At 48.0% G+C, this 447,128-nt stretch overlaps 1 protein-coding gene across 1 annotated transcript; it reads right to left on the bottom strand.

Annotated features, from left to right (window-relative positions):
- Window positions 1-37,434: 37,434 nt before the first annotated feature.
- Window positions 37,435-324,423, bottom strand: LOC142803189 (testis-specific serine/threonine-protein kinase 3-like). Its single transcript, XM_075888282.1, has 11 exons — window positions 324,338-324,423; window positions 323,579-323,624; window positions 323,244-323,443; window positions 266,882-267,101; window positions 190,703-190,877; window positions 142,493-142,680; window positions 89,311-89,441; window positions 78,968-79,062; window positions 71,202-71,254; window positions 65,307-65,393; window positions 37,435-38,163 (listed from the first exon to the last, which is right to left on the bottom strand). The coding sequence occupies exons 1-11, from the start codon at window positions 324,421-324,423 to the stop codon at window positions 37,984-37,986; spliced, it is 1,461 nt and encodes a 486-aa protein (XP_075744397.1). The 3' UTR covers window positions 37,435-37,983.
- Between the last annotated feature and the right edge of the window lie 122,705 nt (window positions 324,424-447,128).

Genomic DNA, 447,128 nt, shown 5'->3' with positions numbered 1-447,128 from the left:
GTGCCTTTTGTAGTAGAGTACCGGCTTTCAACTACGGAGCCATTATGATAATCACATATTTTGGCGCTCATTGCCAATGAACTCTTGTGCCACGCATTATTACTGCAATATTTCATATTGCATTGCGAAGCATGTATACAGGACGCTGTGTTTGTGAAGCATTAAAGCAGATTTCCCTGCATTTCAAACGAGAGGAAGTTATCTTTACTGCTTTCTCAAACGGAAGCGTGGCCGTGTGGTAGAACACGCGATTTCAACGCGGATGACCCGTGTTCGATCACCACTTGAACCCAAGCAACCCTTGTTTAGCCACACTCAGCTCCTGGATTCTATCATTTATTAATTTCACTTGCATCGTTCTTGATTCTTTAGTTACGTGTGAGATGATGCTTTTTAGCTTACAACCAATGAGGCCAACGGCTGAATTTTCGCAGAACGAGCTCTTTGACGCTACCGCATTAAAAGGTGAGGCATAAACAAAAACGAGGCAAGGCTGAAGCATGTAGAAAACGGTGCCTGAGCTACACTAACATGAAACCTGCAGGAAGAGGCGAAGCGTATAGTGTTTGGAAAGAGATTGCCTTCATGAAGCACTAGTGGTGCCAAGTCTGGCTTGTAAGAAAGGCTACTCTACCACTCTGTTGGGCCAACTGCTGCCTTCTTCATTCTTAATTGACCGGTAGCGAGTATTGCAATTCACCCATTGTGTCGCATACCTGCATCAATGATGGACCGTGACTACATGACACATCCTGATGACAGGAGATCCCGGCAAGCCGACGAGGTGTTTAGTACCTGATAACACAAGGTAGCCCCTCCACGGTGGTCTAGTGGCTAAGGTACTCGGCTGCTGACCCGCAGGTCGCGGGTTCGAATCCTGGCTGTGGCGGCTGCATTTCCGATGGAGGTGGAAATGTTGTAGGCCCGTTTGCTCAGATTTGGGTGCATGTTAAAGAACCCCAGGTGGTCGAAATTTCCGGAGCCCTCCACTACGGTGTCTCTTATAATCATGTAGTGGTTTTGGGACGTTAAACCCTACATATCTATTTATCTAACACAAGGTAAGACAGGAAGGTTCACAAAGTGGTACCTCGTGTCTCGCCCAACTACGACAACCTTCTTATGAAGCAGTCCGTGGAAAAATAAAAGCATAGCAAACGCAAGACATTAAGTTACCCTATTGTTTTCGCCCTTTGTCTTGTCGAATGCGCGTCTTCACGCACATGCTATGATTATTTATCACTGGCTTGCAGAGCTATGGAGTTTGCTGAACTTGCAACCCGACACTAAGGAAGCCCGTCAATTGCAGTGTATACCGTTACGTCTCACTCTGTCTGGCGCTGGTTATGAAGCTCTATCTCCATACCTTACAGCCACTAATTTTTTTCTGCCTTTACTACACACCGTCCTCGTCTGCCACAACCACAGGGGCTCGTCACAGCTATTGAGCAGAATGAGAAAAGAAAAAATAATGAAAGAAATAGTGCTGAAGAGGCTACTTAGCCAAGGCACTGTGCGTGGCAGACGAGTATTCTTCTCCTGAGCAGCGTCAGAGCTTCAAACGTTTTGGCAAACAGACCATAAACAATCCTCATGTACGGTGAAGACTCATGTTAACAGATTTCATATATATTGCGTAGCACAAGAGTTAAATAACACCAGGTCTCACACAATGTAAATCGTCTAACGAGTGGGTCCTTCGAAGCCTCGCTCCCATTACAGAGGCTCAGCCATATTCTTTCTTTTCTATTTTCATCACCTTAATCCGTCAATGAAAGGTGCAGCTGCGTAGTTTCACGTGCTGCCTAAACACACGTAGTGGCTACCGCGCTACGTAAAGCGATGGGTTATAAAATAGTACTTCACAGCATTGTTAAATATTGATTATAGAGCAGTGGTGCCCTCACAACGATAGGTGCATTGATTGATTGATTGATTGATTTGTGGGGTTTAACGTCCCGAATCCACCATATGATTATGAGAGACGCCGTAGTGGAGGGCTCCGAAAATTTTGACCACCTGGGGTTCTTTAACGTGCACCCAAATCTGAGCACACGGGCCTACAACATTTCCGCCTCCATCGGAAATGCAGCCGCCACAGCTGAGATTTGAACCCGCGTCCTGAGGGTCAGCAGCCGAGTACCTTAGCCACTAGACCACCGTGGCGGGGCCACAACGATAGGTGCAGTATGCGCCCTATATTACTAAGCTTAAAAATGCCATCAGACGCCATGACTGCTCCGTGTGTTGTACGAAGACCTACCTTTTTTTTTCTCTGTTTTAGGTGCCAATCACCTCAGGTCTCAGCTTGTTAACGTGTAATGTCGTCATGGCATGTAGTCCCAGCCCGTCGTAAAGCGTCTTTCGCTACGAAAATTGAGGAAATTTCATTACTCGCCACTGGTACACTAAAAATAAAAGTTTGACAATTCCCAACAAATAGCCAGCAACGCCAACGGAGCTGGAAAATTCTTCTTTACATAATCGGTTTTAAGCTTAGCAGGACTATTGCCTCATGATGGAAATTTATGTCTAAACACTGCAGGCTTCACCCCTTCTTCTTAGTTTTCTTGATTCAAGAAGTTTCTTTGCGGAAGGCCAACGTCATTTTATTTGCAGTCTATATATGGTTAAAAAAATAGCAAGAGCTCCCCATTATTTGTTTGTGAACATCTAGGTATGTCCTCCTGCAGACTGACGTAATTACGTCAGTCTGCAGGGGATTTTTAGTATACTGTGTATGTACATATGTGTACCTATTGTGGTATGCCGGATCGATGAAAGGACGCATCACAACACGAAACATGACTGTTTATTAGCGTAAAAGAACCAGCTGGGTGAGCATGCCGACGTTGCGCAAAAAGGGTTAGAGAAGAAATGGAGTTTTCCGAGCTTGGCAGATTCAGTTTATTCTCTACGTTCCCCGTGACTCATTCGGGCCACAGCTTAGAGCAAGTGTAGTTAACGTTGAGGCAGATGTTTTTTTTTCCGCCTTCAACCGAAATTTCTCACGTGCAAGGCACAAGATTACTTACGCACAATGAGATGGCGCTCCATGACTGGCATCTGCGACGCAAGGCGCGTTTGAAAATTGCAATTTCCAGAAATATGCCGTTTTTATTTATTTATTTATTTATTTATTGACAGGTTCTGCAGGCCTATACTTAGGCCCTAACAGGAGAGGTAACAACAACAAAAAGTATAAAGTTGTACACTGCCACAGCACATAATTAGACAACTTATAGAGCTCTAAGCCAGCAGAGTTACGGCTCATAAACAATGAACTAAACAGTCATACGCAGCAAAAGTCTATAAATATTCACTGGGATACTGCCAACACGCCACATTCGTACATCATCCAAAACTACACTAGACAAAAACTTTCAAGGTGTGTTTCAATAGCTTTGGATTGAAAAGCACTCATTATAAGCAGTTCCAGTCGGCAATAGTCCTGGTGAAAAAACGATTCTCGAAAGCAGTAATACGAGCAAAACCAGGCCCCAGTGAATAATTATTGTTACGGTTGCTTTTTCTAAATGATAGATGATTCACAGAGTTAGGCAAAATTGTGGTAACATTACCGGAAAAAACTTTGTGTAGAAACGTTAGCGTAATAATTTTGCTGCGAGATTCAAGTGTTTGGATCTCGTTAAGTTGCATAAGTTGTGTTGGCGAATCATGTCTTTTATTTTCGCTTAAAATGAATCTGACCGCCTTCCGCTGAACTTTTTAAAGCAAGACATTATCTTTTTTTACATTGAGTGCCTCAAACAACCCAGGCGTCTTTAAGCTTTGATCTAAACCAACGTTGTATGCCAATAACCTGGTCTCGTTCATAGAGGACTTAAGTTTACCTTTAGGAAACCACACTTTCGAAAGTGCAGCCGTGCATATACTTGCAATAGGATCGGACCATGCAATTGTTTTAGTAAAAGTGAATCCTAGGTACTTGTATTTGTCTACATCTTCGAGTGGGTTATGGCGGAGACGATAAATGTAAAGCCTGGAAGCTTTCTTGTAATCCTCAGGTGAATACTTTTGTCACTTTAAGTTTCATGCCCAAGTCTTGGCACCATTCAACTATACATGTAAAATGGCTAAAGTAACAGATGGTCATATACATATTTCTAGAAAACACATTTCTTTAAAAGAAACACAATCGTGTTCGAATAATTAAATAGATGTTTCCTTATGTACAACATCACCTAAATCATTAACAAGAATCAAGTATAATAGAGGGCCTCACACACTACTTAGTGGATCACCGGAAGAAACACGTAGCACGTAGAGAAGAAGAAGCGCAACATCTGACCTCAACAATATATATATATATATATATATATATATATATATATATATATATATATATATATATATATATATATATATATATATATATATATATATATATATATATATATATATATATATATATATAATTATCATTCATTTTAGACCCACCATTACCTCTGTCTGAAATCGCATCTGATAGCCTGCATCGCTATCTGCTCAAATATACTGCTTTTTCGATTTTTGGCTTTTCTTTCTATATAAGTTTTTTTTCAGTTTAAAATTACTTTGTGTTTGAAAAACCATAAGCATTTTACTTAAGATCCTGCCGCCCGGTTCTTGGCCGATCTCCCTTTTTGGGTGTGCGCCAGAGTATCAAGGCTCATCATCATCATCCTCATCAAATGGACGTCGGTTTTTTAAATACTTATAAATCCACCTGACAATTCCCGAAAGAAGCCCAATATTTTCGAGCCTAAACAAAAGTTTTTCATGAAGCACCTTGTCAAAGGCCTTACTAAAATCTAAAAAAAGCACATCAGTCTGCAAAGATATATATAGAACCCGTGCGAATTCATGCACTGCAGACACAAACACAGTTACCTTAGACATATTTTTTGGAAACCATGGTGATATGACGACAAAATATTATATTCTGATAAAGTTGTGTTAACATAATTGACCACAACATGCTTTCACATTTAAGAGCAGCTGCTAGTGAGAGAAACAGGGCGGTTGTTTGAGAAAGAATGCCGTTCATCTTTTTTTTTTGAACATCGGCACTACACAAGCTATACGCCAAACGGCTTGTATCTCACCACATTTGAGTGATGCATTAAAAAGGACAGTAGGGAAGTAAGTAATTTGTTTTGCATATTGACGCCCCGCCACGGTGGTCTAGTGGCTAAGGTACTCGGCTGCTGACCCGCAGGTCGCGGGATCAAATCCCGGCTGTGGCGGCTGCATTTCCGATGGAGGCGGAAATGTTGTAGGCCCGTGTACTCATATTTGGGTGCACGTTAAAGAACCCCATGTGGTCGAAATTTCCGGAGCCCTCCACTACGGCGTCTCTCATAATCATATAGTGGTTTTGGGACGTTAAACCCCACAAATCAATCAATCAATCAACCAATTTTGCATATTGACGTAGAAAAAAATTACCAATGCCGCCAGGCCCTGACAATTTTTTAGAAGTAACAATAAGTAACATTTGCAGAATATCCTCACGAGTTATGAGAACATCATATGGAATTATAGATATCGGGTCGCTCCGTTCATAGTACTGCGGTCCGGAACGGACACTTTGAAAGTGTTTAGCAGCAATTAGGGCCAGAAAAGTTATCAAGACCTCCTCTATTGGTACTTTAGAAACTTCTTTATTACTTTGTTTAGGCTAGCGCCAGAATTTATTAGGATCTGACTGGATAAACTCCGGTAGCGTGTCATCAAAAAATTGATGCCTAGCATTACTAGCACTCTGTAACTCGTACACGCAGCGCGTAAATAAAATATACCGTAGTTTATTTTTACCCAGTATGAATAACACTCCTTTGGAATACTCTCCAATGATTATTCCAGAAAAGCAACAATATATAGCAACATCGCTTTTCCATCTTCGTGATCTCACGCACTCTGCCAATTCAGATGTCTTTACGTAGATATATGCTCACACCTTACACGAAAGGACGATCAATGGTTTATAAACACAGTTATCTCTCAGCCTATCAATCATTTCATGCTCGATTATTTCGCGGGTGAGCTGACCTCTCCCGGTATTGACAATTGACCACTCATCGAAAATGGGAACGCATATGGTACGGAGATCGTCACTTGCACGTTCACTTAAGTTACTGCAATGCTTACAGAGGGAATCGAGAAACGCACCCCTTTTCAGGGGCGAAGTTCCTTGAGCCGTGGGTTTGTCCCTCCTAGCTAGTCGTGGTTCGTGACCATCTAGTTCGATGACTCCCTCTGCAGATGCGGACGGGCGGATGGACGGACGGACAGCCGCGCGGACGGACGGAAGCAGCAAAAATTAACGGACGAATGGAAGCACAGAAGCAAAGACGGATGGACAGACAGACACACGAACGAACGGACGCACGGACGAACGTTTCGCCCCACTTATCATCATTCACTGCGGGAATATGATGATGTTGATGAACACGCTTTATTTATTTGCAGAAGGATCCTCCTCCCCTTTTAAATGAGGGAGGAGAAGGACCAAACCTAGACGACGGCCATGATTCGTGGGCCTTGGCGGAGTCTTCGGCCTGCCGTATTAAGCGTGCTTGTAATGCGAGTCAGAGCTGAGGAGTGCCGTCTTCCATCCACTGCCGTATGGGAATTCGCCTTTCATGGGAGCCTGCGGGCATGCCCATAAAATGTGGCTCAAGTCCGCCCTGTTGTTGCAAAACTCACACCTATCCAAATGAAGTTCTGGCGCACAGCGGTTTACTGTTACCGGACTAAGGAAGGTATTGGTCTGAAGTAGATGCCACGCTACTTCCTGTCCTTTGTTCAATGACGAGTATAAGGGAGGATAAATTTTTCTGCTTATTTTGTAATACTGCGTAATATCTCTGTAAGTGGTCATCCGCTCAAATCTCTCGTTGTCCTACCAGTTCGACCAGGGTGATCCAGAGGTTCGGTCTGTGAGACCTCGAGCTGTCTGGTGTGCAGCCTCATTACCGGGTAAGGAGTGAGTGGGTGCCAAAACTATAACAATTCGTTGGTCTTTGTGTCCAGCCAATATTGTTAAAACTATTCCTAAATAGTTTAATCGGGTTATCAAACTTAAGATAAGACAGCATGCGAACGTAAAACTAGTGTTTCCTGCTCCCGCAATACTGCATACCTGCCTCATCCAACAAACCGCAATCCAAAACTAAGCATAACAATAAGTTTATAGAGCGCAATGACGCAGTTGCGTACAGGCTTCCGTATACATAGGGCAAGAATTATGTGGATGGAAGCGGGTGGTGTGTGAAGGACCTATAAAGAAACACCGCTACAACGTTTACTTTTCTTTTGCGATGCGTTCAGCCTTCTGCAGATTACAAGCGCGCATCCGGCACATTAAGGAAGCAGTACCTCCACCAGATGTCACGGGGTCGTGACGTGGATGGAAGCAGCAGACTCAATGTTCAGATGAAACTTTTTCGGTCGAACTTGTGGCCAGGAATCTGGAGGTCAGATAACAGCTACACGGGGGCACTGATATTGGCGAACTGAGTGTCGGCTGGCGATGAACTGACTAGCCGTGAAGCTCGTTGGCATTATAGACCTTCCGTCGAATATTCTAGCGTTATCGCTTGCGGCCACGCAGGTTCCAGAATAATCTCTAATGTTCCCGAAGTGGGCATGATTTTAACTAAACGTTCTACTACAACATGGAAGCTTTTTGAACACCGTAGGCGTGGTTGGCGCTGAACATAGGGTATCGGGGTGATAACAAATTTGAGGAAGGAATGTGGCAATATGAGCAATAAATATTTTAGAATATTAAAAAACAGCCAGGCGTCACTCAATGCGAATGGCGTAACGAAAGGGTGGTCGAACGCTCCAACCTAATAGAAAACTTATTCTTGCTCACGTACTTACTAACAGTGGCGCGTACCCACTTCAGGCATAATTCTTTGTCGTCGTCAGCTACTGCATGAAAAAAATTACACAGAGCTCCTAACAAGCACTCATCTTGAAGTGTGTAGCGGATATCACGCTTCTTCAAAGAATAACGAAGGTTAGAGATGACGAAGGACAAAAAGGTGTTCAGAAAACGCTCCGAAAGGCCGCTCTTCTAGCTTTAGCTGTGACGGTGCTGCGCGTTCAGCACAAGCCTGCCCCTTTTTTTTTATTTAGTGCTGAAATGCAGAGTGCCAGTGAGAATGATGTAGCTAATTTCAACGAACTTTTTCACTCCTCTTTCTTCATGAACGGTTTCAGCAAGTGGGGTGAAAAAGTTCGAGACAACCTTATTTCCGCAAAACGACCGAAGAACATATCACACAGTTTTTGCCGCAAGAAGAAAATTTTCTCTATTTTTAGGAATTTGTAGTAGGCACCCGAAAGCAGAGCGATTGGACGCAGTCAAAAATCGTAATTAGAGTTATGGTTTCTTATTGCACGAAGCATCACTTGCTTCCTGTGGCATGTAGGCTGGCTTTGTTTACTTCTATATGCGAAACAATTCCTTGCGCACTGTAGCCATTTTGAGCGTATCTATCTATCTATCTATCTATCTATCTATCTATCTATCTATCTATCTATCTATCTATCTATCTATCTATCTATCTATCTATCTGTCTATCTGTCTGTCTGTCTGTCTGTCTGTCTGTCTGTCTGTCTGTCTGTCTGTCTATCTATCTATCTATCTATCTATCTATCTATCTATCTATCTATCTATCTATCTATCTCTCTATCTATCTATCTATCTATCTATCTATCTATCTATCTATCTATCTATCTATCTATCTATCTATCTATCTATCTATCTATCTATCTATCTATTTATCTATCTTTCTATCTATCTTTCTATCTGTCTATCTATCTATCTATCTATCTATCTATCTATCTATCTATCTATCTATCTATCTATCTATCTATCTATCTATCTGTCTATCTGTCTGTCTGTCTGTCTGTCTGTCTGTCTGTCTGTCTGTCTGTCTGTCTGTCTGTCTATCTATCTATCTATCTATCTATCTATCTATCTATCTATCTATCTATCTATCTATCTATCTATCTATCTATCTATCTATCTATCTATCTATCTATCTATCTATCTGGCTGTCTGCGTCTTGCTGCTCTAATGGTGACTCCCTCAACTTGGGGTGAGGTCAGGCTTGAGGAGCAGTACGCGCGTAGTCTCTTACTGCCCGTGCACCCAAAGAGGGAACTAGGGCAGATTCCTCACAGCTCGTTGCATGTAGGGGTGCTTCGAGCCAACTCACTACCCTCTCCCTTCTCCCTTTTCTCAGTCGACGCCTCGCTGCTGACCAGCCACACGTGTTTGGATTTGAATTGAGAAGAAAACCCGAGCATGGGGATCAAAATAAAAAAAACAGCTGTTTCTGATAAAAGAAGCTACAGAGACGAGCTCTAAATTAGAGGCTTACTAATTAAAACCAATTTCAAAAGGACGCACTTTGAGCACTACCTGACCAGAAAAGGTTGCCACGTTAAATTCGCAGGGCGTGTGAGGAAAACGCTCCTTCTCAATCAGCGAATTCTGCCAATCTGGTGAACTGCGAAACCGTTCAGTAGTTCATGAAAAAGCTTAAACACCAGCAACCCATTTGACTTTGATCTTTCTTTGCGCTTCGCCCTCTATTATTCCACCGCGCATCCTGAACAGGCTTCCATTTATGTTCCACTTTCTAAGACTTTTTTCATATCAGTGCGTTGTATTTTTGAAATGTTGCCGATTTTTGAACCGGTATATGATGTTTGTTTCTTAGTTCTGTATGAGGAGATGTTTGTCATCATAGTTTGTTTTGTACGTGTACGCGTAAACCACTACAATTGTGTAAGTACTGGCGTTTTACTTTGATGCACTAGTTCTTGAGTGTGTAGCTCTATGTGACGTGTCCACTTTCCTGTTGTATCTTCATATTTGTTTCCTTTTTTGTATCACCCACTCCTGCCTAAGGCCTCATGTGTGAGGCTGACAGTACTTCTGAAATAAATAAATAAATTAACGCCAACAGCTCATCGTGCCCCCGAGTAAAATGGCTCCCATGGCCTCCGTCTTACGGTGGGTATGGCTTGACTCGTGGGCAATAATTTCCACTCAAGCGATTTTTTTAAACCTCCTTGGTTTAAGCAAGGTTTAGCGAGGGTTGGGCCGATGTGCCATGAAAACCCGTTCTCCGTTATGTGCCACTGGTTACAAGTATGTGCCAGAGGTGTAGAACAGTTTCTACACCTGTGGAACGGCAAGAACACACATGGGTGATTTTAACACGTGAGCATTCAAAAAATGTAGACATGCGCAGCGTTGACCGGATGAGTGCAAAAAATAAATGTCCCAGTACTAATCGAACCCTGGCAGTATGCGGGGCAGTCAAGTATTCTACCACAGAGCCATGCCTGGTCTTGAAACTACTTTTCAAAGTGACCCGAATGATTGGGAAACAGCAATTGTGCTTTCAGTGCTGGCTTTCCAATTTTATAAACATTACATACGTACTCGTACGGTACAGCCATCGCGTCGGGAGGACATGAATTGTAGTCCGATGTCATCCGCTCAAGTTTATTATGAAGGAGTGTCCAGAGCTGCGATCCTCGCGAACAACAGCACTTTATATCACCTTACCGGTTTTGGTGTTGCTAATATCCATGTTACCCCGCCGTGGTGGTCTAGTGGCTAAGGTACTCGGCTGTAGACCTGCAGGTCGCGGGATCGAATTATGGCTGCGGCGGCTGCATTTTCGATGACGGCGAAAATTCTGTAGACCCGTGTGCTCAGATTTGGGTGCACGTTAAGAACCCCAGGTGGTCGAAATTTTCGGAGCCCTCCACTGAGACGTGTCTGTTAATCATATGGTGGTTTTGGGACGTTATACCCCACATATCTATCAATAAATATCAATGTTGCTGTTGGAATCATCCCGCAACTGTTAACAACTGGTATATAAAACGTATTCGGCTGTTTAATGTGTGTCTGCGCATGCATTTGTGCATATCTGCAGCGCAACTTTGTAACGCGTCTCTCTATTAATAATTACAACATAGTCACCTTCCAAGTGCATGCTTCATATAGAAACGATTCTCAAGGAACGTGGGATATGCCGAGTTCTTCTTAACACAAGGCATGCTTCCAACGTCCTAGCTTGGCGCTGTTACACGCGACATTGTGAAACACATGTCGATATGCCTATATGGGTTGTGATGATATATAGCATTATCTGGAAAGCCAAGCATTGATATCTGACATGCAACATTCTGCCCACTGGTCATCAAAGGTAAGCAAAACGCCACTGCGTCCAGCAAGATCTTACGCGGCGAATATGTTGCGCTTGTACGGCTAGCGCTGTCTGCGAATCTGGGAATGACACAGATGACGCTACACTGTTTCCACGTCACGTTCCACGTCACGTGCCACGTCACGTGCCATTACATAGCAGCCAAAGCATGCGTCTTGAATGTGCAAGAACGCGAGCTGCGCAAACACAGACATGTATGAACCAGACGACGTGGTGTCTTTAGTGTTTTTCGTTTGGCGCATTTTCTTATTTCGCAATCAAATCCCGCAGTTTTCCGCATCTTCACCCTTTACAACAGATAAATTCCCGCAGCTTCGCGCCGTTCGTCGTCTCTACATTCTCTCGTTGCTGGATTCTGATCGCATTCCTTCGTCCACATCGTCAGTTGCACTGCGCGTAGCTTATGGCCTTTGGTTTGTTCCTGTGGGAAAATAATAGCTTGCTGACTCGCAGTCGGATGGGTCCGTGCTTGCATAAGTTGTCTTAAAACGGCGTTGACTTATTATCGGTGCCACAAGAAGCCTTTGTGAGTTTCGTCACTGAAGATACCTTTCAATGTCACACCGCCTGTTGTTGCTATGTACTGGCGTCCACAATTGTTGTCTTCTCAGCGCACCCTTGTCCGAGCCCAGCTTCTACTTGCTATGCTGACAGTATGGGCGCGCATTTATGGCTATGTAGACCACAGCTGTCGCGGTCGTTCTCGAGCCGACATGAATGCGGTAGTTTGAAAAACACAGACGTACATTCAATTTGTTTATTTTTACCAGCGCATATACTAGCACGTACGCATGCAAAACTAAAATAAGCCATGAAAACGATCGTCTTCCTTTTTATTAAAGACACCACAATAAATGTTTGCAGATTGTTTGCACCAATGAAATTGTCCGTCAAGTGAACGTAGCCATAAATGCAGGCTGAAGAGCTTTAGAGACAAATAGGACGATTTCGACAACCCGTAAGCACAGGGACGACGCAACAATGACCACGCAAAAAGTTATGAGATATGGAAAAATTGAATTTTTCATGATTTTTTGTTAGCCTGGTTCATCAGCCTTGTACTCTTGGTACTGGGTGATTAGTGTGGTATATACATTGCTTACAGATATGGGCAAAGGTGCAGTTATTTATGTAACGAATCGTGTGGTCTAGTAGATATGGTGTTGGACATGACTCAAACATTACTGGATTGAATCCCGGTCGTGACAGCCACATTTTGACGAAAAAAATGTTAGAAGCCTGTGTACGTAGGATTGGATGCACATTAAAGAAAATGTATTATTTATTGGGTTTTACGTCCTAAAACTACTTTAAATAACAAGTGACGCATATTTCGGACCATATCGTGTTTTTGAAGAACCGAAGTACACAGGTCTTTAGCATTTCGCCTCCACCGAAATGTGGCTAACGCTGCGGTGATTCCACACTGCGACCCTCGCCCACAGTCGAATACCAAAGCACCGCCGCGGTGGTCTAGTGGCTAAGGTACTCGGCTGCTGACCCGCAGGTCGCGGGTTCAAATCCCGGCTGCGGCGGCTGCATTTCCGATGGAGGCGGAAATGTTGTAGGCCCGTGTACTCAGATTTGGGTACACGTTAAAGAACCCCAGGTGGTCGAAATTTCCGGAGACCTCCACTACGGCGTCTCTCATAATCATATGGTGGTTTTGGGACGTTAAACCCCACATATCAATCAGTCGAATACCAAAACCACTATACCATCATGGCGGGACCCAAGTCGAAGACCACTAAAAGATCAAAATCTGCAGAGACCTTAGATTCGTATCGTGCGTTTAGGAAGCTAAATCACAGCAGGTATTGTTACACACAGGCATTATTCTTACTGTTTCGTGAAGCCCCGCCGCGGTGGTCTAGTGGCTCAGGTACTCGGCTGCTGACCCGCAGTTCGCGGGTTCGAATCCTGGCTGCGGCGGCTGCATTTGTGGTGGAGGCGGAAATGCTGTAGTCCCGTGTGCTCAGATTTGGGTGGACGTTAAAGAACCGCAGGTGGTCAAAATTTCTGGAGCCCTCTACTAAGGCGTCTCTCACAATCATATGGTGGTTTTGGAACGTTAAACCCCACGTATCATCATCAATGTTTCGTGAAAGCCTGGTGCCCTTAACAACACCAGCAGAGTTTTGTATTGCATAGCACACGTGAGGTATTTTGCCAAGGACTAGGAATCACCTACGCTTAAAGCCGAGCCGGTGTTGCGAACACATCTTTTATTTCAATTATTTTTTATTATATTTCTTTGAGACATACTCCAGGCCCAGGCAAGGATCCTAGCAGGAGTGGCATGGGAAATACAGAAATATATTAACCACAGGGAAACAACATTGTAGCTATGTAACGAAAAAAGAAAAAAATAATGCAAAACTTGGCATATGAACTAATCATATACGAAGAGTAAGAAACAAACTAAAAAAACTGAACATCTTCATTGTGCAATAGCGTAAATATTGCACAATTGTGCAAAAGGCAAGTAGTTCAAGCCTGATATTGTACGCGGAAAAAATAAATACTTCAATAGGCTAGTTTTAGTGTTAAAGGCCTTAGGATTTCAGCATGGCGATGCCTTGTCCGGCGTGTTTCGAGCGCAGTTATGAGATGCTGCGGGTTAAGGAATAAACGATTATTTAGCCGCAAAAACACAAATTTTAGTCGGAAAATTTTACGCCAGAGTTGCAATGTTAGAATGCTATTATTTAGCATTAAAGTTATTGGAGAATCACTGAACGGTGTCTGAAGAAAATGAATTTTACTGCTTTTCATTGTATCATTTCTAATGCGTCAGTGTTTCGTTTGGTGTAAGGGTCTCACACAGTGCACCGATACTCCAATTTTGGACTGATTAGCTAGTAATAAGCTGTTGGATGAGTGTTGTTGGGAACCTATTTTGATTTGTGCCTTAAAAGCACAGCTTAGGAAAAGCCAAGGCCCACATGTTAGAAACATGCGTATTCCAGGATAAAAATATTAGTTATAGTAACACTAAGGTACTTATACTGATCAACTTCTATTAGAGGTTTAAAAGCGATAATATAGAGAAAGGGTAACTTTTGAACGTTTTTGTGATTTTCATATAGACAGAGGTTTCTGGATTTATTTCCATATTGCATTTGTCACACCAGGATACGAAGTTTTGAAGGGTAGAATAAGTGCAACTTGATCGTCTCTGCAAGCTGTTTCAGTGGCACCACAGAATCATCGGTGAACAATCTGATTTGTACTGGCTCTGTAATTGTGCTAGTGATGTCAATATTATAAATTAAAAATAACAAAGGTTTAAAATACTGCCCAGTGGCACTCCTGAAGTAACCAGAAGTTCACCGCAAAAATTGTCGTCGAGAAAAACAAACTGCATATGGTTAGTCAGATAGGCAGAAATCCAATCAAATAAATACGCTGGTAGTTTATAATTCTGAATTTCTCATAAGGTTACACTGTGAAACATAGTCGAATGCTTTCCTATATAAAAGAAAAAAGCTAAATCAACTTGGGCTGATTTCTCAAGGACGAACGCAAAGTTGTGAACGATGGAAGTGAGTTGGCTAACCGCAGAAAAGCCTTTACGAAATCCATGCTGGCGGTTAGTGAAAATATTTCTCCCAGAAAGGAATTTGTTAATATCGTTTGCTAAGATATTTTCAAGCAGCTTGTAAGAAGATTACATAAATAAAAGTGCACGATAGTTAGTTAAAAGTGTTGCATCTCCATTCTTTGGCACAAGTGCGACACGTGCCCTCGACCAATCGCTAAGAAGAACTGCTATTGATCAAGATGCAAGAAAAATGAGAACTAGAAACTGGGATAACCTTTTTGCACGTCTGCGCAGAAAAGCAAAGCAAAGGATCCGGGCCAGGTGATGACTTAGTTTTCAGATTGAGCAGCATAGAAACTACCTCTGGTTGCGATACTATTGGGTGGTATAATGTGAGACATATGTTTTATTAACGGCAGATCACAACAGGAAAAACAATATGACAATATTTGCTAAAATGTTCCTCAAGGCTTTGCTTTTCGACGACTAGGTATCCCTCGTGTACGTTTAGCGAGGGTTGGGCTGCAGTGCCATAAACTAGCGGCGGAAAAGGGGCGAACTAGACAAGAAGTGCAGGTCCTAAGAAAGTGCGTGCGTGCCGCTCCTCAAGTCCGGCCATAGAGGAAGGAAAAAAAATGGCCTGAATCTTCATGTTACACTGTAAATGACGTCGAAAGTCTTGCGTCTGTAGAGAGTTACGAAAACGTTTATTTGATGTTCTGCGCCAGAAAATTGGTCAATGGAATTCTGCAGGCGCTGCGTTAGAATGCTTTGAGCGTGTGGCGGAGGCGAACGAGCGCATCTAGGCACGTTAGGCACAAGTGCCATCTGGTGGTTATCTTTGAAAATGAAGGCGTGCAGCCCGCGGAGAAAGATGCGCGCCAGTCTTGGAGGTGATAAAGTGTAGAATGCAAAGCGACGGGCAGGTGCCACCACCGTGTCGTCGTAGCAAAGCGTTGGAAACACCTTTTTGAGCATTGCGTTGCACCGTCCGCGCAGCGCGATGAAACGCTACATTCCTTAGAGTTACTTGTGTGTGCCTCTTCTAGTATAAAGGCAGAGAAAACATAGATGCGTTGTTGTGGCGCCTCAAATATGCTCAATAATTGCTTTTCAATTGACAATCGCTCAACTATGAACGCTATACCTTGAGCAATAATGGCGGGTGCTGCGGATGAGGTTGGCCGTTTGGTGCCATTTAGGGTATCGTTAGGGCGGACAGACAATTGTACAGACAAACAGACTAAATTTTTTTCGTCGAAGGTCCCCAAGAAAGACTATCGTCTTTAAAACTGATGTGCCATAACGTCATAATCTTGAAGCCGTGGCATCGCAAACACCCGCACTGCCTCCTAGCGGAGAAGCAGACAAACGCTTCGCGATTTCCGGTGACAGCCGCTGCAGCGTCCTCGGAAGCGACACCGGCAAATTGGTAGGTGTTCTCTGCCAGAAGCGAGTCAATTCACGAGTGCTGCTTCTTTTACGTGTTTTTTAGGAAAGCTGTGCGATGCCCCCCTGTAGTGTATACTCGGTGCGGATCGCGTGCACTGCCCGATGTACCTTGTGGTTCTGCTGCTTTGCTTGTCCCATACCGGTTTGTTTGTTTGTTCTGTTATGTTCATATTTGTGTTATGAACGTATGTTCGCTTCACTGTTGATCAATAATGCATTATTTACAAGCGGGGCTCTCAGCTGTCCGCTCCGCTGGTTCTTACTTATTGTGTCAACTGAGAACACCCGTGAATTCTCGTTTGTAGTGTTGTAGGCATCGTGTCGCGTTTTTAGAAGTTACATATTGAAGTACAACAAACTTTTCTTGTTATCAGACTAATGAAGTGTGTATGTATTGTACGTCGTGCGCTCGCTGCGTTGCGTGTTAGTTGTGGGTGCGCTATCATTACACACTTTACGTGCTCGATCGCGTATACAATACTGTGGTGCCTTCTTATCGACGTGAAGTACGTCAAGTACTAGGCTGGCGTTGCACGGAATAGCTACGAAGCAAGCTCTCAAAATTGTGCATTGCCACACTGACACTATATACGAGCACAGAAAATTGAAATCAAGCCCGTAGATTGGAAAATCTGGCTACGAGAAAAAAAGGCCTTACGGCGAGCAAAACGCGTAATTCACTGCCGGGTGAGGTAGAATACGATAATGCAGAGGCTGAATGATTTTGATTACGGCACGTACCGGTGCTTTCTGTGCTGTTGCACAAAAACACCACGAGAAGTATTTCAGCACGTGGCGCGCGGACCTGCCACCCAAGAACACAGTCTGGAAAGGGTGTGCTCGCAACATTTTACTGCATGCCAACCGCACAGTACGCGTTAAGTTTACGCCGGGATACTAAGTCCGCCCAGAAGCGAACCAGTGCTGAACACGCCGCGGAGCGTCTGCTGCTTTGCTTGTCCCATACCGGTTTGTTTGCCCCATAAGTTTGATGTAACTTCCAGGACACTTCTCGCAATGCATTGGAATACGACGGGGCCTCTTCTCAGTTTGGCCTCCCTCTATGAGTACGGCCGTGTCACCTCTAGTTTATTCCTTAGAATAACCGTTGGATGGTGGTGCTTTTAATAGATGAATATATGATGAAAAGATGTGACATTGCGGTACTTGGAGTGTTCGCTAGATGAACAGACAGATGGACAGACGCACGGATGAACAGACAGACGTATGGACGGCCGAACGGGTGCATGGACGGATGCACAGACGGACGGATGGATGCACAGACGAACGGGACACAGATGGACGCATGGACAGACGGAAACAAGGACAGACGGACGCTTCGCCCCACTAATCATGATGCACTCCGTGGATATGCTGTAATTTTATTAGGTACCTCCAAAACTTTTCCGGGGTATTACGCATAAAACCAGGCAGCGTATGCTGGAAGTAGCTTTCTTTTGCGTTTTCAACTATTCTATTTAATTTAGATTGGATATTTAGAATAGTATTACTAGAGGCACCTTATCATCTTGAGCGTTCATTCCTTCTTTTTAGCTGCAGCACTTCTCGAGTCATCAAGAAGTTTTTTTTTGCTATTTTCCTCGTTCTCTCAGGAATAAAATAATAATGCAGTACATGCACATGTTTGTAAACCTTTTTTTAATTTATTTAACAATTCTGTAGGTCTTCTGTGGACCCATACAGGAAACGGGCATACATCATCACAGGTAACCAATTAGATACAAAGCTCAGGAAATACAATATTTTGAGGGACGATACGCGCAACAGTGAAACACTTACAATAGCGGATACAACAATACTACATTGGTGCTCTTCCCATACACGAGAAGACGAGAAAAAAAGAAAAAAATGATAAAAACTACGTGAAACCGTGATAAAAACAATATATGTGTACAAAGATTACAATGCACCACTGCAAAACATGTTTTTCGTTATCGCAACAACAAGAACAGCAAAATGTAATTATACTGGCTACGTTAGCTGCTCCACAAAAGAACAAAATTCATCAATGTTTGTAACATTAACAGCTTCACCTGGTGTCACCAAGTAGTGACAGCGCGAGGGAAAAAGAAATATTTAAACACATGTCGTCACAATAAAATATCGTCACAATGAAAACTGTCGAGACAAAATCAAGAACATTCAACATGCTTTCGTCCCTGTCGTGCGATAAGTATTTAACGATCACCTTTTTGCATCAATGGTGCTACAAGACTGTAATAGACAGGAAAATACACCATGTATTGATCAGATACACGTGGTTTGACTGACAATGACAAGATCAAGCACCGTTATTGACCTGACTTGAACACGTGTCGCTTGATTGACAACCTGCTTCAAGCTGTAGAACGACATGATATTACTTAGGTAATTGAAATTTGAGCTTTAGTCGGGACCAAGGTATTCATTCAGCCAATTTATATCTGACAGGTTGAAATATCGAACAAGAAACATTTTGTCATGAGAAAATGAAGACATATGTTCACAGAGGTCATGTAAAAACAGGATGACTCAGGAGGGCGGTACGAGACAAGCAACAACAGTGACATATTCCAGCTTGTAATTTTTAAAATAACGCATTCTAAGTCTCCAGGCTCACTTAAAGGCACGACTGGACTATCTTCTTAGTTTTTCTTGCTCTAGCTGTAACTGTGGCAATCACGAAGGACGGGTTTCTCATAATCCCGAGAATCACATGTAGACGAGAGTCACCGCAACTCACAGGCGAAGACTTTTCAATCGATGGATAGTTTAATCTTCACGCTTTTCATTGCGAAAAGTGGGGGAACCTTAAGCTTCACCTTTAAGAGTTGAACGCGATAACGAAATTTGGCCTCTAGTGCGCCCTTCAATCGCTAAGTGCATACTTATTAATATTTTTGTCACACAAACACACACACACACACGCGCGCACACACACGCACAGTAGATTGTACTAGCGCGTGTGCGCAAATGGTACATACAAGTTTTCAATCTAAAGCGACAGTCGCACGGCCTCCAAGATACGCGCCACGCGCTCGCTATCTCTGAGGCAATAAAGAGTCTCACAATGCGTCACAGATAGCAGCAAGTTATCTAGCATTTGCTGTTTGCTTGATGAATGGTTCTGGAAAGGAATGAAACGTTTTCCGCGAGATGGACATAGTTGTTCATTTTTAAAGCTGTTTGAAAGTTCCTGTTTGTTTTTAGCGGTGATGGCTGCACTATCTAGGCATTTTTAGACTTAGTTAGATGGCCTCCCAAATTCGCCTACAAATCGCCAAACGGGCTCGTTTTCGTCGTGACACCTGTCGAACAGAATACGTTAAGGAGTCTCGTTTCACTACATGGCATTTGTGTAGTGTTAGCAACTGCAAGTAACACTATGGCTTTGTGGTCATTCTTTCGTCGGCACTCACGCGCGTCGGACGCAAGAATCATGTGCTCCGTAGGAGCGGCGTTTGCGGCACATACTAGCCGCGGTAACAGGATGACCGAAGACCAAGACGCAGGATATGAGATTATTTTGCCACCACTGCCCAAGGGACGCGTCGCGCAAAACACCGTGTTTTTACACGGTGATGTGCGCGGCAGACCGTATCGAGTCCAAGATTTCCGAGACGCGCTCGGACCTACAGGACTGCTGCCGGAGGTGTTGGCACTGGGGGCCTACCAGATAAATCATGTCTGGGCAGTCACCATGAACAACGCGGACGCTACGAAACGCTTGCTGGATGTGAAGGAGTTGAAAGTCAAGGGCCGACGCTGCATCATCGTAGACCCCCAGGATCAGCAGGTGCGGCTGCGTCTTCATTGGCTGCTGTACGGCGTCAACGATGAAGACGTGCGAACGGCGTTGGCGGCTTATGGGAAGGTCGTACAAGTCACAAGGGAGCATTGGCGTGTTCAAGGTGTCAGCGACAAGGGTTCAACCACGCGGACTGTGCTTCTTAAGCTCAAGAGTGGCGTGAAGGTTGAAGATCTCCCCCATCAAATCAGGGTGGCTGGTGAACTGGCACTTGTGGTTGCACCTGGTCGGCCAATGCAGTGTCTGCGCTGCCAAGGTACCGGCCATGTTAGAAGAGAGTGTAAGGTACCCCGATGCTCGCGTTGTCGGCGGTTCGGCCACAGCGAAGATGCGTGCATGCGCACGTACGCATCGGCTATCGGATCAGCCGAAGGTGACGACACAGCAGAGTTGGTGATGGACGTGACCGAGGCTGAAGACGCGGCGAAAGGCGCAGGCGACGCGGTGAACCCTGAACCTTCAACAGGTACAGTTACACCGACTGGTGGTGATGAACCAACAGCCAAAGCAGACATAGCATCTGGGGAGGTGGTTACTCAAAAGCCAGCCGGCCAAACCGAAGAAGGCTTCACAAGCACCTCATCGAAGGAGCCTGAGCCGGTGGAATTAACCGAACTTCCAGTGTCGTGCGAGAGTATCAGTGGTGGGGCGCCAAGCAAAAGACCCCGCGAGCAGTCTGCAGGACGGCGTGAGGCGTCCAGCGAAAAGCAAGAAGAGGGGCCACCTGCGAAGGCGACTTCGTTCAGACGCAGCAGCACAAGGCTGCGTCCCAACTCGATATCGAACAATCACTGGCCACCTTTGTCCTCCAGTGGCACGGGTCCACCTGGAGGCTCCGAAGATGTCTAGCTCTCTGCTAGACGCCGAAGGTAAGCACCATGCCCCGGGCTAACTTCTTCACTGTGTAGACATGGCTGCTGCACCGAAACTTAGAGTGGCAACGTTAAATGTTCGAGGTCTCGCCGCCAAGCGGAAACAGAGCCAAGTCTACAGGTTACTTGTGGATCATGATCTGGATGTACTTGCTGTACAAGAAACAAAAGTAGACGGTGAGGAGGAGACCCGGGGCATGGTGCTGAGGTTTACGGCGCGTTACCACGCAGTTGTAAGTCAAGCAATAGGCACGTCTGCAGGCTGCGTTTTGTTCATTAAGAAGTTACCGGGTCTGATAGTGCAAGATACCTTCGCTTGCCCGTCTGGTAGATTGGTTTCCTGTGATTTTGTATTCAATGAATGTCAGTGGCGTATAGTGTGTATTTATGCACCAACCATTTGTGAGGAGCGATCACTTTTTTTTTCAAGCCTAAAGCAGCACTTCACTTTGGAAAGGAAATCTGTATTACTTGGTGATTTTAACTGCGTCCTCAATGGGCGAGATCGAGCAAATGGACGCGCCAACTACGATAAAAGTAGTAGGACGCTAGCGGACGTAGTTACTCAATTCGAGTTAGAAGACGTGGGCAGCTGTATGGAGGGAACGCGGGAGGTGCGTTTCACACATTTTCAGGGGAATAGCCATGCGCGCCTTGATCGCATTTACGTGTCGCTTGAATTATTAGCCCACTGCAAGACATATGCTGTTTACCCAATACACTTTAGCGATCATTGTTTAGTTAAATGTGATATGGGAGAGAAAACACAAGGTGGAACTTTCTCATGGGAGCTGTGGAAGATGAATTCCGCTTTGATCACTGACGAATATTTCTTAGATCAGGTTATGAACTGCATCAATGAAATAAAAATGGATGATGGAGCTAAACTTGCAGAACAATGGGAAGAGTTCAAGCAGCAAATAAAAATAAAAGCTATTGATCGTTCTTGCGCATTGAGTTATGAAAGGAAAAAGAAAGAAAAAGAACTCCGAAAGACTTTGGAAAGACTAGTAGACTTGGAGTGCAGACAACCGGGAGAGTACAAAATTGACATACGCAATATTAAGCAGAAGCTTGCACTGCATGACGAGGAACGCTACCGCGGTGCACTTGTCCGTGCTAGGGCCGAGGCTTTAGCGGCTGGAGAGACGCCAACCAAAAGAGCGTTAGGGGTGGAGAAAACGAACGCTCGACGGAATCATATCGAGAAAATAGAGAAGGATGGTCACGAAGTAACTGATACGGACAGCATTTTATCCGTATTTTCAAGTCATTTTGAAAACCTTTTTGCGTGTAGACAGGCAAACCTAGAAAGATTTAAAGATGAATATTTAGGACTCATGCCGCAAGTGAGTGAGGAAGTGAAAAACGCTTTGGAATTATCTATATCTGCATCTGAAGTTGAACGGGCGATTGATAAGTTAAATCCTGGAAAATCTCCAGGACCAGATGGCCTTTGTGCCAAGTGGTACAAATGTTTTAAAAGCGAATTGTCTTCAATACTTGCGGGCGTTTTTAATGAGGCATATGAGGAAAAGAAATTACCACCATCCTTTGGTGAATCGCGTACCGTTCTGATTCCGAAAACAGACGAGGTTGAAAAGCTCAGGCACGTCACATCGTACAGGCCAATCGCACTGACAAACGTAGACTACAAAATATTAATGAAAATTTTGGCGGCCAGACTTCAGTCAGTAATAAAAGATATCGTCGGTCCACACCAAACGTGTGGAATAAAAGGTCGGTCCATAGTTACAAACGTTCATAAAATGCGATCCGTGCTCGAATGTGTTGACACCTGTCATGCTCGTGTGGCCATACTCCAGCTGGATCTGGAGAAAGCGTTTGATTGCGTTTCCCACGCTCTTTTGTTTGCAGTATTGAAGCACATTAATGTTGGTAAGATAATTATTGACGGAGTAGCCATGGCATATCGGAACGGTAGTACGAGACTAATTATCAACAAGACATTGGGCCCCCCCATAAGAATCGAGCGCTCAGTGCGTCAAGGTTGCCCTGTTAGTCCACTTTTGTTTTGCATCTATATTGAAACTTTATGTCAGTCGATATTGCAGAATGACATCATTAATGGGTTTAGAGTACAATCTTCAGAGGTCAAACTACTCGCATACGCTGATGATGTTGCGATTTGTGGCACTACCTATGTCGGTATTAAAAAATCAATCAGAGTTTCTAAATCTTTCGCCGAAGTTACAGGAAGCCACATAAACTGGGGTAAATGCCTCGGCTTCTGGCATGGATATTGGCCTTCAACACCAGAATTTTTCGCAGCCATTAAATGGACAAGAACGCCAGTTAAATATCTTGGAGTACCGCTCGAGTCATACAAAAGTACTGACGAATATTGGACACAGCAAACGAAAGAAATTAAAGAAAAAGCGAATAGGTGGAATGCAACTTATCTGTCCATGTTTGCTAGGGCTACTGCATGCAACTGGTTTTTTGTGTCTAAGCTGTCGTATGTGATGCAAGTGCTGTACTGTTCCCGGGTCAATGTGCAAAAATTACATCGGGTGTTTGCAATATTTGTGTGGGGGTCTAACTGGGAAAGGTGCAGTCGCACGAATTTGTTTAGACGGGTGAAGTGTGGAGGCCTTGGGCTAGGACATCTGTTTATCAAGCAGTTAGTAAATAGGTTTTTCTTTTTTCGTGAGACAAGAGATCCTTTCCTACTAACAGTGTGTCAAACAAGACTAAGTAGACTGTTGCCCGAGTTTGTTGTGAGCACCCATGTTACCCCAGGGGCTGTGCAAGGATACATGAAAGAAGTAGTGGCCAGCGTGCGGTTTTTGTGTGTTCGCTTTTCAACTGACTACCTGTGGTCTGTTGGAAAGAAAAAACTGTACAAAGATTTATGTGACACGATGCTCCCCGTCCCACTGTACAGAGCGCTATATACAGCACGCAAGGGTCAGAACGTACTTAAACGAGTAAAAAAAAATGCCAGCAGCTCCAAGTGCGAAAACGTTCTTTTTCAAATTACACACCGGAACGCTTCCTGTAAGAACCTTCCTAGAGGAGCGTGGGTTTTATATGCCTTGGGGATCTCACTGTCTAATCTGTAAGAAACCGGAAACTATCGACCATGTTTTCCTGCACTGTTGGGAAGGAGTTTATTTTTGGGACGTATTACAAAGGACAATCAAAAAAGAGTTTCCGTTAGACCCTCATGGTATCAGGTATTTGGCAATAGAGAACGAGGATGGATTACCTTTCGATTTTATTATGATGACTGCCTTGCACAGTATATGGCGCTCTAGAATGGCTGGATTTCATTGTGACCCAGACAGAAGACCAGCAAGAGAGTATTTTAAGGAAAGCATCTCAAGATTACTTATGGTGGTAAGAACAGACGAATGTGTACCTTTGTGGGTAGAAAGGGTAGAAGCCCTACTGACCATGAAGGAATTCTAGGATGCGATGTGTTATAGTTATGTTTTAAGTTTTTTTTTGTATTGTATGTAGTGAATTGTAATATATCTTAGTAACCCGTTTGTGAAGTTTACCGGAAATAAAGAAAAAAAAACTATGGCTTTGTGGTAGGACACCTGCTTACCACGCGAACGGCCCTGGTTCAATCCTGAATGGGCTCGAAAATTTTATTCTTCATTTTATTTGCATACTTTTTCTTTTTCGCTCACGGATGATTTTTCGCTCACAACTGACGGGGCCGATGCCAACGGCATATTTTCTGCGACACAAGCTTTTTAACCCTATCGGAGTAATATGTCGTTTTCTGCGAGACCCTGAAGAACGCATTCATTGGTTGTACCTGACAAAAACATTGTTGTAATATTTAAGAGCAAAGCTCTTTAAGCTATTGGTCGTGCATACTTGATGCATGGATTAGTAGTAGGTCGCCACCTCAGTTTAGTCCTTGGAATGTCCGCTGGATGGTGGTACTTGTATATGATGAACATATAATTAAGATATGCGAGATGGCGGGACTTGGAGTATTCAATAGATGGACGAACGGACAAAAATACAGACAGACGAACAGACAAACAGACGGACGGACAGACAGATAGATATACGAAAAGATAGACAGACGCCCGAACGGACGGACGGACAGACAGACAGGCGTACGGATGGACGCATGAGCAGACAGATGAATGGACAGACAGTCGGACGGACTGACGGATGGACAGACATAGAGACAGATGGACGAATGGAAGATTGAACGAACACAAGGATTGACAGACAGACGCACAAATGGACGGACGGGCAGACAGAGAGACAGACGCGGCTAGCGGATGGACGATTCACGGTTTACCAATGAAACCCTCCGAAACTTCGCCCCACTGAAACTCGGCTAACGTACGAAGATGGACGGATGGTCAAACTTTATTTGAGATACCAAGAGGACTTAAGGGTGAAGCTCTTTATAGTGGCACCTGTTCGGCCCCCGTAGCCGTTGTAGTATGTAACAAGTATAACATTTTGATCTCCGAGGTGGTGCTGGTGAGAGATTTCTTCTGTGCGTTGTTGAACAAGAAAAAGTAGTGCTCAATGTACATGCCAATGGCTGCTAATGGGGAATAAGAGACAGCAGCATTCGGCTTTTAGTTAACGCGCAAACTGCGATTCCCCTTAGCAGCCATTGGCATGTACATTGAGCCCTATCTGGCAAGAAAGGGTTGCTACGTTATACTCGCTGGGTGTAACCTTCTTAGCTTTAGAAAGGTTTAGCGAGCGTTGAGCCGCAGTGCCATCAATACAATGAACTAGTATATACCATGGATGATTTCGAGATGGTTAAAGGTGGGAAGTGGATACGAAGTGCAAGCCGTAAGAAAGTAAAAGCCAAATTCTCCCGTCTCTCATTTCTCATTATCACCCATTGGCATGTACATTGAGCACTATCTGACAGGAAAAGGTAGCTACGTTATACTCGCTGGGCGTAACCTCCCAGGTTTTAGAAAGGTTTAGCGAGCGTTGGGCCGCAGTGCCATGAATACAGTGAACTAGTATATACCATGAACTCGAGGTGGTTAAAAGTGGGAAGTAGACCCGAAGCGCAAGCCATAAGAAAGTGTGCGTGTACCACCTCTCATTTAGTCCTTGGAATGTCAGCTGGATGGTGGTGCCTAAATATGGGGAATATATGATGAAAAGATGTGAGATGGTGGTACTTGGAGTGTTGAATAGATGGACGAACGGACACACAGACAGATGCATGGATGGACGCATGAGCGGACGCAGGGGCGGATGCATGGACGAACGCAGGGATGGACGCGCGAACAGACACACGCACGGACGGGAGGATGGACGCATGGATGGTCACACAGACGGACGCATGGACGGACGGAAGCAAGAAAGAATGGACGGATGAATGCTTCGCCCCACTCTCTATCATTCACTCCGTGGATATGCTGCCAATTTTTTTTCTAATCCACTATTATAGTGTATATCATGCAGTGCTATCAAGCTTTGGAAAACGCCAAAGGCGCCAAAACAGAAGTTGTGGGGAATTTTTTAAAGTCTATCCTGCAGCGTTTTTCTCATGCGCAGCCAACCAGCATGCCCACCAAGCCAATCGTGCAGAGTCTGCATTCTTTATTTACACGTGAATAAATGCATATTGAGAATGCCATGAAAATACAGTAACAGTTTTATCTATTTTTGTGCTCTAGATAGATTAGTGATCATGATGTCAATGACCAAAGTCAAGATCTTACGCACCTGGTCTAGCGCAACACTCCACTGTGCAGGACAGAACTTTACTTTCCCCGAGCACATCAGTATTTCTTAAGCTAAAGTTTTGGCTGCTCCCTCTTCAAAAGTTACAGCCGACCCTTTTAAAGCCGACTGGTTCTAGCTGCTCGTCTTTGGCAGTGAAGCGTCCTTGTAAACGTAAAATCGCATCTTCTGCATTTAAATCCGCTGACCCACCATCACCGAGGCCATGATAAACCATGCCTCTTGGGGCACCGTATACACCTTTTCACAGGAAGGAAAAAAACACCGCCATGATGGGCTGTGCGCGGGGGTACAAAGGCTAAGGGCGCAGCGTTGCCAGTGAATTTTCGAGGGGACGCGCCAATTTGCGCAGCCCAAGGAGGGCTGTGGCGGTGCCCAGGGAGGCCTTTATGGAAAGGTGAATAGTGGCACGGAATGCGTTCGCAGAACTGAAATGCCCTATATTCTAATTTATCTCAACAAAAGTGCATTTGCATTGCGTCCCCGGGAAATTCAAAAGATGGAATTGAGTTTACTTGCAAAATGTTTGCGAGGATAACCAAGCAAAAAATCTACATTGAGCAGCGCGAAGGATCCTGGCTACCTTTTACAGTGGGCAGCTTTACAGCAGTAAAACTGCTTTGACGCTGCCCATGAAGCTGTACATGGCAGCTGTGTGCACGTTAGTTTACAACAGAAACGAAGGCGCGTTCCTTGCTTCTTCCCGATTTTGAAACGAGTTGCCGTTACAAGTTCTTGTAATGGAAAAGAAACGCATTACAGTTGAATTTCATAAATTGAAACGTGCCATTACATTAGCGTTATATTTGAATTTTTATATAAAAGTATAGTGTCGGCTAATCCTTGACTATAAAGCTCACATAAGCATACATACATTATACCGATTTGACATCACCGAGAACAGTTTATACGTAGTTAAGAGACATCCAAATAAACGCTCCGAGTCCAATTATTTAGACTCTTCCGGCTGTTATACAAGCATGTCGAACTGCAACTTGCGTTCTCGTCACTTTGAAGTTTTCCCACATGCGGAACTTTCCAAGTCAGTCTGCAAAGGTGCACTCAAGGTAGTGCCTTTCAAATATTCAAATATAAATCTTAATCGGTCATAACGAAATCTCTTTCCCCGGAAACGCATCGAGAGAGAGAATACGCAGCAGTGCTGATGAGATGTTTCATTGTCAGCGAAAAATTGTTTAAGCAGCAGATTTTCAACTTGGTAAAGTCTCATGTTCGCAGTCATCCAACATATTTTACACTATATATCTTTGTTTTTCTGTCTTCTTTTTCTTTCTCTCTACCTTTCTGTCACTTTCTTTAAACATCTTTCTTTCTATCTCTTTGTTCTTTTTTATTCCTTTTTTTCTTTCTCACTCCACGTGTCTCTCTATTTGGTCATTTCTCCCGCTTTCCTCCTGCTCATCCTGCTACCCTTTTCCAACCTATGCTATTCAATGCTCAGCTACGCTCTGCTAGAGTGCGCAGAGATACGAATAGCCAATGGTTTCCTTGACAACGCACTTAGTTGAAGTGTTCACTCAGCTAAGACATGGGAAGTCACCCAGATAGGTATTTGGAATAATAAAGTGCTTATAAATCTTTTCCATCGATGTATTGTATGAATACAAAATGTCTTAAATTCATATCATCGCTCTGGAGGCGAAGGCTGGTTCTTGAGTGCCACGTGTTCATCGTTAGGCCTCAAAGTGAGTCGACTGAACATAATAGTTCTTTTGCTGAATACAAATTCTTTGAATAATAAACACCATGAAAAATGAAAAAACTGACTATCAAAGTGATTATGACTCTCGCCTTTGAATGTACTGTACTTTAGCTTTCGAATAGGTGGTTTCTCTAACATCGCCTTGCTGATCATTTTTAAATGTGAGGCATTTCTCAGCGAACTTCGAAGACTATCTATCTATCTATCTATCTATCTATCTATCTATCTATCTATCTATCTATCTATCTATCTATCTATCTATCTATCTATCTATCTATCTATCTATCTATCTATCTATCTATCTATCTATCTATCTATCTATCTATCTATCTATCTATCTATCTATCTATCTATCTATCTATCTATCTATCTATCTAATTATCTATCTATCTATCTATCTATCTATCTGTCTGTCTGTCTGTCTGTCTGTCTGTCTGTCTGTCTGTCTGTCTGTCTGTCTGTCTATCTATCTATCTATCTATCTATCTATCTATCTATCTATCTATCTATCTATCTATCTATCTATCTATCTATCTATCTATCTATCTATCTATCTATCTATCTATCTATCTATCTGTCTGTCTGTCTATCTGTCTATCTGTCTGTCTGTCTGTCTGTCTGTCTGTCTGTCTATCTATCTATCTATCTATCTATCTATCTATCTATCTATCTATCTATCTATCTATCTATCTATCTATCTATCTATCTATCTATCTATCTATCTATCTTTCTGTCTGTCTGTCTGTCTATCTATCTATCTATCTATCTATCTATCTATCTATCTATCTATCTATCTATCTATCTATCTATCTATCTATCTATCTATCTATCTAGTGGCCCAAGATTTTTACAGCGAAAGCTGTTATGAGACCACAATTCGAGTCTCGCGCAGCGCCGTAGCGGTCCGCTGCCGCCGACATCCTCGGTGCCCGTAACCACATCGCGCGAAATCAGAAAAAAAGAAAATTCCGCTATATCCACGAAGTGAATGATGATGAGTGGGCGAAGCTCCGGAGGTAAACCTGGTAAACCATGAATCCTCTGTACATTTTGCCCACTCGATTTTATTACATCGCTCCCCCTAGCGTACGTCGCCGCACTAAATCGAACGATTGCCTTCAACCAATGACACGCGCCATATGTGACATCATTCCTATTTTATAAGATCTCGCGTCTTTCATCAACTACAAGTACCGCTTTCTAGTTTATAACATCTTGCATCTTTTCATCATCAGCTACAAGTACCATCATCTAGTAAACACTACATGAACTAAACGAGAGGTGGCTACATACAGGAGACGGTACCGCCATCTAGTGAACACTGCAAGAACTAAACTAGAGGTGGCTACATGGATGGATGGATGGATATGGCTGTACCCTTTAGATCGGGCGGTGGCTAGCGCCACCAAGCCGTAATATATAATGAACCAAAAACTATATTTATTTTTTTCCTTAAGAAGAGTTTGAGGATTCGTACTTTGCAGTTAAGAGTTTAATTTTCACTCGCGCCTTGACTTTAGCCACCAATCAGACAACCTCCTTCTAGTGAAGTCTACCCGCTTAAAGTTTATTTTGCCCTCCCGGTCCCTAAACCCCAGTGCTTTGAAAAACTCTGTGCCATCATCCTGAACTATAGGGTGAAGCCCTTTACAGAACATTATCAAGTGTTCGGCAGTTTCTTCTTCTTCCTCTCCACACGCACTGCATACTGTGTCTACCCCTTCGTATTTGGCCCGATATGTCTTGGTTCACAGTACTCCCGTTCTGGCCTCAAACAGTAGAGAACTACCCCGAGTATTATCATAGATCCTTTCCTTGGCAATTTCCTGCTTAAACGTTCGATAGACCTCTAGTGCGGACTTCTTAATCATGCCCATTCTCCACATGTCAGTCTCCGTTTCCTTCACTTTCTTCTTAACCGATAGTTCTTTTTGGTTTGGCCACCTGCTGTTTTCTAAGTATTTACCAGTCAACTTCCTGGTTCGCTTCCTCCATTTTGTATCGACATTCTTCATGTACAAGTAGCTGAAAACCTTCCTAGCCCAACGCTCTTCCCCCATTTCTCTCAATCGCTTCTCAAATTTTATCTTGCTGCTAGCTTCCCTGCCCTCAAATGATGTCCATCCCATATCACCTTGTACTCCCTGATTTGGTGTATTCCCGTGAGCTCCTAAAGCAAGCCTACCTATTCCACGTTGCTTAATTTCTAATCTTGCTTGAACTTCTGATCTCATGCACAAGACCGCATTGCCGAACGTCAGCCCAGGAACCATGACCCCTTTCCATATTCCTCTCACAACATCATACCTATTCTAGTTCCACAGTGCCCTATTTTTCATGACTGTTGCATTCCTGTTACCTTTAGTCGTCACGTATATTTCGTGTTCCCTCAGATACTCGGTCCCATTGCTTATCCATACGCCCAGATATTTGTATTTATCTGTTATCTCTAGCGTGACCTCCTGTATTCCAAGCTCACTACCTTTGTTGTCATTGAAAATCATGACTGCTGATTTTTCCTTACTGAAGCTGAAATCTAACCTATCTCCCTCATTACCGCAGATGTCCATCAATCTCTGCAAATCTTCCTTGTTGTTGGCCATTAGCACTATATCATCTGCGTACATTAATGCTGGTAGTGCCTGATCAATAGGTTTTCCTTGTTTGACTAAAGAGAGGTTGAAGCCCAGTCCACTTCCCTCTAATTTTGCCTCTAATCCTTGTAGGCAGATCACGAATAATGAGGGTGACAGGGGACACCTATGTCTAAGCCCCCGTTTCACCTCTGTGGGCTTGGATACCTGTTTTTCCCACTTTATAACTACCATGTTACTTTTATAGATTTCCTTCAAAAGATTAGTGACTGCATCTTTCACACCTAGTGTGTCCAGTATTCCCCACAAGTCCTCTAGAACTTCACTATCGTACGCTCCCTTGACATCCAAAAATGCTAGCCACAGGGGCCTGAGTTCCTTTCCTGCTATTTCGATGCACTGCGTCAGTGAGAACAGATTGTCTTACAACTTCCTGCGTTTCTGAAACCCATTCTGCAGTTCCCCCAGCACCCCCTCATCCTCTATCCATGCCTGCAGTCTTTCCTTTATAATCTGCATCGCGAGCCTGTAGATTACTGATGTCACTGTTATAGGACGGTAGTTGTTTATGTCAGCTTTGTCCCCCTTTCCTTTACAGATCATGCTCATCCTGCTAAGTTTCCATCCATCGGGAACTTCACCATCGATTATTATTTTGCTCACTGCCTCTCTCAAAGCCTGCTTAGACTTCGGACCTAATGTCTTTATCAGCCTAATTGGAATGCCATCTGGGCCTGTTGATGTACTACTAGGAACCGTTTTCTCAGGCCTTACCCACTCTTGTTGTGAAAATGGAGCCATTGCACCACTTGATTCGTCCTTGTCTATTGTGGTGCATAAAGTACTTCTTTGTCGAAAGTTTTCTGTCACTTTTGTTCTTATATATTCAATAGCTTCGTCCCCTTCTAGCCTAGCACCTCGGGCTGTAGTTATAAATCTCTGCTCTAGGCTCGTCTCATTTCTTAGGGAGTTTAGATGATTCCAAAATTTTGCAGCTGCCTTTCTATCTTTTTTATGTACTTCTGCCAGCCACTGAGCTCCCTTCCTTTTAATCTTTTCATTGATCAGAAGGGATGCATCTCTTTTACAGCTTAGAAAGGTTGCCCATTTTCTTTCAACATCATCTGTCGGTTCACCCCGCTGCTTAGCATGTCTGTGTTCCCTAGAGGCTTCCTGACGTTTTGCTATGGCTCTCTTAACTTCCTCATCCCACCAACTTTTGGGTTTGTGTCTTCCTTTCCGGGGTGACTTGTCACGCGTCTTAGCAAGCTCTAGCTCAAAGAGTCTAATTAGATTCGTGTATGTCCATACTGTCTTATTATCCTCCGTGATTACTTTCTCAATTTGTTTAGTGGTTATTTCAATTTGCCTTTCCGGATAAAAATTTTCCTGTAGTTGCTCATCTTGTCTCCTTCCCACTTTCACTGCTCTTCCAAAACTTAGCTTGATACGTTTGTGATCGCTACCCAGACTTCTGGAGCCACCTTCATCTATGTGCATTCCCCTGAGCTTATCATACATCCTATGTGACATCAGTGCATAATCTATCGTCGACTGAAGCCTTCCTACCTCCCATGTTATTTGCCCTTCACACTTCTCGGTACTGTTGCAAATGATCAAATCGAGCCTTTCACACATATCCATGATCATTTTGCCTGTCGGGTCGGTATACCCATCTATATCTTCTATGTGCGCATTCATGTCTCCTAGTATAATTATCTCGCACTCTCTTCCTAATTCTTGAATGTCCTTTGATATACACTCTACCATTGTCTGGTTTTCCTCTCTGGCCTTTGCTCCCGTCCACAAGTACACGAAACCTAGGAGTGTCATTTGACCTGCCACTTTCCCTTTTAGCCATAAATGTTCCTTGCACTCCTGCTTGACCCTTTGCCAGTCTGTACTTTTACGAATGAATGCCCCAATACCACCCCCCTTTCTGCTGCCTTCTGTTCTATTACAATATTCCCACGCGTAGTCCGGATTGTTCGGAGGTTGTTCCATGTCCCTGAGATGTGTTTCTACAAAACCGTATACCATCGGCCTCTCTTCCCTTAGCTGTTCTTCTATCTTTTCCCACTTCAGCCTGTTCCTACCACCCTGCATGTTAATATACCCTATGTCTGAATTGGCTCGGCGCTCGTGGCTACGTCTATTTATGCCCCGGACTCTACCTATCTTAGATATTGGTGCCACTTTGGAATCGACTCTGTCCATACCACCTGTCGAAGAATCTCCCTGGTTGTTTTCCTCGTTACTAGCTATCCTGCACCCCGAAGGGCTCGCTTGCCCCCCAAAAAAGCTACTGCGCGTCCTGCAAGTCGCCAACCCGCCTTATGACCTAGCCGCCCATTGAAGTGAATTCTGTCTCGTTGAAAACCCCCCCACCTATGCACCTCTCTGTTTATTTCCACCACCTCAACGCCTTTCTCTCGACTCATCCGCCATATCTCTTGGTTTGCGTTGACCACCGCTCTTTGCAGGTTGCTATCACGCACCGGTACCTCCGGTATCGTGCATATCACTACTTGTACCTTAGGAGAAGTGGTGCGCATGTCATCGACGCCTTTCGCCAGTGTGGCTGCTAGTCCTGCTGCATCTCTATTTAAGACATCGTTTAAACCGCCTGAAATTATCACTAGGTTTCGTCTATCAGCTGTCGTTTTGAGCTTTGCGCTCGCTTGCCTCATGACTGCTTCCAGCCTGCGTCCGGGGAACGCCCCTACTGCAACCCTCTTGTCACCTCTTACCCTCTCTTTGATGGCTTCTGTGCATCGATTTAAATTCGAGTCCCCGGCGATTATCACATGCTGCGACTTTTCAGCTGGAGCGTTCTGCACCTGGGGGCTACTTGCACCTGTGACGCCGGCTGCTTTGTTCCCTCCCCGCCCCACCACTACCTCGCTGAAGCTGGGCCTTGCGACAGTTGAACCGGCTAAACCTGTTTTTCCAAACTTGCCTGCTTTTCCTTCTCCACCGTTCTGGTTGCCGGTTCCCTACTGTTCTCTCGGTAGGTCGCTTCTTTGTTCCGCTTTGCTAGCGCTTCCTCGGCGGACTTCAGTCTTTCTCCCATTGCCCTCGTTTTCTCTTGCTCTGTCGCCAACTCAGTCTCGAGCTTGGCGATTCTCACCAGCAGTTCACTCTGGACAACCATCATTTTCTCCATTTTTTCCTCGACCTCACATTGTCTACACTTCGCGTCAGCCTCTTCTCCATCCGCTTCTACGCTTGGGTCCACTTTCAAACCCACTCCACATCCTGAACACTTTACAGTCTTTTTAACCATGCCTTTCTGACACCAATTGTCCCTATACTCGATAATTACTAAACTCGAACCCTGCACTACGAGAAAAAAAAAGTCTAAGCTCTACTACAAAAATGTGTGTGTTCAATGTACGCGCACCTCCCCCACGGGGTGGCAAAAGAAAAAAAACAACAACAAAGAAATTCAAACACACACACCCGCACTAACTAATAAATACCTGGTGACTGGCCCCCGAAAAAGCCGTACCATAAAATAAGTGCTACGAAGATTTCAACCGCTGCCTTATAATTACAAAGACAAGCTCAAAACATGCAAAAACACTTATCTGCGCAGTCGATCCGGAGCGCTCGAAAAACACGTCCATCCACCTTGACAGCCTGAACTGACAGCCTGAACTGAACACAAAACACCTATGCCAACGCCTCCTAGATCTAGGAGCTCCTAGATCTAGATCACGGGCTACATACAGGGGACGGTACCGCCATCTAGTGAACACTGCAAGAACTAAACTAGAGGTGGCTACATACAGGCTACAGGGGACGCACAGCCCACGCCCTAAGGAGCTTCGCCCCTAAAAAACGGTGTCAATGACACAGTGGCGCTCGTCCTTGGGTCCACTGGGTACCAGCCCAGTATTCCATTACTGAGCCACACCACTGCTTGGGATTTGTTGGCAAACTTGCCTTAGGTAGGCTTGTTTTCGGAAAGCAATAGCGTTAATACGACTTACAAAGTATTTTAAAACAGCGAAACAACTACCAGTTGTCACCCAATGCGAATAGCGTAACGAGGGTGTCATCCAATGCTCCAACCTATTACAAAAGCTTGTTTTTTTGTTCAGCTATTAGCTGTTGCGCAGACCCGCTTCAGGCATAATTCCTCATCGTCGTTAGGCACTGCATGAACAATTGGCAGAAAATTTCTCGCAACAGTTTAGCAGATTCCATGCTTCTCAGAAGAATGACAAAAAATAGCATAGCGAATGCCAGCCTACTACCCTAAAAGTTTTAATGATAATGCCGTGGTGGGCATCAAGCAAGTGTGTGGGCAGCAGTTACCGAATGAGTGTTTAGAAAAGGCTCTGAAAGGCCGCGCTATACCTTTCGCTATGACTGTGCTGCGCTTTCCGCGCAGGCCTGGCGTATTTTGTCCTTTTTTCGCTCTCTTGGCCGTTTCAATAACGGTATCGATACGAAAATTGGCATAACATAACATGACTGCATGCCGAACATAACTGACTAGCCATAACTTGAGAATCGTGATATGTATGCCATGATAGATATGTAAATAGATATGTGGGGTTTAACGTCCCAAAACCACCATATGATTATGGGAGACGCCGTAGTGGAGGGCTCCGGAAATTTCGACCACCTGGGGTTCTTTAACGTGCACCCAAATCTGAGCACATGGGCCTACAACATTTCCGCCTCCATCGGAAATGCAGCCGCTGCAGCCGGGATACGAACCCGCGACCTGCGGGTCAGCAGCCGAGTACCTTAGCCACTAGACCACCACGGCGGGGCAAATATGTATGCCATGAATATCTTGATTTACATTTCATGCATAGTACTTTAGCTGTGGTTTCGTTCTCATGGCATATATTATAAAATTGGTATGATATGACAAGAATCCTTGGCGATCACAAGTGAAAGACCCCAACGTGGAAATTATGGCATGCTTGTCATCAAGATCATGACTACATGCCACGGTCATGAGGCTCTCGTGGCTATTTCGCTGGTTTCACATACACGAAATTTCGTATTACGTGACGCGAACTGACGACAAAGGTGAATGACGCGTCCAAACATGATAATGATGACATGCGTGTCATGAAAAACATGACCAGATGCTACGCTCATAGTGAGCTCACTGTCGTTCCGCTAGCTTTAGGTATACCAAATTTGGTGTTACGCAACGTTAATACATGATGATGATAAAATTTTTTGCTAAAAAAAGGGAGGACCTAAAGTCACTGAAGGTAGAATAGTGGATGACGAAATTATATGAGTGGTTTAAACATGATAATCATGATATGAGTGTCATGTAGGAATATGACAACGTACCACGTTCCTGATGCGCTCACGGCCGTTTCGCTAGTTTCACATATACCAAATTTAGTACTAGGTGGCGCGAACGGACGGCGAAAGTAAATGACACTTCCGAGCAAAATAATCTTCATATGCTTCTCGTGTAAAACATGTCTAAATGCTGCGCTCATAGTGGGCTCACGGCCGTTTTTCTTGCTTCAGATATTTAAAATTTGGTAATACTGGACGTGACTGGCCGAAGAAGGTAAATGACACGTCCAAATATAATTATGATAAGCGTGTCATATAAAGCATGACTACACGCTACGTTCACTGCTTCCTCGCGGCCGTTTCGCTACTTCGACATATACTAAGTTTCGTAAAGTTGGTATCGCGTGACGTAAGTAGACTACGAATGTAAATGACACTTCCAAACATGATAGTCATGGCATGAAAGTCATGTGCAGCGTAATTTACATTGGTCTCGTAACGGTATGCTGATTTTAAAGTGACATATCAAGCTTCTTTTCTTGTGCTTCGCATAACACAGATTCCCACTGTACGTGGCATCTGCGAATTTTTTTTTCTCGCTAAGTTCTTTCTTTGCTCTTATCTACATCCCATGCTTTTTATCCCTCTCTCGGCCATTTGGAGTTACTGCGACACACGCCAAACAAATCAGTGCCCGTGTTCGGAGAGGGCTTTTTGTCTACGACAGAATTTTCTGTCTACGAAAGACGGCAAACCTCGAGCCCGTCAGATCTGCTGTGAAACATGAGCTGTACTTTCCGCACGGGGTAAGTCTGGACGCTACGCACTTACGTAAGCCTCATGTGGGCGCGTTGAAGTGTATACCAGTATGCAGCATAGTCACGTGCCTCATGCGGTCGGCCTTCCCTGTTCTCTGCATGTGCTGCGTGCGTGCGCGCGTCTGTTGAATGCCGTAGAACGTTTACAAAAGAAATGCTGTTCTCCCTGACGTTCCGTAGTAGATGTAACGCCTAAGCGTTACAGTTCCACCGATGCTGAATAGAATGGTTCCGTTCCTCGCAAAACAAACTAGTCGATTCTTGAACGTCGTTGTTTGTAACGCCGTTCGGTACAACATCGGTACATCGTATAAGCAGTGTACAAAAAGGGTCTTCAACCTCGGTCTTTAAACAGAATATCTCGTTTATTGTTGACAATCATTCTAATATTCCATTTGCTGCATACAGAAAGTCGTAACGCAGGCTTCTCTAGCTGCGTTGAAAATCTTCAGAGAACATCTTTTATTGCCCTGTGTATCCTAAATCATGCGATGAAGGTTGTCTATATGCAATGGACAGATATATTCAGGGTGCCTGTTCTACGTGCTCTACAAAAAGCTCATTAATATCGAAAGTAATCTTTTATGTGCTCTGCACGTCAAACGTTTTTTTGAAAATGGGGTAGCTAATATTTTAGTACCGAAAGAATCAATCAACGGCTTTGTGACAACAATTGATTATATTATTGACAACGTATCACAAATGATTATAGCACATTCGGAACTGAACATTGTTTTTCGCACTCTCATTAGTACTTTTGCGAGAACATATGATTGTGCAACTCCATATTACGAAAGCACTTTTGCTTGAATCCCCGAGAGAATTGTCCTTATTTCAGTAAAGCTTTGTGTGGAATGCGGGAGAGCACGCATATGCGGCGCTCTCGCAACAGCAGTCACATTTTGCTTTCTTTTGAGCTGCCGGCCTGGCTGACCTGCTCCCCACGTGGGGCCTTGCTGCTGCCTTTTTTCTTGCTCGAACCCCGCGCCTTGCTGGCTTTATTGTCCTTGCTCTTCTTGCTCGAGGTGCTGGAGCTGCTTCCCTCGTTCTTGGCGATGGCGTCTTCGCCTTCAGGCTGCAGGGCAATCCGCATACGTGTCAGGTTTTCCAAGATATCCCCATACCAGCCGTACACCCACCACCAAAAACGACAAAAACAATAATAGTGCTAATGTTTAGGCGTAAGAGACGTATACAAAGATGCTGACACAGACATACATACACTCAGCGCACACTATAAACATTTTATTTGCAGACTGACGAGGCCCTTTATACCTGGATACCACATTGTGCATATCAGCACCAACATCTCAACAAGATTCACTTAATTAGCGCGTGATTTGCCACTCAAATACGTGATTTCCTTGTCAGATAGAGATAGCCCACGCATTTCTCTTTTAAACCTGAGATATTATAAACGTCGATATTGAGCTGTAATTTCTTTTGCATTTTTTCATATTATTATGAATTTGTTAAACTCAGGTGAGCAGCCACAACTGCTTTACTAAAGTGAGTCATACCCCCATCTTAGTTTTTGTGTTGTTGGCATGCTCGCGAAGCCTGTCCTCCACGCAATGATGGCTTCATCCTGCGTAAAATTAGTGACGTAATAGAGGAATTTCGTAGACAAAGTAGAAGCTTGGCGATGCCTGTCCTTTACTAAATGACCACTTCGTCTTAGGTGAGATTGGTGCCATATAAGAGGAATTCATAAGCAAGGCAGAAGCTTGACAAACCCTGTCTTTTAGGCAATGACCACTTCGCCCTACGTAAGTTTGGTGACATATTGGAGGAATTTTGTAGACAAAGCTTGGCGAAGCTTGGCCTTTATGCAATGACCAGTTCGTCCTACTTAAGATTGGTGACATATTAGAGGAATTCGTAAACAAGGCAGAAGCTTGGCGAAGCCTATTCTGTAGGCAATAACCGATTCGTTCTGTACGAAATTAGTGACATATATTAGATTAATTTCGTAAAGTAGACGCTTGGCAAAGCCTGTATTTTACGCAATGACTCTTCGTCTTACATGAGATTGGTGACATATTAGAGGAATTCGAAAGCAGGACAAAAGCCTGACAAAGTCTGTCCTTAACGCAATGAGACCACTTTTTCTACGTAAAATAGGTAACATATTCAAAAAATTTCATAGACAAGGTAGAAGCTTGGCGAAGCTAGTTTTTTACGCAATGACCACTTCGTCCTATGTCAGATTGGTGACATGTCAAAGGAATTTCGTAGACAAGGTAGAAGCTTGGTCAAGCCGGTCCTTCAGACAATGACCACTTCGTCCTACATAAGATTGGTCAAATATTAGAGGAATTTTGTATATAACGTTGAACATTACCAAGATGTACAAAATCATCAAACCTAATAGTAAAAAAATAGAAACATGTACAAAGGTTCATGAAACAAAATATGTTAAGTGAAATGAAGGCCTCGTCTACGAAATTTCCTTAACACGTATGCGGTCTTTCTTCTGGCCCTTGCTCGCCTACAACACGTTAAACAGCCGTGAATTAAACCTATCCCTCCCCTCCGGTGAGCCGGAAATCGTGGATTGAATTCCTAAATACCATCAGCCCCTCTAGTGCCTGCGTCACTGAGTTACGTGCAAATTGCAGCCAGGCCGCACCAACCGTTCCTTGTGGCACTCAGTTATGCCGAAGCTGTTGCCGTACCTCAGGCTTATGAAGCAAATTTGCCGTCTACATACGCCTACGTCATCTATAAGCCCCTACTGCAGCCCACATGCATCAGCACCCGTCCTGCGACATGAATGGGACCAGCGTACCACTGGCACACTTGCGACAACCACCCATCCGCTATGCGTGTGCCTTCACTGATCATATTGAACGCTATTTCTACAATGTGCAGTCGCCATGAGTCGTATTCGTCGTCACCAGCCACTCAAGCCACCCATATTATGACCCACTGCCGTGTACTTCCACGGTGCGGCCTCATCTGGTCGCGCGAAACCAGTAAAACGAGCCGCCACTGTTCATGAGGCAAGAGTTCCGACGCTGTCGAATTACGAAAACTCACAATTAAGCCTACCGAACAGAACACACGTGATTGTAGACGATGTTCATGCATCTGCCCACTCGAAACTGAAGCTACCACGCACGTTATGGAGTCAAAACTTTGCTGAAAGTGAAGGCGCCACTTTGCGGACTCTGCCTCAGTAGAACCAGCACCCAAAAATTGTTAGATGAAAGCTTGCAAGAAAACGAGGCAAATTTGCAATATAAAGTATTTTTACTTCATGCTTCTCTTGCTTCACGTGCGTAAAATAGTGATATACCATCGCCCCCGGGAGCTCAATTACCGTCTCGGTGCTCTCAGTGGTGTCTCAGAGTGGTAGAACCTTAAGGCGAGAGACACAAATAGTGTCTTAAGACATTGAAATGAAGACAGTGAAACGAACGTGAAACCAGTAAGGCAATCTCTTCGCTGATGTCCGTCACTTGAACAATACACATTATAATCCTGAGTATCGGCAAAGAAATTTTTTCAGAGAGCTCAACATGCCTATTCAGGATCCACAACAGCACAAGGGAACCGCTCGTGATGAAAACGTCGCAATGATGTACGTCGCAACGCTTTTTCCGGTGCTCTTGCGACGCTAAAAGGCGCTTGCGGAAGACTTCTCATGCTTCGCAAGCTCTGGCGTATTCAGTCGCCGAATCGACGGCTACTGGAACGATGGTGCCGAAAGGTAAAGTTAGAATGTGTCCAAATGAAATATAGAAACGTGAAAAACCTGCGGCATTTTGGCGCGAGGAGCTGTATACAAATGTAACATTTGGCAATCCAACGTCTCAGTTTAAATAGTCAGATGAGATGTACGGAGATCATATCAGATGGAGTCTCGTTGAATCGTTTAGTAAGTACATAAATTTGTGGGTGATAGGGCGTCGTAAATTTATGTTTGGTCTCACAGAAGTGAAGCAGGTACCGAATAACTCTGGACAGAAAATAGCGTCTGTCATCTGTGAGGAGTTGGTGTGGGGCACCATGATTGAGGATGATGTCGCGTAGAAGAATATCGGTATTATCAATGGGGCAGCTGGTTGGCAAAGCCCGTTTGATGGCACCTGTGAGTTACGTCGCGAAACATATCCATGTGTTGAAGTAGACTCAAGGAAAAGACCTAGAAGGTTATGGCCAGTACGAAAGAAAAGGTCACCGGGAACATAAGGGGCTGGAGCAGCCCTGCAGGACTCATAGGGGCTTTTGTAGGGTGGTGGCAGTGGTTTCATTTGGCGACGTAGCGGCAGGTAGAGTGATAAACAGTGCGCCAATAAAATCGGCGCTACACATGGGCGACATTCTGAAGTCCAAGCCTACTGGCAGTGGGGGCGTCATGCAGCTACCCGATGACACTCGAAGCAGGAGGGAAAGTGCCACAAACAGTTGTTCGCGTTCATTTGCGCTCAGGGTGTAATGATACATGGTACCGTCTTTAAGCACAAACAGTCGTGTAGACAGATGGGGCGTTGAAGAATTTAGCTCTCAATAATATCGCGTAATAGAGATCTGCTACGCGGCATTTTCACGGATGTTGCTCAAAGCGAAAAGAGCACACAATGCGGCGTTTCATTCAAAGTCTCAGAGAGCCCCACTGGATAGTGAGACAAGCAGTTATTGCCATTGTGTAAACGGCCAGATTTGTAAGACGCCGATCAGCCGTATTGTTAAAGCCATAGTGTCCACTGACCAAGACGCCCAGAGGGATCCTTTAAAAACAGAGCCAGCAGAGGGCATGGTTATCTGTTGTGATGATGGAAAATTTTCAACAAAGAAGTGGTATATGCACCACAATAGACAAGAATGAATCAAGTGGTGCAATGGCTCCATTTTCACAAGGAGAGTGGGAAAGGACTGAGAAGAGGGCTCCTAGTAATACATCCACAGTTCAGATGGCATTCCAATCATGCTAATAAACACACTAGGTCGAAGTCTAAGCAGGCTTTGAGAGAGGCAGTGAGCAAAATAATAATCGATGGTGAAGTGCCCGATGGATCGAAACTTAGCAGGATGAGCATGATCTATAAAGGAAAGGGGGACAAACCTGACATAAACATCTACCGCTCTATAACAGCGACATTAGTGGTGTAGAGGCTGGCGATGCCGATTATAAAGGAAAGACTGCAGGCATGAATAGAGGATGATGGGGTGCTAGGGGAACTGCAGAATGTGTTTCGGAAACACAGGAGGTTGGAAGACAATCTGTTGTCACAGACGCAGTGCATCGAAATAGCAGGAGAGGAACGTAGGCCCCTGTGGCTAGCATTTTTGGATATCAAGAGAGCGTAAGATAGCGTGGTTCAAGAGGACTTGTGGGGAATACTGGACACACTGGGTGTGGATGATGGAGACACTAATCTTTTAAAGGATATCTATAAAAGTAACAAGGCGTTTATAAAGTGGGAAAAACAGGTATAAAAGCCCGCAGAGGTAAAACGGAAGCTTAGACAGGGTTGTCCTCTGTCTCTCTTGTTATTAATGATGTACTTACAAAGATTAGAGGCCAAATTAGAGGGAAGTGAACTGGGCTTCAACCTCTCTTTCATCAAACAAGGAAAACTCATTGAACAGGCACTGCCAGCATTGATGTACGCAGATTATATAGTGCTAGTGGCTGACAACAAGGAAGATTTGCAGAAATTGATGGACATTTGCGGAAATGAGGGAGATAGGTTAGATTTCAGATTCAGTAAGAAAAATATTAGCAGTCATGATTCTTAATGATAATGAAGGTAGTGAGCTTAGAAAACAGGAGGTCACCCTAGAGATAACAGATAAATGCAAATATGTGGGCGTATGGATAAGCAATGGGACAGAGTACCTGAAGGAACACGAAATATACGTGACGACTAAAGGTAAAAGGAATGCAGCGGTGATGAATACCAGGGCACTGTGGAATTACAATAGGTATGATGTTGTGAGAGGAATATGAAAAGATGTTATGGTTTCTGTTCTGACGTTCGGCAATGCGGTCTTGTGCATGAGATCAGAAGTTCAAGCAAGATTAGAAATTAAGCAACGTGGAATAGGTAGGCTTGCCTTAGGAGCTCACGGGAATACACCAAATCAGGAAGTACAAGGTGATATGGGATGGACATCATTTGAGTGCAGGGAAGCCAGCAGGAAAATAAAATTTGAAATGCGAATGAGAGAAATGGGGGAGAAGCGTTGGGCTAGGAAGGTATTCAGCTATTGTACATGAACAATGTCGATACGAAACGGAGGAAGCGAACCGGGAAATTGACTGGTAAATACTTAGAAAACAGCAGGGGATCAAACCAAAAAGAATTATCGGTTAAGAAGAAAGTGAAGGAAGCTGAGACCTATATGTGGAGAATCGGCATGATTAAGAAGTCCACACTATATATCTATCAAACATTTAAGCAGGAAATTCCCAAGGAAAGGATATATGATAATACTCGGGGTAGTTCTCTACTGTTTGAGGCCGGGACGGGAGTATTGTGAACCAAGACATATCGGGCCAAATACATAGGGGTAGACACAATATGCAGTGCGTGTGGAGAGGAGAAGAAACTGCCGAACACTTGATAATGTTCTGTAAAGGGCTTCACCCTATAATTCAGGATGATGGCGCAGAGATTTTCAAAGCACTGGGGTTTAGGGACAGGGAGGGAAAAATAGACTTTAAGCGGGTAGAATTAATTAGAAGGAGGTTATCTGATTGGTGGCCAAAGTCAAGGCACGAGTGAAAAGTAAACCCTTCACTGCAAAGTGCGAATCCTGAACCTCACTATTTAAAAAAATAAATCGAGTTTTTGGTTCATTAAGTATTACGGCTTGGTGGCGTTAGCCACCACCCGATCTCAAGGGTGCAGCCATGTCAATTCATCCATCCATCCATGGTGAAATGTCGAAAATGTAAGTAGGACCGAAGTTTGCTAACGACCCAATTGAGAACAAAGCATTCTCATTCGGTGATTAAGTAGTTCTGCTCGGCTGCAGAGAGGAGACGGCAGGCATAGATAATAACGCGAGCCCACTCACTTTGATGCTAGAGAAGAACAGCAGTGACTCAATGGTCACTGGTATAGGAGCAGAGTTTTGGTGGGGCGAAAATGTCGAACTACAGTCTTTAACACTCTTATCAGGCCTAAATTAGAGTACGCCTGCATTATTTGAAATCCCTGTATGAAAACCAGCACTAATGTTTTCGGAAGAAATGAGAGAGAAGTCTTACGATTATTTTTTCTATATATAGTCGCACTGATTCTGTTACCAATAGTTTATGCTCGAAGAGGTTTCAAATACCTTAGTTTAGGCGTAAAATATTTCGATTGAAGAAGTTCCATCATTCTTCACCTAGTCGTAAACATTTTATATATCCGACACCTTGCATAGCGATTTTTGAGATTAGGAAAACCTTTCATTCTCACTCGCACACTCTCCCTTATGTCAGCAGGAGTGAACCCTGTAAATATTCTTTTCCTCGCACTATTGAAGAATGAAACATTGTAACCATTTATCGTCTTGGCTCACCCGAATAAACATGCAAATACTTCCTTTCTTTACCCTAATCATACTCAATTTACATTCGTTTGTTTAATTTCGCTTCTTCAAATATTCATTTTACGTTTACTTATTTTCTACCTTCCCACCCTTGCTTACACCACATGCCCTATAGACTGTTAAAGAAAACAAATCGACCCAAATAGGTGGTGTTGTGGGCAACGCGATGAGATTAGAGAACGCCGTAGCCTTTAGAGCGTCCCAAGAGAATAGAACATCCTTCTTCAGTAAGACGAGTGGCGTTCGCTCGGAAGTACACTCTCGGCTGACTTTTGGCGTTATTCGGTTATATATATATATATATATATATATATATATATATATATATATATATATATATATATATATATATATATATATACATTGCAATGCAATAAATTGACACAACGCCTGATCGTTGGAACGTTAATCGCATATGCGCCCGTGCCTGAGCCCCAGCAACGATGCCATCCTTACGCACGGCTATGACCGCAATGTTTATGAACAGCTGCAGAAATATTCTCTGGTGGGCGACGCTGACTCTGCCGACGTGGTTTATGTTGCTTACGCTGGAAGTTGCCTTGCCGAGCTGCCTAACTTCCTCGGGGGTGGCACTGGTTTCGTCGGGGTGGTCGCTGAAAGTCTTCATTGCGCTGTGACTTTTTTTTTGCATCGCTGCCAAACATTCTTGGCGGCTACATTGGCTATGTGGCGGCGATTGACCTAGGCCACGCAGCCACATCATGTGAACTGGCAAAAATGGGTCTTCCAGCAGGCATTGACTCGGATGCAAAAAAAAAACGGGGCTCGTGGCATATAAAATTGAGGATGCCAGGACAGCACCTGAGGGACTAGCGACATCGGCCCGTTACCTCAGTGTGTCTATTTAGCCATCAACGAGCCGAGTTCAGGTAGTAGCTATAAGGCAACTAGCGCTGTTGCAGCAAAGTCTTTGTCGAGCTGACGTTCATGCTGCTGATTACTATAGCTTCACTTGCAAAAGAGCCTTCTTTGTCGAATGCCATGTCAATAACTGGATATATTACCTGCACTGGCAGGTCCTGACAGTGACTTCATCCAGAGTAGGCGACTCAGCTTCTTTGAAGGAGGCGACGCTTAACGCATGACAAACGTACGCACACTCGGTCAATAACTTCCGTGGCTTCCGGGGATGTGGCTTCGTAGTGAGGGTCGGAACTGCAGTGGTGCTTGTTTCTTCGTTCGCAACTTGTAAGGAAACTGACGCCGTCACAAAGCCGGCCGGCGCTTCCATACACTTTTGCGTTGACCACCCTGGAGATCGCGTCGGCGGCTGCAGCGATTACGATGTGGGCTCAGCGTCTGTCCGGAATGTTAAGGTGTGACATGCTGACGCAATGTCTGTGACCTGAAGTGGTGAACGTGGCCTCTGAGGTATGTTGGTACAAGAGCATGTGGTTTCACTGGCTGCCGGGAAGTAGCAATGTAGAGTTGCAGCCTCGAGGTGCTCCTCCCGAGCGCCATGCTAGGTAACGGCCATGTTCACTGGGTGGTCGGGAAAAGGGGATAGTCACTCCATCCAAAAGCACTTATAAGCATGGCGTTCCAGTCCACCCAGGACTGCTGCCGCATGCCTTCATATCGGTGCCAAGCCCCAGGAGCGTTCCGGAGGTGATCTATAGCCATGCCCCACTTCTGCTCTTCAGTCCATGTATTGCGAGCTCCGAGAGCGTTGACGGTGCCGACTCAGTCATCCTGCAAGCCGCGAAAGTATTGTAGTTCAAATCCAGGCAGCGATGGTTGTACGGCTGTGATGGTTAAGGACGTTCGTCACGATGTTTGTTGATAGCGGACGAGAAAGGATTAACATCAACAATGGATGCGAACAAAAGAAGCGTTATATTGTACACTAGAGAACGAAGTGGCAGGTGAAAATAAAACTATATGTCCAACCCTACCGCCAAGCATCACGCAACATGTACGAGAGTCCGACCTCTATTATGCGGAGAGCTCGCGGCTACGCTTACTCCGAGTCCAGCGCGTATAGTTCTCGGTTCGCAAGAGGAAACCGCTGCCTCACAGTTTGGGTCCCCGTCTTCCCGACATGATATGGTCGTCGACGTGCGCGAGGGCAAAGGTGGCACGGCTGAAACGGCTGGAACGGCTGACGGCACACGGATGCGCTACCGTGTGCAGCGCCGTTTAGTCGGACGTCACGGCCTGCCCAGCAGTCAGGGTCACAACTCCTGAGGTCCAGGGTCAGGCCCCGGCTCACGAGGACCACGCCCGGTAGGCCTCGCCCACGAACCTGCTCCCGGCCACTGCACCCGGGCAGGAGCCGTTCAGCAGGCCCCGTCCTTGCACCTTGTACAGGCCGGCGGAGTCGACCCCGAACGAACACGCCGGAGCTCGACCTGGCCGACACGTACGGGTCTCACGTCCGGCTCAGGAACGCTGCCAGGAACTCGTCCTCTCGAGCGGCGTACCGCTTCCTCTGCCTTCGTGGTCTCAACCCTCGAGCTCTTTATCACCACCCGGGCGTAGCGGTTCCACGTGCGGGTTCGGGCCAGCACAGCACCGTCTGTGCCGTACTGAAATGCTGCTCGCCCCAGCTGCGGTGCGGAAGCTCACTCACCGGCGTTCCTCGCCTTGGCCAGGGCACAGCCAGGTACCCTCGGGTGCACAGCTCGTGAGCTCGCGGCCCACTTCCGAGGCTGGCGCGTCGCTCGGTACGGCTCGGCACCACTCGGCGATCCTCGATTCAGCCAGCACCCCTGGCACCTGGATCCTCGGCCACCCTGAACCTCGACCAGCTCCGTGGTCCTCCGAACACACGCCCGCGTCTCGCCCGGCAGAACGTCTCGCTCGTCCCTTGCCGATGTGCGACGCTTGATGTGCGACGCTTGAGACTGGCGCTTGATGGCATGGGTGCGGCCACGGAGCAGTCAACCCGCATCGGAGACGCGATGCTCCATGCGGGGCATGGCCAGCCCGTCCAGCGAAGAGCGTGTGCCGAGACGCGATGCTCGACGCAACCGTGACCATTAGCCAGGCCACGTTCATCGCTGTGTCGAACGGCTGACCGTGGAGACGCCTCGCCGAGATCCGCGATGCCCTCGGCAAGGAAGAGAACAGCAGCCCAGGCCGCGCCCCGAGATGCAGTACTCGTGCCGGCAACGCCGCCCCAGCTGGTGGTTGGACGGCAGCAGCGTGGACGGCCGTGTTCCCTGGCCGGAACCTCGATTGCCTGCGTCTGACGCTTCGGCCCGCTGTCTCCCGTCTGCCGCTGCTCCGGCTCGTCCCCAGCCACAAAGCCCACTGCCACGTGATGGTCGCCCGAGGCCCAATTGTGGCACGCCACCTCTATGGGCCACCACAGGTCATCAGCTGATTTGCTGACACTCACGCGCACATTACACGCGCCTTGCCCCGCACTTCCGTCGTTGTCGTTTTCTTCACTCATCACAACGGCCAATGCAACTCTGGAGAATGTTGACGTGAGCTACCCTAGTTGGTAGGAAAGCCCTGTTAAAAGTATGCCACAGCTTTCTGCGGCTCTCTGGTGAGTTCCGTTCATTGGCTTGGGAGGCAGCTGTGGTCAATGCGGCATCAGTCACTTGTAGCCCTGGTAAGGCGATGGTGGTAGACGGTGTCAAGGCATTCAGCACTGAAGTAGACGGTGTCAAGGCGTTGACCACGACTCGGAGTCGCGCGATGGCCCGAGAAAACTAGGTGGGGCTTGCAGGTGAATAGCATGCAGAGCCAGGGGTGGCTGCCGAAGATATGAAGTACTCCTTTATTTCCGTACCCACTGCGGTGGTATACTTGGCCGAGAGTGCTCGGACAGCCCCGCTGAGCCGACAGATTACGGAGCGGGAAGTTGTCAGCACAGGAAATGTCGGAACCGGTGCCTATCAATGGGAACCCGAAAAGTAGCACATCAATGGGAACCCGAAAAGGCCCTACTTATGCGGAGCGTGTCGTTTTATCCTTCGCGATATACGCCAAAAGCCTGAATGACATCTGTTGAAAGCTCACTGTTTGGAAGAGCCTTGCGACCGAGATCTGCATCAGGGGGAGTATACGTGACGTTCCCGAACGATTGGAGCACGTAAGCCTTCTCAGACGCAGGTGATAGCGAGGTTTCTGTCAAGTAGTGTCCTGGAACCACCGAAGAGGCATTGACACCGTGCCCGGATGGTTTGATTCGGAGGTGCTGCAGTGGTAGGGCCGTGGAGTCTATAATTAAGAAAGCGGGGACGGGGTTCCCGTTTGGAGAGACCCGCTCTGCCGACGACCCCCGAAGGCACGAACAGGTGGCTTCAGCTGCAAGTTTTAGTTGTCGAACTGCGCCATTGTAATGAGACAAAAAGACACAACGCCTGATCGCTGGCAGGTTGTTCTATTATCTGTTTTTTTCTTCCGCCTCTTATAGCGTATGCGCCCGTGCCCAAAAGGCACTGTCAGCCTTATATATATATATATATATATATATATATATATATATATATATATATATATATATATATATATATATATATATATATATATATATATATATATATATATTATTGAAATACGACGGTTCAGCTGACGCTTTATTCAAGCAACAGCAAGATGGCACCAATGACGAAGAAGAACGGAACGAAGACTGATGATGTTTATCGACAGATGATGAAGATGACGTGCAATGAATTCTTACAGTAATTTCCCCCGTCGGCGGAAGCGGCCAGCCTGGCCGCGAATTACGCTGTGGAACGCATACGATAGAGCTTCAGACACGAAACGTGCACAATCTCTGTCCCGCGGCAGCGTTGGTCAGTGGGGCATGAACAGGTGTGACACGGTGGTTCACCGGTGAGGTCTGTTCGACAACTTTGTAGGAGCCAAGATAGCGTGACTCAAGCTTCTAGCATAAGCCAGGCGTTCGCGCAGGAGTCCACAGAAGTACATCGTCACCAGGGCGATAGAGAATGACGCAGTGAGTGGCATCAGAACGATGTTTGCGATCTTCTTGGATAGCTTCGGTGTTTACACGGACAATACGACGGCATTGAGCAACACGGTACAGAAACTGGTCGCAAACGAATGGTGAAGAGTTGACGGGGCCAAAAAAGAATGAAACGTCGAGTGGTGATGTCGGTTGGAGTCCGTATACGAGGAAAAATAGAGAATAGCCTGTGGTTCATTGAACTGACGTATTATATGCATACGTGACAAAGGGGAGCATGACATTCCAATTGCGATGGTCCGGTCGGTTATACATGGACAGCATGTCACACAGCGTGTGATGAAACCTTTCCGTTAAGCCATTTATTTGTGGGTGATAGCTAGATGTTGTTTTGTGAACTGTTTTGGATGCTTGAAGAACTTCACTGAGCGTGCTTGAAAGAAATGCCTTGCCCTGTTCGCTCAGATGAACACGAGGGGCTCCGTAATGTTGGTGAATAGCATTCAAGAAGAAAGTTGTAACTTCCGAAGCAGTTTCTTAAGGGATCGAGGCCGTCTCAGCGTACCGGGTCAAGTGATCAACCGTGGTGACGATCCATCTCTTGTCGTCTGATGTAGTTGGTAGGCGCCCGAAGAGGTCAATTCTGACGACAGAGGACGGCTCTGATGGACAAGGAAGTGGTTGTAGGGTCCCGACTGGGGCAGTAGTGGGCCGCTTGCGGTGTTGGCAAAGTGCGCACGAGGCAATATTGTTAGCTACCGTCTTGGAAAGACCTGGCCAGAAGAATCGACTGCAGATGCGCTCGTATGTTTTGTAGTAACCCAAGTGTCCTGATCTCGGGTCGTCGTGGGAAGCGCGCAGAACTTCAGTGCGTAGTGCGCGTGGTATGACGGGAACCCATCGGTGGCCTTCCGGGTGGAAAATGTATCGATATAGCACATCGTCCTCCAATTTGAATAGTCGGAGTTGTTTCCGGAGCCTGGCATTTGGGGAAGATGAAGCGCCGGTAAGCCGACCGATGATGTCAGTGCAATGCTGCTGTCATCATTGCTGCTGCCGTCATCAATGCTGCTGTGAAATACTGACATCATCAATGCACTGATGATGTGAGTGCAATGATGATGTCAGTACAATGCAGATTTGTGAGCACAAGAGCTCAAATAGCTGCATTTGAGCTCAATAGCTTCATTGTCGAAAGCTCTTTCTTTTTGCCCAGCCTCAGGTAGATTTAATGCATTCCAGCTTTTAAAAGATTTAGATAACTTTGCACGTAACGTGCGCCTTAGAGAATACTTTCATGACCGTGAAAATTCTAATAACAATACAATACCAGTGCCGTCACACAAGAGGTGGACACCACCACCACAAAGTAATCAATGCCTCGATATGTACATCAGGGCTGTACAGCATGACGTCCTTGAGGCGTACAAGACCCGTGTTCATTACCAACAAACTTTAACAAAGAAGAAAAAGGCAGCGCTCGAAGAACTATCCAATAACTCTGGCATTGTCATCAAACCTGCCGATAAGAGAGAAGCAATCGTCATTCTTGATAAAAAGGATTACATAGCGGAAGCTACCCGACAACTCTCCGACGACAGTTTTCATGGAGCTCTCCCAACTGACCCAACAGATAGTTTTGAGTCCATCTTGCAAGATAAACTAATGACTCTATCAGGAGAAAGAAAACTAGAGGAAATAATTGTTTGGTTACTTATTCCGCCCAGCCCTGTAGCCGGCAGATTTTACATACTCCCGAAGATTCATAAACAAGGTAATCCGGGCCGTCCAATCATCTCCGGTATCAACACTACAACCGATAACTTGTCGCGCTATGTTGATTTCGTTATTAAACATATTCCCGAGACATTTCCATCATTCGTCAAGGTCACAAATAATTTTCTTCAAGACATATTAAGTCTTAAAATTCCCCAAAATTCAATACTTGTAACACTGGATGTCGCTTCACTCTATACTAACATACTGCATGCCGATGGAATTGCTGCAGTGCTTAATGCATACGAGGATTCTTGCCTCGATAAACCAGTCGATAAAGAAGCCCTACAATTGCTATTGAAGCTTATCCTTGAACTCATTAACTTTGAATTTAATAACTGTCATTACGTTCAGATTAGTAGCACATCAATGGGAACCCGAAAAGGCCCTACTTATGCTAACATTTTTATGGGCATTGTAGAGAATAGTTATCTGTCCAGTACTGACCTACAGCCTTTGTTTTACAGACGGTTTATAGATGATATATTCTTAATTTGGACACATGGGAAGGACACGCTCTTAAAATTTATAGATGTATTTAATAATTTCCATCCGTCAATCAAGCTTTCGCACAGTTATTGGACAAATTCTGTTAACTTTTTGGATCTCACCGTTGCGCTTTCCAAAGGAAAATTGCTCACAAAATTATACCCCAAACCTACTGATAGAAACCAGCTTCTTCATTTTCAGAGCATTCATGTGCGATATTGTAAGACAGGTATACCTTATAGTCAGACTCACCGTTTTAAGCGATTGTGTTCCGATCGTGACGACTTCCTATGTAACTGCGAGCAACTTAAAAGCGCTCTCATTAAACGACGGTATCCAGCGGACTTGGTCGATGACGCTATAGACCAAGCAGACGAATTGAACAGAGCCGACATTCTTAGCGCAAACAGTTTGCCTGAACAACGTGCTGGCACCAATCTCGTATTAACTTATTAGGCATGAGTGCCAAAGGTTCTTTCTATACTCAAACTCCACCACAACATCCTTAACCAAAGTGACCATCTGAAAAATTTCTTTCCTGAACCACCTCGCGTAGTTTACCGGCGCTCTAAGAATCTCCACGATATGCTAACATCGTCAAAATTAAACAGACCCACAAAATCTGGCTGTGCAGCTTGCAACAAACCACGCTGCAAGGCTTGCCTACATATGCAAGCCACCCAGGGAGCCGTTAGTACGTCGTCTAACTTCACCCTTAAAAATCACGGCCCCTTTAATTGCGATAGCTCTAACGTCATATACATGCTCGAGTGCGCCGTCTGCCAAGAACAGTATATTGGCCATACAGAAACATCATTCCGAATACGCATCAACAACCATAAATCACATACCAATACGCAACCTAACCTCCCGCTCGCAAAACATATTCGCTTACCAGGGCACTTGTTCGAAAAAATTAGGGTCACTATACTTGAATCGGGCTTTCATTCTCAACACAATCGGGAAATCCGCGAATTGTACCTCATTTACAAGTTCAACACTGCCATCAGGCATAAACTAAAGTACAGGCACGCTTTCTAGTGAGCCCACCAAGCATTATCAGCCTTAACCCATGGCCCGTAGCGTGATCGGTCAAGCTTGCTGGATACCGTCTCTAATGCGTCTGTTATTGTGTATATTTGTGTGTCCAATGTTTGCAGTCACTTGAGTTCATTAATCCCCGCCGCTATCACAGTTGTGGATGCAAGACTGTATTTGAACGCGCACGCACAGTAAAACTACTCATCTTATTTATATCACAATGACTGAGCTGTGTATACGACGCGCAATCTGCTGTACTATCACGTGGTCTCCTGATATTTTGATATCCATGCTTTCATTGTTGCTTCATCATTATTTTTCTCCGGTTCTTACAGAGTTATGCAGTGTGCACGAAGTGATTTCTGCTATTTCGTGTTGTACATCTCTATATATGTACATATATTTATTTATGTTTTTGCCTGATATCTAACTGTACCTTCATGAACACTTCACGCTATGAGTTGTCTAATCGCTAATATACGTCGTCAATCTTTATTATCCCATGTGGGCTCGGTGACTGTGCAACAGTGCAGTTCACTAATCCGTTTGCCTTTGCCATGCAGACCTACGCCCTCATCGCCGCAGTCATGCTTTCTGGACCTGTGCTGCCCCAATCTGCAGCCTCTCTGATCCTAGCGACTCACAGTTGCGGGACCGGCGCAGGCAACTGGACACGCCACTTCGTTCACGCTTCAGCGTGCATGGAAGCGCCACCCCTCAACCTTTCCTGTCCTCCCAAATAGCTGGTTTCATCGCGGAAAACAGCATCGCCACCGACATCAGCCACTGCCTCGCCTATAAAAGACCAACACCGTCCGCCTGCGCTCTGTGGGCTCGGTGACTGTGCAACAGCGCAGTTCACTAATCCGTTTGCCTTTGCCATGCAGGTCAGTAATTCACACAGTCTATTCGCTGAAAAATCTAGTAATTACTTCTTGGTACAGTCTCCGAGCCCACAGTGTTGCAATTGCCATTGCCGCTGAATGCGCGAGTGTCATTTATTCCTTGTTGCTGCAAGCCGGTGACGTTGAAACAAACCCCGGACCTAGTACCATTCAAGAAGTTGCCACCGAATTAAAAAAATTATCCGCTGGTCAATTCACCGTTCTCACCGAACTAAAAGAGTTGAAGAATCAGTTGCGATCAACTGATAAAGTAATAACAGACTTAGGTAAACGAATAACAGATCTTGAGAATCACTTCAAGTCCCTTTCATCTCTTAAAGTTGAAATGGACAGCCTGAAGGCTACCACACTTCAGATGTCCCACCAGATAGACAGCTTATCAGCCCGAGTGGACGACTCTGAAAATCACTCCCGTAGAAACAACTTAATAATCTATGGCATTCCCGACACTAACCCTTCTGAACATTTCACTGAACCGGAAAAATTAGTCATTGCTCTTTTTGCTGATCACATGGAACTGAATATTGAATCAAAAGATATAGACAGAGCACATCGTCTTGGCCGTCACGCTGCGGGCAAAGTAAGGCTGATAATTGTAAAATTCAATACTTTTAAAACAAAGGACAAGATTCTTTCAAACGGCCGCAAACTTAAAAACACCGGTTACAGCGTTGGCGAAGACTTTTCCGCAACAGTTCGAACTGCTCGCAGGCATCTTATCGCTTTCGCTAGGTCCCAGTCATGTCCATTTATGTTGACCTTCAAAACACTACGCATGGGCAAGAAACGCTACATATTTGAGGAATCGTCACAAACCGTTAAAGAATTACTATAGCTAGTTCCTCGCAATCCAAACGCGCGTCATGGCCCCAGATCCACCCCCCGCCCACTACTTTCGCTATCAGTTATTTTTACTGTAGCGAAGCCTCCGAACTATGAAATGGGCCGAACTCTTGAGTACCTTCTAGTGGGGCTACCCAACAAGGACGCCGCTCGCGCCGAGAGCCCGTGCTTGGCCGTTACTGTCGCCATTGTGCTTGCTCGCTGTGGGCCGGCTAATAAACGCCTTAACATTTTGGTGGAGAGTGCTGTGCCCTTCAAACATCTTCGGTTCACATTCGATGCCCTTGGAGCTTAGATCCCGTACCGTGCCTTCAACCATGCAACAAGACGCCGCCCAGCAAACGCTTCCTCCTGCGCCGACGCCATGTTCCGGTGTCCCCCGCATCCGCGACCCACCTGTCTTCACCGGCGCGGATGGCACCGACGTCGAGGACTGGCTCGCCATGTACGAACGCGTCAGCGTCCCCAATCATTGGGACGAGGCAGGTAAACTCGGCAACCTGGTTTTCTACCTCGCGGGTGTGGCCGGCATGTGGTATAACAACCACGCGTCTGATTTCGCAACCTGGTTCGATTTTAAGACCGCTATCACCAACGTTTTTGGCCGCCCTGCCGTTCGTAAGCTGCAAGCCGAGCAGCGCTTACGCGAACGCGCTCAGCAGGCCGGTGAATCATTCACCAGTTACATTGAAGACGTCCTGGACCTATGCGAGAAATCCAACGACAGCATGTCCGAATCAGACAAGATCCGGAACGTCATGAAGGGCATTGACGATGATGCCTTCACGATGCTGCTTGCCAAAAACCCAGGCACAGTAGCTGAGGTCATCACGCTGTGCCAGAGCTACGAGGAGCTCCGCCGGCAGCGTTCGATGACCCGTCGCTCCACACCACGAGATGCAGGGCTTGCAGGCTTGGAGGCGAGCTGTGACCAGGTGGCACTGCTGGCAGACCTCAAGTCCTTCATACGCGAGGAAATCGCACGGCAGTTCTTTCTCCTGCCCTTTGCCCACCCACCGGCTGCTCAACAATCGGCAACTACCGTTCCCCCCCCCCATCCGCCGAGCGATTGAGCAGGAAATAGCGGAGGTCATGCCTGCGTACCACCCACAACAGCTTCCTGCTCCTGTACCCCCAAGCTACGCCCAAGTGGTCGCCAGGCCGCCTCCAGTCGTTCAAGCGCCCGCCCCACTGACTTACGCCGAAGCTACCGCACGACCTCCATCCTTTGCAGCGGGTATGCCGGCTACGTATGTTGACGTGACCTCTCAGACTCAGCTCCAGCACCCCCTGCAGCCTTTCCAGCCACCGTTCCGTCCATCGGCTCTTGCGTCATGGACAAGACCTACCCCGGCGAACCGATGGCGCACATCCGACAACCGGCCCATTTGCTTTGCCTGCGGTTACGCCGGCCACGTAGCACGTTATTGCACTCGCGTACAGACGCCCCATATCTCGTCGCCTGTTGCTGGCCAGATCAGACGTACCTATCACGAGGAAACGCCGTTTATGCCACCGCCAACTCACATAGCTTCATCTTCTCGTAGGTCACAGTCTCCACGACGTCGTTCCCCGTCCCCCATGCGGCCAAGTTCAGCTGCTCACGAGCGGGAAAACTAGTCGTCGCAGTCCCCGAGGCAAGGACTGCGATGCTATCGCATTGTGAAAGCCCTCAGAGCCGCCCATCTAATGTCATTGACGTGCTTGTGGACGGTGTTCACGCATCTGCTTTTATTGACACAGGAGCTGCAGTATCCGTTATGGACGAAAAATTTTGCCGCTTGCTTCGTAAAGTGACGACGCCAATTTCTGGATTGTCCCTTCGTACCGCCGGTTTGCATCGTATCCATCCTACAGCAGGGTGCACAGCTCGCGTTGTCGTTCAGGACGTTCTGTATGTCTCCCAACTCATCATCATTCCCGCATGCTCTCATGACGTCATCCTGGGGCGGGATTTTCTCTCCCGCAACGACGCCGTCATCCATTGTGCCGCCGCCGAAATTGAACTCTCCCCCTTCTCGCATTTGACGCCGGAAGACAGTTCTTCGAAAGTGAGCAAGATTCTCGTGAAAGACGATACCATAGTGCCTCCAAGCTCCACGATGGGTGTATCTGTCTACTGCGCTAGACTCTCCGACACAATTGCACTCGTTTCGCCATCCGACCGTGCTTGCCGAAGGAAAGGGTTGCTAGTACCTTTCGCGACCGTGCAAATCACCCAGGGCAACGCCTCTATTTTCGTGACCAACCCATCCCCGTACACTGTTACCTTGGTTCGAGGGGAATGTCTCGGCAGAGTGGAACCAGTGGATAACGCACAAGTCCTGGACGTACCTGATGACTCGCGTTGTCCCAATTTGCGTACCATCAGTGCTGTTTCCACTTCTGATTCATCATCTCCTGATGTATTTGGCCCTTACATTGATGACAACCTCACGTCGGTACAGCGTTCCCAGCTTCTGAACTTGTTGCGAGAATATCGTTCTTCTTTCGATGTCGGGCGAAGTTCTCTCGGTCGTGCGTCCGCTGTTAGGCATCGTATTGACACTGGTGCCCATCCACCATTACGGCAACGTCCCTACCGCGTGTCGCCTGCTGAACATCGGGAAATTAACGAGCAGGTTGATGATATGCTCAGACGCGACGTTATTCGGCCCTCGGACAGTCCATGGGCGTCTCCTGTTGTTCTTGTTGCGAAGAAAGATGGTTCTGCGCGGTTCTGTGTGGACTACAGACGGTTCAATAAGATCACTCGCAAGGATGTTTACCCACTGCCCCGCATCGATGACGCAATTGACAGCCTTCACGGAGCCGAATTTTTTTCTTCTCTCGATCTGCGCTCGGGGTACTGGCAAGTACCCATGGCTGATGACGCTCGACCGAAGACTGCGTTCATCACACCCGACGGCTTGTACGAATTCAACGTCATGCCGTTTGGTCTATGTAATGCACCTGCGACCTTTGAGCGCTTGATGGACACCGTTCTGCGCAACCTGAAATGGCACACGTGCTTGTGTTACCTCGATGACATTGATGTGTTCGCTCCAGATTTCTCTACGCACCTCCAACGTCTGAAAGAAGTTTTTGCACGTGTCAGCAATGCCGGCTTGCAACTAAATCTGAAGAAGTGCCGATTTGCAGCACGGCAACTCACCATCCTTGGGTACGTCGTGTCCAAGGATGGCATTCTTCCTGACCCAGCCAAGCTTCGGGCCGTGGCCGAATTCCCCAAACCTGCGTCCGTCAAAGAACTGCGTAGTTTCGTGGGCCTGTTCTCGTACTTCCGACGCTTCATACGAAACTTTGCCACGATCATATCACCGCTGACGAAGCTCCTTGGAAGTAACGGGTCCCTCAATTCATGGTCGTCTGAGTGCGACGACGCGTTCGCGAAGCTCCGCCATGTGTTGACGTCTCCTCCCATTTTACGCCACTACGACCCTACGGCCCCGACGGAGGTGCACACAGACGCCAGCGGTGTAGGCCTCGGCGCTGTCCTGGCGCAGCGCAAACCCGGATTCCCTGAATATGTCGTAGCATATGCAAGCCGTACGCTCACGAGAGCTGAGACAAACTACACCGTCACGGAGAAAGAGTGCCTGGCGATCGTCTGGGCTCTTACAAAGTTTCGACCGTATTAGTATGGTCGCCCATTCGATGTCGCCACCGACCATCATGCACTATGCTGGCTTTCATCATTGAAGGATCCCTCAGGCCGTCTCGCCCATTGGGCTCTTCGTTTACAAGACTACGACATCCGCGTGCTGTACCGCAGCGGACGCCAGCATGCTGACGCCGACGCCCTCTCGCGCTCCCCTCTGCCTGAAGGTGATGTGCTCTGCTCAGTATCCTCGGCTGCTGTTTCTGCCATTGACGTTGACATAATCGCTACCGAACAGCGAAAGGATAATTGGATCGGCCCGCTGATCGACTTGCTCCCTGATCCATCCGCAACGCCCTCCACGCGTGCATTGCGTCGTCAAGCTCGCCATTTCGCCATTCGTGACGGCCTTCTACACCGACGCAATTACGACGCCGACGGCCGGCAGTGGTTACTCGTGATACCCCGCAGTCTGCGGTCAGAGATATGTGAATCCTTCCATTCTGATCCGCAATGCGCGCACTCTGGGGTATTCAAAACCTACCATCGCATTCGACAACGCTACTTCTGGCGCGGGATGTACCGCTATGTGCAGCAGTTCGTTCGCTCTTGCCTCACTTGCCAACGCCGTAAACCGTCAGCTCACATGTCGCACGCCAGTCTACAACCGTTACCTCGCCCTGACCGTCCCTTTGGGCGCGTAGGTATCGATTTGTATGGACCACTTCCTCTGACGTCGGCTGGTAACCGCTGGGCCATTGTTGCCGTTGACCATTTAACGCGATACGCCAAAACCGCCGCTCTCCCTGCGGCTGCTGCGCGTGATGTTGCGTCCTTCCTGCTGCATCGATTTATACTGCGCCACGGACCACCCCAAGAGCTTCTCAGCGATCGAGGCCGTGTCTTCTTGTCGGAAGTCGTCGAAGCCATTCTGACGGAGTGCCATTCTGTCCACCGCAAAACTACTGCTTACCACCCACAGACGAATGGCCTCACCGAACGCTTTAACCGCACCCTCGGCGACATGCTTTCTATGTACGTCGCTGCCAACCACACTAATTGGCATAATATACTGCCCTTCGTCACCTACGCCTACAACACCGCCCCTCAGAGCACGACTGGTTTTTCACCTTTCTACTTGCTGTACGGAAGGCACCCGTCGCACACCATGGACACGATACTCCCGTACACGCCGGATCCATCTGAGTGTACACCTATTTCCGAGACAGCCAGACTTGCTGAAGAGTGTCGCGAGCTTGCCAAGTCTTTTACGACGCAAGAGCAAGAGCGGCAGAAGAGTATCCGTGATGGCTCCACCACTTCTGAGCCCACGTTCCTTCCTGGTGCGCTTGTATGGCTCTCGATCCCGACCTTTGCCGCTGGCCTCTTTTCCAAACTACGTCCCAAATACGAAGGCCCCTACCGTGTCATCGAGCTCACCTCACCCGTCAACTATCTGATCGAACCCGTTGAACAATCTTCGGACATGCGCCGCCATGGGCGAGACATCGTCAACGTGGAGCGCCTGAAGGCTTATTATGACCCGCTCATAATAACAAGCTGTTAGGTCGCCAGGCGGCTCCCTCTTCGACCCCGGGGTAATTGTAGCGAAGCCTCCGAACTATGAAATGGGCCGAACTCTTGAGTACCTTCTATTGGGGCTACCCAACAAGGACGCCGCTCGCGCTGAGAGCCCGTGCTTGGCCGTTACTGTCGCCATTGTGCTTGCTCGCTGTGGGCCGGCTAATAAACGCCTTAACATTACTAATATACGCAATTTTCTTCCAAAGCGAGACGTCATTTCTAATCTTGTTTCCTCGTCGAGCAGCAACATACTAGTTTTATCAGAAACATGGCTATTCAGTGACATTAGCGACCATGAAGTTCTTACAGACCTTCCAAATTTTACAGTGTTTCGCAAGGACCGTATAGACAGGCGAGGCGGGGGCGTGGCTATTGCAATCAGCAAAGATATTTCTTGTACTGCGCTTAACATTCAGACTGACCTCGAAATTATATGGCTTCTTTGCGCAAACATGCCACTCCTGAAACTGTTTTAATTGGTGCCTGTTATAGACCTCCCCACAGCACTCCCGACTTTGCTAGTAAGCTTAACGACACGTTAAATGATTTAACTACTGCATACCCTAACGCCCGCATTCTTCTTTTTGGGGATTTAGATCATCCTCTCATTGACTGGGTAAACCAAGTTACTTTGACGTCAGGAGAACCCGAAGCGCACGACTTTCTTGATGTGTGCCTCAACTTTAACTTAACCCAACTTGTAACTGAACCAACTCGCGTAACTCAAACGTGCGCCAATACCCTTGACCTAATACTAACAAATCACCCTGACAGCCTTTCGTCCATTACATATCTTCCAGAAATTAGCGATCACAAGGTAGTTCATGCTGAGTTTACGTTCAATCCGGTGTCTCGTCAGAAAAGTAAAAAAACTATACGTCTTTATGACAAAGAAAATTACACAGCTATCATTGATGAACTCCGCTCTTTCTTTCTATCTTTCGAATCATTTTTCCAAAATAGATCAGTGCAAGATAGCTGGAAATTATTTGCGGACAAAGTGGATTATCTTGTGAGAAAACATATACCCACATTCAATTTCCAGACCGACACTCAAAAGCCCTGGTTCACCAAAACATTAAAACGCCTAGAAAACAAAAAGAAACGCCTCTTTCGTTCAGCCAAACAGAAGGGAAGCCAATGCGCATGGGAAAAATACTATGTAGCCGAACATGACTACCTAGGAAAGATATGCGAAGCAAAACACTCTTTCTATAACTATAACTTGCCGACCATTCTAAAAAGTGATCCACGCAAGTTTTTTGAAATAATCAACCCTCACCCCACGCAGTCTACTAACTTCACCAACGATGCCGGCAGACCTGTAAGTGACGTTGATTGTACAAACATCTTTAATAGCGCATTTGGATCAGTGTTCACAAAAGAAACAGACATTTCATTTTACATGCCGACTTCCACTATCGAACTCTTGATGCCACCCATCACATTTTCCGTGTCTGGTATAATATCTATAATTAACAACCTAAAGCTGTCGTCCTCCGCGGGTGTAGACAATATTAACTCCAAGTTCCTCAAAAACACTGTAGATGTCTGCGCCGAATATTTATGTTTATTGTTTTCGCAGTCACTTGTCACAGGCCAACTGCCCGACGATTGGAAAAAAGGGAAGGTCATTCCAGTCTTCAAAGCTGGTAACAAAAATTCACCTCTAAATTATCGTCCCATCTCATTAACTTCAGTGCCTTGCAAAATCATGGAACACGTCATATTCACTCACATTATCAGTTTTCTTGACAAGGTTAATTTTTTTCATCCTGCACAACATGGCTTCCGAAAAGGGTTTTCATGCGAAACTCAACTAGCACTTTTTGTTCATGACCTTCATTCCAATCTCGATAATAACCTTCAAACCGACGCCATATTTCTAGATTTCACCAAAGCATTTAATAAGGTACCTCACAAACGCCTGTTACTGAAACTCTCCCACTTAAACTTACATCCCGCAGTCTTAATCTGGATCCAAGAATTCTTACATAACCGTTCCCAATCTGTCCTTGTAAATGATCAGCTCTCCAACTTTATTCCAGTTACATCAGGTGTCCCTCAGGGTTCCGTCCTTGGCCCCTTGTTATTTCTAATATATATTAATGACCTACCAATGAACTTAACTTGTAACATACGCATGTTTGCTGATGACTGCGTTTTGTACCACACAGTAACGAATGTATCTGATCAAATTAGCCTCCAAAGTGACATTAACCAAGTGTAGCGTTGGTGTGAACGGTGGCAAACGGAACTTAATCCTAACAAATGTAAACTTGTGTCGTTTCAGCGTCGCCATAACCCGCTCACCACTTCCTACGTAATCTCTAACACTCCTGTTCAACTTGTGCAATCCTACAAATACCTTGGCCTAACTTTGTGCAGTGACCTAACTTGGGCTGAGCACATCCGGACTATCATCGCAGCTGCTAATCGTACTCTCGGCTTTCTAAAACGTCATCTGCGCAACACACCCCGCCATGTAAAATTATTAGCATATCAGTCCCTCGTAAGAAGCAAGCTTGAATATGCATCGTCAATTTGGAGCCCACAACACGCGTATCTCATTGCTGCACTCGAATCACTTCAAAATCGTGCTACTAGATTCATTCATTCCTCATATGCCTATCACATTAGCGTGTCATCTTTAAAAGAAGAAATTGGCCTGTCCCCTCTATCTTCCCGCTGCCGCATTGCCACCCTTTGCTTGTTTCATAAACTTTTTCACAGTCCACTTGCAATCGAACCTTACATTCCCCCCCCCCCCCCATTTCGCAGGTCATATCGCATTGGCCATGTCTTTCAAGTTGCCCGTCAACGTTCCCACACCGTTACTTTTGCTGCCTCATTTTTTCTTCGTGCAGCAAAAGACTGGAATGACCTCCCCCACCATATTGCAGCAATCACCTGTCCATCAACATTTATGCATAGCGTCACAAGCCATTTTTCAAGCTAATTCATGGCTTTTTTGTACGTTTTTTGTAACCCCACCCCTTATGTAATGTCCCCCTAGGGACCTTTAAGGTAATAAAATGAAATGAAATGAAATGAATTGTATTTATAAGCAAGCGCATTGACATGTACTTGTTACTTTGACAAAGGCTGGTCCACCAACCGAAACGTCAGTCAGAATATACCGTGCAAAACCAACGTGCGTCGTACTCTATTTTTCGTTATATATATATATATATATATATATATATATATATATATATATATATATATATATATATATATATATATTATTTATTTATTCAGAGTTTAAAAAAAATATGCCTACACGCGCCATTACTTTCAACTTTCCAGCGAATGATGGACAGTGTACTATTGGGCTGAAATATGCAAACTTGTCTCGTGTACCTCTATGATGTAGTCGTCTTTTCTGACACGTTTGAACACCTTATTCACCGCCTACGGAGTGTGCTAAAGGCTATTCGATCGGCATATCTCACACTGAAACTAGAAGGGTGCCACTCTGGGTATAAGGAGCTCAGGTTCTTGGGCCATGTGCTGAGTGCGAGAGGTGCCCGACCCCATCCTGACAAACCTACCGCTGCGGGCGCTTTTCCAGCACCTACTGACAAAAGGGCTGTCTGACGTTTCCTGGGCTTGTGCGCTTATTATAGGCGCTTTCATGAAAGTTTTTTTTCTAAACTAGCGGAACCCTTGACGACACACCATTTGTCTGGGACAACGAGCAACAGGCTGCTTTTGCCAAGCTACGACAGCGCATGCAGTCAGCACCCGTTCTTGCACATTTTGACGACGATCCTGAGACAGAAGTGCATACTGACGCCGTAACATCGGCCTCGGCGCATTGCTCGTTTATCATCAACACCGAAAGGGAAGAGTTATAGCTTATGCTAGCCGCTCACTATGTTGTGCCGAGGCGAATTACTCGACCACGAAAAATGAGTGTCTCGCTGTGCTATGGAAGTTCACGAAGTTTTCCTTTTACTTCTATGTCGTCCCTTCAAAGTTGTGACGCACCATCATGCCTCTGTTGGTTGGCGAACATACGTGATCGCTCAAGACTGGCCTGGTGGAGCTTGCGCCTAAAGAAATATGTATGACATAGCTATCGTCTATAAGTCGAACTGGAAGCACGAAGACGTAGACACGCTGTCACGTGCACCAATTCCACCCGTCAGTCGAGAAGCAAAAGACGATGGCGGTTTCCTAGGTGCCCTCAGCTCATCGGACTTGAGCAGACGGCAGCGAGACAATGACGACATTCGACCGGTCATGAATTATTTAGCAGGTCGTACCGAAGTCATACTATGCCATCCATCTCGTGTGTTGTTATGTTTTTGTCTTCGGGACAACGTCTTGTACAAGAAAAACACCCGCTCTACGAGCCGCGCCTACATTCTCGTGGTTCCTAGAAACATTCGGGATGACGTCCTCTTCGTTGCTGTTACGAGCCTACATCTGGTCACCTAGGCTACTCACGAACACTCGCCAGAGTAGCCGAGGTGTACTATTGGCCGCGCCTATCGGCAGACGTCAAGCAGTACGTAAAAGGCATTCGTGAATGTCAGCGTCACAAGTCACCACCAAGCAGGCCGGTTGGATCACTTCAACTAATTGACCCGCCTCAAAAGCCCTTTGACCAAGCCGGCATGGACCTTCTCGGACCTTTTTCACTATCGACCAACGGCAACAAATGGGTGATTGTCGCCACTGACTATTTGACACGCTATGCTGAGGCAGAGGCCATACCCTGAGCCACGGCTGTTGGAAAATGGTAATGATGACCAGCACAAACGAAACATGAACATAGAAGAAAATGAGGACACAGGCACTCTCTATCAACTAATAAAAATCTATCAACATATCTCTACAGGCACTCTCTATCAACAAAAAATAATTGACACTGAAATGTGCGCAGTTGCGTTTTTGCGCAAGAGTTCTTTGTTGACCATCTCTGGGGTGTGTCCTGTGTTAATTTTTGCCCGAGCTATACATATCTGTTTTTTTTCATTAAAGGTCCCGTTGATAGACAAATCCAGTTTATCGGGCCCTGTCATTGCACTGCTTCTATAATAGGCATACAATTCACCAAGTGACAATATGATGTGATGGCTCATCACATGGGGTCATGATGGCTCTACTAACTGTTGCAATCTGTGACGTTATGATGGTGTCATATGGTGACGAACATTTATTTGCACCACTTGAATCAGCGCCAATGCACCGATTGAGGACGCTCGTAAATTTTCGCGTTTTGTCACCTTAGTACGTGGTTTTTTCAGTCATCCGGCTGCTACACGCTTGTTGTGATGCTATCCCACACAGACGTGAACAGTTTGTGTTGATACGCACCAATTCTATTTTGCATCTCATCTTAGTCAATGCTAGAGGCTATATACAGGGAACCTGCAGCTACCAAGCCATGTTCGTAAATCAGTTGGGCACCTGAGCAATCCCCGAGGAAAAAAAACTTTTCGTAAGTGTGAGCAGAATATGCAACAAATAACGCAGGGGCGTGTAGTGTGGACAACCATACACACCTGCTCAGCGTCAGCCTCATCCTTCAAAGACACGTCTTCCTTGGCAGCCTGGCGCTCTGGTTCACGCAGGCTGCTCTCGTCCGAACTCTGCCACGATAAAAAAATATTTAGCGTGCAGTAATATGCAAAACACTTGTAAGGTCAGAGCTAGAATTTCATTTATCTTGTCTAACAAATTATCGTGAGAGTGCTCTTTCTTGGGCGAGTAAGAAAGTCTTAGCTGAACATAATATTTATGAGCCATTCAGACAAGCAAAGACAATGAAGCAGGCAGAATAGAGCGCCAGCCTAGCAACTAGGTTGTCGTTGCAAATCCACCTTTTATTAGTACATCCTTGGCCACGTGGCCAAAGATGTATAGAATTCAACGTGATAGAGTTTATGCTGACATCCCTCATAAATGTGCCTGCTAATTTAATTACGGCGAAAACAGCAAAGGAATGCAACCACCTGCCCACCTTCATCGTCATTATTCCAAAGGCCTCTTTATTCAAATGAGCTGTTTGCAGTTTTAACTCTACACACCAGTCGCTCACAAGCACTAACGATCGCAGTCATCAGTACAGCACTGTCACGAATTTATCTCGGGAGCGCTTGCGGAGGACAGAATTGATAGAGAGACGCAAGAGACGGACGTCGCAAGACAAACACGCTTTATACCCCGAGCAGGAAAAACCAATTAACTGAATTGACAATACAGCACTCAATGCCAATAACTCTCAAAACTTGAATAACACTCAATAATTCAAAAACACCCAATCAGTCAAAATCATCAATAACCGTTCCCGTACATGGGCAAACCCAAATTGACTGAGGCTCAGTCCCAATTCATTGCTAGCGCTAAAACGTATGGCGTTCACAGCGTCAACACTAGAATGTTCTCACAGCTTGTCGCGTTGCGAATCATTGCCCGTCGCTGTGTCAACGTTTCGTCGAGCCCTCCATCGTTGACCGGCTGCTTACTTCTTACGGTCACCGTCGGTTGCTCCCGCAGTATAAACCACTCGTCCCAATCACCGGTGTCCCGCTCCTTGTCTCAATTTTCGGCCTTGCTAGGCCCCACTCGTCAGGCACACTCCCGATGACGTGTCCACTCGGCTGACCTTGCTGGTGTCCTGGTCATATTCGTCATCTTCGGCCCCGCTTGGCCAAGCTAAACTCGTCCTTGGCCTCAATGAAGACGCACTCCGATGGCTGACGTGGGCTGCCTTCTTACTATCACGATGTGCAGCAGCCGCAAGTCCACAATGAACTGCTAGGCAGGGCGTGGCAAGTCCGGGCAGCCTCACTTGGAAACACCTCCGAGGTCGAAGGCTACTTCCCGGGCCTGTTCACGCCGACATCTTTTAGACCGAAACTGCCATGCTGCTCCCGTCGCCATAGCGACGCTCGTTTCACACGTCTTCGCAGCGCGGCGTACCAACACATAGTGCCAGCTTCTTTGAGGACTTTTCTTCTGGGCTTGGGTCGCGTGCCACGACCTTTTCTCTGACCAATCTGCTGCGACTACATGGCTAGTGCGCGTGCCCTCGGGTGACTCTTTCTCCTCGTGCACAATCGCCGCGCTTCCGCGTTTGGCACACGCCTCTTGTTTCTCCTTTACGAATCACAAGCACCCAGTCAGAAAGACTGGTAATAACGACGTGAAGCAGGCACCGCGCTGCGCCGTGTCAGCTTTTCTTCTTACTGTGCGCTACCTGCCTCGAGTGCTGGTAGTGCATTGCTCGGCTGTCTTTGTGACTAATGATGAGCAAGGTGATTGCATCCTCTCGCAACGCCCATGACATCCCATGTGTTCTGGACAATATATGCTCTTCCATTGCGCAAAAACAAACTAGTGCGATCTTTCTACAGCTCAGTACACACAGCACATCATCTTGCTTCTCCCCCCTTTGCCCTGCCCTCAGTGTTCTACTTTCACCTGTTTCATTTTTATTTTTACTGCCACAGAAGCTCGTATTGTGGAGACGACAGCATGCCCGACAAGACCAGCTGTGTCCATCGTCTTCGACGTGTGTTCTATCTTGAAAGTTACAGCGTTAAAATTGGCTAGGAGTGGTTACCACAAATCGGAAAATGCACCACATTATCGCCGAGCCACCATTATACCAATGGCAATTATTAAGCCTCCTCAATTGTTTGATTTTGCTCGTTAGCAATGGGACAAGGTGTCCTCCTACAAAACTGCGTTTTTCCTCACAACCCGGCAATGTCGGCGTCGCAGCATTTTAATTACGCTTGGAGGGGTACTGGTGCTACGTCGTGGAGTTCAGCCCCACCGTGGTGGTCTAGTGGCTAAGGTACTCGGCAGCTGACCCGCACGTCGCGAGATCAAATCCCGGCTGCGGCAGCCACATTTTCGATTGAGGCGAAAATGCTGTTGGCCCGTGTGCTGATTTGGATGCACGTTAAAGAACCCCAGGTGGTCGAAATTCGCGGGTCCCTTTTCTACAGCCTTTCTCATAATCATATGGTAGTTTCAGAATGTTAAACCTCACATATATATCATATGAATCAATCGTGGAGTCCGCTGAAATGATCCCGGGCTGCGACGGTGCGCTAGAACATTCTAGCGAGCTGGATGCTTAGGACTTGGCAACGCTTACGCGATTAGGCTCACCTGCAAACTTGCTATTCCTATGTGGTAACAAGTGCTGTATTGTTGCGTCGGTTAAGATTGAATTGAATTTGAAACACTGTTTTACATAGGTGAGTAAAGCTGTAAATCGTTACCGCTTTATCCGTAGAGTCTTCTAAATATACACGAAAGGGCATATGCACTAAAGGGCATATGCACGAAAGTGCATATGAGAGCGGCAACGCCTGGCGCTTCAGCGAGTGTGAAAAATATGGGTATTACGCGTATTTTTTTATTTTTATGCTTCTGGCTCTGTTTGTGTTCGTGTCGCTGGAAGCTGCTTTCTCGCGAAACGAAAATGTGCAATTCTTGAGCGGCTACACTTCCCCACCTCATTCCTTTAGACTCACCATTTCAAATCGGCTCACGAAGTTCAAGACGGTTTGTTATTTTTTCCGAAACAAAACCGAAACACAGCAATAAACGAAGCCACAAGTGTGATTCGCCGCCCGGAAGCATGCAGACTAGGCAAATCCGTGTACTACCCATCATTCTCATGATCGCTGAACGATCGCAGTGCCAGAGCCCCTTCTGGGTTACTTAAAAAAACTGTATGGCTTTATCTGTACACTAACCATCTTTATCATGATCATGAGCTTACAACATGCACTGCAGGAGAAGGCCTCTCCCATGTTCCGCCAGTGAACTCCGTCCTGTGCTTGCTGCTGCTACTTTATACCTGCAAACTTCCTAATCTCATTGGCCCACCTAACCTTCTGTCTTCTCCACGCCCGTTTGCCTCCTCTGGTAAGTCAGTCAATTACCTTTGATAACCAGCGGTTATCATACCTACCTACTACGTGCCAGACCCATGTTGAACGTTCTGCATTCATCTTCACCCTCAAAGCTACAATCAGCTCCAACCTGACTTCTTTGCAAACACAACAGCTGCTTGCCTTGCTGACTGAGTGCCTGGCCGAATTGGCTGGCCGAAGGGGAGAAGAGTGGCGCATCGGTGACCGAGAACCGTGACGCGGGAAACGGGAACCACCGGATTCATCGAGGCTCTGCAGAGATGGCGAGCGGTGTTCGTAGCGTTGATAGGATGGACCATGTTGAGCAACCGCAGCACGAAACTCCTCCTTTGCGTAGTAGTCGTAACCGCGTCTCTCATCCTGTTGACATCAACAAAACTTGGATATAGGGCCACGGATTTCACAACAGCAGCAGATTGGACGAGGTGGGTGCCAGGCGTTGGGGGGCGGATGTGACGTTCCTGGGGCCACGACTTTCACCAACCCATGCATTGTGGGCGTGTGGCGTGGTTGCTGTTTAGGTGATGTGAGGGCAGCAACCTGAGCGTAGGTTGGCGTTGGTACAGGGTCACATCTGGCAATTTCGAAACACGTCATAGCAAGAAATTTTTCCGTAACGATGTTGCAGAGGCTGCTGCCAGGAGATGTCGTGCGGAACTCAAATAGGCTGGAAGTATATTGCGCTTGAAGTTCCTCGCGTACAAACGATCAAATCAGCGCTCGCAGGTCACTGTCATTGGTTACGTCAAGAAGAGATGTGTCAGGCTGCAAACGAAAGCGATGGAATTCTTCGAGGCACTGATACGTGGCGATGACTTATTTAACTGTAGCAAGGCTTCGCAGTGCAAGAGCGTTGAATGCCGCAGCTCCATTGCCTCAGGAGTTGGCTTACCCTCTCAGTCTCTGTCACTGAGTTGTCCGTGTGTCTAAAAGGGCGAAAACATCTTCAATCTAGAATTGTGGCAGTCGCTTGGCTAAGTTCTTTTTTGCAATGTCAAAATGAATAGAAGGGTTCAAGAAAATCCGTCGTAGCTGGTGTTTAAATGAGATATGAAGTACAAAATCGAGCTGGTGGTTGAAAAACCAAGTCTTCGCTACTGCAATCAGGTATAATGCCACACGACCAAAGCTTCGCGAAATCGCCCCTTTGATTGAGGGCACTCATGCGGCCGTACTGCTCAAACCAGTCCTCAATGCCGTCTTCACGAAGTCCAGCGAACACAGGTGGATCTTTCTGAAAAGTGGTTACCAAGTAGGGAGCGATTCCCATAGATGCCAGCGTCGAAGATGCTCCATCATTGGAGTTCTCGCTTTGAGACATTGCCGAGGTCGTTTGGCGCAAACGGTGGCCTGAATGGAACTCCAGGGATGTATTGAAGTGGAAGTCATAAAGGCACCCTTAGAGCGAAAGGACGGGGGGCCAGGAAAGCACGGCTCCCCACTTAGGAGACGACGTTCAGCCGGCAAGTCACTTCATTGACACACGAGCCTAAGATCCGCTACTGAGACCCAAACGGTGATAATGGTTATCCACAGTGGATAAGATGAAGCGTACAAATCATTCCAATATAATTGATTGATTGATTTGTGGGGTTTAATGTCCCAAAACCACCATATGATTATGAGAGACGCCGTAGTGGAGGGCTCCGGAAATTTTCACCACCTGGGGTTCTTTAACGTGCACCCAAATCTGCGCACACGGGCCTACGACATTTCCGCCTCCATCGGAAATGCAGCCGCCGCAGCCGGGATTTGAACCCGCGACCTGAGGGTCAGCAGCCGAGTACCTTAGCCACATAACCACCGCGGCGGGGCAAATTTCAATATATATATATATATATATATATATATATATATATATATATATATATATACATATATATATATATATATATATATATATATAAATATATGCTCTACCACTGAGCTACCACGAGAGCTATCCCCCCAGCCACTTTATAGGGTTTATGTGTGAATTTAAACGTGGGAGTGTCAGTCTGGGCCACCAGTAGTCATGCTGGCGAGTGTGACACACTCTTTTTGAGCCGGTTTGGCGTCACGTAGCATGTGAACTTGTTACTTATTACGAACCGGAAGCTGACCAACAGTCGCTCGAATACAACCTAAAGGCACTAAGTCTCCCAGTACGAGACCCTCGTTAATGAATTAAGGAAAAAAGTGTACACTTAAGGGCTCGTTTTCCCGTGTTTTAATCAATAATAAAGAGATCTAACAGACAATAATGCCAAGGAAATCATAGGAGAAGATATTAGACCGAATCGTAATGTGACTATGAAGAAAGAAAAGTGGCTGAAAAGTTAACTTGCCATGGGTAGAATCCAAACCTGCGACCTTCGAATGACGCGTTCGATGCTCTACCACTGTGTTACGACGGCAGCTATCCTCCCGCCACTATGTATATATATATATTATATATATATATATATATATATATATATATATATATATATATACGTGAATCGTGAAATCGTGAATGCATACCTGATTGCTGATGTCTCCGCCGGTTGGCTCATGCGTGCCATGGGCGTGTACAGCTGGAAAATGTTTGGATAACTAGTTAAGTGTTAAGTGATTTGGCAGGTGCTTGCTCGAATAAGAATTGGTTATAGGCTAAACATATATGGTTCGACTATGTGCAGAAGATTTCTTACGTAAACTGAATGCGCAAGTGACGTCAGCCGCGTAAGGGAACGTTCTGTCTATTAGCGTTTAGTATGTATTACATGCTGCATTACGCAAGGGTCTGTAGTACTAATTAAAGGTACAACTTACACAGGCGTGCTATTCTGTGAAAAGGCGAAGATCAGAATGTCGCGCCTCGTGTTCTCTGAATGCGCAAGAAAACGTGATACGAGAACTATCGCGCTTCTGGAAAAAATAGCGAGACTTGCAGTCAGGTTCATATGTTCAAGATACAAAAAAAAAACGGACACAGTTACCGAGATGATAAACACATGTAAAGTGGACCTGCTTGTAATTAGGCCAAATAGGGACAAAACAAATTATTATTTCAGATTCTCAAGGGTAGAATAATTATTGTCACGGGATCGTGACGTGGGCGAAAGGAGCAGACTGCAGGTTGACTACCAAACTGTGTACTTGGGCAGAATTTCTGACGCCGTACAATGAAAATCAAAGTGTTGATTGATTGATATGTGAGGTTTAACGTCCCAAAACCACTATATGATTATGAGAGACGCCGTAGTGGAGGGCTCCGGAAATTTAGACCACGTGGGGTTCTTTAACGTGCACCCAAATCTGAGCACACGGGCCTACAACATTTCCGCCTCCATCGGAAATGCAGCCGCCGCGGCTGGGATTTGAACCCGCGCCCTGCGGGAAAATCAAAGTAGAGTAAGACACTGGCACTGACAGTGGCGAACAGATCGTCGGCCGTCGATCAACTGACAAGCGGTGAAGCGTGTCGGCATTTATACACGTGTCGTCGAAGGTTCTACCATTATCGCTAGTGGCCGCGTAGGTTCTATAATAACCTGTACTGTTAGCGAAGTGGACGTAATCTTAACGAAACGACCTACTATAATCGTGAACCTTCTAGAACAACGAGGCGCAGTTTGCGCTTAGCATTCCAGACTGGTTTTGTGGCCTAAAAGCGCATGAAAAATAAGTGTAAATAAGAAACGCGGGAGGCAATATTGATAAATTATGTACAGTGTCAATTTTTATGAAAGAGAACACGGCAACGCTTCGCCTGCGTGCTGGCAATTTCTGCAAGCACCTTCAAGCGGCAGCGAGAGCAACCACAGTCTCTTTTCGCGTCATTTAGCGGTGAGGAAAACAACCAATCGTTGCTGATATGAAACCAGCGGCAAGATTGCGACCCACACCCTCTTCAAGGTGATTACGTGATAGCCGGTAATCGCCTTGAAGGGGGAGGGGTTGTAATCTTGCTGTTCTATACCAGGAAAAAGTGGTTGTTTTCCTCGCCGCGAGATGACACGAAAAGAGACTGTGGTTGCTCTCGCTCCCGCTTGAACGCGCTGCCAGAAACTGCCAGCGCGCAGGCCACGCGTTCGCGTCTTCCCTTTCATAAACATTTACACTGTACATACGACAACCTAGTAGAAGTAGCAGAAAAATAAATCACAGCGCAGCAGTTAGAACATATGTCACCTGCACAAACGGCTTTCAGTATTCGTTTTGTCCGCGATGGTATTGAGAACTGGAATGCACTACCTGCAGTATTGCTCAGTGCACGAATGCAAAGGCATTTGAATATTTGCTTGACAACTGTGTTATCTGAAAATTGTTGGATGGTGCGTTCATCTTTTGGTCTTTTAGTCAAGGCAATGTCGATGATTTTTTTCTTTGTTATTGTTGACAGTTGACATTGCTTGAGTTTTTTTTAAACACTCTTCCCCTGGTTATGATTCGATTAATAGTAAATTTTTAGGAAATACTGTAGAAATTAGTTCCATCATATTAGCCAAGATATTCCAACAATCACTCGACACTTCTACTCTCCCATCTGAATGCGAAATTGGGAAAGTAGTTCCTATTCATAAATCTGGTAGTAAAAGTTCCCCTGCTAATTATCGTCCCATTTCCCTTACCAGTACGTGCTGTAAGCTATTAGAGCACATCATATTCAAAAACCTTGTAAATTTTCTTGAAAGTAATTCCTTCTTCATGTCATCTCAGCGCGGCTTTCGTAAATCATACTCCTGTGATACACAACTGGTATCATTTACTAACAGATTACACCGCATTTTGGACAACTCATCACAAGCTGATTGCATCTTTTTGGATTTTTCCAAAGCATTTGATAAGGTATGTCAAAAACTTTTACTTCACAAACTAAGCTAACTGAAACTTGATCATAACGTGTTTAAATGGATTGAATGTTTTCTCTCAAATCGCTCACAATTTGTTTACGCTAACGGGTATCATTCTTGTTTTACTGAAGTACACTCCGGCGTTCCTCAGGGATCGGTAATTGGGCCTCTCTTGTTTCTAATTTATATTAATGACCTCCCCTGCCACACTAAATCCAGAATTTATTTATTTGCTGATGATTGCGTTATTTTTCGTGAGGTAAATAACATAATTGATTCGTGTACTCTTCAATCAGACCTTAACACTGTTGATAACTGGTGCCATACGTGGTTAATGGAATTGAACATAAACAAATGTAGAGTCATGCGCGTGTCCCGCAGTGTTTGCAGTCAATTTAGTTCCTACTTAAACGACATACCTCTTGAATCTACTAACTCGTACAAGTACTTAGGCGTCCAGATAACATCCAATCTCTCTTGGGCAATGCACGTCGAACAAAATAATCAACAAAGCTAACCGTACGCTTGGGTACCTACGCCGTAACTTTTCCAAAGCTCCATCTTCATTGAAATTAGCCCTGTACAAAACATTAATACGACCTAAACTAGAATATGCTTCTTCGATTTGGGATCCCAGCCACATTAATTTAATTACATCGCTTGAGCTAGTTCAGAATAATTCCACACGCTTCATATTATCGAACTACAATCGCACTGCCAGTATATCTGCAATGAAAAATAATCTGTTCCTGCCTACCCTGTCACTTCGAAGAAAAGTTTCCCGCCTATCAACTTTTCATAAATTGTATCACCACCCCATCTTGCGCGACGAACTTCTTTTGCAACCCCAGTATTTTTCCAACCGTGTCGATCACTGTCACAAGGTTGGAATTATCACCTATCGTACTAACTCAGCTGCGCAGTCGTTCCTGCCTCGTTCTTCTCGCGAGTGAAACCACCTTCCCCTGAAATTGTTGCTATTAATGACAACCATCTTTTTCGTGATACCGTAGCTAACATTGTATACGCAGGACCTATTTATTGTATTTTTGTTTGTACGCTGACTTTTGCCTATATTCGTACTAACGCTGTATTTTTCCCTCCCCACCATGTACCATGTGTTATTCAATGTAATCCACTCCCCTCTGTAATGCCATTTGGCCCTGAGGGTAATATAAATAAATAAATAAATAAATAAATAAATAAATAAATAAATAAATAAATAAATACCAAGGGTTTATTTTATGTACTCTCTCCCTGTAATGACCCACAAATGTGGGTCAACAGTATGCTCGAGAAACTAAATAAATAAATGGTGTACTGATACGTGCAATCTATATGAGTGCTTGCAAGTTGCATCAGTGGGTTAAGAGAAGAGCACTCTGTAATAACAGGAGGCGCGGTGCACGTGAGCCCGCATTGCCATGAGTGTGCAGGAAAGGGACACAACCGTACGCTGCCTTGAAACCCCCAACCATGCTGGAGCTGATGTGACGCGTTTTCAAGGGTTCCAATCCCTCTTTCTGCCGGGCACCCATCAGTATCATTGTGATAGCAATTGTATAGGGCACTCGAGGCGAATTTTTATCATGACGCTTCGCATTACGTGCAGGGGTGACATATTTCTGCGCGTCGTACATTTTATGCGCGTGAAAAAGCTCGCGAGGCAGCCGCACCTGCCGTCTTCAATCGAGTGAGGGGAGGCGCGAAAAAGCTGGGATCGAACTTCACGTGACAATTTATAAGTAACGCGGGAGGAGCACAGCAGCGAGAAAGAAAATAAAAAAAAGGCAGATCTCACTTACAGTGAGAATCGATGATATGCGAAGCACGAATGAAAAATGTTGATATGTAACATTAAAATCAGCACAAGTTACGAGGTGGAGCTAAATGATGCCGTACATGACTTGCACCTCATGATTATCATGTTGGCATGTGTCATTTACCTTCATCATCTATTCACGTCACGTGATATCAAATTTAGTATATGCGGAGCTAGTGAAACGGCCACGAGCGCGCTACGAGCATGGAATATTTTCATGTTCCTATGTGACACGCATGTCAGGGTTATCATGATTGCACCAGTCGTATACTTTCGTCATCCATTGACGTCACGTAACACCAAATTTGGTGTATGCGGAGCTAGCAAAACAGCCGCGAGCGCATCATGAAGGGCCCAATATACTCCAGTGTAGCGTTGACGTGCGCGTACGCTAGGCACAGCCACGCAAAGTTAGCAAAACACGAATGCTCTATAGCCTGACGCCAGGCGCGACTAGCGTCCGTCGGCACGGCCCGACGGCAATGACACGAAATGCGACATGCTGCATTTTGCTCCGATACGTTTTCTAGAAAACACTGCGTTTCTCTCTTTTCGTGACGGAGGGACGCTGGACGCTCTGAAACGCGCATGCGTCAAAGCAACGCAGCGCGGCGCGCGCCTGCGAGTATATGGCAGTACTGGCGTCTGGCGTGGCAACGTTGGCGTGACGCGACGAAATGAACGCCGGCGAGCACGCACACCGCGTCACGTCGAAATGTATTGACGCCTTGACTGTGGCACATAGTCATGTTCTCAAGTGACACGCATTTAATAATTATCATGTTTCAACCAGTCACATACCTTCGTAATCCCTTGGCGTCAGGTTATACCAAATTTCGCATATGTGAAGCTAGCGAAACGGCCGCGAGCGCATCATCAGTGTGGCGTGTAGTCATGTTGTTACATGACATGCATGTAGTGATTATCATGTTTGGGTATGTCATTTACCTATTTCGTCCGTTCGCATCACGTAATACCGAGCTTGGTACATGTGAAGCTAGCGAAACGGCCGTGAGCGCATCAAGAGCGTAACATGTAGTCATGTTGTTACATGACACGCATCTCATGTTTATCTTGTTTGAGCCAGTATCGTACCTTTGTCATCCATTGACGTCCCGTAGTACCAAATTTGGTATAAGTGAAGCTAGCAAAACGGCCGCCAGCGCATTATGAGCGTGGCATGTAGTCATGTTGTTACATGACACGTATCTCATGATGATCATGTTTTCACCAGTCACATATCTTCGTCATCTATTCACGTACTGTAATACCAAATTCGCTGCATGTGACGCTAGCAAAACGGCCGTGAGCGTATCAAGAGAATGGCATGCAGTCATGTTGTTACAGGACATGCATGTCATGATATTTAGGTTAGGGTCTGTCGCTTGTGTTCGCCATGCAATTATGCCATACCATACGAGTTTTGGAACATGTCATGTGAACAAAACCACCGCAAGAGCTGCGAGACTTTGAAATGTAAATTATGACACTCATGATATACAAGTCATGATTTTCATGTTATGAATAGTGAATATGTTCTTCATACAGTCATGATATGCTATACCTAGTTTGATATAGATACCATTATTGAAATTGCCAGGAGAGCCAAAAGTCGTAGGCGGCTAGACAGACAGACAGACAGACAGACAGACAGACAGACAGACAGACAGACAGACAGACAGACAGACAGACAGATAGATAGATAGATAGATAGATAGATAGATAGATAGATAGATAGATAGATAGATAGATAGATAGATAGATAGATAGATAGATAGATACGCTCAAAGTCGCCGAAGTTCGCTAAGAATTGCTTCGCATTTAAAAACGCGTTTCAAACGCACTGCATTGAGTCGGTGGGAAGTCACGTTCAAGTCAAGGAGGTTGGGGCTCCGGTTGCTAGGGGCGAGGATAAGCGCGCGCGCGACCGCAGTTGTTGCTGACAGCTACCGACGCCGAAGCGTGACATGGTGGGGGCTCCAGTGGCTAGGGTCGCACGCACCCGCAGCTGTTACTATTGGAAAGGTTGGTTGAAAGATCCCGGCTGACGGCTCACATAGTCTTATTAAGAAATGCATTCGCATTAAAAAAAAAAACTTCAGTCGGCGCTATTGTTCAGTTTTATCTCTTTCTGTCGCGATTCACAAAACTATGATGCCTATGTCGCGAGTCACTATGAAGGCACATTATTAAAAATGTCGTCAATCAACCACTTTTAGTAAAATTACTTACATTCGTTGTTTGCAAGAGATTGGTTTTCAAGGAGCCCCATAAATATATTCGCATAGTTTGGTTCCATTCTTGTAAACATAAACTTCATGGATATCATAATCACTCCACGTAATAGAAAGCTGATAACTTATCGTTACAGAAAACCCACATATCGGCAGCAGTATCTTCATTTTAGTGGTAGTCAAGTTAAACACAGTAAAACTAAAGTATTCCTTACAGCCAAGCAGTTCGTTTTAAAAGTTATGCTCTTATAGACGCTAATTTTCTCGCAACTGTGAGCAACTTCGAAGCGCACTTGCAAAACAAAGTTAATTATTCAGCATAATCACAGACGCTCTCAAAAGCGCAGAAGAGCTCGATCGGTAAGATGTTCTGGAGACTAACGAAAAATCCGAAGAAACTTCACGTACTAACCAAATTTTGACACATGCGGCCTCAGCTCTGAATGTCAATCATATTTAAAATTAGCACTTCAGCATTTTAATGCAGAGGGAGCGGCTGAAAGAAGTTTTCACGGAAAAACCACGCGTGGTTTATCGGCAATCGCGGAAACTTCGCGATTTACTAACTTCATCTAACACCACACGTGATTAAAGACTGATGTCATCCTTGAAAAAAAAAACACGTTGCAAAGTGTGCACGCACATGACCAAATCTGAAACGGTATCAAATAACTCATCCAACGTCTTATTACCAATCAATGCTGACTACACATGTGGCAGTACCGATTTCGTCTATGTCTTAAAGTGTACAACTTGTCAAGCTTAATACATAGATAAAATGGAGACTAATTTCAGAATTCCTTTCAATAATCATCGTGCACATGCCGTAAGACTCCCTGATATACCGTTGTCCAAGCATGTCAGTACGCCTAGCCACAGTTTCTCTAAAATTATGGCTACCATTATCCCGTTCACTCTCGAAACGAACCATAATAGCGAAGCAAGGGAATCCTTCTTGATTCGTAAGTTTAATGCTATTTGTTGTGGTATCAATGATAACGTAGTAAAAGTTTGCTGTCTTGCAATAAAGTAAGATGCCTTTCAAATAATTGATTTGTTAATTTGTGCTGGTGTTTCTCTTTGCACTGTGTTTTTCCTTCTTTTTTTTTCATTCCGACATGTCCTGCCACCCACAAAGAATATTTCAAACTTGTATATTCATTGTACCTATCATGCTTGTCATCTGAACAGTCTTTTTCAACCGATATCATTTGGTATTTTATTTCGAATGTACTAGCTGCTGTACTGTTAGTTTGACACGTGAGCCCATAAAAGTGGCTTCAGTGTAATAGATCTACTTACTCTGATGAAGTCCGTGCCTCGGATAGCAGGTAACACTGCAGATTGCTGTGACGAGCAAGCATTCATAGAATGGGCGTCACCGAAGAGACTCACCTGGCCCTCCTGGTGGAGCATTCCGTGACACGGACTGTTCTTCAAGGCGGATCCTGTGTTGCGAAGCCTCGTACGCGTAGATCTTGCGATTAATCCTGCGTTCGCGGTCGGTACAGTAAACGCGGGGCATGCAAGTATCTTATTCGATTCCGCGCATTTTTCACTAGCTTGATTCAAAGGCGCCCGGATTGTTGGGAAGTCTCGATAATATACTTTACAGGTTTATCTTTTGTTATTTTTACTTGCATCAACGCCTTTAAATACCCGCCCTACGGGTAAACGCGCATCAATATTGCAGTGACACTGCTAATGACAATAACAATTCAAGAAAGTGGGTAGAGAACACAGACGTTAATTCCAAAGACATTAATTGATGCTCTATTTATACACACGTAGAATACAACTTTCCTAGTTGGCATTTCAGGCTCAATAATTTCAGTGCAAATGACCTTAGTGCCCTACAGTACAAAGTTTAGCCAGCGGTACGTTCACCTAATGTTCGTTTCGAGTTTTTCAAAATCAAGCCAGGTGCTCAGTCTAACTCATTGTTATTATTGGCTTCCCTGGCTTGGCACTGCTTGGACGTGTGAGACATTGCGGCTGAGCCTACCGTGGGACTCAGCTGCAACATTTGATACGGTGCATCCCTACTCCGTAAAAAATGGGGTGACCACAGGGGTACACGAGTGCACACGGCAAGTAGCTCAGAGGAAAAGTGCATTTGTCGTTAACTCGCGGTGAAAGAGGGATCGCTCAGATTGCTCGCAAAGAAAACTGTGGTGTCCCAAGCCTGCCCGAGCATTCTCACTCTCAGAATGATGCAGACATGCTTTTGGAGAGAAAGGGCCTTCGTTCTGGTGATATGGTGGTAGCTCTGACGCGTCTGATTGACTGTGAGTCCACTCGTGAGATTCAGGCAGCAGGAAGCACCAACGAGAGGCAAGTACACTGTGAAAGTGTAGGTGATGAGGCGCTTAGCTTAACACGAGAGGGAGAGGCGCTTAGCATAGCGCGAAAAGATGAGGCCCTTGTCATAGCGCGAGGTGACGAGTTTTATCAAGGAGAGACGTCTGAAGGCTAGCAGGCTGACTTAGCAAGTGTTGATTCTACCGTTGTTTCAAAAGCACCATTACCTATAAATGACGCTGAGGGCAAGCCTCGGCGTTATTCGTATTATAATATGTATTACGCTAGCCGCATTGAGTTTTGGAAGTCAATGCCCAAAGCACCGTACGTCATTGTACAAAGAGCCGAGGTTTTGAGCACTCCGTGTCACCCCGAAATAAAAAAAAAAAGGCGCCGGTGAAGACGTAAAGCGAGCGCGAAATCCTCAAGTTGCCAAAGGCGGACAGAAGTAGCTAAACGCAATGCATTACGCTCTCAGAATGCCAAGCAAATGGTTTGGCCACAGGGGCCGCTGAAAAAAGAATGATGTTCACGCCAGAGATCCGGGAAAGGCAAAGTGGAAATCAAACGTTTTAGAGTCCCGCAGAACGCGAGATTAGGCATGAAGCGTGTTGCGAAGGCCAAGAAATTAAGACGTGAAAGGGGCCGCCTCATTTCATTTTCTTTAGTGCAGGCTAGACGAAGGAGCTAAGGGAGAAGGCTTTTACGCGCTTCTAATGACAAAATCCCTCCCTCACCTTCACGAAATGGTAACGAACTGACCGGGAGGCATACAATGGAGAAGTGAAAGTGTCAGTATGACTGTTTGTAAGAGTTCATGACCGCAGAGCAAAGGTCACCGGCACTGAGTGCTCCAGTAGCTTCTGAGAGCTCCGCTCTTTGTGCCTGCGTCAGGATCTGTCACCTCGAAAACTGCCCTATGTGCGTTCCCCAAGAACTCGCCTAAAAGGGTGCCTGATAAAGTTTTGTACATTGTAAGGATGCTACGAACTTCTTTTGTGTCAAGTTTTCACGATTGTAATGAATTCAAATATTTGCATGTCATAAGCAAGGAGTGTCGATTTTTGTAAGTTTCGTTTATCTCATCATAAGTGCAGACATTGAAATAAATATTAAACTGTTTGTTTGCTTAAATTTAGCAAAAACTTGCTCTCGAGAACAGGGCTTTTGCACCGAATTTACCGCAGAAGTAGGTTGAATATGCTAGCTTCTGCTTAAATCTCCTGTTCTATGCAGTATGTTTGTTAGTATGCGCATCAGTGTAGAGCAGGTTTTCTTTTCTCTGTTGTGTGTTATCCATGCAAGCTGATGGTTAACAGAGACGTTGACTCAATATAAAAGCCTCTGTTAAACCTGCTGTTTTTTTTTATTTTGCAGTATATTTGTTGGTATGAGCCTCAGTGTAGAGTAGGCTTTCGTTTCGCTGTTTGTTTTGTGCGCAAGTTGATTTTATAAACAGAAGTAGGCTGAATGTAAAAGCCTACGCTTAAACTTAGTTTCTTTTTTTTTTGCAGTATACTTGTTAGTATGCCCATCAGTGTAGTGTACGTTTTTGTTTCTCCGTTCGTTTTACGTATTACGCGAAAGTTCAATTTTTAGTTTTACTTATGTGGTGAGAAGCGTAATTCCTTAATTACCTTCTTTTGGTCTGCCACAGCCCCTGTGAGTCCTAAAAGCTTTGAATCTCTCTGGTAAATGATACAAAACGTTAGGCTATCGATTTGCTTCGCACGTAGTAGGTATGCGTTTCTTATGGCTTTGTTAGCTGGTTCATGACTTTTACGAGCGAAAGCACCAAGTTTAAATTTCGGCGAGTTTTTACCAGAACTGTGACGCGGCATTTCTTGAGGTCAGTTCAGTGCTCTCTGTTTGTTTTGCCTCGGGTTGTGTGTGGTTAGTCTTCGACGTTTACTAGCCATGGCTCAGGTCCAGTTGATGGGTTCAGCCTACGTCATTGTCTACAAGGTAGCAGATCTGCGGTCTCCGTGCAGTGTTTTGTGCTGCAACCCTCTTCGAGACTTCCAGTGGCGGTAGACAGGCTAATATTTTATTTTTGTTTTATTTGTTTATTTGCACATACTGTAGCCTCAATGAGACTATTGCAGGAGTGGGAAAAAACACAAACAACAGGAACAAATAAACATTCATAAGCAGGCTTCCAAAAATTCTAAAGTGATAGGGAACGAACACTTCCGGGCAGCATATTCCAGGCTTCTTGAAAGAAAGTTGAAGAAAAAACGCTGCATTTCAACATGTCAGTGTGGGTGAAAAAAGGTGCAATGTTAAGAGCATGGTCACTCCTCGTACACAAAGGTCTGGAAAATTTGAGATATGATTCCAGAGTGCTTAAGCGAAAAGAATTATTTTGTTGAGCAAAAATTTTAGGCATTCGACATGGTGACGCTTCGCAGGTGTAGCGAGACCTTGCTGTTAAAGAAAATTTGTTGGAGTAAAATGCCTGTCATATCTCTTGCATAGAAAGCGCACAGCTTTTTTGAACAGATTCAAGTTTTTTGATAACACATTTCTTATGGGGGTTCCAAACCACACTACCATATTCAAGAATGGGGCGTATAAGAGTTTTGTAAGTAAGCAGCTTGGTTTTCTTAAGATGGAGCGTAAAATGTAAATAAACTTAACTCTTGAGGGCTTTGTTGCATGTGAAATCTATATGTTTGGATCATAATATATATGTTTCATGGGAATATCAAGATACTTATATTCGGATACCCTACACAGACTAACATTGTTAAACCCATTGTCAAAAGTCAACGGGCATGAACGCCTGGTAATTGACAAGATGACTGTCTTGAAGAAGTTAGTATTCATTTGCCAAGATTCGGACCAGCTACAAAAATGGGAAAATATTTGTTGAGAACGGCATGATCCAGTGGCGATTTAACAGCATGATAGAGGACGCAGTCATCTGCGAAAACGCGTATTCTCACGAAAGTGTGCAAAGGGGGGTCAATGATGTAAAGTAGAAATAAGAGGGGTCCTAACAAAAAACTCTGGCGAACTCCTCATAAAACCGGCATTGAAGGCCAGTTAGCAGAACTGAAGCACGAATATTGTGAACGCTGCAAAAGAAAGTCGGATATCCTGCCAACCAATGATACATTCTTCAGTATGACCCACAATTTGTGCAATAGTTTAGGATGAGATAAGAGTCAAATTCCTTGACGAAATCGATGAACATGGTATCAACCTGGTCACCTATGTCTAAAGAGCTGCTGATGTCATAAACAAATCCTGTCAATTGAGTATTGGTGCTGAAACCATGCTGGAAAGTGCTCAAAATATTGTCCGTTTCAAAGAATTTTATTATATGTTTGAAAATAATATGTGCTGGCATTTTACAAGGATGTGCTTTAAAGAGATGGGTCTATATTTGCTTAATCGTTGAGCAGTACCTGATTTAAATAACGGAAGGAAGAAATCACGTTTCCACGAGGATGGAAGTGTCGCTGACGAAAGGACTTTATTCAAAAAGTGTGAGATAACTGCTACATCAAAGAGCGTATCTAGCTAGGAAAGCTGTGGGGATGCCATCCTGACCGCATGATTTTTTGGTGTCCAAGTTTAAAATGACATTGAGTATGCCGTCAAGTGACACTGACGCATTGTAGATTCCAGGATGAAATTGGGAATGAAAAGCAGGAATTCCCGAGTTGTCGGTCGTAAAGACTAAGTGGAAGTAGATGTTCAATGCTGAAGCGATTATCTCTAGATCAGAAACTACAGCAATGTCAATTGTTATTATGTACGATGAAGAACTAGATGGTGGGATAGACTTCAAGAACTTACGGGGATTCGCTTTTATTAGCACCGGTAGAGTAACCCTGTAACAATGTGCTTTAGCAGCCTTCATTTTAGCAGAAAGTTCTTTCTTTAGCGCTAAAAAACTGTTGAAGCTTTGCTGAGACACCAGATGATTTTGATCGACGTAGCCTGGCCATACTACGTGACAAATGTAAGATATGCCTAGTCATCCATGGTAGGTCAGTTTACTCTGTTTTCAGAAAAATGAAACGATCAATACACTTACTGACAAGGCTTTCGAAAAAAATAGATAAGGAATTGACATCACTGGTATATTGCTTTCCAGCTCAAATTCTTGAAAAGAATCGCAAAGAGCGTCGGTAATTTCTTGATCATCAGCGTGGTAAAAATCACAAAACGTGCAGTAAGTGTAACGGCACTTTAGAACAATACCAGGAGCTGAAAACAATACAGCATTATGATCGGATATGCCATCATTAATATCACAATCAAAACCAAACATAGCTAAGGATGTAGTTAGGAAAACCACATCAAGGACACTCCCATTACGAGTTGATTGCTTAACGAATTGTTAACGCCGCATGACAACGAAATATGGAGTAGCTCTATTCCCATGGATACTTCGTGTCCAGTTACTGCCATAGATGGCCAGTTTATAGCAGGGGCATTAAAATCACCATTGTAAATAATGGTAGATGTTAAAGTAACATAGCTTCGGATAAATCGGTTGATGTTAGTTAAATGTTCGATATCAGAACCAGGTGGGTGGTAAACGATCCCGATAATCAAGGACATGTTTTTTAAGTGAACCTTGCACCACAATGGCTTAGTATTTGGTGGGGTAGAAAGCACAGAAAAGTTTAGCCGAGACCGTAGGAATAGGGCAACATCACCCCCTCTCCCCACCTCTCTGTCTCTATGAACCACCTAGTCGCCAGGGAGAGCTATTTCAGTATCATGGACTTCATCGTGCAGCCAATTCTCAGTAACGCAGATAATGTGTGTGGCGTAACAGGGGACCAGAGAAATAAACTTTGAATGATTACTGACAACACTTCTGGCATTTATATGTATTAGAGAAAGTTTATTGTGAGTGCCACTTGGCCAAGAAGATGTTGGCCCAGAGGTTCATTCAACAATTTAAGTTCCATCAGAGGAAGATCTTACAAGAGAACTAGATGAATTGTCCCAGTAATATCGCACTTTATCAATGAATAAAAGATCATAGCGGCGTTGTACGGATGAGTCATTATATTACGAGCGGCCTCCCCGACTTGGTGCCACTTGGACGCGTGAAACGTTGCGGCTGAGCCTGCCCTGAGTTCTTCTTGGTGAGCCCTCCCAGTGATGCGCCAAAAACAGCCATGACACGATAGCAGTACTTGTAATTTTTCAGTGCAGTCGGCTGCACTCGTCCAAGACGCTTTGAGCACGCCCGACGGACTGACTTCCTAGGAAGAGCTGTTGGCAGACGAGGCTGCTTGCTTTGTTCAACGTAACGCGCCGGGAATTTAGCCAATAGCTTGGGACTTATCGTCGGGTATATTTTTCACGCACTCCGTGGTGCTTTCATGGAGATCGTTTTTCACAAGCCGTGGCCCGACCGGCTTCACAGGCCCTATCGATGAGTCACCACTGTATCTGATCGCACAATTGATCTGCACGTACGACCCAATGACTTTGCACTGTTCTGTATTGTGCATAGTGTTTTTCCCTCGCCATGGGATTAACAGGCACGCCTCTTCCCTCTCTGCTGTGTTGGGAATGAGGCGGTGTTCCACCTTCCCCTCTTGGGGGTGGAAATGAAGGCGAGAAGTTAACTGCATGAACTGTTCTTGCCTTAATTTTTTCCCTGCAGAGGGAATCCTGGGAAGATCATGGCATAGAACGCGAGATCCAAGACGCTCCGAACAAGCTCCCAGGCGCTCCCATAAAACTTTAATCGAGAGCTTAAATGATGTCAACATCATCATAAAGCATGTTACCTGTGACGCACGTTACCAAAGCACGTTAGCACGTTACCAAAGCTGTGGACGAAACGGTCAAAGTACGAGCACAAGCCGATAAAGCTCCTAAGTTATTTGAGTGAATTCGGCTTCGGAAAGTCGGCCATGGCTCGAAGTTTGTCCGGGTTGGGGCAAATTCCAGCCTTTGACGCAACGTGACCAAGTATAGTAAGTTGGTGAGCCCCGAAGCGGCACATCTTCAGGTTGAGCTAGAGGTTTGGCTTAGTAAGACACTAAAAATTTGTGCGCAGACGGTCGACGTGGGTAGGGAAATCAGGAGACAATACGATAACGTCATCTAGGTAACATAAGCGTATCTGCCAGTTAAGGCCATGCTGTCCTTTATTCGTTCGAACGTTGCCAGTGCATCGCACCGACCAAATGGCATAACCGTGAATTCGATAAGGAAATCTGGCGTAACGAACACTGTTTTGGAATGGTCACACTCTGCCATCGCAACCTGCCAGTAACCTGAACGTAAGCCCAGCGAAGAAAAGAATTCGGCACCTAGTAGGCAATCAATAGCGTCGGCGATGCGGGGAAGAGGGCACGCATCTTTCCGTGTAATTTTGTTCAGTCGCCGGTAGTCGACACAAAATCTAATTGAACCGTCTTTTTCTTCACTAGCACAACAGGGGAAGACCAGGGGCTAGAAGATGGCTTGATGACACCGCGCTGAAACATATTGTCCTCCTGCTCGGCAACTACACTTCGTTCCTTGGGTGATACGCGCTAGGGGAGTTGCCGCAAAGGAGCCTGCGTTCCAGTGTAGATTGTGTGAGTGACTGTGTTAGTTTGACTCAGTGCCTTTTGAGAAGTTCAAATGAATCTCAGAATTTATGCAGAAGGGGTATTAACTGATCCCTTTGATCCGAAGGAAGCTCGCTGTCGATGGAAAGTTTGAAGATATACGAGGAGTGGTCATTCCGCGTAAAAAGAGTAGTAACAGGGTTCAGTTGAAGTTGCTGGCAAGAGTCGTGGGACTCAATAGGCATAATGACGTTGTCATCAACAGAAATGAAATAGCCCAGTGTTTCGTGAGCTCTTAAGGTGAGGGGGCATGAGCTAGGATTGCAAACGACAATTCTGGAAGTATCTTGGTGAGCTGGCAGAACGGCGTATAGCAGAGACGTACCATGGCGGCGACTGAAAACGTCAGATGGGGAGAACACAACGGTAGAGTCGGACAATGCAATGCAATTGAAGGGGACAACGATGGCGCTAAGAGAAGGAACACCATGTCGGAACCAGCGAGAAGCTTGCCAAGGTCAGTGCGCTCTTTGTCGGTAGATGACGCGTCAGAAAACACGAAAAATTCCACCTGCGCGCGAGCGCAGTCAATTACGGCGTGGGGGCACGACAAAAGATTCCATCCAAGTATCACGCAGTGGAAACAAGTAATCAACACGATAAACTCGATGTGGTACAGAACGTCCTGAACGATTACTCTCGCCGTACATGCTCCGACTGGTCGGATTGGTTGCGCACTCGCGGTATTCAGCAAAATGTCGGAAGGCGGCGTAGTTACTTTTCGTATCGAACGGCAGAGTTTTTGACTCATCACAGATACGGCGGCAACCGTGTCAACAAACGCAAGGGTTCGTAGACCTTCAACAAACACATCCAGAACGTTCGTGGGGGACGGGAGAGGACTTCTACAATGCGACGCTTTCGCAGCTCGTGCCTCCGGAGCTGCGACAGTCAGTTTTCCGTCTCTACGGGATTAGGTCGGTCACGCAGAGGGGACAGAGAACGGTAGCGGCCTGGTGAGGATGAGCGACGGGGACCGAATGGTCGGCAGTCGGCCGGAGGGCGGTGGTCTAGTTCTGTTGGTGAGGGGTCGCGTTCCACTGATTGTCGGTCGCATTGACGGTGCAGTTCTGGTGTCGCGTTGTACGGGGCCGGGAAAGAGTTTCAGAGTACCTCGGAGCTGCAGCTGGGCCCGTTGTGAAGCGCTGGCGACAGAAGCGCGCCACGTGACCTGGATATCCGCATGCGTAACTGATTGGTCGTTTGTGAAGTGTGCGCCAAGAGGTTTCGTTAGAGCACTGCTATATTGCTGGAAATGGCGTCGTTGGTACTCGTACATGCTAGGGAGTCGGCCCAAGTGGTCGTGGCGGAGTAACAGCAAAAGCAGCGTAAGTAAATGGCGCGGTGGCGGGTGCTGTCTCAGAGACGGACGGCAGTGCCTCAGAGACCTGCGCCTGTATTACCTGCCTGATGGTGGGCGCGAGACGCTCAGAAGAGGGTTCTGTTGCCGGTAGGTGCGACAGGCACGAAAGTAGTCGGGCCACCTTTTCGCGCACATATCGTTTTATTTCCGACATTATTGTGCTGTGGTCTCCACCCAGGGTCGATGCCGCGAGAGTTTCCTCGGTAGCCGCTGGCCGCCGTGTCATGACCCGTTGTTTGTGCAACTCCTCGAAGCTCTGGCAAAGAGTGGCGAGTTCAGACACGGTACGTGGGCCCTTGGCCAGCAGCATCTGGAAGGCTTCGTCGTCTATCTTCTTCAAGATGTGTTTGATCTTGTCTGCTTCGATCATTGAAGGGTCAAGGTGCTTGCACGAGTCAAGCAAATTCTCGATGTAGCTTGTGAAGCCTTCTCCCTGAAGCTGTGCGCGTAGGCGCTGTTCGGCACGAAGCATGCGTACTTAGAGGCGACCGAACACATCGGTAATGCGTAGCTTAAAAGCACCCCAAGTGGCGAATTTTGAGTGGTGGTTGTTAAACAAGAGACTCGCTACCTCTTTCCGGTAGAAGGGTACATATTGCAGCTTCGAAGGGTCGTTCCACTTGTTGCTTGCGCCTACCTTTTCAAATGTCGACAGCCAATCTTCTACGTCTTGCTCATCAGTAACGTCGAAAAAAGGTGGATCACGCACGAGTAGCGCAGTGGGCACGATGCCCATCGGAGGCTGGGTCGTACCTAGCTGGGTGTTTTCTTCAGCCATTTCTTGGATGGCAGGTAGTTTCCTGTTGCGGAGTTCTAGGTTGAGTTATCCCGCGCCTCCACCCCTCTGAAACGGTTTTAATTGGCGTAAGTAGTACTTGCACAGAAGGTCTATTGATGCGAAAAGCGGGCGGCAGCAACCGACCCAAACATCAAAGCGCTCGGGGCAACATCTCGCACTCGGCTCCACTCGCTAAAAGCTTTCCCCACTGTGGCATATAATCTTCTTCCTCTCTACACCTGTAAATAAAGTTCTTAATATCAGCCCGGCTACTCTCTTCGACATCTCCCCAAGACATCGGCCAGCTTCGGTCCTATGGGCAGACTTTTGACTACATCAAGGGGTGACCGCGGTGGGATGCCATTAAACCGTCGTATACATCACACACGCTTTAAAAATAGGATGCAGTGGGAATATGAACCTGTTCATTACATTCTGTCATTTGAGTTGCTGCTGATGTTTAAAGCCGATCTGGTGTCCTTTAACGTGCACTAAAATCGCAAGTACACACGAGCCTGTAGCATTTGACCTCCATCGAAACGTCGCAGCTACAGAAGGGATCGAACCCGTGACCTTCAGTTATGCTGCTGGGCGCTAAAACCACTACAACACCACAGCCGACGAGGAGGCGATTTCGACAGCTCCGGTATTGCAGTTAAGATAAATGGCAGCCGCTTTGGATGTATTGTTTACTCACTCCTTGAATGGGCTAGGATATCTCTTGATCCAGGGGTGGCGTATGACGCGTCCCATCGAAGCACGCAGTGTCACTACAGGTTCCAACATTCCACGTATTAGATTCTTCAGCTCTTGACTCAGCGGCAACACCTGCGTCATTGTGCGCAATTCTTCAAAAACAAGTCTTTTACTAGAACAAAAAACTGCCTTGATAAGACTTTCTAAACGCAAGCCAATACGCCAGACAAGATACAACATCGAATGTGCACCCCGGGATATTGAGGAAAAAGCATTTGGTTGATGTGTTGGCTCTGCTGTTTGCGAGATATTGCTATACATGCAGTTTGCTTTCGGACTCGCAAAGCTTCGTGAAAAATCCATGAAGCCTTCTTCAAGCGAGTGATGACGCCACGCAATGACAGCATCATGCGACGTCATATACCTCTAGCATTTATGACGTCATCGCGTTACACCACGACTTTACTACATTGTTTCATCGTAGAACAGTCAAAAGTGCGCTTTTGCAGGAGGCAGTGCAACACCACCCGAGGCGCACCAGCAAAGAGGAATGGAACACATCCCACTCGATCAGTAACATTCCCACAGTAGTTTACTAAGCTGCGTCTCTCGCACAGCAGCTGGTTATCTCTTGCGCGAAGTGTGGTCATCGATTGTAAAACTCACATGTCTTACCAACTGTGTGGCGAGCTGTTCCTTTTAAATGCCAATTAAATTACTACATGCTGCCAGCATTTTCAGTTCATCAACTAACACGTGAAACTTGCGCCCCAATGCCGACAACTTGCTGAATTTGGTAGAGTGAGATCAGCCAAATTAGCCAGATAACATGGCAGGAAGCTGTGGGAACTTCTCTGATCCTAAATTCACATGTATTAGAGACTGGCCTCGGAATTACACCTGACCACAACGTTTTGACTTTTCTGCTAACCGGTCTGGTCACAGTGAAGTTCGGCTTCCTTCTCCTGTGGTGCAAACCGAGAAAGCCGGCTTTCCTATGTCGCTGCTGTGAGTGTTGTAGTGGGTAAATACCGCACGTTTGTTCACGATGGGCACTCTGCACATTTCTAAATTGATCTCCCTGCAGCTCGTGAGCTTTGCGTGCCCCTTTCTCCGAAGCACTTCAATTACTATATGTATTGCATGCGTTTGAAATGAGAGAATTTTTTAAATTTTCTTTTGTAGTCGTTTTCAAAATCATTTCACCGTAGGGCAGGGTAGACAAAAATAAAACACTTCATCATATATTCTAAAGCGAAATAGGCTTCCGATGTGTTAAACTCGACGATCAACAATATTATCCTACAAAAATCAAGTTGCAATATATACCTCAGAGGTAAGCGCTCCCGAATCTCGGTGGGTTTCAAAGACAGGGAAACAGTCTAAGATATTCTGTGGCCTTGACAATGTATTTTTTCAGTTCAAGTGTTTTCAATGGTTTTTGGCACCTGTATGCACCCTGTGAATCAGACAAAGTGTTGTTCGTGTGTTCCTTTCGCCAGGTATTGTCCCGATGAGCACAGCCACAGTATTTGTGGATACCGAAAAAATGTGATTTGGTCGAACAGCCTTCGCAGAAATAGCGAGGACTGTCGGCGTTAAAACTGGCCTCTTGACACTGGTTGAAACGTACACAAAAAAGGAGCCACAGTTTACACAACGGTATTTACCAATCTAGGAACACCATTGCGCAGAAATTTGAGCTGGTACACCGCGTCACCAGCGTCAATATCTATATTACGCCAACTCCGAGTTGTCTGGCCAGCATGCGCACTTCATAATTCTTTTTGTGCTGGCAATACTGTTGAAAAAAACAAAGATGGATACGCCTAACAGGATCAACGAAAGACTTTGGCTTGGTGCAGTGCTGAAGTTTCTTGATTTTTGCGTCGGATAACGTTGCTTCGTCGAAAGCGGAAGAGAGCTGGCCGCGCACCACATCAATCTCGTCGGCATAAATGAGTTCATTCGCGAAACAGCGCAAATAGTAGCGCTGTCTGTGGAAACACCGATCCTCTTCGGTGAAGCGCATCAGATTTACTTTAAGTTCAAGAACCTGTTTGAAGAGCCCGATGTTGAAGAAGGCTGTTCACGAGTTGTTGGTCTTTCTGAAAGGTCCAAACAGTTGTGCGCTTCGTCGCTTCACTGCAGCAGACAGGCCTTAAAGGGGCACTGACATCAAATTTCAAGATCGAGACGTGCCCATCATTCGATCACTTCGTATGCATAGGTCTCGTTCGCCAAATTTCAATGGCGTCCGTCGCGTCGAAGTTGTTTTATTTCGACGTGGAACAGCGCAAAAAAGCTAAGGAGAAAAAGCCAAAAATTGAGTGCCCTGCGACATCGACACTAGTGCTACGTGTTCGGTATGATACATTCCACAGTTACCATCTTGTGTGACGATTCTCTAGTAACGATGACGTCGACGTTCTCTGAGTGTTTTGGAGCCGACTCCCAGCCATGCTCTCTCTAGTGGCTCTCCCTGCTGTGTTGAAGCGTGCGTGTGATTCATCGTGTCACATCGACTGATTTGCGTTGTGCTCCACTGCCTGTGAATACAATCATTCAGAGCGACAATATGTGCCAGAATGTCGGGAACCACTGCGTAGTGAGAACCTGTACGTCGAGGCGTGGAAAAAGTGGGAAGTGCGCGGCGTTTCATGCCTTTCCAAGCCACGAACCTCAACGCATCCAGTGGGTTGACTTCGTACGTGCCGTTGGACCGAGGGACTAGATGCCTGTGAAGAGCAGCCACATTTGCTCCCTTCACTTTGTGGCAAGCTGCTACAGGGTAAATCCTGTGTTGGCGAACCAGTTGGGCAGAACCAGTTAAGCAGGGAGGCCTCTTCTCGAGGCCGGGGCTATTCATACTATGTGCCCTGCTGGAGCTGCAAGCCGCGATTCACTCGCCAAACATCCGCGACATGAGGTGCGTAGTTGGTGTTCCTGAGCTCCGACAGTACGGCCGGGACTGATAAATACATTGCATTTAACGCGGTGCTTGAAAAGCAAGGATTGTCGCGAATCGTGGCAATATCCAATTCAAGGTCGATGTCATCATCACTTGCCGATATTGACGGCGACGAAGGCGAGGACGACGATGTTGGCGACAGAGGCATGTCTACGCCTTCATAGACACAGCTGGACTGGCTGCACGTGCGCTGGAATGCCAGTGTGACGTCACCATTTTTGTGAGAGCGGCATCAGCTGTGCAGCGGCCACGACGTGGCCGCGAGGTAGCGCTGTCAGCACTACAATTTGGCGGGCTTTCCACCCGTTTTGAACTGCGTTAGATAGCGAATACATTAATCAATAATACAGATACTCATTCGTCTCTGAAATGTGTTTTAGGTCGCGCATCGCTACTTCAGGGTCAATAGCTACTCGTTTACGCAAAAATCTTGACATGAGTAAATTTCATATCATTGCACCTTTACTAGTTTTCGAGGTAAGTCTGTGCTGCAACATGTGCTGCCAATCGCAAGTATCCCATTGAATTCCATTGTCCCGTGAGAAGCTGACTACGCATGCCATTCACTTTATTGCAGAATGAAGCTATATTGGTTCAGTGTATTCTGAGACAAGGCTAATTGTAGATTCGATTGTAATGTGGCATAAGTTTGCTGCTTTCATTTTTTTCAATTGTCCATGTTATTAGGTTTCTAATAAAACTATGGAACATCTGCCCGAAGGAAACCGTGATGGGATGCGAAGCAGCAGCGATGCGCACGGCGTTCACCCTGTTGAAACCGGCGTCAACGCGAGTGTTGGAAAAACGGTTTAGAGTGAAACTCGGTGTAGCGCTTACTGGAGTAAACGTTTGTTTGAAACTCCACGACAAGGGAAGCGCGACCCGTTAAAGACGCTTGCACTCGTCTACCTTGGGTCGCATCTCGTCGGTGTTACCCGCGCGCCCTCTGTATTCTCAAACGCAACCTGTGTTCTTGACTCGCACCTCGTCTGTGTCGCTGGTCTTCCACTGCCGACGCTTGCGTTCCGCTTCCCTGGCTCACGCCTTGTCGATGTTGACGTCGCCGTTCGCTAACGCGATTGCTTTCACTAACCCTCGCAACGCCGGCGACAGCAGGGAAAAGTACGGGTACACCAGCGGGAAGGATGCCGCGAGGGCGAACCGCCCGCCGGCGCGATAACGCGGCAAGCAGCGGAGCGCTGTCCACATTGTCGGCGCCGTGACATTCCCTTGCCCGCGGCTTCCTTTCGCTCATAGATGGAGTGAGGTAGCGCGGGAGAGACGATGTATACGTGAGGAATGGGCTCGAGCATTGCGAGCGGTGGAGATGGTGAAGCGAGAGAAAGCTGACACACTTCGAGCGCGCGGCAGCCGAGCGAGAGAGACGTCAGTGCGTACTGCTGGGATGGCGTGAGCTCCTGTGTAAATCGATTTACAAAGCTGAAATGCTGTGCAAAATGTTGGTTGAAGCTACAATTTTGGTGGAACAGACAGGACAGTTCGAAAATTTTATTACACGTGACGGGGCGTCATGGAATAAAAGAATGTGGACGCTAACAGATATTCAGGTAACTGAAAACATAACTGTCTAAAAGGCACCACCCTGTTGATAAAAATAGGAGTCTTCGTTTTCTGTCACGCTTTCCTCTCTTGATGAATTGCCTCTCCTCCTGAAAGGTGAATCTGACACACCAAACGGCCGGGTACAAATTTTTGCATTGTTTGTTTATATGTGAGTGCGTAACTTCACAAACAACTTCTTTTTGCTTTTTTTTTAATACTGCTGGTGCCCATGTACATCCTCTGTGAGGCGTTCAACCTTAACAGAGAGAATGTCACTCTGAAAAGCCCAAGTTGTCAACTAGTGACCTGAATGCTAGCAGTTTTGAGAAAATGCGAGTTGCACTCGCTTAACAGCTTTCGGCTGACGAAATGGAAGGCGAGAGAGATAGCTAAAAGCAGAAAACGGCAACTTTATTTGTCTGGGTCGCATTCCTGAACAACCACTTTTGGAAGACGACTGTTCTAGTGCTCAACCGCTGAAGGCAGAAATGAGTCTTGCGTTCGCAACACAACCGAAGGAAGACGCGACAGCAGGCCTAGTGTGACGCCTGCAACGTCCGTTTTGTACAGCGACTTTAACAAGACGACAGCGAACTTTAACAAGACGACAGCCAAGATAGCCGCCCCGCCTCGGTGGTCTAGTGGCTAAGGTACTCGGCTGCTGACTAGCAGGTCGCGGGTTCAAATCCCGGCTGCGGCGGCTGCATTTCCGATGGAGGCGGAAATGTTGTAGGCCCATGTACTCAGGTTTGGGTGCACGTTAAAGAACCCCAGGTGGTTGAAATTTCCGGAGCCCTCCACTACGGTGTCTCTCATAATCATATGGTGGTTTTGGGACGTTAAACCCCACATATCAATCAAGCAAGATAGCATCACTGCCACAAATGAGACAGCCCAGAGCATCGCACAGTGAAAAGGCTGGTGGTTCAAGGGTTAATCAAGCGAAGTCAAAGAAAACAAGCAAAATTCTTGAAAAGGAGCTGCTCGAAAACATCGTGGAAGATTCGCATATCGAATGTTTGAGACAAAAGAAACCAATCAACGAAAACATCATTTCACCGAAGGTGATGTGTTCAGAAGCATGGGCTTGAAACAAGCGTGGAAAGCACCGACAGAAGAGCAGGCGCAGGTGGAAACCCGGATCGTACGACACTGATTGCCCTGGACTTGGTAAAAGTACTCGTGCACAAACAGCATGGGATTAAACGTGGGCGCATTAAAAATTTTCATCACCGCAGGTCACTTTCTAAAGATGGCGTAGTCCATTGATGTAAATCCTGAATACCCAATGGCTCAGAGCTATTGAGGCCTGTACGAAAGTTTTACCAATCAGAACTTGCCACCTGAGGTCCTGGGGTGTGTTAAATAGTAGAAAAAAGGAACAATGAAGTGAGGAGTGCATGGAACGTTCGGCGCGTGTATCGGATTTAAATAATTTAGGACAGACAACAATGGGCGCGTGTAACGGTTCTCTGGGCAATAAAGTCGCCCAATTTCTCATCTTTAAAACGAGGAGGTTTCCTTTTTGCACAAAATGAGCACTAGTTCAATATTTCAGCGTTAGTAGAAAATCTAGTCCACGAAACAGATTTGCAACTCGAAGGGACTGCCAACTGATTTTTCCGACCCAGTTTTTCCTGGCGCCACCAATGTCTTACCTTTCGCAGTGTTAGTAGCTGTCGTAGTTACTCCTAAAAGCACGTAGTTCTTTTATAAGCAGCATGTTTCGATTTGAAAGGCTCTGAACACCGACTTGCATTTTTGTTCAGCAACGCTGGAAATTGATAGCAAGGCCGATAGCCCTTCTAGCAACTTGTGCATGCCATCATGGTTCTGCTTTTCAGGAGTTCGTATAACTACGCTTAACCACGTTCATTCTAAGCTTTAAAACTATTTATTAAATTAACAAACTGTTTCAATAAGACGTTGTTCCTTTATGCAGTTTCCCTGTATTTGTACCGCGTTGCGTGCGCCTGCACCCAAGTTGTGTGCGCCTCTGTCGTAGATGGATTGTCCCGTCATCGTTACTTTATCGACACACGAGCCAAACCAAGTCACCAGAACGTCACTGCGCGTCATTTTTGAGACAAAGTGTAGGTAAAAAAAAACCACGTCACCCTAAAATCTTAGCGACGTGGAAACTACGCGCACGCTTTCATTAGCACGTAGAAAAGTTTCTCCAGGCACGCTGAGGAGCACAAAATCATTACGTCATGGGAAGGCAGCGCCACTTTGGTACGAATTCTGGTATATTCAATTGAAAAGAAGTGCATGGCACCGCATACAAAAAGGTTCAGCCAGTGCCGACACCTGGTGCGGCAGGTGTAGCTAGGTGTCTCGGCACCCGATTCGGGGTGCAAATGCAACGCATCAGCAGCGCCACCGCTTAGTGTAAATCCACTACTGAGGTGCAAACAGAGAACACCTATCATCTGCTGCTCGGCTACGTAAGTCGTCGTGAGTATTGTGCGCCAACACATTTGCAGCTCCTGATTTGTCAGCATAGAAGGACTCCCAGATTGCCATGTAAACAGCTGAATCCGACCGCGAAGACGAGAAAGGGCGCGGTGTTATGCCAAATCGGTGCTCAACTGGTGTGCAGCGATCGTAACCGCACACCTTAGTACTACGAGGAAGTTGTGGTTCGTTAATTTGACCACGACTTCAAGCTCCTTTTTGCCGATGTTTCCGAAATTCTTTTTATCTTTATCAATAAAAAAAACCTCGTCTTTTTTTCGTTCCATAGCACTTCGTTAGAGTCGTCACGACGTGCAGGACCTTGCTAAGCGCTCTGAGGTCGCACGAGGCAGCTGCTGCAGGGGCCGCTTGCGTCGTCGCATCGCGTGATCTTGCGACGTTTTCGGTGTATCACGCCCGTTTGTCGAGTCAGTGATGGCAAGTTGGCCCGACGCACATACAACCCGCAATGTTCTGCCATCTCAAAAAAAAGATGAAAACGATGGATAACGAAGAAATGTTGCGGTCGTGAATCTGAGTGAACTTCTCAAGATTGCTATCAATTCGGCACAATTACCCGCTGTAGCGTCGAGCTCGCCGTCGCCGGCCAGGATTATCACGCCAAGATTGTCCACAATCGGAAAAATTTCCGTCGGTATACCGTCAATGTCTGCGACGTCCCACAGGTGCGTCTCAAGGTGTTGTCTGCTAGCGCGCGACATAAAATGTACAAGGCTGCACCAAAAAGCTGCACCATGGCTACACCCTCGCGCTAGAAGGTGCAAGGGTTTGCGGCACCACGGCGACACCTAACCAACACTCTGTACAATCGAGGATGCAGGTGCAGGATGCGGCGCTGCACCTTGGAGAATCGAGGAACGAGGTGCAGCGCACCATGAAAAGGTGCAGAAGGTGCAGAGTACCTAGGGTGAATCAAATAGACCTTACTATAACGCTGGCCTATATGTAAATTTTTATGGAGTAATATCTTTTACTATAAAGGAGCAAACGATATTTCAATACTAACAGAAATATTGTTGACCACGTGCACTATGTTACGGTCACGTCACAGAACAACTCAAATTAGTGAAGTTTCCGTCACCAGGTGGCGCCGCTGGCTGTTTTCACGATCTTCAATGCAGAAACTCCACTTCTCGCAGCAAAAAAATGGCAGATCCCACGTACTGTGGGAACCTAGGATATGCGAAGCACAAATGAAGAAGGTTGATATGTCACTGTCACGGACGGCTATTTTTAGCGGCACTGCGTCACGGCAATTAACGGGCGCCGTACTCCCCGACTAACCGTGAGAACGGCGGCGCATGAAAGGGAACCGAGAAGTGCAAAATGGGGTGCTCTTCTTAGAACGTGGCCGCCGACGGTTAATCCTTTTGTAACTGTGGCGGCGTCTGCAAGGTCGTAGAAGGCCGCAGTATACCCCGAACAAGGATTAGACTCCAAGACGCACCGGCTGAGAGCCAAACGGTTTGACCGTTCCCACAGGGAAAAGCGTGGAAACGCTCTGGTGGCCAAGCCGTATGACAGCAACCCGACAGGTTGTCACTCTCGCTAGTTGCGGGCCCTCTCTCAATTAAAAAGGGGTGGGGTCAAAATATTTTTGGGGCGGAGTTTCCGTCAACTAAATGCACATGATTGGACCCATGTAGAGGTCTCTTTTCCCCAAGGAAGAGAGCGAGGAGACACGAGGGGGATTTAAGCGCAGGATTTTGCCCTGCTAGGCAGACTAGTCGCTGACCAAGATGGTGTAGAAACAGATCAAGAAGCATCTCTTCTAGAAGTTTTTAGTGTGGCTCTGTATCGGCTGGCCACCTAAACTCAGCCGTTCGTCGAATTGTGACGCGATATTAACGTCTGCAACGTAGACATCGGGACTTCGCCTCGAGTTAGCTCAACCTGCTCGAAGTCACCTGCAAGCACTAGCCTCCCGGAGCCACCAGCGTTGCAACACCACCGACATCGCAGTCGTGCCAGAACTCTCTTCGACTTCTCGCATCCGATCGTCGGGGACACAACGCTGCCGGTCATCACACGTATGCCTTCACCTGTTTATATCTTCGAACTTTCTCCTCCGTCGTTCTATTCTTGTTAGTTTGTGTAATTTGTAATAGTTCTCTCTCTAAGCTGATCTATTGTTTCTGGTATATATTTCTTTAGTTGTATCCAGTGTTGATGTATTTTGTTAGTTGTATTGAAGTGTTGTATTAGATTCCGTGTGCTGCAATATTACTAGAGTAAAGTTGTTTTGTTTTCTCACGTCTCTGATCTCTTCACTGCCTCTGCTTGCGTACGGAACGAACCAACCTGTTGTCATTCCCGTCGCCGACTTCGCGCTGGCGACGCTAGAGTGGCAGCTTGTAACAAAACTGGCGTCCGCGAGACAGGACGTTCCGTACAAGAGTAAGACGGTGAGGGGTGAACGAGAACCGTGCGGACAGCGTGGTGATAGAGCCGCACAGTTGAAGCGGTTGCACCCTGCATATGATTGCGCTGGTTTTATAGGGGCATTATAGTGACAATTTGCAATATAGAGTGTATGGATTTTGATAAGTGGATCGCACACGGTAAACAGTTAGGCCTCGAGGGCGCCGAACTGAGACAATGGGTTAAGGAGCAACAGGCGCAGGCGTTAGCCAGAGAAGAGCGGACACTGGCCCGGGAGGAAAAGGAAAAAGAAAGGGAGAGAGAACGCGAAGAAAAGGAGAGAGAACGCGAAGAAAAGGAAAGAGAACGCGAAGAAAAGGAGAGAGAGCGCCAAGAAAAGGAGAGAGAACGCGTTGAAAGGGAGAAAGAACGAGAAGTGGCAAGGGAAGCGGCTAGGGAAGCCGGAGAACGGGAAGTGCAGTTACTGCAATTAAAGATTCACCTCAATGAGAGTAGCAGTGTGAGCTGATCCAGCAGTGAGCACGGCGATGCCGGGGAGGAGCCGAGTTTGAGAATACACGCAGGTAGACTGCTCGTCACCTTTGACGAAGGAAGGGACGACTTAGATGCGTTTATACACCGGTTTGAGGGCATCGCCAGAGGGCAAAAGTGGCCTGAAAGCCAATGGGTGACGGCGCTTTCGACATGCCTTACAGGAGAGGCGCTAAGTGTTTATGGCAGGCTACCGCCTGCAGATGCAGCGGATTACACCAAGGTTAAAACCGCCCTCCTGAAGCGCTTTCGCTTCACGGCGGATGGGTTCCAAGACAAGTTTAATAAGGAGAGGTCAGTAGGGGGTGAAACAGCAACACAGTACACGGCTAGCTTAAGACACTACTTCGATAGATGGGTTCAGCTGTCCAAAACTAAACAGAATTCGAGTCCTTCCGAGCATTGTTGATTAGAGAGAGGTTTTTGCATGGATGTGGTTCGAACCTGGCATTATATTTGAAAGAAAGGAGGGCGGAATCTCTGGAAGACATGCTTGAGCTGGCAGACCAGTTTTTCGAAGCTCAGGGTGGAGCAAGCCTAGCGAAAACAAAGAAAGATGGTCCCATAACGGACGAAAAGAGGAAATACGAAAAAGGAGGCAACAGCCACTCACCACTACCACGGTGCTAAATTTGCAATCGTGGGAATCACCCACCGCACTTGTGTCGCAACAGACCTGCCGCTAATGTAGCCATCATCTGCTTCAAGTGTGGGAAAAAAGGACATAGGGCAAACGACTGCCGGTCAGGAGCAAATAACTCCCTCCAGGCGTCCTGCCTCTACGCACCGAGGGAAACGCGTGAGGATCCCATATGCGACGGGTATGTCAAGCTGGAAGACATGCTTGAGCTGGCAGACCAGTTTTTCGAAGCTCAGGGTGGAGCTTCGAAAAACTGGTCTGCCAGCTTTTTCGCCATTAGCGAAAAAGTCCCCGTCGTCAACGCCGTAAGGGTGACACCGCCGAAAAATCTGGCCGAGAACCTACCTGTGGCAACAGGGACCCTCCGAGGCACAGACATATCAGTGTTGCGGGATACGGGGTGCAACACAGTAATCGTGCGGAGGAAATTGGTGAAGGAAGACGAGCTCACAGGTACAAGCAGACTCGTATACTTGGTTGACGGAACAGCGAGGATGCTGCCCGAAGCACAAATTGAGGTTGACACCCCCTACTTTACTGGCAATCTGACAGCACTATGTCTGCAAGATCCACTGTATGACCTCATTCTGGGAAATATCGAGGGCGTAAGACCTCCTAATGATCCCAGAAAGCAGACTGAAAAACCAGTTGCGACAAAGGAGTTAAGAGAAGAGCCTGTGGCAGCAGCTATAACCCGTTCCCAAGCGCACGCACAGCCGGGAAAATTTGCCAAGCTTCGTACGCCTGGGACCACGGCGAGTTTGCCGGGAGATAACTATGGCTGCGAGCAGAGGGGAGATGCGATACTCAAACAGTGTTTTGAGAAGATCGGCAGGAAGCAAACATGCCGAAAAGAGAAGGGAATCATCGAGTACAAACAAGAACAGGGACTGCTGTACCGACAGTACACAGAGGCCAACGGACGGCTTGTACGCCAATTAGTCGTTCCGCGCTGCCACCGAGAAGCTGTGCTTAAAGCGGCACACGATGGTATAATGGCAGGACACTTGGGCACGCAGAAAACCAAGGACCAGATCTCGGAGGAGTTCTTTTGGCCAGGCATCACAGCTGACGTAAAAAGGTTCGTCGCCTCATGTGACATTTGTCAGCGCACCGTACCAAAGGGCAGTGTACCACATGTTCCACTGGGGAGGGCACCCATAATCGACACCCCGTTCAAGCGAGTGGCGATCGATATAGTGGGACCGATTCACCCGCCCTCAAAGCATGGGAACCGATACATTTTGACTTTGATGGATTATGCCACCCGGTATCCAGACGCAGTGGCGCTCCCGAGTATCGAAACTGAGCGAGTGGCCGAAGCCCTGGTCGAGATGTTCTCCCGATTTGGCGTCCCCCGCGAGGTACTGAGCGACCGTGGCACGAACTTCACATCGGACCTGATGAAGGAAGTAGCGCGGCTCCTTTCCGCGCACCAGCTCCACACCACCCCATATCACCCCATGGCGAATGGCTTGGTGGAAAAATTCAACGGCACCTTAAAATTAATGTTGAAGCGCATGTGCGCCGAAAAACCGAGAGATTGGGACCGCTACCTGGCACCTCTCCTCTTTGCCTATATGGAGGTTCCGCAGGCCAGTATGGGGTTTTCACCCTTCGAGCTTCTCTACGGCCGCCATGTGTGGGGACCCTTGGCGATACTCAAGGAGCTGTGGACGAACGCCGACTTGACCGAAGAAGCTAAGACGACGTACCAGCATGTCTTCGACCTTCGGAACCGTTTGGAGGAAACGTGCCGCCTGGTACACGAGGAGTTGGAAAAAGCTGGAGCACGGTACACGAAGCTGTACTATCGAAAGGCGAAGGAGCGGAGTTTCAACCCAGGAGACAAGGTACTGATTTTACTTCCAACCGACACGAATAAGCTGCTGCTGCAGTGGAAGGGCCCTTTTGAAGTCCGGGAAAAGAAAGGTGAAGCTGACTACGTCGTAGACACGGCTGGCGGCAGAAAAATCTTCCACGCCAACTTACTAAAAAGATACGAGGAGAGGGACAGCCCCTCCACCAAGGTGTGCAACGTGACATTTGGCGTTGTGGAATCAAGCGAGGACGAGATTATTCCAACCCCTCACTGGCTGAAAGTAGAAGGGGAAGAAGACGTGAAGCTCTCCGACAAACTGGACGCTCAGCAGATCGGACAGCTGCAAAGAATTGTCAGGGAACACGCTCGTATTTTCTCGGATGGCCCGGGCAAAACTGACTGGGTCCACTGCAATCTCGAACTCACCACGAGTAACCCCGCCCACGTGAAACAATACCCTCTTCCCTTTGCAACGCGGGAAGGTGTAGAGAAAGAGGTGCGGGAGATGGAGAAGCTCGGCATCATTGAGAAATCAGAGTCCCCTTATAATTCGCCAGTCATTTTGGTAAAGAAACCCGACGGGACAAATCGACTGTGTATCGATTTTCGACGCCTGAACAACGTTCTGGTGGCCGACTCCGAACCTATGACAAGAACTGACGCGGTGTTTGCTACAGTGGGAAAGAAGAAGTATTTCTCGAAGCTCGACTTCGTGAAGGGCTATTGGCAGATCCCGCTGACCGAAGAGTTCAAAGCGAAGACGGCCTTCTCGACGACATCGGGACTATATCAGTTCCGCTTCATGCCATTCGGCATCAAGACATCGCCTGCTGTATTTGCTAAGTTGATGCGGAAGGTTGCAGAAGGTATACCCGGTGTGGACCACTACTACGATGATGTACTGGTAGCCACCGAGACATGGGAAGAGCACCTGAGGTCCCTGAGACTGCTTTTTGAGCGCATACAGAGGGCCGGGCTTACAGTGCGCCCCAGTAAATGCGAACTTGGGGTAGAAGAAATCGACTTCTTGGGACACCGAGTGGGCAGGGGCAGATTGCAACCACTGGGGAAAACACTCGACAAGATCGAAGCTGTACCACGTCCTTCAACCAAGCGACAAGTGCGCGCCTTCTTCGGTTTGACCGGGTACTATCGGGAATTTATCCCGAATTACGCAGAAGTCAGCGCTCCCCTTACAGATTTAACTCGGAAGGGTGAAGCTAACTCGGTGAAATGGACAGCAGCCCACGAGGAGGCTTTTCGAAGTCTCAAACAACATGTCTCGATGGAGCCGATACTACGGCTACCAGATTTGCACCAACCATTCGTACTTCGAACGGACGCATCGGACACAAGTCTCGGAGCCGTGCTCATGCAGGCCCACGAAGGCAAGCTCCACCCCACAGCTTATGCCAGCCGAAAGCTACTTCCACGGGAGGCTTCCTATAGTACCATCGAACGCGAATGTCTCGCGTTGGTATGGGGAATTCGGAAATTCTCCATGTACTTTTATGGAGTACATTTTTGTGTCCAGACAGACCACCAGCCTCTGAGTTATATCCAACGGGCGAAACAGCTGAACGCTCGAGTACTTCGATGGAGTACTACTCCAAGAGTACCAGTTCACCATTACGCATATTAAGGGTAGCGAAAACGTGGGAGCCGATTACTTGAGCCGGATATAGTTCTTGAGGTCTATGAGCATGTTGTTTTTTTTTCTCCTTCCGTTGGTTGTTTTCTGTTTGTATGTACGTATTTCATTGTATAAGAAGTGTATTTTGAGTTATTTTCTTGTTGCTTGGTGCATTGGTTGTTTTTACTTGCTGTAATGCACATTGAAGGATTGCACTACAGTAGAGGAGCGCACCTGTTCCGTTTCGTTTCGTAGTATACATTCGTGCAGTGTATTCTGTATTGATTGCTGCCGTACACGGCTATTTCCTCTTCTTGTTTGTATGACGCATTGATATTGTTGCGTGTAAATGAAGCTGGTACTCTAACAATTGTTTGTTTTTCCTTTTGTTGTTACTTTGATGCACTCTGCCTATGTATGTTGTGTATGAGAGGGACAGTCCTCATGCCTCCCTTGTTGGTGGTGTTTTGTTCCTTGTTGTCGAAAAAATTCCCCTCCGTGTGAAGAAATGTTATGAATAACATTCTGAAAGTGGGGGGCAATGTCACGGACGGCTATTTTGGGCGGCACCGCGTCACGGCAATTAACGGGCGCCGTACTCCCCGACTAACCGTGAGAACGGCGGCGCATGAAAGGGAGCCGAGAAGTGCAAAATGGGGTGCTCTTCTTAGAACGTCGCCGCCGACGGTTGATCTTTTGTAACTGTGGCGGCGTCTGCAAGGTCGTAGAAGGCCGCGGTATACCCCGAACAAGGATTAGACTACAAGACGCACCGGCTGAGAGCCGAACGGTTTGACCGTTTCCACGGGGAAAAGCGTGGGAAACGTTCTGGTGGCCAAGCCGTATGACAACAACCCGACAGGTAGTCACTCTCGCTAGTTGCGGGCCCTCTCTCAATTAAAAAGGGGTGGGGTCAAAATATTTTTGGGGCGGAGTTTCCGTCAACTAAACGCACATGATTGGACCCATGTAGAGGTCTCTTGTCCCCAAGGAAGAGAGCGAGGAGACACGAGGGGGATTTAAGCGCAGGATTTTGCCCTGCTAGGCAGACTAGTCGCTGACCAAGATGGTGTAGAAACAGATCAACAAGCATCTCTTCTAGAAGTTTTTAGTGTGGCTCTGTGTCGGCTGGCCACCTAAACTTAGCCGTTCGTCTAGTTGTGACGCGATGTTAACGTCCGCAACGTAGACATCGGGACTTCGCCTCGAGTTAGCTCAACCTGCTCGAAGTCACCTGCAAGTACTAGCCTCTCGGAGCCACCAGCGTTGCAACACCGCCGACATCGCAGTCGTGCCAGAACTCTCTTCGACTTCTCGCATCCGATCGTCGGGGACACAACGCTGCCGGTCATCACACGTATGCCTTCACCTGTTTATATCTTCGAACTTTCTCCTCCGTCGTTCTATTCTTGTTAGTTTGTGTAGTTTGTAATAGTTCTCTCTCGTAAGCTGATCTATTGTATATATTTTTCTTTAGTTGTATCAAGTGTTGATGTATTTTGTTAGTTGTATTGAAGTGTTGTATTAGATTCCGTGTGCTGCAATATTACTAGAGTAAAGTTGTTTTGTTTTCTCACGTCTCTGATCTCTTCACTGTCTCTGCTTGCGTACGGAACGAACCAACCTGCTGTCATTCCCGTCGCCGACTTCGCGCTGGCAACGCTAGAGTGGCAGCTTGTAACAGTCACTTTAAAATGAGCTCAACGTTACGAGGCAGAGGTGTGTTAGACCGTACATGACTTCCTTCTTATGATTATTATGTTTGAACGTGTCATTTAACTACGTGGTCTATTCACGTCACCTAATACTAAATTTGGGCATATGTGGAGATAGCGAAACAGCCACAACTGCACCATGAATTGCCCGATAGACTTCAACGTAACGTTGACGCACGTGCACACTGGGCACAGCAACGCTGCGCTAGCAACGCGAGCACTCTTTAGTATGACGCCAGACGCGACCAGCGCGACCAGCGTTTTTCGGCGCGGCCAGGCGAAAACCGTCGCGAAATGCGACATAGTGCATTTGGCGCCGATGACTTTACTAAGCCAGCACTGCGTCTGATTCTCTTCGTGACCGAGGGACGCCCGCCGCGCTCACACGCGCATGCGTCTAAGTAACGCTGCGCGACACGCGTCTCCAAGTATAAGGCAGGCATATCGGCGCCTGGCGTGGCATCGCCATCGTTACGCGGCGAAACGAACGCCGGCGCGCACGCGCGCCTGGTCCCGTCGAAATGTATTTGTGCCTTGGGCGAGGCATGTAGTCATGTTCTTACTTGGCACGCATCTGATGATTATCATGCTTTCACCAGTCACATACTTCGTCATCCATTTACGGGACGTAGCACCAAATTTGGTATATGTGAAACTAGGTAAAAGGCCATGAGCGCATCGTGAGCGCGGCATGTAGTCATGTTCTAATACGACACGCATCTCATGACTATCATGTTTACACCAGTCATATACCTTAGTCATGCATTCACGTCTCATAATACCAACTTTGCTATATGTGAGGCTAGCCAAACGACTGCAAACGCGCCATGAGCGCGGCGTGCAGTCATGACTCATGACTTACATGACATGCATGTCATGATTTCTACGTTAAGGTCTGTCGCTTTCGTTCGCCATACAGTCATGTCATACCACACCAGTTTTACATGTCATGTGAACGAAACTACCACGGGAGCTGCAGGACCAAGAAATGTAAATCATGACTCATGTCATGATTTTGATGTTATGACTAGTCAGTTACACTCGTCATACAGTCACGTTATGGGCTACCAAGTTTGGTATTAATACCATTATTGAAATGACCAGGAGAGCTAAATGTCTATCCCAGTATCTGCATGTTAATCTGCAAATGTCGTCGAAAGACGATAGTATTGCGTGTGGAAAGAGTGAACAAACATTTATTTCAAGTTCCGTTCGAAAAAATCGATGAATGCTATTGTAAACGTGCTGCGTTAGAGTGCCTCGAGCGTGCAGTGGAGGCGAACGAGCGCATCAAGTCACGTCACACGTGAGACATGAGCGCCAACTGGCAGTTTTCTTCGAAAACGAAGCGCGTGGCTCGGAGACGGGTGTGCGCGCCTGTCTCATAGGTGATAAGGTGTAGAATGCAAGGCAACGGGTAGGGGCCACCATTGTCTCGCCTTTTCGTGCCAGCGTTGCATGGTAAGCGCAGCGTGATAAGCGCTACGGTCCATAAAATTGCTTATGTATGCCTTTTCTAGTAAAACATGCACGTGCAAAATAAACCATGCAAATATACGTGTTAATAAGGTACCCTAGACATGCGCAATAATTCATTTTTAATTGACCATTGCACAAGTATGAACGCTAAAGCTTGAGAAAAATTGGTGGGTGCTGCGAATGGGGTAGCAGTTCAAGTACCCGATGCCGTTAGGACTGAATAAACAGACAGATGTACAGACAGACGGACAGACACACAGACAGACAGACCAAAATTTTTCCGTCGAAGGCCCCCAAGCAAGACTATTGTCTTGAAAAGCGCAGGCCGTAAAAAAGTACGCGCGTGCCGCTCCTCTCGCCCGGCCGGGCAACCTCTCGTTTAGTCCTTGGAATGTCCTCTGGATGGAGATACTTCTATATTATTTTGTGCCGCTCACCTAGAGGACGAAGAAAAGGAATAGGTGTGCCTGCTCTCACCATTTTGGTTTTTTTTTGCCGCAATATTGATTGATTGATTTCTGAGGTTTAACGTCCCAAAACCACCATATGATTGTGAGAGACGCCGTAGTGGAGGGCTCCGGTAATTTTGACCATCTGGGGTTCTTTAACGTGACCCAAATCTGAGCTCACGGGCCTACAAAATTTTCGCTTCCATCGGAAATGCAGCCGCCGCAGCCGGGATTTGAACCCGCGACCTGCGGGTCAGCTGTCGAGTACCTTAGCCACTAGACCACCACGGCGGGGCTTTGGCCGCAATATTGCGAACTGTAAATATTGTAAATAATACGCCAGATTTCTGTCTTTGCCCCTCGTAACGTCATAGGTAGAAGGTGTGGGGTACTCACTTAACGCAACGCGTAACTTCGCAGCAGGCGTCTTCTTTCACAGTCCATCATGTCGACGGCCAATTTCGTCGATCCAGCCCCCGCTATGCCGACTCCACCGAGCCAAGTTGTTGTGATCCACCATCGAGACCCTGGCCCCTTCTGCGGGAGTGATTACGTGCACGTGGAGAAGTGGCTGGCCAACTACAAACGCACCAGCAAGACGAATCACTGGTATCTAATTTCTATGCTTGCAAATGCCAGTTACTGCCTCAGGGGTATCGCCAGTGTGTGGTTCGACACGCACGAGGAGGAGCTGACCAGGACGTATGTAAACAAAAAAACGAAATACCTTTTCGGAAAGCCTAAATCATGCCAACGAGCCGCCCAGAAAGAACTCGCATGCCGGGTTTAAACCCCAACGGAGCCGTACATGGTGTACATACATGATGTCTTAGCATTGTGCTGGCAAGTTGATAGTCAAACGCCCAAAGCCGACAAAGTCAGAAACATTCTCAAAGACCACGCTGATGACGCCTTTTCCTTGTTTTTTATAAAGACTACTTCACGAGTGATGACATTATCAGGGAGTGCCAACGGTTACAAAAAGCAAAGAGCTGACGAGTCACGAAAGCAATTTCTTCGGCTCCCTATCCCAGCCGCCCTGTTGTTGTGCGAAGACGTTCAGATTCAGCCGCCACCCAGTAGCGAAAACATTCTGCGTCTTGTGCGGCGAGAGATCGAGGCAGCAACTCTATCGACTCCTTAGGTTCGTTCTCACGATGAAGCGCGCCGGACAGTGTCGCTAATCATGGCCCTCGTGCGTGAAGAAGTGCTAAACGCAGACATCCAGCCAGTATGTGTTCTAATTCGTCCCGCGGCTAGCCCTGCTTCATACTACCGGCCACAACAGATATATCCAGGTACCGGGGCCCGAACCAGCGGCACACGCGTGATGACAGGCCGATATGTTTCAACTGCAATGGCATCAGCCACATTTCCCGCTATTGTCGCTGTTGTCGGGCATCGTCCCATCGTTCATCATACCGTTCAGACGGCAATAGCTCTTCCCCTTTGCACGGCCATGAGGACCTACCGAACCCTGATTCCCGACAACGACCCCTCGTAACAACCCTTCGCCGTCCCCCCAAACCCAGTGACGTTCTTTGTCACCTATGCCTCATGGCTCCCATTCACCTTTTCCACGCCGTCCTTCCTCGGAAAAATAACCAGCGCAGCTCCCGCAGGTGACGCTGCATTGACCTATCAACCTAGATATCCGCTGTTATTTTTTTTTATTTTTTTTATTTATACAATACTGCAGGCCTAGGGCGGCCCAAGCAGGAGTGGTTTGTTTGTATATCAATGATGAAAACCAGATTTAAACAAAAAAAAGAAATACAAATTGAGAGCAAGAAGAAATAAGCAATGAACAATCGAAGAAAACACCAGAGAACAGGAGAGGACTAATCAGTGCAAATTTCAGACATATGGCACATAAGAAGGAAAAAAAAACGAAGCAAGGCAGCAATGATCATAACAGTAGCGTAGCACAGATTTTACACACCTAGATATGGGAAACCAATCACAGGATAAAGGCACTGTTACAAATTTATTCTGCGAGCTGGTTAAACAACTGAAGAACATTATTTGATAAGAAGGTTTCAGATGGTAAGGCATTACAATCACTTATGGTGCGCGGGAAGAAGGAATGTTTGAATATGTTTGTGCGTGCAAAAATCGAGTTAAATTTAAAAGGGTGAAAGTTCCTGGTGGGTCTATGGGGCAAAAGGTTTAGATAAGGAGTGGGGTCGAGTGCAAGTTTACGGTTCCAAAGCTGATAAAGAAATTTTAGTCTTGTTATTTTACGGCGGCTCTGTAAAATCATGATGTTGTTTGTTTGGATTAAAGAGGTAGGCGAGTCATGTCGGCGGTAACGATTATACATGAACCGTACAGCCAGCCTCTGAATTTGTTCAAGTTTGTTAATGTCTTTTTTAGTGAACGGGTCCCAAACGATACACGCGTATTCAAGGCGAGGCCTGATTAGCGTGTTATATGCAAGAAGTTTAACATGGGAGGGGGATTTTTTTTAGTTTGTGACGTAAGAGGCCGAGCTTACGCCGAGTTGATGCACAGATTTTGTCGATATGCATTGACCAGGTTAGATTATTTGTAAATGTTAAGCCGAGATATTTAAAGCTATTGGTTTGAGAAATTTCGACTCCCTTTACAGAGTAATTGAACATAAGAGGACATTTTTTATTAGTTATGCGCATGTACACCGTTTTAGTTTGGTTAAGCTTCATTCCCCAAGTGTCGCACCAATTAGATATTAAATACAGGCTGTCATTGAGGATAATTTGGTCATTAGTTGATTCAACAGCTCTGTAGAGAAGACAGTCATCCGCAAATAAACGAATAGCAACGCTTTCGTGCACACAAGAGGTTATGTCGTTTATATATACCAGAAATAATAAAGGCCCCAGGACACTTCCCTGAGGCACTGCGGAGTTAACTTGTCCAAGATCTGAAACGTGACCACCGACATCAACAAATTTTTTTCTATGTTCAAGGTATGAGGCAATCCACTTTATTAGAAGATGCGGGACATTAAGTGTATTAAGTTTATGGAGAAGACCTGAATGCGAAACCCTGTCGAATGCTTTGCTTAGATCTAGGAATACTGCGTCAACTTGGCCGGACTTGTCGAGAACTGAAGAAAAGGTATGCACAATAGAAACGAATTGAGTGGTAGTAGATAGGCCCTTACGGAAACCATGTGGAAGGGTGTTGAAATATTGCGGGAATTTAAAAAGTCAACCAGATAGTTGGAAATAATATGCTCCATGACTTTGCTGCAGGAATTGAGAAGCGAAATAGGGTGATAGTTAGTAACGATGGCTCGATCGCCAGTTTTAAAAACAGGAACTGTACGTGCAATACGCCACTTGGCGGGGACAACACCTTCAGAAAAGGAAAGACGGAATATAACAACTAGAAATTTAGCTATGGATTCGGCATACTGATAGAGAGACATGTTTGGAATCTTATCAGGGCCTACAGAGGATTTCAATTTAAGATTGAGTAACATTGCAACTATTCCTTCATAACTGATAAAGTCAGAGTTCAGTCCGGTTACATTACGTATCTCTCCAATATCATTACAAGGCACTGAATCAGAATAAACAGATTGAAAGAAACATTTAAATTCATTCGCAATCAGCTGTTTATCGGTTATAGTTTGATTTCCCATTATTATGCTATTAATGTCGTCACGCCCTCTCGCATTTAGGTGATGCCAGAATTTTGAAGGATTAGTTTTAATAAAATTAGGCAAGGTGGTGGAATAGAAAAATTGCTTACTCGCACGAATTTTATCCACTAGTGTTTGGCGCAGGGTTCTGGATAACGAATTGTTTACCTTACGTTTTTTCAACCTTTTGATCTTGCGTACTAAATGAATGATATCGCGATTGATGCACGGGTTTGCGCGGCACACCTTCTTTGTTTTCACGGGAATAAAGTTATCGATGCAGAAATGGCAAATTGTTTGGAACTTGTCCCATAGTAAGTTAACATCGTTATCGGCGAAGTTGTCGAGTTCAAAGTCTAAATAATCAAGAACACTTTCGTCGTTAGACCTACTGAAGTCTTTCACAGTTTTTTTGTCGGAATCCTGCCCTAATCGTCCACCCAGTTGACACGTAAAAATTACAATTTTATGATCAGACAAACCGTCTACCACTGCAACATCTGTATCAGACAAGGTGGCACTGTAAAACACAAGGTCAAGAATTGAAGAAGAATTTCCTTGTACTCGCGTAGGAATGTTTATGGCTTGGTTAAGATTGCATTCAAGCATAATGTCGAAAACCAAGTGGTCATCGGAAGAGCGGGAAGATAAAGAGGGCCAGATAATATTTGGAAGGTTGAAATCTCCGGCAATAGTAATGTTACTATTAGAGAATCTGATTATATGATCATATAGTTTAGTCAAGAAGGAGGAATCAGCACAAGGCGCCCTGTAAACCGCAATTAAATTAAATGACTTGCCATTACAGCTTATACGCAGGCATAAACTTTCATGGCCGTCAATCTGATCTAACCGATCAGCACTTACGTTAAACCTAAGAACAACAGCAACGCCTCCGCCGTGCGAAGGCCTGTCCCGCCTATGAATGTGGTGGGAAGGGGGAACAATATCAGAATCGGGTATTCTATCATGAAGCCAAGTCTCCGATATTACGATCACGTCAGGATCATGGGTTAGCAGGACAGATTCGAGTTCACTAGCTTTATTTACAATGCTTCTTGCATTGATGTTCAAAAGACAAAAATTATACGGGGGGATGGCAGTAGATTGTCATGTACTGACTTCGGGGCGAACAGTGGAATAAATTTTGACACGCGCGTTTTTCACATCATCCCAAATGTACACGTCATAGTCAATGTGAAGCTTATCGTTGAGAAGGTACACGTTTTTGCCGCTGTCTTTATCTGGTTTGGCACTTTCCCGCAGCAACTTCCGTTTTCGGAGCGTTTGCCGAGAGTAGTCGTTTTCTATGAATATCTTGGTGCCTTTCAATTTCTTTGCATTTTTGAGGATATTCATTTTTTCGTTAAAGTCCTGCAAGTACAAAATTACGGGAAGACTTACACCCTCTGAACGATTTACACCTTTTTTGCCAAGTCTGTGAATTCTCCCAGTTGAGGTACATTTCACACCCAACTTTTTATCAAATACTTCGCTGATTACTCGAGTATGAAGATCAGCATCGGATTCATTCTCTACTTCAGATATGCCAAACACCACAAGGTTTGAACGCCGACTGCGATCTTCAAGATCAACAAGCTTTTCAGAGTGTTGGGTAACAGATGAACGTAGAAGCGTTAGCGTGTCATCCAAGGCAACATTTTTTGAGGGTATAGACTTCATGCTGTGAAGAGACATGGCTATTTCGGCGACTTGAGAGTTAAGTGCGGCTATAGCTTCGTTTGATGCAAGCAACTGTGCATTCAATTCAGATATCGAGTTAAAGATTTTTTCCTGTCCTTCTAGAATGAGCTTTAAAGTATCAGCATGCGGGCCAGGGTTAGTCTCAATATCTCCGCAGAGCAAGAGTTTACAAACCAGAAGGCAGTCATACACCATAGTTATACATGTCCGTGGGCACGGCAGGATAACAAGGAACCTGTTGTTAGATCGTACCGTGCAGTAGGAACTACCAACCTGGGCAATAAACAGGACGGGCTTGGTGAGCATAGTTGATTTCACATCGCCATGCCCACTGAAGTAGAAGCGTTGGAGACAATGCTTTATAGCTGCTGTCATTGGTGACGTAGTCCACCGAAGCGTCACGTAGTTTTCACATGGTTGATAGGCCAGGTGATCAAAAGTTGCTTCGATTCGGGGGGAGGATGAAGCAGGCATGCGCGAAGCGGGTAGCCAGAAGAAGGCTGAGCCAAGGAACGGAGGCGATGGAGGCTGTCCAGCGGAGCCAGACAACACGCCACCGATCAGCAGCACCTGGGCAATAAACAGGACGGGCTTGGTGAGCATAGTTGATTTCACATCGCCATGCCCACTGAAGTAGAAGCGTTGGAGACCATGCTTTATAGCTGCTGTCGTTGGTGACGTAGTCGACCGAAGCGTCACGTAGTTTTCACACGGTTGATAGGCCAGGTGATCAAAAGTTGCTTCCATTCGGGGGGAGGATGAAGCAAGCATGCGCGAAGCGGGTAGCCAGAAGAAGGCTGAGCCAAGGAACGGAGGCGATGGAGGCTGTCCAGCGGAGCCAGACAACACGCCACCGATCAGCAGTACCTGGGCAATAAACAGGACGGGCTTGGTGAGCATAGTTGATTTCACATCGCCATGCCCACTGAAGTAGAAACGTTGGAGACCATGCTTTATAGCTGCTGTCGTTGGTGACGTAGTCGACCGAAGCGTCACGTAGTTTTCACACGGTTGATAGGCCAGGTGATCAAAAGTTGCTTCGATTCGGGGGGAGGATGAAGCAGGCATGCGCGAAGCGGGTAGCCAGAAGAAGGCTGAGCCAAGGAACGGAGGCGATGGAGGCTGTCCAGCGGAGCCAGACAACATGCCACCGATCAGCAGCCCCTGGGCAATAAACAGGACGGGCTTGGTGAGCATAGTTGATTTCACATCGCCATGCCCACTGGTTAACTCTGAAAACCAGGCAAAACATTATGAACGTAGAATTATATAGCGTGCCTGTTTCGGCACTCATCGACACAGGTGCCCAATTATCAGTCATGAGCGCTCACTTTTCTCGTCGTCTCCGTAAAGTCGTTACACCTGCCTCATCACCTGTTGTTCGCGTAGCTGATGGCCGTAGACTTACCGTCCTTGGAATGCGTTTTGCGCGTGTGGGCTTCGATGACCAAAAGACCTCAGTTTTTGTTTTGCTGTTCTGGGCGAGTGTCCTCCTCATCTGATTCTCTGTCACGACTTTTTGAGAATATTCTGCCCTGATCGACTGTTCATTTGGTTTGTTACAGTTAGAGCTTCCTGCTATACCTGACCTCACTATCGCACCACCACCACGTTTATGTGTCGTCTAGTTTATTAGCTTGCGCCAGGTACGGCGACTTACGTTTCGTTTGAAGCAGCCCTACTGGTATGTGATGGCGACTACTTGATTACCCCCTCCATGGACGTTGTTCTGACGCGACGAGTAGCTCTGCCTCACTCTTTTGTGACTGTTTCTGCGATTAACTTTTGCATACCTGTCCTGAACTTTAGACGCTGCGCACAACGATTTCATGAAGGTATCACGCTGGACACAATACTACCTTTAGACGCAAATGACCCTTTTCCGACAGCCATTGATGCCCAACAGCCGCCTCCAGGGAGCCATGCTGCTAGCCCTACATTTCAAGACGTGTTTGAACCTTGGTTGCCCCGGACCTGGACCCTTCTCAAAGTCTGGATATTCGCCTTTTGTTGGCGGCATACCACGACGTTTTTTATTTCGCTTCACTAAAACTTGAACAAAATCTCTGGTGACCTATCAAATTGGCACCATGGACGCAAGACCTATTCATCGGCGCCCTTACCGTGTCTCGGCGACTGAAAGCAGCGTCAATCAAACGGAAGTTGACAAGATGCTTGCTAAGGACATCATCGAGCCATCTTTGAGCCCTTGGGCATCGCCCATAGTACTTGTAAAATAGAAAGATTACACCTGGAAGTTCTGCTTCGACTATCGGCACCTCAACAAAATCACCAAGAAAGACGTCTACCCTTTGCCGTGAATAGGCGAGGGCCTGGACTCCCTCCTAGGCGCATGGTACTTTTTCCTCTATCGACCTTCGTTCAGGCTATTGGCGAATAATTGTCGATGAAAATGATCTGGAGAAGACCGCCCTTATTACACCCGATGGTCTATACTAGCTTAAAGTCATCCCGTTTGGGTTGTGCGATGGGCCAGCAACATTTAGGCGCATGATGGAGTCGCTCGTGGGGGGTTTCAAGTGGTCCATATGTCTTTGCTATCTAAACGATGGCGTCGTTTTCTCCCCGACGTTGACCAGCCACCTGCAACGCTTGTCGGCTATTCTTCAAGTCTTTCGCACCACTCGTATTCAACTCAACTCTTCAAAATGCCGCTTTGGCCGCCGAGAGATCACAATGCTTGGCCGTTTTGTTGAGGCTGTGGGTATATGACCTGATCCAGAAAAAATACGCGCAATCACCGACTTCCCTATTCCGCGTTCTTCCACGGACGCTCCTTCGTTCTTCAACATGTGCTCGTGTTTTCGCCGCTTTGTTAAAGATTTCGTAGTCATTGCGCTGCCCTTCACGTGTCTTTTGAAAAAGGACGTTTTGTTCCCTTGGGGATCTGACCAAGCGTCGGCTTTTTCTCATCTCGTCGACCGACCCACGTCACCTCCTGTGTTGGCCCATTTCGATGACTCTGCGTCTACCGAAGTACGCACCGATACCAGTGGTCATACTATCGGCACTTTCCTTGGTCAAAATCAACGTGGTCACGACTACGTCATTGATTACGCCAGCCGCCTCCTCTGCGCAGCTGAGCGGAGCTATTCTATGACTGAGAAAGAGTGCCTTGCTATTTTTCGGGCTGTCGGGAAATTTCTTCCTTATCTTTACGGCAGACCCTTCACTGTGATAGGTGATCACCACGCGTTATGCTGGCTGTCTTCACTCAAAGATCCAACCGGTTGACTTCGTCGTTGGCCACTATGACTACAAAAGTACACGTTCACACTTGTTTACAAGTCTGGCTGCTTGCATCAAGACACTGACTGCCTGTCCCACTATGCAGTAGACCCACCAGACTCTTTCGTGAACGATACCATTTCGCATGTGCCTACTCTAACTGACCTGTTGAACCTTTTTACTGAGCAACGACGTGACTTGTCTGTTCGTAACATTATCGACCGCCTCAACTCTACAGCTGCCGGTTCATCCCTTCGTCTTTTTGTGCTAAGCGACGGCACTATGCTACGTTACAGTCTGATATCCGATAGTCCTGTGCTCTTACTTGTGATTTCGACCCATCTTCATTCGACTGTTCTTGCCCAGCTTCATAACTTGCCAATGGCGGGGCACCTCGGCATTCCCCGCAACTACGATCATGCACACCGTTGGTTCCACTGGCCAGGAGTGTATAATTTAGTACGTCGTTGCGTGACCTTGTGCGATCTTTGTCAGCGTCGGAAGAAGTCAACTTTTCCGCCTGCCAGCTGCCTTCAATCACTCGACGTCTCATAGGAACTGTTTCATCGTATCGGCCTCGACTTGCTTGGTCCGTTCCCCACGTCTTTCTCGGGAAATAAATAGATCACTGTTGCCACAACTATGCCACATTGTTTGCAGTTACTTGCGCACTTCTCACCAGCTGCGCGACTGTCATAGTAACGCCATCCTCCGTGCTGAAGGATGACGTTGCTCCTCAACGTCATCCTTCAGCACGGAGCACCGCGGCAGCTTCTGACGGACCGTGGGAGGCAGTTTTTAACTCGGGTCATCAATGATATTTGAATGTCTTGCTAGACCAAACGTAAGCTAACCACGGCCTACCATCCACATACAGATGGCTTAATGGAGCGGATGAAGTAAACTATTGCCGACATGCTGGCAATGTACGTGTCTGCCGACCACCAAGATTGGTATGCAGCGTTGCCTTATGTCACGTTCACCTACAACACTTCGCGGCACGAGACGGCTGGCTATTCCCCTTTCCTTATTTTATTTGACCAAAATCCAACGTTGCCTATGGACACGATGATGCCTCCTTTGACGTACCCACCCACGGAATACGCTCAAAAGGCTATAGCTCGCGCCGACCATGCACGTCAACTTGCACTCGTTCAGCTAAGTGACTCGCAAGTGGGCCAAAAATATTGATACGACAGTCGTCACCAGTACGCCCACTTTCCTTTAAGATCTCTTGTCCTCATGTGGTCTCCAGCACGCCGTATTTGGCATTCTGAGAAGCTAGTATTCCAGTACTCCACATGTGCGCCGCCAAGTGACCAACGTCACATATGAAATCGAACAATTGTCTACGTCCTCATTCACCTAACCCCGCACTGACATCGTTCACGTTGTCTGTTTGAAGCTTTATCACACACCGAACTCCCGCAACGCACATGTATAGGGACCACTTTCACTACCTTCCTTCTTCGGCTGCACCTAGTCGGTGCTTTCGCTGCCGGAGGGTAATGTTACGTGCCACTCACCTGGAGGACAAAGAAGTGAAGGACTAGGTGTGCCTGCTCTCGCTATTTTGGTTGTTTTTGGCCGCAATACAGTGGACTGTAAATATTGTAAATAATGCACCCGTTTTGTGCCATTCCCCCATGTGACATCATGATGAATATATGATGAAAAGATGCGAGATGGCGGTACTTAGAGTGTTCACTTGAGGAACGGACGAATGGACGGACGCATGGCTGAACAGACAGATAGATGCATGGACGGGTGGACAGACGCACAGCCGGACGCATGGATGGATGTATGAATGCACGGATATACGTACCGACGCGCGAACAGATCGACAGACGCAGGAACTGACGTACCGAAGCACGAACGGCGTGACGCACGGATGAACGCCTGGACGGAAGGAGAGACGCAGAGACAGACGGACGTGCGAACGGACGCACGGTTGCACCGACGGGGGCATGGACGGGTGGACGGAAGCAAAAACAAACGGACAGACGGAAGCGTGGATGGACGTACGGATGCTTTGATTCACTCATCATCGTGCACTCCGTGGATATGCTGTGATTTTTTGTGTCGCATGTCTTCCTCGGCAAAGCACGATCCCTCCTATGGCTTAGTTTGCACCTCCCACTATGTTCGCCCCTCGCCAGTGCCGTCGCCGTTAGGTTAGTGCTCCACGGGGTTTTCGGTGCCTACCGGCAGATATAAGGAGCTCCGACCCTTTGAGGCCCTCTATACAAACGCCGCCACTATAGTGAACGTGTTGTAGACCAGACGTGCCACCTCCTCAGCAGATACTGCCGGAATAATAGCTGCTCCTGCAGTCACTGTGTTGCTGGGCTCACCTGCGAGTCCGACCACACAATCATCAGCACCTCTACAACAAGTTTACCCACCAGAGTCATCGTCATCGTTGCCAAAGTGGCCGCTCGACCCCAGCGTTGGCTCACTGCCTACGGCTACAGCTGATGAGATCATGAACTCCCAACTCCCGCAAACCTTGCCGTGATGATGGTGGGGATTGCGACGCTCCACGCAAACATGCGCAATCAGCACCGAGTTCACCATGTACGGACGTCTCCGGCCGCTGCGAAGCACTGCCGCGTCCAGTGCAGGTTTCAGCAAATAGTGGTGAATGTCACCAATTGCACAGCACTCAGCTGCGGCTTTTTTCAAGCGAAACTCACAACCGATCACCAAGAACACTGTGGGGAAGAATGCCAAGTAAAAGCGCCGTGGGCTGCCTGCTACACCACAGCTCCCAGATAGGCATGCATGCGGTGAAAACAGGCACTGCGAACATTACTAGAACCAGGTCAGTTTCGCAGCTCCCCGTTGGCGCGTGCTCTCTGAAGTGGCCGCGGTGGCTGACGCGAGAACTAGTGGCGCTGCTGTGCCATTTTGAGTAAAGTGCCCGAAAAAATGGCTGCGTATCTGCTTGCTTCGCTGCGAATGTCGTCGAAAGAAGACACATTCTTGTATTTGCCCTACTGCGTGAGCCCCGGTTCATCTGCGGTCACCCGTGATGCTGTTCTCGTACCATTTCCATCCTTGCCTACTAAGTGCAATGTAGGTTTCTTTGAACAGATTTCATTTTAACGCATTATCAATGACGGCATGACATGTGTTGATACCTATAAGACATATCAACAATGTGTTGGTCCTGTGTGGTATGACGTAGCCTAATAGTATGCAAGGAAGGGGCATTTATGAGACAATAATGTATTTTATTGTGCTGAAGGGTACAGGCTGGGCGCGTGTACTACTGTTTTGCTGAAATCGACGCCTTTCTGTCATCGCTTACGCGTGGGTGGAAGACAAAATCACGTTCCGCAGTCGCAATGACACCACTGGCACTCGAAGTGTCACTGCACATAATCGTCCGACGCATTGACAACCAAGCAGAGCACAGGTCTGTGCAAACTGAAGTAGGAGGCGTACTTCAGAACTTCGACGTTTTTTAGGCCGCGTTGGAAGACGTGGTGGAGCGTGGTTTCAAAGCGGGTTGTAGGCACTTCACTTTCGCTTGCCATAGTCAAGCCGAAAACGTCACGCATGAAGTTTGGTAGCCTTGGTTAGAGCGTTACGCAAGTTCACGTTAAAATCACCCATGATTATTGTTGACATGTCAGCAAGGGTGCAACGAATGCCCTCGAAATTTTTCTGAGCAGGCAGGTCGGAATAGCCCGAAAAGCGCGTTCGGTGGAACGCCTTAATGGCCTCGTGAGTGTGATCGCGTGACACCTACACAGCTACCAGTAGCACAGGCGTACACGCGAGGCACGTGTAAACTGCGCAGATGTCCCCTATGTGGCGAGGATCAGCACCAAGCTCCAGAGAGTTGTCAAAGATAATGTCTGCGGCCGTCGCGCAGGGGCATTGTGTCCTACATCTTGGGCGTTAGTGGCGACGCCTGCGGCACGCTGAGCTTCCCGTTTCTCGTGTGCCACGCACCTGTAGCCCGGTAAGTCGCATGTGCATGTAGCCCAAGTTTCGAACAAGACAAGCACATGTGCTCTGGAGAGGACGTTGTCGCCGGTTACACCCAGCTGGTACGCATTGAGTCTCTGTACATTGAGCACGGACACTGACAGTGGGCCAATAGCATCCACTTTGTCCATAAATTCTCGAGCTCACATTTAGACGGTGGCTAGCCCATGGCTGCGGAGCCGACGCATTTCTTAACGCTGTGACCAGTATTCTGCCCTACGCATATGGCAGAAGCAGAAATCATTGTGCTTGTTTGTGAGAAAGAGGCCATCGATGCCGGTTGCCCGCGACAGTGCAACGTACACAAGGCGAAGCGGGTGGGCCTTGTCATATAAGAAGACGACCTCGCCGTAAGTGGCAAGCTTAGATTGCACCCGCTTGGACCAGGGGGAAGTGGGCGTGCTTGCACGTGGAACCAGTGCATTTGCAAAGCGTCACGTTAATTGCGCGCCGCCCTGTGGGCACCCAATCTGCGCTGATGCCTAGAAATGCGACCCTCACTGGGGCCACTTTGAGCCTTGCCAATCGGCCAGCTGTCTCGAATGGGAAGTCAAGCCAGAGGCGTTCAACCTTGTTGCCTTCAGTGTCGTGCTGTAGGTAGCGTAGCAAGTCAATGGCAACGTTTACCACTCCGTCCATAACGTCCCCGTTGGTCGTAAGCCTATATGGCTTTCCGACGCAGAGGAAGATGCGAGCGGGAAAACCAACCGTGTCGGACAGTTTTATGGACGCGAGATAAGCCTTCGCGTTGTCATGCTGGTTGTGCAATTTATGGCCGATTATAAAATAGTCCGTGTAACAGTTGTACGCATCTGTGTCGTTATTGGAGTAAAACAACCGGACCCCACCAGGGCACAAATTTTGTACGGAGGCTGTGGTCACAAAACGTAACTGCACATGCGTACGGCCTGTTCGTCTAGTGGATTTATTGCCAATCTTGGTAAGAAGCGAGGAGAGCAAGGCCTCTTTCTGGTGCATTACCTGCACAAGTAGATGGTAGTCAAAGTGCTGTCACGGCATGTCGGCTTGCATGCGGAGCTGTTTTTTACTGCTCTTGTGTACTTCTGTGGCTCTAACAGGAGGCAGCCCGCGAAGATGTGGCTATAAACAAGCAGGCATGTAAGATGGAACCCAGTCTGCACGATCACCACAGATCAGCATGTCAATGCCTCTACAGGGCTCGTCGAAGCGTTGCTAGCTGTGGCGCAAGCGGCTGTCGACTTTGGCGAGTATCTCTGAGCGTATCATGCTCTCCTCATTGATTACCTAGTGATAGACGCTCGCAAGTGTGAGTGTGAATGTGTTGAGATCGATGTGATGAAGGCCATCATCGGCATTCATGTTGATCTTGAGAGGTGAGTGCATGGCAACACCGATGGCAGCCGTGGCTTTCCCGTTGTCGCGGTGGCCACGTAGGTGTTTTTTCTACTCTCTAGCGTGACGTAAATGCGGTTTAACGTCTCCATGAGCGCAAGTGTAGTGAAGGTCTTGCCACAGCGGCTCCAGAAATTTTGTATGGAGTCGTATTGGATCGTGGTGAGCCTTTGGTACATTTCGTGGAATGTCCAGTTTAGTGCTGCTACCTCTGAGCGGTTGGTGTCTGTATGATTTGAACTTGGTGCGTTCGCCGAATACATTCATATTGCTACGGGGAAAAAGTGTGTGAGAAATATGTTTCCATCAATAAAACAAGCAGGCATGCAAGATGAAACCCAGTCTGCCCGATCACCACAGATCAGCATGTCCATGCCTCTACAGGGCTCGTCGAAGCGTTGCTAGCTGTGGCGCAAGCGGCTGTCGACTTTGGCGAGTATCTCTGAGCGTATCATGCTCTTCTCATTGATTGTCTAGTGATGGACGTTCGCAAGTGTGAGTGTGAATGTGTTGAGATCGATGTGACGAAGGCCATCATCGGCATTCATGTTGATCTTGAGAGGTGAGTGCATGGCGACACCGATGGCAGCCGTGGCTTTCCCGTTGTCGCGGTGGCCACGTAGGTGTTTTTTCTACTCTCTAGCGTGACGTAAATGCGGTTTAACGTCTCCATGAGCGCAAGTGTAGTGAAGGTCTTGCCACAGCTAGCAGGACCCGTCAAGAAAACTCACATGGGCTTGCGAACGGGCAGCATGAGGTTGTGGTAAGACTCTATGATGATTTCACGCTAGTCGGCGTTCGTGAGCGTCATCATGGCGTCGTAGTCGGCTGCCAACATGACATCCTAACGTACCTTGACCAAAGCGCACTGCCCTGGTGACAAGGCTGTGGTGGCAACATCTAAGAGACCGCAAAGGGGCTGCTCACGCTGTTCACAAAGTATATCGTGGCACATGTCCTCCAATTGATCCACCGACGCACCCTTTTCGTAGCACTTGCGGCGCTCGACGACGGACTGCAGGGGTTCCTCGTAGATCTCAAAGTAACGACGTCAGTCGAGGATGTCGACCTACCGTTCAAAAGGCGCAGACAAGAGCACCATCTCTCTCTTGTAGTAGTCTTCATCGTCTGGGCGGTATGCCCGGTGGCGTATCACGCATGGTAGCGTTCAGCGATTAGTTTTTCTTGGAGCCTGTGTACGAAGAGAGGAATTCGGCAAGGTGTAGATGCCGCCGATTCTGTAGGCGATCCTCGTACTTCTGTATAGTATTGAGCTTCCACACGTCGGTCGAGTCGGGGACCACATTGTGGGCGTCCATGTCGGCGACGGATTTCTGCACACATGTGCGTTCTTCCGGTGACATGGTTGATGTTAGAAATTGTGTAGAAGACGAGGAGTGACATTATCATCATCGGGGATTAGAGCAGTGCATTTGCAATAAAGATGATGTCGACGGGTGGGCTTCGCCATGGGCACGGTGGCTTGTCCTTTTTTCTACAGTTGGTATGAAGGAGACTTTACGGCTTGCCTCATACATTGCAAGACGAAGGATGTTCCTAGCTGCTTCCTGCCTGCTCATCTCGACTGCATCGAGCACCTCGACGCCAAGGCCACGAAGCAGGTAGATATTGTCCAAGTCGAGGTTGTTCGCCTTGATCTGTACGTGCGCCCGATGCCAACTTCAAATTCTACGGTCTGGCTTGCTCGCGTAGTCGACAAATAGGCAGCGCACGAGCAGGCGTCGACCACAACCTGCAAATCCATATTAGAATTTAAGACAAATGCAATACTTGGGTTGATTCTATTGAACCATTTTCTTTACACGTGCCTCCACATAAAAGCAGTAGGGCGCTTAATACCCGCTCGGACAACGCTTAAGTAGTGTGACTCACCGACGATGTTATTGCGGCTCCAGAGATCTTGTATGAAGTCGTGTTGGATCGTGGTGAGCCTTTGGTACATTTCGTGGAATGTCCAGTTTAGTGCTGCTACCTTTGAGCAGTTGGTGTCTGTATGATTTGAACTTGGTGCGTTCGCCGAATACATTCATATTGCTACGGGGAAAAAGTGTCTGAGAAATATGTTTCCATCGATAAAACAAGCAGGCGTGCAAGATGGAACCCAGTCTGCACGAGAGCTCAGACATCGCCGTCTTCTCTATCGAGATGTGGGTATAAGAAGGAAAAGAAGAAGAACGTGAGCTCCGTAACTGTCCGCATCAGGGTGCGACACCTCAACAGTAGCTCACAAGGGATCGGGGTGAGGAGGTATTAAACGGATAGAATTAAAGTTATAGAGAAAGAAAGAGATGCGCTTGGACAGCGAGAGAGGACATATTGAGGGGATATGAGAGATGGGAAAGATAGAAACACGGTCACAGGAGTCTGAATACGGGGCACCACTTGCGAGACCTCTTGTCGGCGTCAGGAGATGGAGTAGGGCAAGTCCAGTAGGTCAAAGCTGCGCTGTCCTCGGATATCGGCGTCAGGAGATGACGTAGGGCCAGCCCAGTCGGCCAGAGCTACGCTGACATCGGAGATCGCGACGGCACGACCAGTCGGCACGGAATACAGAGAGCGAGTGACTTCTCTATCGAGTTTTCAATTATCCGTGGCGCCACTTAGCATCACCCCCGGTGGCGAAGGCACCGTCTCGAAGCTTGGTTGGTCCGAGTGGTATTGCTTCAGCCGAGAGACGTGGACAACGTCAGAGCACGAGCGCGCGCTGGTGCTGTGTAGTGGTTCAATTTCATGAATCACGTCGGTAACTTGGCGCACGACACGGTACCGACGTGACCTACGTAAATGTCACAAATGATAGGACCACGTTCCAGTCACGATGGTCGGGGAAAACGTACATGGCGAGCATTTCTGTGACAGTTCGATTTAGCCATTTTATGAGCCCGTTGGTTCGAGGGTGATAGGCTGTTGTGGACTTGTGTCTTGTAGCGCAAGAATGCAATATGTCTAGTATAACCTGGGCTAGAAAATAGCGACACCGATCGGTAAGTAGTTGTCGAGGGACGCCGTGATGTAGTATGACGACGTTGCCGTAGTCGGTCGCGTCGGTTGAACAACTACTAAAAAGAGCCCCCGTGATGACATACCGAGTGGTGTAGGCTGTGGCGGCTGCTATCCACTTGTTTCCACTGACGAGAGAGAAAAAGTCCAAGAATTTCAAGACCTACCTCATAAAACGCGTCATTTAGTATCTACATTGGCTGAAGCAGCCGCACTGCAAGGGTTGTTGGCTTTTTGTGGTGTTCACAGGATTTACAAGAAGCGACGTAATGGTGGACAAATCCGTACATTTCAGGCCAAAAGAAATGATGTCGAACGCGGTCATGAACTCTTGAGACCCCCAAGTGATTAGCCATTTCGATGTCATGCAGCTGCGCAAGAACAGTCTGGCGCATATGTTGGGGTACGACCAGTAGCAGCTCAGGTCCATCAGGATGCATGCTATACATAAGGAGAGGCGGAGAAGTTGTGAGATCAGTCAGCCGAAGGATGATATTGTTACGGGGATATTGATACACGTATCAATATCTCTGAAGTGAGGATAACGACGTTGCTCAATTCTGATGTTGCCGAAGGCGGAAAGTGCGAACACGCAAGTAGACTAGCCGCTCTCAGGAACAATCGGTGTGTCGACTCGATGACGCGACAAGCAGTCAGCATCTCTGTGGTGGCGGCCAGACTTATAAACGACTGTGTATGAATAGTCTTCTAGCCGTAGAGCCCACCAGCCGAGACGTTCACTAGGATTCGTTAAGGACGACAGCCAGCATAAGGCATGATGATCAGTGACAACTGTGAATGGTCGTCCATGCAAATATGACCGAAATTTAACCGCTGCTCAGACGAGCACAAGGCATTCGCGTTCGGTGATTGAGTACTTACGTTCCGCTGGCAATAGTGTTACGGTGCATCATCGACAGGAGCAAGCGTGGCACTTAGCGAAGATGAAGAAGACGCCTGTGCGTTAGGCGCTTGCACGAGAGGCAACTCAGACATCTTGTTCGGCTGCCGACTCTCGGTGGACGCTGTCCTGTAAGCCAAGACCTCGCTCCGTCACAATAGGATACGGCTAGCATATTGACACGTGCGGTTCTTTTGGTTTACGAAGAAAGCCGCTATCACTTTCCAGTGACACGCGCGCTCGTTGTGATTGTTTGCGGGGAGCATTGTTATCACTTTCTGTTAAGCGCAACGCAGGCCGCGTTTATCTTGCATGCCACTCTGGAACCGTGTGGATCATTCTTGAAACTTTGCATGCTTGACGAGCACATTCTAGTAACTTCTGGAGCTCCAGAAATAAATCGAGAACGCGATATGACGCGTGTATAAAAAGCCGGCGCAGTGCGCCACTAGTCAGTCTTTTTCCGTCGACCGACGACTGTTCACGCCACTGTTGCTGTGAGTTGTGTTTGGCCTTGTTTTGCTGGGCACAAGTTCGCCCAATAAACAGTTCGCCCGACATCGCCCTGGCTCCTGTGTGCTTCCTCTCAAGTGCTGCGTGTGTCACAACCGCGTGACATCTGGTGGAGGTGCTTCTCGGTCCATGTACCGTACGCCCCCGTCCAGCCGTGAGCCAAGCCCAAGCCGCCAAGAGGACGACGCCGACCCGGTCGTTCGAGTGAGCCGAAGACAACAAGGACTACCGCCCGAATACCTGCCGCTTCCCGACAAGGACAAGAAAACAAAGGCTGCTACGAAGCCGGCATCCACGATGACGGAAGCAAGGTCTTCGGCAACCGTGGTCGTCAACCAGCCCAGAGAGCCGCCTACCTTCCGCGGATCGACCTACGAAGACCCGGAAAGCTGGCTTGACATTTACGACCGCGTCGCAGCCCTCAATAAGTGGGACCCGGACGACAAGCTGCGTCATGTGTATTTTTACCTGAAAGACGCCGCAGGGACTTGGTTCGAGAACCGCGAGTCAACGCTTCGAACCTAGGACGACTTCCGCGTTGCTTTCCTGCGCACCTTTGCAAGCGTCGTGCGGAAGGAAAGAGCCGCATCACTGCTTGAAACTCGGGTGCAGCTCCCCAACGAAAACGTAACGATCTTCACGGAGGAGATGACGCGACTTTTCCGCCGCGCCGACGCCGACATGTCTGAGGACAAGAAGGTTCGCCTGCTTATGCGAGGAGTGAAGCAGGAGCTCTTCGCCGGACTGATTAGAAACCCGCCAAAGACGGTACAAGAGTTCCTCTCCGAGGCTACCACCATCGAGAAGACTCTTGAAATGCGGACCCGCCAATACGATCGGCGCATTCGCCAGACGTCGCAGAAGTCCGAGGACTCTGCCCCGACGACCTGCGCGAGACCATACGCGCTATTGTTCGTGAAGAACTGCGCCGCATGTTGCCATCGTCTCAGCCCCAAGTCGCCTCTCTCGAAGACGTAGTCCGCGAGGAACTACAGCGCTCACTGAGCGTTCCTGAACGGCCTCAGCCCCAACCGGAGGCGATGACCTACGTCGCTACTGCACCTGTCACCGCTCCTCGCCAACGCCAGGACCCAACGCCTCCGCAGTTTCGTCGCCAATCACCGCCGCCACCCCCGACGCCTTCCCGCTCGCCAGTAATCCAGCGCTCGCCGAGGAAAACTGAAGTTTGGCGCACCCCGAACCACCGCCCACTATGCTACCACTGCGGCGAAGCCGGGCACACCTACCGCTACTGCCAGTACCGTGAGATGGGACTGCGTGGCTTCGACGTGAACGCGCCGCGTCCGCGCCCAGGTGAGCGACCTCGCGACATCGCCGACTACATCGCCGGATCGCAGTGGCAACGACGACGACCATCCCGTTCACCTTCGCCTGGCCGCTACGCCTCTCCAGATCGCCGCCAGTACACCGGCCCTAACCGGGGCCGATCCCCAAGCCCCTACCCGGGAAACTAAAGGCAGCAACCGATGGAGGTACGGTTGCTGCACGACGCAATGCCGAAGATCCTCCTCCACCGCCGCCGCCGCTGCCGATGACGATGACCACGACGCACGAACTTTCCCGACGTAGTCGCAGTACGTCGCCTGAGCAGAGTCTTCACGACAGAGCCTCGCCGCCGACGCGACATAGCAGCGCCGGACCAAGCCGACGCAGCCGCGATCGAACGCCCCGACCTAACCGGAACGCCAGACGACGAACCACCGACCTCGACGTGATCATCGACGGCCACAGCGTCACCGCCCTAGTCGATACCGGCGCCGACTACTCTGTCATCAGTGGTCTCTTCGCCGCTAAGCTCAAGAAGGCAAAGACTGCATGGGAAGGACCGGATATCCGAACAGCAGGGGGCCACCTTATAACACCGACTGGAACCTGCACGGCAAAAGTCACGATTCACAGCCAGACGTATTCTGTGAGTTTTGTGCTCCTGCAGCAATGCTCGCGAGACGTCATTTTAGGCATGAATTTCCTGGACCAGCAAGGCGCAGTCATCGACCTAAGATCCAGGTCAATCACGCTGTCCACGGATAATGCAACGGCGTCAGACTGCAACGTCGCTCACAATGCCTTGAATGTAACAGAAGAGCAGGTAACCATCCCGCCACTGTCGAGCGTCATCATTTCCGTCGGCACCAAAGCGTCTACCAACTTACAAGGTGTCATCGAAGGCGACCAGCACCTGCTCCTAGACCGTCAGATGTGCGTCACAAGAGGCATAGCCAAGCTTCATAACAGCGAAGCCAAGGTAATGGTGACGAACTTCAGCAACGAATATAGGCACTTGAATAGGGGCACGACAGTAGCACATCTAAGCGAATTTGTGGAAACGAGCAATGCCTTCGCCCTCACCGATTCTCAGGGAGCCGCAACGTCGACAGCAGTTTCCGCGCCGGCCTTCGACGTAAGTCAAGGCCTTTCCAGACAGCAACAAAAGGAGCTCAAAGCCTTACTCCACCAATACAAGGACTGCTTCTCGTCGTCATCGAGGCTTCGTCAGACCCCTCTCGCGAAACATCGCATCCTAACCGACGAATATGCCCGTCCGCTCCGTCAGAGCCCCTACTGAGTTTCTGCACGGGAACGCGAGGCCATCAAGCAACAAGTCGACGAAATGCTGCGTGACGACATCATTCAGCCGTCTACGAGCCCGTGGGCATCACCCGTGGTGTTAGTGAGGAAGAAGGACGGAACCCTACGTTTTTGCGTCGATTATCGTCGCCTGAACAAGATCACGAAGAAAGACGTGTATCCCCTTCCACGGGTAGACGATGCTCTGGACAGACTCTACAACGCCAAGTATTTTTCGTCGATGGACCTCAAAACCGGCTACTGGCAAATAGAAGTAGACGAGAGAGACCGAGAGAAGACTGCCTTCATAACACCAGACGGCCTGTTCGAGTTTAAAGTCATGCCCTTTGGTCTTTGCTCGGCGCCCGCGACGTTCCAACGGGTTATGGACACAGTACTCGCAGGCTTGAAGTGGCAGACTTGCCTGGTCTACTTGGACGACGTAGTCGTATTTTCTTCCAACTTCGACGAGCACCTCCGGCGCCTTGAAGCTGTTCTTCGGGTAATCAAAGCCTCGGGACTTACCCTGAAGCCAGAAAAGTGCCGCTTCGCCTACGAGGAGCTATTGTTCCTTGGCCACTTTATCAGCAAGTCGGGAGTGCTCCCTGAGCCACAGAAAACAGCTGCGATCGCCGACTTTCCTGCACCCACCGACAAGAAAGTAGTACGCCGACTTCTTGGCTTCTGCGCTTATTACAGGCGCTTCGTGAAGAACTTTTCGCGGATCGCCGAGCCGCTGACGTACCTCACGAAGGCCGACGTCGCCTTCAAATGGGAAACGCTGCAAGTCGAGGCATTTCAAGAATTAAAGCGACGCCTGCAAACGCCGCCAATACTGGCGCACTTCGACGAAGAAGCTGACACCGAAATTCACACGGACGCAAGCAGCACAGGGCTCAGCGCCGTGCTCGTGCAGAGGACCGACGGACTTGAAAGGGTCATCAGTTACGCTAGCCGGTCACTTTCGAAGGCAGAAGCCAATTATTCCACGACAGAAAAGGAATGCCTTGCCATCATCTGGGCTACATCAAAGTTGTACGGCAGGCCTTTCAAAGTCGTGAGTGACCACCACGCCTTGTGTTGGCTAGCTAACTTGAAGGATCCATCAGGGCGCCTCGCACGGTGGAGTCTCAGACTACAAGAATTTGACATCACCGTCGTCTACAAGAGCGGACGAAAGCACTCCGACGCCGACTGCTTGTCTCGCGCCCCTGTCGATCCGCCGCCCCAGGATGACCGGGACGACGACTCTTTCCTGGGACCCATAAGTACCGACGACTTCGCGGAACGCCAACGAGCTGACCCAGAGCTCAAGATCCTCATGGACTACCTGCAAGGCAAGACCGCCGACGTGCCGAAAGTATTCCGCCGAGGACTGGCTTCGTTTTTCCTGCGGAACAACGTCCTCCTGAAGAAGAACTTCTCGCCGCTCCGCGCCGACCACCTCCTCGTGGTGCCTTCAGCGTTACGTCCAGAGGTTCTGGAAGCATTACACGACGACCCGACAGCCGGACATCTTGGTGTTTCCCGCCCACTGTCACGAATACAAGAGAAGTACTATTGGCCTCGCTTCACTGCCGACGTCGCCCACTACGTAAAGACATGCAGAGACTGTCAGCGACGCAAGACACCGACAACTAGGCCAGCCGGACTTCTGCAACCCATCGAACCACCTCGACGGCCATTCCAACAAATCGGCATGGACTTACTGGGGCCGTTCCCGACGTCAACTTCTGGCAACAAATGGATTGTCGTAGCGACTGACTACCTCACCTGCTATGCCGAAACAAGGGCCTTGCCCAAGGGCACTGCCGCCGAGGTCGCCAAGTTCTTCATTGAGAACATCGTCCTCCGCCACGGAGCTCCCGAGGTCCTCATCACCGACAGAGGTACGGCCTTTACGGCTGACCTAACGGAGGCGATCTTGAGGTACAGTCAGACAAGCCACCGCCGAACCACCGCGTACCACCCACAGACGAATGGCCTCACCGAGCGTCTAAATAAGACCATCGCCGACATGCTGGCCATGTACGTGGACGTCGAACACAAGACGTGGGACGTCATACTCCCGTATGTAACCTTCGCGTACAACACGGCCGTGCAGGAAACGACGCAGTTTGCTCCATACAAGCTCGTCTACGGACGGAGCCCAACAACGACGCTTGACGCCATGCTACCGGTCGGCACCGACGAAGAAGACCTCGACGTCGCCAGCTACCTGGATCGCGCTGAAGAAGCTCGACAGCTAGCCCGCCTGCGTATCAAGAGCCAACAGACGGTCGACAGGCACCACTACAACCTTCGACGACGCCACACCGAATACCAACCCGGCGACCTTGTCTGGGTCTGGACGCCGATACGACGACGGGGATTGTCTGAGAAGCTCTTGCGACGCTACTTTGGACCCTACAAGGTAGTCAGACGTCGTGGTGAACTGGACTATGAGGTCGTGCCGATGGCTTAACGTCATCCCAACGACGCCGTGCACGACCCGAAGTCGTACACGTGGTGCGACTTAAACCTTATTACGCGCGCTGATTAGCTGTGACGCATTGTTAATGTAATTTATTGCATGTACTCTCTCTTATGTTCTGTCTTTAGCATCGGGACGATGCTTTTTCAGGGGGGGGGGTAGTGACACGTGCGGTTCTTTTGGTTTACGAAGAAAGCCGCTATCACTTTCCAGTGACACGCGCGCTCGTTGTGATTGTTTGCGGGGAGCATTGTTATCACTTTCTATTAAGCGCAACGCAGGCTGCGTTTATCTTGCATGCCACTCTGGAACCGTGTGGATCATTCTTGAAACTTTGCATGCTTGACGCGCACATTATAGTAACTTCTGGAGCTCCAGAAATAAATCGAGAACGCGATATGACGCGTGTATAAAAAGCCGGCGCAGTGCGCCACTAGTCAGTCTTTTTCCGTCGACCGACGACTGTTCACGCCGCTGTTGCTGTGAGTTGTGTTTGGCTTTGTTTTGCTGGGCACAAGTTCGCCCAATAAACAGTTCGCCCGACATCGCCCTGACTCCTGTGTGCTTCCTCTCAAGTGCTGCGTGTGTCACAACCGCGTGACAATATGCTATGACGTGTTCGCAATCATGCTGTCTTTGTGCCGAAACTGCTCCGATTACATGGCCACTTGCGTCGGTGCGCACTTCAGTTGGAGCGGACATATCAAAGGAACCGAGAATCGGTAGCTTCGTAAGTCTGGTGGTCAGTTCAGCAAATGCTATGACTTGTTCAGGTTCCCATACAAAAGTCACAACTTTCTTCAGTAGTTCCGTAAGTGGGCGCGCGACGCGAGCGAAATTGCGCACAAATCTGCGAAAGTAGGAAGGTATTCTTACCCGCCCAGCTGTCGGTAAACCCACGCTATGACGGAAGCGGTGTCACCGAATCGGTAGAACGACGCCTGTCTGTCGGTCATAAAGGACGCGAAGACCCACGTCGCCAAGGAGCTTAGTGTAGCATCTGGAGACAAGAGCCCAGTCCGGCTGCAAGGGTGGAAGGTGCACTTCCACTCCGCTGTAGCGACCAAAGCGAGCGTCAGCGGCGGCACCGATACACGGGCAAAATATTTCTACGTAGCTATCGCATGAAGGGGTGAACCATTCTGTAGACAGAATACGACGTAGAGGACTGGTTTGCTCACTCTGTGTGCTGCGCTCCAATTTTGTCGGTGTAAATACACTGGCAAATAGTCACGTCCTGTCTCCTTTTCTGTGACTCCTCTTCTGTGACTCTTATACCTACGTTGTCCTACCTCCTGCTCGTAATCCCGGCGTATTTTCCGGACAGGATGGCCTTGACATTGACAGGTGGCTCAACGTGTATGAACGGATCAGCGCCAGCTTTAGGTGAGATTCGACACTCATGCTTGCCAACATGCTATTTTACCTTGATGGCCCTCCGTGGGTGTGGTTCGAGACGCACGAAGCCGACATTACCAGCTGGGACACTTTCAAGGAGAAGATGCGTGACCTTTTTCAAAACACCGCTGCACGACAGATAACTGCACAAAATCAGTTGGCTACTCGGGCACAGACGTCTACCGAATCCTACGTCGCGTATATTCACGACGTTATTGCCCTTTGCCGCCAGATTGACGAACACATGCCCGAGCCTGAGAAGCTGTCGAATGTGCTTAAAAGCATCGCCGACGATGTCTTCAACCTGCTTGTATAAACTAACATTACCACCATCGATGAAATCATGAAAGAGTGCTGGCTGTTCGAACACGTCAAGAGATGCCGTATCACTCAGAGATTCACACGACTGTCCAACACGGCTGCTACTTCATTGCGTGAAGCCGCATGCCAACCACCCACCCATGACCACGTCACCCGAATCGTTCGTCGGGAGCTTGAAGCTGCCTGTCCAGCTCCCATCAACAGCCTGTTTTTACAAACCAAGCCACTGGCTCATCACACCCATCGGTCGCCTTAATTCAAGCTGTAGTAAGGCAGGAGCTCGCTAATCTCGGTCTTCGGTCAGCGTGTCCCGTGACTCACTCTGAAGTACACCCATACTCTTCAGGTAACGCTCTACGATCCCCTCCATCATTGCCCTTCCGGAACCCTACGCAATGGTGAACCCCTGACGACTAGCCTATCTGATTTTCCTGTTAACAACCTGGACATATTTCTCGTTATTGCAGTCGCCGCTGGTCCAACCCATCACGTCAGAGCTACCCTACTCATATGCGCCCTACCAAATCTGGACATTCAGGCACTACACCTTCCAACTTTTACTCGCCGCCTCCTCACGAGCCTCTCCCCACTGATGCCCCTTTTTCCGGTCGCCGCTACCTCCCGCTCCCCGCCACCGCTACGCCGCCAATCCCGCTCTCCGCCACCTCGGCGCTTTTCCTCGCCGCGCTTTACTGGACGATTGCAGCTGGAAAACTATATATTGCTGCTTATGAAGGTGAAGCTGCAATACCAACGACGCCCGGAAACCCTCTACTGACGCTGCCCATACACCCCAGTCTCTTTGAAGTAAAAGTCGCCAATGTTCCTGTTACTGCCATTGTTGACACAGGCGCCCACCTATTATGGGCGCACATCTACGCCGCCGTTTGCATATATCATGACGCTCTCTACGACTCAACCCATACGTGTTGCCGATGGCGTCACTGTAGAATTCGTCGTAATGTGCACTGCTCGTGCCAAGATTGCTGGTCGTCACGCCGTAGTCCTTTATACTGTATTAGATCGTTGCCTCCGTGACCATACACTCGGCCTTGATTGCCTCTCGGCACATTCGGCTTTCATTGACTGTTTTTCTGGCGCGCTCAGCCTCGACCTTCCCCTGCTCTCTGATGCATGTGAAAAGCCCGTGAGCCGCTTGGGTCCAACCACTTTTGTTCGCTTGCCGCATCGAGCTGTGACATACGTCTGTCTGTCAGCGACCGCTCCAGTTCCCGGCGAAGACTACATCGTTACACCAATAACAGACGCACGACTGACGCGCAGTGTTACAGTGCCGCATACCATCGCCACCATGGTGAACAACTCTGTGTTTATTCTGATCCTAAATTTCGGCCTCATTCCTCAAGTGTTGCCCTACACTTGGTCAACTCACTGTCATAAGAGATTATGACCTAAACGTTGTCGCTGTAACTGTTCCGGACCAAGCCGAATTCTCACGGTTACCTGGTTTTGCCGAAGCCATCTTTCAAAACATGATTTGACCAGACCTTTCGCCTGATCAGACCGACACTCTCTGCCGCGTTTTGGCCTCCTACGGTGACATTTTTATATCTGTGATGGTCCCTTGGGCGAGACTAATATTGTCAAGCACCGAATTAACACCGGTGACTCTGCGCCCATCCACTGTCGGCCTTACTGTATGTCCGCATCAGAACGAGCAGTGATTCATAAGGAAATCGACAACATGCTATCGAAAGACAACATCGAACCATCGTCAAGCCATTGTTCCTCCCCAGTTGTCTTCGTAAAGAAGAAAGACGGCTTCTGGCGTTTCTGTATTGATTATCCGCACCTCAACAAAATTACCAAGGAAGACGTGTATCGTCTTCCACGTAATGACGACGCTCTTGACTGTCTTCTGGGCGTCACCTTTTTTCATATCTTCACCTCCGATACTGGCTACTGGCGAATTGATGTAGACGAAATGGATCGTGAGAAAACTGCATTCGTTACTCCCGATGGCATTTACCAATTCAAAGTCATGCCGTTTGGTCTCCTCAACGCCCCCGCAACCTTCGAGAGAGTGATGGACACGCTGCTTCAAAGATTTAAATGAGTGACGTGCTCGTGTTACTTAGATGACGTGATAATCTTCTCACCCACCTTCGCCACACACCTTGAATGCCTTTCGACCATACTATCAACATTCCGACATGCCGGCCTACAGCTGAATTCCTCGAAGTACCGCTTCATTCTTCGTCAAATTACTGTGACGACTGAAAATAGCGCTAAGAAACGGGGACACAAGAAGAGGACATACGGCACAGGCGCTAACTTCCAACATAATGTTTATTACCACCGCATGCTCACCTATATCACCAAGAAAAATAACATCACATGACATGAATGATGCGCACAAAAATTAATTTCTTAGAAAATACAATTCTTTATCACTGAGCGTAAGAGAGGGAGTGCTGACGCACATAGACCCCAGTGAAGCGATAGCCTCAGCCTTTATAATCTCTCTATTAAGCTTGTCAAACATTCTCTTGATAACTGTGCAAGCATTGAATATCGGCGCGCCGCCGCAGGATTTACAATGTATGGCCAACCAACTCCCCTGGCCGTTTTTCACATTACTACAATGTTCTCTTAATCGATCATTAAGGCAACGGCCCGTCTGTCCAATATACTCTTTACCACAAGAAAGCGGGATACGATAAACAACGCACATGATACAGGGAACATAAACAGCTCGATGCTTCTTACTACAACCTTTGGGTTTTCCGTCACGGTCATGAAGGCCACAAAGGCTGACCAACTTCTTGGGAGCCGAAAAGACAACCCTAACTTCAGAGCGCTTAGCTTATTTCTTTAGGTTGTGCGATATCTTGTGATAGTATGGTATGACGACTAGAAGCTTCAGTTTTTCGGAATCACGACTCGCTGTACATCCTGGGTTGCGAAGCGTACGAAGCAAGCCTTCTGCAACTGAAGTTTGGACGAGCATAGGATAACCTGCTTTCAACAAACGGTCTTACTGATTATGAAAACTATTGGCGAATTCGTGCTCACAAGACTTGCTTAAAGCATGACGAAAACAATGACTGATGATGCCTCTTTTCACTAGTTTGGAGTGAGCTGATTGGTAAGGAAGGACCGGTTTGTTCATACGTGGTTGGTATGCCCAAAATATGCGGTTAGGATGAAAGGTTAAGAGGACATCAAGAAATTTTGTGGCATTGCACTCAGGCAGTTCGTGTGTGAGAGTCAAGGGTTTAAAACACTCAGCAAAATGTGAAATTCTTTTTGCCAAACCTGACTCGTCCGCTACCGTGTCGTTAGTTCATAAAACAAGATAGTCATTGACATACCGGAAGACTTTTTTTATCTTCAAATTATCAAGATGTAGGTAAATCGATCTGTCAATTCTACTTAAAAATATGTCGCTTAAAATGGGCGCAATGCAAGACCCGATACAGATTCCGTCCTTTTGAATAAAAGGCTTGTCATCTCATGAAATGTAGGTCGTCTTGAGGTAAAATGATAAAAGTTCTAAAACCCGACTAACAGGAACACCACACTCGGTTTGAAATCTAACAGAGCCAAACAAATCTATGCACTCTTAAACCGCAGGAAGCAACTGATCATGGGGAATGGAATAATACAAATCAGTCACGTCGACTGAAAAACCATAAACATGCTTATCGACACAAGTTTTCACATAATCTATGACTTGATCAGAACTTTTTACTATGAAAGGATCATCAACGTCAAGCCGGTTCAACTGTTCTTGCAAAAAGATAGCAATCGATTTTTGCAATGTATCACATTCTGAAACAATTACCCTAAAAGGCATATTGCTCTTGTGAGTCTTTGCATTAAAAACACTTTTAAAAAGTTATGCTTACTATTTGTGATGCCACCGACAACTCGAGAGATGTTAAGGTCTTTGCATAGCTTTTTTGCTTCCGATTTAACTTTTTCAATGCGGACGTCCTCGCGAGAGGAGAAAACAGAGCTTACGGCAGTGTGAGCCTTAGAACCAAACAGTCTCAGAGTCAGGATGGCGAAGCCTCCTTCCTTATCAGCGGGAAGGACGGTAAGAGAGTGCTCCTTGAGAAAAGCCTCAACTCTCCTGAGAGGAATTTCGGATCCAGCTGGTCTGTAGCGCGAAACGGTGTCAACGCCTTCTGAGACGGAGTGGGGTTGCTCTTGTTCGGGCACATGGCGCGAAACTTGTCGCACCATGGCTAGAAGTTCCGGTGGAGACGTCTTAGGTTCCACCGCAAACTTGGGCCCGAGGCTTAAAGTCTGGAGGATGTCGGGAGGCGCCCCGCCGCGGTGGTCTAGTGGCTAAGGTACTCGGCTGCTGACCCGCAGGGCGCGGGTTCGAATCCCGGCTGCGACGGCTGCATTTCCGATGGAGGCGGAAATGTTGTAGGCCCGTGTACTCAGATTTGGGTGCACGTTAAAGAACCCCAGGTGGTCTAAATTTCCAGAGCCCTCCACTACGGCGTCTCTCATAATCATATAGTGGTTTTGGGACGTTAATCCCCACATATCAATCAATCATGTCGGGAGGCACGGTGATCTGTTCAGGCGCGTGAACTGTCGGCTTTTGATCGGTTACTTTTTTTGGCGACGCCTGTGCGTAGCACCGGCAATTGTCAAGCCCTCGATAAAATTCCTCGATGTCCTCTTCACCTTTCATCCTAATTGCATATGTTGGGCATACCAACCACGTATCAACAAACCGGTCCTTTCTTACCAATCAGCTCACTCCGAACTAGTGAAAAGAGGCATCATCAGTCATTGTTTTCGTCATGCTTTAAGCAAATCTTGTGAGCACGAAATCGCCAATAGTTTTCATAATCAGTCAGACCGTTTGTTGAAAGCAGGTTATCCTATGCTCGTCCAAACTTCAGTTTCAGAAGGCTTGCTTCGTACGCTTCGCAACCCAGGATGTACAGCGAGTCGTGATTCCGAGAAACCGAAGCACCTAGTCGTCATATCATACTTATCACAAGATATCGCACAACCTAAAGAAATTAGCTAAGCGCTCTGAAGTTAGGGTTGTCTTTTCGGCTCGCAAGAAGTTGGTCAGCCTTTGTGGCCTTCATGACCGTGACGAAAAACCCAAAGGTTGTATTAAGAAGCATCGAACTGTTTATGTTCCCTGTATCATATGCGTTGTTTATCGTATCCCGCTTTCTTGTGGTAAAGAGTATATTGGACAGACGGGCCGTTGCCTTAATGATCGATTAAGAGAACATTGTAATAATGTGAAAAACGGCCAGGGGAGTTGGTTGGCCATACATTGTAAATCCTGCGGCTGCGCGCCGATATTCAATGCATGCACAGTTATCAGGAGAATGTTTGACAAGCTTACTAGAGAGATTATTGAGGCTGAGGCTATCGCTTCACTGGGGTCTAAGTGCGTCAGCACTCCCTCTTTTACGCTCAGTGATAAAGAATTGTATTTTCTAAGAAATTAATTTTTTGTGCGCATCAATCATGTCATGTGATGTTATTTTTCTTGGTGATATAGGTGAGCGTGCGGTGGTAATAAACATTTTCTTGGAAGTTAGCGCCTGTGCCATGTGTCCTCTTCTTGTGTCCCCGTTTCTTAGCGCTATTTTCAGTCGTCACAATGCACCAACAAGCCCAAATTTCGACAGTGTTGAACTTTATTTCTCGTACAACAGGCCCTTCTTTATGTTCATCTTCAAACCCTTGTGCCACAGTCACCTACATCGCTCTTGCATCCTGTCAAGCTCGATCCCTTGCTTTTTGCATTCGCCACAGCATTATGCCTCAGGAAGTCAAGCGCCTTTTCGGCAACGTCGCCCCCTCAGTTGGTCATAGGCTTAGGGTGTGCAAAATCTTGAAGGCAGAATGGTATAGACAAGCACGTCTACATAAACAATACTTGTCCGCCCTTCTTTTTGATCGTCTCGAAGATACTGTGGCCATGCAGCAGCTTCGACAATTTCAGCGCCTCGCCGACCAAAGCACGGAATTCCTCTGGGCTCGACAATTACCGGTGCTACGCACAGGCGTCGCGAAAAAAGTAAGCGATCAAAAGCCGACAGTTCACGCGCCTGAACAGATCACCGTGCCTCCCGACATCCTCCGGACTTTAAGCCTCGGGCCAAGTTTGCGGTGGAACCTAAGACGTCTCCACCGGAACTCCTAGCCATAGTGTGACAAGTTTCGCGCCATGTGCCCGAACAAGAGCAACCACACTCTGTCTCAGAAGGCGTTGATACCGTTTCGTGCTACAGACCAGCTGGATCGAAAATTCCTCTCAGGAGAGTTGAGGCTTTTCTCAAGGAGCACTCTCTTACCGTCCTTCCCGCTGATAACGAAGGAAGCTTCGCCATCCTGACTCTGGGACTGTTTGGTTCTAAGGCTCACACTGCCGTAAGCTCTGTTTTCTCCTCTCGCGAGGACGTCCGCATTGAAAAAGTTAAATCGGAAGCAAAAAAGCTATGCAAAGACCTTAACCTCTCTCGAGTTGTCGGTGGCATCACAAATAGTAAGCATAACTTTTTAAAAGTGTTTTTTAATGCAAAGACTCACAAGAGCAATATGCCTTTTAGGGTAATTGTTTCAGAATGTGATACATGGCAAAAATCGATTGCTACCTTTTTGCAAGAACAGTTGAACCGGCTTGACGTTGATGATCCTTTCATAGTAAAAAAAATGCCGCCATATCCACGAAGTGAATGATGATGAGTGGGCGAAGCTCCGGAGGTAAACCTGGTAAACCATGAACCCTCCGTACATTTTGCCCACTCGATTTTATTGCAAAGCTCCCCCTAGCGTACGTCGCCGCACTATATCGAACGATGACACGCGCCATATGTGGCATCATTCCTATTTTATAACACCTCGCATCTTTCATAATCAACTACACGTACCGCCGTCTAGTTTATAACATCTTGCATCTTTTGGACGGACGGACGGACGGGCGGACGGACGGGCGGACGGACGGACGGACGGAGGGATAGACGGATGGACGGATGGACGGATGGATGGATGGACGGACGGACGGACGGATGGACGGATGAATGGACGGACGGACGGACGGATGGATGGACGGACGGACGGATGGACGGATGGATGGACGGACGGACGGATGGATGGACGGACGGACGTACGGACGGACGGAAGGACGGATGGATGGATGGAGGGATGGATGGATGGATGGATGGACGGACGGACGGATGGACGGATGGACGCATGGATATGGCTGTACCCTTTAAATCGGGCGGTGGCTAGCGTAATACTTAGAACTGAACGAGAGGTGGCTACATACAGGGGACGCACAGCCCACGCCTTAAGGAGCTTCGCTCCTAAAAGTTCTGATCAAGTCATAGATTATGTGAAAACTTGTGTCGATGAGCATGTTTATGGTGTTTCAGTCGACGTGACTGATTTGTATTATTCGACAGTGTTCAAATTACTGTGCTGGGCAACTTTGTTGACGCTTCCGGTGTACGACCAGACCCGGCAAAACTACGCACAGTAACGAACTCTCCCGTTCCGTGCTTTATTCATGATGTTCGCAGTTTCGTGGGCCTATGCTTTTACTTTCGCCGGTTCATAAAAGAGTTTGCGGCACTCGCACACCCACTCACAGGCCTTCTCAAACATGACGTCCTGTTTTGTTGGGGTCCTCTTCAAGCTAACGCTTTCTCTCGACTAATCATCGCTCTAATGACACTACCGGTACTTGCACATTTCGACCCAGATGCTCCTACAGAAGTGCGGACAGACGCGTGCTGTCACGGCATCGGCGCTGTTTTGGCCCAAACTCAGCGGGGCACAGATCATGCAATTGCATAATCCAGTCGTCTCCTTTCAAAGTCTGAGCGTAACTACTCTATAACTGAACGAGAATGCCTTGCCCTTGTCTCGGCAGTTTCGAAATTTCGTCCTTACTTCTATGGCCACCCATTCCTTGTCGTCACAGGTCATTACGCCCTATGTTGGCCTTCGTCACTGAAGGACCCTTCTGGATGACTTGGTCGTTGGGCATTGCGTCTTCAGGAGTACTCCTACAAGTCTGGACGCCTCCATCTGGACGCAGCTTCATATGCTCCCTATACGGGAGCAGAGTAGGGCATAGGTTCACTAATCTTGCCTAGTTAGCAAGCGTATTCCCGCGGTCAAGCTGCGTTTTTGTTTTTCGTTTTTTGCAGGTGCCTGTCGCTGATCGTTAACCGACGTGCCTGGCGTGTCCACAACCAGCACACAAAGATGAAACACCTGTTTTCGGGACTGTGTCATGGAAGTTCAAAAGCCTTCTGTTTTTTTTCGTCGGTCCGGTAACGCAAACAAGAAACGCATGGCGTAGTGCCAAATAACGTGCACTGCCACTACCGCATGGCCAAGTGGTGCCAGCTCTGGAAGATAAGCAACAGCGCACAAACACAAATTATAAGGCTTCCAACGTTCAAAGAGCGCCCCACTAAGCCTACAGCATTACTTATTTTAGTATGTTTTTTGAGAGTGCACCGAAACCACGCAAATACTATGCTGTCGAAGCATATGGACGTAAATCTAAAACAACAAATCACAGCATATCCATGGAGCGAATCATGAGCGGGTCGAAACGTCCGTCTGAGCGTCCATGTTTCTGTCCGTGAGTCTACCCTTCCTTGCTTCTGTGCTTCCATCCATCCGTTCGTTCTTGTTTCCATCCGTCCATGTATCCGTCTACGCGGCAGTCCATCCGTGCGTTCATACGTCCGACCACCGTCCGTCCGTGCATTCATCTGAATGTCTGTCCATTCGTCCATCCGTCTGACTGTCTGTCCATTCGTTCATCCGTCTGCCCGTCCGTCTGTCCACCCGTCCGCACCTGCTAAGTGAGTCGTCGAACTAGGTGGTCATGAACAACGACAAGCTAGGAGGGACAAACTCATGGCTTAAAGAGCTTCGCCCCTAATAAAAGCACGACTACGTACGTAACGAGCTGTATAGTGCACGATGGTCCCTTTATAGATTCCTGGTGGACAGCGACCGCTTTCGGTGGTCTGGTCTGCGCACCAGCTTCTCCGCAGTTCATAGTCACTAGCGGCGTTGGAAAAGAAGTGCGGGACGCTGCTACCTAAAGGTAGCACATACGGGAACTTTCGGTCGACGTTGCAGCGAACTTCATTATGCAGCTGGAGACGAAAAGATGCCACGTTCTGTCTAGCAGATTTCAAAGGATGGCTTACCTAATAACCTCGGTAGCAGCGAGTGCTAAGTGAACTCGGGGTGTACAGAGACGGTGGATCAAGTGACGAAGCACGTGCGTTACCGCGTGCCTAAACACGCGTCTGAGGCAGGCGGCACGGTTGGGCGTTTACATTGTTAAGATGATAGTGTTTCTTGGGGACCTTCGATGCAAAAGTTTTGATCTGTCTGTCTGTCTGTCTGTCAATTTGTCTGTTTGTACGCCTTTAAGAATACCCCAAACAAGACCAAATGATACCAAAAAATGGTGGACCCCACACACAGCGACCACCAATACTGCTCTAGTTTTAGTGTTCATACTTGTACGATTGTCATTTAAAAAGCGATCATTGCGCATATATGAAGCACCATAACAAAACATCATTAATCTATATCGGCGCGTTTCTACTAGAAAGGGTATACATATTTATTTCTAAGGACCGTAGCATTTATCATGCTGCGCTGCACTGGAAAACTTGCAAAAAAAGGCAAGTGTTTCCGACGCTTTGCTAAGACGACACGGTGGCGGCACCTATCTGCTGCCTTGCGTTCTACACCTTATCGCCTCGAAGACAGGCGCACACGCCGCATGCTTTGTTTTCCAAGATAACTGCCAGATAGCGCTCATGTCTCAAGTGTGATGTGACTCGATGCACTCGATCGTCTTCGCTGCACGCTAGAGGCACTCTGACGCAGCGCCTCCAGAATACCATTCACCGATTTTCTTGCGCAGAACATCAAATAAACGATTTCTTCACTCTCTCCAGATGCTAGACTATCGTCCTTCGACGACATTTCCACTGTAACATGCAGTTACGGCGCCAATTTCTGTTTCGTGACGTACTACGTCAACGCATTGCGGTGCGCGAGACATTTAGAAAGCGTCCAGTAAAACGTAAACAATGTCATAATGAAGGTAAAGCATCAGTAGAGATCACTAATAGAAATACTTGGCACATTTCTCTCCCTTTTTACAAAATATTAGCTACACAGCATTATACTATAGGTGAGCTGCGTAGAAGAACTTTTTTCCCAACTCGACAATGTTACTTTTGTGAGTACAATAGTATGAAGTTACGCCCGTAGGAAAATTATTCGGTCACACCACTGCATCACCTTTGGAAAACGAACTGTACGGGTCATCTGGAGGCGCACCTGCCGGAGTAGGCCATTGCTCTCGTACGGCAGCAGACCCGTCACCATCACGTAGAGGATTACGCCTAGTGACCAAACGTCGGCTAGCTTGGGCAGATAGCAAATGCCCTGCAGAATCTCGGGTGCCGCATATGCTTCGCTGCCGCAGAACGTCTCGCTAAGCTCCTTGTGCTTGGTGTGCTCGTCGGCTGCAAAATAAATAAAAAAATGATTGCGTTCATTTTGTCTTTTCTTCGAATAAAGCAAGTTCATAACTTTTTCGGCCAAACCTTGTCTTTTTTGTGCTTCTGGCCATGGAATGGTCAGTGAAAAAAATGCCCCCACCTTGCTGAAGGAGATAGTGAGGAAATGCAAATGCATCGTGTAGCGTGCATGGCTGTGTTTCGCACGTGAGAACCCAGCTTTATAGAAGAATAATGCTATATATTTTCAATGCGAATGCATTTCTTAGTCGGGCTATGTCAGGCGTTCGTCGGGATTTATCCACCGACCTATCCCATAGCAACAGCTCCGGGCGCACGCGTCCCTAGCAACCAGAGCCCCCCCCCCCCATGTCACGTTTCAGCGTCAGCAACTGTCAGCAACACCTGCGTGTGCGCACTCTTATGCTCGCCTCTAGCAACTGCAGCCCCCAACTCCTTTACTTGAAGGTGACGTGCCACCGCTAAATTGACACCGCAGCCCCCACCATGCCACGTTTCGGCGTCAGCAACTGTCAGCAACAGCTGCGGGTGCACACTCTTATATTCGCCTCTAGCAACCTGAGCCCCAAACTTCTTGACTTGAAGGTGACGTGCCACCGCTAAAACGACATGTGAGCCCCCGCCATGTCACGTTTCGGCGTCAGCAACTGTCAGCAACAGCTGCGGGTGCGCACTCTTATGCTCGCTTCTAGCAACAGGAGCCCCCAACTCCTTTACTTCAAGGTGACGTGCCACCGCTAAAATGACACCGGAGCCCACACGATGTCACGTTTTGGTGTCAGCAACTGTCAGCAACAGGAGCGGTTGCGCACTCTTCTGCTCACCTCTAGCAACCGACGCCCCCAACTCCTTGACTTGAAGGTGACGTGCTACCACCTCAATGCGGTGCGTTTGAAACACGTTTGTAGTGGTTGTGCTACCAGCGTTTGCGCAGCGTTTGTGTTCATAAGACGCTGACAATATAGGCGTCAGGTGCAATGACTAAAGCCAAGTTCTAGGGACTTAGGAATGACAGGTGCAGTGCTTTGCCGCTCTTTCTCTCACCGCTCGCTCTTTCTCTCTGCACTCGACTTTTTCGTCCGCTTGCGCCTAACTCTAGACGGTTCGCTGGCTGGACGCCACTCAAGAACATCCGGAAATGTATGCTCGACGCCGCTGTGTAACCGTGCATGCTAGCTCCAAGGGCACGAAGCTTCCCCGCTTCATCTTGTACCACAGTGTCGCGGCCTACATGTGCCCATATATGAAGACTATCCCGGCGTGCTCTTTCTATGGCACCATTGCCCATCAACCCTCAGCTTGCCCGGGACCTACTTCCAGTCGCTGTATCTGCCCTCGCACTCAACTCCAAGTGATTCCGGGATGCCTCGCTCAATGTGAATTCAACCATACATGCCTCTTTTGCTCCAGCCCATGGGTCATAAGGGATGCCCAGGGAAGTGTCGGAAATTTAAACTACCATAGACCCCAAAGCGGACTGCACCCCCTTCAGCAGGCCCGCCAGCAGCTACCTAAGCCAAGCTCGACTCACGTCTCATTGATACGCCGACCCCACCACCGGCCCCCTTCATGCCCTACATGCCGCTCCTCGTGGGATCACCTCAGGTAAGTAGCCGGGCAGAGATGGCTGCTCCTCAGCCTTTCTTCTCCTTTTTCCTGTCCATCCGCAGAGCTCTCCACACTGGAAAAACAGAACATTCTTTTTCAGCGGTAAATCGCAGCTCTCACTAAGCTGATCGCATCTCTCGAACTGCAACAGCGAAAATCTGCAGGATCTCCCACAGCTACCCAAATGGTGGAATCCGCCACCCATAACCTTAACGACTCTGCTAAGCCCACCCCGCGTAGACATATCACTCCCCCTACTACGGCGCCCGACTGCTCCTACGATGACACAGGACGTATGACCCATGGCGTAGGGAGCTTTACCCTAAATATACACACCATCAGCAATAGTGGGTAGGCATCCTACAAGGACAAGGTATTTGCCTTCAAAGGTTTTAGTCACCCAGTGAGGTGAGGTGTTGGCTTGCACCATAGCGAGGATAGACTGAGAGCGGACAGCGGCATAGAAAGGCGGTGAATGGGGGGGAGCTTGGTGGCGGCCAACTGCCTTTGCACAAAGCAAAACGGCCAGTGTTCTTACCAGGCTCCGTGCCTTCAATGTTTACGGCCTTTTTCAACTACTTCCCAATTGTTCACACACACACACACACACACACACACACACACACACACACACACACACACACACACACACACACACACACACACACACACACACACACACACACACACACACAAACACACTCTCAAAGAAACATGGGCTTGACCGGACCCGTAGTGCGGATAGCATGCAAAGCAGATACTTTGGTAGCTAAAAGTCAAAGTAAATACGCCTGCTCATTTTATTGGCATTTTGATTTCGCGGTCAATAATACCGTCATTTTTTCGCGTGGAATGGCCTTGAACGAGAGCACGGTTAGGGCAGCGAGTACGTTTTTCTTTCTCCGCTAGCGGAGTTTCACTACAGAGGGCGCTTCAGGGCTGAGCCCAGTTTGATTATGCAGTCGTGATTATGTCAGCGGCCACCCGGGAATGGTTGGAGCGGCGAGAGCGGGAAGTAGGACGCATCGCTCTGGGCTGTCATGGCATGGTGGCGAACGAGGCGGTCCAGGGGGACATCGGCTGGTCGAGCTTCGAAGCGCTTGAGGCGGCCAGCAAACTGACGGTCCACTGCCGCCTGATGTACATGGCCCGTGAGAGGTGGTCTCGACGAGTTTTTGACTACCTCATGGCGACATGTATGCGCACCAAGTGGGTACGACGAGTGTACCAACTTGAGAAAAAGTTCGGGCTTTTCCAGGCGCCACTGGCGGCCGAAAATCAACGGGGGTGCACTAAGGAAATTCGCCAACGTATTAAGGAGGCCGAGGGCGAGAAGTAGAGGCAGGCACAAGTGAACAAGTCAAGTCTCCTCTTCTACCGCCAGCACAAGGACACCATTGCTCCAGTCCCACTTTACGACAATGGCCTTGGAAGTGTGCTGTTGTTTGAGGCGAGAGCAGGGGCCCTGCGTACTCTCGTCCAAAAGCAAGCTTATGATGGTGAACTCGTGAGTGTGGTGAGTCGCGCGTGTGGTGGGGCTGACGAGACCATCACACACATCGTGACTGAGTGCCCGCAACTGAGCCTATCCAGTCCGAACACAGATCTCGCTGCCGCACTGGGTTTTGTGGACACAGGTGATGTGGTGGACTACGCCGCAGTGAGGCGCAGCAAAACTCGCCTAGAACAATGGAGGAAAATAACTCTCTGGGGACTTCGGGAGGGTTCTTAACTCCGCAACCCGCCCAGTCTGTATTTTATTTTCTTATTTTCTTTGTATTTTTTTACTATCGGCTAGGGTGCCAAAGTGTGCCCGCCCGTTACAAAGGGAATGGCCTCATTACCATCATCATCATCATCATCATCATCATCACCAGTTGCGTGACGTTTTCAGGATGCCCAAGCAAGCGCAGTTACGACTGCTCAAGAATTCATGCTCCGTGACCCGAGCCCTAGACTAAGAACTTCATGCTTTATTGTACTGCTCGTGCTAACGCCCTCTTCCGTCTTTCTCTTCCATGTTGCCACGTTCCATTTCTCAAGTTTTGTTATCGCTCCGAAACACTACACAATTCTCAGCGCATAACACGCGTGCAGTTTTCGAGAAGCTTCCAGACTTTAGTAGAACATTTCGATAAGATCCCGCCCCCTCTGCGAACTGTACAAATTATTTTGGAACCTACGCCACCGCCAGCGATGACGCTTGAACATTCGATGGCAAGAGTATAAATGCCGACGCACTTCGCCGTTTGTGAAAAGTTGATCGACGGCCGACGCCCCGTTCGCCGCTTACCTGGAGCCGGGATTCCCACGGCCAGGCACACTGCCAGTCGTCGACTCCATCTCATCGAGCATCAAGCGAACCCCTGGACAACCCCCCGGCTCTGTCCAGGCCTTCATCGTGAGCCAACGCCCGGGCACCACAGCGCAAGCCGTGGAAGACAGGGCCAGGACGGAAGTGTGATGGCTTTCGCAGCGCCACCGCCGAAAGCTCATTGCTTTAACTTCAATGTTCTAGAGGGGAGCACCGTCGACGACATCATAGATGCCCTCGAAGCAGTAACCGGCCCAGCCAGTATCAAGTCCCTCCAGCATATGGGAGGTGCAAAGTTCGGCGCCGCAGCCGCAAAGGTCCATGCAGCCACCAAGCTGAAGAGCCGGGGTGCCATTCTCTTGAATGGCGAATCAGTTACACTAGTCAGCATAGGTCCTGAAATAGTCCACGTCACAGTCTTCCGGGTACCGCTGTGGGTAGGTGACGCAGCCCTAGCGACTGTTCTCTCCGCCTACGGCAACGTGCAACATATCCATGGGCTGCCCTGGGGTTGGCACAGGTGTTCATGTGGCGCGAGTGGAAATGACAAGTCAAATACTGAAATTTCCGACAGTCCAAGGCTACAATGTCAAGTGTGACTACCGGGGTGTCAAGAAAGTGGGCTCTCAGTGCAGGAATACTGGCCATATCGCCAAAGTTTGTGCCACGCCCCGTTGCACGCGCTGCAACGTGTTTGGACATGCCCCATAGGGATGCGCAGAACCGTGCCGCAAGTGCTCGGGCAGCCATGCAACAGCTGACTGCGTACGTCCGAAGACCTTCGCAGCGGCTGCAGCAGCGGCAACCGAAGAACACGCGTTCACCGACCTCACGCCCGCATCGCAAGATGATTATCCGGCGCTCGAGCCTGCGAGCGACACTGACACAAGCGACACTGACGCCCATGCTGAACCACAAAACGCAGAAGACCTGCCTCCCCTGTCTGAGAAAGCCTCGTTAACCCTTCACGCCCCGTCCGAGACCAGCGACTTTCCGCCGGACGCCTATGAACAACACTGCTCATCCAAAGCCGAAGCCCGAGTGCCCGTACTTAGCAGAAACCACGAGAGCTACAGCTCTGACACATTTGGCACCACCAGTAGCTCCGAGGCGCCGAGAGCTTCGATGGGACGTGGCACTCGAACAACAGGACGTGCAGACGCTCCGGTCATCGGCCCAAACAAGACCACAACGGTGATTATAACACCGGCAACGACGAGTGCCCGCGCCAGCAAGTACTCGGCTCACACCCGCAAACTGAGCCTGTCAAGCCCCATTTACCAGATTACAGGTGCGGCCGCTGGTGCGAGTGTCGGCGCCAGCACCATGGAAATAGACCTTCCAGCCACCAAACGAGCCCACCCACCGACCACGGACTCTGAGGGCTCTACTAACAGTAGTAAGCCCCAAAAATTCGCTAATGCTCTGACGACGTCAGAGCATTTCTCTCTTTAGTCATGTTCATTCGTTGAGCGCTCGCTCCACCCTCTGCAAGGGGTTTCTTTGAAGTTTGCGCGCACTCTCCCTTTTTCAAAATGGCTACGGTGCATTTTCTTTCCTTAAACGTCAGGGGTTTCAGACGCCAAGATCAGCAGAGAGAAGTCATGCACTTCGCAAGGTCACATCATGTCGACATCCTCTTCTTACAGGAATGTAATTTTAAAACCCTTTTTGATGTGCAATCCTTTTGTTCCCATTTTGTAGTCGAAGCCTTTTTTTCACTGACTGATTCAAAGTTGTGCGGAGTCGGAGTTGTTTTCTTGATACCAGCGTTATGCCGAAGAGCACACTGTGTTTATGGTTTCGACAGCCGCACACTAGCAGTTGACTTTGACCTCCACGGCAGACGAGCAAGGGCGCTCGTAATATATGCCCCAGCTCAAAGTGGGGGCATGGTCGATTTTTTCAATTCACTCGACTCATTTATGTTTGACAGCTACCCTACTTTCTTAGTAGGGGATTTTAACTGTGTTGAGGACATCGACAGGTATGCGCGCGGACGCAGAGAAAGCAGACAATATAGCGGAATTAGCGCATTGCGACAACTCATCCGCAATTTCCAGCTCAGGGATGCGTGGGTCGACACTCACGGAAATGACTTCGTTGCAACAAGGCAACGGGGTGCCAACATGACCCGGATAGACCACTTCTATTTTCCAGAAGTGCTAGCCACACATGTCCTTAGTTGCGGGGTCCTACGTTTCCCACCGGACGTTTCATGCATTACAGACCACTTTCCTGTGTCTGTAAAACTTTTGTTTGAACAATCCACTACATTTAGAAACCATTGGAAAATGGACACCACACTCGTGCACAACCCGGAAAGCATAGCATTACTGCGCAATGCACTAGAGCAAGCATGCAAAATGCCGCCTGAACCGCGTACCTGGGACGCATTAAAACACAGTTGGCGCGCCGAGCTTTTCAAAGCGGGGCGCGAAAGGAAAGCGCTCCTGACGACAGAGATAAACGACACGCTACGAAAAGCGCGCATGGTACGCAGAGGCGAGACGCTGACATTCGCAATGCATGACTATCTCGGTCAGTTAAAGGCGTGGTACGAACTTCTGCTACGTCTTAGTTAGCGCACGGCTGCGCAGTCTTTTATCAACGGATGACCAGTTTCAGATCCAGCTGTTCTTCGAAGTGTTCGCAACGGCTCCTTGGGTGAGCAAATGCGTGTCCCTTTCGTTCAGTTGCTGAACGGCGAACAGTCGACACGAGCAGAAGACATAATGAGGGTCTTTGAAACACATTTTTCAAAACTTTTCAGGGCGGAGAACGCAAACGACGTGAACTATACCACCATAGTTAATGAGTTTTTGCAAGGGATTTTCCCGCGTACCGGAGGAGCTCCGCGATGGTCTGTGCAGCCCAGTGACGCTGGATGAATTACGCATCGTGCTTCAGCGCATGAACACAACCGCCACCGTCGGCCCTGACAGGATACCTTTTAGTTTCTACAAAACCTTCCTTGAAACAATTCAAGACCACCATTTGACAATGCTAAATTGGCTTCTTGCGGACGGAATCAGACCAAATACGCTTCGTGAGAGTAGATTTATACTCTTGCTTAAAAGCGAGGGAGAGCCGTCTGACCCAAGGGCGTGGAGGCCCATATCCCTACTTAACTCGGATTATAAGGCATCGACAGCCCTCCTTGCAAACCGCATCACAAGCATTCTACTGGAAATAGTAAGCGACATACAAACATGTTGTGTCCCAGGTCGTACGATCTATTCCTCGCTTGCGCTGACTCTCGATTTATTCACGTACGCTACAAGAACACAAATATCCGGCATTTTTGTTTCCTTGGATCAGGACAAAGCTTTTCATCGCGTAGAATGGAACTACCTCTTCGCTGTGCTTGAGTGTTATGGCTTCCCAGCACATTTACCCTACACCCTCCGCTTACTATACACAGACGTAGACACGTCATTAGTAGTGAATTGCTATACATCTGAACCTATTGCAGTAAGTAGGGGCATTCGACAAGGCTGTCCCCTCTCCGCAATTCTCTTTGTATTATGCATAGATCTATTATTGAAACAAATCCAGAAATGCACTTTGATACGCGGTTTCCCTCTTCCAGGCTTGGGCGAAGTGAAAGTAGCGGCATACGCCGATGACATCTCGTTATTTATTCGTAACATAGATAGCTACAGAGCCTTTCTGTGAATATTCAACACGTATAGTTACCTGCCGGGAGCACGTCTTAATACCGGAAAGAGCAAGGCATTGTGCTTTGGGATGCAGAGTGAAGAGTTCCCTGATGGCGTCCAAATCGTCCAAGGCGTTGAAGTGTTAGGTGTAACTTTCCTTTCGACTGGTGAGGTAGCCCGCACCACATGGAAAGAAATCCAACACAAAGTGGACAGACGCATTGAAGTTGCCAGAACATTTCAACTACCCTTTACTGAGAGAGTTTACCTAATTAAATCCAGCATAACAGCGCCACAGCTTTATGTAGCCAGAATTGCCCGACCACCTCGACGGCTTTTGCTGAGGGTGGCTACTGCGTGCGGCTCCTTTTTCTGGGATGGCCACGCCGAAGCTGTTGCCAGAGCCTTGGTCCGCCTACCAGAAACTGGGGAGGGCTCAGTGTACCCAACCTTGATGTAATGTGCCGCATGTTGGCTCTCAAAAACACCTGGGCACTCTTAGAGAACTCATCGTATCGAGGCAGGCAACTTGTAGTGTATCTGCTAGGAACATCTAGAAGACTTTTTGGTTTAGCAAACGACACGGGACCAGCTGCTGAGCAGCCACCAGCGTATTACACACATGTTATAAAATCTTTGCAACAATGGCGAAACAATTTTCCAGTTCAAGAACTTATGGAAATGTCCCCCACCGACATGAGCGAAATACTAGCATTCAAAAGCCTATCTGAAGAACAACGCCGGCAATTCCGGGCGAAACGACGCCGGACTCTTACAAACACGTCTCTCTCCTCCAAGGTCCGTGACCTAAACTGGCTCAGGGAATGGGGGGCTTTACCAACGGCCGACCGCCTTGCGGCGTGAGGCGTGGCGCCCTCCGCAACATACCCGCAATGCGGTCGCGTCGAAACACTAAACCATGTCTTCCATGAATGCATAGTAGCGCGCACCTTTTGGCGCATGGTTACGAGGATGTTCCAAACAAGTATGCAGTGGAAGTCTAGCCACAGGAATAAATTTGTCGTATTCTTAATAGCTATTCGAGCCTTGATCTTATGCAAACAAAGGGGACTGGCCTGCCTGAGGGGACGGCTCCAGAGAGCCATGTTTCCCCTACTACATCGGCAAAGAAACATAATGCTTATGCATCTTAACGCAGAACTAGTCATGCTGGGAGAGGAGGCTTTCCTCCGACGGTGATCTACGCGATTTATTATCGTAAAAAACAACAGAATGCCCATGCCTTTCCTCCCCTATTAAGGAGGTGGGCTACAGCTTGTACCACTGTGACATTACAATGTGTATTTTTCTTTTTCTTCTTTAGAAACATGTCTTTTTGTGCAATATTGTTCTTGAGCACGAGAGCAAATTGTCCTCACAGGTGAATGCAAAATATCACGCAACACTGTGAATGACCTCCCCTTGTTTGTTGATATAGCCTTACTCTTTCTCTAAGTGTAATCATTTCGATGTCGTGAATGTCCTGTCTTTGTTGTACAATTTTTGTATTGTATGTCACTGCATACGCTATAAGTTCTTTCGCTGTATATAACAGCTTTCATTGTACATACGCAATGTTCAACATTGTCCATTTTTATGTGTGCACATAAGCTGTGTAAGATATATCCGGAAATAAAATTCTTTTAAACGCTTAACGCCTCTTAACGGCTAAAATGAAAGTCCGAGCTAGCCTTTTTTTGTTCGGCCTGGTGTCCCGTCACGCCGACGCTGACCCCAGGGAGCATAATCAAGAGGAAGAAAAACTGCATGCTTCAGCGTATTCCCGCGCGGGGCACCGAAGGCAGTGGTCCCTCGTTATCCAGCCGGTGACCCCCCCCCCCCCTGCAGCAAGGAGCAGAGGATGAGTCTGGGAGTGACCCTCTCTCACGCATCCACCTCGCCGCTACCCCAGCAGCTACCGGGAACACCCACCTGATTAAGGCCAAGAGCCATGTCAACGAGTGCGCAGCAACAGCTGCGCGTCACCAGTTCCACCAGACACGCCCCCGGCCGTGCTGCCGGCGCGATGGCATGATTGCGCCCACCATAATGGCGTCTGTTTTCGCACCCCCGGTGAGGGAAAACTGTTTCTTATTTAACGTTCCGGAAGGAGACGCTTCCATAGATGAGCCTATAGATGCTATAGAATTTACGGCAGGTGATGATAGTGTGCTGGTCCTCCAGCACATGGGAGGCTACAGATTTTTTATCTTTACGCGGAACGCTAGCCAGGCAACTAAACTCATGGTAGCAGAGGGCTTCACCGTTCATGGCACGAAGGTGCGAGTGGAAGCAGTAGGGCCGCCTGTCACATATGTAAACGTCTACCGCTTGCCGGCGTATGTACCGGATGAAGCAATAACCTCGGTTATGCAACAATTTGGTAAAGTTAAGAGCGTGACGTTCGCCACAGTACCGACCCGGTGCACTAAACTGAATGGAGTTCGGGTAGTGAAGATAGAAATGAGCAAGCCGGCTCCTAACTTCACCTCGATTCAGGACCATAAAGTAATGCTGGAATACCGCGGCATGCGACGCGTGTGCGTACGTTGCCAGGGTGAGGGGCCCATGACCACCACATGCACCTCTCCTTATTGTAAGCAGTGCATCGCTTTTAGCCATAGCACGGAAGGGTGTGAAGAAGCGTGCAAGCGATGTGGTGGGCGACACGGCACGTGCGAGTGCTTTCGGCCCCGCTCGTACGTGGCTGCCGCGCGTGGTTTCCCACCAGTTCATGATGAACCAGCAAACGACGACCATAACGGTCACCCTGTGACCTCGCGCAGCACGGAACAGACGACGGGACTCCAGGTCCTTAAACCCAGATCTCTGGCGGCTACCACCAGCAGAACACCCAACTTCTGGGAGAACGCTGCAGAACACGAGTGGGTCGATGAGCACGCCACACTACCAGAATCCTAGCCCCTGACGAATGCTGGGGAAAACGGAAGTGAGTCGAGCCTTGATGGCACCGATATGGAGCAGGTGGTGAGCAGTAGCCCTGAAACCAGCTCCGCCGCGACTTCGAAAGAGTCATAGGAGGTCTCGTTGTCGAAGGGCGAGGAGCAAAAAGTACCAGACCATGAGACTGGTGAGGAGTTGGCGGAACTGCTCATTGACGAGGCACACTTCCCGCCTTTGGACGTCAGCAACGCCCCACCTCGTGATACCGGCATTACGCATAGAGTTGGTAGCGACCATGCCAGGACACCTAACCCGTTGCAGCCGGTAGTTGACCCCAGACCGGCAGACACGACACCGCCAGCAGGCCCCGCTAACGAGGCCGACAAAGGCTTTTCTACGAACCCGACGCAGCCCGCTCGCGGGCGCAGTGACCGCTCGCGCTCACGCTCGCCTCAGGCGCAGAACAGGCCAGAGGATTCGGGACAGGTCATACCTCAGGGCTCCGACAATATACATCGCCGACAGACCCCTATGATATCGAGTAGCGACAGCGATGCCCCTCCCCGAGCAAAGTCCCAAAGACTAGCTAGAACCCTACATGGGAGAGGGGAATCGCCTGGAAGAGAGGCCGGCGGTAGACCCTGACGCGTCAAGAAGTCTAATGCACACCTTAGCGCAAGCGCGCTTGAGGCGCCCCCTCCTCACCTTCCCTCGAAGCAGAAGCCCGAGATCATTTTTATGCGCAACCTAGCGCAGGTTAACCTTCGACGCACCCCCTTCTGCCCCAGGCAACAGTTTGAAACGAAGCGACATGGCGCTCCGAGTTGCTAAATGGAACGTCCGTGGGTTCCGTGATAAGATAAAGCAGCGCGAGCTTCTACCGGTGGCCCAAGCACTTGAGAGTGACATCATCTTTATTCAGGAGACCAACTCCAGGTCCCCACTCAATGCCGCTGTCTTTAAAAGAGAATGCCAAGTCGAAGCTTTTTTCCCTGATGAGTGCCAGATCATGCGGTGTTGGCGCCATCTTTATCTCGGGAAGATTCCGTCACAAGGTTCACTGTATCTTTGGGGAGGATGGGCGCTCCCTGATGCTCGACGTCTACATAGACGGCAGGAGGGTCCGGATTCGTGTCTATTTACGCACCAGTCACGTGAACGGACACGATTGCCTCCTTCAGAGGGCTGCACGACAACCTGCAGGAACAACTACCCCACGTTCTGTTAGGCGATTTTAACGGTGTGGCGCACTCGACACGGGACATCAGTGGCCCGGGCCGAGGGAGGTCTACTTCAAATGCTAAGGAATTAGTCAGAATCCTGTGTCATCTCAGGCTCACGGATGCTTGGGTACACCTTCATGACAATCTTTTTGTACCGACCCGTGTATGCAGGACCACCGCGAGCAGGATCGACAGGAGGTATGTTCCAGACTTCCTGCTACATTCAGTGGTGTCATGCGAAACAGCAACCCTATCCTCCATGGTAGAAAGAAAGACGGATCATGCCCCGATCGTGTTGACAGTCAAAGGGACAGCCGGACCTCGTCACGACGACTCAGCATGGCGACTTGACCCCACTCTGTTACAGGACAAAACCAGCCCGCAATATATCAGTTTCTTCCTGGCAAAGTCAGCGCAGAAAGCCCCTTCTATAACACCAGATGCCTGGGAGAGCTTGAAAAAAGAGTGGAAGGGGTTCCTGCAGATCGAACAAAGGAACAGAAAGCGCCACCTGACAGCACAAATGGCCGAAGTGATACGCAGAATGCGAATCGTTAAAGGCGCAGAGACCCTTACCTCCAGCCCAAGGGACTACTTGGCATCTCTTAGTGACGTCCCCGCAAACACGGACTGAACACCGCTCCTTTCAAGATGTCTACGCTCATTTCTCAAACCCATGCATAAAAAAAAGCAAAAGAAAACCTTCGGTGTAACGAATGGGCGTTCCGGAGTGGAGTACCGGAAGCATTATTTTTACTAATCTCGCGGGCTCCTTCGCGCAAACACGAGGACCGGGCGGCGCCTTGTCGTCTACAGACCGTGTGAAAGTGTGCGGTGGAGATAATCCGCACGCATCCTTCAGGTTTGTGGCACGGGGGAGCAGCAGAGCACCTTTTGTTGGTTCGGAGAACGCGACGCTGCCACAGCGCCTGTGCCGGGTCCAGTATGACTTTCCGTCAGCCTCCGTGGCTCCAGGGCTCATTACTGCGTTCTGCGCGGATGGCCGCCCGTGGCATTGAATGACGAAGAAGCGGCGGCTACGGAGAATTTCACGGGAGACACCGAGCTGCATGTAAACGTTGAGACTTGGTCTGGACATCGGCTCACCAAGTACCGGTAGCATCGAGACCATTGTTCGCCCGTAATTAAAGTGTCTTCGGACGGCTCGCCCATCACTCTCCCTGAGGCTTGAGTTTGTACATTGTTACTTGCTCGGCTTTGTTTAGGAGAGGGTTTTCTACTGGTGTAGGCCGCGGGGGCGGCCGCCGAAGATTATACACTCCGACTCAGAAGAAAATATGCCGCGTCGATAGTGGCGATTGGTTTGGTGCCCCGGTAGGACGGAGTCGGGTCCTACAAAAAGGGACTACGACGCGATACGGGGGAAGTCAGAGATACGACGCGAAGAGAGTCAGAGATACGATGCGAAGAGAGTCAGAGATACGATGCGAAGAAAGTCAGAGATACGATGCGAAGAGAGTCGGAGATACGTTGCGATGAGCTCGAGGTAGTAGAGACACGGAATGGAAAAGGAAGATAACGGTGTGAAGAGATAGCAATGAGAGTGGATGAGATGATGACTGAGGCAGAGACGATATGACGAGGAATGAAAATTAGAGATGGGAAACGAGGAAGCGAGTTATTGAGGGACGTTATGAAAGAAGATTAAGATGGGAATCGCCGAGAAAGGCAACGAAGACGACGAAGATGGTAAAGACATCCCGGCTGCGGCGGCTGCATTTCCTATGGAGGCGGAAATGTTGTATGCCCGTGTGCTCAGATTTGGGTGCACGTTAAAGAACCCCAGGTGGTCGAAATTTCCGGAGCCCTCCACTACGGCGTCTCTCATAATCATATGGTGGTTTTGGGACGTTAAACCACACATATCAATCAATCAATCAATCGAAGATGGTAAAGACCGACCACATGGACCATTCGTGAGACGAAGTTCACCTCCTCTACTTAAACGAGCTTTGCGGGAAGGGATGCGGGATATTGAGACATTGCGCGGTTTTATTAATTAATGACTTTACCATTTGTGTCGTCGTGTGTTTACTCTGTATCGTTGCACCATTGTATTGTCAAAGTTATTTCCCTTATGTATCCTGCGTCGCACGTCGCGAGTGTGTTAATGGAATGGAATGGAATGAAAAAACTTTATTTTGGTCCTGCAGGACGCGCTTACCGCGTAGCGGGCGTCTCCCACGTAGGGACCGATAGGGAGTTCCTGGCGGCCGCTTCGTGGGCCTGCTGGACAGCCCATTGCTGGTCGGCGAGAAGTGAGCTCCTGAGAGACCTCTCCCACTTGCTTGAGGTAGAGTTGGGAGGAGTTGTTCTACACTCCCAGAGCATGTGTTCGAGTGTCGCTCTGTGTCCACATGATGGGCATGTGTCGCTGGGGTATGCATCGGGATAATAAATGTGAAGCGTGGCAAGGTTTGGGTACGTGTGTGTCTGTAATAGGCGTAGGGTTAATGCCTGCGGTCGGTTAAGTTTCGGATGGGGGGGTGGGAAAATGCGGCGTTCCAAGTAAAAGTGCTTTGTAATTGTATTGTATGTGATTGGTGCATCCCGATTGGTATCCAACCCAGCAAGATGAGGTTGCCCTGTGGCAGCGCGGTCGGTAAGTGCGCGCGCTGCATCATGGGCGATCTCGTTGAGGTTGGATAGGGCACCCGGCACCTGGTCGAGATGGGCGGGGAACCAGATGACAGTGTGGGGCTTCAGGGCACTTGGGTCCACATTGCGCAGGATGCGTAACGCCTGGACGGAGATGACTCCGCGTTCGAAGGCTTTGATGGCCGGCCTGGAGTCGCTGTAGATGAATTCCCGTTCGCTGTCGAGCATAGCTATAGCTATAGCTACTTGCTCCGCTACTTCGGGGTTTCGGGTGAGGATTGTGGCTGAGTTAATAGTCTGCTGCGCGGATGATACCGCGACCGCGGCGAAGGCTGGGCTGTTGCGATAGGCAGCGGCGTCCACGAACGAGACGTTGTCCGCTTCCATATCTATGCGCTTGAGAAAGGCGGTCGCCCGCGCAAGGCGCCTGCCTCTGTTGTATTCGGGGTGTACATTTCGTGGTATGGGAGCGATCGTGATAAGGTCGCGGATTTCACGAGGAATTAGAGTCAACTCTGGGGGGTCCCTGGCCCTCGAGGAGAAGAAGCCGAGCTCGCGCAGAATATGGCGGCCCGCCTTGGTGGTAGTGAGTCGGGTCAATTGCACACGTTCCTGACCTGAGCTTCGGCGACCTCTTCTAGCGTGTTATGTGCGCCAAGCTCGAGGAGTTTGTACGTTGGAGTGGTGATAGGGAGGCCAAGGGCTCGTTTGACTACCTTGCGAATAAGCGCATTGAGTTGATCGCGCTCAGCACGTAGCCACTTGTGTATAGCGGCAACGTAGGTAAAATGGCACAAAACAAACACGTGTACGAGACGCAGCAGGTTGTCTTCTTTTAGGCCATGGTGCCTGTTGGCTACTCTACGAACGAGTCGTATGGCATTCTCAGTCTTACTCCTCAACTTGTGTACTGTTTGGGTGTTGGTTCCGCGGGACTCGATGATCATGCCGAGAACCTTGATGGTGTCTACCCTGGGTATAGTACGACCATCTCTGGTGTGGAGGGTGATATTGCGTTCCGCCGGAGGTTTCCACCCTTTGGGCTTGGCACCCCGGCGTTTCGGCAAATATATCAACAGCTCCGACTTCGCAGGTGAGCACCTGAGACCGGTGTGGTTGAGGTAAGACTCGGTGATGTCGATAGCCTCTTGCAGGGCGGACTCAATGAAGCCATCCGACCCTGTGGAGCACCATATGGTTACATCATCCGCATAGATAGTGTGATTTAGCCTGTCTATTTTTGAAAGTAGTTCCAAAAGCCCGATCATGACGAGGTTGAAGAGGGTGGGTGAGTGGACGGATCCCTGAGGAGTTCCCCGCTGTCCGAGCTCCACTTCTTCCGACACTAGGTCTCCTACGTGGAGGACGGCTCTGCGTCGAGTGAGAAAAGAGAGGAAAAAGTAGTAAATCGATGACCTATGCCGAGGGCTGCGATCGCTTTCAAGATTGACGAGTGCGTTATTGTATCGAAGGTCTTTTTTAAATCGAGACCGAGTATTGCACGAGTGTCCCGAGTGTTTCCGCCATCTAGAATTTGATGCTTTAGGAGTAACATGGCGTCTTGAGTGGATAACCCTGGTCGGAAGCCAATCATGTGGTGCGGGATGTAGTCGTTATCTTCGAGGTATCGACCAACCCTGTTGAGGACGACGTGCTCAGCCACTTTGCCCACGCACGACGTGAGAGATATGGGGCGTAGGTTATCTAGGCTCGGCGCCTTTCCCGGTTTGGGTATGAGAACCGTGTGAGCTAGTTTCCAAGCATCGGGTATCTCACCCTTTTTCCATATCTCGTTGACAGGGTCAGTGAGGTAAGTGACGAAAGAATCGTCCAGGTTGCGTAGGAGCTTGTTGGTGATGCCATCGGGGCCAGGGGCTGTGCGGCCATTGAGCTCATGGAGAGCTCGGCGCACATCTTCAATAGAGAAGTCGGCGTCTAAGTTAGTGTTGTCGCTGCCAGAGTAATCAGGGTGAGGGGTCACAGGGCCCGTGGAGCGGGAGATATTTTTCCACGAGGTTCTTGACAACATCTTCCGGTGACACTGTTCGTTTAGCCTGATGAAGTATCTTCACGATCGAATGGCGCTGATTTGTGCGGGTGTTGGTTTCATTGAGGAGGTGTTTGAGTAAGTTCCACGTTTTGCCATTTCGAACCTGACCATCAATCGAATTACAAATTTCGTCCCAGTGCTGTTTTGAAAGGATGCGGCAGTGATCCATCATGGTCTTGTTCAGCTGAAATATGCGTTTGCGTAACCTCCGATTAAGGCGCTGGCCCTTCCACCGGGCCAATAGAGACTGTTTGGCCTCTAGTAGGTGGGCGAGGCGACTGTCCATCCTTTCGGTTGGAAGGTCTGTGCTGATAGTTTTCGTTGCCTTGTTTACATCAGCTTTGAGCTGGGCCGTCCACGTCTCGAGGCTCGGTGGGGTATCGGGAGGAGGTCGTTCTGCGCGGGCCTTACGAAGGAGGTCCCAGTCGACCCACGTGTACGACTTGGTTTTCCTGCTTACTGTGGGGAGGTGTACAGCCAATATGAAGTGGTCACTACCGAGATCTACCGCGAGGTTGGACCAGCGGGCGTTGGAGATATTCTTGACGAAGCATAGATCCGGCGTAGTATCTCTTTGCGCGGACGTACCAGTGCGAGTGGGGAAGGCCTTGTCCGTAATGAGAATAAGGCCCATGTCATTCGCACTTTTCCAAAGCTCGTTACCTTTGGGTCTATCGTACGTGTAGCCCCAGGCGCTATGCGCAGCGTTAAAATCGCCTGCAATCACTAGCGGGTTAGGCCCCGCGAGACGGACAGCTTTCTGGAACAAGCATGTGAATCTTTGTCTATGGTGGCTGGGACTACTGTATACATTGAGCCTGTATACACTTTGTTGTGATATGTTGCCAGGGAGAATTTCGACCATAACGTGCTCAATTTCGGGCACATTGAGGCTGTGTGCTGTGCAGGTAATCTTGTTAGCGACCAGGGTGGCGATACCGCGTCTTCCCGAGGGGCCGGGCAACCACTGGTATCCGGAAAACGTGTCGGTTGGTACTACAGTCTCTTGTAATAGCATGATGTGAGGTTTGGCTTCGTGGCTACGGAGGTATGGCTGCAGGAAAGCTTTCTTGTGGGTGAAGCTCCTGCAGTTCCATTGCCAGATTCGCAACTCATCAATTGGCCTGGCCATCTTGAAGCATTTAGGAGTTGGCCTGAGCACCCGGCGGGTGCATAAGGGCCGCATGATGCGGTGGACTGGGCACGGCTGTACGTTGCGACAACGGCTTATCCGCGGCAACGGCAGGGGCGACGACGTGATCAAGATATTGCTCCACTTGGCCCAAACGATTACCGTGTACCGCGAGAGTAGACTGCACGAGAGCCATGCTTTCGCCAAGTGTGTTAATCATGTTATTATTTTGTATAGTGGTTGATGTACGCTGGTATACGATGTTTGCACTTAGTAAAAAATTTAATGAATCAGTAAACAGGAACAGGTCGTAGCGTCTCTTACTTCCCGCCCCAGCACGAATCCCTGTATGTAGGAAATGATTGAGACACATTGCCTAGAGGGAAACGGATAGACAGAGGGGTTGAGCGGTCTTCGCTCTCTTTGGTAATCGGTGGCTTAGCGGGGGACTTCTCAAGTGGTGGCAGTGGTGGGATTACTGCTGGGGCAACGGTGCGAGATTTCACCCTCGTACTAGGGAAGGAGAGGCGGCAAAATGAACGAGCAGGCTACCAAGATGACCGACAGAGACGACCCACTAGAAATGAGCGCGTTAATGTTAGCGGACATGGTTCCATCGTTTACGGGAGGTGATACGGGTCCAGATATTGGGGTTTTTTTGAAAATTGTGGAGCAGGTTGGTCGCTTGGGTGAATGGCGGAATAATGAGCTGATCTGCATAGCACGATGCAAGATGGTAGGCGCGGCGCGCGATTTTGCGTGGTGGTATGATGGCGTCGCTGCGGCTTCAAAATTTTCTGACTTCAAATATTTGGCCCTCAAGAGGTTCGATACGGAGCCACTTATCTTTAAAATGGAAAAGTTTTTAAAAGCGAGGCAGAGGGCAGATGAGGAGGTGTGGTCATTTGCAAGTCGCTTGCGCATCCTCGGGACCGCCACCCTGGCGAGCTCGGATAGTCAGGATCCGGTGAAAGCTTCACTGCGCCGCGAAATTTTAGCCGAGCAATTGCTCTCGCAATTTTTATTAGGCCTAAGGGATGCGGTTCACAGATTGGTCCTCTCTAGAGACCCGAAAACGTTTGACGAGACCATTGCCATAGCGGTCAAGGAGGAACAGAATGAGAAAGTGTCGTGGAGCCAAACGTTACCCGTTCGACACGTAGAAGAGAACACGGATATTCATGAGATGCATAGCCGCCTTGAACGACTCGAAAAAATTGTGGAGAGCTTGGCAGTACGCAATAAGGTGAAACAGAAGTGGCAGGAATTCCCGAAGCAGCTACCTTATCCCAGCTGGTGCTATAGCTGTGGCAGGTTTGGTCACTTTTGGCGAGAATGCTATCAGTACCGGCGACGAAAGTGGAATTCGACGGTGGCAGATGCATTCACAAAGACAAGACGATGAGGATAAAATTCGAATCTGAAAACCTAGACGCAACTCCTCCTCGTGACGTTGACGTGCAGAGGTCAATCGCGGCCGTAAATATTCGCAAGGAAACAAGCTCCGTAAATATGAGTAGTGGTTCACCGTGTGTGGAAGTGGTTAATGTAATTTCTGTGATCGAGGAGGATGTTCTGGCATTGAGCGATTGTGTGTTTGGGGAGAACGCTGGCACGCCGGTGACACTGGGTGAAACAAATGCTGTCAATGTCGAGGTCGCTAGAGCAGATACAGATGGTTTAGCTGCTGTTTCTACCTCGAAGGTCCCACGAGACGATGTGGCATTACCAGTAGGAGTGGCAGATATGGAATTGGGTGAGAATGGGTTTTATGAGGATGCAGTTGTCGGAGTCTTGGTCGACACGGCATTAGACCGAACGTTAGAGAGAGTAAGTGAGATTGAGGAATGCCTAGATCGCAACGGGGTGGTTTTTGTGGGGCCAAAGCGGAACTGCAGCACACTCGATGTACACCGCACCAAACCCGGGCATGCGCAGCGGTGGTCTCTTGAGTTAGCCTCTCATATTCCCCAGTCCGCGACTGAGTGGAGTAGGTGGAAGTTCGGACCATTCAACGAGGGTCCGGGACTCGGAGTCGGGGAAGATGTCTGCATGCAGGTAGACACTGAGCGCTCGGGTATCGGTTAGGGTCATAAGAGTCCGCAATGTTGTATGCCATTTTATGTTATATGATTTCTGCTCGGTCATTGTGCTTGTTACTTTAGTGGAGACCTTGTGTCGAAGTTTACGTTTTTATTTTGTTTTGTTTTGCCTTGTACGCTTGTTTTATTTTGTTGATTGTGTTTTGAAATGAGACAGGTAGCCTCATTCGGTTATTGTGGTTTTATGTTGCTCGCGGTATCTGATGTTGATCCCTGAGTAAGTGGTGCCTTCTGAAATCGATTAACACCTAATGAAGGGGGAAGGGCATAGAGTCAATGAATCTGAGGTATAGCCGAGATCTCACCACTTGTCGGAAAGGAAGGTGAAAAAGGGACTGTTTTAAGAAACGAGAAAGTTTAGAAAGTTCAAATTGAAATGTGTTCATGGCGTCTCCCCGCACGGAAGTGCCGCACCTCGTTAGGAGGCAGGGATCGTCGTGATCGATATTGATGTACAACACCCAATGTCACAGTTGTATAGGACAGCATATACGCTACCTTCTCAGCCTATCCGAACACACAATTCACGTTGAAGATCCCTTTCCCTCACCGACAGGTGCAGCAGAGGCCAGGCAGGAGATGGTATGCGAGGGTAATTCAGTGATGCTGCCTGTATGACCTATGTTCTTCCGCCATCCCGCTTATCGGTTGGTTTGAAATGTTCGAGGTCTTAAAATTTTTGTGCATGTGTGAAAGGAAAGTGTATTGAAATGTGTGTATCCTCTATTCGGTTGTGACGAGAGTGGACAGTGCAGGCGAAGTGTGTGATGTGCTGGCATGGTAGTGAACCTTCCGCATTCATGACTGAACGCTGCGTGCCAAACCATCCGACGAGCAGCTGTGACCAGTGTGCGTTTTGTTCACGCGTCATCCACGAGTTTCTGCAGTGATTCTGAAGGTTTCAAGTGTGTTGTGCGCGGTAAAAATACGGAATCAAACTGCTTCGTGGTGGGTGGGGATTCAGCGACAATCACAGATTGGTTCCTCTCAGTGACGCGCCACTGCCACGGCTGAATCACAAGTGTACTGTGTTCGCATATCGTATTCCTAAGACTGCCGCAATGTCTCAATTTCGCTGCGCAACCCGAATACGTTATGCGCCCGCATTTCTCGCGTTTCAATTCCCCCGCTGGGAAAATTCTTCTGCAAGATGAAAGGATTGTGACGTCCCCGCAAACACGGACTGAAGCCCGCTCCTTTCAATATGTGTACGCTCGTTTCTCAAACCCACGCATAAAAAAAGGAAAAGAAAACCTTCGGTGTAACGAATGGGCCTTCCGGAGTGGAGTACGGAAGGATTATTTCTACTATTCTAGCGGGCTCCCCCGCGCAAACACGAGGACCGGGCGGCGCCTTGTCGTCTACAGACCGTGTGACAGTGTGCGGTGGAGATAATCCGCGCGCATCCTTCAGATTTGTGGCGTGGGGGAGCAGCAGAGCACCTTTTGTTGGTTCGGGGAATGCGACGCTGCCGCAGCGCCTGTGCCGGGTCCAATATGACTTTCCGTCAGCCTCCGTGGCTCCAGCGCTCATTACTGCGTTCTGCGCGGATGGCCGCCCGCGGCATTGAATGACGAAGAAGCGGCGGCTACGGAGAATTTCGCGGGAAACACCGAGCTGCATGCAAACGTTGAAACTTGGTCTGGACATCGGCTCACCAAGTACCGGAAGCATCGAGACCATTGTTCGCCCGTAATTAAAGTGTCTTCGGACGGCTCGCCCATCACTTCCCCTGAGGCTTGAGTTTGTACATTGTTACTTGCTCGGCTTTGTTTAGGAGAGGGTTTTCTACTGGTGTAGGCCGCGGGGGTGGCCGCCGAAGATGATACACTCCTACTGAGAAGAAAATATGCCGCGTCGATAGTGGCGATTGGTTTGGTGCCCCGGTAGGGCAAAGTCAGGTCCTACAAAAAGGGACTACGAGACGATACGGGGGGACTCAGAGATACGAAGCGGCGAGAGTCAGAGATACGATGCGAAGAGAGTTAGAGATACGATGCGAAGAAAGTCAGAGATACGATGCGATGAGCTCGAGGTGGTAGAGAGACGGAATGGAAAAGAAGGATAACGGTGTGAAGAGATAGCAATGAGAGTCGATGAGAGGATGACTGAGGCAGAGATGATATGACGAGAAATGGAAATTAGAGATGGGAAACGAGGAAGCGAGTTATTGAGGGACGTTATGAAAGAAGATTAAGATGGGAATCGCCGAGAAAGGCAACGAAGAGGACGAAGACGGTAAAGACCGACCACATGGACCATTCGTGAGACGAACGTCACCTTCTTTACTTCAACGAGCTTTGCGGGAAGGAATGCGGCATATTGAGACATTGTGCGGTTTTATTAATTAATGACTTTACCATTTGTGTCGTCGTGTGTTTACTTTGTATCATTGCACCATTGTATTGTCAAAGTTATTTCCCTTATGTATCCTGCGTCGCACTTCGCGAGTGTGTATATAATGTGTTATAATTTTGTGTAGTGGTTGATGTACGCGGGTATATGATGTTTGCAGTTAGTATTAAATTTAATGAATCAGTAAACAGGAACAGGTCGTAGCGTCTCTTACTTCCCGGCCCCAGCACGAAGCCCTGTATGTAGGAAAAGATTGAGACACATTGCCTAGAGGGAACCGGATAGACAGAGGGGTTGAGTGGTCTTCCCTCTCTTTGGTAATCGGTGGCTTAGCGGGGGCGTCTCACCTGGAAGTCGAATACAAACGACTCCTACAAGAGAGGATGCTTAAGACGTCAGGAACGCATGGATCATCGTGCGAAACGGACGTGACGGCTGACTTGCGCGAGGTTTGCGGTAACGGAAGCTCTAGAATAACACAGGCCTTGCGTGTGAGTGGTTCGACCACGGATGATCAAGCGGAAATAGCTGCCATTTTCCGAAGCTATTTCAAGTTCGTTTTTCAGGAAGTCGCCCCTGAAGATGGCTACTCACTCTCTCAACCGGTCGCAGATCTCTGCCGGGACCTCCGCAGACTTGGGGAAGGCGCTTACGAGACCCTGTGCGGTGAAGCGCCAATTGAGGAGGTGCGATACGCAGTCACCCACACGTCCCCAAACTGGGCCCCGGAACGCATGGCATTACGGCCGGATTTTACCAGGCATTTTTTGACCTCTTAGGGGAACCGCTTGTAGCACTTATGAACGAGGTGCTAAAACAGCACCGGAAACCAGCCTCGTTCAGTATAGTTCGAATTGCGCTGCTGCTGAAGGACGGCCCCCCCCCCCCCGGCCCTACCATCGTCTTGGCGCCCCATAACCCTCCTCACTGTCGACTACAAGGCTGTGACCACAGTTAACAACAATCGTGAGAAATGGTTCCTACCAGAAATCATCTCTCCGAGCCAGACTTGCGCTGTCCCTGGAAGATCCATGTTCGCAAACCTGACAGTAACTAGAGATGCCTTTGAGTGTGCGGCCAGCAAGACTCTCGGGTGCCTTCCTGTCACTCGACCAGGCAAAGGCATTCGACAGAGTCAGGCACGAATACCTGTTTGAGGTCTTGCGAGAATTTGGCCTGCCAGAGGACTTCATCCACGTTACTAAGTTGCTGTATAGTGACCTGACATGCTGCGTGGCCGTCAATGGCATTGCGACGGCAAGCTTTACCTACACCAGAGGCATAAGGCAGTGGTGCCCACTGGGCCCAACTCTTTTCGTCCTATCTATCGAGCCGTAGCTGACGAGCCTATCAGGTGATGCGCATTCCAGGGGACTACCACTGACTGGAGATGAGGAGTTGAAGGTATTGGCCTATGCCGACGATGTCTCCTTCTTTGTTAGGGACAGAAGCAGCCTTGAGCGGTTTCGACACACTTACAGCCACTACGCCGAAGCGTCGGAGGCCGGAATCAACGAGGAGAAAAGCAAGGCTTTGACTTTCGGTTCGTTTCGATCAAATGCATTGGGTAACATGGAAGTGGTCACTACAGTAAAGGTCCTGGGTGTCTGTTTCTCAAGGGAAGGCGTAGCACCCACAACGTGGCAGAATGCCACGGAGAGAACTCAAAGTGTTGCCGAAAGAGCCAACTACTTAACGCTGACCCTCCAAGAAAAGGCCAGTATTGTAAAAACTGTCATGTGTGCCTTCGCGTTCTTCGCGAGTAGAGTGGCAGTGATGCCAGCGGCAACCGCAAGTAAACTGAACAGCATCCTCACAGGCTTCCTGTGGGGAGGAAAGCCGGCAGTGGTAAAAAGAAGCCTCCTACAGCTGCCCGCGAAAAAAGGGGGCCTAGCACAGGCACACGTGCTAACTACCAGCAAAGTGCTCGCCTTAAAAACGGCACGCTCCCTGCTCCAGATGGGAGACTATATGGGGAAAAACCTCCTTCTGTACTGGTCCAGTACCAATAATGGCTTTCTAGGAGCCGACAGGCGCCCAGGTTCATTGGCAAAAAACCCCTCTCCCTTCTACAAGGCTGCGGCGAATACCAAGAGGATGCTCGACAAAGAGGTCGCGGAGTGCGACGTCGACAAAGAAGCACTGGTCCCTATAGTGGAAGACGTGACGAGACGCCAGATGTCGGAGGAGGAGAGAAGCAAAGTACGGAAATGGCGAAGGATTTGATTGATATGTGGGGTTTAACGTCCCAAAACCACTATATGATTATGAGAGACGCCGTAGTGGAGGACTCCGGAAATTTCGACCACCTGGGGTTCTTTAACGTGCACCCAAATCTGAGTACACGGGCCTACAACATTTCCGCCTCCATCGGAAATGCAGCCGCCGCAGCCGGGATTTGAACCCGCGACCTGCGGGTCAGCAGCCGAGTACCTTAGCCACTAGACCACCGCGGCGGGGCCGGAAATGGCGAAGGAAATAGGAGAAACTTGGGGGCGGCCTATTAAAGGAGATCCAAGATTTTGTTTGGAAGAAGAATTGGGGGGGTCCTCCCAACAAGGGACAGACTCCATCGGTTCGGGGTAGTCCCATCTGCACGCTGCCCTAACTGCCGTGCTGAGGAGTCATCGGAGCACACACTCCTCGAATGCCCTGCGGCCAGGCCTGTTTGGTGACTGGTGACAAGGGATTTCCGCATACGGCCACCGCCGGCCCTTCACCGTAACAAAGGCGCATTCACTAGGTTGGTGGCCGCTTGCGCGCTTTACGTAATATGGCAAAGGCGATGCCTATCGGAAGCCAAGCACAGGACCATTAGAGCAGCCTACCCAGCGATATCCCGCATTAGACTATAGGTGTCGCATTGCCTCACAAGACAGCTCGAGACCAGCGGCGGCAAGAAAAAGTTCATCCGCCGCTGGCATACCAGGTTTTTCTTTTTAAAGAACAGCAGAGTGTTGAGCCCAGTCACGCCGTATTATTTCCTCCCCACCCGGCTTTTCTTTTTCTTTCCTTTTTCCAGGGGGGGGGGCTGGCAAAAGAGTTGCAAACTCACCTTTTACTATGTCTAAATGAGTTAGCCATAAGGTAGTGCATGAGTGTACTCTGCGGGGTGAACACTGTTAAGAGAAAGGGCATGCTTGCATGCTAAGCCGTTATATACATGTTCGCCATTGTATAATATTACACTCCCATATATTGTATCAGTATGAATCGCCAGTACCTATCCGCTATTTTGTACCATGTCCACAATCACAATACATGTTCTGTTCATTTGAGCAACAATGTACGGCCACAGCGCCCCTGTCAATATTCCTGATAAGTTTTAAAGAATCAACTATGTGCAATGTTATGAAAAGTGTATGTGTATATTGACTACATGTTATTCGTTGAATAAAAATTCCTTTTTTGCTATCTGTGCAAGACTGCTTCTGTAATCGGATTTTCCGTTTGCCGGGCACAGGTTCGCCCAAATAAACTGTTAAATCCCGACACAAAGCATCCTGTCTTCGGCCACGTCACGACCCTGTGACATCTGGTGGAAGTGCTGCTTCGTTCATGTATCGGACGCCCCCGTCAAGCCATGAACCCAGCCCACGTCGCGGAGAAGACACCGACGCCAACCAAGAGTAGCGAATAAGCCGCCGACAGCAAGGTCTCCCACCGGAGTACGGGCTTCTACAAGACAAGGCGCGGAAGACCAAGGCCATGACCTCGACTGCAGTGACAATGACAACCGGAGCGTCCCAGCCCGCGATCGTCATTCATCAACCCAGGGAACGACAAAAGTTCCATGGGTCATCGTTTGAAGACCCGGAAACCTGGCTAGAAACATACGACCATGTGGCCGCCCTCAACCACTGGGACAACGAAGAAAAGCTCCGTCGTGCGTACTTCTACCTGAAAGACACCGCAAGGACCTGGCTCTAGAATCGGAAGTCCACGCTTTGAACGTGGGATGTCTTCTGCGGCGCATTCCTGCAAACGTTCGCGAGCATCGCTCGCAAAGAAAGGGCTGCTGCTCTACTAGAGACCCGGGTTCAGCACCAAATGAAAAGGTTGCAATTTTAACAGAGGAGATGACCCGCCTATTCCTCCACGCTGACACAGACATGCCTGAGGAGAAGAAAGTTCGTTTCCTCATGCGAGGGGTCACACAGGAGCTCTTTGCGGGACTAATAAGGAATCCACCGAACACCGTCCAAAAAATTGTATCCGAGGTGACGTCTATCGAAAAAATTCTGGACATGCGCACCAGACGGTATAATCGTCGCCTGACTGCAGAATGAACTGCTGCTCAGACCACTGACTCCGAAAACCTGCGTGAAACGATCCGAGCGATCGTGCGGGAAGAGCTGCACAAGCTGTTGCCTTCGATGCAGCCTCAAGTGGATTCGATCGCCGAAATTGTGCTAGAATAAGTTCGGCAATCGCTTCGAATTTCGCAAACACCGCTGCCTGAGCCAGAAACTATGAGCTACGCCACTGCAGTGCGCCACAATGCTCCTCCCCGTCCACGCCAAAACACCGCCCCGTCGCACTTCCGTCGCCAGACGCCACCGCCGCCACCACCCCCACCGACGTCCTGCCGTTCACCAGTGGGCCAGCGCAGTGCGACGAGGAAAACGGACGTTTGGCGTGCACCTGACAACCACCCGCTCTGCTACCACTGCGGCGAGGCCGGGAACACCTACCGCCGTTGCCAGTACCGACAGATGCGACTGCGTGGCTTCGCCGTCAGTGCACCGCGTCCTCAGCCAGGAGAACGGCCACGTGACATCGCTGACTACCTGAAAGGAACTCAATGGACACCACGAAGTCCTTCCCGTTCACCGTCGCCCAGCCGCCGCATGTCAACGCACCCCCGGCAGTACTCTGGCCCAATGCGGGGCCGGTCTCCTAGCCCGTATCCGGGAACTAATGGCAGCAACCGATGGAGGTGCGGTTGCTGTGCGACGAACTACCGAAGATCATCCGACGATGGCGACGCCGCGACGGAGCTTTCCGAACACAACGCCAACCAGGCAAAGCCCTGAAGGCGAAAGCTCACTTACCGAAGGTGGCCTGACGACGCAACGAGGAAGCAACGGAACAAGCCGACGCAGCCGTGATCCGAAGATACGCCCTAACTGTAATGCGAGACGGTGAACTAGCAACCTCTACGTTCTTATCGACGGCCACAGTGTGACCGCTCTCGTCGATACTGGAGCCGACTATTCCGTCATCAGTGGGTCGTTCGCCGCGAAGTTAAAGAAAGTAAAGACAGCTTGGGAAGGCCCTGAAATCCGCACAGCCGGAGGTCATCTCATAACGCCTGCAGGAATCTGCACAGCGAGACGGTGAACAGCGAGACAGCGAGAGTCATCATTAACGGTCGTATTTATCCTACAGGCTTCGTAGTCCTACAGCGTTGCTCGAGTGATCTCATCCTTGGTATGGACTTCTTATGCCTCCATAGTGCTGTCATCAACCTAAGAACAAAGTCGATAATGTTATCCACAGAAGAAGCACTACCGCTGCGCACGCCGTCAGCAAACCATGCCTTGAATGTGCTGGAAGATCAAGTTACCATTCCGCCTCGCTCCAGCGTCATTATTTCTGTCGGCGCTCCTAAATCACCTGACTTGGAAGGCGTCGTTGAAGGCAGTCAGCATCTGTTGGTCACCCAAAATATTTGCGTCGCAAGAGGAATTGCACAGCTGCAGGGAGGCAAAGCAACGGTTATGCTAACGAATTTCAGCAATGAGTACTAACATGTGAACAAAGGAACAACGGTCGCATACATCAATCAATCAATCAGTCAATCAATGTTTCTTTGTTAGCATCAGAAGTGTACAATGTGAGTAAGTATGCAGGAGGAAGTTCCAAGGTAATAAACCGCAGGCGGGACCTCTTATGTTATTACAATGAAAAAGCTAAAACATAAATAACGAAAGAGCAAGTCACGAACATTTCGAACTTTTTTTTCTACAAACAAAGCAAGATAACATCAAAGAAATTGTGGACGCCACCAGTGCTTTCGCCCTCGCTGATTCTGCGGAACCTGCTCAGAGGAACCCAGCCCCTCCCACAGCTTTCGACATCAATCCCAGACTTCCGAACCATAAGAGAGAACAGCTTAAGGCCCTGCTCCTGCAATACGAAAATTGCTTTTCATCGTCATGAAAAATTCGGCAGACCCCAATCACGAAACATCGCATCATAACCGAAGAAAATGCCAGACCACTCCGTCAGAGTCCGTACAGGGCTTCGACGCGAGAACGTGAGAGCATGAAGATACAAGTTGATGAAATGCTGCGGTATGACATCATCCAGCCGTCCAAGAGTCCTTGGGCGTCCCCTGTGGTGTTAGTGAAGAAAAAGAATGGGACCCTACGTTTCTGCGTCGATTATTGCTGTCTGAACAAAATCACAAAAAGGACGTGTATCCTCTCCCACGAATAGACGACGCACTTTATCGGCTTCATAACGCCTAGTACTTTTCGACCATGGACCTCAAGACTGGCTATTGGCAAATCGAAGTCGATGAAAGAGACCGAGAGAAGACGGCGTTTATAACACCGGACGGCCTCTTCGAGTTTAAGGTGATGCCCTTTGGCCATTGCTCAGCACCTGCAACTTTTCCACCGTGTTATGAATACAGTACTGGCAGGTTTGAAGTGGCAGACTTGCCTTGTGTACTTGGACGACGTCGTCGTGTTTTCCTCGAGCTTCGACGAGCATCTTCAGCGCCCTGAAGGTGTACTTCAAGCCATCAAGACGTCCGGACTTGCACTGAAGCCAGAAAAGTGCAGATTTGCGTACGAAGAGCTTTTGTTTCTCGGGCACGTGAATACCGATTCTGGAGTTCGTATTGATCCATGGAAAGCAGCCGCCATCGCCGAATTCCCGCCAACCACTTACAAGAAGGCGGTGCGCTGATTTCGGGGCCTGTGCGCTTATTATAGGCGGTTCGTGAAAAACTTCGCCCACATCGCCGATCCACTCACTAACCTTACCAAGGGCGACTTGGAGTTCAAGTGGGAAACGCCTCAGGAAAACGCTTTGCAGGAGCTTAAACATCGCCTCGAGACGCCTCCGTTGCTTGCCCATATGGACAAGTTTGCCGAGACAGAAATACACACTGACGCAAGCAGCGTAGGTCTTGGCATCGTTCCTGTGCAGAGGGCTGATGGACTTGAAAGGGTTATTAGTTACGCCAGACGATCACTATCCAGAGCCAAAGCCAATTATTTCGCAACAGTAAAAGAGTGCCCCGCCATCATCTGGGCTACGTCGAAATTTTGCCCCTACCTCTACGGAAGGCCGTTCAAAGTTGTGAGCGACCACCACGCCTTTTGTCGGCTAGCCACTTTGAAGGACCCTCCAGGTCGCCTCGCACGATGGAGCCTGAAACTTCAAGAATATGACATTACCGCCGTTTACTAGTCCGGCAAGAAACACTCCGACGCCGACTGTCTCTCTCGTGTGCCTGTCGACCAACCATCCCCCGACGAGCCGGATGACGACTACTTCTAGGGAAGGATAACTACCAACGACTTCGCTGAACGACAGCGGGCCAACCCGGAACTTAGGGCCCTAATAGAATACCTCGAAGGCAGGACCGCCGAAGTCCCGAAGGTATTCAAGCGCGCACTTGCGTCTTTCTTCCTGCGAAACGGTCTTCTTCAAAAGAAAAACTTTTCAACGCTTTAAGCCAAGTACCTCTTTGTGGTGCCTTCAGCTCAGCGATTAGAACTCCTGCAGACCCTGCACGACGATCCGACAGCAGGGCACCTCGGCGTTTCTCGCACGCTCGTGAGGATACAAAAAGCTACTATTGGCCACGTCTTACCATCGACGTCATTCGTTATGTGAGGACATGCCAGGACTGTCAACGACGCAAGACACCACCGACAAGGCCGGCGGGACTTCTGCAGCCAATCGAACCACCTCGCGGACCTTTCCAGCAGATTGGTATGGACCTACTGGGGCTGCTCCCGACGTCGGCTTTCGGAAACAAATGAATCGTGGTAGCTGCCGACTACCTCACCCGGTACGCCGAGGCAAAAGCCCTGCCAAAACGCAGTGCATTCGAGGTAGCTGAGTTCTTCGTCAAAAATATCGTCCTACGTCACGGCGCCCCGGAGGTCTTTATCACCGACAGAGTAACGGCATTTACTGCTGACCTAACTCAAGCGATCTTGGCATACAGCCAGACAAACCACCGCCGGACGACAGCGTAGCACCCACAGACCAATGGCCTCACCGAGCGGCTAAACAAGACGATCGCCGACATGCTGGCAATGTACGTCGATGTCGAACACAAGACGTGGGACGCCATTCTTCAATACGTGACCTTTGCATACAACACGGCGGTGCAGGAGACGACGCAGATATCTCCATACAAATTGGTCTATGGAAGGAGCCCGGCAACGACGCTCAGTGCCTTGTTACCCAACGTCACCGACGAAGAAAACCTCGATGTGAGTGAGTTCCTTCAACGCGCCGAAGAAGCCCGACGACTCGCGCGTCTTCGTATCAAGAATCATCAGACGACCGACAGCCGCTGTTACAATCTTCGACGATGCTTCGTGGAATACCAGCCCGGTGAACGTGTTAGGGTATGGACGCCGATTCGCCGATGTGGACTAAGTGAAAAGCTTCTGCGACGGTACTTCAGACCGTACATGGTGGTTCGACGTCTCGGCTCACTTGATTACGAGGTAGTCCCCGACCCGACGGCATCACGAACTCTCAATGACGCCGATAGCGACCTGAAGTCGTCCATGTCGCGCGCCTAAAGCCGTTTCATGCGCGTTAACAAACTGAAACAGTGTTATCTTCTATTATATTTGTATCGTAATTTATTCATTGTACTTTCTTGCATTATTGTTGTACCTTCATCTTTAGTTAAAGCATCGGGATGATGCCTTTTTCAGAGGGGGGCATTGCCACGTTCCATTTCTCTAGTTTTGGTATCGCCCCAAAACACTAGACAATTCTCAGTGCAAGCGCGTGCAGTTTTCGAGAAGCTTCCGGACTTTAGTAGATCATTTCGATAAGACCACGTCCACTCTGTGAACTGTACAGATTATTCTGGAACCTACGCAACTGCCAGCGATAACGCTAGAGCATTCGATGGCAAGAGTTCATGGATTGATTGATATGTGGGGTTTAACGCCCCAAAACCACTATATGGTTATGAGAGACGCTGTAGTGGGGGGTTCCGGAACTTTCGACCACCTGTGGTTCTTTAACGTGCACCCAAATCTGAGTACACGGGCCTAGATGGCAAGAGTATGAATGCCGACGCACTTCGCCGCTTGTGAGTAGTTGATTGACGGCCGACGCTCCGTTCACTGCTATCTGTGCAAGACTGCTACTGTACTCAGACTTTCCGTTTGCCGGGCACAGGTTGGCCCAAATAAACTGGTAAATCCCAACACAAACTATCCTGTCTTTGGCCACGTCACGACCCTGTGACAATATTTCCTTCACGTTGCCGCCAGTTCACCATCATCAAAAACAAAATTCACGAACTTTCGGTCATCCACAACAGTTGATGAGTGCACCATCCACCAGGCTCCGGTAAGGTGTAGTAACAAATCATGACCATGACGCGCAGGGTTAGCTCTTTCAACGCGTCTTTTGTACGCACCTGTCTTATTCAGTGCGTGTTCAATAGGGGAAGTACAAGTTTGTTAATTTCTTAACACACTGCCAGGTGACCAGATTACGCAAAACGTCAGCGTGACTTGTAAAATAAATCCACACCAAAAATAGCTCTGCAACCAATGGAGTAACGCGCCTGCTTTGCGTAGACCTAACTCCGCGTTCCCCGCTTACGCTGGCCCCGCGAAAAATTGTGTTCGGCCAATAAGAAAGAAAAAAATGGCAGCATATCCACGGAGTGAATGATGGAGAGTGCGGCGAAGAATTCGTCCGTCCATGTGTCCGTCTGCAAGACCGTCCATGCGTGTGTTCGTGCGCCCGTCCCTGCGTTCGTTCATGCATCCGCCCCTGTGTCCGTTCATGCGTCCATCCATGCATCTGTCTGTGTGTCTGTTCGTCCATCTATTCAACACTCCAAGTCCCACCATCTCGCATCTTTTTATCATATATTCCTCATATAGAAGCACCGCCATTCCGTGGACATTCCAAGGACTAAACAAGAGGTGGCACACGCACACTTTCTTACGGCTTGCGCTTTGGGTCTACTTCCCACGTTCAACCACCTTGAGTTCATGGTATATACTAGTTCACTGTATTCATGGCACTGCGACCCAATGCTCACTAAACCTTTCTAAAACCAAGGAGGTTACACCCAGCGAGTATAACGTAGCAACCCTTTCTTGTCCGATAGTGCTCAATGTACATGCCAATGGCTGCTAATGGGATCGCAGCGTGCGCGTTGAGTAAAAGCCGAATGCTTCTGTCTCTCATTCCCCATTAGCAGCCATTGGCATGTACATTGAGCACTACTTTTTTTGTTAAATAATGCACAGGAGAAATCTCTCACCGGCACCACCTTGGAGGTCAAATGTTATACCTATTTCGGGTGTGTGCCACTGGTGGTTACATACTACGAGGAACGCACAAGCCACGCCATAAGGAGCTTTGCCCCTAAAACGCACTTTGCATTTCCCTCTAATCGGGTAGTGGCATACAATAACTCTAATATGCCGTGAGTAGGCGATCTTAACATAGTTCAGCGTCCAATAGGTCTCGCTCTTTTGACTGTCAGACCGCTTTCTTGGGTTCCCCTCTGATCGTCAATTGCTACAGCTACCACAGGCATCCATGACTCCAAAGACATGTTTAGTCAATCAACAATCATTGACCTAAGTCGTTGGAATGGCGATGTATCGCTAAGCGTCAACCTGGATGCACTTATGTTAGACGTTCCTTTAGCTTTGAAACGTCAACATAAATGTAAGCTTTCTTGCAACAATGTGCAGTGAAGAGTAACGTTCTTTTGTAGGCAGGCGTTTTACTTTCCTGCTACGCCGATTCCCATGAATGAAGAATTCGGCACGTTTTCGAATACGAAGAATATCTTAGCGTACTTTCAGTGTCTGTCTACGTATGAATCTAGCCGCCTACGCCTGGGTGCTCTCATGATCAGCTCCTTAAGTTGGGCCGAACCAAAAGTACTATGGCAGGGTAAGGTGGTCTGGCGATTATGACTCACTGGGCATGACATAAAGAATGAGACAATCCCCTAACGTACGTCACCGAATCTTTTCCGCCAGACACGTGCGTCACATAACCGCCTACCACAGACAAGCATGGGCCAGACGTAATTGACAGTTTCTGTCTACCCACTAGCTAGAAAGAAATAATGAGAAGCGCCATTGATAGTTTCAATGCAAGAGAGTTGGGAAAACAGTTATAATCAGCTCCGTTAACCAAACAAATTGAAAGTATATATATATATATATATATATATATATATATATATATATATATATATATATATATATATATATATATATATATAGCCACGCTGTGTTGGTGGCAGAAGACGAGAGCGAAGAAGTGAGTGGCAGCTATGGCTTAGTAGAAAGTCCTCCTCCACTTCGAGTTCTTGTCTATAGTTTCCTCTCGCGACAGACTGGTGGACGTGCTGGGTACTCTACTGCAACGTCTTATGCCTGCTGGCCCTGAACCAGAAGCAACCACTGCCAGTGCACCAGGGTCTGCTGATATCCATCGAAGTAGCCACCACCTTCAAGGACTACCACCACAGTATGGCCCCTTGGCAAGTTCCGTGAGGACTATGTTTGCCACATCCGCAACCCAAACCGAGCATGATCCATTCGATAGCGTACCCTGTGTCATTAACACGCCTCGCACACCCAACTGATTATATGGTGATGCCGGTGAGGATGTCGAAGACTGGCTTGATCATTTCGACCGGGTCGCTGCCATCAACGACTAGGACAATCGCCGTAAGTTGAAAAATGTGTATATATCCCTCTTAGACGCGGCAAGAGTGTGGTATGAGAACCACGAAACTTATTTCACAAGTTGGCAGGAATTCAATCGGCAGCTTCGCGTGGTGTTCAGTAACCGCGAACGGAAAGAGAGAGTGGAGCAGGCACTTTCTTCGCGGTTTCAAATGCTGAACGAGAGCGCCGCCTTATTTGTTAAATAGATGTCACGGCTGTTTCGATGGGCTGACCCCCATATGCCAGAAGACAAGAAAGTGCGCCTGCTAATGCCAGGCGTAAAAGAGCAACTTTTCGCGGGCCTTGTGCCCAACCCTCCTACGACTGTGTCGGCGTTCATACGTGAGGCGACAATTATGGAGCGCATTCTTCGGCAGCGGTTGTCGCAGTATGAGCGTCAGACGGCCATGTCTGCTGCGTGCTCGCTTGTACCTGGAGGTGATAACAGGGAGGTCCTCACAGAACTTATACTGCAAGTTGTACGCGAAGAACTTCAGAAATTTCATGCAGCGTCCCCTCCCAGTAGCGCTGCTTTTACGGACGTCATTCGTAACGAAATCAGGCAGTTCCTTCACTCCTCACCACTATCGCAAGTCGACGCCACCAAGCTTTCCTACGCGGACGCCCCACGCGTCTCTGCGCCATCGACGGCATATTTTGCTCATCCACCTGCTGGGACCCCCAGACGCTTTCCAAGTCCAGTCCATCGCCTGCCTTATCAGGCCGATTTTCGTCCTGGCCCGCGGAAGTCCACCGTCTGGCATGCACCCGATAATCGTCCTTTGTACTAACATTGTGGCGGATTTGGACACAAGTACCGCGTCTGTTACTACCGACAAATAGGCATATGCGAATTTCACCCAGATGCACGTTGTCCACGCTATGGTGACCGCCCACAAGAAATTGCGGATTACTTGGAAGGTCGTCAGCATGCTTCTGTCCCACCGCGATGACAGTCACGATAACCATCACCCCGTCCACCCGCATCAACACACCGCGCCCGACCCGCCTTTGGGTCCCCTGGTGTCAGTGGCGCAAGCCAACGCCAGGGAAACTGAAAATGGTGACCTCCGGAGGTGAGGCCGCTGTCACGCGAACCAACGAATACCCTCCGCCGCTGCCTTACGACGTGCCGTTAAAGCCTGTTTCTGAATCCGCCAACAGAACGTACACTGCCATAACCGTTTCCGTCGACTGTTAACCGCTGACTGCGCTTGTCGACACGGGAGCTCATTGCTTGGTGATGAGTGATTCATTGGCAACCCGTCTACACAAGGTGCTGACAACGTGCTGACACCTTATCACCGCTTACAACTTATCACTTATACACAAGGTGCTGACAATTTATCACCGCTGGAGGACACTTCGTATCCCCTATAGGAAGGTGCACCGCCAGGCTTGAGATTGTGCGTCGGCTTTTGTAGCGTCATTCCTTGTACTGCCCAATTGTTCTCGGCTGGTCATTTTCGGCGTAGATTTTCTGTGAGAGTCTGGAGTGATAATTAATCTGCGTGATTTGTTTTTCGGTTTTGCTAACTGTGCTTCTCCAGATTCCGACATCGAGAACGAACATCGTGGCGTTGCCTTACGCGTAGTCGATGATTGCGTCACGTTCCCCGCAGGGGTGCCTGCGCAAGTAGGCGTTTGGTGTGTAGCGACACTACGGACCCGAGCTAACGGGGGAGTTTCTACTCCCTCCCACGCCTAGCCGTGCGAGGCTTTGCCGTGTCTGGGGAAAAGGGGATCCTGGGGGTTGAGCCGACGCCGGTTGATTGGACCTTTAAGGCCCCCCGGCACAGGCAACAAACCCCTTTGGCCCCGGCTTCACGTAGACGGCACCCCTGGGCGGACTCACCCTGGGGAAATCGGCAGTCGCCTTTTCCTATCTCTCTCTCCCTACATCTTCGTCTTTATCTCTCACTATTTATCTGTCCTGTCTTCTACTCTCTTCTGTCTACTTCCAAACTTCCTTGCGGCTAGGGTTAACCCTGTGCAAATAGCCTACCTTGGTCTAGGCGCATTGGGTTATAGTAGCGTTGTACGGCTGGCGTCTGAAGGTTTTACCATCCGCAAACTTGTAGCGTCCCCTCGTTGGGCTCCGTGGTGGGTGGCTGCCAACGCTTCTGAAGAAAATTAAAAACTGGCATGCATAGAGCATTTATTTCCCTTATTAAGTGATCGTATTGCCTTAAAGCGCGTACGCACCGAAGACTTGGGCTTTTTCAGCTGATCAAGTGAAAACTTCCCCCATTTTCATGTTATACGTAGTGAGATAAGCAGCAAGCAAGCCAGAACTGTATCCCCCTTTGTAGTAGCCAGATGTCTCACAGAAACTCTTGAAGCCGGGTACAATGTTACGAAAATGGCCAGCGGAGACCTCCTCCTTGAAGTTCGAGAAAAAGAACAGTTTGAAAAGCTACAGAATCTTTCAACTTTTGGTGACACTTTCATCACTGTAACGCCACACAGATCTATGAACACAACCCGTGGAGTAGTATCTGATGCTGATTTGCTCGGCTTGACTAAAGAGGAACTTCTAGAGGGGTGGAAGAGTCAGAATGTGACCAATGTACAAAGGATCATCATTAGAAGAGACAACAAGGTAACACCAACGAAACACCTAATACTCACATTCGCTTCCAGTAATCTCCAGAAAGTATTCAAACAGGGTACACGAAGACGTCGATCAGACCATACATACCTAACCCACGTTGTTGTTTTCAATGCCAGAAGTATGGACACGGCTCACAAAGCTGTCGTGGTCACCAAACTTGTGCAGAATGTGGAGTGTCAGGCCACAATTCTGACAATTGCGAAGAACCATCACACTGTGTGAACTGTGGCGGAAATCATGCCACATACTCACGGCCTTGCTCATTTTGGAAAAAAGAAAAAGAAATCATCACATTGAAAATTAAAGAAAATATCACATTCAAGGAAGCAAGACGAAGAGTGTCGCCGTTTTATGGCGCTACATATGCTGATGCGTCGCGTCAGGGGGCAACGCCGCACCAGCCCTCACCACTCCTTCGGCCTGCCCCCAAGGCGGCAGTAGTTCAGTCTACTCCGCCTCCTAGCGAATTGAGGCCGGAGACTCTAGGGCATTCTGGTTTCTAGGCCTCCCCTCACCAGGCAAGGCCTAAAATCCGAACCACCAGCTCGCATGTGCGGGCACCCAGTGCCTCTGAGGAGGCAATGGACACAACGGTACCCTTAGTATCAAAACTACGGCGCGGCTCCTTGGAGCGCGCCAAGAAAAATAAAAAACCAATAACGGGGCCGGACGACCATCCTGCCACCTGAATTAACGAGCTCACTCCAACACAGGATACTCTTTGTACACACAGCAGCATCTCTCTTGTTTAAATATGCAGACAGAAATATTACAGTGGAACATCCGAGGCCTTCTTCGAAACCTTGATGATTTACAAGAAATCCTCCATGAACACAATCCAAGAGTGCTGTGTGTACAAGAGACACACTTAAAACAAACAAACACAAACTTTTTACGTATCTACGTAATCTTCCGAAACGATAGAGATGATGCCATGCCACCATCTGGTGGTGTAGCGGTTATAGTTAGTCAAGGTATAGCATGCACACAATTACCCCTTCAAACTTTTCAAACTTTTCTCGAGGCGGCGGCTGTCCGAGCAGTTATTCTAAACAAACTTGTCACTGTCTGCTCTTTGTACATACCTCCGCACCATCGTCTTGAAAAACTTCAATTCCAGTCTTTAATAGACGAAATACCTGAACCTTATCTGGTCCTTGGGGACCTGAACGCACATAATGGTCTGTGGGGTGACTCTCGCTGTGATGCATGAGGTCGTCTCTTGAACGATTCCTCATTTCATCAGGTGCTTGTCTGTTTATTAGAAAAGAGGCAACATATTATAACCTTGCCAACAAAACTCACTCTTCCATAGACCTCAGTATCGCATCTCCTTCACTTGTACCGTTACTTCAGTGGAAAGTCATAAATAATCCATAAGGAAGTGACCATTTTCCTTTAGTTTTGAGTACACCAGTAATATATGAATGTCCGTCACATGTTCCCAAATGGCTGGTAAACAAAGCCGACTGGGAACAATTTCAAAAGATTATTCACTTAAGTTGGACTGACATATGCAGATTAGGCATAGATGAAGCTCTGCAGTACTTCACGGCTTTTCTTACTGACACAGCAGCCAAGTGCAATCCACAAACATCGGGACTGCCTGGCGAACGACACGTCGCATGGTGGAACACTGAGTGTCGTAATGCGCGAAAGGAACAGAACAGGGCATGGAGGTTGCTGCGGAACTCGCGGACAGCGGAAAACCTTGAGAGCTTCAAAAAAATAAAATCTCAAGGCAGGAGAACGCGTCGGCAGGCCAGAAGAGAAAGCTGGAACAAGTTTTTATCAGGGATAAATTCATATACACAAGAGGCTAAGGTCTGGAACATGATTCGTAGGGTAGTAGGAAGACAAGTACACTCACTCCCACTCGTAAACACACAGGGTGACAGCCTGGAAGATCAGGCGAACTTCCTCGGTGCACACTACGAGTAAGTGCCTAGCTCGTCACACTATACTGAAGCTTTCCAAAGAGATAAAGCAGAGATAAAAAAGCAGAAACTAGAATACAAGTGTACAATTCACGAGGCATACAACCAACCTTTCAACTTAGCTGAGCTAGAAACATCACTACGCTGTTGCAGTAATTCGGCCCCAGGCTACGACCGTGTCACGTATGAAATGTGGAAAAACCTGCCGCTCAAAACGCGAAAAACTTTACTCTCTTTATACAATGCTATCTGGCCTTCTAGCACCATCCCTGCTTCCTGGAAAGAGGCTATTGTTATCCCTATTTTGAAACAGGGCAAGGGCCCTTCCTCAGTTTCAAGTTAAAGGCCCATTGCCCTAACCAGCTGCCTTTGTAAACTTTTTGAAATAATGATAAACCGCCGACATTTATATATCCTTGAAACACACAATCTGCTTGACCAATACCAATGTGGGTTTAGAGATGGTAGATCCACCACCGACCATCTGGTGCATATCGAGGCACAGATCTGAGATGCTTTCGTCCACAAACAATACTTCCTCTCTGTGTTTCTCGATATCGAGAAGGATTACGACACAACATGGCGTTTTGGCATATTAAGAGACTTGTCTCACCTGGGTGTGCGCGGTAGAATGCTTTCCATAATCGAGAGTTACTTGTACAATCGGAAATTCCGTGTCCGTGCGGGCAGTATTCTCTCCCATACATTTGTGCAAGAAACGGGAGTGCCGCAAGGTGGTGTATTTAGTTGTACACTTTTTATTATCAAAATGAATTCCTTGCACCTGTCCATCCCCCGCCACGTGTTTTATTCCACATATGTCGATGACGTCCAGCTTGGCTTTAAGTCATGCAACTTAGCAATGTGTGAGTGGCACGTTCAGTTAGGTTTAAACAAGGTCTCCAAATGGGCAGAGGAAAAATGGATTCCGGCTGAACCCAGAAAAAAGCACCTGTGTCTTGTTCTCCCAAAAGAGAGGCGTGCACTCAGAACCTGACATTGAACTGAACGGTCAACGTCTGTCTGTCAATGCGGAGCATAAATTCTTGGGCTTAATCTTGGACAACAAGTTGACCTTCGTACCGCACATCAAGTATTTAAAAACAAAATGTTTAAAAGCCATGAATGTTATAAAAGTGCTGTCACGTACTACGTGGGGTAGTGACAGGCAATGTCTCATGAACCTGTATAGAAGCCTTATTCGCACCTGCTCAGATTATGGGGCCGTTGTTTATCACTCTGCGACTCAAAGTGCTTTGAAGATGCTGGACCCCGTGCACCAATTGGGCATCCGCCTTTCTACGGGTGCTTTTCGCACCAGCCCCGTAGAAAGCCTTTACGATGAGTCAAATGAGTGGTCGCTTCATCTCCAGAGAACTTACATGTCCTTTGTTTATTTTCTTAAGGTGAAAGCAGACAAGAAGCACCCTTCATACTCTACTATTATTGATTTGTAGAGCTCAATTCTGTTTCAAAACAGGCCTTCGATGAGGCAGCCGTTCTCAGTTCGCCTGAAGGGTCTAGCTGAAGAAACAGGAGTGTCACTTGAACACAGATTAATGGCTCCTGTAGCATACCCGCCACCATGGCAGTGGCAGACTGTAGACTGCGATGTGTCTTTCCTAGAAGTTACAGAACATGACCTACTGCCTATATCTGAACATACTTCCTGGAACTTCAAAACAAATACACACGTCCTGAGTTCTTTACAGATGCCTCCATGTCTAACTCCTCTGTGTCCTATGCTGCTGTCGGCCCATCCTTTTCGGATGCTGGCCCTCTACATCCAGGCACAAGTATCTTCACAGCGGAAGCTTACGCGATACTTGTGGCAGCTAAACACATAAACAATTACAAATACAAAAAGCGGTAATTTATACAGACTCCCTCAGTGTGGTAACGACTCTGCACAGTCTTAAAAAACAAAAAAACCCGGGCCTTGTCTCACTTTACTCCATTTTGTGCACACTCTACACACTCAAACAACATGTTGTAGTGTGCTGGGTGCCAGGGCACCGTGAGTTCCGAGGCAACGTGAGGGCGGATCAGCTCGCTGCATCCGTCCACAATACCACTGCCCCTACGCCCATATTAGTCCCGGCCCTTGATCTTAAGCCGTCTCTCAAACGAAACCTCAGGGACTACTGGCAGAGCAAGTGGGATACACACACACAAAAGAAACTACACATTATTAAGCCACACTTTCGTCATTGGCTGCCAGTATCAAAATCGCGTCATGCAGAGGTAATACTAACGAGACCCAGAATAGGACACACATACACGACACACTCATACATTTTGTCTGGTGGCGACCCACCATTGTGTGACAGATGTGCCGAAGCACTCAGAGTACTTCACATTTTAATTCAGTGCAAACAATTTGAGACTATAAGAAAACAACACTTTCCATTACCCTACCGACAACATATACCTTTACACCCTGCAATGTTCGTCGCTAGGGAACCGCTTTTTAGTTATAAATCATTGTTAGCGTTTTTAAAAGAAATTCATAATTTTTATATCATATACCCGGGCATTCCGTAGCACGACCTCTCCAGAGAGGTTTTCGCTGCGTTGGCTACACAACAAAGCACTTGCCTCACGGACCTTGGACGCAAGGGTATGAACAAGTGAGGCACTTGTGCTAATGCCATACATGTCCACCATCGTTTTTATTATCACCAACTTTTGTCATCTATTCGCACCACACACACCTTTCACGGCATGGTCATGATTTTATTACTTGTATGTTTTACCAGCATTACCGCGAGGAATTTTATGGCCCTTATAGAGCCGCTAATCACAATCATTGTCCACATTCCTTGTCCCATGAACTGGCGCTCTTTGGCCATCAAGTGGCCCTTGCGCCAAAAAACACCATATATCATCATAATTGCGTCACGTTGCTACCTCACAGTGCTATCTGCGTGCTTGTTGAGTGTTCACGGAGCAGTCGATTACGGGAATCGCCGAAAGTAACCTGACGTTATTGCTTGATCGGGAAATCGCCATTGCTCGAAGTCTCGTTCAACTCCGAAATGTCCAGACTACGGCTTTAGTTACTAAGTTCAATGGCGAACACAGGCATTTCGCGAATCGCACAACCATAGCCTATTTGGAGGCATTGGATGATTTGGACGCCTTCCCTTTGATTACGACAATGTCGATTGAGAACAGCTGCGATACTGACATGACTAGTCGCTTCAACGTGAATCGCCAGTTAGAAGAACCTAAGAGGGCAAGGCTCCTCAGTCTCCTTTCATTCTTTAGTGACTATTTTGCCACTACTTCGAAAGTCCGGCAGACTCCTCTAATGAAGCACAGAATTATCACTGAGCCCAACGTCCAACCCGTGTGCCAACACGCTTACTGCGTGTCGTAGAAGGAGCAGAATGCTATCCGTCATCAAGTGAAACAAATGCTCGACGACGACGTTATTCAACCATCGACTAGTCCTTGGGCGTCACCAGTTGTTCTGGTTAATAAGAAAGATGGTTCATTACGATTCTGCGTTGACTGCCACAAACTGAACAAGATAACGTAGAATGACGCATATTCTCTTCCTCATATTGATGGCTCCTTGGATCGCCTGCGACACGCCCGTTCCTTCTCTTCCATGGATCTCCATAGAGGATATTGGCAGATTGAAGTAGATGAAAGGGACCGAGAAAAACAGCATTCATTACACCGGATAGTCTCTATGAATTTAAAGTTCTCCCTTTCGGCCTGTGCTACGCTGCAGCCACTTTTCAACGAATAATGGACACAGTTATATGTGAATTGAAGTGGCCCTCTTGTTTAGTGTATTTAGATGACGTAGTCGTTTTTTCTACGACTTTGAACAGCACATTGAGTGGCTTGAGGCGATTTTTTTGGCTATCCGCACTGCCGGCCTCTCTCTGAAACCAGAAAAGTGTTATTTTGGATATGAGGAACTCAAATTCCTTGGCCACATTGTCAGCAGCAGCTGTGTTCACCCCGATCCTGAGAAGGCTATGGCAGTTGCTTTGTTCCCGATACCGAGAACAAAGCATGATGTTCACGGCTTTCTGGGGCATTGTGCTTATTACCACCGCTTCGTGCCGAACTTTTCGAAAATCGCCAACCCTTTACAACAACTCGCCAAGAACGACGTCGCCTTCGTCTGGGGCCCCAAATAATCCGACGCTTTCCATGATTTTCAACAACGCCTACAAACGCCAGCGATCCTTAGTCCCTAAACACCGAAGCAGACACAGAAGTCCGCACTGACGCGAGCAACCTTGGCCTCGGAGCTATTCTCGTGCAATATCAAGATGGCGTGGCACGTGTCACCGCCTACGCTAGCCGCACGTTGTCATCTGCGGAAAATAACTACTCGACAACTGAAATAGAATGTCTGGTGGTTGTATGGGCCTTAACGAAATTCAGGCCCTACTTGCACGGACGCCCTTTCCGAATCGTCAGTGATCACCACTCTCTCCGCTGGCTAGCGAATCTGAAAGATCGTTCGGGTCCTCTCCCAAGATGGAGCCTTTGGTTACAGGAATTCGATATAACGATGGTTTACCAGTCTGGCCTGAAACAAGCCGACGCTGACAGTCTTTTCCGCGCACCCGTCGAGGTCGCTGCAGAAGACAAAGATGAAGACTTCAGCTGCCTTGCTATTCCCGCATCATTAAAAGTGGCTGAGCAGCAACTCGAAGGCTTAGAATTACAACCGCTGATGGAATACCGTGAGGGACGTTTCCCACAACCCCAACGTCAATTCGCGCATGATTTGTAATCTTTCTTTCTACGCCAAGACACCTTCTACAAGTGCAACCTTTATCAAACAAAAACTCTTTACCTCATCGTCGTTCCTGCTGCTCTCCGCGGTGATAATTTGCATGCTTGTCCCGACGAGCCATCGTCTGGGCACCTTGGCTTCGCGCGTACTCTGGCGCGGATCAAAGACAAATACTACTGGCGGAAACGTATACGAAAACCGTACGGCAGTACGTCAAGACATGCGCAGCCTTTCAGTGCCGCAAAAATCCAACGAGGAAACCAGCTGGTTTGCTTCAGCCTTTGCGACCCCCTTACGCATTTTTTGAAATGGTCGGGATGTATTTACTCGGCCCATTTCCGAAGCAGCTGGTAACCGCTGGATTTTGGTTGCCACCGACTAGTTGACCAGATACTGCGAAAAGATAATCCGCCCAGCGAGCAACTGCTTCTGAGGTGGCTGACTTTTCATCAAGAACATTGTTCTCCGCCACGGTGCTCCTGCTGTCGTCATCACAGATCGTGCTACTCCTTTACCGCACATTTGCTCTTAGAGATCCTGTTGCTGAGTGGCACGACGCACCGAACAGCAACTACGCACTACCCTCAGACTAAAGGGTTAACCAAACGCTTTAACAAAACTATTGCAGATATGCTTTCGATGTATGTTGCCAAGAATCAAAAATTTTGGATGAAATCTTCCCGTATATAACATTGGCCTACAATACGGCCCTGCAGAAAACCACTGGCCTTGCTCCTTTTCGTCTGGTTTACGGCCGCGACGTCACCACAACGCTTGACATCATGCTGCAACCAACTCTGCCGGACACGATTGCCCCGGACGCAGATGTATTTGTTCAGCGTGCCGAAGACGCCCGGCAGAAGGCGCGCTTTCGCATTTTATCGCGGCAAAATCAAGAAGCTCACCGCTACAACACCAACCACAGAGCAGTAATATACGAACCTGGTGACCTAGTCTGGATTTGGACTCCTATACGTCAACGTGGACGCTCAGAAAAATTTTTATGTCAGTACTTCGGACCCTACCGAGTTCTTCATTGCCTCGGCGAAGTGAACTACGAAGTTGTCCTAGCAAACACGTCACACCGTTCTCGTAGACCACGCTCCTCGGATGTGGTTCACGTCTCCAGGATGAAGCCCTACTATTCGCGTTGACTGCAAGTCAAGAACTTTGTGATGTGGCACTAGCATTCAAGACAATTGTACATTTCTTTCTTGCTTCTTTATTTTTCATCTCGTCCTTTTTCTTTTAAATGGATACAGACATTTTTGACTACCTTTCGTTGTTTTTAAGAGCGGTGACACTCATATAATGATTCTTCATTTTTTTTCTTTGGGGAGAGGGTAAGGCCACGCTGTGTGGGTGGCAGAAGAAGACAGCGAAGAAGTGAATGACAGCTGTGGCTGAGTAAACACTCGTCGACTTCGAGTTCCTCTCTATCGTTTGCTCTCGCGACAATATATATATATATATATATATATATATATATATATATATATATATATATATATATATATATATATATATATATATATATATATATATATTTATATATATATATTATATATATATACGAAACTAGACAGCGAGCCTGCAACTAAATTGACGTTGCACCAACATTGCGCCTTGCAAAGCAGTATTCAATCCTGGCGTGGCTCTGTAGTAGAATATTTTGATTTCCAGGCAGAATTCTTGGGCTTTATTCCTGCTTAGGCCCTGATATATACTTCTATGATAACAGGCATAGCGTAGGGTTAACTTGTAGTTGAGCGGCATCATCTGAAGTCGATCTACGTAGCAGTGTCCAGGCCTACCATCCTCGCAAGCACAAGCGTTACATATCAACTTGCCGCTTCTGGTGTTGCTCACCCTCATGTTGCTGTTGACATCGTTACGCAAGGGTAAACAAGTAGTTATATAAAACATATGTGACTGTTTAGCGTATATATGTTTGCGCATACAATACTTGTAGATACTTTAAGCGTCATTTTATAATGTTTTGCTATAATTAACATAGTCACCTTCCCTTCGCATAACATTGGCTCTCAGGTTACGTGTAATCTGGCGCATTTTAAAGATGCTAGTCTTTCTTGGGATACGTCAACGCAGGTATTTTGGTCTGTTTTTCTCTTGGTCTGTGTTTCGCACAATGTAGCAACCCATGAAAGCAGATCCCCAACGCTAAACCATCGTGACCTGCCTGCTGCGTGTTGCTTGCGAATGTGGTCATTCGAAAGAACAAGTAATATGCATATTAGAGGTGAACATAAACACGCAAGTATTAAGAAGCATTTTCCTTCATTACGCCTAAAGGCGTAGGTGCGTAATTTAAATCACCGCAGTGCTTATGACGCTGCGCTGACGATGTGACGCTATGAACGAAAAGCGTGTGTTTCCTACGCTTCACTAAAATGATACGGTGCGGTCACCTACCAGTGGCTGTTCGTGCTGGAAAAACTTTATTTTCTTCAAAATACTGCCAGATTGTGTCCATATCTTATGCAGCGCCTAAAAACAGCGGCCCGCGCCAATGGATCCCGGAATAAGGATCCCGCTCACCAAAATTTCCGCGCAGAACTTTAAAAAACTTAATAACGCTTTATGTTTTCTCTCCAGACAAAATACTATCGTCTTTCGACGACTTTTGCCACTGAAGCTCACAGATACACGGCGCATTTTGTAAAAATAAATTCAATTTCACGCTTCGGCTCTACACTCACTACCCGTCCGCAGTGAACACTCTCAAAGCCAGCTACCAGTTATGCAAATATTCTGATAGCATGTCTTACGATACAGCAAAAGCTCCATGTGTCGGCAACACATCCTAAGAACAGATATCTGTCTACTCAAGTCCATTCTAGTTAACCATTCACTGATTTTTTTTTTCATTTTTCGAAGAAATTTTGATTTCGAATTATGCAGATATTCATGTCTATTACAGAGCGCCTCGTGGCTGGCGTGCCATGGTCGTAGTCGCTTCGACGCGCTCAAATATTATTTGCCTTATTTACTTACCTTTTCACATTGCAGGCCACGGGCATAAAAAACGGCTGGCTCTCTCGTCATCGAGAGGAAAGCCTCATTCGCAAAGACCTTGGTCAATAGGAACAGGACTTCTATGGCCTAAGTATGTGTAGCACTCTAAAGCACGTTTCATAAAAGCACAGTATGGGTTTTCCTACTTCTACGCATTTGATGCTGACTGGTGGGAGATAACACAATACAGATAACACAATCTTGTGCATAGTGGCACGGGCAAACCCGACAAAACTGCACCACAGTGCACTCGTCCACATGGGTAAATTATTTGCTGTCGCTGTGCATTATAAACCTTGTCAGCAAGAAATCATGTTCTCAGATCAAATATTTTGTTTCAACTCGACGCTACAGGGAACAAATACACTACAGCATAAATAATGCCGAGATTATTTCCTTTTCAACAGATTAGGCTACAAAACAGCGACATGCACTAACAATCACTATGCTCACTATCCGCAACAACTGTTTTAAATACTCGTTTTATCCCAGGTATTAAGCGTTTGGAATCAACTGCCCAACGATGTGGTGTTGCAGCTACCCCTGAATTTGTTCATGTCACATGTTGTGTAACTTACTTATATTCCTTTTAGTTGAGTTAGCAATTGTGCTATCGGAATCAAATGAAACGCGAGCAGTGGAGCGCGTCTTTCAAGCACAACGAACAGTATAGTGTTGGTCGTCCAATTATCACCATTGACAGGCGTGCACATCTGATTTGGAAGCACTGCGCAGTCCCCCTATAGTGAGTTATCTCCAATTTTGCTCTAGTTTTCATATGGTAATAATGGTGGCTATCGTGGGCGTCGCAAGAGCTTTAGATCGTATCACTCGCAATTCCTTGCTTTCAATTAGTTCAGCGTCACAGTGCATTCAGTGTCCAAGCACGATACAAAAAAAGATAAGTATTATTGGTTTGTGGTTAATTTTCAAATGATCGTCGTATCTATTTCACCAGCGCTGCTTTACGTGCACCCTTCTTTCAGAAACGTAACCGGAAAGGCTTCACTATAACTGATAAAGTCGAGCATTTCTTTGGAAGAGAGAGCGCACATTATTTCACTTTACCGGTACGAAATGAAACAGCGTGAAATTTCCAAAAATATAAACCAAGCTTTGTCTGCTACAAATAGATTTTGCCAGGCACTTCGTCATGATGGACGCCTCTGGAACCTTCTACGTGGACACTAGCAGCGGGCGATGGACAGTGCGAAGGACCTACTTATTTCTGTTTGCGCTACTAGTCTTGCCAGATATTTGTCACCAAACCTGCGGAAGTCCCTTGATGGGGTTGCAGTACTTTGAATAATAATGAAATAGAACTGTGCTTTTCCTAGTGGATCCACGACACAAGGCATGCCTGAGAAGCTGCGTCTTTACGGGTCACTTCCAGGAGGTGGAAAAACCTGCACTGCGATTTTCTGTAGGCTGGTTCTCGAACGTTCTCGTTTCGTTTTCGCAACAATGTGCGTATGTTTTTTTAGCTTGCCGGATAACCGCCCTGGCTGTTCGTTCAAGGTCACTTGAAAGTCCCTGATAATGAAAGTCTTAAGTATGTTATGCCTATTGAACGTAAAGGTGACGAACGACTTTGCCAGTCACGTACTAATGACCTGGCTTGACTGCTGCCTTCACCCTTTTTTCGCTGAAAACGATTCAGCCTCTGATGAATTACTCAACCATTGCATGTGTATCTTGTTTTCTTGAACCTGTCCTTCGCGCGCGAAGTGGCATTCCAAAATGTACGCACTGCAGTAGCGGGCGAAGCTGAAGTCTGTGAGCTTGACGACGTCCACTGTCGTGAGGAGGACGTTCTCACACTTGAGGTCTCGATGGGCGACGTCGACCTTGTGCAGGTACGCTAAGGCGCTGGCCAGCTGCATAAAAAACTGGTGGGTCGTTTTCTCGTCCAGGCGTTTCACTTTCTGAAATAAGAAAAAATTGGCGCAAAAACTGAAGCGTCCACAACGTGATTAAAGGTAGTGGAGTCGCTATAGGGAACCAGCGCTGGAGTTTCCATGACCACCCTGGCGGTGAGAGCGCGCACTTCTCAGCTGTTCATGCAGACGAAAGTAGCGGCTGGTAGAGGAGCTGCGTGTGGGCATCGCCGTAACAAAACTCCAGAGCGCTAGTGGTACAGCTGCGTATTCAAGCGCAACAATATACAAAAACAAAAGTAAAGGGAGGACGGAGAAAAAGCAGGCGGCATTGCATCTAAGCGGTCAGAAGAGCAAAATTCTGCTCTAGCTCTCCTGTCTAGGGCTGCCGGGTTGGTTTCTAAACCGAAAAGCCAGGGTCGAACAGTCGAGTTAAAACGGAGTCTTGCCGAAAATAAAACGAGCGTAATATGCGACGTACAGCATATGTGAACTTTTCTTTTTTAATCTGGCCCACTCAGCGTTGAGTAGGGAACTTCAGGACTAACAAAGTTTCCATGCGTTAATGCATCCGACCACCACCACCAAGCTCCATCTATTGCCACCGTGTGAAGGAAATGATACGATAGGTAGGTAGTCTTTTCTTTATTTTTTCGTAAACAGCTGCGTGTAAAGAAAAGTTGCCTTGTCCACAAGACTTGTACGGGGCCACGTTTAACTACGCTTCTGAGCTCTTAGAAATGATACTCTCGCGGTGAACACCCGATGCCGAGATGCCTCTTTTTACCTTAACTTTTGCAAAAGACAGGGTTCTTACAAACGAAGCAGCGGACTACTGGACGCTTAGCTTTCTGGAGTCAGCCGATGCGGTAAGCATTTTTTTTCACTGGCTTCCGTAGCTCAGTAACACCTGAATTTATGCCTTGCTAGAGAAGTGGCTAATGTATTCGATTGTTACTCATTGTTTAGTTCGCCTAACACACAGCTTCTGTTTTTCCACTTTCTTGTGTCTGCCCAAAATGAAGGTGTCTGTTGAACATGAATAGTTTCTAGGCTTTCAAGTGCCACACAAAATATCGTTTTGAGGTACGCTGTATTGTGCGCATCAAGATTGTGACCACTTGAGGTTCTCCGATGCGCTTACATATCTTACTTCACGTGTTCTTTATATATTTCACCCCCATCGAAGTGCGGCCGCTGTCTTCGGTAATGTATCCCGCACCCTGAAGAATAGCAGCGTCATCCAACAGTACCATTAGCCCGAAAATAAGCACGCAACCAGAAAATGAGGAGAAGGGAGCTGCCATTACGGTACAGCACTGCCCCTTCGGTACTATATGCATAGACGCAGTCTGCTTTCCAGGGCTTCTCTCCACTTTTAGTGCTGTTTATGTGAGAGTAGCATTTGGACAAAGTTATTTTTCTAAACCCCGGTGCAGTATTACTGCTGCAATGGATTTTCGTGCTGTTCGTTCCAAAATAAAGTACAGCATCCGCGCACGCAAGTGCAATCCCCGCTCTACGCTGCAACCGGTCGTCTGGGCGCCAGCAGCTGAGTTGTGTCGCGACTCTCCGCCAGGTGCTCTTTTTCGGCGTGCCACCTATCCAGCGCTGGTCCCCCATAGCAGTGCGCTAGTGACTCGACAACTTTTAACAGTACGCTAGCATAAGAAAGGATGGGCATATCCTTTTTAGTTTGTGATAAACTCCTTGCATGCCGATATCGATGTGCGGTAGGTCACTCAAGGCGCATTTTCGACGCTGTCGTGACGTTCTGTATACAGTCTAAGGTTCCTAACAGTGTCCCGTGATCGTAGGTTCTATGTCGTGAAGAAAACGTGCGACGGCGGCCAACGGTCGCGGCTCAGGCAGAGACAAAATGTGCCAATCGTTTTGAGCATCCCCAAAAGTGGCTACGGCAAAGACTGCTCACATTCAACTACCATGCGCAGTCACTCGAGGTTCATCTTCACACTGCAGTGATCAGCAGATACCTTATACATTTGAAAGTGCTGTGTTCACACACTTCTTTCCGCGTAGTAGTGATGGGCAGTCCGAATTTGGTTAGACTTTCAGCAGTGACACTTTTGAGAAATGAGGGCACACGTTATTGCACACCCGCATTTGCTCCTTTTCCTCTCTCTGTGTCTTTGCACGTGAAGCCCTTTTCAAGGGTGCATGTGGAAGCTCCATTACAAATTTTCTTAGGAGGACGAACGCATTTTGGTCCCGTACCCCGAATCGAATCACCTGCAAACTGTCAAAATAGGCCAGTGGTATGGTACCTGAAAACCAGCAGCAGGAACAGCTGAAACCCTTTCACACAGAAACACGCAAAACACTTGAACCCCGCTTTCACGGGAAGTACTTGCACTGTGAGGAAAATCACTGGGATATTTTCCACATTATGTAGCCATGCGGAAAAACCCAAAACCTCACTTTTATAGCCAACCCTTTCCGGGAGGACTGGGTGGCAACCCTGCTCGGCTGCTCTGACCTGAAGGCCCAACGAATCTTAGTTGAGCGAGTCAAGGGCCGCGACCGACGCCAACAGGATTCTGTAAGGGGGAGGCCACCTAGTTTTTGGACGTGGTGTCCCCTTAAGGACTTTTCCCCACCTTCTGTGTACATAACTTTCATAAATAAATGTTTTTCATCACCACAGGCTATAGGCTGGTACATTGAGCCAGACTTGATTAAAAGTGTGCAAGGAAGGCTGCCATGAACACAATCGTATTAACGCATAACGTTTTGGTAATGAATAAAGATATCACGACATATCTACGGAGTGAATGATGATGAGTGGGAGGAAGTGTGCGTCCATGCATCCGTTCGTCCGTCTGTCTGCCTGTCGGTCTTTCTGTCTGTCTGTGTGGCGACGAGCACACGCTAACGCGGCTCTCCGCGCCCACTGCTCCGCTTCGTCCATGCCGTTATCAGATAGGAAGAAGACGTGGCACCCAGAGGCGCTTTGTCTCAGAGTCTCACCTAACTCGTCAACCCATCATCATCCGTAGGCCACCACTTGCCGCCTGGTGCCAAACAGACGCGGCCTGCCTCCCGGCATACAAGCCAGGGAGACCCAACATAGGGGCTACCCTTCGGTGCGGTAACTTCAATCAACTCACAAAGCGGACGTACCCTCCTGACCACTAGGGCTCAGCAGTCGTTTATACGTTGTTTGCACGTCTTTGACAGTTTCGTTGGGCGTGTTCGTCATCGTTTATTTTTGAGCTGTGACGCTCTGACAGCGATGCTTCTCTATGCCCTCTCGTGACACCAAAACAAAGTCATTACTTCGTCCCAGGGTGCACTACACGCTACAAATTAGCTAAAAAGAAGCATGTGTTGTTCGGCGTTCAAAAGGACGAAGCTCTGTTTGCGCAGTGGCGGAGAGCGAACCCACGCGCTGACAAGCTGCTTCCAGAAAACTAGGCTGTGTGCGAGCTGCACTTCTACGATGGGTACATCTCCCGGAACTTCGAACACACAGTGAACGGTGAAATCGTCCGCGATGAAACGTGCCGGCCCTTAGGCGTGCGCAGGATTTACGTTCAGGAGAGGGGTGAAAGAGAAGGTTCTTTACAGCGCCTCACTCCCAATAAATTAGTGTATGAGGTTTGCGCCCCCCTTTTAGGTGACTAAAAGAGCGCCCCACCGACAAGCCAATGTATAAAGCAGATTTAGCACCCCCCGCCCCCACCCCTGTCTGGTGACTAGGGGTCGTGTGGATGCCTATGTAAACCTTTCAAAGAAACTCTTCGCATTCGTAGACGTCCTGGGAATCATTTTTTTAAGTGATTAAGCTACAGCGAGCTTAACAGTGACAGCTCAGAAAAGCTTGTCTCTTGCTTGCAAAAAAAAATGTCACACTGAGCTAAGCACAACATGGTCTGAGCCTTACCAATCAGGTGACCAAGTTTTTCCGGCTCAGTCGTTTTCATTTTTACAAGAAAGCCTTCCACAAGGAGTGAGCATCATCCTGTGAAAAAAGGAAGTACCTGAAGCTCAGGCACCTCACCTAGCCAAAGGAAACGATGTTCTAAGGAGCGCTTGTTAACTATAAACTTTTTTGTGGATAAAAAAAAAACACACGCGACCAATTTTTAAGAATGCATTGTTGTAAACAGATAGTGAGTCACTACTCGGAAATGCATTGCATGACCAGTGTGCAGGAAATAAAGTGTTCTCATCCAAATACCACTAGTGATTTTCGTTTCTCAGTTTGATTATGCGTTAGCATAAGTAGTTGTAGCTAGCCATGCAGGTTACGAATGGTGGGGCTTTATTCACACATTGGTGCTTGAAAAATTATGGTTCGCCGGGGAAGGTGTTCCAAACGATGGCTCACAACTGAGTTCATCGTTCCACTGTTCTACCTCTTCACATTGATGAAATGTTTCAGTGCCGTCATGGGCTCACTTTTGGCACCTTGTCAATATTTCCCTTCAATCGTGCACCCGTGTAGGCATCCTGTAATTCCAGAATCTAGTTAACATGTTTGCTCGAATGCCATTTAAGGCCATGCACGAGCAACAAAGTATATTATAAATGGTTAGCATTGACCGCGCGCGTGATTGATTCCCGTCTATGCGCAGCGCATCGCCGCTTGGGTGACGTGCAAACGTGTGCCAGTGCCATCTGGTGCTTTCCTCCTAAGGCATTACGCGCTAGCCGGCGTTCATCACATTTCCATATTTTAGCCGCTGTGCTCCAGGCCCCGGAAACTCTCAAGTTCAAATAATCATATATATATATATATATATATATATATATATATATATATATATATATATAGATTGTAACGAAGGCAGTGGGCATGGAGCTCGAGTATAGAAAAGGAAGAAGACTTGCTGTGATCGCAGGCTTGCGTTGAGTTAGCCCTTGCGCTAAATAAAGCTCTCCTTCGACGAGTCGACTCCTGCTTGTTCAACAACCCGTTTCAAGTGGCGGAGGTGCTGGGTAAATCTGTTCCTCACCCTGGAACTTCGCAGCCGCACACTCCAACGACCTCCTACAATGACTGATCCGGGCCATCTCACGCTGCTACTCCAGATCTCGCTCCTGTGCCTGTCTTCTGCGCTGGCGCTCTCCGGCAGCGCGACCCCCCCCCCATATTTGGTGGCACAGAGGACCAAGATGTGGACAACTGGATTGCCGAGTATGAACTGGTGAGCTCCGTCAATAAGTGGAACGCAGCCGATAAGCTCACAATTGTGAGTTTTTACTTGACCGACGTGGCAAAACTATGGTACAGAAATCATCAAAGTGATTTCAGTACCTGGTCGGAATTGGCGAAAACCCTCGCGGAAGTCTTTGGCCGTCCTGCTGTCCGCCGCCTTCGTGCTGAACAGCGCTTGCTGGGCAGAGTACAGAGAGCAGATGAAACTTTCACGAGCTACATCGAAGATGTGCTATTTCTCTGCAAGCTCGTCGATTCGACTCTGGACGAGGCAGGCAAGATCAAGAACATCATGAAAGGAATCGACGACGGTGCATTCCAAATGCTGGCTGTGAAGAGCCCCCAGACGGTCGCCGAGGGGATTCAGCTCTGCCAAAGCTATGATGAGCTGCGTAGGCAGCGCACTTCTACACGTTGCGCTGCTCAAGACACCACGGACATCTCATCCCTCAACTATCGCCATGACACCGCCAACCACTCTGCGTTGATGCCAGTCATAAAGCAATTCATACGCGAGGAGGTCGCACGGCAGCTATCTATAATCACAAGAACTACCAAGCCGATGGCACCCTTGTCGCCTTCACTTCGCCAGATCATTCAATCGCAAGTTGCCGAAACATTGCCGCCAGCTCAGGCTCCACCAACTGTTACCGCACCACTAACGTATGCAGCCGCAGTTGCTCGGCCACGTGCGCCAGCGTCTCCTACCATCTACGAAGCTACTCGCCACGTTTATTCGTCGACGCCACCTTCCCGCTCGCTTACCGTCTCGTCTCCGGCTGTATATAAAACAGGTCAGAACGTTTATATGACGCCGCCGCCTGCACGACCATTTACGGTACCTCATACAGCGAACAGTGCCCCTATCGTCAGCCAATGGCGCACTCCGGATAATCGGCCGATATGTTTTTCATGTGGCATCCCAGGCCACGTAGCTCGTCACTGCCGTCGTCGCAGCTTCCCTTCTCACGACATTGCAGGGGCCTCACATTACATGCCCACCATGTCCACTCAGCCGCGATATTCCATTCCTGCCGATCCACCTCTAGACATATGTCCCGGTCGCCGACCATCCGGCTCAAGTCGTTCACCTTCTCCTCGTCGTCGATCTATTTCTCCGATGTGGCGTCGCAACAGCCCACCGCGAGGGGAAAACTGACGGGCGCAGTTCCGGAGGCAAGAACTGCGTTGGCAGCGAAAATTTCAAGACCTGACTGCTGTCCCCCGAACGAAATCGAACTCTATATTGATGGCATTAAGGTGCACGGACTTGTCGACACTGGAGCTGCCGTATCTGTAATTAGCGAGAAACTGTGCCGAAACTTGAAGAAAGTGACCACACAACTTACCGACCTATCTTTGCATACAGCTATGTCCAATCATATTCAGCCTTCAGCTTTGTGCACTGCACGAGTCGTCATTCAAGGTGCGATGTACGTCGTCACGTTTGTAGTTTTATTCCGTTCTTCGCATGACGTTATCCTTGGGTGGGACTTTCTTTCATCAAATTCTGCTTTGGTCGACTGTGCTCGTTCTGAACTCACGTTATCTGTGCCGTGCTATGACCCCGACGATGGTGCTTCGTGTAGACTGTTTGCTGCTTCTGACGTTGACATTGCGCCTTTCTCAGCTGTTGTTGTCTCGATGTTGTGTGCCTTCCCTCCGAAATCGCCTGTGTTGTTTATGCCATCGGTCCCATGTGCGTGCCGTCGCCATATCATGCTTCCGTTTGCCATCGTCATTTTTCGCAATGGTCACGCTGCCATTTATGTGTGCAATCCCTCGGACAGCCCGTCATCCTTACTACGTGGAGAATGCCTGGGAAGCTACGAACCTTGCGAGTGCATTCTGCCGGCTACTATACCCGATTCAACGGTTTCGCTCCCAATTTGTGCTGTCACTCCTATCAACGCGCCTAATGATGCTCTGGACGTATTTTCGGATGCCATCGACTCTGAGCTCGCACCATCTCAGCGCGAAGAGAATATAAATCTTCTTCTCCGCTTTCGTTCTTCATTCGATCGTGACCAGTCAGGCTTAAGCCGAACCTCTGCGGTCGTTCACCGTATTGACACCGGTCAACAAGCCCCGCTAAGGCAGCGTCCGTACCGTGTGTCATCTGCTGAACGCCGTGTCATCGACGAACAAGTGGACGACACGTTGAAACGTGCATCATCGAGCCCTCCAACAGTCCCTGGGCTTCACCGGCTGTTCTCGTCAAGAAAAAAGACGGATCCATCCGGTTCTGCGTTGACTACCGCCGACTCAACAAGATAACGCGCAAAGACGTATACCCTCTGCCGCGCATCGATGATGCTTTGGACTGCCTACAAGGAGCAGAGTTCTTTTCTTCGTTAGATTTACGCTCCGGCTACTGGCAGGTGCCCGTGGCAGAGGGTGACCGCCCGAATACAGCTTTTGTAACACCAGATGGACTATATGAATTCACCGTTATGCCCTTTGGCCTCTGCAGTGCGCCTGCCACCTTCAAAAGGATGATGGATACCGTCTTGCGAGGTCTGAAATGGAAAACGTGCCTCTGTTATTTGGATGACATTGTGGTATTTTCAAGCGACTTTGCGACCCACCTCAGCCGCCTCGAGCAAGTTCTTACGTGCCTTTCCACGGCGAGACTTCAACTTACCTTAAAAAAATGCCACTTCGGCGCTCGCAAGCTTGTAATTCTCGGCCATGTGGTTTCTAAGGACGGCATTCTCCCGGACCCTACGAAACTTAATGCAGTCGCGGCGTTCCCAAAGCCAACCACCATCAAAGAGCTTCGAAGCTTCATCGGCCTATGTTCTTACTTCCGGCGCTACGTCCGCAATTTCGCCTCCGTTACCGCCCCCTTGACCAATCTTCTTGCCAAAAGTTCTGATTTGTCAGCGTGGTCGCAGGCGTGTGATGATGCATTTCAGGAACTCCGGCGGCTCCTCACCATGCCTCCCATACTCCGACATTTCGATCCATATGCTCCAACGGAGCTTCATACGGATGCTAGTGGTGTCAGGCTAGGGGCCATAGTGGCCCAACGCAAGGAGGGCTTTGACGAGTACGTCGTTGCCTATGCCAGCCGCACCCTCAGTAAAGCCGAGAAGAATTACAGTGTAACTGAAAAGGAGTGCCTCGCCATTATTTTGGCAATCGGAAAATTTCGGCCCTATTTATATGGACGTCCATTTGATATTGTAACAGACCACCATGCGCTTTGCTGGTTATCTTCACTAAAAGATCCTAATGGTCGGCTCGCTCGTTGGGCATTGTGGTTACCGGAGTTCGATATCCGTGTTATCTACCGTTCTGGCCGGAAGCATTCCGACGCCGATGCCCTGTCACGTTCGCCATTGGCTTCAGAGCCTGTCGGTTCGCCTATCTCCACTAGTACTGCCTTGGCCATCAGCATTTCGGACATGCCTTCCGAGCAACGCAAAGATGCTTGGATTTCTTCTCTTTTGGACTTTCTCTCAAACCGGACGCCCGCTCCAGTTTCCAGGACGCTTCGCCGTCAAGCAGGACAATTCGCTTTTCGGGATAACCTGCTTCACCGCCGAAACTACAGCTCGATCGGCCGTAAGTGGTTGCTCGTCATCCCCCACATCTGCGCTGTGACATCTGTGCCACGTTCCACGATGATCCGCAATGTGGCCACGCTGGTGTGTTAAAAACATACACCCGCTTGCAGCTGCGGTACTACTGGCACGGTATGTACCGTTTTGTTCGCCGTTACGTAAGGTCTTGCCTTACGTGCCAGCGACGCAAAATGCCCAATCAACATGCCACAGGTCCCTTGCAGCCGTTTCCATGTCCAGCACGAGCTTTCGATCGTGTCGGAATCGACCTTTACGGTCCGCTTCCCTATACTTCGAGTAGCAACCGGTGGGTCATTGTCGCTATCGACCACCTAACGCGGTACGCTGAAACAGCTGCGTTACCTTCTGCTACCGCAAAAGACGTTGCGTGTTTTATACTGCCAAACCTGGTGTTAAGGCATGGAGCACCTCGGGAGTTACTAAGCGACCGCGGCCGCGTTTTTCTCTCCGATGCCATCAAAGCGTTGTTGAGCGAGTATCGCATCATACACCGCACTACCACAGCCTATTACCCGCAAACAGAGCGTTGACAGAGCGTTTTAATCGTACACTTGGGGATATGCTGGCCAAGTACGCTTCATTCGACCAGTCAAATTGGGATAGCATACTACCTTTTGTGATATATGCTTACAACACTGCAACGCAAAGCACCACTGGATTTTCGTCTTTCTTCCTTCTTTATGGACGCGAGCCATCACCAACAATGGATACCATTCTTCCTTATCGACCGGACCCTTCAGAGATGACTACCGTTTCTCGAGCAGCAGCACACGCTGAAGAATGTCGGAAGCTTGCTCGTGCGTTCACGTCACATGACCAGACGCGCCAAAAACATCGCCACGACGCGTCAACCACGCATATCAGCTTTGCTCCGAACTCACTGGTGCGGTTATGGATTCCTTCTACTCCTCCAGGACACTCCCACAAGCTTTTGTCCAGGTACCATGGCCCTTATCGAGTTGTACGCCAAACATCCCCTGTCAACTACCTTGTCGAGCTGCTGGATGCATCTCCAGACAAGCGCCGTCGGGGACAAGAAATCGTACACATCTCTCGGCTCAAGCCATATCATGACCCTTGTGTAATCACCTGTCCTTAGGTCGCCAAATGGCTCCCTCATCGGCCGGGGGTGATTGTAACGAAGGCAGTGGGCATGGAGCTCGAGTATAGAAAAGGAAGAAGACTTGCTGGGATCGCAGGCTTGCGTTCAGTTAGCCCTTGCGCTAAATAAAGCTCTCCTTCGCCGAGTCAACTCCTGCTTGTTCAACAACCCGTTTCAATATATATATATATATATATATATATATATATATATATATATATATATATATATATATATATATATATATATATATATATATATACGTGTGTGTGCGTGTGTGTGTGTGTGCAGGTATGGTGGTTGAGTGGCCGTCATAGCGTTGCATGTAGTCAAGTAGATCCTCCATGAGCGGTCACAACGTGGTTTATTTCGACGTTTTGGCCTAGAGCCTGGCTTTCATCAGGATGAAAGGTACAGTTTGTTGGTGCTCAGCTTTATACAATCTCAAATCAAAGGGAAAGAAAAAAAGACAGAAAAAAAAGAAGAAAAGGTAAAGAAAAGAAAAAAAGGAAAAAAGAAAGAGAAAAAGAAAATAAGGTGGACTCCACCCGGCCGCCCCCCCTTCCACTCTTCTTTCCACTTCCCCCTTCATCTCTCCCCTTTCTCCCCTTCACCTTTCTGACGTCAGCGGTCTGTGAATGCTTCCTTTCACTAACGCATTCTTCTCGACCAGACGGCGCCTCCTGGCTCTGGCAGTTGGGTGTGGGTCAAAAAAGAGCTTTTTTAGGAAGTTTTAAGCCTTTAACTACTCGGCGCCTCGTCAAAATTTCGTCGTAGAAAAAGGGGTTCCGCGTATTGCGGCAGAGGCTGGTAAGGCATGGCACACGGGCGGTGACGGCAGTGGTGGAAGGACGCCCCCCTTACATCTATATTCTACCCTTTGCAGCTGGACTCACCGCAAAGCGCTGCGCCGTCTTCAAGGATTCTTGCCCGCACTGACTTCACGAACATTTATTCATCATGGCTGTGCTGGCTGCGCTCGTGACGGTCAAGCTTACCCAGCTCACACGGGTGGTGACGGCGGTGGTGGAAGGACACCCCCTTACATCTATATTCTACCCTTTGCAGCTGGACTCACCACGAAACGCTGCGCTGTCTTCAAAGATTTTTGCCTGCACTGACGTCACGAACATTTATTCATCTTGGCTGTGCTGGCTCCGATCGTGACGGTAAAGCTTACCCAGCTCACACGGGTGGTGACGGCGGTGGTGGAAGGACGCCCCCCTTACATCTATATTCTACCCTTTGCCGCTGGACTCACCACGAAACGCTGCGCCGTCTTCAAGGATTCTTGCCCGCACTGACGTCACGAACATTTATTCATCTTGGCTGTGCTGGCTGCGCTCGTGACGGTCAAGCTTACCCAGCTCACACGGGCGGTGACGGCGGTGATGGAAGGACGCCCCCCTTACATCTATATTCTACCCTTTTTACTGACCACTTCTACCCCGTTTACTCACCACTTTGGTATCATAAGTCCTGCACAGTTCGGTTTTCGTAAAAACAGGTCAACTGATATAGCCCTAATGACCCAAAAGGAGTTTATATTGCAGTCATTTGAGGAAAAGAAAATGGTGCTTGGAACTTTTCTCTACTTTTCCAAGGCCTTTGACCTTATCAGTCATGATGTTTTGCTTAAAAAACTTGATCGCTACGGTATTCGCGGCGTAGATCACTCTCTTATTACGTCCTACCTTCAGCACAGAACCCAGTTCGTAGCTATAGCCGGGGATCAATCGGAGTTGAAATCTGTAAGAACCGGCGTCCCACAGGGGTGAATATTGGGTCCGTATCTCTTCATATTGTACATTAATGACATAGTCAATGTTGATTCCTCTGTAAAGTGCGTAATTTACGCAGACGACACAAGTCTGTTTTTTGACGGTGAATTAGGTGCTGAAATGTCAAATCGAGCCGATAAGACGCTTGCAAGTATACAAAAGTGGGCTACAAGTAATTATCTTAAGATTAATGTAGAAAAAAAAGGCAGTGATGTTTCTTTCACGTAACAAACGATTTCCACTAATCCCCATTAAATTAAATATTACTGAAATAGAAATACTACCGTCTTTCAAATGGCTTGGCGTATATTTCTCTGCAACTATGTCGTGCGATTGCCAAGTGAATCACTTAGTAAATTATCTAGAGCAATAGGTACTATGCGTCGCCATTGTAAGTATCTTCCTACATCCATTATTATGATGTTATATAATTGAATGTTTCTTTCCATAGTTCAATACGGAATTCTACTCTAGGGGACGACTTCTGCTGAAAACATTCACAAGCGGGTGGTATTACAAAAAAGAGCAATACGCCTTGTCTGCAGGGTGCCATATCTTTGGCATACTGCTGCTTTGTTTACAAAGCTTAGAACAATAAGAATTGAATCTTTGTACACATACAGGCTTTGTCGAATGTATAAAATGGAAAAAATTAGGAATGATAACGCTTTAACAAAACAAGGCATCCTTACAGCAACATAATTTTTTTTATAAGTTTCGTCACTCCGAGCCTTGGATTGTTATCAAAAACAGAACTACATACGGTGACCAAATGCTACAATCCTGTTTACCTACTGTGCTAAATCAACTACACAAAGAAAATGGTCTCAGTGTATCAACTCTGTCGCTAAAAAAGCTACGCGACGTATTTATGTGATTGCTTGTGCTGCTAAGGGCTTATTTGTTTGTCCTTTTCTCTGTCTTTAGCACTTCGCTTATTTTTTCCCCTTTTTTTCAAATGTTTCTATAATGACCTTGTTTATTTATTCCGACTATGGATGTTTACCGTTTTTGTGTTTTTTAAGTTAGTTCATTCATGATGTATACCATGTTTTTGTGTGACCGCTGTGAAGCTGCCCAGTGTATGAGGTGGCCAGGTTTCCATCAAGCTCCTCAATGCAGCTTTTTTGCCTGGTCATCCTCGAAACTTTGTTGTTGTGAATAAACAATTCAATTCAATTCAAAGCGGGCTTTTTAAAAAGTTTTAAGCCTTTAACTACTCGGCGCCCCGTCAACATTTCGTGGTAGAAAGAGGGGTGCCGCGTATTGCGGCAGAGGCTGGTAAGCGGGCGCATGCGAATTCCTTGCCCGCTTCTGGATTACGCGTGCAGTAGGGGCCTCCCGGCTGTGCACAGAGTTGCTGTTGGGCAAGTCATGCATGGCACAATTGATTGGGTAGTAAAATGAAACAGAAAACAGACGACAGCTGTACTTAGGAAGAGTAGTTACACTTGGAATTGTTTTGAGTTGTCCAGTGCCCTTCGCAGCTGCAGTTTCGTGAACTCAGTTACTAATTTAATTATTGCCGTTATTGTTTTTTATTGCTTTAATTGCTGCAAGTGTGCCAGGATTCTCATTTATTCTTCTATCGAGGGTGTTAAACCGGTGGATAAGGTATGACTCGTTGTTCACGTTCTCAGTTTGATATAAACCCGTCTCTAAGAGCGTTACAGATAGTTTGTCGAATGCATGGTTGGGAAGATTAAAATGTTTTGATAGGGGTAGATTTGGGGCTGATTTCGCATGGGCTCTGTGATTATTGAAGCGAATCCTTAATAGTGTTTCTGTTTGTCCGATGTACTGCATACTACACACGTTGAATTCGAGTAGGTATACCACATTAGAGGAATCGCACGTTAGGTTTCCTCGTATGTTAATCAAAAACTTGGATTGTGTGCTGGTTGCTTTGTGTGTTTCTCGCATTGCCTTACATACAAGACATCGTGACTTTAAACAAGGTCGGCATGAATTATTGGGGGTTGAGGTATTCATTTGAGACTGGACAAGTGTGTCTTTGAGGTTGCGTGGTCGTCGGTAAACGACGCCTGCAGCGAATGGGAATGCGCGTTTTAGACGTTCACTCTGTTCCAGAATGTTGTAATGTCATTTAAGGATTTTTTTACATTGGGGAAGTTTGTGCTGTAAGTTAAGCAGAGGTTTGTTCGTTGTAGGTCTTCTTGCAGTGGCCGCTTCATAAGTAAGTCATCACGCTTCAGTTTTCTCGCTTTTTGAACAGCGTGATCAATTACACGTGGGGGGTATTTTCATTTCTCGAGCATAAGTTTTAGCCTCTGTGAGCTCGTGTGAAAATAAGCGTCTCTTGAACAGATTCGCTTAAACCAGTGAGCCTGGCTGTATGGGATACTGTTTTCACATTGGCGCGGGTTATCGCTTTGGTAATGGAGGTATTGTTGTCGATCCGTTAGTTTGCGATATAGAGTTGTAGAGAGCTTGTCCTCTTCTATCGTAGTAAAACTACGCCTTCTACCCACTCCCTCTTTTCCCTTGAGCAGAGCTCTCCCAGCTGCGTAGCGGCTGTTGCTACAGAAGGAAGTTTGGTTGCTTCTCGGTGTCCGTCTTGTGTTGTCGTGGCGGCAGCTGCTTGTTCGGAGATGGAAGCCAGCACATCTCAAACGTTACAACAACTCGACTTTATATACAGAAACTTATGTACATATTTACAAGACTTGACCGTCGGAACCGTCGCATGTTGCCTCGGCAGAGTCGATAGTGCAGAGCACTCTTTGTTGCGACCAGAATCTCTTGCGAGCACTCGGAATCCAGGTTTTAATACCTCGATTGCCCCGCACGATTCTCCTCACGGCCAACCAAAGCAATTTAGTCCGTTTATTGGACAGACAACACACTTGTTGCCGTCCCCTCCTCTCGCTCTCTTCTTCCCGCACTCGACTGCTCGGTCGGAAAGGGAGAGACGAAAGGACGGGCCTGCACACAACGTTCCGCGAACTGTGCGAACGCATACAGTGGGGCGCCGTTTGGCTGCGGGCCTCCTGCATTACTGCGAGACGACTACGCTGTCCAGCATGACAGCCGTCCCGCGGACTCTACTCCTGACGGATGGGTGGCTATACATTGTCCTCCCGTCACCCGCCCGCACTCCGCAGTCCGGGGACCATTTAGCTGGTTGCTAGAAGCGGCGACTGACCGCGGTATTCTTGCCGGAAGAGGCGCGCTTACGCCGAGATTATCGTCCTCTGAGAATAGGTTTTTTGGGAAGTGCGCCCTTTTGAGACCGAAAAGACTCGCTCACATGGCCTGTGACGCCAGACCTTACACGCCTTTTCCAAGATTCGCGCAAGCGGTCAAATGCAGCTGCGCGAATAAGACCATAAAGGTATGGCGCCGCACGTCCCCAACCCTGTGGCCACTCTTCGCAGTTCCTTGAACTTCAGAGGCATTTCTGCAACGCGTGCAATATTTTCTCTGCTTAACCCTTGGGGCCCCACCAAACGGACGCCACCACATAGCAAGAAAAAGAAAAAAAACCGACACAAGGTCACTGTGCACACAAGTACAATCTATAAAGCAGGCAAGTAAAACAACAACAAACTTCTACATGCTTACAGTCGTACATATACACAAAAAAATACTTCACTGAAACACACACACACCCTTCGGCACATGGTTCCGTTCAAATTCAACCAAAATACCAATAACTCCTGCATGCTACACACACGCACAAGAGAAACAATACACTTCACTGAGGCACATAGTCCTTTCAACGCGGGGTGCTGTTCAATTGTCCACAGGTTCGCGCACGTCGCTCTTGAGTGTCCAGCATGCGCCTAGTCCTCTAGTGTCTCGACCCTCGGAGCACCGCTGCCGATTCGCCAGCACTCATTAGGCACCCTCGAAAGCGCATCTGCGTTGCCATGCTCGACGCTTTTCCTGTGCTGCACCACTACATGATACTGCTGAAGCGCCAAGGCCCAACAAGTAAGCTTAGCCCCAGGAAGAGTGCCCTGGGTGAGAAAAGCTAGTGGGTTGTGGTCTGACACCAAGGTAACCTGTGCGCCGAAGAGCCAGAAATCAAACCTTTTCAGACCCCAGATGACTGCAAAGGCCTCTCGCTCAATAGCCGACCAGCGCGTTTGAGTTGGAGAGAACTTGTAGCTCGCAAATGCGATCGGCATCTCGGTACCATCGTCCGCACGTTGCGACAGGCAGACTCCAGCCGCGACCGCGGACGCATCTGTGAACAGCCAATACGGCCTCTCGGGATCTGGGGTCGATAATGCTGCTGCCTCACACAGTGCGATCTTAAGCTGCTGAAACGGCCTTTTAGCTTCCGCGGACCACGGAATTTGGTTCGGGATTCACTTCCCCGTTAGCTCTGTGAGGGGCCTCGCTACCTCTGCGTAATCTTTCACATAGCTTCGGTAGTAGCCACACAGGCCCAGTACGCTGCGTAGTTCTCTTTTAGTCTCCGGCGCCTTTAAACCTTCGATCGCTGCAAGCTCTCAGGGTCAGGTGCAGGCCGTCCCAAGCCTACCACATGTCCCAAATACTGGATCGAAGGACGAGCTATCTGGCACTTATCCCTCTTGTCCTTCAGGTTAACCCACTTTAGGGTCTCAAACACCTGCCCCAGGTGTTCCGCGTGCTCTTCGAGCGTTTCGCTAAAAACGGCTATATCATCCATGTATGCACAGCAGTATCCGCTGTGTGGTCTTAGCAGTTCGTTCATTGCCCTCTGCAATGTCTGAGCAGCGTTTTTAAGCCCGAAGGGCATTACCGTCCAGGCAAACTGTCCGCGATGACACGCAAACGCTGTCGGCAGGCGCGAAGAAGACTCGAGTGGTACCTGCCAATAACCTCTTCGCAGGTCGAGCAGCGTTATGTACTTCCCTTGTCCTACGCTCATTATGAGTTCTTGCTGAAGGGCCATTGTGTATGCGTTCGCCACCGTCCCCGCGTTTAATGCCCGAAAATCGACACAGAGTCGCATGCTGCCGTCTTTCTTCGGAACGCATACCAGCGGATGGGCATACGGGCTCTCGTACGGAAAGATCAACCCCAATTCGAGCAGCTCGTCTACCTGCCTCCCCACCTCGGCCTGTAAGCTTTTGGGTACCCAGTACGGATGCGGGATTCTGCGGACAAACCCGTCTTGCTATCTCATGTGGCCTTACTGCCGCTACCGTCGCCCCCCCCCCCCCCCCGCCAAACTGCTCCACATGCCTCTTGAACACTTCGCAGATCACCCCGCGTTCCCGTTCTACTAAATGAGCTACCACATCGCGTGACGAAAAAACTTCTTCACTACGCATTGCCCCTGGCTGTGGGGCGCACTCTACTTCACCGAAATCACCGTCCTCTTCAAACATTACTCCTACCGACATAACCCTGGACTGATATGGGCGCAGCTTATTCGCGTGCACCAGATTCCGGTTACCTGCTGGCATCTGCACGCAGTATGAATGCTCACGGTATCTCTCTGTGACACTGCCTGGCCCTTCTCATTTCGGAAACATTTTCCCTGGTCGTTGATCATCAAACACCAGTACCAAATCACCGACGTTAAACTCTTTTGCCTTCGCCCTTTTGTTGAATTGTGCAGCGTAGGTGTTTTGAGATTTCGAGCTGACCATTTTCGCAACCTGCGCCGTGCGCCTGAGCCGCCCTCGTAATTCTTACATGTACGCCACTGGCGACGCCCCCAACTCTCCAGGCACTGCAGTTTCCCCCGTCCAAGCCCTCTTAAGTATACTCAACGGACCCGTTGGTTGCCTCCCATACAGCATCTCAAAAGGCGCTACTCCGGTCGTATCGAGTGGGACTTCCCTGTACCCCCACAGCAGGAAAGGCACAAATTGATCCCAATTCCTCCCCTCCTTCTCTAGTATGTGTATAGCATGTTCCTAAAGGTCCTGTTCCATCGCTCGACCGCCCCATTGCTGTCAGGGTGCCCCGGCGTGGAAAATCGAGGGGAGCAACCAAGTTTCGACAAAAACTCTCTTGTCAGTGCCGCTGTAAAGTTATTGCCACAGTCGTACGCTATAACCTCGGGTATGCCTGTTCTGCTAAATACTGCCAGTAGAGCATCGCAGGTTGCCCTAGCGTTTAATGAATGCAAACATATCACCTCGGGCTAGCGCGTGCATAAGTCGATGACAATAAACAGTACTTATGGCCCCGGCCAGATACTGGCTCCAGCGGCCCAATAACGTCCACGTTAACCTGCCGCAACGGATATCTTGGTCTCGTAAGGGGTTCGATCGGGACGCTGTCCCTGCGACGCTAGTTTGCCCTCGCCTGGCAATCATGACAACTGTTGCAGTGCCGTCGTACGTCGTCTCCTACGCCTGGTCAATAAAAACTGTACTTGATCCTAGAGCACGTTTTACGGCAACCAAACTGCCCGGCCCAGCTTGACTCGTGCGCCAGTTGCAAAACTTCCCCTCTGCTGCATTCCGGCAGTACCAGCTGCGTTACCGATTGCCCCAACACCTTATCCCTATCATAAAGTAACCCGTCGATTACTAGCATACTGCCTTTTCCTGTCGCCGCTCCTCTCCACGCTTCATGTAAAGTCGGGTCTCCCCGTTGTTTCTAGCGAAATTCGTCTGACGCGGGCCTCTCCTTCATGCCGATGCTCGGGGCTTCGTTATGCCACCCGCTGTCATCCCGCCGATCCCCTTCATCGCGGCTTGCTACATCTACCTCGCTGATCAACACCTTCTCGGTCGCGTGTCGCTCTACCAATTTTACACGAGTGTCCACCTCGTCCTGACGCCATAGGCCTCGGCGTGCTGAGGCTTGCTTTCGAACTCTGGCCGAGCGCCGCCCACTTCTGATGTACCTTCCACTACCCCTTCGAGGGTGCTCTCCTCGTGTAGTAGTTTCCATGCTTCTTCGGAAAGTAGGCAATCGGTTCGTGCCGTTAGACGGTCCGTTAACGCGCACAACACTGGGACTGGTTCCCTAACGTCGGAAAAAACTCCACGCTCACGCGACATAGTCAGTGGAATAACTGCAGGCTTGGCCTGTACTTTCTCCCCGAACGCCCAAGTCAGGTTGACAATCCCATGCGGTTGCACTAACTCTGGCGGGACCACGCTCTCACGGACTAATGTAATTTCCGCACCTGTGTCCAACACTGCTCCTATATGTTTGTCTTTGCAGTCGAGCGATACTGGGATTAAATCACTGTGTGCGGCTGGGGGACCTTCAATCGAAACACGCGCCGCTAAGCTGTCTTCTTTACTGTTCGGAAGCACCTCCGTCGGCTGTTTCTGACGCTGCGGGCAATTCCATTTCTAGTGCCCTGTACTGCCGCAACTGTAGCAGGCCCTGGGCTTTGGTTTCACCTCCACGATAGGGTTTTTTCCAGCCCCGCGGTCCTTCATTGTCTCTTCGTCGGATCTAGCCCTGCTCGCGCTTTTCGACTCCGCCACGCTTTGCTTCGCCTGCCTCGCGGCGCTCTTCGTCCCCTGTGCTTCTTCAAACGTTCGCAGCAACGCGGATATCTCTGGGGCGCTCATCCACGTTCTACCTTTTTGGAGTGTCACATACTGCAAGGCCTTCTCCGACAAATTTTTCTTTATTTGGTTGGCCACCAAAAGCTTGACCAGGCCCTCGAATGTCGACACCCCTCTTGCGTCAAGGTAAACGTGGAGGTAGCTCTCTAAACGTGTCAAAAAAGGTCTCCACCCCTCGTTCGCACGCTTGCCTGACCCTAAAAATCTTTTTAGATATTCCCTGGCTGAAAGTCTGAGCTCGTCCAGCGCCGTTTGCTTGATTACCTGGTAGTCTTTGTGCTCTGTTGGGCTTAGCCGCGTGGACAAAAACGGGACTCTCTCCGCTACCAACGGGAAAACTAACCGTCCCAAAACTCCCCCGGTACCTCGTACGCTTCTACGGCACTTTCCACGGACTCAAACCACACGGGTGCTTCAGCCTCGGCTGGAAATTTGGGTAACACCCCCGTGAGGACTTTTCAGTAGCGTCTCAGTTCGCTACACGGATCCCGCCTGCCGAACTCGGGTCCACTCCACCGAGAGCTTCCGCCCATCATCTGCGACAGCCTCTCCATCTCCAACCGCAATTCCTGCAGTCTACGCTCCGGCGTGAGATTTCCGAAACGGTCATCTTTCTGGCTTTACCGCGCACTACCCTCTCCCGTGTTTCCCACGTCGCTCTCGTCACCCGACTCGCGACTCATGGCCTGCGCTCGGCTATCCGGGTTTAAGTGGGCAAACCTCGTGTCCATAGGACGCTTTAAAACTCAAAAACAAGGCAGCGGCACCCCTGAGATGTAGGAACATCAGAGGACTCACCACTTTTGAAGTTTCTGCTCGCTGGTTGCTCGATGTCGCCGGGATGATAAATTGGGATGACCGTAGCTGGACCCCTGGCTTCCTCGGGTCGATGGCTGCCACACTGCCGCCTCCTCAGCTCGGTCGCTTGGCTCTTCGTTGGAACAGCCGATGTCTTGGCTTTTGGTTTTGCGTGTTCTCCGCAGCACGACGATCTCCTGGTTGCGCAGAGCGCTCCTTGTCGTCGTCGTCTCGATCCTGCTGACTACGCCAGTAAAACTCAACCTTCTACCCACTCCCTCTGTACTTTGAGCAGAGCTCTCCCAGCTGCGTAGCGGCTGTTGCTACAGAAGGGAGTGGAAGGTTGGTTGCATCTCGGTGTCCGTCTTGTGTTGTCGTGGCTGCTGCTGCTTGTTCGGAGATGGAAGCCAGCACATCTCAAACGTTACAACAACTCCACTTTATATACAGAAACTTATGTACATATTTACAAGACTTGACCGTCGGAACCGTCGCATGTTGCCTCGGCAGAGCCGATAGTGCAGAGCACTCTTTGTTGCGACCAGACTCTCTTGCGTGCACTCAGAAGCCAGGTTTAATACCTCAGTTGCCCCTCCCGATTCTCCTCACGGCCAACCAAAGCAATTTAGTCTGTTTATTGGACAGACAACACACTTGTTGCCGTCCCCTCCTCTCGCTCTCTTCTTCCCGCACTCGACTGCTCGGTCGGAAAGGGAGAGACGAAAGGACGGGCCTGCACACAACGTTCCGCGAACTGTGCGAACGCACACAATGGTGGCGCCGTTTGGCTGCGGGCCTCCTGCATTACTGCAAGATGACTACGCTGTCCAGCATGACAGCCGTCCCGCGGACTCTACTCCTGACGAATGGGTGGCTATCCACTGTCCTCTCGTCACCCGTGGGCACTCCGCAGTCCGGGGACCATTTAGCTGGTTGCTGGAAGCGGCGACTGACCGCGGTATTCTTGGGGCGCGCTTACGCCGAGATTATCGTCTCCCGAGAATAGGCTTTTTGGGAAGCGCGCCCTTTTGAGACCGAGAAGACTCGCTCCCATGGCCTGCGACGCCAGACCTTACAATCGTTATGGTGACATCAAGAAAATTTACGGTTACTTGCGACTATGTGTGTGTGAAGAGTACGTGCGAATGTACAGCATTGTAAGTGTCGATAAAGGTCAGAAGTTCGTCCTCACTGTGGGTCCCAATAAGAAAGATGTCGTTTATGTATCTTCTATATAACAGTGGTTTCAAGGAACTTTGTGCAAAAAATTCCGATTCTAGCTTTTCCATAAATATGTTGGCATAATTGGGTGTCATTTTGGTGCCCAAATCGTATTTGTCGAAAATACTCTTGGTTAAACTCGAATGAATTTAATTCGAGGACCATCCTCGTCAAAGTTGCGATGGCAGAAAAATCTGGGGTATTAGATTGTCTAGGGTTTGTGTACATGTTTTGTAATGCAGCAATGCCGTCGTCGTGAGGAATATTTGTATACAATGAAGAGACATCAAGAGTAACCAAGTACGAGTTTTTCGACACACACAGACCTGCAATGCCTCGGAGAATATGTGTGGTGCCTTTTATGTACGACGCGAGGGTGCAGGAAATGTGGCTAATTAGTTTGTCCACGTGCCCTGATATGGGTGCAGTTATTGTACCGATTCCTGATATGATTCGTCGACTGGGTTACCGGGTTTATGTATTTTTGGGAGGATGTAGAAGCGACCTGGACGAGGGTATGCTGCTCGTATCAATTCATGATCAGTGTTGGTTATCTTTTCTGCATCCAACAGTTTCTTTAGTTCTGTTGTTACGATACGTTTGTATTCGTCTGTCGGATCAACTGGGAGGCGTTCGTAAAATCTTGAGTCGTCTAGTTTGCGGTATGCTTCTTGTAAGTAGTTGGTTGTATTAAGGACTACAAGAGATTCTCCTTTGTAAGCGGGTTTTATTGTTATGTCTGTCCTAGATGCCAGATTTCTCATACTCATATTTTCAGATTTTGTCATGTTTTCTCGGTTTCCTTTCTGTCTGTGGTATTCGGGTACTATATCTTTCTGTACTGCGGTGATATACTGGTCCACGCACTTGTCTCAATTACTTTTCGGTGTCCAATCATTTGTTTTACGACGGTGGATTGTTTCATGGTTAGCAGGCCTGTCCAATAAATATTCGCGCAACGTTAAGCTTCTAGCGAAGTTGTCAAGGTCTCGGAGCAAGTGGAATTCATCGAAAAATTTTGTGGTCGGGCAGAAGCTTAGTCCTTTAGATAGCAGTTTTTCTTCGTCAGGTGACAAGCTCGTGTTCGATAGGTTTACAACCGCAGTGTCACAGGGTGTGTTCATAGACGGGTGCTCGTTTGTACCGTTAGTGGTTTCCTGGGTGGTGGTGTTGTAGTGATAAGGAACTATATCAGGGAACGCGGGGTTGAGCACATGGTCTCTTTTGAGTTTATAAATTTTTGTGGTCATGATGGCTTGGTATTTATTCTGTTCAAATTCTGTTAATCGGGTGATTTCTTCGTTCGATAAAGTGTTGTGGCGGAGAATGATGTTGGTCATAGCAACCAGTTTCTTACCTGCTTATCGCTGTGATTAAGAGCGATTTATATTAATTTAGGAGATGCCTCAAGTAGATCCTTTTTCCATGTTATTTGGTCGTGTTCATCTAGGTTTGTAGCGGCTGGTGTGAGGGAAAGTGTCATACCCTTGGGGGCTATTCTAGCACGATGGTAGACTAGCAATGTTGATTTATGCATTTCATGTCTAATTCGTTTGTCAGGAAGTTTTCGTACTTTAAGGAAGGTGGTACTGCAACTGGGAAGCGATGAGCTGGACTTACATTTCCGAAGTCAATCTTCTTTTGTGTGCGGGGAGGGCACTGATGAAGTGCGTAGGTTGTAGTTTTGTCCGGCAAGCCTTCGTCGTTGTAGGGAGGATTTCGGCGTTGGGCTCTCGGTGAACGTGTTCTTAGGAAGTTCCGGGGTCCACAATAGAGGGACGCGGTTTCGTAGATCGGCAGGTCTCCCAGCCACTTGTAGGGGGGAAGTCTGCTGCCACTACTAGGGGGGAAGTCTGCTGAACAGCCAACACACGTTCCTCCATTGCGGATGTCGAGACAAAAAGCACTACACGACTGCACCACTACACCACTCCTCAAAGGGAGTCCTGCCAATCTGCGAAACCGCGTCCCTCTATTGCGGACCCCGGAACTACCTACGAACACGTTCGCCAGGAGCCCAAGGCCGAAATCCTCCCTACAACGACGAAGGCCTGCCGGACAAAACTACAATCTGCGCAATTCATCAGTGCCATCCCCGCACCCAAAAAAAGATTGACTTCGGAATTGTAAGTCCAGCTTATCGCTTCCCAGTTGCAGTAACACCTTCCTTAAAGTACGAAAACTTGCTGACAAACGAATTAGACATGAAATGCATCAATCGACATTGCAAGTGTACCATCGTGCTAGAATGGCCCTCAAGGGTATGACACTCTCCCTCACACCAGCCGCTACAAACCTACATGAACACGACCAAATAACATGGTAAAATGTCCTACTTGAGTCATCTCCTAAATTAATATAAATCGCTCCTAATCACAGCGATAAGCAGGTAAGAAGCTGGTTGCTATGACCAACACCATTCTCCGCCACAACACTTTATCGAACGAAGAAATCTCCCGATTAACAGAATTTGATCAGAATAAATACCAAGCCATCATGACCACAAAAATTTATAAACTCAAAAGAGACCATGTGCTCAACCCCGCATTCCCTGATATAGTTCCTTATCACTACAACACCACCACCCAGGAAACCACTGACGGTACAAACGAGCACCCGTCTATGAACACACCCTGTGACACTGCGGTTGTAAACCTATCGGACACGAGCTTGTCACCTGACGAAGAAAAACTGCTATATAAAGGACTAAGCTTCTGCCCGACCACAAAATTTTTCGATGAATTCCACTTGCTCCGAGACCTCGACAACTTCGCTAGAAGCTTAACGTTGCGCGAATATTCCTTGGACAGGCTTGCTAACCATGAAACAATCCACCGTCGTAAAACAAATGATTGTACACCGAACAGTAATCGAGACAAGTGCCTGGATTTTTATATCACCGCAGTACAGAAAGATATAGTACACGAATACCACAGACAGAAAGGAAACCAAGAAAACTTGACAAAATTGAAAAAATGAGTATGAGAAATCTGGCATCTAGGAAAGACATAAAAATAAAACGCGATGACAAAGGAGGAGCAATTGTAGTCGTTAATACAACCAACTACTTACAAGAAGGATACCGCCAACTAGACGACTCAAGATTTTACGAAGGCCTCCCAGTTGATCCGACACACAAATACAAACGTATCGTATCAACAGAACTAAAGAAACTGTTGGATGCAGAAAAGATAACCAACACTGACCACAAATTGATGCTAGCAGCATACCCTCGTCCAGGTCGCTTCTACATCCTCCCAAAAATAATAAACCTGGTAACCCAGGTCGACCAATCATATCAGGCATCGGTACAATAACTGAAACCATATCAGGGTACGTGGACAAACTAATAAGCCACATTCCATGCACCCTCGCGTCGTACATAAAAGACACCACACATTTTCTCCGAGACATTGCAGGTCTGTGTGTGCCGAAAAAGTCGTACTTGGTTACTTTTGATGTCCCTTCATTGTATACAAATATTCCTCACGATGACGGCATAGCTGCATTACAAAAAGTGTACACAAACCACAGACAATCTAACAACCCAGATTTCTCTTCCATCGCAACTTTGACGAGGATGGTCCTCGAATTAAATTCATTCGAGTTTAACTAAGAGTATTTTCGACAAATCTGATTTGGGCACCAAAATGACACCCAATTATGCCAACATATTTATTGGAAAGCTAGAATCGGAATTTTGGGCACAAAGTTTCTTGAAACCACTGTTATACAGAAGATACATAAACGAAATCTTTCTTATTTGTACCCAGAGCGAGGACGAACTTCTCAGCTTTGTCGACACTTACAATGCTGCACATCCGAACATACACTTCACACACACATACTCGCAAGTAACCGTAAATTTTCTTGATGTCACCATACCAATAGAAGAGGACAAGCTCTCTACAACTCTATATCGCAAACCAACGGATCGGCAACAATACCTTCATTACCAAAGCGATCACCCGCGCCACTGTAAAAGCAGTATCCCATACAGCCAGGCTCACCGCTTTACGCGAAATCTGCTCAAGAGACGCTGATTTTGACACGAGCTTATAGAGGCTAAAATTTATGCTCGATAAACAAAAATACCCCCCACATGTAATTGATGACGCTGTTCAAAAAGCCAGAAAACTGAAGCGTGATGACTTACTTATGAAGCGACACCCGCAAGAAGACCCAAAACGAACAAGTCTCTGCTTCACTTACAGCACAAACTTCCCCAATGTAAACGAAATCCTTAAACGACATTACAACATTCTGGAACAAAGTGAACATCTTAAACGCGCCTTCCCATCCGCTCCAGGCGTCGTTTACCGACGACCTCGCAACCTCAAAGACACACTTGTCCACTCTCTAGTGAATACCTCACCCCCCAATAATTCATGCAGACCTTGTTTAAAGTCACGATGCCTTGTATGTAAGGCGATGCGAGAAACACAAACAACCAGCACACAATCCAAGTTTTCAATTAACCTACGAGGAAACCTAACATGCGATTCCTCTAATGTGGTATACCTACTCGAATGCAACGTGTGTAGTATGCAGTACATCGGACAAACAGAAACACAATTTAGGATTCGCTTCAATAATCACAGAGCCCATGCGAAATCAGCCTCAAATCTGCCCCTATCAAAACTTGTTAATCTTCCCGACAATGCATTCGACAAACTATCAGTACCGCTCTTAGAGACGGGCTTTAAATCAAACCGAGAACGTAAAAAACAGGGAGTCATACCTTATCCACCAATTTAACACCCTCGATAGAGGAATAAATGAGAATCCTGGTACACTTACAGCAATTAAAGCATTAGAAAACAATAACGGCATAATGAAAATAGTAACTGAGTTCACGGCACTGCAGCTGCGAAGGGCACTGGAAAACTCAAAACAATTCCAAGTGTAACTACTTTTCCTAAGTACAGCTGTCGTGTGTTTTCTGTTTTATTTTACTACCCACTCAATTGTGCCATGCATGAAATGCCCAACAGCAACTCTGTGCACAGCCGGGAGGCCCGTACTGCACGCGTAATCCAGAAGCGGGCAAGGAATTCGCATTGCGCCCGCTTACCAGCCTCTGCCGCAATACGCGGCACCCCTCTTTCTACCACGAAAAGTTGGCGGGGCGCCGAGTAGTTAAGCTGCCCCACACCGAACCACCAGAGCCAGGAGGCGCCGTCTGGTCGGGAAGAATACGTTAGTGAAAGGAAGCATACACCGACCGCTGACATCAGAAAGGTGAAGGGGAGAAAGGGAAGAGAGATGAAGGGGGAAGCGGAAGGAAGAGTGGAAGGGGGGCGCCCCGGGGAAGTCCACCTTATTTTTTTTCTCTTTTTTCCTTTTTTCTCTTCTTTTCCTTATCTTATTTTTTTCTTTTTTCTGTCTTTTTTCCTCTTTCCCTCTGATTTGAGTTTGTATAAAGCTGAGCACCAACAAACAGTACCTTTAACCCTGATGAAGGCCAGACTCTAGGCCGAAACGTCGAAATGAACCACGTTGTGACCGCTCACGGAAGATCTACTTTACAATATATATATATATATATATTTTATGAGACCACGTCCGGTACGGCAGCAACCTGGTTATCCTTTTTTAATCTAGACGCACGAGCCAGCGAGCCAAACCGCGTGACATACGATGATGATCACTACAATGGTTTGGTCATACAGATGAAGATGAAGTACATAGTCAGCGCTCACAATATATATATATATATATATATATATATATATATATATATATATATATATATATATATATATATATATATATATATATATATATATATATATATTACGAGTGTGTGTGTGTCCTCTAACATTCAGTTTGCTATAAATACACAGGCGGGAACTCTGTCCGGCGGAGGAAATGTTCATGAGGGATGCAACGCATGGCGCTTCAGCAAGCATGGGAATCGTTTGTAGTACATAAATTTGCCTAGTATTCATACTACTATATATATATATATATATACGAGTAAAAATAAATATCGAAAAAGTGCTTTTTCTTACGAAGAGCGTTGGTGGCATAAAAATTGCGCCACCTTCCACTTAAGGGGCCCTTGTAGGGATATGAATGGGGCCGGCGTTCACTTGTGTTTCTATTTGTATGTTTCTGGTATGTTTGAGTGTGACGTTGTGTACGCTATGTGGCCTCCCATTTGTGTAAATTACCGTGTTTGTGTACGAAGTCTACGTGAGCACTAAGACAGTGCAACGGCTTGAGTGCACGCAACATTATATGCGAACGCTGGCTAAGGTACTCGGCTGCTGGCCCGCAAGTCGCGGGTCCGATTCCCGGCTGCGGCGGCTGCATTTCCGATGGAGGCGGAAATGTTGTAGGCTCGTGTGCTCAGATTTGGGCGCACGTTAAAGAACCCCAGGTGGTCAAAATTTCCGGAGCCCTCCACTACGGCGTCTCTCATAATCATATAGTGGTTTTGGGACGTTAAACCCCACAAATCAATCATTATATGCGAACGCACAGCGGTGGTGGAGAGGTTAGCAGGAGAGCAGGAACGAAGCAGAGACTGCACTCTTCCGCCCTACCTTCTTTGACCTCCTCACGTGTCAACGAGGAGGAGGGGTGAGTTGGCGCATGCGCATCACAGACAGCCGCGAGCCAAAGCTGTTCGCACCTGAATGTTTTCGTACGTACGTAATATATACATGATGAGATCTAACAGACAATAATGCCAAGGTATGTATAGGGGAAGTTATTAGACCAATTGTAATATACATGTGAAGAAAGAAAAGTGGGTGAAAAAATAACTTGCCGGGACCAGCAACCGAACCTGCAACCTTCGAATAACGCTTTTGATGCTCTACCACTGAGCTACCACGGTGGCTTTCCCCGAGCCACCTTATTGGGTTTATGTGTGAATTTGAACGTGCCAGTGTCAGTCAGCACCACCTGTATCGATGGAGGCGAGTGGGGCCCACACTGGCTTGTTTGTTGTCACGTAGCGTGTCATATTATTGCGAGCTGGCAGCTGACCATTAGTTCCTCGTATACAACAACCTAATGGCACCAAGTCTGTTAGTACGATACTATATTTAATGAATAATGGAAAAAGGTGTATAACTAAGGGCTAGATTTTTCGTGCATTGACCCAATATTGTGAGATCCAACAGACAATAATGCCAATGAATGTATAGGGGAAGATATCGGAACAACTGTAATATACGTGTGAACAAATAAAAGTGGGTGAAAAGATTACTTGCCGGGACGAGGAACCGAACCTGTGACTTCCCATTAATGCGTTCGATGCTCTACCACTGAGCTACCGTGGCGGCTATCCCCCTAGCAACTTCATTGGGTGTATATGAGAATTTAAAGCAGACGGACGGACGGATGGACGGACGGACGGACGGACGGACGGACGGACGGGCGGACGGACGGTCGGGCAGAATTGCTGGTATTATTCGACGGACAGACGGACGGACAGACGGACGGATGGATGGATGGATGGTTGGATGGATGGATGGTTGGATGGATGGATGGATGGATGGATGGATGGATATGGCTGTACCCTTTAAATCAGATGGTGGCTAGTGCCACCGAACCGTAATAATTAGTGAACCAAAAGCTAGATTTATTTTTAGGGGCGAAGCTCCTTAGGGTTGGGCTGTGCGTCCCCTGTAGCCTGTATCTAGCCACCTCTCGTTTAGTTCTTGCAGTGTCCACTAGATGGCGGTACCGTCTCCTGTATGTCGCCTCTTCTCGTTTAGTTCTTGCAGTGTTCACTAGATGGCGGCTCCATCTCCTGCATGTAGCCACCTCTCGTTTAGTTCTTTCAGTGCTCACTAGATGGCGGGACTTGTAGCTGATGATGAAAAGATGCAAGATGTTATAAACTAGACGGCGGTACTTGTAGTTGATGATGAAAGATGCGAGATGTTATAAAATAGGAATGATGTCACATATGGCACGTGTCATTGGTGGAAGGCAATCGTTCGATTTAGTGCGGCGACGTACGCTAGGGGGAGCATTGTAATCAAATCGAGTAGGCAAAATGTACGGAAGATTCATGGTTTACCAGGTTTTCCTCCAGAGCTTCGCCCACTCATCATCATTCACTTCGTGGATATGGCGGCACTTTTTTTTTCTCCTTTAAACAGCTAGGTTGAGGACTCGTGCTTTAGAGTGAAGGGTTTAATTTTCACTCATGCCTTAACTTTACCCACTAATGAGATAACCTTCTTTTAGGTAATTCTACCCGCTTAAAGTCTATTTTGCCCTCCCTGTCCCTAAACCCGAGTGCTTTGAAAAACTCTGTGCCCTCATCCTGACCTATAGAGTGAAGCCCTTTATAGAACATTATGAAGTGTTCGACAGTTTCCCCTTCCTCTCCACGCGCACAGCATACCGTGTCTACCCCTTCGTAAATGGCCCGATATGTCTTGGTTCGCAAAACTCCCGTCCTGGCCCCAAACAGTAGAGAACTACCCCGAGTGTTATCATAGGTCCTTTCCTTGGCCATTTCCTGCTTAAAGGTTCGATAGATCTCTAGTGTAGACTTATCAATCATGCCAATTCTCCACACATCAGTCTCAGCTTCTTTCAACTTCTTAACCGATTATTCTTTTTGGTTTGGCCCCCTGCTATTTACCTGGTGGGAGTGTCAGTCATGTAGCCATGGAGACGAGTGTGGCACACACTTTCTGGGCCTGTTTGGCGTCACGTACCACGTGATTTTTTACGAGCTGGCAACTGACCAATAGTCCCACGTATACAACCTAACGGCACCAAGTCTGCCAGTACGATACCCTCATTAATGAATAAGGAAAAAAGTTGTATACCTAAGGGCTACTTTTTTCGTTTGTTGACCCAATAATAATGAGATCCAACAGACAGTAATGTCAAAGAATGTAAAGGGGAAGGTATTAGACCAATTGTACTTTACTTGTGAAGAAATAAAAGTGGGTGAACAGATAACTTGCCGTGACGAGGAACCGAACCTGCGACTTCCCAATAATGCGTTCGATTCTCTACCACTGAGCTACCACGGCGGCTATCCCCCTAGCAGCTTCATTGGGTGTATATGTGAATTTAATGGTTGGTTGGTTGGTTGGTCGGTCGGTCGGTCGGTCGGTCGGTCGGTCAGTCTGTCGGTCGGTCGGTCGGTCGGTCGGTCGGTCGGTCGGTCGGTCGGTCGGTCGGTCGGTCGGTCGGTCGGTCGGTCGGTCGGTCGGTCGGTCGGTCGGTCGGTCGGTCGGTTGGTGCTGTACTCTTTAAATCGGATGGTAGCTAGCGCAACCAAGCCGTAATACTTAGTGAACTAAAGCTAGATTTATTTTTTTCCTTTAAACAGCTAGGTTGAGGACTCGTGTTATAGTGTGAAAGGTTTAATTTTCACTCGTGCCTTGACTTTAGCCACCAATCAGATAACCTTCTTTTAGTTATTTCTACCCGCTTAAAGTCTATTTTGCCCTTCCTGTCCCTAAACCCGAGTGCTTTCAAAAACTCTGTGCCCTCATCCTGAACTATAGGGTGAAGCCCTTTACAGAACATTAAGTGTTCGGCAGTTTCCTCTTCCTCTCCACACACACTGCATACCATGTCCACCCCTTCGTATTTGGCTTGATATGTCTTGGTTCGCAAAACTCCCGTCCTGGCCTTAAACAGTAGAGAACTACCCCGAGTATTATCATAGATCCTTTCCTTGGCGATTTCCTGCTTAAATGTTTGATAGATCTCTAGTGTAGACTTCTCAATCATGCCAATTCTCCACATATCGGTCTCAGCTTCTTTCAACTTCTTAACCGATAATTCTTTTTGATTTGGCCCCCTGCTGTTTACCTGGTGGAAGTGCCAGTCATGTAGCCATGCAGGCAAATGTGGCACACACTTTTTGGGCCTGTTTGGCGTTACGTACCACGTGATTTTATTACGAGCTGGCAGCTAACCACTAGTCCCTTGTATACAACCTATTGGCACCAAGTCTGCCAGTACGAGACCCTCATTAATAAATAATGAAAAATGTGTATACCTAAGTATTGTATCCTGTATATAGTACCTGTAGTTTTGGTTTCTGTGTTTGAGTTGGCAACACTGGGTCCTTGTGATTGTATATATTTGTGGAACGTCTAATAAAAAAGAGAGTATGCAACCGCTACCCGTGAGTGCGAGGCACGTTACTTGATCACTAGAATGGCGACGAGTGTTTGAACCCCGTCTGAGATAGTTCCCGGGGGATAAGCAGCCACGCCCCCCAGATGGCTTTCGCTGGAATCGCATCACCGGATCCGTTCCTTCCGACACCGGGTCGTCCCGTGCAGTCATGGTTCCGATGGCACGACATGTTCAAGGTCTATCTGCTGGCGTCCGGTGCTTCAGAGTTCTCCCCAGAGAGATGCAAGGCTCTTCAACTACATTCCATCGGACCCGAAGGTCAACGAATCTTCAATACTCTGTCTATTTCGCAGGCGGCTGAAAAGACCGAGGAGGAAGGGACCGGAGCTACGCCCGACGTGTATGACTCTGCGGTAGCAGCTTCGGCTAAGAAATTCGATGGCACCTGCAACCTGGTCGTCGAGCGCCACCGATTTCACCGTCGAATTCAGTTCCCAGGCGAGTCTATTCAAGAATACGTGACCGCGCTAACAGAGCTTGCCGCGATGTGCTCATTTATGTCGCAAGAAGAGTCACTACGTGACCAGTTTGTTGCCGGTGTGTCTTTGCATCGTATTCGGGAACGTCTTCTGTTAGAAGTGGCTTCACTTTTGTTCAACAGGCAGTTGCTCTCGCGAGTTAAAGCGAGCAGACAGTAGTAGAAATGAAGGAATTTTCCGTCTCTGTGCAACCAGTATCTGCGCAGTCTGGCACAAAAGGCGGTTCATCGTTGCAGTCACCGAATTCACTGCCGCGCGCTCGCACTTTCAGTCAACGCGATAAGGCAGTTACATCGGGGAACCACCCCCCATATCGACAGCGCTCTCCACCGAACTCGCAGCAACACGCGAATTCTTCGTATTGCTTCAGGTGTGGTTCTAAACAGCATCGCGCTTCTTGGAAACGCTACCCAGCTAAAGGGAAAAAATGCTTCTTTTGTGGCCGTATCGGACATTTTGAAAACGTTTGCAACCAGAAGCGGTCGCAAACAGCTGTCCGCGAGGTTTCAGTACAAAGCCCGTTGCAGGATGAAACCGTCGAGGTTCATGTAGTTCAACAGCCTCTTGCACCCGCAAGTCACATTAACATTCAAATCGGGCAGGTCGCTATGAAGCTGTTAGTTGATTCTGGCTCTTCCGTTTCCAATTTTTCAGGCATGGTGTTTGACCAACATTTCCCTGGTGTGCCACTTCTTCCTGTTCTTAGAGTGACGCTTTTGGATTATTCCAAAAGACCAATTTCGGTTCGAGGCTGCTTCATTTCTGAGGTCTTTTTGGAGAATCGGAGCGCACCGCTTTTGTTTTATGTCGTCGAACAGGGTACTTCTCTCGTTGGCTTGGATGGTATTAAGGCCTGGAAGTTGTGTATTGAAGGCTCTCAGCTGCAGTGTTTTCAAACCAGCACGGTACCGAACGCCGACGTAGCTCGGACATGTCCAATAGAGCCATCTATGCAGCTGCCGTCAGCACTTCAGCAAAAGTTTTGCTCGCTCTTCACAAATGAGCTGCGCCTTGCAAAAGGTTTTGTTCACAGGATTAAGACACGTGCGGGTGTTCAGCCAGTAGCATCAAAACTTCGCCGGCTTCCTTTCATGTTACGACCACGCGTGTCTTCCGAACTGCAGCGCCTAGAAAGGTTGGACATCATTGAACGTATCGATGCGTCAGAATAGGTGTCCCCTATTGTAGTCATTCAGAAGAAAGATGGAAGTATTAGGCTTTGTGTAGATTTACGCGAATCTAACAAGGTCATCGTTACGGACAGCTTTCCGCTGCCTCACATGGATGAGTTGCTTCAAGCCTTGGTGGGTGCCACGCACTTTTCCAAACTCGACTTAGCGTCTGCCTACCACAAAGTTCCGCTGGAATCTGACAGCAGGGACTTGACAGCTTTTATAACACATGAAGGGCTGTACCGGTTCAAACACGTTTGTTTTGGGCTAGCCTCAGCACCTGCTGCTTTTCAGAGTATGATGTCTCGAATCCTTCGCAATTGTGCGGGTGTCCTTTTTTACATCAACGATGTAATTATTTTTGGTAAATCAGCTGAGGAGCACCTCAAGAACAGGCAGTGTTGCAGCGTATCAAAGACGCAGGTCTCAAGCTCAACAGCAAATGTGTGTTTGGAGTTCAGGAGCTCGAATTCTTGGGCCACAAGGTGACACCTTGCGGTATTTCGCCACTGTCAGGGAAAGTGGACGCGATTCTGGAAACCCCAGCTCCAAGAAATGCCGCTGAACTCCGCTCCTTTCTTGGGTTGGTGGAATACTACGCCAAGTTTGTGCCACACTTGGCCGAGATGGTAGAACCAATGAGGGCTCTTCTTAGGAAAGGCGAAACCTCCACCTGGTCTGTATAGATGGATAACAGTTTCCGCGCGGTAAAGGAGGTATTATCGTCAGATCTTGTCTTGCACATGTTTTATCCTGCGCTTCCAATTATCATTTCCACTGATGCATCCGAATGTGGTCTTGGAGCAGTCCTTCAGCAGCACGCTGATAATAAGCTTTGTACTGTTGCTTTTGCATCACGCACGCTATCTCCGGCTGAAAGAAAGTACGCAGTTGGCGAGAAGGAAGCACTTGCATGCATTTGGGCATGCGAGCATTGGCATGCATACCTGTGGAAACAGAGCTTCACTCTCCAAAACAGACCACCAGGCCCTCGTTTCGCTTCTGTCTTCGCAGGGCTCAGGCCGACGCCCACTTAGAATTGCACGTTGGTGCACATGGCTACTAGGTTACAATTTTACGGTGGAGTACCAGAAACGCTCATCTAACAGAGTAGCCGATGCTCTTTCGCGGTTACCCGTTCATATGGCAGATGGAGAGCTGACTTTTGAGGAGGAAATCGTTTCCATGGTTCAACCAAGTTGCCTGACCAAAGAGCAGTTTGAACAAGCGGTTCTTGCTGACGCCACTCTTCAAAAGGTGAAGGTGTTTGTAAATGGGTCTTGGCCATCACACAGAGACTTGCCGAAAGGTCTGGAACTATATTTCAGAGTTCGAGACGAACTGTCTGTGGTAAGCGAATTGTTGTTGCGTGCAGAGAGGCTTGTAGTTCCATCACCTCTCATGGCTCAACTTGTGGCAACAGCACATGAAGCTCACCAGGGTATCGGACACACCAAAGCCAGACTTAGGGAGCAATTTTGGTGACCCCACATGGACATTCACTTGGAAGAAGCAGTCCACCATTGTGGCATCTGTCAAGCAGCAGATAAATCGGCAAAGACGTCGCCTGCCCCGCTGCAACCTGTCGAGCTACCAGAGAGGTCATGGCAGAAACTTGCACTGGATATCGTTGGTACCCTGGAGAGGGCGCCTCCAGATTGCAGATTTGTGCTGACACTCGTAGATTACTTCTCAAAATGGCCAGAAGTACAGTTTTCAAGGAAAATTTCTACAAGAACCGTGACCGAGTTTCTGCTCAACGTATTTGCACGGGAAGCTAACCTGAAGCGATAGTCTGTGATTATGGGCCCAAATTCACATCAAATGAATTTGTAAACTTCCTACAAGAACGAGCGATCAGCCTGTCGCCCTCATTTGTTTTTTACCCGCAGGCAAACGGAAAGATCGAGCGGTTCAACCGCACGTTAAAGACTTACCTACAACTGACCCGTCTAGAACAACGTCCGCTGCGAACTGCTGTACGGGATTACCTCGCCGCATACAGGTGTACACCACACGCCAAAACAGGAGTGGCCCCTGCGGTACTTTTACATGGAAGGCTGCCAAGAACAAAACTTGACATCAACGGCTTATCGCCCGAGTCCTTCGCAAAGGCACCCTACCAGGAGCTGGCCAGGCTGCGGCAACGTGTCAAGCGCAGGCAAGAGTACAGCAAAGCCTACACCGACAGGAGGCGAGCGGCAAAACCGACAACAGTGGCAGTAAAAGACATGGTGCTGGTGAAGAAACCATCCGTTTCATTCAAAGGTGACATCTCTTTCTCGAAGCCAAGGAAAGTCATCGAACAATGCGGCCCAGCATCCTTCATTCTCGACGACCGCAAAACATAGAACGCGGCAAAGCTGTGCAAGGTGCCTGCTCGGCGCCCTGGTGGTGGTGGTGGAAACATATTTATTTATTTAATTACATGAAATTTTCTGCGGAGAAGCTCCGAGTAGTCGGACATGCTTGGCTTGCGGTGGGGGGGCCCTTAGTCCAGGGCTCCGCTTGCAGCAGCTGCTCTGCGGGCCCGGTTGATCAGACTCAATTGATCTTCCAGGTTCTCGCTGGCCAGCAGCTCCTCCCATCGCTCCGCTGTTGGATTTTGTACTGGTTGTAAGGCTGTAATGGCCTGACACTCCCACGTGACGTGGTACAGAGAGGCTTTAGCTGAACACCATGGGCAGAGAGGAGAGTATGCCGAGGGGTGCATTTTACTCAGGATGTGCAAATTTGGAAACGTGCCGGTTTGAATTTGCCTCCAGCTCACCGATTCCTCTTTATTTAGTGTTCGGTGTGGTAGTGAATAAGCTTTCCTAAGTCCTCTGTAATGGTTTAGGATGGCCGAATAGTCGCAAGGGACCGGAACGAGTTCCTCAGGGGCGGAGTTGGAAGGTGCTCGGCTCGCATACCCTCGAGCTACCCTATTCGCTGCCTGATTCCCCTCCAGTCCCATGTGGCCCGGAGTCCATATAATCCGATGCCAAATTCTGAGTGGATGTGTAATGGAATGCTCGCCAGTGTCTGTAACGCTCATGATGACGCTGAGAGCGGATTGGCTGATGCGCCCCTGTAGGTAGTTGCGGCAAGCTGCTTGAGAGTCCGTGAGAACTGTCAGCGACCTTCGTTGTCTGTAGCCGAGGGCGAGAGCGAGCGCGATGGCAGTTTCTTCAGCATCGGTGATGTTGCGGCACCGCACGGAAGCGCTGGTACGTTCTGTGAGTGTGTGGTCCACGACTGTGGCTACAGCCTTATTGTTTGCATGGTCGTAGTTGGCGGCGTCAACATAGTACGTAATGTTTTTGTGTGCATAAGTTCGCTCGAGGGCTTCCACTCTGGCTTCCCTCGGGCCCTGATGTAGTCGGGGATCCATATTGCGGGGGATGGGAGCGACCTTATAGGTGGCACGAAGTTGGTCCGGAATGGGCTTGCGACGAGCTGCGTCGTGAAACTGGCTGATGTAGCCGAGGCGTAGGAGCAGGTCACGGCCTGTAGGTGTTTGCTTGAGCCGTTGCAGTTGTGTGGCGAGTTGCGCTTCACAAAGTTCTTCAAAGGTGTTGTGTAGGCCCAATGCGAGGAGCTTGCTAGAAGGAGTACCCGGTGGTAGCTTGAGTGCCGCTTTGTAGGCCTTGCGGAGCATTGCGTCTACTTGGCCCTGTTCGCTATTGGTGAGGCGTTGGTAGGGCAAACTGTATGTCATCCTACTGACCACGAGGCTACGTATGAGTTTCAGGGTGTCCTCCTCGCGCATGCCATGGCGACGAGTGGCTACCCGAGATATCATTCGGGCCACTTGCAGTGCAGTGGTGCGGAGAAGGGAAAGTGTGTGATTCACATGGCGGTTCGACTGTACCCACATGCCTAATATTCGAATGGTGGATTTCTCTGGGATTTGTTCGCCAGCAAGGACAACCTGGAGGCGGGAGCCTTGGTTGTTCTGCGTCGATGGTGGGAGCTTGCGTCGACAAATTTGTAGAAGCTCAGATTTTCCTGTTGCACAGGCCAGGCCTCGTGCATGCGCGTATTGTTCGACGCATGTGGCTGCCTGCTGCAGGTTATATTCTTTTTCTCCAAGGGACCCCCGCGTGGCCCAGACGGTGATATCGTCCGCATACATTGCGTGATGGATGCCATCGATGCGGTGGAGTTAATGTGCCAGGCCAACCATAGCTACATTAAAGAGTAGCGGGGAAATCACTGAGCCCAGCGGGGTGCCCTTGTTCGGAACCTTGATAACATCTGATCGAATGGAGCCGATACCGACTGTGGCAGTGCGGTCCGACAAGAAGGCGTGAACATAACTGTAGACGCGCTGCCCACAATGAAGGGCCTCGAGGCCCTCAAGTATGGCCTGGTGGCTAACGTTATCAAATGCGCCCTTAATGTCTAAATTCAAGATAATGTTTTCTCCTTGCTGGGGGGCGTTATCAATGACTTCTTTTAATTGTAGCAGTACATCTTGCGTTGAAAGATGTGCCCGGAACCCGTACATTGAGTGCGGGAAAATGTCATTGTCTTCGAGGTAATCTTGCACGCGATTAGTGATGACGCGCTCGAATAGTTTACCAAGGCAGGAAGTGAGGGATATTGGTCGGAGGTTTTCGATCTGAAGTTTTTTGCCCGGCTTCGGTATCATTATGACCTCCGCGTGCTTCCATTCAGGAGGAAGCGTGCCACGTTGCCAATGATCATTGAAAAACGCCGTGATTTCTTGTATGGCGCTGTCGTTGAGGTTCCTGATAAGGGAGTACGTGATTCCGTCTGCCCCAGCAGCTGTGTTGCGATTGCTGCTGCGAATGGCTGCGTAAACTTCGTCCACCGTTATTGGTCGGTCGAGAGTGTCATTAGCACGTCCACGATACGCAGCTTGAGATGCGGGTGAGTAGAAATCGCCAAAGCATTTTCGCCGGACTTGATCCAGCAGCTCATCGTCAGTACCCTCAAAGGCGTGTATGAGGCGCATGACTGACTTATTCGTCTCATTTTTTGTGCGAGTGGGGTCCATCAAAGCGCGCAAAATGTGCCACGCGCGGGCCGTGCCCAATGAGCCTCGAAGAGAGTCGCTAAATTGGGCCCAATTGAGTCGCGCCAGTTCTGTAGCGTACTGCTCTGCCTGAGTGGTGAGTGTGGCAATTCTTAGCTTGAGGCGTCGGTTATGTTTTTGCGTCCTCCATCTGCGGATGAGGCTCCTTCGGGCTTCCCACAGATGTAGCAGATGGCCGTCCACTTCCGGCAGTGCAGGTGTTCTGTTAATGGTGGTGGTCCAACGCTCTCGAATTTTTTTAAGTTGGGTGCACCAGTCGGTGAGGCTTGTGAGGCTGTCGAGTGAATATTCGCTCTCACGACGAAAGGCGTCCCAGTTTGTGATGCGTGCTTCTCCAATAGACCGACGCGCTGTGCTCTCTGTAACTTTTGTGCGGAGAATGAAGTGGTCGCTGCCCAAGGATTCCTGCAGGTTGTCCCAGTTATAGTTTGCACGGCCACGGGCGAAGGTGAGATCGGGGCAAGTGTCCCTGCACACACTGTTGCCGATCCGGGTAGGGAACGCGGGATCCGTAAGCAGTTCAAGCTGAATTTTTTCAGTGGCAGCCGCAAGCTGTTTGCCTTTGACATCCGAACGGTTGTAACCCCAGCGTTCGTCGAGAGCGTTGAAGTCGCCGAGCAGTAAGAGTTCTTTTCCCTGGGCCAATCGGCAGGCACCTTGGACGAGGGCATGGAAATCAGTATTTTTTTGCTTTGGGGCGCTATATACGTTGACAATGATGATACTTCGCTTTTCTCCTTCCTTTTTTTTGCCTGAGAACTAGCTCCACAATCATATGTTCTATGTTGGTGTCTGGGATATTGTCTAAGCCAACTGCGGTTAGCGCTTTGTCAATCAGGATGGCCGCTTTGCCCTTTGTTTGACTATTATAGGACTCATAACCTGAAAATATGGGTGGCGTTCCGGGCTCTTGAAGCGCTATGACATCTGGCCGAGCAAGGTGTGTGTTGATGTACTGTTGGAGGAGGCTCCGCTTTCTGCGGAAGCCGCGGCAGTTCCATTGCCAGACTTCTAAATGTTCGCCAATGAGTGGGGCTGTGCTGCCCATGGTTAATTCGTTGAGTGGAAAGGCGCGGGTATCGGAATCTCGGCTTGCGACGCCGATGTAGGAGTGAGGGTGAGGGCGCTGGGTGTCAATGCGGGGGTAGCGAGGATTTCGGATGCATGTGATTCCAATCCTAGTCTATGGTAACCTTGATCTGTCGTGGCGTGCGAGCTACGAGTGGCCCTCTTCCTGCGTATGTTTTCGCCTGTTTCAGCAATTTGCGCCTCGAAGCGTGTCTCGAGAGAGTCGAGGCGTTCTCCGAACTGCGTGAATACGGCACTGAATTGTTGCGATAGCTGCTGCGCGAGCGTTGAGAGCATTTCGCGTAACTCTTCGCGTGTGACTGTGGTGCCCGACGCAGCAGGAATTGATAGCGCCGTTTTAGGGGTCTTCTGTCCCTTGGGGGAGGTTGGGGGGTTTTTTTCGGGGGAGTCGGGCGGCGATCCAAGACGTGCCATTAGGGAATGAAGTTGAGAACTGTCCTTTGCTTGACGTGCCCTGACGGCCGCCAGCTCCTGTTTGAGTTTTATGTTTTCCGCGAGAAGGTGTTCGTATGCGGTGGACAGGGTATTGAGTGGAGCGATGGGAGGATCTACATTTGCTGACCAGCTCACCTTATTGTCGGCACCGGCTGATGGAGTGGGATTGGGCTTCTCATTATGCTTGCTGGAGGCGTGCTGGGACTGTTGACAGGTGGGTTGCTGCTGCTGCTGCTGCCCCTTGGTCATCTGGTTCTTCGGATGTTGTCGCTGCTGTGGTTGCTGCTGTTGGCCAGGTTCCACAGAAGGGAGGGGCGGGAAGGACTGTGACCTCGAGCGTGAGCGGGAGTGGCTGCATGAGGTCTCGTTTTCCTTGCTGAACCACCTACGTTTGGGAGTGGGTGGGTTACGATGGGGGTTGCGACCCCTGGCTGGTGCTGCTGGTTGAGGAGGTGGCCGTTGGCGCGGGGCCTTCAGTCTCTGAGAGCACTCTTTCGCGCCCGTTAAGTGGGCATCTCCACACAAGTGACATTTGGGAGCACAGGGGTGGCCGTCAACGGGGTTGAGGATACCACACTGCCGACACACGGGAGTGTTTGGCGTGGGGCATACGTCTGAGCGGTGCCCCGGTTGTAAGCAGACTTGGCAGGCTTGTCGCGTCGGCTTGTACGGATGGCAGGCCACCTCCCCACCGTAATACAGTACATAACGGGGCAGAAGAGGACCTTCAAAAGTGATCACGGCAGATTTGGTAGCACCAAGCATTCGTGCACTGTGCACTGTCACTCCCTGCGTGCGCACGCGGAGGTTGGCGGTGAGTTCTTCCGGAGTTGTGCCAGGGTCTATCCCATGATTAACTCCCCGCAAGGTGCCCTCAGGGGCCGACACATAGGTATTGAATTCGTAGGTCTTCCTCTCAAGCGTGAGGGTGGTGATCCGACGAAGAATTTCGGCTGTCTCAACATGTGGCGTGCTGGCAATGATGATGTTCGACCCGGGGCGAGTACGCATAATGAAATGATCACCAGTACAATGTTGTCGTAAATTGCCCGCCAGTGCTACGGCTCGGGAGATTTGATGCGTAGTGAAGTTCCGAATGGCCAGGCCCTTTTTCGGGCGCATGATGATCTTTATGTCTGTGCGTGGAAGCGGCGGCAGCTTCCGTCGTAGCTGGCGCGGCTTCGTTACGGGTGGTGGTGTTCGCGCCGGTGCGACGCCGGCCGCGTCTGCCTGCGCAGCAGGAGCGCTCGCACCCGCAGCTGCCCCGGCGTTGACGTGGCTGGGCGGAGTGCTTGCAGGACCGGCCGGCTGCATCAATTCCGCTCGAGCTTTGTCGAATTTTTTCTGGCGTTGACGCTGGCGACGAGAAATCGCCAGTTTCCAGTTCGCGTCGGTGTCGCTTGCCGGTCCCAGCGATGCAGACGATGTAGGATGGTGCACGGCAACTTCACCTTCGCTTGCCGAGGCGAGCTCGTCGAGGTCGAGAGATTCCGTGTTAACATGGGTGTCGTTGGGGCTGAATGCAGGTTGAACGCATCCGGTAGTAGTCACGTCAGCAGTTGACGCAGTGCTAGCGTCCATATTGTTGTGGAAGGGGTCCCGCCGTTAGGCCTAGTCACCCGTACTCGCACAGGTCGACGCTTAGGCCCAGCGGCCCAGCGCTCACATGGGTTCTTCTGAAGGCGATAGAGCACAATGGAGATGCTCTACAGCCTCGGGAAGGGTGTGCGGTTCCCAGGACAGTTAAAACTTGATGATCCGACACAGTGCCGGCGACGATATCGAAGTAATCTGGTCAACGAGAGCACACGTTCGGCGGAGCGCATGCGACGCGCGTCCGCTCGCTCCGGCGTCCAAGCGCGTCTTTCTCGGCGCCCTGGCGACAATGGCCTTCAGCAACATTCTGCAGGGCGTGAATATTCGTTCCATCACGATCCCGTTGACGCGACGCTTATCGCTGCAACATGGCAGCCAGCGTCCGCTAAGGCGACTGCTCCCACAGCGAAACCTGTGCCTAGTGCAGATTACGATTCCCGCTCGCCAACGAGACCAGCCGCCGGACAGTTTCCTGCTTCAGAAATTGTTTCACGCCCACCCGTGAACACTACAGAAGAACCTGTGGTGTCTTGCCCACCTGGTCGTCGCATTCAGCCGCACCGAGAGAGACGGCGACTGCACAGATATGGTTATAAAGTGTGAATGTGTAAATATTCCTTAGTTGGTATACCTGTTACCTAATGTATTCAATATTTTTGGCATGTGTACAGATAATTTTGTGTGTATATATTAATGTGTATTTCTTGTGTATTTCTCGTTGCACATATAAACAGTGCGCGATTAAGCCATACTAACGTACTAACACGTTCCCTAAATAAAAATAAATAAATGAGGGAGTGAAAATGTTGTATCCTGTATATAGTACCTGTAGTTTCGGTTTCTATGTTTCTATGTTTCGGTTTCTATGAATATGCAACCGCTACCCGTGAGCGCGAGGCACGTCACTTGATCACTACACTAAGGGCTAGTTTTTTTTCGTGTTTTGACCCAATAATAATGAAATATAACAGACAATAATGCCAAGGAATGTATAGGGGAAATTATTAGACCAGCTGTAATGTATATGTGAAGAACGAAAAGTGGGTGAAAAGATAACTTTCCGTGAGCAGAAATCAAACCTGCGACCTTCTAATAACGCGTTTGATGCTCTACCACTGAGCTACCACAGCGACTATCCCTTCAGCCACTTTATTGGGTTTATATGTGAATTTAAACGGGGGAATGTCAGTCAGCGCCACCTGTAGCCATGGAGGCGAGTGTGGCACACTCTTTGTAAGGCCGCTTTGCGTCACTTAGCACGTGAACTTATTACGGCCTCGCAGCTGACCAATAGTTCCTTATACGCAACCTAACGCCACCAACTCTGCCAGTACGAGACCCCCGTTAACGAATAAGGAAAAAAGTGTATACATAAAGGCTATATATATATATATATATATATATATATATATATATATATATATATATATATATATATTGTTACGAATAAATATAGCACCTGGTACTATATAAACTCTTTATTTAGGGCGAACTTGTGCGTAAACTCAAAGCTAAAGATGGTCAGCCAAGAATGCCTCTTGCTCGCTGACTCCAACTTCGTCGGTCTCTTCTTCTGCCCCTCGAATCTCGTGCCGGTCCCGTGGCGTAGCATCGTGGCGCGTGCAGGACGGCGTTCCATGGCGCGGCTTTCTTGCTACTTGCTTGGCGGCTTTTGCGAACGCGAATTGTGGCAGCGTCTTCTGCGATGTTCGAGCTGTGGCATAAGTCCCCCTCCTAGCACGCATCGCCCCGATGCGTAGAGCCGGTTGACAGTTTCTAAACAATAGGAATTGTCCTTGTGTTAGACGACGTGAGTCAGTTCACTTGTTGAGTTCCTGTCGTAGTACGGTTTCATCCGTACTACATGTACAACTTCCGGGAGATTCCAGCGTCGTGTTGTGCATACTTGACCTTCAGGGATCACTTCGTAGTTTAATGGGCCTAGCTGACGAAGAACCCCGTAAGGGCCAAAATAGCGGCGCATAAGCTTTTCTGATAGGCCACGTGCACGTACGGGCGTCCAGACCCACGCCTGGTCTCCAGGGAAGTACTGAACATCCCTTCGTCTTAAATTGTAACGGTGCGCGTCGACGTCCTGCTGTTGAATGATGCGGTTCCATGCTAGTTGTCGCGCCTCTTCTGCCCTTTCTACATATTCGCTTATGTCAGGGTCCTCTTCATATTAGGCATATTATTCATATTAGGATATTAGGCATGTTCCTGGAGGAGCACGGAAGTAACTCTGATACTCTGACTCGTATTGCGGCAAAGGCAGAGAGCATGGTCAAGCTTATACTTCGGGTGTCTAACAGGCGTGGAAGGCTTTGTGAGGCCAACCTCATGAGGCTTTTCCATGCCTTTCTTATGAGTCACATTAATTACATTGCCGCAGCGCATAGGTGGGAAAGGAAAGAACAAGGGAAACTGGATGCGATTATTCTAAAGTGCATTAAGAGGGTCTTGGGCCTTCCAAACAACACAAATGAGGAAAAGCTCAAGGCTCTTGGTATGCATAATACATTTAGTGAGATTGCAGAAGCGCAACAAACAGCACAAGCTGCACGACTGTCTTCTTCCAAAGCTGGGAGACGCATCCTGGAGTTTCTGGGCTGCGAACCAACTATGGTAGCAGACAAAAAGATACAGCTTCCACCCAAATTGAGGGAGCAGATTACGGTCTCACAAATTCCTAGAAATGTTCACCCTCTCTACAATGTCGGCCGCCGGGCCGCTAGGGCTAGGTCGCTCCTCAGTTCCGCCGCTGCCACCCCTGAACTTGTGGCGTACGTTGACGCAGCACAGTATCCCGGCACATCCAATTTCGTGGCTGTGGTCACTGACTTTCCCGGTAAAATCCTCACAGCAGCATCTCTTCGAGATACCACGCCGGCTAGGGCAGAGCAGGCTGCTATAGCAATGGCCGTGGCGATTCCCATGCGCACGCGCATTTTCACTGATTCTCGAGCTGCTGCACGAGCGTTCATGACCGGGTCAGTCTGTGAGCAGGCGGCCCATCTTCTTACCAACAGACCACATTGCATGGAAATCGACGGCCACATCACCTGGTTTCCTGCCCACATGGGCAAGGATGTCCACCCTGTTATCCCCAATGCCAATGAGCTTGCCCATGCCCGAGCACGCGAACTGTCCCACCGTGACGGGCAATCGGCATCTAATTTTGGGGATGGCATCCGGCAGCTTGATTCGCTCCTCACCTTTAACGAAATTTGCAAAAATTATCAATTGGCCAGGCGTACTTTCCGCTCTCGCACCCGCAACTCGCTAGGGCCCAGTCAGTCACTTTAGGAATGCTGCAAACGGGTACTTACCCGTCGCCTTTAGTGTACAGCAAGTTTATCGACAGCATAAAGCCGCAATGCCCTCATTGCGAAGAGAGACGTTGCACGTTACCCCACATGCTCTGGCAATGCGCAGCGCTGCGCGATGGCGAGCCTCTCAGCACAGAAGCTGCCTGGAGGACGGCAATTACCAGCTCGGACCAAGAGGTACAAATCCGGGCTGTCCAGAGGGCCCGCAATTTGGCGGAGGGGCTCGCTCTTCCTGTCCCCACGTGGGTGCGGCCCGCAGCCGACCCTCCCCCTTGAGGGGAATCGGCTCCTCGAGACAATTTGTAAATAAAGTTCATTGACTGACTGACTGGCCTCTTCATTCGTGCTGTTGACAGGCAGCATCGCGTCTAATGTCGTTATTACTGTCCGACCATAAACAAGTTGAAATGGCGTGAAGTGGGTTGTCTCTTGTACTGCGGTATTGTATGCAAATGTAGCATACGGTAATATGGTGTCCCAAGTCCGACGCTCGCCGTCCACATACATCGCGATCATGTCAGCAAGCGTCCTGTTCAGCCTTTCAGTTAACCCGTTAGTTTGCGGATGGTATGCGGTAGTTCTTCTGTGGTCGGTGTGCGTTAGCTTCATGACAGACTGTACTAGCCTGGCTGTGAACGCAGTTCCTTTGTCAGTTATAAGGACTTTAGGTGCGCCATGTCGCAGCACTATCTGGGTCACAAAAAACTGAGCCACTTCATTTGCCGTTCCTTTTGTGAGAGATGACGTCTCGGCATACCGGGTCATGTAGTCGGTCGCTACAACTATCCAGCGCTTCCCAAACGATGTTATAGGAAATGGTCCTAGCAAATCCATTCCGACCTGCTCAAACGGAATTTTCGGTGGCTATATCGGTTTCAAAAGACCTGCTGGTTTTAGGGGTGGTACTTTGCGTCTTTGGCATTCTCGACATGATCTTACGTAATGATGTACTGAATCCATCAATTTCGGCCAGTAATATCTCTGGCGGATTCTTGCCGAAGTCCTACTAATGCCCAAGTGACCTGCCGATGGGTCATCATGACACGCTTCTAAAATTTCCGCTCGCAGTGATGATGGTATCAGCAGTAGGAACGTTTCACCGGTGTGTTGAAAGTTTCTCTTGTAGAGAACGTTGTTGCGAAGGACATAGCAACGTAGTCCACGGACGAAAACTCGCGGTACTTCGACTTGCTGCCCCTCAAAGTATTGAATGAGCAGAAGTAATTCTGGGTGCATTCGCTGATCATGAGCCATCTCCGATACATTCACAGCTCCAAGAAACACGGAGCCTTGTTCATGCTCAGGAGACGAGGCCTGGACTGGTGCTCGTGACAAGCAGTCCGCGTCATTGTGCTTGTGGCCAGACTTGTAGACTACGGTGATGTCATATTCTTGTAGACGCAGGCTCTATCTAGCAAGTCTTCCGGAAGGATCCTTGAGGTTCGCAAGCCAGCACAATGAATGATGGTCACTGATGGCTCGGAATGGTCTACCGTATAAATATGGACGGAAGTTACTGATGGCCCATATAACTGCGAGACATTCCTTTTCTGTAGCTGAATAATTATACTCAGCTTTCGACAGAGTGCGGCTTGCATAAGCAATAACTTTTTCTTCCCCGTTCTGCCATTGAACAAGAATAGCACCGAGGCCAACGTTGCTGGCGTCCGTATGAATGTCTGTTTTGGCATCTTCGTCAAAATGAGCGAGTATAAGAGGTGACTGCAAACGCCGTCGTAACTCGGGAAAGGCGTCTTCTTGCTCTTGGTGCCAGATAAATGGTACACCTTCCTTCGTAAGCCGTGTCAGTGGTTCCGCAATCTTGGAGAAGTTTTCAACGAAGCGCCTATAGTAGGCACAAAGCCCCAGAAAACGTCGCATAGCTTTTTTGTCTCTTGGCCTTGGAAAATTTTCAATCGCAGTGATTTTATCCGGATCTGGGCGGACGCCGTGAGAACTGACAATGTGCCCGAGGAACCGAAGCTCCCGGAATCCAAAGTGGCACTTTTCGGGTTTTATCGTAAGTGCAGCCATACGAATGGCGTCCAGTACCGTTCTCAATCTCTGTACGTGCTGCTCGAACGTAGTGGAAAAAATTACTGCGTCATCAAGATAGACAAGACATGAGTGCCATTTGAGGCCGGAGAGCACAGTGTCCATCATTCTCTGGAAGGTAGCGGGAGCAGAACACAAACAAATGGGAGTACTTTGAACCTGTAGAGTCCGTCGGGTGTCACAAACGCCGTCTTTTCCCGATCTCGTTCGTCGACTTCTATTTGCCAGTACCCGCTCTTTAGATCCAACGATGAAAAAAAGTGAGCATTGCGCAGTTTATCCAACGTATCGTCGACTCGTGGGAGTGGGTACACGTCTCGCTTCGTGACGAGGTTGAGTTTTTTATAATCAACACAGAACCGCATGGTGTTGTCCTTCTTCTTCACCAGTACTACCGGCGATGCCCATGGGCTTTTGGAGGGCTGTATGACATCGTCATCGAGCATCTCCTGTACTTGCTTCTTTATCGCCTCCCTTTCTTTCGGGGCTACTCGGTATGGATGCTGACATACTGGTCTAACATGCCCTTCGATTACAATGCGGTGCTTTGCTACAGGTGTACGTCCGACTTTCGATGAAGAGAAAAAACACTCTGCGAATTCCTTGATCAACTCCACAATCTGGTCTTTCTGCAGAGATGAAAGCTCTCGGTCAATATCTATTTTCTCGAGGACACTGTCCACTGTTGAGGGCGTTGTGGGTACTTTTCCTATGGTGCAAACATCTGAGACTTGTACGTAGTCATGAAGTGATGCTATGGCTGCTCCCTTCGCCACATGCTGTACCTCGTTGGTAAAGTTATTCAATAGCACATCAGTATATCTGTTCCGCAGGTTCACTAGACCTCTCGCCACGCGTATCCCCTTTGTGAGTAGCAGTTCGATATTTCCATCAGCTAGTCCCGCATATTCACGAAAAACGTCGCTTTTCACAGAAACTGTCACGCTGCTACGTGGCGGCACTGTCACACCTTCATCCACAATACGAAGAGACGAAACAATTGGTTGCTCCGCATGACACACGGCAACAGCGTTCTTTGTAGAGAAAGAAACTTGAGATTTCTGCAAGTCGATGATGGCACTGTTCGCTTGCAGGAAGTCCATGCCCAGAATTGCCTCACGGGAACACTCGGGGAGAACAATACAACTGCGGACGTACACATGGCCTCTTATTCCCACTCTCGCTGTGCACATTCTTATGGGGCTGACTAAATGCCCTCCGGCGGTGCGTATCTGCGGTCCGGTCCAATGAGTGAGCACTTTCTTCAGCTTCTTTGCGAGCATGCTACTTATAACTGAGTAGTCTGCACCTGTGTCTATTAACGCTATGGTTTCGACGTCGTCGATTCTGACTTGTAGCTCGGATGTCACGTCACCATTACTGTGATTGTCCGTCATTGTGTCAGTGTCGTCGTCTGATCCGGTTAGCGATGGAGGGTTTTCAGTTTTCCGAAAATCAGCGGCCCTGCCTCCACAGGTCGCTGGTTCTAGTTTTCCCGTCGAGGGCTTGGTGAACGACGCCTCGGGAAAGTAGATGATGGGTGTGGACTTGGCGACCTATTGCACATTGGTGCAATCGACTGCGATTCATGTCGCTGAGTGTTTGGATATGCATAGCGCGAAGATAAATATTCTTCGATTTCGTAAGGGCGCTCAACGTTACGAGGGCAGGGTGCATTCACTGGGAAGCCACGTAGCCCGACCCGACGGTAGTGGCATGTCCGATAAAGATGACCTGCCTCACCACAGTGGTAGCAGAGGGGCCGCCGGTCTGCCGTGCGCCATACATCACTTTTGCGGGGTCTCGCTTCTGGAATCGGCGGTGGCGTACTGCGAAGAAAGGTCGGTGGCATAACGGGAGCTTGTGCAAAGCTCGGGCGTCTCGTGTCTTGCCGTACGACTTGCGCGTATGACAGCTGTGGCTGAGGTTCCGGTTGCGTGTGGTGTGGCACCTGAGGCTGCGGCTGAATAATCGCTTGCCGCACTTCTTCACGTACAACGTCCGCGATTGAGGGCATCGCTAGAGACTTTGGGGGAGTTGCAGTTTCTGGAGCTCCTCCTTAACAATAGCCCTCACCATTTCCCGGAGGACGTCGACGTTGGTGGGGACGGTTGTTGACTCCGCCCTGACTGAAGAGACGCTGAAGTCTCTGTTGTACAGTCGCGCACGTTGTTGTAGTGTCCTTTCCATGGTCGTTGCCTCGGACCGGAACTCCGCCACAGTTCGCGGTGGATTACGCACGAGATCTGCAAAAATCTCTTCTTTGACTCCGCGCATTAGGTGCCGCAACTTCTTCTCTTTGGCCATGTTTTGGTCGGCTCGGCGGAAGAGCCGCGACATGTCTTCTATGTACATGGCCACGCGCTCGTTATTCCGTTGGTTCCTTGTCTGGAGAGCATCCTCTGCCTTCTCTTTGCGGTCCGTGTTCGGATAGGTTGTGATGAGCTCTCGTCGGAAGTCGTCCCACGACAGAAGGGACGCTTCGTGGTTCTCAAACCATGTACGTGCCAAATCTTGCAGGGCGACGTAAACGTAACGAAGTTTTCGGGCTTCGTCCCAACCATTCAATCGTGCAACGCGCTCGAAGCCTTCAAGCCAGTCCTCGGCATCTTCAAAGGTCTCACCGTGGAAGACCTCTGGTGTACGTGGCGAATCCACAATGAGGTGAGATGGAGATGGCATCGACTGGGTGGCCATCGCAGTGACACTTGTGCTTGAGGTCTCGACAGGTCCTGATGGGTCAATTAGGGGGCCAAACTCGGGCTGCTCACCACGTAGTCGGCGACTCGAGCGTTGGTGCACAGGTGTCAATTCTGCTGGCTCCAATCTTGTCGGATCTGGGCTTCTCTCCCTTGCCTGTGGTGGGCTTGAAAACATACCCAGCACCTCCACCAGATTGTCACGAATAAATATAGCACCTGGTACTATATAAACTCTTTATTTAGGGCGAACTTGGGCCCGTAAACTCAAAGCTAAAGAGAGAGAGAGAGAGAGAGAAATAACTTTATTGGGTTGAAAAAGAAGGGGTTTAGGAGCTAGATGGGTGGGGCCCCATGTCCAAGGCTCCACTGGCTTGCGCCGCCTGCCGGACGTGGTCCAGGAGTGCTAGTTGCACCTCCGGGTCCGAGCTAGCGAGGAGTGCCTCCCATTGCTCCCAAGAGTTTTCCATTCTATACATACGCTGTAAGCGATCAAGTTCATTTGGCCGTTTAGCACAACTCCACGAGATATGGTAAAGGGTCGGTGGCGAGTCGCGACACCACGGACAATCGCGCCCATACAAAGTTGGATGAATTTTGTGCAGTCGTAATAAATTTGGATAAACTCCCGTTTGAATTTTACGGAGGTCTATGGCGTCTTCCCCTTTAAGAGATTTGTGGGGGGCGCCATATTTCTGCCGCGTGTATCGCTGGTGAGCAAGAAGCTCTCGCGGAGCCATCCGAGCCGGGTCGTTTTCCTCCTCCTCGCGAAAGCCGCCGTTGCTGGGTGGTGGCAACAGCGAGAAAGGCTGCTGCTCCGCTCGGTTCGTGAGCGCTCGAGCTAGAGCGTCCGCCCTCTCGTTACCCTCTAGGCCTGCATGTCCAGGGCACCAGACCAACCTATAAGTGTTGCTCAATTCGCCGCCTAAAAATTTGCAAATGTTTAATGGGAGGCGGCCTTTCGTGAATAGCCGGCACGCCTCTTGCGAATCTGAGAGTATGGTGATGTACGTCTGGCCGTCGCTGCGCTCTCGACTTTTAATCGCCAATGCGATGGCGAAACACTCGGCCTTGGTGATCGATGTAGTGTACAGTGATGCGCTGGACGCCATGCTTCTCGTGTCACTGCTTACCATTGTGACGACGCAGCGCTTCCAGTTATACCTGGAAGCGTCAACGTATAGCACGTTCTCATTGCCTCTAACTAATTTTCTGATCCATTTTACACGCTCCTCTCGCCTTTCGTGATGCCGCTCCTTGGTCATGTTCCTGGGGATAGGGGCGATCGAAATATGTCGTCGGACTGGGTCTGGTACGTCCACCAGCTCCTCGTCCAAGTTTTGGGGTTGGGGTGTTATACCCGCCCACATCAGTATCTCTCTTCCCGACTTCGTCTGGCTGAGACGGTTGCGCTGAGAGATCAATGTTGCTGCTTTCAGTTCAGCGTACGTGTTATGCAGGCCGATCTCGAGAAGCCTCTGTGTCGGAGTGCTTATCGGTAAGCCTAATGCTGCCTTGTAAGCCCCTCTGATGATAGAATCTACTTGCTCTTCCTCGCTCTTGTTCAGCGTGTGGAAAGGCAAGCTGTATGTCAATTTGCTCATTACGAGCGCCTGCACTAATCGGACAGTATCACTTTCTTTCATGCCTTTTTTGTGGAAGGTGATCCTCTGAATCATTCTAGCCACTTGTTTAGTTGCTGATTTAAGAAGACCGATAGTGTGATTTGCCCTACCGTTGCTTTGAACCCAGAAACCCAGAATACGGGTGACGGTGACTTCTTTAATTTTCTGCTTTTCGATTTCAATTTCTATTCTTCCGTTACTTTTGTAGCGTTTGCTGTGTATTCTGATCACCTCCGATTTTTCGGGTGCGCAGCTGAGACCACTGGTTCTGGCAAAGTTTTCGACAGCCAGTGCCGCCTCTTGCAGAGTCTGCTCTTTGCTGGCCAGGGACCCCCTTGTGGCCCACAGAGTAATGTCGTCCGCGTAGAGGGTATAACCTAGCTGTGGTACACAATCCAAGGCCCGAGCGAGTCGACGCATGGCGATATTAAACAACAGAGGAGATATTATGGCTCCTTGAGGCGTTCCCTTGTTTGGCATTCGGAATGGCTCAGACCTAACGCTTGAGATACCAATTGTCGCCTCCCGATCGGTGAGAAAATCTTTTATATAGTTATATATCTTTTCCCCGCAACCAATTATATTTAGCTCTGAGAGTATAGCTTCATGAGAGATATTGTCAAAAGCTCCCTTTAAGTCTAGAGCAAGCAGCAAATGCTCTCCACCTTTGGGAACACCCTTGAGTACCTCTTCTTGTATCAGGAGGAAAGCGTCCTGTGTTGAGAGACCACTGCGGAAGCCCAGCATGGTGGCCGGAAACAGCCCCCTGTCCTCTATGAAATTCTGAAGTCTGGTCTGAACGACCCGTTCGAAAAGCTTCCCCATACATGACGTAAGTGATATAGGTCTGAGCGCCTGCAGGGAGGGCTTTTTTCCGGGTTTCGGAATGGTTATAATTTTGGCCGTTTTCCATTCTGCAGGGACCTTTCCTTTGAGCCAATAGTGTTCATTGAATTGTTTTGTCATGCCTTCGATGGCTTTGTCGCTAAGGTTTCTTATCATAGCATTCGTAATTTGGTCTTCACCGGGGGCTGTGTTCCTCTTGGCTGCCTGAGCTGCCGCAAAGACCTCCTCCTTTGTTATCGGCTCGTCTAGTTTCTCATTTCTAGCTCCACTGTAACTCATGTGATTAGCCGAGTTACTTGGTGGACTATCGCCAATATATCTCTCCTTAAGGGCTTTCACGAGATCGTCGTCCGTGCCCGGAAATGTTTCTGCGATTTTCTGCAGTGTTCTGCTTGTCGTGGATTTGGACTTGTCTGGATCAAGAATATTTCTTAGGATGGACCAAGTTTTCGCGGTGCTCAGTGTGTTCTGAAGCGAACTGCAGAACTTGACCCATCCCTCGGTAGCCAATTTGCTGGCATAGTCGTTTGCTTCCTCTGCAAGAGCAGCGATCCTACGCAGTAGTGTCCTATTCAGGCGTTGACGTTTCCAACGCTTTAGTAGGCTGCGCCTGCTCTCCCATAGGTGTAGCAGACGGCTGTCTACTGCTGGCGTCTCTACGGTTCTGGCTATTTTCTTCGTAGTGATGGCGTGTACCGACTTTATGTACTCCGACCATGCCTCTATTGAGTTCGGTACAGAGTCTGGTGGAGGATCTCGTTTCCTAAACTCAGTCCAATCTGTGATCGCCACGTCGCCTATCAATCTACGCATTTTGGGTGTCGATATGGAGACGCTTATAATGTAATGGTCGCTTCCTAGATTTTCCTCCAGGTTTGTCCAGGATGCGTCTTTGAGGTTGAAGGTGAAAGTGAGGTCCGGGAACGTGTCTCTACATACGCTGTTGCCCACTCTCGTGGGCGCAATTGGGAGAGTTATTAAACTCAGGCCCAGCCTGGACGCAGCATGTTCGAGACGCGTTCCCTTCGGCGAGTCTTTTGGGTAACCCCATGTGGTGCTGGGTGCGTTAAAATCACCCAAAACCAATAGGCGGTCCTTGTTGCCTGCGATTTTAACCGTCTCAGCAAGGAGCTCATTGAAGTCTTCGCCTTTGTCTTTTGGAGGACTGTATAGGTTGACTATTATAGTCTTCGCTTTGCCTCTCTTTTGGGGCAATAAACTGATAATTTGGTGATTGATCTGTAGCGTTCCTATGTACTCATCTGTTGCCGCAATCATCTTGCTCACCAGCGTCGCTACGCGGGGATAGTTTGGGTTCTGAAAAATATAATAACCCTGAAGCTTCACTATTTTGGCACCAATTTCTTGCAAGCATATAACGTCGGGTTTAATTGGTGCCGCATTGATATAACTCTGGAGTGCTGCGGCGCGTTTGTGAAAAGTGCGGCAATTCCACTGCCAGATCTCTAGTCGTTCCACACTTCTCAGGTTATTTTTGGCCATGATGCATGGGTGCTTCCGCGTCGTCGCGATTCCCCTTAGATTGTTTGCTATTTCTAGCGGAGGTCGAGCGAGAGCGCTTGTTTATCGCCCTTTGCAAGCTGCTAACAGCGTCATTCACGTACTGCCTTTGAGTTTTTAATTCCTCGCAGACGAAAGATTTTATCTCATTCATGAAATCGACTAGCAGTTTATTAACGTTAGCTATACCTTCCCTGTTTTTGTCTAACTGTGCCTGTATTTGCTGCGTTATTTGGTCGTGGTTTTTTACTGTCGTGCTTGGGGTAGGGGTGGTTGTACCTGCGTACGCCATACCTTCCTCAACTTCAGCCGACGCCGCGCTGCCCCCCGAAAGGGTGGGTTTTATTGACGGTTGATATGTCGTTTTCTGACTACATCCTCCAGCTATTCCTGTCGGGTTTTGTGGTCGTAGTTTAGCCTCTAGCCGTCTCTCTAATGAAGATATTGCTGCCTGTAAGTTATTTCGCTCTTCGGCCATTTGTTTTTTTAGCTGTTTGACCTCTTGAGTCAATCTCTTATTTTCTTTCAATATTTTCTTGTATTGTGGACTTTCTGTTACAGGAGCATTGGAAGACACTGACCCCGCAAAGCTCACCTGATTTATGTTTGTCCGGCCGGCGGCTAGGGCGTCTTGTGATTCCTCGCAGGAACCCATCTCGGCCGGAGGTCCGCGATGCTTTCGTTGGTTCTTTAAGCTGGGTTTCCCAGGGGCCGGTGGTGCCGTGTTAGTGTGACGTCTGTCCCTCCTTGAACGAGATCTCGATCGCGACCTTGACTGGGATCTTGATCGGGATCGTGAACGTGACCTTGACTGGCGCTGTTCCATCCGGTCCGAGCTGAACCATCGAGGCATGTTCATCCTTAGTGGAGGGAATTCTTCTGACGACTTGGCATCGCCGGTATATTCAGGTTGGCTAACCCAGTCTTTTGGCTGATCTGTCCTCAATTTCTTGGGAGGAGCGACGTTCTTAAGTTTTTTCTTGCACAGACTATCTCCTGTGGGGTGTTCACCGTCACAGATGACACACTTGGGGATGCAGTCGTGTCCTTGCATTGGTTCCCCTGCCCCGCACTTGAGGCATACATTGACATTTGGAGTTGGACAGACGTCCGTACGATGTCCGGTTTGGAGGCATATCTTGCACACCTGTACTGTTGGCTTGTATGGGTAGCATATTAACTCGGCACCCATTATGTATACGCTCCTCGGTAGCACATTGCCCGTGAATGTGATAATCGCCGTTTTAGACGAGCCCAACATTCTTGCTCTCTCAATATTCACCCCTTGAGTCCGAACACGTAGGTTCTCCATGAGTTCATCTTGCGAAGTCCCGGCCGGTATTCCATGTACAATTCCCCGCAAGACGCCTTCGGGGTCGGCCACGTATGCATTGAAAGCGTGGATTTGTCCCCTGATCTTTAGTTGACTGATACCTCGCAGCCTACTCGCTACCTCCATGCTTGGCGTAGATAGGATTACAATGTTCGATCCTGGGTGAACCCGCAACAGAAAGTCATTGCCATTGAAACTTCGTTGGCAGGCATCTATCACAGCCCTGGAGAGTTCCAGTCCCAATATGTTTTTTACCCAGAGACCCTTATGCGGCCTCAGAATAATCTTGATGTCCTCTTTCGGTAGTGGAGGTGGGCCGCGTCGCTTTCTCCGTCTGAAACCCTGCGTGGCTTCATGTTTTTGTTTTTCGGCGGGCGGATCGCTTTCAAATTTCTCGTTCGCTTTCACAGCCTTCTCCATCTGTGATCGCTGCTTTTTTAACTGGTTTTTCTTTTGCCTGCGCGATAAAACGGTATGCCAGGCATCCTCAGTCCATCCATGGCGTTCCGAACAAGTCGCGTCGCCAGTCTCGTTTCCGAGAGTCGCGTCAACAGACGCTGGTTCGTCATCCTTTGCCTGCCGAGACGAGACGCCACTCGCGTCCGTGTCAGCGGTGAGTGATTCCGGTGCCCGAGAAGCACTTAGCACGTGAACTTATTACGGCCTCGCAGCTGACCAATAGTTCCTTATACGCAACCTAACGCCACCAACTCTGCCAGTACGAGACCCCCGTTAACGAATAAGGAAAAAAGTGTATACATAAAGGCTATATATATATATATATATATATATATATATATATATATATATATATATATATATATATATATATATATATATATATATATATATATATATATATATTGTTACGAGGTTGGTTGCTTCTGAGCGAGATGTATTTGCAGAGTAAAACTACAGGCAAGAGACACAATGGCTGATCGGCCCAGTCGCGCGCCTGTCAGTCGCACCTCTTCCTTTTCTTCCTCTCCGTAGCAGGACCCCCGGGCGTTGGAGCGCCGTCTCGGCGAGAGTCCGGAGAAGTGCGACAGAAGTAGGGTTTCAAGCGCGAAACATGGACAATGTCAACTAGTGACGAACTTGGTGACGTATTGGAGTGCAATGGCGCTATCTCGTAGGTTACGTCGCTAACTTGACGTAAGACTAGGTAGGGTCCGGCGTATCGGGACAAAAGTTTTTCGGAGAGACCTACACGGCGACACGGTGACCAGAGGAGCACGTGGTCACCTGGGGCAAACGTTATATTTCGATGCCGGTGGTCGTAGCGGGCTTTTTGCATATCCTGTGACCTGGTGAGGCGAGACTGGGCAACTTGACGAGCCATGTGAGCCCGATCAATGGCTTCGCGCGCGTATTCGGAAGCAGATGGCACGAGAGGCAAGGTGGTTTCAAATGGCAATATGGGGTCGCGACCATATAAAAGATAAAAAGGCGAGAATCCCGCAGTGTCATGTCGAGAGGAGTTATATGCGAAGGTCACATAGGCCAACGTTGTATCCCAGTCTCGATGATCATCGGAGACGTACATCGAAAGCATCTCTGTGAGCGTGCGGTTGAGACGTTCAGTTAGGCCATTAGTTTGTGGGTGGTAGGCGGTAGATAGCTTATGGGCTGTAGCACACGATCGAAGGAGGTCATCGACAACTTTGGACAGGAAAGAGCGGCCGCGGTCCGTAAGCAGCTGTCGGGGTGCACCATGGTGTAAGATGACGTCATGAAGAAGAAAATCCGCGACGTCAGTGGCGCAACTGGTTGGCATGGCCTTTGTTATCGCGTAACGGGTCGCATAATCTGTGGCGACGGCAATCCATTTATTTCCTAGTGTCGTCGTCGGAAAAGGGCCAAGAAGGTCGAGTCCCACGCGATGAAATGGTTCAGAGGGGACTTCAATTGGGTGAAGATATCCAGCTGGCAGCAAAGAAGGTCTTTTCCGGCGCTGGCAGAGGTCGCAAGTGGCGACATATCGACGTACGCTGCGGTACAATCCAGGCCAGAAAAATCGACGTCGCACGCGGTCGTATGTGCGGGAAACGCCGAGGTGTCCCGCTGTTGGTGCGTCGTGAAGTTGTTGAAGTATGGCAGGCCGTAGATGACGAGGGATGACAAGCAGAAGCTCAGGGCCTTCAGTGGTGACGTTGCGGCGGTAGAGGATGCCGTCATGCAGCACGAACATACGGGATTGAGTGTCATGGCTGTCAGACTGGATGGCGTCGATGATAGTGCGCAATGACTCATCCCGTCGTTGTTCGATGCGCATATCGCTGACGTCTGTAAACGCCATTACTCTGCTCTCCAGGTCAGGCGCAACGGGATCAGGAGGATCTACCGGATATCGAGAAAGACAGTCTGCGTCCTTGTGCAAACGGCCAGACTTGTAGCTGACGCTAAACGAAAATTCCTGAAGCCTCAGAGCCCAGCGAGCCAGACGTCCAGTCGGGTCCTTCAGAGAAGTCAGCCAACAGAGGGCGTGGTGGTCCGTAACGACAGTGAAAATGCGACCATATAAATATGGCCGAAACTTGGCGACGGCCCAAACTAAAGCTAGACACTCTCTCTCGGTGATGGAATAATTCATCTCCTGGGGAGAAAGCAGGCGACTGGCGTAAGCTATCACGCACTGTCTACCGTGGTGCCGCTGAGCGAGAACTGCGCCGATACCGTGGCCACTGGCGTCGGTGCGAACCTCTGTGGCAGCAGAAGGATTAAAGTGGGCAAGTATGGGGGGCGTAGTTAGGTAGCCGATGAGAGCGGCGAACGCTTGAGCCTGCTCAGGGCCCCATGAGAATGTGGTATCCTTCTTCAGCAAATCTGTCAGTGGCCGGGCAACGTCAGCGAAGTTTTGCACAAAACGGCGAAAGTAGGAACATAAGCCGACGAAGCTACGGACGTCGGATGTAGAACGGGGCACTGGAAAGCTACGGACGACGCGGATCTTTTCGGGATCTGGTTGGACACCATCGGCGTTTACAATATGGCCCAGAATGGCAATCTGACGGTGACCAAATTGACACTTCTTGGAATTGAGTTGTAGCCCAGCTGTTCTGAAGACTGCGAGAATTGCAGCGAGACGGGTCAGGTGGCTATCGAAAGTAGATGAAAAGACTATCACATCGTCTAGGTAACAAAGACAAGTAGACCACTTGTAACCACGCAGGAGAGAGTCCATCATTCGTTCGAATGTGGCAGGGGCGTTACATAGTCCAAAAGGCATGACCTTAAACTGGTATAAACCATCTGGTGTAATGAAGGCCGTCTTCTCGCGGTCCATTTCATCGACAGAAATCTGCCAGTAGCCGGACCGAAGATCTATAGACGAGAAGTATGTAGCCCCGTGTAGGCAGTCCAACGCGTCATCGATGCGTGGTAGCGGGTACACGTCTTTTCGTGTGATCTTGTTTAGGTGGCGATAGTCAACGCAGAAGCGCCAGGTACCATCTTTTTTTTTCACAAGGACGACAGGGGAGGCCCAAGGACTACTTGATGGTTCTATGACACCTTTGTTGAGCATTTTGTCCACTTCTGCTTGGATAACTCTACGCTCAGTGGGGGAGACACGATAGGGGCGTCGGCGAATAGGACTGGCGTCACCAGTATTTATACGGTGTTGAACAGTGGATGTTTGCCCTAGAGGTCTGTCGTCGAAAGAAAAAATGTCGGTATATGACGCGAGAAGGCGATGGATGTCATTGGCTTGCGCAGGGTTGAGGTCGGGTGCAATCATCTTCGAGAAACGATCTGGCCGAGAACAGGTGCTGTTCGCTACAGGAGACTGAAGTAAATCAATCTCGGTGGTGAGCGCTGCTATTTCGAATTCGTCAGCATTAGATACGGTGGCCAAGAACATGCCACGAGGAAGCACTTGAGGGCACAAGCTGAAATTGAGAAGTGGAAGCGAGGTACAATTGTCAGTAACAGTCACAAGCGTATGGGGAATGGCAATGTTGCGGCTCAAGAGGACGTCGGCGAGAGGAAGGAGGACATATTGACCATCGGGAACTTGGGGCTGTGCGGTCAAAACGACGAAGGTGGCTGCCTGAGCTGACAGCCGCACATCCTGAAGAGAGCACAGGCGCGGCGGGGCAGTGGGGGGTTCAGCGACTATCTGAGGCAACTCTAGCTGAAGAACGCCTGTAGCACAATCGATCAGAGCAGAATGATTCGACAAGAAGTCCAGGCCTAGGATAATGTCATAAGGGCAGTGGTCAATCACGGCTAAAATGACAGAAGTAGTGTGGTCCTTTATACGTAAGCGGGCAGTGCACAGACCGAGAACCATCGGCGTGCCGCCATCGGCCACACGGAGCATTTGTGCAGCCGCTGGTGTCAGAACTTTCTTTAAACGTGTGCGTAGGCTTGAACTCATGACCGAAATGCTTGCGCCGGTGTCGACAAGTGCTTGTACAGGTTCGCCGTCTACTTTAACGTCTATTACACTTCGTCTGGTGGGAACGGAAAGAGGATTTGCTGCGGAAGTCGTCAATGCAGCACCACCTCCGGGGGCTGCATTTCTCAGTTTTCCGAGACAACGCGGCCGGAAGCCACGGGGGACGAGAAGCGCCGTGGCTGCGGCGAACGGGACGATGGACGACGTGTTTGCGGCGATCGAGACTGGTGCCCACGTGGTGAAGGCGAGCGGCTGTACCAAGTGTTCCGAGAATGGTCAATGGCATTGGGCTCTTCGGCAGGTGGAAAGGTGCGGGCGGTATCGTCGAAACGGGTCATATTGGTCGTTGCGCGATGTGCCGAGGACCATGTGTTGCGGCAGTAACGGGCAATATGTCCAACGCGGTGGCAGTTGAAACATATAGGGCGGTCATCTGCAGTTCGCCACTCAGCCGGGTTGCGAGTACGTGGAGAAGACCGTCGGTCGGAGAAGGGCATCACGAAAGGGCGTTCGCTGACTCTAGGCGCGGTGACATGGCACACGGAATGCACTCCGATGTTTTCAAGCTCCCGGCGCACGATGGCTTGAACAAGAGGAACAGTAACAGGAGTGGCATCGGTACTGCGCGAATAGAACGCCGAGGGCGCCATAGCTTCCAGTTCACGACGAACAATGCGTGTAAGGTCTCCCGGCGGCGATGCACGTTGTGGTGTTGACTGGTCCTCGCAAGTAGATGTTGCAGCGGTGTTTGGGAGTCGAGCGAATGTTTGTAGAATGCGGCGACTTTTCACTTGCTCGAACTGACGACACTCTTTGATGATCGCGTCTACGGTGGAACAGCCCTTGCACATCAGGAGATTGAACGCGTCGTCGGCAATCCCTTTCAGAACATGTCCCACCTTGTCACCTTCTGTCATGTCGCTTTCGGCCTTTCGGCAGAGGGCCAGCACGTCTTGAATGTAAGCGAGGTATGACTCCGTAGGGGATTGGGCACGGCAGGCCAATTCCTTTTTGGCGGCGATCTTCCGACTGGCGGTTTTGCCAAACACCTCCCGCATCTTTGCTTTGCATTGGTCCCAGCTTGTAAGTTCTTCTTCATTGTTCTCATACCACACCTTGGCCGTGCCTCTCAAATAGAACAGCACATTAGCCAACTGAAGTGTGGGATCCCATCTGTTCGGCACACTCACTCGTTCAAACATGGCCAGCCAATCGTCAACGTCGACGCCATCGGTTCCGCAGAATGTACCGGGATCCTTGAGAGGCGTGAAAACGTACGGTTGCGACGCCATGTTCGTCGGAGACGCTGACGTTGACGCGGAGGGCTGAGCATTGGCCATGGCTGGAAGGGCGATGCGACGTCCGCTGCGGAGCTCCGTTGCCTGATGGTTACCCAGCACCTCTCACCAATATGTTACGAGGTTGGTTGCTTCTGAGCGAGATGTATTTGCAGAGTAAAACTACAGGCAAGAGACACAATGGCTGATCGGCCCAGTCGCGCGCCTGTCAGTCGCACCTCTTCCTTTTCTTCCTCTCCGTAGCAATATATTGTTACGAATAAATATAGCACCTGGTACTATATAAACTCTTTATTTAGGGCGAACTTGTGCCCGTAAACTCAAAGCTAAAGATGGTCAGCCAAGAATGCCTCTTGCTCGCTGACTCCAACTTCGTCGGTCTCTTCTTCTGCCCCTCGAATCTCGTGCCGGTCCCGTGGCGTAGCATCGTGGCGCGTGCAAGACGGCGTTCCATGGCGCGGCTTTCTTGCTACTTGCTTGGCGGCTTTTACGAACGCGAATTGTGGCAGCGTCTTCTGCGATGTTCGAGCTGTGGCAATATATATATAGTTCAAAAAAATCAAGCACGTAGGAAAAAACTGTTTTGTAAAGGACTGACGTTTCGGGCGCGGGACCGGCCTTCGTCGGAGTGATGTGAACATGCAACGGTCAACGGTCACCGTTACATGTTCACATCACTCCGACGAAGGCCGGTCCCGCGGCCGAAACGTCAGTCCTTTACAAAGACACGTCAGTCCTTTACAAAACAATTTTTTCCTACGTGCTTGATTTTTTTGAACTTTTCCTTCCGGGTCCTATGTTAGCACTTCATTGTTTATATATATATATATATATATATATATATATATATATATATATATATATATATATATATATATATATATATATATATTGTTGGTAGAATTCCGGACTTCTTTTGATGTCGCCCAACCTTCTCTCGGCCGCACATCCTTCGTTACGCATCGCATCGACACAGGCACACAGCCACCACTGCGGCAACGTCCATATCGCGTATCTCCCACAGAACTCTATGTAATCAACGAGCATGTCGACGACATGCTTCGCCGTGATGTTATTAGACCCTCTAGCAGCCCCTGGGCGTCTCCTGTCGTTCTCGTCACGAAGAAGGGCGGTTCTGTACGGTTCTGTGTGGACTACCAACGCCTCAACAAGATCACTCGTAAGGTCGTGTACCCACTACCGCGGGTAGATGACGCGATTGACAGCCTGCAAGGAGCAGAATTCTTTTCATTCCTTGATTGGCGCTCAGGGTACTGGCAAGTACCTATGGCTGAGGACGCTCGACCGGAGACCGCTTTTGTCACCCCCGACGGCTTGTACGAATTCAATGTCATGCCGTTTGGGCTGTGCAATGCGCCCGCCACCTTTGAGCGCATGATGGATACTGTTCTGCGTGACCTGAAATGGCACACGTGCCTGTGCTACCCCGATGACGTCGTCGTTTTTGCTCTGGACATTTTGACGCATCTTCAACGCCTACGGCATGTTTTAACGCCTCTGAGTGACGCCAGTCTGCAACTGAACCTAAAGAAGTGCCGATTTGCAGCTCAGCAGCTGACAATACTCAGCTACGTCGTGTCCAAGAATGGAATTTTCCCTGATCCAGGTAAGCTTCGGGCCGTGGCCGAGTTCCCCAAGCCGACATTTGTCAAGGAACTGCGCAGTTTCGTAGGGCTGTGTTCCTACTTTCGGTGGTTCATTCGAAACTTCGCGACTATCATATCGCCGCTGACGAAGCTCCTCGGAAGTAACTGGCCTCTCCATTCGTGGTCATCACAATGCGAGGACGCTTTCACAACGCTCCGTCGTTTGTTGACGTCGCCTCCCATACTCCACCACTACGACACTACGGCCCTACAGAGGTACACACGGATGCCGGTGGTGTCGGCCTTGGCGCTATCCTTGCGCAGCGCAAACCAGGGTTCCCGGAATATGTCGTGGCGTATGCAAGCCGTACGCTTACTAAGGCCGAGACTAATTACACCGTCACCGAGAAAGAATGTTTGGCAATTGTCTGGGCCCTTACAAAGTTCCGACCTTATTTGTATGGTCGCCCATTTGATGTCGTCACCCACTATCACGCACTATGCTGGTTTTCGTCATTGGAAAATCCCTCAGGCCGTCTCGCCCGGTGGGCACTCCGCCTGCAAGACTGCGACATCCGCGTGCTATACCGCAACGGAAGGCCACATGCTTACGCCGACGCCCTGTCACGCACTCCCTTGCCTGACGACAATGCCCACAACTCAGCGTCTCACCTTGCCATTTCTTCCATTTCCATTCATACTATTGCTACTGAACAGCGCAAGGATCAATGGATCGCCTCATTGATAGACTTGCTGGCTGATCCATCCACTCCATCCACTCGCGTGTTGCGTCGTCAAGCCCACCATTTCGCCGTTCGCGACGACCTCCTCCACAGGCGCAATTACAACGGTGATGGCCGCCAGTGGCTACTAGTCATACCTCGCAGTATGCGCTCTGACATATGCGAGTTCTTTCATTCTGATCCGCAATGTGCGCACTCCGGGGTATCGAAGACCTACCACCGCATTCGCCAACGGTACTTTTGGCGCGGCATGTACAGCTACATGCAGAAATTCGTTCGTTCCTGCATAGATTGTCAGCGCCGAAAAGCTTCAACGCACCTGTCACCGGTAGGTCTGCAACCTTTACCTTGCCCTTCCAGGCCCCTTGGGCGTGTTGGCAACGATTTGTATGGGCCACTTCCACTGACGTCGGCTAGTAACCGCTGGGCCATTGTCGCTGTGGACCACCTCACGCGATACGCCGAAACGGCCGCTCTCCCCGCGGCTACAGCGAGCGATGTGGCCTCCTTTCTGCTTCACCAGTTCATTTTGCGACACGGTCCACCCCAGGAACTGCTCAGTGATCAAGGCCGCGTCTTCCTGTCTCAAGTCATTGAAGCCATTCTTAAAGAGTGCAACGTTGTTCACCGCAAAACTGCTGCTTACCACCCGCAGACAAATGGCCTCACCGAACGCTTCAACCGTACGCTCGGCGACATGCTCTCCAAGTACGTCGCCACCGATCACACAAATTGGGATTCAATTCTACCCTTCGTCACCTACGCATATAATACCGCCCCTCAGAGCACCACTGGCTTTTCACCTTTCCTTTTATTATATGGAAGGCACCCGTCGCACACCATCGACAAGATACTTCCGTACAAGCCAGATCCGTCTGAGTGGGCGCCTATTTCTGCTACAGCCAAGCTTGCTGAAGACTGTCGAGAGCTTGCAAAGACCTCTACTGCGCACGATCAAGAGTGGCAAAAAAGCATTCGCGTAGACGCCAGCACTACTGCGCCCACGTTTCTACCTGGAGCGCTCGCCTGGCTCTCGATCCCTACCACTGCAACTGGCCTATCTTCAAAACTATTGCCCAAATACGAAGACCCATACCGTGTCGACAAATGCACTTCCCCTGTAAACTACTTGATTGAACCAATCGAATCTTCGGACATGCGCCGTAGAGGACGCGACACTGTTAACGTGGAGCGCCTCAAGGACTACCATGACCCACTCATTGTAACCACCTGTTAGGTCGCCACGTGGCTCCCTTTTCGAACCCGGAGTAGTTGTGGCAAAGCCTTCGAACAGTGGGTCGTCCTCTCCAGTGCCTTCTAGTGGGTTGCCCTTTTCATAAGAAGAAGAGCAGCGCGTGCAGAGTCGGTCCCCGCATTGACAGTCGCTGTCGTGGATCATCAACGAGTGTGCGCCAATAAACGTCTTAACAATATATATATATATATATATATATATATATATATATATATATATATATATATATATATATATATATACTTGTATGGAACGGTCGCTCCGACACAGCTGAAATGGCACCCAAAAGGAGGAAGACGACAACATGGTTGTCGTGGGTCGGACTCTCGAGCTTCTCCTGTTGTTGGCCTGCATGACTGTGCACTCTTTAGCCCGTTAGCAAGACCCGCTGTCGGTGAATAAATCTTCCCCGTAACATCTTTTGGTGGAAGGCGCGGGGTCTTCCAACAATCCTGGAACTCCGCAGTGGACGCCAGCTCTGTCCAGCCTCGATGCCTGAAACCAGCACTCAGGCCTCGCCATTCACGCCGGCTCCATCACCTGTGATTCCCCCATCTTCCTGACCCTGGCACGTTTTCCGTGATGTACAGCGCGGACGTCGAAGAATGGCTGGTATTATGCGAGCGCGTCAACAAGCACTACATGTGGAAGGAGACACTTATGCTGGCAAATATTCTATTCTACCTACGGGGTACGGCATGCGCATGGTATGAGGCCCATGAAGAATCACTTGCTAGGACACATGCAAGCAAAAGCTTCGCGAATTTTTCAGTCGGTCATTTGCTCGTCAGATGGCAGCCAGGCAGGAACTCGCGTCGCATGTTCAATCATCGACGGAGTCGTACGTCACGTACATCCAAGACGTACTGGCACTGGGCCGGAACTGACAAAAACATGTCCAAGGCGGACAAGATCAGCAACGTGTCCAAAGGCATTGCTGATGATGCTTTCAACATACTAACGTGTAAGAACTGTACCACCGTCGACTCCGTCATATCTGAATGCCGACGATTTGAACAAGCTAAAAGCAAGCGAATAACTCACCACTTCACGAGACTAACAAACACCACTGCGACTTGGTCTTGCGAGGATTCTGCAGCGACCTGTCCACTTGCGCCTCCTGCCAATATCGCATGGATTGTTCGCCAGGAGCTGAAGGCCACGGCACCCGCTTCCTATCAGCCTCCTGCGCAAGACAACTGGGCAATTCTCGCCTAATAAAGCCGTCGTACGTCAGGAGTTTGCTAACCTGGGCGTCCAGGTTCCCCAGCCCGCCAGGCTCATGCCGCAGCGCATGAGCACTCCCGTCCACAACGCTAACCACCACTCTGCTCCACTTATCACTGCGGCAGCTTTGGCTCCTCGGTTTCCACCACGCTACCGAAATGTACCTGTGTGGCGCACGCAGGATCATCGAGCCATCTGAATTTCTTGCTCTCTAGTGGGGCACATCTCCCGCCACTGCCGCAACAGGTGGTATTTCCGGCCAAGCTTTCCTAATGTCAACCGCCGTCAGGACCATGGACACTATTCGCAACCCGTTTCTCTGAATGACCATCTTCAGGACCCTTCACCTGGGCGATCATCTCCACGCTCTGAACCGTCCTACGCTGACGTCGTCGCCCAAAGAAACTGGTCTAGCTGCTCACCATCACCTCAGGGTCGGCCGTCACGCTCCTTTTAACGCCGCCCCTCTCCGTCACCGGCTTATTCAGGTCATCCCCCGGAAAACTGACGAATGCAGCTCCTGGAGGTGGCGTTGAATTGACGACTCAAAACGAAAACCCTCTGCCGGCTACAAATTCAAGGCGCAATTTACTTCGAGTGTTCGTTGATGGCCACGCTGTTACTGTTACAATTGACACTGGTGCCCAAGTATCTGTTAAGAGTTCCACACTTGGATCTCACCTAGAAAAGGTTCTCACACCTGCTATGTTCTGTACTGTCCGAGTGGCCAACGGAAGTCGAACATCGGTGCTTGGCATGTGCACTGACCGCGTTACTGTTGCCGACCACCACTGTTCCGTTTTCTTCGCAGTCCTCGATGCTTGCCCACACGACGTCATCCTTGGAATTGATTTCTAAACCACCCACTCCACCCTCATCGATTGTTCTACCGGTATCTTACGGCTTGAATTGCCTTTGTGCACCGATTTAACTCCTTCAAGTTGCACTCGGCTACAATCCGTGGAGTCTCTACGGCTACCGCCCCAGGCTGCTATGTACATTCCTGTGTCGCACTTTCCGTCCGTTCCTAATAGAGACTATACAGTGGCTCTCCTCATTGATTTGACCCTTACGCACCCCATCGCAGTACAACATGCTATAGTGGTTATTGCTAACAACACGGCGCTACTTGCAGTTCTGAACTTCTCTACGTCTACCCAAGGTCTTCCCCAAGGCATCACTTTAGCCGATCTTTCCACCCTTGATGAATGTTCGATTTGTTCTTTCACCCCTGCCACTAAGACTGTCGTTAACCTGTCATCACCCCGCAATATAAGGCGTTCCTCAATAAAATGATATCCAGCGACCTTTTACCTTCCCAAGCTGCAGCGCTCCGGAGTGTTCTATTTTCTTACCTGGATATCTTTTGCGTCAACGACCGTGCCCTGGGGCACACAAGTGCCGTAACCCATCGCATCGACACCGGCGACGCCAGTCTACTCCACAGACTCCCTTATCACGTGTAACATGCTGAGTGCCAAGTTATACAGACGGAGGTGGAGAAAATTCTGAGCAAAGACGTTATTGAGTGTTCATCGTGTCCTTGGGCATCTCCTGTGGTCTTAGTTAAAAAGAAGGACAACACCTGGCTCTTTTGCGTCGACGATCGCCACCTGAATTGGATCACCAAGAAGGACGCTTATCCTCTATCCTGAATCGATGATGCGCTCGACTGCCTCCATGGCGCTAACTATTTCTCGTCCCTTGACCTTCGATCCGGATACTCGCTAATTTCGGTTGACGATCGCGACCACGAGAAGACGGCATTCATCACACCCTACGGCCTTTACCAATTCAAATACATGCCTTTTGGCTTGTGAAATGCCCCGGATACTTTTGTACGTAAGATGGACTCCCTTCTCCGCGGTTTCAAATGGTCGACCTACCTTTGCTATATGGACGATGTAATCGTTTTCTCGCCCTCCTTCGAAAGCCACCTGTCTCGTCTCTCAGCAATTCTTGACGTTTTTCGTTGCGCTGGTCTCCAACTGAATTCGTCGAAATGCTCATTTGGACGCCGGCAGATTAAACTACTTGGCCACCTTGTAGACGCCACTGGTGTTCAACCCGACCCTGATAAAATCCGTGCAGTCCGAGAATTCCCGGTTCCGCGTTCCAGACAAGAAGTTCGCAGTTTTATTGGGCTCTGCTCATAGTTCCGCCGCTTTGTCTTCAACTTCGCGGATATTTCTTGGCCCCTCACGGATCTCCTTAAAAAGAATGTGGCCTTTTCTTGGGGTAAGGACCAAGAACATTCCCTTGTGTCGTTGATTACCGGCCTCACATAACCACCTGTGTTGGCTCATTTTGATCTAGTGGCTCGAACGGAGCTTCGCACCGATGCAAGCGGCCATTGGCATTGGTGCTATACTGGCTCAGATACAGATTAGCACCACCCAGCTGATGATAGCCTACGCTAGCCGCTGTCTGTCGCAAGCAGAAAAAATTATTCCTTCACAGAGCGGCAATGCTTAGCCCTCTTTTGGGGCATTGCGAAATTCCGTCCGTACTTATACGGACGTCCGTTCGCAGTCATCACGGACCATCATGCGCTTTGCTGGCTGTCGACGCTTAAGGACCCTACAGGAAGACTCGGCCGATGGGCACTTCGATTACAGGAGTACACGTTCTCAGTTGCGTACAAATCTGGAAAGCTGCACAGCAATGCAGACTGCTTATCCCGGCACCCCGCCGATCCACCTAACTCCACTGATTTGGAATCCGATGCCCGCGTTTTAGCCATCACTGACTTTCTGAACGTGGCCTTCAAACAGCGCCGAGATCCATCGCTGCTCACCATCACTGACCGCCTTTGATCGCTTCATACTGACCTTTCCCTTAGCCGACTCCTGTTTAAGACAACGTTTTGTACCGCTGCAACTTACACCCCGACGGCACGGAACTTTTACTTGTCGTACCACATCACCCGCGAAAGGATGTTCTGCGACAATTCCACGACGCTCCAACTTCTGGACATCTAGAAGTCTCCAGAACTTACGACCGCGTTCGAAGACGAGTATTCTGGATCCCTACCACTCCGTTCGCCGTTACGTTGCATCTTGTGACCTCTGCCAGTGCCGAAAGAAGCCTACGACTCCCCCTGCCGGTCTTCTTCAACCCATCGAAGTTCCAGCCGAGCCGTTTTATTGAGTGGGGTTGGACTTGCTAGGTCCTTTTTCTACTTCTACAACAGGAAATAAATGGATCGCAGTGGCCACAGATTATGCCACTCAGTATGCAATCACTCGAGCGCTAAAAACCAGCTGCGCAACTGACGTTGCCGACTTCCTGCTCTACGACATTATTTTCCAGCATGGCACTCCGTCTCACCTGCTCACAGACCGTGGTCGATACTTTCTATCTCGTGTGGTTGATGATCTACGTCGATTTTGTGCTACCCATAAAAACTTCACCACATCTTACCACCCTCAGACTAACGGCCTTACGGAGCGCCTAAACCGCACATTGACAGACATGATTTCCATGTACGTATCTACCAACCACACTGATTGGGACATAGCTCTGCTGTTCGTCACCTTTGCCTATAACTTATCGCGTCATGAAACAGCGGGCTACTCCCTATTTTTTCTACTCTTACGACGTCATCCCCTACTGCTCTTTGACACACTGCTTTCATCTGACCACCCATCTTCCACTTTGTACGCTCAAGATGCCATCACCCGTGTCCTCACGGCACGCGCGGTAGCCCGCGCTCTGTTATCGTCGTCGCAGACAGCACAAAAGTCTCTTTACGACCGCCGACATAGAAATGCCGTTTTTTCTCCAGGATCTCTTGTTCTCTTGTGGCTCCCATCTTGACGTGTTGGCCTCTGCGAGAAACTGCTATTGCGATACGCTAGGCCCTACCAATTCCTTCGTCAGGTCACACCTGTGACCTACGGGATTGCCGCTACCACAAACTCATCGGCTGCTGCACCCAGAACGGAAGTAGTCCACGTTTCTCGTCTCGAGTCCAACAACGCTTACTTGCTCATTTAACAGGTACCCAGACGGTGTCTTACCGGCCGGGTTGACGATGCGTGTATGGAATGGTCGCTCCGGCACAGCTGAAATGGCATTCAAAAGGAAGAAAACGACAACGTGGTTGTTGTGGGTTGGACTCTCGAGCTACCCCATTGGCCTGCATGACTGTGCGTTCTTTAATTCGTTATCAAGACCCGCTGTCGGTGAATAAATCTTCTTCACAACAATATATATATATATATATATATATATATATATATATATATATATATATATATATATATATATATATATATATGACCGCTCACGGAGGATCTACTTGTCTATTCGCAACGCTACGATCACTCAACCACCATGTCTGCATATATATATATATATATATATATATATATATATTTATTAAGAAAAGAATGGCAACGACAATGGAGGTGCTTTGCAGACTCTCGGTAGCGAGACTATAGCTTTTGCAGAGGAAGACGAAGAGGGCGCTCTATGTACAGATGATTCTGAAACTCACTGTTTTGCTGTCGCTAGTTGTTTCCATATTTTGTTCTCGCTACACCACGACAACGGTGAAGGCGCTAGACCATGACAGCACCTGTTTCTCCACACTCCCCAGGGGAGCCGTTCATCGAGCCCGGACGCACTTATAGAAACGCCCGTGCATTGCTTCAGTCGTCACTTGCGAGACCTTCTTTCTGAGTTCACCCCCTCGCAGCAGCCTTCACCAAGGCAGCGCTCACCTCTACCAATGGCCACCGCCAAACCACAGTATGTACCCCTTGACAGTGGTCTTCCCACTCCATCTCAGGTAACCCTTTTCTCACCACTGGTTCCTGAGCGCTTTGGCAGTTATGCACATGAAGGCGTTGAAGACTGGCTTGATCACTATGAACGCGTCGCCAACAATAACCAGTAGTCTGTTGAACAAAAGCTCTCCCGCACCCATTTCTATCTCGCAGACAGTGCTCGTGTTTGGTACGAAAACAGAGAAGGCAGTTGGTCAACATGGAGTGACTATAAACGGCAGATGATTGACACATTTGCCAATTTTTACCGGCGTGACCGTGCGCAGCAATTACACGAGCTGCGGGTTCCGAAACCCAACGAAACAGCCGCAATGTCGCTGAAGATATGGCCCGTCTCTTCCGTAGAGCCAGCCCGCACATGACCGACTGCAAGAGGTTGAGCTACCTTATGCGCGGCGTCAAAGGGAAGTTGTTCGCAGGACTTCTACACAACCCACCAATCACCGTGGCGGACTTCATCAAGGAAGCTACGGCTATTGAGCGGGCACTTCACCTACGGTTCCAACAGTACAATCGCTTGTCCAGCAGCGCCCACATTCAAGCCGCCGCTGCGGCGTAGGACAATCAATGCACCTTGCGTGATTTAATGCGAGAGATTGTTCGCGCGGAGCTGCAGAAGTTGCAGAAGCTGCGGCAGCCCTCATCAAGTCTTGTCCTCATCTGATGTTTGAAAGCTTCGAGAATCATGTAGCTCGTCTGGGTGCGGCTGGATACCCGGCACAGTTTTTAGCTAGCGTTTGCGAAAGCCTTCTTGAAAAATACAAGGGTGGGGGTCCAAGCGTTGAAGGAAGGGAGAGAGGCCTATTTATGTTATGCCTTATTTACAAAGTGTTTCCTACAATGTAAAAAAGGTGGCTAATAGGTACGGTGTTGATGTACTGTTTTCAGCGCCTACAAAGTTAGGTCAGATCTGTTGGTTAATGACTAAACAAAAGAAGGTAAAATGCACTCATTAGGTGTGTATTTGCTGTTGTATATCTGATCCCTTTGTCGTGTGGGAGGGTTTACATAGAGCAGACGGGGCGTTGCCTCAACAAATGCTTGCGTGAGCATAGTATGGCCATAAAAAGAAAAAATGGTGTCATTTAGATTTCCACAGTAGGACACGCGGTTGCACCCCCCGGTTTGAGAATGCGTCAGTCATGGCTAAGACAAGTGGAAAAACCGAAAGGGAGGTTATCGAGAACTTTATCAGGCAATATATTGACAAGTGCATAAGCATATCTTCAATTTCACTTTCGGACAGAGAAATGGTTTTCCTGCATGATCATGTGTAAAGTTGTGGCTAACGCCTTGCATTGTGTTCTCTTCCATTTCTCTTCTTTTGTTTTGTTCATGAGTGTTTTTGTTTTATTCCCCATGTGACGCAACGCAATGTTCTGTAAAATTTTATGTTATTATAGTTTTTTACTCTCTCGGCGTTTTGCTTCTTCGGGTTGCTCAATTGGGGCTGCTTGGAGAGAATATAAAATTGTTATTTTAATGTTTTATTCGGTGATAAGCGCTATCAGTATTTTTTAAACAAAAGTCTCTAGAGTACGTTTTAATTTTTTCACGCCTTTGTTGATGTTTGGTACATTAAGTAATAAAAGATAAATTTTAAAAAGGATGAGCGCACACCTTGGGAATACACAGTTTAGATTGTGGTGGGTATCACTTTTGTATTTTGCCATTTTTCACTTTTGTGAATGTCGTGGCAGTCAATTTTGATTTCATTTGTTTTGGGTCAACTTTGTTTGCGGCATCTTTGGTTTTGTGCGCATCGTGGAAGCGCAGCGTAGCATGCGTATGTATTGGCTTCAAGAAATGACAATAAAAAGTTCGTAGACTGCGTTTTTTCCTGTCTCCTTTGTTTTCCTTCAAGTTTGTGCAGCAATTAAATTTTTCACGTTTCACTCTTTTCAGCCATGGTCTGACAATCTACGTGTCAACGACGACTACGAACTACGCCGGGACGACGCTGATTCTCAAGGACCCCCCTTGTCTCGGCCTCATTTTGACAACCGCCATGGCAACAATGACGACAGTGTGACTGGTCACGAGCCATATTTAGGACGTCGACCACGCTCTCCGTCTCCGGCCTATGCGCCTTTGTCACACCGCCGCACTACTACGCTGCTGACGTCATTGGCTGCTGACCTACTACGCTGCTGATGTCAGCTATACCACCTGATGAGGAAGATACTGTGTTTATTGGGGTCCTCGATACGTCTACCATCGCCCAACAACAACGTGAAAACCCTGAGTTGCTTGGTTTGATTAATTTCTTAAAAATACGATCTCAGAGTGCACCCAGAGTTTTTGCTAAAGTATCATCGTCGTTTTTCGTATAGAAGAGCATTCTATGCAAAAGAAATTTTTCCTCAATTGGTTCTCCCCACTGGCTTGTCATTCCGGAAACTATCCGCACTGAAGTGCTTCAAGCATGTGACAGCGAGTTGAATTCTGATAACCTAGGCTGCACGTGCACATTGGCGAGAGTTCAGCAGAGATACTACTGGCCAACGTTCACCGCTGCTTGATGAAACACATTCGTACTTGTTTGGACTTCTAGCGACGTAAGTCTCCTTCGAAGAGACGAGCTGGCCTGTCGCAACCTGTTGAGGCACCAAATACACCATTTGACAGATCCGAATGGGTCTTTTCAATCCACTTCCAACTTCGACTGCAGAGAACCACTGGGTTAACGTCGCGATGAATTATATTACCCGCTACGCCAAAACAAAGGCCATTCAAGAAGCAGAGCACTTGAAGTAGCCAAATTTTTCACAAAAAATGTACTGCGACATGCTGCACCAACCGCCGCGATAACAGACCACGGGACCGCATTCAGACCACATTCATGGCAGCTCTTCTAGAGCACGTCTTGATGTTAAGTGGAACGAGCCATCGAAAGACCACTGCCTATCACCACCAAATGTACGTACTGACAGAGCGCCTAAACAAGACGATTGAAGATATGCTGTCGATGTACATGGACGTTCGACATTAAAAACGGGACGAAATTTTACCATTTATCACGTTCGCGTACAGTACAGCTGAGCAAAAAACGACTCGCATAACTTCATGCAGTGTTATTCACAAACGGGAGATACGTACTTAGCTGTATGCCATGTTACCACAAGAAGGAAAAAACAATGACACAGGCGTCGACATATTTACCAAATGCGCGGAAGAAGCCAGGCAGCCCACGCGCTTGCGAATCCGCCAGCCACAACATTGCGACCCAGGTCTCTATTATGCCCACCGGAGAGCAGGAACCTACGAAGCCGGTGACCGAGGGTGGGTTACGACCTACGAAGACGTGGAGTGTCCGAGAAGTTCTTAACACGATACTTACTTCGGACCTTATAGATTATTGAAACAGCTAGAGTGACGTCACTTACGAGGTCGTCCCTGACAGTCCCTCTCGTGCCAGGCGTCGACAGCGCCGGCCTGAACTTGCACCTGTGGTGCGCAAGGAGCCATATGTCAGTGACTGACTGCGCTTTCACATGACGGTAGGCCGGATGTAGCATCGTCGGGGCGATGCTCCTATAAGGAGGGGCAAGTGACACGTGTATATACGTAGAATAGAACGACGATGGAGGTTTCTTGCAGACTCCTTGTAGCGGGAAAGTAGGTTTAGGAAAGGAGGATAAAGAGGGCGTTCTGTGTGCAGCTGATTCTAAAACGCGCTGTTTCGTTGTCGCAAGTTGTTGTCACTGGGACAATATATACGCCCAAACATTGACTTTGCTTCTCGTACACCTTGAGCCGACATTTCCAAAAGAGCGTGGGGTTATATAAAAGCGCGAAAACATTTTTTTTCTCGCAACTTGCAAGCTGCGCCAACATCCCGCCAGCCTTTTCGATCCTCTGTGGGAGCGCCGCAGTTCGAAAAAAAAAGCAGCAGGCCACACCCACCTCGGCGAACACGCTCTCTGTGCGCGATTCGAACGGCTGGAGAGAAATACGCTGTGCGCCAGACATCTCCGAGGTCATGGCTAATGCATTCAAGCTTCAGTAGCAGTGGCTGGACTGCAGAACTGATTTATGTGCTGAAAAGGGGGCGTGGTTAGCTTGGCTGCGCTCATAAGAAATCCGTATTTCTGGCTTTAAACGTTGTCTGTGTATTCTCATTGTTTGTCTGCCTGCCATCTTTGTTCATAATATTCGGTGCAGCAGGATTTACGGAGCTGGAAAAGTTGTAATCGACGCATGTAATCTCTACAATACTGACACAGAACGCCAACCGCAGGGCAGACGCTTTTTTCTTAATCGTGATTATTCATACAGGCGAGCGTAGAACGTGAAGAAAAAAATTGTTTTAAATTTACTGTGGGTAGCATTGGGCTTACAAACGTTGTTATGACGCACTGTATTGCGAAGGTCGTAGCGAAAGTGGTAGCTAAACATATGAGCCGACGAAAGCAGCACATTTTTGAACAAGTCACCAGGAACAGTCTAACTTTTTCTTGTAGTAAATATATATTGGCTGCCACTCCTACTCACTGCCTTCCACTGCAGGACAGTTATCGATTGATTCACTGCTCCACCAGACATGGTCAGCGCACAAGTAGCTACTTTACACCGTCCTGTTTTAATCATCTACCTACGAGTGCCTTTCATGCAAACAGCCAATGCAAACTGAAGCAACTGCTCTGTCGCAATAATCGTGAAATCATTCGCAAAATGTGTTCTTTTTCTTCAATAAATTTCATGGAGTAATTTTAACCTGATTAGGTGACTATATCATTTCAAGCTCTGCATTTCAAGCTCTTCACCGAACAAAAAACATAGTTTTTTTTGTACGCCTTATACTGATGTTCACTGCATTCATCATGTGTTTCTTTCTTTTCTGGCATCCAGCTCTTTTTACAGCAAAAGCTGTTAAGAGATCAAAACACGGGTCACGCGCGGCGCCGTACTTGTCTGCCAGCACCGGTGTCCATAACCAGTATCTAACAAAAAAACTCGCTAAATAAAACACAAATTGCACAATGAGATTCTAACCTGGATCTGCTTCGTGTCTGCCCAGTATTCTATCACTGAGCCATGTCATTGCTATTAACTAAAAAACAGCAATGACACAGTGGGATTCCAACCCAGGCCTACTGCGTGCCAGCCCATTATTCCACCACTGAGCCACACCCGTGCTTAGAACTCGCTTCTAATCTGGCTTCATATCGGGAAAGGAATTGCGTTAATATGAGTGTTAAAGCGTTTTAGAACATCAGAGGAACAGCCACGCGTCACGCAATGCAAATTTCGCAATGACTCGGTGATCCAATGCTCGAACCCATTACAAAACTTGTTCTTTATCACCTATTTAGTGTGGTGCATACCCACTTCACGCATATTTCTTCACTGTTGTCAGCCACTGCATTAAAGATACACAAAATTTCCAACAAGTGTGTAGAGGATACCACGTTGCTCCATATAATGACGAAGGGTAGCATAGTGATGCTAGTCTACTACACAAAATGTATGATTAAGGCTCAGTGGGTACCCATCAGTGTGCTTGAAGCATCTCAAAGAGTGTTTATAAAAGGCTCTGAAAAGATGATCCTCTAGCTTTCGCTATGACTGTGCTGCTCGTTCCGCGCAGACCTGGCGTTTTTATTACTTGACCGAAAGACTAATGGTGTTCTGCTATTGTGTGGTTGTTATGTCGCTGAATAGAAAAGTGGGCTAGTTGGTGGGCTAGTGAGCCCTTGTGGGCTATTGTGGCTCTTCTTTGCCATTTTTGTGTCTTCCCCTGCGCTCACAGTTCGCTGAATGAATGTGTTAGGTCGCTATTACAATTATGACCACAAAACTTTTTTTTCAGTTTTGGTGACGTCATTTGTGCTGCTAAAAACTTCGTCCCGCACTGCTTTACGCACCTATCTGTACTTCATGCTTCTGCTTAAAAAGTTCGTTTTTCACGTCCTGCACTAAGGTAAAAGTAAAAGGCACATACTAGTGTGATCATATGCCTTAAATGAAGCTATATTCCGTGAGAGATAGAGGAGGCGCACAGTACGTAACAGGGACTGGAGAAGAAAAGAACAACATACGCACACTCTCCTCTAGCCCTTGTTAAGTACTGCGCACTACCTCTTATTTCACAACAAACCGCTACCAACTTGCCCAATAGGCATTTTTGCTGCAATGCACTTTTCTGTATTGTTTAAGACTTGGCAGTCTTTCAAGGCATATTGACGTACCAGAATTTTTTCTAGGAGGTCCCCGCCGCAAGCCATCTCCATGATGACGAACACCTTGGTCGGCTCCTCGATAATGGTGTAGATCTGTGTGATGTGCGGGTGTCTGGTCGAGCCGAGGATTTTGAGTTCACGTGGCAGAAACTTCACTCGGTATATAACCGAAGACTTTATCTTGGAGATGATTTTGCAGGCATACGACGCGCCGTCCTTGGATACTAGCCTGCGGCGCATTCACGCTTTAATTAACGTAAAAGAAACTGTACTTATCTTTGAATATGAGGTAACTCTGCCTATTAGTTAACAATTATTCTCCTTCCAAGAGGTAACCCTAGCAATTGCAGTGGTGTCTTCTAACTGTCACCATTTATACTAAGCAAGTTGACAAGAACAATCAAGGGCACATACTAGATGAGTAAACTCTCCTTTACGTTTCCAGTGTCACTGCATTCTACACACCTGAAAAGAAATAATGACAAAATATACCTGAGTTGCGAATCTAGTCTAAACGTTTTCACACAAAAGGTACAAGAAGAGAGGGGGGGGGGCTAAATAGTTTCGTCACACTTAAGCGAAAAACAATGAACGGAAGGAACTTAAATCCTAATGACCAAGCGCTGAACTTGCAACAACCTTTATTCAAAACTTGCGCATACATTTACACTGTCCGAAGTTAATGGGCTTTTACATATACAGCTTCAGCAAGGTACGCCGCGCATGTGAAACCTAAGCATTGTGCTTGAACACACCAAAGCAAGTTTTGTTTGAGTAGTACGTACGTGTACTGGTAACCAACTTTCCAGTCTGAACAGTGCTCTCAGCGGGATTACCATATACACAAGTATTTCGCCAACTCGTTCCACGCTTTGCGAAATTCGCAAGTAGTCTTCAAGAATGAAGACAACTTCTCAATGCTCAATGTCATCTTCAGCAGCTGAAAGTGCTGTTCCTACGAGATTAAGTAATATTACTTGATTATATACCTTTCGAATTATTATGAAAATAAAATGTATCCTACCTAAGATCCTAACAGAACTGAAATATAAAAGCCCGTGTTAACATAGATATCTTACATTTGACATTTTTGCAAAGAAACATTGCAGCCAATACGGGTGCAGGACTTATCATTGGCGAATCTATCGATGACCAATAGAAAGAACGCACTTGCGAAAATCTTACGAATTCGGCCTCTGTTTTGACTACCATGGTAGTAGCTACAGTCTTTTGCTGTTTGTGGAAAGTCCGTTCCATTTTGAAAAGTAACACTGCAGACGGTCCCCTGCCCGCGCCGATAATCGTGCTTTCATGCTTGCTAAGACGGTTTCATGCTATATGCAGTGTCCACGGATGAACGTGCCGTGAGCAACGGGAATTTAAGTGATATGTTTCAGTGATATATCATCATCACGACCTGTGATCCACAAACTAGCATACCATGCATTTATTCACACTAAACTGCAATTTGCACTGGCAATATGGAATGGACATCCGGCTTACCTTGCTGACCTACTTGAAGCTGTCGAAAACCACGCAGCCCGGTTTGTTACATTCTAGTACTACCATTGGCTAAGGGTCACAAATTTCAAATCATCACGGGCATCAAATCCTCAGCACTTCGCAGAAAAATGCCTCGCTTAAGCCTCTTTCGTAAATTTTATTACAACTTTCCACACTTACGTGACCTAGTTCTTTTCCCGCCAAAGCGCACTTCCCGCTACCTGTCGAACTCCCTCAGTCTTCAAAGAGTTTACGGCTCTAGCAATTCGTTCAGTAACTCTATCTTGCGATTAGCCATTGCAGAATGGAATAGTCTACCTGACCGTGTTGTGATTGACGTCACCCCATGAAGTTTCGAGACGTACTAACAAATTTATTGAGCGCTGATGCGCAACGTATTGAGATTTTGTTTCAATGTGTTTGTTCTTTTTGAGCAGATTAACCATCATGTGTTTCGAATTAACTGTATAACTGTTTGGAATCTCACCTGCTTCTTGCAAATTATGACTTTTTTACTTTATTACTGACTATTTGGACATTCTTTTTCTCTTGTGTATGCACCCCCTTATACTGTCACGACGTCGAAACAGAGATCTTGCGGCAGAAACTGAGACACCAGAAGCAGGTAGGTTCTTTTTAATAGAACGCGCAAGAGAGTTCTTCTTTTTCATCCATTTCATTGTACTTCATGGCACATGCACAACTGTCATTGTCTTTCTGACAAGCACGTGACATTTGCCTCCCTCCGAAAGAGGCATCGTCCCGATGCGCAACCTAGGCGCTCTACCAGATGTATGAAGTGGTCGCGTCAACTGGAGAAATACGGTTTCATACGCACGACGTGTACGACTTCGGGTAAATGATTTTGACGCTTAGAACTACAGTCAGTGTCAGGAACAACTTCATAGTTCACGTCGTTCAAGCGTCGCGTGACGCTGTATGGGCCAAAGTATCGTCTTAGCAGTTTTTCCGACAGTCCACGTCGACGTATCGGAATCCAGACCCAGACCTTGTCGCCTGGTGTGTAGCTAATAAACTTGTGCCGGGGGTCGTACCGTTGTGCATCTTGATGCTGTTGGTGACAGATGCGCACACGCGCGAGCTGTCTGGCTTCCTCGGCGCGCTGAGTGAACTCTTCGGCGTCCACATGGATGTCGTCACACTCATGCGGCAACATGGCGTCCAACGTTGTCGTGACTTCGCGACCATAGATCAGACTGAACGGCGTCATTCCAGTGGTTTCTTGTCGAGCGGTATTATAGGCAAAGGTCACGTACGGCAATATCTTATCCTAGTTTTTATGCTCTGTGTCAACGTACATGCTGATCATGTCTGTGAGGCTCCTATTGAGGCGCTCTGTCAGTCCGTTTGTCTGCGGATGGTAAGCAGTTGTTTTCCTGTGAGCTGTACCGCTGAGTCTGAGAACCGACTCCAAAAGTTCTGCGGTGAAGGCAGGTCCTCTGTCTGTGATCACTGCTGTCGGAGCGCCATGCCGAAGGACGATGTTTTCGATGAAGAACTGAGCGGCCTCTGCTGCTGTGCCGCGCTGCATAGCTTTAGTCTCCGCATAACGGGAGAGGTAATCGGTGGCCACGATTATCCATCTGTTACCTGTTGTGGAAGTTGGAAAGGAGCCCAGGAAATCCATTCCAATCAGAGTGAACGGCTTCGCTGGTGCTAGGACTGGATGTAAAAGACCGGCTGGCTTGCTAGGAGGTGCTTTGCGTCTTTGGCAAACGGTGCAAGTTCGCACGTGATGGTTAACATCAGCGGGTAACTTTGGCCAGTAGTACTTGCATCGCAGTCGGCACAATGTTCGGGTGTAGCCTAGATGACCAGAAGTTGCTTCATCATGGCACGCTTCCATAATTTCTTTTCGAAGAGAGGCAGGCACGACGAGCAAGTGCGGGTTGCCGGTTGGTGAGAAGTTTCTCTTATAGAGAACATCGTTTCGCAAGCAAAAAGATGGCAGTCCTCTGGCAAATAACCGCGGCACGTCCTTACGTCGTCCTTCTAAATATTCAATGAGTGGTAACAGCCCGAGGTCACTGCGCTGTCCTGTGCAATAGTGGCCGTGTTGACGACTCCCAAGAATGCCGCGACGATGTTTTCGTCATCATGACCGACAGTCTCCACTGGCGACCGTGAGAGACAGTCGGCGTCGGTGTGCCGCTTCCCAGATTTATAGACGATGGTCATGTCGAACTCTTGAAGTCTTAGGCTCCAGCGTGCCAAACGGCCAGATGGATCTTTAATGTTGGTGAGCCAGCACAAAGAGTGATGGTCGCTAACAACCTTGAAGGAGCGGCCGTACAAATATGTACGAAATTTGATGACCACCCACACCACGGCGAGACACTCCTTCTGGGTAGTCGAGTAGTTCTCCTCGGTGCGAGAGAGAGTTCTGCTGGCGTAGGCTATTACTCTTTCACAGCCGTCTTGCCACTGCACCAGAACGGTACCCAGACCTACATTGCTGGCGTCAGTGTGAAGTGCTGTAAGGGCTTCCTGGTCGAAGTGCGCGAAGACTGGAGGTGTTTGCAGGCGTTGTCGTAGTTCATTGAACGCCATTTGCTGTTGTTCACCCAAAAAGAAGGGGACGTCCTCACGTGTGAATCGTGTCATTGGCGCCGCAATAGACGAAAAGTCCTCAATAAATCGCCGGTAATAGGCACACAACCCTAAAAAGCGTCTCACGGCCTTTTTGTCGCATGGTGCAGGAAATTGCGCTACGGCGTCTATTTTGGCCGGGTCAGGTCGAACACCCTCGTGACTGACGACGTGGCCTAGGAAGTTGAGTTCGTTAAAACCAAAATGACATTTTTCCGGTTTTAAAATAAGGCCGGCCGAACGTATGGCTAGGAGGACGGTGAATAAACGGCTGAGATGTTCCTCGAATGTCGCTGAGAATACAATAACATCGTCGAGATAGACCAAGCATGTTTGCCACTTCAGGCCTGATAGTACGGTGTCCATGAGACGTTGAAAAGTGGCTGGCACCGAGCACAACCCAAAAGGAAGCACCTTAAATTCGTAGAGGCCGTCGCGCGTCACGAAGGCCGTTTTTTCACGATCTCTCTCGTCGACTTCTATCTGCCAGTAGCCGCTTCGGAGGTCCATTGAAGAGAAATAGCGCGCATGACGCAGCCGATCGAGTGAATCGTCTATGCGGGGCAGTGGATAGACATCTTTCTTCGTGACTTGCTTCAACTTGCGATAATCAATACAGAAGCGCAAGCTGCCGTCTTTTTTCTTGACCAAAACCACGGGGGACGCCCAAGGACTTTTCGAAGGTTGTATGACGTCATCCGCGAGCATCTTGTGTACTTGCTTCTGAATCTCCTCGCGCTCTTTCGGAGACACACGGTAGAGGTTTTGCCGAATCGGTCGCGTGTTGTCTTCAGTAATGATGCGGTGCTTGGTCAATGGTGTTTGCTGTACCTTTGACGTACGCGAAAAGCAGTCTTCGAATGGGTGTATAAGTTCAAGCAGGCGCTTCCTATCAGAGGGCGGTTGCGTAGAGCAGATTTCCACCGACAAAGTTGTCGAGGCGGGGACAGCCGCGTCATCTGGTTGCAAGGGAAAACAATCCCCGGCTTGGTTTACATCGTCGTAGTAGGCAAAGCGGTACCCTTCTGGATTTGACGGCGCTCGTTGCTGAAGTTTGTGAGCAGCAATTCCGCCTGTCCACCAGTAAGCGCCAGGACGCCCCTCGCGATGGAAATGCCTTGCGTGAACAAAAGAGTGACTATGCGCTCCGCTATCACATCTTTATAGCAAGCACACCCACTGGGCACCGACACAAGGCAGCAGGATCTCGGTGGGAGTGTCACATCGTCGGCTATTCGCAAACGGCCGCGTGGTTCTTCGCTGCTGTTGTCGGCATAAGGATAAGCGCAAAACGTCACCATACGTTCAGGGATGTTGATAACAGCGCCATGATCTTGAAGAAAATCTATGCCCAAAATTAACTCTTTACAGCAGTCAGGCAACAGGACGAAATAGGCCACGAAGCTAGAATCTCCGATGCGAAGTCTAGTGGTGCATTTACCCGTGGGTGTCATCAGCTGACCACCAGCACTCCTTATGTGCGGCCCTGTCCACGGTGTCTTGACCTTTCTGAGGCAGTCGGCGAGCTCTTGTCGCATGATTGAGAAGTCGGCACCAGTGTCGACCAGTGCTGTAACGTGATGTCCGTCAATGAGAACGCTCAGATCGGCACGTACAACTTCTTTAGCATTATTATTCGTCGTCGTATTCATCGTCGTTGTCGTCATACCTTCTTGCGTTGATTGGGGGAACTTTTCAGTGTGTCGACGATTGGCAACCTTGCCCCCCGAGGTCGCATCAGCTAGTTTCCCCGGCGCGGGCTAGGCGAACGACCTCTGGTGACGTCCGCGTAGCTCTGAGGGAAGTCACGGTGACGCGCAGGTGATGGAGATCGCCAGCGACGCGGTGGGGTTGCTTGAGTAGGCGATAGTTGATCGGCATCGTGGGCACGACGGTCTTCGGAGCGGAAAGAAGCGGGACGAGAAAAGTTCCCGAACCCAGAATCGCCGTGACGGCAATAGCGGGCAATGTGACCGGGTTCTCCGCAGCGGTAGCAAATAGGTCGACGGTCGGCCATGCGTCACAAGTCAGTTCGGCGAACTGGTGGTCGTCTGGTAGAATCTCATTGCCACCAAGGTACGGCAGTGGGTTGTGGCTGGAAGGGCGTCGCCACAAATGTCGGTGGAGGACGACGGACCACGTCAGCGTAGCTCGCTAGATGAGGCTCAGGATTTGGCGCGGGTGGTGTAATGGCTTGCCTCAACTCCTGGCGGATGATTTCAGCAACAGATGTGACTGGCGGTTGGGCAGGGGGAACTCAGAGGGCCCGAAGTTCCTCACGCAGTATTTCTCTGATCATTTGCCGCAGGGAACTTTCGCATACGGCAGTGTTCTGAGCTGCAGCACTTACTGCCGTGTGGTTCTGCAGGCGGTCAAAGTGCTCGATGACTGTCGCCTCTCTTATGAATTCAACTACAGTTATAGGTGGATTTCTTACGAGGCCCGCAAACACTTGTTCCTTAACACCCTGCATTAGGTGACGCACCTACTTCGCCTCGGGCATGTCAGGGTCAGCTCGTCGAAACAGACGAATCATACCCTCTGCGTACATGGCGGCTGTTTCATTGGGTTTTTGCACGCGTGCCTCAATCACTTGCTGTGCGCGATCCCGTCCGTCCGAGTTCAAAAATGTAGCGAGGAGCTTTCGACGGAAGTCTTCCCAAGATTGGAATGTAGCCTCGCGGTTCTCATACCACGTGCGAGCGCTATCTTCCAGTGCGAAATATGCAAGGCCAAGTTTGTGCTGTTCGCTCCAGTTGGATACAGCGACCCGTTCGAATTGTTCGAGCCAGTCTTCGACATCCTCGTACTCTTCCCCACAGAAAACTTCAGGAACACGAGGATGTTCAAGAGTTACCTGCGAGGGAAGAGTGGTCTGCGATGGCGGGATAACCGTGGATGTCGTAGGAGCTGCCATGCTGGAAAGAGGTGGAACAGGTGCGGACTCTGGACTTAGGCCTAGTAGGCGCCGACTGAATCGGTGCACTGGAGTCGTGACGAGGGGCTGAGTCTCTGGACTGGGTGAACGGGTCCAAGTAAGACTGTCCTGCATCAGGGTGTAGGCTCCAGCACCTACACCAGTGTCACGACGTCGAAACAGAGGTCTTGCGGCAGAAACTGAGACACCAGAAGCAGGTAGGTTCTTTTTAATAGAACGCGCAAAAGAGTTCTTCTTTTTCATCCATTTCATTGTACTTCATGGCACATGCACAACTGTCATTGTCTTACTTTTTGACAAGCACGTGACAATATAATACCCCACAAGTGGCCTCTAAAGGCTAATTAATAATGATAATGATTCGCTTTGCTTTGCGTGCTATGTTTTGTCAGTAGCCACGTTTGCTTGATTGCGACAAAACCACATCGGATTTCTCACAGAGCCAGGATTCTTCATTCGCTCCGCTTTCTACAGCTACGGCGCTCACAAGCCTGTGGCGCATCCTCTTAATCTGAAACAAGCAGCAACTCTAAGTTGACGAGTGTGTTTCGCCGGTGTGAGGAGAAAAGCACACATTCACAGTTACTTCCCGTTTTCTCAAGTTATCAACGCTATGCTACAGCCCTTGCACGCACCTTTTTTGCCGACTTGATATCCTCTTCTTACGGATCAGTGCAATATTACTTTGTTAATTTATTTTTTATTTAGTTACTTCGCTATTTATTTTGTCAATATTTAGTTAGTTTTTGGCGTACTTGCAGCAGTCTGTGTTATGTTCGGTATTATATACAATGCGGAAGTGAACCATAATATGGTTATATATGGTTGATAGTATTGCACTATCTCAACTATGCGCGAAGAATCTAAGGTATTATTCTTCGTCCTTCTGAGTTCGAACCTATCTATCTTGCTAGGAAGCGCAGCCACTATTGCAAAGAACACACAACACAAGCGCTTAACTTTAACTAATGTTTATCGCAAACGTCAGAGTTTATAAAGGGTGTGAAAAAAGAAAAAGAATAAAAAATGGTAGACAACAAAAAGCACATGTGCCACTCTCGTACATTACTAACAGTTATTGTCTATCAGCCCAATAAAAAAACATAGTTCTTTCCGCGCGAGCGAGATAGAGGGTGCACTAACACAATCAAAATCATCGCGTGTCATTTCAGCTGCTTCTACTATCAAACGGGTTAATAAATCGCGGTCCCGATATAACACGCACGTGTTATCGAAATAAGGCACACAACCGCACTCCTTACAGTGGATCGCCAAGTCACTTGGCGATCCACTGTAAGAAGTGCGGTTGTGTGCCTTATTTTGCGGTTGTGTGCCTTACAGTGGATCGCCAAGTCACTTGGCGATCCACTGTAAGGAGTGCGGTTGTGTGCCTTATTTCGATAACACGAGCGTGTTATATCGGCACAGAGATTTATTAACCCGTTTGATAGTAGAGGCAGCTGAAATGACACGCGATGATTTTGATTGTGTTAGTGCACCCTCTATCTCGCTCACGCGGAAAGAACTATGTTTTTGGAAGGGGTGATAGACAATAATGGATAGTAATGTACGGGACTGGCACAGGTGCTTTTTGTTGTCTACCATTTTTTATTCTTTTTTCTTTTTTCACCCCCTTTATAAACTCTGACGCTTGCAATAAACGTTTAGTTAAAGTTAAGCGCTTGTGTTGTGTGTTCTTTGTAATAGTGGCTGCGCTTCCTAGCAAGATGGATCCTTACCAACTGGCCCGATACAATTGTTTATCGAACCTATCCGGTGGCTCTTTCGCACGGGTAGAGCGTCGCAGTATGATTGGCTCCGCGGTTGACCTGAGACTTTCTGGCTCACTGCAACTTTAGTCGTTCTCTCACTTGACACGGAAAGACTGGACTCAACAGATTCGCTGCTACTTCACTGAATGAGTTTGGCCTCTACGGAAAGGAGTTCTAAAGTGACATTTGGCACGGTCCTATCTTAACTGGCGTCGAGGAGTCGCGTGGTAGTACGTGCCCATGCTGCACCACCCTTGACATGTTTATGCTTGCCTCCAACTGTTCTCACGGTTCCGAGTAGCCACTTTTGACCTATGATGTTATGATATGTCAGTTTTATCGTCCCAAACTCACCATACGACTACGAGAGACGCTGTAGTAGCGGCTCCGGAAATTTCGACCACCTGTGGTTCTGTAACGTGCATCCTAGTCTGAGCACATGGGCCTACAACAATTCCGCCTCTATCGGAAATGCAGCCGCCACAGCCGAGATTCGATCCCGCAGCCTGCGGGTCAGCAGCCGAGTACCTTAGCCACTAGACCACCGCGGCGGGGCCCGCCTTGCATTTGCATGACATGCCTCTGCCAAGCCGTGCATGCAAGTGATGTTTTGTTGTTTGAACGTTCTTAGTATTGTACGGCCTGTTTCTGTGGGATGGATCTCTCTCTGCGCAGCCGAGTACCTTAGCCACTATACCGCCGCGGCGTGGCCCACCTTTGACCAAGCTGACTGACTGTCGCCTCCAAACGTGCATTCTTGGTGCAAAACTCTTTCTTTTCAGAGCTTGTAACTCCGTTGACGGTAGCGTCCCTCTTCGCCTCGTTTACTTCGGCAAAGTAGGTGCTCAGTCGGGTCCATAGTTGGAATCCAAAAAGCCTCTCTGCGGGCGACTGCACCCTTCGGGTCAGTGTAGTCCTGTAACGCATCAAAAATTTGCCAAGTCGACTTTGCAGTGCTCCCACCTGATTTTACTTTAGGCTATCCCCGATGGTGCCTACTGTCCGCTGAGCAACACCAAACGATTGTGATTAGTATGCGGTCTTCGTTACTTGGCGCACACCAAGTTACCAGAAACGTTCAGTTGCGTCAGCACTTGTGAAGCGCACTCGGCAAATTCGCTCTGAGCAAGAAGACGCACTAGAAGATGTGGAGACCGTTCAATGAGAGCTGGATGCTTGCGGATATCCGCTTTCAATAATGAACTCGGTGCATTGACAACTGCAGGGTCTAGATTAATCTCGCACAATTTTTACAACAAACCATCTGTAGTTGCCTTACGTCAAAGGCTTCAGTGAAAACATCCAAGTGGCTCATGATCCGGCACGGAAGCCTAAATGCACTCTCACAAATGCCAAAGCTAATTTGGACAAACACTACTTCTTCAGTGTAGAAAATTCCTTGCAAAGACCACCAAATTGTGTACACTTTCGAAAAGATAGTTCAATAGAAGGCTCTGGGAACATTATTGACGTCAAGAACTAGAAAACGGCTTTTAACGCCCTCGCACAGCATGTTGCGTGTACTGGACACGATATAAACGGGGGTAATGCCTGCGCCATTGCCATGGAAAAAAAAGTTGCTTCGGCGATTGCACATGGATTTTTCGGCCATTCAGACTATACCTTGATCGGCGTTTTCGTTATATTGCACCTTACCGAAAGGTACACTGGGATCATGATCAAACACTGCACGCATTGGGTACATCATTTTACAAGCATCTCAATGTCACTATTTGTACCAGGAAATTGAGCGTGCGAGGTTTTTCATTGCAATCATGCCGGGGTGCGTATCATGCAACTCTGAAAATAAGTTCTCGAATGGCTTTAGGCAGAACCACATGGTGACCCGAGTAGACTCCCCTCTTGCTTACAGCCAATTCGTGCACCCATACAAAAGACTGTTTGCATGGCTGTTCTTCTGAAACCTAGATGCGTTGGCCAGCATTGCAAACCTCAGTAATGAACCTATTCCTCACAAATGGCGTCCGATACGACTGAACGGAACAGGCAGAAGTCATTTTGTCTTCTTACATAACGAGTCATCGCTATGATTTTGGCAGATTTTGGCTGGCAGGCGTTGGGCACGCGCTGGGGATTAGAGGGCGCAGAACTAAAGGAATAAGCGCGCAAAACAAGAAGCTCGAGCACCCGCAGAGATGGTTGCAGAACGGGAAGGCCAAGATAGAGCGCTGAGGGATGAGTTGTAAATTGAATAGCTAAACCGCAGAACACTTCTCAAGCTAAAGCTTCCAAATACTATAGATAGGCGGTCAAAAACAAAGAACCATGCTAGGCCGTTTGGTATCTCCAGTGAGGAGCAGTTGAAAGTATTCTCTCGATGGAGTAGTTTCAAGGGCGAGGTCGTCTGTTTCAGTAAGCTCCTCTTTTAACCCTGCGATACCTGTTCGTTGAAGTCAGGAGTTCAGCTAAAGGAGGGCGTAGAGATGGGAAGCTGTGAAGCTAAGCAAAGTCTAGTTGAACGTGATGAAACGATGCATAGCATCAAGTACAAGGAACAGAGAAGTTTTATAAAAGATGAGTCGTGTGTTTCAACCTTCAGGAGGACAAGCACATGCAATGTAGAGGCAAGAATGCCCCTGCACGAATTCATTGAAGAAACACGATGTATTCGTGAGAATAAAGACAGCAAATGCCGCAAAAGAACCTCTAAGCAGCTTCGCCTAGAGTCACCAAGAACGCTGCATGATAACAGCTGATGCGGGCATGGTAGCTGACCATGCGAGTACTTTGCCATTGAGTACAGGAGGCGTCAATTCGTTTAGTGCAAATCAGATATGTCCGAAAGAATCGGACGAGAGTATATGCCATATTAAAGCAGGAAAAGTAGAATCAAGAAATGAGTCTTCAGCGTACGGGTTCTTTGGCTCGCCTTATGACCCAAACTCTATGATTGGATGAAGAGCCCCTCATCAGGTACGGAAATAGTAACAGAGAGCCAATGTACGGTTCTTTGCATGATGAGGAAGTCGATGCATCCCTTGTGGCATATTTGCAGACGAAGGGTATTGAATGCGAAGAATTTCTTGGCAAACTTCGGCGACTTTGAGCGTATCTATCTATCCATCTATCTATCTATCTGTCTATCTATCTATCTATCTATCTATCTATCTATCTGTCTGTCTGTCTGTCTGTCTGTCTGTCTGTCTGTCTGTCTGTCTATCTATCTATCTATCTATCTATCTATCTATCTATCTATCTATCTGTCTGTCTGTCTGTCTGTCTGTCTGTCTGCCTGTCTGCCTGTCTCTTTCTCTGTCTGTCTGTCTATCTATCTATCTATCTATCTGTCTATCTATCTATCTATCTATATATTTATCTATCTATCTATTTACCTATCTATCTATCTATCTATTTATCTATCTGCCTATCTATCTATCTATCTGTCTGTCTATCTATTTACCTATCTATCTATCTATCTATCTATCTATCTATCTATCTACCCAATTGAAAACCCTGGGTTGGTGGATGCTGGAATCATTGGTGGATATGATGGAAAGAATAGTGGATATGGTGGAAATATTAGTGGATATGGTGGAAACTGTAGTGAGCATATTGGCTGATGACGGCGAAAGTGGAAAAAAATGATGGCAGATGGTGATGGTGGTGGCGAGCCGATGGCGATGACGGTGGAAAAATGCCGCCTGATGACGGCTAGAGTGGAAAAAATGGTGGCAGATGGTAGTGGTGGTGGCAAGCCAATGGTGGTGACGGTGAAATATGCCGGCTCATGGTGGCCAGGCAAAACGTGTTTGGTGGAAGGCTTGTTGAGCAAGGTGGATGACGATGGCATGATGGAAGCTTGGTAGATGATGGTGGCATGAGGAAAAGCCCATGACACTATGTGAAATCACTTATTTGTAGTGTTTCGTTCTTGAACGCGCAGAGATATATGTTTACAGTCGAAAAAAACCAACGCTGCTCATTACGCTTTCTAGTACGTTTGTTTTTTTATTCATGTGGTGTCAACAATGCTTCAATTTCTGTGGAGCATAGGACATGCGGCCGGGATTATGTTTACATTTCGCGCACGTACTTACATCAGTTCGACATCCGTGATGTGTTTCTTTGTTGTGATGTTTAGAAGACTAGAGTTGTCACTGTGAACATGACAATAAATGTTTTACATCGGCGCGCAGTTGTCGGCAAATCAATGGGCTCCAGTTCGCAATTGCCCCTTTCAATCATTAGAGCAGAATACCGAGGTAACTTGATGTCGCCACGCTAGAAACGCAACTCTGGTATTTCTTGCAGACTTTATTGTTTGAGCCGTGCCTTTAGGTTAACAAAAAGCGTGCGAATATGCATAAACTTTCGCTTACGACATGCGTCGAGATGAGCCCCAGCGAATTTGACTTTCACCCTTCTGTTCTACTACCATGATTCCCACCAAAGTTTATTCATACCGACCGAGCCCGTACAAGTGTTATCGGCACTTTTGGGTTTCAGAATACACAATTTTGACGAGTAAAAATGACAATACAGCACAGACGGCGCATCATTTACATTAAATTAAGCCTTTTTATTGTGTACGGTGTCCGCGCAAGAAGCGACAAACATCGGTGTCACGCGCTTGCAGCGCTTCCCCCAAAAGTGCAGTCGGGTGCAATATGAAGGTGATCGCGCGAGCGTCGACCAAAAGCGAGAACAGCGCCACGGCCCATAATTCTTTTTTCAGGAGAGGGAAGCAGTAGGCAAGCTTCCCTCACTCTTTTTGCTGTTCGTGAAGCTGCGGCCACACCCGTCCGAGGAAGGTAGTTTTTTTTTTCTTTACTGGCTTCGTTTAATAGAAGATGATGGTAATTCATGCAACGCATTTTTCGCTATTATCAGTAATCGGACGGCATGAAGGCTGCATCTAGCGTGTGCATTACGTCACTGCTGCCGTGGCGAACACTGCCCGTGATGACTACATGAGGTGCGGGCTCTCTTCAGTTTTAATTTTGCGTTTTGTTTCGCAGAGTCGCGTGTTTGACAAAAAAAATAGAAAGAAAGATTGTTTGAAACATGATTTATTTTTGATTCATGGTCGTCGAGAAGTTTGAGGAACTCAGAGCATCGCGATTTCCGGACGAGAGAGCATGACTTATCTTATATCATCATAACAAAGGAACCTCTGAAAATGAGATGTTTTTTGCAGACACTACAGAAATTAATATCCAACATTCGTTATTAGAGACGAAAAAATTCAGGGGCCTCTCTAAACTCACTGTTACAGTACATTTAGTGCTTACAACTTAATCAATACTTCCATACGCCGCCCGAGCTCTCCTTCACGTCGTTCAGCTTTTTCGGAGAAGCAAACAGAGATTTCACCAAGTCAGGGTCTTGTCTGAGAGCATTCCACTCCATCTCAACATGTTTATACAAAGTGTCTGCGTCATTGTTTGTCAAATTGGCGCGAAACAATCATGCCTTCATTAGTCCCCAAACATTCTCGATGATATTGAGGTCGGGGCTTTTAGGAGGCCAGCAGAGCTGTGCAATGCCAGAAGCCTTTCAATTTTCTTGCACTGTGGATGCATTGTCAACAGGGCAGCCATCATGTTGGAAATAAAAGCATCCATCGGGAAATGGTCCATTGATGGCAAAAGGTAGGAGAACATTGTCGATGATCTCATTGTAGACTTCGGCCGTAAGTCTTCCGGGGATGCGGAAGAGCGGACCCAGACCGGCATATGTTATTGCTCCCCAGACGTTGACCAATACACGCCCGCTTGCACCGACACAGCGAATGTTTTCATGCTAGTACCTGCAATAAAATCGATAAATCCGTTTTCTACGCACAACATTCACAGCATGGTAAATATGTAAAAACCCTTTCGTCGAGCCACAAAATGGCATAGTGGGTCAGAGAAAAAAGTAAGTTACTGACTAGTCGAAATGGGGACGTGGGCCAAACATGAAATGAGAGAGAAGGATAATCAATTGTAACTAATGGTAGCAGAGTGGATTGCGAGAAAAGACGAGCACAGCTCGGTACGGCGCAAAATCAGTTTGACGGATGAGACTAAGAAGCTCGAGTGAATTACGGGACCATGGCTGGCAACAGGACCGAGTTATCTAGAGTAGTATGGGAGAGACCTTTGCTGCAGTTAGGTTAGTCAGGGTGATGCTGCTGCGGATTATGATGATTATGAGTACGCTCCTAAACTATAAGAGCGGTGCCGAACCGCTGTCTGTGTGAAATGATACACAAGCAATATAAACCTCACCGGCTGCCACGGACTCTTCAAACACGAAGTCGCTTGTTCCAGCAAGAGTTGAACGTCGATTCATCACTGAAGATGACCTGCTGCCAGTCTTCAGCCCTCTAATGTTCGTGCTGACGAACTAAGTCTGAACGTTTCCTTCGATGTTCCCTGCTCAAAAGCGGCTGTCTAGCCGCCACATGGCTTTTCAGACCGGCAGCACGAAGCCTTCTTTAGATAGCCGAAAGACTGAGGGAAAGGCCAAGCTCTTCTTCAATTTTCATCGTTGTCGAGAAAGACGGCAGCTATTATCAAGGCATCTTCATCCTCAATTGTTTTTCTAGGCGTCCTTTGGTGTGGTGCATCTTCCAAGCGGTTTTTCTTGTAAAATGCTCGCAGAATGCGGTTGATTCTCTTCTGTGGCCGGTTCAGCTTACGCGAAATCTCTCGCTTGGACATAAACCTTCCCAAAGAAATATTATTTTCACGGCATTCCTCTAATCTATGCCGCCGAGGCATTTTCTTGCGACATGTGGTCTGGGGTCACATCCAGCATTGCAGCATTGACACCCCTGTGCGCAAACATTCGGCACAATTCTATTGGCTGGTGAAGTCAGTATTATGATGCGATGCTTACATTTTGCGCGAGATAGCACGTCAGTCAAATGAAGGTTGACAAGAGCTTTCCCACCAACGTTGTTGTCGTGCGGAAAGATAATAACCTACCAAGTTACGCTGGATCGCAACGAATGGAACACTTAGAATAGAGAGAAAGGTAGCGACGAGTTCGTCGATGGGGTGATTGTCGTAGCATAGAACAGCCAACTAGGGAGAGAAGAAAGCCAAATCTTGATTTTTAATAAACGTTCCGCAAGGGCCTCTGGATGCTCGCCCGGTCAACGCTCGCATGATAACCTTCAAATTGCACCCGACTGTACGCCTCCCCTCACCGACTGCCGCCGGTAGCACTCGCCAGCACTTCACTGGCTCTTATGCGAGAACATAGGCACGTCAATTCGCACGCTTACAGAACCAATATGATAGCATAATGTTTCTAGCGCACTGCGTTCGTTTGGCCAAGCCGTTGTGTAGTTTTTTTATTAACGACAGCGCAACAGCGGTGCTCTGGCACGACTGCGCTGTGCGTTGCGCGAAAAACATCAAAATCAATTGTGTGGGCATATCTATCGAATGAGCATAGAAGCGTTATAAAGCCTGAACTGATATCGATCGTTGTAAGGAGCGAGAAACAGATAATAAACTTGGCAGTAACCGCCGATAAACTCGATCTACTCCTCAGTCCACTGAGTTGTTTTTTTTTCCTTGCGGTTGTAAATTGTAACAAAAACATACCGCTGTTCCCATTATCCCAGTGGCAATTGTTACAGGCAGCAGTTGTTCGTGTTTATCAAATGCGCAAATTTTAGCAGCACGTGCTGATCCCGTCCCTCCCGAGTAAACAACAAACAGGACTGAAGTAGAGTGTACTAGAAGTGTCGAGTGGCGTGACCGCGCCACGCCACCTGATCCCTTCCGCGTTGCCCGCAGCGGTGGCACTTTAGTCGAATAGTACTGAAAGAGCCGCACGCCGCGTGCAGTAACTGCTAAGCGCTTCGGCTCCTCCGTCATGCTTTATTGATGTAGATTTCTTCGTACCTGCCCATCATTCATGTCTAGCACATGATTCCATAGCCCTTGAAGTATGACACGCCAATCTGTTGAACTTCAGCTCCATAAAAGCCCTTGTGGAAGACCGGAAAGAATTCAGAAAAAACGTGTCTTATACTGATTTCTTCTGTCTTAACTGTTTTTTGTTGGTTAGGCGTCTACAATATTCAGAATAACTGAGCCGATTTATTGAAAGTGAGCTGTGTCCAGAAAGCTGTGAGAAGAATTGTTGGTAGCCTCGCGCCGAACGTTTACAGTTGGCGAAGCTGAATATAGCATGTCGCTGTACAAATGCGCACTGTGAATTTAACCTTTTCGACAGTAGGACTTCTCAAAACTTGTTCAAGTCTAACGTAGTCGAACGAGAAATGCACCGGCTAAAAATAGTTGCTGGGCATCGCATGGATGATGGGGCGGTGACATGTGACTTTATACTTATATATATATATATATATATATATTAGACCGCGTCAGGTACGGCAGCAACCAGGTTATCTTTTTTAATCCAGGTGCATGAGCCAAAGAGACCCAGCCCACGTGACATACGATTACGATCACTACAATGGTTTGGTCATACAGGTGAAGATGAAGTACACAGTCAGTGCCCACACTATTTTCCCCCCTTCGCGAAAGAGGGCAGCAAATTAGAAAGGGTTGGAATGCCGAATATACGGTTTGAGTCGAAAGACGTGGACGTTCTCGGTGTGGCAGTGACGACGATCAGGAGCCGCGTTGACAGGAGCAACGTGATAGTTGACTTCGGACGTTCGTTCCAGAACGGTGTATGGACCGAGATATCAGTGAAGGAATTTTTCGCAGAGCGCAGGTGCACGAACAGGTGTCCAAAAAAGGACTTCGTCGCGTGGGAGGAACAGATCATGTCGACGCTTTGCGTCAATGTCGATTTTTGTTTTCTGCTGAATGGTAGCAGTGTTGGCGTGGGCGATTTCACGGCAGCGGGCGACGCGAGCGGCGAACTCTTCCGGGCGAGATGAAGATAGAACGGAAGATGTGGACAAAAAGGTGGTGTCCAGAACAAAAGTCGGTACACGGCCATAAACGAGAAAAAAGGGGCTGTAATTTGTCGTACGCTGTATGACAGTATTATAGCCGAACGTGACGAAAGGAAGTATAGTGTTCCAGTTTTTGTGATCCGGTTGAACGTACATGGAGATCATGTCGGACAAAGTTCGGTGAAAACGCTCAGTCAGTCCATTAGTTTCGGGGTGATACACTGATGTGGTCTTGTGGATGGTGTTAGAGGCCTGGAGGATTTCAGCAAGTACACGTGAAAGAAATAACTTGCCACGGTCACTAAGAAGCACACGCAGTGCGCCATGTCGTAAAACAATGACGTGAAGAAAAAAATTGGCGACTTCAAAGGTAGCACCAGACATAAGAGCTGCCGTCTCCGCGTAGTGAGTAAGGTGGTCCACGACAATAACAATCTAACGGTGACCGGCTGGCCTAAGCGGAAGAGGTCTGTATAAGTCTATGCCCACAAAGTCAAAGGGAGTGGACGGGCATGGCAGTGGTTGAAATGGTCCCGCGGGAAGAGACGTGGTGCGCTTTCGGTGCTGGCATGACGCACAGGAAGCGACATACTTGGCGAGAGAAGTGGAAAGGCCAGGCCAAAAGCAGCGAGTCTTGAGGTGGTCGGCAGTCTTGTGGAACCGTAAGTGGCCAGCTGTCGCGTCGTCATGAAACCCCTGTAAACCTTCCAGACGAAGTGAGCGGGGAATGACGGGAACCCACGGTTTACAGAGAGGATGGTAAATTTGCCGACATAATGATCCATCTTGAAGCTTGAAACGGGCAAGTTGTAGTCTTAGGCGGCTGTTTGGAGCACGCGATAAGCCAGTGAGGCGATCGATGATTGTGTGGCAGTAGGTATCGGCATGTTGAATCTAGGCGAGATCTGTGGACCAAAGAAGATCCGCCGAGGCAACAAACTCTTTCGGACTAGCAGCTGTCTGCTTGGTCACTTTGGTGGGCGGTGACGAACAGATTGAAGGTGACTGTTCGGCGCTTTGCGAGAGCGGGCAACGTGACAAAGCGTCGGCATCTTTGTGCTGTTGATCAGAGCTATATGTGACGCTGTAGTCATACTCTTGTAATCGTATAACCCAACGGCCAAGGCGTCCCGACAAACTTTTGAGAGACGATAATCAACACAGAGCATGATAGTCAGTCACTATTCTGAAATGCCAGCCGTATAAATAAAGGCGAAACTTTTGTACGGACCACATGATGGCGAGACATTCTTGCTCAGTGATGCTGTAAATTCGCTCAGCAGGTGAAAGAGTACGGCTCACGTAGGTCACGATTTGTTCTTCAAAAGCGTGGTTCCACTGAAGAAGGACAGCACCGATGCCATGTCCACTTGCGTCAGTGTGTAGCAGAGTAGGTGGTGCAGGGTCAAAATGGCGAAGCACTGGCCGTGATGTGAGGCATCGCTTGAGGGTGTGAAAAACGGCTGCGCAGTCATCCGACCAGACAAAGGGTGCGCTCGAGATCAGAAGTTTGTTCAGAGGAGCCGCAATAAGAGCGAAATCATGCACAAAGCGGCGGAAATACGACGCCAAGCCAAGAAAGCTGCGGAGGTCTTTGGGTGTGGTTGGTGTAGGAAAGTGCAATACCGCGGCAACCTTGTCGGGATCGGGCTCAACGCAATGTTTACTGACGACGTGACCTAACCCCTTGATGACGTGACTGGCAAACCGACACTTATTAGTGCTGAGCTGGAGACCGGCCTTAGCTAAACATGTGAGGACGTCGTCTAGCCGTTCCAGGTGCTGAGAGAAGCTGGACGAAGAGACGACAATGTCGTCCAGGTAGCAAAGGCACGTCTACCTTTTTAATTCCCGCAGTACCGTGTCCATCATTCTTTCAAATGTGGCTGGGGCGTTGCATAGGCCAAAAGGCATCACAATTGAATTAAAAGAGCCAATCTGGCATAGCAAACGCAGTCTTCTCTTTATCAGACTCGTGCATCGGAATATGCCAATAACCAGAGCGCAAGTCGAGACTTGAAAAGTACTCGGCACTTCGTAAAGCATCAAGAGCGGCGTCAATGCGAGGCATTGGGTAGACGTCCTTACGAGTAGTTTTGTTGAGTGATCTGTAATCAATGCAAAACCGTACTGAGCCAACCTTTTTTTTCACTAGTACGACAGGAGAAGACCATGCGCATGTTGAAGGCCTGATGACGTTGCGCACGAGCATGTCGTTGACTTGTTCTTCTATAAGCTTGCGTTCAGATACCGACACACGGTAAGGGCGTTGGCGAATGACACGGGATCCGTCAGTGGCGATACGATAAGCGGCCACTTTTGTTCGACCCAGACCTTCAGAACAAACGTCTAAGCAAGTTTTCCGCTTCATTAATAACGCTAGTAAGGCATTGGTTTGCGTTGGGTGAAGATCTTCACAGAAAGTCGCCTTGAGAGCAGGGGATGAATCCTCAGCTGGCATACACTTTGAGAATGCCGAAGCAGATGAACCAGTGACGACACAAACCGTGGCTTTTTGGTAATGCTGGCAACAGTGGTCCCCTCTGGCAGAAGTAGTGGTTCTGGCGTCGTGTTGCAGGTGGTGATGCTTGCATGACCACGTGAGAACCGCACTAAACAAGATGCGATGGTGATGCCTCGAAAAATACAGCGCTGGCAAGGAAAAACCACAGCATTACCATCTAGAATGTCTCATGCCGATCGTAAGGACACGTTCTTGTCCGGGAGGCAGGAGGAAATCTGCAGCTGTGACAAGGTTGGGCGACGACAGGTCGGCAGCAGAAGAAAGCTCAGTGTACGTAATACGAATGAGGGGCCGACTGCACAAAATTACAGCAGACGCAGCTGACAGGAAGTCCCAGAATAAAATTATCTGATGAGCGCACGAAGACAGCCCGGCCAATTGTACGTGATGACGGATTCGCTTGATGAGAACACGAGCAGTACACAGTTCGGTCGGGCAAATCGGACTGTCATTAGTGCCGCATAAAATGCGGCCGGAATAAAAAGTTTTCACTTCACTCAGGCGAAAACACAATTCACGATCAATTACCTAAATGGCGGTAAGAGCATCAACAAAAACACCTTCCACATTAACAGGCAGTAAATTAGCTGGGCGAGACGGAGGAGTTGTAACGTTTCGACAACAGCCAGTTTCCTCTCCTAAAACTGCACCTTTTAGTTTTCCGTGTCAAGAGAGATCAGCGCGGGACGCAGGGGTGATGTACGCCGAAACAGTGATGGAGAATGGCAGTGAGATGAACGAGAAGGATGAGGTCCAGCTTGAGACCGTGGAGGGGAGGGCGACCGACGGGATATGGAGGGATACAGTGCGGGATCGTATTCATCGGGTCTAGGGGCAAAGTCTCTTTCGTAAGCTGGATAACCATGACGTTCATCCTGCTGACGGAGGCGGCAGAAACGGGATATATGACCCCTTATGCCACAGTAGAAGCAGACGGTGCGTGGAGGACGCCATGTAGAATAGTGGGGTGGCTTTGGCACTTGTGCTGCCATCACCGCCAAATGGTCACATTCGATGTCCGCAGGCACGGTTGGAACTGGTGTCGGGGCCCGTGATGTAATTCTGCATATGAAGGCGCTCGAAAGCGCACAGGAGACGGGGCATGTGCAGCGCTTGTCATTGATGCCAGTTCGTCCTTGATTATATCACGCAGGTCTGAAGGAGGTGGGTGGACAGACGCAATGGTTGGGTTGCCTGGAATAAGGCCGTGGAGTTCCTCTCTGACAATTGTGTGGATCAGGGCTCGCAATTCATGTTGTCCGGTAAAGCGAGCGTCGGAGGAGGCGTGTGGAAGGCACATGGAATGAAGCGTGTCCAAGCGTTGGCATGCGGTGGTGATGTCCCGGACGGTAGTTGTGTTCTCGATAACGAGAGCATTGAAGGCCACAGAGTTGATACCTTTCAATAGGCTTCGGATGCGATCTGCCTCCGTCATGTCATTTTGTCCTCGGCGACAGAGGGCCAGAACATCTTCAATGTAGGACGTATATCATTCATCGTCCCCCTGGAAGCGGGTTGCGAGCTTCTGTTTCGCTACCGCAGAGCATCCTGCAAACGTGCCAAATACCTGATGGAGATGCCCCGTTAAGGCCAACCAATCGGAGAAGTCGCTCTCGTGGTTGTAATACCAGGTTTCAGCGACGCCATTTAGGTAAAAAGAAACATAGCACAGTCTGTGCGCCTGGTCCCAATACTTACGCATGCTGGTTCGATTATAACTGCCCTGCCATTCTTCGACGTCTTCGCCGCGAAGGCCGGAAAATGCCGGAGGGTCTCGGTGAGAGGTACTCACGGTGTAGTGAAGCCTAAGTGGCTGAGAAGGAGCGGTTGCAGCAGCGAACGCGTTGGGTTCTGCCATCGCTGTTGCTTGAGGGCACAACCGTCGACCAAATCGGAGCTCCAGCGGTGACGGGTAGAGCAGGAAGACGTGAGAACCAAAGCACGCTTCACCACTTATGAGACCACGTCCGGTACGGCAGTCACCAGGTTATCTTTTTTAATCCAGGTGCACGAGCCAAAGAGACCCAGCCCGCGTGACATACGATGATGATCAGTACAAGGGTTTTGTCATACAGATGAAGATGAAGTACATAGTCAGCACTCACTATATATATATATATATATATATATATATATATATATATATATATATATACGACCTACGACCTTCGAATAACAAAGAACGCGTTATTTGAAGAGCATCGAACGCGTTATTCGAAGGTCGTAGGTTCGATTCCTGCTCGCAGCTAGTTATTTTTTCACCCACTGTTCTTTCTTCTTATTTGCATTACATTTGTTCTAATAACTTCCACAGTACAGTTCTTGGCAATATTGTCTGTTAGATCCTATTTATATATATATATATATATATATATATATATATATATATATATATATATATATATATGCCCCTTTCTAATTACGCCGTGTCGGTCTTGCTTCTTCTCCTAGATTTTCTATATTTTATTTAATGTTTGTCCTCCCGTTTCGCTGTTTCTTCTTCTTTTTTTCTCTCTTTCTTTTCTTTCTTTTTTTTCCTTTTTTTACTTTTCTTTTTACCCCTTCCCTCCTGTCTCGACAGGCTATAAGAAGACAGGGAACATGTGTAAATAGTATTATGCCTTGAAAAAAACGGGGTTCCCGTCGAAACGTCGGCACAATAAACAGTTGTTATGTGAAAGCGCATCTACTTTGATATATATATATATATATATATATATATATATATATATATATATATATATATATATTTAAGGGAAAGAAGTGTATACCTAGGGACTCGTTTTTCCGTGTTTTAACACAATATTAATGAGATCTAACAGACAGTAATGCCAAGGAATGTACAGGGAAATTATTAGAACCAATGGAATGTAAATAAGAATAAAGAAAAGTGGATGAAAAAATAACCAGCCGTGACCAGGGCTGCTTACGGCTGGTTATTTTTTCATCCACTTTTCTTTCTTCTTATTTACATTCCATTGGTTCTAGTAACTTCCCCTGTACATTCCTTAAAAAGATTAATCCTTTAAAAGATTAATGACTACATGTTCCACGCCTAGTGTGTCCAGTATTTCCAACAATTCCTCTTGAACCACGCTATCGTACGCTCCCTTGATATCCGAAAATGCTAGCCACAGGAGCCTGTGTTCCTTTTCTGCTATTTCGACGCACTGCGTCAGTGAGAACAGATTGTCTTCCAACCTCCTGTGTTTCCGAAACACATTCTGCAGTTCCCCCAGCACCCCCTCATCTTCTATCCATGCCTGCAGTCTTTCCTTTATAACCTGCATCGCCAGCCTGTAGATCACTGATGTCACTGTTATAGGACGGCAGTTGTTTATGTCAGCTTTGCCCCCCCTTCCTTTATAGATCATGCTCATCCTGCTAAGTTTCTATCCATCGGGAACTTCAGCATCGATTATTAGTTTGCTCACTGCCTCTCTCAAAGCCTGCTTAGACTTCGGACTTAACACCCTCGCGCCATCTGTCAGCGTGGCGCAGTGGTTAGTGGGCTCAGTTCGAAATTCAAAGGTGGCAGGTTCAACACCGCGCTGTCAAACCTTTTTTTACGGGCGCTTTCTACAATGGTTTTTATAGAATTATTTTCATTATTTCTTTATTGGTCACTCGTCACGCTGGTTCTGACGCTGCTTCGCGCTCGAGCATTGCCGGCTGGAGCGCGCTATCCACCATCCGCTCCACCATACGCCACCATACACCATGTGCCACCAACATTTCCACCACCATAATCCTCCAAAATGGTGGATAGCGAAATCCACCATTCCTATGGTGGACGTTTTTTTAATAGGGTATCTATCTATCTATCTATCAATCTATCTTTCTATCTATCTATCTATCTATCTATCTACCTAGCCGCTTGCGACTTTTACCTCATCTTGCCATTTGGTTAATGCTATCGATACCAAACTTGGTACGACATAACATAACTGTATGATGAACATAGCTGACTAATCATAACATGAAAATCATGACATGTATGTCATGATTTTTATGATTTACATTTCATGATCTTGCTGTTCTTGCAGTGGTTTCTTTTACATGACATGTTGCGAAACTGGTATGGTATGACGTGACTGCATGTAAAACACAAGTGACTGACCTTACCACGAAAATCATGACGTGCGTGTCGTGTAACAACATGACTACATGCCACACTCATGATGTGCTCGCAGCCGTTTCGCAAGTTTTGAATATACCAAGTTTGGTACTACTGGAATTGAATACATTACGAAAGTATGTGACTGGTGCAAACATGATAATTACGAGATGCGTGTCATGTAACATAATGATTTCATGCCATGCTGATGATGCGCTCTCGGCCGTTTCGCCAGCATCACATGTACCAAATTCGGTATTACAAGACGTGAATGGATGACGAAGGTGTGCTACTGGCGCAAACACGACAATCATGAGATGCGTGTCATGTAACATAATTGCTACATGCTACGCTCATGATGCGGTTGCCGCCGTTTCGCTAGCTTCACTTGTACCAAATTTAGTATTACTGGACGCGAACGGACGACATAGATAATTGACACGTCTAAACATGATGATCATGACACGCGTGTCATGTAACAACACGAAGACGTCCCACACTCATGATGCGCTCGCGGCCGTTTCGCTACCTTCACATAAGCCAAAATTTAGTATTACGTCACGTGAATGGATCACGAAGGTATGTGACTGGTGCAAACATGACAATCATGAGATGCATGTCATGTAAGAACATTAATACACACCACACTCAAGGCGCCAATACACTTCCACGTGAGCCGGCGAGCGTGCGCAACGGCGTTCTTTTTATCGGGTCACGCCGGCGATGCCACGCCAGTAGCCAATATCCCCCTAGTAAAGATCAGTGGATCTGCCTACTGACCCCCATTGTGGATCTGCATGCCATGTACTCACAGGTCCGCGCTGCGTTGCTTTGACGCATGCGCGTTTGAGCGCACACGGCGTCCCTCAGTCACGAAGAGAGGCAGACGGGGTGCTCCTAAAGGCTGTTTCACACGCCGCGATTGCGGCGAAAACAATCATTCCGTTCGCTCCTACTATTCTGTTGGCAACAATCGCTATTGGCGGTTTCGTTTCACATGGACCGCAAATGGTCCGCGATTTTCGCTCTGCGACTGGAGCGGCGACTTCTTGCCACCGCTCTTGGTGACAGACACGAATGTAATATAATAATATGTGCATTATGACATCATGAAGTTTCCGTGAATGGTAACGAAGGGCCCACTTGTTTCGTCATTTAGAACACTTCCCAGTCTAAGTTCATTTTAAAATGCACAGCATCGTCCATTACCAAAACAGATACGTCGACTCTTTTTTGATGGCTTGGCCGGACCAGCCCTATCTCGACGGCTCTCGAACAAAAATCGCTCCCGCCGATGTGATCAGAGCGAAAATTTGCAACATTTTGGAAGCTCGCCGCGGACCACTGCGGCGGGAGCGAATTGCCTTTTAGGGGTGAAGCTCCTAATAGCGGCACTCGTTCGTCCCTCGTAGCCGTTGTAGTATGTAACAAGTAAAACATTTTGACCTCCAAGGTGGTGCCGGTGAGAGATTTCTTCTGTGCGTTGTTGAACAAAAAAAAGTAGTGCTCAATGTACATGCCAATGGCCGCTAATGGGGAATAAGAGACAGGAGCATTCGGCTTTAAGTTACCACGCACGCTACGATCCCCACTAGCAGCCATTGGCATGTACATTGAGCACAATCTGACAAGAAAGAGTTGCTACGTTTACTCGCTGGGTGTAACCTCCTTAGTTTTAAAAAGTTTTAGCAAGCGTTGAGCCACAGTGCCATGGATACAATGAACTAGTATATTCCATGAATGAACTTTAGGTGGTTAAAGCTGGGAAGTAGATAGGAAGTGCAAGCCGCAAGAAAGTAAAAGCCTAATTCTCCTGTCTCTCATTTCCCATTAGCAGCCATTAGCATGCACATTCAGCACTATCTGACAAAACAATATACTCGCTGGGCGTAACCTCCTTGGTTTTAGAAAGGTTTAGCGAGCGTTGGGCCGCAGTGCCATGAATACAGTGAACTGGTATATACCATGAACTCAAGGTGGTTAAAGGTGGGAAATAGACTCGAAGCGCAAGCCGCAAGATAGTGTGCGTGTGCCATTTCTCGTTTAGTCCCTGGAATGTCCGTTGGATGGCGGTGCTTCTATATGGGGAATATATGGTGAAAAGATGCGAGATGGTGGTACTTGGAGAGAAGACGAACGGACACGCAGACAGATGCAGGGATGGACGCATGAACGGACGCAGGGTATGCATGGACGAACGCTGGGACGGATGCACCAACGGAAGCACGCACAGTCTGGCGGATGGACACATGGACGGTCACACAGACGGAAGCATGGACGGACGGAAGCAAGAATCAATGGACGGACGAATGCTTCGCCACACTTTCCATAATTCAGTCTGTGGACACACTGCCAAGTTTTTTTCGCTGCGAGCGAATTCGCAGCCGAAAATTGCTACATTTAGGGACGACGCTTCTTATAGCAGCCCCCGGTCGTCCCTCGAAGCCGTTGTAGTAGTGTGTAACAAGCATAACTTTTTGACCACCAAGGTGGTGCCAGTGAGAGATTTCTTCTGCGCCTTGTTGAACAATAAAAAATAGTGCTCAATGTACATGTCAATGGCTGCTAAGGGGGAATGAGAGACAGGAGAATTCGGCTTTTAGGTAACGCGCACGCTGTGATTTTTTTATTGTTCAACAACGCACAGAAGGCAAGAAAGGGTTGCTACGTTATACTTACTTGGAGTAACCTCCTAGGTTTTCAAAATGTTTAGCGAGCGTTGGGCCGCAGAGCCATGAATACAGTGAAGCAATATATACCATGAACTCGAGGTGGTTAAAGGTGGGAAGTAGACACAAAGCACAAGCCGTAAGAAAGTGTACGTGTGCCACCTCTCATTTAGTCCTTGGCATGTCCGCTGAATTGCGGTTCATCTATATGAGGAATGTATGATGAAAAGATGCGAGATGGTGGTACTTAGAGTGCTCAATAGATGGACGAACGGAGACACAGACAGATGCATGGACAGACGCACGGATGGCTGCGCGGACGGACGGACGCATGGATGGACGCAAGAGCGAATGCATGGACGAAAGCAGGGACGGACGCACAGATGAACGTGTGGACGCACGAACAGACGGACGCATGGACGGGCGGATGGACGCACAGGTGCCCCCCCCCCCCACACACAGATAGATGGACGGAAGCAAGAACGAATAGATAGACGGATGCTTTGCCCCACTATCCATCATCACTCCGTGGATATGCTGCCATTTTTTGTCATGTGAAACGGCATTAAGGAACATCGTCGGTGCGAAACAGACCATAACGCGTTTCATGCTAGTTGCCCCTCGGTGGCGCCTACGGACGCTGGTAGCGTCCGTCACCGCCAACAGAGAAGGGCATAGGTGGGGTGGTTTTAAACGAGACAGAATTCACTTCGATAGGCGGCCAGGTCATAAGGTGGGATGGCGACTTGCAGGACCCGCAGTAGCTTTTTTGGGGGCAAGCGGGCCTTTCGGAGTGCAGGATGGCTAGTAACGAGGAAAACAATTTGGAGGACTCTTTCACAGGTGGTATGTACAGATACGATTCCAAAGTGGCACCAGTATTTAAGATACTGGTAGAGTCCGGGGCAGAAATAGACGTAGCCACGAGTGCCGAGTCAATTCAGACTTAGGTTATATTGCCACGTTCCATTTCTTAAGTTTTTGTTATCGTCCCAAAACACCACACCATTCTCAGCGCGAACCGTGCCTGCGGTTTCCGGGAAGGTTCCGGACTGTAGTAGATCATTTCGATAAGATCACGCCCACTGTGCGAACGGTACAGATTGTTCTGGAACCTACGCCGCCGCCAGCGATAACGCTAGAACATTCGACGGCAAGAGTATATATGCCGACGCGCTTCGCCGCTTGTCAGTTGTTGATCGAAGGCCGACGCTCCGTTCGCCGCTATCAGTCTTAGACTGCTATCTGTGCGAGACTGCTGCTGTAATTGGACTTTCCGTTTACCGGGCACAGGTTCGCCCAAATAAACAGTTGAATCCCAACACGAAGTGTCCTGTCTTCGGCCACGTCACGACCCCGTGACATCTGGTGGAGGTGCTGGGTGATGCCTGAGGAGAATAAAGTTCGTTTCCTCATGCGAGGGGTCAAACAGGAGCTCTTCGCGGGGTAATGAGGAATCCACCGAACACCGTCCAAGAATTTGTATCCGAGGCGACCAGCATCAAAAAAACCCTTGATATGCGCACCAGACAGTATAATCGTCGCCTGACTCCAGAATGCGCTGCTGCTCAAACCAGTGACTCCGAAAACCTGCGTGAAACGATCCGAGCGATCGTGCGGGAAGAGCTGCGCAAACTGTTGCCTTCGGCGCACCCTCAAGTGGATTCGATCGCCGACATTGTGCAAGAGGAAGTTCGGCAGTCACTTAGAATTCCCCAAACACCGCTGCCCGAGCCAGAAACTATGAGCAACGCCGCTGCAGTGCGCCACAACGCTCCTCCCCGTCCACGCCAAAACGCAACCCCGTCGCACTTCCGTCGCCGGACACCACCGCCGCCACCACCGCCACCGACGACCTACCGTTCACCAGCGGGCCAGCGCAGTGCGCCGAGGAAAACCGACGTTTGGCGCACCCCTGACCACCGCCCACTGTGCTACCACTGCGGCGAGGCCGGGCACACATACCGCCGTTGCCAGTACCGACAGATGGGACTGCGTGGCTTCGCCGTCGATGCACCACGTCCGCAGCCAGGGGAACGGCCACGTGACATCGCCGACTACCCGACAGGAACTCAATGGACACCCCGAAGTCCTTCCCGTTCACCGTCGCCCAGCCGCCGCATGTCACCGCACCCCCGGCAGCACTCCGGCCCAACGCGGGGCCAGTCTCCTAGCCCGTATCCGGGAAACTAAGGGCAGCAACCGGTGGAGGTGCGGTTGCTGTGCGACGAACTACCGAAGATCCTCCGACGACGACGACGCCGCGACGGAGCTTTCCGAACACAATGCCAACCAGGCAAAGCCCTGACGGCGAAAGCTCACTTACCGGTGGTGGCCTGACGACGCAACATGGAAGCAGTGGATCAAGCCGACGCAGCCGTGACCCGACGCCACATTCTAACTGTAATGCGAGACGGCGAACTAGCGACATCGACGTTCTTATTGACGGCCACAGTGTGACCGCTCTCGTCGATGCTGGAGCCGACTATTCTGTCATCAGTGGGTCGTTCGCCGCGAAGTTAAAGAAAGTTAGGACAGCTTGGAAAGGCCCTGAAATCCGCACAGCCGGAGGTCATCTTGTAGCGCCTGCAGGAATCTGCACAGCGAGAGTCACCATTAACAGCCGTATTTATCCTACAGACTTCGTAGTCCTACAGCATTGCTCGAGAGATGTCATCCTTGGCATGGACTTCTTATGCCTCCATGGTGCTGTCATCAACCTAAAAACAAAGTCGATAACGTTATCCACAGAAGAAGCACTACCACCGCGCACGCCGTCAGGACAACATGCCTTGAATGTGCTGGAAGAACAAGTCACCATTCCGCCTCGCTCAAGCGTCATTATTTCAGTCGGCGCTCCTAAATCACCTAACTTGAAAGGCGTCGTTGAAGGCAGTCAGCATCTGTTGGTCACCCGAAATATTTGCGTCGCAAGAGGAATAGCAGAGCTGCGGGGAGGCAAAGCAACGGTTATGCTCACGAATTTCAGCAATGAGTACAAACATGTGAACAAAAGAACAACGGTCGCATACATCGAAGAAATTGTCGAAGCCACCAGTGCTTTCGCCCTCGCCGATTCTGCGGAACCTGCTCAGAGGAACCAAGCCCCTCCCATAGCTTTCGACGTCAATCCCAGACTACCGAACGATAAGCAAGAACAGCTCAAGGCCCTGCTCCTGCAATACGAAGATTGCTTTTCGTCGTCATCCAAAATTCGGCAGACCCCAATCACGAAGCATCGCATCATAACCGAAGAAAATGCCAGACCACTCCGTCAGAGTCCGTACAGGGTTTCGACGCGAGAACGTGAGGCCATGAAGAGACAAGTTGATGAAATGCTGCGGGATGACATTATCCAGCCGTCCAAGAGTCCATGGGCATCCCCCGTGGTGTTAGCGAAGAAAAAGGATGGGACCCTACGTTTCTGCGTCGATTATCGCCGCCTGAACAAAATCACAAGAAAGGATTGGACACCCCGAAGTCCTTCCCGGACACCCCGAAGTCCTTCCCGGACAGGCGCACGAGAGGCGCACTCTCGTGCGCCTCTCGTGCGCCTGTCCTCTTCCATGAATAGACGACGCACTTGATCGGCTCCATAACGCCAAGTACTTTTCGTCAATGGACCTCAAGACTTGCTATTGGCAAATCGAAGTCGACGAAAGAGACCGAGAGAAGACGGCGTTTATAACACCGGACGGCCTCTTCGAGTTTAAGGTGATGCCCTTCGGCCTTTGCTCAGCGCCTGCAACTTTTCAATGCGTTATGGATACAGTACTGGCAGGATTGAAGTGGCCAACTTGCCTTGTGTACTTGGACGACGTCGTCGTGTTTTCTTCGAGTTTCGACGAGCATCTTCGGCGCCTTGAAGCTGTACTTCAAGCCATCAAGACGTCCGGACTCACACTGAAGCAAGAAAAGTGCAGATTTGCGTATGAGGAGCTCTTGTTTCTGGGACACGTTATCAGCAAGTCTGGAGTTCGTCGCGATCCACGGAAAACAGCCGCCATCGCCGACTTTCCGCCGCCCACTGACAAGAAGGCCGTGCGCCGATTTCTGGGCCTGTGCGCCTATTATAGGCGGTTCGTGAAAAACTTCGCCCGCATCGCCGATCCTCTCACTAACCTTACCAAGGCCGACGTGGAGTTCAAGTGGGAAACGCCACAGGAACACGCTTTCCAGGAGCTTAAACATCGCTTCCAGACGCCTCCGTTACTTGCCCATTTCGACGAATTCGCCGAGACAGAAATACATACTGACGCAAGCACCGTAGGTCTTGGCGCCGTTCTTGTGCAGAGGGCTGACGGACTTGAAAGGGTTATTAGTTACGCCAGCCGATCGCTATCCAAAGCAGAAGCAAATTATTCCACAACAGAAAAGGAGTGCCTCGCCATCATTTGGGCTACGTCGAAATTTCGCCCCTACCTCTACGGCAGGCCCTTCAAAGTTGTGAGCGACCACCACGCCTTGTGTTGGCTAGCCACCTTGAAGGACCCTTCAGGTCGCCTCGCACGATGGAGCCTGAGACTTCAAGAGTATGACATTACTGTCATTTACAAGTCCGGCAAAAAACACTCTGACGCCGACTGTCTTTCTCGTGCGCCTGTCGACCAACCGCTACCCGACGACCGGATGACGAGTACTTCTTGGGAACGATAACTACCGACGACTTCGCTGAACGACAGCGGGCCGACCCGGAACTTAAGACCCTAATAGAATACCTCGAAGGCAGGACCGCCGAAGTCCCGAAGGTATTCAAGCGCGCACTTGCGTCGTTGTTTCTACGAAGCGGTCTTCTACAAAAGAAAAACTTTTCACCGCTTCGAGCTAAGTACCTCTTTGTGGTGCCTTCAGCTCTGCGACCAGACCTCCTGCAGGCCCTGCACGACGATCCGACGGCAGGGCACCTCGGTGTTTCTCGCACGCTCCCGAGAATACAAGAAAAGTACTACTGGCCACGTCTTACCACCGACGTCACTCGTTATGTGAGGACATGCCGGGACTGTCAGCGACGCAAGACACCGCCGACAAGGCCAGCGGGACTTCTGCAGCCAATTGATCCACCTTGCCGACCTTTCCAGCAGATTGGCATGGACCTACTGGGGCCGTTCCCGACGTCGACTTTCGGAAACAAGTGGATCGTGGTAGCTACCGACTACCTCACCCGCTACGCCGAGACAAAAGCCCTGCCAAAAGGCAGTGCATCTGAGGTAGCTAAGTTCTTCGTAGAAAATATCGTCCTACGTCACGGCGCCCCGGAGGTCCTTATCACCGAAAGAGGAACGGCATTCACTGCCGACTTAACTCAAGCGATCTTGGCATACAGCCAAACAAACCACCGCCGGACGACAGCGTACCACCCACAGACCAACGGCCTCACCGAGCGGCTTAACAAGACGATCGCCGACATGCTGTCAGTGTACGTCGATGTCGAACACAAGACGTGGGACGCCATTCTTCCGTATGTGACCTTCGCATACAACACAACGGTGCAGGAGACGACGCAGATATCTCCATACAAATTGGTCTACGGAAGGAGCCCGGCAACGACGCTCGATGCCATGTTACCCAACGTCACCGACGAAGAAAACCTCGATGTGAGCGAGTACCTTCAACGCGCCGAAGAAGCCCGACAACTTGCGCGTCTCCGTATCAAGAATCAACAGACGACCGACAGCCAACATTACAACCTTCGACGACGCTTCGTGGAATACCAGCCCACACATGCAGGGTGGTAGGAACATGCAGGGTGGTAGGAACAGGCTGAAGTGAGAAGAGATAGAAGAACAGCTAATGGAGTTGAGGCCGATGGTATACGGTTTTGTAGAAACACATCTCAGGGACATGGAACAACCTCCTAACAATCCGGACCACGCGGGGAATATTGTAATAGAACACAAGGCAGCAAAAAGGGGGGTGGTATTGGGGCATTCATTCATAAAAGTACAGACTGGCAAATGGTTAAGCAGGAGTGCAAGGAACATTTAGGGCTAAAAGGGAAAGTGGCAGGGCAAATGAAACTCCTTGGTTTTGTGTACTTGTGGACAGGAGCAAAGGCCAAAGGGGAAAACCAGGCAATGGTAGAGTGTACATAAAATGACATTCACGAGTTAGGACGAGAGTACGAGATAATTATACTGGGATATATGAATGCGCTCATAAAAGATATAGATGGGTATATTGACCCCACAGGCAAGATGACCATGGATATGTGTGAAAGGCTTCATTTGATCATTTGCAACACTAGTAAGAAGTGTGAAGAGCAAATAACATGGGAGGTAGGAAGGCTGCAGTCGACAATAGATTACGCACTAATGTCGCATAGGATGTATGATAAGCTCAGGGGAATGCTCATAGATGAAAGTGGCTCCAGACGTCTGGCTAGTGATCACAAACGTATCAAGCTAAGTTTTCGAAAAGCAGTGATAGTGGGAAGGAGACAAAATGAGCAACTACAGGAAAACTTTTATTCAGAAAGGCGAATTGAAATAGCCACTAAACAAATTGAGAAAGTAATCACTGGGGATAATAAAACAGTGTGGACATACACGACTCTAATTAAACTGAGCTAGAGCTTGCTCAGGCGCGTGAACAGTCACCCCGGAAAAAAAGACACAAACCCAAAAGTTGGTGGGATGAGGAAGTTAAGAGAGCCATAGCAAAATGTCAGGAAGCCTCCAGGGAACACAGACACGCTAAGCAGCGGGGTGAACCGACAGATGATGTTGAAAGAAAATGGGAAATCTGGGCGTATGGATAAGCAATGGGGCAGAGTACCTAAGGGAACAACAATATATACGTGACGACTAAAGGTAACAAGAATGCAGCGGTAATGAAAAAAAGTGCACTGTGGAATTACAACAGGTATGATGCTGTGAGAGGAATATGGAAAGGGGTCATGGTTCCTGTTCTGACGTTCGGCATAGCGGTCTTGTGGTTCAAGCAAGATTAGATCAGAGGTTCAAGCAAGATTAGAAATTAAGCAACCTGGAATAGGTAGGCTTGCCTTAGGAGCTCACACGAATGCACCGAACCAGGGAGTACAAGGTGATATGGGATGGACATCATTTGAGGGCAGGGAAGCTAGCATCACGATAAAATTTGAGAAGCGATTGAGAGAAATGGGGAAGGAGCGTCGGGCTAGGAATGTATTCAGCTAGTTGTGCATAAAGAATGTCGATTCAAAATGGAGGAAGCGAACCTCATGATTACTGGTAAATACTCAAAAAGAAAGCAGGGGGCCAAACCAAGAAGAAATATCGGTTAAGAAGAAGGTGAAAGAAGCTGAGACCGATATGTGGAGAATCAGCATGATTAAGAAGTCTGCACTAGAGATCTATCGAAGCTTTAAGCAGGAAATTGCCAAGGAGAGGATCTATGATAATACTCGGGGTAGTTCTCCACTGTTTGAGGCCAGGACGGGAGTATTGTGAACCAAGACATATCGGGCCAAATACGAAGGGGTATACACGGTATGCAGTGCATGTGGAGAGGAAGAAGAAACTGCTGAACACTTGATGGGCTTCACCTTATAGTTCAGGATGATGGCGCAGACTTTTTGAAGGCACTGCGGTTTAGGGACAGGGAGGGCAAAATAGACTTTAAGCGGGTAGAAATACATGGAAGGAGGTTATGTGATTGGTGGCTAAAATAAGGCAGGAGTGAAAATTAAACGCTTCACTGCAAAGTACGAATCATCAACCTCAATTTTTAAAGAAAAAAAATAATTCTAATTTTTGTTTCATTAAGTATTACGGCTTGGTGGCGCTAGCCACCACCCGATCTAAAGGGTAAAGCCACATCCATCCATCCATCCATCCATCCATCCATCCATCCATCCATCCATCCATCCATCCATCCATCCGTCCATCGGTCCGTCCGTCCGTCCGTCCGTCTGTCTGTCCGTCCGTCCGTCCGTCCGTCCATCCAGCGTCCTCCTATGTTTTAGAAATGTTTAGCGGGCGTTGGGCCGCAGTGCCATGAATACAGTGAACTAGTAACGTCGTTTGGGTTCGGTTAGGACTGTCATGGTGGATGGACGTGATTTTTGAGCGCTCCTGAACGAATGCGCGGATACATGGTTTTGCATGTTTTGAGCTTGTCTTTATAATTATAAGGCAGCAGTTAAAATCCCTGTAGCACTTATTTTATTGTACGGCTTTTTCGGGGGTCAGTCACCAGGTATTTATTAGTTTGTGAGTGTGTGTGTGTTAAGTTTTTGTTTTTTGCTGTTTTTTTTATTTTGCCACACCGTGGGAGGTGCACGTACATTGAACACGCTAATTTTTGTAGTAGAGCTTAGACTTTCCCTTTTTCGTAGGGCAGGGCTCCAGTTTCGTAATTATCGAGTGAGACAAGTCATAGAGACAACTTGTGTCAGAAAGATGTGGTTAAAAAGACTAAAGTGTTCAGGATGCGGAGTGGGTTTTAAAGTGGACCCAAGTGTAGGAGCGGATGGAGAAGTGGCTGACGCGAAGTGTAGGCAATGTGAGGTCGCGGAAAATTGTAGAAAATGATGGTTGCCCAGAGTGACCTGCTGATGAGAATCACCGAGCTCGAGACTGCGTTGGCGACAGAGCAAGAGAAAACGAGGGCAATGGGAGAAAGGCTGAAGTCTGCCGAGGAAGCACTAGCTAAGGTGAACAGAGTGGCCCACGGAGAGAACAGTAGGGAACCGGAAACCAGAACGGCGGAGAAGAAAGAACAAGCAAGTTTGCAAAAAACAGGTTCAGCCGGTTCAATTGTCGCAAGGCCCAGCTTCAGCGAAGTAGTGGTGGGGCCGGCAGGGGATAAAGCCGGCGCCACAGGTGCAAGTAATCCCCAGATGCAGGACGCTCCAGCTGAAAAGTCACAGTATGTGATAATCGCTGGGGACTCGAATTTAAATCGATGCACAGAAGCCATCAAAGAGAAGGTGAGAGGCGACAAGAGGGTATCAGTGGGTGCGTTCCCAGGACGCAAGCTAAAAGCAGTCATGAGGCAAGCGAGCGCGAATCTGAAAACTACAGCTGATAGACGAAACCTCGTGATAACTTCAGGCGGTTTAAACGACGTGCTAAATGAAGATACAGCAGGACCAGCAACCACATTGGCGAAAGGCGTCGATGACATGCGCACCACTTCTCCTCAGGTACAGGAGGAGATATGCACGGCACCAGAGTTACTGGTGCGTGATAGCAACCTGCAAAGAGAGGTTGTCAACGCAAACCAAGAGATATGGTGGATGAGTCGAGAGAAAGGCTTTGAGGTGGTGGAAATAAACAGAGTGGTGCACAGGTGGCGTGGTTTTCAACGAGAAGGAATTCACTACGATAGGCTGCTAGGTCATGAGATGGGTTGGCGACTTGCAGGACGCGCAGTAGCTTTTTATGGGGGGGGGAGGGGGGTCAAGTGGGCCTTTCGGGGTGCAGGATAGCTAGTAACGAGGAAAACAACCAGGGAGACCCTTTGACAGGTGGTATGGACAGATACGATTTCAAAGTGGCACCAGTATCTAAGAAACAGGTAGAGTCCGGGGCAGAAATAGACGTAGCCACGAGCGCCGAGCCGATTCAGACATACCGTATATTAACATGCTGGGTGGTAGGAACAGGCTGAAGTGGAAAGAGATAGAAGAACAGCTAAGGGAGGAGAGGCCAATGGTATACGGTTTTGTAGAAGCACATACCAGAAACATGGAACAAACTCCTAACAATCCGGACTGCGTGTGGGGATATTGTAATAGAACAGAAGGCAGCAGAAAGGGGGTGGTATTGAGGAATTCATTCATAAAACTACAGATTCGCAAAGGGTCAAGCAGGAGTGCAAGGAACATTTATGGCTAAAAGGGAAAGTGGCAGGACAAATAAAACTCCTTGGTTTCGTGTACTTGTGGACGGGAGCAAAGGCCGAGAGGAAAACCAGGCAATGGTAGAGTGTATATCAAATGACATTCAGCAGTTAGGACGAGAGTGCGAGATAAGAATACTGGTAAATATGAATGCGCACATAGAAGATTTAGATGGGTATACTGACCCGACAAGCAAAATGATCATGGTTATGTGCGAAAGGCTCGATTTGATCATTTGCAACAGTAGCGAGAAGTGTGAAGGGGAAATAACATGGGAGGTCGGAAAGCTCCAGTTGACGATAGATTACGCACTGATGTCACATAGGATGTATGATAAGCTCAGGGGAATGCACATAGATGAAGGTGGCTCCAGACGTCTGAGTAGTGATCACAAACGTATCAAGCTAAGTTATGGATGAGCAGTGAAAGTGCGAAGGAGACAAGATGAGCAACTGCAGGAAAATTTTCATTCAGAAAGGCAAATTGAAATAGCCACAAAACAAATTGAGAAAGTAATCACTAAGGATAATAAAACAGTGTGGACATACACGAATCTAATTAGACTGTTTGAGCTAGAGCCTGCTAAGGCACGTGACAAATCACCCCGGAAAAGAAGACGCAAACTCAAAAAGGTGGTTAGATGAGGAAGTTAAGAGAGCCATAGCAAGACGTCAGGAAGCCTTTAGGGAACACAGACATGCTAAGCAGCGTGGTGAACCGACAGAGGATGTTGAACGAAAATGGGAAATCTTTCTAAGCTGTAGAAGGGAAGTATCCCTTCTGATCAATGACAATATTAGAAGAAAGGGGGCTCAATGGCGGGCAGAAGTTCATAAAAAGTATTGAAAGGCAGCTGCGAAATTTCGGAACCATCGAAACTTAAACCTTCAAATTAAACCCTTCAATGCAAAGTACGAATCCTCAACCTCACTATTTAAAAGGAAAAACAGATCTAGTTTTTGGTTTATTAAGTATTACGGCTTAGTGGCGCTAGCCACCAACCAATCTAAAGGGTACAGCCATATCCATCCATCTACCCAGCCCCTTGTGGCAGACCATTGAGTGCTCGCGTTTCGCTAGCGTGGCGTCGCTGCGCCCAGCCTACGCGGTTGTTAGCGTTGCGTCAGAGTATATTGGGCCCTTCATGACGCGCACGCCACCGTTTCGCTAGCTTAACATGTACCGAATTCGGTATTACCGGAAGTTAATAGACGACGAAGGTAAATGAGGCGTCCAAACCTGATAATCATATGCGTTTCACGTGAAATATGGCTACACGCTATGTTTTAGCGTTCTTGCAGCCGTTTCACTAGCTCCACATATACTAATTTTGATATTACATGACGTGAATTGACAACCAATGTAAATGACATGTTCAAACTTGATAATCACGATATAGATATCATGAAAAACATGATTGCATGCTATGCTCATAGCACGCTCGCGGCCCTTTCGCTAGCTTCAACATACCAAAGTAGGTATGAGGTGAAGTTAATAGATGACGAAGGTAAATGAAACGTCCAAACATGATAATCATGACATGAAATGCATGTACAGCATAACTTCCCTGTGTCTCGTAACTTTGTGCTGATTATGAAGTGACCAATAAACCTTGGATTGCTCGTTCGTGTTTCGCATATGCTCGCTTCCCACTGTTCATGGGATCTGCCATTTGTTTTCCTTGAAATATTGCATGTGTGGCCCACTCATTGCTCCAGTAAAGGCAGTGATGTGATATAAACCGTCCTTAGAACACTTCAGAGGCGTGCGAGCAAGCAGCGCGTCCAGTGGGGTCACTGTCTTCGATCACCCATAGCTGCCTATTCAGAAGGGCGTCCGAGTATTGTCGTCGAGCTTTGCAGAAAGACGAGGAGTCAGAAATGCTTTCAAGCGTCGCTGGTGCTTTGCACCGAAAACAAGAAAGAATTCATTCGTCTTGTGCGGAACGCAATCACATAGGCGTCTGGGTTGATGACCGGTGGCTTGCCTGGATTTTGATTGTCGGCAACGGATTGATCTTTTTGTACATACGTGGCATTTCATGTTTTGGATTTTTGTGGGATGATTTTTTTGTGCAGTAGTTGAGCTACGTAGTAATCTGGAGTAAGCTCTGCCAAGTCATGTTTTCTAAATATGTTTATCTACCTCTTTTTGTGTTACCTTGACCTGCGTTGGGGGTCTTATGAGCATCACTCATCGAGCTCCAAGTTGTTTTAGGGGCGAAGCTCCTTATAGCGGCACCTGTTTGTCCCTCGTAGCTGTTGTACTATGTAACAAGTATAACGTATTGATTTCTAAGGTGGTGCCGGTGAGAAATTTCTTCTGTGCGTTGTTGAACAATGAAAAATAGTGCTCAATGTACATGCCAATGGCTGCTAAGGGGGAATGAGAGACAGGAGCATTCGGCTTTTAGTTAACGCGCACGCTGCGATTCTCATTAGCAGCCATTGGCATGTACATTGAGCACTATCTGACAAGAAAGTGTTGCTACGTTATACTTGCTGGGTGTTACCTCCTTAGTTTTCGAAAGGTTTAGCAAGCGTTGAGCCGCAGTGCCATGAACACAATGAACTAGTACATTCCATGAATGAACTCGAGGTGGTTAAAGGTGGGAAGTAGATACGAAGCGCAAGCCGCAGGAAAGTAAAAGCCGAATTCTCCTGTCTCTCATTTCCCATTAGCAGCCATTAACATGTACATTCAGCACTATCTGACAGGAAAAGGTTGCTACGTTATACTCGCTGGGCGTAACCTCCTTGGTTTTAGAAAGGTTTAGCGAGCGTTGGGCCACAGTGCTATGAATACAGTGAACTAGTATATACCATGAGCTTGACGTGGTTAAAGGTGGGAAGTAGACCCGAAGCGCAAGCCGCAAGAAAGTGTGCGTGTGCCACCTCCCATTTATTCCTTGGAATGTTCGTTGGATGGCGGTGCTTCTACATGGGGAATATATGATGAAAAGATGCGAGATGGTGGTACTTGGAGTGTTGAATAGATGGACGAAGGGACACACAGACAGATGCATGGATGGTCGCATGAACGGACGCAGGGGTGGATGCATGAACGAACGCAGGGACGAACGCACGAACAGACGCACGCACGGACGGGTGGATGGACGCGTGGACGGTCACACAGACGGACTCATGGATGGACGGGAGCAAGAACGAATGGCTGGACGAATGCTTCGCCCTACTCTCCATCATTCACTCCGTGGATGTGCTGCCAATTTTTTATTTAAAAAAATTGGCAGATCCCACGTACTTTGGGAATCGCTGATATGCGAAGCACGATAGGAAGCTTTACATGTAACTTTAAAATCAGCACAACAATTCGAGGTGGAAGTAAATGATGCCGTACGTGTCTTTGATGTCATAATTGTCACGTTTGGACGTGTCATTTACCTTCGTCATATATTCTTGTCACTTCATACCAAATTTGGCATATGTGCATCTAGCGAAACGGCCGTGAGCACGCCATGAGCATAGCAATTAGTAATGTTTTACACGTCACGAATATCATGATTATCATGTTTGGACGTGTCACATACCTTCGTCGTCCATTGACATCCCGTAATACCAAACATGGTATATGTGTAGCTAGTGAAACAGCGGTGAGCACACGTAACGTTGACGCGCACCCATCCTGGGTGCCGCGACGCTACGCTAGCAAAACGCGAGCACTCTATTGCCTCACACTAGGCGTGACCAGCGTCTGTCGGCGAGGCCCAGCGGCAACCGTCTCGAAAAGCGACATGCTGCATTTCGCGCCGACGACGTTACCTAGACGGCACCGCGTCTGCTTAGCACCGTGACGGAAGGACGCCGGGCGCGCTCAAACGCGAATGTGTCATAGCAACGCACCGCGGCGTGCGCCTGCGCGTATATGCCAGACATATCGGCGCCTGGCGTGGCATCGCCAGCGTGACTCGACGAAACGAATACCGGCGCGCCCGTGTGCCGGGTCACGTCGAAGCGTTTTGGTGCCTTGAGTGTGGCACGTAGTCATGTTCTTACATCACACGCATCTCATGAGTACCATGTTTGCACCAGTCAGATACCTTCACCATCCATTCACGTGACGTAATACCAAATTTGGCATATGTGAAGTGAGCGAAACGGCCGCGAGCGCATCATGAGTGTGGCGTGTAGTCTTGTTGTTACATGAAACGCATGTGAGGAATATTATGTTAAGACGTGTCATTTGTATATGTCGTCCGTTCGCATTACGTAATACTGAGTATGGTACATGTGAAGCTAGCGAAACGGCCGCGAGCGCATCATGAGTGTGGCATGTAGTCATGTTGTTACATGACACGCGTCTCATGGTTATCATGTTTGCACCAATCATACCTTCGTCATCTATTCACGTCACGTAATACCAAATTTGGTGTATGTGAAGCTAGCGAAACGGCCGCGAGCGCATCATGAGTGTGGCATGTAGTCATGTTTTTATATGACACGCATATCGTGATTATCATGTTTGCACCAGTCACGTACCTTCGTCATTCATTCACGTCCCGTAACACCAAATTTGGTATATGTGAAGCTAGCGAAACGACTGCGAGCGTACCATGAACGTGGCGCGTAGTCATGAATCATTACTAACATGTCATGATTCCACGTTAGGGTCTGTTACTTGTGTTCGCCATGTCGTCATGTCATACCAAGGCAATTTTGAAACATGTCTTGTGAACGAAACCACCGCAAGAGCAGCAAGAGCTTAAAATTTAAATCATGACTATAATGACATACATGTCTTGATAGTCATGTTATGACTAGTCAATTATGGTCGTCATGCAGTCATGTTATGCCATACCAAATTTGGTATTGATACCCAGAACGAAACGGCCAGGGGAGCTGAAAGTCGTAAGTGGCAAGATAGATAGATAGATAGATAGATAGATAGATAGATAGATAGATAGATAGATAGATAGATAGATAGATAGATAGATAGATAGATAGATACGCTTAATGTCACTGAAGCTCGCTAAGAAATGCTTCACATTTTAAAAACGTTTCTTTGGGGTTGGAGGGGGGGGTACTCTTGTGATGAGTCAGTGTGGCCTCAGCGTGTCAGTAGTGAAAGCGATGTGTTCTCTTGAACTTGTTTTGATGTCGCCAGTGCCGCAAACGCGGTGGCGTAGACACGATAGCGGGGCCGTGCAGCGGACACATACGGCGCACCGAAAACGAAGACTGGCGGGCATTCGCACGTATCAACAGATGACTGCAAAAAGGGCCACGACCAATCGATAGGCTGGATGGCAGTGATTCAGGAGAACGATGATGAGCAAGAATGCCAGCAGTCACACTAGGACAGCGCAGAGGAAGAGACGCTGGAGTTTTGGTCTGTGCCGTCGAGCTTAGGGCTCAAGCACGAAGGGCCCAACAGCGTCTGTCTCCAGACGTACTCGCAAACTGGTGATCCTGGGTAGGAGGCATTTCTTCCATCCAAGCAGCTCATCCGGGTAGATCAATCTCCGGGGCAAGCAGACTTCGCCTTCCTGGTTGCCGAGAGATACTCAAGAAAGCAAGAGGTACACTACGCTGGTGTCAGTGTCCGTACTGTCTACTTAAGGAGTTGAGCATGAAGGGACCGACAGTATCGAAGTCTCCATGGGTCCGAAGAGCTGGTCCAAGCAACTGCCCCTGCTGCTGGTTGCCTGCTATAGCACAAGCACGGGTGCCCACCACCCGAATCTATGCTTAGTACGTGGGCACAGTGGTCGCTTGCCTGGTGCATTTTAAGGGTGCAGTCTTCTACAACCTCTGCACCGACTCTCCTTTTCAACCACCCCTCAAGCGTCCTCGCCGTCAACGTAAATATATATGCCAGTGACTCCGCCTCAACGACCACTGCAACCGGTGACATTGAACTTTTTCTTGAACGGTCTACAGAACCTGATTTAGTTAGTTCAATGCCAGTTTCAGTAGTTCTTACGCGTTTGTTAACTGACTAGTTCAAAATGATTAAAATTCTTACTGAATCTCTTCTGTCTCCATGTGCCTTAAACTAATATTTTTGTGTTGTTTGAAAATGGGGGCTTCCTTTCGTGATTCATGACCTTGCTTTATTTACACTGTACTGAACGCGAAAACCAGCATAACAGCAAGATCCAAGTTTTCATTTTCTCAAGTATGTCCCATGTGCGGAGACTTGCTCGCTGGATTTCGTGCCGACCAGTTGTGCCCTCGCGATATCCGACGACAGCGCAGCTCTAGCCGACTGGGCTCGCCCTACGCCATCTCCTTCCGCCAATCTCCGACGACAGCGCAGCTCTAGCCGACTGGACTCGTCCTACGCCATCTCCTGACGCCGACAAGAGCTCTCGTCGAGTGGTGCCCCGTCCTCGGACTCCTGCGACCATGTCTATTTTTCATATCTTCTCTTTACTTCCGCCACTCGCTGTCCCGGAGCCTCGCTCTCTCGTTCCTCTCTCAATATATACCTTTTAATCCTATTCTTTTAATCGCCCCGCCGCGGTGGTCTAGTGGCTAAGGTACTCGGCTGCTGACCCGCAGGGCGCGGGTTCGAATCCCGGCTGCGGCGGCAGCATTTCCGATGGAGGCGGAAATGTTGTAGGCCCGTGTGCTCAGATTTGGGTGCACGTTAAAGAATCCCAGGTGGTCTAAATTTCCGGAGCCCTCCACTACGGCGTCTCTCATAATCATATAGTGGTTTTGGGACGTTAAACCCCACATATCAATCAACCTATTCTTTTAATCCCTCCTTGCCCCCATCCTTTGTGAGCTACTGTTGATGTGTCGCACTCTGACGCAGACAGTTACGGGGCTCACTTTTCACTTCTTTTTCCTTTAAGAACCACATAAAAAATGGCCCCTTTACTTGTAAGGTTTAACATATTCTGTACTGACATAAAAAAGTCATCCTGAGCCTGCGCATTCAGGACATATAAGCTCTTCTTCGCTGCATTCAACATGAACCGATAAAGGCTTAGGGCTTTGGCATTTGCATTTAGCTGTCCTTTTCGGTATTCTAAGTCGTATTGATAAGCGGCTTAGAGCAGCACCCAACGTCTGATTGGTGCCGCTGCCGTTTGGAAAACTGATATATCCGGACTTAGCGAGTTTGTCAGAGGCTTGTGATTGGTCACGAGAGTGAACCTCTTGCCAAACAAATAATCTCGAAGTCTAACAACGCCGAAAACCAGCGCTACTGTCTCATTTTCTCACTGGGAGTACGTTCCGCCGACGGGAGAGGTCCAGAGCTGAACGCTATGGGATGATCCATCCCATTTATGCAGCAAGATAAAACTACAACTATATCCTCGGCAAACGGATCACACTCAAGCCACATAGGTTTCTTGGAATCGTAATGCACAATAAATTTCGTCCTGCTGATGACCCACTTGATTTTTGGAACAGTTATCTGTGTGGGCTTCCAACACCAGGGCGCTTCTTCAGACAAACGTCTGTGTAACGGAGTCAAAGTGGACTGAAAATTCAGTATAACTTTGAAATAGTAGGTGACCTGTCCTAGCGGTGCCGCTAAACCATGTCGTCGTGCAGTGGGTTGAGGCCTATTGCACCAGTTCAGTACCCACGAAATATTTCTTTTTCCCAAAGGTGACACTTGTACAGCGTGAGGCCACTTGCCCGATGTGACTCGAGCACCTGCCACACATAGCATCATCATGCTCTTTTTCTGCTACAATAATGTCGTCAAAATAAATTTTCACCCCTAATAGACCCTGTGGCACACTTCTGTGCGCCGCCCAAATATCTCAGGCGCTGAGGCAATGTGGAAAGGTCCGCGCTTGTCGCAGAAGAGGTGTTTGTGTGAATTCAACACGGTGATTTTGGCATCATCAGCTAAGAAAATCTGTTTGTATGATGTTGTGAATCAAGCAATAGCGCCGCAATGATGTCAGTTTTTGGAAGCGTACGTGTATCGCTTTGTTCTTGTCACTGGATTAATTGTCACCTTAAAGTGCCCACACAGCCTAATGTCTCTGTTCTTTCATATTAGAGGAATTTAAGCGCTACGAAAACAGGAACGGGAAAGAAAATACAAACTACAGCGCTGACTCGCAACAAAAGTTTATTCCAAAAAGAACCTCCTTTGCTACTGGCACCTTGCCCATTCAGCCACACTCACTGGGGACAGCTCTTCTACTTCCACTAGTCGTTCTATTTCGACAAAGAATTCCGCTCTTATGGCATATGGGACTGTCCGAGCCTAGAGAAATCAAGGTTGAGTGGCTTCTTTTAGATATTAGTGAGTACTCACTTGACGTCATCCGTAAGGATCGCTAGCGTCGGGGATCATCATTTTGTAGATCCGTGCGCACGCCACACAGGCAAAAAGTTTGCTGCATGGGCTGTATCCGAGATTCATACAGGAAATAGGATGTATGGAGTACTTCAGAACCACAAAGCGTGGACAGCAGGACGAAACGTGCGAACGTACCATCACAATCAGGAGGCGATGATGTTGCCCTTGACGGATGAGTGCTCATCGCATACCCTCTATGGTTTCACCGGTGGTACTTTACAGCATACCAGGCTCTCAAAGTGGTCCGAAAATGGTCAAGAAGTGCGGCTATCCGGCTGTCGGCGGGAACAACATTCACCGAAGACGACATGCCTCCTTCCAAAAGGAGCATTTCTGCTTTGCGAAATTCCTCTGTCGTCTTTTCCGGACAGGGAGGGAGGGGCTCAATTGTCTTCGACTACCAGTGAACTGCACACCATTAGTCGTCCAAGTTCTGCCTTCATGTCTACCTTGCAAACGACTGGCAACTGTCCCAGGCAATATGAAAAGCGTAGTGGGGTTTTTCGCACAGCAGGCCACCACTCGCGATACTTTTTCTGCCCTCTCTTGCGAATTTCTCACAGATGTGTGAGAAATTGATGCTTGAGATCACAGATCTTGGGGGTGACTGCTTGTGGTGATATACTGAGCGGACGCTAAGGGGCATGGAAAACATGTTTTAATTATAACCAAGGACTAAACTAGGAGAAAAACTGAACACTCTATATATACAAACAAAACTATGCAAAACTCAGAAATACTACTGACAAAATGTACAAAAGTAAACTGGCACTACCGTAATCCGTTGCTTTTTTTTCGCTTAGCCTAACTCCAGTCACTTACCTCAGTCTGGGAACCTTCCCCTTGTCGTCAGGTCGTAGCTCGAATTGAACTCTCTCACTCGAATCCATTCATCGCTGTAAGTTCAATTGCCGTAGTGATGGATGCGTGGTTGATGTTGCTGACGATCCTCTTCGAACGTCGCTTTGATGCATCACGGACAGCCACGCTGCCGTAAGTCTTCTCCCGGTCACCGTCGGTGGCGTAGCACGCCGTCTTTCTCAGTTAGGCCTAGTACGTGACCACCTTTCTGCATGACGTGGCGACATCCCAGGTATCGCTGCTGGCTGACGTTATAAAGGGAATTGCGGTGAGTGCGTACACAACCACCGAAAGGTGATTAAGCACCTCTGAGGAACCTTTCCCAAGCGTCGCCAAGGTCAACAGCTACGCCACAAAGTGCCAGCGTCATGGCCTCCGGAACCGAACGACCACTGCGCCTTTCGACAGAGCGTATCTGCCAATCCAACCTTTTTCGCCCGTAGCCACATGAGAAACGGGAACTCATCGCACTGTAGTCTTGCATTACGGCTCGCGTCACGCGCATCGAGGCGTGTGCTACTACATGCGTGGACTCGCGCCTCCAAAATCTTCCCCTCCTGCTTCATCGTCTATGCAGCTTACTCTTGACAGAATTACGCTTACATGTGATCCAGTATTGACACTCATTCGCAGCCTACGGCATGCCCACTTAACGCTTGAAAACATCGGTGCTGACTGCATAACTCGTAGTGGTGCTTGCCAGAACTGGCGCTTGCAAGACACCGGAAGGTGGCTTCCATATCACTAGATATATGTAACGTTAAATGTGATTGCTGCATTGCATCAAAATATGGAGTACTATTAGATTTCTTTTTTCTTGAGCATGATTTCTCACTCAAAGTGGAAAAAATAAAGCTCTCCGACTATCCCTGCTTTAAAAATCCCAAAGCTGGTCAAAGAATGTTCCGAACGCCATGTGCTGGAGAAAACGCACCGGGGACGCTCCGGGTGCTGTTGTTTGAAAAAACTAAAAATATATATAATTAAGGGCGTTCATGTATAGCCTCAATCGCAAAAATCAAGATCAGTAAAGCTACAAAACATTAAAGAATTGTTCGCGAGCTGGCTCGCTTCGCACGTGTGGTTCCCACTTCAAGTACCACATTACTTGTTACCATCGTAACGGCGTCCTCAATACGTTGGACATAACGAACAATGTCCTGTGAGCTTCCTGTACGGTAGAGTTTTCAATTCATTTCACTGGGCAGCCTTCTGATGTCCCAGAGTGAGCAAAACACGGTGAGGTGAGCCCACCAAAAAATCGAGTTGAGGGAAAGCATTTATTTCACTGTATTCGGATATCTCAGCACTGGATAACTTTGCGCTGCGTGGCCCTATCGCTGCAGTTCTTGCGGCACTTATCTCATAAATCTTCGTTGTATGCAACTGGCTAGAAAAACATGTATAACTATGAGGTCGTGAAAAGTGTTAGAGGACCGTTTTAAGGTGCGCTCGATTGGCGGCGCGAAGTAATTTTTGGTGAACAATGTACGACGAGAGCACACAACATGTCTTATTCGCTTTCGTATTCCGATCCATCGACAATGAACGTTCCTGACATGGAGGGGTGGGATCTTTTGCAAGCCCTTGCATGATGCCCTTTTTGCCACATTGATTGAATAAAACTCTAACGTTGACAGGATGCCGCTGCATGCATCTCTTCGCATTTGTCGCACGAATAACAAGCAGTAGGGGATGACAATAAAAATTGCATTTAAAGAAAATGAAGAAATAAAAGCACAAAACGGGCACTGGAACACAAATTATGAGACAAAAAAAATTGCCCATCTCTGGTGCAGTGGGAATCGATTATATGCGAAGCACGAATGGGGAAGGTTTATAAGTCACAATAAACTCACCACAATGTTTTGAGGCGGAAGTAAATGATGCCGTTTATGACTTCAATGTCATGATTGTCTTGTTTAGACGTGTCATTTACCTTCGTCGTATATTCACGTCACGTGATTTCACATATGGTATATGTGGAGCTAACGAAACGGCTGCAACACGCTATCAGCGTAGCATGTAGTCAAATGTTACATGACACTCAAGTCAAGATTCTTCTCTTTGGACGTGTTCTTCACCTTCGTCTTTTATTCACGTCACGTCATACCAAATTTGGTATATGTGAAGCTAGTGAAGCTAGCGAAACGGCCGCGAGCGCATCGTGAGCGTTTCATGTAGTCATGTTCTTACATGACGCGCATCTCGTGATTATCATGTTTGCACCGGTCCCATACATCCGTCATTCATTCACGTCACGTAATACCCCATTTGGTATATGTGAAGCTATCAAAACCACGGGTGACGCCCACGGACTTGTAGACAAATGGATGATCTCGTCGCGTAGCATTTCGCGGACTTGTCGCTTTATGACTTTGCATTCTCGCGTCGAAACTCTGTAGAGGCTCTGCCATAGTGGTCCGGCAACTTTCCCTGTTATGTTTCGATGTTTTCCCTGTTATGATGCCGGGGGTGGACGGTATGGCGGCGGTGGTGGCTGTCGGCAAATTTCCGGTGGGGCAGCGTCCTGTCGCGGGCGTGCAGGATCGTTGCGGCACACTGCAGCGGCGTAACTCATAGCTTCCGGCTGAAGCATCAGTGGTTCAGGAACTCGAAGCGATTGCCAACTTTCTGGCAGACAATGTCGGTGATCGAATTTATTTGAGGCTGCGCTGACGGTAACAGCTTGCGCTGCTCTTCCCGCACGATCACTCGGGTGGTCTCACGCAGGCCGTTGGAGCAGATTGATTGAACATCTGCGTACTCTGGTAACGACCGGCGATTGAACTGGCCAGTGCGCATGTTAAGCGACGTCTCAATCGTAGTCGCTTCTGAGAGAAATTCTTGAATTGTCTTTGGCGGATTTCTCATCAATACCGCGAAGAGCTCCTGTTTGATCCCTCGCGTGAGGAAACGAACTGTCTTCTCCTCAGGCTTATTCAGGTCAATTGACAGAACAGGTGGGTTGTTTTTTCTGTAAAATGTTCACACTTTCGTTTGGTAGCTGCATTCGAATTTCCAGCAAAGCAGCGGCCTCCTTTTTGTGAGTGACGCTCGGGAACGTTTGCAGGAACGCGCCGCAGAAGAGATACCAAGTTTTAAGCCCAGACTTTCGATCTTAAAGCCAGGTCCTTGCTGCGTCTTCCAGGTAGAAGTACACGTAAAAGAGCTTCTTTTCCGTCTCCCAGTGGTTGAAGCCGGCCATGCGGTCGAAGGTTTACAGCCAGGTCTCCGGGTCTTCAAACGATGATCCACAAAAAGTTAGTGGCCGCCTTGTCTGCTGCTTGACCATCGCGGGCTGTGGCGCTGCGGTTTTCATTGTTGCCGCAGTTCAAGTCATCGCTTTGGTCTTCCGAGCCTTGTCTTGTAGAGGCCCGTACTCTGGTGGTAGACCTTGCTGCCTGAGGCTCGCTCGCTGCTCGTGGCTGGCGTCAGTGTCTTCTCCGCAATGTGGGCAGGGTTCACGGCTTGACGGGGGCATCCGGTATATGAATGAAGCAGCACCTCCGCCAGATGTCACGGGTCGTGACGTGGACGAAAGGATCAGACTGCGGGTCGAATATTAAACTGTTCATTCGGGCCGAACTTGTAGTCACGTAAAAGGATAGTCAGATTACAGCAACACTGGCACTGATAGCCGCGAGCGGAGCGTCAGCCGTTGATTAACTGACAAGCGGCACTGCGCATCGGCATTTATACACTTGACATCGAATACTCTAGCGTTATCACTAGCGGTAACATAGGTTCCAGAATAATCTGTAATGTTCACAAATGGGGCTTAATTTTAACAAAATAATCTACTGCAGTCCTGAAGCTTGTCTAACACTGTAGACGTGGCTTGCGCTAACAATTAAATGGGGCGACAACAAAATTGAGAAGGGAATGTGGCAGTATGTTAACTGCTGGTGTTACTGTTGCCGGCCACCGCCCCGCCACGGTGGTCTAGTGACTAAGGTACTCGGCTGCTGACCTGCAGTTCGTGGGATCAAATCCCGGCTGCGGCGGGTGCATTTCCGATGGAGGTGGCAATGTTGTTGGCCCCTGTGCTCTGATTTGGCGCACGTTAAAGAACCACCAGTGGTCTAAATTTCCGTAGCTTTTCACTACGGCGTCTCTCATAATCATATGGTGGCTTTGAAACGTTAAACCCCACATATCAATCAAATCAATTGCCGGCCACCAAACTTCAGTACTCTTTGTTGTCCTTGCCTTTTGCCCACATGATGTTACTCTTGGCATTGATTTTCTGACCAGTCACTCTGCCCTCAGCTACTGTTCTTCCAGCTTTTTAAGGCTCGTGTTGCCTTTGTAAGGCGATGCCCCTCCGGCAAGTTGCACGCGGCCATGGTCCATGAAGTTTGTAGGACTTCCACCTCAGGCTGCTTTCTCAATCGAATGGCCATCTCAATCGAATCCCTAAAAAGGACATGTCTTCTGCTTCGAATCACTGACGCGCTCGACTGACTCCATGGTGCCAAGTATTTTTCGGCCATTGATCTTCGATCCAGATATTCACAAATTTCAGTACCACGACCACAAGAAGACAGCATTCATCCCACCTCATGGTCTTTACTAACTTAAGGTCATGCCGTTTGGCTTGTGTAATGCTCCTGCAACTTTCTAACGCATGGTGGGCTCTCTTCTACGCGGTTTTAAATGGTCAACCTGCGTTTTCTATCTGGACAATGTCATCATGTTTTCACCCCCGTTTGAGAGCCACTCCCGCGTCTGTCGGCCATTCTTAACGTAATTCGCCGTGCTGGTCTCCAGGTTAATTCGTTGAAGTGCACTTTTGAGCACCATCAAATAAAGCTACTAGACCACCTTGTCGATGCTACTGGAGTCCCAACCCCAACAAAATCCACGCTGTTCATGAGTTCCCCTTTCCGCGTTCTACAGAAGAGGTCCGCCACTTCCTGGGGCTCTGCTCATAATTCCGCCGCTTTGTCGTCAACTTCACGGATATTGCTCGACCGCTCTCTCATCTACTTAAAAAGAACCTGGCTTTTTTCTGGGGTGCGGACCAAGCCCATTACTTTGCATCAATTATTTCAGCTCTCACTTGACCACCAGTGCTGGCCCACTTTGACCTAGCAGCCTAAAAGAGCTTCGCACTGACGCAAGCGGCCCTGGCATTGGAGCTATACTCACTCAAGTACAGAGTGGCACAAACTGAGTGATAGCATATGCCAGGCGCCTTCTGTCACAGTCTGAAATATTTATTCCATTACCACACGGGAATGTCTAGCTCTATCCTGGGCTGTCGCTAAATTTTGTCCGTACCCGTACGACAGCCCGTTCAAAGTCATCACAGATCACCAAGCGCTGTGCTGGCTGTCAACACTGATAGGCCGTACTTGAAGACTCGGACGTTCGGCATTACGACTGCAGGAGTACACGTTCTCGGTGGTGTACAAACCTGGAACGCTGCACAGCGATGCCGACTGCTTATTCTACCACCAAGTTGAACCACTGGACTCCAGTGAATTGGAAGCAGACGAATATATTTGGGCCATCCCAGACTTTCTTCACGCTGCGGATGAACAACGGCAAGATCCATCATTACTCCTCACCAATGACCGCCTTCAAGCCGGGAATGCCAATCCTTCCTTCATCATGTTGTTGTTGCAAGGAAACATTTACAAGACAATTTACTCAGCGAGGACGCATAAATTTCGCTCGTCGTCTCACATCATCTGCGCAAAAACGTCCTCCAAGAGCTTCACGACGCCCCAACTTCAGAGCACTTACGCGTGATTAGAACCTACGACAATGTTCGACGGCTGTTTTTTTCTGGAAAGGTATGTATCGTTCCGTTCGCCGCTACGTTGCGACTTGCGACGTCTGTGAGCGTCGGTGGATGAATGTATGCTTTAAGCGTCCCCTTTATAGCGGCGTGGTGACAAATGTGCCACCAGGCTCACAAGAAAAAAAATGAAAACTTTCTTTTTATGTTGGCCTAATGCCTTATATACGTCGAATAAATTGATCTTACTATGACAAAAAAATAAGCATTTATGATCCCTCTCTCTGCCTCTTCAGGCAGAACAACATAACTTTGGGACTAGTTCGATCCTTTATCTCTGCTTTTCTACCACCAATACTCTAACCGTCTTTTACTTGATTCTATCGAGGACGTCTTCAGCCTTCTATGTTTGTCCCTGAAACCCAGAGCCTCATGTAGGAATGTAGCTACACGTATACCAGGGTGGGTGTTGCCGTATTCAATCAGAACATGTTTCATTGTTTCCTTAGCTCCCTCAAGGCATGTACATTGTTCTTCCTCTTCATTGAATCTCGCTTTATGACTACGAGTTCTAAGGCAACCCGATCTCGCTTCAAACAGTACAGCGCTTCCTCTGGAATTATTATGAAGCCTCTCCCACCTTATTTCGTTCTTGCCCTTTCGGTAGCAGCTGAGAGCCGGCTTCTTTTTGATCGCGGTCATGCAATAAATCCTCTCCGCCTCTATGACATTTCACTCAATACTCCTTGTTGCCATATCGCCCACATTGCCAGCCTTATTTTTACAGGCGAGCCTCCTAGTTTATTTTTTCCACTTTGTGCCCACACTTTTTCTGTACAAATACCTGGACCCTTTCAAAGTCCATCTATACTCTTCTTCATTTCGCTAAGCCTTTCTTCAGGTCTCATTTCGCTCCGAGTTTCCTTTACTTGAAAACCTGTCCATCCCATAGCCACCATTGCAGCCTCTTTCATTGTCTGCACGTGAGCACCCAACGCGAGGCGTCCCCACAGTCCTTTGATTTACATCCATTGCATTTCTGAAAATAACATATGACTTCCCCTGCCGATCGCCTCCAGCCGATCGAAGTCCCAGCTGAGCCATTTCCTCGAGTTGGCTTACACTTGCTTGCTTTTTTTCAACTTCGACAACTGGAATTAAATAAATTGCAGCAGCCACGAATTATGCCACTCGCTACGCAATCACCCGAGTGCTACCGATGTTGCTGATTTCCTCTTATACGACGTCATTTTTCAGCATGGTGCTTTTTACTTACGCACCATAGTGGCTGCTTCTTTTCTCGTGTGGTCGATGGCCTATGGCGATCTTGTGCTACTCGACATAACTTTAGCGCGTCTTATCACCTTCAGACCAACCGACTGATCAAACGCCTCAACCAAACACTGACAGACATGCTTTCTGTGTACGTTTCCGACGACCACACCGATTTTAACATTGCCCTCTCATTCACCTTTGGCTGTAACTCATCGAGCCACAAAACTGCCAGCTATTCACCCTTTTGTCTCCTGTTGGCGTGATCCTTTGTTATCATTTGATACCCTCCTTTCATTTCACTCAACATTGACTTTGTACGCTCAGGATGCCATCACCCGGTCTCTCATCGCATGCACGGTAGCCCGCACTCCGCTTCCACTGTCCCAGGCTACACTAAACACCCAGTATGATAGTCACCACTAGGATGCTGATTTTCCTCCGGGCTCTTTCGTTCTACTGCGGCTCTGATCTCCTCATTTTGGTCTCAGTGAGAAGGTTCTGTCGTGATACGTCAGGCTCTACCAAGTAGTTCGCCAGGTGACACCTTTCACCTGTGAGATTTCTCCGACAACAAAATCATCGAGCTCATCGACTACCACGCTCCGAACCGGCATAGCGCATGCCTCTCGCCTAAAGGCATAGTGAAGTATAGCCAACGCCTACAATGATGACATGCCCTCTAAGACACAGCTGGCCCCGAAACGGTGCTTTACAAGCCACGGTAATGTAACGGGAGCTGAAATACTTCCCCAGTGGAGCCACTGAACAGGTACCTAATGGAAGAAGGTGACCACGTTGGTGTTGCAAGGCTCAGTCTGGGTTGCCCTGTTGACTGCCATCCTGTGCACCCTGTGCACTGTCGTCCTACTCTCTTACCGACTAACGACTACTAAATTAATACTTCCCGTAAAAATATTATATTTCTTGTGTCTTAACGTTTGAAAATCACCATGTGAATATGAGACACGCTGTAGTGAAGAACTCCGGAAATCTGGACCACCTCGGGGTTTTTAACACGCACCTGAAACTACGCACACGGGCCACAAGCATTTTCACCTCCCTCAAAATTGAGGACACCACGGCCAGAATTCTATCCCGTGACCTGCGGCTCAGTAGCCGCGTGCCTTAGCAATTACAACATCATGACGGGTTTATTTACAAGGCTGTTTTTCATTTTAATAGCGTGGTCGCAAGCTGAAGCATGCACCGTGGCGATCAGTGTGGCGCACGTTTTCGTCAAGTTCTTCGCGGCATGTGCCTGGCAATTATGGTATATATACAGAACACTATGAAATGCGTGCATCAATTCATAATGAAACACCCTACCAGCAATAAAAATTACACAAATACTAAATGTATTAGCATTCATCACAATAATATAGATCACGTGACAGGTAAGTAACACATGTCTATTTTTCACGCTTTGTGCCATCTCGCCGCTAGCACACAGCGCAGCGGCGAAATGGTGTTGCTTACGTGCACGGCGTAAAGTCCCTGAATGGTGGTGTATCAGAGACCATGTGTGGGCTCATGCGTACTATTCTTTTACTCGTGCATCCCGGATCACTCGTTAGCAGCGTGTCTTGCTTACGTAAAATACTATGTTCTGCGTGGTTTTCCTTAATGTTGAGGCGACTAGCACCCTCGTCTTCGTCCCTTCTGTGTCTTGTCCAGATTCACACTTTGCCACTTAACTAATGCTACAGCTCGGAAACGGCTTGGACCTTCACATCTAATTTCAGTACGCAAGTCACACGATAAGTCTGTCGATTCCACCTTCGCCAAAAACTTTGTTGACCGTCCCCGAGACCGAGTGATACCATACCGCGCATTGCCAAATCCTCAATTTTTCAAGGTATAGCTAACAGCGCGTTTCTCTTAGAACGCATATATATTTACAGATCGTGGCTGCGGCGCTGCTGCTTCACGCAAGGTCAACTATGCCGACGCCTCACTTCTAGACACTTGCGCTCTCTAAAGGACACCGTTAGCTACCAACGAAGCACCACACTTATATCTGTTAATACAGCTTTGTAAAATTATATAAATCACCACGACGCCTTGCTTACTGCTGTTTGGGTGTGTACGGAAGAATGCTTCTGTTTAATTTTCGCTGGGAAAAACGCTTCTTTTTTTCATCCTTGCATGCGCTGTTACGCAACGTTGGCAGTCGGCGTCATTGTCGTGCACACACACGGCATTCTTCACCGCTACTACTGCTGGAAGTTGTCTAACGGTCATCTCATATGAGGAAAAAACGCAGTTCCCTTTAAACCAGTAGAAAGCAGGCAGCGGTGATTCGACGACGCTGGCGTTTCAAACGTGACTCCTGCTCCTCAATTATCGCGGGGAACAAAACCTTCGCTTGTGGTGCGTCCTCCTTTCCCTACTTCTCACTCCTCTTACAGAAGCTCTTCGCTGTTATACGCGACCATGCTCTGCTTCACCCTTTTTTTTTCTCCGATGTACGCATCACCACAAGAAAATTATTTCATGTAAATACCCCGTTTCCAATGCTCTAAAACACGGCTGTAAATTTGTGTGGTGGGTAACCGGAGTGAATGCGGAAGTTGCTTAGATTACAGGCTTTAAAAAACCATGCATCTATAAAATTGTAGCGTAATGCTCATGTATCTGCTCTTTGTAAAAACTTTAAATGATATGTCATGTTTCATGAAGCCGATATTATATTCCGGCAAGGGGATCAAACTATTTGCCGGATTATGGATTCATATCACATCAGGAAAAGTGCCCATGACTGCATTTATCTAGGCTCGATCATTCTAAACAAGGAGAACGCGTTCATAGGCATGTGGTGATCGTGATAAATAGTAATTTATATGCTACCCAAAGCGACCTTGGCTTCTCAAGGAAAATGCGCACAACATCAGTTGGTGCACTCTACCATTTCCAAAATTGTATGTCTCCAGCATTGCTTTTTTTTTTCTCACCCTCATACTACGCAAGTCAGACATCGTATACGCCGGAGGTTTTACGTCTTCTTTAAATCGAATGCTGAATGAATAAGCTCCTATGTTTAATTTGCGTAGCATTGCAATTTATTGCTGTCGCATGCACTGCTTTGTCCACGCGGCAAACAGTTTTTTTTTCGATTCTCTTACCTGTTAAATACACAGTGCCTCGTCTACTATTAGTATAGCATCGGTTGTGTTGTGTTGAGCAGGCTCACTACTGCAGTGTCAATTCTTAAAGGGTTCTCAGCCTGTATATCATTTTTTCTATACCGTGGTTCACTCCCAGTAGGCCACCCTTTGTATTTACTCGCCTTTGGTGTGAGCACATGTCGCCTGCTATAATTTCGCAACGCGTTGGTCCTCTTACTTGACTGTCGAATAGGAGCCCGCACCGAGCGTCTTCCCAACCGTGTATCCGTGAGCCGCCAAGCACTCCTTGGATTTTTCAGCCTCCTCGGGCTCCTCATCCTCGCTGGAACCCATTGTGACCTCGTCTTCTTCTGCGTGTATGGCATACACCCACGGTCGTTTCAGCGAAAGTTCAACAATGTCATTATTCACTATGATCTGATTTTTTAAGAATCACACGTACGGCATAAATAAAAACTCTCGCAGTGGTTTAGCTCGGCTATGCCACGATATGCGTAGCCTAAGTTAAGAGGCCACCGCCAGACTCAACGTATCACGCGTGACACTACTTACCAGTGTCAAGTCTTCCGTCTGCCATACTCTTTCAGACACGTCGCACCTGAAATGAGTTGAATTTTATTGCTCACAATTGTTACTGAAAGTTTGCATACAGTGTGTTGAGCCATAGCAATAGGCTAGTTTAGGTCCAGAAAGGAGGCATTTTATAATGGCACTTGGGAAAATTATAACTATAGATATTATGTAATATCCAATGAAGAATCTGGAAAGAAACAGTGCCGTACATGAAATAACCACACAAAGATAAAAAAACTGCTAGGTACAACAAAAAAAAACTGAAAGACGTACATACTAAAATTGAGATAGCCATCCTAATAAACATGACAGGTCAGTAATAAATAATACATTCGTCTAAGCAGTATTTTTGCAGCGTCTCAGTGAAGTTTGAACACGTATTTATTTCAAAAAGTATGTAATTCCAGATCCTAAAACCGGCAAACTGCAAAATCTTTTCACCACATATATACGTTGTTAGTTTGTGAAATATTTCATTGTTACTACGTGTTATTTCGGGTCATTTTTTTCTATTATATGCACACACCCTTTTTTGTACCCTCTTTTGCATCCCCCCTTTCTGATTCCCTCTTTGGGCCCTTGGGGTACTCGTGTAAATAAATGCATAGATGAGACAGAAATAAATAAAACAGAAAAACTTCATTGTTAGTTCGTGGAATATTCGATATTGAGATGGATTCTTTATGAAGTCCGTCTGGAAGGACCGAAGCACACAGGTGCGCTTTGACCAAGTCTCACCATATTGTCACGTAGTCGTGACGTTGCATGAGGCTCTCCTTGGATTTTTCAGCCTCCTCGGGCTCCTCATCCTTGCTGGAACCCATTGCGACCTCCTCTTTTTCTGCGTGTTCTCCTGCTGGTTCAGCAAAAGACGTTCAACAATGTCATTATTCACTACGATGTATTTCTTAATGTTCACACGTATGGCATAAATAAAAAATTCTCGCAGTGGCTTAGCTCAGCTATGCCACGATATACGTAGCGTAAGCTAAGGCGGCACCGCTAGGCTCAACGTATCACGCGTGTCACCAATTACCGGTGTAAAGTGTTTCGTGTGCCATAGTTTTTCAGACATGTCGCACATGAAATGAGTTGAATTTCATTACTCCTAATTGGTACTGAAAGTTTGCATACAGTGTGTTGAGCCATAGCCTTAGTTGACGTGCCCAAGAGGAAACTGTTTATTTGGCCGAGCTTCTCTCCAGGAAACTGAAGGTCTGAACACAGTGTGGCACACTGGCACTGATAGGTGCGAATATAGCGTCGGCCGTCAGTTAACTAGTAGGTGGTGATGGGCGCCGGTATTTATGCATGCGCCGTCAAACAGTCGGGCGTTACCGCTAGCTGCTACGTAACTTCCAGAACAGTGTGTAATGTTCGCGTCTAGCATGCAGTCTTAACCACACGATCTACTGCTATCGGGAGAGTTAGGGATAACAGTTAATGAAGAGTACTTTGATAATCTGTGCTTCGCCGATGACAATGTATTGCGGAGTAACTCAGGAGACAAGTCGCAACTCATGATTACTGACATAGACAGGGAGGGCAAAAAGGTGGGTCTTAAAATTAATCTGCAGATAACTAAATTAATGTACAACAGCCTCGGAAGAGTACAGCGCTTCGACATAGATAACAGTGTACTTGAAGTAGTAAAAGATACGTCTACTTAGGACATGTCATAACCGCAGAGCCGAACAGCGAGATTGAAGTAACCAGAATATTAAAAATGGGGTGGAGCACATACAGTAAGCGCTATCAAATCATGACTGGTAGGCTTCCACTTTCCGTGTAGAAAAAGCTATATAATGTAGTATCGTGTGGCGGACACGCCGCACGGAAAACACACGGCATGGCGCCCTGTGTTTTCAACACAGAAAGTTAGGTGGGAAGATTGGATTAGGAAGTTTGCGGTATAAATTGGCATCTTGCTAGGAAGCGCAGCCACTATTACAAAGAACACACAATACAAGCGCTTTGCGTATTCTTTGTAATAGTGGCTGCGCTTCCTAGCAAGATGGATCCTTACCAACTGGCCCGATACAATTGTTTATAAATTGGCAGCAGCAAGCACGGGACTGAGATGACTGGCGGAACTTGGGAGAGGCCTTTGTCCTTCAGTAGACAAATACAGGCTGATGATGATGATAATAATGATAAATTTATTCCCGCCAAACTTTTTCTTTTCGCTGGCACATTTGAAGGATGGTCAGGAGACCACACAATTTGTTTAACAAAAACTACTTCATTAAAATTATTCTCACATAGTTATCTTTCGACTTGATTTTTTTTAGCTGAGTCGCTGGTGGTCGAATTTGGGCTGGGTCATTTCACTTGGAATGACCCACGTGGAACGTCGATTGCAGTATGCAATTGGTAGCAGAATGCAAGCAGTACGCAATCGCTACCTGTGCGTGCGTGTCACGTCACTCTCTCACTACAGCCGTGTTGTACGATGAGGTCACCTACGGAAAGACTGCTTCCCAGATCCTGTGCTCGACGTCGACATACATGGCCATCAAGTCGGTGATGGTCTTGTGTGAAAGCAGGTTTGTGTAATTACGGCGACTCAAATACTCGTTGCCGAGATTAACGAAGACATTTGCATGAAGGTGAAAAGATGTTTATGACGCAAGAGAAGACGTATGAGTTAGCGGTAATGGAGCGATACAAAAGGAACTACAATGACGAACACCGTTCTCAAGTCAGTTAACGCAGTGCCCCACTACACTAAACAAGGCTGGCGAGTTTTCACCCTGTGTGGTTCGAAGGATGCTTGGTCGATGAGTCGCTGCGTGGAGTCTCATGCCGACAGCAGGGACAGGGCAGGCATGGTTGAAGCCCAGCGGAATCGACGTTGTGGAAGGAACTCGTCTCGGTGCCAGCTGTAGGCCCGAGTCTTGAATGCGCCCGGGTCGCACCACACGAGACCGGCACCGGCTACTGGAACACGAGTAGCGGTGATTGACTCATGGGCGGACAGCAGGCAGCGGTGTGCTTCGGGACCAGGACCCGACGAGCACCTCGCCCTGTGACTGCTTGCTTGCTTGGTCCTATCTTGTGGCTCTCACACACTAAAGAGGATTGACCAAGAAGCTGACGGCTATGTAAGTCGACACCTCAAGATTATTCAGGCTAGGGAAATAGAATTACTTTGCTTTGACTTGGCGGAATTATATTGGCACAATGTGCTTCTGCGTCACGTTCTCCAACCCACTTCCACTTCCTCCACTTCTACCGCTGCCTGTCCGGCTTGGCTTCCGATCACAACCTCGTCTCCAGCCTGTCTTGTCATCATCTTCACCAACGCACCACATAGCACTTACCCACAACTACCGCACACCACACGAAAGTACCCCGCGCTAGATGACGAAAGCCCTTTTGAAAATTTTTCTTCAAAAAAGAAACTGTCCAAAGTGTGCGAGAGACAAGAGTCTACAAATGATTGACCTATAAGACATTAGATCTGTCCGAGAGCTCCAAGGGGTCCACACTGGCGGCCATATCGTTGGCGCTTCCATCTGCATCCTGCACACATACGCAACATTACCGTTCTCTGAACGTATATCTTCCACGTGACAGATGCGAACGCTGTGCTCGTTGTGCCAGTATGTCACTTCTTACACCCTGACTGACATTGAATGTGTAGAGGAGAGTGTCGCGTTGTCCTTCCGAGACGGCAGCGACTGGAGTAGCCCGACGCGCGACCCGATCACCAACTAAGAGCTGTCGTCTTCTAATGATTCGAGCACAGTACTTCTGCGCATTCTGGGATCAAGAAAGAGTTTTTTTGTGCTAACCTCAAAGTCTGTTCAAGACGCGCATTTAGGTCAAGCAAACATTCATGCGTGATCTTTACGTCTTCTAAGCTTTCCTCTTGTTTTTGGCTGACAGAATCCTGATTTATCTCTGTTTTCCAACTTGGTTGTCGTCAGCTTCTAGCAATGTTTTTGTAGGAAACACCGACAATGACAGTGCTCCCTGTTCCGCATCCATCCTTGATTTTGTCTTCAGACTTCATGGTCTCAATGTCCGCAGACTTCCGGCTGGCCAACTTCTTCCACTTTAAATTAGGGCCATTAGCGTCACAAGCAAAGGGAACATTTCTCGCGATGACATCGTAGAGTGGTGAAGTCACACATGACTTCTGAATTTCCTGTACTTATGCTTCCGATACCTTGATACAACTACCATCAGCCAATACAACAGTAGTGGTGGTGCCGGTCAGCGCATTTTCTCGAACAAGAGGAGGGCGCACAACCAACGCGTTGCTTCCAGTGTCCCGCAAGACTGAAACAGTGTGATCAAACCCTCCCTGTAATACCGGCAAATTTCGTTTACTCGTGGTGGAGCACGTTCTAAGCACGCTGGCAACATATTTCGTTCTCCTGGGTGCAAGTCATCGGCAGATTCGGGTGGCTCTGTCTTCTGGTCTAGTGACAAGATGCAAGATGTCATTTTCTTTGACCCGCCAGTGTTTGGGCATGTTTTAGCATCATGGCCTCACTTCCGACAATGCCCACAGAAGACTCGCTTAGGTTTCGTGTGGCAATCAGAAGCTCTGTGTCCAGGTAGATCACAGTGAAAACACCGAAGTTGCGGCTGGGTAGAACAACCCCCCTAGTGCTCCTTGAGAGTATTGTTTTCCGCCCACGGACGAAATTGCAACAATAGTGGCAGAGGTTGTGAGAAAATTTCTGGTGGCGGCTCCAGGCCCGGATGAAGTCAATTAAGCAATGCTGAAAACTTAAATGAGTCACGGGAGGATGTACTTAATTTAATGAATTATTCGATAAGAGAAGCTTGGATTCCATCTGAATGGGAAGTTGTGCAAATGATATTTGTTCTATAAAAACGCCATGAAGGTTACGTTTTATACAATATCACGCCGATTGCACTAATGACACCTTTTGTCAAAGTAATAGGAGTAGTCCATGTTGGCATAATGAAATTTGTCGATAGAGAAATGGTTCTTCGCCGATGGTAAATTGAATTCAGGCAAGAATGTTCCATATGGCAAGCCCATTTATCGACCTAGAGAGTCGCAAACATCTGGTGCGGCGTCAAGGGCAGTACTCAGGTCTAGTTTCCCTGGACATGAAAAAAGCGTATGATAGTGTCAAGCATAGTGTACTAGTCAGTCGTCTGAGAGAAATCAATTTGCCGGATTATTTAGAAGCGTGGATAACAAAATTTTTAGGCAATAGAACATTTTACTGTTCGCAAGATGACGTTTCGTCAAGTACTTACAAACAGAAAAAAGGAGTACCGCAGGGCGCTGTCTTTGCCGCTGTGTCTCCATAAAAATATCCGCCACTTCTGCCATTTCATGAATTGCCTTTGCACTTCTCCCTCAGGAACAGAGCCAAGTGGTCATGGCAGCTCTCCAGAAATTGCGCAGCTATGATGAGGTTGCGCACGGATTCAAAGTCCATGTTTTTTTTAAACATTTCTAGCTATTTATCGAAGAATGTCTGTAATCTTGTGGCGTACTGCTTACCAGTATCGCCGTCTTCGGGCTTCCTTTGTCAAAACTTTCCGCGGTATCCTTCCGCTGTGAAATGGAACTTCTCGAGCAAAGCCATTTTCATGTTCTGCTAGTCCACTGACTCTTCTGGCGACAGACGACCGAAGACCTTCAAGGCTTCCACACTGAGACATAAGTTTAGTGCTGAAGCCCAGTTCTCCTCCGGCCACTCTTGACCAACAGCTACGCGTTCGAACCTCTTGAGGTATACATTGAGAACGTCTCGCCTCTCATCAAACACTGGGATTAGATTGTGCGGATTGATTAAGCACGGGTGGCTTTGAGCCCTCTCAGGTAACAACGGTCACGCGTTGTTAGTTTTCGACTATACCTTCAACCTCGACTAGTCCAATACGCAACTGAAGAGTTCTCGTATCTCCGGGCGTTCCTTCACAGCCTGCCAGCGCCCCAAAAATCCAACGATGAAACCAGCCGGTCTGCTTCAGCCTTTACGACCCCCTCACGCACCTTTTGAAAAGGTTAGGATGGACTTACTCGGCCCATTTGCGCAGTCTATGGGTGGTAACCACTGGATTGTGGTTGCCACTGACTACTTGACCAGATACTGCGGAATACAAGACGCGCAGCGAGGGACTGCTTCCTAGGTGGCTGAGATTCTCATCAAGAACATCGTTCTCCGCCACGGTGCTCCCACTGTCGTCCTCACAGATCGTGGTACTGCTTCTACGGCACAGTTGCTCCGAGAGATCTTGTTGCTGAGCGGCACGACGCATCGAACAGCAACTGCGTACCACCCGCTGACTTTCGGGTTAACCAATTGCCTTAACAAAACGATTGCAGATATGCTTTCGATGTACGCCGCCAAGGATCAGAAGAATGGGGATGAAATCCTCTCCTATACGACAGTTGCCTACAATACGGCTACGTCTGGTTTACTGCTGCACCGCCACCATAATGCTTGACACCATGCTGCCACTAACTTTGCCGGGCATGATTACCTCATATGTATTGTGCCGTCTTGGGAACGCTGGCGCGTGCCGAAGACGCCCAGCAGCTGGCACGCTTTCGCCTTTTATCGCAGCAAAATCAAGATGCTCGCAGGTACAACACCCAATACAGAGCAGTAATATACCAACCCGGTGACCTAGTCTGGGTTTGGACTCCTATACGTCAACGTGGACGCGCAGAAAAATTGTTATGTCGGTACTTTGGACCCTACCGAGCTTTCATCGCTTCGGGGAAGTGAACTACGAAGTTGTCCCAGCGGACACGTCGCACCGTTCTCGTAGACCACGCTCGTCAGATGTGGTTCACGTCTCCAGGATGAAGCCTTACTATTCGCGTTGACTGCAAGTCAGGAACTTTGTGATGTGGCACTTGCCTTCAAGACAATTGCGCATTTCTTTCTCGCTTCTTTTTTTTCATCTCGTCCTTTTTCTGTTCAATAGACACAGACATTTTGACTACCTTTCGTTGCTTTTCGGAGCCGTGGCATTCATGCGATGCTTCTTTTTTTTCCTTTGGGCAGAGGGTAATCCCACGCCGTGTTGTGGCAGAAGAAGGCAGCGAAAAAGTGAATGACTGATGTGGCTGCGATGTCCACTTCGAGTTCCTGCCTATCGTTTCTTCTCGCGACAGCATATATATATATATATATATATATATATACATATATATATATATATACATATATATATATATATATATATATATATATATATATATATATATATATATATATATATATATATATATTGTGAGCGCGACAAGCGAATCACTCTTTATTCTCTTTGTAATCATCATCACCTGTACATCTTCTTCATCTAGGAATATCATCACCGGCGTGATTGAGCTCGAGCCTGGCCGAATAAACCGGTTCCTCACAAGTGGTGGAGGGGCTGGGTATTTCGTGAGTGCACCCACGCTCTCATTCTTGGGTGGGATTTCTTGTCTTCTGCGTCCGCTTTCATATCATGTCATCAGCGCCTCCTGCATCTAAACGCAACTGACTCTTCTCCGCTTGAACAAGATGAACGCATCCGCCTTGTCACCAAGTCAGATTATGTACTTCGGCCATACATCGAAGAAATTATAAGTGTTAATTGCACCGACATTGTGGATGGTGACGTACTAATTCTCCCTTACGGTCATACCCTTACGGTCATACACCGGGGCTTATTCGCTTCTTCGATGGGTGTACGTACCTAACCGCCATAAATCAAACGCCCGAGTGTGTACTGCTCCCCTGTGGCTCAACAGTATCTTGCGCGGTCGTCAGTGAGCCTGTTGCGATTGTTACTCTTCCGAACAACAACCACAACGATGTTCCGAAGTCGCAATCATTGCCATTCAATGCCTCTGCCACACCTGTGTCGCCAACAATAAGCAATGACTTAACACCTGATCAAACTGAAGATTTGCTCGCCCTGTTAAATATACACCGTTCTCTATTTGACGTGAACTCGCCCGCCCTCAGCATGACTACCACCGCTACTCACAGCATCCAGACTGACGGCTCTCGTATTGTACATCGGCGTCCATATCGCGTGTCTCAGGCAGAACGCAAGATAATCGAGGAAAACGTCTCAGACATGCTACGACGCAACATCATACGTCCTTCCTCGAGTCCCTGGTCATCCCCAGTTGTTCTCGTTCAAAAGAAAGATGGGACAGTGCGTTTCTGCGTCGATTACCGTGCGCTAAACAAAATAACGCGCAAGGATGTTTATCCCCTCCCTCGGATTGACGATGCACTGGATTCATTACAGGGCGCAGAGTATTTTTCCAGCCTCGACCTTAGGTCAGGCTACTGGCAGATACCAATGTCGGAGTCTGATAAAGAGAAGACCGCCTTTTCAACGCCAGATGGGTTGTACGAGTTTAATGTGATGCCTTTTGGACTCTGTAATGCGCCCGCCACCTTCGAGCGCATGATAGACGGCGTATTGCGTGGTTTGAAATGGAAAACATGTCTGTGTTATCTCGATGACATAGTAGTGTTTTCATCCACGTTCTCGCAGCATCTACAACGTCTTGACGAAGTCCTCACATGCCTTGCAAAAGCCGGTCTACAGCTTAACACCAAGAAATGTACCTTTGCTAGCAAGACAATCAAGGTTCTCGGCCACCTTGTCAGCAAAGAAGGAATTCGGCCAGACCCCGAGAAGCTTGCCGCTGTCCTCGATTTTCCTCGTCCACTACGTCAGAAGGACCTGCGCAGCTTTCTTGGGTTATCTTCTTACTTCCGGCGCTTCATACGTGGTTTCGCGGAACTTGCGTCTCCGCTCCATCAACTCCTCGCAAAGAACGTCCCCTTCATTTGGTACGAAGACTGCGAAAGCGCTTTCACGGCATTGAAGCAAGCCCTCACGTCGGATCCGGTACTGTGCCACTTCGATTCCACCGCACCCACCATCCTTCACACCGACGCAAGTAGTCATGGTCTTGGTGCGGTACTCTTGCAGCGGGACAAAAACTCACGCGAACGCGTCGTTGCTTACGCAAGTCGTGCTCTTACCGCTCCAGAAAAGAACTACACTATCACCGAGCAGGAGTGCCTTGCTGTTGTTTGGGCAGTGCAAAGATTCCGACCATATCTTCACGGCCGTCATTTTACTGTCGTGACCGACCATAACGCCCTATGCTGGCTTTCATCGCTGAAAAACTTATCGGGTCGCCTTGGTCGCTGGGCGCTTCGCTTACAGGAGTATGATTTCGATGTCGCCTACAGATCTGGGAAGAAGAATCAAGATGCTGATGCTCTATCGCGCTTTCCTTTGCCCAGCGGAAGCAATTCACCATCGATACTCCAAAACAACAGCACCTCTCCAATCGCAGTGCTAAGTTCATCACCTGCCACCCTATCCGCCCTATCGGAAAAAAACGAATGGTGGGCATGGTGGAAACCACCACCCACCATTATGGTGGATTAATGTAGTGGGTGAATGCTGGGAAACGCCCACCATGGCGCATGGTGGGTATGGTTGGTGCTGCAGTGCCGGCAACACTTGAGCGCGAAATGACGTCAGAATCTCCGTGACGAGCTGCCACAAAAAATAAAAAAAGAATTCTATAAAAACGGTATAAAAAACACCCGTCCCGTAAAAAAAAACAGGGCGCCACGGAGGATCGAACGTGCAACCTGCGAATTCCCATTCGAAGACGCTAACCACTGCGCCACACCAACATGACGTTGATTGCGTGTTAAATACTTATTCAGCATACAAACTTCAGGTTCAACTTTAGTTATGTTTGTCGTGTACACAACATAGACAAGATCTACACCTGCTCCTAAAAATTGCACATTTATTAAACACAAGGGACTGCGGCCTGTAACGATTACCACTATGTTGATGGTACTAGTGTTATTTATTTTTTACAATTCACAGCTTCAATAAAAAAAACAAAGTGGACTGGGGAGCAGCAACAGTTTACCGGCGGGGTCTGCCAAGTTTAATATCCGTTTCGCGCTCGTTCTAAAGGGCGACATCTGCTCACGCTTTATGACGCTTCTAGGCTCATTCCATAGATACGCCCGCCTAATTTATTTGATTGAGTATTGGGATGCTTTTCGCGCGATGTAGAGGATGGTCGCGCCAGCGCAATGCTGTAGCTCTTTCGCTAAAGCAAAAACTACATAACGGCTTGGCCGAAACGAATGCAGTGTTCCGGAAACATTACGCTATCATATTAGTTCACCAAGCACACGAATTGCCACGTCTGAGTTCTCGTTCAAAAGCTAGAGAAGTGCCGGCGAGTGCGACCGGCGGCTGTCGTTGAAAAGACACTTAATTACGTTCTCTGTGAGTGTTTTAATCGCGTCGCATCGATGTATGTTGCTTCTTGAGCGGACACCATACACAATAAAAAATGCTTCATTTAGGTTAATTGAAGCCATATGGCTGCGCTGTATTGTCATACTTTATCGTCGTAATCGTGTATTCTGAAACCCGGAAGCACGGATAACACAATTTGATGGGCTCGGTCAGTAGGCTTAATCTTTGGTGGAAATCATGGTGGTAGAACATGCAGTGTACAGATCCCAGCTTGGTACACTATATAGATTGCCCGCCATCATAAGCCCACCCATCATCTGCTTACTGCTTCCCAGCATTATCGCGATGGTGGGCAGAGCTTCTCAGCTTGGTACACCATGTGGCCCACCATAACAAGCAGCACCCATCATCTGCTTAGTGCTTCCCAGCATTATCGCAATGGTGGGAAGAGTTTTTTAGCTTGGTACACCATGTAGCCCACCATAATAAGCACCACCCACTATATGCTTAGGGCTTCCCAGCATTATCGCAATGGTGGACAGAGTGTCCCATTATTGCCCACTATCTAGCCTCTGCTTTCCACCATCATTTCCACTTTACCCATCATCTGTACACCATACCACCCAGTATGTCCCGGCATAACCACCATATTTTCCACTACGTCCCACCATAGCCATCATAATTTCCACCATGCCCACTATTATTTCCACCATGCCCACTATTATTTCCACTACGCCCACCATGTTTTCCAGTATCCACCATGGCAATTTTTCCGATAGGGCGTCCTTGTTTCACAACAACGTGCCGACCCATACTGCCGCACCATTGTTGACCGCTTGACCGGCTCTACTACTTCTCCAAACGCCAGACTCCGTCGACAACTTAAACAATTTAAGCTTGTCGGTGATGCTTTATGTCGCTACATTTACCACATCGATGGCAACAAGTGGGTACCCGTCATCCCACGTTCTCTGCAACGTGAATTTCTGGAAACCTTTCATGAAGATCCAACCGCTGCTCATCTAGTCTACCACAAGACTTACGACAAAATACAAAGTCGTTGTTTTTGGCCTGGCCTCTCTTCAGCCGTCGCTAAGTACGTCGCCTCCTGTGTCCATTGCCAACGGCGAAAACGACCGACAACTGCTCCGGCTGGCTTAATGCAACCTCTTCTTTGTCCCGCCTCACCTTTTGAAGTCGTTGGAATCGACTTGTACGGCCCTCTTCCTATATCGTCCAATGGGACTGCCACTGAGATCGCCGATTTCTTTCCTCGCCACATCTTTTTGCGTCATGGAGCTCCACGCACTCTCCTCAGTGATCGTGGCAAAGTCTTCCTATCTTCCATTGTCGAGCAAGTTTTGCGTGCCTCGAACACTGTTCATAAGACCACTTCTAGCTACCACCCGCAGACCAACGGATTGACTGAACGGTTTCATCGGACCCTACCGGACATGATCGCCATGTACATTCACCCCAACCACACGAACTGGGATGCAATTCTACCTTCGTGACATTCGCCTATAATACGGCTGCTCAACGCACTACCGGCTTTTCTCCATTTTTTCTCGTCCATGGTCGCTCGCCGAGTTTTGCTCTGAATGTCTCTTTCCTTTCGGCCCCTGCACCCTCGACGGCTCCTTTCTCTGAAGAATTCCTATCTCGTCTCGCACACTGCCGTCACCAGGCCCGTGTTAACACCGGCCTCTCTCAAGACACTCGAAAATCTCGCTACGACTCGTCTCGCCGTGTTGTCAGTTTCTCCCCTGGTGACGAAGTTCTTCTATGGACTCCACTAAGCGTCCCCGACCTATGCGACAAATTCATCAGTCGCTTCATTGGGCCATACACGGTGGTCGAACAGACATCTCCTGTCAATTACCGCGTTTCTCCTCTTAGCGCTAGTCCTGATCATCGTTGCCGAGGAACAGAGATAGTGCACGTATCTCGTTTAAAGCCTTATGCGCGACGCATTTCATAATACTGTCAAGCGACCAGGCGGCCGCTTTCACCGCGCGGGGGAATTAGTGTGAGCGCGACAAGCGAATGACTCTTTATTCTCTTTGTAATCATCATCACCTGTACATCTTCTTCATCTAGGAATATCATCACCGGCGTGATTGAGCTCGAGCCTGGCCGAATAAACCGGTTCCTCACAATATATATATATATATATATATATATATATATATATATATATATATATATATATATATATATATATATATATATATATATACATAAGGGAAAGAAGTGTATACCTAAGGGCTCGTTTTTCCGTGTTTTTTACACAATATTAATGAGATATAGCAGACAGTAATGCCAAGGAATGTACAGGGGAAGTTATTAAAATCAATGGAATGTAAATAAGAAGAAAGAAAAGTGGATGAAAAAATTACCAACTCACAGTTGGTAATTTTTTCATCCACTTTTCTTTCTTCTTATTTACATTCCATTGATTTTAATAACTTCCCCTGTACATTCCTTGGCATTACTGTCTGCTATATCTCATATATATATACATATATATATTTGTATATAATATATATATATATATATATATATATATATATATATATATATATATATACACTCTTTTCATCACTAGAATGGCATTCAATCATTCATTTATTGATACACTCAGCCCTTTTTAGGGCTATTACAGGCAACTATAGTGACGTAACGCACAACAAGAAGTACAAACGAATAAACATGAGTCGACATGTTCATCATGTAAAATAAAGAACAATGTACAAAGTAACCATAATTTTTACACGGAAAGAAACAAACTCGCTGCAAGCAATGTTTCACGAACCAAACAAACGCCTGGCATAGCGAAATACGTACTGTTCATTATCTTTTTCAATTGAGACGAAAATTATCATGCGCATTACATGTCAGATTACATGCCACATTTCTTAACCAATATATGCAAAAATTGTTACATGAAAACTTGGGTTTTTGCATGCCGTTCATATCTTTCGTATCCGCAAACAACGTCTGCAATTGAAAGCTGCCACCGAAAAGCAAGGAGTATAGGCTACGGGAGGAAATGGAATCATTCTGTCATGGTGTGAAATTAATTTTCAGCAATATAGCTCAATCACTTGCACTTGCACCCTTACAGCTGGATGAAAAGTAGCGCATAGTAATTTTACCAAAATTGTCTTTTTTTACGGTGGTCCAGTGGTTATGGTGCTCCATTGCTGACCCGCAAGTCGCGAAATCGAATCCCTGTCGTATTTTCAATGGCATCCAAAATGCTCTAGGCCCGAGCACTTTGATTTAGGTGCAGGTTTAAGACCCAAAGTGGTGAAATTCCCGGTGCCCCCCACTCATAATTGTTTTGTGTTTTTAGGATGTTAAACCGTATCAATTGATCATTAACAACTACTTTTTATGGCTGTTCAGAAAATCTCTGTCCAAGAAAAACTTCAGTTAACTTTCTTCCTTGATTTTCAGCAGGCACCTGTGGTTGATACTACACATTCAGCTGAAGCCGTCTACGTTCCCGGTAAAGAACCGAGAAAATATCTTCTGAACGGAATTGTATTTCACGTTGTATGTTTGAAAGAGCGATGTCAACCAATCGTTCATTTGTTGTAGCTCTCAGGTACAGCTTTAGGCGTCTCATCGATAAAAAAGAACATTCCGCTTCAGCTGTGCTCTCGGGCAGAGTTGCCAGAACCTTTGGAAGACTGTGTACGTTTTCGTAGAATACCTCTGGGAAATTGGCAACTGTTTGTATTGCAGACAGGCAGAGCGTTTCTCGCTTCTCACGCTTCCAATTCGCAGCTCCTACTGCTAACTCCCCTTGCAATGCCGAAGGTAATGTTCGAGTACACGTCAGCAAACTCCTCAACAGTGGTAAAAGTGGTAGATTCAGAAATGTTCTGCGGCTGAAGCGCAAAAAGCATCCTCAAAGTGTACCGAAGACTTTTAAAGTGCTCATTTAATTGGCCGATTAGTCCAGAAAACGGAGAAATACTGAACGCTTAAGGTGGTCTTCGACGCTAGCCACTGGCGCGTCACTTCACTGAAGCTGCCTATCTGTGACACACCACATCTTGATTTCAACATTTACAGCTTCGGCAGCCTTTACGGAGGCGTCGTATTCATCAATAAATTCAGACTTCCGCATCTGGAGCAATGCAGCCTTAATGTCGTCGACATGCATCAAGGCGGCAGCCAGGTCCTGACAGCTAGGCCGAAGCGATCTCGAAAGCGGAAGCGCTATAGACAGTACTTTGGCGGCAATGTGTACCCTGACAATTAAAGCGGAATTCGAAACACAGGTGAGTAACTGGTGTGCTCTGGCGGATGCGTCCCCGGCAGCTCCATCCTGAAAAGTTTGAAGGGCTAAAACAATTGAATATAAAAGCTCTACCAACGTTCGCACAGCCTCGTGACGCTCTACCCAATCTGCCTCGCATAGTGAGTGAAGCCGTTGCAAGTGTGCTCCTGAGCATAGGTTACCAACTTTTTTCTTTGGCAGAGCGGACTTTGGAGCAGATTTTTTAAAGAATGTGCACACCTCCTGCATTACATCAAATGTGTTACGTATTTCAGGGAGACTACAGGAATGGCATATTGCGAGGTTCAGGAAGTGGCTTGCACAGTGAAGATATAATGCCATAGGGTGCTCCTCTGAATTACAGCTTGGACGCCATTGAAGCAGCCCGACATATTCACTGCTTCATCGTAGCTTTGACCTTCACCAAGACAAAATTTTCGCGTTTATTCTCGTTTTATAACCACAACAAATGAGAGGAGAAGACAACGAGCGAACTGCTACAAGGAAAATGCACCAGCGTTTTCTCCACAAACAATTGTTTTTGATACTCTGGCTAGGATTGTCATTGAAATAAACAGCTTTGAGTTCGACAACCATTATTTTCTTCAAACAAATAGAATGGCGATGGGAACGAGGTTGGCGCCGAATTATGCCAATATAATTATGCAGGAGATTGACTGGAGTTTTCTGTGAACATATCCAATGCACTCAGCCTTTCATAAGCGATACCTGGATGACATATTTCTTATTTGTACTGGCATAATTAACAGCCAATTAAATTTACTGACGCCCTTAACAATGTTCATAGAAATGTTTTTTAACGCATACTACATCTAAAACTGAACTGTTAACTTTCTTGACGTTTTTTGTATTCATATGATATATAAAGAAGACAGACGTTGGTGCACCATTATCGCGCCGGCTACTCCTTAGCCGTTGATTGACACTTGAACACGTATCTTGAAGCAAAACATACAAAGCAGTGCATGGAAAATAGAAAACTCGGGCACAGATATGCAAAGACACACTTAAACGCACATATCACAACATTATGGTAAGTAAATGTTCGAAAGTCAATGTAAGAAGTCTCTGGAAATGTCCCTCGTTAATATTCGGTCCACCAGCACAAAACAGCAGAGCACACGTCTGGTTCTTATAAAGATGCATTCGCTCGTATGTACATAATAGTCGACACGTCATTCATTTCACAACACACACGTGATGGGTGTCACATGATACTGTACATAATAAGTACATGTGTTAAAAATAAAAGTTTGTTCTTTGTTAATACTTGTCAGCAATCCCGCTGTCTTGTAAAAAACATGTTAATGCTTTTAAAGCGTGGTACTGTAAAATTCCAGTTGGCCACGGGCCCAGAAGTTCTTTCATGCTAAAGGGTCTGCGGTCCAATGCGAACAGTTCGGACTTAAGACGGCGTCTCGGCGTGTCATGATGTGGACAGTCTATGAGAAGGTGACATACGTCTTCATCTATAAATCCACATTCGCAGTCGGGAGTTTCAGCTCTGCCGATTCTGTGCAAAAAATATTTTGTGTATGCGGTGCCTAGCCTCAATCGGTGAATTAGAGTTTCCATATTTCAATCTAATGCCAGCGTAATTTTGAATTCAATAAATGGATCGATGTGATATAAATTGCACCTCTTTGTACATTGGTCAAACCAAGCAGTTTTGCTTATTCTCAAAGTTGTATTTTTTATAATACTACGCAATTCATTTTTCGAAATTGGTAAAGAAACAGTAACGTCTTTACGATGTGCTTGTCGTGCTGCTTCTTCGGCAGCTGTGTTTCCAGGAATGTTGCAATGGCCAGGTATCTACTGGAATTTGGTCTCATGTTGCGCCTTCTTTGCTTTGGTGAGCTCTTTCAGTGTTTCGTATGTCATACTATCACTTATTACTGTCCTGTTTGTACTGGAGAGTGATCTTAATTAGGCCTGTGAGTCACTGAAAAGTACCCATTTTCTAGCGTCTGCTACCGAGTTTATAAATTTTAGAGCATACAGAATAGCGAAAACCTCAGATGTAGTAGATGACGTCATGCGACATAATTTAAACGATTCCTGAATATTGAGCTGTGGTATGATGAATGCCGGTGTTGAAGACGTTGTAGTACTTGAGCCATCTGTGTAAATGTGTATGTACCCTGGATACCGCATATGTATCTGATAAAGCGCTAGTTGTGTAGCAGCTTGGATGAACATATCTTTCTTTCTGATATTGCCATCTACTGAGAATTCAATGCTTGGTATTGCAAGCAGCCATGGAGGATAGTTCATTTCAGAGCTCTAAAATTCATTTCTGGGTAATATATGTACATTACTCTGTACATCGTTATGAGCATTGCTCTTATCTCTTAGTAAAATCTCTAGTGCCAATGGGTGGTCCTTGTGTTGCGTCTGTTAGCGAAAAAAATGGCGGCATGTTTCAATTGTTCTCATGACTGGAAAGGGTGGTTGTCGAGTCTCTGCTATGACAAGGCTGCTGGAAGTCACTCGTGGAACACCTATGCAGACGCGCAGTCCCCTAGCTAATAGTCTTTGCAGTCGCTCCTCTGAAGTGCGGGAAAGGCCGTGTAACACTGCTGCAGAACATGCAACTTTTTGTCGTATTAAAGCATTGTGAACAGCGAGCATGGAATACAGATCCGCCCCATGATGTCCCAGCAATCCTGCGGAGTATATTCACTAGCATATTCACCTCGTTTTCAAGTTTCTTTATGTGAGGTGCCCATGATAGCTGCCTATCAAGTATTACTCCGAGAAACCGATGCTGTGTCACAATAATTAGTGGTTCTTTTTCTAAATTGAGATTGAAGTTCTTTAACTTCTTACGGGTGAAGGGCAATACAGCTGTCTTTGCGTGTGATAGAATCATTCCTCTTTCTTTTGAAATGTTGTTGATAATATTTATTCCGTCTTGCAATGCAACCTTAATTAACCGTATGTCCGTGCCAGATGCCCAAACGCACACATCATCTGCATATAAGGAGTATTTAAACCTGGAAGGCAGTCTTTTAGCTAAATAGGCCATAACACAGTTGAAATGAAAAGGGCTGAGAACGCTTCCTTGTGGCACTCCCTGTCTGACGTCGTGTTCTGAACTTTTTCCTTCGCTCATCTGAATGAATATTTTACGACCTGATAAAAATTTGGATACCCACCGCAAAGACCTGCCGGACAGTCCGAGTTCTAACATACTCAGCAGAACATGAGTGTGACTGACTGTGTCAAATGCCCTTTTGATGTCCAAGAACACTGCGACCGTCAAACTACCACAGGCGCGTTCATGCTCCACATACGTTACTAAGTCCAGTATTGCATCTATTGTGCATCTCTGTTTCCTAAACCTGTCAACTAGTTGGAGAATACACCAGTTCTGTTGCACCACCATTGATGTCGCGCATCAATCATTTTTTCCATTACCTTACATAGGCAGCTTGTCAGACTAATGTACATGCCAATGTACATTAGTCTGACATGTACATGCCAATGGCTGCTAATGGGAAATGAGAGGCGGAGAATTCGGCTTTTACTTTCTTACGGCTTGCGCTTGGTATCTACTTCCCATTTTTAACCACCTCGAGTTCATTCATGGTATATACAAGTTCATTGTATTCATGGCACTGCGGCTCAACGATAACTAAACCTTTCTAAAACCAAGAAGGTTACAATCAGCTATTATAACGTAGCGACCCTTTCTTGTCTTCTGTGCGGTATTGAACGATGAAAAATTCGCGCAGCGTGCGTGGTAACTAAAAGCCGAATTCTCCTGTCTCTCATTCCCTCTTAGCAGCCATTGGCATGTACATTGAGCGCTATCTTTTATTGTTCAACAACGCACAGAAGAAATCTCTCACCGGCACCACCTTGGAGGTGAAAATGTTGTATTTGTTAAACACTACTACAACGGCTATGAGGGACGAACAGGTGCCGCTAAAGAGAGCTTCACCCCTAAAAGAAAAACGTCCACTATTCCGCCTCAGGTGGTACAGAGGCCCAAAGAATGTTAGGAACTGCATTGTACACTCTAAAACGAACATATGGGACGAGTCGGTTTTCATTCCTGTAGGAAACGTATATGTCAGGTGTGCAAGCAACCACGATAGCTGAAAGTACGCATAATATTTTTACACACATTATACATGGCGACCTTAACTGCGACTCCCCAAACGTTGTCTACCTGTTGAAATCTGGCATCTGCGCGAAACAATCTATTGGACAAACTGACACGCTTCTTCTAATGCAATTCAACAACCACCGCTCGCTTGTGAACACACAACCAAACCTTCCCAATTCCAAACATACCAAGTCAGAAGGGCAAAGCTTTGATTCCAAAAAAATAACACTACTGCAAGCAAACTACCGCTCACAGAGAGAACGTGAACAGCGCGAATCATACCTAATGTACAAATTCAACACCGTTGAACATCGAATGAATGAACATCCGGGTGCTTTTCGTGTTTTACGAGCCGTAAAGCACAAATAAACGATCCCCTTCTCATCAAGCCATAGGGACACCCAGCAAAGCTGCATATGCGAGCCATTGCTTTCGGTACTGTCACCTGCAGTGCTTTTCACCTTTTCATGTGTGCTGCCTTCTGCATTCCACTGTGTTGTATTGTTAACTCTCGGTGAGACGATAGTTATAGCGCGAAAACAGAACAACGACAAAGAGACAAGGACACGACCGCTCTTTGTCGTTGTTCTGTTCGCGCTTTATAACTATCACGATGTCATACCAACTAGCCCACCCTGCCACACTTCTTGGCGAGAGTCGTACTCGACCATTCTAAAGACTTCTTCTTTGTTTTTGTTTATGCTAAGCTCTTTCTTTTTTTCTTCTTTTTCCCCCTGCTCCTCTCAGTGACTCCTCCTCCGGAAGTCACTAACCCCACTCAACGCAAGTTGTTTCCCGCTTTATAAGCGGGTGTCTCTTATACGACAAACGAGCACAATCAGCAAGTTGGCGGCCGAAGCGGCTCCTCAAAAGGATAATACGCCGTGGCAACAGATCTCACCGACACTTGGCCCCACCGCGGTGGTCTAGTGGCTAAGGTACTCGGCTGCTGACCCGCAGCCTGCGGGATCGAATCCCAGCTGCGGCGGCTGCATTTCCGATGGAGGCGGAAATGCTTGTAGGCTCGTGTGCTCAGATTTGGGTGCACGTTAAGGAACTCCAGGTGGTCGAAATTTCCGGAGCCCTCCGCTATGGCGTCTCTCATAGTCATATGACGGTTTTGGGACGTTAAATCCCACATATCAATCAATAAATCACCGACACTTGCTTTCTGATGCCGCTTCGGCAGCTGCATCCACTTTAACTCCCCTTTTTCAATCAGCGAGGTTCAATAGCACGGCAGATGTTTTTCACTTTCGCCGGTTCTTCGTGAGACTCCATGACAGAATACAGCAAAGACGTTTAACAAGGAGCGATGTCAGTTGCAGAAGCTCTATCGCGAAGTTCTCCGCAGTCGGTGGTGATGTCCTACTACTGGCACTTGCTCCTCCTACTCCCTCCCTCTCGTTTTCATCCTCTCTCCTTTGTTGCGCGTATAAGAAATAGAAAACGTGAATTAACGCGAAAATCTTGTCTTGTTGGGCACTGTCCGAAACGTCAACGTAATAAATGAAGTTTTCTTGAAGTTCAACCTCTCATACCTTTCGATATATCGTTACGGGTGAGAGATCTTTATTGTACAGGCGGAATCATAGATGGTTGCAGCATTCGGGCTTGGCACAGAACATATTCACTTCTTTCTCCTCTACCCCACTTCAACGAAAGTCCCGTATCATTTCCCCGTTGCAGACGATGCCCACTGGGCGAGTTAGTGTCGTGCGTGGTGTGGCTTCAACCGGGCGACATGTACGACGTCAGTTTTCCTGCAGGGAGTGATGACCAGAAGATGTGAGGCGTGATATTACGTACGTAACGTCCCTAAGGTGCGATAAACCGACGAAGGGACCTGTATAGCGGGCCAGAAACTTTTGATACAAACCACTCTTGCGATATGGAGTCCACAGCCACACCATATCACCTTCACTGTACGACACATGTCGATGTCGCTTATCGTAGCGAGCCTTTGAACGGTCTTGGGCTGCGAAAGTCCGGAGACGCGCGATGCGCCGTCCTTCCTCAGCGCGACAGAGTGTTTCTGCAAGGGATGGGTTTTCTTGCTCTGAAAACGGGAGAATTGTGTCGAGGGTAGTACGCGGCTCACGTATGTAAAGGAGGTAATACGGGCTAAAGCCGGTGGTCTCTTGTAGCGCCGTGTTGTAGGCGTAGGTCCTAAACGATAAAACTTCGTCCCAGTTTTTATGATTGGAATCAACCTACATAGCGAGCATGTTAATGAGCGTCCTGTTGGCACGCTCACTCGAACCGGTGGTCTGTGGATGGTACGAAGTGGCGTGACGAAACTGGGAAGCAGACCGGTGAACCAACTCTTCCACGAAGTCGGCTACAAACTGCCGGTGTCGGTCGCTGATGATGGCATGAGGGGGCCCATACCGGAGGATGATGTAGCGTAGCAGGAAGTCACAAACGTGATCGGCTGTTGCGGCAGAGATCGCTGCGGTTTCAGCATACCCAGTGAGGTGGTCTACACAGACTATATTTCAGCGGTTCCCAGTGATAGATCGTGAAAAAGGAACCATCAAGTCAATACCGATGACCTCAAAGGAAAAACATGGAGGTGGTATGGGATAGAGAAATCCTGGCGGCGCACTTGTTAGACTCTTGTACCGTTGACAATGCTCACAGGTGGTCACGTATTAGGCTGTAGCCTGATGCATTCGGGGCCAGTAAAAACGTTTCAGTGTGCGGTGACGTGTCTTGGCAAAACCCATATACCCAGATGTTGGATCGTCGTGCATAGCTTGCAGCACGTTGGGTCGCAATGGTTTTGGGACAACCAAAAGTAGACGGGCCCCATTTGCAGTGAAACTTTGCTTGTAAAGAATGTCATCCTGCATGACAAATGGGCTTATACGGCTTATTGACGGCAGATGAGAAAAAAGGAGCCAGACTATGGTCTTGACATTGTTCTGTACGAAATGCTTCCAAATCTGGAAAACGTGAGTCAAGAGCGGCCATACAATCGTCCAAGTTGTCAGTGTCGCATTCAATCGTGGGAAGGGGAAGTCGCAACAGGCAGTCAGCGTCCGCGTGACGGCGGCCACTCTTGAAGCAAAGATCAAAGTCATATTCTTGCAAACGGAGCGCCCATTGTGCAAGACGACCGGTTGGATCTCGTAGACCAGTGAGCCAACAAAGTGACTGTTGGTCTGTGACAATGGAGAATCGGCGGCCACAGATGTACGGGCGAAACTTGTGCACGGCGAAGACGGCTGCCAGACATTCTTGCTCTGTAACAGTGTAATTGCGCTCAGCTTTACTCAAAGACCGGTTGGCGTAGGCAATGGCATGTTTGGTGGTGCAGTGACGCTGAACTAATACTGCGCCGATGCCGATTCCGCTTGCGTCACTGTGAACCTCAGTTGTGGCTGATGCGTCGAAATGACAAAGAATAGCCCCAGAAGTGAGTAGAAGCTTCAGCTGCGAAAACGATGGCACGCACTCTTTCGTCCACTTGAAGGGTACATCTTTGATCCATCCCCAGGATAACGCCATGAGTAGAACTAAGAAGAACCGCAAAATCAGCCTTAAACAATTTAGCGCGGAAACTAACAGTTGCAGTACAAACTCCCACTGGGCGCAACGGTTCTCCACTCACTGCACAAAACGTTGTCTGGCTTCCCCAAGAGAACATCACTCTCTTGCAAAGACGAGTCTTTAAAATTTCTGCTCATGACGGAAACAGTAGCTCCTGTGTCGACTAACGCGGACAAGGGGACACCATCTACAAGAACACTGAGCCTATTTTGTAGCATGGAAACTGGCAGAGGCATATCTGTATGCAGTGAAAAATGTTCGGTGACCTCACCTCCATCGTCCGCGGCGTCTAGTTACCCGGCGGAGGAGGAGAAGTGAGACGCCGATGACCTGGTGATGGTGACCGATGCTGGCGGGAGGAGGCTAATGGCGTCACACTCCACACAGAAGCCGGCAAATCACTGCGAATGGTCTGCTGGAAGTCGGTTTGGTAGTAGCCGTTGGGTGGCCAGCGATAGTCTCTCCGAGTACTTGCGCGCCGTCAGGATGCCGTTGGTCGGTGATATTGCCGCAGAGGTGACCGATGTCGCTCTGAGCAGAAGCGGGTTATATGTCAATGAACGCCGCAGTAAAAGCACACAGCTGCTTCACGCCCAACTCGCTCCTGAAGCTGGTCAGCGGTATAATCCTGCCACGCTGCCCTATAAGGGGGGGGGGTGACCTTTGCACGGAGTCGTTTCGCGGACCAGACATATAGACATCAAGACGCAACTGTACCGGCGTACTTGAATCGACGAAGCCCGCAGCTTTGATGGACGCAGGCGGGGGGCCGCATAACGTATACGAACCGTGGCCATGTGCTATTGACGACGCAGCAGCGTCCCGCCGATGAAGTTCTTCGCGCACTATTTTTTGTATTGTTGATGCCAGATCGCTGGTTGGAGGGACTACATCGATGTTTGAACCGTTGTGACGTTAGGGAGTCTACCAAACTTTGCTAAAATGCACCGAGCTTTAAGGGCCTCAAATGTTCGGCAATGTCGGATGATGTCATTGGCCGACTGCAAGTCATCCTTTCCTATAAGGTAGTGATAGATATCCTCCGCAGCGCCCTAAAGCAGATGCCTGACCTTATCCTCAGCAGTCATTCGTTGGTCCACACTCTTGCAGAGTTTAAGAACTTCTTCAATATACATCGTACATGTCTCCCCAGGGACTTGAGCACCTTGGCTCAGGGTCTGCTCAGCACACTTCTTTATCGTGGTCGGATTTCCAAAACACTTCTTGATTTCGTCACGAAATTCGCACACGTAGTCAAATTATCCTCATCATTCTCCTACCACATCATTGCGGTTTCCTCAAGAAAAAGTGGTACGTAGTGGCGCTAGCCGGTAGTGTCAGAGTAGTTATACAGATTCACCCACCAATAGTGCTTGAGCCATACATCGACGTCCTCTCCAGCTTTCCCAGAAAACGGGTGTGGTTCCCTCTAATGCTGTCCATAGGTGTTAGGCACAGCTGCTTGGATTTCGCCGTCAGATTTGATGATGATTGGTAGCGGCTGAAGTCCTGCGAGTCTGCGGCTCCGGCGAAACTCCAGGGAAGTGTCTTCTGCCATACTTGTCCGGTGCTCCAAGGTGTTACCCAGCACTCTCCACCAATAATGTTACGAGTGAGAGATGTTTATTGTACAGGCAATGATAGATGGTTGCAGCAGTCAGGCCTGGCACAGAACATTGACTGATTTTTCTCTACCCCACTTCAACGAAAGTCCCGTATCAATATATATATATATATATATATATATATATATATATGCAGAAGAATAACTTTGGTTGCCGCAAGGTTTTAAATATGAAAGTAGATGCGCTTTCACATAACAACTGTTTATTGTGCCGACGTTTCGACGGGAACCCCGTCTTTTTCAAGGCATAATGCCTTGAAAAAGACGGGGTGCCCGTCGAAACGTCGGCACAATAAACAGTTATGTGAAAGCGCATCCACTTTCATATATATATATACATATATATATATATATGTATACATATATATATATATATATATATATATATATATATATATATATATATATATATATATATATATATATATATATATATATATATATATATATAGTCAGTGGGAGTAATAATTCAATGGGCCAGTTAGTCTTCGTGAAGGTATGGGATATGGCACAACGGGAGCGTTGTCAACAAGGATAAATATATTTATTTCCCAACAGTTTCGGGAGGGGACCTCCCTTCATCAGGGGATGAGTTAACTCATCCCCTGATGAAGGGAGGTCCCCTCCCGAAACTGTTGGGAAATAAATATATTTATCCTTGTTGACAACGCTCCCGTTGTGCCATATCCCATATATATATATATATATATATATATATATATATATATATATATATATATATATATATATATATTGTCACTAGTACAAGTTTTAAAAGTACTATTTCCACAGATGCTGGCCGGCTTGTATGTGCCGCTGTTCAGAAGAAGACGAAGATGCGCGTGCAGAGAAAAACAATAGTCACATTGCCGTTGTTCTAATCAGTTTGACGTCCTTGTGTGCCTTATTTACAGGTTACAGTTACGGTGTAACGTGACACTGGTGGAGGTGCTGGGTAATAGTCTATGCACTGTTACCACGAGAAAGATCTCGGCCCCAACATCGGCACCTTGGTAGAAACAGCCAACCTTCGACGCAGTCGGCGGCAACTAGGCCTACCACCCCAATTCGGCCCTCTTCCGGAGCGCTCCAGAACCATGGCAAGTGCGACAACTGCAAGCCAGACTGAACAGACTGCGACTCCGTCCGCTCCGTGGCCACCAGCCCCTCGAACCCCAAAGCCCTTCCATGGGAAGCCCTACGAAGACGTTGAAGACTGGCTGGACCAATACGATCGAGTCGCAGTCGCCTGCGAATGGGACGAGCACCGGAAACTGCGGTATGTTTGTTTCTACCTGGAGGACTCAGCGCGTATTTGGTTCGAGAACCACGAGGCCGCCCTGACAACCTGGTCGGTGTTTTGCTCTCAGCTGCGGAACACGTATTACCATACGTGTTCCGCAGCTGTACCATACGTGCGCCGACCGGAAAGAACAAGCCGAACGTCTCCTCGATTCTCGCAATCAAAGACCAAACGAAAGCGTCGCCATGTTCATTGAGTAGATGTCTCGTCTGTTCCGTCGAGCGGATTCTGCAATGATGGAAGACAAAAAGGTACGCATTCTTATGCGGGGTGTCAAGGAGCAGCTGTTTCCAGGACTTGTACGAAACCCACCAGCTGCCGTGGCAAAATTCCTCCGTGAAGCGATTACAATGGAGCGAATGCTAAGACAGTGGTCTTCGCAGTATGAGTGGTCCGACAACCTTGCATGTCTGTCAGCACCCTGGGTAACACCCGATGTCACGAGCGTGAGAGACGTTGCTGAGCTAGTCCGTAGCATTGTACGCGACGAGCTGCAAAAGCTTCACGCAGTGCATTCACTGCCTCAAGTGGCTGCTCTGACAGACGTCGTCCGTAAAGAGGTGCGGCAGCTGGTACGACCATTAGGGCCACCCCCAACCGAAGCTCCTCTGCTAACGTACGCGGAAGCTGTACGCACTCCTGCACCGGCAGCCATCTATTTCCCCCGACCGACTAGCCTGAAGACGCCACAGCAATTCTCGGGACTGCTACGCTATGAAAACCAACGGCCGACCAGCCTGCCGACGCCGCAGCACTTATCGGGCCTGCCGCACTACGAAAACCAACGGCCGACTTGCCTGCGGATAACACAGTACTTCTCAGGCCCGCCACACTATGAGAATCTGTGACCTAATTTGCAGAAATCTAGCGTGTGGTGCGCTTCCGACAATCGGCCACTATGCTACCACTGTGGTGAGCCAGGTCACTTGTACCGGGAGTGCTCGTACAGACAGATGGACCTACGCTGATTTCGGCCAGACGCTCGTCGGCCCAGTGACGGCGAACGACCCCGCGCCATCACAGAATACTTGGCAAGTCTACCGTCTCTGAATCTTCAGCGACGCCAATCACGCTCTCCGTCTCCTCGACGCTCTACGTCCGCGAATTAATACTCTTCTTATGCCGATGTTGTTGCGGCACGATCCCCTAGGTCCCCAAGTCCATGCCGGGGAAACTAGAATCAGCGGCCTCCGGGGGTGGGACCGCTGTTAAGCTATCGTCAAAACAGCCTCCTCCGACCCATCCGCCGACCTTCGACGATTTCTTTCAGCCGACACCTCCCATCGCTGACAAACCCGTTTCTGCTGACATTGCCGTTCTTGTCGACTACCATCCAGTGACTGCTCTGGTCGACACCGGCACCGACTACTCAGTTATCAGCGCTGAACATGTGGCTGAACTTAGGAAAGTCACGACTCCTTGGAGGCATGGACCAAACCTTCGAACAGCAGGTGGTCATCTCTTGACACCAATCGGGAGATGCACCGCAAGGCTGCAAATCCGTGAGTCGACGTTCATTGCTTCTTTCATTGTGCTTCCCGAGAGCTCCCGGAAAGTTATCCTTGGCATGAATTTCCTTCGTGAGCACGGCGCTGTTATAAATCTTCGAGGCTGCCTCGTAACGTTTGCTGACGACTATGGCCCGAAGCCTAGAGATACCGATCCCCAGAAGACTGCGCTTCGCATTGTCGACGACACCGTCACACTTCTGCCACGCATTAGTATGTTCGTTACTGTACAGGGCGACATAGACCATGGCAGTAGTGGTATCGCTGAAGCCAACCTTTCGATGCTCTTGTCTCAGCAAATCTGCGTTGCCCGCGGCATAATTAAATTTAAGCGTGGGATGACCGAGTTGTTGGTCACCAATTTTAGTGGAGCATACCAACATTTGGCCAAGCGAACAACTATCGCTCATTTCGAATTCATTGACGATGAAGCGTGTACGACGATAGCCCCAATTTCTGCAGCCGTTGAGAGTGACACCGCGGTAGCCGATACAGTCGATGTCACTCCGATGCTGTCATGTGCGCAGAAAGAGCAAATCCGCTGTATCCTCCGCATGTTTAGCGACTGTTTCGCGTCTACATCCAAAATAAAACAAACGCCAACCGTAAAGCACCGCTTTGTCACTGACCTTGCTGAGCGACCCCTACGTCAGCACGCCTACCGAGTATCACAAAAGGAACAAAAGGCTATACGTTCTCAAGTGAAGCAGATGCTCGAAGATGGTGTAATTCAACCCTCGAACAGTCAATGGTCGTCCCCCGTCGTACTAGTAAAAAAGAAGGACGGCACTCTCCGATTTTACATCGATTACCGCAAACTCAACAAAGTCACAAAGAAAGACGTTTATCCGCTTCCGCGCATCGATGACTCACTAGACCGCCTCCGACGTGCCCGATACTTCTACTCTATGGATTTACGCAGTGGCTACTGGCAGATTGAAGTTGATGAACGTGATCAAGAGAAAACAACATTCATAACGCCTGATGGTCTGTACGAATTCAAGGTGCTGCCCTTCGGTCTGTGTTCTGCCCCTGCGACATTCCAGAGGATGATGGATACAGTGCTCTCCGGTCTCAAGTGGGAAGCATGTCTTGTTTACTTGGACGACGTCGTTGTTTTCTGCCAAACGTTCGAGCACCACTCGCAGCGACTTAGATCTCTCTTTGCTGCAATTCGCAAGGCAGGCCTATCACTGAAACCAGAAAAATGTCACTTCGGTTACAACAAATTAAAGATCCTCGGCCTACTTGTTAGCCCTGATGGTATTCGGCCGGACCCAGACAAAACATTGGCTGTCGCAGATTTCCCACCACCTGCCAACAAACATGATGCGCGTCGATTATCAGGCCTCTGCGCATACTACAGACGCTTTGTGCAAAATTTCGCAAACATTGCCGAACCCCTCATTCGTCTGACAAATAACGACGCTCCCTTCGTGTGGGGCCCTGAGCAAACACGCGCTTTCTCCGAGCTCCAGCAGCGTCTCCAGTCTGAGCCCTTACTCGAACACTACGACGAATATGCCGACACTGAAATACACACAGACGCCAGTAACATCGGCATTGGTGCAGTCCTCGTCCAGTGGCAAGGTGGCGTCGAACGCCCTATTGTTTATGCGAGCCGGATTTTATCATCTGCGGAGGCGAATTACACAATTGAAAAGGAGTGCCTAGCTGTTGTCTGGGCAATAGCTAAATTCAGACCGTACCTATATGGTCGCCCGATCGGAGTTGTTACCGATCATAATGCGCTCTGCCTGTTGGCGAACCTTAAAGACCCTTCCGGACGTCTGGCCAGGTGGAGCTTACGCCTTCAGGAGTTCAATTTGACAGTCGTGTACAAGTCTGGCCGGAAGCATACTGACGCGGACTGCCTTTCCCGAGCTCCTCTTAAGACAGCGTCAGGTGATCACGATCTCGACGGCCGTTTTCTCTGTGCAGTTAGTGTAACCGACTTGGCTGAACTGCAGAAGAACGAATCCGAGCTTCGACAATTCGTCGAATATCTCGAAGGAGGTACGCCGCATCCACCACCAGCATTCGCCCGCTCGTCATCATTGTTCTGCGTTCACAGAAATATCCTCTATAAAAGAAACTTCGACCCTTACGCGACTGAGTACCTGCTCGTCGTCCCGCCAGCGTTACGAGGCGATGTCTTTTCCGCCTGTCACGATGAGTCTTCCTCAGGCCACTTAGGATTCACACGTACCTTGGCCCGGATTCGCCAACACTACTACTGGCCTAAGCTCAATCGAGACGTGAAGCATTACGTGAAGACGTGTCATGAGTTCCAGCGCCGTGAAGCACCACATGAGCGCCCCACCGGCTTTTTGAAGCCCATCGCTCCTCCGACACAACCGTTCCAACAAATTGGCATGGATCTACTCGGACCTTTTCCCAAGTCTCGTGACGGCAACCGATGGATTGTAGTTGCTACTGATTCCATGACGCGCTACTGCGAAACGAAGGCATTACAACGTGGCACCGCCATTGAGACTGCCCACTTTTTTATGAAGAACATCGTACTCCGACATAGAGCACCAGCAATTGTCATAACTGATCGTGGCACAGCTTTTACCGCCCGGATGATACAAGACGTCATGCAACTTAGCGGCACAGTACATCGAAAAACTACTGCATACCACCCACAAAGCAACGGCCTTACAGAGCGACTAAACAAGACGATCACCGACATGCTATCCATGTACGTTGACCAAGACCACAAAAACTGGGATGACATCCTCCCTTACGTCACGTTTGCTTACAACACCGCTGTGCAAGAAACAACTGGATTCACACAATTTCGATTGCTTCACGGCAGGGAGGTCACAACATCTGGATGCCATGCTTCTACCAGACAGACGCCAGATTAGTGTCAAGACGAACGAATTTATCAGACTGGCAGACGCAGCTCGTAAGCTTGCAGTCGAATGAATCCACAAGCAACAATGCATCGACTCGCTGTGGTACAACGCTCGTCGTCGCGATATCTCTTACCAACCCTGAGAACCGGTATGGTTGAAGACTCCCATTCGACAACGGGGCCGGTCGAAAAAGTTGTTACACCGCTATTTTGGTCCCTGTAGAGTTCTCCGCCGTCTCAGCGAAGTAAACGACGAGGTTCTTGACGAGGACATGGCTCGTAAATCACGCCGTTCACAACAGCCCCACGTCGTCCATGTTTCGAGGATGAAACCATTTTACCAACGCTGACTATTTGTCAAACTCCCTTGAGTAGACTTACAGTGATTGTGAACACCCCCATTGTGTACTTCTTATCGTATGTGTTTTCTTTTCATCTGGTAATTATGTTGTGACATCGGGACGATGTCCTTTGGGAAGGGGGGTAATGTCACTAGTACAAGTTCGGAAAGTATTATTTCCACAGATGCTGGCAGGCTTTTATGTGCCGCTGTTCAGAGGAGGACGAAGATGCGCGTGCAGAGAAAAACAATAGTCATATTGCCGTCGTTCGAATCAGTTTGACGTCCTTGTGTGCCATTACAGGTTACAGGTTACAGTTACGGTGTAACGTGACAATATATACATATATACATATATATATATATATATATATATATATATATATATATATATATATATATATATATATATATATATATATAATGCAACGAGCGAGGTTACGTAAAAACACAGGTTATTATTCAAGGAGCGTTAGTCGCAACAAGCTGGTACAGGCAGGAACCCGGCAAGCACGAGCCACCCACGGATGTCGACGTCCTCTTTCACGCGGGCACAGAGCTGGCACCACTATGCTCCAGTACAATTACTCCCCGCGCAGAAAGGAGCCAACCTGGCGACCTAGGGAAATGACACGACGCAGCACGGTCATAGCACGGTTTGAGGCGTGATACGTGAACCGTTTCACGCCCACGGCAGCATTGGCCCGAAGGTGGATCGATGGGCTCAACTTCAAAGTTGACGGGAGATGGTTGTCGCAGCACACGGTAGGTGCCATGGTATTTCGACGAAAGCGTTGGGGAAAGACCAGGAGGGGTAGACGGGACGCAGAGCCAAGCCAACATTCCTGGGTTATAGTGGGCACTAGATGCAGAGGCAACGTGATCAGTTTTCTGGCGGCATCGGTCTTGCGCTGTAAACGAGCGAGCGAGTTGATGACACTCTTCGGCATAAGCAGCTGCTTCGGAAACGAGCGTCGCTTCGAAAACGTCACGTTTGTATGGGAGAATGGTGTCCATGGAGCATGATGGTTCACGTCCGTACAGGAGGAAGAAAGGAGAGAAGCCGGTGGTTGTTTATGGCGCAGAGTTGTACGCGTACGTTACAAAAGGGAGCACTTGGTCCCAATTAGTGTGGTCGTCAGAAGCGTACATGGCAAGCATATCTTCAAGGGTACGATTAAAGCTTTCTGTCAAGCCATTGGTTTGAGGATGGTATGCCGAGGTTTTCCGATGGACAGTGCGGCAATCCTTGAGCAGCTCGTCAACGTCGTTCGAAAGAAACACGCGTCCACGGTCACTCAGTAATTCAGGAGGTGCACCGTGCCGCAAAATCTGATGGTGTAGAAGAAAGGACGCAACGCCGTTCGCAGTGGCAGCAGGCAGCGCAGATGTTTCACCGTAGCGTGTCAAATAATCAACGGCGACGATAATCCACCGGTTGCGTCGAAGAGTGTTGGGTAGAGGACCATAAATATTAATTCCGACGCGGTCGAATGGTTTCGCTGGACAGGTTAAGTGTTGCGAAGGGCCAGTAGTGCTGTGAGAAGACGTCTTGCGGGGTTGACACGTAGCACATGACCGAACGTACTGGCGAACGTGCCGATACATGCCGCGCCAGTAGTATCTTAGACGAAGGCGAGAGTAGGTCTTGAATACTTCAGCGTGGCCACACTGGGGTTCATCGTGAAAGGCAGCGCAGATCTCCGAGTGCAAATGACGCGGGATGACAAGGAGCCACCTACAGCATCCGTCTCGTAATTGCGGCGATACAACAAGCCTTCACGGACAGCAAAGTGTCTTGCTTGACAAGAGAGGGGCCGTGAAGTCGATTCTACCGAACTGTGAGAGAGGAAGTTGAGCAGAGAATTGATCCAGGGATCCTTCCGCTGCTCGGCTGATATGTCGGTGATGCTCAGCGATGACGAGTCGCGGATGGCAGTTGGTAAACAGGCAATGTCAGGAGGCAGCGGAGAACGGGATAGGGCATCGGCGTCTGAATGACTGCGTCCTGAGCGATAAACAATACGGATGTCGAATTTCTGAAGGCGTAAAGCCCAACGAGCGCGACGGCCAGTAGGGTCTTTCATGGACGCTGGCCAGCATAAGGCATGGTGATCTGTGACAACATCAAACTGGCGTCCATAAAGGTAAGTGCGAAATTTTCCTATAGCCCAAATGATAGCCAAGCACTCCTTTTCCGTGACGGAATAGTTGAACTCTGCCTTCATTAGGGTACGGCTGGCATAGGCGACAACGTACTCGTGGCAGCCATCCTTGCGTTGAGCGAGAATGGCACCGAGGCCGACACCGCTAGCATCTGTGTGAACTTCAGTAGGTGCAATGGGATCGAAGTGCCGGAGAACTGGTGGAGACGTGAGTAGCCGGCATAGCTTCGTGAATGCGACATCGCAATGGGAATTCCAGTCCGAGAGTACCACGCTACTGGAAAGAAGCTTTTAGGGGGGCGATTATACAAGCGAAATGGCGGATGAAACGCCGAAAATACAAGCACAAGCCTACGAAGCTACGGAGCTCCTTAGGGTGGTAGGCTTGGGGTACTCGGCAACGGCACGCAGTTTGGCCGCGTCCGGCGATACTTCTTCTTTCGAGACGACGTGGCCGAGAATTGTGAGTTTGCGGGTGCCAAAATGACATTTTTTGTAGTTCAATTGCAACCCGGCTGCTGTAAGGCACTGGAGAACTTGTTCCAGACGGAAAGATGAGATGACTTGTTCCAGACGGAAAGACAGATGTGCCGCTTAAGTCCCCTGAGGACACTGTCCATAATCCTTTAAAAAGTCGCCGGCGCATTGCAGAGACCGAAGGAGATTACAATAAATTCATATAAGCCATCAGAGGACACAAACGCTGTTTTTGGACGGTCTGGTTCGGCCATTGGCACTTGCCAATATCCATAGCGCAGATCCAGTGAAGAGAAAAACTCCGCATCTTGAAGGCAATCCAGGGCGTCATCAATGCGTGGCAGGGTAAAAACATCCTTGTGTGTGATCTTGTTTAGTCACCGATAATCTACGCAAAACCTAATGGAGCCATCTTTTTTTCGCACGAGGACCACTGGCGAAGCCCAATGACTGTGTGAGTGTTGAATGACACCACGTTGGAGCATCTCATTGACGTGTTTAGTGATGACGTCACGCTCAGCCTGCGAGACGCGGTAGGGGCGCTGACGAAGTGGATTATGATGGCCGGTGTCGATATGGTAAGCGACAACTAACGTGCGCCCCAAGGGAGGTTGTCCGTGGTCGAAGGAGGCTCGGAAACGGTCAAGTAGTTTAATGAGCTGATTGCGCTGGTCTTGCGTAAGCCCGGTGTTCACGTTGCGCGACAGAACGTCTTCGTCAGGTAGCGAGGGTGCGGTAGCAGCCGTGACAGCACCCACGGACATCGGCGTCGTATCGGAAGGGGCATGGAAAGGAAAAATGGCATCATAAGCGTCAAGATGCCCAATACATTCGCCATGTAATAAGGTAGCAGGACAAGGGAACAGATTGCACACGTACACGGCACTGGAACCATCGGCAAGCGTTATGACGGCAAACGGGACGACAAGGTTCCGGTGACGAGCGCATTCTTGCGATGGTATAAAGAGGGCAGTTGAATCAGGGACGGAGTTGCACAAACTAGACACCACGGCGACCGAAAAAGCAGAGCTGACAACGTCAGTGGCGACAGTTCTCTTTTTAGCTGAGCAAAGGAGATATATGAATTTCGTGATGAACGGAATTAAAATGAGCTGCGCATGGGCGCAGTCGACAACCGCATGTATACCGGAAAGAAAGTTCCATCCCAGGATAATTTCATGAGATGCGTGCGGAAGGATGGCAAATTCAATGATGTACAGCACCCCCTGAATCACAACACGAGCAGTGCATGTGGCAGAAGGCTGGACGTGCTGCGACCTCGCTGTGCGTAAGGAAATATCAACCAGTGGAGTCGTCACTTTGTTCAGTTTGCGGCATAACACTCCACTGATTACACAAATAGCGGCACCTGTGTCGACAAGAGCAGTTGTGGCGAAACCGTCCACAAACACGGCAATCTCGTTTGGGGGCGAAAGTTGAGGCATTGGAAATTTCGTCGGTGGCGCAGTTCTTGCCTCGGGAACTGCGACTGTTAGTTTTCCTCCTGGGCATGGTTGGAACGGCGAAGCATGGGAGAAGGAGACCGAAGACGGGGTGAAGATTGACGTGGGCTGAAGTCTGGTTGACGTGAGCGGGGGTCAGGTGCATCAGGTGTAACTTGTGATTCTGGTTGCCGGGGAACATTGCCGGAACGTTGAGCCTCATTAAAATAGAATCTACGGCGAAGACCGTAGCGCGCGACATGCCCTGGAATACCGCAGTTGTAGCAGACATGCCGGTTATCCAGAGTACGCCAAGAGTGAACAGGTGCTCCAGGTGACGGGAAGGGTTGATTTACCGGATAACCTGAAACAGGCAACCTGTAGTAGTTGGTGGCTGGACAGTATGAAGAGAGCAGCGGTTGGGCAGGAGGTCGGCGAACGGCTTTTGCATAAGTCAGCGGTGTAGTACCTGATATTGGGGACGTTGGCGAAGGGAGAGCCTCGACAACTTGCGTCTGAATAGCACGGCGAAGTGAGTGGTCCAGTGCTGTGGGGGTCTCGTTCATGGTGGCCACAAGAGAGAGCTGTCGAGCAACTTCTTCGCGGATATACTGTTGAATTTGAGGCATCAATACGGTGTAGTCGGGGCCATTTCTTTTGCACTCCAAAGCCGAAATATCTGCTGTGTGCGTATTAGCACGACGTGTATAAATTCGCTGCTTGCGCAGCTCATCAAAAATTTGACAGAGCTGAATCACGGCCGTGACGGTTTGTGGGTTTATGGCCACAAGCATGTGAAAAGCGTCGCAATCAATGCCTTTCATTAAATGCTTTAATCCATCAGCCTCCGTCATCCTCGCATCCACTCGCCTACGGAGGCCGATCACATCCTCAATGTAGCTTGTGAAGCTCTCACCATTTCGCTGAAATTGTCCCCGCAGGCCAAGTTCAGCACGAAGCTTGCGCATAGCTGGACGACCGAAAAACGAGGTCACAGTTTCTTCGAAAACCGACCAGGTGGGGATGTCGGCTTGGTGGTTGGTGAACCATAGGTTGGCAAAATCTGTCAGATAGAAGATGACGTGAGTCAGCTTCGCAGGGTCATCCCACTTGTTAATCACGCTGGCACGCTCGTACTCTGCCAGCCAGTCCTCGACATCGTGATCTTAAGTGACGTTGTAGACTGGTGGGTCACGCAGACGAAGTACGCCAGGGCACATGACAGGCGGCGACGTGGGAGAGGCTTGTGGCGGATCGATGCGCTCGGTCTTTGCGGAACCAGATGGTAGCTTACGGCTGCGGAGCTCCAGGATGTTACCCAGCACGTTTCCACCAAATGCAACGAGCGAGTTCACGTAAAAATACTTGTTATTAATCAAGAAGCGTTAGCCGCAACGAGCTGGTACAGGCAGGAACCCGGAAAGCACGAGCCACACGTACGTCAACGTCTTCTTTCACGCGGGCACAGAGCTTGCGCCACTATGCTACTGTATATATATATATATATATATATATATATATATATATATATATATATATATATATATATATATATATATATATATATATATATATATATATATATATATTGTGATGAGCGAAACAGAGAACAAGAGACAACACCCGATCCTGGGCCAGCTGTTCTTATTCTGTCTTCGTTCTTCTCTTCTTTGCTCTAGCTACCCGCGTGCCATAGCGCCAGCGTCTCTCTTGGTCATGACACTCGGCCATGACTGCGCGCGCGCGGAGCTGGCGGCAAAGTTTCTGGTGGGCGGGCTTGGCTGCATCGTGGTGGTCGGCCCGGACCACAATGCAACATGGAGCGACGGTCTGGGGGAAGCGTCTCTGGTGGACGGCACTGGCTGCCTGGAGTTGGTAGCTCTTTTGCACACCACGATGTCTCTTGAAAAAATGCTGTGGACTCAGGCGGCCGGCACTGGCTGCCCCGTTGCGGCCGACGCTCTCGGCCGTGTCGCGATTCAGTCCCGGTATCCCAAAGGTAGATCTGGTGGTCGATATACTGGCTGCATCTTGGAGGTAGGCCTTGGCCACGCTGAAACTGGGTGCCAGAGTCTTCCACAAGTTCATTGGGAGGTCGAGACTGGCTGCATCGTTGTGGTCGGTCTCGGCCATGCAGAGATTCTCTGTGGGAAGCAGCTAAACATGCACCTGATAGCGCGCTTCGGACGGGCCGCAAAATCAGCGGCATACGTTGAACTCCGGATGAGGGTAGCCGAAAGAGTATCCCAAAAGGCGCGCTGGGTACCTTGCTTTTACCGGCGCCATTACTGTAGGCGGTTCAAGCATAGGCGATGCTGGCGTCTCCACTTGCCTCAGTAAAAGTGATATTGGGGCTGGCCTCTCTAACTGAGCTGTGTGAGGACTGGTATCAGCTTCTTCCACTGACATGATGGCGCCGCGTACCAGCGCGGGTACTGAGAGCAACAGTGGCATGTCGCACCTACGTATGACGTCATTCCTAGGACAGGTGGAGAAATTTTCTCCCGCGCGGCTAGAGGGCTCCGAGGAACCTTCGAGGTGTTGCTCGAATTCAGCTCAGTGTACGAATGGGGGTGCGTCGGCGAAGGGCAATGCAGCACAGTCGAGATGATTCTCTGCGGCTGTTTCGTTGGAGCAATGCCCTTCAGTAGTTCCGACTTCGGTAGCGGCCTCTGGCCGCAGTGAACTTGCTTCGGGTATCGACAAGGTGTCTAACTTCTCGTGTGGTAAGCTGCAGCGCACAGCTGCAGCCTCGCGGTGGAAGGCCTCTGAAGCTTGCTCCTCGATACCGGTCAGGTTGGACGGGGTGGTGCTAGAGAGGTGGTAGAGATTTCGACCAAAAGCGGCTATGAGCTTGCAGCTCCACTCCGCCCATGACTGCTGCTTCCAGCCTTCATACCGGTGCAATGCTGCTGCACCTTCCTGAAGATCGTCTATGGCCACATACCATTTCTGATTCTCTGTCCAGGCCGCGCGCATTGCTAGCGCGTTGACGGTTGCCACCCAGCTGTCGGCGTCATTCCGGACCCCGTGGAATTCTGGTAGTTCGCAGACGGCTGGTGATTGTGGGGTAGCAGGTGGCAATGCAGAGATCACCGACGCAAAGCAGTCGAGCTTGTGTAAGAGCTCGAGGAGAGAAGACCGAAGCTCCCTGCGTTGCTCCGGTGTGCTTGCCTCAAGGTCGTATGAGGCAGCTACATTAAACACTGCGTTAATTTCACACAATGCTGGCAACATTATAAGAGCTTGCTCGGCGATCAACGCTGTCAGTTCGTTAGTCTCGGCGCGGAGCAGTGCAATGGTACGCCGCAGCTTCACGGCACTGTCGCACGAGGCTTCTGAACCGCTTTGGTTCGCATCCGTGAAGTACGTGGTTCTAGTAGTACTCACGGTGGTGACACGCACGTCCAAGGAAGCATGAACAGCGTTTCTTGGCGGCTTATGTGTTGGAAGAGTACCGGACAGGGAATGCAGGCCGTGGGAAGCTTAAACAGCATTCCCAAAGGACAGGAGCCCGTGCGTATTACGGCCGCGAAGTGGTAGCATAGTCTCCATTGGGTGATGCCCTGGTACCACAGAGGAGGCATGGACACCGTCCACTGATGGTCCGATGGGCAGCTGAAGTGGCGGCTGGGTTGTTGACTCCATCGCCAAAGAAGCGTGAACGGCGTTTCTGGATGGAGAAGCCCACACTGCCGACGAACCACGAAGACACGTACCGATGGCTTCCCGCCGAGGGTTCCCTTGTCGGCTTGCGCTGACGGCAGAATCCATAGCCAAGGACGCGTGGACAGCGTCCCTTGTGAAATGGTACCGGTAACGTGTACTGCAGCCGCCGAGGAGGCCTTGACACCGTCCCCGAACAGTGGTGGCAGTCGCGGCAGGTGAACAGCTGCCGAGGAGGCCTTCCTCAAGGACGCCGTCCTGAAGCGGTGCTTATCGCGGCTGTCCTGGATGACGAAGCCGGAACGTAGGACTTCTTCGTCGACTGCGCCATTGTGATGAGCGAGACAGAGAACAAGAGACAACACCCGATCCTGGGCCAGCTGTTCTTATTCTGTCTTCGTTCTTCTCTTCTATGCTCTAGCTACCCGCGCGCCGTAGCGCCAGCGTCTTTCTTGGTCATGACAATATATATATATATATATATATATATATATATATATATATATATGGGAAAAAACTCCCAAGCATTTCCCCCCAGAGGGTGAACATGGTTAAGTGCGAATACACGGGGTGATGCTATGAGGGGTATTTAATAATTCGCACTATTATATTTATTAATCACACTATGGTGCCTTTATGGTGTAATGGTTCCTGGGAATCGCAATTTGATCACACGGGGGAGTTTACGTTAACTCACTGGCGAATGCCAACGGATTTTAACTTTACTCCCCCCTCACGACCCGCTCTCGACGGGAGACTGAGAGAAAAGGCGGGCGCGCGAGAGAGAGGAGTGCGCGCGCAGCTGCAGCGAGCGAGGAGAGCGGAGGAGCGAGCGAAGTGGGAGGGGGTATAAGGCGCGTTACTGACACCGATATCAGCGTCGCGTCCGTTGCTTATTCGGTAGAGCGTCGCGCTGCGGCCCGCCAAGTCCTCTTTCTTTTAAAGATAGAGAGAAGACTGCGGACGCCACTGACGGCGGTGGATGGTTTGGGGTCACTTATAAAGTGCATTCACACTTAAAAGTGTATACCCAAGGGCTCATTTTTACGTGTTTTTGACACAATAATAATGACATCTAACAGACAATAATGCAAGGAATGTATAGGGGAAGTTATTAGAACCAATGTAATGTAAATAAGAAAGAAAAGTGGATGAAAAAGTAAACTGCCATGAGCACGAATTGAACCTACTACCTTATATATATATATATATATATATATATAGATGAAATAGATGATCAGAGTTTCTTCCGGCTACCGTAATAAAAGTTATAAACTTCGAGAATAGTGCAGTATAGGAAACAAAACAATAAAATATTTATTTAATCCTAACAGTTTCGGCTGGTGGACCAGCCTTCTTCGGAGGATGTAAGTGAAATGATACAAGTTCCCGTAGCAGAGGGTCACCCTCACAGTTTAAAGACCCTCCAAAAAAAGAGAGAGAGAAAAAGACAAGCGGGCGAACGAGGTAGCAACAGACAACAACAGACCAGCCGAAGAAGGCTGGTCCACCAGCCGAAACTGTTAGGATTAAATAAATATTTTATTGTTTTGTTTCCTATACTGCACTATTCTCGAAGTTTATAACTAATATATATATATATATATATATATATATATATATATTGTAACAGCGAGCTGTGATAAGATGGTTTTATTTACAGGAGGTGAACGATGGTCGTTTGCGGCAGCACACTGCGATCGTGCCAAGACTCTTCGTCTTCCTCTGCTTCTCTTCTCTACCTTTTTCTAGTCTGTTACATTCCCCCGCAAGCAGACGAAGCCCGTAGGGCGAGTTATGATCCACAAGGAGGGTGGAAACGTTTCAGGCGAGCAACGTGAGTGAGCTGCGTTCTGCTCGATTGTCGACCATTGGACAAAAGATGAGCTATTACGTAAGTGAGCTGGCTTAGACGCTGCAAAACTACAAATGGGCCTGGATATCGTGACAGAAGCTTTTGACACAATCCACGCTTGCGTTGCGGTCTCCAAAGTAACACCAAGTCACCTTTTTCGAATAAAACCGGTTCGTGACGGTCGTCGTATCGTTCCTTCGAACGATGTTGAGAGGCCAAAGTACGAAGACGAGCAATTTGACGGGCTTCTTCCGCGAGGCACAGGGTGTTTGATACAGAGTCGTCATTGTGAAGATTGAAGGGTAAGAAAGTGTCTAGAGGGCTTAGTGGCAACCTGGCGTACAACAGATAAAATGGGCTGAAGTTCGTTATTTCATGTTTTGCCGTGTTGTACGCGTACGTGATAAAAGGCAGCACTTCATCCCAGTTCTTGTGATTGGAAGAAACGTACATGGCAAGCATGTTGGTCAGCGTTCTGTTTGTCCGTTCAACGAGGCCATTCGTCTGTGGGTAATACGGTGTGGAATGACGGAACTGTGTCGCGCACATGCGTAGTAATTCTTCAACGGCATCGGCAGTGAACTGGCGGCCACGGTCGCTGATACTAACACGCGGTGGGCCATGGCGAAGGACCACGGAGTGAAGCAAAAAGTCCACCACGGATGCAGCGGTAGAGGAGGGAATAGCTGCGGTTTCGGCATACCGCGTAAGATGATCTACGCAGACGATTAACCAACGCTTCTTATTGTTAGATAACGGAAACGGACCCATAATGTCAATTCCCACTTGTTCAAAAGGTGTGCTGGGTGGTGTTAACGGCTGAAGGGGACCTGGTGTAGCGGTGGCCGGGCGCTTGTGACGTTGGCACGTCTCGCAGCTAGCGACGTAACGCTTCGTCGTTTCGTATATCTTTGGCCAATAAAAGCGTTCCTGCGTGCGGTTCAGCGTTCTAATAAAGCCGAAGTGACCGGACGTCGCATCGTCATGCATGGCACGTAGAACATCGGAGCGAAGGCTCTCGGGGACAACTAGAAGAAAACGTGCTCCAGGTCTGGTGTAGTTAGTTTTATAGAGCAACTTGTCTCGGACAGTAAAGCGACCGCTGTATTAGGAGGCACGTGCGGCGGCAAAAAGAGGATCCAAGTTGAGATCGTTGCGTTGTTCTCTCTGGAAATCAGCCGCGTTGGGGAACGTGCTTGTGACAGCAGCAAGGCAGTCGTCAAAATTCTCAGCATTGCAGTCAGTAGTCGCAAGAGGAATCCGGGAGAGGCAGTCTGCGTCAGCGTGACGACGGCCACTCTTGTACGACACCGTAAAGTCGTATTCCTGAAGTCGCAGCGCCTAACGTGCAAGGCGGCCAGATGGGTCACGCAAACCGACCAGCCAGCATAACGAATGGCGATCGGTAATTATCTTAAATGGCCTCCCGTAAAGATAACAACAAAACTTCTGTACAGCGAAAACAGCTGCAAGACATTCCTGTTCCGTAACTGTGTAATTGTGTTCTGATTTGCTCAGGCAACGGCTGGCATATGCCACGACATGCTCTGCGCCATTGTGACGTTGTACAAGCCCCGCGCCTACACCGATACCACTAGCGTCCGTGTGGACCTCAGTCGGGCAAGATGGATCGAAGTGACGCAACAGTGGTGCTGACGTTAGTACAAAGTTAAGTTGTGAGAATGCGGCGTCACGCTCTGGCGTCCAGTTGAAGGTTGCATCCTGTAGCAAGACGTTTGTCAGCGGATACACGATCTGCGCGAATCGTGGAACAAAACGACGAAAATATGAGCATAGGCCGACAAATGAGCGAAGGTCTCGTGCGGACTGCGGTGATTTAAAAGAGCTCACTGCTTCTATCTTGCGAGGATCGGGTCTGACGCATTCCTTGTCGACCAAGTGCCCCAGCACGAGAGTTTGACGTTCGCCAAAGCGACATTTTTTTAGAATTCAGAACCAGCCCGGCTTTTTCGATGCAGTCGAGAACAAGACTGGGGCGGTTGTCATGTTCCTCAAACGTACGGCCAAAGATCACAACATCGTCAAGGTAGCACATGCATATCTCCCATTTTAGACCACGTAATACTGTGTCCATAAATCTTTCAAAGGTGGCTGGAGCATTACAAAGGCCAAAAGGCATGACATTAAATTCAAATAAGCCATCCGGAGTTATGAAAGCAGTCTTTTCTTTGTCGCCGAGTTCCATAGGTATTTGCCAATAACCTGACCGCAAATCAAGCGTTGAAAAATAGGAAGTGGCATGTAAGCAATCTATGACGTCATCAATCCGTGGTAAGGGATATACATCTTTCTTCGTCACAGTGTTTACACGCCTGTAATCTACGCAGAATCTCCACGAACCATCCTTTTTCCTGACAAGAACTACCGGGGCTGCCCACGGGCTGGACGACTCTTGCACGACCCCTTTGTTCAGCATGTCCTTTACTTGTTCGGCGATAACTTTGCGCTCAGAGGATGACACTCGGTAGGGCTTTTGGCGGATGGGGTGTGCAGAGCCAGTGTCTATTCTGTGACGAGCGCGGGACGAGGGTAACTGAAGGGGTGCATCTCTATGTTTGAAGTCGAAAGCAGCAACATGCCGGGAAAGGACCTGCACCAGCGCTTGCCGTTCCGTCGTACTGAGAGTCTTGCTGATCATAGTGAGCATTAGATCTTCATTATGGCGAATATCACAAGTAGAGGAAGAGGTGGGGAGGTCCGTAGCTATTGCTGCTATCGAGTTGCATGAGGCTTCATCAAAGAGAGCTATCTTCATCCCGCGAGGAAGCACAACCGGCGTGGCAGAACAGTTCAGCGCCCACAATGTTGCTACTCCTTTTGTCATGCACACCACAAAACAAGGCACAAGTATGTCCTTCTTAAAACAGTTCTTGCGTAGTGATCCCGCTACGAGGTCAACACAAGCATCATCATCCGCTGTGGAAGAGACTCGAACGGGTGTCAAGCACCAAGATGGTGCTATCACTTCATCAATCACACTAAGTGTGTTCCTGTCTTCGCCACGGTAGTCTTCTTCGGAAAGCGACGGTATAAAAAAATTGTTTAGTGATATTTCCCCACTACCACAGTCAAAGGAAGCGCCGCGTTGCTCCAGAAAATCGATACCAAGAATGACATCGTGCGAACAACGAGATAGAACCAGAAATTTCGATACAAATACTTTTCCAGCCATTGAAACACTGACAGCACATACACCAAGAGGATTAAGCCACTCGCCGCCTACACCACGAAAGGTGATTGTATCGTCCCATGAAAACATAACTTTGCGACCTAAGTGGTTTCTGAAGGCGAAGCTCATCACAGACACAGTCGCCCCAGTGTCGACTAACGCCATCGTCGGTATTCCATCAATCAACACACTCACTTTGTTTTTGATCATAACAATAGGCAGAGGTATATCTTGAAAAGACCGTCCGGCGACCTCAGCTCCATTGGCCGCGGATGCTAGTTTCCCGGCGGCGGAGAAGAACGACGCAGAGGAGACGGCGAGTGACGAGAACGGTTGGATGGTGTTAAGCTCCGCTCGGATGCTGGCGAATCATTGCGTCTGGTCTCGCGCGAAAAACGATCCCTTGGAAACAAGTCGGTTGTCCGCAGGTCATATGAAGCACCGGGTCTTGGTGGCGAAGACATGGCTGGTGTCCTTCGTGATTGGCGGCGTTGTTGGCGGCAATACCGAGCAATATGCCCACTGAAACCACAGTTGTAGCACACGGGAGGGTCACGATTTATGCTATATTCAATGGGAGGAATCCTGGGCCGCTGCTGTCGGCGAGGAACTTCGTTATCACACGAAGAACGGGTTTCTGCCACTCTCTGGAATTCATTGTATTCGTAGTAGGGTTGGTCGTAGGGTTGGTACTGTCCTTGCCGCAGCGGGGCGTAGTCCGGCTGAGAGCCCTGAGTATAAGAATGTGGCTGTGCTCGTCGTGATCGTGCGTCATAGGCAGGGCCTCTATCGTATAGACGTGGCTGATACTGAGGTGTGGCATCAGAATCCTCAAAGCCCTCCGCCACTCGGTGCGAGGAGAATGAAGCAACGTTTCGCTCGAACTCTGGCAGCTGATAGGGGGGATGAGTGCTTGGGCGGTTTGCCACTTGCGCGTACAGGCCGAGTTCTTCACGTACTATCTGCCGGATTGTTGTTGCAAGATCAAGCGCCTGGTTGCTGTCTATGCTCGCGATGGTCGTCACATTGGGTAGCCTGCCGAACTTTGGCGTGATGCGCCTCGTCTTTAGTTGCTCAAAATTGCAGCCATGACGAATGACATCGGTGACAGATGTCAAGGTGTCTTTCGCGATGAGGAAACTGTAAACATCCTCGGCGATTCCTTTTAGAATGTGCTCGACTTTGTCTTCCTCAGACATTTCGGAGTCAATGGTCCTACATAGCTTTATGACTTCCTCAATGTAGGTCGTGCAAGTTTCACCTGGCACTTGAGCGCGTTGCATCAGCGTCTGTTCTGCTCTTTTCTTTATCGTTGTTTGGTCACCGAAACACTCTTTGATTTCAGAAACAAATCTGTCCCACGTCGTTAGCGTTTCCTCCCGATTCTCGTACCACATTAATGCAGTATTCGTCAGAAAGAACGCGACGTACAAATGCTGAGAAGCGGCATCCCATCTGTTAGCGGCGCTCACCCGATTGTAACGGATGAGCCAAGCTTCGACGTCTTCATCTGGTCTGCCGGCAAAGGGACGAGCATCTCTCAGTTGTGGAGCCGACCTGGTCGGCGCAGAAGTCGAGAGGGGTCGATGTTCATTTGCGTTGTGGGACATGTCCAGACCAGATGAATTCGGTGGAAGTCCAGCAATGCGACGGCTCCGTTGAAGAACGTGCGGTTCACCTTCCGCCTTCGGGTGTCGATTACCCAGCATGTCCACCACAACTGCAACAGCGAGCTGTGATAAGACGGTTTTATTTACAGGAGGTGACCGATGGTCGTTTGCGGCAGCACACTGCGATCGTGCCAAGACTCTTCGTCTTCCTCTGCTTCTCTTCTCTACCTTTTTCTAGTCTGTTACATTATATATATATATATATATATATATATATATATATATATATATATATATATATATATATATAAGGGAAAGAATCACATATTTAAGGGTTCGTTTTTTAGTGTTCTGACACAATATTAACGAGATCTAACAGACAATAATGCTAAGGAATGTATGGGGGAAGTTATTAGACCCAATCGTAATGTAAATGTGAAGAAAGAAAAGTGGGTGGCAGGGTAACTTGCCGTGTGCAGGAACCGAGCCTGCGACCTTCGAATAACGCGTTCGATGTTCTACCACTGAGCTACCATGGCGGCTATCCATCCCCCCAGCGACTTTATTGAGTTTTTATGTGAATTTAAACGTGAAAGTGTCAGTCAGCGCCACCTGTGCAGGTGGCGCTGACTGACACTTTCACGTTTAAATTCACATATAAACCCAGTAAAGTGGCTGGGTGATAGCCGGCATATGGTATCTCAGTGGTATAGCATCTAACGCGTTATTCGAAGGTCGCAGCTTCGGTTCCTCCTCACGGTAAGTTATCTTTGCACCTTTTCTTATATATATATATATATATATATATATATATATATATATATATATATATATGCATACCCACGCAACTCCTTACTCCCCCCAACAAAACACAAAAAACTTTCAACTTTGTAAACACAATCATCATCTGAAATATCCATGGTTTTGTCTGCAAGCAGTGAAAAGCACTTTGCTGAGGTGACCTTTCTCACAATTTCCTCCAGAACGAGATTTTCTGCTGCTGTATTTCATTCTGAGTCTGTGGACTGAGATAGGTCGCGTTGCTGCCAGCTGATTAAAAGTGCTTTCTTAGTGCGGTATCCCCACTTCGTACCTTGAACCGTAATAGAGCACGAAAATTGCCTTTATTTTCAGCGGACTCCTTAAGAGGAAGAGATCCAGCATCTCAATGGCCCCTCAGAAGTACACCTTGTCACCCACAGAAGACCACAGTGTCTATGAAGGAGATCAGTTTTTTTTTGTTTAATTCATTTTGCGCTTGCACTGATGACTGCATCTTTTCAGCGATTGACTCACCTTTGAGTGATACTATAAAGTTTGTCGCGTAGAAAGCAGTGGTCTTGTCGTAGTCACACTCGTTGTGGCTTCTGAAATTTTCTAGCATGTTCTCGTGTGAACGGAGAGATGACCCAGGCACCAAGAACTTGGCGAGTCCCCTTGCCTGAACGTTTTTTTTTCCAAAAAGGACTCATCCTTTTGGAAAAAAGGAATATCAGGAGAGACCTCTCTCCTGATATTTGGTTTCTGTGCGTGGTTCATGCTGCGATCGGTTTTGAGCCGTTCTTCCTGTACACAAGCGGTATTTTTGCAGCGTTGAACTAGCTGGGCACTGCTACTTCGGCTGCTGAAGCTTTTTCGTAAGTTGTCGAGGGTTGTTGCGGCTGGTGATTGCAGGCAATGGGGGTCTGGGATGAAGTTGTCGAGGCAGGAGGAAGATTAACTTGATGAGGGTTTATTAACATTATATACAAGGTGAGCTCTCGTACATGACGAGCTCTTTCTTGCATGGCGAGCTCTCGAATCTCGCGATCCTCTACATGACACTCCCTCGAATGAGCCGGGTGGCTCATTATAAAGGGTATGCACTCCCAAAATCCCTTGACCAGGAAACACGTGCAGATGGTACTGTCCAATTACAGATCACGCACAACTAGTGAGGGGGACGAGCATGCACGACCCACGTGAACATCCAATATTGTGCCGTGATCACTGCAATCCAAGGTGGCGCCAGTGGGGCTCTTCCTCGTCGTGTGTGTTCCACTGGTCGAGGGGTCCCTAGCTCAAGACAGCATACTTGAAAGGTTCCGCCGAACTGCTCGCTTAATTAGCGGGGTAAATTGCAGTGGCTGCCACTGTCTTTTTCAAGGAAGGTGCTGTACTTGTTGCCCTCTCTCGAACGTCTTATGGCGTCGTGTCGACACGACGTCTCACCCTCCGGCAAGGAGGGACAATGCCTGTCGGCTACTTGTTTGAAGATCCAAAGAGCGCCACTCCCTCGTCAGCCACGGCGCCAGTCAAAACAGGGTGCACTGGGAGCAGCGTCGCCTTTCGAGAAATAATCAAGCGTTACCTTCCGGCGTTTCGGCGCGGCCATCGAGTCTCATGTAAGGGCGCTAATTGACACAGAAGAACTATTCAGCAATACGTGTAGGCAGCGTGTTTCAAGGGGGTGACTTCCCATTGCTAGAAAGCAACGCGCTCAGCGAACTTCCGGCAGCGACACTGAGTGCAATAAACGAGAACTTCAGCGACGATACACGTCGTGGCGGCAAGATTCGCGGACACATTTTCTCCGCTTACCTTCAGGTGCTGGTAAGGTCGCGCTCGCCCACTAGTTTACTCTGTGCGCGAAACGTCTTGCCTTTGTTATTGCGCCCCTAAGAAAAGTTCCTGTTGTGTTGTGCTTCCATACCATAAACCTGAATGCACTCGAATAAGTTGTTGTTGGCAGTGAAATCCCAGCAGCTCACCTCAGAATGCCCGAAACAGACAACCGACAGGCATGGATGGTGCACAGTGAAGCGCATGTAAACTCGTTTTTCATGCGCTGGCAGTTCTCGTCAGAGTTCAGGCGTTGTAAGAAAATAGTTACACTGCGCTAACCGATAATTCGAGATTTTGTGTGGCGCGAGGTTGCTCCTGTTTGCGTTGGTGTCAGTGCTGCATGTATGAATGCGCTTATTAGTTAGAACAGGGTATACATGCTATTGGGCGCGAGGCCCACCACTGGAGGCGTCAGCACTGTAATCGCTGTGACATGACGGTTGGATCACGTGATCCCGCCTCGCTCTAGTGAAGGAAAGCTGGTGGTCGGATGCGTTGTTTTTAGCCGCGACTTCGTGCCGTTTTCATTTTTGAACAGCGTTGTATTGTTCTGACTTACAGTGCGTGGACTTCTGCAGTCTACACATTGTGAAAAGCCGCAGTAAAATGTTACCCGCGACGTGGCACAATTCGCTGCGTATGCAATTCCACTGTCACAGCCGCTGCCAGTGCACCTGTTACCTCCCTCTTTTTTTGTTGTGGTTGTTATTTCAAGCCTATAGTGTTGAAATGAGCACAGACCGTAAATATTTACATAAAAACAGATCGTTTCGGTTTCCGCAAGGGACCCTCATTCACAACGAAAAATGAACGTGCAAACGGTCTGATTATGTATATTTTAAAAAGGACGTACAACCATACATATGGCCCTTCCGTGGTGGTCTAGTGGCTAAGGTGCCTTGCTGCTAACCCACAGGTCACGGGATCGAATTGCGGCTGCGGCGGCTGCATTTCTGATGGAGGCGGAAATGCTGTAGGCCCGTGTGCTCAGCTTTGGGCGCACATTAAAGAACCCCAGGTGGGAAAAATTTCCGGAGCCCTTCACTACGGCGTCTCTCATAATCATATGATGGTTTTGGGACTTTAAACCCCACATCCATCCATCAACCGTACATGAGCTGGAAGTTGCTGTTATTACATTTGTAAGGAGGTTTATTGGGTGAACCTAACGCACTGGTGGAAAATTCGAGATAGCAACAGTACGAGGAAGATGGTGGAGCTCGAGCGCCGATCTCGTGGTGCCTTACACTGCGATGATGCTTGTTGTTCTCTGGTGTTGTCATCATTCCTTCATTATAATTGCCTCCGTCGAGAAATATGAAGCCATCTTGGCGACCTAACAAGTGGCAACGAGCGGGTTGAAGTACGGCTTCAAGCGATCCACGTGAACAATATCATGTCCACGCCGACGATGCTCACCGAGTGGCGTGAGCGATTCAATGGCGTAATTGACGGGCGATGTGCGCTCTACCACGCGGTGGACCATGGTAATTTGAAAGTAGCTGGGTAGACAAACCAGGAGCACAGGGTGGTGCATAAAGCCATACAAGGGTTCCAAGAGCGAAATTTGCGGCAGGAGGGTGGTCGTCATCGCGGGACTTTTTCTGGCGTTGCTGGTCAGCCGTAGTAAACAGTTTTACTAGTCGGCAGCATTCTTCGGCGGGACGGGCGGCTTCGGACACTGTTCAGATGCATCTGGTACGTATGGCAGCAAAGTGTCAATTGTGTGCGACGGTTGACGTCCGTATAGATGGAAGAATGGGGAAAAGCCGGTGGTGACTTGGGTAGTGGTGTTGTACGCGTAGGTCGCAAACGGAAGAGCCAGGTCCCAGTTCGTTTGGTCAGATGACACATGCGTCGCGAGCATGTCACCCAGAATCCGATTAAACCGCTCAGTTAGGCCATTAATCTGAGGGTGGTAAGCAGTACTCATCCGCTGTACAATATGGCACTGACGGAGAAGTGCTTGGATTATGTCGGATAGAAATACACGGCCCTGTCGCTGAGGAGCTCGCGAGGAGGGCCGTGGCACAACACAAACCGACGGGGGAGGTAAGATGCGACGTCCTGAGCGTTCGTCGCAGAAAGAGCAGTGCTTTCGGCGCACCATGTCAGGTGATCTACAGCAACGATAGCCCACCGGTTACCTGCTGTGGTCAATGGAAGTGGTCCATAAAGGCCAATTTCGACGCGATCGAATGGGCGGTTGGGGCACGCAAGCGGCTGTAGTGGAGCTGCTACTAGATTCGGTGGCTGTTTCCGTCGCTGACACTCGTGGCAGCCGCGAATAAAGTGTCGAACAAAAGTAGACATCCCACGCCAGTAGAACCGCTTCCTTAAACATTCGTAGGTCTTGAAGACACCGGCGTGAGCGCTTTGCGTGTCAGAGTGAAATGATGCACAGATTGTAGAGCTCAGCTTTCGGGGAATAACGAGCAGCCACTTCCTGCCGTCTGGTGAGTAATTGCACCGGTACAAGAGGCCGCCTCGAATGGTGAAGTGCGAAGCCTGGCGTCGCATTGCTCGAGTGGTTGAAAGTGTCAGTACCCCTAATAAAACGTCCTGAAGCAAAGTTACCCGTGGATCGTCACGCTGTGCAGAGGACATTGCGTCGATGTCAAGAGCGGACAGCGCATGTTCTATAGAAGATATAGTGGCAGCCTCAGTGGACAGTGGTGATCGCGAAAGCGCATCAGCATCGGCTTGTTGGTGGCCAGAACGGTACAGGGCGCGGATGTTATGCTCTTGAAGTCGCAGAACCCAACGAGCAAAGCGACCTGATGGATCCTTCAGCTACGACAACCAACATAAGGCATGATGGTCTATAACTACAGCAAACGTGTGGCCATATAAGTATGGGCGGAACTTGACAATCGCCCAAAGTATACGGCTAAGCACTCGTTTTCAGGAATACGGTATACTTTACCTCAGCCTTGTTGAGCGTTCTGCTGGCGTAGGTGACGACATACTCAGGTGATGCAGGCTTGCGTTGAGGGAGAACTGCACCAAAACCGACACCGCTGGCGTCTGTATGGATCTCAGTTGCAGCCGTGGGATCAAGGTGGCGCTACATAGGCGTTAATGTCAGGAGACGGCGAAGAGTGGTAAATGCGTGATCACAATCGGAAGACCATGACGAGATCTCGTTGGTACTGCTTAAAAGTTGGGTCAAGGGACAATTATGGAGGCAAAGTTGCGCACAAACCGACGAAAGTAGGGGCACAATCCTACGAAGCTGCGTAACTGTTTTACTGTCGTCCGTTTGGGGAATTCAGCGACAGCGCGTAGCATAGCCCGGTCGGGAAAAACGCCATCCTTTGATACGACGTGACCGAGAATGGTGAGCTTCCGAGCAGCGAAGTGGCATTTCTTGAGATTCAGTTAGAGCTGCGCATTCATCAGACACGTGAGGACATGTTACAGGCGCACAAGATGTGTTGTGAAATCGGGTGCAAAGACAACGACATCGTCGAGGTAGCAAAGGCATATGTTATATTTCAAACCCCACAGAACCGAGTCCATCATGCACTTGAATGTGTCCGGCGCATTGCAGAGGCCGAAGGGCATGACATTGAACTCATATAGCCATCCGGTGTCACGAAGGTTGTTTTTTGACGATCGGCATCAGCTAAGTGCACCTGCCAATACCACGAGCGCAAATCCAACGACGAAAACAACTTGGCACCTTGTAAGCAATCAAGGGCGTCATCAATCCTGGAAAAAGGTTATACGTCTTTGCAAATGATCTTATTTAAGTGCCCGCAATGAACGCAGAAGCCAATTGTACCATCCTTCTTCTTAACAAGAACGACACATAATGTCCATGGACTTTGGGAGGTCGGATAACGTCGCGCTTGAGCATATCGTCAAATTGTTCGGTGATAACCTGACGTTCCGCGGCGGAAACACGGTATGGTCACTGTCGTACTGGCGCGTTGAAGCCTGTGTCAATGCAGTGAAAAAAACTGGGAGCTCGGCCAAGGGTAGGTTGAGCAACGTCAAGGGATTCACGGAACTGGCAGAGCAGCTGAAGAAGCTCAGAGCGTTCAGATGGCGATAGTCCATCGGTGATCGATGAATCGAAAAGCTCAGAAGGTGGCGCATTGAAAGGGTTTAGGGCCCTGATGGCGTCGTAGTCACCGGAACAATCTAGCGGCGTGGTAAAAATGTGTTCTTTATCAATGGCATGCACGTGTCCAAGAGATTAACCTTGAAACAGTTCTACGGGATGCGGAAGGGGATTGATGAGGCAAAGAGCACTGTTTCCTTCAGAAATGTAGAGGGTTGAATAAGGCAGAACAAGTGATCTTCGACTGAGAAAAAGGCTGGATGGTTCAAAGAATGCAGCTTCGTCTCTAATGCCGTCAAAGAATACGGGGAGCAACTTAGCTGCTGTCGGTGGGATTTCAGTGCCTTCCTTGACGACGATTTTGTGTACGGCAGGCTGAATGCAGTTGGTTGGTTGGTCGTAAAACGGGAAGAGTTCAAGTTCCGATCTTGCACAAGCAATAACGGCGTGGTTACGCCATAAAATATCCCATGTAAGTATGATCTCATGTGACCTTAATGAAAAGACAATAAACTCAACAGTGTAGTGGTCCTCCGGGATGGTCAGTCGGACAGTACAGGCGGCTACAGGTGGCTGCAAGCTGAACCGAGTCCCAATTCACGGTTTGCAAGGACATCATATCTAGAGGCGTAGTCACTTTTCGGAGCTTTCGGCAAAGTTTAGCGTTCATCGTAGAAACGGCAGCACCGATATCCACTAGAGCATATGCTCGAGTACCTTCTACAAAAACTTCGACAACATTCAACGGCAATGTCTGAGAACTTGAGCTTTTCAACAGCGCAGTTCTTGCCTCCTGAACTGCGGTGGTTAGTTCCCATCGTGTTCAGCAGCTGGCCGACGACGCATGGGTGACGGGGAGTGACGACGGGGTGAAGGTGAGCGACCAGACATAGTACGCGGACATTCCCGTGCAGACGAGCTTGACTGAGGATCCGAATTTTCCAGACAAGATGGAGGAAGGTCCATGAAGTTGTTATGTGTCCCGGCGTCTGTGTATCCCGGCACGCGACGACGGCAGTATCAGGCGATATGGCCAGGACCGCCGCACGCAAAACAGATGGGCCGGTTATCGCGCGTACTCCAAGTATTGGCGACGAGGGAAGCAGCCCATGCGGCAGAGGGGTGAGTTGAGGCTGTGGTAGCAATGGGAGGAACCCAGGTGGTGGATGGCTGAGTCGGGGTTGAGGTATGCGGCAGTCCCTGGAACGGTGGGGGCTGGGGTAGCTGCTGCAACTTTAGTGCCTCAGCGTAAGTAAGAGGCGCGGTGACGGTGGGCTGCTGCAAGGGCACTGGCGTAGCCTCGGAAATCTACTCCTTTACCACATGTCGAAGCATGGGAGCAAATAGTGGTGAGTGTCGCAGTGGCTGTTACTGCGAGAGCTCCTGGCGTTGAGCAAAAGGCAGTAGAGAAAGCTGCCGAGTCACTTGCTCTCGCACGAAGTCTTTCATTTGTGCGAGGTTTGTATGGTCAGTCATGACGTCCAGTGCGGTCACTGGTTGGATTGTCTGGAATGAGCGTCACGTCTGAGCTCGTTGCCTCCGCAATTCATCATAGCTTCGACACAAGGTCACTACTTCGGCCACAGTGCTAGGACACTTCGCGAGAAGCATCTGGAAAACGTCATCGCGTCGATGCCCTTTATATTGTGCTGTATCCTTGCACTCTCCCTCATGAAAGCATCGATGTGCCGGCAGAGATCGATCACATTTTCTATATATGAGGTGAAAGTTTCACCTGGCTCCTGTGCCCGTGTGCGCAGACGTTGTTCGGCGCGTAGCTTCCGTAAGGCAGGGCGACCGAAAACGGCACATTTCGCCTCCTTGAAGGCGGACCAGCTCGCGAACTCGGTTTTGTGATTCGTATACCACAGCTTGGTGGTTAGATAAAGTTTTACAGTGCCCAACTTAGCACCGTCATCCCACCTGTTGGGTCCACTGATTTTCTCGTATGACGACAGCCAGTCCTCCACGTCCTGGTCTTCGGTACCCGCAAAGATAGGGGGGTCTCGCTGGTGAACCGTGTCGGGGCAAGTAGCGGCCACGAGAGGTACTGTTCGTTGGGCAGCTACAACTTGCATGGTCGATGGCAGGGTGCGGGATTGGAGTTCTAGGGTGTAGGCGATGGGGCTACCCAGCACGATCCACCAAATGTAAAGAGGTTTATTGGGCGAACCTAACGGGCATGTGGAAGATTCGAGATAGCGACAGGGCGAGGAAGATGGTGGAACTCGAGCGCCGATCTCGTGGTGTCTTACTCTGCGATGATGCTTGTTGTTCCCTGGTGTTGTCATCATTCCTTCATTATACATTTTAAAAATTTGCGCCTATGTTTGAATTCTCAAAGAATCAAAAAAGCCCGGAAGTCCATTATATATCTTTATTATGTTATATATTAAAATAATATAGGTTTTCCATTTATTTTTCCTATTTTCACCCTATTTTCGGTCTATTTTGTGGCCAGTTGCTTCTGCGTGTTTGACCAGAGCGTTCAACAAAACCTTCTTCCTCACATCATACATGTGCCGCTCCAGTATTTGCTAAAGCTTACTTCTCTCGCCAAGTTAACCTTTACCACAGTCTGCGCCACCACCATCCTCCTCCTCGGTCGTCCATCCCCGTGTTTCTACCAGGCAACACGGGTTTCCATCCGCCAGTGGCGGCGTAGCCAAGGGCTGGCACACCAAGCCCGTGCCACCCTCCCCCCCCCCCGGGAAAAATTTCAAGGCATATGCGCATAAAATAATGATATACCACCGCTGCCTGCCCGGGCCCAACTCTAATCAAGGTGGTTCCCCGTCCGAAAAAAATTTCTGCCAACGCCCCTGCCGTCCACGGCTTCCACTCGAAGGTTTAATTCCTTGCTTATAGATTACGTCTGTATAGATTGGGCCACAGCTACTGTCACTTCATCTCAATTTTTCATCTACAGGCGAAAACGTGGTTAGCTTTGAAAACCAATTCATCTTCTAAGTGCTGCCGTGAAATATCACCAAAATGTAAAAAGAAAGAAAAAAAACAGACCTTGGCAGTTTTACTGAAACATGAAATAGCCGTTTAGATCACTGTATGCAAAACGTCGCAGCATGCACATTAAAGAGCGCAAAACAATACGGCTGACTGATCGTATTTTTTATCACGATTTTAAAAATGCGATCAGTATTTTTGATGATTTAAAGAAGCTCTGCAACTGAACCAACCATTCATAATTTTTACAAATGTGGGGCTTGATGGCGATCGAAGGTACCACATGTGACCACCATAGAAATTTTGCGTAATAAATATTACAATCGAGCCACAAAGAAAAGTTACAACTCTGAATGAGGCACGCGCGTGCGTAATTCTCGCATTCGCCCACAATCATAACAAGACAGTTGAGGCTGCATACGGCTGTAATAATGCTGTGTTGTTCCCGCAAAGCTCGGAATCCGCTTGCGCTGAGTTGCGTAAGGCTATGTGCGCTAAACAAATTGTGGTTCACGCGTAATGCGCCCATTGGTAGCAACAGCCCCCCATGCGCAGGCCGTAAAGGAAGGGAGCGAGTGCACGCCTCCAGACCGGCCGTGGTTGGGGGTGGTGCTGGCATAATGACCCTCGTATGTGCTGTGGACCTTTTACTGGACAGTGCAATATGGACCTATTCCCCGATACAGGGATCTGGGGAGATGAGACTGTTTAAAATCAGCCTTCGCGGGCTGCTCAGAGCTTGTTCAAGGTGGTCCTTGTTCAATGGACAGTTTTTCAATGTAGAGATTTTCAAGGTAGAGCTTCGGGCCAGAGAGTTCTTGCCGTGTAAATAATGTAAATAAACCCTTTCTATTAAGTTCACTTCCTCCTGTCTCGACATCTTCATCTCGGATCTCCGGTACCTGAAAACTCTGGTCGCAACAGCCCTCACCCAATTTATTTTGCAATCGTCCAAGCCTCCGTGAAGAATTCCGTGACAATCTTGGGCTGGTACAGGTCCTGCGAACAGTTCTTGTTTCACAGCTCATATACGCTGCTGAACCTTTTTGTCTTGAGCAAGGTCAGCCTGGCGGAAAAGTCGGGTTATCTCTTCTGTCTAGATACTGACGTTTTCGTTCAGTAGTTGTACCCGTTTCTCCAGCAAAGAAGCAGCCCTTTCTTTGCGGACGACGCTAGTGAACATGTACAGAAATGCACCGCGGAAGAGACGGTAGGTTTCAACTGAAGACTCCCGATTCTCGAACCAGGCGCTTGCGTGTGTTCCGGAGAGAAGATGATGCGACACGGCTTCTCTTCAGAGTTCTTAAGATTGGGCTCCGGACGTTTTGACCACCTGGGGTTCTTTTAACGTGCATCTAAATCTAAGTACAAGGGCCACAAGCATTTTCGCTACCTATAGCAGTGTATACCGCCTCACTGTAACAGTGCAATCTTGCTCAACGCGCGTGAAGTCTGCGGCACGCGCCGGAACATCGCGCCGTAATTTCGGCTTCACTGCGCGGCCGTTGAACATATAGGCGCAACTTCGATCCGGTGTGGAGCATATACATTAACTCTGTATAGAGTGACTCAACGAGCGATATCGACTCAGTTTCGACAGTAACAATGAAATCCGCCCGCTCCCCAATAACGCAGCTAGCGCACGCTGCAGCAGCCGATGAGGCGGTTCAACACTACGCCACTCAAACGTTTGCACTCGAGCGAGTTGCTCGCAGTGAACCATTGCGTAGACATCTATGGTATGTTTCCTTTTGAGAATGTAAATTTCTCTTACATAGAAATTCAACTTACGAAGATTAAATGTACCCGCAACTATAAAAAGCTCGACTGAGTAAGGTCGTAGATATACGTTGCACATGGACACTGAATTGACTTTTATATAGTAGATATACATAGATATTGTCATTTAGTAAATAAAAGCTTTTTTCGTGACTTCGCACATTTACCGCATGTAGTTAGTGTGTTAACATGCAATCCCATGGCAGTCTTCCTCATTGCCTCTCAGGTGTGCTTAATAAAAAGGAGCCGGCAAGCCGGATTGATGGATATGTGGGGTTCAATGTCCTAAAACCGCCACATGATTATGAGAGACGCTGTAGTGAAGGATTCCGTAAATTTTGACCACCAGGGGTTCTTTAACGGGCACCCAAATCTCAGCACATGGGCCTACAGCATTTTCGCCTCTATCGAAAGTGCAGCCGCAGCTGCCGGAATTCGACCCCGCCACCTGCGGGTCAGCAGCCGAGTACATCAACGAGTAGACGACTGCGGCGGGGCGAGGCTGGCCGCATTGCAGTAAGACGGCAAATTTAAGGCTAGCCTCACAATGTTGAAGCTTTCTGTAATTGTATAGCACACCAACTAAGAGCCAGACTTCAGCCGGAGCGCAGGTCTCTAGCGGACAAGCCCGAAGGAAGTGTGGGGCTGGTAAGTCTGCTTTGTTTCTCTTGAGCTTCCTTTCCTTCTCTCCTTCTTTTTCAGTATGTTCTGTGTTTTTTCTCCTTAATTTTCGTCTATTCCTCTTGTCCATTTTATTTTTTTTCCTATTTCTTCCTTCTCTATTTCTTTCTAATTCTCGCTTGCTTCCTCTTTTCTATTTTTTATGTGGTTTTGCTTGCATTACGAGAAGCCGATTACAGTCTAGGCCCCTCAAGTGCTTCCCAAATAAGAGCCCCTTCAGGCTGCATGATTTCGCACTATCGTGTATGGCAGCACTAATGACACGCATGTTAATTTAATGGTCGTTTGCCCGCTTCATCTCTTCGCGCATGTAAGTGACGCATGACGCACGCTTGAACGTTACATCTACATTTATTCTCGAACACTTTCTAGGTTTCACGGCCCAGAATATATTTATCGTTCTAAATGTCCAATAAAGCGGTTTTATAAGACAATAGTTCTGCTATGCATTTGATGATGTGAACACGTTATGCGACATCATTTGCGACGTCTAGTTTTTGTCTAAGTTGGAAGCGCACACGACGTTACTACTACGTAAAGGCTCTCTAGACTGTAAGGATAGCACATTATGGGGATGTTGATTAGATGTTACTGATAGACGTACACGTTTGGATCTTGTTTCTATGTTGAAAAGATATCAGTAGTTCACTGGGCTGCAGGCGCGCGACTGCAGCGCTCGCCGCATTCAAAGGCCACGTGCTCCGAGATTTTCCTTAAGTGTGAAACAGACTGTACATTCATGGCGATTTGCACTCGGCACGCGGTAAGGTAAACTCGCATAACTCTATGTGCATCTAATATGCATCCATGTCACGGTGTACATTGTGATCCGCGGGAGTGCGATGCCAAGAAATACTGCATAATATCGCTGTGAGAATATTGATTGAAATTTTGAGCTTGTGAGTGCTATACATAAAATTTAGCTGCAACTAATTGAGTGAAAATGAATTCTTTTCTCAATCCTGTCGATTTCATTCTAGTAGGACTTTACTGTATCTGTGTTTGCATAAAACGTAACCGTTTATTCTCAATAGTGCTGCAATCTTGCGAACCAAACACCAATATGCGAGTACTTCCCAAACTCGTTCCTTCCTTCAACATCACTTTTGTACGTATAAACACATATATATATCTATACATAATTCCATAAAAGCAATATGTTCAGCTGAATGCAGGCTTAGGCCAATGCGAAAAGAGTTTATCATTTAACAGCCATTCAATTTTCTTGAATGTGCTGCTACAGTTGCCCAAGTATACTTCATGTCATTTCTTGCTTTCAAGTACGTACATAGTGGCAAATTTAGCTAGCACATGGACAAACTGGCTTTCATCTAAGGCCCTCTCACACGGCACGTGAAGCCCTAAAGAGGAATGGAAACAGGCGGGAGTGTTTCGGAACAGCAAAATTGAATTTTTGGAGCAGCTTAAAACACATGAATTGCTTTTCTGACCAGGTTTGGCAATCGTGAGGCTACCAAAATAACACATATGGAAGCACAACATTGTTCTCAAATCAAATGTAGAACTATAATATCAACCAAAGGTCTAATGACATTTTGGGTCCTTTTGAGGCACCATTAATGATGATATATGGTGTTTTTTTTGGCGCAAGGGCCATTTGATGGCCAAAGAGCGCCAGTTCATGGGACAAAGAATGTGGACAAGGATTGTGATTAGCGGCTGTATAAGGGCTATAAAATTCCTCGCAGTAAGGCGGGTAAAAACATACAAGTAATAAAATCATGAACATGCCATGAAAGGTGTGGGTGGTGTGAATAGGTGACAAAAGTTGGTGATAATGAAAAACGATGGTGGACATGTATGGCATTAGCACAAGTACCTCACTCGTTCATAACCTTGCGTCCAAGGGCCGTGAGGCAAGTGCTTTCCTGTGTAGCCACCGCAGCAAAAACCTCTCTGGAGAGGTTGTGCTACGGAATGCCCGGGTATATGATATGAAAATTATGAATTTCTTTTAAAACGCTAACAATGATTTATTACTAAAAAGTGGTTCCCTACCAAGGAACATTGCAGGGTGTAAAGGTATGGGTTGTCGGTAGGGTAATGGAAATTGTTGTCTTCTTAGAGTGTCTAAATGTTTACATTGAATTAAAACGTGAAGAACTGTTAATGCCTCACCACATTTATCACACAATGGTGGATCACCTCCGGACAAAAGATGTGTGTGTGTCGTGTATGTGTGTCCTATCCTGAGTCTTGTTAGTGTTACCTCTGTTAGACGTGATTTTAATACTGGTGGCCAATGGCCAAGGTGTGGCTTGATAACGAGTAGTTCGTTTTGTGTGTGTGTATCCCACTTGCTCTGCCAGTATTCCCTGAGGTTTCGTTTGAGAGACGGCTTAAGATCAAGGGCCGGAATTGATATGGGTGTAGGGGCAGTGCTTTTCTGGACGGATCCAGCAAGCTGATCCGCCCTCACGTTGCCTTGAATCTCACGGTGCCCTGGCACCCAGCACACTACAACATGTTGTTTGAGTGTGTAGGGTGTGCACAAAATGGAGTAATGTGAGACAAGGACTGGGTTTTTGTGTTTTTTAAGAGTGTGCAGAGCCGTTACCACACTGAGGGAGTCCGTATAAATTACTGTTTTTTGTATTTGTAATTGCTGGATGTGTTTAGCCACCACAAGTATTGCATAAGCTTCCGCTGTGAAGATACTTATGTCTAGATGTAGAGGGCCAGCATCCGAAAAGGATGGGCCGACAGCAGCGTAGGACATAGAGGAGTTAGACTTGGAGGCATCTGTAAAGAACTCAGGACGTGTTTATTTGTCTTGAAGTTCCAGGAAGTGTGTTCGGATATGGGCAATAGGCGCATGTTTTGTAGCTTCTAGAAAAGACACATCGCAGTCTATTGTCTGCCATTGCCACGGTGGTGGGTATGCTACAGGAGCCATTAAACTGTGTTCAAGTGAGACTCCAGTTTCGTCAGCTAGACTCTTCAGGCGAACTGAGAAAGGCTGCCTCATCGAAGGCCTGTTTTGAAACAGAATTGAGCTCGACAAATTATTATTAGTAGAGTATGAGGGGTGCTTCTTGTCTGCTTTTACCTTAAGGAAATAAACAAAGGACATGTAAGTTCTCTGCAGGTGAAGCGACCACTCATTTGACTCAACATAAAGGCTTTCTACGGGGCTGGTGCGAAAAGCACCCGTAGAAAGGCGGATGCCCAAATGGAGCACGGGGTCAAGCATCTTCAAAGCACTTTGAGTCGCAGATTGATAAACAACGGTCCCATTATCTAAGCGGGTGCGAATAAGGCTTCTATTTAGGTTCATGAGACATTGCCTGTCACTACCCCACCTAGTACGTGACAACACTTTTAAAACATTCATGGCTTTTAAACATTTTGTTTTTAGATACTTGATGTGTGGTACGAAGGTCAACTTGTTGTCCAAGATTAATCCTAAGAATTTATGCTCCGTATTAACAGACAGACATTGACCATTCAGTTCAATGTCGGGTTCTGAGTGCATGCCTCTCTTTCGGGAGAACAAGACACACGTGCTCTTTTGTGGGTTCAGTCGGAATGCGTTTTCCTCTGCCCATTTGGAGACCTTGTTTAAAGCTAACTGAACCTGCCGCTCACACATTGCCAGATTGCAAGATCTAAAGCCAAGCTGGACGTCATCGACATATGTACAATAAAACATATTGCCAGGAATGGACAAGCGCAAGGAATTCATTTTGATAAGAAAAAGTGTGCAGCTAAGTACCCCACCTTGTGGCACGCCTGTTTCCTGGACAAATAATTTGGAAAGAACCGTGCCCACTCGGACACGGAATGTCCGATTGGACAAGTAACTCTCGATTATGGAAAACATTCTACCGCGCACGCCAAGGTGGGACAGGTCTCTTAGAATTCCAAAGCGCCATGTTGTATCATAAGCCTTTTCGATATCGAGAAACACAGAGAGAAAATATTGTTTATGGACGAAAGCGTCTCTGATCTGTGCCTCGATACGAACAAGGTGGTCTGTGGTGGATCTACTCTCTCGAAACCCGCACTGAAATAGGTCGAGCAAATTGTTTGTTTCAAGGATATGTACGAGTCAGCAGTTTATCATTTTTTCGAAGACTTTGCACAAGCAGCTTGTAAGTACAATAGGCCTATAACTCGAAGGTAAAGAAAGGTCCTTGCCTTCTTTCAAAATGGCAATAATACTAGCCTGTGTCCAGGAGGTAGGGATAGTGCCAGAAAACCAGATAGCATTGTACAAACAAAGTAAGGTTTTTCGTGTTTCGATTGGTAGGTTTTTTAACATTTCATACACCACACGGTCAGAACCTGGGGCAGAAGTACTGCAGGAGTTTAGTGACGTTCGCAGCTCAGCTAGACTGAAAGCTTGGTTATATGCCTCGTATCTAGTGCATTTCTGTTCGAGTTTCTGCTTTTCTATTCTTGTTCTGTATTTTTGGAAAGTGTCAGTATAGTGGGATGAGCTGGACACCTGTTCGAAGTGTTCACCGAGGAAGTTTGCCTGATCTTCCAAGGTATCACCCTGAGTGTTTACGAGTGGAAGTGTGTGTACTTGTTTTCCTGCTATCCTACCAACCATGATCCAGACTTTAGCTTCCTGTGTGTATGAATTGATCCCTGACAAAAACTTCTGCCAGCTTTCCCTTCTGGCCTGCCGACGCGTTCTCCTGCGTTGAGACTTTATTTTCTTGAAAGTGTCGAGATTTTTGGCTGTCGGTGAGTTCCGAAGCAACCTCCAAGCTCTGTTTTGCTGTTTGCGCGCGTTTCGGCATTCAGAGTTCCACCATGGCACACGCCGTTTTTCAGGGTGTCCATTTGTTTGTGGGATGCATTTTGTTGCAGCATCAATCAAAAAGGCTGTGACGTAGTTGACAGCAACATTAATGTTCAAAGTACATATGTCATTCCAACCTAGACGAGCGATGGTATAAAACTGTTCCCAGTCGGCTCTATTTATGAGCCACTTGGGAACACGTGGTGGGCACTCAGTTGCTGTAGTTGTGCTCAAAACTACGGGGAAGTGGTCACTTCCGTACAGATTACTGACGACATTCCACTGGAGTAGAGGCACAAGAGATGGATTGATCGATTGATATGTGGGGTTTAACGTCCCAAAACCACTATATGATTATGAGAGACGCCGTAGTGGAGGGCTCCGGAAATTTCGACCACCTGGGGTTCTTTACGTGCACCCAAATCTGAGCACACGGGCCTACAACATTTCCGCCTCCATCGGAAATGCAGCCGCCGCAGCCGGGATTTGAACCCGCGCCCTGCGGGTCAGCAGCCGAGTACCTTAGCAACTAGACCACCGCGGCGGGGCCACAAGAGATGGAGATGCTATGCTTAGAGATGGAGATACTATGCTATGGAGGAGTAGGTGTTATTAGCGAGATTATAATAGGTTGGTTCTTTTCGATTCAGGAGACACGCGCTCGACGAGAGAAGGAACTGTTCGATCAGTCGACCTCGCGCGTCATACCGAGAGTCACCCCATAGCCTGCTATGCGCATTAAAGTCTCCAAGGAGAACTTAAGGCTCCGGAAGTTCATCAATTAGAGAGTGTAAATCACGTTTTTGCAGCTGATAGCTAGGAGGAATGTAAATAGTGCAGATTGTGATCAGTTTATCAAAAAAAAGAACTGCTCGGACAGCCACTGCCTCAAGGGATGTTTGGAGTTGTAAGCGTGTGCATGCAATTCCTTGATTCACTATGATGGCAACACCTCCGGATGATGTCATGGCATCAACACGGTCCTTTCGGAAAATAACGTATTTACGAAGAAAATTTGTGTGTTTTGAATTGAGGTGTGTTTCTTGTACACACAGCACTTTTGGTGAGTGTTCGTGTAAGAGTTCTTGGATATCGTCAAGGTTTCTGAGAAGGCCCCTGACGTTCCATTGTATAATTTGAGTGTTCATGATGAATGTAAAATAGTGCTGTGTGCACGAAAAGCGAGTGGCTGTTTAGACAGGGAGTTTGAGTTCACCTAAAAGGGCCGTCACCAGGCCCTGTTATCTGCTTTTTTGTTTTCTTGGCGCGCTCCAAAGAGCCGCGCCGCAGTTTTGGTACCAAGGGTACCGTTGTGTCCATTGCCTCCTCAGAAGCACTGGGTCCCCACACATGCGAGCTGGTGGTTCGGATTTTAGGCCTCGCCTGGTGAGGGGAGGGCTTGAGACCAGAGGACCCTGGAGTCTCCGGCCTCAATTCGCTAGGAGGCGGAGTAGACTAAACTACTGCCGCCTTGGGGGCAGGCGCCACAGCCGACGGCTCGCTCTGCGCTGGCCAAAGGAGTGGCGAGGGCTGGTGCGGCGTTGCCCCCTGACGCGCCGCATCAGCATATGTAGGTCCATAGAATGGAGCGACTCTTCGCCGTGCTTCCTTAAACGTTATGTTCTCCTTTACCTTTAATGTAATTATTTCTTTTTCTTTTTTTCAGTATGTGTAGGAGCGTGAATATGCGGCATGTTTTCTTCGCGGTTTACACAGTGTGGCAGTTGTTTGTAGTTCTCAGACACGTGGCCTAGGACTCCACATTGTGCACAAGTCTGGCGACCACGACAGGTTTTAGAGCCATGGCCATACCTCTGGCATTGGAAGCAACGACGAGGGTTTGGTATCTACAACCTGATAGATGTCTTCGTGTACCCTGTTTGAATATATTCTGGTAGTTTACTGGATGCAAACGTGAGTATTAATTGTTTTGTCGGTGTTTCCTTATTATCTCTTCTGATGATGATTCTCTGTACATTAGTGACATTTTGGCTCTTCCACCCCTCCAAAAGTTCAGTCTCAGTCAAGTCAATTAAGTCTATGTCAGATACCACTCCGCGTGTTGTGTTCATTGATCTATGTGGTGTTATGGTTATCGGTATGCCACCGAAATCTGAAAGACGGTCTAGCTTTTCAAATTGTTCTTTGTAGCGGATTTCGAGGAGAAGGTCTCCACTAGCCCTTTTGGTTACCTTGTATCCTGTGCGAAGAGTTTCGGTGAGACATCTGGAAACTAGGAAAGGAGAGACGGTCCTGGCTCGCTTTTCAGTTTTTTCACAGTGGATAACATGAAAGTTAGGATATGTTTCTTTTGGCTGGTTGAAAAAATTTATATCATCGATGCGTACCCGCTTTAAGCCGGTACGATCAGACAGTAGGGGGAATGCTCTATGCATGCCTTTCTTATTTTTGTTCAGCAGCGTTGGCGGCCACCCACCACGGAGCCCAACGAGGGGACGCTACAAGTTTACAGATGCTGAATACTGCAGACGCCAGCCGTACAACGCCACTATAACCCAATTCGCGTAGACCAAGGTAGGCTATTTGCACAGGGTTAACCCTAGCCGCCAGGAAGTTTGGAAGTAAACAGAAGAGAGTAGAAGACAGGACAGATAAATAGTAAGAGATAAAGACGAAGATGTAGGGAGAGAGAGATAGGAAAAGGCGACTGCCGATTTCCCCTGGGTGGGTCAGCCCAGGGGTGCCGTCTACGTGAAGCCGGGGCCAAAGAGGTGTGTTGCCTCTGCCGGGGGGCCTTAACGGTCCAATCACCCAGCGTCGGCTCAACCCCCAGGATCCCCTTTTCCCCGGACACGGCAAAGCCACGCACCGCTAGGCGTGGGAGGGAGTCGAAACTCCCCCGTTAGCTCGGGTCCATGGTGTCGCTACACACCAAACGCCTACTTGCGCAGGCGCCCCTGTGGGGTTGAGGCACCATTATCTGAGTGACAACAAGGAATATTCACATAATCCATGCAGCATTTTCTTTCAAAATTTCTGCTTATTTCGGCTTATTCTGCTAACAAGATAATATTAGAATTTTGTTGATACTTTTTAGCACCAAGACTCAACTTTTCAGTCATTTCGCATTTATCAAAATTTGTCACACAAAAACTGTAAAGTGCATAACTTCAATTCTGGTTCAGTAGCTGTATGTATTTAAGCAGAATACAAAATGAAGTTATGAAAAGTTCATCTTGGAGTACAGAGGAAATAATGGTGCATAATAAAAACATGCTTTTGAGATCATCACATTTAAGGTAAAAAATGGACAAAAAAGCTATTGCACTTTGCTACAAACACTGTTCAACTAATTAATTTTGTAGCTACAAGCTTGTTAATCAGTTCTGAAGTAAATTTTCACATTGTAGCCCCTTGTAATGCTTGTTTATCTTCTTTTGTGAGATGTCATGCAGTTTTATTTGCATTGTGTCGAGTGTGGTACACGCTTTCCAGCGAACTTACTATAGTTTAGCGATGTTTCAATTCCCACTATTTTAGAATTTTGGCTCACAAGATACTACCATCTATAATGCAAGAATAGTATTCAATGTCTCACTTCTTAAGACTCTGACATTAACCAAAGACAGCAAAGGCTGTGTGACTCAGTTCCTATTAACACAACACTTAAACCGGGCTGTTCACATGTGCTATTCAGGCCAACTGCGTGACAAATGATAGTCACATTCATTAAAGCATACCTGTTGTCGCACTGCACTGCAAGTGATTGGCCTCAAAGAATGCTGAAAATTCTAGAGTTTCAACAATGACGAGCTTGCTGGTTCAGTGTTTGGCACCTCAGTACGCCACTGGAATTTACTCACACAAAAGAACTGTCCGGTTTGTTGTGAAATCAACATTTGCTGAAGACCTTCTTTACCCTCAACATCTAAGCTCATCAACAACCACGAGAAATACAAGGTAGAATGAAGCTATGAGCTGGAAGTGTTCGAAAAGATGCGCTCCGAACGTGAACTGCGAGTATAAAGGCTGACAGTACCTTCGAACTGCCTTAGAAGTTACTTAGCTGACTATAGACAAACATTTTGACTTTAGTACATGAGGTTATTTTTAGAAAAAGAGGCCTTAAGGGGCGTTAGGGTGTATTTTTACTCGCTACTTGTTTTTGAAAAACTGGAAAAATTGATGTTGCACTAATGTGGAAAATATACATAAAGGGACAGCAATCCCCTAACGCAAAGCAAACAAAAGTGACCTTTTTCCTCTACCCTGTGTATCAAAACGTTTTGTTTTTCTGTACAAAACAAAGGTCTTTGGCACTTCTACTCTAATTTAGGCCTTAAGTTTATTACTGATACTAAAAGAAACATGCAATGGAAAAAAATTATCATTGCTGCATTTTCAACATCAATGTGAAGTGCGCAAAGACACTGGTGCTGCAAGGTTCGCAAACCTCACCTGCTCTGAAGCATAGGACTTTTGATAAGCACCCTTTCACACTTGCACTGTTTCATTGGAAGTGCTTAGAGTGCTTTTGGAAGACTGAATGGTACAGAATAGCTGTGCTGCCATGTGAAGAACAACATTGTGCAATGTACAGACACCGTCAGAGTATATCAGCTTTGGTTGACTTAGAGAGGGATGACGCTCAAGTGAACAGCACCAAACTTGCAGTGAGCGATATGGCTGACTAAAATGTAAACGAAAGGGCCAGTGGCAACCCGTGAAACGTATTTGATAGCCACAATAAAGACATGGCCTTTACTCAGCTTCCTCAACTGTGCCGTTTTGGAGTAGGTGTGACGTCGAGAGCAGAATTGAGCGAAATGAACAGTGCTTCTGCACCTGTAAAAAAAAGGCAGGCCTGCACGAAAGACTCAGCACAGTCACAGGGAAAGCTAGAAGAGCGGCCTTTCAGAGCCTTTTCAAACACTCATTGGGTCACTACTGCTAGCATTCTTGCTTGATACCCACTGGAGCATTAATAGTAAACTTCGGGGTAGTAGGCCGGCATTCGATATGCTATTTTTCGTCAATCTTCTGAGAAGTATGGTATCCGCTAAACACTTGCAAGGAATTTTGTGCCAATCGTTCATGCAGTGGCTGGCGACGATGAGGAATAATGGCTGAAGTGGTTATGCGCCACAGCTTATAGGGGAACAAGAACAAGCTTTTGTAATGTGTTGGATCACTGGACGGCCCACTTGTTACGCTATTCGCACTGCGCGATGACTGGTCGTTCTTTTGCTGTTTTAAAATGCTTCATAAGTCGTATTAACGCGATTGCACTCCCGACTTCAAGCTGCCTAAGGAAAGTTGGCCAACAAGTCAAAAGCACTTCTGAAAGTATCCATGTTACAAATTGATCTAGCCAAAGCTTTCGACATGGTTCCACACAATATACTCTTTACGCTAGCTGAGTACGCTGGTCTTGTAACGACCATATGTAAAGGTATTAGATCGGCATACAAAAGTTCAACGTCAAAGGTCAACGTCAAAGGTCTTGTAACGACCATATGTAAGGGTATTAGATCGGCATACAAAAGTTCAACCTCATATTTATTGTGAATGGAGAACTCTCACAGCGCATACAAGTACTTTCCTCTGTGCACCAGGGGTTTTCTTTAAGTCCTTTACTTTTCGCTCTATTTTTGGAACCTTTGTGTCAAAAAGTGATTCACCAAGCAGGGATTCATGGTTTCAAGTTTGAGTCATCTGAAGTGCGTGTTTTGCCATACGCCGACGACATTGCCTTTTTTTTTGCTGTTGACAGAGGGAGTATCACTTTGTTATTAGGAATCACTGAAAGTTTTTTGTGACACAAGTAGAAGCTTAATTAACAAGAAAAGCATTGGTTTATGGCATGGCAATTGGGAGCTCACGCCCAGGTCCATCGGAAATATTCAGTGGCTCACGACACCTAGACTTTACATAGGAGTACCGTTGGACAGGTATCAAGACAGTGAAGCGTTTTGGCTTGAAAAGGCTGAAGAACTGCGTGCTATAGTCGAAGGATGGAGCGGTCGTGACTTATCCATTTTCTCTCTGTCAGCTGTATGTAACGTGTTTCTTGCTGCTAAAATAATGTACCTTTTTCAAGCACTTAGTTGTACGCGTAAAATTATCCATGAAATTCACAGGATATTCGTTACGTTCATCTGGAGCTCTACATGCGAGCGAACATCTAGAACGAACTTGTTTCGGCTTGTTAAGCAAAGAGGACCATCTGTTTCTTAACCAAGTAATATCACGTTTCCTGCTAATAAGAGACCATAGAGACTCTTTTTTATGTTCTTTATTTCAAAGAACACAATTACACCACATGCCCGACTTCTTTGTATCTTCAATTAAGGGAGGACGACACACCTTGTCACCATTCTTGCGCGACGTTGTGTTCTCTTATTGTTCTTAAGGGCAAGGTTTACGATGGATTACCTAATTAAAGTGAAAAGAAAGCACCTTATGAAAAACTTAATACAGAATGCTTTTTCTGTGCCCCTTTACCCTTTAATGTATGAAAAATCATATGGGCAAGGCGTACTTAAGCAAGTAAAAAACTAGTGTATACCACCCAATTTTAAAACTTTCTTTTTGAAGCTTCATACGGGAACCTTGCCAGTGAAAACGTGGCGTGAGGAGAGAGGGATGTATGTACCATGGGCAAGCAGCTGTCTCCTGAGTAACAAACCTTAAACCTTTGAAAATGTATTTATTGATTGTAAGAATGCCATTTTCTTTCGGCACATTTCACAGAGGGCTTTAAGAAAGATTTACCTTTTACTCCACACGGAATCCGTTTTTCGCCTTTTGAAAGTGCTGTGCAACATTTTGACGTTATTTTCTTGCTCGGTTTTCATTCGGTTTGGCTTAGTGTGTTATTGTACAGACACTGTGATGCAAGAGTTCTATCTGTTCATGAGTGTTTCGTGGAAGCTGTTATCGAAGTTCAAGATGTGTATAAGACTACCGACTGCGTTGAAGATATGATATCTGTTTGATGCGTTAACACACGTGAAACGCATGTGATGTGTGATTGTCAGATTAACTTGAGCTGTCGTCAAGAAGACAATAAAGAAAAAAACCAGCGTAGCGCAGTGGTAGAATACTGGGCTGGCACCAAGCGGACCTGAGTTCGAGCCTCGCTGTGTCTTTGGTGCTAGGTTTTCCAACAAGTCACAAGCACCAGCGTAGTACAGTGGCTGAATACTGGGCTGACACACAGCAGACCCGGGTATCGAGCCAACTGTGTCTTTGGTGCTAGGTTTTTCTTTCTAATTTCGCGTGATGTAGATACGGACAACTGTGGCCGCGGCAGCCGACAACTGCGCATGACCCGAGTTGTGATCTCATAACAACTTTTACTGTAAAACAAATGCACATTGCATGGCTTCTCAGTGTGTTTTGTGGTTCACAACAAAACAGCGTCCTCATCAGCAACAGCCGCTTTCCATTTGTGACCTCGCAAGTGGTGTGTTAGGTTGCTCTGCTGGGTAAAATCCATGGGGCAGAGGTGGCACTGAAAAGGTCGCTGGCTGGTGTGGATGTTAGCATGTTGGTGCAAGTTTTCCTTCTGGCTGAATGTTTTGCCACAGTGGTCGCACTTGTATGGGCGCTCGTCCGTGTGCGTTCTTTGATGTCTCTTCATGTTGTTTCTGTCACTTGAAGCATAGCCACACTGAAGGCAGTTCGGCACTAATTTTTTTTCTGAGCACCAGGACGAGGCAGTCGGCCAGGATGACAATGTAAGAAGTCTGAAAAAGCCAAATTCAAGCGATATCAGCAAAGGCAGAGTAATGTTGCAAAGCAAAATAGGAAGGCTAGCTAGCAAAACTGCTCTGCATTATCGTAAGATAAGAATGAGAAGTGAAGAATAAGGAAAGATGTAATTACGAAAAGGTTAAGAACAAGCATGACACACTATCTGTCCATATGCACTCCTTCACAGACCTATGGATGCAGCTGAGATGCCATGCTGCCCAGTATTAAGTTTGTGTGGCAAGTTTGTCCTTCAGCGCACACTTCGTTGTGGCACTGAAGGTATCAGCCACAAGAATGGAGCACAGTCTCAATCGATGCCTCAGTTCTTCCAGTCAATTACAACATCCTCTTTGGCATGTGCTATCACACTTTGCGGAAAGTCTGTAGTCTTAGGTTCAATGGCAAGTGTTTTGCAATTGAACACAAAGAAAGGAGCCAACTTCACACCGTTGCTATATTCCATGAGAGATCGAACATGTGTGTCCGGATGGTAGTTTTGTTTTCTTTCTTTATATGTTGTGTGCTTATATATAAGGTGCACAGAACCGAAAATGTTATTTCCAGAAACTGATCCCAACGCCTAAAAAATGTGTCAAAGTTGCGGCACAAGCGTCTTGCGCAACAATTCCCATTTTCGCAGGCGAAATAAATGCTAACTGCAAACGTAGTGTCAAAACTTTTTTCTCTTGTTTCAATATGCATCACAGTGAATCACAACCATGCTTTTTTAAGCTGTCTTTAGAACCAAAAAAATTCTGAAAAAATGGCAAACTCAGTCAAAAAAAAGTTCGCTATCTTTGGTGTGCCTTGGCGCATTTCTAATTTCACGCAAAAATGTCAGAAATGTGCCAAATAGAGAGAACTATCTTTTCTACATTCCTGCAAAACATTGTTTCCCTAGACCCTGCGTGATAGAGGAAAAAAATAGTTTAAAAAGCGACTTTTTTGAAAAAGCTCATTTTCAAAAAATAAAATAAAAAAGCCTATCCCAATTTTAACCAAAATTTTTTAACGAAATCCACTTATATCACTTTCTCAATTTCTTTCTTCGCGAAATACAGCATGCCAAAGTGGCTCTTGCTGAGGGTGCTTATTTTACGGCCCTAACTGGTTGTTCATAAGCCTGAATTCTACAAAAACCCAAGATTCTGGTTTTTTGCAGCAGCAGAAGAACTTCATTTTCATAGCTTGTGTTGAACAAATTTACATTGAGATTTTGTAGGATCTTGATCACCCCCTGCATGCCAGACCGGAGCACGACTATCCTATGAAGTGATAGCATGTCCCCTTTTTGCAACCTACAATAGGAACCCACGCCACCGTTACTTTGTTGTCAAAAACATGCGAAGCACTGGGGGAGGATATCTTGGATGACCTTGGCAAAATGAAGCAGGTGCACACAGTCCAGCCTATGTACGATCGGCGCCAAGGAAGCCTTCTCCGTAACTGCCGGCTTCCATATTAAGTACGTGTGTCCTTATGGAGGTGCTTTCTCACTGCCTGTTTATCTTTGCCTGGACCCCGTGCAGCAGATAAGGGGACCTTCAACTACGTAGTGCATGAACAAGGTACGTAAACTAGCTTTTGGACACGTTACCTCAGTCATCCACCGAGCCATTCATTTCGTTCCCCATTATCACTTCAACCGCTTCCCTGCCAGGTAACTTCTATCTGTATTACCACGACCTTTACCCCTGCGTTTTCGCTGTTTGAAAACGTGAAGTGCTTCATGATTGTGCCATAATCTACTTAGAATATAATTTGTTTGCTCATTTCTTACATGTTTACGCACATCCAGAACAATGGATAAGTGACCTTTTACGTCGCAAACCCACCAAATCATTATGAGCAATGCTTTGAGCGGAGGCCTCTGGAAATTTTGACCACCTTTTATTTATTAACGTGCGCCGAAATCTAAAGTGCGTCACCTGCACCACTTTGCCACTATCGAAATGCAAACTTCACAACCGAAACAAGGAAATGCACACGCAACTTTGCAGTCATAAGTGACGATATGCATGACGATGCAGCACATGGCTGTTGCACCCTAGAGTGCATGAAATTTTGGATGAGAGAGCACATATCTACAGCCACGTGACACATGTCAGTGATGGTGCAGAGAGCCACTTCAAGAATGCTGGTGAAGTTCGAGGGGGATTGCCTCGAGACTAAGGCCTGACTGTCGGTTACTGTAGCGGTGGACAGGATTATCTACTGCAGGAACAGGTTGCGATGACGGTTTTGAAGTGCCAGGGCGCGTAGGTGACCCAACCATCAGTTGGAGAAGTCCAACACTTCCAGCAATGTCGCGACGTGAAAATAACAAGATACTGGACGACGGTGTGACCAGGAGAAACAAGGTCTGTATTAACAGAACAAAAGAGCAACCGCTTCGACGTCGTCTTCCTCGGAACAACCGTGGGTGCTGTCCACGCTCATCACTTCGTCATCCTCTGTCTTCTTGCCTGGCCTTAAACCATGACAATATGTATCAACTTCAAGAGTTGTGCCGCACCAAATGCATGTCCATAAGGTTCTTTTCCGCAACCGGGCATGGAAAGAATGCCTGTGATGGTGTAGATAGACTCGTTAAGCATAAGGCATCCCTGCACAGCCTGAGGTCTGGAAGCACTGATTCCATTCAGTCAGCTCAAGAGATGGCGTCTCAACTTAGCAACAAGCTGGATATTGTGATTTTGGTTGATGCACCCGCTGCAGCCATCGAGGAGCATCGTCAGCAGTAGTCAGTGGAGTGAAAATCAGTGCCGTGTGTGCTGGGAATTCAGTCATGGCATGTGTGGATGCATGCGCGTGATGAATCAAGTAGACATATGCTGCCTGTTGCGAGAACTACCGCCAGCCAGCTGACGGAAATGAAACCTTGGCAACTCAAATAAACTTATTTGAGCCCCCAAGAAGTGTCCAATTCTGTTTTGAATCCGAGAACACAAAGCAGAAACCATGTTCTCTCTTATTACCATAACAAAAATGCACGTAAATCATTCTCAGTTTGTACCAACCATTGGCTGCTATTTTTCCTACTTTTAAGAAACAGCGTAAGGATTCACAAGCCAAAGGGTGTCATCGCACCAGTAAAAGCAGCCCGTTCAGCTAGGCCACTGTGAACCATTGTACTTCGTGAACAAAGTGAATGAGGACATTTATTATTGAAACCGCGCATTAAGTGACATAAGCGGATTTCGATAAAAAAAATGTTGGTTGAAATTAGTACCAGGGCTGTTGCAGAAACGAGACAAAACAAGCGTAGACTGCGTTCTACGCTTCTCTGCATAATGCACAATGAAACTAAATGCATTGTTCTGAGGCAAGAAAAAGAAGAGTCACACAATGTATCTGGAAAGGCAAGGGTGCCTAAAATACTTCTGTTCTTTTTTTTTAGTCTCAGAGGATCGATAGTAAACTTTATTTCATCCTGCTCATTTGAATTATACACCGCTTGCACATCAACAATGAAGCTAATTGAAAAGACTTAAAATCTAAAGAGAATTGTAGCGGCGACACACGTTTGCCTTCGTTCTTACTTCGTATTTTGAGGAGCTTATTTATCATGCAAAGAGAACGTTTTTCGGCAAATAGTGTGCTTATTGTTAACTATTTAAAGGAAAACAAGCTATATGGCAGACACAATTCATGTTCTCTATATAGTAAAATATTTGGAAAAAGTAATGAAACTGCCACTGGCATCAAAACTAGAAATGGGCACCACGTGTTTCACTTTTATAGCGAGTAAGGCCATTGAATGAACTTACCTGTTATATCTATGTTGATGTTACGGGGAATAAAGTATACACTGATGAACAAATGTGCACTGGCGAATATACTGGCGAGCTAATGCGTACGACGCTGCTGCAGTCCGAGCACGTTCCCGTTCAGCACTTCGTCGTCGTCATCCTCAGGCATCTACTTAGCCCGTGACATTACCCGCCGGCGGCAGAAGCACCGTCCCGGTGCGATCAATTCTCGGGGCGTGAGAAGTATGGCTTAAGCCGTGAGACGTGCACTATATCGGTCGGGACTGAAGCTGGTACTGACGTGGTATGAAGTGGAGCTATCTCATAGGTCACGCTGGTGACCTTGCGCATGACGCGGTAGGGGTCAACGTAACGGGACATCAGTTTTTCGCTGAGACCAACATGACGTGATGGTAACCACAGCAAGACGAGTGACCCCGGAGAGTACTGTACGTCGCGGTGCCGGCGATCGTAAGCACTCTTTTGGTTAAGCTGCGAGGCACATAAACGATCCCGGGCGACTTGGCGGGCGACGTCAGCTCGGGCCAGGACATCACGAGCATAAGCAGTCGATGAGGCGGCGTCAGATTGGAGCATGGTGTCCATGGGCAAAGGCGGGTCATAACCGAACAGTAGGTAAAAAGGGGAAAATCCAGCTGTATCATGACGTGAACTGTTGTATGCGAAGGTAACGAAAGGTAAGTGGATGTCCCAATCTTTGTGATCCTTGGAAACGTACATCGCTAACATATTCGTCAAGGTACGGTTGAGGCGTTCCGTGAGGCCATTGGTTTGCGGATGGTACGCTGTAGTGAACTTGTGGTGGGTAGAGCAGGATCGCAGGAGCTCGTCGACTACTTTAGATAGAAAACAGCTGCCGCGGTCGGTGATCAACTGACGAGGAGCACCATGACGCAGAATGATGTCATGAAGAAGGAAATCGGCTACATCAGTAGCGCAGCTGGTGGGGAGGGCGCGTGTAACGGCATACCGCGTTGCGTAGTCGGTAGCAATAACAATCCACTTATTACCGGTGGCCGACACGGGAAAGGGTCCTAGAAGATCGAGGCCGACTCGGAAAAATGGCTCATCTGGTACTTCAATGGGCTGGAGGGTACCAGCAGGTCTCAGAGCAGGTGTCTTGCGGCGCTGGCAGAGGTCGTATGCCGCAACGTACTGTCGCACAGAACGGTAGAGGCCAGGCCAAAAGAATCGGCGGCGAATGCGGTCATACGTGCGTGACACCCCTAGGTGTCCAGCGGAGGGGGCATCATGCAGCTGGGCCAAAACGTCTGAGCGAAGATGCACAGGAACAACGAGTAAAAGCTCAGCACCATCAGGGCGGGTGTTGTAGCGGTGCAAGATGTCGTTGTGAAGAACGAACAGTTGTAAGGAGTGGTCAGGGTGGGGAGAGTGCAGACCATTGATAATAGCACGCAAAGAGGGGTCGCGGCGTTGTTCAGCAGCTATGTCGGTGAAGTCGGTAATTGAAAGAACGAGGGCCTCTTGCTCATCTTCCCTCGTGTCAGGGGGATCGACTGGGTAACGGGACAAGCAGTCGGCATCCTTGTGAAGTTGTCCGGATTTATAGGATACGGAAAAAGTGTACTCTTGTAAGCGCAGCGCCCAGCGACCAAGGCGTCCCGTAGGGTCCTTGAGTGAGGAGAGCCAGCAAAGCGCATGGTGGTCCGTAATAACTGAGAATGGTCGGCCATACAGGTACGGTCGGAATTTCGCAATGGCCCAGACGAGAGCTAAGCACTCGCGTTCTGTGATGGAATAATTTTGTTCCGAGCGCGACAACAGACGGCTTGCATACGCGACGACGCGGTGCATTCCTTGTTGCCGCTGCGCGAGCACTGCGCCTATGCCGTGGCCACTGGCGTCAGTACGAAGCTCCGTAGCAGCAGATGGGTCGAAGTGTGCTAGGACTGGTGGATTGGTGAGAATGTCGACGAGCGACGAGAAGGCGTTTGCTTGCTGTTGGCCCCAGGTGAATGCGACATCCGTTTTGAGGAGGCAGGTTAGAGGACGGGCTACTTCAGCGAACTTCTCGACAAAACGACGGAAATAGGAGCACAGTCCCAGAAAACTTCGGACGTCCTTGACTGAGCGGGGTGTGGGGAAGTCGCGAACTGCTCGGACTTTCGCAGGGTCTGGTTGAACGCCCGCAGCGTTAACAAGATGGCCGAGTACGCAAATTTGGCGTTGCCCAAAGCGGCATTTGGACGAGTTAAGTTGCAAGTTGGCACGGCGAAAAACATCAAGCACTGCGGACAGACGGGTAAGATGGCCGTCGAAAGTAGTCGAAAAAACAATAACGTCGTCAAGATAGCAGAGGCAGATGGTCCACTTCATGCCTCGAAGGAGAGAGTCCATCATGCGCTCAAATGTCGCGGGGGCATTGCATAATCCAAAAGGCATCATCTTGAACTGATAAAGACCATCAGGAGTCACGAAGGCCGTCTTCTCTCTGTCTTTGTCGTCCACAGCGATCTGCCAGTAGCCTGTGCGAAGGTCTATTGAAGAGAAATATTTGGCACCGTGCAAGCAATCGAGTGCATCATCTATGCGCGGTAGGGGATAGACATCTTTCTTGGTAATATGGTTGAGATGGCGGTAATCAACACAGAATCTCCAGCTATTGTCCTTCTTTTTAACAAGTACAACGGGTGAGGACCAGGGACTAGATGAGGGTTCGATTATGCCTTTATCAAGCATTTTATCGACTTCTCGCTGTATAATAGCACGCTCCGGGGCTGACACACGGTAGGGTCGTCGGCGAATGGGTCGAGCGTCACCGGTGTCGATGCGATGGGTTACTACAGGTGTCTGGCCCAAATTACGGTCGCCGAAGTCAAAGATGTCCTGATAAGGAGGAAGCACACGGCAGAAAGCAGAGACTTGTTCAGAGGTGAGCTTGTCAGATAGCATTGGCTTGAAAAGGTCGGAACAGGAACGTGACGAGAACGACGTTGATGAAAAATCGGGTGGCGAATTGGTGGTTAGAGCGGAAACTGTGTGGTCGACCAGTGGTGCAAGATGCGCAAGTGATATGCCGCGAGGAATAACTTGCGCTGAGAGGCCGAAATTGAGGACGGGAAACGAAGTTCGGTTGTCCTTAACGGTAACCACCGTGTTGGGGAGTGCAACATTGCGTGTCATGGCGACGTCAGAAATCGGGGCAGCAACATAATCACCATCGGGTACTGCAGGATATGGCGAGAGTTGGACTTGGACTGCGGCTTGCGGCGGAAGTCTAAGGAAATCGACAGAGCGTAGACGAGGTGGGCTGGTAGAGACGGTCTCCGAAAAGGATGGTAGTTCGAGCTGAAGAAGACCTTTGGAACAGTCAATGAGCGCAGCGTGTGAAGTCAGAAAGTCGAGTCCAAGGATTAGGTCATGAGGGCAATTTTCCAGTACAGCGAACAGAACTGAAGTTTGATGCTTAGAAATTGTTAATCGCGCAGTGCACATTCCAAGCACAGCAGGAGTACTCCCATCCGCGGTACGAACGGTAGGTGCAATCGCAGGCGTCAGAACTTTTTTGAGGCGGCGGCGGAGGTCTGAGCTCATCACAGATATTTGTGCACCGGTATCAATAAGAGCCGTTATAGGTAAATCATCAACGAGAATTGTTAGGAGGTTGCACCGCTGGTCGGGAGTAATCAGAGGATTTGCAGTCCAAGTCGTGTATGCAGCGTCACCTCCGGGGGCTGCACCGGCTAGTTTTCCGAGCGACGGTCGTAAGGAGACCGAGAACGGCGGGGTTGGGGCGAGCGGGACTGACGACGCACGGGCGATGGCGAGCGGCTGGTCCGACGTTCTGGATTATACTCTGCACCTGTCTCAGCACGGTAGGACGGGGCATAAGGTGCACGTTCAGAGCGAGGCCGCCAATCATAGAAGCTCGGTCGAGGTGATGAGGTCCACCGGCTGCGGCAATGGCGAGCGATGTGTCCTATCCGATGGCACGTAAAACATATGGGCCGATCATCATGAGTGCGCCATTCAGCTGGGTTTTGTCGTGGCGCGAACGTGCGGTTCGGAGTGGCAGCCGCAACGACTGGAGCCGAGCTGGAAGTAGCAGAGGCATTTTGATGAGGTGGCGAAATGCCCATATTCGCGATCTCTTGGCGAACCACGGCCTGTATCATTGAAACAGCACCGAGGTTGTGTCCTGGCGCGCTGACGCTACTTAGCCCGTGACAATATTAGCGTCATGACTTTTTTATTTGAATAAGGTTGCACATTTGAGGCAACTTGAGCGTAATGTTATTACTTTGCAGCTTCGTCACATCACACCTTTAGGGCCATTCAATCAAGCCTTGTGAAGACGATAATTCAGTGGTATCTAGGCACTTGAGATCTTAATCTCTAATTGCATTAGGAGCATCCAAGTGAACCAGGTATTTGCATGTATGCAAGTCAGTGCAGTAGGTTTGCCTGTGTGAACCGGATAATGTTATAAACGGTCAACAACACTGCCAACTCTTCTTCTGAACATACATGTATGAAAGGGAAAGAAAACAACCACCCGTTTGTAGCAAGAAGCCACAAGAAAATTCATATGGATTTCTCACAAAGAAAGCCTCTTAGTTGTCGAAAAATTCATCCTGGTACGTGCTTTGAACCAGGACCAACACCTATCTGGGACAGTCGCTCTGCCAATTGAGCTAACCAGGAAGCTAGCATTTGACAGCGTGAGGGTGTACTCATCGACAACTCGGAGCACATAGACACAAGTATTACAAATGTGTGTTGCAAATGTGTCTCATTTGCAACATACATGTATGTAGCACTGCATACACAGCTGGTTGAGCTGCTAGATGTAATACATTTTGAAGTGACATGCACTTTGCGCCGAAGCCAAGTCACGCAGGGCATTGTCATTGTACACAGCCCCTCTTCCACCAAGAATAAAATAAAAACGGTCAGACTGACGACTCGCGAAATCACATTTTTTATTTATTTTATACAAACCTGTTTCACTTCAAGTGATTGCAGCTCGAGCCACAGAGCATGTGGTTTCTGCTCATTTAGTGTAGGTGCATATGACTTAATTAATAGAAACAATCAGGCAATTTTGCACTTAAGCCACTTCTTGGACTAAAACTACAACTTGAAAACAAGGCTGCACTTACGGGAGGGAGGAGGGGTAGACTTTTGGTGGGGGGAATCGAAAACCCCTGATTCCCGCTTGTGTTCCTAACGCACACTATCCCGTGTTTTTTAACGTGCACTGGCATTGTACTCTACACAGGCCTCTACCATTTTACTTAAACCAAAATGCAACCACCTCAGCCAGGATGAAAAGCTTGACCTTCGGGTCAGCAGCCAAGCACCGCAACTGCTACATCATCGGGAAGGACTTGCCACTTCGTTGGTCGCACACACATGTGTGGTTTACTTGTATCTGCCTCACAAAATCGGCGAGCTCGAACTCAAGGGCCAGAAGTATCCTTTGACAGAGTTTGCGATGGTCTTTGCTCTATGACGTACTGTAAAAAATGCTTCTTTCTTTTAACGCCAAAGTGTTTTGTCCGGAGTCCACCACGGCTCTGCTGACCTCCTTCCATCATGGATATGAGAGTGTAAAATAAGTCACAATCGGATCGCAATGAAAAAATTGGCCCCTATCTGCATGCTAATCTGCCGTTTTTGTCGAAAGACGATAGTTTTGCGTGTGGAGAGAGTAAATAAAACATTTATTTGATGTTATGCGCAAGAAAATCAGTGAATGGTATTCTGGAGACGCCGTGTTAGAGTGCCTCGAGCGGGCAGCGGAGGCGAACGAGCCCATTAAGTCACGTCAAGCGTAAGACATGAGCTCCATCTGGCAGTTTTCCTGGAAAACGAAGCGCATGGCTTTGAGACGGGTGCGCGCACCCGTCTCAGAGGGGATAAGGTGTAGAATGCAAGACGATGGGTAGGTGCCACCACCGTCTCTTCTTGACGAAGCGTTGAAAACTCTCACCTTTTCGTGCAAGCATTGCATTGTCAGCGCAGCGTGATAAGTGCTAGGGTACTGAAAATTACTTATGTGTGCCTTTTCTAAAAAAAGACGCACATGCAGATTATGTATGTGTTGTTATGGTGCCCCAGCCATGCGCAATAATTGCTTTTTAGTTGACAATTGCACAATTATGAATGCTAAATCTTGAGCAACATTGGTGGGCGCAGCCAATAGGGTCGACCGTTTCAAGTACCCGATGCCGTTAAGAGTGGACAAACGGGCAAATGCAAAGACACCCTGACTGACCAAAATTTTTGCGTCGAAGGTCCCCAAGAAAGACTATCGACTTTAAAAACAAGAAGAAAATCTTTTGTTGTGGGCGTCGGACCAGCGATCTTTCAATCTAACCACAAAGCCGCAGTAGTGTCCCTGGATCTCGAAAGTGGCGACGCACTCCTCCGCACGCCAGTTTTCCTTCTTGATTTTTCTCGGATTTCAACCCTCTCCTGGCCGGCACGGTGCGCACTACATGCTGAATCCTCCACTGGCTCATTCGAATTAATGCGCAATCAATGTGAGCGCTTCTTTATTCGGCTCTTCGAAGCGTTGTTGTCACACTTTTCTGGAGAAACTCGCCGATCTAACATCGACGTGCCACAGACTCGCAGGCTTCCACTTTACGTTTCAGCCTGCGACGCCTGAAAGGCTTCGAAGTGGTACATCTCAAATTTATTTGCAGGTTGGTTGACTCGTGCGGGGAAGCACATGTGGTGACGTATGGACCTGACTGACGTATTCATTGAGCAGACATGGAGATTTCATACAAATTAAACAAGTATTTATTTAAAACCATGATAATTGCAAGGAGTTGACGAAAGTTACCTTAAGAAAAACAACAAAAGTTCGCACAATGGAAAGAACAGCTACAAAACAAACTATGTTCTAAAAGAACGCTACAACACGCTGCTGGAAAAGAATAGGAAGCAGCAGACACTTTTTTGAATTTAGAGAATAAACATTCTTTTGTTTTGCTAGCTCAGATCAGCGATATTTCTTTCTATTTCACTACAACGAAAGATTCCCTTCATTGAAATTTTTTCCGTGCCCCGTCAGTTTCGTTGTAACAAGGTTCAACTGTAGACGTAAAACATTTATATCATTCGCTTCCACATAACGCACTGCTCCAGTGAATAGGAGGACGCATTGATCCCTTTGGGTCGATAGACTTCCAGAATGCGTCAGGTATGTCAGTCCATGGTTTTCGCAAATCGCTTCCATTTTATTTAAAGTCACAAATACTACAGTAGAACGTCAGAGGACTGCTGCGAAAACTTTGACAATATGAAGATTTACACAAACTCACACCGAAAGATCTGCGTGTACAAAAAACACATTTGAAAACAAAGCATACGAACTTTCTACGCCATTACATTATATTTCGAAAGAACCGGAATGATGCTGTCACGTCATCCGGTTGTGTTGCCATTATAGTTTATCAAGAAACAGCCTGCACATATATATTGCTTCGATCATCTTTTGAGGCAGAAGCTGTTTCAGCTGTTATCTTCAACAAACTACTGGTGACAATTTGCTGTATTTACATACCTGCACACCTTCAACCGAATAAACACGAATTCTAGTCTCTAATTAATGAACTTCCAGAGGGGTATCTTCGCCTTGGAGACATTATAGTGCATTCTCGGAATGGCGGATAGCTCCTGATGTGAATCGTGCAATACTGACGAGACAATAGAACATGTACTGTGTTCATGTGATCCTTTCGTGAGCGAATGCAACTTGCTACGCGAAACGTTAGAGACACTAGATAGTAGACCTTTTTTCGAAGAGAAGATCCTCGGTTCATCGCTCTACACGTCACAGGCCAGCAAAGCAACGCCGGCGTTGCTAGGTTTTCTAAAGACGACCAGACTACGTGACCGCTTATAAGCGTGCAACGGACAAGGTCACTAGTACCCACACGTTGCCCTTCACTTCTCTCTTTCTTCTCTTTTAATCCCCTCATCCCTTCCCCCAGTGCGGGGTAGCAAACCGGACGTGCATGTAGTTGACCTCCTTGCCTTTTATTTCTTCCCTCCTCCTCCATATCAGTTTATGGAGAGACTCCCACTGTGATGCATGAGGTTGTCTAATCAAACAATATTTTGTTTCCTTCTGGTGCATGTCTTTTAATGACAACGCCAACTAATTACAACATTGCTGACAACACGTACTCGTCTATACACCTTAGCATTACATCTCCATTGCTTTTCATGCTACTCAAATGAAAATTCATCAATAATCCTTATGAAAGGGATCATTTTTCCTATAGACGAATTCCAATAAACATACGTCATGAAAATACAGTGGTGCTGTTGTCGGGTGTTTGGTTTCTCGTGAGAGGCAAAAGCCGTTGCGCTTAACGCAGTTGCTGCTGTGCTTTCACTGTTGCATGCGGTGTTCTTCGCCATGTGAAGAAAAAAAACGGTTTAATGACGGACTGTCATGGTTGTTTTCGTAGGTAACGTACGGTATAGGAAAGATGGGCTATTTAGAAGAACCTTCGCAAAAAGATTAGCCGAGCGAGACCTTGCCTTCAATGTCGGTTCTTCGGTTATGTTTTGGGACGGATTTCAGCAAAAACAATTAGTTCTGTCAAGCGTTTGTCATTGCAACGTGCTGCACCACATTTTTTTTCGGAATAAGCCTTATGTCGAGGCAAGCCGAGCATGTTCATCTCAAAGCACGTTAACGTTGTGGATAACATTGTCATATGCAAAGAGTTTTCGCAGTTGCATACCTGCCAAGTTGAAGGATGCTGCATCCCGGAGATTTCCAAAACCGGGGAGGGGGGGGCACTGAATTATTTGTCTCTATTTTTTTTCCGGCACCAAAAAAAAGAGAGCAACCTCAGAAAAACAATAACAAGGTGCTTGATTGGGATGGTTGGTGCTGCATGGTAGACAAAGAAAGTGCTTAACAGCGCAAACGACAGGAGACATAGAAGAGACGAGAACAAAGCGCTGGGAATTCAGCGCTCTGTTCTCGTCTCTTCTATCCCCTCCTGTCGTTTGCGCTGTTAAGCACTTTCTTCGTATACCAGAAAAACAATACGGGGTTGGGGGGGGGGGGGGGGGGGTCCTCAATCGCAAGCGCCAACATCAGCATTGGGTGAACACATGGTTCCCACTAAGGTGAGAGTGTCAAAGGATCAACACCGCTAGGAGAATCTATTTCCATCAAAATAATTCGCGTATGTCTTCCTGGGACACACAGGGACGAACGGGATGGCGCAGCCGGCTACCCCGAAAGAGCGGGTCACACGTTTTCACACTACTACTAGATTCTTTTGACAGGAACACGAAAACGCGTCTGGTCCCTTTTTACTGTGATAGCAATTAATATAGACATTCTAGGCTGCTTTTTTGCCACTGTCATCACCACCGTCATTCATCGTATATGTATACATATATAAACACTCAAGAAAGAAAAAAAAACGCATCACATGCTTGGCGCCCAGCTTGTTATGAGCCATGACGCGCGCTTATTTCTCATGCGTACTTTGCTTCGCGTATAGGTGGAAGGGGTTAGGCGCTTGTGCGCGCGCGCTTATCCTTTAGCGAAGACAATCGCGCGCCTTCGGCTTTCACTGGAACGATTGCGCTAGTTGCCGGGCCCACAAAGGTCACTTTGGTCTCTGCACAGGCACCATTCGCGAAAAGAGTGTGCTTTTTATACAGAGCAAAGGATAACTGGGACACTTGTTAGTATATATGCATCTGTACCTGTGATTACGTGTCGTGCATTCTTTTTGTTCAAAGAGCACGTTACAAGTTGAGCGGTAAACGTCGTGAGTTCGCTCTCATCCTGTGTGTATCGTTTTCGTGAATTATTTGTGCATGAGCAGCGCGCTGCATGTTTTTATCTGCTTGCCGTTCTCAGCGTGACATTCCAAGTTGTTGCTGTCGCATTCAGTGCTTCACCCTTACGGCGAAAGTGACTTTTTTGTTTTACATATTTTTTGTTTTACGACGACGACATGTCTATGTCACACGCGGCCACGTCGCTACAAATTGGTGACCACGGACACACAGACAAGCGACCGGTGCTCCACTACTGCCACCGAGCTCCATGTCCATGTTCCAGTCAGTGCAAGCCTGGAAGTCCCAATTTGACCTGCCACCCTTTCGGGCCTCTTGCCTAGAGTTATGGTTCATGTACGAGGTATTAGAATATCATCTTCCACATGACCTCAAACGCCACCTCACATACCTCTCCTGGAGTCCTCTACTGTATGATGATCTGTGAGATGCCGTGCTCAAGTTTTACGGCATCACACGTGATCCTTTTCCTAAAGGCGACACTGCGGCACCTGGCTCATCAAATTCCAGCTCGCCTCCGGCACTATGGCCACTTGAAACCATTATCCTGCCAGCTACCGGCTACGCAGGCGATAAAGACTACCCTCCCGCTTTGATCAAGCTGTTTATCAACAAATCCATGATCCCGGAGTTCACAAATTCTACCTCTGATGTGCCAGTTTTGCCAACAAAGGCATTGCCACTTCTCTCGAATTCGCTACAGAGGCCTGGGCGACTGCACTATCTGCTCCGAGCAATTCGACGATTCCAGCCAAGCCAGCTGATCAGCCTGCTGAGTCGGCGCCTGTCCCAACACTTAGTGGAAGCCGGCGACAACAATGCCACCATGGACTGAAAGCTTGTTGTCGAACTGCACGCCCTGACTTTTCCCAACCCAGTGACCCCTGCTGCTCAAAGGCTTGTAGACTGCCAGCCGGATCACGACTTTTACTCCAAGGCCTCAAGAGGCAGCCAGGTTTTCCAACATCTGCTTGCGTCAATTTCCTTTGATCTTTCTGAGCAGCGAATCCCCGCACCTTGTGGCCAAACCACACCACCGACACCATCGAGTGTCGTAAACAATCATTCCTCATTACCGCCGTAAGCTTGTCATCGAGTCAGGAGAGGCAGAATCACGTTTACGCGCAGTGCATGACTCTGTCTCCATCCAGAACACACATCGAGTTGTCGACAGACGCACTGTTGTCGGTACCCAAGAAGCTGAAACGCGCGAAGCTTGGAGCAACGTAGGTCATGATGTTCCCACAACTTCAACCACCATCGTTTCGAATGCTCCTCATTGCCTTGCTCGCTGCTCCTAGAGACGCGCAATCATAGTGGTCCTTGCCCACTGCGTGGTTCCCTGTGCTGCCCGCCGGGACTGTCGAACTCCTCTGTACACCTTTCCCCCTGACGGCATTCAGACTTCACAGTGGACACTTTAGGAACTTCCGCACATGTACATAGTGTTTATATTGTCACAATGCAGAATCAGCAGCAGTCGAATCAAGGGAACTCACTTTAATTGTACCAGAACACTGGCAAACTGATCGGAAGAGAACCTCGTCTTCTTCTCTCGCTGCGCGTGTTCTTCGTTGTTCTCTTCGTGCTGCATATTCAATGTGGTATTTTCCCCCTTCCAGAGAGCAGCGTCCCGATGCTCTTCTACAAAAGACGGTGTAGTAGATGTATGGTGTAAATCAATCCGAAAAGTAGGGCTTCATTCGCACAACGTGCACGATTTCTGGTTTTTGCTGGCGAGTTGTCGAGGGGCTGTCAGGAACGACCACGTAAATAACGTCGCTCAGGCGTTGTAAAACTGTGTAGGGGCCAAAATACTTCTTCAGCAATTTTTCAGGCAGTCCCCGGTGGCGAATAGGACTCCATACCCAGACTTTGTTGCCGGCCCGATAGACGACATGTCGGTGTCGCAGATTATAACGTTGGGCGTCATAATTTTGCTGCTGGGTGATTCGGACGCGCGCAAGCTGCCTCGCTTCTTCTGCTCGTTGGATAAAAGATGCAGCGTCCAAATCGATGTCATTGCAGTCGTGCAGTAACATGGCGTCAAGCATCGTCGTCACTACACGGCCATGAAGGAGAGTGAATGGCGTTTTTCGAGTAGTTTCTTGCGGCGCTGTATTATAGGCGAACGTGATGTACGGTAGAATGTCGTCCCAGTACTTGTGATCCACTTCAACGTACATACTCAACGTGTCGGCAATAGTCTTGTTGAGGCGTTCTGTTAAGTCGTTGGTTTGTAGATGATAGGAAGTGGTTTTCCGATGGGCTGTTCCACTGAGCTCAAGCACTGTCTTCAGGAGCGCGGCCGTGAAAGCGGCACCTCGATCCGTTATTATGATTGTTGGAGCACCGTGCCTCAGGACGATATTTTCTACGAAGAATCGTGCGGTTTCAACGGCGGTGCCACTTGACAAAGCCTTTGTTTCGGCATAGCGCGTAAGATAATCAGTGGCGACTATTACCCACTTGTTGCCAGCATGGGAAGTCGGATATGGTCCAAGGAGATCCATTCCAATTTGGGCAAAAGGTACCGTGGGCACTTGAATTGGTTGTAATAGCCCAGCTGGTTTTAACGGTGGCGATTTTCGTCGTTGGCAATTGAGGCACGTGCGCATGTAATGCTTCACAATGGCTGGAAGTCTTGGCCAGTAGTATTTCTGTTGGATTCTGGCCAATGTGCGTGTGTATCCGAGATGATTAGACGTTGGCTCATCGTGGCAAGCACAAAGTATCTCCTCACGAAGTGACGTCGGAACGACAAGTAGGTGGGTTCTTCCTCTGGGAGAAAAGTTCTTATAGAGAACACCACTACGTAAGCAGAATGACGGCAGGCTCCTTGCAAATCTTCTAGGGACGGTTGTTGTCCGGCCATTCAAAAATTCAATAAGAGGAAGTAACTCACTGTCTTCTTTCTGCTTGCACGAAATCGTAGTGGTGTCAACGACTCCTACAAACGCCATGCTGTCATCTTCTGTGTCATCGTCGCGCATTGTCGGTGACCTTGATAAGCAATCGGCGTCGGCATGCTGCCGTCCGGACTTATACACGACCGTCATATCAAACTCTTGGAGGCGTAAGCTCCACCGTGCGAGCCGACCAGACGGGTCTTTCAAGTTGGTCAGCCAGCAGAGGGAATGATGGTCGCTGACTACGTGGAAGGAACGACCATAGAGGTACGGACGAAACTTCATAACCGCCCATACGGCAGCAAGACACTCTTTTTCCGTTGTGGAGTAGTTGGACTCGGCGCGTGAAAGCGTCCTACTAGCATATGCGATCACACGCTCGGCTGAGTCTTGCCACTGGACGAGTACAGCGCCTAAACCCACATTGCTGGCATCTGTATGGACCATGGTAGGAGCATCCTCATCAAAGTGAGCAAGCACAGGCGGAGTCTGCAGGCGTTGTCGGAGATCGTCAAATGCCACCTGTTGATCGTCGCCCCAAGTGAACGACACGTCTTCTCTTGGGAGTCGTGTTATTGGCGAGGCTGTGTGAGAGAAATTGGCAATAAACCTTCGGTAGTATGCGCATAGGCCAAGGAAACGCCTGACTGCTTTCTTGTCTTTTGGTACCGGAAAGTTTCTGACGGCCGCAATCTTGTCGGGATCAGGTCGAACACCTTCATGGCTCACCACATGGCCTAAAAATTGAAGCTCCTTGAAACCGAAATGACACTTCTCGGGTTTCAGTGTCAGACCGGCAGACCTTATTGCCCTGACTACCGATAGCAGCCTGCTCAAGTGTTCCTCAAATGTTTTTGAAAAAACAATGACGTCGTCCAGATAGACCAGACATGTCTGCCACTTAAGGCCTGACAGAACAGTATCTATCAGTCTCTGAAATGTTGCGGGGGCTGAGCACAATCCGAATGGCAAGACTTTAAATTCATAAAGCCCGTCAGGCGTTACAAAAGCCGTTTTTTCTCTATCTCGCTTGTCGACCTCAATTTGCCATTACCCACTTTTGAGGTCCATTGACGAAAAGTAGCGTGCATACCTCAGCCTGTCGAGTGAATCATCGATGCGCGGTAATGGGTATACGTCTTTCTTTGTCACACGGTTCAGCTTGCGGTAGTCGACACAAAATCGCAAGCTTCCGTCTGTCTTTTTAACCAGCACTACCGGCGATGCCCAAGGACTTCTTGACGGCTGGATGACGTCATCATCGAGCATTTTCTTCACTTGTTCCTGGATCGCTTCACGCTCTTTCGGTGCTACGCGGTATGGGTTCTGTCGTATTGGCCTTGCCGTCTCCTCCGTTATTATCCGATGCTTCGTCAGTGGCGTTTGACTGACCCTCGAGGTCGATGAAAAACAGTCTTTGAACTGGTGAAGGAGATCTACTAGCCGCTGTCTCTGCGCTGGTGACAAATCCGAGCTTACGTCAATAGGTGGTGGGGCTGACGTGGCTTGCGGCTCGTCCTGTTGTACTACACAGCACTCACGGATTTCGATGATCTCGTCGAAGTAGGCAACTGTAGTGCCTTGTGTAATGTGTCGTCGCTCGTTGGTAAAATTCGTCACATTGAATATGCCACATTGAATATGCAGCACGAAGAGAACAACGAAGAACACGCGCAGTGAGAGAAGAAGACGAGGTTCTCTTCCGATCAGTTTGCCAGTGTTCTGGTACAATTAAACTGAGTTCCCTGGATTCGACTGATGCTGATTCTGCATTGTGACACTGGTGGAGGTGCTGGGTACATGTTCGGGACGCCTGACAACAGCCCCGCATCTGGTCAAGAAAGACTTCCGCGCATCGACACCCCCGTTCACCGCAGCAGCCGGCGCCTGTTAGGCCTCAGCGTGGAGTTTGGTCCATTGCCGGAAAGCGTGACTGCACCAGAAAGCATGACGGCACCTGGAAGCACTGGCCCCAACATGTCCAGCCCAAGCACGACACAGGTGACTGTTTTGAACCCTCGACTTCCGGTTGACTTCCACGGAAACGCATATGAGGATGCACATGACTGGCTCGAGGAATTCGAGCACACAGTGAATGTTAACGGTTGGAACACCACACAGAAATTGGGCTACGTTTATTTTCCGCTTCAAGACGGAGCCTGAACGTGGTTCACGAATCGCGTGTGGTCGTCTTGGGACGAGTTCCGGCAGAAGTTTCTCGACACGTTTGCGAGCACTGAAAGGCGAGAAATCGCACAGCGTCTCCTCAAGTCACGGATTCAGAAACCAAATGAGTCCATTGCGATGTTTGTTGAGGACATGGCGCGGCTATTTCGTCGAGCAGATCCTAATATGCCCGAAGCCAAAAAGGTTAGGCACCTCATGCGAGGTGTCAAGGAGCAGCTGTTCGCCGGCCTCGTACGATACCCGCCTACAAGTGTGGATGAATTCTCCAAGGAGGCGACATCTATCGAACGCCCACTGCATCTACGTTATCGCCAGTATGACCGCCTAACCCACAGTCCACCGATCATCGTGGCAGCCTCTACCACAGCAACAACACCCGACGAAGGTTCTTTGCGCCAACTAATACGAGAAATCGTACAAAAAGAGGTGAAGAAACTCGTCGCCAAACCGAATGACTGCGCGATTGCCTCAGTAACGGAAGTTGTACGCCAGGAGATCAGGCAAGCGCTCTCGCTTCCTGAGCCGAACAAGAGCACTCCCAGGGCAAGCTATACAGACGTAGTCCGCCGACAGCCAGCGAACGTGCCGACACCACATCAGTACCACCAGCAACATCCGCCGACAGCGCCTTGGTACTACAGAGAATCTTCGATGCCGAGGCCGCCACTACTTCGCAAAACTGACATCTGGCGTACCCCTGATCATAGGGCTCTGTGCTTTCACTGTGGGAAAGCAGGCCACATCGTTCGGTATTGCCCGTATCGCGCTGCAGGGTACCAAGGGTTTCCTTCTACGATTCCTCGGCGCCATTTCAACGGAACACCTGACGGCGACACGAGTGTCATGACCCCGCGGGTTGTTCCTCCTGGGTTTCGGTCACGCTCACCCTCTCCTGGGCGTTATTCTCCATCCTCTAGACGGAGCACCAGTGACATGCCAAGAGGGAGATCTCCTAGTTCACGCCGGGGAAACTAAAAGCAGCGACCTCAGGGGGGAAGGTTGCGAATCGTCGAAGTGCTGAGAATCCCCCATTACTGCCGAGCGAAGAGAGAACCTCGTCTTCTTCTCTCGCTGCGCGTGTTCTTCGTTGTTCTCTTCGTGGTGCATATTCAATGTGGCAATACGTTTTTCTTACATTTTTTTACATTCCTTTTTTATTGCCTAACACGCTAGGCGTGAAGCCTTTGTAGTGTAGCGCGCGGTGGCCAGCCGGCTCGAGAAAAAGATGAGCGCTGGTGGCTTGTGGCGCGAGGAGCCTAGAACGTTTGTTTAGCTTCTGGCTAACTGGACGCCACGGCTTCTGCTCTACTTCAACAGCTCGCTTCCTCCCTGAGTCGTCCTTTCATTAAACCAGCAACGATGGCACGTCTATGTCAGACGCCGTCACGTCGCTACAAGGCATATACACAGGAGGGTGAAGTATGAAACAGGATGAGAGAGTAGAATAAAAAAAAGCATATCCACTCCCTTTAGTAAACACACAAGAAGACAGCTTGGAAGAGCAGGCGAACTACGTGGTCACACACCTTGAGCAAGTTTCCAGCTCTTCTCAAGAGTTACAATGGCACAAGGCAAGTGTGGAGAAACAGAAACGAGAGACCAAATGCAAAAAAATTCGACGCATATAGCCAACCATTTGGCTTAGCTGAGCTACAGGCATCTCCTGACTGCTGCGGATATTCCGCCCCAGAATCTCACCGTCTAATCTATGAAACGTTGGAAAAACCTACGTACTGAAACCAAAAAATCTTACTTTTCCTATACAATGCCATCCGATTTTCTGGTGAAATCCCTCCCACTTCGAAAGAGGCTATCATCATTTCTACTTTGAAACAAGACAACGGTTCGTCCCCCGTTAAGAGTTACATGCTTATCGCACTGATAAGCTGCTTATGTAAACTCTGAAAAGATGATAAATCACCGACTTATGCACTTCCTAGAAACAGTCTAGTTGACCCGTGCCAGAGTGTCTTTCGAGAAGGTAAATACTCCATTGACGACGTGGTACGTATTCAGGCACAGATTTGAGACTCTTTCCTTCACAAACAATTCCTCTCTGTGTTCCTATATATTCAAACCACTTGTGAAACGACATCGTGCTTTGGCATACTGCGAGACCTCTCAGATTTAGGTATATGGGGTACAATACTTATGCAGTAGAATGCTATATGGGGTAGAATTGAAAGTTACCTTTTAAGTCGGACATTCCATGTTCTTGTAGGTCCTGTCTTGTTCCGAACATTTGGTCAGGAGACAAGGATGCCCTAGTATGGTGTACTGAGCTGTATTCTTTTTATAATCAAAATGGATTCGTTGCACCTGTCTATTCCTCGCAACATGATTTACTGCATTCGTGTGAAAATGTCCACTTTGGCTTTATGTCTTGAACCCGTCTGTGAAAATGACCTGAATTATTTACAGATGCCTCAGAAACCCACACACACTTCAGTGTCCTACGCAGCAGTCGGTCCATCCTTTACAAGTGCCCGCATTCTGTATCTTAACATCAGCATCTTCACAGCAGAAGCCTGCGCAATGCTTGCGGCTGTAAAACACATAAAACAACTAGCAAATCTACACAGTAGAGTAATGTACCCAGACTCTCTGAGCGTAGTAAAAGCCCTGTAAAGCCTGAGAAGACACAAAAAACTCATCGTAGACTAGCTCTACTGATTCCTGTGCATGGTCTACTCACTCAAGAAACATGTCGTTGAGTGCTGAGTGCCAGGACACCGCTAGCTGCCCCCACCAACAAAACCGCCCCCAATCCAGCATAAGCGATCACAGTCTTGATCTAAAACCTTTTCTTAGACAAAAGTTGGAGCTTATCAGCAGAGCACATGAAATAGGCGAACACAAAATAAACTGCTCGTAATTAAACTTCAACTTGGTCATTGGCCACCAGTATCAAATTACGCCACATAGACGTTTCACTAACAAGGCTGGGGATAGGACACACATGCACAACAGATTCACACCTTCTGTCTGCTGGTGATCCTCCTATGTGTGGAAGATGTGGTGAAGTGCTAACAGTGCTTCATATTTTAATCCAGTGCAAAGAACTACACACGCTTAGAAGACAACACTTTCCATTACTCTGCCGGCAACAGTTACCACATCATCCTGCAATGTCTGTCGGTGGGGAACCACTTTTTACAAATAAATCATTTTTAAAATTTGTAAGAGGCGTAGGTAGTTTTGATGTCATATACCCGTGCCTTCCGTAGCATGACTTCTGAAGGGAGGTCGCCGCTGCAGTGCCTACAACTCCACCATGGTTCTATCATGACCTTTCGCCATTTGTTCTCGCCACACACATTTCATGTCACTGTCACAACTTTAATTCTTCTATATTTTTACCCATGCTCTTTGGCCATCAAACAGCCCTTGCACCATGGCGACATCAGACTATTACTTGCAAAAGCATTGCGAGGCCCCTTTACTTAACACACACACACACGTGCTGTATAGAAACGAGCACCAATGATCACTGCCATCTAATAACTTCACTGAGAATTACTCACAGCATGTGATGGTGCAGCATCCCTGAGAAACATAAAACATTAGAACACAAGTCGGCCGACTGCCCTGAGTCGTATTGAGAAGATGCCTTGGGCTCCCATGTTATACATCAACACAGGGAGTTATTGCAGAAGCATACATAATTCCCACAGACCTTTCATGCGAGCCTTTACGGATATATCTCCGACTGTTAACCCCTCATGATCATCATCCCTTATCGACAATTCATACCCACCGACTAGAAAGCACTTCCGCAGCATCGATTTCGGGCCATGAGAGCACAATTCCTTCAGGCTTGGCTCCAGCAAAAGTTGCAAAGATCCCAGCATGGACTTTATCAAGGCAAAAAGCATGCATATATATTCCCGAGATGGGTAAAAAAATTGCATTTACCGTTATGTGGCCTAGAGCAATTAACCTTATCATATATATCTACTGAATATGCTACTGTCATGCACGTGTTCACTGACGGATCGGTTTTACCAACCTCCTCAACAGCAGTGTTCGTCATCCCAAGTTTGAATTCTAGCGAACGCTTTCGTCTAGACAACTGAACAACATAAACAGCAGCAGAGGTTGTGGCCATCCGCGAGGTTATTCGTTACATATCGATGCAGACTCCTCACAACTGGACTATGTTTTGTGAATCAATCGCAGCTCTTCAAGTAATAGATTCACTGCAAAAACGAAGGCCACATTATCTTCTTGCTCAAGAGGTGGCTGAATTCCACAGTGCAGCCCTGATAACAGGCCATCGTATAACGTATCAGTGGATTCTAGAGTATTGTGGCCTACATGAAAACGAGCAAGCCAACGCGGAGGCAAAGGAAGCCCACATTAACACCATGACATTGCCAATTCCACTTTCATGGCCGCACACTAACGCCTTTATATATACTCTCCTCCACGAAACTGCTAATGTATAGCATATTGGTCTTAATCAAGTAATCGTCACCGCCGTCTTTAAGAACCCAGATACGCAAATTAAAAAAACTGTCGACCATTTAGAGGTGCAGTTCAAGCTTACTACACAGACTGCGCCTAGGTGTGGCGTTCACTCGTCGATGCATGCACCTTATCGACCATGCAGACAGTCCGAACTGCGAGGTATGTGGCACCTCCCGAGACCATTGAACACCTCTTGTGTGTGTGCCAGCGATATAGCACACAAAGAAAATCAATGACCAATGTTTCCATGCATACTGCAAAGTAACAAGTATCGAAAAAAGCTATTTCGGGGCCTACACGTCATCATCATTGTGATGTTTTCTAAGCTCACAACAAGTTTTTGTGAGATACAGAACTCCAACAAAGACTGTATATAGCTTTCAGGCTTTCAAAGATTCCATCCACCACCACCTTCATCCTCATTATCATCAACACCATCTCTATACTAGTATCTTTAACATCCTCTTCCTTTGCTTAACGCTGAGTAACGGGTTATAAAAGTGTTTCGAGCCGACTTCTCTGTCTTTCTCTCACAATAAAACTGTTTCTTTATTATTCACATAAAATCCTATCGTCCCCCTGAGTTTGAATTATTGAGAGCCTACTGTATACATGAACATAACTTTAACATTCACCATAAGGTTCGTTCGACTCTCCTACACCAATGCAAATAAGTCCACATAAAAGGACAAGAAGCCAAGGTACTGCACACCTCGAGTTTAATGGTATGGGCACAGTGCGACACCAGAAAGTATTGGCAGGACCCGGACATGGTGCAGGCCTTACCTTTGCCCACTTAATGTACACCATCCACCTAAGTATGAGAGGTGACCAACTGCACATAGTATTATCTTGGTTATAAAAAACGATCAACAGCACAGCTAACAGCAAAGCAGTTCTCATTGAGAAAACTTCTTTAACCATCACCAGTAAATCTTTCTCCACAGATTCCCAGTAAACGCTAATCTGTGAAATGGAACTGCTGTTTAAATGGAGGAGCTGCCTCCAGCACAATTGGTTACATACTCTCCACATTCGTCCATTTTTCAGTAGATAGAACTCTTGTCTAATGGAACACTTTCTCCTGGCCCCTTGAGGTTCCATTTAGCGACAGCCTGCTGTAAAGCCGTAATGTAGCCGTCCGACAGCCAAATACCCACTGTATGCATGTGTCATGAGGTGAAAGAAAAACAGTAGATGCGTGCAAGTAAAATGTGAAGAAAACATATGCCTAAAAGCTGCTATGTGTGCAGTGTTGATAGTACCAGAGGAATGTGCACCCGTTTTTGCGGTCGCACACAAAGGGGCCATAATCCGGCCAGCTTGAGCCCCACCCATTGTTTTTAAACATGACCCTTGTACACAGCCAGGGCCTGGAAAATTGGTGTCCGGCCCAAGCCTTGTTGTTCTGGTTGGCCCTTGTGCATAAACAAGGCATTGTCTGATTCTTGGATACTGTTAAGATAGCAGCCACCCGCAAAATATTTTCTGAAGACAGTTGCGATAACTTGCGACTGCCACCATTTCCACTGGCAGGGTGTTTCTTCTTAGGCAATATAGATATTCGGGATAAATATCCTATGACAGACATGACTCTTTGGCAAGGTGGAAATACTTTGCGATAGCTATGGCTTCGCTGGAATGATTTATTATCAAAAGCTTGTTACTGTCTACTCCAGATGTCGGCCCCTCTAGCTTTGCCACTGGTGACTTGGAATGAGATTCAAAAGTAGCATACCTTTTCCGCCTTTACCACTGCAGTTTATTGCTTTCATGTACAAGGAATGTTTCTGAGCTTGCAAATGGTGGGTAAAGTTCACCTGGGTCAGAAGAACTGTTCACCATTGTGGGTGCTCATGTGCAAGGGCTTGTTGCAGTGGTGGCACTTGTATGGGCTCTCATCTGTGTGCGTCTTCCGGTGTCTCTACATGCGAGGCCTATACCTCGTGGTGTAGCCACAGACAAGGCACTCCAGCAACTGCTTTGCCCGATGATATCCCAAGTGAGGTACAGCAGCCAAATCTGCGCAACTCAAATAGGCACAGCAATGCACAATTGGTGAGCAAACCAGTTCTACAGCTCAACATTGTAATGGTGTCAGCCGAGAAAAAATCGGCTCGTGGAAAAAGCATGGCAGTTATAATCCATGATACAGTCTAAATCTGAGAAAAATCAGAAGAAACTTGACAAGTTCCATTCTCCTATTGTCAAAAGAATAGTGAAGTACACACATTTGCAAGTAACAATTTCTACCAACTAGCGAAAGCTTATGTGCTACTTCTAACGATATGGGTCTGTGATTGGTTGGTTTGTTTGGGCGCCGTTATTATACATAAGTCTCAATATTTAGTAGCTCAGTACAAATACTGTCGAGACATGACAATGATGTCAAACACTAAATGACTTAACCAATAGTGTCACTGGTCACAGTAATGCATTTTATAATCATAAACGCTATTGGAAATCACTTTTGACTTGTTGAGAATATTTTTGTCATGAAGTGCACTGCTAAGAAATAAACCAATCATCAATATTCATTACATCAATTGCTTCCCAGACTTAATGTCAAACAAAAGCCACTCTTTAGCAGATGCAGGAGAAATCACTTTCCAAAGTTGTTTTTTTACCTGCTTTTTGGACGTGCATATTATTATGGCAGGAAAGCTCATTTTTGCTGCCTTAATTTGCACATTATTTAGAAAATGATAAATATTCTGACCTAACTTTTTTGTTTATTTGAAAGACTGCCCTTAGTCACAACATATTGTTGCTGTGTTGCAGTGACCACTGTGCTCGATTGAGGGAAGAAAAGGAGGACTAAACTGGCTGGTGAACAACTGCCATAGTCACTGTTGAACTGTTTCATACTGAAAATACTTCAGAAATGTTTTCGCAACATTTTGGTGGTGGTGGTTTTATTTACACGATTATCACAAGAGGCACGTCATACGTTAAAGAACAACTCGAGCATGAAGTTCATTATGAAATGGTCCTTCTATTTATGCTTGAGAGAGTTGAAGACATTTTGTGCACATTGCTAACACTCATCATTTTTTTGTTCACACTTTGCTTTATCTACCGGGTAAGCCGTGACTTGTCTCCTCTATCACATATCCATATGTTAAGAGGCCTCTCTCAAGAATCGCCTCCACCTGATGCATCTAACAAAGTAACTGGTGACAAACAAGGACATCAGTCTTTCGAGAATCTCCTCCTACATTTATCACCATCTGATATGTTCCCGTCAATTGCTCGTGGTTCCTGTGCTGTAAAAAGCGCAATACAGCCATGGAGGCAAAAGTGGCATGTTTTCTCCTCCCATGTCATTGCATTTATTCAACAAGCTACACTGTGAATGCATTGGCGCATGTTCAGGCCAACAAATATCATGAAGGAATAACCACAACAAGTTATTGACATGCGCAGGTTGCAGCCTTCACCATCTTCAGTGGGTGAGAAATCTTGCCCCATTATTGTCGCAGAGGAGTTGTACACCACGTGCTGATCATAACGTGCCGCTATCTCATAGTGCCTGCCATCGAGACAATTCAATTCAGTGCAAGAACCACAATGCAGGCGTAGCTCAACGATACCGTCAGCACTGCCTACATCCACTAGCTACCGAGCACTGGTACCAGTAAATGTTTGTTTTATTAGCGCACATATTATGCTAGAAGGTACTCCGCATACATTCTGTATACTTTAGTGTACCTAAAGTATACATTCTGTATACTTTAGTGTACCAAGGCTCAAACTTGCATTCATTTTTTTGTTTTAATAAATGTATGTAAGGAGAGGTTGGTCATTCATTTTTGGTCATCATGTTATTGTATAACCGAGACCTATGAGATCATGCAGTCCTGATAACACAGTTTTCCAGAACAACGTATGTTTTCTTCGAAGCTTTTATGCATCTAGGCAGTAAAGAATCAGTACTTTCAAAATCTCAGAGGTGCGCACCAGAACAAATGGGGTTCCAAAACAATATGGTGTCCCTCAGGAGAGCACAGCCAAGCTGCGCCCAGAGGCTTGGCTATACAAAAGAGGCCTGTAATGGGTACCAACATACATCTCAAATACACACCTGGGGCAAAGCAAGAGAGTTCTACACTCGCTGCCTGTGCTTGGAGTGGCGTCCAGGTACACATAATTACGCTAAAAGAGCAAACAAGGCACAGAAACCTCTGTTGTAGCTCAAATGGTAGAGCCCTAATTATGTAATTTGATTGATTTTATTGATTGATTGATTGATTGATTGATTGATTGATTGATATGTGTGGTTTGACGTCCCAAAACCACCATATGGTTATGAGAGACGCCGTAATGGAAGGCTTCAGAAATTTCGACCACCTGGGGTTCTTTAACGCACACCCAAATCTGAGCACACGGCCCTGCAACATTTCCACCTCCATCGGAAATGCAGCCACCGCAGCCGGGATTCGATCCCGCAACCTGCGGGTCAGCAGCCGAGTACCTTAGCCACTAGACCACCACGGCGGGGCTGTAATTTGAATGTTGTGGGTTACAGTAGGATTAGGCGTGCTGGTATAACATGATAAAGAGTGCTTTATAGCGCAAACAACAAGATGGGATAGAAGAGACGAGACAGAACGCTGAACTGCCCGTTCGTGCCCTTGCAATCACACTGAAAGTTAGCCACTCATGAAAAAAAAAGGAGGAAGTTATCGAAGACGCGAGGCGCACGTGACGTGCCTTCTTTCCCCTGCCATGCCTCCCTGTTTAGCTTCCAGAACTTTCGTTTAGACGGGAGGAGAGAGAAAAGAATTGCAGAGTGCGCAAATCTTCGTAACTCCGCTCGTACTGTACTGTACTGGCTATAAAAATTTTAGCAATCGTCAATTCTTGAGGAAATAGGCTTCTTCAGTAAATTTATTGCATGGTTACTTGATAGTGTTGCAGGGCTCTTTTACAAAAGCCCAATAGAAGCCTCCTTGGCTTAACTGTCTGTCAGTTTCATTAGTTACCTCAATTATGTTAGCATTTTTAGCATTACTATCCAAGCAACTTAATGTCTAGTTTGGTGCTGCCACATATGCCACATATGAACATATGAACTGCCACATATGAACATAAGAGTAGCAATATAGACACATGTGATCTTTTCAAATTCAGCGAAATACAGGAAGCCATCACGCATATACTCTTCTTTTTCATGAAACTTGTTTTACCTCGGAATACATTTTTGGCAAAACAGCATTCACTTGTGATCAGCTCATGACACAACTCGAGTATCTTGAAGCCATTACTTGAATATAGTAAGATGTAGTTTTCTGCCTCTGTGTTAGACAGTAATAGCAGTGCACTTGCAGAACTTTATACAAGCAGAGAAATATTTTTGTGAGATATAGGCTCAACAAAATGTAGTATACGAACCTGGTATTACCAAGCCCGCAGTAAATATCTACAATATTCGGTTCGTTGCACACTCTAGTGTAGTGAGCACTGAGGAATTCAAGGATTGTAAGAATTACAGCGCCTCTGGGGCTACCGCTATATGCTAGACTGCGAAAAAGCGGAAGACAAAGTCAGATGACAGTACAGCCGGCACACGAACGGACGTTGTCTCTGTGTTGTTCTTCTACAGCATACAAGCTCACACTGGGCAGATATACACACTCCTTTATTCAACTTGCATCCTATGGGCTTTTGACCCTGCTTGCATGTTGCATCAGTACAAGAGTACTTTGGCCGGTGGATGTAACATTTCAACCAATTCACATTTTTGACTGATGCTGACATGTACAAGTGATAAACTAAGCTGAGCCCATGACCCTCATTTGCATAAATGTAGCGTTCACCATATATGCCACGCTTTTCGAAGATATGCTGCCCCTTTAAACAACAAAAACCAGGCAAACTTACCATCATAAATAATAGCATGCGAGAAGATGCATTTGCTAAACGGGCTGTACCAAAGTAGACTTGAAACTGGGACCACTTATTTGGATGAGCACATACTTAGGAAGCCCTGCACCACTTTTTCAACATTGTCAGCAAGCACTGCTTACCGATAAAATCTGGAAACATATGAGCAAAATATTCTTGGGCAGCATGTGGCCTGCAATAAACAAATAATTCTCAAAGTCATCTAGGAGTTGCTCCCCCTTTTTTACATAAGATGCCATAACTCAACTACAGCCATCGGTTGATTTGAGCCAATGTGAGCTGCATAGTTACTATGGTCGTCACGTCTGCGCCCTCGCAATCACACTGAAAGTAAGCCGCATGTTCAAAATAGAAAAAAAGATGAAGTGCTGAAGGTTATGACGTGCATGAGACACAACTGCTTTCCACCATGCCATTTTTCTTCCCTGTTTTAGCTTCCAGTGCACTTACTGCTATAAGAGAAAGCTATGACAACTCTCTGCAACTTCACTTGTACTTGATGATGTCTAAAATTTATGCAGTGGTGAATTTATGAGACGACAAACTCCGTTGAAGAAGCCATTTATTTGGAAAAGTGTTGCAGGGCACCTTTTTGTTTACAGTAGAAAACAACATAAAGCACACAATTGGAAGAGCAAACCAGCAACTGTTTATAACAAATGCAATAAAGCTGCCTCCTCTATTGTCACAATGGCATAAGAAAATTGTGCCTTTACACAGGTGAAAAAGCAGACTTGCATTACAGAAGTGTGCTTCTTCAATAAACCATGCATCTACAATAAGGTCGGTAGAGGGCTACAGTTGGTCAGTGCTGTGTGTTCATCTTCACTGAGCTACACTTGAAATGTTCTTTTTGTCCACCCTGATGACTTTCATTCACAGACTGTGTAGCTGGAAGCACAAATTCCAGCACCTCGATAAACATGTACAACTCGGAAGCGGCTGCAATTCTTTGACATCAGTGGAAGTTTTCAATTCAGGCACGAAAACTGAAAGTCATTTCTGCAATTAATGGCTTAGCTCCTATTATTATGTCTTCCATTGGTGGAATAGTTGAGGCATCTGCAAGAAATGGAACTGTACCAGCATGTGCACAAAAATCAGTTGAATAATATGAAATGCAGTTGAGTACATTTGATAATGACATTTATCTTGTGTATTCCGAAAATGTCTTTTGAAAAAAATTGGTTTTTGATGCCTTTTACCCCACAAGGCGGTAAAACTACACTCTCAAAAATAGGTATAAAATTTTTTGGCAACGGAAATAAATTACCAGGAAGAGTTTCGCAATTTCAGAAACATGTGGAAGTTTTTTCAGCCATATTCGTGATGGTCAAAAAAACGTTGGATTATTTGGCAAGGAATGACTCATTAAAAATAACATCGACAGATATACAGGATATTTAAAGAAATGTGTCCAATATTCTTTAAAATAATAATAAAAAGAAATATTGGCGTGCCACTTGCGGTGTTGCCTTTCCTATGACAGAAGGAGTCTTTAAATGCGTACAAGCAATAATTACTACAGTAACCATAACAATTAACACAATAAGCTTTTTAAGCTGTGGTAATAGGCGGTCGAGTCAAATGGGCAAATTCAAGCCCTTCCTACGAATAGTTCATAACCACTTTTAAATTTCGGAAAAGCGGCCGCTGGTAATCAACGCGAAACTATGCTATCTGCCTTAGCTGGCGGAACCGAAACCAACACACCAAACAGCGCATCTAACATTCAATTCGACAACACACTCAATGACAACATTGTTTCCCTTTCATTGCGGGGAGAAGGATAAACGAGCGTCGATAAGCGGCCACGAAGTGAAGTGACTGAATTGAAGGTTGATAACGATGAAGAAAACAGTGTCGTCATTGAGGACGTTGTTGAAATGAATGAGAGATGCAATGTTTGTTGCATTGGCTTCCATTTTGCCAGCTAAATTAGGCAGATTGCATCTCTCCACGGTGATTATCAGTGGCTGCTTTTCCACAATTTCGAAGTGGCTCTAGACTTTTCGTAGAAACGACTTGAACTGACCAATTTAACTCAAACCACAACTACCACTGGTTAAAAAGTTTTGTGTTATTTTCTATAATTACTGCCATATTTAATGTTTGAACGCACCTGAGGATTTGTTCTGTCACAGGAAAGGCAACATCGCAAGTAGCACGCAAATACCTCTTCACTTGAGTTTTTAAAAAATATGGAACACATTTCTTGAAGCACCCTGTATTTTGTACACATGCAGACAATGCAAGGTAAAGTATAAAGTATATGAGAAATGAGCAACGAGAAATAATGAACCCATGAAGAGACAAGCCCGTAGCCAGGAATTTTTTCGGGGGTGGCGGGAGGGGGGACACATGTTGATGGCCATGAACAATGACTTTCCTCATTACTTACACTCAACAGGACCACCAGCAACATGTGAATTTAGGGGGGGAAGAGAAAAACCCTTGGGGCATCTCCCTGGCTACAGGCCTACACTGAGAACACTTCCTTGGGATACACCAGATATCACATAAGCAGAAGAAAAGTTGCAATTGTTAGCAGATGTAAACAGAGTTCTGCACAAAAGAAAGTATTTAATTCAAGTGAGCACATTAAAAGGAATTTTTTGCTGTGTCATCAAAATATCTAGTGAGAAACCCTATCACAGAGCTTTAGATAAATACGGAAAGAATGCATCAACCTGAGAGCCCATGTTAATTTACAAACATATAGATTCAACAGGGCCAGCAAGTATAGTTTCACATGACAAAAGCTTACGAAAGCCGCACGCATAATTGAAAATAACGTTATAAACTTCCAACTAGTTAATGACCTCTCTTGACAACAGGAAAGCTGCTACTCGTCACAGATTCAACTTCTTAAATGTTGTACGAGGTGGCAATACTGGAACTGATCTTACTAATTGAACAGTTTCCCAAACATGCGCTCAGAGAATTGACGGTATAGTTTCTGATCTTTCATTTAAACTTCTTCATGGCACCACAACTCATTTATTGAAGTAATGTAAAATTATAAACAAAAATTTGGATGCCTCAGTTGGTGCTGTTCTGACTTTTTGTGCTCCTGCTCACTAATTTGGTATGCTGTCAAACACAGTAACAAGATGTCAGCGATGTTTACAATACTCTTGCTAGGTTTCCAGCACTAAAATTTAGCACTCACTACGGGTTGAGGTTGTGAGTGCGAAATTCACTTCAGAAATTACAACTTTAGGTCTCGAAGGTCTCCTTTCAAGGGCTATGTGTTGAATGTGCGATGTGAAAAGCAAACTTTGATCTACAGTAAAACCTCGTTAATTCGAAGTCACTGGGGCCGCGAAAAATCTTCGAATTAAGCAGGTTTTTGAATTAACAGAACGTTCAAAATGCGGGATGCAACGAGCTTAGAACTTTACAATGTGATCAGTGCTCATGGTTTGCTGTGCCAGTTAGCTTGCGAAGACAAAAGTTAAGTTTTCCAGCTATACCTGGTCTTAATTTTGCTGCAAACACGGGGAAACGGTGAGCCTCACTGCTGATGTTACAATGTTGGTTCAAATGCAGCCCCCCCCCCCACGCGACGCTGATAGTTGTGTTGAGCTGTGCAAGCCAGGCCAGGCGGCGGGATGGCTGTTTTGGAAACAATAAACCACAGTTCGTTCTAGGCTAAGGGCTTAACACGTTCTCGTGTTCTTCGAGGGCCTGATGGCCTACTGTTCATGGTAGTCACTACCGCCTGGCCATCAATTAATCTACACATGTAACAACTGGCGACGAGGATGAAAGGAAGTATGTGAGTCTTCGTTCCCGCAGCTCTCTGCCATGTGTTCACCATGCCAAGTTTCGGCAACCTCGAGCCATTTGAGGAGGGAGGAGACGACTGGCCTTGTTACGTGGACCGGCTCAAAGCATTTTTCCTGGTGAATGATGTCGCCCCAGACAAGCGTACTGCCGTTTTCATTAGCTGCTGTGGGCAGAAAACGTATGCTTTGCTCCGCAATTTGGTCAAGCCTGCCAAGCCCAGTGGCAAGAATCTGGACGAGATTCTTCAAGTACTTGGAAGCCATTATTGTCCGAAGCCCTCTGCCGTCGTGCAGCGTTTTCGTTTTAAGTCGCGCGTTCGCGCGGAAGGGGAATCAGTCAGCAATTTTATCGCAACACTAAAAAGCCTGTCCGAGCACTGCAGCTTCGGGGCTGAACTCGAAAACATGCTCCGCGACCACGTCGTGTGTGGCATAAACAACGTGGATGTCCAAACAAGACTTCTGGAAAAACCAGACCTCACCTTCGAAGATGCTGTGCAGACCACCCTGGCAATAGAAGCAGCAAAAAGGGACGCAGGTGAGATAGCGCAAGCGAACACAAGCAGCGCTTCCTCGACTCACTGTGTCTCGTCAGGTTTTGGGGGCGTCACCTGCTACCGCTATGGGGATGGACATCTTGCATCAAAATGCAAACATGTGAAGACAATCTGCAATTACTGCCACAAACGAAGTCATTTGGCGAAGGTGCGCGATTCACCACGAAGGGACAGCCAAGCCCAAAGCAACAGCCCTACCAAGGCACGTTCGTTCTCGGCTTGCAGTACACCGTCGTCGAGTAACCGTCATCGTGTTAATACGGTACGCAAGCAGGACGTCGCTACCACTTCATCTTACGAAGTTTTTGACATGTGGCTGGTCGACTACGCCACGCCGCCTCCGCCTTTCACTGTCACTGTTCACGTTTGCGGCAAGCCACTCCGCATGGAAGTGGACACGGGGGCAAGTGTCTCTGTGATGGCCAAGTTGCGTCTTCTTAAGCTTTTGCCTTCGGTTCCTGTGCAGCCGTCACAAGTGCTTCTGCGAAGCTATTCCGGGGAACTAAAAAAGGTTCAGGGCAAAGCTGACGTCAGTGTGAATTTTAATGGCAGGGAGGCTGACCTACCTTTTTTCTGACCGCAGACGGATCGCCCACTCTTCATGGACGCAACTGGATGCGCCAGCTGGGCATGGGCGTCTCCGACGTTGAAGTGGACATGCACGCACTTTTCGATAGAGACTACACCGACGTGTTTGAAGAAGGCCTGGGTACATTCAAAGGTGCTAAAGCTTCTCTACACGTTCCTCCAGATGCTCCGCCTCGGTTCTTCAAGCCACGTTTACTGCCGTACGCCTTTACAGATGGAGTAACTCGAGAAATTCATAGACTAAGAAGAGATTCCATTCTTGTTCCAGTCAAGACAGCAAAGTGGACTGCACCTATTTTTCCTGTGGCCAAAAGGGATAGACGCATCAGAATCTGTGGAGACTTAGGTGTCACCATAAACCCAGTGGCAACAGTGGAGCAGTACCCCATTCCATGGATCGAGGACCTGTCGACTGTACTTGCTGGAGGTGAGAAATTCACAAAATTGGATTTGCGAGATGCATACCAGCAAGTTGTCCTTGACGAGGCCTCTAGGAAGTACGTCACAATTTCGATGCATAGGGAGTTATTTCAGTAAACCCGGTTGCCTTTTGGTGTCTCATCTGCTCCTGCGATACTTCAGCGCGAGATGGAGAACTTGTTCAGGGGACTGCGCCATGTAGCAGTCTATTTTGACGACATTCTTGTGACTGGCACAAATGATGCTGAGCACCTTCGCAACTTTCGTGCTGTACTTAGCAAGCTTCAGGAATCAGGCCTGAAGCTTAAACTTGAAAAATGCCATTTCTTCGTGCCGCAAGTTGAGTATCTCGGGCACATCATCAGCAAGGCAGGCCTTTCCCCGAATGTTGACAAGGTAGCAGCCATTCTGCATGCTCCTGTGCCTCAAGATGTCGGAGAACTTCAGAGTTTCTTGGGACTTGTAAACTCTACAGGCGCTTCTTACCCAATCTCTCGTCACTCCTTCATCTACTGCATTTACTTCTTTGTGAAGGGAAGAAGTGGGAGTGGAGACATAAACAACAAGATGCATTCAATGCCAGCAAGCACTTGTTGACATCAGCTCCAGTTCTTGTGCCCTTCAACCCTGTCAGGCCTGTTTGCCTCAGCTGTGACGCAATGCCTTATGGTATAGGTGCAGTTCTGGCGCACAAAAATGCTGAAGGCGGGGAATATCCCACCGCTTTTGCCTCGAGGAGCTTGTCAAAAGCAGTACAAAACTACAGTCAACTCGACAAGGAGGCACTGGCTTTAGTGTTTGTTGTGGATCGGTTCCACCAGTATTTGTGGGGTATCTCATTCGAAGCACACACTGACCACAAGCCACTTCTTGGACTGCTGGGTGCCAACAAGCCCGTTCCCGTGCAAGCTTCGCCTCGAGTGGTCAGGTGGGCTCTGAAACGGTCTGCTTACAAGTACAAACTTGTATACAAGCCTGGCAAAGTGTTCGGCCACGCTGATGCTTCTAGTAGGCTGCCTCTCCCAACTGACACTACTGCATTACCATGACCTGCTGAAATCTTCTTGCTAGAGGAGGCATAACCGAGACTCCTTTCACCAGGTGTTGTGGCCCAAGCCACACGAAATGACCCACTTCTGGGCCACGTTGTTTTTGCTGTTCTGAAAGAAGAAAGCCTCCCAGTAGAACCAGAGTGGAACCCTTTCAATACCAGAAGCTTAGAACTCAGTCTCCATGACGATTGCCTACTCTGGGGATCAAAAGTAGTGATCCCAAAGTCATTGCAGGCCCGAGTTCTTGGTGTTCTTCATTCCAGCCACCCAGGTATCGAGAAGAGCAAGATGATTGCCAGGAGCCATGTTTGGTGGCCAGGCATTGACAATGATATTGCCAACAGCGTGAAGAGCTGCGCTACGTGCCAGGCTCAACATCGAGCTGCACAGCTGGTTCAGCAGACGCCATGGCCTTTCCCACAGCGACCCTGGTCAAGGCTTCCTATGAATTTCGGGGGACCATTTCTAGGTCACACATTCTTGGTTATTGTGAATGCGTTTTCAAAGTGGATAGAAGTTTTTCCTGTGTCTTCCACATCTGCAGAAGCTACCATTTCTGCATTTAGAATTGCATTTGCTCAACATGGCCTGCCTGATGTCATAGTTACAGACAACGGTCCGACATTCACCAGTGCCCAGTACCTTGAGTTCTTAACTCAAAATGGAATACGCCGCATGCTTGTACCGCCGTATCACCCTGCCTCAAATTGTGCAGCTGAAAGAGTTGTAGAAACTGTGAAGAACAAACTCGAGAAGTCTGGCTCTGGGAACTTCCCAACGCAGATCTCCAGGTTTCTGTTCCACTATAGGACCACACCCCATGAAGTGACAGGTCGGCCACCATGTGAACTCTTGACAGGAAGAATGTTCAAGACTCCGTTGGATGTCCTCAGGCCAAGCCTGGAGGCATCTGTATTCCTAAAACAACTCAAGCTTAAGTTGTATGCTGCCAGAGGGTCCCGGCAGGCTCCATCACTGCTGTCAGGTGATGATGTGTACGCACAAACCTTTCGCAGGGGCACATCCTGGGTGCCTGCCAGTGTCGTGGACGTCACTCCATCATCAGCCAGTGTACGTTTTGAAGATGGCACCTTGAGAAACCGACACAGCGACCACTTGCACCTTGTGCAGACTGAAACATTGGCCTCTCCTGAAAGTGCTATCGCTGCAGCTCCACTACAGTTGGAGCCGCCGCTTCATCATGCGCTAGCTGTTCCAGAAGTGCCTCATCATGAACAGCTACCTGGAACTAGCTTCACTGGGAGTAGCTGTGCCACGGAGAGCGACGGGACTGCGCTCAACAGTGGTGTGCATGTGAACAGTCACTCTGTTGTGCCTACGCCTAGCACGCCAAAGTTGCGACGTTGCACAAGAACTAGGAAACTAGTCAATAGGTACTCCCCGTAGTCTTCCTCCTAAGATGGGAGGAGTGTTACAATGTTGGTTCAAATGCAGCGCCCCCACGCGGCGCTGATAGTTGTGTTGAGCTGTGCAAGCCCGGCACAGCGGCGGGGTGGCCGTTTTGGTAACAATAAACCAGAGTTCGTTCTGGGCTAAGGGCTCAACATGTTCTCGTGTTCCTAGCGGGCCTGATAGCCTACTCTTCACGGTATTCACTACCGTCTGGCCATCAATGAATCTACATATGCAACAGCTGCCACTGAAAAAAAAACGCTGCCGCCGTGATCAACTGAAGTGTCCGCCCGCGGAAGCAAGACATGTTCACTGCAGCACAGTAGTGACAGGCGGGCAGCATGTCTCTGCACCTCGCTGCGTCAGCACGTCATGATGCGACCATTCGCACATTCCTTCTGGTATAATTATGAATTTAATAACAACCAGCATAAAGAATTTTGCGATGTGTTCTGGCTGGGAAAAATAATCTTTTAAACTTTCAAACTTAGTTTTTCTAAGAAGGTGTTGCTCGCATGAACTCCGCCAGCAGTGCAAAAATGCGAATTGCTGGGGCAACCAGCAATCGGAGGTTCGCGTACATCGTGAATTCTTTCAAACTGTCCTTTATTAAATTCTTTACGATCTCAGCAAGAATGAGTGAACCATCGCCCGCTAACGTTCCTAGAAATACGGAATATGCTGCCCGCGCGTCAACGCTGTATTTCAGTGAAGCACGCTCAGGTTTCCGCAGGCGCGCGTTTTGGTTGACCACGAGACCGTTTTCTTCTTCCTTTTTTTTCGCTGGAAAACGCGGCTGGGGTGCTTCAGCTACCACTAATTAGTATCGATATAGAATGGAATGAAAAAACTTTCTTTCGGTCCTGCAGGACGCGCTTAGCGCGTAGCGGGCGTCTCCCACGTAGGGACCGACAGGGAGTACCTGGCGGCCGCTTCGTGGGCCTGCTGGACGGCCCATCGCTGGTCGGCGAGAAGTGAGCTCCTGAGGGACCTCTCCCACTTGCTTGAGGTAGAGTCGGGAGGAGTTGTTCTACACTCCCAGAGCATGTGTTCGAGTGTCGCTGTGCGTCCACATGATGGGCATGTGTCGCTGGGGTATGCATCGGGATAATAAACGTGAAGCGTGGCAAGGTTTGGGTACGTGTGTGTCTGTAATAGGCGTAGGGTTAATGCCTGCGGTCGGTTAAGTTTCGGATGGGGGGGTGGAAAAATGCGGCGTTCTAAGTAAAAGTGCTTTGTAATTTCATTGTACGTAATTGGTGCATCCCGATTGGTATCCAACCCAGCAAGATGAGGTTGCCCTGTGGCAGTGCGGTCGGTAAGTGCGCGCGCTGCATCATGGGCGATCTCGTTGAGGTTGGATAGGGCACCCGGCACCTGGCCGAGATGGGCGGGGAACCAGATGACAGTGTGGTGCTTCAGGGCACTCGGGTCCGCATTGTGCAGGATACGTAATGCCTGGTCGGAGATGACTCCGCGTTCGAAGGCTTTGATGGCCGGCCTGGAGTCGCTGTAGATGAATTCCCGTTTGCTGTCGAGCATAGCGTATCGATATGTTGCGTTGTTTTGTGGCTATTAAGAGCCGTCGTTTCAGCGGATTTTCGGCGAAATCGGGATTCGAAACTGGCACTCTCCACCCAAAGTTTTCTAAATAACTGGACTGGTGCCGGCCGCCGCTTCGAATTGTTTACTCAAACTTACATTGCAAAGTACGGGACCGCAGAAAATCTTCGAATTGAACGGGATTTCTAAATAACCGAGTTTGAATTAACGAAGTTTTACTGTAGATAACGACAAAGTAAACATCATATTTATGGTACAGGTATGTTTCATACTCGCTAATGTGGAAAAACATCAACAATAAGTATGGCATCTTGACTGCTGCAGTGCTATATCCTCATGCAACAAAGATATGGGTGTGCTTATGAGCTGCTTGAACACCTGTCACTGTTCCATGCTGCTAGACTGAGAATGCTGAACCGTCCAGAATCGGCAGTTGGGGATGCAGCGAAAATGATGCCGCTCGATACTTTGCTGGTGATGCATTGACACAAATTTCTGCAATATCAAGACACCAAGAGACTTGTGGCATAAGCAGTCATAGTGGCGTTGGCATAAGGCGCGACAGCTGGCCCAAGAACAGGAGAAGCAGCACCTTGAAGAAAACAAATGGTGAGCATGACATTGTGATTGCTGTTTCATGGTCCCATGACATGAATAACGTGACATGCTTGTCCAACACATTGCAAAACCTTTTTCATCAGCCTCGTGTGTGCATACCTGTACAGTACTGCCTGTGGTATATAGATAAGACCCACATGTGATTCACTGCCTATGGTAATTCAGGAACAGCAAGAATGCACTTTGGAAATCTCAGTGAGTAAGCATTCAGGAGACATTACAACAGCACATCTGTTGGCAATAACAACAGCCTCACAACAAGCGAAAAATCTCAATGAAAGGATACAGTAAATAGGATGGAAAGGTGGGCTAGTTGGTAATTTATGATTCTTCTGCGAACTGGGAGCACGGGGGTAAACACAGACACAAAGCAAGGAGGAGCACTCGTGCTGTGTGCCTCCTCTTTGCTTTGTGTCTGTGTTTACCCCCGCGCTCCCGGTTCGCTGAACGATCATGACACAGTAAATATCATAGTTGTGGCTGCATTTGAACCCTGGAATTCCAGGTGGTGTACATATAGCTGCACTGGTGGTTGTAAATGAAAAGAGTCTAAGCATTGGAGCAATGTCGAGTGTGTTTGCAAAGTAAGTTATCCTCGTTCAAAACAATGTAATAAACAATAAATATGTATTGTAAGACAGTAGCAGCGTTAGAGTCTCGACGGCGTTTATTAGGCCGAATCGCCTGATCAACCCTTCGAACAAAGACGACGTTTTTTCGTGATGATGATTGTATTCAGATGAAGAAGACGAAGGTCAAACGTTTTCAATGTTGTGCTTACACTAATTTCCCCCTCGCGAGGAAGCGGCCAATTAGGCCGCTGTTTATGACGGTGGTGTACGACGCACGAATGGTTTTAAGCGCGACACGTGAACAGCATCTGTACCATGAAAACGGCCGTCGGGAGGCATGACAACAGGGGTTACTCGATAGTTAACAGGAGACGTCTGCTCGAATATAGCGTAGGGGCCGATGAAACGTGAGTGAAACTTATCAGACAGACCGGGAACCCGCGTTGGGGTCCACAACAGTACTTCGCCTCCAGTTTTGAAGTGAACTACGTGGTGGACGCCATCGTAGCGAGTCTTCCGCTCTTGTTGGCTTGCCTGTGTGTTGAGATGGGTGCGTCGGCGACAATCGGCCAGGTGAGAGATTAAGTGCTCCCTCGATGACAATGACGAGTTCACAGGGACGTCAAAAAAGGAGATGTCGAGCGGAGATGTTGGTGGACGGCCATAGACGAGAAAGAATGGGGAATAGTCCGTGGTTCACTGCGTAGCGGTATTGTACGCAAAAGTCACGAATGGCAGGATGGTATCTCAGTTAGTGTGGTCGGCGTTGATATACATAGATATCATGTCGCTCAAAGTTCGATGGAAGCGCTGTGTGAGGCCGTTAGTCTGGGGATGGTAGCTGGATGTCGTCTTATGAATCGTATTACATGCGTGGAGGACTTGTTCGAGTAGTTTCGAGAGAAACGCCTTGCCGCGATCCCTCAATAAGATGCGTGGTGCACCATGTCTTAGAAAGATTGCCCCAGGAAAAAATGTGGCAATGTACTGTGCTAATCCTGAAGGAAGTGCAGCTGTTTCGGCGTACCTTGTTAAGTGGTCAACTGCTGTGACAATACAGTGCTTGCCGCTAGCTGATATTGGTAGCGGTGCATAGAGGTGAATGCCAATGACATCGAAGGGAGCGTGAGGACACGGATGAGGTTGTAGAAGACCAGCCGGGCAGGAAGTGGGTCGCTTGCGGCGTTGGGTAGCGAGCATGACGCAACATATCGCGCTACGCAGTTGGAAAGGCCAGGCCATGCAAAACGACTACGGATGCGTTCATAGGTTTTTTGAAAACCGAGATGACAAGCCTTGGGGTCATCGTAAAACGCCTCCAAAATCTGCGCCCTTAGGGAACGAGGAGCAACAGGAACCCAGCGCTGTCCTTCGGGGTGGAAGACAAAGCGGTGAAGGATTGAGTTTTCAGTCTTGAAGTTCCGCAGCTGTCGATGGGCGCGAGCGTTGGGAGGACGAGAGGAGCCTTGAAGGCGCTGCATTATAGAGCGAAAGTAAGTGTCGCTGCGTTGATGGGATGCAAACGTGTCGTTGTTGAAGATAGAAAGAAAATCGACAGCGGCGAGTGAATGAACTGACGGAGACACTTTGACGGGTTCACTCACAGTTGGCGACAGGCCAGAAGTGCCTGATGATGATTGTAAAGGACAGCGGCTAAGGACATCGGCATCGTTGTGCTTCTTGCCGGATTTGTAGATAACGTCAAACTCGTATTCTTGGAGACGAATATCCAGCGACCGAGAAGTCCAGAAAATTCTTCAATCTTGACAGCCAGCACAAAGCGTGGTGGTCAGGGACGATGGTAAAGTGGCGTTGGTGAAGATATGGTGGAAACTGCTGGATGGCCCAGACAATGGCGAGACACTCCTGCTCGGTGAGGGTGTAGTTTTTCTCTGCTGCTGTGAGGGTGCAATTTGCGTATGCGATCACACGTTCGTCATAACGCTCTGTTCGTTGCAGAAGTGCAGCGCCGAGTCCATGTCCGCTGGCATCAGTATGGAGGAGAGTGGGTGCGGCGTTATCGAAATGACAAAGCACTGGCTCAAACGTGAGGGCACGTTTCAAGGTGTCAAAAGCCATTTGGCATTCGTCCAACTATACGTATGACGCTCCCGAAGAAAGGAGGTGGTGAAGTGGCGCAGCAATGGTGGCGAAGTCTTGTATAAAGCGCCGGAAGTACGACGCAAGGCCAAGAAAGGTTCGGAGCTCTTTGACGCGTGGAGGCACCGGGAAGTGAAGAACGGTGGTAATCTTGTCGGGATCAGGCCGGATTCTATCTTTGCTGGCGAGATGTCCGAGTACTTTACTACTTTTGCTAGCGAAGTGGCACTTCTTGGTGTTGAGCTGAAGGCCAGCAGCTGCGAAACACGTCAGTACTTCATCTAGGCGCTGCAAGTGCTGTTCGAATGTTGAAAAAACTATGACGATGTCGTCAAGGTAACATAAGCACGTTTTGCACTTAAGGCCCCGCAATACAGTGTCTATCAGTCGTTGAAACGTCGATGGCGCTTGCAGAGGCCGAAAGGCATGACTTTAAATTCGTGAAGCCCATCGGGTGTGGCAAAGTCAGTTTTTCCTTGTCATCCTCGTGCATCGAAATTTGCCAATCACCGGAGCGTAGGTCAAGGCTCGAAAAATATTCCGCTCCTTGTAAGGACTCTAAAGCATCATCAATGCGAGGCAAGGGATATACGTCTTTTCTGGTTACTTTGTTTAATGCGCGGTAGTCAACGCAGAATCGCACTGAACCATATTTTTTTTCTTACGAGAACGACAGGTGACGGCCAAGGGCTTGAGGAGGGGCGGATGATGTTTTGCTTGAGCATATTAGCAACGTGCTTGCTGATGACCTCGCGTTCGCTGGAAGAAACACGGTATGGTCGACGACGGACAATAGAAGTTCCGTCGGTGTGTATGCGATGAGCCACCGCAGAAGTCTGGCTTAGAGCACTGGAATGTACGTCGAAAAAAAATTTATGCTTATACAACAACGCCAGTAGTTCGTCTGCTTGCGGGGGAGTGAGATTCGTGCTGATGGTATTGACGAGATCCGTAGTGGGTGGAGCATCTGTTGGTATTGAACGTGATTCCGCCACACTGGTATCCGAATCCACTACAGAGATAGGTTGTGTGTCCACGCTGGAAACTACAACAGTGCACTTGGTCAGCAGAATCGGCTCATTGGTGATATTCAGTACTGCGAGAAACGCGGTGCCGTTGGAGAAGCGGACAACACTCGATGAAAGTGCAAGCCCTCTGGATAGACAACAGGCTGATGGACTGACTAGGACGTCACCCTGGTCAATGGAGTCAGACATAACCGTGATAACGTGCTCGTGGTTAGGTGGCACAAGGAAGTCATTTGCTGTTCGTAGCCGGTCACGTGATAATTTCGTGGAAATATCATATGTCTCTCGCATAACTATAAGTCGTTGTCGACAAGAGATGGAAGCAGCAGCATCAGAAAGAAAGTCCCATCCTAAAATAAGCATAAAAGCACAAGAATCCAGCACGGCAAACTGAATATGATGCCAGTTCCCATCAATGACAGCTCTAACGGTGCACTGTGCTGATGACCGTATCTGCGAGTCATTTGCGCTACGTAAGAGAGTGCCAGTATAAGCTGTGGTAACCTTACGTAGACGAGTACACAACTCCGCATCAATAACAGAAATAGCAGCCCCCGTGTCCACCAATGCCTGAACTGGTACCCCTTCCGCATACACTAATAACAAATCGGCTGGGCCCTCTGGAGGTCTTGGTGTTTGTTCGAGCGATGCAGCTTTCCCTCCAAAAACTGCACCAGCTAGTTTACCGAGTGGTAGACAGAAGTAGGTACAGCTGGTCTCAGAGGAGATGTTGAGCGTCGTAGAGGTGAAGGGGACTGGCGGCGTCCTGGATAGCAGGGGCGAGGTGCGGCGAGTGGAGAAGTCGGAGAGATGGAACGTGTCGTAGGGCGTCGCTGGTACTGGTTAGGGGATGGCTCCGAATCCCTTTCGTAAACATCGTAGCCACGGCGTTCGTCCTGTTGGCGCTTGCGGCAAAATCGTGAAATCTGGCCTCGAATGCCACAATAGTAACATATTGGGCTAGGCGAGCGCCAGGAGGCGTAGTGTGCTGGAGCTGTCACAGGTGCTGGTACTGGTGCTGGGACAGGCGAGTGTGGTGCAAATGCTGCTACGTTGAACTGTGCAGGAACAGGATGCGCGTGCTGAACCAAAGCAGGTGGCATGGCAGCGACTTGCGCATACGTCATGGGTGGTGTTGGTCGTGCCGTAGTTTCCGATAGGAGAGCACCAGCCATAGATGAGAGCTCCGCTTTGATGATGTCACGCAGACCAGCAGATTGAAAGTGAGGCTGAGGGGCGGGTGCACATGACAACCCTTGCGCTTGAAGTTCCTCGCGAATCAGAGTGCGTATCAGCGCGCACAAATCCGCATCCGAGGAAGGCCGGCTTTCACTGGCGTCTGGTTAGTCTGGGTGCAATCCAATGGCTTGGAGTTCATCAAGATGCTGACATGTCGTGATGACGTCCTCAACGGTGGTGAAGCTTTTAACAGCCGGAGCGTTAAACGCGACGTGGCCTATCCCTTTCATGATGTGGCGAACACGATCAGCTTCTGTCATCGCCGAGTTCACGCGGTTGCAAAGGGCAAGAACGTCTTCAATGTACGAAATGTACGTCTCCCCGGGAAGTTGGGCGTGCCCATCGAGCTTTCGTTTCGACACTTCGGAATGGATGTTCGGTTTTCCAAAAATCCTACGGACTTGTTGAGCAAAAGTAGGGCAATCCGGGAAGCTGCTCTCGCGGTTAAAAAACCACGTTTTCGCGACATCGGACAGATAGAAGGCGACGTAACGAAGTTTTTGAGGCTCATTCCATTGGTTATAAACACTGGTCATGTCGTATTCTTTTAGCCATACCTCGACGTCGTCGCGAGGAAGACCACAGAAGATGGATGGGTCGCGCTGCCAGGCGTTGACAATCCACGCAGGAATGGTTTGTTGGACAGGGATGCTGGATGTTCCCGGCAGCGGTTCTTGAGCCATGACAGCGGACGGGGGAGCAAGCGGCGACCCGAACGAAGCTCCAGGGGAACGTGACGTCGGAGAGGACTTGGAGATTAAAGCACTTCCACCACTCTGTCAGCGGCACTCGAGTTCGCACAGCTGAATTCTCCGGCAGCGTCTCCTTCTCCGGCAGCGTCTCCGTGCTTGCTCGGGAAACGCTGCACTGCGTTAACGCGAACTCCGAGCCCTGAGCGCGTCCACTGGGCGCGGTTGCCTATTGGTTCAACGAACATTTAAAAAACAAAATTGAGCCTTCGAGCCGGGACCGCATAGCAACGCATCGCCAGAGAGAGGAGAACGAGCCGAGATTCGAGCCGGGACCGCAGAGCAACGCATCGCAGAGCGAGCCGAGACGCGAGTGGCGTCAGACGTATTCGATCGAGCTCCTGCACCGAGTCCAGTTTCCTTATACATGTAACCACTGCCAATTCACCTGTAACTTAGCACGATGCAGTTTTTCTTAAAATTCGAACCTTGCCTTGACTACATTCATACGACATCGCTGATAACTCTGTAAGACAGTAGCAGCGTTGGAGTCTCGACGGCGTTTATTAGGCCAAATCGCCTGATCAACCCTTCGAACAAAGACGACGTTTTTCCGTGATGATTATATACAGATGAAGAAGATGAAGGTCAAACGTTGTCAATATTGTGCTTACAGTATTCATATATGACTTAAAAAGCTAAAGTGAAGCGCTGTTTTCCCTGGCAGAAATTATGATATGCACATCATTGCACCGAGGCATGCACCTGATTCCGATAAAGCTGAAGTCTGTGCAAATACAGCACAGCTATAAACACCCAAACACTTACTGTCTTTGAATGGTGCTCAGCAGTTCTGATGCTGAAGTGTACTGGCGCCCTCCGCAAGCTACCCTACTTTCTGAAAGAAGTCGTTTGGCCTCGCAAAGCATGGTGAATTGAGAAATATAGACTGAAATGTTTCTAATTGAAGAAAAAAGTTGATTCGATTTCATTAGGAATAATAATGTATCAACTCTGTTTCCAAGTGTAGAAAAGGATTGATTCTATTTCATTACGAAAGTTAAGGCATTTACTCTGTTTCTTTCAAAGTGGTAGTGACATCAAAGATAGTATCTCTCACTCTGCAAACTTCAAACAGAACTGAAGAGAAAGAACATAACTTGTTAATAAAGCTTCATGGTATAAAGAACTGACTACCTTTATGACAAGTGCCCCATTATTGCTTAAATGTTTTGTCACTTTTTCAATTTTTGACGAGCAATTTAGCTGCAGATAACAGCAACCATATAATCTGCGGGGGCTTTGTTGAATGCTAGTATTTAGCAGTGTCTTCGTGTTCAGTTTTTTCATCCGTGCATCTAAACTTTGCTGCAACTATTCGACATGCATGGTCACTTCAATACAATTGTGTTGGTTCATGACAAAAACATATCCTTTCTTTTATTTCAATAGATCATTTCTTAATTGTGGTGTTCTTCCCACTTCCAAATCTTAGCGTACAGGTAATGGGCTGTTGTGTGCATCAGTGTCACTTATCAGCGTTGCGTAAGCGCACTATGCAAACTGTCAGAAGATACCATAGCTGCACTTTGTTAAATGTACCCTAGTGCGGTTTGGATCTCTTGTTTACTCAGGCTAATACTAGATAGTAAACTATTTAAGTAAGCATGAACAAAACTGATAAGTTGTCTAAATGTTCCTCATGCCTGTGCAGCTAGTACTCACCACTAGGACACATTGATATAAAGACGGGCAAGCACAGAGTACAGCAACCACATCAAAAATATTTTTATCGCTTAAAATAAAAAGCAATTTGACGACTTTATCAGGCAGTAACCAATGAAGGTTACTACTAAATGTGTTATTTACCATATTTTGTTACTAGGACGACCGCAATGCTAAATTTACAACCAAACAAGTACGAGAACCAACCTCTTTGCAACTTTTATCACCAGATGGGAAAATAATTTTGCACTGTACACATATCAAACTATTTTCTGCCTACAGAAAAAAAAACTGCCCGATGATTAACTAATATGAACTATTATATTTCACTAAATATTATCCCTATAAAAAATCACCAATATGAACCATATTCTTCATATACTGAAAATCCTTCCATTGTTCTACACAGGAAATTTCGTTCTAACTGAATAGGAGATACACATATTTTCCAAAATCATTCCTGGGGTTTTACGTCCCAAAACCACAATACCATTATGAAGGACGCTGCGGTGGACTGCTCCGGAAATTTCACTTAAGCGGTCATATTTATTGTGCACCGACATTGCACAATACACGGGCCTTTACCATTTCCCCCTTCATCAACACGTCACTACCACAGCCGATATCGAATGCGTGGCCTACGGGTCAGCAGCCGACCACATTTATGTATTTTATTTACAACGCAGTTTATGAGTCGTAGTTTCTAGCGCTCTGGCTGTTCGCACTTCGGTCCTGCTTGCCGTCAGCGAGCTTTTATTAGACAGCGTGAAGGAAATGAACTTCAGCCAGACGGGGAGAACACGCGTGTAGCCTGCAGTGTGCCAAGATTTCACAGTCGGTGTCACCTCGTCTTTCGACATAGCGGCGTACCAGCAGCGTAAACGGAGGCTCACCTAACGCCTCCAGCATAAAGGGAGACGCACACATTAAACGGCTGCATTATGGTGCTGATAAGCCCAAACGCGTTTTTCCGTATCATATTCCAGGAGATGTATGGGGAAAATGCGGCACCGCTATTGGCTGAAAGCAGTCACATGATCTAAAGACACTCCGAGTCTTTTTATTGTTGTTTTTATTCAAGATGGCGGCGCACATAGACGCTAGCGTAACGCTGGTTTTGCAACACGCTGGTGAAGCTTGTTGAAGCAGTACACCGTAGAAATTATGCCAAAACGTGTGAGCTTTTCACTGACAGTGTCGCTGAAAAGAGTTGTGTTCTTACGCAGATGGTGTGTTCTAATTTTTTATTCATTACGCGTTTATTTGGGCTGCCAGCCGGCGAAGAAGACGCTCCACTTGAACTACTTCAAATGTCAGCTGTTCTAAGGTAAGTGGGTTGTATCACCTGTGGAATTCGTTCAGTGGTCTTCCGTGTTCCGCGCGTAAACTAAGGCAAGACGAAATTGTTTCGACGTTAGTTGGTTTGTGACGGTGTGCTGTTTTTCGCTACGCCGCGCATTCGCCCAAGGGTCCTTTGCCGTCTTATTTCTCTTTTTATCACGCGACGCATCGCAAGCTTGCGTGCTGTTAACGCGCACAGTGCTCATGAAGCTCATGTAGTAGAGTAGAGTGGTTGGAGCCTAAGCGTTCCCCAGACGCGACTCTGGACTTAAGAAAGACATTGAAAGCATAGCGTGGGCTTTACCGCATTAAAAATTATATAACGCAGTTGTCCATCCCAGACTGATGGGTAATCTAACGTTTAAAAATGTTTTGGGTTGTTCTGAAAAAAATTGAAACATGAAGTGCGAAACGGTACATGTCACTCAATGCATAACTTTGTCATGTTGAATAAAACATGCAGTGCATGTAGTAGTGTACATGCACTGTTGTCCATACAACCTCAATATTTAAAAATATTGTATTGTGAAACAAAAAACATGGCTACTGAATTCAGAAACATAGTTGTAAAGAGCAGACACACGTGGTATTTGCAGACACAGTTATGGGAAATCTTGTGCCCATTCTTTATTACTGTTACTGAACATATATTACACAAAAGTTTTGTTGAAACGAACATCGACACATGAACTGCAAAACATTTGCTTTGCGAGAAAAAAGAACTAGCAAAAATTAGTGAAATAATACACACTATGAAAACACAGAAAAAGAGAGGCAGATGTGTCGACTAAATAAAAAATAAACTGCTTTATATCACATGAACGTCTGAAAATGAAATAATTTGTGAGTCACTGCATACGTATGTCTCCTTTTGTCTGTGTATTTTCATGCCATTCGTCACTTCACGGTGTTTCAAAACCAAGTAGTCTACAAACCTATTGACTGAAATTAGGTTTCTTAAACTGTGACATGTTTTGAAAGGAGTGATCATGTGAAATAAAAGTACTTTGCATTGCATGTTATCTAAGGGAGACATAATGTCATGATCACATTAAAATGACACTTTTGTTTGCAACTTAACATACCATGCAGCAGCCAAACTTGAATGATCTTTTACTGAAAGCAGGAATAAAACGCCCCGATATGTGAAGCAATATTAAATTTTTGAGCACATTGTGTGTTCGATACCTTGTGCAGATGCCATGAAATTGCACCAGAATGTCATTCACAGAAAGATCTGTCCTCCTATCTTTTGCTCAAGCCTCACGGTGGTGGTTGCAATGACTAAGACACTCAGCTGCTAACCCGCAGGTTGTGGGATCGAATCCCAGCTGCAATGGCTGCATTGCCGATGGAGGCGAAAATGCTATAGGCACGTGTGCCCAGATTTGGGTGCATGTTATGGGAGCGGCGGCCGCAAGCGCGCCGGCCGTAGAAGCAATGAAGAGGACAAGGACGATCGGGTGTGCACGAAGTGGCACGTGGCAGCTGCTGGCAGCGGGCAGTTGCGGCCCGGGTTCCGGTCAATAAAGAAGGTTCCTGGTCTGACTCCGTATCTTCCTTGCGGGGTTCTGGGCTGAGCGGCCTCGAAACCGCCCCCTTCATTTGGCACCCAACGGAAAGAACCCTGCCCCTGGACCACGGGCATCGAGGTAGCTGGCAGTCCACGACCATGCCCCTGACGACCCCGCTGACCGTGCCCGCTTTTTCTGGTCAAGACACGAAGGAATCGGTCCTCAACTTCATTGATGATCTTTTCGTGTAATACTCGACTGTTAGCGGCTTCTCAGAGTCTGGCGTGCTCCGGCGGGTGCTCCCAGTTGCTCTGCATGGTACCGCAGAACGATGATGGTGGCTTCAACCACCCTTTCAGTCCTGAAACCAGTTCATCGCGGCATTCCTGGAAGAGTTTTTACTGGTCGCTTACGATTACCGTATCAGGCTAGAGTTCTACACCCGAACGCAACACCCACAGGAGGGTCTGCGAGATCATCGTCGGGTCATGCAGACGCTTTTTCATTGAGCGGACCCCACTGCACTTGAGGCGGTAAAGGTTTCACATGTTAATCAACGATGCCACCCTCGTTTCCAGCTACATCTTTTAGGCTGCTCTTTTTCCTTTTCTTGAGGAGCTTGCTCGCTTCGCTCCGCAAATTGCCGAGCCGTCTACATTGATCGTACCCATTGTCGCATAGGAGGGAGGTAGCTGCATGGAGACAAGGCAGAAGCCCATTTGTGTCGACAGGGTTCATGGGATATCACTGATGTTGGAGCGTACGCTGAAGCGAGGTGGGACGTTGAAGGGACGCGACACAGCCCTGCGCAGCGAGTGAGGGCAGCGATCATGAGTGTGGTCCCAAAGTCCCGAGATTATGAAATAGTATACGTGAAGAAAAGGAAGAAGACGAGGAATAAGAGGAAGGAACCGAAAGTAACGGGACGCAGGGACACGACGATAACACCAGATGAATCGGAGTCTGGTACAGAGGCGGCCCTCGCACGTGACATTGAGAGGGACAAGAATGCCGTTGAAGAACATGCAAAGGCTTCCGTCGAAAAGGTGGCGCTCATCGACAGGCATGCTGAGGAGGTCTCGAAACTCTCCTCTGCACTCGAGAAGAAGCAGAAAAGGACTGAAACACTCCAAAGCGCATTCAACTCTGTAAAAAAGAAAAGGGATGAGATTGCAGAGAGCATCGGGAGCACCAGCTAAAACTCGGCACTCAACCCGAGCACCGCAATTTGACGACTTGCGGAAGAGAATGCGGCGCTGCGACGGGAGGCTCAGTCAACGCAAGCTGAGTACGAGAAGCTGCTCTCTGAGTAATCAAGACTGGAATGCATAGGGGAGGCTGTCCGCATTGGGTACGAGTCCACGCTGCACTCTCAGGGGGAAGCTTCAGGAGACTAAGACCAAGCACAGGAGGCTTGTAGAAGAACTGCTTGCGAGCCAGGAACAGTACCAGGAAGACGAAGAGCTGCCCCGGCTGAAGCACGAAGTCGACCAGTACGCCGATACGCTGGGCTCCCAGAGTCTCGAGTATGCCCAGGAGTTGGAAAACATCGAGAGGAGGCTGAAGGTCAGGCACGCCGCACAGATGGATGCACTGAGGTTGGAGTACAGGGCCAACATTGAGGTGCTGAGAGAGAGCCTGCAACAAGAGCTGCAGGACGTCAAGGCTGGCTACAAAAAAGGGCAGTGGAAGCTGCGCAGAACCAAGCACAGCTTGGTGGCTACCTCGCCAAAGGCACAGTTCTGGCTGCCACTGGAGGCCCTTAAGAAGGCACACAAAGCGCAGATTGAGAAGATGAAGGAAAAGCACGCGAGTGTCGTGGAACAACTGGCCATGGAAAGAGCGCAGCTGGCACAACACATGGCCGGGAAGACGTCTGCTATCTAGGAAGTGAAAAGAAAACCAAAGGCTCACTACACAGAGATCGTGGATACCGCATGCGTAGTGTGCCACAGGAGTCAAGCCGCTGCATGACAAATTGGAAGGTGGAGCAGCTCCGGCGTTCCTTGGGTCAACGGCACGAAAAGGACCCACCAAGGCAGGAGGAAGTGGTTGCTGCGACAACCAGTCTGTTTACGGCAGAAAAGCCTGTGATGGCTCTGTCGCTCAATAGTTTAGATAGAAAGCTTCCTGAAGAAAAAGCCAAGAAAATAACCACTCAAGAAGCACTTGAGTCAAAATATCACGCCACCGCTTCTGTGACAAAAAATAGAGAGGCCTCGGCAGAATTGTCAGACATTTCCGCGGAGGACATCCTGTACGAGCGGTTTGAAGTGATGAAGCAGCTGAGAAGCCTCAGCGCCATTGTGAACAAACTGCAGGCAGAAAAAGAAGACTTCCAGGAGTCCTTGGAAAGAGTGACAGAAAGGGTGAACAGGTTCAAGAAGTAAGGTTCGGCCAATGCGAGTAATTGCACAAATGTGTGTGCCCTAGAGTGCAAAGTGGCTGTCCTCGAGGTCTGAAAATACGTCGAGAAAGGCAATGAAAAGCAATCTGGCATCAACATCAGCGAAGGTGGAGATGTGAGCGCCAGAGGCACTACCAGTCAGAGCCTCTGCGGGGATGTCACACTTCCACGGCTGCCGAGCTCACCAGCGTTCAATGAATAATACGTTGAGGAGTGGCCACCACTCAGACTTCAGAGGTCTCGGCGGCTACAACGGCAGAACATACAGCGAGATGCTTACTACAACCACAGCACCGTGGAACAATGTCAGCATCAGGAGGTCTACTTTGACTACTTTGGTCCCGCTAGCTCGGTGGGACCGGATCTGCACCGGAAGCAACAGCTTCCTGTCATGTTGCCACCGACGACCATATCCACTAACCTGAGTGAGACCGGTGCGCCTCCGTCTTCGGAAGGCGGCGGAGAGGGTATTCCTGCGTGAGTCAGCGACTATGACGTCTGGAGCTTATGTGATATCGTCGCTTGACTGCCCAGGCATGTGGTTGTGTCCGCTACGTGCGGTCCGCCGTGGCCAGGCATAGCCCCTCTATCTATGCAGCATGTCCTCTCCGCTTTTTCCGAGGAGAGCAGGCAGTATGAGAGCGGCGGCCCCGAGCACGCCAACTGTAGAAGAAAGGAAGAGGACAAGGGCGATCAGATGATGATAATGGTATATGGTGTTTTTTTGGCGCAAGGGCCATTTGATGGCCAAAGAGCGCCAGTTCATGGGACAAGGAATGTGGACAATGATTGTGATAAGCGGCTGTATAAGGGCCATAAAATTCCTCGAGGTAAGGCGGGTAAAAACATACAAGTAATAAAATCATGACCATGCCGTGAAAGGTGTGTGTGGTACAAATAGATGACAAAAGTTGGTGATAATAAAAGCGATGGTGCACATGTATGGCAATAGCACAAGTGCCTCACTCGTTCATACCCTTGCGTCCAAGGGCCATGAGGCAAGTGCTTTCCTGTGTAGCCACTGCAGCAAAAACCCCTCTGGAGAGGTCCTGCTACGAATGTCCGGGTATATGATATGAAAACTATGAATTTCTTTTAAAAACGCTAACAATGATTTATGACTAAAAAGCGGTTACCTACCGACGAACATTGCAGGGTGTAAAGGTATATGTTGTCGGTAGGGTAATGGAAAGTGTTGTCTTCTTAGAGTGTTTAATTGTTTACATTTGATTAAAACGGGAAGAACTGTTAATGCTTCACCACATTTATCACACAATGGTGGATCGCCACCAGACAAAAGATGTGTGTGTGTGTGTCGTGTATGTGTGTCCTATCCTGAGTCTTGTTAGTGTTACCTCTGTTATACGTGATTTTGATACTGGTGGCCGATGGCCAAGGTGTGACTTGATAACGTGTAGCTTGTTTTGCGTGTGTCTATTCCACTTGCTCTGCCAGTAGTCCCTGAGCTTTCGTTTGAGGGTCAGCTTAAAATCAAGGGGCGGGATCGGTATTTTTTTATTTATTTATTAGTACTGCGATCTTTTACAAGATCATAGCAGGGGTGGTACAAAACATAAACATAAACATCAGTGGAAACAGGCAAACAAACAATCAAAAAACAAATGTAATACAAACTTATGCAACTGATAGCTGCAGTGATTCTTCGAGACAAGAGAATCAACAAAAAGCAAGGTACAAACATAGATAACAATCATTTCTGCAGTGACTCTTCAAATGCAGACAATGTATTTAGGGTAACAACATCGTTATGTAGATTGTTCCAATCCACGATAGTCCTCGGAAAAAAAAGAATATTTGAAACAATTTGTTCGTTGCATCAATGGAGAGATAGTAAGATTGTGTCTCTGTCTTGTTCCGTAACCCAATGAAAAGTGAATGATATGTGATGTGTCAACTGCATAGTGACCTTTTATTAACTGGAAAAAAATTTTAAGCGCAATATTCGATTTTGGTCCGGAATGTTTGGAAATTTGCTTTTCAAGAGAAGTTTTGTAATCGAAGTAGGACCGTACGATTTATAAATGAACCTAACAACCTTTTTTTGCACCCTTTCAAGTTTTTGGTTATCAGTCTGAGTGAACGGGTCCCATATGACCACAGCATACTCCAGTATAGGACGGATAATGGCATTGTAAGCGAGGAGACGAATACTTGGTTTGGTTGATCTTAAAGAACGCCTTAGGAAAAAAGTTTACGGAGAGATTTAGCTACTACAAAATCTATGTGATTTGACCAGGATAGATTTTTTGTAATCCAGAGACCAAGGTACTTGTATGGAGTTACTTCTGACAGAATTGTATTGTTGGTTGAGTACTGGAACAAAAGAGGGTCTTTTTTAAGGGAAATTCTCATAAAAACTGTTTTAGCAAAATTAACAGGCATCTGCCATTTGTCACACCACGAAATTACTTTTAGAAAGTTCCGATTTAGTTTAATTTGATCGTCAACTGAGGTGATCTTTTTATATAAGACACAGTCGTCGGCGTACAACCTAATGTGAACAGAAAGGTCAGTGACGATATCATTTATATATAACAGAAAAAAATAGGCCCAAGGACGGATCCTTGAGGAACTCCTGAGTTTACAGGAGCTTGTTTAGAAGATGTATTTTTTACCGTAACAAATTGATGCCTGTTTGCTAGGTATGCTGTTATCCAATCAAGGATCTTTTTGTTTTGTAGAATACAAGTTAGTTTGTGAAGTAATTTACTATGCGAAACTTTATCGAAGGCTTTTTGAAAATCCATAAATATGGCATCCGTCTGCTTTCCTTTGTTAATTGCTTGAGTAAAGTCATGCGTAATTTCCACTAATTGAGTATTCGTTGAAAAGCCCCGCCTGAACCTATGTTGAACATTTGTTAATACTTTATGATAATTAAGGAAGGTAATTATACGTTTATGAATAATGTTGTCACACCTGTCCCGTTAATTAGGGAGGCAATCGCCGGGC

The sequence above is a fragment of the Rhipicephalus microplus genome, chromosome 3 (assembly GCF_043290135.1).
Source record: "Rhipicephalus microplus isolate Deutch F79 chromosome 3, USDA_Rmic, whole genome shotgun sequence".
Lineage (NCBI taxonomy): Eukaryota > Metazoa > Arthropoda > Arachnida > Ixodida > Ixodidae > Rhipicephalus > Rhipicephalus microplus.
The sequence above is the reverse complement of the archived record's forward strand: the minus strand, read 5'-3'. Positions and strand labels throughout refer to the sequence as shown.

Excerpts from the sequence above, each read along its gene's own strand:
- LOC142803189 (XM_075888282.1), bottom strand. The coding sequence starts at position 324,423 with ATGGGTTCCAGCAAGGATGAGGAGCCCGAGGAGGCTGAAAAATCCAAG. Across the intron at positions 267,102-323,243 it reads GGCTCCTATTCGACAGTCAA|GCTAGTATCCAAGGACGGCG; the intron begins GTAAGAGGACCA and ends AATGCGCCGCAG. Across the intron at positions 38,164-65,306 it reads ATGAGGCTGACGCTGAGCAG|CCTGAAGGCGAAGACGCCAT; the intron begins GTGTGTATGGTT and ends ATTGCCCTGCAG.